Source organism: Pelodiscus sinensis, chromosome 7 (genome assembly GCF_052426305.1).
Source record: "Pelodiscus sinensis isolate ZL-2025 chromosome 7, ASM5242630v1, whole genome shotgun sequence".
NCBI lineage: Eukaryota > Metazoa > Chordata > Testudines > Trionychidae > Pelodiscus > Pelodiscus sinensis.
Genome location: NC_143058.1, coordinates 7,184,889 through 7,761,604, shown reverse-complemented (window position 1 = coordinate 7,761,604; position 576,716 = coordinate 7,184,889). Strand labels below are relative to the sequence as shown.

The window sequence follows — 576,716 nt, the reverse complement described above, 5'->3', positions numbered from 1 at the left end:
AAGATTACGATGGGGAAATGAGGATTTCCCCCACTGAAATTAAAGGAAAAATTGCCTTTTTTTCTCCCAAGTAACAAGAAACTGCCGACAGCCACACAACAGCGCAGAGTTCTGATACCAGAACTTCTCAGATGGGCAGAATCTCTGACAACAGTCAAAGGCTTAGGAGAGGGAATGAGAATTATAGAGTCTATTAATAATACATCTCCAGAGCACAAGAGTGCAGTCTGTTTTCCAGTCTCCTTTTTTTCTGCACTCTCTCAAGATTTTCAGAAGAAAACCCTTTTGGGGCTGTGACCAGGGAGGTTTTATTATTTTATTATCTGCCAGAGATGGCCTATCCCAGCTGGAAATCCCAACTCGAACACTTGGTTGAAATCTGGATGTGGAACTCTACCTTTGCTTTGCCTGGTTGACTGCCTCTTTACTGATGCTGCTGTCAGAAAGGGACAGGACCATCAATTTCAAGGTACCAGTTTGGCTCCACCCCTCTGGCCTTGTGCCAGAGGACCCTCACTCAATCCCCTCACACACAGTACATTTTTACTGACGAGAGGAACTCCTCAATGGAGTTAAAAAGCTGCACTAAAAATAGTGTTGGCAGGAAATATGTATCTGCCCAAAAAAAAAAAAAAAGGAGAGAAAAATTCCTGAGAAAACATTTTTTTCACCGGTTTGTTTTTAGCAAGTATTTCTGTAATTATTTATGGGAAAAAAAGGACATAAATAACTTCTTTTGGTTAAGAAAAAGAAGTTTAGATGGAACTTAGGAAGTTTTCTCTGACATCCAACCTACACCTAACAGTCAGGGTGGTTAAGTACTGGAATAAATTGCCTAGGGAATCTCCGCTACTGGAAATATTTACGAGCAGGTTAGATAGATATCTATCAGAGATCATCTAACTTGTGCTTGCCCCTACCGTGAGGGAAGGGGACTGGACTTGATGACCTCTCGAGGTCCCTTCCTGTTCTAGTATTCTATGATTCTAAGACATTTTCAAATCATTGTAGTTATAAATTAGTTTGTAAAAAGAGAGGTTTAAATACAGGCCGTAAGCTCAGTGGCCAGAGATACCTCTGGCATCCCCCAAGTAGCTCTTGCTGAGGAGAGAAAGGCCTAAGTCATGAAGGTCAGATCTAGAATCTGATTGGAATCCAGACTTCTGCCGCCATTCTAAAGCCCTTTACAGGACTCGCTCCTCCGAGGACTGTAGCACGATTATTCCTGAGGAGAAACAGTTATGAACAGTTCCTGGCAGCAGTGCTCAGTGGTGTGATGGTGAAAGGTGCTAATGGCTTGAACAATCAGGGATCATTGATATATAAGTGCCCAGGAGGAAACTCTCCTAGAAAGAACTACTGATACCATGAAGCAGTGCTTTTTTGTGACGGTACAGCTCGGAATGACGTACCGTCACCTATTTTCCCAGCCCAAAGGAAAAGAAAGGCATTTCCCCTGTGTACCGGCACCTGGTTTCCTGGGGCGGCTCAGCTCCTGACAGAACCCTGCAGGGGGTGCACGTTTTTTTTTTCCGGCTGCCAGAGCAGAATTCTGGCTCTTAAAGGGGCCGCGACTTTTTTTCTCCACAACTTTGTTCCAGAGTACTGGCACCTTTTTTCTTAGAATAAAAGCACTTCCATGAAGTAGTGGTCTCTTCAGTGACCACAAATTACACCAATATCCGCACTGCACCCATTTCTGTTACAAGTAGCCAACTGACTTACATAGTCTGGAATTTCATTTCCATTTAGCAAAGGGAGAATAAGAAGGAACAAATACCTAATCCAAAGAACTACGACACTGTTATTTAGCATGCTCGCATGAGTTGTGATACAAGCAAGCCTTAATGTTTTATTCTTCTTCCCAACCTAATCAATGTGATGTGTCTAGATCAATGTTTCTCAAAATGGTCTGCGAAACCACTTTGAGAAACTGGCTGCACCGGTTTGTTTACTTACTGGCACCTGGGCCACTGAGCCTCCTGGCTCCCATTGGCCCTGGTTTACCATTTGTAGCCAAGGGGAGCCTGGCCCTTATTGCTTCCTGCAGCTCCCATTGGCTGCAAATGGCAAACTGGAGCCAATTGGAGCTGTGAGGCTCCATGGCCACGGTGCCGGTAAGCAAACAAACCGGCATGGCCCAATATCATGTTTCTCAAAGTGGTTTCGCAGACCACCCTGAGAAACACTGGTCTAGAACGGAAAAGAAGGAAGCAGCAACACTTTGCAATTCTGTGTCACTCTTCATTGGAGGGGATTGAAAATTAATTCATCAATATTTGTTAAACGCCACGGTGAGGCACAGCGTTATTATACCCAGCGTCCCTGTGCTGGCCACCAAGGGGCCTCGATGATCTAATATTACAGCTCTTTTCCATCAATCATTTGTATAACTCTGTCCTGTGTTTTAAAGATGGATAAAACAATACAGAGTAGTTGAAATCCCTTGCCAAAGATAATAGTCTGTATCAGAGCCTGGATTAGAATCCAGGAAACCCTCATTCTCTTTATTCTCTTAGAAGAAAGATGTAAAAAAGCCAACTATATACAGATTAGATCTCACTGCTCTGGCACCTTCGGGACCTGACTGGTCCTGAAAGAGGCGATTTGTCAGACCAGGGAAGGTCCCTCTTCTCCTAACCCAGGTTGCCACCGGGTTAGGGTGCCAGCCTGCCCCCACTGCTACCCGACTGCTGGAGCACCTTGGCAGGACACAATAGCTGGGGCAGAACTCTGCAGGTGTCTTGCTCTTTGGCCGGGGTGTGTGGTTGGGGTGGAGAGACAGAGCTTTGCAGCTGCCAGGCTCCGTGGCTGGAGCCAGAGGTATGCAGCCGGGGCCGGAGCTCCCTTGCTGCTTCCAGGGCTGGGGCCAGAGCTCCCTGCTGTGCTACCCAGTCCCCCACTCCCTCCCACACACACTGGGGCTCCCGGCTGAGTCGCTGGTGTCCCCTATAGCACTCCTGCGCCACCGCCAGACCTCCCTGTTCCTGGACTATGTGGTCTAGGAACATACATGGTCATTGAGGGGCACAGCACCGCATTCGGGGCACAGCTTCCTCTTATCATAACTGAAAGCAAGGTCAGGGTTTAGTTGTGCCAGGAAAATGGGATGTGCCTCGAATGGGATTTTGTCTCATAAAACCAGACAGAATCGCCAGGCAGGCGATAGGGCCTGTTTGGGGGCACACCCTCACCATCCAGGACTGCATTTTGTTTTCCAAAAACAACATTTGATTGATTTAAGGACCCGAGCAATGCTGGGTAAATCTTCTAGTATGTATATTATTAGTTGCAGTGTCAGAAGGAATACAGTATGACATTTGATTAAAGGGAAAAATCCCTCACAACAATACTTTCTGCTCATCCCCCAGCCAAGCTACAAACACACACATAAAAACCCTCTTCCTCTGGCCTGAACAAATGATAAAAAACAGTCCACAGACACGGGTCAGTTAAAGAACTTTGTACTGGTAAAAAAGTAACTTCAGAACCCTACAGTACATATTCCATTAATTAACTGAATAGGCTAAGAGTTCTTATATAACTGCAAAGCTCTGGAGATCCAATGTAATTTCATGCTAGCTCTGCTTCTACTGCATATTGCTTTAAAGTAAGTGTATCACTAAGTATTTAAAAGAGGAAGTGCTCTTGGGGAATATAAAAAATCCTTAGATGTTTGCATCTAAATAAACTAGCAAGCCCTATTAAAAGAAAGATAAAAGGCACATTATTAAACTGGTTGTAATTACAATATTGATCCTTTCTGCATGAAGAAAAGCAAAGTAATATTCATTTGTGATTAATATAATCTGAGATTAGGCTGAGCAGATATTAACCGAGGTGCCTGATTTAATGCAGGGTAGTATATATGGTTTGCCAATTACTGAGGAAGAATTACAGACAGATGAGTTAATGCTTCTCCACCACCAAAATCTTCTAGTTTCTTACCTTTTTAAGGAACAGATTTTTACATTTTAATATTCTTCCTTGGTTAAAATCATACACACACTTGGCTTGTCAACATAAAGCAACAGCCTGGATTTTTTTTGGTGGGGGTAATCTGTAAAGCGCTCTAAAGTGTATAACAGGGGTGGGCAATAATTTTTGATGGGGGGGGGGCACTCCAAAATTTTGGTATGTGGTCGAGGGCTACACTTTTGTATGGAGGAAGTGAGGGGTCTGGGACAGAGGTTAGGTGCAGAAGGGAGCTCGGGGTAAGGGATTGGGGTGCAGGAGAAGGTGTAGGGTTTGCGGGGGAGTTTGGGTGAAGGAGGGGGTTCACCGCACATGAAGCTTGCCCCTCTCCCCTTCCCCTGGTGCAGAGGGGGAGATGGAACACCCAGCCACTCTGAGATCTGGGGCTGCTTGCTCCCTGTGAGTCTAGTGGGGCGTGCCGTGGGCTGGATAGAAAGGCTTGCCTATCTCCTGGTGTATAGTTTAACTGCTCCTTGTAGTAATAGGTGACCCTCCAAAGGTATTCTTGGGTTCAGTGCAGCTCTTTGGTCTTTCTAGCTTGAATGAAGGAAGTGCTGAATAAAAACGCATAAGAAATTCTTTGCTTGTGTGATTTCCATTCCAAACGAGCATCTTGACTGGAGGCTTTTGTTCCTCCTTCTGGCCTTGGTCATAGCCAGGTAGTACTGAAGAACTGGAAAACAAAAAGAAAAACACAGGACCAGAGGTGTACATTGGTATTGTAGCCCCGCCGAGATCAGTTTTGGTTTAAGACCCAAATCCCACTTACTTCAGAGGGAACAAATGGGGTATATTTGGCTCTGAGTTTGGCTTCAGTTCCTATTTCTTCCATCCTTGTTCCTTTTTTTCCTAACATTATGGGAACACTCTCCTACCAGCTTATCTGGGGACTGAACCTAGGACCTCTGTGAAGTTGTACTCCTCAAGGGAAAAGACAAGACGGCCATTTGCTTGAAAGCGGTAGCAAACCTCAAACATCTCTATAGCCAACAGAGGGCAACAAAGAGACACCTGATGTCGATGACCTAGAAACAAAGTACACAATGCAATTCATTAATGACACGGGTTGCTTTTTCAAAGAGCATTTCACCCCACAGAGGTTATTTTCTCTTACCAGCCGTACTACTTCTCCTCCTCTCTGCCACATCTCCCCATTCCATTCTGGGGAAAAGCAACAACATCCAAAACATGGAGCGAGATGGGACTCACACAGCTATTTATTTTAGAACCGGATGTGTTTAGCACAAAGTAGAGGCAGCCTGCGCTTGTATGTTTGGTTGTTGTCTTGTTCATGGGTTGGGCTGTTCTGGGGAATGTTGCTGGAAACAGTCAATATAAGCAAATTCTTCAGATAAAAAAAAAGGCAAAAGCAGCAAAAATTAATCAACACCAGGTATTTCTAGTTCTTCAGTATAATACAAGATAAAGCCACATGAAAGAAGCATAAATGATTATATGGCCCATGCCACCATTCCGTGGTTTAATAGGGAGTGACCACAATGGTTTTGTAGCTTAGCTATAGTGGTTTAAGTTAGAATGATGGATTCTTTAAAGCAACATCTATATTTCAGCTGGAAGGTGCAAGTCACCACTAGTGTACATGTTCCCATAGCTGAACTAACTCTGCTAACTGCTAATCAGTTTCATACATACAGAATGGGAAGTGACTGTCCAGGAAAGAGTACTGCTGAAAGGTATCTAGGAGTCATAGTGGACCATAAGTGAAGCATGAGTCAACAGTGTGACACTGTGGCAAAAAAAGCAAACATGATTCTGGGCGGTATTAACAAGAGTGTTGCGAGCAAGACATGAGAAGTCATTTTCTGCTCTACTCTGCCCTGATTAAGCCTCAGTTGGAGTATTGTGTCCAGTTCTGAGCACCACATTTCAAGAAAGATGTGGAGGAATTGGAGAAGGTCCAGAGAAGAACAACAAAAATGACTAAAGGTCTAGAGAACATGAGCAATGAGGGAAGACTGAAGAAATTGGGCTTGTTTAGTTTAGAAAAGAGAAGACTGAGAGGTGACATGATAGTGATTTTCAAGTATCTAAAAGGGTGTCACAGGGAGGAGGGAGAAAAATTGTTCTCTTTGGCCTCTGATGATAGGACAAGAAGCAATGGGCTTAAACTGCAGCAAGGGAGGTTTAGGTTGGACATTAGGAAAAACTTCCTAACTATCAGAGGGTATGTCTACACTACCCCGCTAGTTCGAACTAGCGGGGTAATGTAGGCATACCGCAATTGCAAATGAAGCCCGGGATTTGAATTTCCCGGGCTTCATTTGCATAAGCGGGGCGCCGCCATTTTTAAATCCCCGCTCATTCGCGGCACGAACTAGTAGTTCGAACTAGGCTTCCTAGTTTCGAAATAGGAGGGTAGTGTAGACATACCCAGAGTGGTTAAACACTGGAATAAATTTCTTACGGAGGTTGTGGAATCTCCATCACTGGAGATATTTAAGAGCAGGTTAGACAGACATCTATAAGGGATGATGTAGACAGTACTTGGTCCTGTCCTGAGGGCAGGGGACTGGATTTGATGACCTCTTGAGGTCCCTTCCAGTCCTAGTGTTCTATGTTTCCTTGAGCTCTAGCATGCTAAAATAGCTGTCTAACTACTCATCAGCAGGTCCAGATGGGTAGGTATTAGGGGTAGCTAGTCTGAGCAACTGCCTGTGCTAACCTGGCCCCATTGCTATTTTCAGATTCTCACTTGAGCCAAGTGATTGCCAGTATGTCTAAGCAAATTGGGAATCAAGTCTCTCAGCTCAAATGTAGCAGTAGCCTGTGTCTGTCCATTTTAATTTTGTCCCTTTAAATAAGTATCTCCATACAACTATTTGTTTATTACTCCACAAAGATAATCAGCTTCAGGTTCTTCAATACATAGGCCCAGATTTTCAAAAGCAACTAGTCCTTTGGGGGGTTTGATAGGGGGCAGCTGATTTTCAGAGGATGGACGCTGAGAACTTCCTGTCTCAAGCTGAGGAGCCCAAATTCATCAACTCTGAAAACACTTTGTGGGGCAGAGATGGCCCTTTCTGTTACTTTTCTGTCTAGTTCCTAGCACAATGGGGCTCTGATCCTCCATTAGGAACATGGAAACTGCCAATGTGGATGAGATCCAGCTCAATATTGTATCAGAGACTGGTCTGCACCACAGGTAGGTTCAATAGGCTCCCTATATTCCTATGGGTTAGAAATGCTGCAGTAGTACCATAGTACTACTTTGCAAAATGTTGTTCTCTCTTTATATCTAACTAAAAATGAGTAAAGACCAAATGATAAAAGAGTAAGATAGGTCTCGGATGCCGAGATCTCACAGCGAACAGGGTCTGCTTGTGCATCGCTTGACAGCTGCAGATTCTTTAACATATTGGTTTTGTCTTTCCCACAGAGGCTGTTGCTGGAGTGTTACAGGGATAGGGCCTAAACGAGGCGCATAACTCTGCATGGATATGGCTGGTCACCTTGAAGTGCTTCTCGCTGAAAACTTGAGAAGTTCTCGCGAACTCACTCCACTCTTTCTGTCGGCACTTCTGAGCTACTGAAACCGACACAGCACACTTGTGAGGGGGAACTTTGCCATGTTGACAGATGGGCACGAGGGCCACCATGCCAGAGAACTAACGTATGCATCAGGTTTGAGTCACTGCGCATGGATTCTCAGCCAAGAATGTCAGAAAAGCCATTTGGCTGGCACTCCCACTCGTACGAATCAAGGGAGACATAAGACTCTCACTATCACAGCCCAGAGCAGGATTAAATTAGAATACTTAGCATTTTTATAGTGCTTGTCTGCTCAAAGCACTGAACAGACACTATCTAATTAATCCACACAATGCCCCGGAGAGGTAGGTGGGCAACTAGTATCACTTTCATTTTACAGAGGAAGAAAAAAAACCCAAAGGCAGCAGGATAGGTCCAAGGCCGGATGAGAACTTAGGACCACCTGACTCAGCCAGGAAGGACCAGAAGTGAGCAGATAATTTCTGTGGTTCTGAGATTTTGCTTCTGGGGAGCCCACACTGTGTCTTGGCTTTCTACAACAGGCATTTATATACTGACCTCGGTAAAAGCGACAAGGAGTCCTGTGGCACCCTTATAGACTAACAGATGTATTGGAGCATAAGCTTTCGTGGGCAAAGACCACGAAGATGCAAGCATCTGACAAAGTGGGTCTTTGCCCACGAAGGCTAATGCTCCAATACATCTGTTAGTCTATAAGGTGCCACAGGACTCCTTGTCACTATTGCAGATCCAGACTAACACAGCTACCCCTCTGATACTTGACCTCAGCAAGACTTCCTCACACTAAAATCCTGACCAAACTGGTGTCTGCGGTCTCCATAGTGAAGGAACCTGAACACCATTCATCAAGTAACTGAGCCAACAGGTTTCATTTGGGCACATTTTAAGGCAAAATTACTGTCTTTGACCATCTGCATGTCTCTGACTCAGTTTTTCACCCAGAGCAAGGTTAGTACAACTCAAGAGGATTTTTGGCATGGGCCAAAGCATGCATGACAGCTGCCATTATTGCTGGCCCTTCGGATTGAACGGAGGACCTCCACAGTTAAAGGCATGAGTCTCCATAGCTTGAACTAAACAAGAGACTGATCAGTGAGTTATATACATTCCCACTTCTACAGCTCTCCCTATTGGTCAGCCACTCCAATCATAACCACACTGCCTTAGGAGAGTCTTGTACCGTAGGGGTGCTAGGGTGGACTTCCATCACTCCAGGGCATGGGGAGACTTCAGATGTGCCCATTTGCAGAGGTGTAACATTCTCACACTCCTTTCGTCACAACCCCCCTCCCCATCACATAAATGGACCCAACTGGCTCCTTAGCTAGGATTATACACATGGGGAGCTTTTGGGGGATGTAGCTGGTACTGTATCAGCCAAGATGGGTTATTGCACCATTGGTACCTAAATGACGACTTTTGATACTAAGCATCAGAATAATTCCCAGATTCTGGTGCTGTCTCATACCAGCCCACAATAATGTTCTTAGCTCTCATGCTGCTTTCCTTCCAAGCAGAGAGACTGTAAATAAGTTTAGCAATAAATAATGTATAGCTGTAACAGTGACAAATATTCCAGGCAAGAGACTAGTAAATTTATTCCATAAACTTGAATTTCAAATAGCATCCAATTTAGCAAGTAAAGCCACAGAGAGCTGTGTTTAAAATGGTGAAAACCTGGTCTCACGGTCTTCCACTGGGGACCAAGATTCACTCAGGGACACATTAGTTTAACCACGGACAGCCCACCTTCATCCACCACTTTGGAAAAAGAAAAGCAAACAAAATCTACAGTGGAGGGCCATTTTTCCATCTCACATTCCTCAGCATCACTGTGATGCGCCAATCAAAAGGACGTTATTTACTCCTTCCACTCCATAGCCATCATTCAGGAAATGCATAAATGGCATTGAGATGCGGGGGGAGAATCCCCCCCCCCTAGTGCTGGTACAGCCCTGGGCTAATTGAGTGGCTCGTTGTAGCTCTGTCAAAACCCCAGTGTCATGGGTGGAGCTTATACCACAGAACACTGCAGAGATTCTGGGCTATAGAGCAGACTGGGAACTGTACAGGCTTGGGGAAACTGAAGCTAAAGCCTTCAAAGGCTTGGAGAATAGTTGCTGTGGGGTGTGCTATTTTGGAGCCCCATGAGGAATACTTGCTTAGTCACCTGGGCTTAGCAAATTCTCTTGTTGGGATTCCATGACTGCCAGGCCCAGCCAGACACCCCACATCAAGGGCCATGGCTTGCAGTCACACATGTGACTGTGGTTTATAACTCTGCTCACCTTACATGCTGGACAATTGAGGACTAGTAATCCTCTGTCTGATTTCCCCCGACTCTGACCCTAAAGGCAGAGAGTCCAGAATCTTTGGCAACAATCCCCTCAGACTATTATTGTATTTTTATTTGGTGAAATCCCCTTAAGTTCCACCATAACCTCTTAAATTATTGGGTAGCACGTGTCCATCTTGGGATTCTTCTAAGGTGGTAAGCAAAGAGTGTTACAATGGACAATGAGGCCATTGATAAAACTATTTATAACATCAGGACTAGTTTGCAGAAGCAGCACACGTCCAAAGTATGCACGCGCGTTGGGACAAGGAAAATAGGTTGTGGTCAACATGTTGGCCAACACAATTTCCTGTCTAAACAAGACAACTCGTCTGTGTCTACACTGGCCACTTATTCCAGAAAATCAGCTGCTTTTCAGGAATAACTTGCCAGCTGTCTAAACTGGCCCCTTGAATTTCCGGAAAAAGCACTGACGATCTAATGTAAAATCGTCAGTGTTTTTCCAGAAAAACTATGCTGCTCCCGTTTGGGCAAAAGTCCTTTTCCGGAAAACTGTTCCGGAAAAGGGCCAGTATAGACAGCCCAGATTTCTTTTCTGCAAAAAAGCCCCAATTGCGAAAATGGCGATCGGAGCTTTTTTGCGGAAAAGCGCGTCTACATTGGCACGGACGCTTTTCCGCAAAAAGTGCTTTTCCGGAAAAGCATCCTGTCAATGTAGACACGCTTTTTCTGAAAATGCTTATAATGGAAAAGTTTTCCGTTTTAAGCATTTCCGGAAAAGGGTGCCAGTGTAGACGTAGCCCTCAAGTTTAAGAAAATATTAGCCGGTCATGGGCATCCTGCTTTTAAACACAGCTTGCCAAGCCTTCCTGCAGTGCCGTGTTGAAGACACATTAGTCAAAATACCTTAAGGAATAGGTTGTGTCTTGGAAACCTAATTGTCCTACCATTGCCATGGCAACAGGAATTGTGGCCTCTCCACCCCGCATGAAGATCAGGCCCAGGTGTAAAATTTCCCTTTATAATGTATGTAATGGTGACAAAGTAGAGTGCATAACAGAGGCAAACCAAGCACTGATAGACACATGCAAAATAAAACTCACTGAGAAATACCAGGGTTGGGACAAAAAAAAGTCCCTTTTTAAAAAAACTATTAGAAAAGAGAAGTAACTCCTTTCTTACGGTTGTCCCAGAAGTAGTGGAGTTTAAGGTGGCAAGTGAATGAAGAGAGGAGTGACAACTTCACTTACTCTATTGCATTAATCCTTTTTATTTCCATTTTACTTGTTCCAGGGGCATCTTTACCCCATGGTCTTAGTGTTAATATAAGGCCGCAGCATGCTAACAAAAGGGTGATGCAGAACTCTGTATGGGCAAGGGTCTTGTAAATAAGGGACTGAAATCCACAGTTCTTTCCACCTGTTGGTTTTAGCCTGGTACAGTCTAGCAGGATTTAGCGTAATATGCAAAGTCATTCCTCCAACCCCAACTGTCTAGGTAAACATCCGCAGATCTACAGCTATTAGAGAGGGAGGGAAATAATGTTAATGCGTGGCAAAATGTATGAACTGGCTAACTAAGCAGCTCTTTTAATGGGTCCATCTCAGCACACTGTACAAACACAATCTCTGAAATGGGACTATACTGGCACCCATGTGTCTCCCATTAAATGAATGGCCGAACGCATTGTAAGGAAAAACATTTCGGCCACTTCCACAAGTGTTTTCTCAGGCAGCAGGTCCATGGAAGAGTTACTAGTGAAATATGCAGGAACTGCCACCGCAAGCTCCTTTCACAGTTTGCCAAACAGGATTTCAATAGTTGCTTGAAATTTAAGAAAAGAAGCAAAGCATAAGAACTCTGCGTTGCCACAAAAAATGAGGCGCTTTGGCTCAGTGGGCAGAGCCATTTGGATACTTCCCACAGAAATATGCGGAGCTTAAAGTTAGAGGGGATGGTGAACCAGGTGCATCATGGATGGATAGTAAGAGAGACCGACCTCAGAAGATCTGATGTGAAGGAATAAATAGCATCTGGTACCACGTAAGAGCTGTAGGGTGAGGTTGTGGAACCAGATCCTGTACTCCTTAGTTATTCTCTACCTTCCTCCGTAAAGAGTCCCATTGGGCCAAATCCTACCACAATTTTTCAGAATGAAAAGCCCCAATGAGTACCAGTGGAGCTACTGCAGTGGTCAGGGATTGCTCAGCATGTTTCAGGGTGGTAAAACATTGCCCTTGTTCTCTAAGGGTGTGTCTAGACTACAGGGTTTTGTCGACAAAAGTGGACGTTTGTCAACAAAACTATACCTGCATCTACACTACTGCCGAGTTCTGTCGACAGTAAGTCAACAGAACGTGGCAGTTTTGTAGACGGTGGTAAACCTCATTCTAGTTTGCAGATGATACCAAACTGGGTGGGGTTGCAACTTCTTTGGAGGATAGGGACATAATTCAAAATGACCTTAGCAAGTTAGAGAAATGGTCAGAGGTAAACAGGATGAGGTTTAATAAAGAGAAATGCAAAGTGCTCCACTTAGGAAGGAACAATCAGTTCCATACATACAAGATGGGAAGCGACTGTCTAGGAAGGAGCATGGCGGAAAGGGATCTAGGGGTCATAGTGGACCACAAGTTGAATATGAGTCAACAGTGTGATGCTGTTGCAAAAAAAGCAAATATGATTTTAGGTTGTATTAACAGGTGTGTTGTAAGCAAAACTCGGGAAGTCATTCTGCCGCTCTACTCTGCACTAGTTAGGCCTCAGCTGGAGTACTGTGTCCAGTTCTGGGTGCCACATTTCAAGAAAGATGTGGAGAAATTGGAAAGGGTACAGAGAAGAGCGACAAGAATGATTAAAGGTTTAGAGAACATGACCTATGAAGCCAGGCTTCATGAACTGGGCTTGTTTAGTTTGGAAAAAAGAAGATTAAGGGGGGACATGATAGCAGTTTTCAAATATCTAAAAGGGTATCACAAGGAGGAAGGAGAAAATTTATTCCTCTTGGTTTCTGAGGACAGGACAAGGAGTAATGGGCTTAAAGTGCAGCAGGGGAGGTTTAGATTGGACATTAGGAAAAAATTCCTAACTGTCAGGGTGGTCAAATATTGGAATAAATTGCCAAGGGAGGTGGTGGAATCTCCCTCTCTGGAGATATTTAAGAACAGGTTAGATAGACATCTGTCAGGGATGGTGTAGACGGAGCGTGGTCCTGCCTTGAGGGCGGGGGGCTGGACTCGATGACCTCTTGAGGTCCCTTCCAGTCCTATTATTCTATGATTCTATGAGGAATAATGGCTTTTGTTCACAGAGTTCTGTCGACAAAAGGTGCTATTGCATCCACACTCTGCTTTTTCAAAAGAGAGCGTCTAGACACTCTCTGTCAAAAAAGTGGTTTGCTTTGTCAACAGAACTGGCTGTATTCTAGATGCTCTTTGTCGACAGAGGCTTTGTCAACAGTATCTGTCGACAAAGCTTCTGTCAACAAAAGCCTGTAGTCTAGACGTACCTACTTGTGCAGGGAGAGTATTTGTTCCAGTCTGTAAGCCTCACTACCAATGATTAAATATTCGGTCATTTCTCAGATACTCCCAGCAGCTACTCCACACTACAAGACACAGAGCAGGTTTAAAACAGACAAAAAGAAGTTTTTCTTCATGTAGCACACAGTCACCTTGTGGAACTCCTTGACAGAGGATGTTGTGGAGACCAGGACTTTAACAGGGTTCAAAAAAGAACTGGGTAAATTCATGGAGGTTAGGTCCATCACTGGCTATTAGCCAGGATGGGTAGGAATGGTGTCCCTAGCCTCTGTTTGTCTGGAAATAGATGACAGGAGAGGGATCACGTGAGGATTCCCTGTTGCGTTCCCTCTCTCTAGGGCACCTGGAATTGGCCACTGTCAGCAGACAGGATACTGGACTAGATGGACCTTTGGTCTGACCCAGTATGGTCATTCTTATGGAAAACCCAGTCACTCCACTGGGTGCAAATTCCTCTGTAACTGGACAAGCTCATTGCTTGAGCACCCTTGCAGGGATTCAGCCAGTTCTTTTTGTGCTCTGCATGGGGCATGCGCAGCTGCCTTCCCGAGGCACATTGGATTTGTGCAACTACACATCACCATATCTGCAGCTGTGTTGATAGAGCAGCCGCCGCTCCTGGTTTGCCGCCTTTAATGAGTTTTCCCTTAAGTGTATCTAGCCCCATCCAATTTATTTGCATCAGAAAATGACCAGTCCTGATCCAGGAGTTTTAACTCTGCTGAGCCATTTGATGGAGTCCCCTGGCCTTTGTACCACTTCAGAGTGCAAATACTGGGTTAGCTTCAGAGGATTTATACCATGCAAACATTGGGTTAGCTCTTGGGGTGACACATTCATCAAGCCTATTATAACATGCCCATAGCTCTTTTTCTCTTGAACTGACTTATCTATACAAGCATAATAGATGTATTTACCTTATCTCCAGCCTAGATTAAGAGAAAACAGCAATTTTCCTCGCTGCCTGTCAGCTTCAGGGAACCTTTGAAAATGAGCTCAGGATTCTGTTTGAATTTCTTCCCCTTTCCATGATAATTTCTGATTTTGGGGCAGCTGGAAGCTGCAAACCTCATAAGCCTGGCTGGATTTTTTTCCTGGTTTGGATCGGCATTGGCAGTACCTTGGGCATCATGTCATGTGTTATTTGTAAACTGCACCTAATGAATGAGAGACAACAAGGCACAACAGGTTTACTGATGATACGTTCAGCAGAGAGGAACTGCATTCCAGTAGACAATGAGCATTTTCCAAGATCTACCTACTATATACCAAACAGAAGCTATTTATCTTTAAATGCACATCTGGTGAATCCCAATATATCTATAATTCATGGACCAAATGTGTCTTTGTCCCTCCTCCTGTGGCTGCACCATGCGAGACGTTTGAGTCAGTTATTACCATCAAGCCAATAGATCTTGTACATAATTGAAATAATCTGTGACCCTGAAGACAGCCAATTTATGTCTTTACCTGGTGTGTCCACTAAAGGGTGACAAAAACACTTGACCAGCATATGACTTGGAGGCTACAGCAGTGTTTCTCAACCTTTTTTTTAATAAAGTACCTCTTAAAAAAATTATAAGTACCCCCAGTACCTACAGTTTTCAGACACACACAATTTTTTTCTACCATTGCCACACATTTGTTTAAACAACTTAATTGTAGCTGGGCGAAAGATGAAATTTTTGGGTGTAAAAAGTACAAAAATAATAAAAATGCTGTAAAACTTAAAACAAACATTCAGTTTTCTCCAAATTTCAGTTGTGTTGATGAACCCTGGACTTCTCTCAAGTACCCTAAGGGTACTCATACCATTGATTGAGAAACACTGGGCCTGAGGACAGCACTATAAAACTGTCCTTGTAAATAAATTATGGGCGGGAAACAGGAAATCTGGAATTTATTCCCAGTTCAAAAACATACACGCCATATGCTCTTGAACAAGTTACTTAACTTCTCTCTGTCTCAATTTCCCTATCAGAAAAACAGGCACAAAAATACCAGCTCAAAAGGGCCATGTCTACTTTAGGAAACGATTTCAATATTAGTAAATTCGACAACTCTCGATTTTACAAAATCGAATTAGCAAGTCCGCACTATGACGAAGCCTCGAAATTCGTCCGAGGCAGCCTCCGTTTATGTGGATTCACTACCTTGGACTGAGAGCCCCAGGAAGCACTGGGAAGTAATTAGTTCAAATTACTCTGGGGAGTAGTTATTTCAAAATAGCAGCACTGGCACATCCACGCTGCCATTGTTTTGGTACAATAACTATTTCAGAATTATTTTGGTACCAAGAACTACCAATAACTATTTCAGAATTAGCCTTATTCCTGATGAAAAGCAGCAGTACAGATTTTGAATTCCACGGGCCATTATTTTGAAATAACTGGCTTGGTCGTGTGGATACTCTGCCTATAAATTTGACCTTGGGAAGGGGATTCTTTTGAAATACAGGCAGTCCCCGGGTTACGTACAAGATAGGGACTGTAGGTTTGTTCTTAAGTTGAATCTGTATGTAAGTCGGAACTGGCGTCCAGATTCAGCCGCTGCTGAAACTGATCAGTTTCAACAGCGGCTGAATCTGGACGCCAGTTCTGACTTACATACAGATTCAACTTAAGAACCTCAGGCATCCCCAAGTCAGCTGCTGCTGAAACTGATCAGCGGCTGATTCCAGGAAGCCCGGGGTAGGGGCTTCCTGTAGTCAGCCACTGGTCAGTTTCAGCAGCGGCTGACTTGGGGACGCCTGGGGCAGAGCAGCTGGGGTGCTGCTGGGTTGCTCCAGTAGCGCCGCCACTCCTCGGCGCTACTGGACCAACCCAGCAGCACCCAAGCTGTTCTGCCCCAGGCATCCTGATTCAGCCGCTGCTGAATCTGACCAGCAGTGGCTGAATCAGGACGCCTGGGGCAGAACAGCTGGGGTGCTGCCCGGTTGGTCCAGTAGCACCCAGAGCGGCGCTACGGGACCAACTGGCAGCGCCCCAGCTGCTGTACCACAGGTGTCCGGAGCAAAGCCATGGAGCACAGGGGCAGCGGGACAGCCCAGACGCGCCGTGGCTGTCCTGCTGCCCTCGGGCTCCATGGCTTTGCTCTGCTTTGCTCCCCGTCCCCCTGGTCTGCAGACCAGGGGGACGGGGAGCAAGGCCGCGGAACACGCGGGCAGCGGACAGCCCAGACGCGTCTGGGCTGTCCGCTGCCCGCGTGCTCCGCAGCTTTGCTCTGCTTTGCCCCCCCGTCCCCCTGGTCTGCAGACCAGGGGGATGGGGGGGGGCAAAGCAGAGCCAAGCCGCGGAGCGCGCTGCCAGCTGCCAGCTGACCGCGCGCTCCGCGGCTTGGCTCTGCTTGGCTCTGCTTTGCCCCCCCCGTCCCCCTGGTCTGCAGACCAGGGGGACGGGGGGGGGGGGGGCAAAGCAGAGCCAAGCAGAGCCAAGCCTCGGAGCGTGTGGGCAGCGGACAGCCCTGTCCGCTGCCCACGTGTTCCGCCACTTTGCTTCCTCTCCCTGGTCTGCTGGAGACCAGGGAGAGGAACGGCCCCGTTCGTAACTGCGGATCCGACATAAGTCGGATCCGCGTAACTCGGGGACTGCCTGTAAAGTCCTAGTGTAGACCAGGGCAAGGATATTGCACATGATTGTTCACCAATGTTTGTAAAAGGCTCTAAGAGCATAGAATGGAGAATGACCTAGAAGTGCTAAGTATATGGTGAAGAAAGGTGATTCAAGGTTGAGGAATGGAAGAATCCAGCTGGAAATGAAGGGAGCAAGAGAGCTCGGTCTAGTCAGTGTGTTGGACAGAAGCGTCTGCCGGCATTCAACACATTGATTGCAGCATCAGGAGGTGCCCAAGTTGGCAGAGCAGGAGTTATGAATGAGCCAAGCTTTCCAAGTTACCCAGACCAAAGGGACTCTTGTAACCTTTTGAAGTTCCTTTACATAACCTTAAATTAGTCTTAACTTACTCATTTTGGCTGCATAGTTCTGGGAATCTGGCAACTGAATCCAAATGGCATCAAATATTAATTGCATATTTAAGGAATGAAATGTGTTTCTGGTTTACAAATGAGTCTCCATTTTGAGGCACGGCCAAATAATAGTAAGATTTAGAGCTCCTAAGTCTAAAAGAAAATCATCAAGACTTAATAAAATTAATGTGCAGCTTGATATTACAGCAATATATCAAAAGAAATATATATCGATTCACTTTCTTAGAATAGCATCTATAATTTACCAAGTGTGAAAAAAAGCTGGCTACTCAAAAGGTTATGGGCAATGTAATTTTTATACCTTTGGACCGTGAATTTGTTGCTTTTTTTGGGAAGGGGAACAAGAATCAGTTTAATAAATGTTAAAGTTAGAAGAGACACTAATATTAATTTATTCTGATTTCATGCATTGTGCAGGCCTCTGCCAGAGATGGTTGCACCAAAGCCTGTAACTTCTGATTCAGTCACAATGTATGTTTTACAGAGACATTCATTCATGAGAAGCTACCCATCGCTCAGTGAGTGGTCCCATGGGTTATCAGTTATGAGGTGAATGTGCTGGGCTTGTTTAGTTTGGAAAAGAGAAGACTGAGAGGGGCCATGATGGTGGTTTTCAAGTATCTTAACGTGTGTCACAGAGAGGGGGGAGAAAAATTGTTCTCCTTGGCCTCTGATGATAGGATAAGAAGAAATGGGCTTAAACTGCAGCAAGGGAGGTTTAGGTTGGACATTAGGAAAAAGTTCCTAACTGTCAGGGTCATTAAACACAGGAATAAATTGCCTTGGGAGATTGTGGAATCTCCATCTCTGGAGATATTGAAGAGCAGGTTAGATAGACATCTATCAAGGATGACGTAGATGGTGCTTGGTCCTGCCATGAGGGCAGGGGACTGGACTCGATGACCTCTCGAGGTCTCTTCCAGTTCTAGTGTTCTATGCTGAGAAGAGCAAATCTTGGGAAAATAAATTTTCTAAAATACAATAAACAATCAAAGGAACTGATGTGTAGCTAAAATAACCGCAAGCATTGTGATTTTAGAGGCATTATAAAGAAGAGTGTAACTGAGCATCCTGGCTCTTGGCTCTGTCCCAATCCAACCCTTGGATTGGTCCAACCGCTTGTGCAGTTTATTTACAAATAGATCCCCATGAATTTCATCATGTAGAGAGCTCCTGTAACAAGCAGGTGGGAGGACTCTGCTCTGCTCCCTCTACTTCCTTCTTGTGCCTATTTGTGGGCTCTGCTTCATTTGCCTTTCTGCCCTAGCCTACCCACAAATTGGGTACAGCCCTGCTTAATCAGCTGATTCAGCTCCATTCTGCCTTGCTTGAGTTGAGTAGCTGACTCAGCCTTTCTTGCCTCCCACTCTGTCACAAGGGGTCTACCAGAACATGTACCAGGACTAATTCTGAGTAAAGACATCGTTGGAATATGTAAAATGAATAGGGGTCTGGGATGATTATACATCAATGGAAAAAAGGTTCAGCCAAAACTGGCATTGCCTTTTAAACGTGTTTTTTTCCCCTTCCAAGTCCTGGCAGCCTTGGAAGATAGTTGCACTGAACAGTGTTTGGTTTTGTCTTCGCACTTGTTCTGTATGAACACTTTCAGGTCAGAATCCTTTCCCGCTCCCTATAAGCTGCTGATTAATTCAGTATGTAATGCTAATTTAATTAAAAACCAGTAAATAAACAGGGGTGGGTAGAATTGAATTAATCGCTGGCTTATTAATATTCATTGTATGGGAGTTAACCTTACTAAATAAGGTTTTAAGGAAAGTAGTGATAGATGGGCGAATTAACATACTAAAATGGATAAGAGGGTGTAACTGGTGCCAATTTGTTGCCACTCGGAAGGTTGTTTTCGAGGTAAACATGCATCGGCAATAAAGCAAATTCGTTTACCCCATCCGCTGCTGGGTCACCTGTTTCTTCTCTAACAGACATTTCAGAAGAGAGTTTTATCATGCCCCTAGGACTGTGGGCAGCCATATTTAAAGAGAGGCAGACTGTAGTTCTTGAGGTGGAATTTGATTAAAGCTGTTGGGATAAAAATACCTCAAACTTTTATACAATATAGAGCAGGGCTACTCAACACACAGCATGTGGACCACATGTGACCCATGGCCCATTTGTTTGCAGCCTGCAGTGCAGTTTGGGTTTACATGGGGCTCACATGGCCCGCGGGTGGGAGCCAAAACAAAAAAGTTGTTAATATAACGGTCTTCTGTTGAGATGCGTTTTCATAGTTAAATTCCTGGACTGTCGTTACTCATTAAAATTGCTGACATATGGGTGGAAATCAGGTCAATATTGAATTTATTAATATCAGCAGAACTGACTTAAATGGGGCCTGCGTGTTGTGTAGTTTTGCCGTAATCTTTGTATTCATGCCCGTCAGTGTGAAAGAAGCTATTTGCATATATATGCAAATATCTGCAACCACACTTAAGTTGAGGCCCTCGGCATGTGCTGTGAGTTGCATTGTGGCCCCTGGGGCTTCCAAAGTTGAGTAGCCCTGGTATTGAGTGTCATGGCATTGTCATAACCACAAATACCCCGGACTTTGCCTTATATCTCAGGAAAAAGCTAGAATCTTCACCATCCAGAACCCAACCAGATTTGCTGGTAACTTCAACAGGCAGCCCTGGTGAGTACAAAGTGCAAGGGAAGGATGCGCCTAACAGAAGTCACCAACCACATTTTGTATAGGATTTCAGTTGTCACTTGAGGTCTCATATTTGCGTCCTGTCCCAGCCTCGCTTCAGCTCTGACAAGCTCATTGCCCATAGCTGCCTGCAATGCTGCTTAGCTGGCAAAACATCAGAATCATTTTAAGAAACAAGAAAAGCGTTTATTGGGTCCGTGTGCATTTACTGGAAAAAATAGTATTGTTTTATCACTGCATATTAAATTTCAGTTTCTCCCGTGGCTGAAGTTTTAAATTGGGTACTCATGACGGCACAGTATTCCAATTGTTATAGTTCCATTCTATGTTTTTGAGAGAAACTTTTATGACAGCTTCAGTCTTATCACGTTTGTTTGTCTTAACGGAGGCGAAGATGCAAACTGTGATGAGGCCATTTGCAAATTCTAATCTGTGCCGGATAGATTCTTATGCTGTGCTCATCACCATCTGATAATGAAGTGAGTGGCTACAGCCAATCCTGCCTTCAAACTCCAGGCTAGGGTATTAGAGTTTGCTCCTTGAACTCTGTTCACTCCAAGGACTGGGAAAAAAATCCCACTTGTGCTAGCCCAGAATAAGGTTGCTTACCGGAATCATGTTCCCCTTTCATAAACCACAGCACAGTAGGGCTACATCTACACTGCAGGGTTTTTGTGCAAGAAGCTTTTTGCGAACGAGATCTTCTGCAAAAACTTCTTGTGCAAAAGTGCATTCACACTACAAAAGCTCATTGCAAAAGCGATGTGCTTTTGCACAAGAGAGCATTCAGACTGCATGGACACTCTTGCGCAAGAACGCTCTGATGGCCATTCACAGAATGGCCATCAGAGCACCTTTGCTGTTTCTGATTGGCTCTTGTTATGCAAGAAATCCCTGTTGAGCATTCACACACACCTAAGGAGTTATTCCTCGTAGAAAGAGGTATACCTATACTGCAAAAGCCCTCTGTTCTGCTGTTCTACTGTAAATTTTCTTGTGCAAAAATGCACTTGATGTGTGGACACTCCGCAGGTTTTTGTGCAAAAACCCTGTAGTGTAGACGTAGCCTAGGACAAGTCTCAATTCCACACATTGCTATGAAGAATAGTGATAGAAATGTAGCCGTGTTAGTCTGGGGTAGTTGAAGCAAAATGCAGGACAATGTAGCACTTTAAAGACTAACAAGATGGTTTATTAGATGATGAGCTTTCGTGGGCCAGACCCACTTCCTCAGATCAAACAGTGGAAGAAAGTAGTCACAACCATATATACCAAAGGATACAATTAAAAAAAATGAACAAATATGAAAAGGACAAATCACATTGCAGAACAGAACGAGGTGTACAGATAGTTCGGAATGGCTTGCTAGTTCGAACTATCTAGCCCGTGCCGCGTGTAGCCGCGCGGCACGGGGTTCGAACAAGCCGGCATTTAAAAATGGCGCCGGCCGGCTTATGCAAATGAAGCCCGGGAAATTCAAATCCCGGGCTTCATTTGCAAGTGCGGTATGCCTACATTACCACCCTAGGCTGTGTCCAGACTCCATGCCTCCGTCGACGGAGGCATGTAGATTAGCCAGCTCGGAAGAGGGAAATGAAGCCGCGATTAAAATAATCGCGGCTTCATTTAAATTTAAATGGCTGCCCCGATCTGCCGATCAGCTGTTTGTCGGCAGATCGGGAGAGTCTGGACGCGATGCCCCGACAAAGAAGCCTTTCTTCATCGACACAGGTAAGCCTCGTGAAACCAGGTTTACCTGTGTCGATGAAGAAAGGCTTCTTTGTCGGGGCATCGCGTCCAGACTCTCCCGATCTGCCGACAAACAGCTGATCGGCAGATCGGGGCAGCCATTTAAATTTAAATGAAGCCGCGATTATTTTAATCGCGGCTTCATTTCCCTCTTCCGAGCTGGCTAATCTACATGCCTCCGTCGACGGAGGCATGGAGTCTGGACACAGCCCTAGTTCGAACTAGGGTGGTAGTGTAGACATACCCGAGGATAGGGTCATAATTCAAAATGACCTGGACAAATTGGAGAAATGGTCTGAGGTAAATAGGATGAAGTTTAATAAAGACAAATGCAAAGTGCTCCACTTAGAAAGGAACAATCAGTTTCATACATACAGAATAGGAAGCGACTGTCTGAGAAGGAGTACGGCAGAAAGGGATCTAGGGGTCATAGTGGACCACAAGCTAAATTTGACTCAGCAGTGTGATGCTGTTGCAAAGAAAGCAAACATGATTCTGGGATGCATTAACAAGTGTGTTGTGAGCAAGACAGGAGAAGTCATTCTTCTGCTCTACTCTGTGCTGATTAGGCCTCAGTTGGAGTATTGTGTCCAGTTCTGGGCACCACATTTCAAGACAGAAGTGGAGAAATTGGAGAGGGTCCAGAGAAGAGCAACAAGAATGATTAAAGGTCTAGAGAACATGATCTATGAGGGAAGGCTGAAGGAATTGGGTTTGTTTAGTTTAGAAAAGAGAAAATTGAGGGGAGACATGATAGCAGTTTTCAGGATGTCATAAGGAGGAGGGAGAAAACTTGTTCATCTTGGCCTCTGGGGATAGAACAAGAAGCAATGGGCTTAAACTGCAGCAAGGGAGGCTTAGGTCGGACATTAGGAAAAAGTTCCTAACTGTCAGGGTAGTCCAACACTGGAGTAAATTGCCAGGGAGTTTTGGAATCTCCATCTGTAGAGCTATTTAAGAGTGGGTTAGATAAATGTCTATCAGGGATGGTCTAGACAGTATTTGGTCCTGTCATGAGGGCAGGGGACTGGACTCGATGAACTCTCGAGGTCTCTTCCAGTCCTAGTATTCTATGATCTTTTAACTTTTCTACTCTCTTTAAACATGAATCCTATGTATGGGTTAGCCTCAGAACTAGGCCAAAGCTAAGCCAGAGGTGGATTCAAACCTCCTCAATTTACTCCTTCTCCAACAATACTTTTACAGTAGCTAAGCATGTTTTGTTCTCAAGAGTCTTATGCTATGTCTACACAGCAACATTATTTCGAAATAACATAGTCCGCATCTACACAACCAGCAGTTATTTCGACATAATGTCAAAACACTGTCAAGCTGGAGGACTTCTTACTCCTCATAAAATGAGGGTTACAGGAGATGAAGTAAGGGAAGTCGGAGGAAGAGTGCTCCATTTCATAATAAGTGCTGTGTAGACAGCACCAAAAGTCGAAATAAGCTATTTCGAAATAAACTACACAATTGACATAGCTCAGTTTGCGCAGCTTATTTCGAGTTAAGCTCAGCTGTGTAGATGCACGCCTTGTGTGGTTCACTGACCCAAGACCACATACAGTGAGAGATAAGAACAAGGGAACTCTACAGCCAAAGCTGAAAGCCTACTGGCTTTATAGCTCAAGCTGTAGCGCCTCCTCTACTGTGCTCCAAACATCCAGTTTCAAATCCAACCGGTGGCGGTTTCACCTCCCCTTATTAGTTTCATATCTATTGTTTTAAATATAACAGCATCTATGTCAACGGTACACAATTAGCTTCCAGATGTAAATAAACCAGACAGTACAAATAGCATTAGAACATATTGAGATGTACTGTTTAGTCCTAGTGATACCTAACAACAATTAATATACAACATGCATCTGGTTTCTGACAGTTCTGCCACACAAAGAACACGGGTTATTGAGAATGCACCTGTTAGTAAACAGCTCAGTTTAATTGCAAAGCAGCCTAGGAGTATGATTCATAGAAAGTCTTCTAAATACATAAATGATTGGGTTCAATCCTATGAACACGTACACACGTACATAGTCCCACTGATGTGGCCTCAGACAACTAGAACTTGCTCTGTTGGCTTGGTAGGAAGGGAATGTTCAGGAATAGGGATTAGGTCTTGACCCCCACCTCTATTTTGGAGTTGGCTTTTTACAGAAAGGCACAGAAGCTGGAAAAGACCTTTTAGCTCACACTTTCCAGGTTCCTTTCAGTGCTGGATAGTGTCACATATAGCAGCTATGCTAAAAAAATACTACTTCACAAACTATACGTACCACACCAGTACAACTTCATTGGAGTCACTCCTACGTGACACTGATATGGGAGGAGCATCAGGTCCAGATGCTCTACCCACACCACACCTGGCAAACTAGCATGTGACATATGTACATTCAGTTCATGGCTCTATTGTAGGGAAGCCACAAGGGGCTAAGTTTCCCAAAGAATTCAGAACCAGATTTTCATGCATTCCGCATCCATAGCAGAGGCCGAATTGTTAAGGCTCCCATTCTCAGCATATGATAAGAGCCTAGAGTAGCACGTTAGGCTTTCCAAAGTACTTCAGTGATTTAGGAACACAAGCCTCATAAAAAAATCTGTAGGATCTGTGATGTAGAGTCACCAACTCACCTCTAAAAATCCAACCCTAATTCCTTCCCCCTCTCCCCCAGTGTGACTGACTTTCCTTTTGAAAACATAGAAGTGGACAGCGTTCCAAAACAGTCAGCACTTAGAACATAAGAGCAGTAGAGCCGTACTGGGTCAGATCAAAGGCCCATCTAGCCCAGTGTCCTGTTTGCCAACAGTGGCCAATGCCAGGTGCCCCCAGAGGGAATGAACAGAACAGGGAATCATCCCCTGACATCCATTCCCAGCCTCTGACAAACATGGGCTAGGGACTCCATTCCTACCCATCCTGGCTAATAGCCATTGATGGACCTAACCTCCATGATTTTATCTAGCTCTTTTGTGAACCCTGTTGAGGTCCTAGTCTTCACAACATCCTCTGGCAAGGAGTTCCACAGAGGTTGTCCAAGATAAGTGCTCATCCCCATCCTAGGAGTCAGCTTTACAACTCCACGAAACAAAGAAACCCAACAGACTTTCATCTCCTCTCCTCTCCCTAGAGGCTGATCAGCAGGAGTAGGCAGAATCAGTGTCTTCCTGCAAGGTGGATGCCAACAGGAGCAGACCCCATTATTCTGTGCACAGGATGCACCAGCCATGAGAGCTGAGCCTTCTCCTACCACTCCAGCTTGAGTCATATCATTGTGAGTACATGACTTCCCTTCCAGGTGCCCGCCCATAATACTCAGTATTTTAGTGTATCTGGAGGATGTTTTACCTGAGGAAAGCTGATGTTTATCCAATGCACCTGGAAGCCCCTGCTGCCCTTTTGGATACCACTCTCGTGCCAGGAACAACTTAAAAACAACAAATAGCACCTTAAAGATGAACAAAACATGTAGATGGTATCATGAGCTTTTGTGGGCACAGCTCACTTCTTCAGATGACCACAAAAGCTCATGACACCATCTACATGTTTTGTTAGTTTTTAGGGTGCTATTAGTCTATTTGTTGTTTTTAAAGTTTTTTCTGTTACAGACTCACTCGGCTCCCCCTCCGAAGTCTCTGGTGCCAGGCAGAGAGCAGGAGAAATGCTGCACATTGGTTAAACTGTTCCCCGCCACTGCTCTCGCTCTTTGGAGTCGTTCTCTCGTGACAATGTAAACACCTGGCCCATGCCAGCAGAACGTTAGGGTCTGCAGAGCAGAGATTACCGACACGGGCATCCGACGCCAGCTGGTGAAATGAGCCCAGCATCGGCCTCTTACACGTCTGGCAGGCTCATGCCACCAAGATTTGAACTGTCAGGGACGTGTTTCAGAAACCCCGCTGCCAGACGGGTGTTTGTTTCTTCTTTTTGTCTTTCCCCCTTCCCCCTCAGATAATGTTTCATGTTGAAAGACGTGAACCTGCAGGGCTGGAGACTGGAATCCACCCAGTTATCCCCTGAATGGAAGTGGCACAGAGGGTAGCAGAGCAAGCGCTCCTGCAACACTACCTTGCTAATGAGTTTATCCTGGCTCTGAAAGGATGGCTCTTGGATGGTACATTAGTCCTCATCCACCTTGGCTTCTCTGCTGCAAATGCTCACCAAAGGACCCATGAGTTGCAATTGTAGTACAGGTTGAATCTCTGTGGTCCGGGGCTCTCTGGGCTGGCTACATCCACGCTCTGGCAGGACCACGGATGTTGCTGGAAGAGAGCGCCCCAGCCACAGAAATTGCCCGTGGCTGGCAGCCATCAGGGGCCAGTGGCCAGGCGCAAGGAGCCTGCGCAGTGGGCCTGCAGGTGGGGACAGGCAGGGAGCCTTGCTAGCTCAGGTATAGAGCCCCACCAGCCAGAGTGAGGCCAGAGAGAAACCCTGCTTTTCTTTTTACATTGAACGTCCAGGGGAAAAGGCATTTGAGAAGAGGGAGGCAAAGGAAGGACTTGAAAGCCACTAGCGTCTCCTTTCAAAGGTGCTATTGTTCCTCAGTGCTGAAGCGTACTCACCTCTGCTGCGCCAGCCTTCAGACACGCTTGTTAGTCATGCCAGAGTGGGCAGTGGTTTGAAGGTGGGTCATTTTGGGGAAAAGTTTGGAAGACAGTGCATGCGGGGTGTTCACCCTCACGCTGGCAAGGAAGCCAAGGGAGGCTGTGCAGGGGGCAGACAATCAGAGGGAAGCTGCATGGAGCAGCTAGTCAGGGCTCAGTGGACTCACATAACATCATAGAGAGGATGAAAAGGATGCTATGGTTCTTGGGATGAGATGGGTCTTCAGGGGGGAGAAGGTAGTGGGCAGACACCAGCAGGAGAGGGTGTGCTGGCTGAGGGAGCTAATCCCCGAGATGGCTCGTAAGAAGTAATTCCCTTATGAGTGAACTCCATCACATAAGCACTTTCTGTTTACCTCACACTTACCTCTAAGCTTCTGTGGAAATCAATTGTTTACGCTATTAAAGGTAAAATGGCTCTTTATTTTAGAGAGGAACTAGAATATTTACCCAGTGTTGCTCAGGTCCTTAACTCGAATAATTTTTGTTTTTCTTCATTTAAATCATTTTTCTGGGGTGGGACTGGGAATGAGGGGTTCACGATGTAGGCTGCCCCAGGTAGAGAGGCCAACCCCAGCTCTCTTAGCACAGTAACTTGAGGCTATGTGAGAAGCACCTGTCCGTGACCACTGCAGCAGCAGCAGGAACAAATGGGAGAGGGGTACATGTCCCCTGACTGGAGTGACAGACAGACACACAAAGAGAGAGACACACAGACAAACTCTCTGAAATATATAGTCGATAGCTGTCTCTTTCTCCACCATGCCCCCTGCTGGCCAAATGGAATTATAGCTGCTCCAGTCCCCGTCTGTCCCCTTAGTGCCCCCCTGTGGTCATTTTACAGTATACTTGTCCCTTTTACCAGACCCCTCCCTTTCTATTTTGTGAGAAACAATTAAATTTCAGGCACATCCCACTGTCCTGGCACAACCAAACCCTGGCTTTGCTTTCAGTTATGATAAGACCAAAGTTGGTGGTCCTAGCTCTTACGGATTAGAAGGCGTTCTTGAACATGAACACACACACACACACACACACACACACACACACACACACACACAGATGCACAAATTCTTTCAAATATATAGGAGCTCCCATCTCACTTTTTTAAGTTAACAGCATCTAATAAATAACTTTGTAAATGTAGGAAACCAATGTGGCTTTGGTGTTGATTTGTTTAAAATCCTGAACACTTTGGCTGTGTCTACACTGGCCCCTTGAATTTCCGGAAAAGCACTGACGATCTACTGTAAGAAATCAGCCGCTTTTCTGGAAATACTATGCTGCTCCCGTTCGGGCAAAAGTCCTTTTTCTGGAAAACTGTTCCGGAAAGGGGCCAGTGTAGACAGCACAGTAGTGTTTTCTGCAAAAAAGCCCCGATCGCGAAAATGACGATCGGGGCTTTTTTGCGGAAAAGCGCGTCTAGATTGGCCACGGATGCTCTTCTGGAAAAAGTGCTTTTCCGGAAAAGCATCCTGCCAATGTAGACATGCTTTTTCCGGAAATACTTTAACGGAAAACTGTTCCGTTTTAAGCATTTCCGGAAAAGGGTGCCAGTGTAGATGTAGCCTTTCAGCGTGTGACCAAAACTAGAATGTCAAACCCTATTCTATTTTTAATTTCAGAGTGATGGCGAGATTTCATTTTCTGCCTCCAGCTCTAACCCTGTCCTTACTGCTTGAGGTCCAGGTTGGATCCAAACCTTAGAGACTTATTTTCTGGTCTCTGTTTAGACATCTCATGAGAATTGTTCTTGGGAGATTTTAGCCCCAAATCTGGAAAAATATGGCAAGCAGATCTCATGCAGATTCTGATGTTCATAATGGGGAGACATTTTGTGATATCTGAAATTTCATCCCCGGTTATCTGCAGGTAGAATGGAACCTCAGTCCTCTGGAGCTTAGAACATGCATCTTTAATGCTTGAGCTAAAAGCCAGCGGGCTATTAGCTCAGACTACAGAGCAGGTTCATTATTCTCTCTGTAAGTGGCCTCGGCGCTACTAGATGGAACAGTGAATCACACCCCGTAGGTGTGCGGGTTACACCAGCATCTTACAAAACATTGGCCCTAGCGGGAGCTTTGATCCAACCTCAGACTCCAACCATAACTGAAATCCCCTTCAGCTGTAAAGTTGTTCACTGGACCTTCTCAACTACGGTTGCTCATAAAACGATTGTACCTGTTATTTTTAGGCACCGATTGCCTGTAAATTTACCAGTGATGACATTTCCAGGACATTCATTTAAACAGACTGGCCTGGGGTCAGAGCACTGTAATGAAGGCCAACTAAAAATGGAACCACGCTTCCAGAACTACTTGAATTCTAAAGCAGAATAATAAGGCCGTGTGAAGAAAATGCCGGTGTGATCGATGGCATGGTTTCTCCAGCTGGATAAGTTAGGTCTACGGAAGATAAGAGCTAATTAACTACAGCTTAAAAAAAACAGGAAGAAGAAAGAACTAACTCTCCAAACCCCAGCAGCAGATTGGTATTTTGAATGTTAATATTTAATGTCTCAGTCGAGAATGCTTATGCGCACCTATTTTTGGTGTGAGCTTCTTGTCTTTCTTTTTCAATCACTGTCATTAATTCTTCAAGCTGTTGATAGTATTTGTGCCCCTCCTGTTTCAAAGAAGGATGGGTGCCCTCTACACTTAGAACCACCAGCTGCATTCAGGAGTGGAAACAACCACTCCGACTGGGAAACAATTGCTATGTACACTTGGAAGAGAGGGCTTAAAAAAAAAAAAAAAGAACAGATCAAGCCAAGCCCTGCCAACAAGACCTGACGACCCTTGGCTGAAGCGTGTCTATTCCAGACAACAATGGTCTGTTCTTTCAACAGTCCCGACAGGGAGAAAATGGCATGAGCTATTCTCAGCTGGCAACTTGGCAGACTGTGGGCCTGTCAGATGCTGACATGCATTAGATCTCTTTTTCTAGTAGGAAGCTGCTGTCAGTCTGATTACTCAGCATGCTGATATTTATGATGCTTTTTTGGGAACAGAGCTTGTGGACCGTAACGTTTTTGTGAATGGGATGGAGGGGATTGAGCAGATGGATCTGGGGCCTTCTGGTAGAGGATCCCCGCTCACCCCCACTTTGAATTATAGTTCAAAGGAGTGAGTTCCCCTTCAGCCATGCTGTGAAACATACTATCGTGCAAGGGTGACACTCTCAGGGGAAATTAAAGTGCGGATGCAGGAGAGAGCCCGTGAGTATTACACCATTTCCTTCCCCAGCCGCTCTTATTTTGAATGGCAACCTCAACGTGGGTGCACATGTGTTACCCATCAGGGTGGCCTTCTCAGCCGGAAAATTGTTTCTTCCCTCTAGTGGGTACATTGACCCTTAAGAATACAGCAGAGCACAATAACCAATAGCTTTTGAAGGCTTTCATTGTGGTGAATAATGAAGGCTTCTTTTTAGCTAGCCCTTTAGAAACTCTCAGAACACATTTTGATGAATGTGATCCTGTTCATCCCCATCTGCCTACTGACCCAGATCCTCAGCTGCTGGGTGGTTGTTTACTATTTGTGTTGCAGAAGCGACATGCCTGGAGGTTTTAAACAGGCTGGGGTTCCATGGTGCTAGGTACTGTACAAACCGAGGGGCTAAGATTTTCCAAAAGGGACTATTGATGGCAGCTGACTCCACTGTTTTAGTGCTGTGATGGGGTATTCACTCCATATCTCTCTGAAGGGGTTAATGTGGGCCAGATAGTCTAATGAGCCCATTAAGCTGCAAATGAGGAAAGTCCTAGAGAAGAGAAGTTCACTTGTGCAGGAATGTGGGGGGGAAGAGGAAGAGGGTGGGCCTCTATAAAGCCAGGGAGCTGGTAACAATCATAGAATCCTAGAAGTGGAAAAGACCTCAAGATATCATCAACTCCAGTCCCCTGCCCTCGCAGCAGGACCAGGCACCATCTAGACCATCCCTGATAGATGTTTATCTAACCTGCTCTTAAATATCTCCAGTGATGGAGATTCCACAACCTCCCTAGGCAATTTATTCCAGTGCTTAAACACCCTGTCTGTGTCTAGACTGGCAAGTTTTTCCGCAAAATCAGATGATTTTGTGGAAAAACTTGCCAGCTGTCTACACTGGCCGCTTGAATTTCCGGAAAAGCACTGACGATCTCATGTAAAATCATCAGTGCTTTTCCGGAAATATTATGCTGCTCCCGTTTGGGCAAAAGTCTTTTTCTGAAAGACTTTTGCGCAAAAGGGCCAGTGTAGACAGCATAGTACTGTTTTCCGCAAAAAAGCCCTGATCGTGAAAATGGTGATCGGGGCTTTTTTGCGGAAAACCGCATCTAGATTGGTCACGGACGCTTTTCTGCAAAAGTGCTTTTGCGGAAAAGCATCCTGCCAATCTAGACGCGATTTTTCCAAAAATGCTTTTAATGGAAAACTTTTCCATTAAAAGCATTTCCGGAAAAAGCATTTCCGGAAAATCATGCCAGTGTAGACGTAGCCCCTGTGTATGTCTACACTATCCCCCTCGTTCGAACCAGGGAGGCTAATATAGGCATTCAAAGTTGCAAATGAAGCCCAGGATTTAAATATCCTGGGCTTTATTTGCATCTTCCCGTCCAGGCGCCATTTTTAAATCCCCTTAGTCTGAACTAACTGCCCACGGCTACACGCGGCAGTCAAACGTTAACTCGAACTAGGTCCTTAGTTTGAGTTAACTGTTTTACCTCATGGAAAAGGTGGGGCAGGAAAAGCCGGCCCTGGAACTGGAGAGGGGAGGAGGAGAGTGGACAGGAGATGGAGGCAGGTCTGGGGAGCACCGAGGATGGACCCATAGCCCCAGTATGGCTGTAAGAGGGTAGCAGGAGGGGTAGAAAGTGGCCCAGGGCAGGGCTGTGCTAGAGCCCATAGGCTGGCGAGTTGAGGATTCTCTGCCAGCTAGGCAGGGACCATGCTGACCCTGTCCTTAGGGCCCTGGGCTGGGACCCTTGAGTGAGGGCAGGCCTGGGTCTCCCTTCCCCGCAGGGAAACGCGAGGCGAGGCCCCGTCCCTCACCAGCTGGACAGCCATACAAGGGACCAGACTGAGGACCCTGGGTGTTCTCTCTGCTGGGGTAAGGGTGGAGGATAGTCACGGTGCCCATTCAGTAAGGGAGCCCCGACAGGGCCATTGGTTGCCCGATGTTGGGGGCACCACACCGAGAGGGCTAGAATAAACCAAGAGATAGGGGACCATGGGAGCTTGGCCCAGCCACACCCGAGGCTGCGTCAAGGGATCTCCCTCTCACAGTGTTATGAAATTTTACTGTATTGCCACAAGGAAATAAGTAGCTAAAGCATACACAACATGCTTATGTTTAGCAGCATTATTAACACTTCCACTGCTTGCTGGTCTCTCAGTGCTCTGTGCTGTTATTTAGCTCTAATTTACCCCTATATGTCTTCTGAAAGCCAGGACTGGTGGCTGTAAATAAACTTTATGGGACCGTGGGAAACTTGGCCACACCCATGAAAAAAGGACATCTGGCCAACTAAACTCGTGCTGGACCATGGATTTTTCCAGGCTAAAGTGCTGGACTAGAGAGTTTCAACCTGTACAACAGCTTGTTGTACATACAAGCACGTGGAAAAGGAGATGGCACATCAAAACAGCAGGATATTGCAGTACACACAACTAGCAGTTTCTTGCTGACTCAATGGAGAAGAGAAAATATCACTTGAACTATTATATTAAGAGTTGACAAAGCCAAGGTTAATAAAGTGCTCTTTGCCTGCACCTTGTGAGAGTTGAACAACTTGCCTATTCCCCTTGCAAGCTCGTGCTCCATGCCTGACTTGGAAAAAAATGCAAATGATAAATAAAGTACACAAATTATCTAGCTTTTTGTGTTCTAGACTCACTACCATCATTGCTGAATGAGGCCCTGCCAGGCCTGGGTGAGGTAGAAAGGAACTGGGAAAACCAAGGCACAGATGGTAGAGGGGAATGTAATGGGACATCACTCACCTCACATGAGTGACTTCCTTTTGGCTCAGTTCCTGAACCTCCACTCCTTGCGGTGGCAGCTCTCCTGCAACTTAGCACTCCAGCCTTGTCTGAGCCTCTAGAGCTCCAAGGAGGAACTGCCTCACTCTGGACCAACAGCTTCCTTTTAACAGGCTTGCTGGGCCCTGATTGGTTATGTCCTTTGTTCCACTCTAGCTTTCTTGGAGGATGTTCTCTATGGTTTTCTGAATGGGGTGTGGCAAGGCCACAAGCCTCTAGCAGGGATCTTTGGGGCATGGTCCACCCTGTCACAGGGAGATTTAAAAAAAAAATCACTGGTGGAGTTGTGTGCTCAATTCCCAGCAATTTTCATTGAGAATGGGGCACCTAACACCTTTTGTCACTTTGAAAATGTCTCTCTAAGTGACCTTCCGGTGTCAGGGAGCATCACCGGAGCAGCACAGGCGAGAGTTGATGATAGCCTGATCTCTGTGCCGTGACACACACAGAGATTTGATCATCTATGCACATAATAAAAAAAAGGGACTGACAACCTCTCTGGAGAGGAGAGTCCCGGAAAATTTGACTGGGTGGGAAAGGAGATAGATCTCCCTACAGACATCACATTGGCTGTATCGCATGCCTTGGGAGCAGGAAGCACAGAACAATTAAAAGTCGACATACACTTTGTGCACATCATCATATCTGGACTAGAATAGCACCTGGGGGTCCAAACAGCAGCCTAGCAGTATAACAAGATGGTTTATATTTGCCGCCCAAACTTCAGGAGCTGAATCAAGAGTACAGCACTTGGGTATCACAATGACCAAAGCCCTTCCCATATTTCTGCATGGGACTGGAGTCCTGGCTAGAGGAATGGTTGTAGGGGGCTGGGATGGTGTGGATCCTGGTATGGAGGTTCATGCTGTAGAAAAGTTGAGAGTCATAATCACTGGTTCTTTCCATTCCCCATTTCCAAAATATGGGACAAATTCTTTCAGTTACTATTATCGAGGCAGCGGGGGTAGGGGAGGGGGTTGTTGCACGGGGGGATCTGCAAGGTGACCACTCCTCTCAAAGCTCTTTGGAGTCACGCTGACTTACGTTCCAGCACTCGACGGGGGAAGTGACTATGGAATCGTGCCTCGACCTGCATTTCCAAGGTTCCCAGGTGGAACCTTTTCTCTGGCAGGGTAGGAGAAGTATTCACTGGCCCGGTGGAGTATTTCATTCCTCATGCTCTTGCTGTCTCCCTCGTAGGAAAGCCAGCGTACACATGCAATGCACGGAGGTCTGACCCAAAGCACGATGTCGACACACAGAATGCAGCAACATTTAGCACTTTTTTCCCCAGTACCACTAAATAATCGTCACTCCAAGCAGATAACTTATATTCAGGAAATATTAAGGTCATGATTTTTTGGGGGGCGGGGGGAGAGGGAGATGGTCATATGCCTTGACATTTCCTCCCTCTAAAGAAATGGCATGCTCCAGCTTTTCCAGACTTCTCTCTTTTTACAACCCCCAGGAATTAGAACTGGAGCAGGTCAAAACGGTCACCCAGGCCACTGTACCCCTAAACTCCTCTGTTACAGGCAGGAGTGGTTTAGGGGTACATCCATGCCACTGTACCCCTAAACTCCTTCATTACAGGCAGGAGTGGTTTAGAGGTACATCCAGGCCACTGTACCTCTAAACTCCTCCATTACAGGTAGAGCTAAGAACTCAGACAATTCTGAGTTATTCTGGAGAACTTTAAAAGACTTTTTCTCCTTCAGATTTTTCTCTGACTCCTATCTTCAGCACCCTCCTGGCATTTTCCAACATCTCCTTGCTGTAAGCACTGGGACATTGGCTCCAAACCATGTGACATAGCATACCCGGTCTGAACTATAACATTTACCACAGCCCCTTACACTGGGGCAGGCTATTTTCAGGTTTTTTATGGGAAAGATGAAGTCTGAAAGTGACAGCTGCGTTCCACCAGATGTGAAGGTCACAAAGTGGCACCAAGGAACAGGAAGGTTTGGGGTTTTATTTTCCTTCAGCTTCACTGCTAAATTTGCAAACATTTTTACACAGAAAGGAAGCTTGAAGCAAGAAGAAAATCAGATTACAGCAGAAAGCATGTAATGTATAGGGAGCAAGTCTTCTGCATGTCTCATCTGGGCCTAATACACGTGGACAGGTAACTTCAAATCCATCTGGAGGTTCAGTTTGTTGCTTAGCCATAAACTGTCTAAACTACTTGGCTATGTTTACATTGAGCATTCTTGTGTAAAAAGATACGCAAATGAGGTGCGGCAATGAATATCACCACGACTCATTTGCATACTTAATGAGCTGCCATTTTGCGCAAGGGGCTTTTGCATAAGAAGGAGCAGTCTGCACTGCTCCTTCTTGAGCAAACCACCCCTCTTGTGCAAGAGCCGTTCTGCCGCTTATTTTCTTGCACAAGAAGGGTTTTTGGCACAAGAAGGAGTAGTGGAGACTGCTCCTTCTTGCGCAAAAGCCCCTTACGCAAAAATGGTGGCTCATTAGGTATGCAAATGAGGCATGGCGATAGTCATCACCGCACCTCATTTGCATATCTTCTTGCACAAGAATGTGCAATGTAGACGTAGCCACGCTTGGGTTTGCAAAACTGTAAAATAATAGCATGAGTGCAGGTATGTATAGTCTTTGTCTAGCAACACAGCTCTTGCCATTATAGCATGTGAATGATGCACGTTCAATTTTTGCATTTATCCTTCTAACATCCTTTGAGGTGGACTGGTATTAACCCCATTTTATCAAGGGAACTGGAGGTCACATAATTTACCCTGTGTGGCCAAGGACACCCAGGATGTCCAGCTGAACTGGGATTTGAATCTAGATCTTCCAGTCCCGTACCACAACCACTAAAACTCCCTTTTAACCAGCCTATTTGTGGCTGGAAACACAGAGGTGCAAGCCCATGAAAAACAGCTAAAATAAAAAATCATCCAGACATTTTAAAACTTGAGGAAAACTTTGCACAAAATTCTTTCATAAACCATATCTTCAAAATAAGTGTACCTTTGCCACAAAGTTCAGGTAGAGATTTGTATCCAAGCTATCCCAAAGTTCAGGGTTGTTAGTTTTAGTTTAGACCCCTCTCTCATCTTAAATAGCTTTGGTAGAGTACAGTTTTACTTTGAAGTCATCTTTGCCTGACGTCTACATGTACCCAGGTGTTTTAAAAAAATCAGTGTCTGATTTACACATACTGTAGAAATCTAAAAATTAACAGAGAAAGGTAACAATATAGTCGTAGTGTCATTGATCTGCAGGCATGCTTGATTGTTAACAAGATGATGAGTTTATCCATGTGAGCAATTTGAAGAAGGGCTTTGAAAGGTTCTTTTCCAGTGCCACAGATAATAAATGTGAAGAAAGTATGAATACTGAGGAGCAGAGTAAACCAATTGAGGAGAATCTGAATTATTCATTAGCCTAAAACTGTGGATGAGAAATGTGTTTCAATGCAGTTGATTATACCTAGGTCCAAAATACTTGTGAGCAGACATAAGAGACATTTCACAAGTTACAGGAAAAATTCTCTCTCTAGCCTTTTTGAACCCCTCTGTTGCATTTCTGCATTCCTTCCAAGAATCAAATCAATATGACATAAATTTTACAGCACTCCTTTCACTCTGTCTTTATACATGAGTGTCATGATTATGAGGGTTAGCCAGCAGCCTGGGGATTAAGGGGTTAACTACACCTAGCCAGGTGGAGAGACCAATAAGAATGTAGGTGGGACTTTTCAAACTGGGACAAAGGAATTTGGGTTTTTTTTCCTTCCTCCCTTTTGTCTCTCTGGGAGAGTTCTCTGCAGCTACAGAGAGGGACAAGCATGTCTCTCTCTCTCTCTCCAAGACATCATTCTTCATTTTCTGTAAGTAGGGTAAAGTTTAGGTAGTTTCGTTAGGTTTTATTGTGTTATGGATTGGGCATGGGATCTGAGATCTGGCACTGCTTAAAAGATGTTTTGGCTTTTCTTTGTAACTAAGTTCTAGGCCCATGGAGTTTCTCCATGAGTATATTTTGTTACCTTCCTCTCTAGTCATTATACTTGCAACCAGAATATTGTTGTAATAATAAAAGTTCTTTCTTTTCTTTTATTAACCTGGCAGTGGTTAATGGTGTGCCCTGATTTTTGTTTTAGGGGGAAGATTTCCCAAATGATCTTTCCCCTGGTTTCTTTAGCAACATTTGGGTGGTGGCAGCGGAAGTTTTATTCCCAAGATCTAGGTTTTTAAGATCTTGGGGGAAGTTTTATACCAAAGCCTGGTAGATAAGGCTTTGGGGTATACTTGCTGGCCCCCACTTCTGCATTTATCATGCCAGAGTGGGGAAGGAGCCATGACAATGAGGACCATAACTTTCAGAAATGTTCAACACCCACAGCAAGGGCCATGTTTCCAAGAGAGAGCTGTGTTTTCCATTTAGCTATGTAAAAATAAGAAGTTAGATTTTTTTCCAGCACACAGCAGCTCCCATTGACAGTGATCAGTAGATCAACACACATGCTGGAAATTGAGGCATATGCGCCTATGGAAAAACCAAGAGGAAAGGACCAGAGTGGGAGAAAATGAGATAGAGAATTAAATGAACCATAGAATTCTAGAACAGGAAGAAACCTCAAGAGGTCATCGAGTCCAGTCCCCTGCCCTCACGGCAGGACCAAACACCATCTAGATCATCCCTGATAAATGTCTATCCAACCTGCTCTTAAATATCTCTAGTGATGGAGATTCCATAATCTCCGTAGGCAATTTATTCCAGTGTTTAACCATCCTGACAGGTAGGAAGTTTTCCTAATATCCAACCTATTCCTTCCTTGCTGCATTTGAAATCCATTGCTTCTTGTCCTATCATCAGAAATTAAGGAGAATAATATTTCTCTCTCCTCCTTGTAACACCCTTTTAGGTAATTGAAAGCTGCTATCATGTCCCCTCTCAGTTTTCCTAATAGGTCATGTTTTCTAGACCTTTAATCATTCTTATTGCTCTTCTCTGGACCTTCTCCAATTTCTCCACATCTTTCTTGAAACTTGGTGCCCAGAACTGGGCACAATACTCCAACTGAGGTCCAGTCAGTGCAGAGTAGAGCGGAAGAATGACTTCTTGTATCTTGCTCACAACACTCCTGTTAACACATCCCAGACTGATGTATAAATTGTACCAGCTTTGTTCTGTCACCTCAACTCATAAAGTTAGCTCAAGCAGCAGGTGTCTCACACTGGAATTGGAGTGTATACGTATTAGTGTGTAGTTTCTGCTTGAAGGCCACGTTCTGATCTTTAAACTACCCCAGGTGCTATTTACTGATTCATAGCATTCTGCCTCTTGTTAACCCCCCACTTCCATTATGCAGACAGTGACTGAATAGGGAACTGGGGTTAGAGTGGCTGTAAATGATAAAAATACATCTCGGGTCACCCCGCAGTGATTGTTTTGAAGCTGCTGGCACAGGCCACTCCTTCAGCCCAAAGTGAGCAAAATGCTGCTCTCTCATCCATTGTCCCACCTCAACTAAGGACCTGGCTTTGAATGCTTGTTTGTTTTTAGCTACCATCTCTTTGTGATGCAGGTTACCCCTTCACATTTCATTTGCCTGCTGTAATTATTAAATCCACTAGCTTCAGCAAGCTGTGCCTGATTCACCCCTGCACAAGAAGGATTAGAACTGAGTCTCTGGTTAGCCACAGAAGCGACGGAGAGTTGCTCAGAACACAGAACCTCCTCCACAAGCTTAGTGCCCACTCTGAGTCCTGACTGCTCCTATCAAGCCCGATGCCTCACGGCTCTGCTCGTTATCCCACCAGGCACTAGCGTTCTGCGTGATCAAATCTAAGGGGGGGAAATGTGATGTGGGACAATGAGCCTTCTAATATGTATTTTTTTCCCCCTCAAAATCATTCCCATTTAATATTTGCAAGCGGCTGCATCTCGTTCATGCTAGAGAGCTGTAATAGCCACTTGACATTTTTCTATTTTTCGGATGGGTGTTCTGATTAAATTGTTGTAATGAAACAAATGAACAATTCTCCCTTTAAAAAAAAAAGTCTAAATGGACTGTATGCAGAGCCTGAAACAACTGTACAGATTCTCCAGCTGGCTGGAGTTGTGTCTCAGAAGCAGCACTGAAGAATTTTGTAATCTTTCCAGTGATTCATCGTGGACGGTTACTGGGAGGCTGAACCAACCAAGCGGAGGCATCTTACACTTAGGGTGTGTGTGACTACAGGGTTTTGTCGACAAAACTGGCCTTTTGTCGACAAAACTATACCTACATCTACACTACTGCCAAGTTCTGTCGACATAATGTCAACAGAATTCGGCAGTTTTGTCGACAGCGGTAAACCTCATTCTACGAGGAATAACGCCTTTTGTCGACAAAGTTCTGTAGACAGAAGGCATTATTGCATCTACACTGTCCTTTGCGTCTACATTCTCATGTTGATAAAGCAGCTTGCTTTATCAACAGAACTGACTGTAGTCTAGACGCTCTTTGTCGACAGAAGCTTTGTCAACAGAATCTGTCGACAAAAGCCTGTAGTCTAGACGTACCCTTGGATGGCACTGGAAACGACAGCATTTCTATTTGTGAAAGGATCAATTCATGAAGAATTGCAGGACGCTTCAAGAAAATAGATAATGGGAGAGAAATGTCCTCTGCGTGTGTTCTGCCAATCTGAGTGAGGAAACAGTTTCCTTTCTTCAGAAACCTGGCTTAAGGGATCTGGACTTTTTTTCCCTGATGAATTCCAGTGCTTGGGGTGTCTGTTTGTGTCTCTTTTGTTTTTAGAAACTGGATCTGTCAACATGAGATAAAGCAACAGCGTGCATGGAGTGTGTGTATGGGGGGGGGGGCAGGATGTGATGAGTTTATGAACTTAGTTCTGACCTGTGCCACCCAATTGCCTCAATTCACTGACCGTTGGCCTGAATTTCCTCTTGCCTTTATATAAGTGGTTGGCGGTCTTGTGGAGAAAAGCGTTTGTGATCGTCATGTACTTCTGGACAAGGGGTCCAAATTAAGGTTGCATGGGCAAGCTCAATGCTGGTATTTCCTATCCTAAAAGTTGGGCGCTCAACTTTTGCAACCTTTATGTCATTTTCACATGGACTTTGGTGTGGTTCCCCTCAGGAAATTGTCTCTTTAGTCGCAGTCTCAAAAATGGCTGAAATTTTACCACGCACCTCCCCGGAACACCTGCCCCCAAATTGTCCTGAGGCCAAAAAAAAAATTCATTCCAAATGGTTAGCTGGGGAAAATTATAAGCAACTGAAAACAGGCCCTTATAACAAAGTGAAAACAGGTGATTTTATCTGTCCTGTCTGTACCTATAGAACCAGATCTGGTTTTTATCAACTAGAACGAGGGTATTCATGTAGTGCAAAGTATTTGGTACCCGGGTACTCTAATCTCACGCCTCTATATACAGAGGAACTCCACTGTCCTCAATACAGTGGGCATTAAAGGAGTTTCTTTGATGTAAAGGAAGCCAGAGTCTTGCCTGCTGTCTTCCTCTTTTCTAGTCTGTTGACCTTTGTGCGTCAGTGTTGGTCAATGCCAGAGTTGCTGGACGGAATGATCAGAAACCGTACAGATACAAGCTGTCCTAACCTTGCCAGCACAAACTAGCTATTCCACCTCATGGTATTGGCTGCCAGAGACATTGCTAAAAAGCATTTCATTCACGTCTGGAACACTTACCTCAGCCTCAGGCATTCCTACTCATCTACCAGTGCAATGATGGCTTAAACATTCCAGAAAGGAAATACATATTTCTGAGAGGATCATGTGCTAGATTCACCCCATGCAACCCCCTGATGCCTTCCTTAGTCAGCTGGTGTTCTCTGGACAACTTTTGTCTGATGAAATCTGCTTTTTGAAGCTGTAGTTTAACCATTAAATGTTGCCTTATTTTGGATCCCATTCCCTCTATGATCCCTTTCCAAAACATTGGGTTATCTTGTTGCCAAGCCCTCATGTCCAGAACTTTTAAGATGCCACATGAAAACAAAGTTAAAAGGAAGAGATTCAATAAGATCAAAACAAGCACAAAAAATTTCAGACTTACCAGAGTTTCAGTTTGATCACATCAGCATTTTCTGATGGAAAAACATTCAGGGGGGGGGGGGGGAAATGACCAGCACTAGCCGTGGTATCATGTAAGGATAAAGGCAATCTCTGAGAACCCAGATGCAACCCATTAAGTTAGGCTTGCTGGGCTAGAAACACTTCAAATTGTAGCTAGTCAGTGCACTGCAAACCTGTGCAAAGCATAGTGCAGAGGTGTGAATTGCTTTTGGCAAGAAAACATCTGAGCTGCTAAGCAGCAGCAGGCTGTACAGGCTGAATTTTCTGCCTGGTTATAATGTGCAGCCCTAGAGAGTGTATCGTAGGAAGCCACTTTCAGCATAACAAAAGCGTGGAGAAGTGTGGCAAGATCCTGCATTTGAAAGAGGAGGCTGCAACTTTGTTTCTAAGCAAAGGTAAGAATAAAATACTGTTGTCACACCCCTTGGATTTATATTAACTAAGCTCTAGACCATGAAGGTCTCGCCTCCCATTAAGTTTCGGCTCAACGATCAAGTTATGTTCAAGTGTCTGAACACGTCCGACACCTTTACTGTTATGTCTCTGTAGTGCAATAGTGCTTAGGAATCCTCATCAAGGCTTCGCTGTGCTAGACGCTGTACAAACAGAGCAAAAAGAACAACCGGATTGACTCACTCAATAGCATCACAATCCATGCCACTAGATAAGCATGCTGAGGAGGAAACGGTCTCAGTCACTCCGAGCTTTGCTTTCTCTCAGTCCATTTAATCATTCATTGCAGCCTGCACTTAGCAAACTTGAGGAAATGATTATTTATGTAGTTTTCCCCATAATACTCTTCAAATGCTATTTATTTTACTCACCCATTATCTTTTCCATGCTGATGGGCAGCCACTGGGTCTGCCTAACACAAACATTAGACAAAAGATCACATCACTCACTTATGAGACAAGGAAATGCCTCAAAGGTAAAGAATTCAGAAAGCTCCTGAAAAAAAAAATCCGTGTTGTGTGTATATCTATATATCGATGTATCCACCTACACAAAATCAGTGTGTGTGTATAGATATCTGAGTGGGGAGTAGATTGATTTAAGTTCTGGCTTGACAAAGCCCTGGTTGGGGTAATTTAGATAGAGCTAGTCCGGCTTTGGGCAAGGAGTTGGACTAGATGATCTTCTTCCAACTCTAATCTTCTATGATTTCATGAGTACTTGAGGAGAATAATTTTTTGTGATGGGATGCTTTGCCAGAACAAATGGTATGTGCTGGGGGTAGGTGCTGGTAACCTATATTCTCAGCTGACTAACACCTCAGATGAAGATAGGGCTCATGATGAAGGATTTCAAGAGGATTTGGGGAATCATCATTGGTGCCACTTGACTTGACCATGGCTTTGGAGTCCAGCACACTTATGAGATTAAACAGAGGACCAGGGTCTCTCTTAGGTGTGCTAATATATTATTTTTCACCTTGGTAACCAAAGTAGTGAGCACAATGAAAGAGTACATTCCCCCAAGGCAGTAGGGTTAACGAGCATGATTTTGTGGCTATAGAAGTCTCCTTGGTTTAAATGTACAAATTCTAGGGGAAGGCATCTAGATGTGCAGATGGCCTGATCTCAGTCTAATCTCCTGTGGCAAGCAGTTCCACAGATAGTATTTTTCATGACTCGGTCCTGTTTCTAGTGCCTAAAACTCAGAATTTGGATTTGAAAAGGGAGGAGTTTATGAAGTGATCTATGAGTGAACTTCTTCTTTTATCCCATTGCTGTTTACATTGCCCAAGAACCGTTGGTGTGTGGGACCTTGTAAAAAAAGACATTAACATTCAGAATACTCTATATTAGCTGGAACACACTTTTTCTACATGCTTGTTACCACACTCAGGTCATTTTAATAGATTGGTAAGGCATGATTTCTCTTTACATAACCATGTTGACTCTTCCCCAACATATATTGATTTATGTCTGATAATTCTGTCCATTACTCTAATTTCCAACTATTTGGCTAGCAGTGAAGTTAGATTTACTGACTTGATCAGAATTCCCTTTCTCCTGGTGGATTTTTCCAGGATTAGCTGCTCCACAAAGCTGTCATACAAGGGGTCTAGAAATTCTTTCTCCATCTCATCCGGAAGCAACAGGTACACAGTCAATATGGGGATAATTGAAATCCCCCATTATTATTGGGTTTTCCACATTGTAGCTTCCTTCATCTCTCTGAACATTTCAGTCACCATCCCGGTCAGGTGGTCAGTAGTATAGTCAAACTGCTAGACTTCCATTGTCAAAACATGGAATGTCTGTCCATAAAGATTCTAGGGTATGGTTCGATTGACGATTCTCTTTATAGTTGACTCTCTTTTCTCTCTCACATACTGCCACCCTCCCACCAGCACGACCTTCCCTGTCATTGCCATATGTTTTGTACTCCCGTATTCCAGCATCCCATTGATGGTTATTGTTCCACCATGTTTCCAACCCTTTCTGCAGCCGAGTTGGCCATTTCTGTCTTCTTTCACCAAGGCTAGTGACCCTTCTTCTCCTTGGCTATGTCTGTACTGCAGGGGTATCCCGGTAAAACTCCGCTGCATCCAGGTAATGCGTTTGCTCTTCCCCTTTTTCTTGCGGAAGAGCAGACGCGCTCTTTCGGGGAGCCCTGTATACCTCGTTCTGCAAGGAATAAGGGCTCATCCAAAAGAGGAGGTTTTTTTGCCATTTGGCCCAGTCTTCATGGGCACAATTTGCGTAGTTTTCTCCCCTGCTTCCTCCCCACCCCGGCCACCAAAAAAAAAAGCTATAGTGTAGACATACCCATTGAATGAAGACTTCCGATGCTCTTTCTCCAGAGGGGCCAGGGATAGATCCAACCAGCTGCCTCTCCTTGGGGGCTTCTAAAGATGACAACAGTGCACTGTGATCATCTAGTCTGCCCTCCTGTTTAAATACAGGACTTCTCTGAAATAAATCCTCTTTGAACTATGGTGTTTCTGCAAGAGAAACATCCCATTTTGATGAAAAAATTTCCCATGAAAGAGAATCCACCTCAACCCTCAACCAATGATGAATCGCTCTCGCTGTTGGAAATGTACACTGTATTTCCAGTCTAAGCCCAACTTCTAGCCACTGGATCATTGTAACATTCATCTGCTGGACTGAAGAACCTACAATTACATATTTGTTCCTCCTGGAGGTACTTGTATTCTGTGACCAAGTCGCCCCTTTAATAGTCTCTTTGTTATGCTAAATAGATTGAGCTCCTTAAGACTCTCACTATAAGGCATGTTTTCCCAACCCCTTAATCATTCTCTGATCTCTCCAATTAATCAACATCCTTTCTGAATGTGGCCAGCCCAGCTAGACACACTATTCTCGCAGCAGTCACACTACTACCTAATACACAGGTAAAATAAACCTCCTGATTCCCAAGCAAGCTTTCCCCCCAAGGATCACATTAACCTTTCTTGCCAAACCCTCGCAGGGTGATGACCAAGTTCCATTTCCTTGTTTTCACACAGGCAGCAGAGAATCCACACAACATGAACAGTGTTCCCTCTATGCTAAGTGATTGGGTGCTCCCCCCCCCCCAGGAGAGATTCAGATGCCACCCAGCTGAATAGAAAAGTGCCCATGGTGCCCACAGCATTTGTTTCTGTGGGTGGTGCACACCCACATATGCCTCAGTGCACATAACAAAATGTATTTCACACACAGATGGAAACAATTAGAGGGCACATTGATCATGAACCTCTGATATTTTAGTGATCTTTTTGGAACTTGTCCTATTAAGACCTCCGGCAGCCATATTATTTGCTGCTTTTTCCCTGCTGGTGCTGGAGTGACAGAGAACCCCAGTGGCTTGCATAAACAAAATTAAAAAAAAAGAAACCCCCGTGTTTTACAATATAATCAACAGATCATATGGAGGATGCTCCCTTCCTTCAGTCTGCCTTATTCTAGACTGTTCTGCAAATAATAAAGTGGCCGTATAAAACCAGGAGGCACTCTGAGTGACTCAGCTTTCCAGAGAGAGTGGCGTGTGTTTTTAAACCTGCCTCCTACGTCATTCTTTGTAGGTGTCAGCGATTCAGTGAAGTTACATGAAACTCCACCCTCACACACATTTTACAAGGTGCTACAATGAACACCCCAAACATGGAGGCAGCTACACTTCCAATAAGTAGATCAGCTTCTGCTGGTTGTTTTGCTGGGCTGGTCCTGCTGCTGCCTACAACAGAAACAAAATAGCAGTTGCCTGCGACTATTGTCATTTCCCGAGACACCTCAGCCACAAGGCACTGCCTGTCTCTCTGTGTAACTTTGGAAAACAAGCCCGTTCTTTCTGCTCACCTTGCTTTGACAGCTTTCAACGCAGGCGTTCCATTATTTTGACGCTTGAGACAGCTTATTTTGTCTCTGCCATGATACAGCTCTTAGGCACACACTGCTCTTGACCAGACACACACTCTGGATTCTCTGTGTGGAAAAGGCTCGGGAGATTCAGAGATTAAAGCCAGAAGGGAACTGTAACATGGTGAAACTCACTGCCGCAGCACCTCCTGCTGGTCACTCTGGGCATTAGTGCCACTCAGCACCGGAGTGTCCCCTTCTGGCTTGTGTCTTGCCTGCTGTTCCCTGTTTGGTAATGGCTCTGCCACCTTGCGTTAGGGCCTGCGTCTCTCCCAGGCTGTGGCATCCTTCCTTCCAGGTACTGCCCTGCTGCAGTGTCCCTACACTCTGGGGTCTTCTCCTTCAGGGAACCCCCAAGCTCCTAAACCCATTTTGCCTCAGTGACCCACTGCCAGTCCCCATCTAACCCCTTACCTCAGGGGCAAACTGCCATCTGAAATGGCCGCTCATCATTGACAAGGAGGTGGGGACCTGCTGCCTTCTCCTGCTCTGGATGCCTCCCTGCAGCCCTCCTATCCCTCAGACTCCTGTCTCTGGGCCTCAGCCTGGAGCTCCCCAGCTTACTCTGCCTTTCCCCAGCACTGCTCTGTCTGAGGTAGCCTAGCTAGCAGGCAACTAGATCCTTCTTCCTCCAGGGCTGGAGTGAGAGTGTGCTCAGCCTGGCCAGCCATCTCTTTTATGCAGCCTTCCTGGGCTCTGATTGGCTGCCGCAAGGCCTCTCATGATTGGCCCCTAGCTACAGCCCTCTCCCAGGGCTATTTTAATCCTTTTTATGCCTGGAGCGGGGCGACCACCCTGCTACAGGAACATTAGATCCTTTAATCTGACTGCTTATGCATGGCAGGCCTTTAAATTGCACACAATTATCCCTGCATTGAGCCCAATCACTTGTGTGCGTAGCTCAAGTATTTCTTCTAGAAAACTATCCTGTGTTGATTTGAAGATGTCAAGAGATGGAGAATCCACCTCTTCCCTGGCTGATTTTTCCAATGCTTAGTTGCTCCCACTGTTAAAAATGTGTGCCTTTATTTCCAGTTTGAATTGGTCTGGCTTCAGTTTTCAGCCATTGTTTTTTCTTATTCCTTTGCCTGCTAGATTAAAGAGCCCTTTAGTACCCATATTTTCTCCCATGAAGGCACTTAGACACTGAACAAGTCCTCTTTCAATCTTCTTTTCCTCTGGCAATCTAAACAAATTGAGCTTTCTAAGGGTACGTCTAGACTACATGCCTCTGTCGCCAGAGGCATGTAGATTAGGCTACCCGACATAGTAAAATGAAGCGGCGATTTAAATAATCACTGCTTCATTTAAATTTACATGGCTGCCGCACTGAGCCGACAAACAGCTGATCAGCTGTTTGTCGGCTCAGCGCGATAGTCTGGACGCGCAGGCGTCGACATCAAAGGTATTTGTCGACCACCCAGGTAAACCTCATCCCAGGAGGTTTACCTGGGTGGTCGACAAATACCTTTGATGTCGGCAGGGGAGTGTCCAGACTATCGCGCTGAGCTGACAAACAGCTGATTAGCTGTTTGTCAGCTCAGCGCGGCAGCCATGTAAATTTAAATGAAGGGGTGATTATTTAAATCGCCGCTTCATTTTACTATGTCTGGTCGCCTAATCTACATGCCTCTGGCGACAGAGGCATGTAGTCTAGACGTACCCTTAGTCTTTCTGCACATGGCATTTTCTCCAATCCTTGAACAATTTTTGTGCCTTTTCTTGAGAGGCACCAAGTTCCCTTGTGTCACCATGAAGTAGCTGATGGTGCTCAAAAGACCACTAAGAGTGTTGGTGACCTGCAAAGAGAAAAGAAGAAAACAAAAAAGATCTTCGTGAAAATTCTAAGTAGTACACCCTACATTATTCTGCTAGACAAAGACTTGCACTGCGAAGTCATTATATTGAACAAGCTAAAAATACACCTTTAAGTGCAAAGAGTGACTGCAACTTGATTCATCTGCTTTGTTTGCAGGCAGAACATATCCTGGTATTTCAGACTGGCTGAAAAACAAACTGACAAATACAGTCATTCGAAATGAGATCATGCAAAGCCTGGTCCTTCATCTGGAGGAATATTTCAGAGGACTTCTGGAAAATGATCATGGTAAATGAGACAGTCTCATGCACCAAAGAACAAATGCTTTCGAGCCTGTGATATATGGATGATAGCAAATGGGGATGGAGAGTTTATTGGGTTGTACTATGTAGTCTGTACATTAACAAGGGTAATTAAAGATGTATAATTGCATCTCAATCTGAAGATTAACAACTGTTGAGTATGATGTTGCGATGGTTCTGCTAATATGCAAGGCTTAGTCACAGGTGTAGTGACTTGATTGCAACAACAGAAACCACAACTACATATAGTTGCTCTGGGCATGCTTTGAATTTGGGATGTCAGGATGCAATTAAAAATAATACTATCCTAAGGCTTTTGAAGCCATTTACACAGGCTTTATAAAATAATCATCCTAACTGGACTGTATTTCAGATAAAGTATGAAGTGTTCAATGCATCATTTGACCTCCATGGCCTCTGTCCCACCAGACAGACCCTCCATGCAAAAAATGTTGGCTTCGGTTTCTGAGAGCTATCTTGAACTGTGTGCTCAACTTCGAAGGATCCTGAAATGAGCTCAAACTGGTGGCATGGAAGCCCCAAATGAGAAAGTTTAACTTCTAATTGGTACTGAGCTATACTGAAAAGTCCTAAATGTCATGGATGATCTGTCCCTAACGGCAAGGGTTGGACTTTTCAGCAAGAGAAGGCCAATCTCTAATGAAAATGAGACTTAATTCAATTCTAGCCATCTAATGAGATAAAAGCTGAAATTTACTTGGGGAGCAAGTCCTGTAGTAAAGTTTAAAGTTGGTTAGTCAATGCCGGAGTTTCCAGGAAAGATAGCTTCCCAATGCTAATAGGGATAGGCCCCCAATCAAGTTATCCAAGTTGTAGAGGTAGCTGTGTTAGTCTGTTTCAACAGAAACCCCCTAAAGATTAACAATTTTATTGCATAAGCTTTCGTGACACTACAGTGCAAATAAGTGATGGTCACGTAAACACCACCCTATACCGGAAACCTACCAACTGCTAGACCTACCTACACAGCTTCAACTTTCAGCTAGAACACATCACATGATCCATTGTCTACAGACAACCCCTACGATACAGCCACATTTGCTCCAAGCCCTCAGACAAAGACACACCTACAGGATTTCTATCAAGTATTCTTGAAACTACACTACCCACTTGGGGAAGTGAAGAAACAGATTGACCGAGACCGATGGGTACCCAGAAGTCACCTACTACAGTATAGACCCCACAAAGAAAGAAACAGAATGTCACTGGCCATCAACTACAGCCCCCAGCTAAAACGTCTCCAGCACATCATCAGGGATGTACAATAGGATTCTTAACCTCTTTGGCATGGTTACCCCATAAGACTAACTAACAAACCAAAATTACCCCTCCTCCTTTTTAAAATGGCAATAGACAAAAAGAAAATTATGATAAATCATTTTTATTGTATTTCATTTTCTCATACATTATGTTGAACAAAATTGAACACTTATTGTATTTTAAACGTATTGCCCCCTGAAATATGACAAATTACCCCCAGGTTAAGAATGGCTGATCTACAACTGATCCTAGATGACAAATCTTTGCTCTCACAGACCTTGGGAGGCAGGCCAGTCCTCCCCTACAGACAGCCCCCCAACCTGAAACACACTCACCACCAACAAGCCACGTCACAACAAAAACACTAATCCACGAGCCAATCCCCGCAAGAAACCCCTTTGCCTACTCTGGCCACACATCTATCCTAGTGACGCCATCATAGGCCCTACCCACATCAGCTTGTAAGAATGGTAACATACAAAAACCAGTGGGAGGGCATTTTAACCTCACAGTGACACACAGATAGAGACTTGAAAGTTGCCCTTCCCAAGCAAAACAACCCTTCAAAACCAGGCTGCAATGTGAAACTGCTAAGCTGGAATTCATATGCAAATTTGACACCAGCAGAATGGGTCTGAACAAGCACTGGGAATGGCTCTCTCCTTATAATAAGTAATTTTCCACTTTCGGTACTCTCATCTTCTTATCCACATCCACCCTGGCTGAATTAGCTCTGATGTAGCACTCCCATCTCTGCATCCCCACAATCTGTTTCTATTTCTTTCACTGAATGCATCTGATGAAGTGAGTTGCTACACACAAGAGCTTATGCCCTAGTAATATCGTTAGTCTTTAAGGTACCATTGGACTCGTTGTGCTAATTAATCAAGTTCAGCAAAGGAATTTTCTCAGTACAGTAAGTGCCACGGTACTATAATAACTATTCAGTTTATGGAAATGTTTTGCCTGGAAATGATGCTGTCCAATTGCCCATCTTTGTGAGTTGGTCCAGATGCTGGCAGCAGGCATGCTGGCTGTTAACTTTTTTTTCCCTGCAGCTGCATGGGCACTCAGCTCTCCCACGGCACATGGAAAGCCCTGGCCACAGGCAGGTTTTAAGGGCTGCAGCCAGGGATGAAATTTGCTAGGCTATGTGAAGCCCATGCCCCAGGGTAGGCTGCAGGCAGGACAACAGCAGAGATGGATGCTCTTAGTGGTATGCCAAAGTTCTCCGGGGGGGGGGGGGGGGGGGAAAGGATGCAGGGCAGCACAGGGCCTCTTTCCATACATCTTCTTTGGAAATGATCTGAATTAAAATAAGGGCAAGCACGTACTCAAGCAACTTGAACTGAAATGCAAACAAAAACCCAACCAAACACCTTTCCCTGAGAAAGGGTTCACTGAAACCCTTTGTTCAACCCAAAACGTTTCCCCCCTGGTTTTTCATTTTGAAAAGCAAAGCCCAAAGGAGTCTAGAGAGCTTCACAGCAAAGAGATGCCCTTTCCCAGCCCCGATTTCAGTTGTGAACGGAAAACGCCCCTCGTTTTGTTCCCCTTTAACAAAACTAATCCAACCCGAGGATTGCAAAAGCCTGGATCCGAATAGTCAGAAGAGAGGACCCCTCCCGGCCAGTGGAAGGTGGCGTATCTTGTCTCCGACACTCTGCACAGCCAGGAGTAGTGAGGCGGATTGTAAGTGAGTTCCTGGAGCTTCACCGGACAATCTGATAGGCTCTTGCCCTTCATTGTTGGCGACATTTGCCTCCTGGCAAGCTCCACGTTGCCTGCACAGTTTCTGTCATTACAGGGTGAGCAGGGAAAGGGTCCTGAAAAGCAGCTGGGAAATGAAATTGTAGCCACCAGCCCACCCTCTTGCTCTTTTCCCAAACCCCTTAAGTGGGCTCCAAAATTGGTTGTGAAGCGAGAGGCACAACTGCCCATCCTGCAGGACCATTCTCCTGCATTGCAAGCGTAACCCACACACCTAGTGTGGTTCACTGTCCCACGCAGTGGCACCTAGACCACAGCAACAGTTAAGACCAAGAGACCTCTACAGCATAGGCTGGGAGACAGCTGGCTTTTAGCTCAGAGCCTCAGGCTACGTCTACACTGGCGCATTCTCACGTGAAAACTCTTTTGTGGAAGAGTTCTTCTGCAAAAACTCTTCCAGAAGAGAGTGTCTACACTGGTATGTGCTTTCGCACAAGAGATGTGCTTTCGCACGAGAGCATCCATGCCAGTGTAGACGCTCTCTTGTGCAAGAAAGCTCTGATGGCCATTTTAACCATAGGGCTTTCTTGCGCAAGGAATTCATGTTGCCTGTCTACACTGGCCTCTTCTGGAAGAGCTCTTGCGCAAAAGGGCTTATTCCTGAGCAGGAGCATCAGAGTTCTTGTGCAAGAAGCCCTGATTTTATACATTAAAACGTCAGTTTACTTGCGCAAGAACACATGGCCAGTGTAGACGGGCAGCAAGTTTTTGTGCAAGAGCGGTCGCTTTTGCACAAGATTGTGCCAGTGTAGACACAGCCTCATCAGAGGATAGCAGCTCTTATACTAAGATTCAGAAGGCCCAGGTTCAAATCTGGCTGGTGGCGGTTACAAGCTGGGGCTAGTCTGGGATCTCAACTGGGTCTTGGAAGCTTGGGACACACTCCCCTTCCTATGGGAAATATGTAACCCACACACCTAGGCTATGTCTACACTCATGGCTTCTTGTGCGAGTAATATGCAAATGAGGGTAAGCGTGGAATATCACTGAGCCTCATTTGCATATTTAATGAGCCACCATTTTTTTCAGAAGAGGCTCTTGCGCAAGAAGGAGCATCTACACTGCCCCTTCTTGCGCAAGGAAAACCCTCTTGCGCAATGTTGTCACACCTATTACTTGAGAGGAAGAATGGCATTGCGCAAGAGGGGTTTTCTTGCGCAAGAAGGGGCAGTGTAGATGCTCCTTCTTGAGCAAGAGCCTCTTCTGAAAAAAATGGTGGCTCATTAGGTATGCAAATGAGGCTCAGCAATATTCCATGCTTAGCCTCATTTGCATATTACTTGCGCAAGAAGCCGCGACTGTAGACATAGCCCTAGTGTGGTTCACTGTCCCATGCAGTGGCATGTAGACCACAGCAACAGCTAAGACCAAGAGACCTATACAGCATGTGCTGACAGTCAGCTGGCTTTTAGCTCAGCGGGTAGAGGCTCCTATACTAAACTCCAGAAGGCCCAGGTTCAAATCCACCCAGTGGTGGTTACACAAGCTTTCCAGTTGTGTCTACCACGTAGGTTCTCCACTCCTGGAGTATGCAATACTGAGCAATAGCCTTTCCTGCCGTGGAATGTAAGAAACCTAAGGCCTGGCCTAGATCCCTAACATCAGGGAGCCCATGCTGACGCTCCAGCCCCATGGCCCCTCACCCGCAGATCCAGCACTGGCTCCCCGCTCTGGGAAGAGGAGCTCTGAACCTCGTGGGCTGGAATCACGCAAGCCAGAGCCAAATCCAATCCACAGGCTCTGCCTGGCGGGGAGGAAGCGACTGTGTGCGCTGCTGCAGTAAAGTGCTACCTGGAGGCTTTCCCCCCTCAAAATCTACAAGCTCCCCCTCCCCCCCAAGCTCTGCTGCACAAGGGGAATGTCTTTTTGTTTCTTAGTTAGGGGCTTCTCACTTTTCTACAGCCCCCGACTGATTTTCCTGGGCATCAGGAGCCCCCCGCAACCAAAAAAGGTTCCCTGCCCTGCCTTAGAGATCCCGTGGTTTCCTCTAGGACACTGATGTGCTTTTGAATAAACCAAAAAACAGCCCCCCCTCAGTTTTCTGTTCCACGCACTGGCATTGGGCGAAGAATGCCAGAAAGTATCACGTTCATCACCGCCAGAAACACTCATAAAAAATGAAACTTTTCTTTGTATTACAGAGGGAGAGGGGAGCTTGCATTTTTTTGCTCCTGTTGAATAGTACCTATCCCAGGGACAAAGCCCGTGTGCACAGAAGAAGAGAAGGTCGTAATATTATCTTGGAAAGCCAGATGGGATGCGTGAGAAAAGATATTTATGATTCATGTATTTATCTGGCTCTTTTATTGCAGCTCTTGGCTTGTCTTTGCCTTTTGCCCCCTTTCACTTGCACAGACACTGTACACGGAAAGGGTAAAGCAACGGCATAGATTCTTTTCAGACTCTGGATGGGGAGGTTTGCATCATAGACCAGCTCTCTGGAGGAGATTAAAGAAAGAAACCCCAGTCTTTCACTTCACCCTGCAGTAGGATGCAAAGTGCCATTTTTCTGCTGCACAATAAAAATGACAATTTCAGACCCACTTGGGGAAGGGAGGCACACTGTGATGCATTGGCTTTTGGCAAAATAAAAACGTGAGCACTTCACGACTTCACTGACCGTTTTCCTCCGGAATTGCAGTGTGCAGAAATAAACCGAGCGAGATTAAGCTCTACCAATGTTGCCAGAAACCAATGCTTGGGAAATATTCTTAGCTCGCATACATTCTTGCTCCTAATGGAGCAGTTATGAAAGTTATGGACCTCTCTAGTCCGGCACCCTCAGAATTTGCCGAACCACAGGAGGTCAATATTGTCTAGGAGCATTACCAACACTTCCACTGCTTACTGGGGTCTTTGAAGACATTTGGGGTAAATTAGAGATAAATGACAGCACAGAACCCTGAAAGCCAGGCCTGGGGGGCTGTAAACAAACTTTATAGGACCACGGGAAACTTGACCACACCCATGATAAGAGGACATCTGGCTAACAAATCATGCCGGACTGCGGATGTTGCCAGACCAGAGAATGCTGGACTAGAGAGGTTCAACCTGTAGTGTCTCGTAATTCTAGTACAGGACTCCTAGGGCCGGCCAGATCCTCTGTTGGTGTCAATTGACACAGCTCCAGTAGTTACATCAGAGGGTCTATGTTCAGCCTTTATTCCCAGCTCTGCTACTGATTCATTTCTCTTCACCAAGTCAGTGATTGATTCCATTGGGCAAATCAGACAATGGCTGTGTCTAGACTGCATCCCTTTTCCATAAAAGGGATGCAAATTAGACATATCGCAATTGCAAATGAAGCGATTTTAAGAGGAATAAGGGATCTTTCGGAAAAGGCTTTATTTTCCGAAAGATCCACGTCTAGACTGGTGCTTTTTTCCGGCAAAGCTCTGAGCCGGAAAAAAGCGGCAGCCATTTTTATGCTAATGAAGAGGGGGGGATTTAAATCCCCGCTTCATTTGCAATTGCGATATGTCTAATTTGCAGCCCTTTTACGGAAAAGGGATGCAGTCTACACACAGCCAATGGGTTTGGCCCTCAGTTTCCGTAGTTAAAAGATCTCACCTTAACTCCGTCTCAGGGGTAAACAGGCAGAATTGGTTAAAGAGCGTCCCTCGTGAAATGGGAAGCGTGATTTCTCCGTGCTCCAGTGGTGAGAATAGTGTCCGAAGCAGTTCTCATCATCCTGGCCTAGCCACTCCCTGTTATTAACTAAGTCATGGAGCATTTTACTACAGGTTGAACCTTCCTGGTTTGGAACCCTCAGACAGACCATGGACTCTGTTGGACCAGGGGAGGTCAATGCACCGAAGATTCCACTTTTCCTTCTGGCTGCCCTGCCACCTGGATCTTTGCTCTCCCTGGGTGGGATGGGAGGAGGCTCTGCTACTATCCAGGACTCCACTCTATTGGTCCTCTAGTTTGGCAATGCTCCAGGCCCCAGGCCACTGGCTTACACCTATGAGTGCTCCTCTGGGATCATCCCAATGGTGCCAGACCAAGGGTGGTGCCAGACTGGGGAAGTCCAGATGATGGAGTTTCAGTCTGTACCAAAGATCTTTACAATCTTGCCGGTTAGTTTGTGTGGCACCCCCCCCCCCCCCCCCAATACACTAAGCCTATGGAGGATCTTGGCACCCGGCAGAGTGGGCACGGTTGATGGCACTTGATAGGGACGTTCCCAAATTTTGTGAATTCACAGATCCCTGTGGGTGGTGCCAGCTATGGTTAGGGTGTGCATGTGGTGTGGTGTCCTGCTCCATTGAGTGGCACTGAGACCATGGACAGGGAGAATAACAAGTCTGCTCTACAGCCTTAGCTTAGAGGTAACTGGCTTTTTGCTCATGCAGTAGCAGCTGCAGAAGTCCCAGGTTTGATTCTGCTTGCTGGCGTTACACACACACACTGATGAAGAGTTTGAGAGCACAGTGTGCAGGGATGGTTTGGGGTGTGCTGGAGATGTGACCAAAAACCAGGTGAGACTGAGTGAGTGAAGGCCAGATTGCTGTCAGCTGGAGACATTTTGCTCCAATAACTTTAGGCTCAGGATTTGCGGTGGGCAGTGGATGTGGAATGTTTATATGAACATAAGAACATAAAAACGGCCGTACTGGGTCAGACCAAAGGTCCATCTAGCTCAGTAGCCTGTCTGCAGACAGTGGCCAGCACCAGGTGCCCCAGAGGGGGTGGACCGAAGACAATGATCAAGCGATTTGTCTCCTGCCATCCTTCTCCAGCCTCTGACAAACAGAGGCCAGGGACACCAGTTCTATCCCCTAGCTAATAGCCTATTATGGACCTAACTTCCATGAAATAATCTAGCTTCTCTTTAAACTCTGTTATAGTTCTAGCCTTCACAGCCTCCTCTGGCAAGGAGTTCCACAGGTTGACTACGTGCTGTGTGAAGAAGAACTTTCTTTCATTAGTTTTAAATCTGCTACCCATGAACTTCATTTGGTGTCCTCTAATTCCTCCATTATGGGAACTAATAAATAACTTTTCTTTATTCACCTTCTCCACACCACTCATGATTTTATATACCTCTATCATATTCCCCCATTAGCTAAACTGAAAAGTCCCAGTTGCTTTAACCACTATTCATATGGGACCTGTCCCAAACCCTATATACCTATCTCATAGAGCTGGAAGGAACCTTGAAAGGTCATCAAGTCCAACCCCCTGCCTTCACACTAGAACCAAGTATCATCCCTGACAGATTTGCCCTAGATTCCTAAATAGCTCCCTCAAGGATTGAACTCAAATCTTTGAGCTATTCCTTCTTCCTCTCCTGCCCCCAATCTAATTGCTCCAAGTCTGACTCTATGGCTATATCTAGACTGCAAGCCTCTTTCGAAAGAGCCTCTTTTGAAAAAGAGCATCTAGACTTCAAGCGGAACTTTCGAAAAAGCAAGCCGCTTTTTCGAAAGAAAGCAACGAGTGAGTCTGGATGCTCTCTTTCTAAAAAGCCCTGTTGGCATTCAAGAACGCATTCTTTCTCATGAAATGAGGTTTACCGCCGTCAAAAGAAAAGCCGCGTTCTTTCGATTTAATTTCGAAAGAACGTGGCTGTAGTTTAGACGCAGGGGAAGTTTTTTCGAAAAAAGTCTACTTTTTTCGAAAAAACCTCTGAGTCTGGACACAGCCTAAGAGGACACACATTTCTGACCCCACATAGCAATACCAGCAGGTGGATCCTGAATTATCTGAATATATCCTGTCTTTCTATGGTGGCCAATGCCAGGTGAACCAGAGGGAATGAACAGATCAAGTGATCCCTCTCCTGTTGCCCATTCCCAGCTTCTGACATTGATGAACCTAACCTCCATAAATCTATCTAGCTCTTTTTTGAACCCTGTGAAAGTCTTGGTCTTCACAAAATCCTCTGGCAAAGAGTTCCACAGGTTGGCAGTGCAGTGCGTGAGGAAAAACTTCCCTCTGCTTCTTTTATACCTGCTACCTATTAATTTCATTTGGTGACCCCTAATTCTTGTCATATGGAAACAAGTTAATAACTATTCCTTAGTTACTTTCTCCACGCCAGTCATGATTTTATAGATCTCTATCATATTCCCCTTAGTCTCCTCTTTTCTAAACTGAAAATTCTCAGTTTCATTAATCTCTCCTCATATGGCACCTGTTCCAAACCCCTAACCATTTTTGTTGCCCTTTTCTGAACTTTTTCCAGTCCCAAGCTATATTTTTTGAGACAAGGCATTCAGTATTCAATATGTGGGCATACCATGGATTTATTTAGAGGCAATAAGATATTCTCTGTCTTATTCTTTATCCTTTGTTAAATGATTCCTAACATTCTGTATGCTTTTTGACTGCTGTTGCACATTGAATGGATGTTTTCAGAGAACTATCCACAGTGACTCCAAGAGTTATCTTTTGAGAGGCAATAGCTAAATTTAGTCCCTGCCATTTTGTACATTTAGTTGGGATTATGTTTTTCATTATGAATTACATCGCACTTATCAACATTAAAATTCATCTGTCAATTTGTTGCCCAGTTATTGAGTTTTGTGAGATCCTTTTGACACGTTTCACAGTCTGCTTTGGACTTAACTATCTTGAACAGTTAAGTATCATCTGCAAATTTTGCCACCTCACTGTTTACACCATTCTCCAGATCATTTATGAATATATTGAAAAGGACCGATCCCAATACAAACTCTTGTGGGACACCAATCTACATTCTGAAAACTGACCATTTATTCCCACTCTTCGTTTTCTATCTTTTAGCTAGTTATCGTTCCATGAAAGGACCTTCCCTCATATCCCAAGACAGCTTACTTTGCTTAAGAACCTTTGGTGAGGGACCTTGACACTAATTGATGTCATTAATATGGGTCCTACAAATGATAGGTAACTGCTTTTGTAATTATATATACTCTGGATTCTGTAATTTCCACTCCAAGTCACCTGATGAAGTGGGTTTTACCCACAACAGCTCACGATAATATATTTGTTAGTCTATCAGGTGTCACAGGACTATTCATTGTTTTTAAAGTTACAGACTAACACGGCTACCTCTCTGAGACTTTTATCAACAAATTTTGTTCATCTATGTGTCTGACAATTCTTTTCTTTACACAACGGCAGCCATCATTTCTGAACGAAATAATTAAAAGCTGCTGGTTGTATTAGGCGATGAACTTGTGGTTTAGATGATCCATAAAACTACGTTTTGTTTTGTTCTCATTTTGTAGTTTTGTTTTGTCAAATTCTAGTTACTATGACATGGTGTCTCATTATTAACCTTTCCTTCACCCTGGGGATGTATAGTTGCTGGTACAATGAACTATTGTAACCCACACACCTAGGTTATGTCTACACTGGCGCGATCTTGCGCCAGCAGTATGCAAATGAGGCTAAGCGTGGAATATCACTGAGCCTCATTTGCATATCTAATGAGCTGCCATTTTTGCGGAAGAGGTCTTTGTGCCAGAAGGAGCTGTCTACACTGCCCCTGCTTGTGCAAGAAAAACCCACTTGTGCAATGCCGTTACGCTGATTATTTTCAGGAATAATGGCATTGCGCAAGAGGGTTTTTCTTGCGCAAGAAGGGGCAGTGTAGACAGCTCCTTCTGGCGCAAGAGCCTCTTCTGCAAAATGGCAGCTCATTAGATATGCAAATGAGGCTCAGTGATATTCCACGCTTAGCCTCATTTGCATACTTCTGGCGCAAGATCACGCCAGTGTAGACATAGTCCTAGTGTGGTTCACTGTCCCATGTAGTGGCACCTAGACCACAGCAACAGATAAGACTAAGGGTATATCTACACTACCACCCTAGTTCAAACTAGGGTGGTTAATGTAGGCAACCGGAGTTGCAAATGAAGCCCGGGATTTGAATTTCCTGGGCTTCATTTGCATATTGCCGGGTGCCACCATTTTTAAATGTCCGCTAGTTCGGACTCCATGCCCACAGCTATACGCGGCACGAACTAGGTAGTTCGGATTAGGCTTCCTATTCCGAACTACCGGTACACCTTGTTCCCCAAGGAGTAACAGTAGTTCGGAATAGGAAGCCTAATCTGAACTACCTAGTTCGTGCCACGTGTAGCTGCGGGCACGGAGTCCGAACTAGCGGACATTTAAAAATGGCGGTGCCCGGCAATATGCAAATGAAGCCCGGGAAATTCAAATCCCGGGCTTCATTTGCAACTCCGGTTGCCTACATTAACCACCCTAGTTCGAACTAGGGTGGTAGTGTAGACATACCCTAAGAGACCTCTACAGAAGAGGGTGGGGAATAAACTGGCTGTTAGCTCAGAGGATAGAGGCTCCTATACCAAACGTCAGAAAACCCAGGTTCAAATGTGCCTGGTGGTGGTTACATTACCATGTCTTTTCTCTTGCTTTCCTGCTCCAGAACGTCACTGTGATTATGGAGGACGTAATTTGAATGTGAGTACATAGGGCCAGAGCCTCGATTGGTGGAAATTGGCATGACTTCCATAGAACTTTGCTGATTTGCCCCAGATGAGAATATCACCAGCCCTGACCTTGCCAAACCAAAGTGTCTTTGCTTCATTCTTTCCTCAGCACTAACCTCTTTTTAATGTTTCAAACAGTCTGAAGTAGACACAGTGTCCGCAGCCATTGAGAAAAACCCCAATTCTTTTCCCACAGCTTTTGCAGCTGTTCCCATTGCTGGATCTCTGCTTTCCAGACAGGGACCAGTCATTGTGTGTGGGGGTGGAGTGAGCCTGGCGTAGCGGATTGGTAGAAAGGAGGCTTTTAAAACTAGCAAACTCATTTGCTGTCAACCTTCCAAAAGGGGAAGCCAATACACTAACACATTGTACCACTTGTTAGTTTAACAAACAAACAAAATCAAGTTAAACCACAACAATAAGCTAAGAGGTTGTTTAACGTATGTATTGTGAGGGAGGGGAAAACATCTCTGAAAAGCAGGGAGCAGGGAAAAGGAGGTTTCAGTGTATTAGCCTGAATTTTGTTATGCCGTGTATTGCCTTTGCAGTTATTTTCCCTCAAATTCCTTAAGTGTTTAGAACCTTCCAGCGGCCCTGTATTTCCAAACAAGGTGAAGAGCTGATAAATACTGTATAAATAATGGGATTGGCTTCAAAAGATAAATAGGCAGTTAGTTTTTCGGTGTGACGCAAAAGCACGTTTTAGCAGCATACAAAGACTGTGATGTAAACTTGGGATTTGTTTGTAGTGGTAGCTATTTATCTTCCTGGCATAAGGCAATTTGTAATGGAAATGGAAGAAAAGGTCACGGAATTTGACATGGGACTGTAGCTACCCAATTGTCACACATTTCTAAAAAAAATCAAGCATCTAAAACTTCTTTGCACTTGAGCTGTTTGAACAAGGGCAGCTCAGAAGCCACTTTGGAACCTCATTCAGCTTTTTAAACGGTGTCAGATTTCTTGTTTTACCAATTAAACCCTAATGGTACTTTGTCCAAAGAGACCATCCTGAAAATGCAATTAGTTCCTGAACTGAGACCTTACTGTTCAACAGAGCCTTGTAATGAAGGAAAAGAAACCATAATAGGGGAAATCAAAAGTATATACATTAAAGAATTTTAAAAAATCTTTTCAAAGAGTCTTTTCAAGTGAAAATATATATTCTCTGTGTATCCATCTTAGATGCAGACAGTCCTGGGAGAAATTGACCATGGACTTGCACTAGACAGTAGAACTATATTTCTTAGCAAGAAAAGGAATTGGGTAGTCAGGCCGACACCCTGGGGAGGGGGTCGAGGCATCCTCACAGCAGACGTTCAAGAACAAGTTAGATAAAACGTTAGTGGAAATGATGGATTGAGTTGTCTTCCCAGAACCGCAGGGCTACACTGTGTGGTACAAGTGGATTTTCTTGGCTCTAATGACTGTGATTGTGCAACTTAGTTCAATTCAGAAAAAAGTGCTTTTAGGTGAGAGGAGAGAGACTGGGAAAGATGATGGAAATGTGCTGTCTCATGGGACGCTGTGTGTTTTAATGTTAGCCAGTCTTAAATAACTGCATGGTGGGGGGGGGGGGGGGGTAGGGTAGGGCACTTTTACACTTAATTCAAGTTGGGGGACAAAGAGTAGGTGAGAACAAATCAAAATCTATTTAACGGTCTTCTTTCAGCATGGAGAAAGGCTTATATGCCATGGAACTGAAAGCAACATTAATCAGTCTGAGGACAGTAGCCACCACAAAAAGCAGGAAGAATGAGCAAATCCCACGATGCATTTTTCCTGCCTCTTTGGGGGGTTTTGTGCATGAAGATAAATGCGTGCCTTGATATTAATCTGGTCTGTTTGCCATCTACTTGAATCCAGAAATAAATATACATATCTACAGCGAGGCACAGCCATATATGTTTTAAGTGTGTATTAAGGGAAACTCATTTTCCAGCCACCGAGGTAATGTACTAGTGTATTATCATTACCATCTGCAGCTGAAGGAAACTAGAGTAGAGCACAGGAGAGAAAGAAAAAAAAAAGATGCAATAAGAGAGGTAGATCTAAGTATTGACCTAGAAAGTCTCCCATTCAAAACAATGAAGTCGCTTCACCCACTGAGTTAATATAGCAGCTCTGATAAATTCACAAGGAGGCAATAGATTTTTGTCCTGTCTCATCTCACACTTTAGAGTTGATTTAACTAGAGGCTATAGAAGAATGGTGTACATGGCCAAGATATACATTTGATGTAGAATCACTATACAGAGAAAATGAAGCACTCAGCTTCGCATTTAGAACTTGTGTCTTATATATTGATTACTCAGGGAGCAAACCAGCTGGATTGTAACAGGGATAACATTTTTTCCTGTTTGTTATCGACTTAGAAAAATGTATACAAGAATATAAGAGGGGCCATACTGGGTCAGACAGAAGGTCCATCTCCAGTGTCCTGTCTGTCGACAGTGGCCAACGCCAGATGTCCCAGAGGGAATGAACAGAACAGGGAATTATCACTTCTCCTGTCATCCATTTCTTTAAAAAAAAAAACAAGACAAGCCTTTGTCAGGATGAAGTCTTCACTAGATTACTGTGGTAGGCATAGAGAGGAGCTCTTCTGAGTTAAACATAATGGGGAACGAGATCCAAATCGCACTAGCATCAGCATGGGCCTTCCCCAGTGTTCCCTGTAAGCTGAACACTTGGGCGGCCATCCAGGAGAGATTCAGGTGACACTCAGCTAATTAGCAGAGTGCTCCACTAGCTGCCCACAGCCAGCAGACTGTGTTTCTATGGGTGGTGCACTTAACAAAATTTATTCCTCACTTGGATGGAAAAAATTAGGTGGAACATCAGACTTCCCATTGATTTCTATTGGGCTGTGATGCAGGTTGTATTTGAGAGAGCACGGACAACTGAAATAGTTTCAAACTACGGGTCAGGTGTCTGCAGCTAAACGTCTCTGTGCTGAATCCATGTGCACTACTTAAAGCTGAATTCCAGGGGAAGCAATTCTCTGTGTGTTAATCTGTTCTTTTCTCAGTTGCTTTGTAACACCTAGCAACCAAGTCTGCTTTTTTGTTTTGTTAATAAATCACCTTTTTTAAGACTATGATCTGAATCTTGTGTCCTGGAAGGTAACAGGAGGTCTGTGCATGCATGCCTAAGGCTGAGAGGGCAGCTGTCAGAGTTTACAGCTTGTTTTTTCAAGCTCTCCTGTGGTAAAAGAGTTTGGGCTACTCATCTGGAAGAAGCTCCCGAGTGATTTCTTCATGGGTTCAAGAAGAAAGGTTTTTTTGTTTTTTTCCCCCGACTTGGGTGGTGGCAGCTACCTCCCAAGGACAGGGAATCTGAGCTGGGGGAGCTGTTAAAACAGAAGCCTCTAGAGCAGTATTTCCCAAACTTTTCAGCATCACACCCCCTTTTTGATTTTTGAGAAACCATCATGCCCCCCCCCCCCACAAAATAGCAGCAAAACTTGTTGAGCCAAAAAAAAAAAAAAAAAAAAAAGCCCAAGCCTTTTTAAGAGCAAAGAGGCATTGCCCTTTTAAGGAAGCCATTTTGAAGTCTGCCCCAGCCATCTTGAGTGGATGGATGGACCCAGTTCTTTCTTGGGGAGGGATTGACAGAGTGCGGCTGGAATTTCTTCACGCCCCCCCAGGGGGGCACGCTCCCTAGCTTGGGAACCCATGCTTTAGAGGCAAGGTATTTTAAAGATATCTTACAGGCCCCGCAGCTTCTGCAATTGAAGTGGTAGAGTGGGGAACAGCCTTGACACCCCCATTTTACAGACTGGAAAACTGAGGCACAAGGAATTTGTCATTGCCCAAAGCCTCATGGGAAGTCTGTGGCAGTGAAGGGGAGAACACAGAGAGCTGCTGATACATTGTCTTTTAGCATTGCTAAGTGGAATGGGAACTGCATATACCACCGAGAGAGCACGAAATTAAACTGCAATATTCCAGAAGAGTTATCGGTTAATAAAAACGGCTGTGGCAACACGCTGACAAATTAGATGCATTTCTGTTAATCTGAATTCTTAGTAGCTGAGCCATTGAAGTCGAGTGCTAACATTTATCAGTACTACTTGCAACAATAATAATTAATAATCAAAGGAGTTCTGATTAATCATATGCTCTAGCTGCCTTTGAAATACTTTCTGTGTTTTTCTCATTAATTTGACAAATGTTATTTCTTTGCCCCTTTCATTAGCACAGGTAAAAGAGGGAGAAAATTTGACAGGGCGTGCTTCCCTTAAGATCAAAATAAGTGTAATTTTCTTTAAACATGCTACATGTGGAGTCACTTTACCATGACTCTCAATTAACGCAGGCTTTCATACTTGGTTTTTAAATTCCCTGTGCTTTATGCACTGTACATACTCACTCCCTGCCACCGTCCTCATTTTGCATTTCAATCTAAATGGCCTCAAGCTGGCTGGGTTTAGTTTCCCCTTTCTGGGAAATAGCAGCAGGGAAAGCTGTTTCCCTTTTAATGGCGAGGGAATAACTACAGTGCTTGAAGCTTAAAATGAACTAAGTGGGCAAAGGCATCATTATCACACCGAGTCTCCATTCTAACATCTCTTGATTTGACAGAAATGCGAGCTGCGTGGCAATCAGTCATCGGTAGTTAAGCTACCTCAGCAAGCTTATTGTAGGGTCAAACACAAAAGAATGGCGACTCCCGGGTTGAACATTTTCCCAAACAGTTCTAACAGGTTTTGTCTGATTCTCAGGCAGCTACAGAATCCTGTCAAATGTTTCAGTTTAAACATGGGTTCCTGAAGTGCTTGGCACAGTGCTGAGGTAACTCCCTTTATGCCCACTTCATGTCCAGCTGGAAGGCACTTTCTAACTTAGTCCTTGGGCCTCTCACGGTTTTCACCATTCTCAGGTAAAAAATTCGTATCCTTCATCCAGATGGGGCATTTAAGGAGCTTGCAAGTATTCATCTTCCAGAGCTGACAAGCAGCTCGCCAGACTAACAAAGCACAGGGAAGCTGCAGAACTTAATTTCATGTATAAATTTGATACCTGCAACAGAGATCTAAATGAAGATCTTGCGTGGATGGCCTGGTACATTCCACATCCTAATGCTATTAAAAAAACAACAACCCAACCACCAGGTACTTAAGGGCATTTAGTATCTATCAGCTTCATTTAGCACGGACACGCCAGTCTAGTGGATAATTTTTTCCCTTCTTTTTCCTTCTCTTCTCCCACCCATCCCCTCTCTTTCTCTGCTATTTATTTGGAACCTGGTCTCCTTAACTCTATTCATCAGAAAAAGTGGGTTGTGCCCATGAAAGCTCATGATACCCTCTACACATTTTGTTAGTCTCCAAAGTGCTGCAAGACTATTTGTTGTTTTTTAAAGTTTTTTTCAGTGGCCGAGTAACACGGCTGCCCCTCTGAAACATTTAAAGCACCATATATTTATTCAGAACACGAATATTACAAACACAGCATATAATAAAACAAGCAGTCTGCACACATACTAGAGAGTTACCAGACGCCACTCATCACTTGCATGGGATCCAGGTTAGGGACGTAAAATCCCATGTAATCAGTTAACCGGTTAAACATCAGGTTTAACTGGTTAACTGCTGAATTGGGGTGGGTGGGGGTGGAGGGGGGGGCTGCTGTAGTCCAGCCAGGGCAGTCTCCCACCACAGTGCAGCAGGCTGCTGTAGCTAGGCTGGGCCTACCACAGGTGGTGGCTTCTCCAGCTGGGCTGGGAGCCTGCTGCAGGCCGGGAGCTGTCCCGGCCAGGCTAAAAACGGCTGTGCTGATGCCCTGGAGTCTAAGGGTGTGTCTAGACTACCTAGTTTTGTCGACAAAAGTGGACTTTTGTCGACAAAACTATACCAGCGTCTACACTACCGCTGAGTTCTGTCGACATAACGTCGACAGAACTCAGCAGTTTTGTCGACGCTGGTATACCTCATTTTATGAGGCATAACGCCTTCTGTCGACAGAACTCTGTCGACAGAAGGTGTTATTGCCTGTAACGTTGCGTCCAGACTATGGAGTTCTGTCAACAAAGCAGCTTGCTTTGTCGACAGAACTCAATGTGTCTGGATGCTCTTTGTCGACGGAAGTTTTGTCGACAGTATCTGTCGACAAAACTTCCGTCGACAAAACGCGGTAGTCTAGACGTACCCTCAGTCTGAAGCCCACCCATCTTCTTAGGCTTCAGGCCCGGGCCACATTGTCTACAGAATTATTTTGAGTACCACAAAGACGTTCTGTTCTGCAGGCCCAGTTCGGTAAGTCGTTGCAATACCCTTCCGCCTCCACAAGTAAGAGCTTCGCTGTGCCAGCTCCCTCTGACTCCAGCCCCATCCAACTCCGAGACTCTGCCAGTCTCAGCCTGGCCTTGCAGGTACTAGTCCCCGAATCCCAGTCCCCAAGTTCCCCCTGAGGTGTCTTCCGCCAGTGTCCCACCCTCCTCGTTGATGCTCTCAGAAGTTATCAAATCCAGAGTTTGGTATTTTAGATGTTTGCTCTCTGGAGTGGAACGCACACCTCACTTCCTGCCTCCAGACAGGGTTAATATTCTTTCTTAGCATTTTCCTTCACCACTATGCCTATGCTATATCAGATAGGAATTATTGGCAGATTGAAGTCAATCTGTTATAAGCTCCCCTCCTTTGCACCCCTCAAATCAATTATATGCACATTAGAAGCATGGGCCAGATATCGTGTGGACTTACTCCAGTAGGTTCTCCGGTGTTGTAAATCAGCGCAGGCCAATGAAATCAATGGGGCTAAGGTCCATTGCTTTTAGTCAGCTTGCCTTGCGTATAAAAGAGGGCAGAATTGGGTCATAAGCAAACACATGCAAGTACTTTTTCTATATTACTGGCATGGGGTAGTAAAAATGGATTAAGGAAATGCATGATACTGACAGCCTAGAACAATGGAAACAGTTTATATTCAAATAAAATAGCTTGGGGGCTTTTTTTGCTTTAAGAAAAAAATGAGAAAATACATAAGTTAGTGTATCTTTTAAAGCCCAGAAAATGGACACATGACCCTTAAGAAAACGATTTACACAGGACTCATTAGTCCAGACCAGTTCCCGGAATTCTGCCTCTGGCTCTCTAATGATCCATGAAACTTGAATTCAATACAAAATGATTTCACAGTAGGGTGGGTAAACTGAGCAGACTTTTGCTTACTTCTTTTTGTAGGGACCTTTTATGTGTGAATAATATTTTGTTTCTCTAAAAGTCAAAAAGAGTTTCCATGGAAATAATGTTTAGCTGCTCTCAGGTAGTTTGCAGCCTATTGACCTTTGTTTCTTTTCCCCCCTGATGAAATTACATACACCCAAAACTTGATAGCAGTAACTTACTGGATATGCACAATAAGTCTGCTAGTCTGGGGAGAGTTTTGAAAGCTCATACATTAGACTCTCACTTTCCAATCCATTAATTCTGTTGTTCTTTGCCTGTTGGGAGCTTTGTTGTCTCTTGTAAGAATAACAGATCATTGGCGAAGCTTTTAGGGTCTGTTACCGGGAGCAGCAGCAATGCAGACAGCATGTCTCAGCTCAATCTATGCCTGTTACCAAACTTTTAAAATCAAGCGAATTACTGTGTGTTATTTTCAGAAAAGATCAGAACAGATTCTCTCTTGCCTGCTGTATAAATGGAACCCAGGAAGTGCTATTGTACACATCGAACAGTTAGGGAGTTGTGTTTTGGAACTAAAGCTATGGTGCTTGCCACTGGAAAAAGTCAGCCCAACATAACGCATAAGTCACCAATGCCAGCCATTGCGATGCGTGCATCGTACTTCTTTAAATCTGCATACCTGATATATTTCACCATAAAAACCTATAGACACAGAGTAGTCTTGGGACATTTTAGAGACTAGCAAAATATATATATATATATATATATATATATATATATAGTATCCTGGACAAGTCCCTTTTCCTCAAATGAGCAGAGTGAGAATGCGGTGATATAAAAGCTAAGAGACCAAATTTTTGGCTGATGTAAATAGCAGAAGCTGTTCTCATTTATCTAGAAAGGAATCAGACCCTCTATTCTCCTAATCTGCCAGGAGTCACAACTTGACAGCACAAAATATAACCACAGTTATAGTCTGAGGCTATATAGTGCCATGGATTTTTAAGCTAGTGGGGAATTACGTTTTAATAACAGACACAATTATCTTTTATTTTGGAGGGAGGGGAGGCTATATGCCAGGTTTGGATACATGTCTGTGATTATTATTACTTATGGTTTGACCTAGTACAGGGTGAATATCATTCAACCAGGGATCTCTACGCACTCTACCATTTTCATTTTATAAAGTCTCAACACCTATGTAAATTGTCACACATATGAGAAACAGTTAGGGTTTGTGGATTGCCTTAAAATAGATTTGTGATGAGCCAGTACATTTCCATTATTCCCTTTCCCAGTATAAAACCCAAATCTGAAGAAATGTTGAACGTTCCAATCAAACAGCCTCTTTTTTTTGGAACGTAGTTCAATAGAAACCATTATTCTCATCCGATGAGCAAATGAGTCTGCATTATACTCACACAAAAGGAAAATAATATTTTATTTCTGTATCTCTAAGATCATCCCCCCCCGCCTTTACAAAACTAGTTCAAAAACTGAAACAAAAGACAGGACTATGCAGCACTTTAAAGACTAACATGGCTACATCTCTATTATTAGTTCAAAAACTGTTACCCTTGAAATGCATCAGCACCCACATAAAGAGAACACTAGACTTACTGATAAAAACAAGATGGGTTAATGTTATGATTTAGAATCATAGAATAATAGGACTGGAAGGGACCTTGAGAGGTCATCGAGTCCAGTCCCCCACCCTCAAGGCAGGACCAAGCTCCGTCTACACCATCCCTGACAGATGTCTATCTAACCTGTTCTTAAATATCTCCAGAGAGGGAGATTCCACCACCTCCCTTGGCAATTTATTCCAATATTTGACCATCCTGACAGTTAGGAATTTTTTCCTAATGTCCAATCTAAACCTCCACTGCTGCACTTTATCCTGTCCTCAGAAACCAAGAGGAACAAATTTTCTCCTTCCTCCTTGTGACACCCTTTTAGATATTTGAAAACCGCTATCATGTCCCCCCTTAATCTTCTTTTTTCCAAATGAAACAAGCCCAGTTCATGAAGCCTGGCTTCATAGGTCATGTTCTCTAGGCCTTTAATCATTCTTGTTGCTCTTCTCTGTACCCTTTCCAATTTCTCCACATCTTTCTTGAAATGTGGACACAGTACTCCAGCTGAGGCCTAACTAGTGCAGAGTAGAGCGGCAGAATGACTTCACGAGCTGGTGACTATTAAAGTAAATACATTTATGCCAGCTGAAGATCTGAATCCAATTGACCTTTGAGATAAACACTTAGGGTATGTCTACACTAGCCCCCTAGTTTGAACTAGGGAGGCTAATGAGGGTGACCAAAATTGCAAATGAAGCGCGGGATTTAAATATCCCGTGCTTCATTAGCATGTTCCCGGTCGGGTGCCATTTTGGAAATTGACTAGTCCGGAATAACTGCCCGTGTCTACATGCAGCAGTGAAATGGGAGTTTGAAGTAAAGCCCTTAATTTGAAATAGCCGTTAAACATCATTCCAGGAGGATTAACAGCTATTTCGAATTAAGGGATTTACTTTGAACTCCCGTTTCACTGCCGTGTGTAGATGCGGGCAGTTATTCCGGGCTAGTCAATTTCCAAAATGGCGCCCGCCCAGGAACATGCTAATGAAGCACCAGATATTTAAATCTCATGCTTCATTTGCAATTTTGGTCACCCTCATTAGCCTCCCTAGTTCGAACTAGGGGGCTAGTGTAGACATACCCTGACTTAGACCTTTGTTCCTCCTGTTCGGGAGGACGCAACATTTCTGCACGGCATCCTGTCTTCCGTGGCCAATGTAAGCTCTTTTTTCTACTTCAACCTCCTTTAATCCCAGGCTGATTAGGCCCACTTCATTATATCGGTCTCTTGCTTCCCAGATACACGTGTCCTCGATGAAATGGAACCCACTGACTCATTTCACACAAGGCACTGGACAGCTGTTAGCGGGTAATGACTTTCATTCACTACTTACCTAGCTCATTGCTGAGCAAATGACCTCGGGATTAAAGATTCAATATTCAATTACCAAGTGCAAGACAAGTATATTACACTGCAGCATGTTGCTCCCAACCCTTCACTGTGTATTTTTATTCCCTTACCTTCTTCTCCATACCTGGGGCTTTTACTGGTCCTCTATTATATCTGCTCGCTCCCTTCATAAATCCTGATTGCTTTGTTCTGTCCTCTTGGCCATGACCTTCCTAATTATTTTCCCTACTCATTCTCTTCCTATGTTTTAGGGTCCATGTGGCTCCTTTGTGTCTGGCCAAGATATTTCTCTTTGAACGGGCCTGCCACAAACTATGAAAAAGGAAGATCAGCCCCAGGAGTTGTCTCTGCCACGGTGTAGATATCCCAGAGCTAACTTGATCTAGCTTGCTCAAGGTAAGCCTAGAAATGAATTCACAGCAGCACAGGTGGCGTAATAGGCTTGCCTCTCCTGTATATACTTGAGCAAGCTTGTAGAGAGCAAAAAGTTAAGACCCTGGTATTCAGCATAATGGATGGTCCGACTAGGAGAGGCAGACCCCACAGAGAATGAGTAGATGATATAGTAGATTGTGCGGAGCTAGTCTACGGAAACTAAGCCACTCTGCTCTGGACAGGGAAAGACGGAAGGAAATAGTGAGGGAGGCATCGGACACCAACAAGAGTTGAGCCCATGGTGGTTGATGATGATGACGATGGAGCTTGTTGAGCATGTTCCACCATGGCTTTCCTACTATTGCCAGTGGAACTAGCTCGATCCAAGCTAGCGTGGGTGGGCCAGCACATGCTTCAAGCAGAGCTCTGACTGTTGGGTAGAAACACCCGGAGAGAGTCTGGAGCTGCTATAGTGATCACCTCCTCTGCAGTTCTCCTGAGTATTAAGCTGAAGGATGTGACTTTCCTTCAGGAGAATTATAAAACAGGAGGAGAAAGACTCTTGGCCTCTGTCTGCCCTGCAGAGTTAACCTGACTCTCGTGTTGTCTGAAACTAGCCAGCCCCATAGAAAACTCTCTCACCTGAGTTTGGAGTTTGGCTGGATGAGCTGTGGCTTTAGGTTAGCTCTTAGGGGCTGCTTTTACTGCTGGTACAGGTTGAACCTTCCAAATCCAGGACTCCGGTCCAGCCACATATGAGATCTGGCAGGACCACAGATCTTGTGGGACAGAAGAGTTCCAGAGGCCGGGGCCCAAGTCAGCCAGGAGTCTGGCAGGTTCTGGGGAGCCCTGGCAGGGCCAGTGGTGCCTATGGAGCACTGAGTGGTGGCCAGGGAGCACCAGCCCTGGCCAGGATCCCCCGGTGGGAACGGGGCTGACAGTGGCCAGGGAATCCCCTGACCCCAGCTGGGACCCTCCAGTGAGAGGGGGCTGCCAGTGGCTGGAGAGCCCCAGTGAGAGCAGGGCTGGTGGCAGCTGGAGAGACCCAGCCAAGGAGCCTGACCTCAGGGAGGCCCGGCAGTGTGGGGCCAGCAGCAGGGCATGGACCCCAGGGTCCAGGGAGTCCCACAGCCTGGAGGGGAGCACAGGAGTGGGGCCTGTGGCCAGCAGAGGAGCACTGATCTCCCCTGGTCCAGCAAACTCTGGTCCTGAAGGTGCCAGACCAAGGTGGCCAATCTGTAGCTAAGTCACGTTCCCCCCGGGCTGCAGGCTAAAACACTGGAATGCTGATAGTCCTCCAATGCCTCCCCACCATTCACCCAAAGGGCCAGATTCTCTCACAGCTGACTTGGAAAGAACGTTAAACCAGCTCAGTGTAACTGCAGCAGAACAAACCCGGGTGGGCAGATACAGCGCGAGCTGCCTCCTGTCACCATGCAGGGTGTTGAATTCTGTCCTGGTGAGTTCCTGCTGACCAACTTCCTATGTAATACCTGGAAATTCAGGCCGTGCTATATGATCTACTGCCCTCCCCACCAGTGACTTGACAATCAAATGCCCCTCTCTGATCCTAGCTCAAAACTTCCCTGGCAGTAAACAGGAATTCTGCACCAGTCTGATGCTAGAATTTAATTTGGATACTTTAGGGGCTGGGCAGTCTTGCATTACAGGCAGTCCCCGGGATACATGGATCCGACTTACATCGGATCCCTACTTACAAACTGGGTGAGGCAACCCCACACTAGCTGCTTCCCCCCCAGCAGACCAGGGAGACGCGAAGCTAGCGCCCCCCCCCAGCAGACCAGGGAGACGCGGAGCGGCTTTTCTCAGCAGACACCTCACCTTGAGAATAAAGGACTGAGGGAAGTGAGGTGTGGGAGAATAAAACTGAGCTCTGGAGAAATGTTTGGCTAGAGTTTCCCCTACAATATGTACCAGTTCCGACTTACATACAAATTCAACTTAAGAACAAACCTACAGTCCCTATCTTGTATGTAACCTGGGGACTGCCTGTAATTGCTGCAATGTGGTAATGGGATGGGTTTTTATGACTGAGTCCCCACCCAAGAAGGAACCAAGTGATTATCTGTCAGCTGTTTGGGACTGTAATTAAGTATAAATCCTGGAGCACTTTGCCACTAATGCATTTTCTATTAGCCAGCTGACCTTCTGCATTAAACAAAGTAAAATCTCAAATTACAAGGAGAGCTCTGTGTCTGATACACCTTTCCCCAGGACACTCTGTCATGCCTCTTTTAATTGGCTTTATTCTTTAAAAGAAAAGGGAAAGAATCGTAACCTTTTTAAACAAAGTCATTTGTGGCCATCTCCCCCTGGCAGTGGGGTGGCCTAGTGGTTAGGCCCCGGGATTAGCTGGCGGTAAAGGGGTGCAAACCACTGCCACGAGTATCCTGGACCTAGGAACTCTGGCCTACTATGTTAGCCTTAAGTTTGGGGCATGGCAAACGTAACTCTCAATGAGGGTTGCTAGCGGATTCCCCACACACGCTTTATCCCAGGGTGGGGCAGGGTTGGAGAGTTACTGTCTCCTTGGCTGTCCGAGCAGACAGACTTTGGTGCAGGTTCTGCTGGCTGCAAAACCACATTCCTGTCTCCTTGCTGGTCAGCAGCTAACTGAGCCAAGCTTCCTTCTTTTATCCTCCCTCCAGGCCTGGCATTGGCTGCAGGTAAAGAGGGGCGGGGCTAGCTGGGGAAAAAAAAAAAGATGTGGTTTAACCCCTGCACTGCCAGGCATTCCACTCACACTCTCACATTATTCTTCACGTGTAGGTGCCTCCATCACAAAAGCAGCATCGGGGTTTGCTGCCATTTCTGTTAGAAACCCAATTTTTTCACATTGGGCTGAAACTAGGTTAACAAGAAGGCGCCCTGGTGCTATTTTCACTGCTCTTTGTTGCAAGTTCTTTTTATTAAGGTATTTTGTTTATTCCTGCAACGTAAAACTATCTTTGGCAATGAAATGTAACTTCACCGATTATAGGTTTGCCACACACACACCAATGTTATTAGGAGGCAACCATTAGGAGAGGAATTGGTGTGAGGACTCAGCAAACCCCGAAATGCTGAATGAGTTCCAGACTGGACCTAGGTCATCTCATATGACCCTCATTTATCATTTTTAGTGAAACCTCACTCTTTTCTAGCATTCCTCTGAAGATCTCAAAGCATGCTACAAAGAAGGCAAGTATCATTCATTCAGTTGTTGTTTCATGCACTATCATGGCATCTAGGAGCCCCAGGACTTCCCTTCAGTTACACAGCAGGCTCCCGGAAGAGCCAGGAAAGCAACCTTGGTCTTCAGTCATCCACCGGGACACCATCTGTAGGGCACTTGTACTGGTGTACCAGATAGAAGGCCTAGTTCTCCATTCTGGCTGTAACCCATTCAGCACAGGCGTGGCAAGAAGGGGAAAGATGGCCTTAATTTACCTTTGCTTCTTCCAGCATTCTGGGCACAGTAAGGGTATGTCTACACTAGTCCCCTAGTTCAAACTAGGGAGGCTAATGTAGGCATTTGAATTTGCAAACGAAGCCCGGGATATAATTTATTTGCATGTTCCCGTCTGGTCGCCATTTTTAAATGCCACTAGTCCGGACTAAGTGCCCGAGGGTACACTTGGCAGTTAAACGGTAATTCAAACTAAATTCTTAGTTCGAATTACCTGTTACTCCTCCTGGAATGAGGTGTAACAGGTAATTCGAACTAAGGACTTAGTTTGAATTACCGTTTAACTGCTGCGTGTAGCCGCAGGCAGTTAGTCAGGATTAGTGGCATTTAAAAATGGTGACCGGATGGGAACATTCAAATAAAGCCTGGGATATTTAAATCCCAGGCTTCATTTGCAGGTTCAAATGCCTACATTAACCTCCCTAGTTTGAACTAGGGGACTAGTGTAGACATACCCTAAGTGCCTACCCAGCCCTGGTGTACGTGAGAGGAGCATCAGAGCTGCTCGCATGCTCAGGTTATTTATAGTTCCCGGCCATATAATTAAGTGCCTAATGTTTGCAAAGGGCAAAGAATTTCTTATTTAAAGAAGAGGCTGCAATTTAAATCACCACCTTTTAGGAGACAGGGCTAGAAATAAGATGTGAGCAGCCGTTCAGTGTGGCATATGTGCTCTGAGCCGCAGCGAGAGTTAGGAAATCCAAAGGTGTGTGAAAATGAGAAAGACAAAAAATGTACCATGGTTGTTTTGAATGTCAAGGATTGCTCAGTTTGGCAGAAATCAGTTGGCTCATCTCATCTCCATATAAGAGGAGATGAATAAGACTGGGAGTTTTCAGCTTAGAAAAGAGATGACTGTGGGGGGTACGTCATGATAGAGTCTATAAAATCATGACTGTTGTGGAGAAGAAAGTGAATAAATAAATGGTATTTAATCTCTCTCATAACAAAAGAATGAAGGATCACCAAATGAAATTAACAGGCAGCAGGTTTTTCCACACAAAGCACAGTCAACCTGTGGAACTCCTTGCCAGAGGATGTTGGAAAGGACAAGACTATAATAGGTTTTAAAAAAGAACTAGGGAAGTTCATGGAGGGTAAGTCTATCAATGGCTATTAGCCAGGCTATTAGCAGGGATGGTGTTCCTAGCCTCTGTTTGTCAGAAGCTGGGAATGGGTAACAGGGTAGGGATCTCTTGATGATTCCCTGTTCTGTTCATTCCCACTGGGGCACATGGTATTGGTCACTGTCAGAAGACAGGACACTGGGCTACATGAACCTTTGGTCTGATCCAGTGTGGCCGTTCTTATCTCTGCTGGTAAGTATTCTTTCACCTAATGGTTCCATGTCCATTGTTGAATGCAATTCACCTGGCTTACATGACCTACTTTTTAAATGAATATTGCCACATGATCAATTAAAGCCAAGGGACAAGCTGAAGAAGTGATCTCTAATATCAAACCCAACCCAGGAAAGGTTTAGAGAGAAATTAACCTCTCTCTTCAACTGCTGTCCTAACAATGCCATGTCAATAGTCCTAGATGCTCCTCAGCATGAGAACCAAGAGAACAAAATGAAACGACTTTGCTAAATTATTATTTATTATGTATCCCTACAGCACTTCGGAGCCCTGCGTTTATGCACCAGGACCTCAGTGTGCTAGGCACTGAAGAAACGCAGGACAAAAAGATGGTCCTTGCCCCAAGAATTATGATCTCTGATGGAGCTGAGTACCTGCCACTCCCAGGATCAAGCCCTGTGCACTTATTTTCACTTCCTTGGTAAAAAGGGCTCCCATCTAAAATTATAGTACCTGCTATGTCATTTTCAGTCTTCCTTTGTTCTTACCCAGGTATCATTTGACAGATGGTTTTTACTCTAATATTGTTATGCAGCACCACACTCCTTCTGCAGAACAAGGATTTCTTTCCCCAGTTACAGGAACAGTGTAATTTTGTTTAAGTTTTGACAAAAGATACGCACCCTTCTGCAGTGTGAATGGGGAGAACAGAAGAAAGAATAAGGAGAATTCCTCGCAGGCCCTCACAAAACGTGAGCCAAAAAGAACATTCAAAGACAGCCAAGATGGTCTGGATAGCTGGATGGTTAATAAAGAAGGAGCAATGGGTGATATTAGCAAGGAGGGTGCTGCCTGGTGGTTAGAGAAGGGGGAGGGGAAGTCTGGCTGTCAATAGGATTGCTCCTGGAAGTCAGCACTAATGCTACCCCTAAGCATTTTCAGGATCGGGAAACAAGAGCCAGATTCTTGACTTATTGTGATAGGGTTTGCTATTCACCACTGGGATGCCTTTTGAGGCTCATCTGGGGATTAGTGTTTGACCTGTTTAACATCCCCCCATTTAGCTGCTCACCCCAGCTCTCTCTGAACTCAGTTGCAAGTCAAGGTGATTTCCCTGTCCAGAGTACCAAGTCCTGCTTTATGATTTGTCTAGGTTGGTCTTCCAATTCACTGCCCAGTCTATACCACTTCCTCAGCAGCTAGCAGGGGAACCTTAGTCTGTTCACTCACGGCTCAGGCTTCCAAACCAAGGAGCCAGCAGGTGGGGTCTAAGCCATTCCCTACACTGGTTTTGCTTACCTGGGCTCTGTCCTACCTTATTTTCCCTGTCTTGCCACATGACAGTGTTCCCTACAGGCCAAGTCCTTGGGCAGCCACGCAGGAATGATTCAAATTGTGCAGCTGATTAGCAGAGCATCCACGGTGCCCCTGGCTGGTACCATGTGTTACTACTGGTGGTGCACATATGCACATGTCTCAGTGCACATAACAAAATTTATTCTGCACGCAGATGGAAAAATGTATAGGGCGCATCGGTTATCACTGGAATCGTCTCTGTTTCCAGAGACTACTTCAGCCTGTATAGTGTTCCTGCCAGAATCTGCAGCCCCAGGTAGTATCTCAGGCTACATCTACACTGGCCAGTCTTGCGCAAGAACATATGCAAATACCTGAAAATAAGCGTCAGAATGGCCTTGCGCAAGAGGGGTTTTTTTTGCGCAAAAATGGCAGCTCATTAAGTATGTAAATGAGGTGCGGCAATATTCATTGCCTTGCCTCATTTGCATATGTCCTTGCACAAGACTGGTCAGTGTAGACATAGCCTCAGGGTTTAATCCTGCTAGATTCCTTCTTATAGCGTATCCATCCTATTCCTCTGCAGGGAGCGACTGCAGAGTTCCTTCCAACAACCCCTTCTTGGTTTTATACCAGGTCAGCCTGCTCCTGCAGATCAGAGTTGCATCATTTGGAGCATATCAGCTCTGTTTCTCCTCCAGGTGCTGCGTATCACAAGGTGCACGTGTCCTTTCTACCTAAACAAGCCTGATGCGGGGGGTAAACACTCCAGCACACTCATGCTCAGCTTATATAGGTCAACACCACTGAAAAAGTGCTTCACTATTCATCTATGCACCAGGAGTGTATATTCTTGAAAGCATCAGAAATGACACCGAATATCTCCTCTGCAGCCCTGTGCAAGAGACATCAGCCAGCCCAAAGGTACTTACGTCCCAGGGACATTTGGTATCCTCTCCCTTTAGGGCTACAAATTAATTACTGCAGAAACTTGATAGTAGTTTTGAAGTATCTAAAAGGGAGTTACAAAGAGGAGAAAAATTGTTCTCCTTGGCCTCTGATGATAGGAAGTTTTTCCTAATGTCCAACCTAAGCCTCCCTTGCTGAAATTTAAGCCCATTGTTTCTTGCCCTGTCAGGGTGGTTAAACAGTAGAATAAATTGCCTAGGGAGGTTGTGGAATCTCCATCACCAGAGATATTTAAAAGCAGGTTAGATAGACATGTGTCAGGGATGACCTTGACCGTGCTTGGTCCTGCCGTGAGGGCAGGGGACTGGACTCAATGACCTCTCGAGGTTCCTTCCAGTTCTATGATTCTATGAAACAAAGAGCCTTGACAATATTGTCATAGAAACAACTATTGGCACTTAGGCGTGAATCCTGCTGCCTTTTAAACATCCTGCACAAATAACTGTTCTTCCCCGGGGTTCTTTGATGGGGCCAGGTTTTCATCCACATTTGACAAAGTCCATGGCAAAACTCTCATTGAGTTCAGAGGTACCAGGGTTTCACCCTGTGTCTTTCATTTGGCCCTTGGCAAGTCAGGCAGTATTCATGATACCACAGAGACGTGTGTGGAGAATAAATTAATAAATGTTGGTAAAGAGCTTTGAGATCTTAGAGTGACAGATGTTACCTATTTATCTTCCTAGTCCCTTCAGCTCTGTAATACCAAGCACCTGCCTAGTGTAGCTGCATTATATATACAGTATTTTTCATTATCTTTAGCTTTTTGATTCACGGCCAAGCTATTCCTGTTTGCATTTACATTTATAAATTACCCATGCAATTTACACATGGACCAGACATGATTTATGCTGCTGGATGAGGTTTATGTTCGTGTTTGCTCTACTATTTTGCTAACAGATAATAGGAAATAGTTGGCTTCTTTATGGGACCCCGTATAAATGGTGATATGAAGGTTGGCAACATGTGAGCCTTGGCACTGCCTAAATATATATCTATAGCCATTGTTAAAATTAACAACCTTTTTATTTATTACGCTATTATAAGACTGATATGTTTATATCTGCACTGTCAGTGGTAACCTTCCTGCCTTTATTTCAGCCTTGGCTGGTAACGCTTATATCAGGCTTTTATATCCCTGCATTTTTAGCAGCATTGCGTCCACCACATCAGAGGCACATTAATGTCCCGCAGAAAACAACATTAGGCCTGGCTTATAATTCATCAGCGCCTTCCAATATGGGTTTGGCTAGTGTGTCTCCCAGCAAACACCTTCGTTTCCCACAAAAGGCTTTTCTGACCCCCTCAGTACTTCAACACCTGCCTCGCAAGAGAGAAACGTTGCAGCTGGCAAAGTGGAGCCCTCAGATTAAGAAACATCTGTGTAATCAGGCTACCTCCAGGTTTATCCATGAGAAAGAAATCCTCCACCTGCAAATATGAAGGAGCGATACAATACCTTCCTCATTCAGCTGAGGTTTGGTTTGATACGGAAATAGCCTTTCGCCAGTATGAGAAGCTCCATCCTGAGATAGGACATGAAACCCTATTATCAATGATTAATGATTAATGATTATTATTAATTATTTCAGTTGCGCCGAGAGGTTCCAAGTGAGCTCAGGGCCTGATGGTATTGCGCCTTGCACAATGCATAGAACAATACACTGAACAATCTATCGCTTAGACAAGGGGTCCGTGAGCCAGATGCAGCTCGTGGCTACCAGATACTTTATTTCCCGACTGTTCCCTGGTACAGCCACTCGCTACTCCCGTCGGCTGTGTTTCGCCATTCCCGGCCAATGGGAGTTGTGGGAAGCAGCATAGCCAAAGGTCCCATTGGCAGACGGTGAACCATAACCACTGAGAGCTGCAAGCAGCCGTCCCTGCAGACGCTCAGGTAAATAAAGCATCTGGCGGCCTGCTAGAGGCTAACCCTGGTGAACCACGTCTGGCCTGCAAGCTGCTTATTGCCCGCCCCTGGGTTAGATGACACAGGATGGGAGGAGGAAAATGCTCAGAGAGGTGCCCAGGGTCACACAAGAGGCTACCAGAGGGTATGTCTACACTACAGAGTTAGTTCGAACTAACTTAGTTCGAATTAGTTAACTCGAACTAAGCTAATTCGAACTAAGGCGTCTAGAACTAAAAACTAGTTTGAATTAGCGTTTTGCTAATTCGAACTAGCAAGTCCACATTGAGTGGACCCTGAACAGGGCTTAAGGATGGCCGGAAGCAGTGCCGGCAAGGCATCAGAGAAGGACTTAGAGTGTGGAGATGCTGTCTCAGGCTAGCCGAGGGCTGCGCTTAAAGGGACCCGACCCCCACCCCGGACAGACAGTTCTCAGGGGTGCCCCGCTTGAAAACCAGTCCTGGCTTGGAGTGCCCGGAGTACCCACACTGGGCACATCACAGCACTTGGCCATCAGACCGGCTGCACTTGCCGCAGGCTCCATCTGGGGAGAGGGGGCAATTGGGGGGCTGCAGGAGAGCTTCCACCCCCAGAAGCCCGCAGAGCCAGCCCAGTCCTCCCCATCGGGGGCTTGTACTCCATTCCTCCCTCACCTCCTTCCACTTACCCCTCCCTAGCCCCCCTTCCTGATGTACAAAATAAAGATAACGTTTCTTCCAACATTGACTCTGTCTTTATTGAACAAAACTGGGGGAGACTGGGAAAAGGAGGTGGGAGAGGGGAAGAGAAAGGCTGGGAGAGAGGAGGGCAACTACAATGATCAGGGGTTGGGAACAGGTCCCAGATGAAGAGAGGCTACAGAGATTGGGACTGTTCAGCTTAGAAACGAGGAGATGGAGCGGGGACAGGATAGAGGTCTCTAAAAGCAGGGGTTGGGTGGAGAGGGTGCATTCAGAAAAGTTCTTCCTGGGTTCCCATAAAGAAGGACTAGAGGACACCAAAGGAAAGGAATGGGTAGCAGGCTTGAAACTAGTAAGAGAAAGTTGTTGTTGTTGACAAAGCAAATAGTTAACCTGTGGAACTCCTTGCTGCAGGAGGCTGTGAAGGCTAGAACTAGAACAGAGTTTAAAGGGAAGTGAGATCAAGTCATGGAGGTTGGGTCCATGGAGTAGTCTTAGCCAGGAGGTAGGAGTGGTGTCCCTGCCCAAGGTTTGTGGAAGGCTGGAGAGGGATGGCACGAGACAAATGGCTTGGTCACTGTCTTCGGTCCATACCCTCCAGGGTCCCTAGGGTTGGCCGCTGTCGGCAGACAGGCTACTGGGCTAGATGGACCTTTGGTCTGACCCAGGACGGCCATTGTAAGCTCAGGGCTCAGGGTCGGGGGTCTCAGTGGACCCCCTTGATTTTCATGCACACCTGCTCCTGGGTGGCCAAGCTGGCAGCTCTCCTGCCCTAGCCGGCCACTTTCCTGTGCCTAGTGCGGAGATCGTGGACGAGGTCCACGATGTCCGCACTCACCCAGGAAGGTGCCCGCCTCTTGCGGTCCCGGGCAAGCTCCCGGGAGCCGCCAGCCTGGTCCCGGGAAGAGGGGGTGGGCTGGGGGACATCGGGTGGGTGGCTCTGTGCCGTGCCAGGTGCAGGGTCTGCTGGCTGGGTGCTGGCAGGCTTGCACCTGGCACGGGCACCGTAGCCAGCCCGTGCCCCTTTAAGGGGTCCAGGGCCGGGAGGGGGGCAATAGAGTTTCCCTGGTATTGGCCAGAGTGGCCACCAGGGAAATCTGGGGAGGGCTAAGCCTCCCACTAGTTCGAATTAAGGGGCTACACACCCCTTAATTCGAACTAGTAAGTTCGAACTAGGCTTAATCCTCGTAAAATGAGGTTTACCTGGTTCAAACTAAGCGGTCCGCTAGTTCGATTTAAATTCGAACTAGCGGAGCGCTAGTGTAGCGCCTATGAATGTTAGTTCGAACTAACATCCGTTAGTTCGAACTAACATTGTAGTGTAGACATATCCAGAAGGACTAGCAACAGAACAGAACCAGGCTTCCTAAGTCCCAACCCAGGGTCTTACCCATGAGATCTCTCTGCTTCCCCAACTGAGATTGTGTAAGGACTCGCTGTGGGAGTAAAAGCTGCCCATTCAACTCAATGGCATTTCTGCCACATTGGATCCATTTCAACATTTCAGGGACTCAGTGAGCACACAGCTGCTGATTTTGGTGCAAATTGGCAGACCACAAAAACCTGAATCCCAGGAAAGCCAGGACTTCTGAGCTGTCTGGGGCTGCAGACAGAGGACTTTCTCTGCTGCTTCCTACAGTTGCTGATGCATATCCGATAGTTTAGTATGCTGTTTAGCAAGGGTATTTGTAGTCTGGACTCTAAGACTTTGTCTGCACTATGCTGTGGATTGATACTGCATCAATCAATCCAGCAGCAGTTGATTTACCGGGTCTGCTGTAGACATGATAAATCGATCTCTGAGCACACTGCCATGGATGCTGGTTTGCTGCCAAGATGAGAAGAGTAGTCGGCATCAACAGGAAAGCACCAACCTTATTGAACACAAGACACCATTGTATGCTGAATTAAGATATACTGTTTGTGTAGCTGAAGTAGATCAATGATGCCACATAATGTAGCCAAGGCCTGAGAGAAATAAAAGAGCCTTACAGAGAGGATTTACACGAGAGGGGATATAAGACCTGGGAGCATAGGGAAATCACAAGGAGAGAGAATGGAAATCAGGAGAGAGCAAGAGAGCAATGAAGAGAAAGCAGCAGAGAATGGAGGGATGGCGCACTGATGGTGGAGAAACAGGGACAGGGGAGAAGGGAGAAACCGGTGACCCGGAGAGTGGACATAAGTGGAGGAAAATGGAGATGGGGAGGGACAAACAGGCACTGAGGGCAGCTACATGGGGGGAAATGGAGGACACAGAGCCCCTGTCAAGAGCTGAGGTAAGAGTTGCTGAAATAGGGGAGGATGGAGGCGGAACAGACGGAGAATGTAGGGAGAATGGAGGAAAGTAAGGAAGGTATGCTGCACTCAGACTTCAGAAGCAAACCCCTCTTCCTTTTGTCCCTTAGGAAGTTATGGAGGATTATGGGAAAATATTTAGGGATGCAACTGGCCCTCAAATATGGGACGCACTTTGAGGAACACTAACCTCTTTTGGAGAGGCGGTCTAGGAGCTAACTTGACAAAGGTGACTGCCCCAGGCCCACAACACAGAAGGTATGCTTACACCTTGAGCTGGAGAGGTAATTCCTAGCTTGGTGGGTGAACCTGTCCAAGACACTAGGCAGGTGCTCGGGCAGCTTGCCCCTGCTGCCGCTCCTGTCGCCATGACTGCAATTCTATTTTTAGCATGCCAAGCAGAGCTCACTCAGATAGATCTTCTCGAGCTGGAAACACCAGGGCTGTGTCTAGACTGGCCAGTTTTTCTGGAAAATCAGCCGCTTTTCTGGAAAAACTTGCCAGCTGTCTACACTGGCCGCTTGAATTTCCGCAAACGCACTGACTTCCTACTGTAAGAAATCAGTGCTTTTTGCGGAAATACTATTCTGCTCCCGTTTGGGCAAAATTCCCTTTCGCGCAAAATTTTTGAGCAAAAGGGCCAGTGTAGACAGCTGAGATTCGTTTTCCGTAAAAAAGCCCCGATCACGAAAATGGTGATCGGGGCTTTTTTGCGGAAAAGCGCGTCTAGATTGGCACGGACGCTTTTCTGCAAAAAGTGCTTTTGCGGAAAAGCGTCTGTGCCAGTCTAGATGCTCTTTTCCGAAAATGCTTTTAACGGAAAACTTTTCCATTAAAAGCATTTCCGGAAAATCATGCCAGTCTAGACGTAGCCCAGCAGTTCAATGTGTAGATATAACCATTGTTCTGAGTAGCCTACACAAAGCCCTGCGGTAAAGAACCAGCCTTTTGCTCGGTCGCATGACTTCTGCTGAGTAGATTGGCAGCCAATGGGCGCTGTGACCGTCCAATACCTGCAGAGGTGCAGGTAAACATAACAATGGCGGCCCACCAGGGACCAACCCTGGTGAACTGCTACCATCTTATTGCCCACTCCTGAGAGATATCAATGTACACAAGATGAGGATCAGGCCTAAGAAATAGGCATTGGGTTGGTAAAATGGGAATGGCACAGCCAATGGAGTTGTCAAGGAAAGGCAAGACACGTTTTGGGCTGAGAATAAGGAGCAGTGTAGGATCCTCAGTAGTTTTGGTGCACAGGAATTCACATCCCATGAGTTCCATGAAGGAAAGCACCCAAAACTCAACTGACTCCAAAGCACAGCTCAGATTTCACACACGTCTCCCAGATTTTGGTTGCTTACCTATAGCTATGCTGTCCTCAAGGGCTTAGGTTTTATGAAAGGAGATGGGGGGGGGGGAGAGAAGAAAGTCACTTTTCATGGCTATTATTTAGGATAAGTTTATACATAATATAAACATACAAGTTGCCTTATAAACATGTAGATAGAAAAAGGCTAATTTGAGGGGCCAAGGAAGGTTAATTTTGTAGGTGGAGAAACAACATTTACCAGGAGATTAAATTCAAGGATAAGTCACCAAATAATATCCAATTCCATTTGCAAATGCTTGTGAAATGCAAAGCAGCAGTTTCTCCCAGCAGAGGGGTTGATGAGAACAAAAGGATTTCAGATGAAGTGGAACACAAGGCTGCAAACTAGATTTCTATAATGAATTCTGAGGGGACATCTGTTATTATCTATGTGATATAAAATGGCTCTTTTTTCTCTCCTTTCACACACACGCACAGGATGCATGCACACACACACACACATCAGCCAGGCACATTCAATAAACCTGTGATCTGACTGATTAAAATGAACAGCAATCTGTTTTCTTCTGACAGTTGCACAGCAGCTTGAATATTAAGGGGCATGAATATGGTTGAATAGCCCCTCGGAATTGGAATTAATATTCATGAACCACTCTTACAAAATTTGACCAGCTCCAACCAGCTGGGGATGAAGTTAACTATGTTCAGACAATGAAATAACTGGTTAGGAGTATTACGTCATCAGAACAGCATCTTGTTGGACAATCCTTTCCAGAGAGCATCACATTGTTTCTATTAATTTTGGAAGTTTCCATTTCCCAATGAGTACTTTCATGGGGTTTGCATTCCTTCTAAATAACAACAGGCAGGTCTAGTGGGTGTCCGTATACAGCTACGGTACACACAATGAATCTTGACTCACTTTGTCTTGGTAACCCTCATTCGTCCAGGGTGCTCATTGCCTGCCTCCTTACTTGACTTAACCATTGGAGGATCAGGTGGAAACATATATCTGAAGGGGCTAGGGATGGAATTAGGACAGAGCTGGGGTACACAGTAGAAAGGAGAGAGAGGTCAGAAGCAACTAATGTTTTCATAGGTACTAGGGGGAGGATACAGAAGTGAGCAGCAGGTGGCAACTAACAAGCTCATATTTGAGTGAAGAGGCAAGAAAAACAGTTACCCAAGTCTCAACCCTGAAGTTTGGATCAAGCTCACAATCTTCTGTCCCATTCTTCATTACTATTATTCCCTGTTCTACTATCTACCCTTCATTTATTTTTCTTTGAATGCTGCTGGATCTCTCAATATTATTCTCCTACATCTATCTTTTTCTTTAGACATATACTGTTCCTGCTCTCCTTTCATCATTTCTAAGGGCACGTCTACACTAGGAAATTATTTTGAAATCATAACTCCTGAAATAACAAAATCAAAATAGCATGTTCCCGCTATTGGGGATCCTCGAAATTAATCCAAGGCCGCACTATCTTGACTTAGAGGAAGCAGTGGGAGTAATTACTTCGGATTACTCTGGGGAGTAGTTATTTTGAAATAGCAGCAGTGGAGTGTTTGTTTACAGCCACCAGTCTTGGCGCTCAGTGTTCCGTCCTATTATGTAGCTCCAGTTTACTCCTAAATGTTTTCTAAGAGCACAGTAAGCAGTGGAAGGATTGGTAATGCGGCTAGACAATGTTGACCTCCTGTCCTTTGGCAAATTCTCTCGTCAGGTCCTGAGGGTGCTGGATTAGAGAGGTTCAACCTGTAGTAAACTTGAGTAACTTTTATGTCATTGACCAAGGCAGGGCTCATCAATATAAAAAGGTGGGTTCAATCAGGATCATTAAAGAGAGTTCAGAAAGGGGTTACATAAAAGCCAAGTAGTGCTGGAAGAGGTGATGGTCTTACTTTACAGACGAGGGTGAGGGATATAGTAAAGTTATAGTGAAGTACTTAAGATATGATTATTCTCAGCTTCTATATGGTGTGTCCTTGGTACCGGTGAAAATGTCATGTTATCCCAAGACTGAGAAGGAAGCAGCAGACAATGGAAAGATGGAAATTTACAAAACCTGGCTGCATCTAGACTGGCATGATTTTGCACAAATACTTTTAACGGAATAGTTTTTCCGTTAAAAGTATTTGCACAAGAGAGCGTCTACACTGGCATGTGCTTTTGCGCAAAAGATGTGCTTTTGCGCAAAAGCATCCGTGCCAGTGTAGACGATCTCTTGCTCAAGAAAGCTCTGATGGCCATTTTAGCCATCGGGCTTTCTTGCGCAAGAAATTAACATGTCTGTCTTCACTGGCCTTTTGCGCAAAAATACTTGTGCAAGAGGGCTTATCCCTGAGCAGGAACATCAGAGTATTTGTGCAAGAAGCACTAATTTTGTACATTACAAGGTCAGTGTTCTTGTGCAAATACTCGCGGCCAGTGTAGACAGGCGGCAAGATTTTGCGCAAAAGCAAGTGCTTTTGCGCAAAATCTTGCCAATGTTGACACAGCCCCTATGAAGAATGGTGGAATATAACTAAATGGTGAAGTCCAGATACTGTATTGGCTACAAGATCAATTCATAGAATCATAGAGGTGGAAGAGACCTCAGGAGGTCATCAAGTCCAGCCCCCTACCCAAAGCAGGACCAATCCCAACTAAATCAACCCAGCCAGGGCTATATCAAGCCAAGACTTAAAAACCTCTAGGGATGGAGCTTTTACCGCCTCCCGAGGGAATCCATTCCAGAACTTCCCCACCCTCCTGGTGAAATACTTTTTCCTAATATCCAACCTAGACTTCCTCCCTGTAACTTGATACCATTGCTCCTTGTTCTGCCATCCCTCACTACTGAGAATATCCTCACTCGTAACTCTCTCTTTCTAGAATATTTAACTCCAACAGGTTTGGAATGACAAAATCAGATAGGCTTTTCTCACAAAGGCACAGACAACCCCTGCATGCAGCAGGGCCAGATTTTCCTTTTACTCATACTGGCATAAATCAGGAGTAGCACAAATGAAATCTATGCACTTGCCTTTGTGAAAGTGAAAAGAATTGTGGGTTATAAAATCAGCCAGCCTCACAAGGAGATGACAGAAACTTAACTATGCTAAACCATTATTATATATCTTAATAAAGTAATAATTATGTGCACATCTTAGCACTGAATTTTGCCTTTACAGTGGTATAATCCTAATGAGATCGGTTTGGTCTGTTATCTTGGTCCCACGCACAGTGCCAGACAAATCTTTTTCCATTGTCTATACAAACTTGCTAGGGTTTGATAAAATTAGGATGCACCAAAATAGCACAAAAATACAACTGAAGGCAATTTGCCATCAGGTGTTAGTTTATAGCTGTTGCCTGTAAGCTACAGGGCTTACCTTAGCAATCTCCAGGCTAGTCAACTACCAGACACAAACTTTGGGAGAAATACTACAGTTATTCAGAAAGGATTTTCAGACACTCCACATTCTTCTTTTGACCATTAGATGATGCTGTGGGAGTGTGGGGCATAGCTAAGATTTTTTTTTAAAAAAAATACAACTTAAATTGTTAACTTATTTTTTCCGCTAACAAGATGGAGGCCACGGCAGGAGCATTCACTTCACGGACCCTGTCAGGTTATATGACGGATATAAACTCTACTAGGCTATTTCTACACTGCAGGTTATTTTTGGAAAAAGGTACCTTTTTCTGATTCTTTTTTTGGAAGAGGCTTTTCTGACATTTGGCCCATCTACACGGGGCCAAATGTAGGAAAAACCTCCTCTTTTGGAAGAGACCTTATTCCTCTGGGCTTCCGAAAGGCTTCTAAAAGAGCACGCCCACTTTTTCGGAAACTGATCCAAAAAAGTGGACATGTTCCCTGGATGTGGCAGAGTTTTTCTGGAAAAACTCTGTAGTGTAGACAAAGCACTACACGCCAACATTATTTATGTCGAACTCTGAAGGAAGCAAAGTTAATGGCAGCAACAGAAAAATGGCTTATCACTAGGGAGGGTGCTCTATCCAACATCTGTACAAATGATCAACAAGTCAGTCTCATCACAAGAATTTTTATCTATGCCACATCTGTGCATCTCACCCAGTTAGAAACTATGCTAAGGATCTCACCCGATAGGAACTATGCTAACATCGGTACTGTCTGGATTCTCTGTCCATTATACCAATTGCACACCAACCCAACTGAAATGAAAGTCAGTGTCTCACCTTCAAAATCACAAGGCCAATAAACAATTTAACATAATCTGGAATGGCGCAGCGCTTGCTCCCGGCTGGAATCTAGTCAACCATGAAGTGATACTAGACCGCACTCTCTTCTTCAAGAAATTTAAAGAGAATGCAAAAGGTAAAGTTAGCCCTGGGAAGAACATAATTCAGGACCCTGAAAATTCAAAACGTGGAACCAACCCCAATGACTCTCATAGCTGCTACACCTAAATATTCCCATGGGATGGCTAAACACATATGTCTGATGTGGGAAAAAACTGACATTCAAAGGAACTGGACCCTGTGCTCAAAGATAGCTGTAGTTACATCACAGGATGTCTAATACTAACAAACATGAAACGCCTTAATGTGCTTGCCAGAATCATTCTACTGGTATGAGAAGAATGATCACATAAAATGGAATGATTACAACAAATTGAAGAAAATCTGCTACACGGTCAAGCCACGGTACTTAGCTGCCTGAAATCATAGAAAAGCTTCCTAGCTTCTACTGAAAAAAAATCAATTGTAGACTACAAATATCATGTAAACTTCAGATTCTTGATAAGGCCATCAAAGTACTCACTGATGTTGCTGTATGCCTTCCCCTAGGTGCAGAGAAGAATTTGTTGCTGTGGCGATGTTTAAGTGACCTCTGAATAAGACTTAGTAGGTCAAATGTCAATATGCAGAAGAGGGGCCTAGATTATAGCATGTCACTGCAGAGAAACTCAAGCTATGGAAATCTGTTTGTAGGCCAACTCCCAGAGGAACTGTGCGGCATGGAAGATGTCACTCAGGACTAGAGATGTTAGCATCTAGTCGAATAGTTGACTAATCGATAAGCTCCTGCAGGAGCTTATCGATTAGCACTTGACTAGTTACTTCCCTCCCCCACTCTGGCTCTGCACTGTAAAGCCAGGGAAGAGGATGGGCAAAATTGCTAGCTCGGTCCCTGCTCTGTTCATTCGTCTCTCACACATAGCTGCGGCTCTGCATTGTGAAGCCCAGGGAAGCTTTTGTGCAAAGTCACTAGCTCGGCCCCTACTCCGCAGGTGTCTTTTCATTCATCACACCTCTCATACTCACATAGAGCTGCGGCTCTGCATTGTGAAGCTCAGGGCGAAGTTGCTAGCTCAGCTCCTGCTCCGTGGGTGTCTTTTCATTCATCACACCTCTGTGCGTGAAGTGTGATGAATGAAAAGACACCTATAGAGCAGGGGCCGAGCTTCCAACTTGGCATGCCGGCTTCTCTGGGTTTTACAATGCAGAGCTTCAGCTGGGAAGGTTTTGCTGTGAATGAGCCACACTGAGCGCCACAACTGCTTACCATTATCGACTAATTGAATAGTCGACAAAATCTATCGACTATTTGATTAGGGAAGTAATTGCATTTTAACATCCCTACTCTAGACCAGGACGTGTCATGTGCCAGCACTGGAAAAAACTGTAACTGTAGTGGAAGCACACAGGAAGAAAAAGTAGTGAGAAACGTTTTGTAAATTAATATGAAAAATTCCATTATCTGTATACAGTAACAAGGGGTACACTGTCAGGTGACTTTCTTTGAAAGTGGTACATTGCAATTTAATAGAATGCTTTCAAATCCATCTATTCACAAAATGGGGCAGAATTAAAAGGGTTTATTCACTGGAATAACGCAGAGCCCTCCACAGCTAGTGTGCCATCATCAACCATTGGAGTTATTTGCTGCCAACAGTCGCAGATTACCAACATGCCAATGTCTCATTCCATCCCCTCCGTAGAGTTATCAAGCTCAGTCGTTCCTTTGGAAGTCTACTCAAGAATTTCACTCTTTTGATGGCTGGAGACCTTCATCTAATTTCAAGCCCAAATTTGTCGATGGACAGTTTATAACCCTTTGTTCTTGCGTTCATGTTGATGCTTAAATAACTCTTCTCCCTCCCTGGTATTTGTCCCTCTGACACATTTATTTAGAGAGAACCTTCTTTTGGTTGTGCTAAAGAAGCCAAATTCTTTGAGTCTTCTCTCAAAAGGTCGGTTTTCCATTCCTCTGATCATCCCAGTAGCACTTCTCAGTACTTGATCCACTTTGAATTAATCTCTCTTTAAAATGGGAGACCAGAATTGTACACACTATTCTGGATGAGGTCTCACCAATGCCTTAAATAACAGCACTAATAGTTTCCTATTGTACTAGAAATACCTTGTCTGATGCATCCTACAACTGCATTAGTCTACATTGGTGGTTCATGTGTGACAACCCACACCCCCATGTTTTTCTGCTTTTCTGTCACATTCAACTGATGAGCTCATAGAAACTAACAAAAATACTTTTTGCTAGTTCCTAAGTGCGTGATCGTGCAGTTTGTACTATTAAATTCCACCCCATTTCTATTGCTGCAGTTTTCAAGGTCATCCACATCTTGTGTGGTATTTTGGTCCTCCACTATATTGACAATACCTCCCAACTTTGTGTCAACCACAAATCTTATTAGCAGACTTCTAGTTTTTGTGCCAAGGTCATTTAGTATGACCTGCAGTAGTTTCCCCTTTAACCAGTTCCTTATCCATCTTAGAAGTCTCATATTAATCTTCATCTTCTCCAATTTAACTAACAATTTCCCATGCAGAACTGTATCAAATGTCTTACTGAAATCCAGGTTGATTAGATATACTGCTTTTCTTTTGTCTAAAAAAATCAGTTGTCTCAAAGAAGGAGACCAGGTGTGTCTGGCAGTGTCTAGCTTTTGTAAAATCATGTTTTTTAGGCCTATTAATGTTAACCTCTGTGTCCTTAACTACTTTCTTTCAAAATTTGTTCCAAGACCTTGCATACAGCTGAGGTCAAGCAAGCTTGTAGTTTCTTTTTCTTAAAAATAGCAAATATATTAGCAATTTTCTGGTTAGAGGGTAGAACCCATGGCTACGTCTAGACTGGCATGATTTTCCGCAAACGCTTTTAACGGAAAAGTTTTCCGTTAAAAGCATTTGCAGAAAAGAGCGTCTAGATTGGCACGGACGCTTTTCCGCAAAAGCACTTTTTGCGGAAAAGCGTCCATGGCCAATCCAGATGCACTTTTGCTCAAAAAAGCCCTGATCACCATTTTTGCAATTGGGGCTTTTTTGCGCAAACCAAATCTGAGCTGTCTACACTGGCCCTTTTGCACAAAAGATTTGCGCAAAAGGACTTTTGCTCGAATGGGAGCAGCATAGTATTTCCGCAAGAAGCATTGATTTCAGACAGTAGGAAGTCAGTGTTCTTGCAGAAACTCAAGTGGCCAGTTAGACAGCTGGCAAGTGTTTCCGCAAAAGCAGCTGCTTTTGCGGAAAAACTTGCCAGTCTAGACGCAGCCCATGAGTCTAAATAAAAGTCCTTGCTATTTGGCTTGCAATTTCATGTGCTAGTCTCTTTAATATTCTCAGATTAAGATTATGCAGGCCCCTCCCCCTGAGTTACTCCCATTAAGCTCTTTGAGTTTGACTTCCACCTCAGATGTGGCAATTTCTACTTCCATATCCTCATTCCCATGAGCCATCCTGCCATGACCTGCAAGCTCTTCATTAGCTCATTAAAAATCAAAGCAAAGTATTTGTTTAGGTGTTGGGCAATGCCTAGATTATCTTTAATCTCCATCCCATTCTCAATGTTTAGGGGTCCCACTTATTTCTTGCTTTCTTTTTATTTAAATGAGTCTAAAACCTTTTGCTGTTGATTTAATTCCCTTTGCAAGGTTCAACTCTGCTTGGTTTTTGGCAGTTCCCACTTTATCCCTACACTTACAGACCTCCAAGAGGTAGCTTTCTTTGCTGATTCCTCCCATCTTCCATTCCATGTAGACTTTGTACTTTAGAACAGATGAACAAAAGCATGGCCATACTGGATTGGACCAAAGGTCCACTTAGCATAGTGTCGTATCTTCTAACAGTGGTCAATGCCAGGTGCCGCAGAGGGAGTAAACAGAACGGGGAATCATCGAGTGATCCCTTTCTCTTCATAACCTGTTTGAGATGGTTGTCCATCAACCTTGGTTTGCAACTCTCCCCTACAAATGTTTTCTTCCAGCTTGGGATGCAGGCTTGAAATAGTTTATCCAACTTTGACTTTCTCACCTTTGTCTTAAAGTAATTCCAGATCCTTGAGTTCTTCAATCCAATCTGATTCCCTAATTAATTCCCTTAACTTTTTAAAAGTTTATCCTTTTGAAGTCAAGGACCTTTTGTTGCAGATATAATTTTGCTTATCCTTCCAATTATTTAAACGGAATTAGCTGATGATCACTCAAACCAAAGCTGTCCTCTACAACCCATTCTTTTATGAGGTTCTCACTATTTGCCAATACCACAGCTAAAATGGCATTACCTCTTATTGGCTCAGCAAGTATTTGATGAAGAAATCCAGGAAAATGGGGACCCTATTATTATTAGTAGCACTTGTCCTCCAATGTGTATCAGGAAAGTTAGTCTCCCATAAACACAGAATTCCTAATAGTATTTATTTCACTAAAAACAGTACAACAAGTTTTCTATCCATACCCAAGTCATATCCTGAAGGTCTGTAGCACAGCTGAAGTACTATCCCAGGGGAATTTTTAGTAGCTTTCTTTCTCAGAGTGATTTTGACCCAAGAGAGTTTGCTTTATCCATTCCATCACTTCCAATGTCCACTACCTCATCATTAATACAAAATGCTATTCTACCACTTTAGTTCAGTCTTTCCGGAACAGCACATAGTTGTCCATACCTGTACTCCAGTCAGCACTACTATTCCACCATGTTTGTCTTATCTTTTTTAGATCTGGTTTCACTTCTAGCAGCAGAGTTCTAGTTCCTCCATTTTGTTTGTGGAACTCCTTGCCTGAGGAGGTTGTGAAGGCTAGGACTATAACATTGCATTGGTGTACAAACCTCTTGGTAGTTTCTACTTTGCTTTGCTCACATTCCTCACCAAATGGGGTACAATCCTTCTACTGTAGGTATCACCTGACTGTTAGTGCCAATACCAGTGAAGCAATTTTTCCTCTTAATGTCCACTCTCCGATCCACAGCTGTTCTTTTCTTCATTGATGTATCATTTCTTACTTGAGTGTTCTCCTGGTCGATGTTACAATCAGGCATTACATGATTAAGTGAGCCTCTCCCAATCATATCTCCAGGGTTTCTTCTTTAAAGCTTTTTAAAATCATATGTGGCCACCTGTACCCAGAAATCTATTTCCCTCGCTACTCAAGTGGAGACCCTCTGTTCATAAATGGCGAGGAGTCCTGTGGCACCTTATAGACTAACTGAAGTGTAGGAGCATAAGCTTTCGTGGGCAAAGACCCACTTCGTCAGGTGCAACTCTGTTCATAAATGACATCCAATAACCATCTCAAAGCCCTTCTTATAGCACTGAGGAGTTTGTTGTTAATGATAATCTTGACTTGCCTTCTTTTTCCTGCTCTAGGGACGGATAGAATCCCATGATTCTATGACCACAAGCTGAATATGAGTCAACAGTGTGACGCTGTTGCAAAAAAAGCAAACATGATTCTGGGATGCATTAACAGGTGTGTTGAGCAAAACACGAGAAAGTCATTCTTCCACTCTACTCTGCGCTGATTAGGCCTTGGTTGGAGTATTGTGTCCAGTTCTGGGTACCACATTTCAAGAAAGATGTCGAGAAATTGGAGAGGGTCCAGAGAAGAGCAACAAGAATGATTAAAGGTCTAGAGAACATGACCTATGAAGGAAGGCTGAAAGAATTGGGTTTGTTTAGTTTAGAAAAGAGAAGATTGAGGGGGGACATGATAGCCATTTTCAGGTATCTAAAAGGGTGTCATAAGGAGGAGGGAGAAAACTTGTTCATCTTGGCCCCTGAGGATAGAACAAGAAGCAATGGGCTTAAACTGCAACAAGGGAGGTTCCCTTTCTAGATCCCTTTCTGCCGTACTCCTTCCTAGACAGTCACTTCCCATCCTATATGTGTGAAACTGATTGTTCCTTCCTAAGTGGAGCACTCTGCATTTGTCCTTATTAAACTTCATCCTGTTTTACCTCAGACCATTTCTCCTATTTGTCCAGATGACCCTATCCTCCAAAGCAGCTGCAACTCCTTCTAGCTTGGTATCATCTGAAAACTTAATAAGCGTATTCTCTATGCTGATATCTAAATCGTTGATGAAGATATTGAACAGAACTGGTCCCCAAACAGATCCCTGTGGAACCTCACTTGTTATACCTTTCCAGTAGGATTGTGAACTATCAACTACTATCTGGGAACGGTTATCCAGCCAGTTGTGCACCCACCTTATAGCAGCCCCATCTAAGTTGTATTTGCCTAGTTTATTGATAAGAATATCATGCGAGACCATATCAAATGCCTTACTAAAGTCTAGGTATACCATGTCCACCACTTCTCCCTTATCCACAAGACTCGTTATCCTATCAAAGAAAGCTATTAGCCTGGTTTGACAAGATCCTTTCATGGACTGAGAACTGGTTAAAAGGCAGGAAACAAAGGGTAGGAATAAATAGTAAATTTTCAGAATGGAGAGGGGTAACTAGTGGTGTTCCCCACGGGTCAGTCCCAGGACCAGTCCTATTAAACTTATTCATAAATGATCTGGAGAAAGGGGTAAACAGTGTGGTGGCAAAGTTTGCAGACGATAGTAAACTGCTCAAGGTAGGTAAGACCAAAGCAGACTGTGAAGAACTTCAAAAAGATCTCACCAAACTAAGTGACTGGGCAACAAAATGGCAAATGAAATGTAATGTGGATAAATGTAAAGTAATGCAGATTGGAAAAAATAACCCCAACTATACATATGATATGATGGGGGCTAATTTAGCTACAACTAATCAGGAAAGAGATCTTGAAGTCATCATGGATAGTTCTCTGAAGACATCCATGCAGTGTGCAGTGGCAGTCAATAAAGTGAACAGGATGTTAGGAATCATTAAAAAAGGGATAGAGAATAAGACAGAGGATATCTTATTGCCCTTATATAAATCCATGGTATGCCCACATCTTGAATACTGCGTACAGATATGGTCTCCTCATCTCAAAAAAGATATACTGGGATTAGAAAAAGTTCAGAGCAGGGCAACTAAAATGATTAGGGGTTTGGAATGGGTCCCATATGAGGAGAGATTAAAGAGACTGGGACTTTTCAGCTTGGAAAAGAGGAGACTAACGGAGGGAAATGATAGAGGTATATAAAATCATGAGTGGTGTGAAGAAAGTGAATAAGGAAAAGTTATTTACTTTTTCCTATGATATAAAAACTAAGGGCCACCAAATGAAACTAATGGGCAGCAGGTTTAAAACCAATAAAAGGAAGTTCTTCTTCACACAGCACATAGTCAATCTGTGGAACTCCTTGCCTGAGGAGGTTGTGAAGGCTAGGACTATAACAGGGTTTAAAATAGAACGAGATGCATTCATGGAGGTTAAGTCCATAAATGGCTATTAGCCAGTTTTGGTAAGGAATGGTGTCCCCAGCCTCTGTTTGTCAGAGGGTGGAGATGGATGTCAGGAAAGAGATCGCTTGATCATTACCTGTTCCATTCACTCCCTTTGGGACACCTGGCACTGGCCACTGTCGGTAGACAGGGTACTAGGCTGGATGGACCTTTGGTTTGACCCAGTATTGCTATTTGTATATTCTTATGTAAATCCATGCTGTCTGGTCCCTATCACCTTATTATCTTCCAAGTGTTTGCAGATGGATTCCTTAATTACTTGCTCCATTATCTTTCCTGGCACAGAAGTTAAACTGACTGGTTTGTAGTTTCCTGGGTTGTTTTTATTTCCCTTTTTATAGATGGGCACTAGATTTGCCCTTTTCCAGTCTTCTGGAATCTCTCCCATCTTCCATGATTTTCCAAAGATGATAGCTAAAGGCTGAGATACCTCCTCTGTCAGCTCCTTGAGTATTCTAGGATGCTTTTCATCAGGCCCTGGTGACTTGCAGACATCTAACTTTTCTAAGTGATTTTTAACTTGTTCTTTTTTTATTTTATCTTCTAAACCTACCCCCTTTTTAAAGAAGCCTGATTTTCGGAGGGCAGGCAGGGTCAGTGTTGTTTGAAAATCAGGCACCTTGACAAGGTCTAGCAATGGGAACAAAAAACTAAAGCACTCCAAATTACTACTTACTTTAAAGCTTGGCCAATGCCAGACCTGAACCCTGAATCTCTTCACATTGTCAGCCCTTCTTGAGTTGAAAAAAACTCTGCCTAATTATGCCAGAATCATATGAGCCAGGAGGTGGCTTGCGATGGAGATTTGTGCACATCCCATCATCATGACAGTTACAAATATTTATATGATACGATTTCTATATTGAAGCTTTGCCATGAATAGCATTCGAAGGCTAGGGAGAGCTGTCAACATATAATTTTTTGTACTCACTCTGCTGCTGACAGTCTGCTCCGATTAACATCTAAATTATGCATATGTCCTTATCCTTACTGAGAAGTTTGCCAAGAAAAGGGTTTCAAATAAATCAGGTGGCTGGAATGTTTGTTAATTTTTTTTTAATTTCTATTCATTTCTCTCTGTTCTATTAGCTCCTCTATTGCTGTGGTGATTGTAGCTGTGAGGCATGAGTATTAAGTGCACTTTCTATGACCTAATCAAGCTCAGGAAAAGATAAAGCCAGGTCCAATTTCTTTTCATTCATTTTCTTAGAATTCAACATGATATTTTCAAGGGAAGGGGGTCAACACCTTATTGCTGGCAGGTATTTTTTTTTAATTCAAGTTGTGAATGTTTTATAAAAGTTGAACAAAAGTCTATTCCCTTAAAGAGACAGGTAGATGCAATTGGATGCCATGCTGTCTATCAGGTAGCATTTGTTGCTATTATTATTAATATTCTGGCTGCTGTAGTACTTGGGCAAGAATTGCTGTGCTAATCATTGTACAGACAAATAACAAAGAAACCAGTCCTTGCCCACAGAGAACATCAGTCTGCGAGGTTTTGTCCTATTCTGGGCCTCGGGGAGGAGCTACATAATAAGTCCCAGTAGCTGCCAATTTAATTACATTTCTACAAGCACTGCACACATAAGCACAACCTAATTTTCTCTGTTGTGTACCCTGACTCTTTCTTATGGGTAGCAGGGGCCTCTGGATTTTATTACATTACAATCAAATAAACAAGTGTATTGATTACTGATCAGATGACAGGAGCTAGACTACTCCATCCAACCAAGAAATCGATGCGATAAAGACAGCAGAACAATGAAGTTCAAGCAATGGGGTTTCCTTCATATGGAAAAGGTAGGGAAGGGATGAAGACCCATTAAGGGAAGAACTCATCATAACTTTGGAATCAGGAGCCATCTGGATGGGCAGCATGGGCAAAATCCTGCCGTCCACATCCTCCAACGACTCTGCTAGCCCCGTCTTCTTTCAGGAAACATACTGCCTTGAGTGGGATTCACCCCTGAAGCTGTACCCTCTGTCTTAATCACTCTATCTGTTCTGGGAAACAGTCATTAACACCAGTCTGTCTTTAATTACATCAGCTTTGTGTTCATTTTTGGTGATGAATCTGGCTCACTGGCCCTTACTGGGAAGTTTTATAATAATATTGAGCTTTATGCAAAATAGAAGGTGGGGCACGACTTTCAGACATTACATAGCCACATGCTGTGTGCCTGTGGGGCTATGTCTAGACTGCAGGCTTCTTTCGAAAGAGGCTCTTTCGAAAGCATCTTTCGAAAGAGCCTCTTTCGAAAGATCGCGTCTAGACTGCAGGCAGATCTTTCGAAAGAGAAATCCGCTTTTTCGAAAGAGAGCACCCAGCGAGTCTGGATGCTCTCTTTCGAAGACGGCCTCTTTACATTGAAGAACGCCTTCTTTCGAAAGAGGAACTTTCGAAAGAAGGCGTTCTTCCTCGTAAATTGAGGTTTACCGCCATCGAAAGAAAAGCCGCGTTCTTTCGAAATAATTTCGAAAGAACACGGCTTGAGTCTGGACGCAGGGGAAGTTTTTTCGGGAAAAGGCTACTTTTCCCGAAAAAACCCCTGAGTCTGGACACGGCCTGAGTGACTGCATCCTGCCTGCTACATGCTGGCACTCTCCAGCCTTGGTTGTAGTGCAGGGTGACCACAGCACCCCACTGACCACCACTCTCTGATTTCTCCCTAGAAATATATGTCGCATGCTGCCCATTCCTGTCCTGGACAGTACACATACAGTAAATCCATTATTCCTTTAAGGGAATAATATGCCAGATTATTATCTGAAATACAGTTGCCAGACACTTTGATTTAAACACACTGGAATTGATCAACAATAAGCCAAGTTTGGAAACTACAAGGAGGAAGATTTGAAGTGAGTAAGTACTGAGGCATAAAAGTCAGAAATGGTTACAAGAAAATTAAAGATAGAGCGCGAGCATGGGGAACATCCTTGAGAATTTGAGGACAGAAGGTGGGGGCCCACAAGAGACTTTAAAAGCATCTCACCACTAAAGGCTTGTGTTAAAACTCCTCAAGGTCATGGATGTCCTGGCCTTGGCTTGGTATTGCTCCCACCACCCAAATGCAAAACCCTCTAAGAGCCCAGGAGGGTGCACCTGGGAATTTCTTTCTGTGACTGAGAATGTGCAGAAAAGGGATCCTTGCTCTATTCATCACATAAGTAGAACCTGATCACGTGTTTTAAGAAATTAACTTAGTTGAAAAGCGAACTCTGTCACTACATGTTTCCAACAAGTTCAAACCCCTCAGGTCAGATCCCCTCCTCCCAAGTCCAATGTCTGTTCCTTTTTGTCTTCTCTGGTGCAGAGAATGTGATGGGCAGGAAGAGAGAGGTGGGCATTTGGCTGTCCTTTCAATAAGTTTCATTCCCCCTCTTGAAAAGTATTTCCACCTGAGATCAAGGAGACAAAGAGTCTATATGGAGGGATGTTCCCTGCTGGGTTTTCTCCTCACTTATTTGAACTTTGTGTTTCATCCTGCTTGAGAACTCTGATTACTGCTTAACTGGATTCCCTTGTTTAAGACAGACCTGTTTGCCAACTTCTGCTTGGGGAGGGTTGTGGAATTTAAAACATGTGTTAACACCATACAGTGAAATCTTGTAACTTCACATATAATGAAAACACACACACAGTTTAATGAGGACAACATTGACCAGCAAATTATGAATTTTCCAGTGTTATCTTGTAAGACATACCTTATGCAAAGATTGTTACAACAGCATGCAGGATGTGATTTTTCTGTCAACTCACCAGCAGATTGATGAAGAATATTCTCTGTTGCACTAAGTTTCTACATCTACACTGCACGCTTATTTCAAAATAAGCTAATTCCGGAATAGTTATTCCAAAATAGCTTATTTTGAAATAGCACGTCTACAGTGCAGGGAAGCCTTAAAATTAATCCGAAGAAGGCTTCCTTAATGTAGACGTGCTATCTCGATTTAGAGCCTCAGGAGGCACTGGGGAGGAATAACTTAGACCCTCACCACAGCCAATCTATTTCGAAATAGCAACAGTGGAGCATCTACACACTCCTTATTTTGAAATAGCTATTTCAGAATAGGCATTATTCCTCATAGGATGAGGTTTACAGATTTTGGAATAAGCCATCTGTTATTTCCAAATTATTTCAAAATAACGGAATTCCTGTATAGACGCTCACATTGTTATTTCAAAATAATGCTAGTTATCTTGAAATAACAGTGGAGTTTGCACTCACCCACAGTCTCACTATGGGCTTGTCTATATTGCTCTACACTGCAAGACCACAGAGATGCTAACAGCAGTGTGCACCAAAGTGCTGCACTATAACATCCCCCGAGTAGATACTGAGGCTGCAAAAAGGTTTCTAGTTCAAATGAATGTCATCCTTTTGGCTAGGTCTGTACTAGGGGATAAGTTTGAATTTAGATACGCAACTCCAGCTATGTTAAGTGTGTAGCGTGCATCAAAGTATCTTAACTTGACTTTTGGCACTGTCCACACCATGGGAAATTGAGGAGGCACACTCTCTCTTTGACTTCCCTTACTTCTTGTAGCAGCAGGACTACTGGTGTTAACAGGAGTGCTCTCAGCTATAATTAGCGTGTCTTCACCAGACCTGCTAATTCAAACCCTGGACGATCGACTGCGGCAGCTTTGATATTCTCTGTAATGTAGACATGGCTTTTGATGGTCTACATTAATGTGAACTAGGAACCTTTTAGCGCATGCACACATGGGGGAGTTACAGCACAGCTCTTTGGTGCACCTTGCTCTTCATGCCCTCAAAGTCCAAACTGTGGGACATTGACGACAAGACCTAATGCTTCTAAGTTTTATATCAGACACAGATAGTTGTGAGCTGTTCTGCTAAAGCACTCCTGAACTCTGAAAGCAAAGAAGCAACAGCCCCCAAATCCATGTGCCAAGTGATGAATGAACAAAATAATGCACAACACGTACAGTACTTTAGTCTTCCTTATGTGTTACAGATGGCTACATTTTATAGTCACAGAGTCATTTCACATGGTAGAGAACTGATTTCTTTCCATGCGTAGCTAATTACATAGAGGGCAAATCCAGCTGCAAATATGTCCAAACATGTGTGCAGTTTTCTTTTTCTTTTTTGCTCTGTCTTTTTTGGTAAGTAACAAACTGATTTTTATACTAGTTCATCTTCCAGCTTGATCAATATCCTTAAATTGGTTACATTCAGTCTCTCTTGAACTATTGCAAGTTAACAATCATATTACAAAGTCTCTGGTTCCACTAAATTGCCACTCTTGGTTCTCCCCCTAAGGGATGATGGCTTTCTGTGCTTTGAGCTAATATAATAGAATCTGAAATCGGGTAGAAAGATGATGCATGTTAGGTCTGTAATTGCTACAATCTGGTTAATTCTTCTCCCTAGGTGCATGAATTTTGCCCATTTCTAGAAAGCAGTGTCAGCATGAAGTTTTAAACAGTTACAGGAAAGGCACAAAGTGCAGGGAACTATAGGTTGAATATCTCTAGTCCAGCATGCTTGGGACCTGACCAGTGCCAATCCAGAGAATTTGCTGGACCATGGAAGATCAATATTGTCTAGCAGCACTACCAAGCTGTTCACTGCTTACTAGGCTCTTAAGAGACATTTAGGAGAAATTAGAGCTAAATGGCAGCACAGACCAGTGAGAGCTGGGAGTATTGGCTGTAAGCAAACTTCATGGGACCACGTGAAACTTGGCCACACCCATGATAAGTGGACTTTGGGCTAACTAAAATCATGCCAGACCACAGATATTGTTGGACCATAGAGTGCCGGACTAGAAAGGTTCAACTGCATTATTGCGTGGAACATTGGTCATGAAAAAATAACCCCAAAAAGCCAGTTCCCTATGACAAAAGCAGCACGAGAGATGGATTCATCTTCTAACTAGATGAAGCAAGCAGTAAAAGAAAATATGAGGCAGCATCATTTCTCCTTGTAACTTGTCAAATCTGCTGCTAATTACTCCTCACATCACTGTGAAGCAGGGTAGTATCTATTTACTTCATTAATGCCTTTGGTCAAACCATTGTCCTTCTAAGCAGGCCAGGAGTGACATTAGCTCTCTCCCCCCTTAAGACCTTTAAAAATTAGTTCCTGCCTTCCTTCAAGTAAAGAAGTCGCAGCCGTGTTATTTCTCTAATACGTGGCTCAGTATTAACTCTCCTCTTCTCTAATGCAGCCTAGCAATGGATTGATTAATTGCTAAGTCAAGCTTTCTAAACATTTAGAAGTGTTCAATCATGAGGGGTATTAGAGAGACATTTCTCACAGGGGAAACCAGAAATATACCTCCCTGTAGGCTTTCAGAGAGCTTGAATATAACATCTCCCCTTTCAGGTCACTCCAGATCAGTGAAGGTCAGCAAGGTTAGCTTTACTCTCTGTCCGACAGTTCCATCTCAATTAAGGTCTTGTTTCCTGACAACCCTTCCTCAGCATAGTGGTCAGAGTCCATCTGCAGCTATTTGACAGGCTTGGTACATTTCTATTGGAATCGAGACATCTGGGATCATTTTGGCCTCCAATTTTGTTCCAGCTCTTCCACGGTAGACTTTCCTCCACCTTGCCCCGGTTTATTTACATGCTGGCCATTCTGTGCACTCCAAGGAGCTTACATCTCTGCGCCTTGATGGTCATTTTTGGCCAGGAATTCAGTGTGACTTGTTTTGGACGGCTCCTCAGACATGCTTGCCCACTTATATAAATAATATGAACAAGGCCCAAGTGCATGAGAATCACAGATAAATAATCAGGCAGGCAAATGGGTTATATGGAGTTTCTAATCATTCTAGTTCATGTGCTCCAAACAGCTCAATCTCTCCAGGACTGGACTCAGTAAACACTGCACCATGTGCAGAGATAGCAGTGCTGCCTGCTGTGTTGGACAACCTTCTAGGTTGTCTGTAGGGGTGGGTTTGTACTCCTGCTATAGTAAGGGAGCGATAGAGGGGATGGTATATTCCCATTGCAAGGACTATTTTTGTGCCACGCCTCACATGCTTCATGGAGCCCTTCCTCCTTCATCTACTTCCTTCAAGTCATAGGACATGCCTTAACATCCAAATCCAACCCCAAAACCAAAATCTTCCCATTGAGGGCAGCAGAGTTGTATTGGCACAGTTATGGCCCTAATGCTCGTTTTTGTGGTGGGAAGATCATATGCCTGGCATGCCTCTTTTGTTGTGCTGAAATTTCAGAGAGTAGCCTTGAAATGAGATTGCGCCACGAGGAAGTATCGATTTCCAGGATTTAGAAATGACCATCATCATAGTGGGAAATGTAACATTACACCTATGGATACATAGGGCATCCTTGCAAAGTTACAAAGCCCATCCTACAAGAATCAAGACTTCTTCCCCCACAGAACACACACTTGTGACAGAATTACACAATACTTGCAGAGTAGAAATAGAAATGAGAGAGAGAGAGAGACTAAGAATTATAGGCCAGGGAAGGAAAAGACACAGAGCTGTTGAATGCTACAGGGAAGCTGTTTCAGGGGTAAGATCAGCAGAATTCCCACAGCAAGGCTACGTCTACACTGGCATGAATTTCCGGAACTGTTTAAAACGGAATAGTATTCCGTTTTAAGTTTTTCTGGAAAAGGAGCATCTACATTGGCAGGCTGCTTTTCCGGAAAAGCCCTTTTCTGAAAAAGCGTCTGTGGCCAATGTAGACGCGCTTTTCTGGAAAAGAGCCCCGATCGCCATTTTTGCGATCGGGGCTTTTTTCCGGAAAAGACTACTGGGCTGTCTACACTGGCCCTTTTCCGGAACAGTGTTCCGGAATAAGGACTTATGCCCGAGCGGGAGCAGAATAATTTTTCCGGAATAGCAGCTGATTTTGTACAGTAGAGCATCGTTGCTTTTCCGGAAATTCAAGGGCCAGTGTAGACAGCTCGCAGCTTATTCCGGAAAAGCGGTTGATTTTCCGGAATAAGTGGCCCAGTGTAGACACAGCCCAACAGTGTGAGGGAGTTTGTGAAGAGATAGAATGGAAGGGATGATAGATGAATAGTGGAAGTATAGAGATAAGGCCGGGTAGTTTTCTTAAAACAAGGAGTTCAGGCAGGAAGATGAGGTGAGAAAGGTAAAAAATAGCCAAAGGAAATAGAAGGGAGGGTCAAAAAAAAAAAAAAAAAAAAAAAAGAACAATGAAGATGACAGAGGGGAAAGGAAAAGGTGGCAAAATAAAAGACTGGCCTCATGGAGAGAGAGGGAAAGAGAACTGGTAGGGTATGAGGCAAAGAAACAAAAAGAGGCAGATGGGACTTAAAAAAGGGAATTCCGGGAGGGAAGTACATGGAACATAAAGCGTCCCTGTGTTTGATTGCCCTGCTGGCTCTCATTCACTGCGTGAAAGACAAGACTGCACACGATGAATCCAGCTCCCAAATTGCACTCTCCGGACTCCATTCTAATCTGCGCTAGGCAAACACCCACTGGTGCATGGCCTGCAAAATGAGCTTTAGTCTCTCTGATTAGCACCGAGTGCAGCACGTCACCCAAATAAAAGGCAGGTAAAACGTGACTGGCTGGAGCCTGCTTTGCCACCCCGGCTTGGCAGGGAGGTGGTTCTGTTAGGCTGATTATGGGTCCCCTGTGTCTCACATGTTAACTCATGTGGCTTCTGCTTGGGTCATGGCTCAGCTCCATGTCTGTTCAGTGGCCAGTGAGGACAGAGTGGCTGTGCCAACAGGGTCCGACTGTAGGGACGGAGGGTCAATCACTTACAGCACTTTATCTTAGACCCATTTATTTCAGCAAGACAATTGGCTCCCACCTTATACCCTCGCTCTGCCATGCAGCCGAACAAGCACAAGGAGCTGTGCTTGGGGCTGCATATTCTCTCTCTCTCTCCAACTCCCCTTGCCATTTCTAAGGAGATGGCCCTATTGATAAGCATAGTATTTAAAGAGGAACAGCCGTACAGGGGACAATGGACTGGGTTCAGAAGCTCTATGCTCAGTTGCTAGTTTTGAGAGGCTGCGAGACTTTGAACAAGTCACTTCACTTCTCAGTGCTTGTATCCCCTTTGTTGTGTGTGGGCTGTGAGCTCTCCCGGGCAGTTCCTGTCTCTTATGGCAAGTTTGCACAGTGCCAGGGGCTCCACACTTGATAGGGGTTCCTTGGCGTCATTGTTATTCAACCAGCCACTTCACGAGTCTGGCAAAAATCCAATTGACTGTATGGTTCCGTCTAGGAGAGCAACAAAATATTTACAAGGACAATTGAAATGAAAAAAAGAGGTCATGCCCAGGGAAGAGTTTGGAATTGAAGAGTCAGCATTTTTTGAGAATCACTTGCCAAGGAGAATTTTGATGGGATTCAAATTCTTTTCTATGAAACTCCGTGACAAAGGCCCGTTTGGCTGAAGAGTTGGAATACTGCCTGCACACTCCTCAGCTGAGTAAATCCCTGGCTAAATCTGCTTTGGACAGGTTACTAATCTGTTGATAATTTAGCTACATGAAAGAGCTAAACTAAGTCCCACTTATTTTTATTAAGCTTTTGCTCTGTCCCACTCACTCCACCTGGGCTAAAATACAGCTGATAAGAGCTCAGAGAGGCTGCTGGTAGAATCCAGACCATTGCTAAAAAGCTCATTTATTTTCCAGTAGGTAGAGTTTATTTCATTTAAATTTTAATAGACTTTTCTTTCAAATACCAATCAATCTATTCACCGCTAGCAGGTATCTATCTCTTAGTGCTATTCTTGAACAGATTTCCAGAGAAGTATTTTGGTCTAATTGCAAATGAAATCTACACCTTGATTAAACAAAGCATTTAAGAGCATGCTTAACTTGGAGTATGCCATTAATCCCCCATTTCTATTCAGCAAAACACCTGAGCATAATAGGTTAAACCAGCTACAGCATGATTCTGTACATGAAATTATACTAGATTTCAACCACAATAACTGCCGAGTCAAGACACCCATGGTTATCAGAATAAGCAGTCTTATAAATGGGTTATTTTATTGTTGATACTAGAGCTAGTTGAATTTAATTTTAATCAAAACTTGTTTGGGGTGAAAAATAGCTCTTTGTTTATTTATTTGAAAATAAATGAAAATTGTGGTTTGGTTTTAAAATGTTCAGTTTTGAGACAAATTGGAAATTCAACATTGTTACTGAAAGTCGGAAGGTGGATTCCCGCCTCCAGTTTTTATTGATTTTTTAGAAAAGTTTAAATGTCTTGGAAAAATATTGGCCTTTTCCAAACACGTCTAATTAAAACAAGTAACTCCTGGCATTTGCTATGTTGGAAAACTGAGGATTGAATTTCAGATCCACTAAATCGTAGCATCCAACCATGTGGAAGCTACATGTACAGTATTCTCAGAAGAGATTCTTGGCTACATGTACAGTATCATTTAGGGATGTAAACTGTCATTTAAAAAGTTAACCAGTTAAACATTATGTTTAACTGGTTAACCACGGAGCAGCCCCCTTTCCCCCTGCTGTAGCACAATGCAACAGGCCCAGCCAGGCCGGAGCAGGCCCCATCCACAGCATGACATAGCAGGCCTGGCCGAATTGGAGCAGCTCTGAGGTCCACCGGTTAACAATACGCATTATCTGGTGAGAGTGATTCTTACCGGTTACCCCTTTACATCCCGGTATCATTCAAACTTTGAAAGATGTGATACGCTGAGAGAGGGCTAAATTCTTATCATTTGGCACTTCCAGTACACTAGCTCATACAAGCCCCAACCAAGATAAGGACCCATTGTGCTAGGTGCACTCTCTGTATGTTATAAGAAACAGTCCCCGTCTCATGGCTCCTACAGCATAAATAGACAAAGGGTGGAAGAAAGAAAATACTATATTACCCCCATTTTAGAGATGGGGAATTGAAATGCAGAGTGATTAAACAATCTGACCTTCTGGAAGCAGGAAGTCTAGAGAAGATTCCCAGTCCTTTGGTATGAAGCTGTCTTCAAGATTAATCTTAAAATTCCACGAGCTGATTAACAGTCTGTTTGCACAGACAGAATCTGACCTCAAGGGAGCAAAAGCAGCTTTGCTTGGAGAAGTTGCTCTTAGATAATTGGTTATTTTTTTTTGGAGCGAGTTGAGTTGATTTTTAGTTAGAAAAAGAGCAGGTGACTGCCGCACAGTTATGTTAACTGCAAAGATAAATTAGATCAGTGGAGATGTGCTCTCGCCCAGAACATCTATGGTTTGTGAGCCTGATCCTGATGGCACAGCAGAAGTTTATCAGACATCTGCAATGTATCATGCATGGCAGCTCACTGGCTCAGAAGGGACGTATCAGATGGAAACAAATTGTAAACAGAATAAGCTATACAGCGTATTCTGTCTGTGTCCGATGGAAAATGGAATTTCTCATAGTACTAAGGTAGTGCAAATCAAACCTCGAGAGAGAGGTGCAAGTAATGAAGGATAATTTAGTTGTGTAGGCTTCGGAGGGTGCCACTTGAAAATGGTAACGAGTAAAATGGGTTTATGAAAAGGAATGAAGTACTCAACCCACAAAGAGCTTAAGAACTGGTACATGATCCTGCAAATAGACTCAGATAAAGAGATCTTCACAATGACATAATTGAGCTTGTTCAGAAATAAGAATGAAAGTGCACAGACCTCTTCTCAGGAAACAGAAACATACGAGGCCCTTTATAATACTAGGCTACGTCTACACTGGCATGCTTTTCCAGAAATGCTTTTAAAGAAAAACTTTTCCGTTAAAAGCATTTTCAGAAAATCGCGTCTAGATTGGCAGGACGCTTTTCCACAAAAGCACTTTTTGAGGAAAAGCGTCCATGGCCAATTTAGACGTGGTTTTGCGCAAAAAAGCCCCGATCGCCATTTTCGCCATCGGGGCCTTTTTGCGCAAAACAGTCCTGTGCTGTTTACACTGGCCCTCTTGTGCAAATGATTTGCGCAAGAGGGCTTTTGCCCTAACAGGAGCAGCACAGTATTTCCGCAAGAACACTGATGATCTTACATGAGATCGTCAGTGTTCTTGCGCAAATTCAAGCGGCCAGTGTAGACAGCTGGCAAGTTTTTCCGCAAAATCATATGATTTTGCGGAAACACTTGCCAGTCTAGACACAGCCCTAATGTAACCCTCTTAAGTCTTGTTGTGCTCTTGCAGATTGTAGCTCATAAATCAGGTGGAAATTTTTTCATCAGAAAGTATTTTTGATAAAACAAAGTTGTAATCTGCCCCGAAAAACAGAATGCAATTTTTTTTTGTTAAAATCTTTTGGATCTTCATGAATAAAAGTGAGAAAGCTGAGAATGTTTACTGAAAGCTATTGTTACACCTCCACTCCCCACTTTTTTTTTTTTTTAGTTCGGGTACTTGCCAAAAATATCAGAACATTTTCATGAGACACTGTGATAAAAATGAAAACAAACGTTTTTCATAATTTCTGGCAAAATCTGATTTTTTTTTTACTAGTTCTAGTCGTTCATTTTTTCTGTTGTGGTTCTCCTAACACCCGAAGACAGCAATTTCTATCTGCCCTGTGAAAAAAAATTCTGGATGAAGGCTTTGATCCTGCATGTTAGAGTCAGAGTTTGAAGCTGAAGGGACCACCATATTAGCTTTTGTCTGACTGCCTGGATACCTCAGGACACCATCACCTCCAAAACACTGACCCCGATCTCCCAAATGAGAACAAACTATTACATCCATTAGACAATTGGACTACTATGGCCACAGGCAGAGACTAGGAAGGGCCAAGATACATCAATCCCTGAGTTTTCTGCAATGGGAGGAAATTATTGAGATATATCCAGATAACTCTGGTAAGGGGCCTGCCACCTGAGGCTACAAAGGAAGGTGAATCCCACTCCTTCCAAGGTCACTGCCAATCTGACCTTGGGGAAACGCCTTCCTGCCCCCTCATATGGCTAGCAGTTAGCCCCTGCGGATGTGAGCAAGAACAAACCAATCAACCAATTGTCTGAGAGCGTCTGTGTTTGGTTCGCCCGCCGAGTTCTCGCCCACTCCATCCAGTGTCCCATTTCCAGTCATTCAACCCCCCTTCTCCGCCATTTGGAAGACAGCTTTGTGGACAGTTTCCTGGCTTAATACAGGCCCTGCCAGTTTTTGCAAAGGTGGGCCTGTGTTTAATTAGCTGCCTCCAGCCTATACCACCCCTGCTTGCTGTCTAATTAGCTGATTGGGCCCACCTGGTCTAATTTAGCTCTTGCAGGACTTCTGGTGTGGGGAGTCCATTCCCTCACAGCTAAGTCCCCTTGAAGTTCAGGGTAAAGTGCCATTGAATATTCAAATATCTCCAAGATGTGTTCACCCCTTGAAAATATCTAATCATTATTTCCATTCACTTGTTTGTATCCTGGACTTTTGTTTAGAGGTCTTGGCTTTGAAGCCTGGCCATATAAATTACAAATGATTCACAACTTTCCATTAAAAAAATGTCATCCAGGGCCCTCGAGTGACAGTTTAAATGCTTCCATTTCTTAACACGACACATATATTTTTAGCTCAGCTAAAAATTACCACAGACTGTCAGGATTTAAGTGTATCTATATAATATGCTTCACAGCAAGCTGTGGTGAGCATAAAAAAAGATTTTTAGTGGTTAAAGCAGGTTTTGCTATTTAATGTTGCCTCATAACTTCATGCCTTAAAAATGAGCCAGTATTGGAACCTGCCACAGACTCCTGAAGGGAAGAGGTGTGAGCTTAGTCAGTTCCTGAAGGGAGAGAACAATTGATACAAAGAGTATAGTAGCTCAAGGATAAAATCGACAAGTGGGAGAATTGGACTGACACCTGAGGAGGGACTCAGGGAAACCACAAAGAGCTAGAGATGCATCTAGCTGGGCAATCATGACATAAGGAAAAATAGAGTTTTCAACTAGACAATGTTCGTGGGTGTGGAAAGTGTTTGCATTCAATGGAAACGTTCATGTTTCACCAGTTCCGTATATCCAAACCCAAAAGTTTTCAACTAAAACATTTCGCTCCTTGTATAGAACCATTGTACCATAGAATCCTAGGGCTGGAAGAGACTTCAGGAGGTCATCAAGTCCAACCCCCTGCCCAAAGCAGGACCAATCCCAACTAAATCATCTCAGCCAGGGCTTTGTCGAGCCGGGACTTAAAAACCTCTAGGGATGGAGATTGCACCCCCACCCTAGGGAACCCATCCCAGTGCTTCCCCACCCTCCTAGGGAAATAGATTTTTTCTAATATCCAACCTAGACCTCTCCCACTGTAACTTGAGCCCATTGCTCCTCGTTCTGCCATCTGTCACCACTGAGAACAGCCTCTCTCCATCCTCTTTGGAACCGCCTTCAGGTAATTGAAGGCTGCTATCAAATCTCCCCTCACTCTTCTCTTCTGCAGATTAAACAAGTCCAAATCCCTCAGCCTCTCCTCATAGATCATGTGCTTCAGCCCTCTAATCCTTTTGTTGCCCTCTGCTGGACCTTCTCCAATGCGTCCACATCCTTTCTGTAATGGGGGACCCAGAATTGGACAGAATACTCCAGATGTGGCCTCACCAGTGCTGAACAAAAGGGAATAATCACTTCTCTAGATCTATTGGAAATGTTCCTCCTGTATTCTCCTCTGTGGGTCAGGATTGCTAGCTAAGGGTATGTCTACACTACCCCGCTAGTTCGAACTAGCGGGGTAATATAGGCATACCGCACTTGCAAATGAAGCCCGGGATTTGAATTTCCCGGGCTTCATTTGCATAAGCGGGGAGCCGCCATTTTTAAAACCCGCTGGTTCGAACCCCGTAGGTGTACCGGTAGTTTGGAATAGGAAGCCTAGTCCGAACTACCTAGTTTGAGCCCTGTGTAGCCGCGCTGCACGGGGTTCGAACCAGCGGGGTTTTAAAAAGGGCGGCTCCCCGCTTATGCAAATGAAGCCCGGGAAATTCAAATCCCGGGCTTCATTTGCAAGTGCGGTATGCCTACATTACCCCGCTAGTTCGAACTAGCGGGGTAGTGTAGACATACCCTAGAGTACATTTCCCACTGGGCATCATGATTCCTCTCCTGGGGAGAGGAAGCTGAACAATGCCGAGTCCTTGGTCATTGTGTTTTATCGGAGAGGTAGTCAAGCTGAGGAAACCCAGACCACTGAGAATGGGGTCATGAGGAGTAAACTACCATTCCCATGAGGCACCATGACCCTCACTTTTAGCTGACATTTTCAGTTTTTGGACAAAGTCCTTTGGTCTCTCCCTGCCCCAAACTTGGGAATTTCTATGGAAATTTGACCAAAACAAAACCTTAAAAAAACCTGATTTTTTTCCACACACAGCAGACGAGCTCTAGTATTTGGATTCAGGGTTTCAACTAAGACCACCCTAACTATCAGAGAAAAGACATACATTTAGCATCTGATTTACACTTACCCCGGTTTTTAGTTTATGTAGATAAGAGGTTTTAGTTAAGGCCATTTTCTCTGGACTATTTCCCCTTTACTAGCCTGAGGAATAGCTCTACTTAAGGTGGCATTTTTTATAAAGGCTGGTTTTACAACAGAATATCCTAAAATGAATCTGGGAAGACCATGCACTCTTTGATATCATCTCTTGAAAGTCCTGCTTCATGTTGATGAGATTTCTGTCTAATGCAGGAGATTGGGGACAGAAGGTCAGGGGTGTAAAAGTGCCTTCTGTTAATATACAATGTATTAAGGATTCTTACGATGTTGTTACTTTCCTATATTAATGTGTCTTCCAATTATTTATTTACTTGTAATTACAAAGTTACCAAGTTTTTTTTTTAAATATCAAGGTAATGCAAACGACACAAACTTAATTTAAATCGACATTAGGCTTGGGAGACAAGGTAATTAAAAGCCATAAAACTCAGTCAGCCTCTAGTCTTGCAAGGTACTTAACATTTGTGAGATACGGAGAGCACTCAATGGCTAATGAAGGCACTAAGCATCTCTTAGAACTGGACTGTTGCTGTGGGAACAATCCAGAGACCTGCACTGTTATGCTTAGGTAGTAAAGGCTGAATGCTGAATCTCTTTCTATTTATGGGCTTGCTTTAGCATTCTTCTAACCCAGTTTTTGTCATGTGACCAACAAGATGATGCCTAAGGCAGAACTACTGAGCAAACGCGACAAGACCAACTTTATTAAAGGAACACATCCGACTGGGAAGCAGGGCTGCATTTCCCAATCAGACCAAAGTTCTTGTGCTTCTCATGAGATTCAGCCACAGGATAACAATACACAATGAGTTAAGAGGCACCCTAGGAATTTGTGCCCACATTCAGTGGGTTATAGGAAGCTAAATGAAGAGCCAGTGCCATTAAGATTCTCAGTGCCATTAAGGGCAGCAGAATGAAGCCTCTCGTTCGCGACAGGAAACAGCCAGACATTCATAATGATGGATTTTAAAGTGTTTGTGTTTCCAGCCTCAACAGAAGACCAAAAAATAAAAGAGAAATGTCTAGTTATGAACTGGTTCATACTCCTACCATGTCTAAGATGAGGGGCTGAAAGTCTTCACATTTCAAAGCAGGACATTGGCCGGTACAGGCAATACAGTTTTTACACAGCAGAGATCCTGAAGATCTTTCGGGCTTTGCATGAGATCAGCTACCCTCTGAAAACACCTTGAGCACAGGGTTAAGAAGATTATATAGATGGAAGGGAGAGCCATATGAAAGAAACGGCAATTTCCTCCCACTGAAGAAATACCCCACTCCTCAAACAGTCACACTGATTTCACTACTTCCAGCATAGGATTGTACTCAGCGTTAATAAGCATGGCAGAATCTTTCCCTAGTTGATTATGTAATATGAAAAGTCTGGAAAATAATCTGGAGCTTTTTTATTAGTTCTATTTTTAATAGGGACATAAGAGCAGCCATATTGGGTCAGAACAATGGTTCGTGTAGTCTAACATCCCGTCTTCTGACAGTGGCCAATGCCAGGTGCTTCAGAGGGAATGAACTGAACCATAAACCATCAAGTGGTCCATCCCCTGCTGCCTATTCCCAGGTTCTGATAAACAGAGGCTAGAGATGGCTAATATCCATTGATGGAACCTAACCACCATGAACTTTTACCTTTCTTTTTTATCCCTGTTGTACTCTTGGCCTTCCACGACATCCTCTTGCAAAGAGTTCCACAGGTTGACTGTACATTTTGTGAAGACATACTTCCTTTTCTTTGTTTAAAACATGTTGCCTATTAATTTCATTGGCTGACCTCCTAGCTCTTGTGTTATGAGAAGTAGCAAACAACATTACCTTATTTATTATAGATCTCCATCACAAAATATGCCGTTGTGATTTTTTAAAATTGAAGTTATTTCTTTTCACTGGCTCACTTTGTGTGTGTCCTGATCTAATCTCTTTATGATGCCTCTTCATTGAAATGTCACTAAAATTTATTTCTAATGCTGATAGTCTCTAAGCAGAAGCTACTGTTGATATTAATTAATAGTTATTGCACTGTACTTCTAACCAGACATCAGAAATAACCCAGTAAATCTATTAATTTAGATTGAGAATTTTAGGCTTCCTGAGCATAAGATTAGAAACCCCATAAAGACACAGAAAAGTAATTTGAATAGCTGAAGTAATTATGAAAACAAGCAGCTCCTGATTTTGCATTGGATTGTGGTATGTTTCTTCATTTTAGTAATACTTTAGGGTACATCTACACTGCAATGCTATTTCAGGATACTGGAGTATCCCGAAATAGCTATCCTGTGTCTTCCCAGCAAGCCTGTTATTTTGGGCTCATTATTCCAACGTCCCTGTAAACCTCATTCCATGAGGAGTAAGGGACGTTTCGGAATAGTGGGTTATTTCAAAATCGGGTGCTGTGTAGACAGTGCCAAATGACGAAAGAAGCTATTTCGAAATAGCCTCAAAATAAGATATGCAATTTGCATAGCTCAAATTGCGTTTCTTATTTTGAGTTACGGCGCTGCGTAGACACACCCTTAGTTATACAAAGTCAGCGAAACTACTTGTGAGAGGAACTGCTCACCAACTTGATTTACGGCTGCACAACCTAGTAGAGCTGATCAGAAAATGTTTCTTTCCCTTATGGCAGAGCCATGGCCGGGCCTCGGGAGTGCTGTGCTTCTACACGGAAAGTGTTTGCCTCAGAGGCTTGCTGTGGCCCTCCACATAACCTCTTATCTTTTTCTAAAGGCCAGGGTCACAGCTGACAGAACCATCCTCTTCGTAGGCCAGTCAAATGGTTTTGGGGCTGAACTCCTCTTCAGCCCTAAACTCCCCTTTCAGGAGTGACATCTATAGTGCTGCAGGGAGGGTTGGGGCCCACCCTCATTTCCAGGTTCCAGCCTAGGGACCATAATGGCAGCAGTAGCAGGTAGTAATTCCTCCACCACCAGAGCCACATCCCCAACCAACCCCTCCCAGTACTTTTCTCCAGGTACCTAACCACATCCTTCTGCTTTTCCCCAGCACCTCTTCACTACCAGTCCTTGGCCTGCCAGCCTTCCATGAAGGGAAGCCTTTTACATTAGCCCCAGCAGGTACTGAACAGTCTGCAGGTGTTCTAATTGGCCTGTTGCTTCTGGCAAGTTCTTAATTGGTTCTTCCTGATTGCACAGCAGTAGCCTCTGCTTTGGTTACTCAGGGAAGAGAAAATTGTTCAGCCAGGGCATGTCTACATTGCGGAGCTATTTCAGGATACTTCTGGTATCCCAAAATAGCTATTCCGCATCTTTTGAGCAAGCCTGTTATTTCAAAATATAACGGGCTCACTATTTCAACATCCCTGTAAACCTCGTTCCATGAGGAGTAAGGGACATTTCAGAATAGCACTTTATTTTGAAATTTGGCACTGTGTGGACCAGCGGTTCCCAACCTTTTCCAGATGGGAACCCATCTTGACAATTCAGGAAGACTTGGTGACCCAAGGCAATTCAAAATTGGAGGGAGGAGGGGAGGCAGAGCCACCTGGGGAGACACTTGGCGACCTTTTTGAAATGTAATGGCGAACCATATTTGGGTCCCGACCCATAGGTTGGGAAACCCTGGTGTAGACAATGCCAAATTACGAAATAAGCTATTTTGAAATACACTCAAAATAAGCTACACAATTTGTGTAGGTCAAATTGCGTAGCTTATTTTGAGCTACAGGTCCAGTGTAGATGCATCCCCAGAGATCAGATTATATACCTTCTATCAGACTATGTTAGCCCACTGCTTTGGGTCTGTCATGCCCTGTAGAAATTTTTGATGAAAAACACAAACGTTCATTTTTGTTTAATTTTTGGCAGGAAAACATTGACTTTTTGTTCACTGAAAACCCAACTTTTTCAGTTGTTCAGTTGAAATGTCAAGGGAAGCTGTCACTTAAAAAAATACCCTTTTAGTCAAAATCCACTTTTTTTGCACACACACAAAATCAGTGGAAAAAAATTCAACCAGCCCTTCGGTTTAACCCTACTATGCACGTGATTCTAGGGTGGAAATACAAAAATAATAAGATCTGATACCTGCATTTTTCAAAAAGTTGTAAGATACTCATAAGATCTTTCCTCAGATATTACACCACTAACTTTGTTTTAGTAAACTGACTATATAAAACTTTACCCATAGCAATAAGGATAATAAGGTTAAAGCTTATCAAAGTAGGAGCTAGGAGACAGAACTTTCTTGGCATTTGACCCAAACTCTGGAATGACAGTGCCTTAAAGACAAAACTTTATCACCTTCAGCTCTCATTACTCTTATATTCTGCTCTTATGTTAAACTTGTTAGTCTGTGAGTTTGAAAACAGGTTAAGCTGGATTGTCCCAGTTCTGACTCCACTGTACACAGGAATAAACTACAGTTCTCCTACTCTGTTATTTCACTCTGCTCAGATTTTTATCTTGGGGAAACCAAGGGTCATGGCCTCAGCATTCTCTGCTGTAAATAAATAGACAGGGATAGAGAGGAGTACTGTAGGTACTTTTGATTCCCTTCCTCCTCAAGTTGGGTGCCTGGGAAAAAAGTTGGGCCACAAAAAATGAGCAAAATACAACACTGCCTCCCAAACGCAAAATGGGGGGCAGGGACGAAAATGGGACCATGAGTCACAGTTCATTCCCTGGTCACTCCTGAGCTTGTGAGGCTCTGTGCTGCCTCTTACTCAAGACGGACTGGAATTATTTGGGAAGGAAGGCATTTCTCTCTTGGGTAGAGGTCTCAGCAGGCAGAGGCTTTAGGGTAGGTCTTGACACAAAATCATTGTTTCCATTTCATGGAGTGGGGAAACAAAGGCACAAAGGTCATGGGAGTTCAGCCCCATGTCACATAGAATGTCAGTGGCAGAGAGAAGAACAGAATTCAGCTCTCACAAGAAAACATTCCTCTGAGAAGACAGAGGGCATAAGAATGGGCAAAATGGGTCAGATCAGGGGCCCATCTAGCCTAGCATCCTCTCTTTCATCAGTGGCCAATGCCAGGTATCCCAGAGGGAATGAACAGAACAGTTGATCATCAAGTGATCCCTCCCCCGTCACCCATTCCCACCTCCTGGCAAAGAGAGACTAGGGACACAATTCTTGCCCATCCTGGCTAATAGCCAGGGCTCAACAAATAGTGTAATCCACAGAGCGCAGAATCGCGTGGCTGATGAGCCCTGCTAATAGCCATTGGTGGACTTGTCCTCCATGATTTTATCTAGCTCTTTTTTGAACCCTGCTGAGGTCTTGGCCTTCACAACATCCTCTGGCAGGGAGTTCCACAGGTTGACTGTGTTATGTGAAGAAATACTGCCTTTCGTTTGTTTTGAACTTGCTGCCTATTAATTTCATTTGGCAACCCCTAGTTTTTGTGTTATGAAAAAGACTAAACCCTTCCTTATTTACTTTCTGTACAGCAGTCATAATTGTATAGAGCTCTTAGCAGTCTCTTTTCCAAGCTGAAAAGTCCCAGCTTTATCTCTTCTCATATAGCAGCCATTTTTGTTGCTCTTTCTGAACTCAAAATAAAAGGCAGTTCCATATAGTATGAGCAAGGAATTTAAAGCTTCATGCAACTATACCATGTTAAATACTAATAGCAGGTCTTCTCCTCCCTGGATTTACTTTAACTACTAGATGGTGCTGCCGTCTTTAGAAAAACATTCAGATACACCATATGTTTCTTCAAGCACCATATGTTTTGTCAAAAATCTGTATGTGTTAAAAAAATTGTACAATACTTACCTCATATTCATGGAAAGAAAAAACATCCATAGATTTAGAGCATCTAAATTATGAAAACAGTAGCAGCTCAATTATTGTCTATGCTTAACATTCTGGTATAATTAATTGCATCTGTTGAAATCTCTAGAAGCAGACATACTGCAGGTTAGAATTCAGATTGTTGATTGCCTCTTTAATCCTGTGTTCTTATTCTACAGGCACACAATTCAGATCAACATTTACAATGGTTGGGTCTCCTAGTAAACATTTTGTATTACTTTTTTATCTTGAATATCAGATTTCCATATTTACGAGGCTACGGTTTATAGTGTGTGCGCTGCAAAAAGTGCTGGTGTGATTTCCCTGCATTCACATCATTAATGTTATCAGTTCTGGTAATGGATTGGTTTTATGCTTTCCTCTAAACAAAATGTTCATTATCTGATAAGACAAGATTATCCTCACTTGTGTTCTGTGCTAATTATTTCTCATTCTTCATGCAGCATAGGAGGCAAATGTTCGCATGAGTGGCCATTCCCACTGACTTGCTCCATTCTGAATGAAGGCTGAACTGTGGCTTTATAATGAACATAATACAACATAATACATAATATAATAGTCCAGGCAAGGCAGACTAGTACCTCCCTTTATATGCGTGTGTGAACCTTGGCTTCATCAGGCAAGCATGAATAAGCATTTCCTGAGAGCCCGCCTATTCCTCTTTCACATTGCAGCGGCCAATTGGGGTGTAGGGTGAATGGCCTCTCCTCTGCTTTTCCGTTAAAAGCATTTCTGGAAAATCATGCCAGTGTAGACATAGCCTAATAGTATTATTTCCCAGTAGACAAGTCCTAAGGCACAATGTCTCCTAGGGTGATGAAATTATTACCTCATTCCCCCTCACCTTGCTCAGTGTTAGACCATCCATTTCAAAACCTTTTCTCTTTGAAGTTCACAATCCCTTCTTTGCATTTGCTTCATTTCCCTCAAATACAGCCGGGGTAAAATTTTCAAAAGTACTTCAAGTAATTTAGGGGCCTAAGTCCCAATTTCAGATGTGATCATTTTGCCTCATGTAAAATAAGAGCAACATATATTCATGAATATTTTTGCCAATGATGGCATCAAGTTAACCCTGTTGTTTGTAGATTCCATAATAGTAAGATGGCCACTAGTTATAAAGTGAAAGATCCACAAGCCTCCAAAGTGCCAAGAACTGTAGAGGAAAAATGTATTTGTTACTTAGCATGTACAATTTTTATGGTAAAAAAGTTTTTTAAATCAATCAGGAAGCAGAAAAAAGTCACATGGCTTAGGTAACTAACTGCATAATATGAACAATGCATGACCCAAAGGGAAACATTCCGTAAACGTTTTGGGAAACGTATAAGAATAAGGCATGAATTTACAGATAGCAGGAAAGATGCAAGAACAATTTATAATACAATTCCCAACATAATCCACAGACAGAGATGCCGTGAAAAGTCTTGCTCTTTGCAGTATCCAGATTTTTCCATTGGTAAGAGATAAATTCAGTTAAATGAAAAAGGACTCTGTAAATTTTATTTTAGAAGTTCAAATGTGGCTTACGCCTTATGTATGATCAGTGTACATGTGTACTGCATTGACTTAGAAAAAACCTCAGACAAAAATTCTGAGAAGGATCACTTCTAATGTTTTGTCTGCAAAAAGTTCACATGCATATTTTTCTTGAAGTGTTAAATAGGAAATTAAATTGTGCCAAGAGTCTGTGGGTGTGTCTAGACTACCTAGTTTTGTCGACAAAAGTGGACTTTTGTCGACAAAACAATACCAGCGTCTACACTACCGCGGAGTTCTGTCGACATAACGTCGACAGAACTCCGCGGTTTTGTCGACGCTGGTATACCTCATTTTACGAGGCAAAACACCTTCTGTCGACAGACTTCTGTCGACAGAAGGTGTTATTGCCTGTAACGTTGCGCCCAGACTACGGAGTTCTGTCGACAAAATGGCTTGCGTTGTCGACAGAACTCCATGTGTCTGGATGCAAATTGTCGACAGAAGTTTTATCGACAGTATCTGTCGACAAAACTTCCGTCGACAAAACGCGGTAGTCTAGACGTACCCTGTGTGTCACATTTAGAGACAAAAGTTGTGAAGCAAAAACCTCAGCATAACCTTCATTAAGGTGCTGTTACCAAAGCTTTCATAATGCATATGGTACCGTGGGAAGTTTAGATTTTGATGCATCGAATAACTCAAATAATCACTCCATGCCAATGTGGCCATGCACTGACACAGTATTAATATTGAAAGTCACTTCCTTTCCTGCTGTAATATTTCCATGTTTAATGGGCACCATGTAACTTTCTAGGTCAACACAGAATAGAGTTTTCATGCATTAACAGGAGAAGAGCAGTGGTGCTGCTTTTAGTACAGAGGCCTGCTCTGATTCCCATGAAAAAGGTTTTCCTCTGCCCAGTTCTTCTCATGCTTTTAGATACACAAGCTACTGAACATTAATTCGTGATAAGGCAAAGTGAAAAGTAGCATATTACTTCCCCATGAACACAGAGAAAATTAAGGGTGGTCTGTTGTTACAATAAGCACCAAACATGGTCATAATGGTGTCGACTTATAAGGCGACACTACATCTTAGAAAAGGAGGCACAGCTAATGATGTGCAGGCAATAAAACCTTTTATGCTAAAAGTCCTTGGCACAAATGAAATACATCTCCTTTGGTGGTAGAAGTACCCTGGTTTTTAAACCTACTCTTACAATATATAGCAATGGTCTACATAGTATATGCACACAGAGACTTCTCTGTTCCAGATCCCCTCCTCAGCAAACACACACACACACACACACACACCTACACACACATTTGCTATTTAAATAGGACAGCTTAATTTCAAATGCACATGTCTAACTTCCATGAAAGCCAATGAGACCCGGACATAGCAGAAAAAAAGGATGTTGCCATTTATTCTTTAGTCTTCTCCCATTCACCATGTCCCATGAATGAAGAAGATGCTGTTTTAGGAATATGTGATGCTTCCAATTGGGGCTGTGCGCCTCATGGGGCAAGGGTTTTTAAGGAAGGAAACACAGAAATGGGGAATTGCTGGTTAGATAGCACTACTGCGGAAAGGGACTGGGGGTTCTAATGGGTGATAACACAGGCATTAGCTGCAATATTGTACCCAGTTTTGGGCACCACACCTTAAGAAAGATATGGTAAATTGGAGCCTGTCCAGAGAAGAGCAAAACAAATAATGAAGGTTTTGAAAACACTTCTTGTAGGGAAAGGTTGAAATAGTTGGGCATGTTTCCGAGGGATGACTGATAAAAGCCTTCAAATATGTAAAAGTTTGTTATACCAATTGTTCTCCATGTCCACTGAGGATAGGACATGAGAGATTTAGGGTCAAGACTAGGAAAACCTTTCAAACTCTAGGGATAGCAAGTGACCTAAGGGAGGCTGTGCAATCCCTATCGTAAGAAATATTTAAATAATAGTTAAGCAAACACCAGTCAGGAATGGTTGAAGTATATTTCATCCTGTTTCAGCATAGAGGTCTGGAATAGATTCTCTCCTGAGGTCCTTTCCAGCTCCACATTTCAAGGAGTCTATGAGTCAAACATTACAGGGTGCATTGATGCTGCTGCGATTGATCTATCAGTGGTCGATTTATCGTTTCTGCTTAGATGTGATAAATCAAACTCCGAGTGCTCTTCAGTCATCTCTAGTACTCCACCAGGAGGAGAAAAGTATCCAGAGTTGATGGGAGAGCAGCCCCCCCGATCTTACCATGTGGAAGATACCGCAATAAGTAAGTTGACTTCATCTACACTATTTGCATAGATGAAGTTGCGTAGGTTAGATCGATGTTGAGGGAAGGGGTGGAAGCAGTGCAGACTAGGCCTTAGAAAGAGAGATGGGAAGCAAACATTTAAATACGGGGAAACGGGAGAATGTAGTTCCCCTTCTTTACTAAAAGTACAAGGAGAGTTTCTTCTTCTTCCTGATTTAAGTAAACCATGCTCCCCCAGAACTCTCCTTCCATTTTGGGTGATACGGTGAGAGAGCCCCCTGCTGTTTCAATCTGTTTAACCACTTGTTGAACTCCTTGGGACTAAGAGCCAGGAGTTCTAGGCACAATGTGGGGGGATATAAAAGGCGTCATAAGAATGAATTGTGTTATAAAGGTGGTTTGAAGTATCACAAACCCCACACACACTCAGAAACATTGTCACAGTCTCCCCTCCCCCCTGCCTCTATCATTAGATGAATACAAATAATAAAGTTAGGGATCTTCTGTCATAGTACTTTTGGGATTATTATTTGCCTTCTAATGTTGACCTCTGCAGGCCACAGAAACTCACTCTAAGAAAGATCATAAAATATCTCACCTCTTGGGCATGGAGTAGGGGTGCAACAGAGTAAACAAGGGTCGGACAAGAGCACAGAGATAGACAGGTCTTAAGACCAAGAACTCTGTTTGCTACTACCTGGTTTCTTGGGAATAAAGCATTCCAGTAGAGACGGACCTAGGGAAGTAATTGTTACTCTATAATACAACCCAGTGATTTTTGTTTGGTTTTGTTAGCTTTGGCAGGTTTCCCAGCTGTGTAAATAGCAGTTTAGTGGCAGCACAATCTATTATCTGTGCAGTGCTATCAATCATGCTCGTCACAGCTGACTACAGTCCTAACTTGAGGAGCTCTTAGCTCATGAGCTGAAGTTCTGAGTAACACATTGCATTTGGCAACATCTTTATAGGAGCTTTACAAAGTAGTACATTGAAGTAGCATGGTGTAGCTGTTTACGCACTGTACTGGTTCTCTTCCCAGCTGTGCCATTGACAAGTGTTGTGTCTTTGGACAACTCACTTGATCTTCTGTGAATCTGTTTCCCCTTCCATCTTTTTTCTGTCTTGTCTCTGTCATCTTTTTGGCACAGGGACCATCTCTTATTAGGAGTTTGTTTAACACCCAGTATCCTAGATTCCTAATCTCGGTGATGTCTATACATATTATTGTAATAAATAATACTACTAATAATAAATATTATAATAATTATAACATATAATTATAACTATGATCATAAGCTTCTGTACCTAATGTCTGAAAAATAGCTAACACAATGCCAATATTTAAAAAGTGCCCTAGAGGTGATCCTGGCAATTACAGATCTGTAAGTCCAATGTCAGTACTGGGCAAATTAGTTGAAACTATAATAAAGAATAGAAATGTCAGACACATAGGTTAATGTAATTTGTTGGGAAAAGTCAACATGGTTTCTGTAAAGGGAAGTCATGCCTTACTAATCTACTAACCTTCTTTGAGGGGGTCAACAAACATGTGGACAAGTGGGATTCAGAGGATATAGTCTGCTTAGATTTTCAGAAACCCTTTGGCAAGGTTCCTCACCAAAGGCTCTTAAATAAATTAAGTTGTCATGGGATAAGAGGGAAGGTCCTTTCATGGACTGATAACTGGTTAAAGACAGGAAACAAGGGTAGGAATAAATGGTAAGTTTTCAGAATGGAGAGGTATCTAGTGGGGTCCCCCAAGGGCCTGTCCTAGGATGAATCCTATTCAACCTATTTATAAATGACCTAGAGAAAGGGGTAAACAGCGAGGTGGCAAAATTTATAGATGATACTAAACTGCTCAAGACAGCTATGACCAAAGCAGAGTGTGAAGAGCTTCAAAAAGATCTCACCAAACTAAGTGATTGGGCAACAAAATGGCAAATGAAATTTTATGTTCATAAATGCAAAGTAATGCACATTGGAAAAAAATAACCCCAACCATACATACAAAATGATGGGGACTAATTTAGCTGTAACTACTCAAGAGAGAGATCTCAGAGTTATTGTGGATAGTTCTCTGAAAACATCCACTCAGCGGCGGCAGTCAAAAAAGCAAACAGAATGTTAGGAATCATTACAAAAAGGATAGAGAATAAGACAGAGAATATCTTATTGCCTCTATATAAAACCACGCTACACCCACATCTTGAATAGTGGTTATAGATATGGTTGCCTCATCTCAAAAAATATATTGGCATTGGTTTAGAAAAAGGCAACAAAAATGATTAGGGGTTTGGAACAGGTCCCATATGAGGAGAGATTAAAAAGACTGGGGCTTTTCAGTTTAGAAAAGAGGAGACTAAGGGGGGATATGATAGAGGTCTATAAAATCATGACTGGTGTGCAAAAAGTAAATAAAGAAAAGTTATTTACTTGTTACCACAACATAAGAACTAGGGGTTACCCAATGAAATTAATAGGTATCAGGTTTAAAACAAACAAAATAAAGTTTTTCTTCACTCAGTGCATTATCAATCTGTGGAACTTCTTGCCAGAGGATGTGGCAAAGACTAGGACTTTAACAGGGTCCAAAAGAGAGCTAGAGAAATTAGGGAGGTTAGGTCCATCAATGGCTATTAGTCAGGATGGGTAGGAAAGGTATCCCTAGCCTCTGTTTGTCTAGAAATGGATGACAGTAGAGGGATCACTTGATGATTCCCTGTTTGGTTCACTCCCTCTGGAGCAGCTGGCATTGGACACTATCGGCAGACAGTGTATTGGGCTAGATAGACCTTTGGTCATTCTTATGTTCATAATAAATAAACAAATACAAGTAATAAATACTACTACTACTACTAATAAACAAACTAGACTGACGTGAGATGCCAGTTTACTGGCAAATGTCCTAGATCCTTAATCTCAGTGAGGCCTATAATATTATTGGAATAAAAAGAAATGCTACTACTACTACTGAACTAGACTGAAGGAAGATGTGTGTGTATGGCCAAACGCCCAACTGAAACACTTCTGAGTTTGGGGTCACCTGATCATGAGCTCCCGTTCCCAGTGCAATTCTTGAGCCCAAACAACTAACGCCATTCTTGGTTGCATAAATAAGGGACTCTCAACAAGGAGTAGAGAGGTTATTTTACCTCTTTAGCTGGTACAATAGCTGGGGTATCACTGTTTCAAGATGTGGTCTACACACTTCAAAGAAAATAAAAATTAGAGAGGGTTCAAAGATGAGCCTTGAAACAGATTAAAGGATTAGAAAACATGTTTTATAGTGAGAAACTCCAGGAGCTCAATTTACTTAGTTTAATAAATAGGAGGTTAAGGGGACACATGATTGAACTCAATCAGTACCAAGATGAGGATCATCATATATATTGTAGCCCAGTGTCTGTGAGTCTGTAATGCTGATGTATACGGCCACGCCCCCTAGCCATGTATGTCAGCGCCCCTCCTTCCTTCCCCTCCCTCTGTAGTGGCTCGGCTGAGCGCTGCACCGTTCATCTGGGCTGCGGCGGGGGAGCAAGCGGCGGCAAATGGCCATTTGGGGTCCACGCTCCCCCTGGCCGTGTACGTCACTGCCCCGCCCCTCTCCCTCACGGCAGCCCGGCTGAGCAGGCAGCACTCAGCCGAGCGCCACAGCGGGAGGGAAGGGGAAGGGGATGGGGGGCAGGGAGAGACGGAGGGGGAGAGAGAGGCAGGAGATGGAGAAGAGCTGAGAGAGGGGGGAGGCAGTAGGAGGAGAGAGAGAGAGACATGGAGTGAGAGCTCAGGAGAGAAGACCTGAAAATCCCATCTTATGATAGGCTAATTGGCTAGTATATATATAATAATGGGCTCTTTAAACTAGCAGGGAAAGATATAACCTAATGTAATGGCTGGAAATTGAAAAGAGATACATTCAGACTGGAAATAAGGCAGTCATTTTTCTGACAGTGAGAGTAATTAAACATTGGAACAATTTATCAAGGGCTGTGATGAATTTCCATCATTGACAAATTGTAAATCAAGATGAGATGCTTTTCTAAAATAAATATCCAAGGAATGATTCTGGGGGAAGTTCTGTGTCCTGTGTCATACTAACGATCAGATTAGATGATCACAATGGTCCCTTAAGGCCTTGGAATCTATGAATTGATACATTGTTATTAAAATAATTAAAAAACAAGGATCGGGATTTATAAATAAGAATTCTATGGACTTCTGAGAGTAATAATGATGGGGAAAACTTTTGGAAGGGATTTGAAAAAATGTGTTGGTGAGGCCACTGGAAAAGTTCAGTTGACCTAGGCCTCCCAGTGGGGATTCGAGCAAGAAAAACAAACTTTCTGGAGTTTCTTTGTCATTATTTCCATATAGCGAGAGATAGAGCCCTGCACGGACACAAATGTATATCTCTGTAGAGGTGAATATCTGCAATATAAAGTGGCATCCACGGAACGGAAGGGATTTCCCAGGAAAAAGCATCAGCAAACGAAGCACAATGTGATGCTATCACACCCAGGAGCCAGCACGCTGCACCAAGAGCTCCTCTGGCCCGGCTGTACTACCCCCAGACCTCCCCCAAATCTGCTCACCAGCATGATCCTGGACAGGAGACACAAACAGCTGCATGGATGGGACAGGGGCAGGGATCGGGTGGCATCGCCACACCAGACGAGCTGCTAGAACAGGGCACTGGCTCCTGAGACCATTTTCGGTCAACTCAGAAGTTTTATTTTGGATATAAGGGGGGGAAGTGGATTTTAAAAATCTGTTACACTACTTTGTACTGAATATTTCCCTAACCTCTTCCTTTCCCTGGGTTCTTCTTTATTGTTAAGTTGCACAAGATGCAAACCTAAGCCTGATTTTCCTCATATATTCAAAGAATTTCAAGGGAATATTTATGATCAGTGAATGTGACCTGCATAGCACAAACCATAGAATTCAACCAAGGTGTTCGTGCATGTGGTCCACAATTTCTAGTTAACTCATGGCTTGTTTGTTCCTAGGGGAACTTTTGCTAAAATCTTATCTGCATCTACCCCAATGTTCCCTCTGTGTAGGAGAGGGTCTTGATCTTTTTTATAGTTCCAAACGGGAGCTAATAAAACTCTCCTGATGTGGCTATGAGCTAGCATGAGCTAATAGCATGGCTCTGAAGCTGTAAGAAACGTTCTGACACCTGACAATCTTTTGCAGTTGCCAATGAATGTTCTGTAATGAACATATTCTTGTAAAACTCAATTCTTTAAAGTAGGCATTCATTATTTTGGGCTTGACTGTTAAATAGTTGGGGGAAAAAATAGCACCAGCTTCATCTGTCAAGTTTTGTGAGATTAGATTGCCTTGTTCCTGTGAATATGAAATGATTGTGCTTTCCCTAACACCACCTGTCCAGCAGTCTCAATGCTGAAATATGGTGTAAAGAGTTGAAATGAGATTTGCAAACCATTTCTAAGGGGGTGCCCTGAGCCTATTCTTTGATGTGGCATCATTTTGAATCCGAGAAAGCATACAGGAACAGCTATCTCATTAGGTTTGTTTTTGAATAGGCCATTTTAGAAGATGGAATAATTAAACCGAAAAGCAAAGAAAGAGGAATGATGCCCCCCCCCATAGATGGAAGCCGGGTTCCTGAAGGTACAAACATAGTTATAGTAGAGATCATGTAATAAAGTGAGTTTTAAGCTAATAGGCTTCATAATGCGGTCTGAAACTTCTCTCCTTTTTTTGACCCTGAGGTTGAGCTATCTGTGGAAAGTGCTACTTAGTAGCAATAGATGTTATTGAAATGCAATGACTTTTTTATTTTAGTTTTAATAGCACCAAATAGATTTACTACTTTCTATAGTACGGACAGTTGTCCACATTATAAAAACCACTAGTATGGGTACATCTGTCACATGAGAAAAAGAGTTTTACAGATTAGTATTACCTATATTGATTTATTGATGGCCACCAGTCCAATTCACCCTCTAATTTTGTCTATCCATGTGCAGATTTTTTCCATCTGTGTGTGGAATAAATTGTATGTGCACCAAGGCATGTACACATGTGTACCACCAGTAGAAAGATTCTAGCTATGGACATTCTGCTAATCAGCTGGACATCATTTGGATCTCTCTTGAGTGGCCATACAAGTGCACAGTTTACAGGGAATAGCGGACCAGTCTCAATCCATCTTGTGTCCCTGAAGGTAAGCTTTTGCATTTGGGTCTCTCATATAAACTTATTCATTTGCTTCCACAATTATTCACCAATATGCTACAGTTTGGCCTTTTAACACAAGAAGGAGATAATGGGCCTGATGCAATACCTGATGCAAGCCCACTGAAATTTAGCAAAAATAGCCCTAATAATTTATAATTTAGAGCTTTGGATACACTGATGGGGTGCCATAAATAATTGGATATTCGTATCCAAAAAAGTTATATAGAGTAACTTTCATAATATAACTCAATAGAATATATTAAATATATTAAACACATATAGTACAGTGGTGGATGCTACAGAAATATCTAAAATATTATGCAATGTTGCTGTAGGCTCACTGGTCTCAGGATATTAAACATAAGGTGGGTGAGGTAGTATTTTTTATTGGACCAACTTTTTCTTATGTCACTCACCAAAAGAAGTTGGCTCAGTTAAAGTCATTAACTCATTCACCTTGTCCTTAAAATTGATAGGTTTGTTAGAATAGAACTGCTGTACGAGAACACCATTATAGACTCAATGCCCAGGTCTATAATTCTAGCCAATGGCACAGTTCATTTCTACGCTTGTACTTCCCTGTATACTTTGCTTGAGCAATGATGTTACTAGTAATGATCTAAAAGGACAGTAAATGTCTATTTAAATAATATTATCAGGATTTAGTAGCTGGGCTTGGGAAGTTAAATCTCTCTCAGCATGATAAAGGCCAACTTGCGAAAATGTCTGAATCTCGGGAAAAAAATGTAATGGAGTGGTAAAGCCATTAAAACTGCCTTGATAATAAAGGCTACACTCATGTAATGAGGAAGGATAATGAGCTGTTAATTCACTCAAGATTTAATAGATTTATTAGTAAAATGAACAAGACTTGACAGCTGGGAGGATTATTAAAAAGAAACTTGTCAATCTCCAGACAGACACATAAAACTCTCTCTGACTTAGCCTTGAACATACAGTGTTCATTGTTCGCTGATTCTGGGACCTTTTCAGGTGAAGCAAGCTAAAGAGAGCTGGGCTGAGACACTGTTTGAGTACTTCTAGAAACACCTAAGTACTGTGGAAAGTGTTGCTTATGATCAGGGTCAATGTGAAGATGCTTAGCATCCTGGATGGATATCTTCTTGGGGAGGCACACCTTTCACGTCACTGGGGCTATACTCCTTTTTAGTAGGTTATCTCAGTCAGAATTAGCATGGATGTGTCTCCTCAGGGAATACCTCCAGCTCAAAGAGTAGACATACTAGCTATAGAAACACTGAAGATGTGGAAGATGTGGTCAGAATGGTAAGAAGAGAAACACTCAAGTGGATTCAAGAAATCCCACAGATGCTCAGGCATAAAAGACAAAATAAGGATACAGAAAAGGTCTTAAGACTTTGTGTGGGACTTCAGTATGGGTGTATCTACGCAGCATCCTGAACTTGAAATAAGATATGCAATTTGCACTATGCAAATTGCATATCTTTGATTGAATTTCAAATAAGGCTATTTTGAAAACTGGTGCACCTACACAGCGCCAAATTTTGAAATAATGCGCTATTTCAAGACATCCCTTAACCCTTGTGGAATGAAGGTTGCTGGGATGCCGAAATAGCATGCCCGTTATTTTGAAAAATAGTTTGAAATAATGGATGGTTTGTTACGATGGGGGGTAGCTATTTTGGGATGTCTTTTGTATACCGAAATAGCCACGCAGCATCGACGTACCCTAAGTAAGCCAACAATAACAACAAAAATCAGTCTGAGAATGGAACGGAGTGGGTGACCAAAAGCAAATGGTCATGAGGAGAATTTGCAGTGAGGAACATAAGACAATGGGAATATATTACATACACAAAGAGCTTGCACACTACAAGAAGAAGGTTGGAGGACTGATAGAGGTCTCAGAGAGGTAGACATTTTAGAGGGGGCATAAAGAGGTAAGGGAATTGGGATTTTTGTGAGGTAAAAAACTTAGTCATATTAAAATCAAGGAAAGGAGACTTTTCAGAGAGATGAAGTCAGAGAGAAGGAAGATTTGATGGGGAGAATATGGAAGATCTGAAAATGGGAGCAGGCAGAACCACTGAGTATCAGAGGATTAGGGTGACAAAGGAGAGGGCTGAAGGATTTGATATGCGAGGGGAAATTAATGGGATATGGAGGAAAGGTGAAGAGGAGAGATTATGATGGATGGCGCCATATTTGCTTTGAAGAAACTGATAAGATCTTGGCTGAGAGACAAGCTGGAAGAGGACACAGAGCCCTCGTCTACACCAGCAAGTTATTTCAAAATAAGCCTCCTTATTTTGAAATAATAAGCAGAGCATCCACACTACCAAACCCATTATTTCAAAATAACAGGCTGTTTTCGAAATCTGCACTCTTGCTTTCCTCGGGGAAATAAGCTTATTTTAAAATAGTTATTTTGGGAGTTATTATTTTGAATTTAGTTATTCTGAAATGATTTCCTAGTGTAGACATGCTTTCTAGAGTGTGTTTGAGGAAAGCGTGGAAAGTGGAGAAGAGGCAGTAAGGCCTGTATGTGGCAAAGTGAACAGATAATCTGGAAAAAAAAAGGGATGGGATCAATCAAATTATTTTGTGTTGATAATTTTGCAATGTTTTGTTTTGATTTTGACCATTTAAAACCTTTTCTTCTGGGTATAAATTAACTAAAATTTTAAATAGAAAAACAAAAGACAATGGAACTTTTTGACAATTTATAAAGGTTTGTGGTTTTTTAAAAAAAAAACCCCTTTTGAATAGGTAGATTCACAGAAATGGACTCTCACTACAAACTTTTCAACTGCTCTTATGTTAAGTCTTGGATAAAACACAAAATCTAGACAGGCATGAATTTTCGAAAATGCTTTTAACGGAAAACTTTTCCGTTAAAAGCATTTTCGGAAAAGCGTGTCTAGATTGGCAGGATGCTTTTCCGCAAAAGCACTTTTTGCGGAAAAGCGTCCGCGGCCAATCTAGACGCGCTTTTCCGCAAAAAAGCCCCAATCGCCATTTTTGCAATCGGGGTTTTTTTTGCAGAAAACAGTACTGTGCTGTCTACACTGGCCCTTTTGCGCAAAAGTCTTTTGGAAAAAGACTTTTGCCCGAACGGGAGCAGCATAGTATTTCCGGAAAATCACTGACGATTTTACATGAGATCGTCAGTGCTTTTCCGGAAATTCAAGCGGCCAGTGTAGACGGCTGGCAAGTTTTTCCGGAAAAGCGGCTGATTTTCCGGAAAAACTTGCCAGTCTAGACACAGCCAAAGGCTACGTCTAGACTACATCCCTTTTTCGTAAAAGGGATGTAAATTAGACGTATCGCAATTGCTAATGAAGCGGAGATTTCATAGAGGGATAAGGGATCTTTCGGAAAAGGCTTTATTTTCCACAAGATCAGCATCTAGACTGGTGCTTTTTTCCGGCAAAGCTCCATGCCGAAAAAAAGCGGCAGCCATTTTTATGCTAAGGAAGCAGGGGAGATTTCCCCGCTTCATTAGCAATTGCGATATGTCTAATTTACATCCCTTTTACGAAAAAGGGATGTAGTCTAGACGTAGCCAGAGACTTTTGACTCAGCTAACTGCCTCCTGAGGTCAGCTGGAGATTTGTCAGACTCAAAACTGAAAACTGGGCTCAGGACTGAAACACATCACACCCTGGGCTTCATTTCTGGTGCTGCCCTTGACCTGTCCTGTGACTTCAGGCAAGTCATATTATTTTTCTGTGTGTGATAGAGTGTACCAAGAGTTAACCGTGGCTACCTGGCTGAGAGAGCCCCACTTCCACAGCCCTGCTGGACATGCTCCAGCTGGAGAACAGATATAAGGGCCAGTGGGGCAGCTCCGTCTGGGCTGACTGCCGTTGGGTAAAGAGGTGCTGCCAGAGCTCTGGAGGAAGAGCAATGGGAGGACCACACTGAGGCGGTCAGTCAGCAGGGAGAAGCCCCCAGGTTGGCGGTAAGTGGCAAAGAAGACATCTGCTGTGAGTTGGGTAGGAAGTAGCCCTAGGCAGAATGAAACCCCCCAAGAGCTCGGAGCGTCTCGAGCGGATTCCCTGCTAAGCTAGTGATGGAACATCCCACTGACAGGGCCATGGGCTGGGACCCAGTGGAGAGGGTGGGCCTGGGTCCCTGTACCCCATCCCCATTTACCCCCCAGGGGGATGCTACAACTGTGATAAGGGACTGCAGCTGCTAGGCATTACTGCCCTGAGAGAAGGGAGTGGCGCTACTGACTCCGGCTATAGGGCCTCGCTGCCCTGAGGGAAGGGGGGATTATTGACTTTGGCCACTGAGCCTCACTGCCCTGAGCGAAGACAGTGATTATTTATGCTGGCCTCTGAGCCTCTTCACCCTTCCAGAAGGGGATGTTTTACTGACTGTGACCGTTAGACCAGACTGTCTCATTGTAGATGGGGTGTAGTTATAGGCCCCAAGCCACAGGGACTGTGACTCACACGGGGTGGAGTGTTCCTTGAGGGGTCTTAAAGGCCTAATGCCCCACTCAGAAGGGGCTGGGTGGACCCACCCCATGACACTGTGCCTCTGTTTCCTCTCCACCTTTTGCCGTCCTATTTACAATGGAAGCTCTTTGAATCCGGGACTGCATTTTTACGTTGTTTGTACAGCGCCTTGCATAACGAGCCCTGATCTCCATTGGGGGCTTCTAGATGCTGCACTAATGCAAATAAGAGAGAAGAAGAGACTGGGAAAAATAACACACAGCAATTTCCTGAAGTACCTTTCTAAATTCCGTGATCGTACAGTACTAACACCCTAAATATTTATTACTAACCTTTCCCACTAACCTTCATAATCATTAGTCAATCTAACTAGTATTTACAATCCTGGAACAGACCGGAGACTGTGCCAAACCCATTATAACTTTCTGACCCACTTCTAACTGACAGCTAAACAGTAAAAGCTGACCAAGCCCATTAATGCTTTTCTATAATTGCTGTAATTATGTCTGAGCTTTAGAATAAAATAATACCCCATTTTATCACTGAAAAATTCATTGCCAAGCAAAATGAAAAGGAATTATGCAGTACTTGGATCACCATCCTCAAACACAGCTCCTTTTGATTGGAAATTAAAGCAATAGTGATTGCAAGGTGGCTACAGTACATAATTATAACACTGGTATATTGGTAATATATAATGATAATGTACTGCATTTATATCCTGCCCACCCACTGTAGTGTTCCAGGAGCCTTGGAAACACACTGTAATTATTACTCTTAAAGTTACTGCGAGTACAAAGCAAGAGGTGATAAAATGTACTGAAATGCAATCACGGCACTGAAGCTTTGGGGATGTGTAAATGTCAGTATCCTATAGAAGCAAGTAGCCCCATGGTCTTTTGCAGCTCAAGACACTGCCCATGTTTGGAAGATCAGAGGCTGTGGGTCAGTGCAACAAGCAGTCTGTTCTGCTTCAACACAGACCTACTGGATTTCTAGTCTGAGGGGCCAGGTGACACACTGCGGGGTTTTGAGGTCAGCAGGATTCTTAGGACCCAATCAATTTTAAAGCTTTTAATATTCACACTCACGTTGCACACCAGTAAAATATTATAGGATGACATTTCTCTTCCCTGTCGATCTCCCTGGTCAGCTTACCTCCTGAAGCCACTATCCTCTACTGTGCTTAAGATGTGCTTTGGCCATGGAGGTGGAAGTATTGGGGACATTTTGAGCTGTTGCGTAACACATATGAATTCTATATCTTTCAATTCAGCTTCACAGAAAACCATATGTCAGATCTCCAACTGTTATCTTTAGAGTTTGGTGATGGATTCAAAATATTGCACAGTTGGTAGGTAAGACCTCAGTAGGTTTAGCATTGCATTTGTGCCTTTCCCTAATGTGATCACATTCTGTGGAGTAATATCCAGTAATTCAAGTTTGAGAGGCATCTGATGTAAAATTATTTGCATTACTCTATCATCTAACAGCCTTAACCAAAATTGGGGCTTTAGTGGTTGATGGGCATTAGCTGTTCACTTAGTAAGATCTCTCAATCTAGATAAGCAAAGGGTGAAAGAAACAGAATATTATCCCTATTTTAAAGGGAAGAAATGAAACATGGACATTAAGTGATTTGCTCAATGTTACACAGAAAGTCAGAGAGAGAACTTGGAATCAAACCCACATCTCCCAAGGTCCAGTTCAGTGCCTAGCACACAAAAACCATGCCACTTTGCAAACATTATGGACTATCCTTCTCTATTCAATTCTAGTTCTTAGGCCGGAATCCCCCCAGCATTGTCACTCTCCCTCTTTCCATGACAGATGAAATATGCAACTCTAGACGCATTGATTTTTATGCTTCTCCTACCATGCTCTTGTGCATTTTATTGCATCTCTGGGTAGTATATTTGTCAATGTTATCCCCTGCAATTATTTAGTATGTAATTATCGTCAAAGAACAATGCACACCTCCCCTCAAAATGAACTCAAGTTTGCTGATGGTAGCAGGAAAATTGTGTGGGTTTTTTTGTTGCATTCACCTGAAGGAATCTGCTAGACATTAGAGCAGGGATGCCCTTTTGATGCCCTATAATTACAATGACACACGGGGCACAGGAGTATTCCTTCTCTTTTCTTTTCTTTTTACTTTTGTAAAAGTCTTTAATAGAACAGATATTGATTAAAGTTCTTCCAGCTTCCTGTAGAAAACATTTTATTGCCCCTTGAGTTGCAATAGTGACCTCAACTGACCTACTGAGTCAAAAAGCTTTCATGTAGTCGATAAAGCACATCAAGAGTTTCTGGTCTGGGTTCTTTGCTGTTTCCATAATTATTTCTAGGGTTAAAGGTTTTATCCCATATTGCTTGACCCAACAGGGTCCATTCTTTTCTTCCATTGTAACTAACTGCAGTGTTTTACTTGCAAGAGAACCGAATGTGATCATTCGGATGACGACAAAGGAATTGCTGTATTTTTCCAGTCTTTTCTTCATTGTTTGGACTGTCAAGTAGATGTGCAAGCTTCAAGAAAGGTGCTGACATGCTTTCAACCAGTGGTCTTACTCAACAAGGTAATCTCTCCCTATTGGCAATCATCCTTCCTGTGAGGCTGTGCATCTCAGAGGAGCCTAGCTTGGGCCTACGGAATGATCCAGGACTAGTTAAAAATCTTCCCAGATGGTGATGGTAGACATCCCATCTTTCTTATTGCAGTCCTTCTATTCTGTATGTCCCTTCTAGTTCTTCTAACCTGGTCTCATATGGAAAGATGGTTAAAAGGAAACAACACACTTTAGTTAGAATCATAAACGACTCGAACTGGAAGGGACCTCGAGAGGTCATCCAATCCAGTCCCATGTTATTTCAAAATCTGTATTTTATCTGTGTGCACATATATACGTATGTGAAAATCATCCACCTATAATTACCCCGTGATGCTCACAGATGTGGTAAATGACATAGTTATGTAGTCAATTATTTGAGGCAGCATGTTTCAATTAACATAGAAATGGACTGGGTCTCAGATCTGCCTCTAAATGGCTATTTCTCCTTGGACAAGTGAATAGACTTCTTTGTGCCTTGGTTCCTCCCCAGCTACACCTATTGACTATTTAGACTGTAGGCTTTTCAGAGCAGGGACTGCTTCTTGCTATATGTTGGTACACAGAAGGGTGGGCCCAAAACTTCACTAGGACTTCTAGGATCTAAAGCCTGATGATGAGAAACTGAAATTATCATGCACATTCGAGAGCTTCCCATGCTCTATAATCATTATTCCATCAACTCAGTTTAGAAAACTCGGTCTATTTAGCTTATTAAAGAAAAAGTTGAGAAATGACTCAGTTGTAGTCTTTACTTACCTATAGAGGGAGTTGACTGATGATAGTAAAGGGCTCTTTAAATGTAGTAGGCAAAGGCATAACAAGATCAAATGGTGTGAAGCTGAAGCAAAATAAATTCCGGATAGAAACAAGACGCACGTTTTTAACCGTTAAAAATGGTCTATTCATGATTGGATTAGCTTATCATCGGATGTGGTGGATTCTCATTATTTGACATTTTAAAATCTAGACTGGATGTCTCTCTCAAAGATCTGCGATAAGCTAAAACAGCAGTTAGGGGGCTGATGCAGGAATTATTGGAAATTCTATGTTGCGCAGAAGGTCAAACTAGATGTTCAGAGGGGCCCACTTGGCCTGTAAATGTACGAGTCTATTTGTAAATGGGTGTTTCAGGCCTTCACAGCCCCCTAATGGAGGTCCTGAAGCTCTGCTGAATCCTACCCTAAGAAAGAGTTTTCTGTGAGGAAAAGGGCAGCCATATTGGGAACCCTTCGATCTGATCCTTCAGGATCCAGAAGGGCTGAGCACCAGCAACAATCAATCAAGATCTAGCAAGTCAAAACAAAAACTGCCTGCTGTCACCAAATCAGGTCTGGGCTGGAGCACGAGGAATGAGGAAGGATGTTCTCAAGGCTACAGCCAAAGGAACTAGATTGGGCCTAAATTAGGGCTTAGTGTTCTTTGTTTATAATTATCCCTGGAGGACAAGGAACTGCTTCTATTTTTAGTTTGATATACCTCAGAAGGGATTTTGGGCTGTGTGGCCCATCTGGGATTCTGAGCCTTTGAAGACCTGCAGAGGGAGGTTGACAGTCTGTATGGGCGGGGTGGTGGTGGGGAACTGGAAACTGGACAAAATGGCAGCACGGCATCTGGATTGTAAGGGGATGCTCACGAGGTAACTCCTAGATTCACCATTCTAAACCTCTATGGATTCCCACACAGCAGCGCGTTCAAATAATCCAGCTAGATTTCTCCTCTCTCTGCACCAATTTGGACTGCCCTCTTCTCTCCAAATTACACCATTCCTAGGGTATGTCTAGTCTACAGAATTTTGTAGACATAAGTACTGTCGACAGATACGGTCATCAAAGCTTCTATCTACAAAGAGCGTCTAGACTACATCCAGTTCTGTCGACAAAGCAAGCCGCTCTGTCGACATGACAGTGTAGACTCAAAGGACAGTGTAGATGCAATAATGCCTTCTGTCGACAGAACTCTGACGACAAAAGGTGTTACTCCTCGAAGAATGAGATTTACAGCCATCGACAAAACTGCTGAGTTCTGCTGAGTGCTGTCGAAGCAGGTATAGTTTTATCGTCAAAAGTCCACTTTTGTCAACAAAATCCTGTAGTCTAGACACACCCCAAGAGGCAGGCTGGGTAATATTTATCCATCAATGGCTATTAGCCAGGATAGGCAGGAATAGTGTCCTTAGCCTCTATTTGTCAGAAGATGGGAATTGATAACCAGGGATGGATCTCTTGATGATTTTCTGTTCTATTCACTCCCTCTGGGTCACCTGGCATTGGCCACTGTCGGCAGACAGGACACTGAACTAGATGGACCTTTGGTCTGACCCAGTATGGCTATTCTTATGTAACTAGCCAATTAGCCCGTCATAAGACGGGATTTTCAGGTCTCTCTTCCACGTTGGTCTTTTCTCCTGAGCCTCTGGTCTCTTGATCTGTCTCTCTCTCTCCTCCTCCTACTGCCTCCTTCTCTCTCTCTCTCTCAGCTCTCCTGTGCCTCCTGCCTCTCTCTCTGTCTCTCTCTTTCTCTTCTCCTCCCCCTCCTGCCTCTCACTCGGGAGATCACAGTGCTGCATGAGGAGCGCGGAGCCCAAATGGTCGCTTGCGCCACTTGCTCACACGTGGCAGTCTGGCTGAGCGGCGCAGAAGTCAGCCAAGTGCCATGGCGGGAGGTGAAGGGGGGCGGGGCGGTGACATTCATGGCCAGGGGGCGGGGCCTGGAGCCACTGTCACACCGCATGTCACTGTCCCGCTCCCATTTGCCTCCCACTGTGGTGCTTGGCTGACTTCTGCGCCACTCAGCCGGGCCGCCGTGGGGGAGCAAGCGGCCATTTTGGCTCCCCAGGGGCAGCCTAGCTGAGCGGCCCAGAAGTCAGCCGAGCGCCACGGCGAGAGGCGAAGCGGGGCGGGGCGGGGCGGTGACGTACACGGCCAGGCCCCGCCCCCGGCCATGTACGTCACCGCCTCATCCCCCCTACCCCTCCCGCCGTGGCGCTCGGCTGACTTCTGCGCCGCTTAGCCAGGCCGCCGCGGGGGAGCAAGCAGCGCAAGCAACCGTTTGGGCCCCGCACTCCCCATGCAGCAGGGGCCTCCCAGAGGGAACAGCTAGTATTTCAGGCAACAGCGCCGCCCAGAAGGAACAGCCAGCATTTCGGCATTACAGACTCTCAGACACTGGGCTACTATTCTTAAGTAATATCCCCACCTGAACCAGTGAAAAGATTAAGGTCTGCTTTTTCATGACCCCAGTGATCTAGATATTTGAGTGTTATGTGATTATAAAAGGGAGAATGCTAATTGTCCAACAGGCCACACAGCACTTGCATCTATCTTTGGACGGTTCCAAGGTATCAAACTTCAAAAAAACTTGACGTTTTATGTTTAAAATTATATTCTTTGTGATTTAAACTTTTTTTTTCTCTCTTTGACCTGTAGAGTTGAGCTTTTGGTACTTGGGACAATCTTTTTTTTACCAAGAAAGGGATAAAAAAAGACTTAACGTGGCTTAGTGTTCCCCAAACCTCTAAAACTCTATCCTGTATCTTACAAGAAAACGCCGCAGTGAGGTGAGCTAAAAAGGCTTAATTAGCATTCATCTGAATTGACCTCCAAAGTAAATTACATAGGTCATCCCAAATTCATGCTGATAAAGCCTTTATTTATTACCACATCTGTAAGCATGCACCTAATGAGTCTTCAGAACAGATTATAGATATGTCTAGCTTCTGTAGCTGGGAATCTCGTAGATATTTCTTTCACTGAATGCCGTCATTTTACGGAGGCATCCCAGATAAATGTCCTGTCTGATTCAGTACCCGAAGTGTATGCTTGAAAATTTGTCTCTTTCATCTACAGGAGTTGGTCCAATAAATATATTACAGGCTATCCTTGCTATAAGTCCAAGATATGTTCCAAAAACTTGGACTTATAGTGAAACAACATGAAGTGGAGAATTTTTTTCCCATGGCTGACTTCCATTTGCGCAATTTTTTTTTGCGCAACTTAAGCATGGGGAATGGGAGGACTTATAATATGCATCAATTCCTACAAGCATCAAAGACTTGAATGTGGAATGGACGTATATCATGGTGATTTATAGCGGGGATGTCCTGGAGCTCGCTTGCCTTGTCTCAGTATGGCAAGAGAGAGGGTGTGTCAATCGTAATGCCATAGCTGAAATCAGTGTAAGTTTCGACCTAAATTTTCAAATATGACTTGTGACTGATCCACAGCCCATGGAAGGTGTGTCACTTCAGGCAACAAAAATCTGGAGGCATCCAAAATCACTAGTTGTCTTTTTAAAAGGTAGGCACTGACATCCACCAAAAGCAGGGTTGTACACCAAAAAAATCCCCCAGGAGATATGTAGGGTAAATAGTACTAGTTTTTTTTAAAAAAAAAAATGCTGTTAAGCCAATTTCAAGTTAAAACCAATAGAAGTTTTACAAAACTAGTGTTAACCTTGCAATAGTTTGAAAGTTTGCTGCATTCTCTAATGTTCAAATTATGGACTATTTTTCTTTTGTCCTTATATACACGATCTGTCAAGACAGCGGTTTTCAATTTGATGGTTAATTATTCTTCATTATATTTAAGACATTTAGACCATTTTAGTGCTTTATTCCTCTATGCAATTAGACAGGGTGATTAAAATATCTTTTTATATTCGGTTACAGTATTTCTTTAACAATGCTCAGCTTGATATACGCCTTCTGGGGTGAAAGCATTTTCAGAGTCTTTAACTCTGTCCTGAACGGATATGGTTCTGTTGCTCTTTGCAATCAAGTGTCTCAAACGCATCACTAATGCCTCTTTATCATGTCTCAGAATATTTTGCATGTGCCTGAATGCTGCTATTCTTTTCCAATTGTCTCAGTTTGGTGTTTTCTCTTTTGCAATTTGAGCTTTTCCCTATGTTCTAATGCTTCATCTGAAATTCAAGTTTTCCATTTTGACTATTCTATTTGTTTTCATCAAAAAAGATAGGGATTGCATTTTTCTTCCATAGCTCTTTGTCTTTTTCCCCTCCTCATAGTCTAGCAGTTCACACTGCCAACTTTCAACTTCAAAATACACACCTGGGAGCTGGAAAGATTCCATGATGGTCTTCAGTTGATAATACCCAATTTATATAAGCAGTGAAGTGCATTGGTTTTCTACCTTCTCAGTAAAACTACAATCAATTTGATTCCTACAGTAAGACCATTCTTATTGCCATTCTAAGAAGCTTTCAAGTCTAGCTATTACATGAACTGTATCACGGGGATGACCACAGCCCCTGATTATAGTGTTCATCTACAACCACATACAGCATATCTGTTGTACTGTGTTCAAGGCTCAATCCTTAGACCTAGACCCTAACCATAAATATATGGTTCAACTAGACACCATATATTTAGGGATGGAGGAGATTCACCATCCAGCCCAGATATTAATTTTTCAGTTTACCACTTCTTCAATACCAAACCAAACCTAATTCCAAGATCACAACACTCTTGAACTTTAACACACTTGAGAACCAAATTAGGATCTGGAATTTCAAATCTGTTTGTTGGACATGCTTGGTACCATGTCTATATGCCCTATACCCTTGAATACAATTCCATTTTTTTTTCTGAAAGTGAGGCTAAATTCCTAGGAAAACAATTATTTTAGAATGGGAAAGGTTAGAAAAATATTGCAAAGTGTTTGGCTTGATAACACACTAAGGCTACGTCTACATTGGCCCCTATTCCGTAACAGGGATGCTAATGTAGCACTTGGGAATAGGCAAATCCGCGGGGGATTTAAATATCCCCCGCGGCATTTGCATTTTCATGGCTGCCGCTTGAAAGTAGGAATAAGAGATCCTCCGGAAAAGAGCTTATTTTCCAGAGGATCGCGTCCAGACTGGCGCTTTTCTCCGGCTTATTGAAAAAAGCGGCAGCCATGAAAATGCAAATGCCGCGCGGGATATTTAAATCCCCTGCGGATTTGCCTATTCCCAAGTGCTACATTAGCATCCCTATTACGGAATAGGGGCCAATGTAGACATAGCCTAAGAGGATGATGAGAGCTGAAGATCTACCCAATTCCAGCAATGGGGTGGTGTTATCCATTCCCACCACCACCAAATGGGCTTAAATTGCAGCAAGGGAGGTTTAGGTTAGACATTAGGAAAGACTTCCTGTCTGTCAGGGGGGTTAAACACTGGAATAAATTGCCTAGAGAGGTTGTGAAATTTCCATCACTGGAGATATTTAAGAACAGACTAGACAGGCATCTGTCAGGGATGTTCCAGACGGTGCTTGATCCTGCCATGAAGGGGGACTGGACTTGACCTCTCAAGGCCTCTTCCAGTTCTAGTTTTCTATGATTCTATAAAAAAACCCCAAAAAGACAGCAACTGGACATAATCTGCTCTAAAGAAAACCTAGAATGTGAAATTGTGAACTTTTGAACATCTGCATGTGAAGAAGAGGTTGGGGGCTTTCCCTTTTGGATGGGGGCTTTCCTGACCTTGCCACAGTCATCTATTCTATTGCCACAACAAGAATAGACTATTAGGCTACGTCTACACTGGCCCCATAAAACGGAATAGTCGTGCAAAGCAGGTAAGTCAGAATAGGGAAATCCGCGGGGGATTTAAATATCCCCCGTGGATTTAAATAAACATGGCCACCGCTTTTTTTCCGGCTTGTTAGCATGGCCAGGGCTTACATAAATAGAGGACTATTAAATCATAGAACCATGTGGTCAGAAGGGACAGTAAGGTCTTCTAGTCTCATCTCCTGCTAATTTATTGGTCTTAAACCATGCAGATAGATAGTTATCTCCTTCTGACATAGTGTGTTGTGGTCACTGCTTTAAGTTGACGTAACTTATGCCACTCGAAGGGCATGGCTTTTTCACACTTTGGAGTGACATAAGTTACATCAACTTAAGCAATAATGTAGACAGTCTCCTATTTTTAAAGTTAGGAATTTTTTCCTGAGGTTCGTTGTGCCCTCGGTACAAGACAGAACAACTTTTCTCCATCTGGCAGCCTTTCAAGTATTTGAAAACCACTATCATGTCCCTCCTTAATCTCCTCTTTTCCAAACTAAACATACCCAGTTCCTTCAGCCTTTGCTCCTATGACTGCACACCATTCCTTTGATCATCTTTGTCACTCATCTCTGGGTCCTTTCTATACATTGGTGTCTGAAATGTGATCCAGTAATCCAGTGGAATAGAGTGGGACCCTCACCTCCCAGGACTTGGATGTTATGTCTCTGTTAACATAGGGCAAAATAGCATTTTTTTTGCAACAGCATCATGTTGCTGATTCATGTTGAACTTGCGATCCACCATAACTCCCAGATTGTTCTCACATACCCTCTCCCTCCTGCTATTCTCCATTTCTGCATTTGGGTTTTCTTTCCCAGGATTAGCACCTTATATTTGTCTTTAATGAATTTCATTTTGTCATCTCTAGTCTAGCTCTCCAATTTAGCAAGATCCCTGTGAATTTTAGCTTTATCCTCTAAAGTGGTGACAATCCCCCTTAACTTTAGGTCATCTGCAACACTGATAAGTAATCTCTCTTCCTACATTCATAAAGATATTTCACATCTTTATTAAGGTTCTTTAAGAACAGATCCCTGTAGAACCCTACTTGAGATCTCCCTACAATCTGACATCAGTCCATTAACAGTTACTCTGTTTGTAATTTAACTAATTATGTATGCACTTAATAGTTCTACCCAGCTGCTATTTTTTCCAATGTACTCATCAGAATGTCATGCTGGACTGTGTCAAAAGCCTTGCTGAAGTCCAGGTGTAGTGTGTCCACTGCATTTCCCCCTATCCACCAAATCAGTTACCATGTCAAAGGAAGGAAATCAAGCTGGTTTGGGATGATTGTTCTGATACATCCACGCTGGCTGCTAATGATGACCACTTCATCCTCAAATTATTCACACATTGATACCTGGAGGCTAAAAATGCAAAAAAATTCAAAGTCAGGCTGACTGGTCTGCTGTCCTCTGGTTCCCGCCCCCCTTTTAAAGGTGGGCATTACAATAGTCCTACTTAGCCTCTCCTGTCATCCATGAGTTTGCAAATATTATTGCCCGTGTCTCTGGGATTTCATCAGTTAATTCCTTCAGTACCACAGGGTGAATAGAATTAGGTCCCACTGATTTGAATTCATTCAAATTGGTCAGAAAAACTCTGACATGTTCTTTACTTAACCTATTCTGGTTAACTTAAGAACATTAGAACGGCCATACTGAGTCAGACTAAAGGTCCATCTAGCCCAGTACCCTGTCATCTGACAGTGGTCAATGACAGGTGCCCCCAGAGGGAATTAACAGACAGAGAATCATCAAGTAACCCAACCCCTGTTGCCCATTTCCAGTGTGTGACAAACATCATTCCTACCCATCCTGGCTAATAGCCATTGATGGACCTAACTTCCATGAATTTATCTAGTTCCTTTTCAAACCTTGATAAAGTTCTAGCCTTCACGACATCCTCTAGCAAGGAGTTCCACAGGTTGACTGTGTGATGCCTGAATAAATACATCCTTTTGTTTGCTTTAAACCTGCTCCCTATTAATTTCACTTGGTGACCTTCCAATTTATTGTCTTCGGTAACATCACTAGTCATCCGGTCACATGCTATTTTCTGTGAGGAGACTGAAGTGATACTGAACAGCTGTGCATTACAATTATGTTTCATTACCAGCTTGCCATCTCTACTGAGCATCCATTTTGGATCTTTCTGTGTTGTTTGTAATGTTCCTAGCCAGCAGTAACTCATTCTCTACCTTGGCTTTCCTGATTTAGTGCCTTCACACTCACACTATTTCTGTGTTCATTCTGGTCTTTGTATTGTTAGGTGTCCTTTTCTTCCTTTTTTGCATAACTGAGTCTAATTAATCCATTGCACTCCCCATTTTCCTTTCAATTGCTTTTTCTTTAACTAAAAGACATCTTGCTTCATTTCTAGACTGCCTAGATGCCTGCTATTTCCAATGTGTTCTATAGATTAACTAGGTACCGCTTTAGTGAGAGAACATGTCTGTAAGATACGTCAACATAGCATGTTCCATTTTGGCTTTTTGTTCTTCTAGTGACTTTCTAATATCTCTACAAACTGTATAAAGTCCTTTGAACTATTCTTCATTTTTAATTCATACAGCCAGGGAATAAACAGAACAATTTATTATTTTTAAAAAACGGCAATTCTTTGATATAACCAACCATAGGGCTACCATTATCTTTAAATACACAGGAATCAATATTCTAGCCGTATGTTGGAAGAGTAGGATAAAAACACAGTTGGAATGAAGTCAGAAAGGAAAGCTATCAACTACATTCAGTTGCTATAATAAATCTTCAGTGGCTAATAAGTAACAAAATAAAGAAAGGAGATTTATAGGTAGAACCCAATTAATGTTGGGTGAATTGTATTGTGTTAATAATTTCAAAGAATATTTCCATGGTAAGGAAATATGTTTAATAAAATAAACTAACATTCACCTTCTTAATATTTCATACAGAGAGCAATTACAGATATTTAAAATACTATAACGCTATGCTATTTTTTACTGCCAAGTTTCTTCTTTATAAATAACTAGCTGCTGAAATGCTAGAATCTCCCAGAGCCAAGTGATTCGATTTAATGGGAAGATAATCATCTGTTGATACTTGCTAACTTAAACAAGTGTTTTGAACAGAAGATAGAAATTGAGAAGTAGGTGGCAAAGTATAGGAAGGTTTCTGTACAAATGGATACATAATGAGAATTAATTACTTAGGTCAGTAACTGAAGAAAGACTTTTAAGTGAATATTAAGACTTTGAAAACTCAACTTTGATTTTTAAACTGGTACATTGAAAATACAGATAATTTCAGTTGTGATGGTAGCATCTGCAATGAGTAGCATCTGCAACCTACAGCTACAGATTTTAAATCCTGTATAAGTGGTTTACTTCACATTTAACCAGTTAAGTAATTAAGGGGATCCCCATATCCTCCTGCTGTGGCTGGGCTTGAACTTGCTCAGTGCGGATTTCTGTTTCCTTTTTGAAAACATTCCATTCCATGTGCTCCCTGTTAATTTTGCATCATTCTAGTTTTAAATCAAAATATTGTGCAATACCAAGTCATAGGAATCTAAGTATTTTTTAATTACCGTAATTAACCAAATTTGTGATCTCACAAAAAGTGATATAACAACACCTGTAATAGTAACTCACACAGAATCAGAAGTGGAAGGGACCTCGAGAGGTCATCTTGTCCAGTCCCCTGCCCACATGGCAAGACCTAGTATTATCTATATCATCCCTGACAATAGTTTATCTAACCTCCTCTTAAAAATCTCCAAAGAGAGATTCCACAAATACCCTAGGTAATTTATTCTAGTCGTTAACCATCCCACCAGGAAGATTTTCCAGCATTCAACCTAAAATTCCCTTGCTGCAATTAAAGCCCATTTTTTTGTCCTGTACTCAGGGATTAAGAACAACAATTTCCTCCCTCCTCCTTTTATGTACTTGTCAGGACTGTTCCCCACTTTGCAGAAGATAGGGACCCGCAAGAGACTTTCAATACATTGCCTCTATAGGCTCTGCTTACAAAAACTCCCCAGAGTCACAGATTCACTGACTTGGGTGGGGGATAGCCGCCACCACCAAGTGAAACAAAAGAAAAGCCATTTCTTCTTGAACCCAGGAAGAAAGCACGTGGACTTCTTCCAGAGGGGTACTCCCATGAGAGCTTACCACAAGAGAGCTTAACAAAAGAGATAAAAGAAACTGCAGTCTCTGGTAGCTGACCTCTTAGGGTATGGCTACACTAGCCACCCTAGTTCGAACTAGGGTGGCTAATGTAGTCATTCAAACTTGCAAATGAAGCCTGGGATTTAAATATCAGCAAAAGAATTAAGAGTGTTAATTCGAACTACCTAGCCTGTGCCGTGTGTAGCCATGGGCAGGTAGTTTGAGCTACCGGGCATTTAAAAATGACGGCACCCGGGAACATGCAAATGAAGCCCGGGATTTAAATACCCCATGCTTCATTTGCAAGTTCGAATGTCTACATTAGCCACCCTAGTTCGAACTAGGGTGGCTAGTGTAGCCATACCCTTAGGCTGCATCTAGATTGTCATGATTTTCCGGAAATGCTTTTAATGGAAAAGTTTTCTGTTAAAAGCATTTTTGGAAAAGAGTGTCTAGATTGGCACGGATGCTTTTCCACAAAAGCACTTTCTGCGGAAAAGCGTCCGTGCCAATCTAGATGTGCTTTTCTGCAAAAAAGACCCGATCACCATTTTCGCGATCGGGGCTTTTTTGTGGAAAACAAATCTGAGCTGTCTACACTGGCCCTTTTGCGCAAAAGCTTTGTGCAAAAGGGACTTTTGCCCGAATGGGAGCAGCATAGTATTTCCGCAAGAAGCACTGACAGTAGGAAGTCAGTGCTTTTGTGGAAATTCAAGCGGCCAGTGTAGACAGCTGGCAAGTTTTTCCGGAAAAGCGGCTGATTTTCCGGAAAAACTGGCCAGTCTAGACACAGCCTTAGTGTTAGGTATGCATATACCCATAAAGACCTCCTGTTTCCTTCCAAGACACAAGAATCAAATCATCCCCTTAAAAAAGGTGATTTTATTAACAAAACAAAAAGATATACTTGATAAAACATATTTGGTTGCTAGGTGCTACAGAGCAACTGAGTAAAACAATTTAAAACAGAGAACATCTCTGTGTATGCTCTTATTGAATGAGGGAGGGAAGGTATAGATTCATAGAGAGATGTTTAACAAAACTTCCAAATCACACCTAAATACACATTTTCCCTTTACTTACTCACGACCCCTTCCTGGTAATTCTGATTACTGCATGTCGCTGCTGTCATGGCCCTTCCCCACTCTGGCATGATAAATGCAGAAGTGGGGGCCAGCTAGTGTACCCCAAAGCCTTATCTACTAGGCTTTGGTATAAAACTTCCCCCAAAATCTTAAAAACCTAGATCTTGGAAATAAAACTTCCGCTGCCACCACCCAAATATTGATAAAGAAATCGGGGGAAAGATCATTTGGGAAATCTCACCCCTATTATAAAAATCAGGACACACAAGTAACCAATGCCAGGTTAATAAAAAGAAAAGAGAAGACTTTTATTATTACAACAATATTCCTGTTGCAGGCATAATGACTAGATGGGAAGGTAACAAAATATACTCGTAGGCTACGTCTAGACTGGCCACAAATTCCGGAAAAGGGATGCAAATCAGGTAAGTCAGCATAGGGAAATCCGCGGGGAATTTAAATATCCCCCGCGGATTTAAATAAACATGTCTGCAGCTTTTTTTCCGGCTTGGGGAAAAGCCGTAAAAAAAGCGTCTAAACTGGCGCGATCCTCCGGAATAAAGCCCTTCAGGTAGGAATAAGAGATCCTCTGGAAAAGGGCTTTATTCCGGAGGATCGCGCCAGTCTAGACGCTTTTTTTCCGGCTTTTCCCCAAGCCAGAAAAATGCGGCAGACATGTTTATTTAAATCCGCGGGGGATATTTAAATCCCCCGCGGATTTCCCTATGCTGACTTACCTGATTTGCATCCCTTTTCCGGAATTTGTGGCCAGTCTAGACGTAGCCATGGAGAAACTCCATGGGCCTAGAACTTAGTTACAAAGAAAAGCCAAAACATCTCTTAAGCAGTGCCAGACATCAGATCCCATACCCAACCCCTAAAACAATAAAGCCTAACGAAACTACCTAAACTTTACCCTACTTACAGAAAATGAAGAATGGTGTCTTGGAGAGAGAGAGAGAGAGACATGCTTGTCCCTCTCTGTAGCTGCAGAGGACTCACCCCAAGAGAGACAAAAGGGAGAGAAGAAAAAACCCAAATTCCTTTGTCCCAGTTTGAAAGTCCCACCTACATTCCTACTGGTCACTCCACCTGGCTAGGTGTAGTTAACGCCTTAATCCCCAGGCTGCTGGCTAACCCTCATAATCATGACAGCTGCATCCAGCCCTTAACTTATAAGTCACCTAAAGGAAGAGCAGACCAGGTATCTATTGTAATGATTCCTCCCCCATCCTCTGCCTCATGAAATGGACTTAGGGACATACATATGCATAACTCAAAGATGCTTTGAGCAAATTATCTCCTGTAACCTATCAATCTTCTTGTCGTAATCCACTGAATCTGTTTATTTTATTTTAGCGTATATATCATTCTTGCATGTAAAGTTAAGTATATGAATTATGGAATGTTTTATAGCTCTAAAAATGCAAAGGCCAGCCATCAAGGGTGATTCCACTGCTGGAGGCCTCAGTGTCTGGACAATCCTATGCAAATAGCCTTTTGTCCTTAAGTCTTAGCAGTGGTTGGTAGGGATGGGCCAGGTGACTCCCCTTGCAATAAAGGAATCTTTAAAAACAATAGGAAAGTAAGGGTGTTTTGTCTTTGGCTGTCACACCCAAGGGAAGGAACCAAAGACCCCAGAGTGGAGGAACAGCCCTGCTTTGGAAGGCTTAGCTGGAAAAGAAACAATTTTAGGGTCATGAGTTTGTGTACTGAGATTTCAGAATTAGCTACGTGTTTTCTGTTATTTTGAGTTTGTAATCTGATTTGCTCTGCCTGTTCTCACTTATTTCCACTTAAATCCTACTGCTTGTACTTAATAAAACCACTGTTACTTACTATCAAGCCCAGTGTAAATAACTGTTACCTGGGGAGTGGGGCGGGGGGGGGGGGGGGGCAATCAGTGTGTATATCCTCCTTTCATTGCTAAAGGGGGCTTACCCAAATAATTCATTGGGGTTTCTGATCCCATGTGGGGAGTGATATCCTGGAAAGCTGGGCCCTAAACTACACTTTCCTTGGACCTGAAGAGATTCAGTGTCTGTACTGCTTCTGGGGGGCAGGGGCTTTGATCTCAGCTCCATGCTTTGGCTGGGGGAGACCAGAAAAATTCCTCATCCGGGACCGGTCAGGTCCCAAGGGTGCTGGACCAGGGACATTCAACCTGTATTCACTAAATGGTGAAGGCAAAATCTCTCTCGGCTGTAGGCTATCAAAATTCTTACAAACAGATATTTGGAAACAGATAAATCCCCTAGCTCTTCAAGAGAAATCCCTATCGATTAGTAAATAGATCTACTGCCATGAACGGAAAGTGCTATTATTTTAAATGAGCAGTTAAATAATGGGAAATATATCCACTGCATTGACACTAACACAGTCTGTGTGAGTGGTTTTCAAATTATGAAAAATAGGCCTGCACTTTCAATGGTCTCAACTCCTATTCTGTACTCCCCATCATTGTTTATTTTATTAAATAAACTAGGCCCCATAGAACTCTTGAATATTAAAAATAACCCCCTTGCCAGAAATACAATCAGGAAATATAATTCAGCAGCCTTTCTTTTCACATTCAATAACAATCTGTACCAGTGAATGCACCAGGCTTGTAACCTCATGGTACTGCCGCAGTATTATACTGACGAATGCTCATTAAACGGAGGCTTGAGTAGAAGCCTATCAGAAAGTGCAATTACTCAGAGCTGACCTTGCAGAATTCTTACAAGGAACGAAATAAATACCTGAATATCAGATTAATAATTGGATTCCGACAAGTTCGCAATTCATAACAGTATATTATCAAAGAGGTTTCTTACTCGGCATTGGCGTGAAAAACAGGAAAATTTGTTTGTGCAAGGCATTTTCCAAGTCAGAACATTGGCTGCAGGCCTGCATCTGGGCTTGTCAGGCTTTCTGTAATAAGTGAAATTGCGAGGGGACATCAATATAATTTAAAATTAAGATTACTCAAGAGCGAATGTGCTGAAAGCTAATATATCTTCGATGGGCCAAGGGGCAGGCCATGTTTTATGCTCATTTGCATTGCAAAAAAGAAGGGAATTAAATGTAATACACAGGAATCAAGCATGAGATATAGACGTTCTGGAGCCCTGATGCAGGAATGGTCCTTTGTTCAGAAAGGCATCGAATGGTTTAATTTTCAGCATGCATTCAAGACTCCCTGAATGGGACTTCAGCTTGTGTTGAAGTGCTTTCCTAGATTCCGCTTCCTCTTACCCTGGCATAAGGCAAGGTCAGGGTTTGGTTGTGCCAGGAAAACAGGAAGTGACAGGTTTGGGACGGCTTTCCATAACATGCAAAGGGAGAGGCTGCTTGGAGGGACATAATACTGAGTGGCCACTGTGGGCAGCAAACCCACAGAGAGCTATGCTGTAGAGCCGTGATCACCAATCAGAAGATCGCGAGCTACCAGTAGATCTCAGGGGCTCTAAGAGTAGCTCTTGAGCCCTCTCTGAACTGCGCGCCTGCGCAGTACATTTACATTAGATTTCCTCATTTGAGGAGCAGCTACTCACCGAGCAACAACACGGGTGAGTAGCTGCGAGGAATGGTGGAAGCTGAGAGGTCGGGAGGACTGAAACACCCCAGCCAGCTGACTGTGGCTTTCAGCTGAAAGAGGCTGCCCCGCGCTCCAGCTGCTCGGCGGCTTCTCCTCTGAGCCTGCCCACGTGGAGCTTGGTGCACCCTGGCTGAGTGCTATGGCCAGCTGGCCGAGCAGCCACTTCCCTTCTCTCCAGTCCGGCTGCCCTGCGCTCAGCCCAGGGAGGCTGCATCTAGCTCCAGCTGTGCTGCAGCAAGCTTCCCGGGCTGAGTGCAGGGCAGCCGGGCAGGAGCGAAGAGAAGCGGCTTCCCAGCCAGTTGGCCATGGTGCTCAGCCAGGGTGCACCAAGCTCCACGTGGGCAGGCACAGAGGGGAAGCCGCCCGATCAGCTGGAGTGTGGTTCAGCCTCCTCTGGGATGAAGGCCACAGCCAGCTGGCCAGCCAGCTTCTCCCCTGCACCTGCCCACTTGGAGCTTGGTGCACCCTGGCTGAGCACCATGGCCAGCTAGCCAGGAAGCTGCTTCTCTTCGCTCCCGCCTGGCTGCCCTGCGCTCAGCCCGGGAAGCTTGCTGTTAGTGTTAGTATCCCAACACTGTCCAGCCTGGAGCCCCCTCCCCGAGCCAATGTCCCCTTCTCCACCTCCTCCTGCATCCAGATTTCCTGCCAGAGCTTGCACCTCTCATCCCTTCCCACACCCAAATCCCTCATTCCCACCCCAGAGACTACACATCCTGTCTCAACACAGCAAGGGTCCAGCTAGACTGCAGGAGTTTTTCAGGATTCTGGAGATGTCCCAGAAAATCTTTTCTGCATCCAGGGTTGCGTTTGTTCTTCCACTTTTTTAGTGGAAGAGTAAACAGGCTCTTTTGGTCACCCCTATCTTCCTCTTTCCACAGGGAATAAGGTGGCTTCCAAAAGAAGGGTTTTTTTTTCTGACATTTGGTCCAGTCTAGACAGGCCAAATGTTGGAAAAACCTCTTTCTACAGAATGTTTTTTTTTAAAGCAGCAGTATAAGGATTGGGGATAGCAAGTGATGGAGAGGAGGAGAATAGAGAGGGCGGGGCTTCAAGGAAGGGGCGGGGCTTCAAGGAAGGGGCGGGGCAGTAGATCTTGGCTTGGTCTGTCATTTAAAAAGTGATCTTGGGTGTAAAAAGGTTGGAGACCACTGCTGTAGAGAGACCACACGTGGCAGCCTCACCATCAAGAAAGTGACCAGCAGAGCTAGGGCTCCACCATCTTGCCTGCCAGCACACCGGGTAAGTAACCTCCACACCTCCAATCCCCCTCCCCCACCTGGGACCCCTGGCTCCACCTAGGATCTGGCCCTGCCAAGAGTGGCTGAGGCCAGGAACCAGGGTCTGATGCCAGAGAGGCTGCAAGCTTGCAGGGAGGGGGAACTGCAGGCCATGGGCAGTCCCTAGAGCCCTGCCCTTCCCTGGACAGCCTGCAACCCACGGGGGTAGGAGCACCAGAGGCCAGGGGCAGCACCCAGAGTCCTGCCCCCTCCCAGAGAGTTTACAGGCTGTGGAGGGGGGGGGCTGTTTCAGGTTGGGGATGGTCCCCGGAGCCTCGCCCACCACTCAAGACAGCCTGCAGGCCATGGAGAACAGCTACAGGCCAAGACACCCATACCACCAAGAGAGTGGCCAGCTGGACTGGGGGTCACTATCTTGCCTGTCAACATACCAGCTAAGTGGTCCCCCTCCCACTTGGGAGACAGCCCCTGCTGATCCTCCCAACCTGGGAAGTGGAGGGAGAGGAAGAAAGCCCCTGCTGCCCCACCGTCCCAGAAGGGGGGAAGGAGAAAGCCCCCCCCCAGTGGACCCCTACCCCAAGAGGGGATAGGGAAGAGGGTGGAAGCCCCTTGATGCCCACCCTGTCCTGTGAGGGGAAGGGAGGAGGAGACAGGCCCTGCTGTCCCCTTCTTGCCTCTGGAGGGAGAAGGGGGGAGGAAGAAAGCCCCCACTGGCCCCACACCACCAGACGCCTGCCCTGAAGGACTGGGCAAGGCCAGATAAGCCTTCTAGTAGTCACATAAGACAAAGGAAGAATTATTTTTTTCTTCCTTTTGCTGTGTGGAGCTGAGTAATGGCTAGCACCAATATTCTGATGAGGGAGTTACGAGAACATAAGAACCAACAAACAGGCACTTCTTGCTCAGTATCCTGTCTTCTGGTGGTTCCCAATGCCAGGTGCTTCAAAGGGAATGAACAGAACAGGCCCAGCATTTGCCTGTCCGACGCTTAGTAGTTCCTGGAGTATGGGGTAGTATGTTGGGTAATAGCCACTGATGAACACATCCTCCATGAATGTATCTCATTCTTTGTTGAACCCAGTTGTATTTTTGGCCCTCACCACATCCCCTGGCAATGAATTCCAGAGGCTAACTGTACATTCTGTAAAGAAATACGTCCACTTGTTTACTTTAAACCTGCTGCCTATTCAGTTCATTGCATGGCCCCCATTTCTAATGTTATGTGAAGGGGTAAATCACATTTCTTTATTCACTTTGTCCACACCAGCCATGATTTTACAGATCTCTGATAAGAGATAACCAAGGGGGGATTTGACAAAGCAGAATAGTCCCAATCTTTTCACTCTTCTCATACAGAAGCTGTTCCATATCTTCACTCTTCCCCCCCCATTCTCTACCTTTTCCATTTCTAATGTAGCTATTTTGAGATGAGGCAATCAGAAATACATGTGGTATTTAAGGTGGGGGCATACCCTGGAATTATATAGTTGCATTATGATATTTACTATCTTATCTTTCTCTTTCCTAATGGTTCCTAACATTAACATTTTTTACTCCTGTTACTGCACATTGAGTGTATGTTTCCATAAAGCTACCTATAGTGACCCCAAAGTCTTTCTTGAACTGTAGCAGCTAATTTACGCTCCATTTTTTAGGCATAGTTGGGATTAGGTTTTCCAGAATGCGTTACTTTGTGTTTATCAACGCTGAATTTGATCTGTCATTTTGTCACCCCATTTTGTGAGATCGCTTTGCAAACGACGTATGAATAACGAATGCATTTGAATAAAACACAAATGGGTTCATGAGAGGCCTGCAAAGAGTTTGAAAAAAGCAATTGTGAGGCATCAGGTTTTGTTCTCAGATTGTTCTTTGTCCAAGCACCTTATTTGTGAAATTGATCTCTAAAAGCACATAGTGGGATTTCTGCATCCTACCCACCCTCTCTTGAAACTTTTTAAAAAATGGAAGTGCATAGTGAGTAGCCAATACCATGCGTCAAGTATTAATTTTCCAGAAAATTAATATTGGTGTAATTGCATTGATTTTCAGAGATGTTCATGGCTCTCTGATGAGGACCTAACTTTGACTCTCTTGTTCACAAAAATATGAATGAGTTTTGGTTTCATTCTAATTGAGGACTTCTGCCGTAAACCTCAGGTTTCTGGGTACACAGCATTTTTATTAAAAGTAATAGACCAAGTTATTGAGAGGAATTTCACTAAGCAAAGCAAACAGGCAAGCTTATTTCATGGTCACCCACAATGTGCATTACAACCCCACAGGTCCTGCTCAAATGGAGCACTAAATACTGAAAGCTGCTGAGCATCTCCAGATCTGACTCCATTCTGGATTTGTCCCTCAGTAAGGAGCAAGGATGGTGCCCTCAGCTCCCCCATCCCTAGTTATGGATGAAGGGCTGTTAGAGTAACTCAGGAGGAAGTGATACAAACGAGGGTATAAGCCATAGTGGACTTTCTGGCTTTCCACCAAACTGGTTCTTCCGTACTAACCGCCAAAGGCCCAAAGGAATCACCAGAATAAGCAAGGGTCACAGAGCACAATGAAACTGGACAACACCCTAGAACTGGGGAGATCCTCTTTTAGCTGGTTCCATCGGCCTCAGGGCTGGTCCTACAGTGTCATGATGCTACAGTGCAACTCCGGTATCTCTTTCTAAGAACATGCCAATAAAAGAGAAGGCCAGTGTAATGACAGGCAAGATTCCAGCAGTGGTATGGGCTTGGCTGTGAATGTTTGATAGTGCCAATAAAATAATATAGTGATAATTTAGGTTAAAGGCTCTCATGGTTTTTCATTTTCTAAGCTCCTCCGGGATAGGCTTCCTCTCCTGAAATAGCAACTGTGGCCTGCTGGTTTTGCAAGGACTCTGTTTTTATGGTGCATAAATGCTGTTCTCTCCCCCTCCCCTCCACACTGGTTCTCACAGCACACAATCTTCACAAAAATCAAACTATACAATAGAATTTCAAATACAATCCAGGCCAGGATTAATAGGATCTTGTAGTGTAGGATAAACACACTATTTCCAAGAGGCATAAGAGATGCAAGCCAAGCATAGGGGAAGACTGGTGCTTGGAGCGAGCCGTTATGCTACATACTTAGGAGTGAGGGAAGATTACTTCTTGGCTGCCAAGTGGAAGGAAGAGGTACTGTGATCCCTCTCTCTCATACAGCTGCATCTCTTCACCCTCTGCCAACAAGGGAGATTCCTCTACTGCACCTGGGAGTACCGGCTGGGTGCTTAAGGGAAGGGCTATAAAAATGCTATCTTTGGAAGGTCAATCTCTATGCGTAGGGTGATAGGAATGGGTTGAAACCCACACTCTAGAGTTTTCTAGTCATACTTTATTGCTGACATAGCACGAAATCAAGGTAAACAAGTAACTTACATCTTAAGGGAAAACCTTGCTGACTGCTGTTTTATTTGTATTGGTGTTTTTGCCAAGTCATTTGGCATCTTACAGTTCTGTTTGAATGAATCTGCCCTGCCATGTTTTACTGCATTTAATATGACTATGAGGCTTCAGATTAGCCATCACTGAGCTTTGTAATCTTTGTAGGCCAAGACAAATCACGTTCAGTTGTGTGTGGGCTAACTATAATTAATCTCAAGCTTTGGAGGATTTCCTGGGAATTCTGTCTTTGGTTTTCATCCGTGCTTTCCTTTGTACAAAATCCAAAACCTAAAGTGAAGCTCAGTTGAAGAGAAGAGATTCACTAGACTTCACAGTGAGTCTATCATTATGGACAAGTTCCTGTATATGTTGGCCAAAATTACTCATCTCTGGCTGTTCCCAAAAGAGATTTTCAACCATTAGTTCAACTTTTCAGCAATCCTCTCTTAAGCTTGAATTTATAAGATCTCCCACATCTACTGATCTTTCCACAGTTACATTTTCCTTGCAGGCTTTTTCAAAAAGCTTCACTTATAGTGCGGCTGGGATGCCTTGAAGCTGAAGTTACAGGTGCTGCAACCAAGAGCTCAACTAAATAAAATGGAAGAAACACTAGAAGTTCTGTTGCAAGGAAGAATACTTCCCAGTAAGCTCGCTTTTGATGCATGCCCTGCAAAATGACTCACTCTCCAAGTTACAATGAACTACCTGTCAGCCACAACAGAGCCCAGAGAGGAATGAGACCAATGAAGAATGTTAACAATGATACAGGTCACAGAATATTTGAAAACCCTTCTTTTCCCTTTTCTTGTTAACTTCTTATGGTTGTGTAAAACCAGTGGTAGAAAACAATATTCAAGTACGTTCTTCACAGAGTAAGAGTTTGTTTAGAATGATGAGGAAAATCACCTTGGTGAGGACTTTGAGGAAACCAATAAAAGACGGCTACCAAAGGAGAATCAACTTCGTTTTTGTGGGTTGTGTGGCAAAGCTCTGGCCATGCCCCACACGTCCTGCACTTCAGGCAGACAGTGTTTGCCTCAGCAGCTCACTGTGACCCTCCAGACAGTCTCTGCTTTTCTAGAAGCAAGGGTCACAGCCTACTGAACCATACTCATCACAGGCTAGTCCATAGTGAAACTGCTCTACACTCCTGGTCTCCTTAGCAACAGGAAGACTCTATAGTGACAGTGGGAGGGCTGGGGGGAACCTGAGCCCATCCACTACTCTGGGTTCTGGCCCAGGGACCATACGGCCGGGGCAACAGAAAGAGTTTCTTCTACTTCCAGTCCAGCAACTACTTCCTTGGGCCACTTCCTCCAATGATCCCTCCCAGTACTTTTCCTCTGGTACCTGAGCAAGTTCATTCTGCTCCTCCACAGCATGCTGCCTTACTCACAGTCCTCAGCTGTCACTCAGAACACCTCTTCACTGTCAGATCTTGGGCTTCTGCCCTCCCTGAAGGGAAGCCTTATAAACAAGCCCCAACCGGCCTTAATGGGATGCAGGTGCTCTGATTAGCCTACTGCTTCCCCACAACCTCTTAATTAGCCCCAGGTGCCTGCCTGATTATGCTGCTCTAGGCTTGGGCCTCTTTACTCAGGGGAAAGGAAACTGTTCACCCAGAGCCCAGCATACCTTCCCTCCATTAAAGTACAGCAGGCAGGTCTGTGACAGTTGGTTTAGAAGACTGGATTGAGAACACCTGCTCTAGCATGGACTCGGCTAGTAGACAGCAAAAGATCTGAGAATGTAATGTCCCTACCACCCAATGCTGTCAGAGATAAAAGCATGGACCTTCAGCCTCAATGCACAGGTTTCCATCCCTTGAACTAAGGGAAAACTCTTTTAGCTGGCAGCCATAGTGGGCTTTTAATTTCTACATGAACCAGCCTGTAGAAGCTGGACAAAACACATTTAGTGTGTTCCATTCACAAAAACAAATTCAGGAGCAGTGTTCACATCCCCATATTTCCAGTCCTGCTTGCCTCAATGCTGGCTTGGAGGGGGGGGGGGGAGAATCTTTAAAAGTTTTGACTCTAAAGCAGGGGTCTCCAACCTTTTTAAGCATGAGATCACTTTTTGAATTTAAGTGCAATTCAAGATCTACCTCAAACCTAAATACCCTTGCCCCCGCCTCCTTCATGTCCCTTCTCTGAGGCCTCGTGCCTGCTCACGCTAGTCTCCCTCCCTCCCCCATCCTGCCTCCCTTTCACCAGGCAGAGGCAGAAGGTTGGGGTGCAGGCTCTGGTCCTGGATTAAGGGATTTAGAGTGTGAGAGGGGCTCTGAGCTGAGCGGGGGGCAGGCAGTTGGAATGCTGGAGGGGATTCTAGGTGCAGGCTTTGGGAGTGTTTTTGGATGCAGGGGGATTGGGGCAGAGGCTTGGGGTGCAGGAGCGGGTTCATGACTGGAGTAGGGTTTCAGGACGTGGGCTCTGACTGGGCACTGTTTCCTCAGGTGGCTCCTGGGTGGTGGTGCAGTTGGGCTAAGGCAAGCTTGCCCCTGCCCTGGCCCTGGCCCTGGCCCTGTCTCACTCCCAAAAGCAGGCAGCAAGCTCCATCCCAAGTCCTGTTGTGCCCCCTCTCTGCTCTGTGGAGATAGGATACAGGGTGGGAGAAGGGGCATCTTGACATCAGCCCCCTCCTCTCCCTCTGCTCCCAGGGGTGGGAGAGGCAGTTCCAAGGCAAAGGACAGGAGGTGCACAGTAGCAGGGGGAGGGGCAGTTGAAGTGCCAGTACTTGATAGCTTCATGGTCAAACTAGTCAGGATCACCTATCAGAGGCTCCAAAATCTCCCAGTAGATCCCGATCGACTGGTTGGTGACCACTGATTTAAAGAATCATTCAGGCCTTGGTATATATACTGAGAATGCCAAAAGTACCAGTTAGGGGTGTGTTATGGGGACAACTCTTCATTCAGACCCCAATTCAACAAAGCACATAAGAATATACTTAATTAGAGGTTGGGAATGACCCTAGACTGAGCCCTATAGCTCTCCCTACATACACTAGAGGTGGTTTTAAAGCAGTGGTTTGGAAAGGAGAGTTTCCATATCCTATTCACCAGTAAGTTTTATATCTCCAGCCCCTCACCCAAATTGGTTTGGGGTGATAATTTTAGAATTAAACACTCTACTGTTCATGATTCAGAACAACCATCACCCAAATCCTCCACGAAAGCCAACCAAACAAGAAGTTAGTTATATGTAAGTGGCCATTCCCATAGCAAACAATTTTCCCATTTGATTGTCTGTTTTCTATAGCGTGGCAAATTAGACTCGATTAACATTTCATAGAGCCGTTTCACAGAGCACATTGATTTTAATAACATACCTATTGATCAAGATAAAATGTCAGTCTTTCTGCTCTGAACACACTATCGGTCAGTAATTAAGTAAGGTTATAATTTTACTAAATCAATTTTACACACACCCTTTAATTAAGAAGTGGTTTTCATTTGACCTTGTTGGTACTGTTTGAAGGAAGCTTTTCCATGAGCCAGCAAAAAGTTAAACTCTTTCCAAACAGGCACAATGCATTGCTATTATGGCATGCATGATATTTAAGAAGCAGACAATGTGGTACATAGAGCAGTCTAGCTTTCCATTCAGCGGGAAGAACAATATTTTTTAAAAAAATATCTTTGGACTCTGCTAGTGCTCTTCAGCACTTTGCAATGTTACGTCTGTGAAGATATTCCATTCCCCTGAGAAACAAGCAAGGGAAAATATATATAGGAGGTCAGAATACTTGTCATGTGGGCTCCCATGCTGTTTCCCTGATAATTTTAAAGGATCAGCCCTCATAAAACATGCCGGGGAAAAAGATTCTGTGGGATTGAGAAGCAGGAGCACTGGTGCCCATAAGGACACCCTCTCAGTTCAAATTAGCAATCCTCACTTTACTTTTTAACTCTGTGGGACCCCGATGAATTCCACAGCAACCCAAGAGTTAATCTGGGGATCAAATGAGGCACTATAAAGTGTAACATAACACGTCCTGCTGTAATATAACACATGCATATCCAAGAATGCCCCTCTGCCTTGTCTGTTGGCCAAACTGGACAGTCTCTGTGACAAAGGATAAATGAACACAGACACCAGGGCTGTGTCTAGACTGGCAAGTTTTTCTGCAAAAGCAGCTGCTTTTGCGGAAAAAACTTGCCAACTGTCTACACTGGCTACTTGAATTTCTGCAAGAACACTGACTTCCTGCTGTCTGAAATCAGTTCTTCTTGCGGAAATACTATGCTGCTCCCATTCGGGCAAAAGTCCTTTTGTGCAAAGCTTTTGCGCAAAAGGGCCAGTGTAGACAGCTCAGATTTGTTTTCCACAAAAAAGCCCCGATGGCGAAAATGGCGATTGGGGCTTTTTTGCGCAAAAGCACGTCTATATTGGCCATGGATGCTTTTGCGCAAAAGTGGAAAAGTGTCCGTGCCAATCTAGATGCTCTTTTCTGCAAATGCTTTTAATGGAAAACTTTTCCGTTAAAGGCATTTGCGGAAAATCATGCCAGTCTAGACGTAGCCCAGGAGTGGTAACACACAAAAACCTGTAGGGGAACATTTTAACCTACCTGAACATTCAATAATGGATTTTAAAATAGCCAGTCATCTACAAAGGAATTTTACCTCCCAATTACAGAGAGAGACTGCTGAACTAGAATACATTTACAAATTTAACACTGTCAACCTGGGTTTACATAAAGATATTAACTGGTTAACAAATTGCAAAGGTAATTTCCCCTGCTTTTGACATTCACATTTTTGCATCAAAAGCTGTGAATGGGACACATCCAGCCCATTTAATTAGCTTCATTAACTCATGTCCTACAATTGACAGGTAACTGCTTTGGCTGATAGATATATTTTAGAGTCTGTTATTTCCACTCCAACTCAACTGATGAAATGGATTTACCCATATATATCTTATATATTTGCTAGTCTCTAAAGCACCATAGGACTCCTCGTTGTTTTTATATGCTGCTGTGAGGGTCACCATCTTGGCCAACACACCATGAATTTAATCCAGTGCCTTCAGACTTAAAATCAGCAGCTTTATCTTGTACTAGAGAACCAATGTCCTGTTGTTGGGAGATATAGCTACTAATACCCTCTGTAGACAGGGCTGGCACAAGACCTGTAGCACACTTACCAGTGGGTTTCTCTGTCCCTTAGGCATCTCAGGCATGTGTAGGTAGGATGGCTGCTGTCTTTGCAGCCTGAATAGTTTCTGCTCATCTCTCACTAAATTAGTGTCTTTTCCTTTTATTGTCCAGCCTTGGAAATTGCACACACACTCAGTCTTTTGAAGTTTATGTGTATTCTGAAAGAAACTATGTGATACCTTCCTCTTCTGACAAAATACCCACTTTACATTTTCTTTATTATCTAATAACTCAACCATAACATTGGGCCCTGTATTACAGCCTCAATTAATAACAGCTCAACAAAATTCCGTCTGAAATGCATTTCCTTTCAAGTAGGAATGAGAAAAATGGAGTATTTTAGCTGACTAACCCTGTGGGGAAAGAAGAATATCTTCCCTTTAGTTAGTTTTTCGTCTAATAAAGAGGAATCTATTTGATTTAAAAAAAAAAAAAAAAAAAAGGAGAGCAAAATTGATAGAAGGGCTGGGAGTTGAAACATGACTTAAAATATGGGGGACATGATAGCAGTTTTCAGGTATCTAAGGACAAGGAGGACCCTCTCAAGTTCCCTTCCAGTCCTAGTATTCTATGATTCTATATGGCTACATTTCAATTAAAATCTGGGTTCATAACTCTGAAGCTGAAGGGATGCTTAACTGTGGTATAGACATTCAGGCTCAGGCTGCATCCTCAGTTCTGGGACCTTCCACCTAGCATGGTTCTAGAGTCAGATACCTGTCCAGCAGTTCAACAGCTTCACAGGCCAAGACCCATAAGCCGAAGCTAGTTGACAGAGGCCAGGTGCAGGTTTTGGACTGCCACCGGCACATACCCACAGTGATTCCAACCACATTAGCATGCTCCATGGAGCCACGCTGAGTCCTGGGACGGAAGATGTTGGGAGGAAAAGCTGGGGAAATAGAAGAACATCAAGCATTCTATGAACATGTCATACAGCCTGTGAGTAATTGTGCTTTACAGAATGGCTATATCGATTAATATAGGGGTCTAAAAGGCACACGGATCTGAATCACATATTGCTTGTTTCAATGCACTGGTGAACTCTTCACAGGCTTGGCCCTAGATCAGGGGCGGGAAATAAACGACCCAGGCTGGACACAGTTTGCTAGAATTAGCACCTAGCAGGCTGACAGCACTTTATTTAGCCAACCCATGTTGGCTGCAGTGTGCCGTTCCCGGCCAATGGGAGCTGAGGGAAATGGTGCCCTGTTCCATGCCATTTCCTGTAGCACCGTTTGGCCGGGAACGGTGAACCATGGCCAACGGCAGCTGCAAGCGGCTGTACCTGTGCATGTGCAGGTAAATAAAGAATCTGGTGACCCACCAGGGCTTAACCATAGCAAATTGCAACTGGCCTAAGGGCCCCTTATTTCCCTCCCCTGGCCTGTATTTTGCATTGGCTTATCCCAACTCATATTGGCAGCATTTTATCCAGTTCCATCGCACATCATATGGCCCCTCACCTTGTCTCACAATGTCCCCTCCCCTCCCTTTTCTCTTGCCCAAAACTCCTCACACATCTGGGACCTCACACAGCCTTAGTGCCCCTCATGTCTAATATGGCCCATTATTATTAAAAATAATGTAGCACTCTGAGCTTACTGGGAACTTTATGCACTGTATAAAAAAGTTATTTCCCTCAAAGACCTTGCAGTCTATGACAGACAAGACCCAGTGTGAGCATGCTACAGAGGCATAGAGAGAGAACCATTCAGATAAGGGTGGCAAGGATGTGGCAAAGTCTCTGTGGGAAATTAAGGAAGAAATGGCTAGAAACGTGGACTTGAAAAAGGAGGTGTTTGAGGTCAAGAAGGGGGAAGACTTCCAAATATGAGGGGAGGCACAGACTTGAGATGAAAGGAAGAAAGATTGAGCAGGGAGAATTGGGCAACAAATCCAAGGGAGCTGGAGGAAGCGAAAAGCAGATGGTTTCTGAAATTTCATCTTTCAGATAAAGGGTAGTAACATGTATTGAGGAGCACATGGGGTGATAGCTTGTTTTTCTGGTTTAAAATAACAAGGAAGCTTTGAGTTTAGAATGCTATTCTTTTGTGCCCAACTACTCAGCTGAAGAGAATCAGTAATTATAGGCATGTTAGAAGGGACATAATGACGTCTATTATCCTTAATAAACCCCAACTTTCTGCTTTTCATTGTCTCACATGAGACCACTCTGGGTTTGCATCAAGTTCTTTGAAAGTTATCGTCAAATTTACTCCAAACTTGCCTTATTGTCAAACCTTTTTCTTCCCACCAACAATGGATCTCATTGAGATACCTTCAGTCACGCAGGCAGCTTAGAAGCGGCTTTATGGAACCAATCACACCTATACAGTGGCTCTGTTTAGGCAGTGGTGAGGCAGGGAGGTAAGTTGTAAAGCAATTCAGCATAATGAGTTTATATGACAGCACTGAATGGCTGTGCTTGAATGAGCTGACTGTTACTGCTGCATTGAGGAGACTATTTGATGTTCAAGCTCTAGAAGAGTGACTTAGGCAAGTGCTGTACTCTTTCTCTAAGTGGAACTGAGATGATGAGGTCTGAGTTATCCAATCTCACTGTGGTCTACATTTAAATTGATTTTTCCCTACAGTTCAACGTCTGGGTTGCTGCTTTACATGCTTAAAAAATAAATCGAGGCAGCGTGGTGGAAGATTTGCAGGCTCTGAATCTTTTGGGAGACACAAATTCAACTTCAGAGCATTTTCTTAAGTAGGTTGCTCCGGAGGTTCAATTTGCCTGATGCACCGAGGGTGTGAAGTCAGTCTCTGTGGTCTGCAGGAAGGAGCAAAGGATCAAAAAATAAATTAATCCCGGGCAATTTCCCCATGAGGCAGAAAAAGGAGTGAGAGAGAGAGAAGCGGAGGTGAGAAATGGCAAGGTGATGAGGACATATAAATCAGAAGAGATTAGGGAAAGCAGTGAAGTCTGGAGCTCAGCTGTTAATATTTATATTATTGTAGTACCTAGGTAACAGAGACTGTGGTGCTAGGTGCTGTACAAAGACATAGCAAGACGTTCCCCATCCCAAAGAATATACAGTCTAACATAACAGTTGAAGGAATTTATTATCATCCCCATTTCACAGATGGAGAACGGTGACATGTCCGAGATGATCTGTGACAGAGCATCCAAGTCCCAATCGAATGCCTTCGCAAGAGCAACCCATTTGCATTCCCATGTGTCGCTCAGGAAGTCCCTCACCCCTCTGCCTCAGTTCTCTCTCTGTAATAGCATTCACCCACCACTCAGCAATTAATCTCCTTTGACACTGCTTCATCACAATATCTACCACGTGCATAGCATATTCAACATTAACTAATTATTTCCACACCCATTTCATAATTAGTCCACGTCAGTCTTACCACAGAATCTCTTTGAGCACTGGTTTTCAAACTTTTTTCCCCTCACGACCCAGTTGAAGAAAATCGTTGATGTCCGCAACCATAGTTCCCCGTATGGTGTGCGCCTGCGTGGCCATGCACAGAAAATTCTCCATCCACCCACTTCATTTGCAGAGCCACATAGCAGTGCTCACTTTCCTGCTGGAAGGTGAGTGGTGCAGCAGGCGGTTGCTCTAGGCTGAGGCCGGCTGAGGCATCGTGGTCGGGGGCCTACTTCAGTGGCTGGGGCCTACTCCGATGGGAAGCCGGGACCTGCCACATGGCAGGAGGCCAGAGCCTGCTCTGGGGGTTGGGGCCTGCTGTGGCGGGGGAAGCATGGGGGCCTGCTCTAGTGGTTGGGGGCCAAGGCCTGGTTGGAGGGCTGGGACCCCCCACAGCTGCATGATAGCGGGCTTGGGCCTACTCGGCCAGGGGAGCTGCGTGGCAGGAGCAGCCGGGAAGTCACCATGTGGCCCTCGCCCCAGCTCCAGCCCTACCCCAATGTTAAAGGTGTTTGGTTTTGGAGTCTTAATTTGGGTCTCTCTTAAATGGTAAACAATTTTTAATACGCTTCCATGCCTTGCCTGTTTATGATTTTGGTCTTTTGTTGATAGAATCTTCCTAGATTTTTATATTGAAGTATGTGGGATTTTGTTTGTGGGGCAATATTCAAGAAAAAGTGTGAAAACAAAACATTAATTCTCTATAAAGCTAATCTTGTAACACATTGGTCTCCATTTAGAAGAAATAAGTGGTAATTAGGGCTCGTAGAACGTCATTCCAATCACACTAAGAAAGTGAGAATCCTTGAGACTGAGCAAAAAAGAGTCAAGTGTTATGCTTGATTTCTTAAACTATCCAGTAAATCTTCTGAAAGAACATAATAACATTTAATAAAAAAGTATGATAGGTGCTATTTAAGGGTAAAGACGTGTTTGGTATCTTTATCTGTAATGACATGAAAATGTACCTCAAGAATTTTAAAACATACACATAGATAATAAATATATCCTCAGTTTCACACTCAGCTCAGCGCATGCTGGACTGTACATTCAGACTTCAGTCAAACCTGCATGAATACTCATACGTCGCAGATAGTTAGATATCTTACTAAATGTAAATGCATTAAGTAGAACTACCATGTAAAGCAAATAGAAATGAAGGTTTCTCTTCTGAGGTTCTAAAGGGTAATATATGTTCTCTCTCTCTAGTGCTTGTGCCTGTTTTTTATCTTAAAAAAACTGGAATGTTAGATGCACTTTCCCTGCTTTTAGGACAAGACTTGTTGGAGGTTTCAGATATAGGCTGAAAGCTCAAATTTTAACTGAAATGATGGGTATGTTTAATATTTAACAAACATATCACTTGTCCTGGATATTAGACATTTGAGTTGGATATATTTTAAACCTATCCTCCTCTCCCGAAAAAAATAGGTAAACACTCACTAAAATCTCTCACCACCTTCAACTGCTTACATTTGAGTATTATGGAATTACAAATAAAACAAAAAATAGTTCACCAGCTGCCTACAGAATTGCAGAGTAGTCAAGACTTAAATTTCAAATGCAAAAGCCAACCAATGAACCAAAAAAAAAAAAAAAAAAACCCAACCATCACAGCTTTTGTTATGTATCCGCAAACAGCATGAAAATTCAAAATCCCAATTTATATCTTGCTTTGCAGCTGCCCATAACTTGCAATGCACAGGTACTATGTAATGTGGACACCTGTCCACTAGATGATCGGCTGAGAGCACAGACCCGCTTTCACGTACACTACTGAATATATATCAGAGGTCTTTCAAACACTACTAGCTGGAGCTTGATTATACTACTACTACCTACCAAACAAAGTGCTTATTACTGTGAATAGTCCAATGGATGTTGGGACTACTTACAGCTGTGAGCTCTTGGTTTAGTATTCTTTCTCTTGTTTTAGTGTTCTTTCTTCTGTAACATATATCTAAGATATTTTTTAGTAACAGGTGGGTGCCACACATCCAAACAAGCACACATGACCTCAGTATTGGTGCATAAGACAAAACTCATTCCACTCATGGATGGAAAATCTTAGAGGGAACACTGCCCATGACCGAAATTAATTTGACTAGAGTGGAGGCTCTGCGGTGGGGCCGAGGAGAAGATCTTTGGGGTGTGGGTAGGAGGGGGCTCTGGCTTTGGGATATGTGTGTCAGGGCTGAGGCAGGAAGAGCTTACCTTGAGCCGCTCCCCGTCAGCTGTGCAGTGGGGGTGCTAATGCTTCCTGCCTGTCCTGGCACCGCAGACCATGCTGCACTCCCGAAGCAGCCGGCAGCAGGTTCCCAGCCAGTGTGAGTGAGGAGCTAGTGCCCAGGGCAGGGGCAGTGCATGGAGCCCTGTGCAACCCCCTCCCCTTCGCCAGGAGCTGGGCCTGCTGCCAGCTGCTTCTGGGGTGCAGCACAGTCTGCAGTGCCAGGACAGACAGGGTGCTGCCTTAGCGCCCTCTCGAGTCACCTGATCCCCCAGCAGCAATAAGACCCAGTGTTTGACATTCCATGACCCAGTACTGAAAATCACTGTCTAAGAGGCTGCCAGAACAATGCAATTCCCCTTACATTTATGAGAGCTAATTATGTTGATCTGAGGACTCTGTGATAATGGAATTGTTTTTTTTACGATGTAGTCGTGGTCTAGCTACATTATGACAGCTACAGCAGCACAGCTAGCCGATGCGCTGCTGCAGTGTAACAGTGCAGACAGAAGAGGCTGTTCAGTTGATGTAGCTGATCCATGTTGCCAAGAGGTGGTAGCTAGATCAATGGAAGAATGATTCTGCTGAATTAGATGCATCTACAGTGGGGGCGAGATTGACTCAATCACATTGTACAGGGCCCAGTTTCCCCCAGCCCTGAGTGACGTAGCTAGGTCAACCTAATTTTTAGGTGTAGACTGGGCCTTATGCAAAGTCCTCCTAGCCATTTCTTGCTCGAGGAAAATCAATAGAAGTAATGTGCAGTGGAAAATAAGCTGTTTCTTGATTTAGTGCAATCCCAAACAAGCAACTTAAATCAATGCTGAAAAAAGTGATTTTTGCATGAAATCAAATGAACACTAAAGGCTGAGGATGACATGAGACACTACTTCAGTCTCAGTATGTTGCAAACCCTGAAGAACTTTGATTTGTTTAATATAAAATTATGACTGGCATGGAGAAAGCAAACAAGGAAGAGTTATTTACTCTACCTCAAACCACTCAAGAGAGAGCTCTTGGAGTCTGTTCATCTCTCTGGGGGCACTTAGCATTGGCCACTATCGGCAGACAAGATACTGAGCTAGAAGGACCTTTGGTCTGACCCACTATGCCCATTCTTAAGGACTAGGGGTCATTAAATGAAGTAAATGAGCAGCATATTTCAAACAAACTAAAGAACATATTTCTTCATGCAATGCACAGTCAGCCTGCGCCACAGGCAATCTTTCCTTGCCAGAAGATGTTGTGAAGGCCAAGAGTATAAGAGTTCAAAGAAGAACTAAATAAGTTCACAGAAGGTAGGTCTGTCAATGGCTACTAGCCAGGATGGGTATGGATTGTGTCCCCAGCCTCTATTTGCCAGGAGCAGGGAATGGGCAACAGAGAATGGATCATTTGAAGATTCCCATTGCTAGAAAGCAGGATACGGGGCTAGATGAACGTTTGGTCTGACTATGGATGTTCTTATGTAAGTAGCAAGCATTTAAAAGATGGAAACAAGAGGATGTTGAACTTGGAGTCCAGACAGGCCAATGTCTGAATCTCCCATTTTCTTTGCAGCCTGGGCATCAGGCATCCAGTTCCTTGGCATCTTATCTGGTGGGCTGATGGAGAGACAAGAGAATGGAAGTCCTTAGAATACCAGCTTCTAGATTCCTCAGTGGCTTGGATTCATTGGTCTTCCAGGTTACCCCCCTCTGGGGAATCCTGCCAGGTGAACCGGCCAAAGCCAAGCCTCCTGTCAACTTTGAAATGTTGGGGTTTTCTTTCAAAAAGGAACAAAGCAATTTTTTTTAAAAAGTGTCAAAATTCTCCGTGAAACTGACTTTGCCTCCTCCGCCCAGCTCGATTTTCTCACACAGAACCACTGCCTTACTCCATGGTTCCCATCACTGTAGGGTCTAAGCAAACCACGCATGGAGTTTGGAGTTCTCTATTTACTAAAAAAGTAGTCTCCAGAAGCTGTCAAGTGGGAGTGACATCAGTGTACGGCATCGTATTCTGCTCCAGCACTGCTGCTGGTCAACAGGGTAACAATACCAGCATGAATTTCTAACATGGACTAGCAACTAGATTACATACCAAGGCTCCCTGGTGGACCTGTATTCAGGCTACTACCCAGCGCTGTCACAGTACATCAGCGGTCCCCAGACTTTTCAGCATCTATCCCAGTCCATGCCTCCTCCCCACCAAAGCCAAGGTTGTGAGTTCTGGGAGTGATGGAGACTAGGACAGGGGGTAAGGAGGCTGGGGCTGCAAGTGTGGGTGAGGTCGGGAACAGAGCCACAGCCCAGACCAGAGCCTTGGGGGCAGGTCTGTGGTTGCAGTTGACGACGGGGCTGGAGGAAAGCTGGGAGTGCAGCAGGGCTGGGCCATACTTGCTCCCTGCCCACGGCAGGGGCTGGCCTTGGCCCCACTGGGACCCCATGAACATTCCTCCATGCCCCTGAGGGAGGGGCACCCCACAGGCTGGGGACTTCTGCACTACACTGTCATTGTTAGTGCTGTGAGTTGTCTTAAAGCTAACACAGGTCTGCCTACCCTGCTACTATCATGCCTTCACTTGCAATGTGGGCATTCCCTGAGAGGCTAACACACCCTGCTAGCAAGAGCGGCCAGTTTTCATTCCTGAGCACCCTGACAGTCTGCATGGATGAGGCAGGCAGATCAGCATGCAGCGAGAGCTGTAAATGCCCCACTGCTCTCTGCAGACACACATGCCCTCAGGGGGGGTGCAGTCTCCACATACTCTCTCCCATGTAGGCAAAGGCCCCAAACCAGTGAACCATTACGACTCTGTTACACGTGCCCATGCTTCTTTGTGCTGGGAATCTCAGATTCTTTCCCAGTCAGGTGTGGGCCAACGTCACTGTGCTTCAGGGGGCATTGTGGGAAAGACACTGGAGAAACCGTGGCTACGTCTAGACTGGCATGATTTTCTGCAAATGATTTTCTCCAAATCACTTTTTGCGGAAAAGCGTCCATGCCAATCTAGACGTGGTTTTGCACAAGAAAGCCCCGATCGCCATTTTCGTGATCGAGGCTTTTTTGCGCAAAACAATACTGCGTTGTCTACTCAGGCCCCAAAAGCATTTGCACAAGAGGGCTTTTGCCCAAACAGGAGCAGCATAGCATTTCCGCAAGAACACTGACAATCTTACATGAGAGTGTCAGTGTTCTTGCGGAAATTCAAGCGGCCAGTGTAGACAGCTGGCAAGTTTTTCCGCAAAAGCAATTGCTTTTGCGGAAAAACTTGCCAGTCTAGACGCAGCCCGTCAGTGCTGGAGTGATTTTTTGTTTTGTTTTGCCCGTGTCCTTGTTACAAAGTGGGAAGCTTCCAGCCGATGTTAAAGCAGTGCCTGGGTAAACAAATCTGCACTTAATGTACCTCCTAACCAACCTAAGAAGTTTTCCTGTTTGGTGGATTAAGACTCCAGGTTGGCTCTGCAGTGGAGACGTATCAGAGAGATAAACCACAACTGGGTTCATCAGCTTAAAAGGCTGTGAGCCTGTTGTGCTGCTGTAACGATGAGGAAGGTGTGTCTAATGTAGTGTAGGGAAACATAACTTTAGATGAGACTAAGTATGCACCAGGGATTTTTTTTTTAAATCCTCCAAAGCTTTGTTTGTAAACAAAAATTTCGTGGGTTCAGAAGGCTCTTGGTCACTGTCACCGGAGACAGGGTCTTGAATGTTTTAAACACAGCCTGGACCTGGCGGGTTGATAAGCAGGGGAGCCTGACCCACATCCTGATCTAAGAATGGAAGGATCATGTGATTATGCCCAGAGATAAGGGCCGCAGGTGCGTTCAGGGGACTGTGGTGCAGCTAGCCTGTAACTACGCCATCAGCACGTGCCAGTGTGGAAGTATCACTGATCAGTGCTGCAGCTGTTCCCGATTAACACAGATTAGTAAGGCTCTCCTGTACAGGGAGCAGTGCAATATTTGGGGAGGTTAATTTTTAAAAATTTGCATATTAGCTAAATTATAAAAAGCTGTTAATCTGCCATTCCTTTCATTAGCCATGGATTAAAATGTTGCTGCTGAACAATGAAGCCTGAAGGCTCCATTCTTGTTGTCCTTCCAGTTGTGGAAAACTCCAGCTTTCTTTACAACATTCAATATTTCCAAGTTAAATTGCAGTGGAAGTTGGTGATGTCTGTCTAGTATTAGTGCCTGCTGTAAGATGTATATTGTGATATTGTTTATGGAACTGAGATTGGGGGGCTAAACTTTCTCAAAGCTAAAAGTGTCAGAAGGATAATCAAGGGGTTAGTTTATTTAAGAGACAGTCATTTTATAAACAATAACTGAGGATGAATTGAAGACATCAGCATTAACGATTGACTCCAACACAGACTTGTTATTGCGTCCTGTATTTCTAGAGTGTGAAAATTTTAAATTGTTGTATGGAATGAAGAGAGGCAGGGTTTAAAAGTTAAAAAGAAGATTTTTTTCAGGCACTGAAACATATTCAGAAATAAGGTCAGTGGACTAGCAACTGCAGTAATTTTGGACACTGTACATGATTCAGAAAAAGCTCTGTGGAGAGGAACAAGGGAATAACTTTTCACTGCAGCATAGGAGAAAAGATGAGCGACTTGGTAAAACACAGTTGGACGGATGCAGAAACATAAGTGTCCTGGAAATCGAGAGAGACTTCTCTAGTCAGCTTGAATGTGATTGTCAGCCATTTCTCCAACATCTTTTCTCTACTGCCAGTCACTGTTTTACAAGCACAGACTTGCTGCTGGCTATTACTAGAACGACAACAACCCAATTTTATCTATGGTCCCCTGGAATGCTTGGGAACATTTTCCAGCTAGGGGATTTCAGTCCATGAAATGTGTTGAATCCTGGGCATGAAGCAGCCAAACGTCTTTGCGGATCCTGTGTATGGTTTAAAAACCCTCCCACCCAACTGCCCAATGCTATCGGAAATGGAAACAGAATGACATGTTTTTGTGAAAATGTACAGAAGAGCTTGAATATTCTTGCTGTGATCTGAGCAGGAGCTGGATCTGGGTTTAAAACATGTCCACCAATTCCTTCTTCAGCAACAACCCATTGAACATGACATTGTCTGTCACCTGTCACTTTGATGAGTAATCATTCAGCTAGTGGCACAATTCCATTTTCCTTCTCCTTTCTTCCCAAGGGAGAAGAAAAAAAAGGGCCATAAAAAAGAACAATACTGGCTTTGTCTTTTTAGCACAGTGGGTAGATACTGAAATACCAGATTTACCATGCGTAAGTTTACACTTCAGGATAAAGTTGAATTAAGATACGCAGCTGACGTCGAAGTACCTGAACTAGACTTTCGACTTTTAGCTCTGTCCACACTCTCCCTTCGACTTCCCTTACCTCCCATGGAATCAGGACTACCAGCATCGACTGAAGTGCCTCTCTTGGGTCAAATTAGTGTGTTTTCACTAGACCCGCTAATTCGAACCATGGAAGGTAGACAGTGGTAGCTTCCATCTTCTCTGTAGCATAGATATATGCCATGACACTTAAAAAAATACTCAGGGGTGGTTGTGGGTTACCTGCCCCACATATGCATGAAATAGGTATTTGGTAGCCAGTTACCCACAAAAACAGTATCAGAACTTACATGTACAGAATCCAGATTTCTTCTTTCTTGGGCAGTGGGGTGGGGTGGGGTGTAGACTAAAGGAAAATTGAAATTGCAGGCCGTTATGAACAGAAGATGAAAGATTAGCTGTTCCCACCCTGTAGCGCTAATAATAAAGCTACTTCAGAACCAGATGGTGATTCTTATCATAGAATATTAGAACTTGAAAGGACCTTACAATGTCATCAAGTCCAGTAGCCTGCCCTCACGGCAGGACCAAGCATCACCTAGACCATCCCTGATAGATGTGTATCTATCCTGCTCTTAAATATCTCCAGTGATGGAGATTCCACAACCTCCCTAGGCAATTTATTCCAGTGTTTCACCACTCTGACAGGTAGAAACATTTTTCTAATGTCCAACCTAAACCTCCCTTGCTGCAGTTTAAGCCCATTGCTTCTTGTCCTATTCTCAGAGGCCAAGGAGAACAATTTTTTCTCCCTCCTCCTTGTAACACCTTGCCTCCTTGTAATGTTGTCTTTTCTCATTCCAAACCAGTCAAAGTTCGGGGTTCTAAGGACGTTCCAGCTGGGAGTAGAAATTGATGGACTCAGGTATTCCTTGGATGCAGTTTTATTAAAGAATGTACAAAGTTCTGTGTCTCAGAACGTAGGAGCCAAAGAGAAACTCACAGCACCCAGAACACTCTCCTCAGCCCCCAAAACCTCTCGAGGTTTCTTCAAGGGTCAGCCACCATGCTTTCAGCTGCTTCCGACTGTTCATTCTTGTAGTTTCTAGCCACCTCCCAGTCCTCACACCCTCCACTCTCCAATTGCTCAATCCAGAACTGCTGGGTGGGTACACAACCCTCTTCTGGATTAGGCAAAGGGCTCATGGTTAACACGTTAGTGTTCACAGCCAATCTCAAAGAGGCTTATTAGGCAGTCACCAGTACCTCTCAGCATAACAATAGGTATGCCATCACTCACCATAGGGGCTGATTCTGCATGGTGCTTGCTAGTTGCTCCTGGGAGGTATTGAGTGCTGTCAGCATCTTGCAGGATCGTTCCATCTTATGGCATCTGGCACAATGGGGCCCTGATCTTGTTTGGGTATTATCATCAATTGCCAGGCACTCTCAGTATGAGAATTTTCTTCTTTGTAGTGCCCCACGAGAAACTGGCAACTTGAACCTGCAACTTGTTAATAAATACAGCAGCTGGGTGTATCTAGTAGTGGGAAATTAGCACCTAAATAGGCCTAGAAGACATGAAATATTCACATCCACGTCTCCTCTTTTACTGACCCCACATTAGCCTCAAGATACACGGATTCCCTCTCAGTGAAGTGACAAGAGACTGACACCGGCGGCAAGTTTGATGAATGCACCCCATTGCTTTGTGTACCCAAGCACGGGACACTGAATTAAAAACCCAACTGTCATTAACTTTTAAATCTTCCAGACGCGATGCAATGACACCAGGGTATTGCAAATGATGTATGAAATAAAAGGGCCTTCTCCATGCAAAGCCAGAGAGTGTTTTGCAATTATTACAGATTGAACCTCTCTAGTCTGGCACTCTCTGATCTGGCAACATCTGTGGTCCAGCATGATTGAGTTAGACAGATGTCCACTTTTCATGGGTGTAGCCAATTTTCCCATGGCCCCAAAAGGTTTGTTTACAGCCACTGATCTTGGCTCTCAGTGTTCTGTGCTGTTATTTAAATCTAAATGTCTTCTCAGAGCCCGGAAAGCATGGAAGTGTTGGTAATGCTGCTAGACAACATTGACCTCCTGTGATCTGGCAAATTCTCTGGTTTGGCACTGGTCAGATCCCAAGGATGCTGTATAAGAGAGATTCAGTCTGCATTTTGTGCCATCTGCAGTATATTCAGATAAAACACTCTGCTTATTTTGTAGTTTGTCTCATTAAAGCTTTTCCTTTTGTTTTGTCTCTTCCTGCCTTTTTCTGCTTGCTCTCGGCACCCGGCTGCTAGTTTGGGCATAGAAATGCTGGCTTACATATCAAACTTTGCCTATCCTGGCTGCCAATATAACGTTATGGGAGCAATCCAAATATCAGCTCTGCATTCTGAACCCCCGCATTTTGGAAAGTTCAGATTTGAATGTGAAGTTTGAATGTGCAAACTCAGAAATCTTCAGAGGGTTGATTCTTTCTAGAGAAATCGGAAGTCTTATGTCAGATTCAGGTTTCTGATCTGGTCATGGCTCACTTTCCCCTCCGTATTCTAAGCCTTTAAACATATTAAAACTCATAAGTGCATTTAATAGCCTTTAAAGAGAACCGTTCTCAAATACTATTATTTCGCTGTTTCCTCTAAGGGAAAGTGTTCATTATACAAATTTGCAATAATGTGGTGAGGAGACACATTAGTGATATTAAAATCCAAATGATTAGCTCCAAGACGTCTACATAGGCCAAGGGCTGCTGTTTAAGCTCATTCCTGTGTAAATAATGCTGCTGAGAAATACAGCACCCGTTCCACCTCTTAAAATGTCACCTTCATGAACAGTGAGGCACAATGCAAGAAGCACTTGTCACCATTTTATCCTATATCTTTGCAAGATGGTATAAAATTATTTTAAAAAATTAGTTCCCCCCTCCCCAGTGTGAGATTTTAATCTCCCTCCCCAAATCCATTGATATCTATCTCTCTATTCTACATAGGTTCTCACCACACTCACCGCTCCTGGTATCAGAGGACCTCCCAGTCATGCAGTAGTCACATGACCGCCTGTCTCTAGCATGGTGCCAGTTCTCTTGTTCTTTCCTCAGGGGGGCAAGTATTCACACTGGAGAGCTTTGTTTTGTCTATTCTGAAAAATTCTACACACACACACACACACACACACACACACACACACACACACACGCACATTACTCTTTATCCACGTTAGAGAAGGTAAGGTCAACCAAATATGCCTTGCACTTGGAATGGAAGGTGGCAAGGTTTGTGAGGACATTTAGTCCGTAAGGCTATATCTATATTGCATCCGTTTTGTGCGAGAAATATGCAAAGGAGGCTAAGCGTGGAATATCGCCAAGCCTCATTTGCATAATTAATGAGCACCCGCTTTTTGCGCAACACGGTTTTGCACAAAAAGGAGCCATTTAAATGGCTTTTTTTGCACAAAAAAACCCTTTTGCGCAAAAGCCATTCTTCCGCATTTTTTCCGCTCATGCATGTTCTCTCATCTGTATCATCCAATCAAATTCCCTAACACATTAGGGGTACATCAACAGTGCACGCCTATTTCAAAATAAGCTATTCCTGAATAGTTATTCCAAAATAGCACCTCTACACTGCTGGGAAGCCTCAAAATTAGTCTGAGACAGGCTTCCCTAAATGTGATAATACTTGCCAGATTCTAGGGGGCTTCATAATATTTTTCTCATCCAAGAGCCTTGCAAGTAAAGTGCTGCATAAGGGCCATATGCTATTACTAAACTTTACAAAGTTCATGTGCCCCCGGAGATTGGTTAAAATCGGGATGGGTATCAACGAGTTGAATAGCTTTGTTAAATTTCCTATAAACACTGAAACTTTGCAGAGGTTATACAGCCACTCATCTGGGGTGCCTGCTAGGCCTACTTTAGAATGTATTAATTTATTCCAAAAAATACCATGGGTATGACCATATTGGCCATGGATATGCTTCACACCGTTTCCGTCCACTAGTTTGTGTGACTTTCACACATTGTGTAATGGTTTGGATACCACTAGAGTTTTATGCACAAGGCAGTTGATCTATAAAACATACGGCGTTTTGAAATATTGATCTCTTCTGTGCCAGCGAGTAAGAGATATTAGTGTAGCATGGGATTCCATTTGTAGCCGTGGGATTAAAGGCAGGGAAGTGGAAAATTGGAATAGACCAGAATTCATGTGAAGTGAAAAGTACAGCTGGCAGTACTTCAAAAGCGGGAGAATAACAAATAAGCATTATTATTATTATTTTTAATATCCTAACAGCCACAAAGGCGGCACGGGTAAATGCATCCAAATGAACGGCCTGTCTTTGAGTGCTTTAAATTTATCTGGTGATATAACAGGAATTCAGTGAAATACTAAAACAAGACTGAACTCAGAATGGTAGGAAAGAACAAGACTCTCACAAGCTCTCTACAGAGCTGCTACAGTGAGCAACAATGTAGGTTATTAATTAAGAATTGCCCCAAACCTTCACCCACATCCAGGGTGTGTATGTTTTTAGAGATATCAACTAAAAAAATAAATGACAACAATTTTGAGCTTACCTGATTTGACTTGACTAAAATGAAGTGGATTTGCATCAGTGAAGGATCTGGTGCCCTATATTTTCCTTTTTTGTTCTCTCTGCCTATGGTGCAACTCAAAAACTTAAGGGGGGGTGGGAGGAGAGAGAAGAGGAGTGAAAAAGCCTGGTTCCTGCAGTTCATAGATCTAAAGACTTTATGGCCAGGCAAGCACATTAGATCACAGAGTTTGACTTCCTGTAAAAGACAGGCCATAGAATTTTATCCAGTTATGCCTGTACTATGCGGTAACTTGTGTTTTGTTAAAGCATCCAGTTTTGATTTGAAGCCTCCAAGAGATGGAGAAATCCCCACTTCCTTCAGTAGTTTGTTCCTCATTAATCACCCTTGCTGTTAAAAATGTGCGCCTTCTTTCCAATGTCAAGTTGTTTGGCTTTATCTTCCGGCCAGTGTTTCTTGTTATGACTTTCTCTGTGTAATAAAGAGTCCAGTATCTTCTCTTTTTGCTAAGCTAAAGAGCCATGATCAGTATCAGACAATAACATAGCCACAGTGGCCAATACATTTGGTGGGGTTTTCAAGAACATTCACATTTGCCTAATTCCGTTACCATTGAATTCCATAAGATTTTTACCATCGCCTCCAAACAGGAACAGAATTAGACCAATGCTGAATGCTTTTGAAAATCCCAACCCTGACTGACATCTATTCCGAGTACTGTACGGAACCAAGACAGCTCACATACGTTTTTGTAGAAGCTGCCACCACATATTGACATTTTTAATTTCAGACACTTACAAGGCCTCTCTGAAGAAATCTGGAAAAATTCAAACAGCTCTCCTGACATTTCTAGCACCGGGATCTGGTTAAGTTCAATGGACAGATTCCCAGTGACATCCACTGGCTTTGGATCAGGGCCCAGTTTTGCACAGCTAAGAGTTTGTGATAGTTCCAATAGGGAAGGTAGATTTTGGGTGCTTACCCAGAATGAACCAAGCTTTCCCATCAGGATTCTACATCACACTTAACCACAGACATAGTATATCCACCTGTAAGATGCATCTGCAGCAAGGATTCAGGCATTCAATATATTAGCTATGGGGTGGCCACATTTTTTTTGATGGCATGACCCCCTTTATAATGAATTGCTTTCTCCCAGGAGCCCAGACAGCATAGAGGAGGCCATTTTGCTCAACAAAATGGAGTCCCCCACACAGCATGACTTCATATGTACGCTGTGTGAGAGGCAGGGTTGATAGTTTTGGTCGGACGTATTCCTGGAGGGTCTCATCACATGACAATCTTCAATCTCAGAAGATTCCAGAACACTCTTAGAGGGCTGGCAACCCTAGTGCGAGGTCACATTGTGTGGAGAATGCCATTTTGTGGGGCAAAATGGTGTCTTCCGTGCACTGTGACTTCACACATCCTGTACATCAGAGCAAAATAGCATTTTCTGCACAGTAGGGATTTCTGCAACCCCATCTCCTGAGGGTGTGACCCTGTCTGGGGTCATGACCTACAGTTTGGGAACTAATGTATTAGCTGTTAGGACTAGAATGCTAACAAGTTGTCTTATGACTCATTGATGTTTCTTTACAGCCTGTTCCTCATCCAGGCCACATTTAAATCAATGGGGGCAAGTCCATTAAGCTAAATAGAGGATTCACTGAGTTCTATAATACAAATCAATTACTTTTTTCAAATAGAGATGTAGTGAAGACCTGCACATCCACCAATGTGATCTACGCCATCAAGTGCCAGAAATGCCTCTCTGCCGTGGATATTGGCCAAACTGTACAGTCTGTATGAGAAAGAATTAATGCATGGGTTCCCATACTGTGCCACCCTAGGGGTGTGTGTGTGTGAAGAAATTCCAGGAGGGGCGTGAGGCAACCCAGCCCTCCCCCATCAAGTTTTGCTGCCCTGGTCAGTTCCTTTTTTTTTTGTTTTTTGCTCAACAAATAGTTGAGTAGTTTTTTTGCTGTTGGGTGGGGAGGGAACATGAGGGTTTTTCAAAAATCAAAAAGGGGGCGTGATGCCGAAAAGTTTGGGAACCACTGGATTAATGGATTCAGGTCAGATATTTGAAAAGGTAAACACACAGAAACTGTTGGGGAACATTTTAACTTGCCTGGGCACTCGTTAATGGATATCAAAGTCACTGTTTTATTGCAAGCCAATTTCAAAAACCACCTTGAAAGGGAAGCTGCAGAGCTTAATTTCATTTACAAGGTTGATGCCTAAAATAGAGGTTTAAACAAAGACCTTAACTGAATTACCTGCTACATTCCACATCCTAATGACTTAAAAGGCTAAACACCAGATACTTAAGAACACTTAGAACCCTCTCTATCAGCTTCATTTAGCATGGAATCTCTAACTGACTATTCTTTTCCATTTTCTCTCTCTTCTCTTTTCCCTCCCATCCCCTCTGTCTGGGCACATCTAAACTACATTCCCTTACTGAAAGAAGAATGTAAATGAGCCCGAATGAAAATGCAAGTGAAGCGCGGATTTACCCGTACGGGGTCCTCATGAAAAAATGAGAACCCCATCTAGACTGCAGTTTCTTTTTCAACCCCCCCCTTTTTTTTTGCAGCAGGTCACCCCAAACAAGCTTCCTCCTGCAGCTTTCCCACTGCACAGATATCAGCACCTCTCTTCCCCCCATCTACCTATGCAGTCAGCCCATTATCTCCCCCTTACCAGGAGGCTTGAGAGTGCTGAGTTTCTGCCTCTCTCTCCTCCTGCAGAGGGATGCTCTAAACTCCCCTCCCCTCCCCTCTGCCTCCTCATCAGCCAATTACTTACTTACTCATTCCCTCTCCATCCACTGTCTCCTTATCTTCATTTTTTACCCGCTCTGGGAACTCCACAGTTCAAGCAGGCAACTAGCTGTGTTTAGCTGCTTGCTCAGTGAGATGTCCCCTACCCCTGCCAATTAGCTGAGCTCCCTGCCGGCACGGAAGCTTTGAACTTCTGAGCGGAGCTTGGATAACTTCTGCACGAGCATGTAGGTGTGCAGTTTAGAGGGAAACCCTGACGCCAACCTTTAAGTATGTGCACAGTGTTGCGAGAACCACAGGTCCGATGATGCATACCCAAGGGGGGAAGGACAGAACCAGGTGGACCGTTTTAGCAAATAAAAGATATTTATTTATGACAGTGATGAATTTATAGTATTTATTCTAAGATTTTTAATAGACTATGTTAATAATGAATTTACAGTATTTATTATATTTATTTTATGATTTCTAGTTAAATGTGTCAGAAATATAAGGATGGGAACGGCAAGGGGAATTGTCTGTATTCTAAAAATATCCAGCTACACTAATTAAATAATAGTGATAACTACAAACTCTATGTACTACCCAAAATAACTACAACACTAAGCTTATACAATGAAGAAAATCAAATCATACATACCAACTTACACAGCACACGGAACATTTCAAAGATATCGGTTCGGTTGCGAAGGCCTTGGTTACGCCCGAGAGTCGGGGGAGGTGGCTGGTTGGTTGATCAGGCCAGCAGCGCTTTGGAGTATATAGGAAGGCACATGCATGGTGATACGTGTGTTGCAAAGACCTCCTCGAACGAACTGTATGATGGGTATTTATCCCCAAATCTGCACATCGCTTTCCCGCGCTTGCATATTATCATATACGGCCCAACGGACACCAAGTGGGGGGTCTGTGTCCCAGGGGTTGGGCCGCAACTGTGCAGGTTTTATGCGACCAAGTAAGCCCCGCAGTTCTCAGGGCAAGGTGATGGGTGGGAGAGTCTGAGGCTATTTTCCCCTTTTCACACCTTCCCTTTTTCTAAAGGCAATGGTATGCAGAAAGGGTGCGGCCGGTTTCTCCCAAGGAGTACTGCAGCCCGCTCTAGCAAGAGCAGCCTGGCCAAACTTTTTACTGGGAGGGGCAGTTTTTTTTTCTCTAACACACAGTTCCCCTGAAATCAGAACTTCCAAACCTCTCTGTTTTTAACCCCATTGCTGGTGCAGAAGCATAGCTTTGAAAAAAAATATCTGTTGCTATATTTGTCCAAAGTCAGCAGTGGAGGAGAGAGGCTGGGAGAGGGGAATATGAAAGAAGGCCACATCAGAGATCTAGTCCATTCTACATAGGTCCTTAAGTTACACTCATCACAGTAGTATCTGTGTACCTTTCAGTTGTGATTAACAACAAGCATTTTTCTTAGCACTCAAAGCACTTTACAAAAGAGGTGTGTTGTTAAACCCTTTCACAGATGGGGAAACTGAGGATACAGCAGGAAAATGATTTGCCCGCACGACGCATGTGTGGCTCCGCACCTGGGCGCACGGAGCATGTGCGGCCCCGCCCCCTGGTGCGCTGTGCACCTTACAGCTGCAATCAGGCATGCGGCGCCCCTTACAGCTGCAATCGGGCACGCGGCGCCCCTTACAGCTGCCATCAGGCGCCTCTCGTAGGTTGGTGCCTCAGGCAGCTGCCCGGCTAGCCCCCCCTTACTTTGGCCCTGCCTCCCATAGAGGGCGTTTGTTTCACCGACTCGACTGGCCCTGGAGACAGCTCTGTCGTTTGCATATGTCAGCAGTCCCATATTCTCAAATGAAAGGACAAGAAGTCTGAGTGCGAAGGACAGTACATTAACTTCTCTAGCTCCCCAGTCAATGAGTGTACATGGGTGACCTGGCTGAAGTGAGGGGTGAGGAAAAGGAGCCATTCAAACAGGGCTGAGGCTGCTGTTAGGGAAAATGACAAAGCTGAGCAAGATGATTTTTGGCAGGAGCAGTCGGGAGAGAGTTTTACATGAACAGGCCCTGAGAGGAGTGGACTGCAGCAGTGAAATCAGGAGACGATTAGGACATGCATGAATGATCTGGTTGTCAGGAAAGGGCTATGTTAGCGACATTGTGAAAGGAAAAGTAACAGATTTAGCCATGGTTTAGATCTATGGAGAGAAAGCAAAGCTGGACCACATGAAGATATCTCTATTCTAGGACTGCATTTGGACACAGAATGCCATTTTTCATGTATGTGTTTTCTATTCCTCATCAGTGAGCCCGAGCCTATTACATAACACCCGATACAATCTCAGCTGCTCTTTAATAAAAAACAAACCAACAAACTATCTGCTTAGGGGGCGGAATTCTTTTTCATTATCAGTTGATAAACCATTCCTACCTTTGGCTGCCTGGGAGATTAATAATGATTTAGGGTTAAAGGCCTGCGGTCCCATCTGTGGCAGTGAATTCTTTCTAGATGGCCATGAGTTTGCATTAAAATGTCCTGTGCAAATCGCTTCCACTTTGTGAAAGAGCTCAACATTTAATCCTGCTGAGAGGTAATGGGCCAGCCTCTCTGCCAGCATAGCTCCACTGAAATCAGTAGATTTATCTCAGCCAGTCCAGACTTTGTTCCAGTAATTGTGACATAGAAAATAAACTAATAATAATAATAAAAAAAGAAAGAGAGAGAGAATCAGGGCGGGAGCTTGCTCCAATAGAGGTGCCTGTTAACCTAGGACACTTAGGGTATGTCTAGACTGCATCTCTCTGCCGATAGAGGGATGCAGATTAGCAGGTTGACATTGCAAATGAGGCGGGGATTTAAATATCCCATGGTTAATTTGCATCAAAGTGGCCACCACATTTTGCCAACTCAGCACTTTGTCAGCAAAACGCAGCTGTCTAGAGGGGGATCTGTCGAGAAATAAAGCCGTTTTCGACAGATCTCTTATGCGTCTTGCAAGGAGGTTTACAGGATCTGTCGACAAAGGCTTTCTTTCTCGACAGATCCCCCTCTAGACTGCTGCTTTTTGCTGACAAAGTGCTGAGTTGGCAAAACGCGGCAGCCATGTTTATGCAAATTAAGCACGGGATATTTAAATCCCCACTTCATTTGCAATGTCGACCTGCCTAATCTGCATCTCTCTGTCCGCAGAGGGATGCAGCCTAGACATACCCTTTATGCCATACCCTGTCTGTTTAGGCCCTTCCTTCAGGGCATGCTGCTTTATTCTTCAAAGACACAAGTATCATTAAAAACAACCCCAACTATTTCCTTGACCAAAGCCGACCACAGGGGTCTTGAATCATTTACTCACTGCCCAGGAAGCAGGGCCCTTCCTGCAGCTCCCCTTTTCACGAGGCTCTTCCACCTGGGCTTAATAATGCTCAACACCTGTTCTGAAAGGCCCTCTATTGCTGACCAGAAAGCCTGCCACTGGACCCTTAAAAGGGGCAGCCCCCTATGGTACAGGCACTTTCCAAAACGACGCCTACGGAAGGCCTTGCAAAGGACTTGACATTGGAAAGGACTTGCCCAAACCAATGTGGTTCTGGGGTTGTGGGAAGCGCTGTATAAATCAGCAGTAGAGGGGGGTTCTCATGTTAGTCCCTTTAGAGCCATTTGGAAATATTCTGCCCGATCCTTTTCTCCTGAGGGAAAAATGGGGTTTGGACCTTGCAGATTTTTTTCCCCTCCAAAAGTGTTTGCTTTGTAAGAAAAATGCTGAGTTTTTATTGAAAAGAACCCGAATATCTGACAGCTGAAAAGTGTGTGTGGCAGAACACTTTGGGTTTTTTTGACAAAAGTCAGAGATTTTCACAGTGGAGAAAACAAAATCCCGCTAGCTCAGATTCTGTTCCTTCACCTTCCCCGCCACCTTCTTTTCAGGGGGACCGTGTTTCTCAGCTTGGGCCAGCCCCCTGCTCTATGGCGCTAGCTGGAGCCACTTAGCAGAGACTCTCTCTCCCTTCCCCGACAGGGCTAGCTTGGGCCCATTCGCCTGAGCCCACTCCTCCTGCAGGTCTGACCCAAACTGTTTGCCTGAGCCCTGCCTGTGTGAGGCTGGGGTTCCTGGTCACCCAAATCCTCTCTACCTACTGTCCAAGGCTGGGGTTGCTACTTCCTGGGGTTGCTCCCCCCTGCAGGAGGTTTTTGGTGGTTGTTCAAGGTCTGCCTGCCTTGTTTCCCGCCTTGTGCTGGCATCACTACTCACCCTCCTGCACATTCCTCCGTACTCGACTCTTTTTGACAAATTGGGCTTTTATCCTGTTTGCGCCTGCCAATGACCAAGTGACTTGCGCAAGGTCACATGTGAAATCAGTGGCAGAGCAGGGAATTAAATCCAGGTCTCCCAAATTCTAGGCTATCCTACCTCCCTAATCAGACTTCTCTTCCACTACATCCTGTCGTTCACCATGTGCCTTGCTTGCCCACTGGAGCCTTCATCCCAATTGGGACCTTTCATTGTCACTATAACACAAATAAGAATGATGAATAATATTGACAGTGGAGGAAAAGGAAAATGAGGAGATGAAGAAGGGGGAAGGAGATTTAGGGAATCGGATCTTAACCTCGCCCACTGTGACCAGACTCGTCAGTCAGCACAGTGATTATTTCCCTGTTTGCACAGAGAATATTGCAGTGCATCTCAACCTCTGGAAATGTTACAGAATCACACTGTGTAAACCCAAGTCTCTTACACTGTGGGGGGAGGTCGGCTTAAGGTACTCAACTCCAACTATGTAAATAATGTAGCTGGGATAGACATACCTTAAGCTGAGCTTGATGCCATCTCCACAGCGGCAGGACAATGGGAGAAACACACCCATTGACTGTCATGAGGATTACTGGCACCAACAGGGACACCCTCAGTATTCGATTTAGCAGGTCTTTGCTAGACCTGCTAAATCAAACCCCAGAAGATTGATCAGTAGAGTGTCGATCCTCCAGTAAGTAGAGACATGGGCTCAGTGTCTTCCCGGCCTGTTAAACTATAGCATTTTTTCCAGCTTCTGATGGGAAAGTCTTTGCAAACCAGATTATGGTTCCCACTGGCTGGAACTAATCAGCACAGCAAATGGCTGGTGCAGAGTGAAACCATTAGAGGTGGACTTTCCAGCACCTATATTTCAGTGTGAAGGAAATTTTAATCTTTCCAGTTTGTAGAAATAAGTCCACTGGAGATGATTCCCTCTGCATCCATGTTCCATCTTCCCATGAACAACAGGGGATTAGTCATGCTGCAATGCAAGCCGACAACTTCTTAATGACTGATGGGCTTGTCCTAAAGCTAAATCATTTTCCTCAACTAGCATTAGCATGGCTACTCTGCCACAGTGATAGTACAAACCAGGAAGCTGCAACCCACAGCAGACAACCACCCACCTAAAGCACAAGGATATAAAGCAAATAAGAACATGCAGCTGGAGTGGAAAGGAAAGAAGTAAAAGCCATGCCAAAAAGATCATTCTTTTGCACACGCCTATTTGAGAAAGAGTTCCTTTCCGAGCGGGGGGGAGTGAAAGAGTTCATGGAAGGTGGAGGGAAAACATGTGCTATGGCACACAGACAGTCTCCCCACAGCAACAGCATGACTTCCTGCCCTCTGCAGGTGCAGCAGTAGAAACCCAAGCCAGCGGGTAAGGAGGTGAGTACAAATGCCCACTAGGATGAGGCTTGAGAAACTGGTTGTCAGTGATGATCTGTGGCTTTCAAGAAGGATGTACACGTCATCCGTGCGATGCCGGCAAATTCCGAGATGCTGTGCACACACAGGCATAAGCAACACATTGTCAGGAGAGAGGGAATCAAACTGAGTCGATAGTATTTCAAATTGGCTCACAGGGAAGCTGAGCTGCTGTCATATAGTTACTGTATTGATGGGGTAGGGGGGCTGAGGCATGGAAGATGTAAATTGTAATCTAATAAAGATTAATAGAATCACAGGGCTAGAAGAGACCTCAGTTGGCCATCAAGTCCAACTCCCTGCCCAAAGCAGGACCAACCCGAACTCAATCATCCCAGCCAGGACTTTGTCAATTTGGGACTTGAAAACCTCCAGGGATGGAGATTCCACCATCTCCCTAGGTAACCCATTCCAGTACTTCCCCACCTTCCTAGGGAAATAGTTTATCCTAATATCCAACCTAGACCTCCCCCACTATAACTTGAGCCCATTGCTCCTTGTTCTGTCACCTATCACCACTGAACACAGCCTCTCTCCATTCTCTTTAGAACCCAACTTCAGGGAGTTGAAGGCGGCTATCAAATCCCTCCTCACTCCTCTCTTCTTAATAAACCCAAATCTCTCAACCTCTCCTCATAAATCATGTGCTTCAGCCTCCTCATCATTTTTGTTGCTCTTCACTGGGACTTTCTCCAATGCATCCACATCTTTTCTGTAACGGGGGGCCCAGAATTGGATGCAATGCTCTGGATGTTTTTCTTTCTAAAAAGTTATAGCACAAATTGAAATTATGGGCTTGATGCAGAACTTACTGGCTACGTCTACACTGGCACCCTTTTCCGGAAATGTTTAAAACGGAACAGTTTTCCATTATAAGTATTTCCGGAAAAAGCGCATCTACATTGGCAGGATGCTTTTCTGGAAAAGCACTTTTTCCGGAAAAGCGTCTGTAGCCAGTGTAGACGCGCTTTTCCGGAAAAAAGCCCTGATCGTCATTTTCGTGATCGGGGCTTTTTTTGCAGAAAAAAACTACTGTGCTGTCTACACTGGCCCTTTTCCGGAACAGTTTTTCTGGAAAAGGACTTTTGCCCGAACGGGAGCAACATAGTTTTTCTGGAAAAACACTGACAGTTTTACAGTAGATCGTCATTGCTTTTCCGGAAAAGCCAGCAGTCAGTGTAGACAGCTGGCAAGTTATTCCGGAAAAGCGGCTGCTTTTCCGGAATAAGTGGCCCAGTGTAGACATAGCCACTGTGTTTTGTTCTTTGGCCTGTGCTATGCAGACATCAGACTAGTTGGTGATAAACCGTCAAGTCTAGCCTTAAAATGTATGAATTTGGACTCAGCACCCTCTCCTCAGATCTCTGATGTCAATGGAATAACTTTAATTTCTTTTGCCAGGTTTTGAATCCAGGGCCTTGGGTTCCCATTCATATAAAGACTGGAATCTCTGTAATATATGGAAAAGGAAACATCTGAAATAGCCCATTAACCAAGGAACTATAGATGATCACCACAAAAGGCTTTCATGCAATGCTCTGCTTGAGCTTTTATGAAAGCACATAGTATGTGGAAACCAGAAGATATGAAGACGGGAAGAGAACAGTGGCAATGATTAATGAACAGTCAGGAAATAGGTTGAATCGGGCGAGTCCCAGTCACCTGCAGAATTCTTTTTGGAGCATATGAAGATGGCGCCAATAGACTTCTAAAGAACCAGCCACCTGGAAGATAGCAGAGTGTTAGACACTAGCCATATGTCAGCCAGATTTTTCACAAAGGCTCCTGCCCACCTGAGAAAAGAAGTGTGAAATCATTAGCACCTCCTAGAAGTGTGAAAAGCAAGGGATCATCATGTAACCACACAAAGAAATATACCTTGAAAAATTAGATCAGCTAATGAGTTTCCCCCACACTGTTGTCTATAACAAGGAAAGATTTTGTGTTTTTTCTTTCAAACAAAATCACCGGGGTAGTTGCAAAACATCTGTAAAACCAGCAGGAATGGGTATGGCATCTCCAAAAAGAGAAGACACTTTTACACTTCAACAACTCATCACACAATAGCAAATCAGAATCCAGTAGTAATTAGTGCTTAATTGACTGTACTGGTGCATTCTGCACTTTGCACCTCCTCTAATTATGGAACATTCTTTGAACTGGATTTCTCCTAGTCTGTGCCTATATTTGGATGATTCCATGTGTTGTGTTAAAGCTGATGGATCAGTTTAAAAACCAGCCCTCGTATCTGTCAGTCATAGAACAACACACAGACAGTAACCTCTCTCAGCCAATACAGTTTACAAAGTAAATAATAATCAAACTGATGAACATACAATGGAACTGTCTTCAGCATAGAAGATATTTGTCACTGTAAAAATATATGTTTTCACACCATTCCTGCCATATAGCTATTACTTGGATATACTGATGAAAGAGTTGTCTGATTTCATAGCCCTTATAATTAGTGGTTCTCTTCCAATTCCCTTCATACCTGGCAACATGAGCTCTCATGCCTGTGAATGTCCTCTTTCCAGTGATGCTGAAGCTCTGTGTCCACTATGGTCTCTTAGAGCTTGATCTAATACGAGCTGGATTCAATGGGAGTCTTTCCATTGACTTCAGAGCTTTCGATAATTCTTGCCCGTTCCTTTGTATCAGTTTCATCTTCTTCTCCAGTCAGGTCACGTTCTTGGACTGCTTCCTTGAGTTGCATGTATGATATCCATTTGAGTTAATCACAGGTACTCTTTGGATGAGGCTAAGGTTGAGGCTGCATGGTGCAGGAAATCGTGCCAGGGTTGTGAGTTAGCTGGAATGATGTGAAGCTGCTGCTTTCTGTTCAATTTAGGATTGCTCTCCAACAAACTCATGACAAAGCAAGGAGGGAAACAATGGAGGCCAAAGCCACCCTTGGGAGAGATAGAGTTACACAAGGGAAACCCGGCATGTCCATATGTTGCTTAGGTGGCTCCTGAATGTTGAAAAAGTACTCGGCATTTTGCGTTGAGCCATGTGACGGTGTTTTTTCATTGGCTCATTGTGACGGCGCGTTGGGGTTTTTCCATCTCCTGCACCCCTGTAATGGCACGAACAGACTTCACCAGCCAGTAGAATAGAGGGAGTTTATTGCTTCTCCAGGATACAGCACAGCACAGATGTAATCTGGTTACAGGAACTGGAGCTAAGAGGCCTCAGTACCCCCCTTGAGATGGGGGGTGGCTGGGCCCTACAATCCTAGCCCCCTCCCTAGCTCCTTCTCCCCTGCTTCCCAGACCGAAAACTAGAGACCATCCCTTCCAGCCCTGCCCCCCAGCCAGGGGCCGCATTCCACCTTCCTTTGTTCCTCTCCCTGGGGGGTAACTGGTAGAACAGGTTACCTCCCTGTCCCATCAGCTACTTGGCTGGGCCGTGGTACAGGCAGCAGCCAGTGGGGGTCACCCACAGCCCAAGCCTAGCAACCAGCAAGGTACCCACACTACGTCACACTCATGACGGAGGCTAGGCTGAGCTGTCTCCAACAGAGATGCTCATGGACGGACTGCATCCAAGGAGACACGAGTGTGACTCGGCTGGAGGGCTGGGTTGCTAAAGAGATTTTCAGCTAACAAACTAAGGCAATGCAGGCACATGACTTCAGCCACTTGCATGAGGTAAGTGCCACCCTGTTATACATACCCATTGAAGTCAATGAGGCTTTTCGGTACACCTTAAAAATCAACTGAGTTCTTGGGCAAGCAAGTGGCAGAGGTCTGAGGGGAATATTATAACAGTTAAGACTAGCTAATGACTCAAGTGAATAGTCATCAGTGGCTGGTATTCTAGTGGCTGGTAGCAGGGTCTTTTCAGCAATGGAGACCACGCTTACGATTCTTTTTCTCTTATGCCCTCATCCTCTCCTTCTTGACAAATGTTCTTTTGTGTCAACTATATTTCTAAAGGGTCAAAACCAATCCAATCCAGGTTGGGTTCCTCAGTCAAATCTTTCTTTTCGCCCCATGCTGGAGCCGCAATGTTACATGAGCCTCATTGAACCCCCCAGGAATGAAAATAGCTGTAATTAAAAGTTTCCAGTTACACAGTTGTCAAATGCCTGTGTGTATCTGTTTTGCCAAATGCTTCACATCCTAGAGCAATATTAAGCAGCCCATCTGTTACCCTTCATTAGGCTTTCTCTCATCAACAGCACCACTAAATATAACCGAGCCTGCTAAAAGAAATCTTGGCATCTGGGTTGTCAATTGGAACATTGATCAATATTAATAACAAAACTACTTCACCTGACTTTCTTATTAATAGAAAGTTAAATACAGCATAAATATGGATGTTTTGCCCTACTGCACACTTTTAATAGGACTGATCTAAATGATAGAGTGAAACTCAGCTTCACTATTGTTAATATGATGAAAACAACTAGACGCCTCAACGTCTCATGCTGTTCTCTCTCCCAAGTTGCAGGACAAAATGACTGGGGTCAAGTGAGACTTTCTAGAATTGCTTGGTAGTGATCCTTGCTGGACAAATGAATGGCACAGAATCCAGAGAAGTCTCTTTTAGCATGGAAGATTGGATACCCAGGGTGGCATTAAAGTGAAAAAGTACAGGAGTTCAAAAGCCCAGTCTCTACATGTCTAGGTTCTGGAACAGCCTTCCAGTAGAAGTAGGGGCAAACAACCTCATTTTAAGAGGGGCCTTGGCACAGTGATTAATGGGATTATTCCACAGGGTTTGCTGAATAGTAGGGGACTGGATTCGATGACCCAGGAGATTTGTTCCACTCGTCTGTTCCTACTAACTACAGATCTAGAGAGGGATCTGACCCAGTTACATTGTTCCAAATGTCCCACATCTGGGTGAAGTTGGACTCTGGATCCCAACTTCAATGTTCTTTCTTCATTAATGCCCTGACTCACAACCCTGAATCTGAACATGGCTGCTATTTGGATCCCATTCCGAACATTGCAGATCTTGTGCATCTCTATACAGAACACAACCCCGGGATTTTGGGGCACATATAAGGGTCGCGACAGAGGTGAGTTGTGCCTGGAGCATCTGGCATGCTAAGCAGAAGTAAAGCCATTAACCTGGGGTTCAGGAGTGAAATTGATTTCAGTGGAGCCAGGATTTTACCCCTAAACAGAAGACACACTTCTGTGCAGTGCCACCATAAGGAATGCAGACTAGTGGTTAGAACTGAGGTGTGATTGTCAAAACTCCTGGTGTAACATGCTCATCAGTGGTTCCTCCTTTGAGGTGTGAGGGAACCAGACCGTGCCCTGGTAACTATACAGGGTGGTTACAACATGCTATTTGTAGGAGAGGGTCTGCCCTTTGAGGGCCTTCTTAAGTCTCTCTATGTGAGGGATTAGAAGGATCATCACAAAAGCTCATGCGTCCAGGGTCCCACCAAAAGGGGTAGTGGGTAGTGAGTCTATAGTTCTGCCAGTGATCTAGCACCCGTGCAGTAGATTTGCGGAAATCATTTGGGTTGGGTTTCTGAGACTGGCTCAGCCGGTTTGCTCGACTCTGGGAGCCTCCTGTGCTTTTCTTGGGCTCAGGGTGAAGATTTCCTTTCTAGGAGATTCCTCCCAGAGTCACTTCTGCAATCCACTGCATAGGGCGATTCTGCTCCACCCTCCTGCTAACTGTTCCTTCCTACATTGTAAAGGCCTCCTTCCTTTCATGCATGCTTGACAAGGCCAAAAGGTGGGAACTAGTCCTGACCCCAGAGCCTCTTTGGCGCACGGGGCCTGTAAACTCCATCACATCTCAATTCTGGGTCCTACCCTCCTAGTGACTTTGTGACCTGGAACACACTTAGCTCCTGTGCAGCCCAGTTTCCCTATCTGTATAATAGATAAAGCAATATCTACCTTATAGGAATGTTGTGAACAGAAAATAAAGGTGGTAAGCACACTGATCTGTTTGTACATTCCAATTCTGCAATCTGTGTAGGCTCCAGCTCTTATCATTAGCTTCTGAGAGCTGTCACCAAAATTTGTGATTTTTGTTTTCTTGCTGGAAGACTGATAAATAGGAATGAGTGCTGAGATCAGAAACTCACCCACCAAACTGTGACACCATTGATCAAAATGAAAACACGCCGATACCTTCTTATCAGCAAAACCAACTGTTTTGTGTGTGAGATGAAAATGATTCACATTTGCCACTTTACAATAGCTGCATCATGGGAGCTTAAACACAACAGGCCAGATTCTAAACACTGTTTTCAATGGAGATAGGGCAATTTACATCGGCTCAGGAGCGGGTCCCATATTTTCCCTGATATCCTTAATAGTGCAAACAAATGAAATGAGTAGGTTCTGTTCAGCTTTTATTTCCCCCCAGTCTTTTTGAAAGCTCTCTAAGCATCCTTTAGGCCTTTGTATTTCAGAACTTGCACTATTCTAATTTTAAGGCAATTTAGCCTTGTAAGTAAAGGTGGTTGATTTCCTTCCAGCTGTCTCAGAAAAATTTAGGACACCTGGGTTGAGGGTTTGTTCTTATTTGCAGAGAAAAGATTACTTACGTGGGTTCATATATTTATAGTGATATTTTTTCCAAAGCTTTCTAGTTGTTACACAATGTTTGAGATGAGGCAGCTGAACAAAAGAGATTGTATAAACCAAGCATGAGTGTGCCTTTCTTATGGCTCGGGAAGTTGTTTAGTTAGGAGACTGGAAACAAACAAAGAGCAGTAGTGATAGAGTGAATCATTGTTATCTACATCTAAACCCACGTCATAAGAACATAAGAACAGCCATATTGGGTCAGACCAAAATTCCATCTAGTCCAATATCCTGTCTGCTGACTGGCCAATGCCAGATATCCCAAAGAGAGGGAACACAACAGATAATCCTCATGTGATCCATCTCCTGTCACCCATTTCCAGAGAAATAGAGGCTAGGGGCACCATTCCTACCCATCCTGGCTAATGGCCATTGATGAACCTGACCTCCATGGATTTATCTACCTCTATTGGAAGGTCAGTATATGTTATGCAATTCCAGGCACATAAAATGTACAGCTGGAGTCAGTTAACCTTAAAGTCAAGCTTGGTGCCGTCTTCACAGAGGGATTTGCCTTCAGGGTTTGATTAATGGGTCTTAACTAGACCCACTACATTGAACACCAGAAGGTTAATCTCTGGTGTGACAAGTGAAGACATGCCCTGGGAACTGTGATTTTCTGAGATTATGGATCAAATCCTCAGCTAATGTTAATCAGCATCGCTCCATTTCAAGTCAGTGGAGCTATACAATGTACACTCTGTCCCAACAAGTCAAACAATGCTGAAATGAAATGCCATGAGTGGAATGTATCCTACAAATATTTCATTTGTTTGAGGAATTTATGCCAGCCTGTTGCAGAGTCCCTGATGTAATGGTAAAGGTCCTTAAAATAACCCAGGAACCATTAGAAGGCTGTTAATAGCAGAACGTCCACCAGGAAGAGACTGCACTGATCAAAGCACACATATAATTTTGCACCTAGTAGGTAACCAGGAGACATGCAATTCAGACTTTAAATCAGTTGCACTGGTCAGGGAGATGACAAGGCCATGGTGGATAGACAATGTATTAATTCAGCACATCGCAGTTGTGGCATTCACTACTGGGGTGTCTATGGAGGTCCCAGTGGATTATAAAACTGGCCTTCTTTACCAAAAATCCCAGATGAGGATAGTAAGGGAAACAGTGTTGTCCTATTGAGTAAATTCTTCATTCAAGTGTACCAGCTCTTGTGCTTCCATAAGATATTAATCATCCCATACCAGTGGGGGCAAATACAGCCCAGAGAAAATGAATTAGGGGGAGATGAAATGGTTTTTCAGAGGCTATGTCTAGAGTGCAGGCTTCTTTCAGAAGAACCTTTTTTCGGAAAAGATCTTCTGAAAAAACTTCCAAAAGAGAGAGTCCACACACAAAAGCACATCGAAAAAGTGATCTGCTTTTTTGAAAGATAATGTCCGCACTGAATGGACGCTATCTCAAATGTCAGCTGTGATTACTATGGTCGGAATGGCCACCAGGGCACCTGCGCTTTTTCCTCTTTCCTCTTCTTCCGAAAGAACTCCCTGTTCCCTGTCCACACATGCCATTTTCCAAAAGAGCACTTTTGGAAGAAGGTTTCTTCCTCATAGAAAGAGAATTACCAATGCTGGAAAAAACCCTTTATTCCTTTGATTTACTTGTGGAAGAACGTGATTGCAGTGTGAACATAACTCAGGTTTTGTCGGGAAAATGACTGTTTTTCAGACAAAACTCTGTCGTGTAGACATAAGTGTGCAAGGTTAGTGGCAGTGCTAGAACAGAGACCAGGTGTCCTGACTCTCAGTCTTCTTTCTGAAACATTAGGTGATGGTGTCAAAGAGGCAATTAGTGTAGCATGATACCTACTTCGCCCTTTTGTGAAGTCATTCTCTTCAAAAGCACCTTTCTTGTATCATGCAATGAGTCTTCTTCAAATCCACGTAGGCAGGATTAGCTCCATCTATTATAGATAATTAACAGCTCCTGTGGAGAAAAGAGAAAGGGTATGTCTACACTACAAAGTTAGTTCGAACTAACGGACGTTAGTTCGAACTAACTTTAATAGGTGCTACACTAGCGCTCCGCTAGTTCGAATTTGAATCGAACTAGGGGAGCGCTTAGTTCGAACTAGGTAAACCTCATTTTACGAGGACTAACGCCTAGTTCGAACTAGCTAGTTCGAACTAAGGGCTGTGTAGCCCTTTAGTTCGAACTAGTGGGAGGCTAGCCCTTCCCAGGTTCCCCCTGGTGGCCTCTCTGGGCACAACCAGGAAAACTCTTCTCCTCTCCCCCAGCCCCGGGCCCTTAAAGGGGTAGACTCTGGCCAGACGGCACTTGAGACAGCCAGCCCTGCCAGGAGTCTCTGCCCCGAAGCAGTGGCCCCACCATGAGCCAGGCAGCCAGTGGGAGTGACATGTCCCCTGCCCAGTCCCCCAGCACCCAGGGGCCAGCCAGGGGCCGTAGACGGCGCGCGGCCTCCTGGACTAGTGCGGAGGTCATGGACCTCATTGAGGTTTGGGGGCAGGCCCCCAACGTCCATGATCTCCGCACTAGGAGGAGGAATGCGGCCGTCTATGGGCGCATAGCAGCCGCCATGGCCACCAGGGGACACAGGCGCACCCAGGAGCAGGTGCGCATTAAAATTAAAAAGCTGCGCCAGGCGTACGCCAGGGCCACCAGGGGTGGCGCCACAGCAGGGGCTGCCACCTGCCCCTACTTCTCTGCCCTCAACCGACTCTTGGGGGGCAGGGCGGTCCGTGCCAGCCTGGGGGACAGCGAGCCGGGACTGGAGGGCCCTGACCCGGGCACACCGGAGGGGCCACCGCAGGATGTCCCAGCACCGGAGTCGGCAGGGTCGTCCAGGGAGACCGTACCGGGTAAGTAGTTTGAATTAAGTAGTTCGGGGGGGGAGGTGGCAGGGAGACCAGGGACCGCGCGCGTGGGCCATGCCTTCCACGGATCACGCAGACACCTGTACACGTGCGAGCACGTGCCATGCCACCCTTGGGCAGGTGGCTCCAGCTGCGTGACACCCAGGGGCCATTGCCCAATAGGCACATGCTTGTGCAAAGAGACGTGACATGCTCCCGACCCCGGGGCAGGACCCAGCAGGATGATTTCCCTTCACATGTCCCCTCTACACGGAGGCAGGGGACATCTCCCCTTTCCCCCCACCGCCCCGGCCACACTATACATGGCACAGGGACATGGGTGCGGTCTTGGGGCAGCTTCCAGTCCCGGGGAGAGCCAGACATCCTGACCATGGCCTCTGTACAAGCACAGCGGCTGTGACGGTGCAGGACATGGTCACCCTCACGTTGCGGAGTTGGGGAGGGGGCTGGGCATCATCCTCTGCGTCCCCAGGGAGAACTGACCCCTTCTCTTCTTTCTCTACAGCTGCACCAGCTGCTCGTGCAGGGCGCACCACCCCGCCTGGGACATGCTCCCGCACCCGCGGCCTGCTCCGGACTGCCAGCACGGAGCAGGAATACTGGGACCAGCACCTTGGGGCCCTGCAAGCCGTGCACCGCACACTGCGGTCATGGATGCAGGAAGACCTGCAGGTCCGCCACGAGCTGCTGTCTGAGGTCCGAGGGCTGAGCACCAACCTGCAGCTCCTGCTGCAGAGCATGGTGCCCCGTGCTGATCCTGCACCAGCTGTCCCCCCAACTGCTGTCCCTCCTCCCACTCCTGCTCCCCCTCCCACCTCTCCCTCCTCAACCCCCACAACCTCTTCCTCAATGTCCACACCCCCCACCTCAACCTCCGCACCCTCCACCCCATCGCCCCGGGGACGCCGAGGCCCCCTCCCTCGCTGTACTGGGAGGCGGTCGGCCCGGCGAGACCCCCACCCCTGATCCTTCAGTTTCCCCACCCCCTCCTTTCCCTTGCTTCCCCCTTTCAGCTCCCTCCTCCCAGTTTTCCCCCTCCCCTCTCCCAGCCTCTCTCTTCCCCTCTCCCACCTCCTTTTCCCAGTTTCCCCGAGTTTTGTTAAATAAACAGAGTTTCTATTTTTGAACACATGTGTCCTTTATTTTGTACATCAATAAGAAGGGGGGCTAGGGAAGGGTAAGTGGAAGAAGGTGAGGGAGGAATGGGGCACGAGCCCCCGATGGGGAGGACTGGGCTGGCTCTGCGGGCTTCTGGGGGTGGAAGCTCTCCTGCAGCCCCCCGATTGTCCCCTCTCCCCAGATGGCAGCATGCGGCAAGTGCAGCCGGTCTGATGGCCGAGTGGTGTGATGTGCCCAGTGTGGGTACTTCGGGCACTCCAAGCCAGGACTGGTTTGTAAGCGGGGCACCCCTGAGAACTGTCTGTCCGGGGTGGGGGTCGGGACCCTTTAAGCGCAGCCCTCGGCTAGCCTGAGACAGCATCTCCACGCTCTAAGTCCTCCTCTGATGCCCTGCCAGCACTGCTTCCGGCCATCCTTAAGCCCTGTTCAGAGTCCACTCAATGTGGACTTGCTAGTTCGAATTAGCAAAACGCTAGTTCGAACTAGTTTTTAGTTCTAGATGCGTTAGTTCGAACTAGCTTAGTTCGAATTAACTAATTCGAACTAAGTTAGTTCGAACTAGCGCTGTAGTGTAGACGTACCCAAACTGTGCTGTTCAGAAAGCACTCTCTCAAGTTCTAGAGGAAGATGGTTATCTTCTATGGGGAGCTACTTAGAGATTTCACTTCCACTGAGGTTTCCAGAGAAACTCTTTAAAGTTTCCACTAGAGGCCTCACTGTCTCTCAACTCAACATAAGACACACAAAACCCCTGGAATATAATTAAATCAGTTACTAATTGTTTATATAGCATTTACAGTTTTTATGGGTATAAGACATTAAACAGGCGCTGTGGAATCTACATAGAACATATTGACCTTCACGGCTTCCTAGGCATGACGTGGCATTCTCAATGAAGGCTGGAACTTTCCAGACCCACATTGCTATTCCAGTGAGTTAATTAAACAAAAAGTGGACTTGAAAAGATGAGGAGAAATGTCTGCTACCAACAAAGAAATGGGGTCCCAGGGAGAATATTAGATTGTAGTTAGGTTCTGAGAAATTAAGAGTATGAGAGAAGAGATGCTGCGTTGTTCTATATTTATGTTTTCTCTTAGGGCCCGACTATGATAAGGTGATAATGCCATAAACGCAGCTGGTCGAGAGTTCTACACTTTTTTTTTCAATTGGTACATGCCAATTCTTCAAAACCAAAATATTTTGCAGGAATGAACCATTTTCAATGAAAGAGTTCTCCTGGTTGGGGATGGATTTGGGATTTCTGGACAAAACCAAAGAGAGAAAATGTGAGAGAGCCCAGACTAGCCAAGAGTCTGGTGGTTATGACATTCATCTGAGAGGCCAGAGATGCTGGTTCATGCCCCTGTTCTACTTAATTCAGAGGAAAGACTTGAACCTAGGTCGGGGTAGCCAACCTATTCCGGATGAAGAGCCTAGAGCCAGCGTGAAGAGCCGGGGCAAACAGTTGTAGACCAAAACAACACCAAAAAACACCAGGCCTGTTAAGAAGGCTTTTTGAGGCTTTTTGGCCTCAGCAGGCTCCCGTCAGTGGCCACGGCTGCCATATTGGATCCGCCATTTTGATCCGGATGGCTCCCATGCCCCGGTGAGCACAGGGAAGCCAGGAGGCATGGGCCATATTCAGGGAGTTCAGGGGCGGCTTTGCGAGCTTTCGGGGTGACTTTGCGAGCCGCACTGACAGGAGGAAGAGCCGCATGCAGCTCATGAGCTGTGGATTGGCCACGCTTGACCTAGGTCATGCATATCTCAGATGAATGACGTAATCCTCAGGCTTTTCGCTAATCTGAGATGCGGGGCGAGGGGGGAGAGAGAAGGGCATTTCTTCCCCTCCTCAAAAAAAATGTCAAGAAGTCTCCTTTTTGTTACACTGCCGACATTTTTTTTATTGAAACTTGGAACTTTTTACAAAATGGAATTCTTATTTTTCAGCTTGGCCTAAGTAGAATTGCCTAGGGAAACCAGGCAGGCCAGGAGTCTTGGTTGCATGCTGAGGTGGAATGGAAAATTTCTTTGAAATCTCAAACTTTGGTGAAAAAGAAAAAAACAAACATTTCCTTCTCAGCTTTAGCAATAAGCCCACTGAAATCAGTTGGGCTGATCATGGAGGAAGTTGCTGCAAATGTAAGATTCACACCATTACTATTACCAGGGCTCACCGAACCACAGTGAGCCCAGCTCGCCAGCCATGCTGCCCGGCGATCTGCGCATGTGCAGATCGTTCTGTGCATGCGCAGATCGCCCGTACCCGGCTCTTCCGGGTTACAATCTACCTTGACTAATACTCATTATTTATTATGTTTATTACAGTAATTCCTAGGGACCAATCAAAACCATGGGCCCATTGTGCTGGCCATTGGACAGAGCAATAAAGTCGCTGGCCCAACGAGTTTACACTAATAAGACAGACAAAGGGGTTGGTGATATAACACACAAGCAGAGCAAACAGCGGCAAATGGCATGGTAGTGCTGGATTTTCCTGGGGGGCTTGACTGTGAGGGGATTAGGTACGTGAAAAGACAAGGGAAAGGGGAGGTAACATGGAAGGCGGAGGGACGCAGTGGGAGAAAGCAGAGGGTAAAGAGGATGGCATGGAGGCAGTGTGAAGGGGTTGGACACAACGTCCACTTAGCACTAAAGTCCAGATGAAGGAAGTCCTCTCCTGGAGTTAAACCCCTTGTGAGGCTATCTGGTGCTTGCTCCGCCATTTTGAGAGTTTCTTTAGCCAGTGGGGAGTAGATATATTTCTTTTGCCCCAGTCCACATGGCTTTGGGGAAGGATACCACGTGGGTCCTTCTGTCCCTGGAGGGGAGGGTGTCACCCATCAACAGTTCTGTGTCTGGAGGTTGCTGGGGAAGAGGTTGTTCCAGCTGGGCCCAGTTTCCCCTCCATTTCCACTACCACAGGTCTGGGGAACCTAAGACCCAGGGGCTGGATGCAGCCCTCAGTTTGCCTAGATCCAGCCCCCGAAGCTCAGGGCTCCATTCCCCCAGTGCTGGGGAGCCCATGCTGGCACTCCAGTCACCCCCCCCCCCCCAGTGCATCTGTGCAGGGCTGGAGCGCACAAAATCGACTAGCCTGGTCCCTCCTAGGCGCTCGTGTCTGCAGAGTCTTTCTCCCCAGTTGAGGGCCACATCAGTGAGAGTTTGATTTTGGTTTGGTTTTTTTTGCTCTTCACTTGTGTGCGGCCCCCGGCTGATTATTCTGTGGGTCGGCGAACCCCAACTGAAAACAGGTTTCCCACCCCTCAGGGGAGGATGAGAGTTTTGCGGGGCCCAGGGCGCAGGGCCTATTGAAGCGCATGACCCGGGGCAGCACAATTTCGCACATTCACCATGGCCACAGTGACAGGTAGTAGTGCGTGCGTGGGGCCTATTGAAGCCCGGGGCTCGGGGAAGCCGCCCCGCTCTCCCTGCCCTATATCCACCACTGCCACCCCTGAACTACTGTCTTCTGAGGCTGCTTCTGGGTACCCAAGCCATACATTATTCAGCTACGCCTGTCTTAGCACGATATGAACTAACGAGCTGCCGCTACATAAAAACATACCAAATGCATCTGAAACACCAACTTTTTTATATTTTGCCATAATTAAAATATCATGTATAGTGACCCTAATATGCTGCAGTAGCATTCAGGTAAGCCATGTTTTCTTAACCCCAGGATAAAAATCATTTTTACGTGGCTCCATTTGATTTATAATCAACATACTGATGGAATCCCAATGCTTTGTAAAGAGTAATCTGTCCCAGTGTGAAGGGTGGGTTTCCAGACTCTCTCAGCATAAACACAACTTAGGAGATGTTCTGTTGTGTAAATAATCTCTCTTGCCATTCATGATCACATATCAACCCTGAGGCAATTATAATTGTCTAGCTGGGTAAGTAAAAATAAAGACGTATTTAAGGGCTGGACCTATTGAAGTCAATGGGGTTTTGTCATTCCCTTACACTAGGGCTACTCAACACGTGGCCCATGGCCTGCGGCCCATTTGTTCACGGCCCGCGGTGTGGTTTGGGCTTACGCGGGGCTCAACACTTGGCCCATGGGTGGGAGCCAAAACAAAAAAGTAGTCAATATAATGGTCTTCTATTGATATGTGTTTTAGTAGTTAAATTCCTGGAATGTCATTGCTCATTAAAAGTGCCATCATATGGGTGGAAATCGGGTAAATGTTGCATTTCATTAATATCAGCAGAACTGACTTAAGTGGGGCCTTAATGTTGTGTAGTCTTGCCTTAATCTTTGTATTCATGACTGTCATTGTGACAGAAGCTATTTGCATATATTTGCATATATATTTGCATGTATATGCAACCACACTTAAGATGCAGCCCTCGGCATGTGCTGTGAGTATCATTGTGGCCCCCGGGGCTTCCAAAATTGAATAGCCTCGCCTTACACAAAACAACGATTCCTCCCAATGTATGTTAGCCTATTTTAATGTTACCTGGAAACAAAAGGCAAACAAGTATTGTGTGCCTGGCCAGCTCTTCACAGCGCACCACCAAGTGCTTTACTGCCTACACATCACATCAAGAAACATTCGGTTAGAGGACGGGTTTGCTCCTGTTTCCACTGAACTCTTTGAGGTCTCCAGAAGGCCCATCCCCCGTGAGTAAGTGTTGAAGTTAGTTACATTTATCTGAGTGAAAAAAAAAAAAGAATCTGGTCCTTTATATCCAGATTCAGGGCCTACACCAGTAGCTGTTGTAAATAATATTAAAAATAATGGTGAAGATTTGATTTGATTTAGCTGATTATTGAAATCCACTGATTCTCATGGGCTTACAAAAGTAGGCCAGAGATACTATGAGAACAGCCTGTCTCCTGGTATTTTTTCCATGCAAAAAGGGCATGCCAGGGTAACCCACACAGCTGCAGGAGGTAGTGTACAGTCCCATAGAGTGCCACTTAGACCACTTACAGAGAGAATGAGTTTCCTCTATAGTCTTAGCTGGCAGCCAGCTGGCTTTTAACTCACGCTGTAGAGGCTCATGCACTGAGCTCCAGAAAACCCTGGTTTCGTTCCACCCTTTGTTGTTATGATAATATTAGGAAAAATAAAAATAAAAAATTAGGAAAAACGAAAAAAAAAAGATAACAAAAAACACAAGGCCTGATTCTTATGATCACTAAGCCCTTTTATACCCCTCTCACCATATAAATGGGCCTTACGTGGCTATGAGAATCAGGTTCCAGGATTTTTTTTTTCAAATCTCCGAAAAAGTTCAAATGTCGGGCAGAGATTCATCTCACTTCTTAACTTTTTTTCTAAATCTCCCAACCCTAGGAGAGGTCATAGCCACATTTCACAGAATCAGAGCAATCCCGCAGTCAAGCTGGAAATGAACGAGTGGAGATTTAATACATCTACCTCGGACTATCATCACAACCTCTGCACTATCTGGGGCAGGTCGATGACAGAGGTTATGATGGCAGCTTGGGGTGGATGTATTAATTGACCCGGCCCTTTGTTTCCAGCTTGATGGTGTGATGCTCTGATTCCGCGATACACTGTTATGACCTTCACTACAGTATTAATGGGAGTTATGTCCTCCATTAGTGTAATGCAGTCATATAAGCCCTCTCGCTTCTGGATGGATTAATTGAAGTCACCACTAGGAACATTAACCTTCACCTCTCATAATGCTATTATCTCACCTTGGGCTAATGGCAAAGAGAAGTCACGATTTCATTTCAGCGTTAGCTGGGTATTTGGCCATAAAATTGTTTGTAAACAACAATGCAAAGAAACACGGTAAAGACCACTAAATCAAGGCTTTAGCAACGAAAGAGGAAAGTGTTGTAGTGTTGCCTTGCATATTATTTATACCGATGTTCTGGATGTAGGCTTGGATTTTCAAAAGCCCCAAATGGAATTACACATCTAGATGTCTTGATTCCTTTGAAAATTCCAATCTTAATCTATTGTCATGATATTTGTAAATATCAGAATAGGGACAATAGAAATAGATTTAGGCTCCATACTGAAATACACTATTTTTCAACAATGGCTGGATTTTCATTTATTTCCATTTCCATTTTTATTTTTATTTTTAACCAGTAGAAGCCTCAGAGAGGTGGCCATGTTAGTCTGCAGCTGACAAAAACAACAAATGGTCCTGCTGCATCTTTGGGTGCATCTACAAAGCACCCGAAACTCAAAATAAGATATGCAAATTGCATATCTTATTTCGAATCTATTTCAAATCTCTTTTGTAATACGCTATTTTGAAATTTGGTGCATGGACACAGCGCCAAATTTCCAAATAATGTGCTATTTCGAGCCATTCCTTATCCCTCGTGCAACGAGGTTTACTGGAATGGTGAAATAGCATGCCCGTTATTTCAAAAAATATTTTGAAATAAGAAGCAGCTTGTGTAGGCGCAGGATAGTTATTTCAGGATACTGCTGGTACAACAAAATAGCCATGCAGTGTAGATATACCCTTGGAGACTAACAAAAAATGGAGATGTGAAAGTTCATGATACCATCAACATTTTTTGTTAGTCTCTAGGGGTATGTCTACACAGCAAAGTTATTTCGAAATAACTTTATCAGCATCTACACAGCCAAACCACTATTTCGAAATTAAATCAAAACAGTGGAGGGCTTATTTCGAAATCGGTAAACCTCATTCCACAAGGAATAGCGCCAATTTCAAAATTGCGATTTCAAAATAAGCGCTGTGTAGACACTGATTTCGAAATAGGGGGCCTCCAGCCCTTCCTAGGGTGCCAGCCTGGCCACCAAAGGCCACATGCGAACCCAGGAGCAGGTTAGCTTGAAAATAAAGGAGCTGCGGAAGGCATATGCCAGGGCCACAGGGGACAGCTCCCAACCAGGGGCAGACCCAGACTCCCTGCCCCTATTTTGATGTCCTGGACCACATCCTGAAGGGCAGGATGGTCTGTGCCCCCCAAGTGGTCATCGACTCTGGGGCGGAGGGTCCTGACCAGGAAACGGAGAAGGAGAAGGAGGAGGAGGAGAAGGAGGGCCAGGAGCCGCAGGAGCCTGGAGGGAGCATGCCATGCAGCCAGGACCCCCGAGTCGTCCCAGCGGGCCTGTTGCCGGTGTCGTCTGAGGCTGGGGAGGCAACGACACGTGAGTGCCATCACTGTCCCCTTATGCGGCGGGTGGGGGTGGGGGTAGGGATGGGGGTGGGGTGCGGGGAGAGGGTGCCGCTGGCTGCCCCAAAGGGGCTGAGGCCTGTTACCCACACGCGTGTACGTATGAAGGCACATGACGTGCACCTGACCCCGTGGGACACAGCAGGATGCCCTCCCTCCACAAGCTCCCTCTCCGCAGGGGCAAGGGACCCCCCCACACACAGACTCACACCACATACAGAACAGGGGCACTCCCAGGCCAGCTCCCACTCCTGTGGACAGCAGGACATCCCGAACATGGCCTCTGTGCTGGCACATCGGCTCTGATGGTATGGAGACCTGTCGCCCTCGCCTTGCAGAGGGGGGCTGGGCTTCACCCACTGTGTCCCCAGGGAGAACTGACCACCTCTCTTGTTTCTCCACAGCCGCACCAGCTGCGAGTGCAGGGCGCACCACCCCGCCCAGGACAGCCTCCCACACCCGGGCACTCAGCAGGCTGACCCATAACCAGGAGGAGGACCAGTGGCAGCACCTGAGGATACGGTGAGACCTGCACCACACCCTGGAGCACTGGGTGCACAAAGACCTGCCGCTCCGGCGGAAGAGCGGGTGGGAGCTGCTTGCCCAGGGCCGTGCCATCTGCAACCACCTGCAGACCCTGGTGCACAGATTGGTGCCACCTGCCGCTCCAGCCCCTGCTGCCTCCCCAGCTACCGCTCCTCCTTGCATGTGTGCTCCCCCTCCCGCTTCCTCCTCTCCCCCCGCCATGGGGACGCCAAGGCCCCCACACCCACAGTGCTGGGAGACAGGTGGGCCGGCAAGACCCCTAATCCTGAGCCCTGAGCTCCTCCTCCCGCTTCCTCCCCTTGCCTCCCCCTTCCAGCTCCCTCCTCCCAGGTTTACCCCTCTCCTCTCCCACTCTCTCGCCTCCCCTCTCCCATCTTCATTTCCCCCCCCACATACACCCCAGTTTTATTCAACAAAGGGAGTTTGTTTTCTTCAACACACGTGTCTTTATTGTACATCAGGAAGGGAGGTCAGCGAGGGGTAAGTGGAAGGACTTGAGAGTAGAATGAGGCACAAGCCTGCAGTGGATGGCTTTGCTGTCCCTCAGCGAGGTCGGCAAGCAAGCAGAGAAACCTGAGAACTGGTTTTCCGGGGGGGTCCCTTTAAGCACAGGCCTCAGATCGCCTCAGGCAGCAGCCTCACAAGGTAACACCTGACCTGATGCCCAGCCGGCCTTAAATGCAATTCAGTGTCCAATCAGTGTGGACGCGCTATTTCAAAATGCATTTTGTGTGTAGACGCGTTATTTCAAAATATCCTATTTCATATCAAATATCAAAATTTAAGATATTTTGAACTAACGCTGTCGTGTAGACATACACTAAGATGCTGCAGGACCATTCTTTGTTTTTTAAGGTCAGTAGATGTGTGTGTAAGAAAAGGTGTACAAAAGTCAGGCAGGAAGGGGAGAGTGTGATTTACTTTAATGTACTTACTTATATGGTTATTCACTGCTTGTGGCTTTCTCTCCAGCCCAGACTCAGCCGAGCACTCTGAAACTCTTACCTGCACTGTGGCAGGCTTTCTACCACATGCCATTTCCCCGCTCTCTGAAGAAACCCTTTACATTTTCCTGGTTACATTTTTGTGACCAACTCCGATGGAGCTTAATTACCCCAAACACAAAACCTTGAGAGCATAAATTCTTCCTGACATCTGGAGGGAAGAAATGGACGGGGGTGGAGGGTTTCCATCTGTCTTTGTTATCCTGGGAAGAGGACTCCAGTAGGGTGACTGCCCATCCTGAATTGGGCAGGACAGTCTCAAATACAGAGCTTAAGTCTGGCCCTGTGCTGAACGATTCTGGGATAGCATTTGTCATGAGTTCCTTGTGTTGCTGCTCCATGCCTGCCCCAGGCTCTGGGGTGGTGTCACCTTCTTCTGGGGGTCGGGGGGGGGGGGGATTAGGTGAGTCTAAGCCGCTCCTCACCATGAGGCCCTGCCTTCTGCTCCTCCTCTCTCCTGAAACTCGTCCCCACACTCCACCAGGCCAGAAGCAAAAAGCCAGGGGCTGTGTCTAGACTGGCATGATTTTCCGGAAATGCTTTTAACGGAAAAGTTTTCCGTTAAAAGCATTTTTGGAACAGAGCATCTAGATTGGCACGGACGCTTTTCTGCAAAAGCACTTTTTGTGGAAAAGCGTCCGTGCCAATCTAGGCGCACTTTTCCGCAAAAAAGCCCCGATCGCCATTTTCGTGATCGGGGCTTTTTTGCGGAAATCAAATCTGAGCTGTCTACACTGACCCTTTTGTGCAAAAGTTTTGCGCAAAAGGATTTTTGCCCGAACGGGAGCAGCATAGTATTTCCGCAAGAACACTTACAATCTTACATGAGAGCATCAGTGCTTTTGTGGAAATTCAAGTGGCCAGTGTAGACAGCTGGCAAGTTTTTCCGGAAAAGCGGTTGATTTTCCGGAAAAACTGGCCAGTCTAGACACAGCCAGGCAGTAGTAAGAGCCACCCAGGGAGGATGGGCTGATATGGGAATTCCCAAACCCTCTGGCTGTCCTGGAGACGGGGGGAACTAAGACCTACCCCAGACCCATGTCCCTGCCCTCCAGGGTGCACTGTTTACTCCTCTGATGGTGTAAAGTGGCATAACTCCACTAACGTCAGTGTAGAACACTATGATGAGTAGTAGTTGAGGAGCTAGTCAAAAACGTGAAGATTTGAAAAGGACTCATGAATTGTAAAACTCTGGATGCACCCTCCTCCCAGGGCCTCATGGCTGCAGCATTCATAGCTCATTCTTTGTGGTGAATTTATTTGCGCTAATGATCTGAACTCATTTTTAATGCTTTCTGTCTCTCCAGACTTCCTGAATTACCACATTTATGTGTCCCCTACCCTCCGACTTGAGTTTTGTTACCACACTTCTGATAATGAGATTTCAGTAAATACATTAACGAGACTTCACATAGGGTAACTATCAGCAGCTTTACAATACCCAGGCTGAGTACAAGGTACAATCTAACTAGGAAACATGTAGACACTTAATGAGATCTTGACATCAATAAGGAATTTCTTGTTCCATTATAATTATGTTATCAAGGAGAAAGATGGTTTAGTATGAAAAAGCCATTGAAATGAATAGCATGAAAGGTAGTATTTACAAAGTAATATAGTATTATTTTCACTTCATGGTGAGAAAGGCATGTGGAATTACTGTTTCGCATCCTTTAATATCTCTCAATTGCAAAGGATCTTTTGCTTAATGTCACCACAGCTGGAATTTAGCAGAAGATTTTGGAACTCTCTCTCTATATTTTTAATGAGGTCATTTTAGCAGCAGACTTTCTTTTCATGCTATTACCTGTTTCAAAGGGAGAAATTCCTTTTTAATCCCACCTGTGTATTAGCGTTACACCTCCCTTTCCTTTATGCCTTCATATCCCCGTGTCCTCCTTTCTCTGTTCCCTCTCAATCTTTCTCCTCTTCTTAGCCTGATTTCCCTTCCCTCCTTTTTTTTTTAAACCTTTCCTGCCCTGGGAAGAAATCCAAGTGTCTCTGAGTTAGAGGTGATAGGTTAAGCTGCACAACCCTTTGGATCTGAACACCCTCAGAGACGACAGCCTGTGTAGGCCCCCGGGCAAGGTCGGGGGAAGGAGAGGGACTCTGCAGTCCTGGAAGGGGCGGGGCCTTTGGCAGAAGGGGCGGGGCTTGGGCAGCCAACCCTTCACCCGCCCTTGCCTGCAGAGCCACACGGAGCACATAGGCTGGGGCCTCTGGGATCCTTTCAATCACCAGGTTCCAGGGCAGTTTCCCCTTTCGACACCCCCTACCGGCAAGCCTGCCCCCAAATTAGGAGCCCAGATCCAGATGTGAACTTTGCAAGTGAAGCTCATTCTGTCCTTATTCTCATTTCAGTCCTTTATTTTGCTCCCTTTCCTTGGCCGATCTTGCGAATAACTGAACAACCATTTGTATGACTCCGCTCTACCAGAGTTCCTAGCTATTGTTTCCCACTTCCCTCATCATTACGTGGGTAAACATAGCAGCGACAGAGGGCAAGCGCCACGCGTTGAATTCGTGGTCTCTCCCATGCTGAGCATGTGTGCTGCTACCGAGCTCCTCTACTAATCAAGTGTATGTGGCGTCATTAATTAAGTGGCTTCCTGAGCTTCCTCCATGACCCGTTAAGGCAATTTGCTTGCTGTGCCATGAGGCACACGGAGACAGTTATAAGCTTGCTAAACCTGCACCAAACTTTGGAAACCAGCCTGGAGGTTTTGCGAAGCTTTTGGAAACCTGACGGGATTATTATTGTTTGTCTGATGGATGCATCTCCACACCTCAATGGTGATCAGGTCTCTGCTTTGCTGGGTCCTTTGCCAAATCATAGGAAGAGACAGCGCCTCCCTCCAATGAGTCCAGCACCTATCTCAATAGTCAAGATAGAAAAAGGAAACGCGATTGTCCCATTTTACAGATGGCGATCTGAGGCACAGACAGATCAAGTGACTTGCCCAGACTCATGCTGGCGGTATGGGGATAGACTCAGGAACAGAGCTCACATATCCAGAGTCCTAGCCCAATGCTTTCATTGCACAACCAGCCTTCCTCTGACACCCCGCTCAGGTCTGATTCACTTGCAGCTACTCAGCTACTCCAGGCACTCTTTCAAATGCCAAGAAGGGAGGTATGGATTTGCATGAAAGCCACACAAAATGCAGCAGCTCTGCATATTTTTGTGAAACCAGGTACAGGTGACCCCTGACTTACAACTGCCTGATTTATGAGCCCCCACATTTACGACCATTTTTTTCATGCGAGATAGCTCCTAAAATCCCCCAAATTACATTCACAGCTCGCATTTATAACGGTGTATGACGCAGACTCCATGCATCATCCCAAAACAGGACACGTGCAAGGTCAGTCAGACTCACCAGTCTACAGCTGCTGCTTGAACTGCGTGCATCTCCACCGCATCAGTATTCAAGTTTTAGTTATTTTTGTGCATTATTTGAACTATTTAGTTTAGTTTTCCTCCATTTCTGTAGTCCATTTTGGTATTTTTAGGGGATGAAATGGGTTTCCAGGAACGGAAATGCCATTAATAACATTGCGTCTATGGGAAATAAGGATTCGAATTACGACAGCTCGACTTACAATGGTTCTCCAGGAACCAATTAGGTTGGAAGTGTGGGGGTCTCTTGTACATTCAATGTGATTTCAGAAGCCTTTCATAGAATCAAAGTCCTAAAATATAAGCCCCGGAAGGGCCACCAGATTGTGGTCTCCTGAATATCACAGGCCACTAACTCCCTCTCCCCACCCCTTTCCAGCCACCTCCCAATGAAGCCCAACAGCTGGAATCAAACTAAGATATTACTTTCAAATTTCAAACGCCACATGAAATTCAGGTGCATGAACCAAAATAACAATAGAACGTAGCTTGCCTGAGACCCTATGACTCAGAATTGGTGGGCTTTGCATACATCTAAAACAGGGCTACTCAGCTTCGGAAGCCCCACGGGCCACAATGATACTCACAGCACATGCCGAGGGCCACAATTTAAGTATGGTTACATATACATGCAAATATACATGCAAATATATGCAAATTGCTTCTTTCATACGAACAGGTATGAATACAAAGATTAAGCTATACGCTGCAGCACAGGACCCAAATGTAGCCAGTGTGTGCCAGTCAGCACCTCTCACACTTTACCCACAAAGCTAAGCAGCCAGCACTTCCCACAATGCACCGACACTTCCAGCACCTCCTTCGTGGGGGCTAGGAACACTGACACCCTGTACCCGTCTGTTCCAGCCGGCCCGTCCACTTGCATCTTTCAATGCTCCCCCTGCCTGGGAGACGCCTCGCTGTTGTGGAGTATGTACCCAGTGAAGGCAACATTCAAAGTATCCCACCCATGGGCCATGTGTTGAGCTCTGCGTAAACCTAAACTTCTCTGTGGACCACAGAGTGGCCTGTGGGCCATGTTTTGAGTAGCCCTAATCTAAAGCATATTGAGTACAGCCATTCATTGTGCTACTTTAGCACTAGCACTTGGACATAGAAGCCAATGAAAGTATTGGCAGTCGCTTAATGGGAATAGAGAAGAATCTTAGGCTCTTAAAATGGTCATGGCATATTCACAGAGATGTTAGATAAAAACATAAAATACTCTTGCAGGAAGGTTGCAACATGACATTACTTTATTTCTTGGAATTTGGATCCCTAACACAAAAGAATCCTCCAGCAGAAAAAGACAAAGCAGGCTGCGCCCTAAATCAGAGAGGCAAAACTCAACGCACCTAAGAAGAGCAACAAAAATGATTAAAGGTCTAGAGAACATGACTGTGACAGGGTGGTGCAACCCCGCACTAACCGCGCCCCACCCAGAGGGCCAGGGGGACATGGAGCGGCTGTCCCCACCACGAGGGAAGCGGCCGGGGGGGCAGCGGAGACGTGCCGCCCGGCAGGCGGCTTAGCCGGCGTTTCCCCGGATGTCGCAGGGAAGCTTCTCCCGTGTTGGGGGAGACAGCGGCAGCGGCAGAGACGTGCCGCCCCGACAGTCTCGGGGCTGGTGCCCCTGCTGACGTCCCAGGGGCAACCCCGATGCCCAGCGACATCGGCTGGGAAGAGGACGCTGAGGGGGCAGGGGCATCCAGAGAAAAGGAGGAGGAGCCGCTTGTGGGATGCTGGCGCAGGCGTCCTGGAGGGGAGGGGCGGCACCCTCCCTGGGATAAAACTGGCAGAGGCATTAGGGCCAGAGGAAAAGGAGGGAGAACGCGGATGAAGGGGCTGAGAATCTCGAAGAAACACCAGGACAAGCCTGCTGGTGAGTGGGGGGTGAGAAAGCAGCCCAGGGAGACAGGAGCACGCGGTTGGATACATTCAGGCACCTAGCCCCATCAGCCAGGTGAGGGGAGAGAGGTTATTCTCCCCTGCCTTAGGGCCCTGGGCTGGGGTCTGGAGAGAGGGAGGACCCGGACCTCCCTCATCTCCCCGCTCGGGTGATTGTCAGGGTGACCAAAAGGAGGGTCGGCAACTCTCAGCTCAGTGAAACAAGAGGGGACTGAAGCAGCAATTGGGGTGGAGGGACATGACCAGGGAGGTCGGTGTCAGGGCCCTGTGACAGTGAGCTATGAAGGAAGGCTGAATGAATTGGGTTTGTTTACGTTAGAAAAGAGAAGATTGAGGGGGCACATGATAGCAGTTTTCAGGTATCTAAAAGGGTGTCATAATGATGAGGGAGAATACTTGTTCATCTTGGCCTCTGAGGATAGAACAAGAAGCAATGGGCTTAAACTGCAGCAAGGGAGGTTTAGGTTGGACATTAGGAAAAAGTTCCTGTCAGGATAGTCAAACACTGGAATGAATTGCCCAGGGCGGTTGTGGAATCCCCATCTCTGGAGATATTTAAGAGTAGGTTAGATAAATATCTATCAGGGATGACCTAGACAGTATTTGGCCCTGCCATGAGGGCAGGGGACTGGACTCGATGACCTCTCGAGGTCCCTTCCAGTCCTAGTATTCTATGATTCTAAGGCAAGGCTAGGTGCTTGCAGACTGATTGATGAAGAATAAAAGATCCAACTTGCAAGTTTCCCAGCAGAGCACCCTATCCTGAAAGCCAGGCTAGGAACCCCCTTACAAATTAAGGCAATAATATTTCACTTTCAACTCGACTGATGATCCTTTCTCGAATGACACACTGATTTTTCAGGAGCTGAAACTATGCATGGCAAGAAGGTTTCCAAACTGTGCAATACCTATTGGGTGGGATAGCACTGAGTAGTCTTGTGCTAGCTCTCGAGATAGGCTGGAAAGGAGTCTTATGGACCTATTACGAAGTCAGCTGATAAAAATGGAAAATGTAATTAAACTGAAACTCACTATTTTCTTTATAGGAAGTGATTTCCTAGTGAGGAGAGGGCTATTTTACTTTATTATTGGTTGAACTTATTCATAATTATAAAGCAGACGATTTTCAGGTCTTCGTAATTCCTGTTTACATAGGGATCAGAGTTGGCACAATCCAGTTCTTCGTATAGTCAGCCTTGGTCAAATGGAAGCAGTGCTTGGTCATCCCACATCCCAGACAGAATTGGAGGCATGTCATCTCACAAAGGAGACATGGCCTTAGGCTTTTGATGTAAGAGTGGGTGGCAGAAGCCATTTATACCATCCCGGACTCCACTGCAGGTGTCCTACGTGAAAACATTGTGTCCCAGATTCTCAAATGCATTTAGGCACCTACTTTCATGGGCTTTAGGCATCAAAATACGTATCCTAGTATTTAGTTGCCTAAATCTGGGATCTGGATTTTCACCACTCTAGCAAACGGGTTGGATCTGAAGAAAAGAGTTGCAGATACGATAATTGGCATTTGTAAAGCGCTTTAAAATCTTCATCTGACCGGCATTATAGATGGGTCCCTATGTTCTAGTGTAATACAAGTAACAATAAAGGGCAATGATCATTGTCAGGTTATATTACCATCTGCTGACACATCATACCCCCCTCCCATACTTTGTGTGTCATTTTGCCACCGTAATGGCAACAATGCCACATTATATACCCTCAAGAGCCTGCTTGCAAGTCAGAGGACTATGTATGAGCATGTCAACCTGAGATCTGCCCTTTCCTGTTTGCTGAGTGCACTGTCATTCCCCCTTCAGGCTCCTGTCACAGTCAGGAGATGAGCTAGTGAGGCTGGTACGCTGGATACTGTACCGCAGTTTTGCTCTTCAGGCAGTGAGGCAGGCAATTGGAACTGGCGTTGCTGCTGTGGAATAAAAGCAACATGCATTGACACAGGCTCTCTCGGTGTTTGGCGTTAGGTAGGATTGAAAATGGGCCAAGGAGGCTGCATTTTTATTTCACGTTCTAGTCTTCCTGAACCATCAAAGTTGGGCAGCGATGTTGGAGTTTGGATCAAACCTTCAGATTCCGGCCCATCTCCAGGTAAGATCTATGCCAGGGTAAATTTTCATCCGGCTGTCATAAGGGGGTTTGACACAGAAGTCCTAGCAAAAGATTCATCTTTATTTCTTTGCCTGACATATCAGATGAGTCCAGGCTGCAAAAGGTCAATATCCCTGTTCACTATGACTCAGGATTCACCAACCCACTGACGACTCGCTCCAGAACTTTCGTGGGGAGGAGGAAACGCCTGTTCAAAATTCTAACAGGTCTGTGTCCTGGCTTTACATCTCTGTGTGGCCGTGGACACATCTGCTGGCCCCCACACTGGGGCCATGTTCTTCTAGGGGAAGAATCCACATCAGCTGCTTCTGTACACCATCCCACTTGATTTCCTTGGTGACACCGGCCACAGGACTTCCTCCAAACCATCCTTGGAGCAGAGTTTTCTAAAAATGCCCTTAGATAAAGATCACCAGTTGAATGAAAGTGATCCATGGTGGTCTACCACTGGAGGCCACATGGCTATCTTTACCCTAGAGTTGGTCCCACCAAGTCAAGATTAGTACGAAGTGACCTGTGGTATGTAAACATGTGCAACGTCATTGGAGAGGTCAATATGGCATCTTCCACTTTGGAATGCACCCTACCCATTTCCATTGTCGGCCACACTGTCAATGGTTGCGGTTCGGCACAAGGCTCTGCTTTGATTTGGGTTTGATGCGTCATAGAAAATAACTGGTCATTGGCCCCTAGAACACCGTTTTTCTTTGAGAAGGACGGCACAGGGCTGAGGGATGGTGGCAGCGTGGAGCAGGTTTTGCTCAGTTAGACCAGAATTGAGACCTTGATCTCATTCTCAATCCCCCATTCCTTATGTCATCATAATACTCCTTGCTGTTGGATTTTATTTGCTTTCTCCTCATATAACTCTTCTTTACGTTCACCTAAACGGGCATGCTTATTTTCTGAGGAGCTGCCAATGCAGGTGATCAGAACCTTACTTTCCAGTGCTGTTTATTATTAATATTCAGCCCCTAAGACTAGTGAAAGTGGAAAGACTCTTTAAAAGTTCTTTAGCTGTACTGTTTTAACACATTCCTGCCCAGCCTTTTTACCTTCCAAATTGTGAGTCCTGAGGGAATTCTGCAATTTTACTATGGCTCCAAATGCAACCATCGTAGAATCCCCCCGGGGTTAAATTGTTCTTGCAGTAGAGAAGCCGGTTCAGAACTGAATGAGCACAGAGCTCATGCTTCGCTTCAATACAATCTCTCCATGTCAGGGTTGTGTTCCACTTGCCCCATGGATTAAACAAAGCTCCTAGTTTTTAATGTTCCTGAGAAGTGAATGCACTTTATATGAAAAAGGAAACCTGAATAAGGTGGGCTTCTGCATTTGAAGGCAGAAGAGGAACAGAAGTCATTATTTCATTTGAAGTTAATTACATTTGCCCTTTGGGAGTCAGGGGAGAGCCTTCAGCTGGAGAGAAAGAGGGAAAAGCAATTATATAGCGATATATAAATAGTTTAACGCAATGTATTAATCAGGGATCCCAGAGGGATTTTATGTATGTGAGGGGCGAAGCAAATCAAGACCATTTAAAAAAGATCCCTATTACTCCAATACATTTAAGTATAATATTTATTGTCATTACATTTAGAGTTAATATGAACAATTTTGGAAGAGATAAAACCTGATGTTTCCAGGCCTAAGCCAATCACTAACTATTAAGAAAAATACAGGACTATGTAGCACTTTAAAGACTAACAAGATGGTTTATTAGATGATTATCTAATTTATCATCTAATAAACCATCTTGTTAGTCTTGAAAGTGCTACATAGTCCTGTATTTTGCTTCAGCTACACCAGACTAACACGGCTAAATTTCTATAACTATTAAGAGTTATGGTGAAGCACTGACTGAGGTGGGGCAGATTACCTTATGTCTGCCAACTGTAGTTTCTTGCACCTTCCTCTTGAGAATCTCCTGCTGGTCATGGAGAGACACAGGATATTGGATTAGATCGGTGGTTCACAGCCTGTGGTCAGTGGACCCCTAGCGGTCCGCGGTGGTACTGTAGGGGGTCCACAGAAAGTTTAAAAGTAAGGATCGGACCTACCGTTTCTCTTCTCTTCTCTTCTCTTCTCTTCTCTTCTCTTCTCTTCTCTTCTCTTCTCTTCTCTTCTCTTCTCTTCTCTTCTCTTCTCTTCTCTTCTCTTCTCTTCTCTTCTCTTCTCTTCTCTTCTCCCCCAGGGAGGGAGAGTCCATGACATTTTAATAGTTTGAGAAGGGGTCTGTATGCTCGAAAAGGTTGGGAACCACTGGATTAGATGAATGTAGTGCAGTGGAGAGGCCACCCACTGACCCTGAGGGGGAGGCATCCCTCCCCGAACCTTGGTGGGCAGCATCTGGCCCTAGTGACTCACCTGCCCGAAAGCCAAGAGGCGGGGCCAGGGATATAAAAGGCCTGCCAGAGAGGCCAGTGAGAGGCCAGCGATGGAAGGAGCCAGAAGCCTCCCCCGTGCACCCAGAGGAGGAGCTGGATCCAGGAAAGGTGGAAGGTGGCCTGGACCACTGGGGCCCCAACTGGCTGATGGACTAGAAGGACTGCTCACCTGGCCACGGTTCCAGAATTACGAAGCCCAGAGGACTTGTACTGGGCATAGGTACCACCCAAGGGGGAGACGGGAAGAAGCTCAGGGGCAGCCGACTACTGTTTGGCTGGGCCAGAACCAGGGCAGCGCGTTTTGGAGCGGATCCCCACTGACCCAGCAGCAGACAGCTCTGCTGCTACTAGGGCCCTGGACTGGGATGCAGTGGAATGGGTGGGCCTGTGTCCACCCTACCACCCCACTCTTAGGTGGCAGTCTCCCCCCTCGGCTGTTCCTGCACAGCCGCCTGCACCTGCCGGACCCCCGCCTGAGCAAGGGGACCCAGATGGGCGTGCATATTAAGACTGTTGAACTGTTTATTTGCTTTCCGCCTGTTTACCACCCTGCCCTGAGCAAGGTGCCTGGGCTCTGAACTAGTTATTGACCTGCCACCAGCCTGGAAGAGCTGAAGACCATGGTTAGTTGCCTGAGAGACTAAGCAGGGGGTAGTGGGGTGGCGTGGGGGAGACGCCCCTTCCTGCACCCTACAGGCTTACAATGAACCCTGGTTCATAGAATCATAGAATCATAGAACTGAAAGGGACCTCGAGAGGTCATCGAGTCCAGCCCCTTGCCCTCATGGCAGGACCCAGTACTGTCTAGAGACTCTAGACCATCCCTGATAGTTAAGAGTAGGTTAGATAAATGTCTGTCTCCACAGATGGAGATTCCACAACCTCCCTGGGCAATTCATTCCAGTGTTTCACCACCCTGACAGTTAGGAACTTTTTCGTAATGTCCGACCTCAACCTCCCTTGCTGCAGTTGAAGCCCATTGCTTCTTGTTCTATCCCCAGAGGCCAAAATGAACAAGTTTTCTCCCTCCTCCTTATGACACCCTTTTAGATACCTGAAAACGGCTATTATGTCCCCCCCCAGTCTTCTCTTTTCTAAACTAAACAAACCCAATTCTTTCAGCCAGGTTCTGATGGGTGTGTTCTTGTTTGACTCTTCCAGGCAGCCTCCATGGAAAAGGTGCATTTTTTCAGTGTATGCACAAAGAAGACTGCGCTCTTAGAAGCAGAGAGATGTTCTAGTGATTTTTTTCAGGCTAATTTTCAGCCTTTGCCGCGTGTGTGTGAAAAAGCTTTGGTTCAGTTCTTCTGTGACGTGGCAGCACAGATGATGCAGTGATGACTGTTATTAAGAATGACTGTATGTGGAAGCTGGATTTCCCTGGTTTTCTTTCCTCAACTGCGCACTGTACAGCATACAGCAGGGGCATACAGAGAAAGTTCATTCCCGTGTTGGGGCAATCCCAGCGTCCGGCTATTTCCTATATTTAAAGTGGGGACATGATTAGTACGGTTAGGGTCTGAAGAACCCCAGTCAATGTTTGAAGTGCACCAGCAATATTGGAGCAGATGGACTTAGTTAGGACTTAAAAGGGGCTTTACCACAAGCCACGGCAGCAGACGTGCCAGCTTGGGAGGGGGGGCAGTTGCCCCAGGACCTGGCCATTCAAAGGGACACAGAGTTCCCAGCCATCGCTGTTGCAGCTGGAGCCCCGAAATCTTTCAGTCGCCACTGGAGCGCCGAGTCATGCAGTCTGGGCAACTCTGAGGGGGTAAGGGGTTCCTTGCTCCACAGAGTGCAGACAGCTGGCTGCACACGGTCTGCTCCTACACCGTGGTGCCATGCAACTAAAAGCCAAATGATGATGACTTTGAGAACCACATGATAGGTTTCCCACCCTCTAACCCCACTCACGAGATGAAATGAGCCAGGCTAATATCTGGGTGCCTCTACACTGCAGCATTTTTCTGGAAAAACAATACTTGCAGCCACACTGCCATTGAGTTCTTTCAACAGAAAGTCAAAAGAGGGGTTTTTCCACCGGTGGTAAACCTCGTTCTACAAGGAAGAAGCCTTTTTCCAAAAAAGTTTTTCCAGAAAAAGGCATGTGTGGATGCAGAAGAGGGAGTTCTTTAGAAAGAAGAGGCCTTCAGGAAATAGCATAGGTGCCCTGGTGGCCACTCCGTCCACAGTAATCACAACTGAAATGCGAGCTAGCATCCAATCAATGCAGACGCTGTCTTTCGAAAAAGTACATCACTTTTTTATTGTGCTTTTGCTGTGTGGGCGTGCTCTTTCGAAATAAGCTTTTCTGGACGAGCTCTTCTGGAAAAGATTCTTCTGAAAGAAGCCCGCAGTCTAGATGTAGCCTCTGTAACCAATTATGTGCCATTATATGCCAGCAAAGGTGTCCTGCCTGGTGTACTGGGGTTATAAAATCATAGAATCATAGAGCTGGAAGAGACCTCAGGAGTCATCATGTCCAGCCCCCTGCCTTGCTACCTATCAGCTGAGCTTGAAATGGAATTGACAAGCAAACTGCTTATGATGGGCGTTTGTTTGTCCGGCCTCTTTACAGCCAAAGGAAATTCACCTCCTCTAACTCAAGTAAAAGACAAAGGGATCTGTAAGTGACTGTCCAATAAGCATATAAGGCAACTGGTGCATCAAAAGTGGAGAGCAGGTGAAGCATGTCAATACAAAGCCAGGTTTGCTTCAGCCGAGCATGGGAGGGAATAGAAAACTCTCCTTGCTGATTCAATCTGATCTGTTCTATGTTTTCATACTAGCTTCATTTCTGTAATAGTGGAGCCCCTCTGAACACCACTCTTCTTCAGCTCCAAAGTAGGAGGTTTGTGTTCCATGAACCACAGGGATTTAGAGACCAGTTGCCATCATTAGCATTGCTACCTAGAACACCTGTTCTAGACTATCCAGCTTTGCTGTCAGAGGGCAGGGGCAGTTGCTTGCTCGGAGAAGGGTTTTAACCCCATCCTGGCCAGATTCCATGTGTCACCTTTTCATGCTCAGCAAAGCTTTTGTACTGTCCAGAACATGACTGCTCCTTGCTTCTATGGGCTAAGGAAGATGAGAAAGGAACAGTAGTAATGCATTGGGGAAAAAAACCACATTGCAAACATCTCCACAGATCTCACAGCCAGACAGTTTTTCTTCCACTTAATGTGAGGGGAGTTTTAAATAAAATGTAAATTTCCATTTTGAAAGAACACGGGGAAGTTTAGAGTGCAGAGGGCAACTTAATAAAACTGTCTCTCAGCATTTACTGTCATTCCCACACCAGCTAAACATTCATTGACGATAATGATTCATTTTCCCTCTTTGTTTTTTTGGAGTTCTACATTAATGGCTTTAAATCGTCAAGGGCTTTCTTTCTTTCTTTCTTTCCTTCCAACTACATCTCTAGTTTCCTGAGGTCTCTCTCTCTGCCTCACCCCTCTCCTCCCTCTTTTAAAGCCAGCAAAGTTTTCATTCCCCTTTTGCCCTTCATTTTTCAGCCTTCAATTATCTTTTCCTCCTTTTTGTCCTCAAACCTTTAAAGATAATCCACTTGCTTTCCTATAATGTATAGCTCCTCAAAAGTATAATCAATTTATATCTGACCCACAGGAACTTTTGGGGGTTCACTGTTTAGAATTCACAGCATTTTCCATAGTGCATTTACTAGTATTTTAGCTAGGTTGATTGATAATGGGTGTGTGGGAGGGTTTGATTTTTTGACATCCTTAATGCAGACAAATTAGGTGAAATATGACTCAATCAACAGCTGCCACACAAGCGTCAGTCTCAACTGAAGCATAGGTTTGCTCAGGCATTATTTTTGAGTTGTGTTGGATAAAATATAATATAAATACAATAGTATATTCTTGGGATTCTTTGAAGTTTTTAAGCATTTGGAAACTTTTAGGCTTTCTATGTCCTAATCTAAAAGTAAAAATCATGTGCTTTGTACTCAGTAGCTATAGATTTGGCTTGGTCTGCTGACAGGAGAGGAAAACTGCCCCAGGTCCCAGTGATACCTGGTTCTGGGGTTCCTGACCAGCACGGTTGCCACTGTGACAGCAGTGGTAGCTGGAACACGGTGACTTTTAAAATGCTGCTGGAGCCCTGAACAGCATGGTCTGAGCAGAGCTGACAGGCTGGTAGACAGTGTTAACTCTAATTTTTCCACCCATGTGCGGAATAAATTTTGTTATATGCACCAAAGCATGTGTGGCTATGCACCACCCAGAGAAACACATGCTGCCAACTGTGGGCACCCTGCTAATCAGTTGGGTGGCATTTGAATCTCTCCTGGGTGGCTGCCCAAGCACTCAGCTTACAGGGGACGCTGCTAGTGGGGGGAGGCTAGCCCTCAGCCCCACCCCTTCTACTCAAGGCCCTGTTCCTTCCAGGAACATGAAGCTGGGCCCCTCCCACCTGGCCCAGAGGTCCGGCAATTCTGTCCCAGCTCCCCGGCTAGTTACTACCTATTTTGGGCCTATGGACAGATTGTATCCTCCACTGGTTCCACCCCACAGGGGCCTGGACATCCCCAAGTGAAATCATGTGGCATCTCCTTCTGCAGACATGGGCTCAGCTCTCAGAACAGGCAGGTGCCAGCTGATCTGAGGAAGGCCGGTTTACTCATGCCGAGGATATTTGATTCCAGGTCCTTACTGTTCATGACCCCACACTGCCCTTCAGGGAAGGGGATGCTGCAGCATGGGAGATCCCCTGGCAAGTCAATGCTGGCAGGATCAACGTGGCTTATAGGAAACATTTCCATGGGACCCCTGAGAGTGGATTTCCCCGCAAATCCTGCTCTGTCTGCGCTGCAGCACCCATCCCTAGTGGTCACTATTAGACACACACTTGTACCAGTAATGACGAGGACCCTGCTACAGATTTATCACACATCCTCCCCTTCCACCGCCTTGCCCACAGAACTCCACTGTGTTGCTTGCTCTGCTCACTGACGGGATGAGGCGCACTTGGCCTTCAGTCAGGGGTGGAGCGCCTTCGAGGTCTGAGTTCGGCGCTCATCGGAGCTGAGCACCCTTTGAAAACGGACTGGAGGTGCTGGGTAACCAAAGGTGAAATTAGGATCTGGGAAACAAAAACAGCTGGCAGAGCCTGAAGGAAGAAACCAATCGAAATTCCCAGATTCTCAGGGCTCCTGTCCTGGAGTGTCTGGAAAGACCTTCTCAGCCTCCTGAATAATCATGTATCTCATCTATGACATGGACTATGGAGATTTCCCTCATTTATTGCTATCGATTGTCCTAGCAGCGCAGTGTCTCAACTGCTCAGTTTTATTCCCCCACTCTCCTGCTGGATCCTGGCTGTATTTTCTCCATGGACACTGCCTCCCCCTTTATCTGTTCTTGATCCAACAAACCCTTCCTTTCACCACCATCAACCCCATGAAAGACCCCTCCACACATGAGAGACACCAAAGACTCAAGGCTGGAAGGACAGTCCTTACTCCCATTGGCACACACTGATACAGGAAGCCCCACTGAGTTCTCTGAGATTAATCATGCGTGTAACTTCTCACCATAGGAGGTCACAACTATGGTGAGTGTAAACATATGTATATGTAGTCACAAATGTGGTGGGTGCATATACATGATACAGCTGTGATATGTATATAAAATCCTGACTACTTTGCTACCTTGAACATCTAAGGGTATGTCTACACTGCAAGGCTATTTCGGGATACCCTTCCTTTCACCACCATCAACCCCATGAAAGACCCCTCCACACATGAGAGAGACCAAAGACTCAAAGACTTAGACATCTAAGGGTATGTCTACACTGCAAGGCTATTTCGGGATACCCTTCCTTTCACCACCATCAACCCCATGAAAGACCCCTCCACACATGAGAGAGACCAAAGACTCAAAGACTTAGACATCTAAGGGTATGTCTACACTGCAAGGCTATTTCGGAGGTATCCCAAAATAGGTACCCCATGTCCAAGGATATTTTTTTGAAATAATGGACACGCTATTACGCCATCCCGGTGAATCTTGTGGCACAAAGGATACGGGATAGCTCGAAATCGCACTTTATTTCAAAATTTGGCACCGTGTAGATGCGCCAAATTTTGAAATACCCTATTTAGAAATAAAATCGAAATAAGATACGCAGTTTGCAAAGCACAAATTGCGTATCTTATTTTGAATTTAGAGTGCAGTGTGGACGCACCGTTAATCTGGAATTCCATCCAGACAATCTCTTCTAAAATTACGGCTACGTCTAGACTGGCAAGATTTTCCGGAAATGCTTTTAATGGAAAAGTTTTCCGTTAAAAGCATTTTCGGAAAAGAGCATCTAGATTGGCACTTTTTGCGGAAAAGCGTCCATGGCCAATCTAGATGCCATTTTCACGATTGGGGCTTTTTTGCGCAAAACAAATCTCAGTTGTCTACACTGGCCCTTTTGCGTAAAAGTATTCCGCAAAAGGGACTTTTGCTCGAATGGGAACAGCATAGTATTTCCACAAGAAGCACTGATTTCAGACAGTAGGAAGTCAGTGCTTTTGCGGAAATTCAAGAGGTCACTGTAGACAGCTGGCAAGTTTTTCTGGAAAAGCAGCTGATTTTCCGGAAAAACTGGCCAGTCTAGACACAGCCTACAGGAAAACCTTGCAAGTCAGGGAATGGGGGCTGGGAGCCAGGGGGAATTGACTGTGGGGAATTCATAAGAACATAAGAATGGCCGTACTGGGTCAGACCAAACGTCCATCCAGCCCAGTAGCCTGTTTGCCGACAGTGGCCAGCACCAGGTGCCCCAGAGTGGGTGGACCAAAGACAACGATCAAGCGATTTGTCTCCTGCCATCCCTCTCCAGCCTCTGACAAACAGAGGCCGGGGACATCATTTCTATCCCCTGGCTAATAGCCTTTTATGGACCTAACCTCCGTGAAATTATCTAGCTTCTCTTTAAACTCTGTTATAGTCCTAGCCTTCACAGCCTCCTCTGGCAAGGAGTTCCACAGGTTGACTACATGCTGTGTGAAGAACTTTCTTTTATTAGTTTTAAACCTGCTGCCCATTAATTTCATTTGGTGTCCTCTAGTTCTTCTATTATGGGAACTAATAAATAACTTTTCTTTATCCGCCCTCTCCACACCACTCAAGATATTCATTGCACTTCCTGACCCATGAGGTGAGTTTCCCACAACTACTGGGACCCACGGTGTGATTGTGGGGGAGGTGCAGGGAACTCACAAGAGCTGCCAGGAACTGTGGTGAGTTTGGGAGCCCTAGGGAAATTACCATGGCTCCTGGCCCTTGCAGTGAGTTCCCTGAGACTCCTGACCCCTGCAGTGAGTTCCCCAGGACTCCCGGCCCCAGTTATGGTTAACCAGCGGGGGCTGCTCCAGCCCTCCACCCACTGCGAGCAGGGGGCTTCTCCAGCCCCATTAGTCCCACCTGGGGCTGGGGGTGCTCCAGCTAGCCAGAGCAGCCTCCCTCCAGAGAGAGCATGCTGCGAGCAGAGGTGCTCCAGCACAGACAGAGCACGCCCGACCATGGCAGGGGGTCTGCTCCAGCCTGGCCACGGCAGGTGGAGGGGGGCTGCTCCCCTTATCATCCTCCATTTAATTGGTTAACTGGTTAAAGGGCAGCAGGACAGATCACCTGTCATCCTTTGTCACCGTTGATACATGTGCTTGGCTGGGTATAGTAACATTTGTGTCTCTCCGTCAAAGAGTGTATCATAGCAAAGCAGCATTCATTTCAAACGATCTGCATGTACAGAACCATTGTTCTCTGTCCTAACACCCTCCATTTTTAATTACTTGAGGGATGGTCACTGGAGAGGAGATAAAACATCTGTTACGGCTCTTGCAAGCCAAAGTGCATTCTTCAGCAAAACAGAGAGCAAGTATATCTGTGCACATGAGGAAGAAACAGAAATGTCTTAATGATGTTCCCACTAAGGAGCCAGAATATTCAGTGACCTAGGAGAGATAGGGTTTTAATAAAAGGTCACAACTAATTGTACCAGAAACCATATGAGTAGAAGTATATAAGTGCTTGCCGACATTACAGGCTTGTCCATTGGATGGGTACTGATTTCACAGGTTACCTGAGTTTTGGGTATGTTTTGTATATCAGAAAGCTGTTTTTCCCTCCTCAGGTAAAGTTTGCATAATCACATAGGCCCAAGACAGCTATATGAAAGCACCCTCTATTGTAAGTGGAGCTGAGAGAAATTTTTAGAGCAGTAAGTATTGACTGTTTCAAGTCTACTCAAATTATTCATGAATTCAGGTCAAATTCAGTAAATAGCTTTGGCCAAAAAAACCACCCAAGCCTCCAAATTGTGAAAAAGCCAAATGTTTCATTTTTAAATATGTTCCAACTTTTCATCTCGAAAGACAGTTTCATGTAAAAGCTGAACAAAATAGAAAAAATTAAACAAAGTTAGTTTTAGATAGAAAAAAATGTTTTCTTCAATCCAACATTTTAGACTTTTTTCCTTTTGACAAGAAACCCCTTCCCCAAATTTCCATTTCCAGGTGAAACTATTTCTTTTTTTTTTAATTTCTTCCTTCAGTCATGGAACCAAAATATAAGTTATTCACACATCTCTAATTGTATGGTCTTTGAGGCAGAATGCCATTCGTTATCAGTTTCTGCAATTCTTAGCACAGTGGTGCCCTAACTTGGTTGAGGATTGAAGATCTCTCACAATACAAATAAATAAAATAATAATAATAATAATGTTCCCCTTCTATTTATTATTATTTATCTACTTTTCATTTGTATATCCTTAGGCCATGAGTTCCTATGAACTGGGACCATCTTTGAGTATCTGGAAAATGGCTATCACATAATATGGACTCTCATAAATAAACAATAAACAACAACAATACTGCAGCCAAGCCACTGATTTCAGTGAGAACAGATTCTCACCGTAACCCTCTCAATACAAAAGAAATGGTAAAAAAATCTGCATTTTGTATAAACCGTAAACAAGCAGGTGAATACGAACATAGAAATTATCACAACTTTATGTATCTTGTCAGCAATATGACTTTTCTTTAAATGATGGTTTATGTTTGTAGTGTCTTTTGATATGTTTAAGCATAGCCTTGAACTATAATTACAGGGCAGGAATAATAAAAGATGAAATTATTGTGTCATAGAGGGGTTTTTATTCTGGACCCTATGCACTTTACTAATAGGATAAGCTATACTGCCATATGTGCCTCAAAGGCCTTCATAAGCTATAGTGGAATCGTTCATCAAGGAAGCCTTTAAGGCAGTATATAATTCGATAGCTGAAAAAATTGAAATTATGCTTTGGAGGACAATGCAAGTTCTATTCATCTAATGAAATGGAATATTGGTCTGAAGAACTACCTGACATCTAGTGTGTGCCTGGAGCAATAAGGTGTACTCAGGTGCATCATCAAAAAGTTGATGGAATGTAAATTAACTCTTCTGACTGAAAGGTGATACTTTATTACATGCACATTGAAATATGATCATGCCCTTTCTATCGGTGATGGCACCATACCCGGGTAGTATTCTCCGCGTGTTGTCTTATGGGTTAAGCCGAGAATTGGATGTGAGAATTGCTGTGTTCCCTTCCTGTCTGTGCCAATAACTCGTTTTGTGGTCTTGGTCAAGCTTAGTTATTCTCCTGATCATGGGTTGTGTCTACACTGCAGCGTTATTGCAGGATACCGGTGTATTCCTAAATAGCTATCCCGTGTCTTCACAGCAAGCCCATTATTTCAGGGGTCCCTGTAAACCTCATTCCAAGAGGAGTAAGGGACTTTTTGGAACAGTGGGTAATTTCGAAATTTGGCACGGTGTAGACAGCACCAAATGACGAAATAAGCTATTTCAAAAGAAGATCAAAATAAGCTATGCAATTTACATAGCTCAAATTGCGTATCTTATTTTGAACTATGGTGCAGTGTAGAAGGAGCCTTAGTTATCGATCTCTAAAATGCCTGGAATAGTACTTCTCTAATTCACAGGGGTTTTGTGGGGCTTCATTCATTGGCCCTGGTCTATAGCTAAAACTTAGGTTAACCTATCTAAGGGGTAGACGTGTTAGTCTGTAACTGCAAAACAATGAGGAATCTTGTGGCACCTTAAAGATGAGCAAATCTATTTGGGCATAAGCCGTCATGGGTAAAAACCCATTTTGTTAGATGCAACTGTCCACATGGCAGTGTGTAAGTACATGAGGCAGTGAAATGCTCTAGCAGAGGTGACAGGGAAAGGCTCTGGCATAGAGGAGGTAGCAGGACATGACACTGCTAAAAGGTTTGGCACTGCTTGGGAGAGCCATATAGGTTACATATCTGATACATACCCTAAAGTGCTGGCCTAAGCCACGCTTCACTGTCTACACAGTTCTGTGTGCCCATGCAATCTACATATGTGTTGTCTATACCCTACACAATGCCACCAGGATTCTGCCGTGTAGACAAATATTTGGTGCCTATATAATGTGTGAAATGACCAGATTCCGAGGAGCTAAAAATGCACATTATTATTCGCTCGTTTTCTTTGAGTCTCTGAAGAAATTAGCGTTTTAACCTCTTTAAAGATAAAAGAGCAATTACTTTTATGTTATTCCATTTTGAGGGGGACATGTCACAAAAACACATTGTTAAATGATATGGAATAGAGAAAAGTCCCGCACGATTAATCTTTTTTGTAAATCATCTACTAAAGTTACTACAGTAAAACAGGAACCAGAAATAACAAAACACTGTGTATAATGTAGCTTAAATGGAAAATTTCACACATGAGCACATTTGTAGATAGAGACATTTATGAAAAAAAAAAACAATTTATTTGACCAATAGTCTTCCCCTTCCATTTCTAGCATTAAAGATATTTGTGTTTTTACAAGAATTCTTTCTCCATCTAAAATCAGTTTCTGCTTAACTGTGCAATGGAGTAATAATCCCGTATTTGTGAATGAATAGATGATTCAATAAATAGGCACTAAGTAGCCCAATGGTTCCTACTCGTTAGGAACAGGAGACAAGGAGTTCTGACTTCCTGAGTTTTATTCTCAACACTGCCAAGATCACACAATGAGCCAGTGGCAAAGCCAACTTACACCATCTCTGCAACTCACGTTGCTGATCTGTAAAATGCTTCAATAACTGGAGGCTTCATTAATTAATGCTTTTAAATTGCTGTGATATCCTGAGCTGTAAAACATACAGTAATTAAAGTCAAAATACTATTATTGCCATAGAAATTACCGTGGAATAACTGGTTAGTCATATCCATTGGTCTCCCTCTAACAGCTGTCCCTTTTACATAAACCCGCTTTCTTTGAGAGTCTCTGGAATTATTCTGGATAACTATAAATCCAAAGGCCAGATAGGCACAAAGAAGCCAAATCCAAATCCTCAAAGGCAAACCTGTGAAGCAGATAACTGGCAAAGATTCTGAAAAGAAAGTTTGTGAAGACTGGCTGAATAACATGACACATGACAGTGAAGAATTGATCAGATCTCAGGAAGATGTGGGCCTAACAGTAGGGCTATGTCTAGACTACATCCCTTTTTTGTAAAAGGGATGTAAATTAGACGTATCGCAATTGCTAATGAAGTGGGGATTTAAATCTCTTGCACTTCATTAGCATAAAAATGGCTGCCACTTTTTTTGGCACGGAGCTTTGCCGGAGAAAAGTGCCAGTCTAGACACTGATCTTTCAGAAAATAAATCCTTTTCCGAAAGATCCCTTATCCCTTATTTCAAGAGGGATAAAGGATCTTTCGGAAAAGGCTTTATTTTCCACAAGATCAGTGTCTAGACTGGAACTTTTTTCCGGCAAAGCTACGTGCGGAAAAAAAGCGGCAGCCATTTTTATGCTAATGAAGCATGGGAGATTTAAATCCCCGCTTTATTAGCAATTGCGATACGTCTAATTTACATCCCTTTTACAAAAAAGGGATGTAGTCTAGACGTAACCTAGGAGCCTAATACTCTTATTCTCCATGAAGTTCAGGATAGTTTCAAGAAACGGTATACAATTTTCAGCTGATCAGACATGCCTGCGTAAATTATACCTCGGATTGCCAGATTGTTTAACCAAAAATACCATACACTCCCGCCCCCAAAAAAACACTGTGGAGAAAAAAAGGGGAGGAGACCAAAGTTATTAAGCAAAAGAAAAAAAAAAAACACCACCCCAAAAACAACATGGCCCCTTTAAGGCCTTTGGGGTTTGTGTGTGTGTGTGTGGGAAGAGGACTCCCCTGTGGAACCAGGTAAGTGGGGGAGGGGGGACTCAGAGGGACTGAGGGAGTGGGTCCGGGAAGGGCCCGGGGACTGGGCCCAGTTGCTGAGTGTGGTAGGGTTGCCAGGTGTGCGGTATTTTCGCCTCCTGGCAGGGGAAAAAAAATCAGAAAATACCAGACATTTTAGGTGTCCAGTATTTTCTGATTTTTTTTACTGGACAGGAGGCAAAAATATCAGACTGTCTGGGTCAATACCGGACACCTGGCAACCCTAATTATACCTCTATTTTTTTCCTAGCGACTCCCCGCTCCCTCAACAGAGTTTTCATGTTCATGAACAGGGAACTGGAGCATGTCTTCATTTTTAATTTGATTTATACTTTTTTAAAAATGACAGTCTGCCTAGTGCTTCCCAAGACACATTGCAAGACAAGGTCTCAGCCCCGGGGCGCTTACAAGCTAAGCAGACAAAGGCCAGACATTGAACCACATGTGGAAATCCAGGGTATGTTGGTGACTAGCTCAGACACCTTTTGTAGTCTCATTTATCATTCTTTTCATTTCCTTTGTTTCCATTCTCTGTGCGTCTCAGTTCCAGTGATGTCCTCATCTCCCCCACACCCTTCCTCCTATGTGTATTCCATTGTATCTTCCAGGTGCTCTTTTAAATCAAGGTTTGACTGCAGTCATAAAGTTTCCAGGTCCAAAAAAACCTGACACGGGTTCACTCCTGAATGCCGCCGATTACAGCAGCAGGGGAGTCTGTTAATTTCCATTGAGTAAATGGGCTAAAGGTGTTAACATAACCCAGTCACTGTCCAATATCAAAGGAGCTGGTATACAGACATATCCGTCTGCTTTAGCACTGTGGGGAACACGCCATTAAAAGGCCTTTTAACTTTTTATTACAGATACAGAAAAGAAGGAAACCAGCTAAAGCATTTGAAATATGAAGTACTGAGTAAAGCTTTCATTTTAACAACTTCTTTGTGCTCTTTCCCTTTAGCTGGGAGGGAGGAAGAACCAACCTCCCCCCTCCGCCTATTTGACAATCCTGGCTTATATTAAAGATGAGAATGACTGTCCTTTTGGGGAAAAGAGAAGAAATTAGTGGAGAAGGGCTGAAGATGTAGTGCCTGCTGATGGTAAAGTCTGATCCTGTGTATTCACAGGTGGTGTTTGGGATTTAGCTGGAAGAGGTAGGGGTGGCCACATTAGCTGGGTCCCTCTCTCTTTAGCTTGCTCGGGTCAGGACGTCTCTCAGGATCAAGATGAGAAAGACATAGGTTTACTAGAAACTAGGGCGGGGAGAGGGCGGGGGGCGGGAGGATAGCAGCCAGGAAGGTGAAATTCACTCCAGAAGCCTCTATCAGCTCTTCTCTAACGTCTCTTTCTTTAAGGACCCTCAAGGGGAATGGTGGATGGAGCAGTTCATCAACTCATTACTTTGTTGGCTAATTAGGTGTATACCTGACAGGCCAGTTTTGTTTGTTAATTTCCAGTTCCACATCTTCTAATTTTACCAAGCATGATTAAAACAGCATCCTGGAACTATAGTAGCTATAGGTTTTTTTGTTTAGACTAATTCAGGTTGTCTCCTTTTGGTACCTTTGCCCATCAACACTGGGTGTTGCAGGTTATTGGGCCAGCTCATCAACCTATTATCATTCAACTCACAACTGGGCTGACAAGTTTATACTAATGATTGTCTCGGTACCTGCCTCCTTCCACCTGCTCTCTCAGCAATACTGAGAAAAGGCAGCTACTCTCTCTTTTCTGTGTGGATGAGGGGGATTGTGGATGGGGGTTGCTCCACCACACACAATCTGCCCTGTGAAGCCAGGAATAAGCCATACAAGCAAGAGGGCCGGCACAGCTTCATTCCCCTGTGAGGCAAGGGAGAAGATGGGACTGGAGTTTTGCTCTAAGCCTCAATTTCATCCTTGCTCTGCTCCTGGGGAGCAGTTTTGGGGGGAGGATGCTGCAAAACAGGTTGAAAATTCCAAGTCCAGCCCTAGGTGTGTGGTCAAGGTCAAAGTCCATTACTTAAACAAGGGTCCATTTCTGCTGTGTCTCCTTTTGCCCACAGTGGTAGACTGAAAACTGTGTTCAATTACGCGTTAAGGGGTTTCCTGGTCCTGATTACAGACTAGGGGGCTCTGTCAGGTTGCGTGCTACCTGGCTTCACGCATGGTCCACACTAGGAAATTCGGTTTGTTTAATTATGTCACTCAGGGTACGTCTAGGCTACAGGCTTTGACAACAGTATCTGTTGACAAAGCTTCTGTCAACAAAGAGCGTCTAGACGACATCCAGTTCTGTCGACAAAGCAAGCCACAAAGGAGGAGCCAGGCAAGAGCTGAGTGTCCCAAGGAACACTTCAGAGGTTGGTTTTCTTCATCATCTTCATTAATGATCTGGGTGATGGGTTGGTTGGCAGCCTCTTAGTGTGGATGATAGTAAGCTGGGGGGAGAGGTACATATGGTGTAGGATATAGATAGGGTCTAGAGTGATCTTGACAAATTGGAAGATTGGGCCAAAATAATCTAGGTTCAACAAAGACAAGCAAAGTCCTGCACTCCCGACAGAAGAATCCCAAGCACAGCTACTGGCTGATGACTGACTGGCTAAGTGGCATTTCTGCAGAAAGGGACCTGAAGATTAAAGCAGATTAGAAGATTTGAGTCAACAGTGTGCCCTTGTAGCCAAGAAGGCTAACGGCGTATTGGGCTGCATTAGTAAGATCACTGTCAACAGACGGAGGAAAGTGATCATTCGAGGCCACATCTGGAATATTGTGTCCAGTTTCTACCCATTCACCCACCACAGAGAGGGTGTGGACAAATTGGAGGGATTCCAGTGGAGGGCAGTAAAAATGGTTAGTATTTATGAGGAGAGACTGAGGGATTTGGTTTTATTTAGTCTGCAGAAGAGAAAAGTGAGGGGGGGATTTGATAGCAGCCTTCAACTACCTGAAGGGTGTTTTCCAGAGAGGATGGAAGCAGGCTTTTCTCATCCATTGCAAATGAAGCCCAGGAAATTCAAATCCCGGGCTTCATTTGCAAGTGCGGTATGCCTACATTACCCCGCTAGTTCGAACTAGCGGGGTAGTGTACACATACCCTGGCAGAGATAATTTAGTTGGGATAGTCCTTCACTGAACAGGGTGTCGGACTGGAGGGCCTCTTGAAGACTCTTCTAAAACGAACATGCTAGATTCTATGAAGAGCCAGGTAGAGTGAGATGTTGACTACAGAAGACAGACAAAGACAGGGCCATTGCGGCTGCTGCCATGGTGCCACTACACAGTGGCTCCGAGAACCTTACATTCAGGATTCTGGTTATTAAGAAATAAAGAAGAGGCTGAACCTCTCTAATCCAGCACTCTCTGGGTATGTCTACACTACAAAGTTAATTTGAACTAACAGACATTAGTTTGAATTAACTTTGATAGGCGCTACACATGCAAACCGCTAGTTCAAACTTAATTCGAACTAGTGGAGCGCTTAATTTGAAGTAGGTAAACCTCATTGTACGAGGACTAACGCCTAGTTCGAATTAAGTAGTTCGAATTAAGGGGTGTGTAGCCACTTAATTCGAACTAGTGGGAGGCTAGCCCTCCCCAGCTTTCCCTGGTGGCCACTCTGGGCACCACCAGGGAAACTCGTCTGCTCCCCTCCCGGCCCCGGAGCCCTTAAAGGGGCACGGGCTGGCTACGGTGCCTGTGCCAGGTGCAAGCCTGCCAGCACCCAGCTAGCAGACCCTGCACCTGGCACGGCATGAGCCAGCCACCCGCTGCCACCCAGCCCTCCGCCTCTTACCGGGACCAGGCTGGCGGCTCTCAGGAGCCTGCCCGGGGCCGCATGAGGCGGGCGCCCACCTGGTCTAGTGCGAACATCGTGGACCTCATCCACGACCTCTGCACGATGCACAGGAAAGTGGCCGTCTAGGGCAGGAGAGTTGCCATCCTGGCCACCCAGGGGCAGCTGTGCATGAAAATCAAGGAGGTCCAGTGAGACCCCCGACCCTGAGCCCAGAACGGCCGTACTGGGTCAGACCAAAGGTCCATCTAGCCCAGTAGCCTGTCTGCCAACACCAGCTACCCCGGAGGGGATGGACCGAAGCCAATGACCAAGCCATTTGTCTCGTGCCATCCATCTCCAGTCTTCCAAAACAGAGGCCAGGGACACCGTTCCTACCCCTTGGCTAATAGCACTCGATGGACCAAACCTCCATGACTTGATCTAACTTTTCTTTAAACTCTGTTATAGTTCTAGCCTTCACAGCCTCCTGCAGCAAGGAGTTCCACAGGTTGACTATTTGCTTTGTGAAGAAGAACTTTCTGTTATTAGTTTGAAGCCTGCTACCCATTCCTTTCCTTTGGTGTCCTCTAGTCCTTCTATTATGGGAACTATAGACTCATAGACTCCAGGGTCAGAAGGGACCATTATGATCATCTAGTCTGACCCCCTGCACAGTGCAGGCCACAAAATCTCATCCAACCCTCCTGGAATAATCCTCTCACCTATATCTCAGATATTGAAGCCTTCAAATACTTTGAAGACCCCAAGATGCAGAGATCCTCTAGCTGTGATCTCTACCCCATGCTACTAATGAAGAACTTTTCTTTATGCACCCTCTCCACACCACTCATGCTTTTATAGACCTCTATCATACCTCCCCCCTCAGTCTCCTCTTTTCTAAGATGAAAAGTCCCAGTCCCTTTAGTCTCTCTTCATATGGGACCTGTTCCCAACCCCTGATCATTGTAGTTGCCCTCCCATCTCCCAGCCTCTCTCTTCCCCTCTCCCACCTCCTTTTCCCAGTCTCCCCGAGTTTTGTTCAATAAAGAGAGTTTCTATTTTTGACCACACGTGTCCTTTATTTTGTACATCAGGAAGGGGGGCTAGGGAGGGGTAAGTGGAAGGAAGTGAGGGAGGAATGGGGTACGAACCCCCGATGAGGAGGACTGGGGTGGCTCTGCAGGCTCCTTGGGGTGGAAACTCTCCTGCAGACCCCTGATTGACCCCTCCGGATGGTAGGCTGCAGTAAGTGGGGTGGGGATCGGGTCCCTTTAAGCACAGCCCTCGGCTAGCCTGAGACAGCAGCTCCACGCTCTAAGTCCTAATCTGATGCCCTGCCGGCACTGCTTCCGGCCATCCTTAACCTCGGTTCAGGGTCCACTCAATGTGGACCTGCTAGTTCGAATTAGCAAAATGCTAATTCGAACTAGTTTTTAGGTCTAGATGCACTCGTTCGAATTAGCTTAGTTCGAATTAACTAAGTTAGTTCGAATTAGTGCTGTAGTGTAGACATACCCTCAGATCCAGCAACATCTGTGGTCCAGCATGACTTTAGTGAGGCAGATGTCCACTTATCATGGGTGTGGACAAGTTTCTCATGGTCCCATAAGGTCCCACTCCTGGATCTCACTGTTCTGTGCAGTTATTTAGCTCTAATTTATCCCTCAATGTCCTCTAACAGCCGAGTAAGCAGTGGAAGTGTTGGTAATGCTGCTAGACAATATTGACTTCCCATGGGATGGCAAATTCTCTGGTTCAGCATCGGTCAGGTCCCGAGGGTGCCGGACTAGAGAGGTTCACCATGCTTTTTCTAAATTCTTGAAATATAACACTCATGGCCCCAGTTCCACTAGTGTTTCATTTGTTTCTTCGGATGCTTCTATATATTGGGGCTATCCAAGGGCCATCTGCACGTTAAGACTTTCTGGCACAAAGCAGGTCCCAGACAGTGAATTTCCCTCTGCATTCAAAGGAAAAGAGTATTTAATGTGTCCTCCTAAAGGAAAATGACTACATGTAATTGCGTGTCAGAAAAAAATATTTTTCCCCCTAAAGTCTTTTATTCAATTGAATGGCATCTAAAACAATTATAATATATTTGCACCAGCCGGAGCAGAGCAAAATGCCTATAGACAGAAATGACATTTATGAGCACTAAGTGAACAACATAAAAAAAACCAAAACAACCTACCATCTAAAGAAAAAGGAAGCAAAATCAAATGAGAATCGTCAATCTTTAAATTACAGCTGACCTGTCTGTGCAATATTAATGGGAATTCTGAATTCCTGAGGGAGATCAGAATCCAGTCCAATGATTACATTTGCAAAAAAGGTACAACAATATTCTAGATATGAATTGTCCATTCTGAGCATGACTGGCCGGTGTTTTCTTATCCCCTCTTTGGGAGATTATCAGTGAGGCAGGCTGAAGAAGTGTGCCTTGCATTGGGAATGGAAATTGGTGATGTTTTGTACTAATTCTTAGATCTTCTAAAGGGAAACCAGATGAATTTAAAGCTAATCTGATTTGGACAAGGTTGGGTGATTTCTCTATGTTTAATTGGATTTACATAGGGCTGGACATGGTTCACCCATCAGCAGAGGGTCTCAGACTGCTCTTTTACTGCTCTGAATATGTCTTCTGTTATTCCTATCATTGTCGGTCTAAGAAAGAAAGGGTTTCCACAATGCTAAAAAAGCAAGGTCATAGCTCGGTCCAACAGCAAAACAGCATGCAGAATACAAAGTTCCAAATAAAATAACCTGGAATCAAGCCCACAGAGACTCACTCCCATATGCTTGGTGATTTTGGCATTCCTGTTTTCCATAGTAAAATCCACGCAGCAGGAGTGGAAGGGAGGGGGTTAGAAACCAAGAATTCCATTTTATGCAAAATTCAGAGCTTTCAAAGTCTGACTTTGTTCACCTCTGGAACAAAAATTAGACCCTTTGAACTTTTATTTTTTGCCAAAAAAACTTTCTCACCCCACTCAAGACCTTCATGTCCCAGTATGGCCAATATTTAAAGTACGGTCGTTGACAGAGATTCAAATTACTGATTGCAACCACACTGAGCAGAGACTTGACATTGGGTGTCTAACATTACAGGGAAAGGTTCTAACTACCAGGCCATTGGCTATTCTTTGAGCATCTGTGTGTGTCTCCTTTTCTCTCTCTCTCTCTCTCACACACACACACATACACACGACCTGAAAAACCTTCTCATCAACATGAAATGTGTTGACAGCTTGGCATCATTTCTCAATGAAAAACATTTCATGAAAAAACCCCTCCTGACATGTTATAATTCTAATATGTTTGCTTCACATCCCCACCAATGCTTGTTTACACTCCTCAGAAGAAAATCCCCAACTCATTAGAGATTTGTCTTAAGCAACCTCATCAAGCACAAACACTTTCCTAAATAAATGCGTTTTTACGCTTCAGAGATAAAGGTGTGAAAATGTAGGACGTCATTTTACACATTCCTCTTTTTTTACACACTTTACCTGGAGGGCGAACTGGGGGCTGGTGGCTACTTTAGATGTTTGTAAAATGCAATCTATCATTCAAATGGAATCTGTCAAGTGATGTTTCAGTTTAAGTCAGTTTTAAATCTAATTGTCTTCTCTGCCTACACACAACATAATGGACACAGACTATAAGTGAATAGTCCCAGTAAGCACAAAAAGAAAACACTCTTGGCCAGAAAGCATTTTGTGGTGGGTAGCAGTTGCAAACAATACACGGAGACAGAGATGCAATTCAGAGGGCAAACCATTCTGATCAAAAATGGATGCCAGGTGGTGTCAGAGAGAAGATCAATATTTATTTTAAAGTAGCCATAAGTGTGCTTTCTGGTGATATTTCCAGTGAGGCTTTCTGGTGATATTTCCAAATCAAACAGCTCATTAAGAAACACCCACATACTTGAACATTTCTGAGGAAAGCAAACCATTCTGCAAAAATTCTCATTTTGTCAAAAAGCCCAGGCTTCCATCAGAAAAAAAGTTTCAGTGGAGCATTTTCAAGAAGTCTGAGGGTGTGGGTAGACTACAGGATTTTTTTTAAAAAGTGGCCTTTTTTCAAAAAAACTTCCCCCATGTCTAGACTGTTGCTATGTTCTTTCATGGCAGTTTTTTCGACCACGGAAAACCTCGTTTTACGAGGAAGAACGCCTTTTTTTGAAAGTGCTCTTTCGAAAAAAGGGACTATATAATGCAAACTGTGCTTTTTCCAAAGACAGCAACCAGACTTACTTGCTTTTTCAAAAGTACTGGTTGTAGTCTAGATGCTCTTTTTCGAAAGAGGCTTTTTCGAAAGTATCTTTCGAAAAAGCCTTTCAAAAGGGGCTTGCAGTCTAGACGTAGCCTGGATTTGGGTTTCATTGCCTACCCATTGCAAATGTGTCTGAATGTGAAAAGTGGAGTCCCACCCTCTTTATTGGGTGTGAAACTGGATTGTGGCAGGAGCTGTACATTTGGCCCAGAGTATGTTCTGATTGCAGGTACAGCAACTGGGTTTTTCTTTAGGATGTAAGTCTTTTAAAGATGGCTTACCGAAGATATAAAACAATTAGAATTATACTTGTTTCATAAATAAAGAAGTCACGAAAGGGATGTAATGAGAGTCGTTATTCTCTCCTATAAGAATACCAGGCATGTGGAATCTAATCTCCCTCCATTTTCCAAAGTTCTCTGACACTTTAATTGAAGGGTTGAAGAAATGGAACTTTCTCCAGAATATTTCTTAGCAATTGGAGTTATAAGACACAAAAGAGAAAAAAAACTTATTTGGACAGTGCAACTGAAAATCCTTTCCCCTCTCAATGGCTCGATTTTCAGCCTCTTTGCTGATAACAAATCACTTGTTCTACAACAAATACAGATTTCTAGAGTACATAAGACCTGACTTTCATTTCTGTTGAGTCTTTTGCTTTTGTTGGTGGACCCCATGTTACAGTCCATGTAGCGGTGTGGAGGTTAACAAAGAACAAGTAATGTAGCTGAAGGTGCACAGGAAGCAGTAAGTGACGCTGCAGGCTAGAATCCTAGGGCTGGAAGAGACCTCAGTTGGTCATCGAGTCCACTCCCCAACCCAAAGCAGGACTAATCCTAACTAAACTATCCCAGCCAGGGTTTTGTCAAGCTGGGACTTAAAAACCTCTAGGGATGGAGATTCTACCCCCTCCCTAGGTAACCCATTCCAGTGCTTCCCCACCCGCCTAGTGAAATAGTATTTTCTAATATCCAATCTAGACCTCCCCCACTGTAACTTGAGACCATTGCTCCTCGTTCTGCCATCTGTCACCACTGAGAACAGCCTCTCTCTTTCCTCTTGGAACCTCCCTTCAGGAAGTTGAAGGCTGCTATCAAATCCCTCCTCACTCTTCTCTTCTGCAAACTAAACAACCCAAAATCCCTCATCCTCTCCTCGTAGGTCAAGAACTCCAAGCCCCCTCATCATTTAGCTGTGCTTTGTACAAATTCTCTTGGCATGTCTTTGGGGGTTGTTAGCCAGTGTCACTACTTATTACTGATACCCTGCAATTTTTACTTCATTAGCTCATTAGTGGGAGTAAATCAACCCAAGCTGGGAATCACAACCCCACATGCAGACATAATGGCTATGTCTAGACTGCAGGCTTCTTTCAAAAGAAGCTTTTTCGGACGAGATCTTCAAAAAAACTTATTTCAAAAGAACGCGTCCACATAGCAAAAGCACATTGAAAAAGCAATCTGCTTTTTTGGAAGATAGTGTCCATTCAGTGTGGTCAATATCTCACATTTAAGCTGTGATTACTATGGATGGAGTGGCTACCAGGGCATCTGTGCTTTTTCTTGGAGGCCTCTTCTTTCAAAAAAACCCTCCCTCTTCCACATCCACACATGCCTTCTTCCGAAAGAGCTCTTTCGTGGAACGAGATGTACCGGTACCGGTAGTTTGAATCAGAAAGCCTAATTCGAACTACCTACTCCGTGCCGCGTGTAGCTGCGGGCACGCAGTCTGCACTAACGGGGATTTAAAAATGGCGGCGCCCGGCAAGATGCAAATGAAGCCCGGGATATTTAAATCCCGGGCTTCATTTGCAACTTCGAATGCCTACATTAACCACCCTAGTTCGAACTAGAGTGGTAGTGTAGACATACCCGTACTGAAAAGCAAACTGTGGCCTCTGGTAGCATGATTAGGAGAAAACTCTGGATTGAAATTGACTCAATGTCTTACTTTTGGGTGATGTTTTTTTCCCCTACAATAAGGTAGCATTTGAGTCAATATTTAAGCATACAGGAGGATATAGGAAGAAACAAATGGACGTGCAGATAAATAGGACAAAGTAACAGTGCTTTGAGATGTTCCTAGAACAAGACTTCCGGAGGCTGGAGGCATTCCATATGCATCCCCTCACACCAGGGCTCTCTTCTGAGATCCATACCCATTGCCAATGAGGATTACTGGGTAGAAGGTGGTTTGACTTAATACATCCCTGAGAACGGGCCTCAAGAGACTAAAGTCATCACTGCCCAACACTGGCTGGTCCTTCTTTGCCATATAGCCTGCTTTGGAGATGAAGTCACCATATGAAGCTCTGAAGATTGGACTTGAGGTCATGAGAGGACACTCTTCAGTCATGGACCGGTCATGGCCATCTGATCGCCTAAAATTAACTTGGCTGCACCAGATCTCTAAGAGCCTGGGGGAACTCTAAGATGTCAGCAGTGAAGTTGCACCATGTGATCCTGAATACTTGGTGCTATGGATCTGCACTCTAAGGGTATGTCTACACTACCCCGCTAGTTCGAACTAGCGGGGTAATGTATGCATACCGAACTTGCTAATGAAGCCCGGGATTTGAATTTCCCGGGCTTCATTAGCATAAAGCCGGCGCCGCCATTTTTAAAAGCCGGCTAGTGCGAACCCCGTGCCACGCGGCTACACACGGCACGGGCTAGATAGTTCGAACTACGTAGCCATTCCGAACTATCTGTACGCCTCGCACTAGCCGGCTTTTAAAAATGGCGGCGCCGGCTTTATGCTAATGAAGCCCGGGAAATTCAAATCCCGGGCTTCATTAGCAAGTTCGGTATGCATACATTACCCCGCTAGTTCGAACTAGCGGGGTAGTGTAGACATAAGTGTGTTATTGTTCTTAGTCCCTAGATGTACAGCAAGGTTTTGGTTAAGATACTTGACGGAAAGACCATGTTCAATTCCTGGCTCTGCCACAGACACCGTGCATGACTTCTGGCACGTCATTAAGTATCTCAGTAATTCTGAGACACCCATCTCGACTGGGGTCACTTTCCACTAAAGGTTGAACCTCGGTCCCATAAAGTTTGTTTACAGCCACGAGTCCTGGCTCTCAGTGTTCTGTGCTATTATTTAGCTCTAATTTATCCCTAAATGTCTTCTCAGAGCTCAGTAAGCAGTAGAAGAGTTGGTGATGCTGCTAAGCAAAATTGACCTCCCATGGTTCAGCAATTTGGTTCGGCACTGGTCTGGTCCCAGGGGGGTTCGCTGGACCAGAGAAGTTCAATCTGTACAATAATATTGCTGGCAAACAAATAATATGAAACAAATAAAGGGAGAACAGACAATGTTGCAGGCATATTGTTTGAGAAGAGATTCTATGGTTGAAACCTTAGAATACTTAAAATAAAATAAAATAAAATAAAATGCTGGTCTATATTGAAGCAAAAATTCCAATGATGGAATCTGAATGTTTTAAGAAAACAAGCAATAAGGGAAGGAAAATTACCCCATGGTAAAACCATATCCTTTTCTTTTACTCAATGTGGAGTTAATTTTTTTGCCATGCAAGCCAACTACACATCACTTCTGCTTGAGATAGAGAAAGATGAGAAACTGTAGCTATTGGAAAAGCATTTTGAGTGAGAAGAGCAAAACCTTTGTTATGGCTCAATTGTCACGGCTCAATTCCCCAACCTGGCACTCGATATTGGGGGCTGGCTAGCAGAATAAACTCTGTAAGAACCTGCCTCTGTAACTCCCAGAGACAAACTGGTCTGGTCTCAGTTTCCCTGAGACCCAAAAGAATGACAATCGGTTTGCTGTCACCATCAAGTGTAAATAGAAAATATAAAATAATCCCTTTTCCAGAGAAGAGGTCACTTGAACCCCCCTCCCTGAGGCAAAACTCTCCCCCCCTGCTTCAATCTCCATTTTGCTTGGAGTTGGGAAAACAAACAGGGAATCTGCAGAGAACAATGGTACTCTGCTTCTCCTGGGTAATTTAGGCATGTGGGTTTAAGGACACAAAAAACAACCCATATTGGTTAATCAAAACAAAAAGAAAATATTTTTCTTATCAAAACAAGACTACTGTCACAAGCATAGTAAATGACTGGGTGTTAAAAGCCCGGGAGTGAAATAGGCTCAAGGGAAATTCCTTGGTTGTTAAGTATCAAAGGGGTAGCCATGTTAGTCTGGATCTGCAAAAGCAACAAAAAGTCCTGTGGCACCTTATAGACTAACAGATGTATTGGAGCATAACCTTTCGTGGGCAAAGTCCCACTTCATCAGATGCATGACATGCATCTGACGAAGTGTGTCTTTGCGCACGAAAGGTTATGCTCCAATACATCTGTTAGTCTATAAGTTGCCATAGCGCCCCTTGGTGTTGTAGTTCTTAGTTTCAAAAAAGAAAAACAATTAACCAGTTCAGACATGATTTGCAAGCTGACAAACAAGGAAAACAATAAAGCCTGATGGACTATCTAAACTTTCTCCTACTTACACGTTTCAAGGAGTCCATTTCTGGGAGAGCCTGTCTCTTCTGTTACCTGGGGAAAAACTGTTTGTATCTCAAAGCAAAGGAAGGGAGGGGAAAAAAACCCTCTGGGTTTGAAATTCCTATCTGTATTTCATTGGCTGAATGCCCGAATCCCCCTCCCTCAGGTTCATCTCCAGAGTTGCTCAACTCTTTCCTCACTTTTTAGGTAAATCAGACTCTCCTTTGCAACTCCTATACATGACAGCTTCACGTTGGTTACTTTGCCTGTGATTTATCTCAGGTTATCCCAAGATATTGTTCAGCTTTTGTGGCAATGTCAAAGCCCACAGTGGTCACTGGAATACATTTTCACAATTTCATAGTGTTAGAAACAACTAAATTGGCCATGCTCCATTTGAAAAACTTCAGCATAGGATCTCCATGATTACTAAAATGTCAGGCTTAAGTGGAGTGGAAAATCTTTCTGCCATTTTGAGGTAAAAAAACAGAATAAAATAAAATAAAATGAAATGAAATAAAACCAAGCAACAAAAATATGGTTAGAATCTTTAGTAATTTGTTGGACATGCATAAATGGGTGAAAGTACTAGTAAAATTAAATTAGACGGTTCGCTGCAAAGCCTATGTTGAAAGACAGAAAAACAAAGACTTAAAGCATATTATATATATATACATACACACACGCAGTTGAAACTATGGGTCAAGTATCCCTCCAGACTCTAGCACAAACTGAATAGACATTGATGGATTTATTTCCCTTTCAGATTAAATTGAACTTCTGATTTGAAAGTAGTTCACCTGTTCCTGAGATTGAAAGCTACATTTTTCCTTAACTAATGTTCTCTTATTTAGACAATTTTGTTTTCTAGTGGCTTAGATACTAGCACTTTAATGTTGATAAAGGCTCAGAAGAAAGGCCCAGGTGAATAATAACGAGTTCTTTTTACCTGGATCCCTTTCACACACAGCATGATTTGTATATTTCCTTGAAAAGTCACCCCATGTTATTCTTACTTCAAGTATGGATAAGTATATACTTTGGAGTAGGGATTGCATCCTTCATGTTTCGAGGTGCCTTACCACAGTTTTGGTGTTGACGCAATGTAAGTGATAAATAATGCTGCTCTCCAAACTTACCAAATATGTATTAGTTAATAAATGACACCATGTGATTGTTTAGAAAGTAGAACATGTCTATTAAGGGATAAAGCATCAAGAATGCCAATGTTTTGATTCATGACAGTTCACGGGTAAATACATATTTGTAGAATTTTTTAATAGCTATTTGTATTATGGTTGCAACTATAAGCTGCAAGCGACATCATATTTTTATCAAGTTAGGCACTGTACAAACCTCTAGCAAGCTAAAAACTCTGCCTCAAAGAACTCAGCATTTAAATGCGCAGGAAAGTCAAGGAAAGTATAATCAAGCCCAGTTTACAGATGGGAAAACTGAGGCCTGAGGAGATTAAATGATTTGTCCAGGTCTAAAAGGGAGTCTTTGCCAAGCTAGAAACTGAAATCAGATCTTCTGAGCCCCAGTCCAGTGGTTTAACTGCAAGGCTATTCCATCTACACAACCCCAAACATACAATATATTGATCTGTCTATGTAAAATCAGAAGTTACCAAGAGCAATATTTGGTCCAATAACGTTGGGCTACATTGTAGCTTTGCCACGGGCTCAGAGGATGGACAGTATAAGAATAGACCATGGACCAGATATATGACTCCAAGACTACTGCCCTGCAAAATCTTGGTTTCCCACCCTGCATGCTAACCCACTTATAAATGGGGAAGAGTAGATTCCTAGGAAAAAATGCTTTTCCCTATCAATTCTACACTACTAACCATGACAAAGGTAGTCTATGGCACGGTGGCTGGAAGAGGTAATGGAACAAATATTTAAGGAATAAAGAGAAAAAACTCCATTCATCTGAAAAAATGGGTTATGCCCACAAAAGCTGATGATACCAGCTACATATTTTGCTAGTCTCTAAGGTGCTGCAGGACTATTCACTGTTTTTAAGTGGGGTTTTTTTTTGTAAGTAAAGAAAGAATTTGCACCAACTTAGAAAATAATCAGGTGATAAGTAACAGTCAGCATGGGTTTGTCAAGAACAAGTCATGTCAAAGCAGCCCAGTAGCTTTCTTTAACAGGATAACAAGCTTTAAGGATACGGGGGAAGTGGTAGATGTAAGTTTTGACTCTAGTAAGACTTTTGAGAATGTTTTGTTTCACATCATCATAAACAATACAGGAAAATACAATCTATTCTGAAGTGGGTGCATAACTGGTTAGAAAACTATTCCCGGAGAGTAGTTACCAGTGGTTGACAATTCAGCTAGAAGGGCATTTCAAGTGGGGTCCTGAAGGGATCAGTCCTGGCTCTGGTTCTTCATCAACAAATCTTCATCAACGAATTACATAACGACAGGGAGTACATTTATAAAGTTTACGTGCTATTTGTATATATTCACCGTTTGTCATTCGATTTAGTTTCCACTTTTCGTAGGACTCTTTTATGATTTATAGATCATCGAGGATCTCTTTGTGGACTCCAGCCTTTCTTCTCTCTCTTTTCTACAACATTGGGATAGTTTGCTCTTGTGGTTACAATAATGTCTCTTTGAAAAACTGCCAACTCCCTTGAACTGTCTTTTTGTGTGTGTAAAAAGACTCATCTACCTCTTCTTCCTGGTTAAGTAGTCTGTAGTAGACCCCTGACCATGACACCACCCTGGTTTTTTACCCCTTTTATCCTTACCCAGAGACTTTCAACAAGTCTGTCTCCTATTTCCCTCTCAACCTCAGTCCAAGTGTATATATTTTTAATATATAAGGCAACACCTCCTCCCTTTTTCTCCTGTCTATCCTTTCAGAGCAAGCTGTACCTTTCTATACCAATGTTCCAGTCATGGCTATTATCCCACCAAATCTCTTTGATGACAACTATGTCACCGTTGTGGGTTTTTTTACTAGCATTTCTAGTTATTCTTGCTTATTCCCTATGCTTTTCACATTAGTTTACAGACTTCTAAAATAACCATTTGATTTCCCCTCTTCAGTTCTGTCTTGTCTCTCCTTCATCCTTGCTATTGCAGACCATGCTGCCCCCAATTTCTGACCCATCTCCCAGGTCTTCATGTTTTTCACTTACCTGTGGGCTTTGGTCAACTGCCCCCATCAAACCTAGTTTAAAGCCCTCCTCACTAGGTTAGCTAGTCAGCATCCAAATGTGTTCTTCCCCTTCCTTGAAGGTGGAGCTCCATCTCTGCTTTGCAGTCCTTCTTGGAACATTATTCTGCAGTCAAGGAAACCAAAGCCTTCCTGGCGACACCATCTTCGCATCAGGCCTTCACCTCTAGCCTGCACCTGTCTCTGCATGGGCCCCTACCCTTGACCGGAAAGATTGAAGAGAACACCACCTATGCCCCAAACTCCTTAACCCTTTCTTCCTGAGCCCTATAGTCACTTCTGATCTGCTGAGGGTCATAGCTTGCAGTAGTATTAGCATCCACATGGGCAAGTAGCTTGGAGTAGTAGTCAGAGGGCTGGATGATCCTCGACAATTCTTCAATAACACTTTTGATATGGGCCTAATGGCAGACGCATATCTCCTGGGATGTCATGTCAGGGTGACAAATGGGTGCCTCCATCATCCTCAGAAGAGAATCTCCATCCATCATTACCCTATGTTTCCTCCTGAGAGTTATGGCTTTAAATCACCCAGTCTTGAGGGTACATGGCTTCTCCTCCTCCATCTTGGAGGGTGAGTCCTCAGCTGTCATTGTCAGGGCAGGATATTGGGTTACCATCACTATGGGGAGCGGATTGGGAGGAGGGGCAGAGCATTGATTGCTGCCAAAAGTAATCAGCAGCCAGTGTCCTCACTACGATAGAGTCATCTCTTCCTCCCCCCCAGAGGTATGCCAGCAGTTCTCTGTAACTAGACAGCTTCCTCAGCCTTGGGTGACTCCATATGAATACTCTTGAGGAATTCCTTGTAGGCTCAGATGTTCCTCAGTCTATCCACCTCCTCCTATACCAGCACCTTTCATACTGCATGGTCCCCTCAGACTGGTTTTCTGTTAGTAGGAAATGCACAGTCTCTGCAAATACACACCAGCATCTAGGTCAGAGTTTGGTAACATAGGTCACACAAGATGATTTTGAGTGGCACATGCAATGAAAGCCTTATGGTATTATGGGTACGTTCACCAGAAAAGTCCCCTTAGTCTCTCCCATTCACAGGAAAGCTCACAATGCGAGCCACTGATCACATTTTTTACACTTAAGTGGAGGGTCAAACATTTCAGGTAGGAATAAGAGATCCTCCGGAAAAGGGCTTTATTCCAGAGGATCGCGCCAGTCTAGATGCTTTTTTCCGACTTTTCCCCAAGCCGGAAAAAAAGCGGCGGACATGTTTATTTAAATCCGCGGGGGATATTTAAATCCCCCGCGGATTTTCCTATTCTGACTTACCTGCTTTGCATCCCTTTTCCGGAATTTGGGGCCAGTGTAGACGTAGCCCAAGTGTTCAATGACATTTTCAGACACAGCATGAGAAACACTTCAAGGATGAGGCAGACAAGGCTGAGTCAATCAAACAAGCCATCGCGAGGTATGGACAGCAAAGCAGTGTCCTTACTAACTTCTGTGTCATTAAAAAAAATCAAGCCACAGAGGGAAATTAAAAATTCACACAATGTGTTGCAAAACATGGAAAGCCATTTACAGGCAGAGAATATATAAAAGAAGCTTTTCTCAGTTGTTCAGATATTTTGTTCAATGGTTTGCCCAATAAAGACACAATCTTCTCCAGAATAAAAGGCTTACCTCTGTCTGCCAGGTCAGTGGAGAAATGCATACGTGAAATGGCAGAAAACATTAACAACCAGCAGGTGGTGGCATTAAAAGATGCAGTGATATTTAGCTTCGCGCTTGATGAGTGTGTGGACATAACTGGCGTAACACGGTTAGCAGTTCTTGTGAGATAAAAAACAGGACTATGTAGCACTTTAAAGACTAACAAGATGGTTTATTAGGTGATGAGCTTTTGTGGGCCAAACCCACTTCCTCAGATCAAATAGTGGGAGAAAATTGTCACAACTATATATACCAAAGGATACAATTAAAAAAAATGAACACATATGAAAAGGTCAAATCAAATTTCAGAACTGAAAGGGGATAGGAGAGGGGGGAAGGTAAATGTCCATGAGCTAATGATATTAGAAGTGATAATTGGGGAAGCTATCTTTGTAATGGGTAAGATAATTAATGTCTTTGTTTAAACTTAGGCGTAAAGTGTCTAATACTTTTGAATTGTGAGATACTGTGACTCAGACAAATCTATGCAAGGCACAACAACAGGGGAAGATATAGCAAAGATGTTTGTTAACCATTTTGAGGAAAGAGGAATTGATATCTGAAAAATATTTTCTGTAACAACCAGCAGTGCCCCTGCTATGGTTGGAAAACAGAAGGGATTTGTAAAGATCATTGAAGAACAGATTGGCCACCGAATGATAAATTTTCATTGTATTATTCATCAAGAAACTCTTTGTGCCAAGATTTCTAGCTCTGAGCTTAATAATGGGATGACTACAGTGGTGAAGATCATGAATTTTCTTGTTGCTCGATCTGTCTTGGCACATTGGCAGTTTCAAGCTTTGCTTGAGGAGATGGACAGTGCATATAAGGATATTCCCCGTTCACAGCAATGTTTGTTGGTTAAGCCATGGGAAGATATTGACGCGCTTTGTGGACTGTCTTGATGAAACCAAGATCTTTTTGTCAGAAAAAGGTCAAAACTACCCTGAACTGGTTGATGAAAAATGAATCACACTACTAATGTTTCTACCTGACATCACCGCACATCTAAACGAACTCAACCTCTGTCTGCAGGGTGCAAGCCAAACTGTTCTGGGTCTTTTTGAAACAGGGAAGGCATTTCTTGCAAAACTTGCCATTTTTTAGGGACACTGACACCTCGACTTTCTACTATTTCCAACATCTTAAAGACGTATTGAAACATTGCACTGTCAGTGCTGCTGAGATTGGAACGTACATGCAAGAACTAGCACCAGAATTTTCTATCAGATTTCAAGATTTCCAACGTTTTGAGCCAATGTTTTCCTTTTTAATCAAACCAGACAACTTTGATATCAGCAACAAGGATTTGACTGCGTTTCAGTGGATGGGTGTTGAGAATTTCGAAATTGAATTACAATGCTCAGACTTATGGGCCTTGAAGTTTAGGGATCTGCGGCGCACACTTGAGGCTACTGAGATCACAGGGTGTCTATCATGACCCATTGGAATTCCCTGCCTGTGAAATTTGACTGTTTGAAGAAAGTAGCATTTTCACTGCTCTGAGCATTTGGATCTACATACCTCTGTGAACAGCTATTTCACATATGAAATCAGTTCTTTGTCCCTCCCAGAGCCGGTTAACGACTGAACACTCAGAGGCTCGTATGCTGCTTAAAGCATCAAACTATGAGCCCAAGATTGGAGAACTCAGCAAGGGAAAGTGTAGCCCAAGGTCCAGTGTGATTCAACAGCAGCTCTGGGAACTACAAGTTGTGGCATGTTGGGAGAACTTCCTGCTTCCTGCCAGGATGTACCTTCTGCCCCCAGTAGGGACTGATCTAGAAGCAGCACACAGGCTGCATGCAGAGAGGAGAGGTTGCTGAGCTATAATCCTGTTCTATGTTTTTTGCACCTGTTCTGGGTGGTTTGTCTGAGTGAGTGTGGTCTGATGTGCACACACACTAATACACAACACGGAGCACAACAAGCAGCCTCGGGCCTAGCCTCGCACAGTGGTGTAAGAAGTCACAAGGCTTCCCCTATGCTGAATAATCTCCAAACTCCTCCCAGGGATGGTCTGCATAATATCAGTCCTGCCTTGTGTGCAGGTGACTGGACTATAAGACCTCTCATGGTGACTTCCTGTCCTACAATTCTATGATTCTTTACATGCAGAGGTTATAGTTACACTTGGAAAGACAGATGCGATTTCTAACACTAGCTTTGTTCAAACTTTGTTCTGCAGAAAGGGACCAGGGGATTATAATGGATGAGAAGCTGGACATGAGTCAACAGCGTGCCTTTGTAGCCAAGAAGGTTAATGGTATACTGGGCTGCATTAGTAGGAGCATTGCCAGCAGATCCAGGGAATTGATTATTCCACTCTTTTTGGAACTGGTGATGCCACATCTGGGGTATTGTGCCCAACTCTGGGCTCCCTACAGAAAGGATGTGGATGCATTGGAGAAAGTCCAGCGGAGGCAACAAAATGATTGGGGGCAGGAGCACATGACTTATAAGAAGAGGCTGAAGGATCTGGGCTTATTTTAGTCTACAGAAGAGAAGATCGAGGGGGGATTTGGTAGCAGCCTTCAACTATCTGGGGGCGTCATGACTGTGGCTTTGTCTGAATTCCCTCCCCACCCCCGCTTTTTCGAAAGAGAGCATCCAGACTGCCTGGGTGCTCTCTTTCAAAAAAGTGGCTTGCTTTTTCGAAAGTACTGGTTGTAGTCTAGATGCTCTTTTTCGAAAGAGGCTTTTTCGAAAGTATCTTTCAAAAAAGCCTCGTTCGAAAGAGGCTTGCAGTCTAGACATAGCTGCAGTGTCCTCCTGAGGGGTATGGGTCTTTGTTCTGATAAAGATTTCCCTGGGCCCTGAAACCATGAAGAAAAATCCATATACGTGGAGCCTTACAGAAGAAGGATGGTCTTACAGTTGAAGCAATATCTGCATGGAGACTCATGACATCTGGCTCTGACCTCAATTGAATGCAAGGTCTTGGAACAAATGTTGAGAGAGAAAGTAGTTAAGGACATAGAGGTTAACAGTAATTGGGATAAAATGGTTTTACAAAAGATCAATCATGCCAAGCCAACTGAATTCCTCCTTTGAGAAGATATTTTCAAGAAAGGACACTCAGTAGATCTCATCTACAGGGATTTCAGTAAGGCTGTTGATATAGTTCCACGTGGGAAATTATTAGTTCAATTGAAGAAAATGGGGATTAACATGAAAGTTGGATAAGGAACTGGTTTCAGGGGAAATGACAAAGGGACATTGTTTTTTCAATTATAATGGAGATTGCCTATCTCCTAGAACTGGAAGGGACCTTGAAAGATCATCAAGTACAGTCCCCTGTGTTCACAGCAGGACCAAGTACCATCCCTGACAGATTTTTGCCCCATATCCCTAAATGGCCTCTGCAAGGATTGAACTCACAACCCTGGGTTTAGTAGGCCAATGCTCAAACCACTGAGCTATCCCTCCCCCCAAGCTGAAAGAACTGGCAGGCTGGAGGAAGGTTACTAGTGGAGTTCCATAGGAATCGCTCTTGGGACCAATCTTGGTTATTTTTATTAATGACCTTGCCTCAAAAAGAGGGAGTGTGCTAATAAAATGTACAGATGACACAAAGTGTGTCCCATTTGTCCTGCCATCAGGGGGGGCAGATCAACGGCTTTCTGTAGCTCACCTAGGAAGTCTCTCTGCATTAGCTTCATCTTGCCCCCATCTTTAAGGACAGCAGTGGCTTGGCCCCAGCAACGCAGGTCCCAAGGCCTGGCCACTTTATGAACAAATTTTTGGGGGAAGGATCACTAGATCAGACTCAGATTGGGAGACAGCAGGGTTAGGTACCTGCATCATGTGAGTACTTGCTAAGGATTTTTGCTTTTTACTCAAAAGGGTGCACAACATTCATGCTATGTCTACACAACAGCATTTTTGCCAAAGAGAAAATGCAACTGAAGCGCTCAAAAAATGAGATTTACAGGATTTTGCACAAAAGGTTTTTCTTCTGAAAAATGACACCATCATCTACACTGCGGTTTTTTTCACAAAAATCTCTTCTGCAAAAAGGATTGGAAGAGAATAGGCAAATGAGAGCACAAGCTTTGCAAATGAGCGCTTCGTTTGCATTTCCTCTTCAACAAAAGTGCCATAGTGTAGACGTAGCCTAGGAGAGACCTATAGGGAGGCTTGCCAGTGATAGAACCAGGTCAACAGTGGCCAAAAGAAACCTGTCAAGGTTTAAGTGAGGTCCCGAAAGAGCAGGACGGCGACATTCTGCCCCAAGGGGAGAAGATGTTTGAACTCAATGACTGGTACTGTGAAAAGGCCTGAGGGTAGGTCTCCCCAGAGCTGGACTGAGCGAGGTTCCCTGTTGGAGGAAACTGGCTAGCAGAGAAACAGTCAAGGCCTGATGCCAAGGGAAATTGGTAGCCCTGAGGTAGATGTGAGCTGAGAGGGCCATAGGAATTGCCTATTCATATGAAGAGAATTTCATAAATTAGTCCAAGAGAGGGAAGCTTAATTTTCAGACTCCTGGGTGAGTGTGACTTATCTAGAGAGTCAGGAAGGGAAACCAAAGAGGGGCAACTGCCACATCACAGAGTGGTATGCTCCACAGCCACACCTGCAACATGGTAGGTCCTGCCTGCTTTAGCTACCGGGAGCATGATCCTGCCCCATTTCACCATTGGGTGTTTTCCTGTTGATTTCAACAGGGGCAGAATCAGGCTTGTAAACTATTCAGGGCGGGGACTCTCTCTGACTATTTATTCATATAGCAGTCAGCTCAATGGGATCCTGATCCCAGTCAGAGACATAAAAGGTATAGATTGATGATCACTAGGCCTAAGATTCTCTCTCACTACAATACCCCCAAACTGTTTTTGCACGCAATCGAGCGTCACTCACTTCGTGCGAGTGCCTCCCCCTTTGGCCAAGTGCCTGTGCCTGTGTCTGCACCGCATATGGTGGCAGCCCTCCTGCAACTCAGCTCCCCAGCCCTATCTAAGCCTCACTCTGGCCCAACAGCTTCCTTTTAACTGGCTTGCTGGGCCCTGATTGGTCATGTCCTTTGTGCCACTCTAGCTTTGCTGGAGGACTTCTCTATGGTTTGCTGGGCAGGGACTGGCAAGGCCACAAGCCTCTAGTAGGGGTTTCAGGGCCTGGTCCACTCCATCACACTGCAGCAATCTTTTTAAAACCTCAGCACAGCGGCATCCTACTTCTGGAGAGAGATTTGTAAACAGGGAGGAAAGGAGTCAATGTGAGAGGCCAAGTTTGTCCTTGGGAACAGCAGACTCCAGCCCAATTACATGTAGGCCGAAAGTGGCCCAGTATGTGAGTGAGCAGGGGACTTGGAAAGCTTTTATGACACAGGAAATTGCCTACACTTTACTCTCTTTATTGTAAATTTCTGATCCAAATTCAGAGAGAGGATGCTGAGCAGAGTAAATGTCTAAAATTTCTGTTTGAGAGGCTGTCAACTAGGATTGTGAAGTTGAACAATATGATCCCTCGTATTCCATCATATATAAGAGGAAGAGAAGCCTTTTTATGTAAAAGTGGTGACAGTGCCCAGTGTTCTTGTTACCTGAGTTCCAATTACCCAAGACGTGTTCAGCGCCTCACATTTCAACGTGCCATCTTATCTAAGTGGAACCAATTGCATTAAAACAGTCGTGGAACGTCGGGCCCCCAGACTTCAGGAAAAACATAATCATAAAAATTTAAAATGCACATATTCATTTCCCACCCTTCAACGCGGCTAGGCAAAAGCACCTCATCAAGATTCACTGGGGCACAATTATCAATGCTCCCGTCTGCCGTGGTGATAATGGGGAAAAATTACATCCACAACGGACTCCTGATAAATCCTGCATCTGATTTCACTGTTTGTGACTCATGGGGGTATTAATTATCACTCCTGTCATTCTCCTGCATGCTGCAAAGAAAGCAATGTATGTTTCTATCAGTTCTGTCCATCTCCCTGTATAGTTGGATTCTACAGAGACACATACTTAAATCAACCCAGTACGTTTGCACCCAACACTAATATTCATACATTTCTGGGGTACGTTACACTGAAGCCTTGCTATTATTTTTTACTTAATTACTTACACATTAGCACCTGATTTAAATCCAAAACCAAAACCTCTTCACCATGAAGACTGGAATTCCCTCCTTTATCCACTTCCTTTGGCCTATGAAAAATAACGACTACAGGGTCAGCTCCTTGCTTCAGTGACAAAATGTTCATTTTCTTCTTCGGGAAGGTGCTCACCCCCAAAAAACGCAAAATCATGCATGTGAATGAGATCTGGAGCTGCAGTAACTCAGAGCAACTGGGGAATTAGTAAACTGATTAGAGGAATATTAGAAACTGCTGCAGTTTGAATATTCATTTATATCTCATATTGTAATTGATCAAATCGTGCAAGGCACTGAAATATTTGGGTTTTTTGCTTCCTTACTGGGTAACTACTTAACCACTGTGTGAGAGGCTTCAGTCCTAAGATTTCCAGTCTGCTATTTCAGATCAAGAATTTTGCTTAGTTCAGAAGAACATTGGAATTCAAACACTAAGAGCCAGACTGTAATGTCCCTACTCTGGTTTGGTTTTTCCTTAACCCTGGAAGTAGTCCTATTGTATTGGTACTCACCCATTAACACTTAGTACGAGCGCATACTTTTATATTTAGCTTTTGTGAGGACTAAATACTAAGCCACATGAAGATATGCACAAGTTGACCCTCTCCAGTCCAGAAACATCTGTGGTCAGAATTATTTTAGTTAGTTGTATGTCCACTTTCTAGGGGTGTGAGTAAGTTTCCTGCAGTCTCACAAAGTGGGCTCGTCTACACTGGCCCCTTTTCCGAAAGGGGCATGTTAATTTCACAGGTCGTAATAGGGAAATCCGCGGGGGATTTAAATATCCCCCGCGGCATTTAACTAAAAATGTCCGCCGCTTTTTTCCGGCTTTTAGAAAAGCCGGAAAAGAATGTCTACACTGGCCCTGATCCTCTGGAAAAAAAGCCCTTTTCCGGAGGATCTCTTATTCCTACTTCAAATAAATACTTTGAAGTAGGAATAAGAGATCCTCCGGAAAAGAGCTTTTTTCTGGAGGATAGGGGCCAGTGTAGACGTTCTTTTCCGGCTTTTCCAAAAGCCGGAAAAAAGCGGCGGACATTTTTATTTAAATGCCGCGGGGGATATTTAAATCCCCCGCGGATTTCCCTATTACGACCTGTGAAATTAACATGCCCCTTTCGGAAAAGGGGCCAGTGTAGACGTAGCCAGTTTGTTTACAGCCACCCACCCTAGTGTAACTGCTACCAGGCAGATTTGAACGTAGGACCTCTGAAGCTTAATATAGGAGCCTCTACAGCTTGAGCTATAAAGCCAGCAGGTGCTCAGCTCAGGCTGTAGAGCAAGGGTGGCCAACCCGTTAGAGATGCTGAGCCAAAGTAGGAGTGGATAGTGTGCAAAGAGCCACATACTGGAGGAGGGGGGCGGGAATTGTTGAGAGAAAAAAAAAAGTCGTACCAGGGGAAAATAGATGCCGGTACACCATCCCGGGGCATACCATCACAAAAAAAGCACTGGGAAGGAGTGAGAGGGACAAGCTCTGGGAGGGAATTTGGGTGCAGGAGGAAGTAGAAAAGAGGATGTTGGCTCAGGGGGAAGAGTGTTGGGGTCTGGGGGAGGGTTGGGGTGCTGAGCAAGCCACAAGCCTGTGGCTGTGAGGGTGCAGGAGTTTAGGCTGGGGTGCATGAGGGGCTCAAGGCAGGGAGTATAATAGACTTAGGACACAGATTTGCAGTGTGTGGATGGTGCAGGAGTATTGTGGCAGAAGACTGGGGGTGCAGGAGTTTGGGGATGTGAGAGGCTCAGGACACGGGGTTCCAGTGTATGATAGGCTCAGGTTTGGAGTCTGGGGGGGTGCAGGAGTGTTATGATGCTGCAGCCAGATGGGGGCTTGGCCCCAATTGGCCACACTTCTTTTTTAAATAAAATATTACGTCAAACACAAACTGTTTCAGCGTTGTCTTTATTTATGAGAGGGGCGGGGAACCTGTTTTCAGTCAGGGGTCACTGGCCCACAGAAATGTCAGTCAGGACCACACAAGTGAGATGCAAAAAAACAACCGCTCCAAACCCCCCAAGCCTCACTAATGTTACCCCAACTGTGCTGGGGCAGAGGATAGGGTGCGGGCGTGTGCTAGGACAGGGGCCTGGGGCAGAGGACAGGGTGCCAGTGGGTGCTGGGACAGGGAACTGGCTGCAGGTGGGTGCTGGGGCAGGGTACTTGTGGGAGGAGGGGTGTAGAGGGGAGGGGACAGGGACCGGTACCTGGGGATCCTGCAGCTGCTCACCAAGGCCCAGGAAGTGTCCGGGCTGCTCCCCTGTCCCCCAAACAGCGGTACCTGAAACGCTGGTCCGTGGCACGCCTGATGCCTTCCTTCAGGGAGGAGAGGGGGAGTCCTGGACTGCACCATCAACAAATGCTCAGGCAGCATGTTCCTTGCCCCTTCACTCCCTGCAGCAGTACATGCTGACTGAGCAGCTGGAGCTGGCGCACTGGGGACTTCATTCTCCCCTGATGCCTTCCTGCATGGGGTGTGGAGGGGGAGTCCTGGACCACACCAGCCCCAAATGCTTAGGCAGCATGGATCTTGCTCTTTTGCTCCCCATGGTAGCATGTGTCACTGGAGCAGCCGTAGCCAGCACAGTCCTGGACTCCTACTCCCTCCCCCATGCACAGGAAGGCAGCAGAGGAACAAAGTCCACAGCGCACGATAGACGGGCATTTTAGGTACCGCACCAGCTGTTGGGGGGACGGGAGAGCAGCCCGCGCACTTCCAGGACTTGGCGTGCAACTGCAGAACTCCCCCCGCACTCCGTAGGAAGCCCGCGCTACCTCTGTTGTCCCTGGAGGTAGCATCAGCGCAGCATTTATCGTGGGGGCAGCGCCGGTGAGCACAGGGGAGCCAGGGGCTGTTGGGGGGAGGGGTACAGGGGCAGCTTCGTGGACTCCACTTTTGGGGGGAAAGAGCCACATGTGGCTTGCAAACTGCAAGTTGGCCACCCATGCTGTAGAGGTTTCTTGTTCTTAACTGTTGCTGTGGTCTAGGTGCCACTGCATGGAACAGTGAACCACACTAGGGGTATGTCTAGACTACAGGGTTTTGTCGACAGAAATTTTGTTGACAGATACTGTCGACAAAGCTTCTGTCGACAAAGAGCGTCTAGACTACATCCAGTTCTGTTGACAAAGCAAGCCGCTTTGTCGACATAAGAGTGCACGCAAAGGACAGTGTAGATGCAATAATGCCTTCTATCGACAGAACTCTGTCGACAAAAGGCGTTATTCCTCGTAGAATGAGGTTTACATACGTCGACAAAACTGCTGAGTTTTGTCGACGTTATGTCAACATAACTCAAAGACAGTGTGGACGCAGGTATAGTTTTGTCGACAAAAGTCCACTTTTGATGACAAAACACTGTAGTCTAGACACACCCTAGGTGTGTGGGTTACACTCGCTCTCAGTGTTCTGGGCTTAAAAGTCTCAGGGGATAGCCATGTTAGTCTGTAACTTAAAAAAAAAACAAGTGGGAGAGAGGAGAGAGAGAGAGAAATAGTATCATGAGCTTTTGTGGGCAAAACCCACTAGTGGTCTGTGCTGTGATGTAGATTTCTTTTACCCCTACATGTCCTCTCACAGTCCAGTAAGCAGTAGAAATGTTGGACATGCTACTAGACAACATTGACCTCCTGTAGTCCGGAAAATTCTCTGGTTCAGAACTGGTCAGGTCCCGAGGGTGCCAGACTAGAGAGATTCAATCTGTCGTTACTTTCTCAAAAGGATGGATGGATGTGCTGCCAATATTTTAAAAAAGGGGCTTCCTGAAATATGTCTTCAGACGGGTTACTCATGGAGTAAAGTATTATTCAAGCTAAGGCCTTTCCTTCATGCCTTCCCCCATCACTCGCAGTACAGAATAAAGTTTCTTTTTCAAGCTTAATCCTCAAAACCTTCCTTTTTATATTTTTTATCAGTTGCAACCAGACTCTTAAAAATATATGTAAAAACTATTAAGTAACTCGCTAATTTAATTTATAAACCGATATCTTAATTTCCATTACACTTTAACTGGCATGCTGAAAGTTTTAAAACGGCATGTGAATGTTCTGAATATGTATAACTCAATTTGTGCACTATCATCTCTGCAGTGTCTTCACTAAAGTATATTACCTCCCTAAATAACTTAGGGGAAAGCAATATTTCTTCTCTTGCTGAGCTTTTCTTGGGATTTTTAAAATATATGTGCTAAATAAGTAACGGTGCAATTTTTTCCTTTGCCATTAATTTTCATCTGCTTCTGGTTCACTCTGTGCCACAGGGGCAGGGCACAGGGGAAAAATGCCCCGACGTGGGCCAGCTCTTCAAAGGAGCCTGGAGCTCCTAGATGCCTCCACTGCTAATACAGCTACGATGGTGGTTGTTTAAATGGTCACTGGCTCGTTTAAATGTCCTCAGGTTCGTTTAAATGGCCGCTGGAGTCCTGTGGCACCATGCTGGGCACTCCGTGTGGCTCCGAGAGCTGGAGCGGGGGGCAGTGCTGTGGTCCAAGTGGCACTATGGACTGCCTGAGGCGTCACCATTTCTGCCCACAGCCCTTCCCTCCCATACCTTGGCCCAACCTCTGGTGGCTGTCAGTGATACCTGGCTCACTGAGCATAAGAACATAAGAACGGACGTACTGGGTCAGACCAAAGGTCCATCTAGCCCCGTGTCCCATCTTCCACCAGCAGCCAGTACCAGGTGCCCCAGAGGAGGTGGACTGAAGACAATGATCAAGCAATTTGTCTCCTGCCATCCATCTCCAGCCTCTGACAAACAGAAGCCAGGGGCACCATTCCTTACCCCCTGGCTAACAGCCTTTTATGGGCCTAACCTCCATGAATTTATCTAGCTCTTTTTAAAACTCTGTTTGGGTATGTCTACACTAGCCACCCTAGTTCGAACTAGGGTGGCTAATGTAGTCATTCGAACTTGCAAATGAAGCCCGGGATTAAAATATCCAGGGCTTTATTTGCATGTTCCCGGGAGCCGCCATTTTTAAATGTCCGGTAGTTCGAACTCTGTGCCCGCGGCTACATGCGATATGGGCTAGGTAGTTCGAACTAAAGCCCCTAATTCAGACTACAGTTACTCCTCCTGCAATGAGGAGTAACAGTAGTCCAAATTAGGGGCTTTAGTTTGAACTACCTAGACCATGCCGCGTGTAGCCGCGGGCACAGAGTTCGAACTACTGGACATTTACAAATGGCGGCTCCCGGGAACATGCAAATAAAGCCCTGAATATTTTAATCCTGGGCTTCATTTGCAAGTTCGAATGACTACATTAGCCACCCTAGTTCGAACTAGGGTAGCTAGTGTAGACATACCCTTATAGTCCTAGCCTTCACAGCCTCCTCTGGCACGGAGTTCCACAAGCTGACTGTGCGCTGTGGGAAGAACTTTCTTTTATTCTTTTTAAACCTGCTGCCCATTAGTTTCATCTGGTGTCCTCTAGTTCTTATATTATGGGAACAAGTAAATAAGTTTTCTTTATTCACCCTCTCCACACCACTCATGATTTCATATACCTCTGTCATATCTTCCCTCAGTATCCTCTTTTCTAAATTGAAAAGTCCCAGTCTCTTTAGCCTCTCCTCATATGGGACCCATTCCAAACTCCTAATCATTTTAGTTGCTTTTTTCTGAACCTTTTCCAAGGCCAAAATATCTTTTTTGAGGTGAGGAGACCACATCTGTACACAATATTCAAGATGTGGGCATACTATAGTTTTATATAGGGGCAGTAAGATATGCTTTGTCTTATTTTCTATCCCTTTTTTAATAATTCCTAGCATTCTATTTGCTTTTTTGACTGCCGCTGCACATTGTTTGGATGTTTTCAGAGAACTATCCACAATAACTCCAAGATCTCTTTCCTGATTAGTTGCAGCTAAATTAGGCCCCATCGTATTATATGTATAGTTGGGGTTATTTTTTCCAATGTGCATTACTTTACACGTATCCACATTAAATTTCATTTGCCATTTTGTTGCCCAGTCACTCAGTTTGGTGAGCTCTTTTTGAAGCTTTTCACAGTCTGCTTTGGTCTTGACTACCATGAACAGTTTATCCAAAACAGTTCATCCTATGTCTACGCTGCAGCGTTTTTGCGCAAAAACTCAAGGAATATCCACACCTCAAGCATGTTTTTGCACAAAAAATGTACAGTGAATCGACAGAACAGAGGGGTTTTTGTAGTGTAGGTATTCCTCTTTCTATGAGGAATAACTCCATTTTGCACAAGAGCTCTTGCACAAAAAGGTGTATGTGGATGGGAAACAGGGTTTTTGTGTGTGCGCAAAGGCACCCTATCAAAAGAAGCAAAGATGCCCTAGTGGCCATTCTGTGAATAGCAATCAGAGCTTTCTTGCGAGAGAGCGTCCATGCAGTCTGGAATCTTTTATGCTCAAAAGCACATCACTTTTCCAATGCGCTTTTGCAGTGTGGACGCACTCTTGTACATTTGCAGTGTGGACGCGCTCTTGCGCAATACGTTTTTTCAGATCTCTTTTGCAAAATGCTTCTTGTGCAAGAAGCCTGCAGTGTAGATGTAGCCTGAGAGAATTGAATCTATGGGGATATTATTAGCATGGCATGGATATAATTCTGCCATCCCTCAGCAGAAAAGTTCCCAGACAGCAACCAAAGTTACTTTTCTCCATAATCTCGTGGGAGTCTAAAATGGGCAGAGACAATGTAGAGCGCCACTGAAGGACTGAGGAACAAAACAGAGCATTTGGACAAGTGCAATCTAAAGCAGGAGGCTTTGTCAAGTTTTAAATGTTTATCGCCCAAGAGCGTTCTGGCTGCATGATTCACACCAGGCGAGACTCAATCTATACCAGCACACCATTTTCTGGTAGCTTCTCCTGGGGCATGAAAGTGGACAGCAATGGGATGGCAACATTTTAGCAAGCAGCTTCCGCAGAAGTTTCTCTCTGCAGCTGGCAATGAAAGAAGGATGTTCAATGGTTAAAATAATATGGCTACGTCTATATTGGCAAGATTTTGCGCAAATACTCTTTAACGCAAGAATTTTTGCACTAGAGTATTTGAGTAAGACAGCGTCTACACTGGCATTTGCCTTTGTGCAAATGATGTGCTTTTGCACAAGAGCATCCATGCCAGTGTAGACACTTTCTTGCGCAAGAAAGCTCCGATGGCCATTTTAGCCATTGGGCTTTCTTTCGCAAGAAATTAACGTTGCCTGTCTACACTGGCCTCTTGCGCAAGGACAGTTGCGCAAGAGGACTTATCTCTGAGCGGGAGCGTCAGAGTATTTGCGCAAGAAGCACTGATTTCATATATTAGAACGTCAGTGTTCTTGCGCAAGTACTCGCGGCCAGTGTAGACAGGTGGCAAGATTTTTGCGCAAAATCTTGCCAATGTAGACACAGCCTATGGGTTTTTATCTCTTAAATCATCAGATAAATTCCACATCCAGTAGAAATCCAATCCTACCAGTCCAAGCCGAGAGCATTTCCTCCTCCTTTCCACGGTGGGTAGGGCTATGGAGCCTCTCTCTCATTTAAGCGGGATAGCTCTCTCTCTCACTGAGGGCAGCCTCCCCAGCTAGCATGCGGCATGGCTGCAGGAATGGGTTGCTTTTGGATAGTGGAGAGGAGGAACTCCCGGCTCCAACCCAGTCCAGGTTGGGCTAACAGGGACATTCATACTGCAGTGGTGGGGGAGGGAGAGAGGGGCAGGATTCCTTCTCTGTTCAGAAGCAGCTGGGGATCCATCCTCCTCTTCATGCAATGGGGGATGGGCTGGTCATCGTGCAAACCCAACATGGAGTGTTTCCCACTCATTTCCTCTCTTCTCCTCTCCTTTCCTAGAGGGGCAGCAAAGAGCACAGGATTTCAGCAGATAGCCGAACAGAAACAGAGCCAGTTGAAGCAGACAGTGAACGTATATTCAGGATATACAATTTCATCCCCACGTGCCTTCTGCCTAAGAAGTGGAGTCTGGTGGCTCATTTATTTCCATCCCAGTCACCACTGAGTTATATTTTCAAGATGATCGTTGCAAGGAATGAGCTAGAAATGCATGTGTGAGAGTGACAGTGGAGGTAATACCCCCATGCCTTCCTCCATATGACTGCTGCATTTCTCTGGATAGCCCCCACTCTGCTGCTGGGCTTCTGCCTGCATTCTCTTTCAGCTGGCGGACTACAGTTGTTCCTTAATAATTTTTTTTTAAAGCTGGTGGGTTTGGATTTAGTTTAGTTTGAAGAAGTTCTAAAGGATGCCAAGTGTAGCTCACCAACTGTAACTCCCCCGCCAAACCCCTGCACCAAACTCCCCTGTTAGCTAAGCTGATAAATCAAACCAGTCTTCCAGCTATACAGAGCTCTTCTCCAAGACTCAGAAAAGTACTCAGAGTGTCACAGCTAAATACAACATACAACAGAGGGTTACCCATAAGGCGTTAACTTGTTGTAAGACAGCATTCAAGGTGAAGTGGTCCATTAATGCTCCTGCAGTCAGAAAAGGTGGGGTGGGGTTACTACTTTACAGATAATTGTAATCTACTATATATTGGAGAGACTGTATGTTTGTCTGTCTGTTCGAAAATTCCTCCTAAACGGTAAGAGTTAGGATGACCAAATTCGGGATACAGCTTCCTCTTATCATTTAAAACAAGGTCAGGGTTTGGTTGTGCCAGGAAAATGGGATGTTCCTGGAATGGGATTGCATCTCATAAAACCATATAGAAAAGAGACAGAATCACCCGACAGGTGAGAGGGAATGGCTGGGGAAGCTCCCACCCCATCTGGGACTGCCCCAGATGGACCTTTCCATCCCACAAGGCACCCATTAGAGAGGGAAGGGAACCACCCAATTCCTAGGGGAAAACTGCTGGCTGTTCCCCTTTGCCAGGAAGCGAGGGGAAAACACATAGTTTGCTGCATGCCTCACTCTGGCTAGGGAGCGCTGGGGGCAGACAAACCTGGAGTAGTCCTCACTGACTGTGCCCACAGGAGCTGCAGTGGCCATGGAGAGGTGCTTCTTACCTGCCTCCCCCCCAAACTGCTGTGAGAAAGGCCTGGGGTTGTCCCCTCCCCTGAGGGCAGCCTGCACCCTGGATTCCTCATCCCCAGCCCCACCCCAGAGAAATGATTCAAATGAAACATGCACATTTCCATTTTATTGTCCAAAACATCAACATCAATTGAGTTAAGGACCTGAGCAACACCAGGTAAATTTTCCAGTCAGCCATAAATCCAATGGCTTTCTGAAGACCATGATGTTACTGTGTAAAATAGTTATGAATTTAAGCACATCTTTTGAAGGTATTGTGAAGAATTGCTTTGAGGATGAGGACTGGAAGGTCAGCAGTCAGAAATTGACCGCTCACAGGCGAGAGGGTGTGTGACAGATGGCTAGTCTGGCTGAAGAGGCTGATGGCCACAGCTGAGAAAGCCCAGGCCTGAAGGGCTATTAGAAACAGCTGTGGGCCTCACTGGGGTGTTGTCATGATTATGAGGGTTAGCCAGCAGCCTGGGGATTAAGGAGTTAACTACACCTAGCCAGGTGGAGTGACCAGTAGGAATGTAGGTGGGACTTTCAACCTGGGACAAAGGAATTTGGGTTTTTTCCTTTCTCCTTTTGTCTCTCTGAGAGAATCCTCTGCAGCTACAGAGAGGGACAAGCATGTCTCTCTCTCTCCAAGACACCATTCTTCATTTTCTGTAAGTAGGATAAGGTTTAGGTAGTTTCGTTAGGCTTTATTGTTTTAGGGGTTGGGTATGGGATCTGATGTCTGGCACTGCTTAAAAGATGTTTTGGCTTTTCTTTGTAACTAAGTTCTAGGCCCATGGAATTGCTCCATGAGTATATTTTGTTACCTTCCTATCTAGTCATTATGCCTGCAACAGGAATATTGTTGTAATAATAAAAGTTCTTTCTTTTCTTTTTATTAACCTGGCAGTGGTTAATTGTGTGCCCTGATTTTTATTTTAGGGGTAAGATTTCCCAAATGATCTTTCCCCTGGTTTCTTCAGCAACATTTGGTTGGTGGCAGCGGAAGTTTTATTCCCAAGATCTAGGTTTTTAAGATCTTGGGGGAAGTTTTATACCAAAGCCTAGTAGATAAGGCTTGCTGGCCCCCACTTCTGCATTTATCATGCCAGAGTGGGGAAGGAGCCATGACAGGTGTATATAAGGCAGAGGAAGGAAGCCAGGAAGGGGCAAGGAGGAGCAAGAAGCCAGGGTGTGCTCCAAGGCAGATGGAGGAGCTGGCTGAGTTCTCTGTAAGCCTTGTAAATAGAAAGTGGTGGGAACTAACAATAAAAGCATGGGTGACTGTACCAGACGTGTGTCTGGTGGATTTGTGAACAAGAAGGTTTCCCAGACCAAAGGGTCTGAGCATGGACTCTGCCACAGGGTGGTTTTGGCTTGTATTATTTTTCTGTGTGAGTTCATCTGGGAATGTAACAATTGTCTAGTTTCAGCCTCTAGTTGCAATTGGGGCAGTTAGGGCATGGGGTGAGGCACGCCACAGGTTGTGTGTAGGACTCACGGATCTTGAAAGGTGTGTTGTGGGTGTTATTGATCATGGTAGCAGTGGAGAAATTTAAAGTTTTGCATCCATTGTTATGGCTCTACTCTGGGCTGATTAGGTCTCATTTGGAGTCCTGTGTCCAGTTCTGGGCACCATGTTTTGAGAAAGATGTTGAGAAATTGGAGAAAGTCCAGAGAAGAGCATAAATGATTTAAGATCTAGAAAACATGAGCTATGAGGGAAGACTGAAAGAATTGGATTTGTTTAGTTTGGAAAAGAGAAGATTGAGAGAGGACATGATAGCGGCTTTCAAGTACCTAAAACTTGTTACAAGGAGGCAGGAGAAAAATTGTTCTCCTTGTCTTCTGATGATAGGACAAGAAGTAATGGGCTTAAATTGCAGCAAGAGAGGTTTAGGTTGGACATTAAGAAACACTTCCTAACTGTCAGGGTGGTTAAACACGAATAAATTGCCTAGGGAGGTTGTGGAATTTCCATCATTGGAAATATTGAAAAGCAGTTTAGATAGACATTTATCAGGGATGATCTAGGTGGTTCTTGGTTCTGCCATGAGGGCAGGGGACTGGACTTGATGATCTTTTGAGGTCCCTTCCAGTTCTACTGTTCTATGATTCTATGGCAGGGTCTGGTGTTGATTTGAGTTTGTGGATTCTAGTCTGTGGGGAGTTTCTGATAATGAAATTTATTTGACATATGGGAAAACTGATGAAATAGAACAGATGGTTTTCCTTGTGCTGCTTGACTGCAATAATGCCTGAACACTTCAGAGACTGTTAGACCTTAGAGAGCCTTCAAAGACACATGAGAATCATTTACCTTTCCTGATGCACAAGAGAAAGGAATGTTATTAAAGCCAGTAGTCTTGGTTAGTTAAAGAAGACAATGATCACCCATTAAAGAGGTTAGACTACTGAGTCTTGGTGCAGCAATGCGGGGAAGTTTTCTGCACCTAGAAGTGGTGAGCTGGCCAAACTATCTGTAACAATGAGATTTTTCTACTGAACGAACAGGATCGTAGATGCTCACAAATGTTTCCCTTTATGAACACAGAACAGTAATGTTTTCTGTGCTACAAAGAGCAAGCAGAAAACACTATTAGGAAGCCAAGGATGTATGTATGTGCTAAAACCAAATTTGCCATACTTCGCGCTTGATTCAAAATTCCAAGAGGAGGAGTGGGGAAGAATTACAGGTTGAATCTGTCTAGTCTGGAACCATAGAGACCTGACTGGTGATTCATCAGAAAACTTGCCGAACGATGGGAGGTCAATATTGTCTAGCAGCATGACCAACACTTCCACTGCTTACTAGGCTCTGAGAAGACAGTTAGGGGTAAATTAGAGCTAAATAATAGCACAGAATACTAAGAGCCAGGACAGGTGGCTGTAAACAAACTTTATGGGACCATGGGAAATTTGGCCACACCCATGATAAGTGGACATCTGGCTAACTATAATCATGCTGGACCATGGATGTTGCTGGACCAGAGTGAAAGGCTAGAGAGGTGCAACTGTCTTGTATCCAAACAAGTTCCCTTAGCCCCGTCTCTTATCTCTCCTGTCACATTGAGACTGTTACTTCTGTCCAATATTGCATATGACACCCTCTAGGGAAGCTCTAAAATATATTGACATGCATTAAGGTAAGCGTTCCACCATAAAAAGACATCAGAAGGGGCACTCTGTTCAGACACTATATGCCAAGCGATCTTGCTCCATCATTTTACAGCAAATACAATTACACATTATCAATATTAAAGATTACCTACGACATAGAGCATGTGGATGCCTATTACAAGGCCGTAATAAAATTCTGAGTAGCACATTAATCCCGGGGAAAGCTGTAAAAAAGTATTCTACTTCTAATTCAGACATTTTTACATGGCATGACATTATGCTTTTATAATGTTTCCTTTATTACTTTTCCCATATTTTAACAGTTAATTTGTGATAAGTCGGTGATTAAGACGACAACATCGGTCCATTAATATATATCGAACGGTTATATTTTGTAAGTATTATTTCACATCTCTCTCTCTCTCTCTCTTTCTCTCTCAATGCATTCTAAATTACTCAGCAATGGGATGGTTCCCTTTGCCAGGGCAGTAAGGGTATGTCTACACTGCACAGTTATTCCAAAATAGTTATCCCGGAATAGCTTATTTTGAAATAGCAGGTCTACACTGCAGGGAAGCCTCATTATTAGTTTGAGGCAGGCTTCCCTAATGTAGATGTGATATCTTGATTTAGAGCCCCAGGAGCAATAACTTAAAATGGCCCCAGTGAGGGACCATTTCAAAATAGCAGAAGTGGAGCATCTACACACACTTTATTTCAAAATAGCTATTTCAGAATCGGCATTATACTTCATAGAATGCAGTTTACAGAAGTCAGAATAAGCCATCTGTTATTTCAAAATTATTTTGAAATAATGGAATTGCTGTGGAGATGCGCACATAGTTATTCCAGAATAATGGCTGTTATTCCAGCATAACTTTGCTATGTAGACACACCCTGAAGGAGGGATATATCCCAACTCTCTAGCTGCAGTGGTCTGACTGGAAAATTCCAGTTGATTTTAAAACATAACCTCTGCCTTAGAGCATTTCCATTTCCAATTATTTTCAATTATGGAGATGATATGGAGAAATTTATCCCATTGTGTAATCCACAGAGTTCTAGCTTCAAGCTATATGCTATTCAAGCCCTCCAAAGAGCACCTGGAGTGAATTTTCCTCCTAATGTGATACACACCTCTCACTACTATGGCATACAAAACAGCCCTCCTTTAGACAGGCAAGGGAACTCTCCTAGGATGCAACAGGAACAGGAAGTGGGAAATTCTTGACTCGGTAGGTAGCACTCTTCTCTCTGACAAAGTACTAACACGCCCCTAGGGAGTGCTGTAAAGATGAAGACATAACTACTGTAAGTGCTTGTTACTGGGATGCATTAACAGGTGTGTTGTGAGCAAGACATGAGAAGTCATTCTTCTGCTCTACTCTGCGCTGGTTAGGCCTCAATTGGAGTATTGTGTCCAATTCTGGGCACTGCATTTCAAGAAAGATGTGGAGAAATTGGAGAGGGTCCAGAGAAGAGCAACGAGAATGATTAAAGGTCTAGAGAACATGATCTATGAGGGAAGGCTGAAGGAATTATGTTTGTTTAGTTTAGAAAAGAGAAGATTGAGGGGGGATATGACAGCAGTTTTCAGATATCTAAAAGGGTGTCATTAGGAGGAGGGAGAAAATTTGTTCATCTTGGCCTCTGAGGATAGAACAAGAAGCAGTGGGCTTAAACTGCAGCAAGGGCGGTTTAGGTTGGACATCAGGAAAAAGTTCCTAACTGTCAGGGTGGTCAAACACTGGAATAAATTGCCCAGGGAGATTGTGGAATCTTCATCTGTGGAGATATTTAAGAGTAGGTTAGATAAATGTCTATCATGGATGGTCTAGACAGTATTTGGTTCTGCCATGAGGGCAGGGGACTGGACTCAATGACCTCTCAAGGTTCTTTCAGTAAGCCCACGTAATTGTTCCGGAGCAGGCACAGTAAAATGTGTGGTGTTAACTTTGACATTACTTGAGGGCAAGAGGATAAGTCTGGTGGATTCTCCCTCTGTCACTGTCACCCTCCACCCGTAACACAGCAGCCTCTGTCCAAGCATTGGAGAGATTTTTCCTGCCCCTGTTTTATCCCTCCATCTGCCAAAGCGTCAGTCCTCCCGGTTCCTAGTTCTCCTTGCTAGAAACCACAGTTTGGATTTCTATGAGCCAAATGAAAGCACAGTTTGATCTATCTGATTTTGCAAACTTGTTTTCATCGATTGGTTAAATTGCCCTGGGACTTTACTATGTTTGAAGCAGATCACTTGGGGTTTGTCAACACTACAGAGAAGATGGAAGCTGCCGCAGTCAATCTTCCAGGGTTTGAATTAGTGGGTCTACTGAGGACTCTTTAATTCGAACTGAGAGGTCATTCCAAGAAGCACCGGTAGTCCTGTTCCTCACAAGGCGTAAGTGAAGTCGCCATGAACATGTGCTTCCATTGACCTCTGTCTGCGTGGACGGCGCCAAAACACTCTTGAAGATACTTCGACTCCAGCTACGTAATTAAGTTAACTGGACTTATGTCTCTTACGGGTGGACCTTGCCTTGTAGACAGGAAGTGGGGTTTTTGTTTGTTTGTTCTTCCTGAAGATGCTAAAGCTTCTGTAATTAATATAACCAAATAATGAGGTGAGAAGTAAAGCTGGATTAACTTAAAACCCAGCAGTGCCTATTTCAATAATAAGGTGACTTTGTTTAGAAAACCTGGCATTCTCTACTAAAAAAACACAGTGCTTTCTCAAATGCAGAGTTCACGTTCTGTTCTGGCATGGCTTATTGAACAGGAAATGAGATTTTATTCTGGGGTTAAGAGAGGAGAATTTGGAAATCCTTCACTAGCGAGTGGAGCAAGATTGCAGTTTGCCCGGACATGTGTGACAGTCACTGGATTATAATGAGTCCTTCGCAGGCTGCTAAAAATGTGCAGGTACATTACTGCCTGTGATAAGCCACACGGAGCTCGTTATAAAACAAAACCTAGAAATTAATAATTAATCACATACAGAAAATGTGTGCTCTGCTTTAATGTGACAATGGCGGTACATAAACTCTTGAGCTAACAGATACTGTCAGAAATTAACGGTTATTACCATTATACCAGATGCTTCCAACAATGTCTATAGAATCCCCAACGTGCTAGTCAATTTTATCCTCTTTAGCCTGCAAGCTCTTTGGAGCAGGATGCAGTTATAGTTTTTGGAAAGCATGGGCCCACTTCGATAGGCCCTTCCTCAAATTAGTAGGATGCGTGGGTCAAGGAACAAGAATTTCCACTCCATGGGTTGTTCTGAAATCTTTGTTATGAATCTGAATGAAACACTGATATTTTGTGGCTTCCCACAGAATGAAAATTCATTTAAAAAAAAAAAAAACTGGGAACAAAGTGGTTTTAACTATATAGATCCACGGGCAATATTTAAACATATTAAAGTGAAAACTAAGCATTTGGACCTCTTAAATGTTCTGACAGCATGAAACAAAACAATTTGACTCTCCTGCCCTCCTAAAACTTAATAAAAATGGACGCGCCTGCAAAACATTTCAATTTCAGTGAAACTTCATTTTTTCAGCAGAAAACGATTGCTCTGATTTTTTGGACCAGCTGTACAAGTTAGATTATAAATGTTTTAGGACTTGTCTACCTGGACTCTTAATGCCTGGCAAGCTGGGATGCTTTTACTTGCTATACATTAACTGCCTGGGTGTACTCAGCTGCCATACCCTATGAGTTCTGAAGCTTGCTCTGATGTCAAAGCAGCACATGTAAGTGCAGTATGGAACTTTTAGTGTAGGGTAGCACACACTATTTGGCAGACTACTGAGCTATAGTTTAGGGCTGTCAATTATCGCAGGCATTTACATGCGTTTAATGCAGGGAGGAATTAACACATTAAAAAAATTAACACGCATTAATGGGTTACCATATGTCCGGTTTTTCCTGGACATGTCCTTGTTTTCACTAGTTAAATCTCCATCTGGCTGGCTTTTTTAAATGGCAAAAAATGACCAGGATTTTGCCCTGCAAAGGGAATCGGAGAGGGGGCGGCGGAATGTGCCCGTCAAAGGCAACGTTCGGAATCGAATACCCAGACCACTAATGGCTGCTCTGCGCACATGCCCCAGCACCTGCAGGGAAAAGCGCGTGGCTGTGGCGGCTCCGGTGAGACCCAGGGCAGGTCTGATGTCGGGGGAGGGGTTTGACGCCTTCCAGAGCATACCACTGGGGGGCTCTGAAATGTGCTATGCAGGGCTCTGGCAGTCAGTCATTTAACAGCAGCAGCAGCTTCTGGGTGTCCTAGGTTATGTCCCCGGTTCTGTGGGAGGGGTGAGGTATTGGGTTAGAGCAGGGGAGCTGGGGGTGGTTCAGAGCAGGGGGGCTGGTTCTGAGGGTGGGCAGGGTGGGTAGGGGGGGTGGCCAGTTCTGGGGAAGGACAGGCACTAGATTAGAGCAGGGGGACTGCAGGAGGCTGGCTCTGGGGGATGGGTGAGGGCATTGGGGTGGTGCAGGTTGGGGTGTATTCTTATTTAACAGCACGATTAATCGCGATTAATTTTGTAAATCCCTTGGCAGCCCTACTATAGAATCATACTTTAGATAAGCTCTCCAAGTTGAGGAATACTAGGTGACCTGTCACAGTGGATGAGTTTCAGTATCATAAGACCCTATACGGAGGGGACGATAAATATCACTTACGTTGGTGGACGTTTCAATACTGAGGCTGGAGACATATGGGCTACGTCTACATTGGCACCCCTTTCCGGAAAAGGGATGCTACTGAGACGGGTCGCAATTGCAAATCTGCGGGGGATTTAAATATCCCCCGCGGCATTTGCATTTACTGACAATAGAGGCAAGCGGCTCCTCTCACCCCTAAGATATTTATTCCAGTCCAGAGTGGTCTGCTAATGAAGTTCTGTTTGTTCTATTACTCCTAAGACAAGGTAGTGTTACCTAATGGAAAGGGTACGGGGCTAGGAGTCAGGAGATCTGGGCTTTATTCCTGGCTTTGCTACTGATCCTTGTGTGGTGGAGGACCAATCATTTCACAGCTCTGTGCCTCCATTTCCCCATTCTACCCTTTACCCTGTTTCTCTCACTATCTCTATGTAAAACACTTTCTACAAGGAGTCCTGATTTCTGCTGGGATCTTAGGTGTTAACGTAAAATAAGCAACAGAGGACCTCAGACTCCGGAGCTTCCAGGATGACTCTTTTCACTGGCACTAAATTCTCCTTTTTGCTATACTTACAATGATATTTATATGGTCTGACGGCTTTGAAAATTCTTGTTCCAGCAACTGGCAGGATATATTCTTTAAAAGGGTAAAATATTGACTGGCTAAGCTGTGAGGAGCTGACGGTGGGCATAGCCCTCCTAAATAGGATAGGTTTCTACGCTTCACTCTGGAATAAGTTACTGTGATTTAATGGATCTTGCTTCTATATGCTCTGAGATGCTACACGCAGAACCATCGTACTTACGGGATTCAGCTGGCATTTTCAGGGAATCTAAGCCGAGGAGAATTGTTCTGGCTTTGCAAACTAATGGATTATTAATGGAGAGCACTACATCATGGAAGAATAATTAAGAATTTATTCAGAGATAAAACCAAATTTGTCTGGAGGAACTATAAATATTAAACCCTTTTACAATCTAGCTTCTGCTGACTCAAACAGGCACAGCTTTTCCAGAAAGGCAGAGCTGTGTTAATGTCACAGGCACTTGGCTATCACAGGTCTTGTCAGGGGAGCTAACAGACTCGCTGGGCCCCTATGCAAGGTTGTGGAGAGGGGCCTTGGCTCCATGCTCTTGAAAGGGGCAGGGCCTCAAATGGAAGGGGCGGGGACCAAGCAGCTAGCTCCTCCCAATGCTGCCTGGAGCATACCGTGCACCCCCTAGCCTTTGTCGCCTTCCAGAGCATACCACTGGGGGCTCTGAAATGTGCTATGCAGGGCTCTGGCAGTCAGTCATTTAACAGCAGCAGCGGTTTCTGGGAGTCCCGGGCCTTTTTGACTCAGTAGGCTCCAGGGCAGCTGCCCCTTTCACCCACCCTTCCCCCATCAGTGGGCCTGGGTCTTGTGTGGGGCCCATGACTGCAGAGACGGATACATCAGCTCACAAAGACTTAAACTTTGCCTAGTTCTAGAATCGAGGACTATAGAACTTCTGGAAAGTTCTAGCTAAATGTTTTCCCCACTCCCCCACCCCGCCTGCACAGTTAGCTCCTCAGTGGCTTTGTTCCCTGCATTTGTCTGACAACCTCTCAAAGTTCCTTCCACTTCTACTATTCTATATCAAGCAAAGACTTTTCTTAGGGTATTCCTAGCACAGCCAGGAGCGTGAGTGACTAGAGATTCCTCAGACATCTCCAGGCAAGTGTTGCTGACTTAAAGGTTCAGATAAGCATCTGAGTTTGAACCATTTGGTTTTTGCCGGCCACTAAAGGCTAATCTCTACAGGAGAGTTAGAGTGGAATAAGCTAATGTGTGGCTATGAAGTGTAATAGCTACCTTGCACTGACTCCCTGTATGGATTCTTATTCCACACGAAAAAAATGCCTGTGTGCATTTTAGCTTAAACCACTGTCAAAGTGGATTAAGCTGAACCACAGAGGGGCACTCTTAGTGCAGAATAGCAGTGGCTTCAGTTCAGCTAATGCAGAATAGATATTAACCACTCTCTGTGCTCTGCAGCTGATCAATCTATGTGTATGACGTGCATTCATTTTATTACTTAGGTTAGGGAGGGAAGAAGAGACAGTTCATATAGAAATTGCCTGTATTTTCTTATTTCACTTACACTCAAGCTTTGCCTTCCATTTCAGTCTGTGGGGGAAAAGGACCCAATGAATTGTGTTTTTAGTTCATCCCTTTAATAACTGGACACGCAAGAGCAGACGTCTCTTGATTATTATTAATTCTACCATTTCACCTCAAGACCTCAGCCAAGTTTAGAACCCCCATGCATTAGATACGGGACAAATCCATAATAAGAAAAACATTGTCTCTAAAAGTTTGCAATTTAAAGAGATCAGACAAGGAAGGGGCGTTCTCCCCATTTTACTGGTGGAGATAGAGGCACGAAAATCAAATGACATGCCCAAGCTGACATAGCGAGAGTCAGGAATATAAGCTAGACCTCCTAAATGGCACGTCAGTGCTTTAACCACAGAATTATCCTTCCTGCATAGAGACCAATAATACTACTGTACCCGGCTGGGTATTCGTCGCTCACCCTGCAGACGGAAGTCCTGACAATCGATCTGGGGTCTCTACTAATTAGAGATCAGCTGTATTCTATACATTGGTTTTTAAAATTCATTGCATGTCCTCTGCTTTTATGTCACAACTAAAATTCCTGCTGGTTTACGGTGCAGGCATGGTGATCTAATAAAGACAGGCTTTGCATTATGTACTCATGATGCTGAATTAGTCATAGTGGCAGTTTGGAGGACACACTTATTCCCAGAAACTCCTGTTTAATTTATGAATCTGTCTGGTCTTTCATAGCTCACATTTTTCTTAGTTAACGCCACCGGTTCCAAAGTTTTACTCATGCAAGGAATGTCTCTGATAACAAAAATACAGCTGAGTGTTCTGTTGTTAGAATGCATTCTTGCTAGTGCCTCACCCCGTCTTTTTTGCTACTGGCCCCAGGAGCTGGTAAACAATGGGCAGGTTTAGGGTTCCTATCCCTACATGCATCATGGACAGCAACTTAATACAGAATGTGCCCTGTGCACAGATCACTTTCTCTCCCACTTATGCACTGTCAGCTCCAGCAATTGTTGATGTGAAAGGGGAATAAGAAAACTAATCAATGAAGTGCTAGCCCACTCAGTGCAATTTAGCGTCTGGAATTATGAAGTCGTGCCAGTAGCAGACGCACTAGGAGGTAAGTGATAAGACAAGTAGCTAGGGGACTAAGAAGATGTGGTTTCTATTCTGGGTTCTTCCACTTACCTGTGCTGTGATTTTAGGCAAGCTGTATCCTCTCCTATCCATCACAGATTGTTTGTGGCAGGCACTGTAATTATGTGTCTGCCTGGTGTGAAGCAAAACAGAGCCCCAGTCTGGGTTTTAGCTGCTACAATACAAACGTGGCAAGTCAGTTCCTTGCAGAGGCCACCAAGTGTTTCCTAGATCAAAATTGGATCCAAGTAGGCTCACCTATGGAAGGTGTAAATCCAACAACAAACATAGAAATAGGCAAAAAGTCTCAGACGGGTAAGCCATGTTAGTCTGTAACTTTTAAAATCAAATCGACCCGTGGCACTGTAGAGACTAACAAATACATAGGATCATGAGCTTTCATGGGTAAACCACACTTCATCAGAAGTGGAGTGGAAAAAACAGGGGTCTATTTGACTTGTGGAATCTGAAACTTGGATCCTTTTTGGGTGGCAGTAGCCTGAAGTTGGGGACCTTTTAAGTACACCTATTTGAAAGGTATCAGAGGGGTAGCTGTGTTAGTCTGAATCTGCAAAAGCGTTGAGGAGTCCTGTGGCACCTTATGGACTAACCGAAGTGTTGGAGCATAAGCTTTCGTGGGCAAAGACCCATTTGGTCAGATGCATGTAGTGGAAATTTCCAGAGGCAGGTATAAATATGCAGTCCAGAATCAGGCTGGAGATGATGAAATGGATCCAATCAGGGAGGATTCCAGAGGTCTAGAAGTGAGCCTCATCCTCCCTGATTGGATCCACCTCGTCATCTCTAGCCTGATTCTGGACTGCATATTTATACCTGCCTCTGGAAATTTCCACTACATGAATCTGACCAAGTCTTCGCCCACAAAAGCTTATACTCCAACACTGCGGTTAGTCTATAAGGTGACACAGGACTCCTCGCCTCTATTTGAAAGGGATTTTAGAGAAGACTAAAGAAATGTTCCTAAGACAGTGGGAATGGCAAGAAACTGCTTTCTTTTCTTTTTTGACTGGGTGGTTGGAAGGGATTTTGAATTCTGCCTGAATAGGCTTTTTAAAATGTTTTATGTTAGAAGATTAATGCATCGCCTGATGTCACCTGGCAGGCAAATTAAAGGGAGTTCTGACAAATGGCAGCTTCCTTGTTTAAGTTAGACCCAACAGATTGTATTCACGAATGATTTTTTTGAAAATCCAGAGGAGGCTCTTATGGTATAACAAGCAGGGTGCAGGGAAGAAAGGTCAGAAATGGTTGTGGTCAGCTGTTCAGGAACCCAAGCTGGGAAAAATACACTTCTTCATTTTCTCCCCAGAAAAGAGTTCATTTGAAAACACTACTGTTTTCCCAGAGGGGCGGTCCAATACGCGGCAAACGCTGCTTCTGGTAAACTGTGAGTTGCATAGACGTTAATGCAAGTATGAGAACACAAGGGCTGTGTCTACACTGGCCACTTATTCTTATCAGCCACTTTTCTGGAATAACTTGCCAGCTGTCTACACTGGCCCCTTGAATTTCTGGAAAAGTACTGACGATCTACTGTAAGAAATCAGCCACTTTTCTGGAAATACTATGCTGCTCCCGTTTGGGCAAAAGTCCTTTTTCCGGAAAACTGTTCCGGAAAAGGGCCAGTGTAGACAGCACAGTAGTGTTTTCCACAAAAAAGCCCCTATCGCGAAAATGACAATCAGGGCTTTTTTGCGGAAAAGCGCGTTTACACTGGCCACGGACGCTTTTCTGGAAAAAGTGCTTTTCCGGAAAAGCATCCTGCCATTGTAGACGCGCTTTTTCAGGAAATACTTATAATGGAAAACTGTTCCGTTTTAAGCATTTCCGGAAAAGGGTGCCAGTGTAGACGTAGCCAAGCTGTGTAAGGCTACACAGAGCTAGAAGTGAGGTCCATGGTATCTGGAGTGTGGACAGGCCCACACTGCAGGGAGGCTACAAAAAGCTATAGCCAAGAAACACTGTGGGGATTAGACATTGCAGGTTGTACTGCCCAAGGGGCCAGATTGACAGCTCACTGAGGCCCAATGGTTGGCTCATGTTTACTATTTAACTCTGAAGAGTGGTCAAGAAGTTGTTTGGGTATCAGCTTTCTGGCCTACGCTGCCCCTTAGGCCCTGCCTTACCCTATGATCTCAGAACTCTGACTCATGTCACCTGATTCCAGGTTCATAGATACTCCTGATCATCACTCCCTGACATTGACCTGCCTCTGATCTTGACCTTGTTGACAGAATTTGCTTCTCTCTGGAGCCAGAGAATCATAAAATCCCAGAACTGGAAGGGACCTCGAGAGGTCATTGAGTCCAGTCCCCTGCCCCCATGGCAGGACCATGCACTGTCCAGAGCAGTGTTTCTTAAACTTTAAGATCAAAGAACACCAAAACAATTTTTTTTATGAAGAACACCAAGGATTTTTTGTTGAGGAGTGGGGAAAAAAAGCCCGGGGGAAAGTGATGGGGGGGGGGGGGGGGGGGATCAGGGGAAAGTTTTTTTTTTTTTTTTTTAATCAATAAAAGGTAGCCTGCTCCTTTAAGGGTGGCCATTTTGAATTCTGTTCTCTGAGGCACACCTCCGACTGCCTTGCGGCACACCATGTGCTGTGGAACACAGTTTAAAAAACACTGGTCTAGATCATCCCTGACAGGTGTCTGTGAAATCTCCATCACTTGAGATATTTAAGAACAGGTTAGACAATCTCCCTAGGCAATTCATTCCAGTGTGTCACCAGCCTGAGAGTTAGAATGCAGGAAGAGAGGTTTAGGTTGGACATTAGGAACATTTTCCTAAGCCCATTGCTTCTTGCCCTATCCTCAGAGGTGAAGGAGAACAATTTTTTTCCCTCGTCCTTGTAGCACCTTTTTAGGTATGTGAAAACTGCTATGGTGAAGTCTGGGCATGCTCCCTGAGGACGAGGTGAATGAGTCACAGGAGCCATTCAGACACTATATAAGGAGAGGTAGCACACGTGAGACACTCTCTTTCTTCCCCTGCTCCTGAGAAACTCCTCTCTACAGCCAGTGTCTCTCCTCCTGACCAGCTTCCCCAGCCATGATGAGCAAACAGACCCTCCAGGATCTATATGCCTTGGCTCCTTCTGCAACTCAGGCCTGTGTAAGTGTGTGAGTGCCTGAGGGCAGGAATAGTGATAGAGATGCATCCGTTTTAGTCTGGTCTAGCTGAAACAAAAGACAGGACTATGAAGCACTTTAAAGACTAACAAGATGGTTTATTAGGTGATGAGTTTTCATGGGCCAGACCCACTTCCTCAGATCAAATTGTGGAAGAAAATTGTCATAATCCTATATACCAAAGTGATACAAAAAAAGTGAACACATATAAAAATGACGAATCAGGTTTAAGAACAGAGGAGGAGTGAGGGGGGAAGGTTAGTGTCTGTGAGGTAATGACATTAGGGATGATAATTGGGGAAGCTATCTTTGTAATGGGGGAGATCATTAGCATCTTTTTTAAGACCCATATGCAAAGTGTCAAATTTAAGCATGAATGACAGTTCTGAGGCTTCTCTTTGAAGTCTGGAGTTAAAATCTCTTTGAAGCAATATGCATATTTAAGGTCATTGAGAGAATAGTCAGTCTGGCTAAAATGGCAAGCAACAGTTTTCTCTCTGTGAGAGCCTGATGTCTGTTTTATGTGCATTGATTCTTTGGCGAAGTGTCTGAGAAGTTTGTCCGATATACATAGCAGATGGACACTTTAGGCACATGATGGCATCAATTATATTTCTGGATGAACAGAAATATGTGTTCTTGATCTTGTTCATGACCTAACCATGCCAGTTGCAAGATCTAGAACACACATTCCTGTTCATCCAGAAGACTCTTAAACACACATTACAGTTGCAGGCTTCACAGGAGAATATATTAAATCCAACACTGAGAAAAGTGCACCATTTAAAGTTGAGAACAAAATTAGACTTTTAACATATTTCATGGCCACTGTAGGCAGGAAAGAAAAATAAACAGGCCCAGGTACTCTGAGTGGAGTCAATAGAAGTTTTACTGTATTAAGGACTGGAAGATATGACCCTCCAACTTTCTTTCGAGAGGAAGAGCTACCCAAAGTGCATAGTTATTAGGCACGTGCCTAATATCTCAGGGCACTTCTACACAACAGTATTATTTCGGAATAATTGATGTTATTTCAAAATAACAAAGAGCGAGTCCATACTGCAACCTATTATTTCAAAATAATTTTGAGATGGCAGACTTCTTACTCCTACTTCTGTAACCCTAATTTCACAAGGAGTAAGGGAAGTCAAAGGAAGAACGTTCCTCTTAAGCTACGCAGTTCACGTAGCTGGAGTTGCGTAGCTTAATTTGACTTTTGCCCTGCAGTGTAGAAGTGCCCTTAGATATTAACATGTGTCTAATAACTATGCACTTTATACTTAAATATCTGAGCCATCATATCCCCAGCTACACATTGATAAACATAAAATTTCATTTGACATTTTGTCGCCCAGTCACTGAGCCAATGTGTATGCAAGGTAAAGTAATGCACATTGGAGAAAAAAAGAATCCCAACTATACATACAATATGATGGGGTCTAATTTAGCTGTAACTACTCGAGAGAGATCTCAGACTCATTGAGTGGATATTTTCAGAGAACTATCTACAATGTCCTGCAGCGGCAGTCAGATAAGCAAACGGAATGTTAGGAATCATTAAAAAAGAGAGAGAATAAGACAGAAAATATTTTATTGACGCCCTATAAAACCATGGTACGCCCACATCTTGAATACTGCGTATGGATGTGGTCACCTCATCTCAAAAAATATCTCTTGTCATTGGAAAATGTTCAGAAAAGGACAACAAACATGATTAGAGGTTTGGAACGGGTCCCATATGAAGAGAGGTTAAAAAGACTTGGACATTTCATCTTAGAAAAGAGGAGACTAAGAATGAATATAATAAAGGTCTATGAAATCATGAGTGGTTTAGAAAAAGTGAATAAGGAAAAGTGATTTACTTTTTCTCATAACGTAAGAACTAGGAATCACCAAATGAAATTAATAGGCAGCAGGTTTAAAACAAACAACTAATTCAAACTACTCTTATTCCTCCTGCAAGGAGGTTTAAGGGTAGCTCGAATTAGGAGCTTTAATTCAAGCTACCTAATCCATGCTGCGTGTAGCCACAAGCAGGTAGTTCGAACTATGGGGCATTTAAAAATGGCGGAACCTGGGAACATGCAAATGAAGCCCGGAATATTTAAATCCCGGGCTTCATTTACAAGTTCGAATGCCTACATTAGCCACCCTACTTCGATCTAGGATGGCAGTGTAGACATAGACTAACAGATGTATAGACTAACAGATGTATTGGAGCATAAGCTTTTATGGGCAAAGACCCACTTCATCAGATGCATGTAGTGGAAATTTCCAGAGGCAGGTATAAATATACAGGCCAGAATAAGGATAGAGATAATGAGATTAATTCAGTCAGGGAGGGCGAGGCCCTCTTCTAGCAGCTGATGTGGCGGTGCGAACAGCAAGAGAGGAGAAACTGCTTTTGTACTTGTACTAAGTCTTTGTTTAATCCTAAACCTGTCTCAGGAAATTTCCACTACATGCATCTGACGAAGTGGGTCTTTGCCCACGAAAGCTTATGCTCCAATAAATCTGTTAGTGTATAAGGTGCCACGGGACTCCTTGTCGCTTTTGCAGATCCAGACTAATACGGCTACCCCCTGATACTTGGTGATTCTCTGTTCTGTTCACTCCCTCTGGGACATCTGGCATTGGCCACTGTCAGCAGACAGGACACTGGGATAGATGGACCTTTGGTCTGACCCAGTATGGCCGTTCTTATGTACTTATAGTTTTCAGTTAAAATGTAAAATTGCACAACAGCCAGGACTTTGCAGCCGAGCCTGGGGTAGAATCTGCCCCCTCCTCTTGGAAGTTAAGCAATCGCCTCTCACATGGGTCTCCTCCCTTATCCTTCCTGGATGGCTTGGTTTGGCTCCCATCTATCAGTACCCTCTTCTTTTGCCATATGCAGCAGAGAGAGAGAAAGAGAGAGAGAGGCTGGACTGCTGGATAGTGAGTTATCCCTGGGAGACCTGAGTTCTACTTCCTCCCCTATGGACTTCCTGTGTGATCTCAGGCCAGAGTTACAAAAGCTTTGACACACCCAAAGAGGCAGCTAGGCATCTCTTGGGGTTTACAAGCCACCTAATCGTCTTGGCACCTTTGAAAATCCCATTAGATGCCCTATATACTTTTAAACATCCAGTCTTTGGTCTGCGTGTGCCTCAGTGCCCAGCCGTAGGATAGGGATAAACAGCACGGCTCTGCCTCACTGCTGTGAGGAGAAAGAGATTAGACTCTTTGTGTGAGCCGTGTTCCCTGTAACTGTGCACTTGTGCAGCTGCTCTGGAAAGACGCCAGTGCCAGCCAGCTGATTAGCAGAGCGCTCACAGCTAGGTTTGTCTTTCTCTTGGTGGTGCACATTTGCACATGCCTTGGTGCACATAACATTTATTCTGCACATGGCTGGAAATGATCAGCGGGAACATTGCTTGTGAGATGCTCAAATATTACCAGGACGGGGCCATATAAATACCACAGGTAGAACGGGAACTTCTCTGTACCAATGCTATCCCTTCCCTTGGTTTTGACCCCTTCTTTTCACTAGTCCCCAGAACTCGCCCTTTCTGTAGCTCAGAGGGCTGGGTTATATTTTTTCTGAGACCCCTGGGTTTTCTCTAAAACTACCCCTCCCTGAAAGAGAGATCCCTGTTTTACAGGCTAGGCTTCTAGATCTTTAACCACCAGCCCTTCCTTATTTTACTCTTCCTGCCTGCTTGTAAATAAAGTACTGACTCCCTGGCCCTAAGCAACCCTCCTCTGCAGAATTTATACTTCCTGCTAATGCTGTGTAGTTCAGAGCTCCACACGCCACCACAGTGACTGAGGGACATGCGGGGGAAGGCATCCCGCCCCCTTTCCCTCCCTCAAAGGTTTCCCTATAGGGCAGACTCTGGCGTTGCAAAGAGCCAGCCTTCCTTTCTCTTTCCTTACCATGGAGTCCTCTGCTGATTGAAAATACAGGACTATGTAGCACTTTAAAGACTAAGAAGATGGTTTATTAGATGATGAGCTTTCGTGGGCCAGAAAGCTCATCATCTAATAAACCATCTTGTTAGACTTTAAAGTGCTACATAGTCCTGTATTTTGTTTCAGCTACACCAGACTAACACGGCTACATTTCTATCACTATTCTGCTGATTGGATGTTGCCTGGGGGAGGGCTTAGCACAGTGCCCAGCAATCAACCAGCAGAATACACAGCATCTTCTGATACTACAGACATCACCCCATGTTCACAGGGCTCCCTATGATATCTTAAGAGACATGACATGTTGAATCATGGTTCAGGGCATAATCCAGCTATTAAGTGCCCTATGGACAGGTAGTGGTGTTCTCAGGAATTTGTTGCACCTGGCTGTGGCTACTCTCAGAGCTAGTTTACTGCACCAGATGAACAACAGGTAGGATGCCACAAACCAGTTCCTAGTAGTGACAGAAGCTATGTCTAACACAGGACAGTTGACTACTAGAGCAGAGGAATATGGCTAGGGCTGGCTAATTACACTTCTAGAAATCCATTTTTTTGCCAATGAAAAAAAGTTAATTCAATTTTTCATATTATGTGCCTGGAACACTTACGGGCACATCTACACTGGGGAGTTATTTTGAAATAATGTGGAGAGCATCCACTCTACGAAGCCCATTATTTTGAAATAACGTCGAGAGCATCCACTCTACGAAGCCCGTTATTTTGAAATAACGAGGAGAGCATCCACTCTACGAAGCCCGTTATTTTGAAATAAGGGGCTTGTTATTTCAAAATAATAGCTCCAGTTTCTGAAGAGGAATAAGCTTATTTTGAAATAGTAACTCTCAAAATAACTATTTCAAAATAACTAATTTTCAAATAAACTGGTTAGTGTAGACGTAGCTTACAATTGTGGTGTGGCTATTCGGTCAGGAAAATTAGGAGTATAGGTAACAAGAAGGAATTTATTGATGGAAGAAAAAAAGTAAATAGGAAAAAAATGTGGCCAGATAATTTACAACAGTTGACACAGCCTTTATTTTGTATCCTTCAGTCTGGTATGAAGCACCTATGGAAGTTGGTAATACTTGGCAAGTGTCTCATTAGTCATCATTTATCTCCCCTAAGCTGTCTCTTTCATCTATGACAAAATACAGGACTATGTAGCACTTTAAAGACTAACAAGATGGTTTATTAGATGATGAGCTTTCGTGGGCCAGACCCACTTCCTCAGATCAAATAGTGGAAGAAAATTGTCACAACCATATATACCAAAGGATACAGTTTAAAAAAATGAACACATATGAAAAGTGTTTCATCTATGAGTCTTTAAATATTCTGAGCCTTTCCTTATCTGGCCACATTCTTTGCTATTATTTACTTTTCTTCTCCCAGTTGTCTTCCCCATGGTTACACATATAGCTGGTCAAAAATGGAAAGGAGGAATCTTTTTTTGTGTGAAAAATGTTACTTTTGGTTGAAAGATTTCAAAATTTGATTTTTTTCGCCAGCTCTCATGACATCCTAAAATGCCAATTGGAATGGACACAGCCATGCCAGTTGAATAATGTAATTGTGAAAGGTTTGGTACTGCGATGAGCGCTGGTATGGGTTTTGAAGGAAGTTGCCTCAGTGCCATAGTTGCACATACTCAGGGGCGGCCCATCCATATAAGCAAACGAGGCAGTAACCTAGGGTGCCAAGTTAAATGGGGCACCCTGGGGCACCAAATGGTGGTGCAATATCATTGAGGGGTTTGGAGGTGGGGGTGCCGATTGCATGGTTCACCTAGGGCGCCAGTTGCTGGCAGCTAGTCTAGGGCCGCTCCTGCATGTCCTTCCTTCTCCATTAGCAGCAACGCAAGGGTACAGCTACACTGTGGGCTAACTGAGTTAAGATAGTCAATTTCAGCTATATTTATTGCGTAGCTGAAGTTGAAGTACCCGAACTCGACTTTTGGCCCTGCCTACACAGCAGGAAGTCGAAGGAAGAGCACTCTTCCTTCAACTTCCCTTACTCCTCATGAATTGAGGGTTACAGAAGTCGGAGTAAGAAGGCGTTATTTCAAAACTATTTTGAAATAATGGGCTAGCAATGTAGACGCGCACTCTGTTATTTCGAAGTAAGTGTGCACTGTAGACATAGCCCAAGAGGCCTATTTGTGGTGTTTCCTTCTGGAGTTTTCATCCAGTTATAAAATGATGAATATTTCATTGCTTGAAATGCAGGCTTATTATGGCCTCGCTGGATTGCCTGGGTGGTCATTTGTATGCACCTCAGAGAAGGATAAACGGACTAGGATGGAGGAACATAATGGTTTCATCCAATTTGATTTATTCTCACCTACCAAGTCAAAAGGTCTTATTTTCCAATAATAAAAGAACCAGTGAACTGTTCCTACTTGAGATAAAATATTGAACAGCCCCTGGCTGATCGAGTCATTAATTACCATTAATTGCAGCTGGAAGCCGGTCTCAGACCAAATATAGATACATCATGTTTATTTTGGCAAGTGTTGCTTTAACTGATGGTGGGGCTGTTTAATTATAGCTGCTCAGGGGATTTGTGTGCCAAAAAACACGTGAAAATATTGATCCCGTTTTCAGATGGGTTATGAATTAAGGTCCACAATCTAAGACTTTGTCTACACTGCAGCGGGGAGGTGTGTCAGCCACTGTGGTAGCATACCCAAACTAGCCTTGCTCTAGACAGACTAACAGCAGCAGTGAAGCTCTAGCAACATTTATTCATCCAGGAATCTGGATTCCTATTCCAGCATCCACAACCCATGCTGCTGTGGCTGCATTGCTGTCATCACTTGAGCTAGTTTTGGTCTCGTTAGATCACAGCTGATTGGGGTATCTCTACACATGCTGCAATCACACGTCCCAACAGCAGTGTAGACAAGCCTTAAGACCAAACCTGTGCTTGTTTCAAAGAGGCAACGGAGAGGGAATAAACGCCATTAACTACTAAAGATCGGCTTGAGCCATAAAGTTAGCATCTGGATCCCAACTTTCTGAAGTGCAACTATATTCTCAGTAGGTGGCTTTGGTTTCAGCCTGTTTCTGCAAAGGCTCTGATCTAAGTAGGCATGTCAGCACATGAGTAGTTCCATTGACATTAAAAACACACAGTAGCTCTTGACTCTAAGGAGACTTGTCTTGCTCTATATTTCCGAGCTAAGAAGAGTTTGAAGCGAATCAATGAACATTAAACTATAACAGCGCATGTTGTAGGTCTAGTGTCATGAGAGCCGGAAAACCCATCTTCCACTCAGCAAAAAGGTCAAATACCCAATCTTCTGCTGAAACTAGTCCTGAGAGATCCCATATGCAATCAGCACTTGACAGTGAAAAAAAATCAAGAGGAAACTGCAGTCATCCCCAAAGATAGATTTGGAGACCAAAGCAGCAAATGGAATGAATATATTGGAAGTCTCTAATGGCTGGAGAATCTCAATGCATCTACTTTGTCCTCATAATCTTGACCACTGCTTTTCAGACCAATCAGTCATATCCCTTTTTCAGCAACTTATATTTCACGGGCCCTGGTAAATCCATCCTTTCCTGCCTACTCCATCGGTGTCTCTTTAAGATGCAAAATGCAGGACAATGTAGCTTCAGCTACCCCAGACTAACACGGCTACATTTCTATCACTATTCTTTAAAATGCCTTTTCCTTCCTGTCTTCTACACTCGAAGTGATTTGAGAGCTCTTTTCTGGGTTCTACTCTTACACTCTTTTCTTGGATGAGTTCATTTGCTTCCATTACCATCTTCATGCCATTGATTACCTTTATTATTAATGATGATTACTTGACTGGTTTCACACAGTTTAATCCCATATATTCAACAGTCCCTGTGACTCATATTTAACATGGCCAAAGTTGAACTGCTGGTGTTTTCTCCCAAGTCCTCCCTAATCTCCTTTTGTCTATCACTGTGGACAGTCCCCACACCCTGAAAGCCATTATATTGACTTTTCTCTTGATCCAAAAATAACAGATTGTACCCACGTCAGTCTAGTGCCCTTTCCATGTGTATATTTCTGAATTCAAGTCAAGTCTTCTCTCTAGCCTGACTTGTCTGTCCCGTCCTCCATCCCCCAGCCTGATTTCCACAGTCTTCTCTCTGACCTCACCGAGTCACCCTTCTCCAGTCCATTCAAAATGAAATTCGTCTTCCTGGAGAAGATCCCTAATAATGTCATTCCGCCCACTGCAGTCAAGAAGATGGGAATGAGCAACAGGGGATGGATCACTTGATGATGACCTTGTGGGGCATCTGGCATTGGCTACTGTTGGAAGACAGGATACAGGTATGGAGCTTTGGTCTGACCCAGTATGGCCATTCTTATGTTCTAAGTTCCTCCGCTGGCTCTCCTTTTCCATGTAGTCAAGTTCAAGCTCCCTTGAAACCCTTCACAATTCTACTCCTCCCTATTTGTCTACTCTTGTTGCTTATGTTGTCCCTTGCTCTCTGCACCCTACCACTGATGGCAGCCTCTGTAGTACGATGGGGGCCTGGAACATAAACTCTTACAGGCCTGGTGTGAGGCCTGAGGCCTAGGTAACAATGGTCCAGACTTTGCTGACTAAGAGAAGTGAAGCTGTGAGCAAGAGGCAGGCCCCTGCTCACAGAACTTGCCAAGATGAGAAACACTCTCACTTAAGAGGTACTAGGCACAGGCTATAAACACATTCCAGAGGGGTCATAACAGAACATCTCGTGAGGAGACATCTTGGTACCAACATACTCCCCACAAATAACAGGAACATACTGACCCAGGCTGAGGATAGGATCTAGAATGACATCATGATGGATCGTGCTGATTTGATTGAACCACCATGTACAAAGGGTGGTATCTAGGTACATCAGAAGGTGGCAACTGGATACGTCAGAAGTGATATGCAATTTGTATCTGTATATAAAAATATATCTCAGGGTATGTCTACACTGCCACCCTAGTTCGAACTAGGGTGGCTAATGTAGGCATTCGAACTTGCAAATGAAGCCCAGGATTTAAATATCCCGGGTTTCATTTGCATGTTCTCAGGTGCTGACATTTTTAAATGCCCCGTAGTTCGAACTACCTGCCTGCGGCTACACGTGACACGGACTAGGTAGTTTGAATTAAAGCTCCTAATTCAAACTACTGTTATTCCTCCTGCAAGGAAGCCGTGGGCAGGAAGTTCGAACTACGGGGCATTTAAAAATGGCAGCGCCCAGGAACATGCAAATGAAGCCCGGGATATTTTAATCCCGGGCTTCATTTGCAAGTTCGAATGCCTACTTTAGCCACCCTAGTTCAAACTAGGGCGGCAGTGTAGACGTACCCTTAGAGGGGCTGTGCTTGTCCAGTGTAGGGAACAGGAAAGAATCCTTTCACTGACAGAGCTGAATCCATTGTCACGGACACGCATTCCTAGACATCTGATCCAGGGAACTATTACTGTGCTTAATTTATAGTAAACTGGGCCTGGTGCCTTTACACCTTATCTAATTTTATGGTCTTTGTGGGGATTGATTCTCGGCGTCTGCTGTGCCGGCTACCTGCTCAGAGGCGGCACAATGGACAGGGCCTCACACACACACACACAGCCAAATAGTTATCAACATTGAGCCAAACAGAATATCTGTCAGGACACCCCACCAGTAACTTCTGACCATGGCCTCAACAAGCCAGTGACCTGTTTCTTTCATCTTTGCACCTTTGTCCACGTACCTCCCCTTTCCATATGGATTATCCTTTCTACGCTGTGCTGTAATTTCAGTATCTCATTTCCTTGAAGACCCTGTTCAGAACTACTGAGCCAGGTAACATTGGCTAGGTGGCAAGGAGGATGAGAACACATGCCACTTACTTTGTCTATCTATAATAATACATGCAAGGCTATATATATATATATATATATATATATATATATATAATCACAATTAAAATGGCAAACTTCTGAGCACATTCCTCTTTTCCCCACCATTCCAGAGTGTCATGTGAGTGGTCATGCCCAGTGGTTAGAGCCAGGGTCAGAAACTGGAGTGGAGGGTCTGAACCAGGAGTGAGGTAGGGCATGTGCAGGCTGGGAATGAACTGGCTTGGGGGCTATCCTAGCCAAGGGCAAATGCTTGGAGTAGCTGCTGTACCAATCTTCAGATTCTTCCAACCCATCCGACAGCATAGCCTAATACAGTCTAGATTGGCTGCACTGGCCCTGCTGCAGGGCCCTCCTTCCAGACTGGTGCTGGTGCAGATCCTGATTCCTGGCAATGAGCTCTTCAGAGCAGGGAGTGTGTGTGTGTGTGTGTGTGTGTGTGTGTGTGTGTGTGTGTGTGTGTGTGCGCGCAAAGCCCCTAACACAACGGGGCAGCAGTCCTGATGGAGGTGGCTTGGTACGGGCTCCTTATGAATTACATAAAATAATAAATGACGTTGACTTCAGCACCTATACACAATGAACTCAAAGGCTAATGTGATTCACTACTAATGGACAGACTAGGAACTTACAGATGGGGGTTACATAGAGCAAGAGGTGCTGCTGTCTTTACAGAACTTCTCTTTAGTCCCCAAGGAACTGCAGAGCCAGCTGATCAGATAACGTAAGTCAGTGCAGAGGTGCAGACTGTGGGTATTCTGGGGCTGAAGCCCCATGGGGAAAAAGTAGCAGGTGCAGAGCACCCACTGATACCAAGCTCCCCTCCTTCCCCCTGCATCTCTCTTAGGGTACGTCTAGACTACCGGGTTTTGTCGACGGAAGTTTTGTCGACAGATACTGTCGACAAAACTTCCGTCGACAAAGAGCGTCCAGACACATTGAGTTCTGTCGACAAAGCAAGCTGCTTTGTCAACAGAACTCCGTAGTCTGGACGCAACGTTACAGGCAATAACACCTTCTGTCGACAGAGTTCTGTCGACAGAAGGTGTTATGCCTCGTAAAATGAGGTATACCAGCGTCGACAAAACTGCTGAGTTCTGTCGACGTTATGTCGACAGAACTCAGCGGTAGTGTAGATGCTGGTATAGTTTTGTTGACAAAAGTCCACTTTTGTCGACAAAACTAGGTAGTCTAGACACACCCTTACTAACCAACTCTTCCCCTTCCCTTCCAGTGCTTTCAGAGTGCTGTGAACAGCTGATTTGCAGTGTTCCTCCTCCTCCTCCCTCCTGGATCTTGAACCGGGAGCCCATTGTGGGTGGGAAGAGGCAGGGCTGGGAGTGGAGTGGGACAGGGCCTACAGTAGAGGGGGCGAAATGAGAAGTCAGCACCGCTGAATCCATGTAGCGCTTTGTGCTGCAGAGGAGCTATACCAGCTACGAATCTGACCTTAAGGGTGAAGGCTCCAAATACATTAAAGCAAAATAGGATCTGGGCTGATAGTAAACTAGATGATGACTCTTTTACTACCATCATCAGATAATACTCTATAATCCCACGGAAACGGGTTTAATCACTGGTGATAAATATCCTTTTTTATTGTAATTCTATATGAACTGGGACCAGAGAGAGGGAGCAATGCTGGTAAAAATCTCAGGAGGGTTTTCAGGGAGAGGATGGAATTTCTAAAACAACTGCAGCATTTGTGGCTAGATCCCTCTCTCCACTGACTTGCCTGGAGTTCTGCTGATTTATACCCTCTGAGGCGCTGCTGTTCTCTCTACATAGTACACAGCCAGTGAACACTGGAGTGAGAAAGGGAGAGAGGGCACTCTAGCAAAGATTTATATTCCAGCTGGAATTTTAATGAAAGACAACGCCCTGAATTGTGGGCAATCTTTAGATCTGTTGGAAACCTTATAGCAAAACTAAAGAGCTTCTAAACATCTTATAGTAAAGGGCTGTCATCTAAAGGTTTTACTGGCCAGAGACCCACCTTCTAAGGTTGGAGTGCTGGCTGCAAAATACTGGTAAAACATTTTAATTATTCCAGTTCTGGAAAGGGGAAGGAACAAAAGAAAAGAAGCATAACAAATGGTTTTCTACTTTTAAAGGTGGATGCACTGACAATTATTTTCATTTTTACAGGGCAGATTTTTATTATCGGGCTTCCCTGATTGTTCAGGGGCAGCTCCTGTCACTTAGCTGTCTAACCCCTGATTGCACTCTCATCAGGTAGCTAATGGAGAAAAAATCTCCTCTTAGGCGGAGGACAAGTCAGACTATCTCCGGACGTTCCTGTGATTTGGCTCTGAGTGACTTTCATCGCAGCGAGACAAGGTGGGTGAGGCTAAAACTATTATTGCCCCCACTTCGGTTGGTGAAAGAAGCCAACTGTCAAGCTCTCTTCTTCAGGCTTAGTTGTGCTGCTCAGAATGGCATACCATGAGCCATCAGGAAAACGGCCTCAGAAGCTGCATCGGAGGACAGTCCCTTGGGGCTGTATAGGGCAGGGCGGGGTGGAGGGTCGGAGGAGAAGAGATGTGGGTAAGAGTCCCAGGCTATATCTTTCTGGGTAGCCAGACAGTCAATATTTCTGTCTCCGCTATTTTTTTTATTCACTCACAACTTCATGGCACAGTCATGTCAGACACCTGTATCAACAGGTGTGTTGTAAGCAAAACTCGTGAAGTCATTCTGCCGCTCTACTCTGCACTAGTTAGGCCTCAGCTGGAGTACTGTGTCCAGTTCTGGGCGCCACATTTCAAGAAAGATGTGGAGAAATTGGAAAGGGTACAGAGAAGAGCGACAAGAATGATTAAAGGTTTAGAGAACATGACCTATGAAGCCAGGCTTCACGAACTGGGCTTGTTTAGTTTGGAAAAAAGAAGATTAAGGGGGGACATGATAGCGGTTTTCAAATATCTAAAAGGGTGTCACAAGGAGGAAGGAGAAAATTTGTTCCTCATGGTTTCTGAGGACAGGACAAGGCTTAAAGTGCAGCAGGGGAGGTTTAGATTGGACATTAGGAAAAAATTCCTAACTGTCAGGGTGGTCAAATATTGGAATAAATTGCCAAGGGAGGTGGTGGAATCTCCCTCTCTGGAGATATTTAAGAACAGGTTAGATAGACATCTGTCAGGGATGGTGTAGACGGAGCTTGGTCCTGCCTTGAGGGCGGGGGGCTGGACTCGATGACCTCTTGAGGTCCCTTCCAGTCCTATTATTCTATGATTCTATGAATTACAGCAATGTGAGCACTGTCTGCGCCAGTGTTTTGCAGCAGGGAAGTGTGGGAAGGGCCCCTCTTACCCTTGCCGGACGCTGATCTTCTCCCCTTGGTGAGAAGGGCCTCAGGTAAAAACGCCTCTGTTGTGTTGGGGCAGTCAGCTTTCTCCTCAGAAGCAGGTTAGCCTGATAGAGAGAAACAGGAGGAGAGCGTCATGACAGACTAAGTCAATCTCTTCCCCCTCTACCTAACAGGGGAGGTTTTTAAAAGGTCTCCAGCAGGCCTGGAGTGCAGTCAGCTGGCCTTAACTGCTCCAAGGTAGCCCTATCTCAGCTGATCCCTAATCTTCCTGAGATGCCTCCTCATTAGCTGCTCCTAACTGTCTCACTCTTTGTTAACAAGGGAGTGTTTTTTGTAACCTCCCAGGGCTGCCTTCCTCCCCCCCTACGGCAGCCCTCAGACCTGAATTTGTCACAGGGAGTTCAGTATAGGTCTGCACTGCTTTCCTCCTCCTGAAGGACATGTGCCAATCCTGTGGGAAAGGACCAGGACACAACCCAGATCCCCAAATGTACTGGCTGCATTCATTTCAGGAGCCTCTCATTTCATGTGCCACATGAAGCCAGGCAGGTTTTCATGGCGATGGGCCCTGGACTCTCTCCCCCTCCCCCCCCCCCTGACTTCCCTCAGAGAGAGGGTATCTCATTCCAGCTGCTGGATCATTTCCAAAGCCGTTAGTCTGAGGTGGGATTTCCCCCGCCGTTAACACTGACTGGTTTGCAATGTGTAGGGCTCAGGTGGCACCTCTCTGCCCCCATAGCTGTTCTCTGCTGCAGGAGCTTTGGCCATTCATCAGCATTACAAAAGTTTCCTCCCCTGGCTAAAACCTTCGTCTGAAGCGTCTGGTGGGAGCACCTGCCCTGATGCGGCTGAGGGGCTGGTGGGGGCAGCCTTACAGTTGCTTGGAGATTAGTCAGAGGGCCTATTCTGAGGGTTTCAAACCCTACTGTGAATTCATCAATAAGAGACAAAAGAATTGGGCAGATAAAGTGCTCCTGAGTGAATGCCTCACAAGTTGTTGCAGCAGGGCTAAAGCAGAGAGGAATATGGAAATGAAGCTCAGGGAAGTACCATTGGCTATTCATTGTATCTGACTTGGAGTCCCAGCCTCTATTCTATCCCTAGGGGTCACCAAATGAAATTACGAGGCAGCAGGTTTAAAACAAACAAAAGAAAGTATTTCTTCATGCAATGCACAGTCAACCTGTGGAACTCCTTGCCAGAGGATGCTGTGAGGGCCAGGACTTTAAGGATATGTCTACACTCGTGCCTAATTGTGTGAGAAATATGCAAATGAGGCTAAGCATGGAATATCGCCGAGCCTCATTTGCATACCTAATGAGCAGCCATTTTTGCAGAAGAGGCTCTTGTGCCAGAAGGAGCTGTCTACACTGCCCCTTCTTGCACAAGAAAAACCCTCTTGCACAATGCCGTTGTTCCTGAAAATAATAATTTTATTATTATATTAATATAATATTATATTAATATTATTATAGTCGGCATAGCAGCATTGCGCACGAGGGTTTTTCTTGCGCAATAAGGGGCAGTATAGATAGCTCCTTCTGGCACAAGAGCCTCTTCTGCAAAAATGGCTGCTTATTAGGTATGCAAATGAGGCTCAGCAATATTCCACGCTTAGCCTCATTTGCATATTTCTCGTGCAAGAAGCCGTGAGTGTAGACATAGCCTAAGAGGGTTCAAAAGAGAGCTAGTTAAATTCATGGAGATTAAGTCCATCAATGGCTGTTAGCCAGCATAGGCAAAGTTGGTGTCCCTAGGGTCTGTTTGTCAGAAGATGGGAATGGGTGACAGGGGAGGGATCACTTGATAAGTCTCTGTTCTGTTCACTCCCTCTGGGGCACCTGGAAGTGGCCACTGTGGACAGACAGGCTACTGGGCTGGATGGACTTTTTGTCTGACCCAGTCTGTCCGTTCTTACGTTCTTCCCAGCTCCATGAACACTTAGGCTCCCTTGGCAGTGGAATTAGGGTACATCCTCCGTGCCAAGGGGAACGGAGAGCTGCACAGCTCCCTGACTAGCAATTCCTAGAAGTAAATAAGTGGGGACATAAACAAGGCATAAAAGAAGTGAGGGCAAGTCCTGGGGAGCTGCCACTATATGGGTCTTCCCATGAGGGAGAGGCCACATAGGAGGCCTTGAAGCCTTCTTCAGCAACTGGGCTGGACTAGCCCAAGGAGTGGCACTGAAGTTTACAGGAGAGGATAATTCTCCTCCCTTGGCTGTCCATCTACCCAGCTCTCCAGCTTGTTAGAGGATAGTGTTCCCAAGCGAGCCTGACACCGGTCAGAGTCAATGGTGTATGTAATGACTTCAAGCCGGGGCTCAACAGGATAGTTCACGGGCCAACATCATGATCCAAGGTGAAGCAAGAGGTGTGTGGATGTAAAACAAATAATAATAATTAATGGAGATTGCCTATCTCCTAGAACTGGAAGGGATCTTGAAAGGTCATTGAGTCTAGTCCCCTGCCTTCACAGCAGGACCAAGCACCATCCCTGACCATTTTTTGCCCCAAATCCCTAAATGGCCTCTGCAAGGATTGAACTCACAACCCTGGGTTTAGCAGGCCAATGCTCAAACCACTGAGCTATCCCTCGCCCTGAAACATTATTAAGCTTCTCAGGATTTTAAAGTTTTATGAACTGAAGGAGCGGAGAGTCAATGCAACACCCGTCCACCTCTAGGTGTGTCTTCTGTACCTGTGTTGGGTGAGTTCCACACCTACGCCACATTCCAACGTCAATAAAAAGCCCAAACGAGAGGCAACTTGAGTCTAAAATAATGTTGCTCTTCTATAGAATGGGCTCATGCCTTCATTGTTGTGTAATTAATAGTTGCCAAGCTGCCTTGTTTCACTCATCCACATCTAAGTAATGATCTAACTGCAGGTTGCAGAATTACCCAGAGCTGGTCTACACTGAAAAGTTGGGTTGACGCAGCTATGTTGCTGAAAGATCCCATTCCTGAGTGATGTAGTTAAAATGGCTGAACCCCTAGTGTAGAGAGTGATAACTATCGCCTGTCAGGGAGGTGAATTAACTACAATGACAGAAGAGTCCCTCCTGTCACTGTAGTGCGGGTCTACACTGAAGCTCTACATCCCTGCCGTTCAGAGAAGACATAGCCCAGCATGTAATATTTCACTGTTCTTGAGCCTCCTCTGACTGATGCTGGTGCAAATCAGAAGTAAATCCACAGAAGTGAATAAGAGTTAAACCAAAGTGAATCTGGTATAAGCAAGATGGGCATCCAGTCCTACCCATTTAAAGTTGACAAGCATTAATTAATTAATCAGCCAGCTACACAACCACTAAGTCATTAAGGTACAAAATGTGAATTTGCAAATAGAGAATGGAAATACTCCCAAAACACATGCCTGTGATACTGAGTTCCCTTTCACCACTATAAATTAAAAGTGACCCTGGTGTGATTAATGAAGCGATTACCATGCAAAACCGAAACCGAGCTTGGAATCCATAGGTCGTTTCTGTCCTTCCACCAAAAGGAATTCGAGCTCTCTCCACATTTTCTGCTTTCTTTTATTTGCATTCCACATTTGGTTTGGATAGGTCTTGGTTGTCACAAGCACAGATTAATGCTCAACCGCTATCTTTCCTGCCCTAGCATGAAGAATTGTCATGAGCGCGGATTAATTTCACCATCCTTTAAAAAATATTTGTCAATAAAACAGATGCCAGGAAAGTATTCAAGCACTGATATTATAAGTTGATTCATCTTCAGCACCAAGAAACCAGTTCAAAAGGATATGATGCAAAACAAATCTGTTCTCATGACAAACTGGAGTTGTATTTAGGATAAATACTGCCATACTTACCTACCAAAGGCAAAATACATTATACTGAGAATTAGAAACAGTAGAAAACTCACTTTCCTGGCCTCATTCATTTCAAGATCTGTTTTAAAGTTGCTCCCTGATTTTAAAATCCCACATGATAGTGGCTTCTAGAGAGACATTTCTTTTTTGCAGATAGGACATGTCTACACTACACAGAAGATCACACTACCATGGTTGATATTCTGGGGTTCAATTTAGCAGGTCTAGACCTGCTAAATCAAACTCAGAGGGAATCCCCATCAGCACCAGTACTCCTGCTCCTCATGAGGAGTAAGGGAAGCCAACAGGAGTGTTTGCTCCCGCCGGCCTCCCGCTGTGTGGATGGCGGAGAAATGCGATTTAAGATACATCAACTACTTCCGCTGCAGTGTAGACCAGGCTTTATTGTCTCCATCTCTCCATACAGATGCTGTTGGTATAAGAGTCTTCTCTACAGCTATTTCTCCCTGTAATAGTTTTTCTGTACCTCTGCTATTTGCAGTATTGTCAGTCCCAAGCATTCAAAACCCATGAGTTGGACCCCGCAAAATGGACTTAACATTTTTTTCAGTGTTCACTAGGATGGTCTCGTGGTAAAAGCAATAGATGGGGCCTTGACAGATTGGTATGCAAACAGAAGTGGCTGCCCTGAGTAGAAACCTGCCTGAATTCCATGGATCTATACACAAGGCAGCTTGCTCAGGCCACGGTTACTATGCCTACGCTTCTCAATGGGAGCTAGCACAAGTATGTCTACTCAAGTTGAGAATCACAGCCCCTCCCTCCCCATGTAGATACAGCCTCAATCTCTCTGAAATTCCCTTCCTCCCCTAGGAAATGCAGAAAGTAAACTTCCTTTTTCTCTCCATTGCTTTGACTTCTCCATTTAGAATATAAACACCTCAGAGAAGGGACAAATTCTCACGGTGCCCAGCACAATGGTGCCCCAATCTTCTCTGGGTTCTGTCACCACCACTATGCGGCCTGGTCTAGTCTTAAAACATAGGTCAACCTTGCTCCATTGCTCAGGAGAGTGACAGATTCAGACCCCCGGAAAGACATAATTAAGCCAACCTAAGCAGAGAGCTAGTGCAAACATGCCCCCGTGGAGCTGGGAATCACACCTCTATTAAGTAGTGTAGACAGTGAAGTGAACCAGCTAAGGTCCAATTGAAAATGTAAGCCCATTGCATGATTTTGAGGGCCTGACTCATGGCCTAGACACCACGAGGCCAATGAAAGAATTCTGACTTCAGTCTGGCTACTGCCTCTCAAGGGAGTGCATTTACTGACATGACGGAAAGCTCCCTTCTGGTCCTGTAGCAAGTGTCTCTACGGTGTGTTAGTGTAGCTGTAGCACCTGAGGTGTGGACCCGGCCTAATGTGACTTTTAATGATGAGTGGCTAATGGAAACCGCATACCTGTGGGGTTGGCGGTGCAGGATACTGATGGCCTGGAGGCTTTCCCCACTGCTCCTACTGGCCAGAATCACAGCTAATGGGAGCAGCAGAGGGCAGGGCATGAGAGTGGCAGGAGACACGGAGCCAGGTAGCGCGCCTCCATCTCTTTCATGCCCAGACCCCACACCCCCATCCCCTTCATCCACCCCCTGTACCTCCACCCTGCTCCTGCACTCTCCCTCCTTCCCAGACCCCCACCCTCAGTCTGCTCCTACACCCAACCTCTCACCCAGACCACACCTGTGCCCATCCCTCCTTCCCAGACCCCCATCCCCAGTCTGCTCCTACCCCCAAGCTCCCACCCAGGCTGCACCTCTGCCCATCCTCCTGGCCAGATCCCCACCCCACCTTCCACCCAGACTGCACCTGTGCCCATCCTCTTGGCCAGATCCTCACCCCTGCCCCACCTCCCACTCAGACCCCCTCCACCCTCAGCCCACTCCTGCACCCAACCTTCCTCTAGAACCTCCCACCCCCAGCCTATTCCTGCACCCTACCTTCCAGACAGAGCCCATGCCCCCACCCCCACCTCCTGCCCCCATTTTGTCATCATGGGTGGTTGGCTGGTGGTTCCTGGAAAAGTCTGTGTTGAGTGGGATAGACCACAGCACAAAAAAGTGAGAACCACTGCTGTAGGGGAAGAGATCTCTTTTCCAGGACCTTGTAATCCAACCTGGACCTACCCCTCTTCCTCTCTCTCTGCAGAGTCCTTGATGGTAAGAAGACGGTGTGTTAAAAAAGTTCCTGGATCAGTGACATGTCCAATGTTGCCTCAACCCCTCCCAATACAGAAGATTAGCTGGGAGAAGGGGTATTAAACATAATTAGAGAGGGCTTCAGTGCTATTCTGCTCTGATTCCTGCCCTCAGATGAGAGATCCTCAGTGCAGATCCAGAGCCCGTTTTTGCTTATCTTCTGTCTGAGTTGGGAAAAACAAGTTGTGGGAATGAATAATACATGCATATAGTATGCCAGAGGTAGAACAAGCAATGGATTGGTCAAAACAATACTGAACCTTAGCACCTACAGAAAAGACCAAATATAAAAGCAAGTATTCAGCCCTGAGAACATTTAATTATAGACTGTGAAAAGGCCCTTGAATTAATATAATTAGTAATATATGGCCATTTCTCCAAGCCTTTCTCTGGCATGCCAGATCCTGCAATGATGACTGTTTCTAATTTAAAAGCCAAACAAACAATGCTGAAGTCTGACTGTGATGTCTGGGCTGGACAACACTTTCTGGAGCATCGTACAACATTGGTTTGGAATTGGCAGACATTTGAGGTAGGATCTTTGGGTGCCACATCTGTGACTCAAAGCCAATTATTTACAGGACACCCATAGGGTATGACTGGCTATCCCTGACCATCCTGGCTAATAGCCAATTATGGATATATTTTCCATGAATTTATCTAGGTTTTTTTTAATCTTGTTATAGTTTTGGACTTCACAACATCCTCTGGCAGGGAGTTCCACAGGTTGACTGTGCATCGTGTGAAAAAATACTTCTTTTTGTTTGTTTTAAACTGGCTTTCTGTGAATTCCATTTGGTAATCCCTATTTCTTGTGCTATGAGGAATAAATAACTATTCCTTATTTACTTTCTCCAAACCTGTCATGTTTTTATAGATCTCTATCATCTCTCCCCTTAGTCGTCCCTATGCTGAAAAGTCCCAATCTTATTAATCCCACCTTAGATGGAAGTGATTCCATAATTCTAATAATGTTAGTTGCCCTTTCTGAACCTTGTCCAATTCCAATATATCTTTTTTGAGAGGAGATGACCGCATCTGCACACAATATTAAAGATGTGGGCTTTCCATGGTTTTAAATAGAGGCAATGTGATATTTTCCATCTTATTATCTATTCCTTTCTTAATTATTCCCAACACTCTGTTTGCTTTTATGACAGCTGCTGCACACTGAGTGAATGTTTTCAGAGAACTATCCAAAGATCTTTTTTCTTGAGTGGTGACAGCTAATTTAGACTCCATCATTTTATATTTATAGTTGGGTTTATGTTTTCCAATATGCATTACTTTGCATTTATCAACACTGAATTTCACCTGCCATTTAGTTATCCAGTCAACTAGTTTTGCGAGTCCTTTGTCGTTCCTCAGAGTCTGTTTTGGACTTAACGATCTTGTATCATCTACAATTTTGCCACCTTGCGGTTACTCCTTTTTTTCCAGATCATTGATGAATATGTTGAATAGGACTAGTCCCATAATAGACCCCTGGGAGACCTCACTATTAACCTTTATCCATTCTGAAAACTGATCATTTATTCCTATCCATTGTTTCCTATCTTTTAATCAGGTATCAATCCAAGAGAAGACCTTCTCTCTTACCCCATGACAGCTTACTTTGCTTTGGTGAGGGACCCCGTGAAAGGCTTTCTGGAAATCTAAGTATACTATTTCCACTGGATCCTCCTTGTTCACATGCTTGTTGAATACCTAAAACAAATCTAGTAGATTGGTGAGGCATGATTTCCTTTAGAAAAACCATGTTGACTCCTCCTCAAGAAATTACATTCATCTATGTATCTGAAAATTCTATTCTTTACGACATCTATGTATCTGACCATTTTACTGTTTGCTATAATAATGAAATAAGGAAATAGGACCCATTGCTAATGACTGAAATTCTGCAATGTAAGTCAAAGTTTTGATAACAATTTGTTTGTGTTTTAGATATTTTCTGTTGAAAAATATTGCCAAAAAGGAATATTTTCCCATCTAGAAACAAATCATCAACAAAGAAAAACATTTTTTATTAAGTCCCATTTTTTCCAGCAGGAAAAACACTTATTTCAACAATTTATACCTCCTCCAGAAATGATATGCTTCTAACATTTATATCTCCAAATCTTCCCTATAATTAAATCAATAAGTGCTTCTGATTCAGAATGCTACCATGAGAGGTATACATTGATTTCTACCATATGAACCATATGAAGCTGGTGTAAACTGGCATGGCATGATTGGAATCATAGAACACTAGAACTAGCAGGGATCTCGAGAGGTCATCAAGTCCAGTCCCCTGCCCTCATGGCAGGACCAAGCACCATCTAGATCATCCTTGATAGATGTCTATCTAACCTGCTTGTAAATATCTCCAGTGATGAAGATTCTACAACCTCCCTAGGCAATTTATTCCAGTGTTTAACCACCCTGACACGGTAACCAACAAATAGGAACAACTGCATTGATTTATGCAAGCTGAGAATCTGGATTTCAAATGCAGCATCTGGCAAACCCTACTGCTCAGCCTTGATTTAGTATTACATCACATTATATCAAATGGCACCTGCTTCTTTCGCCTCACTGCTGGACTAGAGACCCGAACCTGGATCCAGAATGAACTCGGCAAAGGACAGCATTAAAAAAGCAAATTGATCAGTACACAACACTTCTGTGGTCATGTCCAGCAAAATGGCCATTGGAAATGCCACATTTTATTGTATGTTCGATTCTATTGAAAATGCCGTTATGGCATCTTCAGATGAATTTCTTATATCTCTTGTATCTGCTTGTGTTCTCCAGTTTAGCAGTGTGAGCCTTTGTTCTAGCACAGGATGTCTGTCAATACTTAGCACATGACTCGTGTTACGTTGCATTTTCAGTCCCACCGTTGTCCAAGAGTTCTGTCGACAGAAGGCGTTATTGCATCTACACTGTCCTTTGCGTCTACACTCTCATGTTGACAAAGAGGCTTGCTTTGTCGACAGAACTGGTTGTAGTCTAGACGCTCTTTGTCGACAGAAGCTTTGTTGACAAAAGCCTGTGGTCTAGATGTACCTTAGGTAGTTGAAGGCTTCTATCAAATCCCACCTCACTCCTCTGCAGACTAACCAAGCCCAAATCCTTCCACCTCTCCTTGTATGTCACGTGCTCCAGCCCCCCTCATCATTTTTATTGCCCTCCATTGGAGTTTCTCCGCATCCTTTCTATAGTGGGCGTGGGAGACCCAGAATTGGATGCAATACTCCAGATGTGGCCTCCCCAGTGCCAAATAAAGGGGAATAATCACTTCCCTAGATCTGCTGGCAATGTTCCTACTAATGCACCCCAATATGCCATTTGCTTTCTTGACTACAAGGGCACACAGTTGACTCATCAGCTTCTCATCCACTGTAATCCCCAGGTCCTTTTCTGCAGAATATATATGTAATGTTCATGCCAATTTTCAAGTTTCATCCCTTTTTTGTAGAATCCCAAAGTTTGTCCATGAAATGTTATGATCAGCCCCACAGTTGAAAAGTGAGGGGGGAAAGCGTGAATGTTTTTTTTTTTTCTAAAAAATGATGCGATTTTATTCCCAAATTCAAACTTTCAATACAAAACATCTTCCAAAGCAGAGAACTATGAGACCATTTGAAGAGCTATAATCTATTGACTTCCATTCTAGACCCAGCTGTGAATAGCAGGCTAGGTTCCCAGCAGATGTAAGTCAGCGGTATGCCAATGAGGGAAACAGACCATACTATCAACTAGTCCTGAAGCAGTATAAAAATTATGAGCCTTAAATAGGAGGGTTTCCAACGCTGTTGCTGATCATGGTAGGAAGGGATGGAGTTAAGGCTTTTAACGTGTTTGAAGATGAGGAGACTTAATGATTTTTGTGTGTATTTAAGGAATGAAGAAATGTAAGATTTCTAGTTCAGCTCTGCTTAGGTTCAGAGCTAATTTTATGTGGGAGTGGGAACAAGAACTGAAGTCAAAGGATGAAATGTAAAAATTACCTTCTTAATCTACAATGGCTCTTGCACTCCACGCAAGCCTCTAATTAAGAACTGTCCGCATAAAAGCGGTGTTTTAATTGGGCTGAAGGAAGGCACTGATGGGTGATGGAGGAATAGAATTCTCAGTTTGTCATGCAGTTGAACGCTTCTCAGCTTTGCAAACTGCTTACAATGGAGAAAGTTTTAATGGTCATGGTTATTCTAAACGTCATGGTTATTCTAAAATGATATTTGAAGCCATTGTGGTGCTATGGCTTATGAAATAGTTGTGTCTCTCCATTACAGTGAGAAATAAAGTGTCAGAAATTCATTTCTGGTCATTCCTGTAAAATGTAAGTGATGGGCTAGGATGGAGGATGTGTCCGCTTCTTATTCTTTTCCGACTTGGGCTTGCAAAAAAAGGGGAGGAAATGTACAAACGCGTTGGACTCGTAATTTTTATGGGCTGTTTAATAAATGTGTAATGTAGGTAGTTCACAATGGCTGCTAATTGTACGCACATAGCAGTAACTAGAGGCTGTAAAAAATCTTGTTAGCGTTTTCTATAAACTCATTGCATCAAAGAAACCACCAGGGGAAGGGAATGTGGAAGATATTAGAAGTGTCACAACGAGAGCTTGGAGGACTGGAACCAGGGAGAGCTGGGCTACTGATGCTGCCTTATGGCTGTTGGTAGTTTAGGCAGGGTTGCCCATGGAGGTCCCTGTGAAGCTAGGCATGGAAGGTTGTAATGGCCAGTGGAGAGGGAGTGGAGGTGTCTCCTACACAGTCCACTTGTTGACTCATGCAAGTGTATAAACCAGGAAGACCCTGGAGGGGGCCCTTAGCTCAGTTTGAGTCAGCTGATGTGGGCCAGTCGTGGGTTTTTAATTGAAGTGTAGGTCCACCCTGGTATGCCAGCACCTCACACCTTCCTCATTCGAGTCATCCCTACACCCTTGTGGGGGCAACAGACCCAGGGCTGCTTCCCTGAACCCTGGGTCCCTTCCTTACTGTAGGGACCTACTGCTGAAGCATTGGCTTTTCCTCCCCGGGGCACAGCCTATCTCATCCCTTCTCCCAGCTGCCTGCTAGCAGCCCTTTAGAGGTAGGTGTAGCCCAGCCGTCTTTCACTGGCTGGACTGGGCTCACCTTCTCTGGTCCGTGAGAGCCTGGTGACACTGCCAAACAAGATCCCACATGCGCATTGTCGTGGATTAACTATGTATCATTCTCACGTCTCCTAAAGGTGGTGTCACATGGACCGTTTTTTGCAGTTTTTACGTGGGCAAAACACACGTCACTGGAGCTTTTCCTGAGCAAGGACTATGCAGTTACGGCCTCTCACTGAGACAAAGCTGCATGAGGTAATCTGAGCAAGATGGAGGAAATGGGAGATAAACCTCAATCGTGCACTGTTGATAAAGGGCCAGATTCACGGCTAAGCTCCGGCTACATGGCATCACTTCTGCCAGGCCACTGAAATCATGGTTAAAGCCGCTGAATGTTACTAGATTGGCCAGAGCGTATGAGGGAACCTTCACTATGATCCAGTAAAACGAGTTTTGTAGGCAGCCTGGTTTAAATGCGCTACTAGTCCAGAAGCAGCAATCCCAGACACTGCAGCAGTGATTGTTCAAGGCCAAATTTCCGAGCTGAAGCCTGCCTAAATTACTTCTCTGAATACGGGGGTAGTGTAGGTCAGGCAGGGTCAATTAAAGAAGTCCAGGCCATTAGCCTTTAATGTGAATTTAAAGTGAAAGCAAAGTAGCCATCATCTGCCAGTCTGTGCAATCTGCTCCTCCACCCCTTATGTCAGGCTCCTCCACCCCTTATGTCTACATTCTGCGAAGATCAACTCTACTGCAGTCAATTTTCCGGAGTTCAATTTAGCAGGTCTAGGGAAGACCCACTAAATTGAACTCAGAGGGCATCCTCATCAGCGCCAGTACTCCTGCTCCTCACAAGGGGTAAAGGAATCCAATGGGAGCATTTGCTCCTGTCGGCGTCTCGCTGTGTGGATGGCGTGGAAATGAGACTTAAGATACGTCGACTCCGGCTTCATAATTAATGGAGCAGTAATCACATGTCTTAAATTGACCTTCTGCTGTAGTATAGACCAGGCCTCAGAGTCCTATCTAGGGAGTTCTCTGCAAATCTCAAAGCTACGGTAGATGTTCAAAAGAGGAGCCATGGTTTCCATGTTCAAAAGAGGAAAACCATTTCAGAAGGTTTTATTCTGAAACCTTCTACAATAAACAGTTTCAGAAAATGCTCATAGCAGACTGAGGTTTTCCATTTCTGAATACTTTTTTATTGTATTTTATTTTTCTCCCTCCTTCGACCTCAGTGACCCGTCCTCCCCCCTCATTTCTTTTTTTGCCAGCCTGCAAAATGACTAGAGACGATGGCATGGATTTGCAAATTATATACTGGCAATGAATCTCATTACTTCAGAAGCACTGAAGCACTATTAACAACAGGTCAGATCCTCAGCAGGTGTGAATTGACATAACTCCATATCTGGCTCATTATCTCTTACATTTTCCAGTCTGCAGAGAGCAATACTAATAGCATCCTCTTGCTCTTACCTAGCGCTTTTCACCAGAAAAGCATTTTCTTTTTCAAATTCTGACTAAGGAAAGTTAAGAAAGAAAGAACAAATACAAAGTCTCTAAGGTCAGGTCTACACCACAAGGCAAGGTCGAAGAAGATGCACAATTCGGCTATGTAAATTACGTAGCTGGAGTCAACATATCTTAAATCCCCGTTCACACAGTGGGAGATTGACAGGAGTAAACATTCCCATCGACTTCTCTTTCTCCTTGTGAGGGGCAGGAGTCTCAGCACCAATGGGAGTGCGCTTAGAATTTGATCTAGTGGGTCTATACTACACCGGGCAGCATTGAGCTTCTGTGTAGTGTAGATATGCCCTGTCCAAGTACAGGATGAACCTGTCTAGTCCAGCATCCTTGGGACTTGATGGGTGCTGAACCACGGGAGGTCAATATTGTAGCGAGTGGCTCTCTTTCTGTTTTTTTTTTATTTCACCAAGGTAAATAAACAGAACAGTGCTTACATGCTACTTAATAATGTCTGAGTGTATTGATACTCCCTATAAAGATCTATGCCTAGCCAAGGCTTATCAGTGTTAGAATTGTGACACAATTTGACTGTACTGGCACAAGGAAATAAGTAGATAAAGCCATTGTGTGAAAGTGGGGATTGTATTCGCTCTGTTCGTTTCATTATGTTCCATGTGATTTCTACTGTTCTGTAGTAATCTCGTGTGCGTGCCTCAGTTTCCCTGGGCATTGCACCAATAGCTAGATGGGGATGGGAAATGTGGTGTGTCTCTCTCAGGTACACAAAGGCTGCTGTGTTCTGTAACCTGAGCCTGGAAGGGTGTGTTGACCAGGTGACACTTTTTGCTGGACACAGGCAGGAGATGGGGCTGGCTGCAGGGGGAGACAGGCAGCTGAATGCATGAGGGACTCTAGCTGGCGTGGGGGACAGGAATGGAGGGGCCGAGCCTTTGGCTCTTTGAGCCCCTTCTCCACAAGTTGGAGTGTACTGACTGCTTCTGGTTCCTGCTCTGGCAAGTCTGATTTACACTGTATCCCTGTCAGCTAATCAACTTTCTCTCCTACCTGCTGGCTGAGAGTCACATCTGACTGCTGATGGGGGTGGAGGACCCAATGACTCCCCAGCCCTCAGTGACACCATTCTCAAGCTTAGCAGCATTTCCAGCACTTCTCCTGCTTCCTGGGCTCTTCAAAGACTATTTAGGATAAATTAGAGCCAAATAACAGCACAGAACCCTGAGAGCCAGGTCTGGTGGCTGTAAACACACTTTATAAGCCTGCGGAAACTTGGCCACACCACTAATAAGCGGACATCTGGCTAACTCAAATCATGCCGGACCACGGATGTTGCCGGACCAGAGAGCCGGACTAGAGAGGTTCAACCTGTAGATAGTGATTCACTAACATTCTGCTATTAAAATGAAACCCAAGACTATAGCTGCCCATGCAGGAAAGCAAAGCAAATTTCCTTCAATAGTGTAATCCATGGAGAATGTCATAGGTCTCCGTTCAGCACCTTAATTATATGCGCCACAATATCATTCATATTTGTAACTATTGTAAATAATATAATAAGAATTAATATTTCATAATACCTGAGCATGTGGGGGAACCTGGGAGAAAAAAACGGCATTTGATTAGTCATTGCTCACTGCATGAAGAGCTCATTAAGTAAAGTCAGCCTACGTGGGAATCAAGTTCATCTCTTACTCCGTTACTTAACAGAAAAATACACCAGTCTTAACATCTGCTGTGCTAGATATTTTGGCAGCTATTTAGCACATGTTACTGGGAGCTGTCATAATTGCAGCAGTGCAGTTGGCAGTGGGGTATATCAAGTTTGCTGAGTGTTTCCTGAATAATTCACGGCTTCAAAAAAAAAATCCCCCCCCCCCCAAAAAAACCTCCACAACCACAAAAAAAACCCCACCACCAGCCAACAAAACAACACTAACCAAGGAATAACCATTTGGACCTCTGTACACAAGCAAGTCTGTGACTTGAGCCACAACCTTGAGTGAGGAGGGACACACAAACTACCCCGCCACCTGCACAAGCACCTCTTTGCACACTTTGCTTTGCTAGGGAGCAGGTCTCACTGAGCACTACATCATTGTGCCATGCCCTATGCTGGCTCGACTACTCAGTTCATGGACTTTGAAGCCAGAAGGAATCACCATGATCATCCAGTCCAGTGTTTGGCAACCAGTGGTATGAGTACCTTTAGGGGTACTTGAGAGAAGTCTGGGGGATACGTCCACATAACTGAAATTTGGATAAAATGGATTTTTGTTTTAAGTTTTACAGCGCTTTATTATTTTTGCACCCTTTACACTCAAAAATTTCATCGCCTGCCCGGCTACAATTAAGTTGTTTAAATAAATGTGTTGCAATGGTAGAAAAAAAAAAGATGTGTGTCTGAAAACTGTAGGTACTAGGGGTACGTATATTTTTTTAAAAGGGGGTGCTTTATAAAAAAAAATTGAGAAACACTGATATAGTCTGACTTTAAAAAGTCTCAGGGTATGTCTACACTACCCCGCTAGTTCGAACTAGCGGGGTAATGTAGGCATACCGCACTTGCAAATGAAGCCCGGGATTTGAATTTCCCGGGCTTCATTTGCATAAGCGGGGAGCCGCCATTTTTAAAACCCCACTGGTTCGAACCCCATGCAGCGCGGCTACACGGGGCTCGAACTAGGTAGTTTGGACTAGGATTCCTATTCTGAACTACCTAGTTCGAGCCCCGTGTAGCCGCGCTACACGGGGTTCGAACCAGCGGGGTTTTAAAAATGGCGGCTCCCCGCTTATGCAAATGAAGCCCGGGAAATTCAAATCCCGGGCTTCATTTGCAAGTGCGGTATGCCTACATTACCCTCCTAGTTCGAACTAGGAGGGTAGTGTAGACATACCCTCACAGTGGTATCTGTGTAGGTTAGAAACTTTAAAAGCAATGAGGAGTCCTATGGATCATGACCTTTCATGGGTAAAATCCATTTCATCAGATGAGCTGGAGTGCAAATAACAGAATCTGAAATATATATAATAGAAAAAGCATTTACCTGTGAATTACAGGACCTGTGTTAATGAAACTAATTAAGTAGGCAGAAAGTGGATACATCTACCTCCTCTTTAGTCCGGCTCCCTCGGGATCTGACATGTGGCAAACCAGAGAATGTGCTGAACCATGGGAGGTCAATATTGTATAGAGTGAGTTTCTTATTTTTATTTTGCCAAGGTGAATAAACAGACCAATGCTAGCAATGCTGCTTAGTAATGTCTTGGATTCTATTATTTCTACTCCAACTCACCTGATGAAATGGGTCTTACCTATGAAAGCTCACAATCCTATATATCTGTGTGTTTTATTAGTCCCTAAGGTGCTATAGGACTACCTGTGGTCTGACCTTCAGCACTATAAAAATTACAGAACTTTGCTCAACTTCTCCTCTCGCAGACCCTTAACCCCTGGCTCAGTTATTGCAGTCCTTAAATCATCATTTATGAATGTCAGGTTACAGAGAAACAGAGAATTCACCATTGACACTAGTTTAAACCTGCAAGTGATCCCTGATCCATGCTGCAGAGGAATGAAAAAAAAGAAGAAAAAGAGAGAGGGCTGAGGGTTGGAATACATGGGCTGAGGTGAGGAGGTCTCAGACTGGTGGTGTGAGCTTTTAGGAGTGGCCAAGGATGAGGGGTTTGGGGTACGGGAAGAGGTTCAGTGTTGGGGTGGGTGGAGCTGGGATGGGCTGTAGTGCAGGAGGGGATTTCAGGAGCAGGGTCCTTGCAGTGCTTACCACAGCCATGAGGTCTCTGCAACACCTAGGCGCATGGACAGACTGGTAGGTTCTGTCTGTGTGCAGCCCTTGCGCCTCCAAGATCTGCCTCCCATGGCTCCCATTGGTTGCAGTTCCCAGACAATGGGAGCTGTTGAGCCAGCACTCAGGGTAGGGGCAGTGTGCAGAGCCTCTCTGCACCAGGGGACCACAGAGACCTGTGGCTACATCTGGGAGCCATGCAGAGCCAGGGCAAGTAGGAAAGAGTAGGGGCCCCAGGCACTCGCTGTGCTACCAACTGGACTTTTAATGGCCTGGTTAGCAGTTCCAACCAGAGCAGCCAAGTCCCTTTTCGACCAGGGTTACCAATTGAAAACCAAATGCTTGGTCGTGTACTTCCAGTGTGTGGGTGACCAGTCAGTTCGTAGCCAGGGCCAAAGCCAGGGTCCTCCAGAGCCAGGAGCCAAGGGAAGGACATGTTGTCACTTTTGAGGAGCCAGGGAGGGATCCTGACAACACACCTGCCCTCCAGCAACAGTGGGGATCCTGGATCATTCACCCCAAAGCACCCATCTCACCCCTCTCCTCCGGGTCTGCCTGCCCACAAGCACCCACAGCACCCCACTCCTACCCAGATTTAGTCAGAAGTATATACTACAAGTCATGGACAGATTTTTAAGTCCTGACTTGACAAAGCCCTAGCTTGGATGATTTAGTTGGGATTGGTCCTTCTTTGGGCAGGGAGTTAGACTCAGTGACTCCTGAGGTCTCTTCCAGCCCTAGGATTCCATGCACAGGTCATGGGCCATGAATTTTAGTTTACTGCCCAAGACCTGTTCATGACTTTTCCTAAAAATATAAATGACTAAAATGTAGCTTGAACTATAAGTTCCGAGAGTGATGCCCACACAGCTTGGCATGACTTATTTGGCAGGGCTGGAAAAGGCAGGGTAAGAAAAATAAGGTGACTTGGAAGAGATGTGCTTCTCTTGGCCTTGGATCCAGCTAGCGGTGTTAGTCATTCGCTTTCCCGAGCGCAGAAGAAAATGTTTACAAATTACAATATATAAGTCTCTGGGATACGCCTGCCTAATTCCTTTGCACAATTGACTGAAAATGTACCCCTCAGGACCAGAATTGATGTCTACCTGTCAGCGACTGCTTTGCTATTTTTTTTCTTCTTCATGCAAATAAAATCCCGCCTAATAAGTCAGGTCCTTGGTGTGCAATTTCCTTAAGTACTTGTCTGGTGTCATTAAACAAACACAGAAGTAATATGCCAGGTTAGAGTAATGAAGAAAGAAACAATCCATTGTATTTAGAAACACCATAAAATCTGAGACCTAGATTAAGAACCTTGTTTGCTTCCATCATTACCCTGAGAAACATCGATACAGTGACATTGATTTTAAATCCTTCTTCACGTGTATATATTAGATGTGTATTATTCCTCTTTTAAGACGGCTCTTTTAAATGCCTGGTGCCTCATGGACGGATGCTTTTTATACAAGAGATTCAATCTGGTCTAATAAATAGGGAATTGGATTCAGGGCCAGCAGAACTGGGCATTAGTCCCAAATTTTCTAATAACCCATCATGAGTACATCTACACAACGGCACTATTTCGGGATAATGGACGTTATTCCCAAATAGCATCTACACTACACTGCACAGCTATTTTTTTATCCCAAAATAACTACTCCGCATCTACTCAAGCCACCCATTATTTCAAAATATTTTTCAAAATAACGGAATGGCTGTGTAGATGCCCACATTGTTATTCTGAAATAATGCTAGTTATCTCAAAATAACAGTGCAGTGGAGACGTACCCTCAGATATGCTGAACACAGGCCACTGAGCACCTGGAAGATAAGGACTGAGTTCTTGCCCTTGATTTGATCTTCTCTGGGATACCAGTGTAGGGAGTGGAGAACAGAGGCACCTTACATCTTAAAAACTGAGATTGCTGCCCCAGAAAGTTTTCTAATTGTAGACTTGCTGCAACAAGGAAGAGTAACAAAACTCTGTGGAGGAAATAGGAGAGGAGGACAGGGATGACAGCCATATCGTAGGGTTCATCAGCTAGTGTATGGGGAAACAATGCTGGCTAACTCATCCTTGGAAGCACTGTGAAAGCAGAAGGTCTTAAGGAGGAATATGAATGAGAATCATTATGATTGAGGAGATGGAGCAAGATCCGTAGCTGACTACAGATGTCACGGATCCATTGGCTTCCAAATCTCAATAGCAGAGGGCTTTCCCACATACCAGACAATGGTATAACAAGATCCAGGGGCTGGCAATTGAACTCAGACCAATTCAGACTAAGAAATATGGCACCAATTTTTAATATCAAGCATAGCTAACCTCCCAAGGACTGCGATGGATTCAAGAGGAAGAATTGATGCTTTTTTCTAAGAGATACCTTCCTGTTGTAGAGTTGCCAGGCATTTGGTGTTCAACCAGACTGCCCAGTTGAAAAGGGGCCAAAGCGGTGCTGGTCAACACTGCCAACTGGGCTATTAAAAGTCCAGCAGGGGCCTGTGACTAAGCAGGTTCCTGACCTGTCTCTGTCTCATGTGGCTCCTGTAAGGAGCCATCATGCCCAAGTGATCCGTAGATGCAGAAAGGTTCTATGTGCTGCCTCCACACTGAGTGCCAGTTCCGCAGCTCCCATTGGCTGGGCACCACGACCAATGGGAGCTGCAGCAGCAGTGTCTGTGGGTGTGAGGGTAGCACCAAGAGCCCTCTCTGGCTATTCCTCCACCTAGTGGCAAGAGAGATCTGGTAGCCATTTCCTGGGAGCTGTGGTAAGCACCTCCAGGACCTCATACTCTCTATACCCTGCCGTAGCTTTTGCTTCTTCCACAACCCATGCCCCTCATGTTCTCATCCTGAGAGCCCACTCCCACATCTCCCACCCCTCGCTACATCCCGGAGTCCCCTCCAGCACCCAAACTCTCTCCCAGAACCTGCACTCCCTATCCACAAAACCTGCTGTAGTCCTGAGCTACCATCTGCAACCCAAATACCTCATCATCAGCCCCAAACACCTCGCCAAAGCCTGCATCCCATAGCCCCCAGCTCTCTTCCACACCCTGAATCCACCATTTCTGGCCCCAGCTATAGCCCACACTCCTAACCAGAGCCCTTACTTCCTCCCTCACCCAACTTGGTGAAAGTTGGGGAGGGTGGGTGATAAAGTGAGTGGGGGTGGGGCCACAGAGAAGGGGTGGAGTTTGGGGAATGGGTGCATCGGCGTGTTCTATTTTTATGTGATTAGAACATTAGAAACCATATCCAATGTGCGCAGGAAGTAATCCAGCGAAGTCTTATGGACTGTGTTATGCAAGAGTCAGATGATCACACTGGTCCTTTCTGGTTTTATAATCTATGAATGGACTCTGAAAATACACACCAATGGCGGAGTTGTCCCAGGGTTTTCTTTGAGTGTATGATCTCCTGGGTAGGGACTGCACCATCTGATGTGTTTGAAAAGCACCTTCCACAGGTGGGTTATCAATATCTGTGTAATAATGTTAGTTACAATACTGACAATAGTCGGAAGGACATTTCAAGTGTTGGTGGAAGAGTAGAGAAAGTCTCCAATTTCTAAATCTAGCTGCATCTTCGCTTTGCAGAAGTTTATCCAGATATGAAATGCTTACAATAATAAGAGTTTCCTAGCTCATTGTTATGATGGGAAATTAAATTACTGTTTGTCAAGTGCTTCAAGATTTTTAATTGACAAATGCTAATTAAGCGCCTGAACTTGAGAGGTGTTCTATCATCTCCAATGTGCATTTTCTCAACTTTTGAGCTTCATTTTCCATATCTAATACCCAGCCCATTGGCTGGATCTGGATTATATTTATTCGAGAAACACCAAGGTGAGGTTAATTCTGCCATTTGTATTAAGGTAGTTTCAATCCGCAAATAATAGAACAATAAATGTACCCCTGAGTTTGGAAAAGAAAAGATCCCACACTGCTTTTAAAGACAGAGACCTTCAGAACACGTCATTTTGCATCTGATGCAGTGGGTGGAATTTTTCATTTTCATCAGGTGCTGAACCTTCAAAGGAAAGGAGGATTAGGAGGAATGGGCAAGACCTTGATATATCAAAACAAGCCTTTAAATAATCAGCATGCTTCAAACCCAAGGCTTACCCTGAATATTGAACATGACCATAATAAGTTGTGTAATATTAGAGGGGTTTATAAGTCTTTTCTACAGGCAATATAAAGCTGGCTATTTTATATGACTATATAAGGTGTATTTTCATCAGAAATCATAAATAAATAGCTGCTCTCTCCACAAATAAAAATCCCAGACAGGCTGTGTGACATTATTCCCAGTTCCTAGCACAGAAAATGGACACCTTTTCAAACTGTCAGTATACAAATCTCACACGCTATTTATTGGGATCATCGTATGTAACAGGATTCTCTGTTCTCTCTGGTTTTCCTGACCAGTGACTCCAGAACCAGAACATATAAAAATGTCCTAAATTTGGTCTCACTGTGGGTGGGATCCTGGCTCCAATGGAGCTAATGGGAGGCAAGATTCCATCCAATGTATCAAACCCATTTAGGATATTTTGTCTGGCTCAGCTTCTTCATTTGTTACCAGAACATAAGAACGGCCATACTGGGTCAGACCATAGGTTCATCTAGCCCAGTATCCTGTCTGCCGAAAGTGGCCAGCACCATGTGCCCCAGAGAGGGTGGACCGAAGACAATGATCAAGCGATTTGTCTCCTGCCACCCTTCTCCAGCCTCTGACAAACAGAGGCCAGGGACACCATTTCTATCCCCTGGCTAATAGCCTTTTATGGACCTAACCTCCATGAAATTATCTAGCTTCTCTTTAAACTCTGTTATAGTCCTAGCCTTCACAGCCTCCTCTGGCAAGGAGTTCCACAGGTTGACTACACGCAGTGTGAAGAAGAACTTTCTTTTATTAGTTTTAAACCTGCTACCCATTAATTTCATTTGGTGTCCTCTAGTTCTTCTGTTATGGGAACTAATAAATAACTTTTCTTTATCGGCCCTCTCCATACCACTCATGATTCTATATACCTCTATCATATTCCCCCTCAGTCTCCTCTTTTCTAAACTGAAAAGTCCCAGTCGCTTTAACCTCTCCTCATATAGGACCCGTTCCAAACCCCTAATCATTTTAATTGCCCTTTTCTGAACCCTTTCCAAGGCCAAAATATATTGTTTGAGGTGAGGGGACCACATCTGTACACAGTATTGAAGATGTGGGTGTACCATAGTTTTATACAGGGGCAGTAAGATATTCTGGGTCTTATTTTCTATCCCTTTCCTAATAATTCCTAGCATCCTATTTGCCTTTTTGACCGCCACTGCATACTGTGTGGAAGTTTTCAGAGAACTATCCACTATACCCCTTTCTCCAGATCATTTATGAATAAGTTGAAAAGGATTGGTCCCAGGACTGACCTTTGGGGGACACCACTAGTTACCCCTCTCCATTCTGAAAATTTACCATTTATTCCTACCCTTTGTTTCCTGTCTTTTAAGCAGTTCTCAATCCAACAAAGGACTTTCCCTCTTATCCCATGGCCATGTAATTTACACAAGAGCCTTTGGTGAGGGACCTTGTCAAAGGCTTTCTGAAAATCTAAGTACACTATATCTACTGGATCCCCCTTGTCCGCATGTTTGTTAAACCCTTCAAAGAACTCTAATAGATTAGTAAAACATCATTTCCCTTTACAGAAACCATGCTGACTTTTGTCCAACAAATTATGTTCTCCTACATGTCTCACAATTTTATTCTTTACTATTGTTTCGACTAATTTTCCCGGTATTGAAGTTAGACTTACCGATCTGTAATTGCCAGGATCGCCTCTAGAGCCCTTTTTAAATATTGGTGTCACGTTGGCTACCTTCCAGTCATTAGGTATGGAAACCGATTTAAAGGATAGGTTATAAACCACAGAAAATAGCTCAGCAGTATCCCATTTGATTTCTTTTAGAACCCTTGGATGAATGCCATCCGGTCCCGGAGATTTGTTCACATTAAGTTTTTCTATTTGTTCCAAAACCTCTTCTAATGACACTTCAATCCGGGACAGTTCCTCAGATTCATCACCCACAAAGGACGGTGCAGATTTGGGAATCTACCTAACGTCCTCAGCCATGAAGACTGAAGCAAAGAAATCATTTAGTTTATCCACAATGGCTTTATCATCCTTGATTGCTCCTTTTATAGCTCGATCATCTAGGGGACCCACAGGTTTTTTAGCAGGCTTCCTGCTTCTAATGTACTTAAAAAACATTTTGTTATTTCTTTTTGAGTTTTTGGCTAGCTGTTCCTCAAAAGCTTTTTTTGCTTTTCTTATTACATTTTTACACTTGATTTGGCAGTATTTATGTTCCTTTCTATTTATCTCACTAAGATTGGACTTCTACTTCTTGAAAGATGCCTTTTTGTCCCTCACTGCTTCTTTTACATGGTGGTTAAGCCACGGTGACTCTTTTTTAGGTCTCTTGGTATGTTTTTTAATTTGGGGTATACATTTAAGTTGGGCCTCTATTATGGTGTCTTTAAAAAGTTTCCATGCAGCTTGCAGGGATTTGGCTCTAGTCATTGTGCCTTTTCATTTCCGTTTAACTAACCTCCTCATTTTTGTGTAATTCCTCTTTTTGAAATTAAATGCCAGGGTGCTGGACTGCTGAGGTGTTCTTCCCACCACAGGGTTGTTAAATGTTATTATATTATGGTCACTATTCCCAAGCGGTCCTGTAACAGTTAACTCCTGGACCTGATCCTGCGCTCCACTCAGGACTAAATCGAGAATTGCCTCTCTACATGTAGGTTCCTGAATCAGCTGCTCCAATAAGCAGTCATTTAAGACATTGAGAAATTTTATCTCTGCTTCTCTTCCTGAGGTGACATGTACCCAGTCAATACGGGGATAATTAAAATCCCCCATTATTACAGAGTTCTTTATTTTGGTAGCCTCTCTAATCTCCCTCAGCATTTCAATGCCAGTATCGCTGTCCTGGTCAGGTGGTCGGTAATATATCCCTAATGCTAATTTCCTATTATTGGAGCATGGAATTACTGTCCATAGTGATTCTACTGAATATGTTGATTCATTTAATATCTTTATTTCATTTGATTCTACATTATCTTTCACATACAGTGCCACTCCGCCACTCACCTGGCCTGCTCTATCCTTCTGATATATTTTATATCCCGGAACCAAACCCAAACCGCACATTTTGGAAAGTCCCCTAATATAGCCATCAGACTCTAGGGTCCTATGAGGTAGAAGGTTCAAGGAGCTCAGTTCTTCAGCCCGAGGCAGAGGGCACGTTTACACCACAGAAAAGATCAACCCTCTGGAGGTCGATCTTCTAGTGTTTGATTTAGCAGGTCTAATGTAGATCCCTAAATTGAACACTGAGGGCAACCCCCACTGATGTCCTGTACTTCTCCTTCTGCAAGGAGTAAGGGCTGTGTGGACACCACCACAGCTCAGCTTAAGGTAGGCCGACTCCAGCTATGCTTTTTGCCAGTGCACTAGGCTCTTTAAATCATTCTTGGAGCACCATGCCATGCGCACCATCTGGCTCTGAGGAACGGGGAGGGGAACCACGTTCTGGGTGGCATAGAGGGCTGGCTGTCCCTAGCCCCACCCATTCCACGTAGGCCCCGCCCCCATACACAGACCTTCCTCAGGGTCCTGGTGAAGTTGTCATCTCCCCTGGCTGTACCAGAGGCTATGCAATGGTGATGGCTACCATCTCAGCCAACACCCGCCCCCACAGGAGCTTCCAAAACTAAGCACAAGCTCTGCAGGAACCTGAGCTAAGACATCTTGCTGGGGGACCATAAAAGCTCTTGTTCTCCATGTGTAACCCAGGCAGCTAATAGGGAAATATCTCTTTAAGGGTATGTCTACACTACCCCCCTAGTTCGAACTAGGGGGGGTAATGTAGTCATATGGAGTTGCAAATGAAGCCCGGGATTTGAATTTCCCGGGCTTCATTTGCATAAAGCCGGCGCCATTTTTAAATGCCGGCTAGTTTGGACTGCGTGCTGCGCGGCTACAAGCGGCACGAACTAGCTAGTTCGGATTAGGCTTCCTAATCCGAACTAGCTGTACACCTCGTGGAACAAGAGTTGGCCATGACTAGAAGCCAGTTTCTCCTTCCTCCTTGCTTCTTCTCTTCCTCAGTATGTCAGCAGACAAATAAAAAATGCAGGGGGCCATTGCGTAGGACTTGTCTCCATTTTGAGCCATTCTGGGTGAGTGTCTCCCAAGTGTCAACGTCAATGTTGCACTTCTTTAAGTTATCCTTTATCAAGTCCTTATAGTATGTCCATTGTCTTCCCACGTTACAGTCTCTTTCTTTCAGCTGAGAAAACAGGACCTGTTTTGGGAGGCAATGTCCGGGCATCTGAACAACATGACCAGTTCAGCGACGTTGTTGACAGATGATCATTGTCTTAATACTGGTGGTCTTTGCCTCCCCCAGAACACTAAGGTTAACAAAGGAGACTTTGGCCCTTTATTATTCCAATATTGTTGAGGATGAAATGACACACCTGAGGTACTTTGGATGATGACCTTCATTTTTCAAAGCTGATTGGGTTTTAAAGCTCAGTTGATTATAAAAAGTGAATGATGTGACTCTAAAAATGGGAAGGTGTCTGCTGCAAAGCACAAGAATCAAAGAATCATAGAACACTAGAACTGGAAGGGACCTCGAGAGGTCATCAAGTCCAGTCCCTTGCCCTCATGGCAGGACCAAGCACCATCTAGAAGAAGTTCTGCAGTAAACTAAAAATCTCCCATTGACTTGAGGTTTACCCCCAGGACTTTGGAAACAAGTGCATTGCAAAGGCGATTTTTCACGTAATGTTAGATTGAGGGCCACATTACCAGATATTTATGAAGGGGAAAGATACAGGGAGAGTCGGCCGAGCTGTGAGCTTAAAGGAAAGTGGATTTGCAGAATTGAAAGGAGAGCTGAGTGCTTTGGACTTGCAAGACTGGGGAAAGCTCTTTTTATTAAGAAAAATAATCCTTTTTTATTGTATTGCTGTCTCTGCTGTCACTTTGAGGTCCCCTACCCCAGCCTCAGTTATAGGTATTCCTGATGGGATCACAAACAACATTGGTAATAATGAACTGCTTTATTGAGGTAAGTCAGATCATTTTGGAGGGCTAGTACCAGGCCCAGATTGCCCTGAATGCAGCAAACGTATTCAAGTTACTCTGCAGAGGGAGAAATCAGTCCTACACAGTCTTTAGAATGGCTTTTTCTCTGATTGCACAATGGCATGGTGTTGGGGAGCCCAAAGAATGGCAGAGGGATGGCCAGTGGGTTATGATTTCAAAGCATTACAGACCAACATGAGGGAGTGAAGTGCAGCCACTCTTAGGGTATGTCTACTCTGCCACCCTAGTTCGAACTAGGGTGGCAGTGTTGACATACCCTTATAAGCATTAGCAGGTAGTTTACCTTATGTACAGGATCCGTTCTATCCTGACTCCAGCTAGAAATGCAAAATTGCACCAAGCCAATGATAAGTGGGGGAAAATGCCGCATGAATATTCATTTCCATAGGGCAGCCAATGGATTTGCTGTATACTTCAAGGAGCACTTTTCCCATTCCAAAAAATGTCAAGTCAGAAAGCCCCAGCTACTGCAAATGTTTGGCATGGTTTTCATTGTTACCCTTGTCCATCGTGCTATGTCAGCCATTACTCCATGTCAGTGTCAAGTGTGAAAGTGACCAGAAACAACTCATAGCACAGGGCTAGAAAGAGAGGTTATTTTGTCTATTTTTAATCAATCTGCTTTTATTGTTAGAGGCCAGTATTCCCCCACAAAACTCCACTAATAGCACTCAAACACTTAGCTTTAATAACACAACAGAAGAAAGAATAGAAATGGAAATGAAGAACATGGGCTAGATTTGGGAATAAGAGGGGATACCGTTATTCTTAAGGTGTAAAATACACACCAAACGGGTAATGAATGCAGAACCACAGCTTTTCAGAAAGAGCACATATGCTCTGCACTAGGATCGGAAAGGAACAACTGTAAGACATAAAACAATGTGATTTGCAAAAGTTTTTTAATTCAGAATATGCACTGCATTCACTTTGTGATTCTGAAAGACAGGTTAATAGAATTATCAAGTCTCTTTCTCCCAAGGAGAGTCACCACTGAATAGTCATTTACTTAAAGAAACAAATGTTTCATGTCCCCTGCCTTAGATTTTTAAAGATAAAATATTAGATTCTGATTCTGGTGTAAAGGTGAAGTCTGTGGCGTTACAACAGAGTAATCTTTAAGATAGCAATCTTTCCCCAAATCTTTAAGAACTCAGATGGCTTTATGCTGATTATTTTTGCATTTCTAGCACTTCAGACACTGACAAGCAACAAAATCAATGTCACTTTTCTTTGCCGTCACTTTCACTCTGCAGAGATGCCAATACTGTCACACTTGCACAGCAAACACTATGGGGGGGGAGGGGGGAGGGTTGTTCCAAATCTGCTGGCCAAGATTTTCAGAAGTATCTACTGATTAGCAGCATACAACTTAGCTTAGAGCCAGGGGCTTGATTTTCCAGAGATTGGAGCTGCTCTACTTGAGTCTCAGTTTGGGTACTCAGCAAGTTGAAGCTAAGGGCTTTTGAAGCTAAGGGCTACTGGAATTCAAATAAGCAATGATGGAAACATTTCTACTGCTCACGTTTTGTAAAATTACTAGTTTTTTTTAAACAAAATCTGAATGTGAGGCCCCAATTAGGTTGATAAGGCCCCTTAAACTCCCTTTGAATTAAAAATATATACTAGCAATAAGGACTCCAGTTCAATAATTGTTGGGTAGTATAAGAATACATTTGAATTCATGTAGCACAGTAAGAATTATATTGGTAGTAAGGTGTGTGGTGAAGGCATAAAATAAAAAAGAGCCTGCAAAAATGATGTTTAAAATAATCTCAATATTTGCCACGTAATATTTCATAAGTTGGGGCTGAACTTTATTGTGGCTTCCAAAACACTGTAGTACCAACCTTACAACAACATTGAGTCAGAACTGAAGGATCGGCCCCAGGTATAGTGTTGTCCTTTTGTACTTAATGTAGATCTAGAAAAGATAATTATATTGATACAAGTTGATGAGGCCCTACTATGCTATTAACAAAGTAAAACTCCCCATTGATTTAAATGAGGAGTTCTGATTCAAAATAGCTAGACTAATTTGAGCCTTTATAATCAGCATTAAGGAATGTCTAAGGACCAATGGGAGTTTTGCTATTTACGTCAATGAGTACTCCCCAAATTCCTACTTGAACCCACGTACACCAGAATAACTCCATGGAGGCGAATGGAGTTCTGTTGCATTTACATTGCTGACAAAGTAGGGTTTTGCGCCAGACCGATTTGATATGAGCATTTAATGGAGCTGCTTCTCTTACTGTAACATGCGGAGCAGAACATTTTAAAGAGCCCAACAAGGTGTGTGCCAATTTGCTACCAAATGATAGTCAGTACAAAGCTGTGACTGAGGACACCTATGTTCAAATATCTTCAGGGCTCTTATATAGAGGACAGTGATCAGTGAGTTGTTCTCCATACTCAGTGAAGACAGGACAAGAAATAATCGGCTTATTCTGCAGCAAAGGAGATTTAGGCTTGATATTTGAAAAAGACTTTCTAAGTATATGGATGGTTAAGCTCTGGAATAGTCTTCCAAAGGAGACTATGGAAGTTAAGAACAGGTTAGGCAAACACCTCTCCGAGATGGTCTCGTATACTTGGCTTCTGGGCCAGGAGCTGGATTAAATACCCTCTCCTATTACCTCGAGTCCTACATTTCTATGAGCCCATGACGATTTCTTGCTCGCCTCAGCTCTGCGGCGTGTTGTTTTGCTTGAGTTCAGCAAATGTCTACATGAGCAGATCAAAGCTTAATCTTGTCTTTTGTTGCTTCTCTGTGGTTTCTGGTGCTTATGTTAATCCTACTTAAACTAAGTGGTCCGAGATTTGGGAGATTTGAAATACAAAATAGATTCTAACCTTGAGATGGATTAGGGTTGTCGGATGGCACAGAACTGTCATGTAAGACTAACATAATGAAAATAAGAGCTGGAAATGCTGTTTTAGTTCGATAGCTGATGACAGGGATTTATCCTAAAAGAGACATGGATGTGTTTGGTTTTAAAAAAATACTCCTCAATGCCTTCCAGGGCTATTGATTATGTATCTTAAGCCAAAGATGCAGATTTGTCTTCAAGAGATTTGTTTTCTCATCCAGGAAACCTAATAGTTTACAGAAGATGGTGATGCTGTTTCAGGTAGGCTCTTGTTTTATTTTGTGTGATAAGGGAAGGATTAGCCTGCCTTATGCTCATGTATCTCTACCGTATGCTTCAAACAGCTTGCCTTGCAGCTTATTTAACTCTTTCAGCAATAATGAGGCTTTGTAACTGACACTCATTTAGCATGATCCCGCAATGTAAATGTCTTTAGATGTGACTAATGGACAGAGAACAGGTTCGGCTCTTGCTGGCCCTTGTGGGGTACACAGATAGCCCAGCCCTATAAACAGAAGGCCTATTTCACCCTTCTATTGTGCCACTTTGGCACCACTGTGGCTCCATAGTCAACTGGTACGATAGTATGGCCAGCCACGCTCCACTTTTTCGGAAGACCGATGGGCAGATTCACAGAGGATATGGAAAAAAGGCAAAAACAATTGTAAGAAAATATTTTTTTTCCGAAGATTGAAATAATGGCTGATGATCCATAGGATGGGATGGATTGCATCCTCAGCAAGTTCTCGGATGACACTATGCTGAGAGGAGAGGTAGGGACATGGTCCAGTGTGACCAAGACCAGTTTGAGGATGGGGCAAAAAGAAATCTGATGCGGTTCAACAAGGACAGGTGCAGAGTCCTGCACTTAGGAAGAATCCTAATCCCAGCTACTGGCTGGGGACCTATTGATTAAGCAGCAGTTCTGCAGAAAAGGACGTGGGGATTGCAGTGGATGAGAAGCTGGTTATGAGTCAACAGCACGACGGCTAACTGCATATTGGGGTGCATTAGTAGAAACATTGTCAGTAGATCGAGGGAAATGGTTATTTCTGTCTATTCAGCATTAGTAAGGCCACATCTGGACTGTGTCTACACTGGACCCCTTTTCTGGAAAAGGGATGCAGATGAGACAAGCCGGAATTGCAAATGCAGCAGGGATTTAAATTTTCCCTGCTCCATTTGCATGAACATGGCTGCCTCTTTTTTCCGGCTCGGGGCTTTGCCGGAAAAAAGTGCCAGTCTAGACGGGGATCTTTTGGAATATAAAGCCTTTTCCGGAAGATCCCTTATTCCTCTTAAAATCAGGAATAAGGGACCTTTCGGAAAAGGCTTTATTTTCCAAAAGATTCCTGTCTAGACTGGTGCTTTTTTCCGGCAAAGCCCCGAGCCGGAAAAAAGCAGCAGCCATGTTCATGCAAATGGAGCAAGGAAAATTTAAATCCCTGCTGCATTTGCAATTCCGACTTGTCTCATCTGCATCCCTTTTCCGGAAAAGGGGTCCAGTGTAGACACAGCCATGGAGTATTGCATCCAGTTTTGGGCTCCCACTACAAAAAGCATGAGAACAAATTGGAGAGAGTCCATGGAAGGCAACAAAAATGATTAGGGTGCTGGGGCACTTGCCTTATGAGGAGAGGCTGAGGGATTTGGGCTTATTTAGTCTGCAAAGGAGAAGAATAAGGGGGGCTTTGATAGCAGCCTTCAAGTACATGATGGGGGGTTCCAAAGAGGGTAGAGTCAGGCTATTCTCAGTGGTGACATATGACAGAATGAGGCTCAATGGTCACAAGTTGCAGTGGGGGAGGTCTGGGTTGGATATTAGGGAAAACTATTTCCCTAGGAGGGTGGGGAAGCCCTGGGTTGGGTTCCCTAGGGAGGGGATGGAATCTCCGTCCCTAGAGGTTTTTAAGTCCTGGCTTGACAAAGCCCTGGCTGGGATGATTTAGTTGGTATTAGTCCTGCATTGAGCAAGGTGCTGGACTAGATGACCCCCCAAGGTGTCTTCCAACCCCAATCTTTTATGATTCAAATGCATTTTGGCAATATATTTAGAAATTCGTCATTTGACCTAAACCATTATTAAAATGATTACTGACAATTTTCAGGCATTGAAAAGCCCATGATAGTTCCCGAGACATTTTGGTTTGGAAAAGACGCAGTTTTGGCAATGGAATGCTTTTTGTTTGAAAATGTCTACAAGCTCTAATCGTCACCAGGGCTTGATCTGTCAACAGCCTGAAGTAGGCAAGCCAGATGATAGAAATGTGGGGCTGGAAATTCCCGAGTGCTGAGGAAAGACCAAATAAACCTAGATCCTCAACTGGTGAAAGTCGGTGTGGTCCACTCCTGGAAGTCTCTGCAATTGCTATTTTTCCTGGCTCTCCCCTCATCGGAAAGCAGATGGGGACCAGTTCAAAAGCCTGAGGAAGCCAATACTCCTTGAGCCAGGCTGCTCTGAAGGACCGTCTTTTTGTTCTGTGGGGTTTTTTTTGTACAGTGCCCATCCCAACATGCTCCTGCTCTATGACTGGGGTCCCTAAAGTCGAACACAGTGTACATTTGTAAGTGTTCTATGACTGTAAGGAAGATGCAGAAAATTAACCCTGTTTCTAGCTCTGAATCCAAAGCCCTTTGAAATCAATGGGATTTCATCCATCAATTCTGGGGAGAAAAAAAAAGAATGCTATGTGACCAAGGTGACCTGTCATACCTCACAAATAATTAATAGTTATTAGTCAATGCAAACACTGCGTATATGGCCCACAGGATGAAATCTGTTCATTCAAACTCTTTGAATAATGCTGGTGAATAATGAGAAGTCCCAGAAATCAGCATGTGTTTGCACACAATTCTTGTACAAAGAAAGGGTTACATTTGTCGGATAATTTATTCATAATGAATCAAGCAGCTCCATTTGTGAGAATTAATTAGTAAAGAGCTTTGAGGATAAAATGCTCAGTAAAAGTATTATTAAATTGCTATGATTGGAAAAGAATTGTTTCTTCACTCATTTGATGTAATACATGTCTTGACTTTTTAAAACTTCATATTAAATACTGACATTTACCTGCTCTGTAGGTTTGTAGAGAAGCCAGACAAGATTCCGCAGTGAATGCTGTCTTCTAAAATGGGGCATCGATTTTGGGTTTTCTTTAATGGCAAAACTCTCTTTGACTTCAAAATGTACAGGCCTTAATGTAGGTGGCCTAAGTGCGAATTTTCACCCAGTGTTTTACTTTTTTAAAAACTACACAGAAAATTCAAAAAAGCTTGTTTCAATGGTTTTTTAATGCAATTTTCAATTGAAATTTAGCCATAGCAGAAGTTTTTCCCATAACTGTCAGACTTTATTTTTTTGTTATCTTGTCTCTTTTAAATAACATTACTGACCCACAACATTTTGGCACCTGAGGTGGGGAGCTCAAATGACACCCCCATGCACCCTCGCTTGGGCCAAAACTTGGAAAGGTCTCAATTCTCTGGGTCCTAGGAGTGCCCCCCCCCCCACAGTCTGGCACTTGAGGCGGCTGCCTCAGTTTGCCTCATGGTAAGGCCAGCCCTGCCTATATAAATGTCAGCAGAGAGATGGCTCGTGAGTGATTCAGGTGCAATGGGTAATTTTCTCAAGAACATATTTAATCTTTATTCATCATTGCTAAACATTATTCCCCTGCTGGTAGCTCATGGATAAAATCTTCTCCTTTGTATGCATAAAGTCCTTCTTTTCTGTTTGGATACATTCTTCTCCAGCGGCTCCCCCAGCAGCATTTCTCTAGCAGATAAAATCATCTCTGGGCACAAAAATGATATTTCTTGCCAGTTTTGGCATTGCACACCACAGGTCATTCACCACAAACTTAATTCTGTCTCCTACCTGTGACGCCTGCTTCCAGCACTCTTGCTAAGAAACTGTTCCCTCCACATTGCAGCCAACTGCTACAGCAATATCCAGAACAAACTGCTTTTTGGTTAAATGTTGTGTGCAGAACAGTGGGTTGAGGAGCTAGTATTAAGATTCTGGTGTGTGGTTTGTGGTATATAGAGTTGTAGAAGTGTATGTCTGTGGGAGGAGAAAGGACTGTTAAATGCTGCTTAAAAAAGGTAATTCTCTGATTCGCACAGCTGCTTGGAAACCACAATGCTTGTTCATTAAAAATTCCAAAAGGTAGATGTTTTTTGTTCCAAATTAGCATCTTCCTAGAACTTTGATCATAATGTGGAACAGGAACTATGGCAATGCAATGCAAACAAAAGCTGTGCACTGTGGCTAACGGGGGCAGGAGGGGACGCAGTTCCTGATCTGAACTTGTGATCACTTTTCATGCCACCTCAGAAACTGTGACTTCTCTGCTTCTCAGGATCCAGTATCACTTTTCCTCTTATATGATGGAAGCCTTCTGATCATCCACCTAAATGTAACGGGCTCACACTCACCTCTCACAAATACCCCCTGGCTGAGTGCACATGCCAGCACTCTGTGTTAGCGCGTTGATGATTTAGCCGTCCATCCGAGTGAAAAATTCTGTTAAAACAAAGCAAAACCCTTCCAGGATATAAGTCCAATTGTGCCTCTCTCAGTACCCTCTACTGTCTTTCAGTTTGTCTGCAGTGGGGACTAGACTGGTGCTCCCAGACTCCCTCTTTGGAGGCAAGGCCTTCACCCTCTCAGGGCCTTTTCTGGACTCAACTCTTAAGATGAGTCACTAAAATTCAATACCCACCCTCTACTCCGGGTACCAGCTGTCAGCTGATGGTCAGGGCAGTGTGTGTGTGTGTGTGTGTGTGTGTGTGTGTGTGTGTTACCGAGAAAAGGTTTAATGTCTGGGCCTTTACCGCTAGGACCGGGGTCCCGTCGCGGAGGTCAGCCAAGAGGCTGACAGACGCCTCAGAGTTTATAGGAAGAGCTTATGACATCTCAGATTTCAGCTGCTAGGATACAGGATCCCTTCACAGCGGGCAGTCCAAGGAAGACTGAGAGATTCCCCAATGGATCTGTCACCTGGGAGTGACACGATCCAAAACGCCCAAGCTCTTCCTATACCTGTCCCTTATGACCGGCTGAAGTTCTTTTAAATTGTGCTTGGTTCTGTTACAGCAACTGAAGGAGTCAGGTTAAAGCTTAAACAGTTACAGGTTTATTAAAGAAGCTTATAAATCATATGGTTACAATGGCTATTGCTCTCTTTCTTAACTGCTAGCAAATACAGATCTTATGGTTACAATGGCTATTGCTCTCTTTCTTAACTGCTAGCAAATATAGATCTTAAAAATGGTTACAAAGAAAATAAAGATAGAAAATAGAAATAATGGTACCAAGTGACAGCTTAATCTTTAAAGAACTCTAAGTCTATGTGTACACTTAAGACAAAGGACCACATCCAGGTACAATTTTTACCCCCTTCTGTGCCTCTCGACTCCAGCGGGTCAAGCCAGGGCTGGTCCCTCAATTCCTAGGAAAGACGAATACGAGGTGGGCGTCCCCATGGAACCTCGGGAGGTCAAACACCTAACCCGACCAGCAGATAGATGGTAGATTGACACTCAGGCTGTGTCCAGACTCCATGCCTCCGTCGACGGAGGCATGTAGATTAGCCAGCTCGGAAGAGGGAAATGAAGCCGCGATTAAAATAATCGCGGCTTCATTTAAATTTAAATGGCTGCCCCGATCTGCCGATCAGCTGTTTGTCGGCAGATCGGGAGAGTCTGGACGCGATGCCCCGACAAAGAAGCCTTTCTTCATCGACACAGGTAAGCCTCGTGAAACCAGGTTTACCTGTGTCGATGAAGAAAGGCTTCTTTGTCGGGGCATCGCGTCCAGACTCTCCCGATCTGCCGACAAACAGCTGATCGGCAGATCGGGGCAGCCATTTAAATTTAAATGAAGCCGCGATTATTTTAATCGCGGCTTCATTTCCCTCTTCCGAGCTGGCTAATCTACATGCCTCCGTCGACGGAGGCATGGAGTCTGGACACAGCCTCAGAGTAAATGTGCTGCTAGACCCATCTTTATACCCATAGTGGCCCGTATCCTCTTTCTTATCTAAGATGCCGAATTGTACTGGTCTTTCTTTGTGACGCCAGTTCTTACAAACAAATTTCAACTTAATTTACACTTGCAAGAGAGGTAACTAAATTGTAAGTACTGGACATTTTTTTTACTGGGTGAGAGATTCCTCCCCCCACGGACGGCTATGTGTTCGTATCAATATGGGTTTCAGTCAAGGGTACTCCTTGGCAGCCTCTTGGTCAGAAATTGGCATATCTCTGTTTATCTCTGTTTACAGCCATTCAGGGTCACAGCAGCCTGCATATCCAGGCCTTTTGTTCAAGGCTTTTACTGCTCTGTGTGCACTGTATGCTCCAGGCAAGCAAAGATGGATGTTACAGGGGGATTCCTGTCTGGCTACACCAGCCAATGTTCCCTCATCTTTTCCAGACATGTGTGGATATTTTTCCACCTGTGTGTGGATATTTGTCCACCCATGTGCAGAATAAATTTTTATGTGCACTGGGGCATGGGCAAATGTGCACCACCAGTAGAATCAAACAAAAGAAAAAACTGGCTAGGAGTGCTCTGCTAGTCAACGGGGTAGCATTTGAAACTCCTCTGAGAAGTCACACAAGCATTCATTTTACAGGCAACACTGATCCCAGCCCACACCTCCTATAGATAGCACCTGTCTACAACATTTCTTTAAATAACTGTATTGATGCTATAATTCCCCGTGCCACGTCTCCATGGCTCCAGCACCTTCTTCACCTTTACCTCAGGGCCTTGTCCTAGTGGAGTCCCAGGGGCCAGCCTGGAGCACCATCTACTCTGCTCCCGCTCTAGCAAGGCACTGTGCTTGCTCTGGCTCTGCAGCTCTTCTTATGCTGACCTGCTGGCCCCTGATTGGCAGTTCCCCACACAGCCACTCTAGGCAGCTTGGAGGACCTCTTTACTGCCCTTTTCTGGGGTGGAGTATAGTGGAACCACAATCGTCCAGCAGGGGGCTTCAAAGACCCAGTCCACCCTGTCACAGAGGGTCTTTAAAAATAACATGTACTATAGGATCAAAAACGACAAGGAGTCCTATGGCACCTTATAGACTAACAGATGTATTGGAGCATAAGCTTTCGTGGGCAAAGACCCACTTTGTCAGACATGCATCTGACGAAGTGGGTCTTTAACTGAAGTGTTGGAGCATAAGCTTTCATGGGCAGTCTATAAGGTGCCACAGGGCTCCTCGCCGCTTTTGCAGATCCAGACTAACACGGCTACCCCTCTGATATAGGATCAAAGTATGGCTTACAGTAAAGGTAATTCCAAGTGGAAAATTTTCTAAAATAATCTGATTTGACACATTCCACCTGGCTACCATGTTAGTGGCAGAAATATGCAATGAAAGGCTTTTTCCTAAAAAATTAGTCTAATTTATCCCTTAAAATAACACTCATCTGTGTATAGTTTCTATGCTACTTCCTTTTTTTTTTAATCTTTACCCTGCGTAATAATTGCTTTTCATGTATACTTGACATTGGTTTGCCAGCTAATGATCTCAATGTTTTCATAAATACAAATTTTGTATTATTAGCTCACAGGTGATTAATGGATTCAAGAGATAAATAATGAAGAGGCAATTTTAAAAAGAGCTGTGATGGATGGTCTTTGCCACAAATCAGATAATAATACTTGCTATAGACAGTATGCTTTTGCAATTAAAAAAGCTATCGTGCACTGGGGGAAAAAAAGGAAGAAAAAAAACCCTTCTCTAGCAGGGCAAAAAATCCAAAAAGTAACAATTGAAATAATGTAGCTGCCTGCACAGGGGTTTGATTACATTTTCATGCACACAGCTGAAATCGTTACTCAGAGCCACATCTGAGGAGGAAAAAAAGGTTAATCAGGCTAATTTGAATGATATAAGCCTTATTATCACTCAGAGTAACTCAATAAAGTGATTAAAAGGTTGTTAGGGAAAATTTCAATTCTGATTTGTAAAGTCAGAATCTAGCTCCCTCCCCCTCACCCGACAGAAAGCAAAATTCACGCCTGTACAGAGAGCTAGAACAAGACTGATGAGTCATTTACACTCTTAAGTGCCACTTTTAAGCTCTATTTTGAGAGCTTAAGTGCATAGCTCGTATACCCCTCTTAATGTCACCCAATCCACATGGATCAACATGCCAGCAAGGATTTATTTCTGGAGACTTGTGGGAAACCAGGCACCTCACGTGTCCAAATAATCTTATCGTCACCCCGTCTCCTCACCTCCCCCTGCTCAAAAGTCTGCTAATCACAGAAAATCATATTGTAGTTTCCTTCCAAGGAAGAATGTCCGGCAGGGTGTCATTCTGAGACATTATGGAGGCTTGAACACGGGATCCCCTCGGGCATGTGTTGCCAAAGTTTCAGTGAAGCGTACGGAGAAAGCAAAGATTGGAAGTGACTCTCAGTTCAATAGGGACCACTTGATAATGAGATAGCACCATAGGTATTGGGGGAGTGGGTTGGAGGGTAAAACCAAAGATTCATTAGGAGCAGAATAATCTGGGGAAGGTATTTAGACTCCCCACACTGCTCATGCCTAAAAAGATGACTTTAGCTCAGTGTGGTGTGTGGTCTCAGGAGGGGGCAACTTCTTAATTTTTTCTGAATCGGCTCATCCGTGTCTACAAAATTAAGCTGCCTTGTTGTCCTAAATTACCTCACTCCAAGGCTGTGTCTAGACTGGCCAGTTTTTCTGGAAATCAGCCGCTTTTCCGGAAAAACTTGCCAGCTGTCTACACTGGCCGCTTGAATTTCTGCAAAAGCACTGGCTTCCTACTGTAAGAAATCAGTGCTTTTTGCGGAAATACTATACTGCTCCCGTTCGGGCAAAAGTCCCAAAATTTTTGCGCAAAAGGGCCAGTGTAGACAGCTGAGATTTGTTTTCCGCAAAAAAGCCCTGATTGCAAAAATGGCGATCGGGGCTTTTTTGCGGAAAAGCGCGTCTAGATTTGCCAGGGACGCTTTTCCGCAAAAAGTGCTGTTGTGGAAAAGCGTCCGTGCCAATCTAGACACTCTTTTCCGAAAATGCTTTTAACGGAAAACTTTTCCGTTAAAAGCATTTCCGGAAAATCATGCCAGTCTAGACGTAGCCCAAGTGTCCTCGCTGTCCTTCTTCAAAACGCTTCAGAAAAGTCCTTTCATGTAATGTCTAAGAAAACTTGAATAGGGTTAGGCAGCTGCTGTGCCTAGTCTCCAGTGTGTATGCATAACTTTAGAGGGCTGGTGTATCAAAACCACTGCCTATCACGTGCTCCATTCAAGCCCCCCTAGCAGAGGGGGCAAAGCGTGCAGTTGCCCCAGACCCTGGTGATTCAAAGGGGCCCAAGGCTTCTGGCCATCACTGCTGCCACTGTGGCCAGAGACTTAAGCCCTTTTAATTGCTATTGAAGCCCTGTGCGGTGTACTCCGGGCCACTCTGAGGGCTGTGGGCCCTGCCCCTTCTGTCTGGAGCCCCGCCCCTTCTGTGAGCACAGAGAGAATTTTGGCTCCCCTGGCTCCAATATTGTTCATTGTTTCCTTGTGCTCCCCTGTCTGCCTGGCTGTGTCTACCAGTTGGCTCCTGTCTTAGATTGTAACCTCTTTGGAGCAAGGCTGTATTTTTGTTTTGTGCATGTGCACCGTGAGGTCTCGGTCCATGACGGGAGCTTCTGGGCACTACTATAGTGTGAGTAAATAATTAGAAAGCAGCAAGTTTCTATCAATACTGCATTGGGGTTAGACATTTTAATTTGGGCCAGGCGCAGCCGTACAAAAAGCCGCCAGTTCAATGATGGATTGGCAGGAAAAAAACAAAGTCTTCCTATCATAAGGGGAATGGTCCTACTCAATACTTTTTTTCTCATCTTTTGACAAATATACACAGGAGAATGGATACATATTGTGCTATTTTATTTCCTTGATACAGTCTTTGTGACACGAATGAGGCAGATGCTCTTAATGCCTTGTGCCTCTCGTGAGTTATAGAAATCCACTGTTCTTTTCTGACCTTTTCAGTAAGCTATATTTTGGATAGATGACTAGTCCACTCCACTTTATCAGCCTCACTTAACTTGTGGGGATGACACAGAAATTTTCAAATACAAAGTGTTGAAAATGCATTACTAAAACATTGACAAGCACAAGATGATATTTTTGAGGATATATTCAGCATTAACATCCTGATATTTCACTGCATGAGAACAGAAAATCATGAAAGAAGAAATGTGGTCTCATGACAACAATGGAAAGAATATATACTTAAAATAATATTGGTATGTGGCTGAGACATGTAATTTTGCATTTCCCTTTGGAGACAAAGATATGCCAATATATTTTTCTTTAAATAAGCCATTTTTACATTATACAGTCCAAGTAACTGAGAAGAAAAACAAGCTGAATGTCCAATCCTGCAAAGGATAGTTCCAGTGAGTAGCTCTTTTCATGATTTTTTTTTTAAAAATAGTCTAGCAGGACCTTTAAGACAAAGAAAACATGCTAGACTATTAGTCTGTAAGGGTACGTCTAAACTACATGGCTCCGTCAATGGAGCCATGTAGATTTGTTTGTTTGGCAAAGGGAAATGAAGCCACGATTTCAATAATCGCGGCTTCATTTACATTTACATGGCTGCCGTGCTGAGCCGACAAATAGCTGATCAGCTGTTTGTCGGCTCAGCGCGCTAATCTGGATGCTCCCCTGTCGAAATGAAAGCCTTTTATCGACATCCCTGGTAAACCTCATCCTACGAGGCATAAGGGGGATGTCGATAAAAGGCTTTCAGGTAGGCGCGGAGCGTCCAGACTAGCGTTCTGAGCCAGCTGTTTGTCGGCTCAGCATGGCAGCCATGTAAATTTAAATGAAGCCGCGATTATTTAAATTGCGGCTTCATTTCCCTTTTCCTATCTGTCTAATCTACATGCCTCCATTGATGGAGGCATGTAGTCTAGACACACCCTAAGTGGAAAAACTTAAACAACGAACTCAGCTACCCCTCTGAATCTTTTCATGAAAGTATTCTTAATCCTTTTGTATTAATCCTTTTTCATATATTTTGTAAGATCAGTCTTGAATTATATCATTAGCTATCATTAATGTACAAAGTTATCTTGGACATTAGGTAGATCAATAGCTTTGTTACAACTTGACCCAGTGAAAAGTTTTCTGATACATTTTTATTTTCAAACTGAAAGATACTTATGTAAAACCCAAAACTGTTCACAAAGCAGGTTCAGATTTGACAAATCTGCCAACATGAAAACAAGTAAAGTATTTAAAATTGTCCACACAAATCATTCACATTTTCTAAGTGAAAAATTCCAGTTATGATTCAAAATACATTGTTGTTTAGAAATCAATTCTAATTCGATTGAAAAAAAGGTGAAAAAAGTTTGAGAAAAAACAAAATGTTTTGAAGGCGTCGAATTTAAATGGCTCAATTGACCCCAAATGTGAACAATTTTGGATTTACAGTCCATGAATATTTCTGAGATTATGACTTTTTGACCTGAGATGAGGAAAATGATGAATTCTCAAATATTTATTGTAACAAAGATAACCCAAAAGGTCTCAATACTGTAATAATGAGCATAATGAGATAATATAGTCTTTTGGTACTACCCTCCTGCCAGTTACACATACAAAGGTCCCATGCCTTCTGCTTGCTACAACCTTGAATCTTGCTCTTCTTGATGGTGGTTGATATCCAGCTGCTCTCAGGCCACACCACTTAAATCAACATAAATTTAAGTTGACATAAAGCCATCCTCACCCCCAGGACATAATTTATGCCAACTTAAGTGCTGGTGTGGGCAACACTATGTCAGTGGAAGAGTTTCTTCCGCCAACATAGCTTCTGCTGTTCACAGGGACTAGAATACTTAAGCCAACGGGAGAGCTCTCACTTGTCCTCCTAGAGTAGCTATACAGGAAAGCTCATCCTTGTAGCATGCCCGTGTGATATGTACCAGCCCCATTTTTCAGAGTTGAATGGAGGCACAGAGAGATTGAGGCAGGCACCTCACTCTTACTGGAATCAATGGGCTTTAGAAAAACTGAAGGCACTGGAGTGGGACCCAGGTGATTTGAACTCACCTGCAGGCTTTGCAGTAGGTTAGTGCCCATGTGACTTTATAAGGGGAAAAGTCACTTGGGGGAGATTTTCAAGAGTACTTAAAAATCTGTGAGGGATTCCATCCACTTTCAAAGGAATTAATTTTCCTACGCCCTTAACTCTTTGAAGTTCTCCCCCTTAATCTCTTTGGCCCTCTGTCAGCAAAGCTGCCGAACAAATGTGTGCATCAGTGTTTTATAGGGTGACCTCAGCTCCTAGCCTGAACAACGGGGACTCCTAATCACCATTGCCTAGTGAGACTCTTACCTCTTGGGGCTAGGTTTCTATGTGTATAGAGCCTAGAACTTAATCTATGCTGGGGCATGTTAGGGCCACTTTCATACCAATTATCATCAATATAAAAGAAGTACATAAAGGAAATGCAAATACAGACTAAGTTAATACAAAACAACAAAACAGTAGGGCTATGTCTACACTGCAGGCTTCTTGCTCAAGAACTTTTTGCGCAAAAAGTTCTTGCGCAAAAGCGCGTCCATACTGCCATGTGCTTTTGCGCAAGAGCATCCATGGCAGTGTGGACGCTCTCTTGCTCAAGTAAACTCTGATGACCATTTTAGCCAGAGGTGTTTCTTGCTCAAGAAACCCCTGTTGCCCGTCCACACATGCCTTTTTGCCTTGCGCAAAAAGGCTTATTCCTCTTGCGCAAAAAGCCCTGTGTTTTTATGCTTTACTGTACCTTTTCTTGCATGAGAATGGGCTTGTAGTGTGGACGCTCCAAAAGTTTTTGCGCAAAACCAGGTGTTTTTGCGCAAAAACTCTGCAGTCTAGACATAGTCTTGGAGAGACTAAGGCAGAGGTGGGTAATGTGAGGCCCATCAGGGTTCCATGGATGGCCCATGCACCCCCTCTCTGCCTCCTTCTCCCTGTGTCTCTCACGCCGTAGGGGCACCTCGGATTCCTACTCCTTTCCCTCTCTCCCAGCACTTCTGGAGCACACGAATTGCCTGAGTCTCACCCCTTGCCCACTCCTCTTCCTCCCACCCTCCCAAAGTCTGAACATAGCAAATCAGCTGATTTGGAGCTGTCAAGCTCTGAGAGGGAGGCAGAGGAGCAGGGATGGGACACGCTTGGGAGGAGGTGAGGAAGAGGCCTGGCAGGGGTTTGATATTGCAAAGTACGTGTAAAAGTTTCTTTTTTCTATGATTTGAAGCTGATGACCATTCTGTTACTATCTGAATGATTAAAGAGTTTCTACTTGTTTTGAAATATTCAGCTTCCCATGTGTTAATGTATTTAGTCTTATTCCTGGGGTCATGGTTAGTGCACATGACTGATTTCAATCTCGTGGCCCAATGAGACGAAAGCAGACCACTCATGTGGACCATTCATTAGCCTTGGTTGCCCATCACTGCACTACGGTTAATATAGCTGTATAGAAGAGACCAGGAAGATAGTATATTAAAGACATATTTGTGTGTAATCATATATATGTAAATAACGTCCCCCCCAAAAAGCAAACAAACAACAACAACAACCAAATACACGCACACTCAAAAACCCAAAGACACACATAGAGGTCAAGAATCCCCAGAAATCAAAGCTGTATAAACCTTGGGAAATTCTTCATAGGTAGATTCCAAAATTAATTTCTCATTCTGCAAAGAGAAATCATCCCGGCAAAAGTTGGGGAAAAGCTGCAGCAAGACCAAACTATGACTAGTCATGGACCTTTTCCCAAATAGCAGCCATGAATTCACTTTGGTGGTATTTTCCTGCTACTTTGTTTAGCTGTTCCTTATTGCTGCCATTACTTCCCCTTTTTATTTGCTCCCCACACACATTCAGACCAGCTCCCAGACTAAGAGGAAGAGAAGAAAGAGAGTGGGGAATATTCACAGCAATACATCTGCAGTAGTAGGTGCCTCGGAGAGGTGTGAAAAGTCACCCTGGAAAATCCTAGCGGCACTGAGAATCAATGGAGCAGAGAGAATATCAAACAGTGCAAAGAGAGAATTATAAACACAACACTCCAAGTAACAGCCACAGCAAGGAGTCTTTAAGCAACAGCAGAACCTTTGGCACGAACCATTCATGGTGTATTTCTGTTTAATAAACATAACCATCAACTCTGAGGTCTGTTCTTGGATATTTTATGAACAGGAAGTGCATTGCCAAATTTAGTCTCTTTGTTTTCTGTTTAGTTCAGGGGTTTCAAATGTCCAGCCCAAAGGCCATCCTCAGCCAGAGCAATTGCACAATCCAGCCAGAATCAGCCCTGTGGGCTGGGGGGGCATGGCTATCCATTATTGGACCCTCCAAGCCCCGCCCCTTCCTGTCATCACCTAACACCTTCCCTCCTAAGCTACCCCATCTCTGCCGGGGCCACAGGGAAATGGAGCATATTGGGCGAGTGCACTCCTGCCTCCGTGGCAAGTGTGGGGTGGACCCTGACAGCTGTCACCATGCAACACCAGTCCCAGTGATCCCCAAGCCGTGTCCTTGGGGCCTGGGTGCCATGTGGGAGAGGCGGAGCAGTGGCAGGAAGGGGTGGGGCTTGGGCACTGGTAATGGGAAGCCTCCCCCCGTCCTTCGGGAGTCCTGGGCCATATTGTTCAGGCATGGCCTGTGGGCTGGAATGTGAGGCCCCTTTTATAATTTGTCCTGCTTAATCCTGACCCAGGATCTCTGACAATACACACGAGTCCATCTCCTCAGCTGGTGTGAATCAGCATTCCTCTGTTATCTTCCATGCGGATATAACCTGTGGTTCTGGTCCAAAAATCAAGAAGAAATTCCTAACAATGATATGGATTTGAATGTGGACTAGAGCCCCAGGGAGTATGGTGGAAGCCCCTTTTTTCCTTGAAATAATTCAGCATGCTTTTCTTTCCCCCGTTCCTCTGTTGAGTTAAATTTGTACATAGTAGATGTGGGAGTTTGCTGTGTATTAAAGGAGCAATCTATTTTCCTGTACTGTTGAATAAGTAATATGCACCGTATTCTAAAGAATGAACATCAGGTGGCCATTGTGCCTCTCAGCTTCAGAGCACCCTCTCATATCTGGGTGTGGTGTTGCAGGGCTTTTTTTTTTTTTTTTAGTTTGGCACCCTTTGTAGTAATGTTAGTCTGTGGCTACACCCTCTGGCCAGGACTCTGCTCCATCCAGTCTCCTCACAGGGTTGACAGAAAAGTCCTAAATAGGAAAACTCAACGGCTATGTCTAGACTGGCATGATTTTCCACAAATGCTTTTAACAGAAAAGTTTTTCAGTTAAAAGCATTTGCAGAAAAGAGCGTCTAGATTGGCACGGACGCTTTTCTGCAAAATCACTTTTTGCGGAAAAGCGTCCGTGCCAATCTAGATGCGGTTTTGCGCAAGAAAGCCCCGATCGCCATTTTCGCCATTGGGGCTTTTTTGCACAAAACAGTTTTTAGCTGTCTACACTGGCCCTCTTGTGCAAAAACATTTCCGGAAAAGGGCTTTTTCCTGAACGGGAACGTCAAAGTATTCGCACAAGAAGCACTGATTTCGGACAGTAGAACGTCAGTGCTTTTGCGCAAAATCAAGCGGCCAATGTAGACAGCTGGCAAGTTTTTGCGCAAAAGCAAATGCTTTTGCGGAAAAACTTGCCAATCTAGACGCAGCCAGCATCTAGTGGCTTTTGGGCCCTGTCCTCAACCTCCATCTTAGGCTCACAATTCTTTGCCTCTTTTTCTGATGCCTGTTCCTTTCCTTTATGTCTGGGGAAGAATAGGGAAACTCGGTCCTACCATCTTCTGTGAGTTCCAGCCCATGGATCCTGAGTAGGCCACCAAAGCCTGTTCCTCCAATCCCTCTACCATTCTCCCTGGGTTGTCCCTACCTGTAGCCTATGGCTGCATCTAGACTGGCATGATTTTGTGCAAATACTTTTAACGGAAAATTTTTTCCGTTAAAAGTATTTGCGCAAGAGAGAGTCTATACTGGCATGTGCCTTTGCGCAAAAGCATCTGTGCCAGTGTAGATGCTCTCTTGTGCAAAAAAGCGCTGATGGCCATTTTAGCCATCGGGCTTTCTTGCGCAAAAATTAACCTGTCTGTCTACACTGGCCCTCTTGCGCAAGAATACTTGCGCAAGAGGGCTTATCCCTGAGCGGGAGCGTCGGAGTATTTGCACAAGAAGCACTGATTTTGTTCAGTACAAAGTCAGTGTTCTTGCGCAAATACTAGCGACCAGTCTAGACAGGCAGCAAGATTTTGCACAAAATCTTACCAGTCTAAACGCAGCCTATATGTTTAGATGTATAGGTGTAGAAAATGCAGTAATTCAAAAGCCTACAGGTCTAAACCTGTAAATGCAACAGCCATCAAACCAACTAAGGCCCAAGGCCTAAAGATTGACATAGGTAACTAAGCCATGACTATATATCACAAGATAGATGATATTGTAAGTAACTATTACTGAACTGTTGACAGGTAGCTACAAGATGGCTGTTTATAACAGCTTTGGATATTTTAGGTTAGGAACATCAGCAAACTTCAAGCACAAGAATGCCATGGGAACTAATTAATGTATGTGATAATGAGCTTGAGGTAAAAGGCTTATTAATCTATGAGAGATGGGAATCCTGGCATTGTTAGAGTGAGGAAATACAGATCAGGAAAAGGGGTTGAAATCCCTACTTTATATAGGATACGCATAGTGGGCAACTATCTAACACATGGCAAATGTTGTATCCCAGCCCGCATGTGTGGAGATGTTGAGGTTGATGGTGAGGGTGATGATGATGAGGAGTTTGATGACTAATACTTGGGTTTTTCTGCAAGGGATGGTATGAACATACAGAGGGTCAGACACTGGACGTTTTGCCTGTGCTGTGTTATCGCTACCTGCTTTGCTGGCCTGGGGCATTTGTGCTTTTGCTAATAAAAATATTACTAGGATGCCTTTCTTAAGTGCAGTTGTCTCTCTTGTGCACACCAGGGTTGTCTCAATAATTCCCTTATTTCTGGGTCTGGTCATGAGGCAGAATCCTGCCAAACTGCAGATTTCTGGGATTTCTAAATGTTTAATGTAAATTAACTCACAGCTAGTGAATGGGGCAACATACCTTTTGTCCAACTTTCATTCCCCATGGCCACTGGGCATTTATGGTTCCTCACCAGCTACAGTGGTCCCATCCAATATTCCATCTATTTTTTTCCATCCATGTGTGGAATAAATTTTGTCATGCGCATCGAGGCATGTGTGGACATGCACCACCAGGAGAAACTCCTCTGTCTCTTGACTGGGATTAATTATCCTTTCCTTCCCTCAAGCAAAACGCTCCCCCTCAGCCCTGTGGTAGGGGATAGGATTATGCCTCAGGCAGCTTTGGCTCAGGTGAGCAGTCCTACCCTACCTCAGACAGGAGCTCCTCCTGCCTCAGCCTTCTTCCTGGAGCTGAGCTTGATGTCAGCTTCAGAGCTCTGGCCAGTTCCCTTCATCTGAACACCCTTCCCAGTTAGTCCCCCACTGTGGAAGGTCCAGCAGACCAGCCTTCTGCTGTCAGTGCCTGCCTGCTGTGAGCCTTTGGGTTCCTCCCCATCTCCCAATTCCTTCCCCGTTGGGTGGGCAAGAGGTCCACCCTCTCTGCAAGGACTCAAGCCCTTAAAAATTCTTTCCCTCAGCATCATTCATTCCCAGAATGTTTAAGTTTATATGGATATGTCTACACAGCAAAAAAACCACAACCCATGGCAGCAAGTCTCAAGTCTGGGTCGACTGACTTGGGCTTCCCCTACAGGGCTAAAACTAGAAGAATAGATGTTCCAACTTGGACTTGAGGAGGGCTCTGACACCCAGCAAGAAGGGAAGTTCTCAGAGCCCAGGGTGCAGACCAAGCGGGAACATCTACACTATTTTTAGTCTCTACAAACTCAAACCAGTTGCCTCAGCTTCAGAGGCTGGTGCAGGGTTGTTTTTGTTGTTGTGTTGATGTAACCTGAATGAAGCTACTGGGCTTGGCCAAAGTCTTAATGGGCCGTGCCAGATGGCAGAGTGGGCTGGCTGACCACTAGGCTCTATTGTCCTCTGTGGCAGACTAGACTGTCAACATGTGAACTCATCCTAGTAAATAAGCTTTTAAATTCAATTTACTCTTCTAACGCCTCACACTAACTGCTACATAGTAAGAAGTGTTCAATTTATCTTCAGGTCTATTCTAGGGCTTAGCACTTGCAGTCCTTCATTTATCCACGAACACCCATGGTGCTTCCTATTTACACTCACCCACGGTACAATTAACACCCCATTAAGCTTCACACCTGCAACCCCTTTACTCTCACTCTGCTGCACTTGGCTTCCAGTTCTCCCCTTTGCCCTATATTATTATATGCTGAGGCTGATTTTTTGTTTCCTAATACTTTCAAGTCAATGGTTTTTGATGATAGTACTGGAATGACGGGTCTGGAAGCTAAAATCTTAGGGTACGTCTACACTAGCTCGTTAGTTTGAGCTAGGTAGGGTAATGAGGGCAAGCGGAGTTGCAAATGAAGCTGGGATTTAAATATCCTGGGTTTCATTTGCATGTTCCCGGGCACCGCCAGTTTTAAATCCCCTTTAGTCCAAACTCCGTGCCCGTGGCTACATGCAGCATGGAGCAGGTAGTTCAAATTAGGATCTTTAAGTCGAACTACCTACTCTGTGCCGTGTGTAGCCGTGGGCACTGAGTTCGGACTAAGGGGGATTTAAAAATGGCGGCACCCAGAAACATGTAAATGAAGCCTGGGATATTTAAATCCCTGGCTTCATTTGCAAATCCGCTTGCCCTCATTACCCTACCTAGCTCGAACTAACGAGCTAGTGTAGACGTACCCTTAGAGAGTGTGAATTTTCCCAAATATGAGTAGCAGAAGTCATTGCAAGGCACATAAACTGGGCTGTACTATCCCCCACTAAATGAAACTCTCCAGAGCCACTGCATGAATCAGAATGGAGGGGGAAAGAGAGGCTAAGAGTTCCAAGTGTGATCAGCTCCTCACTCTACAGACTAGAACCACATCTCCACTTGCCTCACCAGAGATTGATCTTCTGGCATTCAATTTAGAGGGTCTAATAAAGACCCACTAAATCAAAGGTTGAGAGCACCCCTGGTCGCAAGGTGTACTGGAAGCCAATGGGAGTGTTTGCTCCCGTTGACCTTCCACTATGAAAACAGTGCTTAGCTCAGCTTAAGGTATGTTGACTCCAGCTGGAGTTTGATACCTTAAGCCAGTGGTTCTCAACTTGTTTCAGTCCACGGACCACGAGCCCAATCAAAAATTTTTCGTGGATCATTTCCTTTTTGAGACATGATAAAAAAGCAACCACTCAGCATGACGGCGGCAGCTACACTGACGCTTAGAGCCTCAGACGGAAGTTACTGGCAACACAACGTGGTTGTGTCTCAGGTGGCGCTATGGATGATGCGCCGCATGCTTGTGAACATGGTGTAAAACAGTCTAACGGCGTCACCTGCTCATGCCATGTGACTTTGAACAATGTTCCTGTGGACCACTGAAAAAGTCACCATTGACCACCAGTGGTCCATGGGCCACCAATTGAGAACCACAGCCTTAAGCTGACCTTCCCGGTCTACTATAGACCTGGCCTAGAAGGAACTTAGATCTGCTGAGCCTTGAAGAATTTGCAATAATTCGTCTTCTGCAACATAGTTATGTTAGAACTTCCTTCTCACCCCACGTGAGATATGGAGGTAAAGGGATATGAGAACAATGCTGGTAACAGTGGAGCAAGTGCCATACTGGCTAACCCACCCCATAGCTGACAGTGTTCCCAGAGAACAAGGCACCTTCTTGGATGAAGCAGGGTCTTCCTATGGGATTTTTCCAAGTGTACAGTGGAGATGCTGTATCCTTCTGGACATGGTTGATGGTGCCTCAAAAGGGTTCTTTCTCAGGCTTCTGTCAAGGGGAGCCCTGGTTACGTCACCCAGTCCCCCTTCTCTGTCTCCGTTTTCTCCAGACCGGTCGGCCCGCCCCGCCAGACCGTGAAATCGTTCCTCTCCCTGGTTGCCCCGAGCGGTGAGGTGAGGGGGGTCCAGACCCTCCCTCCCTCCAGACCCCAGCCCGGGGCCCTAAGGTGGGGGAGAATATCCACTCTCCCCTCACCTGGCTGATGGGGCTACGTGCTACAACTCATCAGTCTGGGAGCTTCTGCTTTGCACCTGCCCTGGGCTGCTTCCTCACCCCCGCTCACCAGGGAGCTTCGATTGACTCTTTCCTGAGGCCCTGAGCCCCTTCATCCGCTGCTCTCGTTGGCCTCCTCTGTACAATTGCCCCACCCCCCTTTATACTGAGGAGGACACCGCCCCTTTCTCCTAAAATGTCTGGGCCGGCGTCTGCTAAGTTGTCTCCACCTCCCTTCCTGCTGACCCTGCCCCCAGCGTCTTTTCCGGCGCCAACGCCCGTGTCCGTCGGGGCCTTCCCTGGAGTGTCAGTGGGGGTGCCGGCCCTGCTGCTGTCCGTGCGGCACGCGTCCGCCACTGCCGCGGTCTCTCCCAGGGCAGGGGCATCTCCCCCGGTATGTCAGCTGGAGCGCCAGCCAAGCTGCCAGCTGAGCGGCACACTCCAGCTGCAGCCACCACTTCCCCCATGGCACGGGAAGTTGTTCTGCTCCCCTTTGCCTCCCCAGGAGGGGGCCCGGTTAGTGTGGGGTTGCATCACCTCGTCACAGCTTCCCTAGTGGATGGCATCTGGTGTTGAAGCCTCACTACTGCCCATAGCTGATAACTCCAGATTTGCCCACAGCCTAACTCCACCCCATCATAGATCATGGTACCCAAGTAGGGTGTGGATGCATCCTCTGGACTTATGTTACAGGCAGGGAGGGTCATTTGGGCATGTCAGCACTGGTCTTCCTGCTGGGCTTGAACCAGCTCTGCTTATAGGGAAATTCAGTCTCCAAGGCCTGTTCAGTATTTGTCTTCTTTCTTGAAACTGCGAAAAGGAGTGAGGCCAGCACCACTTACCCATGGCACATGGCTTGTCTACACTTGAAACACGACTGCAGCACAGTTTTAGTACTTGAGTGTAGATGCTACCCAGACTTATGAAAGGGGGTCTCCTATTGCAGTAATCCACCATCCTGAGAGAGAGTAGCTTCCACATCTTGTGTTGTCCACACCATGGTTTAGACTGGCTTAATTATGTCTCTTGGGGAAGGTGGAGTTTTTTACTCCCAAATGAGGTATCTATGCAGAGGTAAATATCCAGCCCTCAGATACCACCGCAGTTTTGCTTGGATGACATGGTACAAACACAACAAGAGAATAGAATGGACCACTATACAGCCAAGAAAGAACAGCCACTATTGTCTGCTTATGTCATGGAGAAGGTCAGACTAGTTGATGGTGGTGTAAGTGGTCCAGTAATTGCCAACCTATGCTGCATGTGAACCAGTTAGCGATGAAAAGCTTGTTGTATTACTAAGTCTACATATCCAGAGTAACTAACTGTATGTGTTCAGCACTCCTGGATCTAACTGGTCCTGTGGTCCATCACCAGGCAGGGTTAGACAAAGGACATCTCAGCCCAATTGCTCATCGGCAAGATTTATATCAGGAAAGGGCTGAACCTGCAGCATCCAAGTACTTCCTGCCTTGAAGCCCCACAACCTCACCGAGAACAGAGGGATGCTCTGCGTCTCCCTAGATGAAGCCCTCTTTGCGGGGAAACATACTGGCCCTTTTATTTCCTGTCCATTCTCAAAAGAAAAAAAAAGAGACTAATGAGACATCTGCCGAATTGAGCTTTGAGTCTTTGCCGTTAGCTGCTAATATTAAAAGCCCACGTCAAAAGCATCAGGAAAGACTTTATGGGCAAATTTGCTCCACACGTTCTTTAATTCCTTGTAAACCAAAAGCAAATAGTTTAATCCCTGCTGCCATCACTCCTGCTTTGTTTGTCAGAAGGGAGCAGTGATCTGTAATTAACTGTCGGGTTCCACATCACCAACTGGCTCATACATTAAATAAACAAACACACCCGGCACGGCAAACTGAGGGCAGAGCCGGGGTCCCTGATATGTGGCCAAACATCCCACGTTGTGGTGTATATATGTTTATTTCCATGCTTACCAAAATGCCCCATGGTCTTAGGATGACTTTCACAAGTTGGCGAGCAAAGGGACTGGTTAGCAGAAAACGCTGATTTGTCTCAGGGTGTGTCTAGACTACAGGGTTTTGTCGACAAAAGTAGACTTTTGTCAACAAAACTATACCTGCGTCCACACTACCGCTGAGTTCTGTCGACATAACGTCGACAGAACTCAGCAGTTTTGTCGACGCTGGTAAACCTCATTTTACGAGGCATAACGCCTTCTGTCGACAGAGTTTCTGTCGACAGAAGGTGTTATTGCATGTAAATTGTCCTTTGCGTCTACACTACCATGTCGACAAAGCAGCTTGCTACACTACCATGTCGACAGAAGCCTGTAGTCTAGACGTACCCTCAGAGTTCTTCTACACTGCATTTGGAAGCTATTGGTCACGAGTCTTAGAGGCTAGCCGTGTAGACTGGGGATGTAGTATCTACACAGCTGTTTTTAATGCTATGTCAACATTGTAACCCGACACCCACTGCTTAGAAAACTGCTGCTTGAGAGCTTATCGTTTTGCCTAGATGTACATTTCTGTTGTTCTTGACGGGAGTAGGTTTTGTTGGTTTGGGTGTGTGCTGTGAAATCAACATTTACCAATACAAATCTAATTCTTCCAAGCCTCCAAAGCTGTCTACCATAGGTACCTTTTATGGCACGGTAATGGAGTATATAAACCCTGCATGGTAGCAGCCGTAACACAGTGAATGAACAGAAGAGTTACTGCCCCAGTGGTAGCCAACTAGCAACAGTTGTGACAAAAGCCTGCAACTCAGGCAAAAGGGGAGATGGGGGATGTCCTTAGGGAGTTTTCTTAGCAGCAGCCTGGCAAAAAGTTGCTCAAGGACAGTGTGGAAAGAAGGGAATGGGGGTTGAGATTGCTGGGAAAGAGCAAAAGGGACGAGTTTTTCCCTTCTATCTTCAAAGGGAGAGAGGAGAAGGCAGACTTCTAGGCTACTTCTACACGATGAGTTTTTTCGGCAGAAAATATGCCAGTGAGGGACTCATTAGCATGAGTCACAACATCTTTAGTATATTTTCTGCCGTTTCTTTTTGCGCAAGGGTTTTTTGTGCAAGAAGAAGCAGTGTGAACATTTCCTTTTTGCTCAAAACCCCCATTTTGCGCAAGATCTTTATGCCTGTCCCGGAGAGTCATAAGGATCTTGTGCAAAACTGTTTTTTTTGCACAAAATGAAAGTGGCTACACTGCTTCTTTGTGCGCAAAAACCCTATTGCACAAAAAGAAACGGCAGAAAATATGCTAATGATGTCGCTACTCATGCTAATGCATCCCTCATTAGCAGTGCTCGACAAATAATGCAATCTACTCTCTCGTGGCGAGTAGATTGCAACCCAGAAGAGCCGGGTTAGGGTGGTTTGCTCATGCGCAGAAAGATCTGCACATGTGAAGATCGCTGGACAGTGCGGCTGACGAGTGGGGCTCGCTGAATCGTGGCAAGCCCTGCTCATTAGCATATTTTCTGCCAAAAACACTCATAGTGTAGCTGTAGCCCTACAGTACATCTACTCAGCAATTAAACACCCGGTCTGTTCACTTGGGCTTTTGGAGATCGGGCTGCAAAAAACTAATGTGGACTCTGCTATTTGTTTTGTCCAGAGAATTGGCTTCTGCCGGTATCCCACAATGCCTGCCCTGATGGCTGTGCTCAGTGTTTTGTGATCTCTGCTGCCCTGCAGGCCTCTGCCTCCTCCCCTTTCAAAGCTCCTGGAAGTAGCTGACAGCTGAGTGAGCTGCTCCTTTGGGGAACAAACAAGCAACAAATCATTGAACTGTTCTTGTTCTGCTCTGCACTAGGAACACAGAGGAAGGCAGACTGCTACTGCAGGGGGAGAGCTGGAGAGACTGCTGTGTCACTTTGACATTCCTCAGCATGGAAAGCGCCCAGAGCTAGGAGGGAACCCCCAAAAGGGTAGGATTAGCTCTGCCTTCCCACAACACTGCCCTGCAGGATGCCCACCCACATTGCTGTGTGCTACCTGTCCATAGGGTGCTAGCAACGTGGCCATAAAATGTCAACAATGGGAGGCAGAAAAACCAGTCTGACCGGTTTTCACTTTTGGTGACCTTTGCATGTCGACAGCACTTTTGGTGCCAAAACTTCCCAGTGTGGACATAGCCTAAGTCTATTCATGTAGCCTCTTATTAGGGCTTCTCCTGGGTCTTTCCTGCCTGTCATCTCAGTCCCAAGTCCCAGGACTCAGGTAGATCCTGCTCCCTTCTACCAGCCTCTCCCATCATTCTTGTCTTGTGTTGCTTCTTCCCACCCATTCTCAGCTTCTGTGTTGTTGTTTTTTTGGGGGGGAGGGGGCATTGGTAGAGGAAGCAGGTAGTCCCTATTCAGGTGTGTTTGTTGGATGGCTCCAGGACTCCAGTCCTTAAACGGCAAGGGAGCTTGGTACATATGGGACCACTGCTTTTTTTTCTGATTTATCGAGCGGCAGCAAAGTGGTTGCTCAAACACATTCACTTGGCGCTCTGCTATTCCCGCTGACATGTGTTTTAAATGTCTCCAAGCAAGAAGGATATTTCTAAGGTTGCAATGCAAGCACAGTTGGAAAGCAAATAATTTTCCCTTCTGTCATTTTGCAGATCTCTTTATCTGGAGACCATTTGTGCTCTTTCAGCAAAGCAGTGGGAACAAACTTAGAATCGTCTACCAGCCCTAATTAATCCACTGTGATTAAAAGCTGTAACTAACCTGTAAAAAGGTTAGTAAATTCTGTTATAAATGCATAACCCAGTGTTTTAACTTTTGGATTGAGGAGATAAACCACTCTTTGCACCAGATCAATTTTAATTGTGTCCAGTGGCTACTTTTTTTTTAATTTCCCCAGCCTGAATCTTTTTATTATATTAAACCAAAACATTTAAATGAGTGAGGTCAAAGTTAGTCTCACTTCATTGCTAAGAAAAACCAGTTTCCTTTCTCAGAATTTACAAGTTCCTTAACGTTCATTGATTAATTTACAAGATAACGGAAAGTCTTGTGACTGGTACCTTTGCTTGAAAATGAATGTTTAGCACAGCAGAGGGAAATATAAAGTTGGAAGACTGGGAAATACCTACCTTACTGCCACTTATTCTTAGGGAACACTCTGTATGCTAATTTGGAGAATTATATTTGCAAGTAAGGTTGGGGAGGAGTATCTAATGTTTTGAAACCTAAGGACCAGATTCAATCTGGGTGTAACTCTGCAAAGGGAAAATAATGGCCTTGTGATTATAATGAATCAGGAAACTAAGTACATTGTCAGTTTAAAATTAATATCAGGCAAAAACGTTGGGAAGCGTGAAATGCCCATTGTTGTCAGTTATGTAAAAGTCTTAGGCCACAGACTGCATGTAGCGCCACGGGGAAAAAAAATCAAAGCGTAAGAAGGAGTAAAGAATGATCACAGCAGGGGGTCGGAGAATAAAGCAACAGGGGATAAGAGAAGGAATGTCATCTCCTCTGCTGCAGTGAGAAATGTAATACTTACGTTGGCACAGCCCCACCACCTCTGGCACTAGTAATTAGCTGCTAGGGACAAATATTAACAGAGAGGGTTGTGATTCCGAGTCTCTGTCAGGTGTCAAAAAAGGTGTGAGCAAGCGGCTGTCTCATGCATGTGTTATTGTTTGAGCCTAATCAACAGCTCTGCAGGTTCACCCTGGATCAAAGCATGACTCACAACCCTCACCCACATCTACAGCCTCTTCCCTGCGCAGCATTAAATAAAGGCAGGTAAAGGTAGCTTATGTAATAAAATAAATGAAATGTTGCCTGTACCAGGAGGGAGTGGGAGAGAAATAAGCCCCTGTAAGGCCCCTTTGTCCTTTCTTTTCTTATCTCCTCTTTTACTTTCCTTTTCTAGCCCTGCCTTCTCTTGCTTTGGGTAGATGGATCTTCTAAGACAGTGGTCCCCAACGTGGTGCCCATGGGTGCCATGGCGCCCGCTGGGCCATTTCTGTGCGCCCGCCGAGTGACCGGGGGCTAGCCCTGCCCCCGGGCGTGTGGCACGAGAGTGGTGCTGGCCCAGGAGCAGTGCCGGCCCAGGGCATGCAGCGCATGGGCTGTTCCAGCCCCGGGCGTATGACGTATGGGCAGCCCCATCCCTGGGCGTGCGGCACAGGAATGGCACCGGCCCCAGGAGTGCAGTGCATGGGTGGCACCGGCACTGGGCACACGGCGTATGGGTGGCCCCGCCCCGAGCGTGTGCACTGTCCCGCCCCCGGGTGCCCAGCACATGAGTGGCCCCGCCCCCAGGCGCCCGGCAGCCCCAAAAAGTTGGGGACCACTGTTCTAAGAGACCACTAGGGAACTGGGAGGTGCTGATCTAGTCCTGGTTTCTGTGGAATTTAGTAATTCTCTGCACATGGCAAGACTGGGGCTTCTGTTTCTTCCAAGTCTCTCCCCTTCTCCCTTCAAAGTCCTGAGATCCTCTGCAATGAGAGCGCAGCTCAAGAACGGTAGAAAAGGGGGGGGGGGTGAGTGTTGTGTTCCCTTTATCTTGAGCCAGAAGGCCCTAGGGCGCCTCCTGATGATGCCCACTCTCGTTGGCTTGGCCACACACTCTATGTTGGCCTCAGCGAACGGGGTCACATAGTAGTAATGACGCCCACTTTGACTGTGGGTTCCTCTTACAGTCGGGTGAAACAAGACATGCTGGTTTCAGGGCTAGATTCCTCCAGGTGTGCAAAGCAACCCCCAGCTCTAGGGATTCTGAGTCCTAAGTCTTTCTTCCATGTTGCCCATTTCATTGCCCTGTGACTTTAACCGTCAGCCCCGGATTTCATTTTGTGTCACACACCCAATTGCCACAAAACAAGGAAGAGAAAACATATTGCCACAGCTGGTGCCCTGGTATTAGTGTCTGAGGTAGAGAGGTTGGGGAGGAGTATCTAATCCCTGCCTCTGAACTTGCTGGGAGTCCCAAAAGGGCTATGAAAGTTTTTGGAGAAAATCCCATTGATTTCACCAATGTTTGGATCAGGCTCATATTGCTGATTCTTTCCTACGGCTACTTCAGTTTGCTTTTTCTGTTGGGTTTACTTTATGTCCAATGTGAAATGCACCTGCCATCATGCGTCATCTCCATCTTGTCTGAAGTTCAACAAAGTATCCCATCCACCTGTACTTTAGTTATACAGGGCCAGATCTTGAGCTGGTGTCATTTGACATATATCCATTGAAGTCCATCAATTAAGGAGTTACATTGTTTTTACATCAACTGAGGGTTGGGCCCATAATCCATATTAAACCTTCCCATTGGCACGTTCTTTGCTTTGGTCTTGTTCTGTCTAGGGCCACTGTAAGGCATTTTTAAATCAATCCTGAGAATTCTCTACAATAGGAAGAAATACTGTGATCTAGATAAGTCAGACTTCTTTATGTTCCCAATTTCAGTTTTATCACTACAAGGAAATTAACTATATCAAATAACGGGACATATAGTTAGCTAGGTCAGAGAAATTTAGTCGTTGCTATTAAGGTTACTATCAAAATCTTTCTTTCCTTTCTTTCCTAGTCTATACATGTCTTTCTAGCAAACTTGCTTGATAAATCTATTGACAGATTGTCAACTTCTCCTTCCACAGAAAGACATTATCTTTATATTTTGCTTTCCAATAAGCATGAATAAAACTGTGCTGTAGGCTAGATTTGCAGCTCAACAGCTTGACTGCTATCCAAGCTTTATCTGGAACAAAAACATTTACCAACAACTTGATTGCAATAATTGGGTTTATAATTCCACAGAACTGCAACACTGTCCAAGATGTTGAATCCCTGTTTCAATTAAAAATTAGTTAAACAGCATCTAAATTGCCCAGATAAACTAAATCCCTAATGTGAAGTGTTTTTTGTGGTTAATGAACCAGTCCCTTGCCAATGAAAGCTTGGTACAAGCTCACTGATGTTTATAATATGGTTGCAAGAATAACACTATTCATTATTTTTTTCTACAGCCGAACTTAAGGGGAAGATGGTTCGTTAATAAACTCCATTATTTTTATAATTCTATTAATTAGTGCCTTTCCACTTCATCCCAGTTTGTTGCCTGGAAACAAAGGTTAAGCTACCAGTCACAAATAAGGATCAGCTTGCCATAATTACACATTTTAGGATATTGTATCCATGGAAATGTAAGAGTGGCACAAATGTAGCAATCATCCACTGGAGATTTTTGCATGATTTATGGGCTAAATATGTAATAAGTTGCATCAAAGCCAACACAAGGTTGTTGTTTTCTTTAATGCTCAGTCCTGGAAAAAAATATATGAAGAGAGGGAACATGTAGAAAAGGGAATAGTGATGTGTATGTGTGTATTAGGGTGAGTTTACACTTCACTGTAATTTGAAATAAAATGCGAAATTTGAGCTACGCAAATTGCGTAGCTTATTTCGATGCTCTTTCGAAATAGCTTGTTTCATCATTTGGCGCTGTCTATACAGTGCCAAATTTCAAAATAAAGCGCTATTCCAAAACATCCCTTACTCTTCGTGGAATGAGGATTACGGGGCCTGAAATAACGGTCTTGCTGTGACGACGCGGGATAGCTATTTCAGGATACTCCGGTATCATTTAATTGCAGTGCAGACATACCCTTAGTCATACACTTGTGGAAGCTGCCAAATACATGAGTCAAGTATCTTCTTGACCACTAGAGAGGATTCATAAGAATATGGGATTAGATCTTCCAAAAATGACAGGAAACATTTTCAAGTGCTCTGCACCCATAATTTGAGTGACACTTTCCGAGACGCTCTAACACCAACTCCCACTGGGTCAGTTAGGGTTGGATTTTGGAAAAGAGCTCAGCATCCAGCAAGCAAAAACGGGTTTGGAAAGCTTAGCATGAAATCTTGCTGCCATTGAAGTCAGTGGCAAATTCTCAATTGACTAAATAGGCCCAAGATTTCACCACTGGCCCCTTATATAGGAGCCGAAATGGGAGTTGAGCTCTTATGAAAACCTTGCCCGTAAGGCACAGCCTTGCAAGGGTCTGAGTCCTCTGGCATTGACCCAGCAAAGTCCTTGTGTAATTATAAACTTGTGGCTTTGGGTCAATGGGACTGCACGTGTGGTTAAAGGTAAGGACATGCTGATGTGCTTTGCTTGTTTAATCTACATACCTACTGGGTGGCTTTGTCTACACTGGCATCCCTTCCGGAAAAGGGATGCTAATGTAGCACTTTGGAATAGGCAAATCCGCGGGGGATTTAAATATCCCCCGCGGGATTTGCATTAACATGGCTGCCGCTTTGTTCCGGCTTGGAGATAATCCGGAGAAAAGCGCCAGTCTAGACGTGATTCTCTGGAACATAAAGCCTTTTTATTGAAAGTAGGAATAAGAGATCCTCCAGAAAAGGGCTTATTTTCCGGAGAATCACGTCTAGACTGGCGCTTTTCTCTGGCTTATCTCCAAGCTGGAAAAAAGCGGCAGCCATGTTAATGCAAATCCCGCGGGGGATAGTTAAATCCCCCGTGGATTTGCCTATTCCAAAGTGCTACATTAGCATCCCTTTTCCAGAAGGGATGCCAGTGAAGACACAACCCCCATGTCTCACTGTCCCATGTAGCAGTACTGCGACCACTCACAGAGAGAAAGAGTGAGTTTGTTCTATAGCCTTCACTCAGAGGCCACTGGCTTTTAGCTCAAGTGGTAGAAGCTCAAGCACTAGCTCCAGCGATCCCGAGTTCGGTTCTGCCCCTCAGCGTTACACTTGCTCAGAAACCACTTGCTTCACACCAGGCTGGATGGTGTGCCAATGCTTAATTTGTGCCAGTCCTTGTCAGGGCTGAGCTAAGAGTTGGCAGTCCAAAGCTCCAGCACATCTGGGCTTGCTACATTAGTTACGGAAGTAAAAAATGTTTTGGGCCATGGCACCTAATTGCTTGAGTCCTGGAACCTCTTTCATTACAAATCACGCACTGCTGAGCACTTAAGCTCATTGGTGATATGTTGATGAAATTCTTTGGGATGCCAGGAGATGCCTATTCATAATATCAAAATGAAGGATCATGGTAAATAGTGTTCTGGATTATTCAGAGAATTATAATGTAAACCCAAGAAAAGTTAAATCTGTATGTGTGAGCTGCAGGGAACTGATTTTCTGGCTAGAAGTTACTAAGGGCTTGCCGGTATGGCAATTTAATCCATAGCAAGCCAGGGTGTGAATCTACACCAGATGACTATGCCACACACTGACTGACTCTGTGTAAGCTGTTACTGTGAACAAAAAGTTTCACTGTGTGCTTTACCATAGCGCTATTGTAGACAAGATATTAGTAGTTAGATACAGATGAAAGAATTATTCTCACTCTCTTGTACGTATATATAACACTGGGTATGATATATATAGCTCATATAGTTTTATCTATTTCTATATATAATTAAAAAACAACACATTGTCTGGTAGCACTTTATAGACGAACAAAACTTGGAGATGGTATCATGAGCTTTCACGGGCACAGCCCACTTCTTCAGATGACCAGAGTTTTGAATTTTGGGTGTGCAGACCCAAAATAAATATGGGAGAAGGGGGAGGGGAAAGGAAAACAAGGAGCAGAGGGTTTGAAAATATCAAAGGGAAAACCAAATAGGCAGAACTGGTAATCTATAAACACCTAAAGATTGGATAGTTAAAAAAGCAGATAAGGATAGCATAGGATTGCATAGGATAGCAATTAGATAGGATGGGTACTAACGCAAGAATATACCTAGACAAAGAGCTGTTGGCAACTTCATTGAATGTTAGGTTGATAATGTCCCAGCCATCCGTTATCTCGATTGAGGAGGCCATCAGTGTGAGAATTGAATTTATGGATGAATTGTAATTCCACAGTGCAGAGGAGCTTTGCAAAGCCTTTGACCAGACCAAAAATCAACCAACTGCTATTGTCACAAAGACTTTTAAAGGCAAAGGAATATCAGGTATTGAAAATAAGGGAAACTGGCATGGTAAGCCCCTTCCAAAAAACATAGCTGACCAACTCATTCAGGAAATGGATGATAAAATCCAGACCAAGAAAAAGTTTTCCCCAACGCTCCCAGAAGAGGATGCACCAGAAGTAAATATTAGAAACAATTATGTAATTCCAATGCCTCTCTGTGTATTTGGCTTGTAGAATTGGTTTGTGACAAGACAGCCACCTGGAGATCTTTTAAAGAGTGATTAGATAGATTGAAGTGTTCTCCAACAGGTTTCTGTATGTTCCCTTTATGGATATCTGATTTGTGTCCATTGATTCTTTTCCGTAGGGACTGTCCAGTTTGTCCAATATACATAGCAGTGGGGCATTGCTGGCATTTGATGGCATAGATCACATTATATAGTTCATATAGATCTAGATATCAGCCACAGGCATGGAAATAATTAATTCACTTGGATTTTGGTCATAATGCAGGGCATAGCATTAACCACTTTCAACTCCCATGGGCTTCGGTAAGAATCAGGAGAGTTTAGACCGGGTATGAGGCATGCAGTCATGTCCAAGGTATAGGTCTGGAGAGGTTCATATCAATGTAAGGGAAGGAAGGCTGTGACTTTCAGATGAAAGTCATTATCCCAGTCTGTATAGCTCAGCATATATGTGTGAACTATGGGCTTGAGGCTTAATGCTAAGCTATTTAATATAAATTCTTGCAATTAAATACAATGGAAGGAAATTCAGTCTCACTATTAAACTTTCCACAGGGCTGGAATTGATGAAAATAGCTTGATCTGACATCATTATTCTAATTAATCAGAGGTTTTTTTGCTAGCAAAAGAGGATAAGAAAATGTATAGGAAAACCACATCTCCTTATGGCATCTCTATCTCTTGAGTATTGGGGACTGATCCTGAAAACCTTACCCAGGCAAATAGTGCCACTAGCATCTATTTGATTACTTTCTGAATATGGATTGTGTGACAAAGTTAGTGGCAAAACTCCCATTGAGTTCAATTGGAATGGACTTCTGGAGCCTGTAGAACTGATGATCCCGAAGTGAAACAGAAGTGGGATACACTGAGTTGTGGAGGGAAGGCTGGGACACAGCAGGGACTTCAAGGTCAGAAGGCAACATTGTGATTGTCTAGTCTGATCTCTGGCACATTGCAGACCTCAGAACCTACCCACACATCCTGGCAATGGACCCACGACCCCTGGCTGAGTTCCTGAAGTCCTCAATCCTGGTTCAGATTACAGGAAATGAACACGGATCTGGTTTAAGTCCAAGACTAACTCCTTAGCCACTGGTCCATTCTTCCAATTTTCTACGTCTTGATGTTTTCCCCAAACCTAACCTATATGTAGGGCTATGTCTACACTAGAGAGTTTTTCTGGAATACCAGAAGAATATCCCAGAAAAATTCCGCCACATCCAGGGAACGTATCTGCTCTTTCAAAAAAATTTTCAGAAGAGCAGATGCATTCTTTCGGAAGTCCTGTAAACCTCATTTCATGAGGAAGAAGGGCTCTTCCAAAAGAGGAGGTTTTTCTGAAATTTGGCCCAGTGTAGACGGGCCAAATTTCAGAAAAGCCTCTTCTGAAAGAAGAATTTTAAAAAGTATGTTTTTCTGAAAAAGAAGTGTAGTGTAGACATAGCCTATTTGTTTAAATGTATTTATTGAAGCTCAGGCAAGTACCCATCTGAGGCTCTTGGCAGTACCCTTATACACCTGGGCTACGTCTACACTGGCACCCTTTTCCGGAAATGCTTAAAACAGAACAGTTTTCCGTTATAAGTATTTCCTGAAAAAGTGTGTCTACATTGGCAGGATGCTTTTCTGGAAAAGCACTTTTTCTGGAAAAGCGTCCGTGCCAATGTAGACGCGCTTTTCCACAAAAAAGCCCCGATTGTCATTTTCGCAATTGGGGCTTTTTTGCGGAAAACAATACTGTGCTGTCTACACTGGCCCTTTTCCGGAACAGTTTTCTGGAAAAAGGACTTTTACCTGAACAGGAGCAGCATAGTTTTTCCGGAAAAGCAGCTGATTTCTTACAGTAGATCGTCAGTGCTTTTCCGGAAATTCAAGGGGCCAGTGTAGACAGCTGGCAAGTTATTCCGGAAAAGCGGCTGATTTTCCGGAATAAGTGGCCAGTGTAGACACAGCCTTATATTTCCATACTTAAAAAACAATAGACTCCTCATTCCACTTCATCACTTACTATAAAAATATGAGCCTCAGCAGCTGATCTGATAAACTAAAATCTTCTTCACAGATGGTGTATAAACACTAAATCCCTCCCACCTTTAGCACATCACTTCTTCATATACTTGCGAAGGAGGGGGATGGGTGGGGAATAGTCCCATGAATACTCCCCTGGATGTCCCTTTGATACTCACAGCCACTGGGAAACATGTCGATGTTAATCAGTACTTGACACAGTGTTGTGCTTCACTATATTCTATTCATAAAAGAAAGCCGACCTAAGAACAAAAGCCCCTCAAATTATATTCCATGGACTGCAGGTGTGTCATGGGGATTACCTGGTGTTTTCAAGCTGCCTTCTCTTTATTCAAACTCTTCATAGAGACTCATTCCTTGTGAGTTGTGCCCCAGAATTGAATCCGAAATAATAGTAATTGTAAAACTTTTTTTTTTAAACCTACATTCTTAGTCATTCCTTCCTCTGGACATCGGAAGGTGAACTTGCCCTTTGTGCTGTGTACCAGCATCAGGTCTATGCTCCAGGTAAGCCCTCTTTGAAGATGAATTTCACCAAAAATTTCCCAGATATGGACTTGATTTTCCACCACTTTACACTAGCTCAAATCCGGAATAACTGCATTGCACTTATCAGTATATAAAACCGGTGTAAGGGTACCATCATACTCCCATAGAAGACAAAGACTCTCATTGAATTCACTAGGAATTAGATGAGGCCTTAAGTGAGTAGAGTCACACGTCTGACGTGCCTCTTTTGTTTAAACTACAAGCTATTCAGAGGAAAACTTGTGCATGTGTTTATGGTACCCATGATGTGTAACAAAAAGAAACTTAAGAGGTAACTTGATCACAATGTATAAGTACCTGTGTGGGGAACAAATATTTGATAATGGGACCTCCACCTTTGAAGACAAAGATATAACAAGATCCAATGTCTGGAAGTTGAAGCTGGACAAATTCTGACTAGAAAAATCAGGCATATGTTTTTAATGGTGAAGTAATTAACCATAAATTAGGCCAGGTCTACACTAGATCTGGAAGTTCAGTTTAAGGTACACAACTCCAGTCATGCAAAATTTGTATCTGGAGTTGGCTGACCTTAAGCCAAGCTTGGTGTCATCTTCACCAAGTGGAAAGGGTCCAGTGGAAGGTGAGCAAAATGATTAGGAGGCTGGAGCACATGACCTATGAGGAGAGGATGAAGGATTTGGGTTTGTTAAGTCTGAAGAGGAGAAGAGTGAGGGGGGATTTGAGAGCAGCCTTCAACTACCTGAAGGGAGGTTCCAAAGAGGATGGAGAGAGGCTGTTCTCAGTGGTGACAGACGGCAGAACAAGGAGCAATGGGCTCAAGTTACAGAGGGGGAGGCCTAAGTTGGATATTAGGAAAAACTATTTCACTAGGAGGGTGGGGAAGCACTGGGATGGGTTCCCTAGGGAGGTGGTGGAATCTCCATCCCTAGAGGTGTTTAAGTCTCGGCTTGACAAAGCCCTGGCTGGGTTGATTGAGTTGGGGTTGATCCTGCTTTGAGCAGGGGGCTGGACTTGACCTCCTGAGGTCTCCTCCAGCTCTATGATTCTATGATTCGCAGAGGGTGTCCTACAGGAGCAAATGCTCCCATTGGCTCCCCTTACTCCTCACAATGGCAAGGAGTACAGGTGCTGGCTGGAGCTGCGTTCAATGTATGGGTCTTAGCGTTCTCAGCATTCAATTTATGGGTCTTAACTAGGCCCGCTAAATTGAATGCCAGAAGAGTGATTTCTGGTTTGGTGATTGAAGATGTGCCCTTATTAATACTTGTGGTGGATTCTCTCTCACTTGCCATTTTAAAATCAACATTAGATTTTTTTTCTACAAGGAATGCTCTAGTAATTATTTTGGAGAAGTTCTATGACCTGTGTTATTCAGAAAGTCAGTCAGATCGGGGTGGGCAAATACTGGCCTACGACTAGATCTGGTTCCCCAGGGTTACCTCTGGCAGCCTGCTGCTGCTATATTTACCTGCTCCTCCACACGTATGGGCGATTGCAGCTCCTGTTGGCCACAGATTGCTGTTCCAAGTGAAGGGAAGCAGCGTGGTGTCACAGTCAACACTACTTCCTCTGGCTCCTATTGGCCAGAACAAGCAATCTGCAACCAACGGGAGCAGCAATCGCCTGTACCTATGGAGATGCAAGTAAATAGAGTGGCGAACCACCACAGTTTTATTACTCACCCTGGTCTAGATAATCACAGTGGTATCATCTGGGCTTCAAATCTGTGACTTGGTATACCAGACTCAACTGTCACTGATGGAGCTTAACACTTACATAATTGCTCATTGCAGATAATTCTTTTCACTTCACTGAAGTAGTCATTTGGGAGTGTTTGATGGTAAACATTTATGCCAGTGGCATGGAAAATACAATTTTACTGAGTAGCTGAGAAACACATTCTCATGATTTAGAACGCATAACTTATGACTGTTATATTTTATAATTATTTTATAGTCCTGTCTAACAACTTTCTGCATTTCATTACAGGCAGTGTCTGGAATAGTGCTGCTTATCTTGCCTGGGAAGCGTGGGAAAAGGTGTAAGACCCCCCCCCCCCAGAAGCAGTTTTTGCAAAGAACTTTCATTTTGTCTTTTCCCCCAGCACATCTATTAAGTATGGACAGCTTCCGGCAGCAGAATTGGTTTGATTAGGAGTGATCTGTCAAGGCCTTAACAGAATAAGATCTGATTTCTCCCTGCCAGTTAAAATCCACATGTTGCAAGAAATAGATTTTTATCCACATTGACACCTGGAACACAGCAGGCAAATGTGACTGAAACCTGGAGATGAAATGCAAAAGCACACGTACCAAAAGGTCAAGCAGGAGACTCTCAGAACATGAAGCACTGTGTGTGAGTTGTCAGGCTGGAATAAAATGTGGAGGATATGATAATAATATCAGTGATGAGGAGACAGGAAAAGTCACTGCCCAGATGCCTGGGGCTGGAGTTACATACGTGTATCCTGAGCTGATCTGCTCCCAAAACTCCTCTGAAGTTTAAGGTGTAAGACTGCTCCATGTCCTCTGCTGTCATGATAGGGGGCTTTGTTAAAATGTCCCCATTGCCTCTCCCTGGGACATAGCAACTGACGAGAATTAATTCTTCTGTTAGATACATGAGAACTTTGAAGGCTTTCGTATATTCTTAGATGCTCCATAAACAAAAGGAATCTGACAGAATGATAGGATATCAACGATTCGTTTAGACGTAGTCTGTAAGAAACAAAAATATTTTGTACAGTGACATGTTAACAGCAAAGGCAGAGAGAGACAGAGAGAGAGACGGATTGGATAACAACATCGATTCTTATGGTATGAAGATGTTCAGATCTGGGTTAGAGCTCTGTAATTTAGGCACATCTCTAGTTTTTATAGCCTTGTTTTTTGTCATGGGTTTTCATTTGGTCATCTGTAATCAGAATTTAGAGATGGCCAAAGTGTTTTGAAAAATTCAAATTTCAATCCAGCATTTTAATAAACCCTCCCCCTTTTTTGTAAATAATAATAATATTTTTTTCCCCAAGCAGCTCCATTCAGAGTGTGGATTAGAAGGAGAACTGTTTGGGCACAGAAGAAAAAAAATATTGATTTCTTACAGGAGGACCTGTGTAGCAAAAATGAGAAAGATAAGAAAAAATGCTAAGACTGAATCAGTGGATTTAGACCTCTCAATAAGTAGGGATGTATAAACTTATTTGGATAAAACAAGGAGCACATGCATGCCAAACCTTCTTGTCCATTTCAAATGGAACCTTTTCAAAAACCAGGTTCATTTTCTTTTCAGTATTTTTTCATGCTACCATGCTGTGCGCAGGAGTAAAAAACAAAAACACTGGCAAAGCCACAGAAGAAAATTTGCATTTCTAACACTTTTGGCTACGTGTTGCTGATGAACAGAGTCTGGATAGTGTCTTCTGCCCCATTATGGCCTATGTTGTGTCCAAACACTGCATAGTTCAGATTAAGAAATCAAGTTGTGTAAAGGGATTAAAATTTTCACCCAGAAAATAAAGACAAGGAGGTGATCAAATGCTTCATTACTTCTCTTGCTGAGCTTTTCACAGACTGCCAACCTGAAGTAACCCCTCAATTTCCAATCTTACATGTTTTGCCATAATCAATGGAAGCTGTAATGTAAAACACTCAATCACACCTGGCTGAGAAATTCTATAGCAACATATTCGGGATGAAGTTAATGAGAAAACAGAAAAAAGAAGAAGGCAGAACTAGAGTCAAGGCCAATTTCTTTCATTAGACAGGATCAGATGTAAATTGTTCCTGTAATGCATAAATCCATTTAAATTGGGTTGGCCATTTTGAAAATCTAACATCCCACCTCGTGCTGTGTTTTGCTCCCTGGCATGATGATCAGATCTTTTAGTGGTTGCTTTTATTTTCCCCTTTAGAGGGAAAGGAATTACTTAGGATGGTCTTGGAGTAGGAGGATGAAATTAACAGTGATTCTGTACAGTCATCTATGGACCTCAAGAGTGTAAGACTCATTAATCTCATTTTACAGATGGGGAGACTCAGGCAAAGAGAAATAAAGAGACATGCTCAAGGGCACAGATCAGGTCAGTTGCAGAGTGGGAATAAACCCTAAACCTCTTTCATTCCAGTCCAGGACCTTATTCACTACAAGAATAGAGGCATTTAGGCAAGATCATGTTCTAATAGTGTCCACAGAAGACTCAAAGCAACTAAAACTAGATCTAAGAAAGCACTGAATAAAACACTGTGTGGATTCAATCTTCCCCTAGGAAGGACTACATGAGTGGAACCGTTTTTTCTAATGTCCCTATTCCTGTTATCCTGGCTGTAGAAGTAGATGGTAAAAATGTGCCTTACTTATATGATTTTGATATCTCTCCAGCCATGACCACTTTGATTATGATGTATCTCTCCCCTGTCAAAATGTCTCCACTTACATATATTAGGAAAGTTTTCACGACGGCATATAAAGACCATACTTTATAACAAATCTAGCTAGAGATTATGAGTCTTATAAATCAGACCATGATCATTACCCGGAATCATAGAATACTAGAACTGGAAGGGACCTCGAGAGGTCATCAAGTTCAGTGACCAGCACTTACGGCTGGAACAAGTACCATCTAGATCAGGGGTGAGCAATAATTTTTGACGAGGGGCCACTTCAGAAATTTTTGAAGTGGCCCCAGGTCACCCCGGAAGGGGTGGGGTCAAGACACTTCCATGCTTCCTTGCCCACAGACCCTGATTGGTCTGGGGGTGGGGGAGAGTGTGAAGTCTTTGCCCCCGCCTCTCCCCATAGAGAACCACCAGCTCTTATAAACAGCTGGTGGTTCCCTCTAGGTGCCCGTGCCCCTGGCAGTGGGAGGAGACTTCTCCCACTCCCCCCACCGTCAGGCCAAACAGAGTGTGGGGGCGGGGGACATGTGCAACACTTCTAAGCACCACACACTCCCTGCAAGATGGGAGCAGGGTGGGGAAGACTTCATGAGCTCTCCCCACCCCCAAGCCCTGATTGTCCTGGGGGAGAGGACAGTACACAAAGTCTCTTGCCCCCTACCACCAGGCACGTGGTACTTAGAGTCAATCGCCAGGGTTGACTCTAAGCCCCGCACATGCCCTGGTCCCTCGGCCCTAATTGTCCTGGGGGCGGGGGAGTGGCAGGGCCTCTGCAGGGCAGATCAACGTGCTTGGTAGGCCAGATCTGGCTCTCTGAGTCCCTTTTGCCCATCCTGGATCTAGATCATTCCTGACAGATGTCTATCTAACCTGTCCTTAAATATCTCCAGTAATGGACATTCTACTCCCTTCCTAAGCAATTTATTCTAGTGTTTAACCGCCCTGACAGTTAGTAAGTTTTTTCTAATCTCCAAGCTACACATCTCAAATTGCAATTGAAGCCCTTTGCTTCTTGTCTTATCTTCAGAAGATAGGGAGAATAATTTGTCTCCCTCTTCCTTGTAACTATTTGAAAAGTGCTATGATGTGCCCTCTCAGTCTTTCCTTTTTCACTCGGACTTGGATGGCTCCGGAGGTTGGTAATAGGCACTTGAGGTTTTGGGGGGTTTTTTTGTTTTGTTTTTTTTACTTTTTTGGGTTACCGGTTCCAGTCCAAGTTGTTCCTGACCAGAAACCGTTGCCATGATAAACATATGAAATTAGTGTATTTGCTCGGCCGACTCTCACATGAACAAGTTTCCCCCACTGTTGGCAGTGTCATCAGAGAGCTAAGAATCCAATGAAAATGGTGGAGGGGAACTCTCCAACCCAAAAACAGGCTCTTTGAGCATCCAATAGCTCTGAGGAGCACAGAATACCCTGAGGCAGAGATTGAATTCAGCAGCCGTGGATGCCAAAGAGAATGATGCTCACCTCCAGAGTTAGGGAGTTCTCAGTTATCACTGGGCTTAGTTCTGAGCTATCTGCCCTCCCTGCAGCTGAGGTTACAAAACATGTCCAAAGCCACCTCAGGGAGGGATAACAGTCCAGTCACACAAAATGGGGCTTCTTTCTACTTCAGAGAATACGTCTGCTTCTCTGTACACGATAAGAGGAATAAGTAAATACAATTCAGATGGGGGAAAGAAAAGGAAAAGCTCTGCTAGTCAAAGAAGGTGAGAAATGATTTCTCAGATTCCACTGGAACTCACCCCTTTTATGGATATTACTAATCCGCCCATGGTAGAAATGAAGAGCATTCTTCTTAGTATCTTAGGGGAGCAATTTTACCCAACAGCATTCACTTCCAAAACAATTCCCCAGGAAGTAATACCTTTGAAATCCAAAGGATTTATCCTTTTCTCTGCACGTTGTTCCACTCGAACGCTGAAGTAAGTGTTTCTTAAAGTTAGAGAAATGGGTGGTTATTCTCTACTATTGAAGAAGAGGACACAGCTCTGGAGAGGGTTGCTCGTGTAAAATATGGTACATAGAAAATTTTAAAGACCAATTAGTGTAAGTGCCCACCAGATATAAAAAAGAATGTTGGGTTGTTGTTTTTTCTGTTTTCAGCATCAGCAGGTGAAACCAGGTGAAAATATTCAAAGAACTAGATTTTTTTCAACTTGAAAATTGTACCTCCATTGCATCAGAATGGGCTTTATAGGCTTAGGGTGAAGGCTGAAGTGTTAGCTTTGAAATTGCAAATTGTGATTGTAAGAGGGAAGACCATCTACGGAAAGGACAAATCTGGAGTAATGAAACCAGGATTTGATTGACAGTGTGTTGACAGACAAACATATTATCCATGTCAAGCTATGGAGTTTTCCGCTGCTTTCCCTCAAAATGAGAAGTGAAAACATTACCGATGGGTCTAAGATCTTATGAACTGGAGGCTGCAAAACTGATTTGTCGCAGGACAACATAATCTAAGCTAGAAAAGCTCTGAGAGTAGGAGTGCTTGATTTGATGTCAACTTGACTGAAAACTTTAATAGGAAGAAGAAGAATATTGGATACAACAGGAAGGTTCCTTCATGTGAAAGAGAGAGGCCGACAGTTCCATTGTATCTTTATCTAGTCAGATCCTTCCTTTGCTGATCAGGTCTATGGCCAGGAATGAGTAGATTCACTTGGGTTAAATGTGGCCTGAATCCATGAGCAGGGTTCCAAATAGGCTCATATTTCTGTTGAGGAATTGATTGAAAATGTGTATTTGTAGGAGGAATCTTTTCAGAGCATGGTTTCAAAGTGGCCCACCAGCTTGTTGTTAGTTCTTTTGTTTGAAATTGATCTTTCAAGACCTAAGAAGTTGGGTGCAGTCACAAGATAGCTTAGAGAAAAGGTGGAACTTGAAAACTAGTCAGCACTGGTGGGTCAGTCCCTTCCGGATTTCCTCAGCCATACTAATTATTAATAACGTGAGGCAGGGAAGTATTATCAACTCCATTTTATAGATGGGCGGGCATTCAAGATGGAAGAGAGCGAGCCAATGTCAGAGCCTGTGTTAGAAATGGAATGAGCTGAAGGACGACAACTCCGTTTTGGGGCAGATTCCAAGGTTCTGAAATGTATTTTTGTTCCCATGTGGAATGTAAATACAATATTTCCGCTATATTTCTGAAGGAGAACTGTGTCAAAACATCCATCTTCAGGTCATCATGTTTCCATTTTGAGTCTCTCCTCTGGTCAGAGGAGACCAGAGATTCCACCGTGGACCTCAGAAACCTTCCACAGATTATTCGGAGGAGAATACATGTTGCTAAAAACATTCCAAGCAGCAATAGGTAGCACTTACGAGCTCCTGGCCTCCATTTCTGTGACCTGCCTATAAAATGTACACTTCCCCTTGTGCACATTAATACTTTGGCACTGACACTGGATCAAAAAAGTGACGGGAAGGAAGCCCTTACTCCTAGTAATGAATTGGCAGTGGGATTCTGTTTGCTCATTCTCTGTGCAAAGGCATGGGAATCTATAACATGAGTTAATAGATGTTTGCACGTCATAGGAACGTGGCTATGGAGGCCCATGCCAGAGGCACAGTCATTTGCTCTTGCCAGCTCTGAGTCTTTCAATGTGTCTTTAGTTTAATTATTTTTAATCTCAGGCAGCAGCTGGTGATCGTAGCCGGGCAGGCTTTTATCACTGTCAATGGTCCTTTTTTCATATGGTGATCCCTTATTCAGACATATGCAGCTTTTCAAACTCCAAGTAATGCTGCTTTTTTATACATAGAAGAAACGGAACAAAACTATTTCAGCAGACCTCCAACCTCTGTTCAGTTAGCAGAGGAGATGGTTATATCCATATCGGAGGAACATAGGCTGCAATTGGGAGCCGACTAACTAAGCAAGAGTTTAGCAGAAAAGGTCCTGGGGATTATAGTAGATGAGAAGCTGTTATGAGAGTCAAAAGTGCACCCTTGTAGCCAAGAAGGTGAATGGCATATTGGGGTGCATTAGGAGGAGCATTTCCAGCGGATCTAGGGAAGTGATCTTTCTCCTTTATTTTCTCTGGTCAGGCCACATCTGAAGTATTGTATCCAATTCTGGGGCCCTTTTATTACAGAAAGGATGTGGACACATAGGAAAAAGTCCAGCGTAGGGCAACAAAAATTACTGGGGGGGGGGGCTGCATCACATGACTTATGAGGAGAAGGGGAGGGATTTGCACTTATTTCGTCTACAGAAGAGAAGAGTGAGGGGGGATTTGATAGCAGCCTTCAATGACCTGAAGAAGAGTTCCATAGAGGATGGAGAGAAGTTGTTCTCAGTGGTAACAGATGGAAGAACAAGGAGCAAGGGTCTTAAGTTGAAGTGAGGCGGGTCTAGATTGGATATTTAGAAAAACTATTTCCTTAAGAGGGTGGGGAAGCACTGGAATGGGTTCCCTATGGAGGGGGTGGAATCTCCATCTCTAGTTGTTTTGAAGTCCCAGCTTGACAAAGCCCCGGCTGGGATGGTTTAGTTGGGGTTGGTCCTGCTTTGGGCAGGGGGTTGGACTCGATGACTCCTGACGCCTCGTCCAACCCCATGATTCTATGAAAGTGAATGAGCTGGAAAACATATGCAAATTTTAAAATATCAGAATGGGTCTTAATAGGGACTGGGAATGGCTCACTCATTACAATAAGTAATTTACCGCTATAGTTATTCTTACCCTTTTATCCACATCCACCCCAATTGAATTAGCTCTGAAGTACCACTCCCATCTCTGTATCCCTGCTCTTTCTTTTTGTTTTCAAAAGCTTCAGAGGGCTGACCGAGTTAGTCTGTAACTAGAAAATCTTAAACAACAAATAGTCTAGTAGCACCTTAAAGACTAACAAAATATGTAGATGGTATCATGAGCTTTCGTGGGCACACCACACTACTGATTAAGTGAGTTGCAACTCATGAAAGCTGATGTCCTAATAAAATTGTTACTCTTAAAGGCTTTGTCTAGAAATGAAGCACTGATTAGCATTTTGTTGTGCTTCATTTGCATAATCTATTGGAGCCATTTTTGCACAAGGGGTTTTTGCTCAAAAATAAGCAGTATGGACGTTGCTTTTTTGCGCAAAAAAACCCTTTTTTGCACAATATCCTTATCCCTCTCCGGTCAAAATGATAATCATCGCTTCATTTGCATACTAACTGCCATACCATAGCCTAAAAGTGCCACCAGACTCCTTACTGTTTTTGCTAAAACAGGCCATTTCTGAAAAATATAAAAGATTGTGAGGTATGTAAATACTGTGGAGATGATGGCCATATGTGTATCATGAATAAATACCACCCTATCATTCAGTGCACCCTAGTGGAACTTAATATTATTATTTTAATATCTGTATTACCTTGAAGTCCCAACCAAAGGTTAGTATTCTATTGTGCTAGGTGCTGTGCAAATACAGTAAGAATAAGCTCATTATTGCCCCTAGGATCACGACAACAGGAACAGGTGAAAAGATGGGTGGGAAGCAAGGGTCAAAAGTGTGAGGATAAAGTAATATTAAAACAAGTATATTGTCTGTAATTTGCAGAAAATACAAAAGCCAGCTGGAGTCAGAGCTGGTGAAATGCTGGAAGTCATTTTCATAAAAATACTGTTTTTTCACTGAAATTGTGAATTTGGGAGATTTTTGACCCAGTCGTGTCAGAAAGAAGCATTCTGAAGGCTTCCTCCTAGAGGTAAGACATATAGGGTGCGTCTACACTGCAGGGCTTAACTCGAAATAACATAGCTATGCAAATTGACCTACGTTAAATAAATATCTTATTTCGACATAGCTTATTTTGAAAGAGAGAATGTCTACACAGCACTTATTTCGAAATAGAGCACTCTTCCTCCAACTTCCCTTACTCCTTGTACAAAGAAGGTTACAGGAGTTGGAGTAATAAGTCCTCCAACTTGACAGTAGTTTGACACTATTTTGAAATAAGTGCCTGCTGTGTTGATGTGGACCAAGGTCGTATCTAGACTACCCGAACGGTCCCACGGAATTTGCATATCTTCTTCCGATCACACTTTCAAAAGCGGAGCTTTTTCAGCAAACCCTTCTCCTTTCTCAAAAAGCCACATAAACCTCCTTTTTTAATTCCTCTGGAATTTGTATATCTTCTTTCAACTGTTTGGCATAATCTAGATATGCCCTTAGTTATTTTGGAATAGTGCTAGTTATTTTGAAATAATGTTGCAGTGTAGACGTACCCATAGAGGCTATGTCTATGCTGCAGGCTTCTTGCATAAGAAGCTTTTTGTGGAAGAGATCTGCAAAATCTTCTTGCACAAGAGTACAACCACACTTGAAAAGCGCATCAGAAAAGCGACGCGCTTTTGCACAAGGGGGAATCCAGACTGCATGGATGCTCTATTGAAAGGAAACTCTGATTGCTATTTACAGAATGGCCACCAGGGTACCTGTGCTTCTTTCAATAGTCTGTTTTTGTGGGAAAAAAAAGCCATTTCCTGGCCATACACACCTTTTTGCTCAAGAGCTCTTGTGCAAAAAGGAGTTATTCCTCATAGAAAGAGGAATACCTATATCGCAAAAAAACCTCTGTTCTGTTGATTCACAAATTTCTTGCACAAAAACGTGCTTGAGGTGCGGACGCTCCATCGGTTTTTGTGCAAAATTTGTGTAGACATAGCCAGAGAGATGAGAAGCAAGATCAGTGTGGTGGCTTTTGGATTTTGATAGTGAGTTTTTTCCCTGTGTAAGGGGAGGTGTGGGCATATGGGCGCAAGCACCTGAGAGAAAAATGGGATAATGGACAACGAAGGCTGGCTGGTATTGGGGGGAGGGCGGGAGGGAAAGTGGTCCAGTCAGTGTTACAAGGAAATATTAGATCCAATGAACATGCTGCTAACCAGAAACTAATACATTGGTCTAAAACAATCAGTGCAATCCTTCCTATTCATCTACCCATTAAATATGTCTATGGACATATACGTGACTAAAACAAACAAACAAACAAACATTTTCCTGCTGACTGCCTCACAGAAGAAACAAATATAATACATTTTTACTCTAAGTGTGCATGCATCATTGGTTGCGCTCTGATTTTGTAATGACTGGTGATATTTTGGCATGCTCTGATGAAAGGTCACATTTGAAATTTAGGATTTGTTTTTTTCATCTGCCTTCCTTCATGCTGTGCTGATTCTAGTTCAGTGGGGATGTGGAAAGTGTGTCTCCCAGTTTCCTGTAACAAATGCCTTTGTACTGCTTAGGTATATATCCTGGACATCAGTGTGCTGTTCCATATTTTCTCTTCTGGTTCTCTCGGATGTGAAATGACTCCTGAAAAGGAGGATGAAGAAAGGAAAATGATGTGATGTGGCAAGCTAAGTCAGTCTTCCCCTTGAAGGCAACTCACAGTTTCCCATGTGCAGTATGTGTTTCCCCTCCCCAGGGTGTGTCACCGAATTAAATCAGATCATTGAATTGATAAGGGTATTGTTTGGAGGTAGGCAAACTAGTTCAGTTAAACACAGCCTCTTATCTTCTCTCTTCCACTCTCTGCAGCTGCTAAGGAATATTCAACTTAATTGAACATTTGATGTCTGACCTTGATTCTAGGAACATCTGTGCCCAAAGCCCTAGTCACTTCAGTGGGAGCAAGCATGGGCAGCTAATTTGCTGCATGTAAGTTTCAGAGAGAGGCTCATATGTTGCATCTCCTTCATATTGTCCCAGAACACTCCTGGAGCTGCCAGTGGCAGAGGAGGAATTGAGCACAGTGATGTCACAAAAGGGATGGGCTCAGTTAGGCTTTGTTGGTGTTTCAGCAGATGGCAAGTGAGCATGCTTCCAAGTGATTTCATTTCCAATCATGTCGGCTGAATTTTAAATTCTTCTCTCTTCTAGCCTGGGGAAAGATTTCAGGCTGAGGCTTCCCAGCCATTTTTAGTAAGTATCTACAGCTTGAACCTCTTGGCTACGTCTACATCACGCTTTCTTGCACAAGAACATATGCAAATGAGCTGCAGCGATAAATATTGCCGCACCTCATTTGCATACTTAATGAGCCACCATTTTTGCACAAGGGGCTTTAGCGCAAGAAAGAGCAGTGTAGACTTATTTTCAGGCAGAATGGCTCGCACAAGAGGGGGGTTTTGCACAGGAAGGAGCCGTGTACACAGTTCCTTGCATAAAAGACCCTTGTGCAAAAATGGCGCCTCATTTGCATATGTTCTTGCACAAGAAAGCATAATGTAGGCATAGCTCTCTAGTCTGGCAACATCCATGGTCCGGCACGATTTGAGGGAGCCAGATGTCCACTTATCATGGCTGTGGCCAAGTTTCCCACCGTCCCATAAGTTTGTTTATAGCCACCAGTCCTGAGATTCTGTGCTGTTGTTTAGCTCCAATTTACCCCTCAGTGTCTTTAAAGAGCCCAGTAAGTAGTGGAATTGTTGGTGATGTTGCTAGACAATACTGACCTCCTGTGGTTCGGCAAATTCTTTGGTTTGGCATTGGTCAGGTCCTGATGGTGCTGGACCAGAGAGGTTCAATCTATGTAGCCTTTTCATCGGTCAGTAACTTAAAAAAACCCTGGTAGGCATATTACCCAACTTTCTAACTTCTCTGATTTGAAACCCAGGTCTTGTTGACACAGGAGTTGTTTCATACTAATCCATTTCTACATCTGTCTTGTTAAACTAGTCAACTCCCTCCATTTAGATGAACTTCAACCGGTCCATCTGTCCCTTTCTGTGACGGAGCCTGTGTCAGTAAATGTACACATAAAGCTAATCCAGTTTGAGAGTTAAATTAAATTTTAAATTAATGGAGATTGCCTATCTCCTAGAACTGGAAGGGACCTTGAAAGGTCATTGAGTCCAGTCCCCTGCCTTCTCAGCAGGACCAAGTACCATCCCTGATGAATTTTTGCCCCCAATCCCTAAATGGCCTCTGCAAGGATTGAACTCACAACCCTAGGTTTAGCAGGCCAATGCTCAAACCACTGAGTTACCCCCGGTTGAAGTGCATTGATTTAACCAGGCTGATGTAGACTGGACTTAATAAGAATTTCTCAGAGAGATGACATCCTGTGACTACAGCGTTATAACAGAAGACCCCAACTAACTTTAAAATAGGTCTCAGCAGACGGAATGCCACATTATATACTAGTGGATAAAGAACTAGATCTAGAGAGAGCTTTATCCACTGTGGTTCAATAGAGGCATAGCTATGGACTGATTCACCTTTCCATGGCCACCAAAAGGGGAGGGAGAGGCAAACAGGGCAGATGCTCTAGGGCTTGACAATTTAAAAGGGCCTGGGGCTCATGGCTGTTGCTATAGCAACAGCAGCAGCAGCCAGGGCCTTGGCTCCTTTATATTGCCACCAGAGCCCCACGTGATGCATGCTGGGTGGCACTGCCCCTTCTGACTGAGGTTCCGCCTTTTCCAGTAGCTTGGAGCCCCCCCCCCCCTTATTCTGGGGCCCAGCAGGTCTGGCCTCATCCCTGCACCTTTCCTCTGTGATATTATTGGAGAAAGCACTTGACTTGGACTCAGAAGACCTCAGTTTATTCTCAGTTCTACCACTGGCATTGAGGGACTCCTTGGACAATTATCTGTCCAGTCCATGCCTCAGTTTCCACACCTTTAAAATGGGGCTAGTGATTCAGCTCTCAAAGAACTTTAAAATATGCTGACCGTGCCAACACATGATTGTGGGAAAGGGAAAGAAGACCAAGTGACAAGCCTTGTCTTTATCTCAACTTCCTGTGCAAAGGGGACAAAAATATGAGAAGGGTAAGCTGGCTGCAGCGGTGTGGGACTTGAGCAATCTAGATTCAATTCCGATCTTTGCTACAGATTTCCCGTGTGACCTTGGCAAGTCACTTAATCACCTAGGGTATGTTGACAGTGCAGTTAAACAGACCTGTCGCCAAAGTCCCATAAGCTTGAATCAGGTGGGACAGGCCAGCTGTGGGTAATTAATCACAGTGTAAACATATCTGTCGCACTCCATCTGAAAAGGAGATGATATACTCTTTTCCTCATCCCTTGTCTACCTTAGGTAATTAGATTGTCAGATTTTTGGGACAGGAAACAGCTGTTACAATGTTTGTACAGTGCCTGGCACAGTAGGGCCCAGCCCTCAATTTGTTGTACAAATATAATTAATGATGAAGTCCATTCTTTGGAAAGAGATCATGAAGGATCGAATCGATTGTTATCGTTTCTAAAATACATAGCAATCTATTAGTATAACTGTTACAGCTATGCTATTATCCTTGCGGAAGACAATTAAAAAACGGGCGGGGGGGGGAATTGTGCTCACAACGTTCATTGCTAGTGTTATTTTTCTAGATGCTCATTCTGCTGAAGTGATGTAACTCGCCTTCTCAGCAGAGTCCTTGACAACCATACGATGCATTTTCTGAGTCGAAGGGGGGAAAAAAAAAGATAGGCTATGAGGTGGAGGAATGCACAGCAATTTGTATCATGTCTAAAGCTAATGATTTCACATTCAACTTAATTTAACATATTACACTTACCCAACAGCAGTAATAGATTCTATGAATACATATTGCTTCCAGAGGAAATTTTCTGGCCATCCCATCAGGGGTATGGAGCAGCATCCTAGAAAACATAGTTCAGTTCATTTTGACAGAGAGCACTTTCCCTGAGTCATAAATGTCTAAATAATGCTTTGTGAATGGCTGAAGTTATTGAAACCTCCTGCACTGCTGTAATCTATTCCTCCCTTCAACGGACTGGCATGTTTTCTGAAGGTTTATTGAAAAATGAAAGTTTCATATCAAGTGTATTTCAGGTCATTTAACTTTTCTATCTCTTTTTATAATCCAATGATTTTTATTCATTTTAGCAAATCTTCTCCTCAACCTTTAGCACCGTGGGGCTGAGATTAAAATACGGTGTGTATGAATCAGGGTTCATAAAAGGAAATTTCAGCCTCTTCTTGCTTAGGAGGCGGCAGTCCCTTGCTTGAGCCACCGCAGCTGGGAAATGGGATGAGACTAAACGGCAAAGTGATTTTTACTCTTCCGTGTCTACACCAATCAAGTTCAGATGGTTCGGCTACAATCTAAATTAGGGTTGATAAAGCAGACGCATCCCTGCAGGAATCTTTTCTTCAGACATTAAACCTGGCGCTCACAATGGCATTTCTATAAAACTATCAACTGATCAGAGCAGTGGAAAAGATTATCAGGGAACTAAGGTTGAAGGTGAGTTTTCCTTGATAGGTTTCAGTCTAGATGAACAGATATGTGTGATGGTAAATACATGTATAAAGCCCATGAGGTCCATTAGTGGATGGGACTGAATTTGCGACTTTGGGGGCTAAAGCCATGTGTCTCTACCACATGAGCTAAAAACCACCTGTCTCTCAGCTAAGGCTGTAGAACAGATGTCACTCTACCTTTCTTAGTGGTCACAGTGTCTCTCGGTTACCCAGGAAATGCTACTTACGGTTAGCAGCAAAAGGCCCATAGACTCTGATTCTTCAGGAGACGTAAGTATATTTCCAAGTTCAGGTCTGTCTGAGACCCAGGTAGTCAGTTTAAGGTATGCAACCCCAGCTACGTAAATAATGTAGCTGGGGTCGACATAACTTAAGCTGACCTTGGCACCCTGTCTATAGTGGGAGGTCGACAGGAGCAAACACTCCCATTGACTTCCCTTGCTCCTCATGAATAGAGGAGTACCAGCACTGACTGAGGGGTACTCTCAGCATTTGATTTAGTGCGTCTTTATTAGACCCACTAAATTGAACACCCAAAGATCTATCTCTGGCGCAGTAAGTATAGACGTGGCCTAACTGACTTCAGTAGTCCCATTTAAGCTAAAACCAACCATGGCTTAGAATGTCTACAGGAACATTGTTTCTTTTCATTGTTTTTGGTCTCCAAGCTAGGGAGGAGTAAACCCAAGGGAATGATTTCATTTTATAATATTAAGGTACAAATCAGAGTTAATTCAGATCCAGGTTCCCCAAATCTGAAAAGTGTCTCAAGGAAAATGATTCTGGTTAGGAACTACCCCACCTCCAACAAACCATTGTATAGTGCCACATTGAATGTTCTTCAGAAAGACTCTTCCAGAAAGTGATGCAGTGGAGAATCATGTAGTAGTCAGAGGTGTTTTCTTCCCGGTCAGTACCTCTAGGAATTTCATTCTCATTTAGGCCTGGTATACAATGGAAGGAAGGTCTACCTAAGGTATGTAACTCTAGCTACCTTAATTGCGCAGCTGGAGTTGACGTACCTTAAATCCCTGTCCACACTGTAAGAGGCCAATAGGAGCACACACTCCCACTGGCTTCCCTTACTCCTCACAGAAGAAGGAGTGCATAAGAACGGCCATACTGGGTCAGACCAAAGCTCCGTCTAGCCCAGTAGCCTGTCTGCCGACAGTGGCCAGCACCAGGTGCCTCAGAGAGGGTGGACCAAAGACAATGATCAAGCGATTTGTCTCCTGCCATCCTTCTCCAGCCTCTGACAAACAGAGGCCAAGGACACCATTTCTATCCCCTGGCTAATAGCCTTTTATGGACCTAACCTCCATGAAATTATCAAGCTTCTCTTTAAACTCTGTTATAGTCCTAGCCTTCACAGCCTCCTCTAGCAAGGAGTTCTACAGGTTGACTACACGCTGTGTGAAGAAGAACTTTCTTCTATTAGTTCTAAACCTGCTACCCATTAATTTCATTTGGTGTCCTCTAGTTCATCTATTATGGGAACTACTAATAGTACCATTCACCAGTGCGGGCTACCCTCAGCATTCGATTTAGGGGTCTATACCAGACCTGCTAAACCGAATATTAAAGATCAACCTTCAGAGGGTCAATTGCCTCTGTAGTTTAGATAGGCCCCCAACATTGTGAGCACTGCATATCACAATTCTGGCACTCATGTTTGGCACTCGTAGAAAGAGGGCAAATCCATTATAGGTAGGCTTGGGCCCCTGGGCCTCTGAATAGGTGAAAAATCCACTCCCCGTGATATTCTCTTCTCCCTGTCCTGAAACATTGGATAGTGCAGCTGAGCTGGGATGAGTGGAAGAAATAGGCCAAGAACAAAGAGCTACCTCTCCAGAGCAAGGAAACAGACTGAGTGAATTGTCTCCCATAGGTGTGGCTCTGAGGCACATGGCCTCCTGGGGCTGTTCCTAGGATATGGCTAGACTGGAGGTATCCCCCAAAAAACTCCGCTGCATCCAGGAATGTATTTGCTCTATCGCTTTTTTTTTTTTTTTTTTTTTTTTTTTTTTTGCGGAAGAGCAAACACCTCTTTCGGAAGCCCCTGTATTCCTTGGGCTTCTGAAAGAGGGTTTTTTTTCTGACATTTGGCCACGTCTATTCGGGCCAAATGTCGGAAAGGCCTCTTCCGACAAAAGAATCGGAAAACGGTACACAAAATGCGGCGCGCAATTTGCGTAGTTTTTTCTGACAAAAACTTGTAGTCTAGCTGTACCCCAAGAGTGGTACTGTTTACATACTTTCTTTTGCTTAGAGATGTGTGTATTACTCCATCTCCCTGTTTGCTATTATGAATGCATTCTATGCTCGTGTGTATCCTTTTGCTATTGGGAGCTGCTCCTGATATCTGTTCTTTATTTAGGGAAATATGTCAGTCGATTATAAAAATATTTGCCAAGGTATAATCTGGTCACAATACATGAAACTGATAAGAGAAGTCACCGCATAAGATAAATTAATTATATTAATTTGATAAGGACAAACTATTAGGATGTGTCTAGACTACATGCCTCCGTCGATGGAGGCATGTAGATTAGACAGATCGGCAGAGGGAAATGAAGCCGCGATTAAAATAATCGCGGCTTCATTTAAATTTAAATGGCTGCCCCGCTCTGCCGATCAGCTGTTTGTCGGCAGATCGGGGCAGTCTGGACGCGCCGCGTCGACAAAGAAGCCTTTCTTGATCGGCACAGGTATGCCTCGTGAAACCAGGTTTACCTGTGCCGATCAAGAAAGGCTTCTTTGTCGACGCGGCGCATCCAGACTGCCCCGATCTGCCGACAAACAGCTGATCGGCAGAGCGGGGCAGCCATTTAAATTTAAATGAAGCCGCGATTATTTTAATCGCGGCTTCATTTCCCTCTGCCGATCTGTTTAATCTACATGCCTCCGTCGACGGAGGCATGTAGTCTAGACACACCCTTAGTTATAAGGAACCGTAAAAGTGATATAAAACCACATACATAGGAGTAGGACATCACCATGGAGTTTCAAGAAAAGTGTGACGTGAACTAACCTATTCAGTAAAATTTGCCTACCAGTCTTATTTTATTCTTTATAAAAAGTGTGTTCACCTCCATGACAAATTCCTAAGCAGGTGCCAAACTATCTAGAGCCTCTGTTTGCCACTATACTCCGAATCCTTCCCAAATTTCCTCTCCTAACATTCATTAAAAGGGTAATGCAGACTCAAGTGCCTGATAACCAAATGCACAAGAGCTGTGGACTCAGGATGGTACAATTACAGGTTTCTATTATTCAAGGTAAGCAGCACAAGCTAGAGATTAGCTTTTTCTTAGTGCATTATACAACTTGAAAGGAAGTGTCAGACACGTCAGGCTAAAATAGGATGATAGTCTTCCTACCCAGGCATAGACATTGCACTAATGAGCTGACTTCTCTGTCAAATTTGGAACATACGGGAGGTGACCTGAGAATGAGACACAGAAGCTTCTAAGGTGCATAATGTAGCTAGTAAATAATTTGAAAAGTAGGTCAGTCGGTACGTGGCACTTACAGAAAACGTTTTAACAGCACAGGAAAAAAAATTAGCTGCATTTTAGGAGTAAAAAAAAATCTAAACTTTGGAACTCAGCAATTAGCAGAAAAGGCTTAGAAATTCCCATGATACAAAATCAAATAGAATGGTGAGATAAACTGAGTCAGTGTGAATTGGCTAAAAAGAGAGTTATCAGAGAGTAAAGAGAGGAGGATTTAGCCAAAAACTGAGAGGCAGAAAAGCCTCCCTGACCAATAATAACTTAAATACTCTTTTTTTTTAAAATAAGGGCACATCAATACTTCTGGGAAGATTGATGTGCCGGAGGTTGATCTTCCAACGTTTGATTTAGCAAGTATGGTAAGGACCCACTAAATCAAATACTGAAGGCACCCTTGCTGAACTCAGAACTCATGACAATCGCGAGGAATAAGGGGAGGCCAATGGGAAAGTTTCTCATGTCAACCTTCCGCTGTGGGGCCACCCCAGAAAATGATGCAAGGTACATTGAATCCAGCTACGCAATTCACATAGCTGGAGTTGCCTATCTTGCATCCATTTTCTCCTCCAGTGTAGACCTGACCTAAGAGAATTTGATTGTGATTGTGATTATTCAAAAATGATAGAAGCAAACACTTTTAAAATACTATATCCTGATATGCCTGTCAGTTGGGCACAGGGAGTGCAGAATGGTGTTGAAAGGAAGCATGTAGCCCTATAGAATTAATAAATTAAGGTCTGAACTTTCCCCAAGTTTGGCAATATTCATGCTTGAGGGTTTGGGTTCAAGACTAATAGATGGACTGTTCAAAAGTGCAGAGTCTACCAACTGCTGTGTAATTTCTAGCTAGTGATACTCAGACTGAGACTCATGAGCTGCTAGTGATTTTCTGTGCATCACCTGCAGCTCTTTGTGATACATGTTATTTAAACACTGTGATTTAACTATTAGCCAATCAGGATGCTTTTGCAACAATTGTAGTTGACACAATAATAAAGTCATTTTTCTGTGAGAATATATATTAGTGAAGTTTATAAACAGTGAATGAAATAGTGAATTCACATGACTGTGGCTCTTTGGAGTCACATTGATTGCTAATTTCCCTCCTGAACCACTGAGCTCTGACTATCACTGATCTAGGTTGTGACTCTAAGCACTTCTGGGAATAAGGACTGGGAGGCAAGAATATAAGGTGATCAATTTATGAATTTGTCAGGGTGCTGCTAGTTAGATTATAACACCAAAGCTAACAAATTAAGTTTCATGGCATCATAGGACTGGAAGGGACCTTGAGTGGTCATCTAGTCCAATCCCCTGCACTCATGATAGGAATAAGCATTATTTAGTTTGCCAATATATAACAGAATCAAACAAGATAACCCCATTTTTATTGAGCCCTGGGAGCGTTAGTATACTAATTTTAATGCTAGGTTCTTTTCAGATCAACTTTTCATTTTAACAGTATTCTTTAGATCAAGACTCGTGCTTATACTAGATATTTTTCAATTCACCCCTCTCTTCATTAATATACAGTCAACAGTCTATCACTCAAGTATAGACACAGCCCATGTTCTACTACATGCAAGGTGTGTACTACTACATGCAACATAGTCTTACAAGCAGTTATTGCTGACTAGAGTTGAGAGTTGGCAGTTAATATCAAGAAATGATTGTCACCTCAAATTGGAATCTTTACATTTGGTTGGCCAAAATTTCTCATTACATTTACTTATGATCATTAAGTCACAACTCCTCACATGTGGATGCATTTGATCTGAGAGCAATTTGTAAAGGGTGGTTAGGACAGTTGGAATGGTCCCAAACAGGCAAGCTCAGTGTATTAAAACCAATTGCTTCAGGTTATTGTTTTCAGTCTCTCTTAGGCCAATATATAATTAACTCAATATACAATGTAGACTTAGCAATATAACCTTGAGCTGTAAATATAAAAGAAACAGAAGGGGAAATAGCATCTCTGAAATGAAATACAACCACTTCTTGTCCTCCCAACTCTCAGATGTGAAGAGATGTCTATTCCACGTGGTTGGTCCAGATGCTGGCCACACTTAGGGTACGTCTAGACTACAGGCTTCTGTCGACAGAAGTTTTGTCGACAGATACTGTCGACAAAACTTCTGTCGACAAAGAGCGTCTAGACTACATTGAGTTCTGTCGACAAAGCAAGCGGCTTTGTCGATATGGTAGTGTAGAAGCAAAGGACAGTTTACATGCAATAACACCTTCTGTCGACAGAAACTCTGTCGACAGAAGGCGTTATGCCTCATAAAATGAGGTTTACCAGCATTGACAAAACTGCTGAGTTCTGTCGACATTATGTCGACAGAACTCAGCGGTAGTGTGGACGCAGGTATAGTTTTGTCGACAAAAGTCCACTTTTGTCGACAAAACCCTGTAGTCTAGACACACCCTTAGACATCTTCAGTTTCTTGAGGTGGGGTCAGTCAAGTTTTGTTAGCACATAGTGGCTTCATTTTATGTACTTCAGTTTCAGGGCTAGCAAGAGAGGGCCACCCTCCAATTCCCGTTGGATACAAGCTAGTGAGTGCTTACATTTCTTTGCTGCCCCATTGGTTTCCAGTAATTGGTGTTTGACTATTGTTTCTAATGTTTTTAGTTTTCTTCTCATGGGCTTTTAAAGTTTGATTCCCCACCTTTTGGACTCCCCACCTTTTAAAACAATTTACTTTAATATCCCAATGTTGCATACTGGTTTATGTCTTTTAACATTTTTTCCTTCTGCTATACAATTACTATTACATCTACAGTCCAGCAATTATTTACAATGTAAACCAACATCGATAAAACCTTCAAAAGTTGGAGTACATACTCCATGCATTCTTTGATTGTAGAGAACCATGTCAGTGTATTTAGGAGTAACAAAAGAACAAGGGACATTGTCCACCGACAGGAGTATGTCTGTCTAATTCACTAGGCAACCAAATGTAAAGATTTCAATTTGGGGTGATAGGCAGATTGTTGGCAGTATATTTGATTTACAAGGAACACAAGGTGTAGTTTGGTATGTTGGAGTGAAACCCTTTGCCTAGGAAAGCAGGTCAACTCTTCCTTGGTAACCTCAAGGAGAGTGTTGGGTGGGAGAAGGCAATTTTGTCCATATACAAATTATTGGAGATTCTTGTGTAGATGATTGTGACAGAGAGACCACTCCACATATCCCCAAAGGGGGTAATGGAGGCTAGATGGGTCAATTAACCACTTGACCTGAGAGAAAGAAGCTTGAGAGGAAAAAGCTTCTTACGGGAATTTCACCTATGCGGGAAGAGGCAAGATTATAAAGAAGGGAAGTGAGAGAAGGCTGTGGTTACTCCTAGGGATAAGGGAGATGTATCTGGAGGCTACCAAATTAAGGTAACCTACACTTATTTCCCTGGGAGGAGGGTGTTGTCAACTGGCAATTGGAGAGTAGCCAGAAGGAAAGGAAAGGGCCCAGGAGGAAACAATCCTAAGATAGAACCTACCCTTGAAGTCAGGCCTAGGTTCCCTTGCCAGCCACTGACAAAGTGGGGCAGTGAATGGAAAGGTCGCCTGAGGGTACTGGTGAGGAAAAGATTTGTTACCTCAGAAGGGGAAACACACAGAGTGGCCTGGCTGGGAAAGGGGGCAAGCTGTGAAGACAGAATGCGGCAGTAGGGGAGCAGTGGGCAGCAGAACGGAGCCCCAGGCCTGGCAGGGGCTAATCCCTACTGCAGCCAGGGGGAGGAGCCCTTAATAGTGAATGTTTTAGTGTTTTTGTAATTGCTGACAGCCAAGGTCTGCCGCTCCTCTCCCAAAGAACAGAAAAGTGTCCCTGTGACAAGGTGTTTACCCTGCACTGGCCCTTTAAGGGCAAATCCCCAGCCCTGAGCAAGGGCTGAGAGCAAAGCCCCAGTGAGGCAGTTCGGCTAATGACGGCCCAGATGGGGACTATATAAAGAAGGACTCCTGGTGGGAGAGGGGAAACTGACTGCTGCTCTGTAGGGAGGGCAGTAGGGCCCTGACTGCCAGGGAAGCAGGAGGCTTCCTGGAGGTAGAGCAGTGCTGGGGAAGGAAGGCAGGGCTGGGTATGCTCTGGTCAACCAAGCTCCCAGGATGAAGGGCCGGAAGAAGGCCCGAAGCTATAGGGCAGTAGAGAGGCAGCCATGGTAGACAGGGGCAGCAGCAGGTCCACACCCCTTTGCCAGTGATGAGTGGCCATTACAGATGGCAGTTTGCCCCTGAGGCAGGGGCTAGATGAAGACTGACAGTGAGTCACTGAGGCAAGGTGGGTAGATGGGAACTGGGTGTTCCCTGGGAGAAGAACTGGGGGACCCTGAGGAGGGGAGGACCCTGGAGTGTGTAGTGAATAAACAACACCCCCTCCAGTAGGGGGCGCAGAGAGACTGGAGTGGGCACTGCTGTAGGGCAGTGTCCGGAAGAGGATGCCATGATCAAGGAAGAACATGGTGTAGCCAGACAGGAACCCCCTTGTAACATCCATTTTTGCTTGCCTGGAGCATACAGGGCACACAGAGCAGAAGGCCCAGGCTGTGTGACCGTGAATGGCTGTAAACAGAGATACGCCAATTGCTGACCAAGAGGCTGCCAAGGAGTGCCCTTGACTCAAACCCATATTGATACGAACACACATCCATCCGCGGGGGGGAGGAATCTCTCGCCCAGTAAAAAAATGTCTAGTGCTCACAATTTAGTTATCTCTCTTGCAAGTGTAAATTAACTTGAAACTTGCTTGTAAGAACTGGCGCCACAAAACGGACCAGTAGAATTCGGCATCTTAGATAAGAAAGAGAATACGGGCCCCCAGGGGTATAAAGATAGGTCCAGCAGCGCATTTTCTCTGAGTGTCAATCTACCATCTATCTGCTGGTCGGGTTTGGTGTTTGATCTCCCGAGGTTCCAAGGGGACGCCCACCTCGTATTCGTCTTTCCTAGGAATTGAGAGACCGGCCCTGGCCTGACACGCTGGAGTCGAGAGGCACAGAAAGGGGTAAAAATTGTACCTGGATGTGGTCCTTTGTTTAAGTATATATATACATAGACTTAGAGCTCTTTAAAGATTAAGCTGTCACTTGGTACCATTATTTCTATTTTCTATCTTTATTTTCTTTGTAACCATTTTTTAAAATCTGTATTTGTTAGCATTTAAGAAATAGAGCAATAGCCATTGTAACCATATGCTTTTATAAGTCTTTTAATAAACCTGTAACTGTTTAAGCTTTAACCTGACTCCTTCAGTTGCTGTAACAGAACCAAGCACAATTTAAAAGAACTTCAGCCGGTCATAAAAGGGACAGACATAGGGAGAGCTTGGGCGTTTGGATCTGTGTCACTCCCAGGTGACAAGATCCGTTGGGGCACCTTTCCAGCCTTTCCCAGGCTGCCCGCTGCGAAGGAACCCCTGTGTTCTAGCAGTTAAAATCTAAGGTGTAATAAGCTCTTTCTATATAACGGGGCGTCTGTTGGCCTGCTGGCCACCCTCTGCGACGGGACCCCGGTCCTAGCAGTAAAGACACGGACGTTAAACCTTTTCTCGGAAGCATACACACACACACTGCCCTGACCGTCGGCTGACAGAATTGGCGTAGTCGGCAGGATTGTGCTATTGGTTCAAATACAGCAGCATGAAGCCAGTCACGATTGACATGGATTTTAACTGTATAGAAAAGGAGTTTGCCCGAGAGGGATGGGGCAACCCTAAGTGGGATAAAGAGATGTTAAGGAAAGGCGCTTGCATCTGGCTGTTAAAGGGTGTGTGGCAAGCAGCCTGCTCTAGCTACTGGAACTTAGAAACAGAGCTGATAAAGGTGCAGAGAGAGAGATACAAACTCTGGGAGCAATGCCAGAACCTGGATACCCAGGTGTGAACCCTAAATAAAGACATGGAGCACCTTCAGGAACGGCTCCTCCTGAGGCTAGAGAGGGGAAGGAGAAAGTAATTAATGGAGAAAAATGAGCTTTTGGAGCTGGCTTTAAAACTTTGCTGGCTCAAACCCCCGCTCTCCCGCCTTCCACTGTAACCAAGATAATACAGTACCGCATTCCAGCCGAAGCTATGGCTCCGGTCTGTGAACTAATTAAAGATCTGGAAAAACGGGGAATCTTAATTTGTACCTACTCCCCGTATAATTTGCTCAGGAAGCATGCTCGCTGGAAATGAGTCCCCCCCCCCATGAGGAAGCTCTGAGAGACAGCTGATAATGAGATACGCACTTATCAGTCTATGGGTCCGATTCACCTGAATGCCCCATTTCATTTGTACCTTACTGTGGGAAACACAGAGATGTCCTATGCCTTATGGCAAGAAGGAGAAACTGTACCCCGCCGCCCCATACAGTTTGGCTCGAAGTTATGGCAGAGGTCACAGTTAAATTACACGCTTTATGAAAAGTGCTTTTGACAGCCTACACAGCACTAAGGGAAACAGAGGAGCTAACCCAAGCTCAAGCCATAACACTTCACACTCCTCTCCCAATCATTAAGCCCATATTGGAAGGAAAGGAGTTGCCACCGGGAATAGCCCAAAGGAAAATGACTGTTAAAAGAATGAGCTCTATATATTGTAACTTTATTTTGTGGGTTTCAAATGAACTAGTTTTATTTTGTTTTAGATTATGTCCTCTTGCTTAAAATTGCAAACAGACAAAGCACAAATTGGTTAGTGCTTGTGTTAGGCATTCAACTTTTAAGGTTAAATTTGCTCTCTAAGAAAACCAAGTTATTGTTTTAAGAATCCAAACTGAAAATTCACTGTATCTTTGTTCAAGGCTGAGTTGATAACACTTTTAGCTTGCTCTCAGATCCAAGGTTGTAAGTGGGTGCAGACTGCCTGTCTGTTCTGAAGAGGTTTGAAACCAACTGTCCCTCATAAGTAAGCCTGTAACATTGTACATATGATTCTTTTCAGGAAAATAAAAGCTTTTTGCTTGCAGGAACAGTAACTGGCCAACCAACACCTTGTGCTAAGGAAAACCATTATAGCTTCACACATTAAGCCTGATCTGTGGTACAAGAGAGAAACTGAGGCATGCCACCGTTGGGGAGGGCTAGCAACTCTAGAGGTAATTCAAGGGAGTGGAAGGTCACGAGTACCGATGAAGCGCCCTTGTTCTCGTAAAGTTATAGCTCACTCGCCCATAGAAGTGGTAAGGAACTAGCTGTAACCGATTCCCCTAGCAGATCTTAGGCAGTATTTTAAGTTATAATAGGCCACCCCGATGGGGGTAGAGATGTTTTCTTGTCTTTCAGATCATCAGAAAGCGCTGGTGCCAGCTGAAGAAAAACAACAAACAACAACGACAAAAAAACCATGGTTCTGTGTCATGACACAATAAGTTTGTGTTCTGTCCAAGTTTGTCTTGTGTGTCTTAATTGTAATACGTATTGCAAATATTGTTGTGTGTAGGATATTGTTTTAATGAAAGGATAATTTGAGTAAAGCAGAAGCATTAATTTAAACCATCAAAATTAATAATTGGGCCCAATCAATTGGCAACTTTAAAATTCAGTGAAAGGATAATAGTTTAGTAATTGTTTAGGCTAGGAGAATGTTAACAATGTCTCCACAGGTGAACAAAAAAGGAACTGGAAGGAAGCAAGGAGTGCATCACGTGAACAGAAGGACTGGGAGTGGGGTACCAGCCCTCTCCCCCACCAGATTGGTTTTGCTTTAATGGCTACACAAATGAAATATTTAGCTTCTGTAAATTTGCACACCAACCATAAAGTGGTTTGGCCAGAGATAATAAGAAATCTATAAGTAACAACACGGGCAAGTGGGACATCAGCATATTTAAGTAAAGATGCCCACAACAATGAGGAAACTAGTAACCTCACCATTGCAATAACAGCTACTTGCCCTGCTACTCATTGGTGCCTGATGCCTTAAAAGGCCTCAAGAATTATAGAATTGCATGGGTTAACAATTAAATATCTGTGAACCATGCTTGGTCCTTTAAAAGAAACAGTGACTCTAGTCAACGTAACCTCCTTCAAGTCACATACATAGAACAAATACACAGTCCTCTGAGTTAAAGTTTGTATAGAATACAGGCTGGTAGATGCAGTAATATCCAGTGCCCGTAAAGGCCTACACACCAGCCAAGCCAACCAAGTGATCCTAGATAGTTTGAAAGATCTGTCCAGCTCTGTGTCCACTTCACTAGATCTAACCAGATATTTGGACCAGAGACTAACTAGATTGTTAATTAATGGAACTAAATTAAAGGAATTAGAAGGCCAGTATTGAAGAATAGGATAGCTTTAACCACCCAGCCCTTATGCTGGTGAGTCCCCATCTCCTCCGTGCCTACCCATGGGAGTGGGAAAGTAGAGAATCCATGAGGACCCAAAGGCCCACAGATGGCAAATAAGAAAACAGATTAGATACTGTGGTGCAAAGATTAAACAATCGGCAGACCCCTACAGGCAGTCCGATCAGTAAGAAATTTCTTCCCTACAGGGAGAACCTCTCCTAGCCACACTGTGCCACTCAAAGATTCTAAATATGCACCTGAAGACACTGTAGTAATCAAACACCCCAGTTTAAGAATGCAAACCTACGTACTGCACTCCTACAAAGGAAAAGGAGTCTGGACCACTGCAGATGCTGGGCTAACACCAATAACCACTACTGAGGCTTGGATTGTATCCAAGACCGGCAAACTTTTTTGTTTTATTACAGGAAACTGAGGCAATGGCCCTGAACAGTGCTCCAGTAGGATGTATCCCTCCCAGCGCTGGTGTGGATCCAGGAAACCATCATGAACTTTTTGTATATATACGGCTTGCTGTTGCAGTGCTTGCAATCGCTGTTGTTATAGACTGAACTATAGAAAAAGAAACCTAAGCTGAAGCAAGACATGGTACTCCAACTCGCCATGGTCTTCTTCCTCATCCCAACTGCTACTGCTGTACCAGAACACCTTACTTAACTCCTCTACTGGACTAGGAATCGAGTTTGTCCCTCTCAGCCCAAAACAACTGATGGAACAAGAGTGACATCTTCCAATAGAGGCCAGTGTGGTTCGATAACAGCGACCACCGCAATCCTCAAAATAACTTTGGGGGGAGGCAAGGGAAGTGGCAATAGACTGTATGGGGTAAGACATGCTGTAACTAAGAATGTAAACATCTCATGGCTAAATTGTTTAGCCCAAGAGCTAGAATTTTCCCTAACTCCATTTTTTTTTACACTCTGTTATAACCACTGCTCTAACCACTGTAATTTTTGTAATCATTTTCTGCATAGCTCTATGTATTGTGCAATGCCTAGTTAAAGCAGCTACCTTTTTTGTGCACATTCGATATACAGCACTAGGAAAGGACCCTAGCCAATTCCTAGATCCTGAACCTTCTATTCCGGCCATCGGGCACTTCTAGATTCCCCCAAGGTGGGCAAGAGGTGCTGGTATCACCGCCATCTTGTATCCTGGGATGTGGTGTGTCGTATCAGGGGGTGGAATGTAGCCAGACAGGAACCCCCTTGTAACATCCATTTTTGCTTGCCTGGAGCATACAGGGCACACAGAGCAGAAGGCCCAGGCTGTGTGACCGTGAATGGCTGTAAACAGAGATACGCCAATTGCTGACCAAGAGGCTGCCAAGGAGTGCCCTTGACTCAAACCCATATTGATACGAACACACATCCATCCGCGGGGGGAGGAATCTCTCGCCCAGTAAAAAAATGTCTAGTGCTCACAATTTAGTTATCTCTCTTGCAAGTGTAAATTAACTTGAAACTTGCTTGTAAGAACTGGCGCCACAAAACGGACCAGTAGAATTCGGCATCTTAGATAAGAAAGAGAATACGGGCCCCCAGGGGTATAAAGATAGGTCCAGCAGCGCATTTTCTCTGAGTGTCAATCTACCATCTATCTGCTGGTCGGGTTTGGTGTTTGATCTCCCGAGGTTCCAAGGGGACGCCCACCTCGTATTCGTCTTTCCTAGGAATTGAGAGACCGGCCCTGGCCTGACACGCTGGAGTCGAGAGGCACAGAAAGGGGTAAAAATTGTACCTGGATGTGGTCCTTTGTTTAAGTATATATATACATAGACTTAGAGCTCTTTAAAGATTAAGCTGTCACTTGGTACCATTATTTCTATTTTCTATCTTTATTTTCTTTGTAACCATTTTTTAAAATCTGTATTTGTTAGCATTTAAGAAATAGAGCAATAGCCATTGTAACCATATGCTTTTATAAGTCTTTTAATAAACCTGTAACTGTTTAAGCTTTAACCTGACTCCTTCAGTTGCTGTAACAGAACCAAGCACAATTTAAAAGAACTTCAGCCGGTCATAAAAGGGACAGACATAGGGAGAGCTTGGGCGTTTGGATCTGTGTCACTCCCAGGTGACAAGATCCGTTGGGGCACCTTTCCAGCCTTTCCCAGGCTGCCCGCTGCGAAGGAACCCCTGTGTTCTAGCAGTTAAAATCTAAGGTGTAATAAGCTCTTTCTATATAACGGGGCGTCTGTTGGCCTGCTGGCCACCCTCTGCGACGGGACCCCGGTCCTAGCAGTAAAGACACGGACGTTAAACCTTTTCTCGGAAGCATACACACACACACTGCCCTGACCGTCGGCTGACACATGGGGAGACACCAGTAAGAGGGAGGTGTCCAGCGAAAAAAACCCCAAACTAATTCCCAAAGCTACCAGCTGGAGGCGCCATACTGGTGAGTCTGCCCCTTGACAGTCCTACATAATGGTCACCTTTTTCTTACTACCTTTACATCTTAGATGAATCTTTGGGGATCAAACAATGTCTTGATGGCCAGTATCTGTATTTATTAATCATTTAGTGCACCCCTATTTCATGTATTTCTTACACTTTTCTGTGCGTATGGCTACACTGAGGGTTGGCTGTGTGTACTGCCAAGCATCTTCTCACAAACACTTGTGATTCACACAGACGTAAAAAAAAGAAAAATTTGTGGGGAAAAAAACAGTAAATCGCTACCTCCATCCTGATGCTGGCTCAGCTAATCTGATCAATAGGATGGGGAGGAGGCTATTCCTCAGCCTTACTCCTTCTGGGCATGTCTACATTACAGAGAAGATTGAAACTGCTGATGTTGATCTTCTGGGGTTCAAATTAGCGAGACTAATTAAGACAGCTAATTTGAACTGAGAGGGGTGCTCCAGTCGATGCTGGTAGTCCTGCTGCCACAAGGAGTAAGGGAAGTCGAAGGGAGAATATGTTATCTTCAACTTTTGCAGGTGTGGACAGTGCCAAAAGTCGAGTTAAAGTATTTCGACTTCAGCGACGCAATTAACATAGCTGAAGTTGAGTATCTTAATTCGACCTTATCCCATAGTGTAGACATACACTGAGGGTGCATCTATAAAGCAGGGTTTAACTCAAAATAAGCTACGCAAATTGAACTACATCAATTGTGTAGCTTATTTCAAAATTGGGAATGTCTACAAGCACTCTTCCTCCATCTTCCCTTACTCCTCATATAATGAGAATTACAGGAGTCAGAGTAAGAAATCCTCCAGATTGACAATATTTTGACATTATTTCGAAATAACACTAGTTATGCTGAAATAATGTTGCTGTGTTGATGTACGCTAAGGGAATTAAGCAAACAGCCATACTTGTTCCTTGGCATCCAGAGCAAAGGTCCAAGTTGTCTACATCAGGTTGACAGGAAGTCCTTATCCCTCTGCTTGTCGTCTGAATCATGACAGGGCTTCAGTGACGATGCTTTCCTTTTGAAAGCATATGGCCACTTCAAACAGCTGACTCAGAAAAATATTCTCCTGGATTGGCCAACAAAATTCAATGCATTTTTTCTACCTACTATTAAGTTACGGGAGGGAAAAGGAAACATTGGGAAAAGCAAGACATTGCTTCTGCTAGAGCAAAAATAATTTCTGTTGTTTTGACAATGCTCTCGTACTTTTATTCTGAGATAGATCCCAAATTTAAGGAACCAGATACGGTATGGCTCAAAAACTTGGTCTTAGTTTTCTTTGGATGGGGGGAAAATAAATAAATAAAGGAAGCCATATACATTGCAATTGATGGAGCAATAAATGGACTGAATAGTGAAATAAACATCAGTAGAGAACGTAAAGATGTCATGAAACATTTCTACCCAAATAGCTGAAATCTCGCTTCCTTGACAAATTCACAGAGAGACATTTTCATTCCCCTCTGCTTTGTAAAACTAAGGTTATTCTGAACAAAGGGAAAAGAGATCATTAAGAGATTAAAAACAAAAGGAGTTTTAGCTTTACACATTACATGTCTTTCCGTGATGCTATTAGGGAAATTAATGAAACCCATTTTCTTTACTCTGGGGCTCTAGAAAAGTCATTAGATTCAAATGAATATATAACACTACATCAATCTAATTTCAAGAGAGGGAATCAGCAAACCAATGAGCAGATGCAGCTTCAGAGAAATTCACCTTAATGGTTGTAATGCGAGTTTCATGAGTTACAGTAGAAGGCAAATTACAAACAACACACAAAGACAATGATTCAGTGGAGCACAAACACAATAATTAAGTGCATCTGTCTATTCAGTATCATCTTGACAATTAACAATAGAGTTTACTAATTTCAGTATTTGCCTCTACTTATTTATCTTTATGGTTTCTTTCCAGTGCAGTCCTCAGAGCGCAGAGTGAAATGGCATTTCTTTAAATACCATGCATTTGCCAACTGCTTTGAAGTTTCAGTTGGAAAGATGCATTTGAGGGGGAAAATATTGAGATTTTTCTATTAGGAATTTTTAAAGTATTGGACCTACTTTCAAACATTTAGCTGAAATTTGAAAGTACCCACTTTCTCTGTACGTGTACACATTTTGTGTGCTTTTAATGGGGTTTTTTTGCTAGACAAATTTAGTTTTAAGAATCACTTAATCAAATAATTATAAAATGAACGCTGTTTGTTTAAAATATTACAAAGTGTCTGTCTTAAACTGACAGAATAATGAAATTCAAAATAGAGAACACGTTCCAACATTTCAAACTCTAGAGAATAACGTTACTGTCTACATTGGGGTGGGCAAAATACTGGCCCACAGTCTGGATCTGGTCCACCATGGTTAGCTCTTGGTAGGTGCCTACCACTGTATTTACCTGCACAGTTGCAGGTACCAGCAATCACAGGTCTCACTGGCTATGGAACACCTTTCCTAGCCAGTGAGAGTTGTGGGAAGTGGTGTCCGGCTCTGCACCACTTCCTGCTACTCCCATTGGCCAGAATGCAGCCAATGGGAGCTGCGATCATTGGTACTTGTAGACATGCAGGTAAATATAAAAGCAGTGGCCCACCAGGGGTAATCTTGGTGCACTGCTGCTGTGTAATTGCCCACCCCAGACTGCATTCATGTTTTCATGCTTGAGTGGTCAGATTTTCAAATGTTCCGAACACCTAAAGCTCATGCTGAAGCCTTGCCTTGTCAAGGAGTTTTGAGCACTGAGTAATATTTTATGCCACAGGGAACAAGCATCTCTCCCCATCTACCTGGTGATCCTATGTAAGTACCACTAGGTAGATTTGAACCTGGCACCTCAGGAGCTTAGTAGAGGAAGCGCTACAGCTTGAGCTATAAAGCTCAGGCTGTAGAGCTCCCTTGCTGTTATCTCTCACTGTACATGGCCTAAGTGCAACTACATGGGACAGTGAGCAACGCTACGTGTGGGGGTTACACCTGCTTTTCTCAGAGGCTTCAAATATAGCCCACTCATGAGTCATTAAATTGACTTCAACAGGCTTTGATTAAGAGGCATATGAGGCTGCTGCTGCATCTGAAGAGGGGCCTTAGTACATTTATCCAATTAGGAGAGGTTTGTATTTTTAGAGTGAAAGATACAGGAGCCAATCCTTGCCAAAGACCAACCAATCAGGGAGTTGTATCTACATGAGTAAAATTCCCAGTAATATGATTGGGCATAGGTGGGTGGATTAGGGGTTAAGACACAGTTTAAAGAGGAGAATATTGCCCCATAATCCTTATACTTGCTTGGGCACAATGAGGTGAATTAAATACAGCAAGCTCCTTTTATGAGAATTTCAACCATCCTGAATGATAGATTCGTATAAGCAGTCGATTCTTACAAGCAGAGTATTTTAGTATAGGAATGATTCTGTCCCAGTGGTCTTGATTACTATATGTAGTTGATATTTATGGAAAGGATTGTGCAATGTGACAGCTTTTACTCTAAAATCGCTGGGCTGGAGTCTACTCAAACAATACCCTTGCACTCCAGTTGATGGGATCTTGTAGCTAGCAGCAAAATACCGCCAACCACTTCATCTTGCTGTTAGCCTAACCCAAATGCTTAAAGATTTCATCCTGGGAAAGATCATTTTTGATAGATTGAAATTAATTTCGTGTTGGTGAAAGAAGCTGAATTGACCATTCTAGAGCTGCTGAGTAATGGAGACTATAATAGAGTTCAGTTTCATCCATCTAGATGGAGGAGGCATCATACCAAGCCCTAGTGCTGTGATGCTAAATTTTAGAATGGCTGAGTTTTTATTATTTGCTTATTTACTTTAAAGGCAGCAAGTTCATTGAGTTAAAAGCATGGGGGCCAAGATCCTTCACTACAGCTTGAAACCTTCTTAAGCACCATAGTGGACTCATAAAAAGTTTACTTAGAATCATAGGGTTGGAAGAGACCTCAGGAGGGCACCGAGTCCAACCCCTTGCTAAAAACAGGACCAATCCCAATTAAATCATCCCAGCCAGGACTTTGTCAAGCCAGGACATAAAGTCCACTAAGAATGGATATTCCACCACTTCCCTAGGGAACCTGTTCCAGTGCTTCACCACCCTCCTAGGATATATCTACAGTACAGAGTATTTTTCGGTAAAAAAGCATTTTTTCCGAAACACTTCATTTATGTCCACAATGCAATCGCATTTTAAAAAAAAAAAAATTGAAAAAAACGGAGGGTTTTTTCCGACATTGGTAAACCTCTTTCTACGAGGAAGAAGCCTTTTTCTGAAAGAGCTCTTTTGGAAAAAAGCATGTGTGGATGGGGAAGAGGGAGTTCTTTCACAAGAAGTGGAAAAAGCACTGGCATCCTGGTGGCCATTCCACCCATAGCAATCACAGCATACATGTGAGATAGCGTCCATACTGAATGGATGCTATCTGTTGAAAAAGCAGATTACTTTTTCGATGCACTTTCACAGTGTTCATGCTCTCTTTCAGAAAAAGTTTTTTCAGAGGATCTCTTCCAGAAAAGCTTCTTCCGAAAGAAGCCTGCAATCTAGACATAGCCCTGGTAAAACAGTTTTCCCTAATATCCAACCTACTTTTCCCTAAACAACACAAAAAGAAGCAGGAAAAAGGAGGGGAATACTAGAATGGCTAATGGAAAGGGCCCAAAGATTGCGTGATGTATCTTTTTGAAAATAAAATTCTAGCTCAAATGAACTGAAGAAAACCCCATAAAATAGAAAATCGAATTTCATGAGCAAAGTGCCAACGATATAAACATGGTAACAAGATTTTTTTTAAGCATATAAGAAGCAGAGGGCCTGTAAGACAATTGGAAGCTCTTCTAGATTACCAGGGAGAAAAGAGAACAATCACGGAGGATTAGGAATGGATAATGCAGACTAGCAAACGGATTTCTTTTCTTCAGTTTTCAGCACAGTGGCTGAGTTCCAGGCCTACTTTTTTTTCAGGTAATAAAGATGAAGCACTGTCAGAAATGGAAGTGTCAGAAGAGGAAGACCTGGAACAAACTGATAAGGGAAGAGTTACATATCATCCAAGCCACACAGAATATATCCTGGAGTTCTGAAGGGATGGGAGAGTGAAATGGCCGTGGCACTAAGAAAAATATGCAATTTCTCATTTAAGAAAAAAATCAAAGGCGGTGGCGGATGATAGAGTTGCCAGTGCTTTACCTATTGCTAAAGAAAACACCATTTTTTCTAGCACCAAATTGACTGACTGAAGTGATAATCGAAGACAGAATTATGAAGCTCCTGTAGGAATATGCTCTGCAAAGGGATGAGACAGCGTGGCTGCTGCCTAGCAGTATAATGCCTCATAAAACAGCAAATAAAGGAGGACTGGTTGACAGAGTTCATGATGAGACAGTTAAAAGCCATTGACAAAGATCCTCACAAGAGGCTACTTGGGAAACTGGGTAGTTGTGCGATGGGAGGGGGTGAGGGGGAGAATGATCCTAGATTAGCCCCTGGCTAAGATATTGAAACTGAAGTGCCACAGATGGAAAGCTGAAAATGGACATGCTTATTATATTCTCATAATACATAATTAGCCTTTTTTGTTCTCAATTTCACCGTGTGGCCCCTTGATCTAGGAGTATACCTGATTTATCTTAATGTATTGTTCTGTATTCCACTAGCACACTCTCTCTTATTTCCCTTCACTCTGAATTGCCTTTAACTGCTCCAGCTCTCCTCCCATGGAAATCTTTCTGTGCCTCTGTGTTTAATGCATGATCACAACTTTTGTCACTACCCATTTGAGGTGAAATCCTGGCACTGCTAAGGCAAAGGAGAGCCGGATTTCTGGGGAAGATGGATTTGCTTCAGACCATGTACATTGTGAGTTTGGACTCTTACATTTCTTCCCATGTGACTCTGTTAACAAGAGACTTACCCCCGCCCAACAACTTCCAACTTTCCTACAAGTCCAAAATATTTTATAACCATTAGAGGATTAGTTTGAATTAGATAATTTGTTGGGTTGAATCACCAAAATCCCCTTGGGATTGTCCCGTGGTGCTCTGCTCATGCCACTGATGCCTGCCTTCCTAGGTTCTCCACCACCACTAGGCCAGATCCTCTGGTCTCCCGCAGACACAGAATTGGTGTTACTCCCTCCCTGTAGGGCAGCACAGACACTGAACCAGTTCAACTCTGGGGGGGCTCAGCTCTAAGGCTCAGCAACCATTAAATCAACCCCCCAAAGGGACTAAAATTCCAAACAAATCTTTCTTACCCTGTGTAAAATTTTACACAGAGAAAGCTCATAAGGAGGTCTGCTCCCTTTATCAATGAAAGAGAGATATGCACAGAGGTTGCCCCCACCCAGGTTACAATTATTTTTGTTGGACTTGATAATAAACAAAAGTGTTTTTATTAAATGTAAAAAGCAGGATTAAGTGGTTGCAAATGAAAACAGCTCCAAGTATTTTACTAAATTGAAACAAAACAAAAAACGCCAGCTAGTTCTAAGTAACTTATTATATGCAAATGCTTACACTAAACAGCCATTCTTATCTCAGAAAAAACTTCAAGTCAGAATTGTTCTTTACTGTGGCCTGGGTCTACAGCTTTTTCCAAGTTCTTTGTTGTCAGGTATCCTGTTTCACTGCCGCATGTAGACGTGGGCAGTTACTTCAGGCTAGTCAATATCTAAAATGGCGACCGGCCGGGAAGATGCGAATCAAGCGTGGGATATTTAAATATTTAAATCCTGGGCTTGATTTGCAATTCCGGTCACCCTCATTAGCCTCCCTAGATTGATCTAGGGGGCTAGTGTAGATGTACCCTAAGAGAAAAGGGTTTGTTACATGTGCAGCTTTGCACCCGATTCACAAAAGGGTCCGAATCTCCTATAACTTCCACTTTAGAGATTTCAACCTTCTGTTCAACAGTGTAGAAGTTCAAGCTCTTAGCTCAGCAAGCCTCTGATTTGATCATTAATGAGGCCAAGAAGACTACACTTAGGCCAATAGCATTTTGTTTATCCTAATATTTGGTGAATGGCTGCTCTTTATCTCATACCTGCACATGAATGGGAGCATCTGTTATTCATCCTTCACTATTCGTTGTTCACTGTGCACGATGGATGATTTGTCACCATTCTAATGTAAGAAATTCCTGCTACTAATCAGGAGTAAAATATCATCTGACTAAAGAGGCCACTCACACACCAGGGATAATGAATTGCAGATCATCAAAGGAAACCGTTTATGACCAATCCATGAAAATTGAAGGTCCTAAGTCTTGATTGCAGTGGATAACTCAATCACCGCTGGAGAGCAACAGTGTATAATGGTAGAACTACAGCTCTAAGTACTGACCTCCAACTAGCAACCATCAACATGAGCTCAACAGCAGAGGGATACTTGGATCAGCATAACAAGTGTAAAGAAGCACAAATCTCATCAAGAACTAGGGGTAACCAAATTAAATGAATAGGTAGTGGGCTTAAAACAAACAAAAGGAAGTATTTCTTCACACAGTGCAATCAACCTGTGGAACTCCTTGCCAGAGGATATTGTGAAGACCAGGATATTAACAGGGTTAAAAAAAGAACAAGAAAAATTCATGGAGCAGAGATCCATCAATGGCTATTAGCCAGAATGGATAGGAATGGTGTCCCTACCCTCTGTTTATCAGAAGCTGGGAATGGGCAACATTTGATGATTACCCTGTTTCTGTCCACCTCCTCTGGGGCATCTGGCATTGGCGACTGTCAGCAGTCAGGATACTGGGCTAGATGGACCTTTGGTTTGACCCAGTATGGCCGTTTTTATGTTCTTCTCTACCAGCCTTAACCCCCACTGCAATCATTATAACTGACACTCTCTAACAACTACCCATGTCAAAAAATAAGAGACTGTACTATCCGGCACCATTCCGACAAATATGATTTTACTGACAATTCTCATCAATCCCCAGTAAAGATTTAGCGTGACAACTGCCTGACTCCACAATAAACAGGCTTCAAAATGTTGCATGTTACATCTTCCCTTAAAACAATATCACATTTCGCAGTGTGGTAACTGTCATGCCACAACATTTAATGAAAGTCAAGTATGCAAAGGAGATTTAGAGGCCTGTAGCTTTATTGCTGCTGCTACAACCGTGTTTTTGTAATCAAAGAAGCAACTATATTGTAAACATGCTTTATACGTTTCCTGGCAGAAAGTTTTATGACATTTTATAAATGTCAAGAAAGGTGGGTGCGGGCTGGAGGGGAGTGGGTAGGGGAAGCTGGTCTTGTCTTATTTATTTATTTATTTGGCTGTCTCTTGCTGGCTGGATTCAAAAGGCCTGGAATGCTGTTTGTGAGTAAATTTGCTGCAGGAGCAAATAAATTCCGGCAAGATAGCGAGACTCGAACAATTTGGTGCTAAAGAAGAGTTATTGTAATTGTGAAACAAAAAGAGCTCCTGCATTGTGCTTCGAAACAGGCACCAGGGAAACTCATAAGAAATTTAGTTTTTAATAAAACCTTTCCATTTCTTCCCCACAGAAAAGGTGGCTTGAATCAAGTTCTAGCTTAAATTAGTCAGACAGACCTTCCTACCAAGGGCTAACCTGTTCTTGGACTGGGTATCTATGGATTAGCAGGGAGGTTCAGCTACTCGCTCCTTCACCAGAGCAGGCTGGCAGGGAATGAGCACGTCCTTGGCATCACATTGCCTGCTTGCCAGCCCGCATAACTGAGATATTACTAGGACATGCTCCAAGCCTGGAGAACTGGGACAAACCAGTTCCTCCAATACAAAAGGGAAGCCAATGCCTCAGCCAGCTGTCAACTCAATCAAGTGGATCATCACCTAGTTAAGCAGCCATTTTTTTGGCATGTAAGAGAATGTGGATGATGATCTACAGGTTGACAAATACAGCTGAGGTTTCCATCCACAGACTGTCTCGTGAACCTCACCTGGAGATGCTTCTCAAAAGGAAAAAAAATAGTAAGAGGGGAGAAAAGACACCTCAAATAATGTCTCTGTCTACCCATGGCATCAGTCATATCTGAAGAACAAAGGGTGCGGCACCATGAGTGGGGAAAGTTCTGGACTGAAAGGCTGTGTCTGGACTGAAAGGCTGTGTCTAGACTACATGGCTCCATCGATGGAGCCATGTAGATTAGGGTTGTAGGCAAAGGCAAATGAAGCCGCGATTTAAATGATCGCGGCTTCATTTAAATTTACATGGCTGCCGCGCTGAGCCGACAAACAGCTCTCTCTCTGCTCAGTTAGCCAAAAGAAGGCTGAGAGGTGGTATGGTTATCATAGAATCATAGAATCATAGAATCCTAGGACTGGAAGGGACCTCGAGAGGTCATCGAGTCCAGCCCCCTGCCCTCAAGGCAGGATCAAGCTCCGTCTACACCATCCCTGACAGATGTCTATCTAACCTGTTCTTAAATATCTCCAGAGAGGGAGATTCCACCACCTCCCTTGGCAATTTATTCCAATATTTGACCACCCTGACAGTTAGGAATTTTTTCCTAATGTCCAATCTAAACCTCCCCTGCTGCACTTTAAGCCCATTACTCCTTGTCCTGTCCTCAGAAACCAAGAGGAACAAATTTTCTCCTTCCTCCTTGTGACACCCTTTTAGATATTTGAAAGCCGCTATCATGTCCCCCCTTAATCTTCTTTTTTCCAAACTAAACAAGCCCAGTTCATGAAGCCTGGCTTCATAGGTCATGTTCTCTAAACCTTTAATCATTCTTGTCGCTCTTCTCTGTACCCTTTCCAATTTTTCCACATCTTTCTTGAAATGTGGCGCCCAGAACTGGACACAGTACTCCAGCTGAGGCCTAACTAGTGCAGAGTAGAGCGGCAGAATGACTTCACGAGTTTTGCTTACAACACACCTGTTAATACAACCTAGAATCATATTTGCTTTTTTTGCAACAGCATCACACTGTTGACTCATATTCAACTTGTGGTCCACTATGACCCCTAGATCCCTTTCCGCCATGCTCCTTCCTAGACAGTCGCTTCCCATCTTGTATGTATGGAACTGATTGTTCCTTCCTAAGTGGAGCACTTTGCATTTCTCTCTATTAAACCTCATCCTGTTTACCTCCGACCATTTCTCTAACTTGCTAAGGTCATTCTGAATTATGTCCCTATCCTCCAAAGAAGTCGCAACCCCACCCAGTTTGGTATCATCTGCAAACTTAATAAGCGTACTCTCTATCCCAATATCTACATCATTGATGAAGATATTGAACAGTACGGGTCCCAAAACAGACCCTTGAGGAACTCCACTTGTTATCCCTTTCCAGCAGGATTTAGAACCGTTAACAACCACTCTCTGACTACGGTTATCTAGCCAATTATGCACCCACCTTATCGTGGCCCTATCTAAGTTATATTTGCCTAGTTTATCAATAAGAATATCATGCGAGACCGTATCAAATGCCTTACTAAAGTCTAGGTATATGACATCCACCGCTTCTCCCTTATCCACAAGGCTCGTTATCTTATCAAAGAAAGCTATCAGATTAGTTTGGCATGACTTGTTCTTCACAAACCCATGCTGGCTATTCCCTATCACTTTATTACCTTCCAAGTGTTTGCATATGATTTCCTTAATTACCTGCTCCATTATCTTCCCTGGGACAGACGTTAAACTGACCGGTCTATAGTTTCCTGGGTTGTTCTTATTCCCCTTTTTATAGATGGGCACAATATTTGCCCTTTTCCAGTCTTCTGGAATCTCCCCTGTCTGCCATGATTTTTCAAAGATCATAGCTAAAGGCTCAGATACCTCCTCTATCAGCTCCTTGAGTATCCTGGGATGCATTTCATCAGGACCTGGTGACTTGCTGACATCTAACTTTCCTAAGTGATTTTTAACTTGTTCTTTGTGTATCTAAGTACCTTCACGGGGAAAAAAAAATCCTGAGTTTTAATTTAGCAGAGAATAGCATAACAAGAACCAATGGCTGGCAGGGGAAGCCAGACACATTATCATTAGAAATGAGGTGCACATTTTTAATAGTAAAGATCATTAACCCTTGGAATAAACTACCACGAGACCCTGTGGATTCCCCATCTCTGAATGTCTTCAAAACAAGCCCTGGTGTCCTTCTGAAAGAAATGTGTTAGCCAAACACGTGCGATGGTGGTCAGTAAAGGAGTAACGGGGTGAAATTCGGTAGCATGTGTTATATAGGTTTAACTAAATTATCTAGTTAATGGTCACTGTTGACACTAAAATCCATGCATCGCCAAAGTTCTAATGGAACTTGTATTGGCACCCCTGACAAATCAATAGTTTTGTTTCCACCATCTGTGAGTGCTTTGGGTAGCCAAGCATCAGTAGTCATTCCATACCAGGAAAGCCATCATTGGCATGAGTGGTGCTTACCCTGGCTTCAAGCAGACACATGCTGCCATGAAGCACGATGTGGCTGTCCTGGTCTCCATGAGGAGTTTGCCCAGGTTGCTGCGATACTACTGGAGACTTCTGGGGACTTTTCAGACTCCTGGCTCCCTGAGAATCTTAGGTCATTTGGTGGCCCCACTGTCAAAATGGTTACTGAGTTTGCAGCTGCTCTCCGGATGATGGTCATGTTGAATAGAATCTCTCTGGACTCTAGAGATGGGAGAAAAATTCATCTGCAGTACAATAATACTTCAATTTCAGGAGTTTAAATAAATCCAGGACATGCTGGGGACCAGCAGTCAGCATTTGAACCCACTTATTCTATCACTTCTCTGTCAATGGGAACTCGTGCTCATTGCCTCGCAAAGAAGCAATGACAAATTCAAAGCACTGAGTTTTGCAACGCTAAACCATTAGGCACTCCAAGGGACGGGAGAACCTCATGGAATATAGAGACCTGCACAGATCTCGATTATTTGGATTAGAGCAGTGGTCCCCAACCTTTTGGGGCTGCCGGACGCCTGGGGCGGCACCTCGCATGCGCCGGACACCCGGGGCGGGGGCCATGCATGCGTCGGGCACCCGGGACACAAGAATGGCTCAGGATGGCCCTGGTCACTAGGTGGATGCACATAAATGCCCTGGCGGGCGCCATGGCACCCACGGGTACCACATTAGGGACCCCTGGATTAGAGCTTTTAAATAGTCTTTCTTTTTGTCAACAGTCGATCCCCAAAATTCTGAAATAAAACCCCCTTGTCCCAAGACAAAGCTATTCCAGAGCAAGAGGACACTCAACTTCCTGATGTATGTTACAACGAATCCAGCAAAGGTTTCAGGGTTGCCTCTATGCTGCATACCATGGCTGACTATTATATCCTGAAGCTTGTTTTGGTAGTCTATAAAGGGCTACCAGACCATTTGTTGTTTTTTAAGTTTCTCTTGTAATATCCTGGAATGCGTAGCGCAGATTCCCACAGGTTCCCTCAGGTGGAATCTCTTTGACGTGATAGTGGACAAGTTCTATGTCATGCAACGGATTGGGTTAGATTCAGTCCGCTAGAGGACAGTAACACAAATACTAGCTAGTTCATTGTCCAGTTCCCATTGCCATTTTTCTCCCTTTGCTCCTTTATTCCCAGAGCATCTCTGTGTGGTTTTCACTCTGCTGCTCTCTGATTTTTCACTGGGTATTTTTGCCCCTTCCCCCAGGGGGAAGGGCTTACAAAAGCAAAGATCCCAGAGCAAAATGCCTTTTAGTTTCCATTTCCTACGAACAGCAAAAAGACTAACATGCTCCATGTTCATGCAGTAAATGAGAGCTCTTTCAGCATCCCTCCCCTTCCCGGTGAGACCAAGGATTCCTGTGCCCCTCTCTGGCCTGCTACCTCATTGAGAACTCCTCTCAACCTGCTTATGCCCCAGCCACAGACATAGGCTGTGTCCAGACTCAGGGGTTTTTTCGAAAAGAGTAGCCTTTTTTCGAAAAAACTTCACCTGCGTCTAGACTGCAGCCGCGTTCTTTCGAAATTAAATTGAAAGAATGCGGCTTTTCTTTCGACGGTGGTAAACCTAATTCCACGAGGAAGAACGCCTTCTTTCGAAAGTGCTCTTTTGAAAGAAGGCGTTCTTGACAGCAAACAGGCTTTTTAGAAAGAGAGCATCCAGACTCACTGGGTGCTTTCTTTCGAAAAAGCGGCTTGCTTTTTCGAAATTCCGCGTGCAGTCTAGACGCGCTCTTTCGAAAGAGGCTCTTTCGAAAGAGGCTCTTTCGAAAGTATCTTTCGAAAGAGCCTCTTTCGAAAGAGGCTTGCAGTCTAGACATAGCCATAATTACAGGCTACACCATTAATCAAATTGTACACTAGGCAAAACATTAATATCCCAAGTGAAAGAGAGAGTGAAAAAAGGACGGGCAATTGCAGATATTTCCATTCGAACGAGGAAAGTACACAATCTTCATACGAGGATCGGCTTATGGGCTTCGAATGCTCCCCCCCTTTATTAAAAAAAATAAAGCACACACAAACTAAGGGTGGCAATAATGGCAAGTTGTCTTCCACAACAATCAAGTTTAATTGTTCATTCTGACACGCTCCAGCACTCTATTAAACACAGATTACTCAGACCTGAATAAATGAATATAAAGCAAGCTGGCCGGCCGCTCTGCATACATCAGTGGAAATAATGAATTACATCATCTCATGAAAATGCATAAAGGGGCAGGGAAGGTCAAGAGCTTGTTATAATTTCATGTTGTCCATTTCAGCTCCAATTTTCCAAACCAGAATATGTGATGGGGATGGCTTCTTTCTTGCAAGAGAGGTCATTTTATTTTTATATTAGTTTTTTTTTAAAGACAGCATTTGAGTGTAAAAGTCAGGAGCTAGTTAAGATGTTTACCTTTAATTTTTGTTTTAAACTCACAACATATATTCTTTTTAGTACATGTTCTTTGTAAAGTAATATCTTACTTATGGCTGTTGTTACAAGAATCTATTTAACTAGAAAATGCACTATAGAGAACAAACATCTAGCCACACAGTGAATGGATTAGATTGATAATTATTATTCTTTGCATTACCAGCAGCTCTTATGTATCCTAAATAAGATTATGGTGTCATGATACTAGGCACAAAACATGGATGCTGTAAGAAGCACTCTTTGCACCAGTGAGTTGATAATATTAATAGACAAAAGGTGAAATAGACAAGGGTGAAATTCTGGGCCCATGTTTCTCAAAAATTTTGTATTTTACCATTCTATGTTATTTTATGAAACCAAAAAATTGCATCAACAAATAAGGGTTCTATGCTCATTATCTACTATATATTTTAGAGAGTTTGTCTGTTTGTTCAAGAATTCCTCCTAAATGGTAAGAGCTAGGACCACCAAATTCAGTCTGCAGCTTCCACTTATCATAACTCAAAGCAACGTAAGGGTTTGGCTGTGCCAGGAAAATGGGATGTGCCAGGAATGGGATTGCTTCTCATAAAACCAAACAGAAAAGAGAATCACCAAATCAAGTACAGTCCTCAAAATTGAGCTCAAAATCCCCATAACTGAGCAAATGTTGGAAGAGACTGAACCAAGATGAGCCAGAAGAGTAGGATAACCTTGGAACAAGATTGCTTCTCAATAAACATTACAGAAAAGAGATAAAATGGAAAATTTGGAGTAATATTCTGTTTTGGCACAGCTAAACATTTGAAAACTAGAAGACAATGTTATTGGAAACCAAATTTACTGTAGCCCTTTCTTGTTAAAACATACTGAATGATAAGAGATTATAGGGATGAAGAACCAAAAAATAAACTATATGGATTTTCCATTTTAAAAAAATTACTGAAAAACCATTAAACAAAACAAAACAAAACCCACCACCACAATTCCCTTTTTAAGAAATCTGAAATAACAATTAATTAACTTCATGAAAATAATACTGTATTTTTTTTAAAAAAAAATACATCATTTATATAAAGCGTGTACAATTTCCTTTTATTTTCCAAAAAACCCCACAAACCATTTAAGTTAAGGACGCGAACAACGCTGAGTAAATCTGTAGTTGTCTTATATACTAATACAAACTCTATGCAACTGCTACATGGCTAATGTTCTTTAATAGTAAATTGTTAGGTTTGGAAGGATTAGATTTTTATTGGTAAACATCAGTCTTTCACCATACACATTCAAACTGATGAAAAAAATATTTCCTGTGAAAATAATGGATATTTACTGAACGGCAACGTAAGAAAAAACACTGCTTGACACTGAATTAGGATTTGATGTACTTTGTATATTTTGATGTGTAATGTTAACAATTTATTTTAACTTTTATAAAGTTTTAACTTTTTAAAATTAATAGCTACCATCATTAACTAATTATTGACTGAATCTGCCGCCACCTATGATGTCCAACAAAGGTGAAACCGACTCAATAAAAATTAAGTGCGCAAATAAATATCCTATTATCTATTCAAATTATGTAAAACATAGTATTCTGCCATGCTAAGGTACAGTACAAAAAAATTCACATGAACTTCATTCATTTTACTAATCCCATCAATCTTCTTACTCAGTACAGAGGACAGAACAATCTACCCTGGGATATCTCAGGTTTATAATTGACTCAATAATGTGTCTCCCTACCTCACATTTTAACTCCAAGCTTTTGATGGTTATGAAACTCATGGGAAGTGGGAAAGCATAAAAAGCTGCTAATGATACGAATACTGCCAGAAATGCTTTTCCATTCATGCAATTACCTTATTGAAAGCAGGAGGACAGGCAATGGAAGAGTCTGTTTTCACAAGGCTGAAAGCAGAGCATTTTAATGAGTGCTTCTGCAGTTACGTCAAATAAAATCAACTATTCAGACTGTGCTTTAAATGAGTGAAACTTTAGAAACATTGCTCAAACGTCCATTTGGGATCACAGAAATCACAGAAAGGTAGGAATGGAAGGGACCTCAACAGATCGTCTAGTTCCATTCCCTGCGCTGAGGCAGAACTAAGTATTATCTAGAGGGGACCATTCCTGACAGGTGTTTGTCTAACATGCTCTTAATAACCTCCAATGAGGTAGCTTCTATAACCCCTTAGCTAATTTGTCCCAGTGACTAAAATCCTGACAGTTAAAAAAAAAAAACTTCCTAACTATCTCTTGCTGCAATTTAAGCCCATTACTTCTTGTCCTGTCCTGACTGACTAAGGAGAACAACTTATCACCTTCCTCTTTATTACAGCCATGTACGTATTTGAAATCTGCTGTCATGTTCGCCTTTGGTTTTCTCCTCTCCACAATGAACAAGCCCAGGTTTTTTTCAGTCTTTCTACAGAGGCCATAGGTTTTATGCTTCTACTTCTTTTTGTGGGTCTCCTCTCAGTTTTCTCCAATTGGTTCACTTTTGCTGAAGGATGGTGCCCAGAACCACACAATCCTCCACACGAGGCCTTATCAGTGACGAGTAGAGCAGAAGAATTACTTCTTGTCTTGCTGTCAGCTCTCCTGCAAATACATCCCAGAATGTCTGCCTTTCTCCTCTCCCCCCGGAAATTACATTGTTGACTCATACAGGTTTATTTGGGCATAAGCTTTCATGGGCAAAGACCCACTTCCCATCTTGGATCTGGGCAACTGTTTATTCCTTCCTGAGTGCCAGACTTGGTGTGTGTGTCCTTATTGTATCCTCTTTATTCTAGACCATGACTGCAAGGGAAGTGGGAGACTTCTTGAAGGTCGAACAGTGCTGGGGAAGGAATCAAGGGCTGAGGATGCTCTGGCCAAGTAAGCCCCCAGGATGCAAAGCCTGAAGCTACTGGGGCTGCAGGAGGCAGCCGCAGCTGGGAGAGGCAGCAGGTCCACACCACTTTGCCAGTGATGAGTGGCCATTACAGACGGCAGTTTGCGCCCAGAGGCAGGGGCTAGATGAAGACCAGCAGTGGGTCACTGAGGCAAAGTGGGTACAGGGGAACTGGGTGTTCCTGGGAAGAAGAACTGGGGGTCCCTGGGAGCAGGAAGGACCCTGGAGTGTGCAGTGGAGTAAACAAGATCCCCCAGAAGGGGGCGCAGAGAGACTGGTGTGGGCACTGCCGGAGGGCAGTGTCCTGAAGAGGGCGCTGTGGTTAAAGAAGAACACAGGGAGCCACCAGCTGGAGGAAGGCCCCAACGAAACAACAAGGCAACCAGCTGATGAGCCTACTCCCCAAGGCAACCAGCTGAAGGCGCCATGCTGATGAGCCTACTCCGTGACAACGATGATAATGCTACCAAACCCCTTTGGAAAGCACTTTTGGAGTAGAAGTTACATGCCTCAATCTCTTTTTGATTCACACCCTGGATGTCTGGGGTCAGTGCACTGGAGTGGGATGCAGGAGACATTGGTCCAATTTCCACCCTTAACCACAAATGCCTTGTTTGACCTGTATGCATGTCACTAACCCTACCTTCTCCCTTATCTCTCTAGCTGCAAAGATGGGGATCACTTCCTTGACCAACGGGAGCGGCTCACCACAATATTAAAGCACTATGGCCTACATCAGCACCTTGGGGCGATGAAATGAAGCATGGCCCCTCCCGTTCTGTGAATCAGGCAACATTCCCCTCTGCATCATTCCTAACTTTTCTTAACACCCATAAGTTACATTTGCCACTTTTTCCTCCCGGTGTCATTTGAATCCCGGCCCATTCAAGAGCGACCTCAGATCCGCCACTGAGCTGAATAATATTTATGACCTGAAGCATAGTCAAGCTTCAGACTAGTATTTATTTTAAATGCTTTGTTTTTACTGCTCCAGAGGAGATTTACAAAAACCAACCACCTGAAAGGAAAGGTCACAAACACGATTTAGAAGATAGTTCGGGGGAACCTGTGTGCTTGTGCTAAACAGCTAGAATACAAAAGAGTGGTAGGCAGTCCGGCAAAAGCTTCCGTGTAGCACTAGAGAGACACTTGAAACCCTTTAAGTTGGCTGAGTGGGTGCCCGTGGGTGTTTTCATTGTTCCTGAGGGATAAACCAGCAAGACATTGATATGAAGCGGATTGTCTCCTAATTATCATATCTTCACTGTGGAGTTTCATTTCCCTTTATAGCCAAAATGCAGCAGAGGGTATTAAAAAATAAAGTCAAATAATCCTGGGGGTGTTTGAAATCCATGTGACACGCTGCTCCTGGTTACAGTCTCCAAGAGGAAAAATACCAAGAGGCACTTTTGACGGCTTATTTAACTTGCTTGTAGCTCTGACAATATGAACAGTAAACACCTGTTCAGAATCTTTTCAACAGCTCTCGTTTCTGAGTGGTCCCAGTGAGGTGTGAGACACTGAGCATACATCTACACTTAAAATGCTACCATCACACAGAGGCAGTATTGTGCTTGCACTGCTGTAGTGTTTTCAGTGTGAACAGTCATTACAAGAAGGACAGAGGTTCTCCTGGTGTTGTAGGTCGTTTGTTGTAGGTCATCTAACCTAAGAGGGGGTAGCTAGGTTTACTGAGGTCTTCCATTGGCCTAGTGTTGTCTAGACCAAGGATTAGGTCAATTTAACTACCTCTCTCAGGGGTGAGTAGATTTTTTGCATCCCTTGAGAGATGTACCTAGACCTATGTCACTTTGCACTGTAGACCAGACCTGAGATGACTTGTGAATACAACCTGGCACGAATATTGACAAAACATTCTCTTCCCAAGAACATTCCAGTATTGGTCAGTGCAATATTAGTTTTTCTCAAAGCAAGTAGAAGGGGCAGTGAACAGCAACAAAGGACATTTCTGGCTGTTATGTGGAGGGAAATTGGCAAAAAACAAAACAAAACAAAACAACAACCACTTTTTTCACAGTGGAACATTACATGTGCAGCTAAAGGAAGGAGAAAAATGAATGCAAATGATAAATAATAAACGTAGTGCCAAGCACTCTTGTAATGTGCTAGGAGCCCATTGTGCTAGGAGCTGTACACAACAACACAAATAGATAATCCCTTTTCTGGGAAGCTTATAGGTGAAGTATGAGATGAGGCAAAAGATAGGTACAGATAGATTGATGGGCAGAACAAGAAGACAACACGGCCAGCATGCTAAGCAGCGGTTTCCGTATACTAACAGCCTAACTTTATCACTTGAGGAATGCTATCACTGCAGGAGTTAGGGGTCAGAAGAGAACTATCCAAGTTGAATCCCAACTGGAAAATGAGGTTAACTCCCCATGATGGGGCAGTGAGACAGGGCATTTGCCCTGCACTGGCCCTTTAAGGGCAAAAACCCTCAGCCCTGAGTGAGGGCTGAGAGCGAAGCCCCAGCTGAGGTAGCTGTTGCTAATGAGGGCCCAGTGGGGGCCTATATAAAGAAGGGCTCCCGGCGGAAAAGGAGAACTTACTGCTGCTCTGGATAGCAAGCAGGACAGATCTGGCTGCCAGAGAAGCAGAGCAGTATTGGGAAAGGAAGGGAAAGCTGGGGAAGTTCTGGCCAAGCTAGTCCCCAGGTTGCAGGGCCTGAAGCAAGGCCTAAAACCAAAATGGCTGCAGAGAGGCAGCCATGGTAGGTGAAGGCAACAGGTCCACAGTCCTTTGCCAGAGGTGAGTGGCCATGTTAGACGGCAGTTTGCCACTGAGGCAAGGGCTTGATGAAGACTCACAGTGGGTCACTGAGGCAGGGTGGGGACAGGGGAACTGGATGTTCCCTGGGGAGGGGAGGACCCTGGAGGGCAAAGCTGGATAAACACCTACTCCCAGAAGGGGGTGCAGAGACACTGGAGTGGGCACTGCTGGAGGGCAGTGTCGTGAAGAGGACACTGTGGTCCAAGAATGACATTGGTCTGGACTAGAGAGGGGACCGAGAACACGGGGAGACACTAGCTAGAGGGAGGCATCCAGCGAGTCGATGAGCCAGTTCCCAGGGCTACTGGCTGGAGGCACCATGGTGATGCGTCTGCCCTGTGACACGCAGGCAAGGTCCTGAGGCCAGAAGAGGGACATAGATAAGTCCTCCAAGGAGGCTAGAGCAGCTGTGGAGAACCAGCCAATCAGGGGGCCAGGAAGGCCCTATAAGAAGAAGCTGCAGGATCAGAGTTAGCTTGGTTTCTCTGGAGCCCTGAAGGCCAGGTGTCTGGTTGGCTAAGAGAGCAGCAGCAGCATGGAGAGCTCCATGTGGGGAGCTAGTAGGAACTATGATGAAATACAGGTTGGACCTCTCTGGTCCAGCACCCTTGGGACCTCACTGTTCCAGAAGGAGGGAGTTGCCACACCAGGGGAAGTTGGCCCCACTGCCAGCCACGGGCCTGTCCTGGGGCACCAAGACTCTGCTGCCCGAGTCAGGGCTCTCTGGTCCAGGGGCTGTCTTGTCCAGTAACCACCACGGTCCTGCCAGACCAGGGATGTTGCTGGACCAGAGAGTCCCAAACCCGAGAGGTACCTGTACACATCCTGAGGTAAGGCCGAGGACACTGTCTCCGGGAAGAGAAGCCCTGGAAGCACCACTCTCTCTCAGGGTATGTCTACACTAGCTCGTTAATTCAACTGGAATTGCAAATTCAGGCAACTGGAATTGCAAATGAAGCCTGGGATTTAAATATCCCAGGCTTTATTTGCATGTTCCTGTCTGGCTGCCATTTTTAATTCCCCCTTAGCTCGAACCAACTGCCCGCGACTACATGTGGCAATTTAAAGTTAATCCGAACTAAATCCTTAGTTCGGATTAACTGTTATACCTCATTCCATGAGGAGTAACAGTTAATCCGAACTAAGGACTTAGTTCGGGTTAACTTTAAACTGCTGCGTGTAGCCACAGGCAGTTCGTTCAAACTAAGGGGGATTTAAAAATGGCAGCCGGATGGGAACATGCAAATAAAGCCCGGGCTATTTAAATCCTGGGCTTCATTTGCAACTCCGGTTACCTGATTTGTCTACCTACCTCAGATTAACGAGCTAGTGTAGACATACCCTGAGAGAGAGTGGTGCTTCCAGGGCTTCCCTTCCCGGAGACAGTGTCCTCGGCCTTACTTCTGACATACCCTCAGAGTGGGGAATCGACCGAGACAGAGAAACAGAGACCATACAGAGGGTGTTGAGATGTGTAACCTAGAAGGGGCTTGTGTTTCACACAAGAGTGTGACTAGGCCAGTGGTCTGAGTAGCTGAAAAGGCTGATAAACTGAGGCAGTGCAGGCAAACGCACTCAGCCAGATGGGGGTGCACTCAGGGGGTAAGCGTTACACTCCCCTCCTCTTGATGAAGGTGCATTGGCCTCTTTGAAGTCTACAACTAATTGGCCTTTCCATGTTATCCACAATGCAATACGCTGACTTATGTACATATTGCTTAACTCCCCAATTCACTGACATTCATGAGCAATGCGTTGTTCTAATAGGGGACAATCTGATGCAAGTTCAACTGGATATTTTCACTCTGGTTCTAATTACACAATCTGGTTATTTGCATCGCCAGCAGAAGCCCAAATGGAGCTCTCTACAGAGTAATCAGTCTGTGTCAGTGGGTAGCCTGAGCACTCATTATATTTTGTCCTTTTCTTTAAAAAAGAGCAAGTCTTCGTAAATGCAGGGGGAAAAAAAAGGAAGCTGGAAAATGAGAGACCTAGAAAAAGGTTAATGGCATGAATATTTAGTCAGCACTGGTGAGAAGAATGAGCAAAACAGGCTCTGTTATCCCTATTCATGTTGAAAGGGAGTGCTAAACCTTTTGACCTATGTAGCAAGCAAAAAAATTCAGGGACTTGTAAGTTGCTCTAGTTGGGACCCTGACTCAGAGCTGAATTAAGACCTACTAAGGCCCTAAGCTATGTCAAGTTTAAGAGTTCCCATAGCAATACCAATAAAGTGTATTATTCAAACAGAAAAGATATTGAATATAGAAATAATAGTTTTATATTTCCATATATCCTGTCTCATAGGAAATGCTATTACAAGCAAGTGTGTTTTTTTTAAATGTAGTGGCTTCTCGTAATCTGAGGACCTAAATTGTAGTTTACTTAGCTTGTGCATAAATCCAGCACCACCCCCAAGTTAAAGAACACCAAGGTCCAGCTCTGGAAGACAATTGCTACTCCTACACTCCTTTATGGATGTGAAATCTGAGTGACCTATTGACAGCGCCTCAAGAGTCTGAAGAGATACCACCAATGACGCCTCCACAAGATCCTTCACATCAAAAGGGAAGATCACTGCCTGAATGCCAGCATCCTCAGAAAAGCCAATGTCACTAGCATTAAAAGAATGATCCTCATGCACCAACTCCGTTAGGCTGGGCATCATGGGGAGATGCTAGTCTCTTGCCTCCCATAAGAAGGCCTCTGCTCTTATCTCAAGCATGGTACCCAGAGGAAACTCTACAAAGAAACACTAAAAAGGTATCTCAAAGAAACTGAGGTGGACATCACAAATTGGTAGGAGCAAGCCACCAACTGACCTCAGTGGTGCCACATCCTTCACCAGGCAGTGGGCCAGTCTGAGGAGAAGCACCTTGTCCTTGAAGCTGAAAAGAAAAAGAGATGGAAGGAAAAAGTAGGAACTTTCTCCCAATAGGCAGTGGACCCATCAGGAGACATCTCGTGCCGAGTGTGGGTGGATCTGTGGTGCCAGGATTAGAGTCCTGAGTCATTTCAGGCCCTATATGCCAATCCGTGATAGAGATCATCTTCAAATTGAGGGATGGCTTGGGCAGAGAAATTGGGGAAACACATATATTTTTGGATGCAGTTTTGTTTCTTTACAAAAATGTTTATAATTCTGCATGCACTCTGGGAAATCAGATTTTGCACAAGACCCAAAATTCCCTTGTTCAGAGTTTTAATATTCTTTCAGATAACACCCAACACAAAACCTGTCTCTGGGCATTTCCTAGCGGCACACAGAGAGACTGTCCAGACTATGGCTGAAGTTTCTTTCATGCTTCCCTCACTGTATCTCTGGGCTGTTCTATGCTGACAAGTTAGGTCAACCCAGCTATGTCACTCTGGTGAGGGAAATCCACCCCTAAGCAATGTAGTTAAGTCAACTGACCCCTAGTGTAGCCAGTATTAGGCTGGCACAAGAATTTTTCTGTCAACCTAGCTGCCACCTCTAAGGGCATGTCTACACTAGGAAATTATTTTGAAATAACTAAATTCAAAATAACTCCAAAAACGTATCCAATAAGCTTATTCCCCAAGGAAAGCTGGAGTACAGATTTTGAAATAACTAGCCCGTTACTTTCAAATAACAGGCTTGGTAGTGTGGACCCTCTACTTATTATTTCAAAATAAGGGGGGTTATTTCGAAATAACTCCCTAGTGTAGACCAGGGGTAAGGGAGGTGGATTAATTACAACGACAGGACAACCTCTGTGAGGAGGCTATGCAACTACATCAGTTTAAATGTAGATGACCGCTGTTTCTCTCAAATACACATACCCTTATCCAAAGCAAAACCCTACACCCACATTGTTCTAATCTCTGGGTTTACTCTCATATGCCTTTGCTTTGGGTGGTGCATACTATAGGGTACGTCTACACTGTATGGCTATTTCGAAATAAAATATTCTGGAAGAGTTTTTCCAAAATAGCTTGTTTTAAAATAGAAGCAGTGGAGCATCTGCAACATGCCTTATTTTGAAATAGCTATTTTGGAAAATGCGTTATTCCTCATAGAATGAGGTTCACAGATTTCAGAATAAGCCATCTGTTGTTTAGAAATTATTTTGTGTAGATGCTCGCATTGTTATTTTGAAATAATGCTAGCTATCTTGAAATAATGGTGCAGTGTAGACACATCCAAAGAGATTTGCTCTTTCCTACAGGTATCTTAAATGAAGGCTAGCAGGCAGTCTCAGTCTCTCTCTCTCTCTCTCTCTCACACACACACACACACACACACAGTTTTGTCCAACCCCCAGCAGTACCTTATTCCTTCAGTGGTCTCAGTGAAATAGATAGGCAAAGGTGGCAGTTTGGCTGGAGGCATGCTCCACTCCTGGGGATTTTTAATGCGCGCCCACTACAAAGAAGCACGAATTTACTGTGTGTGCCACAGCCGGGGCTCACATTTCATTATGCAGCATAGTGGGATAGGAAGGCCACGATAGTGCAAACAAAGACCGCCAAACACAAGTGTCATTTCAGGAGGCATGAAAACCACCATCATTCCTATTCTCTGTAAAATACAGTTAAAATGGCTGAAAAGAAAAAACCCCCAAAAGCAGCAGGGCCCAATCCTGCAAGCTGCTACTGAGTACCTTAGATGGATAATTTTTTGGAGCAGGGGCTGTGTTTATGCAGCTCCTAGCACAATGGAATCATGACCCTAGGTGCTGTGGTAATAATAATAACTATTATTTATTTAATTAATTAATTATGTGTATGTCTGGTTAGATCAATGAACGCTAAAGGCAACTTGCAGAAGATGTTCAGCATCTTACAATAATGGACCCTGTGAGACAGATCTTATTCCCATTGAAGTCAATGACAATTAGCTCCCACTAATTTCCATGGTGCAGGACAACATGAGAGCAATGCAATTTTAGGGAAAGCCAGCGTTACTCCAAGTTGTGTATTTCATAGAGGTGGGTCTAAACCAAAAATCCTTTTTCTGGAACCTCTCCCCATTTGCAAAATACAGTGCTGTGGATAAAATAAACCTGGATAGCAACAGCCCTAGTTTTACAAGATGCAAAATAACTTCAAAAAATAAAACTTACACAATGCAGAGACTGGACAAAACCACACCTTTTCATCAAACCCCCAAGAACTATGGTGATTTGGATAAAATAGAACCCACAGCAGAACCGTAACGGGTTACTATATGAACTTTGCAAAGACAAATCCTTCACAATCAACAAGATCCTGCAAAAACAAAAACTGGTTAGGTACATTAGGAAAAACTAATTAGGAGAAAACATTAGGAAAAACTTCCTAACTGCCAGGGTGGTTAAACACTGGAATAAATTGCCTATGGAGGTTATGGAAACTACATCATTGGAGATATTTAAGAGCAGGTTAGATAGACATTGATCTAGATAGTGCTTTGCCCTTGCTGTGTGGGCAGGGAACTGGACTTGATAATCTCTCAAGGTCCCTTCCAGTTCCAGTGTTTTATGATTCTAGTTATGTGCAATAAGGATGTTGCTTCACGTAGCACTGGTGTAAATTCCCTTAGAATATCTCTGTGTGGTACTGCTCTCCATAGACATGGAAGGACATACAACAGCAACGAGCAACCGAGGCTAGTGAGTGGGCTGCATGAGTGGCCCTTCCTCTCAGTGGGCCACAAGATTGCATAATCAGGACCGTCTCTTGAGATAAGGTAGTTTTGCTCACTGTGCTTACGTACCTACATTTTGCGGGGGGTGCTGATTGAACGTTGCAGTGCATTGGATGCAGAGGGAGCACATGGCGCTCATCCTAAATTTGCTGTGCAGTCCGCCCGCACCTCACTTCACATGCTCTTGCTCTGTGTGTGTATCAGTTTAGTAATGCCAGTAGGAAAAACCCTATGTCGGTGGAAACAAGTAGAATCTGGCAACCTTACACATGGGCAATAGTAAACAAAATATCCTGCAGGCCACACACAGAACCCCAAGAGGCTGCAGGTTTCCCACCCCTGACATTCAGCAAGCAGGGAAACATATAAAGAAGAGCTACAAAAATGATGCAAGGATCAGCCCCTGGGGGAATTCTGCAATTTTACTATAGCTCCAAATGCAAGAGTTGCAGAATCCTTGCAGGACTAAAGGGTTAGAGGATGAGATAGATGAGCTGAGATGGAAGGAGCTAAACTAATATACAGCCTACAGAAGAGCAGACTCAGGAGGGACACACTCACAGTCTATAAATACCTTTCACAGTCTACAAATACCTTCAAGGTAACAATATAAATAGACATGGGAGAATTGGAGTTTTGTTAGTAAACACTGATTTCACCCCATGCCCACACAAACCAACAACAAAATATGGCCAACAATAAGAATCAAAATGTACAGCTGGGCAAAGTAAGAAAAATGTTGCTGAGAACTTAAAGTTGGATTTAAGAATATTTACATTGTCTATTTGATGTGTAACTAAGGGGAGGGATATATTAATCCTTTGAAGTTGAGATTGACAAAGTGTTATAAAGCTTTAACGCTGTTGACTCTTAGGCTATGTCTATCCTGCACCTATTTTGCGCAAGAAATATGCAAATGAGGCTAAGCGTGGAATATCCCTGAGCCTCATTTGCATAATTAATGAGCACCCACTTTTTGCACAAGAGGCTTTTGAGCAAAAAGGAGCAGTCTATTTTTTGAGCAAAACCCCCCTCTTCCACAAGTGCCGTTCTTCCGGAAAAAAATGCTGTAAAATATTCCCATTTATAGTTTATAGCTAACTAGCAGATTTACCGGGCATTACTTGGGTCCTTAACTCAATTTTTTTTAAATAAAAGGAAAATGAGATGATGGTTGAATTGACTGAGCTTTTCAAAAAAAACAGTATTATTTTTATGAAGTTAGTTTTAATAATTTTTCTAAAATGGGAATTCCATCCAGTGCATTTTTTTCTTCATCCCTATAAACTCTTGATCATTCTCTATGTTTTAAAAACAAAGGGCTATAGTCAATTTGGTTTCCAATAACATTGTCTTCTAGTTTTCAAACCAAGGGTGCGTCTACACTGCACTGTTATTTCGAGATAACTAGCATTATTTCAAAAGAACAATGCAAGAGTCTACACAGCCATTCTGTTATACATTTGAAATTATGGATGACTTATTCCAAAATCGGTAAACTTCATTCTATGAGGAATAATGCCTGTTCGGAAATAGCTATTTCAAAATAAGGCATGTGAAGACACTGCACTTCTGCTATTTCGAAATAGCCCCTCACCAGGGCCATTCTAAGTTATTCCTCCCCAGTGCCTCCTACGGCTCTAAATTGAGGCTTTAGGAAAACTTGCCTCAGACCAATTTTGAGGTTTCCCTGCAGTGTAGATGTACTATTTCAAAATAAGCTATTTTGGAATAACTATTCTGGAATAGCTTATTTTAAAATAAGAACATAAGAATGGCCATACTGGGTCAGACCAAAGGTCCTTCTAGCCCAGTATCCTGTCTGCTGACAGTGGCCAAAACCAGGTGCCCCAGAGAGGGTGGACCGAAGACAATGATCAAGTGATTGGTCTCCTGCCATCTCTCTCCAGCCTCTGACAAACAGAGGCCAAGGACATCATTTTATCCCCTGGCTAATAGCCTTTTATGGACATAACCTCCATGAAATTATCTAGCTTCTCTTTAAACTCTGTTATAGTCCTAGCCTTCACAGCCTCCTGTGGCAAGGACTTCCACAGGTTGACTACACGCTGTGTGAAGAAGAACTTTCCTTTATTAGTTTTAAACCTGCTCCCCATTCATTTCATTTGGTGTCCTCTAGTTCTTCTATTTAGGAAACTAATAAATAACTTTTCTTTATCGGCCCTCTCCACACCACTCATGATTTTATAGACCTCTATCATATCCCCCCTCAGTCTCCTCTTTTCTAAACTGAAAAGTCCCAGTCGCTTTAACCTCTCCTCATATGGGACCCGTTCCAAACCCCTAATCATTTTAGTTGCCCTTTTCTGAACCCTTTCCAAGGCCAAAATATCTTTTTTGAGGTGAGGAGACCATATCTGTACACAGTATTCAAAATAAGCATGCAGTGTAGACATACCCTTAAGCATCAACTTAGCTATGCCAGAAAAGAGCACTTCTTGCGATTTTGTTCATTTTATTTCTTTTCTGTACATTTTATTGAGAAGCAACCCTTTTCTAGATTCATCTATATACTGAATTTGGTGGTCCTAGCTCTTAATGTTTAGGAGGAGTTCTTGAGCAAACAAACTCTCTAAAATATATATTAGATATTCCTACAAATATGCAGGTTGAATAACTATTTGAACCAAGTGACATGTTCTGGTCCCACTGTAAAGAACTTCCCTATCTTGGAGTTTTCTTAATTGCAGAGTGAATTTCAGGTCCTTGGAGAGGAAAGCATATTAGAAGGGATGTAGAAGGAACACAATGGAGTGGATCTGCTCTGTCAGAGTCTGTGCCCAATTCCTGACCAGAAATAAAGGAAATGAACACTGTGGGAGAAACCTGTGAGGGTATGTCTACACTACCCTCCTAGTTCGAACTAGGAGGGTAATGTATGCATACCGCACTTGCTAATGAAGCCCGGGATTTGAATTTCCTGGGCTTCATTAGCATAAGCGGGGAGCCGCCATTTTTAAATCCCCGCTGCTTCGAACCCCGTGTAGCGCGGCTACACGGGGCTCGAACTAGGTAGTTCGGACTAGGGTGCCTATTCCGAACTACCGGTACACCTCGTTTCACGAGGAGTAACGGTAGTTCGGAATAGGACCCTAGTCCGAACTACCTAGTTCGAGCCCCGTGTAGCCGCGCTACACGGGGTTCGAAGCAGCGGGGATTTAAAAATGGCGGCTCCCCGCTTATGCTAATGAAGCCCGGGAAATTCAAATCCCGGGCTTCATTAGCAAGTGCGGTATGCATACATTACCCCGCTAGTTCGAACTAGCGGGGTAGTGTAGACATACCCTGAGAAACCTACACTAAAGGGGAAAGTCAAATTAAGATACACAATTCCAGCTATGTTAATTTTATAGCTGGAGTTGATGTATCTTAAATTGCATTTTTGTGTTGTCCACACAGCGGGACGTTGATGGGAGCAAACGCTCCCATCGGTTCTTCTTACTGCTCATGAGGAGCAGGAGTACCTGTGCCAACGTTGGCACCCTCTCAGTTCGAATTAGTGGGTCTTCACTAGACTCGCTATATAAAAATACAGGGCTACGTCTAGATTGCATTCCTTTTTCGGCACGGAGCTTTGCCGGAAAAAAGTCGCCAGTCTAGATGCGAATCTTTCGGAAAATAAAGCCTTTTAAGAGGGATAAGGGATCTTTCGGAAAAGGCTTTATTTTCAGAAAGATCAGCGTCTAGACTGGTGCTTTTTTCCGGCAAAGCTCCGTGCCGAAAAAAAGCGGCAGCCATTTTTATGCTAATGAAGCAGGGGAGATTTAAATCCCCGCTTCATTAGCAATTGCGATACGTCTAATTTGCATCCCTTTTACGAAAAAGGGATGCAATCTAGACGTAGACCCTAGGATCAACTGCGGCAGCCTCAATCTTCTCCGTAATGTAGACACACCTATGCAATTCACAGTGATTTTCACCTGGTGTTTTTCTTTGTAGTTAGAGAGATAATTAACTGATCAATGATTTGCATATCTCTTTATGGAGGAAAACAACAGTCTTTCTGGGAGGTTCTCTTCTCTGCAACCAAGGAGGGTAGACAGCAGACATGGGCAAAACTCCAGTTGATTTAAATGATGCAGTCCCAGGTCTACATTCAAAAGAAGTAATCAAGAGGTGAATCTGGGACCTCTTTTCTCCCCACTCCATCACACACTCAAGTGTTCACATAAACCATGCATTTAAAGCCCCAAGATTTTTGTAAAGTCACCCATTTTCATTCCGTGAAATTGTGTGTGTGTTAAAGGAGTTGGCAGCATCCATTAGAAAGAGTGATCTGTGAGCGATGTGGCCAATTAAAGAGACCCATCATCAATGAGAACTGTTAATACCACGCTTGAGGATCTCAAATAAGAATTAGATTGTTGCTCAAGAAACTATGTTTGCATGTTTGTTTTTAGCAGACTCTGTTCATGATGTTAACAATCTCCTCCCTACACAAAATTTCACTGTGCCATGACCTACCATCACTACCCCCGCCCCAGTCCAGATGTTCTGAATTGATGGGGGGGTACCCCACTCAAGGGAATGAGTCAGGCTTGCTGGGGAGATGCCTGTTGATGATTTGGTAGTCACAGTAGAAGTGGGAAGGCCAAGTGCCAGGTCGCAGTGTCATGCACTCAGGTTTGGCTCTACTGACCTTCCGTCATGATGGAGCAGTAGCTGGGTCAAACATAAGTGAGTGGAGTGTGGGCCTGGCACGCTCAGGCCTTTGTTGCCCTTGGCAACTGCCTAGTTTGCCTGTCTCTAGAGAGGCCCCTGACTATCCATTCTTATTCTGTCTCCAACCTCTCATTTTCAAAAAAGACTCCTGAAAACACAGTGATGGGCCAAGTCTGATTGCACTCGGGATGTCTGCACTGCAGTTAAAAACATGCATCAGGCCCCTGGCAGCTGATTCTGGCACATGGGGCTGTTTCATTGCCATGGAGATGTTTGGGCTCTGGCTGGAGCTCAGAACTAGGACCCTACGAGGCAAGAAGGTGTCAGAACTTGGTTTGCAGACTGAGCCCAAACATACATCACAGTTAATGAGGCATTATCCTGAGCCTCTTCACCCATATCAGCTGGCATGGACCAGCCATGGGTGTCTAATAAAAGGTGCACTGGAGACCCATTCTTAGGGCCTGCTGCACTATCTAGTGAAGTCCATGGAAAGACTTCCATGAACTTCAATAGACTGGACACTTACACTGTATAACAGACTAGAAGAAAGCACTCTGCTAATGTTTGATATAAAGTGTCTTTTCCCATCCCTGGACCTCAGTTTACCTCTCTGTTTGGGCACAGACCAGAGTTAAGTCTGCTTAGGACTGTGATACTCCACAGAGCTAAATCTCTAGTAGGAGGAGAGCGACACATCATCTTTAAGGAGTACCCTTGACTCACTCACTCTAGATATACATACGCACCCATTACAGTTTACTTATAACCCTTGAAACATTTGAGAATAGTGGCAGTAACAACTCTGGTTTACAGACAACGCTCTAATGGGATGGAGATGGACTGTCCCTAAGTCATAGGACTTTCCACTATCACAAGTTCCCGGGCAAAAATATAATTAATTGTCCACACTCTTCATTCTTCTGTCTCCATGGAAGAGTTTCCAAGGTCTGTGTAGGGCATCATGCCAAATCCTTAAAGTTAGGGAAAAGTACAAGTCCCACAGTCTCATTCATGTTCCCCTTGAATCTTTGAAGTTTTGCCTGTGGTTTGCAGCAATCCTAGCACTCAGCTTGTCCTGTGGGGTGACGGAGCCTTCTGTGGAACCCAGCAAAACTGGCCAAGCTCCTTCCAGGAGACCTTCCAGGTCCTTGCCCTGATTTCCTGCTGAGTCCTTGGGCTTGGCTCCCACTCTGCCTGGTTATCAATGACTCCTCCTCCCCTCAAGTTCTGGCTGGTTCCACTTTCAGAGAGTGCCTCTGGGTGCATCCTTCCAGGCTGCTAGAAAGTAGAAATACTCCAAGTTGCTCCAAACAGCAAATGAGCATGTCCACTATCTGCTACTCCCAATTTCTGAATGATGTTAGCACCATGCACTTATCTCCAGCTACTCTGCAGGAGCACACCGTCCTCTAATAAAAAATAAAGTGTGTATCTTCACTCCTGTTGCTCCCCTTAGTCACACCACCAAATACCGCAACGCAAGCATGTGGGTTACAATTGCACAGAAAAGTTTGATTCCCCTGTCAATCCAGTTTCAGAGTTAGGGATGCAACTGATATTGTGTGTTGGTATCAGCCACTGAAGATCACTTTATTGTCATGGAGAAAGGAAAGGGTTAGTCATAACAGAGGTGGTGAGCAGTCACAGCTCTTGTCGACTCCAGGTGGAGACGTTGCCTGGGTCCTCTGAAATTCAGGCTCTAGGGGCCAGATCTTCAAAAATATCTACCTGACTAACCTCAGGTATTAGTCAGGAATACTAATTAGTGGGAGTTAGGTTCTCAATGCATTTTGAGGGTCTGGGCTTAGATGCTTTAAATTGGTTCCACAAAAAGTCAGTCACGCAAAATTCGTGGCTGCTTTTGCTTTCTGATTTGATCAGGGTAACACAGGTTGCATGGGACAGTCCAGGTTGGAGCAGCATCTCTCCTAAACCTTCTGCCTTTGAGAGCATCAGGTTCACCTGTTCTCTCTAAAACCATGGTCACCAATTCGTTGATCACGATCGACTGGTTGATCGCAAGACCTTCGGGCCCCTCCCTCTGATTTTTCCCCACCCCCAAGAAGTCCCACTAACTACCACCAGCAACAGTGGAGGTAGTGCCGGCTTTCTGCGGGATGGACGGAAGTCCGGCAGTTGCGCGCCACTTCCGGGGGTTCCAGAAGTGCACTGGCTGCTCCCCTCCCCCAGGTCTGTGGTGTGCTGGGAACTGGCAGGTGGGGCGGGGCGGGGGTCAAGTCTCTGGAGGAGGCGTGCGCCAGGGCTTTCCCTCCTCTGAAGCGGGGAGGAGGAGTTGTCCCTGGAGGAGTCCGAGCAGGAGGTGGGTGTGGGGGACTCCATGCTCCCTACCCCCAGCAACACCCTGTCCCCTAATGCAGAACCCTGCCCCCACTGGCACCCTATCTCCTCTCTCCTGTCCCCCACTGGCACCTTGTCCCCACCCCAGAACCCTGTCCCCTGCCCCAGCACCCACTAGCATCCTTCCCCAGTATCATGTCCCCTGCTCTCACCAGCACAGTTGGGGTCATATTAGTGAGGCTTGTGGGGGAGGGGGGTTGGAGGAGTTATTGCATCTCACTTGTGTGACCCCAACTGACTTTTCTGAGAGTCAGTGACCCTGACTCAAAACAGGTTCCCTTCCCTTTTCATAAATAAAGACAATGCAGAAACTTTTTGTGTTTGACATAGTATTTTATTTAAAAATGAAGCTTGGCCAACAAGCCCCCAATTGGGGCCAAGCCCCCATCTGGCTGCAGCATCATAACACTCCTGCACCCTCCCCAGACCTCAGATCTGAGCCTATCATACACTGGAACCCCCTGCCCTGAGCCCCTGACATACGCCAACCCAAATTCCTGCACCCTCACATCCACAACCCTGAGGCTTACTTAGTACCCCAACTCTTCATCTGACCCCAACACTCCCCAGCATGGAGCTCCCTCCCTGAAGCAGTGTCCCCTTCTCCACCTCCTCCTGCATCCAAATGTCCTCTCAGGACTTACACCACTCACCCCTTCCCACACCCAAATCCCTCATTCCCACCCCAGACCCTACATATCCTGTCTCAACCCATTGAGGATATGGCTAGACTGCAGGAGTTTTTCCAGGATTCCAGAGATATCCCGGAAAAACTCTTCCGCATCCAGGGATGTGTTTGTTCTTCCCCTTTTTTTAGTGGAAGAGCAAACATGCTCTTTCGGTAACCCCTGTATTCCTCGTTCCATGAGGAATTAGGGGGCTTCTGAAAGAAGGGGTTTTTCTGACATTTGGTCCAGTTTAGACTGGCCAAATGTTGGAAAAATCTCCTCCTAGAGAAGAATCGGGGGGAAAAAAGCAGCAGTGAGGTGTGTATAAGGGCTGAAGATAGCAAGTGACGGAGAGGAGGAGAATAGAGAGGGTGGGGCTTCAAGGAAGGGGTGGGGAGGATGGGGTGGTAGATCTTGGCTTGTTCTGACTGATTTAAAAAGTGATCTTGGGTGTAAAAAGGTTGCAGACCACTGCTCTAAAAGAAAGCAACTACAAGAGCAAAGATGCCGTTCACCGAGGGGGAGATGGAAAGGGATTAAAAAGGAGAGAGAGGCACTCAAACTTAAATGCATACCGAAGTCTGTAGAGAGCAGAGATGTGAGATAGAAGTGGGAGAAAAAAAATAGGAAAGAGAGAAAACATAACCAGAGACATGAAGTGTGATAAGTTATCAGCCACCAAGAAAGAGAGATGAAGCTATTTTAAATTCCTCTCCTCCTCTGCAGGGAAAAGAATGGTTCCGTTCTGATTAAACCTTCCTGGTCTTTACTTAGATTACTTGTCAAAATGCAAATATTTATGCACACATCTCTCTTGCAATCTTCAATATTATTTTCAGAACAAACATTCCCTGCTGAAAATGAAGGTTAATAATAATCTGTTCCCACTGTGAGTGAACTCAGAGGCCTGGGAATGCCAGCTACTTTTTGAAGATTTCTGCCTTCTCCCAGCAGGGGATGTGGAAATTGCATTGGCCGCAACAGGTCAGGCCATATAATTCAGAATTTTGCTTCCAGTAGGGGCTATCAGATAATGCTTCAGAGCAAGATAAAACAAATCCCATAATGCGGCCAAAGGGGTTGCAAATCCTCGTTTTTTTCATACTTTTACCCACGTCCGATAGTCCTTAGTTTCAGAGTTATGTTAATACCTGCAGTGCTTCAGCAGAGGTATTGCACGAATCAATGCAGTGAAGTATGGGAGGCAGCCTCCTTTGGAGGTTAGGATGAAGATCAGGGATGATCTGGACAGTATTTGGTCCTGCCGTGAGGGCAGGGGACTGGACTCGATGACCTCTCGAGGTCCCTTCCAGTTCTAGTATTCTATGACTCTATGAACAGGGAAAAGCCCTCAATTCTGATGCTCGTTCTGGCGCTGCCTTACTATATGATCTCCGGAAAGCTGAGCCAACTCCTTCAAGTCTGGATTACAGACCTAAGCAAAAAGGGCTTGGATTTCAAAACCATTGCATGCCCACAGGTCCTATTCAATGCAGTAAGATTGATTGAAAGGTCTCAGAGATTGTTTGCTGAAAATGGAACATTCCGAGGCTGTGTGAATCAGGCCTTGAGGCCCCCTGCTGGAGAACTTGTGGTCCTGATACTCCCTGCCCCCGAGAGAAAATATAGACGTCCTCCAGGCAGGCTATAGTGGCAATGGAGGAAGCAACCAATTAGGGGCTAGGAAGGCTCTATAAAAGGAGCTGCAGCATCAGTGTCAGTCAGTTCCTCTGGAGACCTAAAGATGTGCAGATCAGGTGACTGGCTGGCTGAGAGAGTGGTAGCACCACGGATAGCTCCATGTGGAGAGCTTATCTGAGACTGCTGGACTTTATTGGGACACTGGGGCTACGTCTACACTGCCGGTTTTGCCAGCAGTGAGTATGCAAATGAGGTGCAGATTAGCATATCACCGTGCCTCATCTGCATAATTTATACGCACCATTTTTTTCAGAAAAAATAGTGTGGATGGGGGTTTATTTTGCGCAAAACCCCGTCCACACTACTTTTTTCCCACAAAAAACCTTTGCACAAAAAACAGCGTGCATAAATTATGCAAATGAGGCATAGTGATATGCTAATCCACACCTCATTTGCATACTCATTGCCAGCAAAACCAGCAGTGTAGACGAAGCCTGAGGTAAAGGTTCAAGATAAGGGTGAGGACGCTGCCTGCAGGAGGAGAAGCCATGGGGGCACCACTCTCTGACAGAGTTGGGAATAAACTGGGAGAACAGACTCAGAAGGACACTACAGAGAGCACTAAGATGGGTTCCTGTTAGATGTGTGCAAGGGTGTGTGACTCAGCCAGAGGGCTAAGTTGCCACAGAAGCTTTTAAACAGAAGAGAGTGCAGGCACATGCATGTGGCCAGAGCGGGATGCTCATGGGAGATGAGTGATGTCCTGTTGCAGGCTCTTAACAGGTTTTTGTGAAAAGATAGTTTTTCCATCCAAAACTTTTTCATAAAAATTGTCATCCACCTTTAGTCATAAAGAACTCATGGGTGTCAAATCTTAAGTTACTCATATGATAAGGGACACTGCTTTGATTCTCAGTGTGGTTCTATTTCTAGGGCTATGTCTACATTGGCAAGATTTAGTGCAAAAGCTGTTGCTTTTGCGCAAAATCTTGCAGCCTGTTTACATTGGCTGCGAGTATTTGCGCAAGAACACTGACGTTCTAATGTATGAAATCAGTGCTTCTTGCGCAAATACTCTGACGCTCCCACTCAGGGATAAGTCCTCTTGTGCAAGTGTTCTTGCGCAAGAGGCCAGTGTAGACAGGTAACATCAATTTCTTGCGCAAGAAAGCCCGATGGCTAAAATGGCCATTGGAGCTTTCTTGCACAAGAGAGCATCTACACTGGCATGGATGCTTTTGCGCAAAAGCAAATCTTTTGTGCAAAGGCACATGCTAGTATAGACGCTCTCTTACTCAAATACTCTAATGCAAAAACTCTTGCGTTTAGAGTATTTGCACTAAATCTTGCCGGTCTAGACATAGCCTATGTGTTTTCAGAAATGGGGATGTGGGTAGCCTACACAGACGTAAATTTTTCAGAAATGTGTTTGTTTATCAAAAGAAGCAGTCTTGGCAAGACCAAAACATTTCGTGAATTCATGCTATGTTTGCCTAATTGTTTCAGTAGAAACAAAAGAATATTATCCCTATGACATTTTCAAAGCAAAACATTTCCATTTTTGAATTCAAGATGATCTTTCAGTTTGAAATGTAATTCAATTTAATTTTTAAAAACTAAAAAAGTGATAAATGGTTCATAAACTACATAAAATATATTGTTTTGTGTCTAACAAAACATTTCATGTTGCCCCAAACCATTTTTCCACTTTTCAATTTGCTGAATTTAAAAGAAAGTATCATTTTGGGTTTCTGTTTTTATTTTTTTCAGAATAGCGAGAAAAAATATTTCCACAGCTATAGTCATTTATACATTCCTATCATCTAGCTTTCACTTCCTCTTTCTGGCCTGATTCTCAGTGCGGGTGAATATTTGTTATTGGCAATTATATCAATTACTCAACTTCTCCAAAGATCAGACTCTGTGGGATAGCACTTCTAGTCCACCAGGAATTACTGCCTTCTCTTTTCATTTTTGATTATGTCCTTCAAGTTCTACTTCCATCTAATCTATCTAACTAATATCTTAGGGTACGTCTACACTATGGAACAAAGACAAATTAAGATATGCAATTTCAGCTACGTTAATTGTGTAGCTGAAGTCGAAGTACCTTAACTTGGCTTTTGGAGCTGTCTACACTGCAGGAAGTTGAAGGGAGAGCATTCTCCCTTTGACTTCTCTTTCTCCTTGTGAAAGCAGGACTACCAGCATTGACCAGAGTGCCCTTCTCAGTTCAAATTAGTTATCTTAACTAGCCCTGCTAATTTGAACCCTGAAAGATTGTCAGCAGTAGCTTCGATCTTCCTCTGTAGTGTAGACATTCCCTTCGCGATGGACTCTGCAAAACCATATGAGACATGTAAAGCTCTTCAAAGATCTTCCTTCTCATGTGACCATGAAATTCTATTCCATTTTTGGTTGGTAATTATGATTAAGTGATTTCTCAAAGTCTCAGTCACACAGACATACATAAATAGACATTGTCTTCACCAGAGGAAAAGCTGCAATCTTATCTTGTATTTGCAGGGGACTGGACTTGATGACCTCTTGAGGTCCCTTCCAGTTCTAGTGTTCCATGATTCTACTGAGTGGTAACTAATACAAGGTAAAATCCTCATCAAGACAAAGCAGTTAATAGTCTTTATATGAGTTTGCAAGTTGAGGTACCCAAGGCTCCTCCACAATTTCTAGCTTGACCTGCTAACATGTGGGAGCTGCTCCATTAGAGGATTTCTTACTAGCGCTAGAGACATTAAAATATTAACTTAGGCCTTGTCTTCACTACGGGGAAGATTGATGCTGTTGTAATCGATCTTCTGGAGTTCAATTTAGTGGGTCTAGTAAAGACCTGCTAAATCAAACTCAGAGGTTGCTTCCATTGGCACCAGTATTTCTGCTCCTCATAAGGAGTATGGGAAGCTGATGGGAGCATTTACTCCTGTTGAACTCTCACTGTAGAATTCCAATTGTGAATCTTAATTCGACCTTCCCGTTTAGTGTAGACCTGACTGGACTCACCTGTTACATAGACCCAGGTTGCCTCTTAGCTTGACTCTTCAACTGGCTATACTATTGATCATTTAGTTTGGTCCCCATTCTTTAAAACGGGATGGCCCTTGTAGGTCCACTGCTAGCTGCATCTGGCCTCTCTCACAGAGCTGCTTATTTCACAAAAGTCTTGTTTGGCATGGTTGATTTCATGGGAGGAGCCTCAATTTATGTCCAAATTAAACTAGTCTGGCATTTCACTTTGCGCAATAGCTGGCATCCTACTGAGAAATAACAGATGGGCTGTATTCAGCCCTAACTTTGTAGTTAACAATTGCGTTTTAGAACAGAAGACTTCTGTTCAGCTGGATTCAGAGTTCTGATTAAATTTTCTTTGCTCTTCCGAGGTGGCTACAATTTACTTTCAACTTGTTGTAAGCACTGCAGTATTATATATAAACTGTGACATTCTCTCTTTCCCACCTTCGTGCCAAAAGCACAGAATCTGTTTCACTCATGTGACTGTGACACTAATCTGCTGCTTAATTAGTTTGTTTTAAGTTAAAAAAAAAAGAAAGATGTTAAGGGCTTGTCATGTGGAGGCATTTTCTGCATCCTCCACAAAGTTTCTGCACTGTCCTTAAAAGCAACCCTCGCTTGGCAAGGCAAGGATCAGCCTCATAGAAAGATTAAGATTTCAATAACTTGGAAATCAAAGTGCCTAGGAAAACATATTTTTACCTGATGGCTAGCAATTTTAACCTCTGCTGAGAGAGACCAAGATCACACGGGACAGAGAGGTAGAATAGATCTTTGATTTCCTTTTGACTTCTTGTCTAACATCTTAGTGTCCTTGTTCATTCCATTTTTACAGCAGGAAGATCCTGAGTCTATAGTTACCATCAGAGTTGCAGATCCCTACACATTTTTCTAACCTCCTGCTATTGATCCCTGAGAACTTTCAAAAACTTTATGATCTTGAGTTGAAAACAGACATTTGTTGTAAAATGGAAAATTTGTGCCAAATTATTTAAGCAGTTTTGGGGTAAAACTGCACTTTCTCCATCATTAAAAATATACTTGCAATTCTGATTTTTTAAAAGTTCTAGTACTAACATGTGCTAATGTTGAAACCGAGGGTATGTCTACACTGCAGGATTTAACTCTAAATAAGCTACACAGATTGAGCTACGTCAATTGCATATCTTATTTCAAAATAGTTTATTTCAAAATAGGGAGTGTCCACACAGCACTTATTCTGAAATAGAGCACTCTCCCTCCGATTACCCTTATTTCTCATACAGGAGTCAGAGTAAGAAGTCCTTCAGCTTGTCAGTATTTTGAAATAACTGCCTGCTGTGTAGACGCGGACTAAGTTATTTTGGAATAGCATTAGTTATTTCAAAATAGTGTTGTAGTGTAGATGAACCCTAAATGTATAGAGTTGACCAGAAAACTAAATCTTACTGAGGAGCAATATCACTGAGTGTTAAAATGAACATTGCTTTTAAGTTATCCTGTGGGAAACCACATTACAAATTTAATATCAAATGTGAATAAAAAGTATACACTTGAACACTGCTCTGTCTATGCATTCTTGATTCAATTAGCCACACAGTGAATTCATTTGCGATGTTAAATGTAAAAAAAAAGTTATTTTTCCAACTTCAGCAAAGTTTTATGTTAGGGTTAGCTGAAGTTTTGTGAGAAGTTTCTGCTTGGTTCTAATCTTCTTTGGATTGGTTGGCCTGTTGTAAATCATTAAGTAGTTATTTGTACTATTTCCACGAAAAGTCTGAAAATCAGCTTCCAAGTTAATTGTAGCATAACACACATTTGTGCATTGCAATGGTTAATAGTGTACATAAAAATGGCCAAAATGGGTCAGAGCAAAGGTCCATCTAGCTCAGTATCCTGTCTTCCAACAGTGGTCAATGCCAGATGCCACAGAGGGAGTGAGCAAAACAGGGAATCTTCAAGCAATCTGTCTCCCATCATCCATTCCCAGCCCCTGACAGAGGCTAGGCGGGGGGTGGCCAACCCGTTACAGAAGAGGAGCCAAAATAGTGGTGGATACAGGGCAAAGAGCTGAGGGAAAAAAGTTGTTGAGAAAAAAAAAGCAGCCCCGGCCGCGTTTGGTCAAGAAAAAAAAACCACAGCACAGTAGGCATTACCCTTTTAAGGTGGCCATTTTGAAGGCGGCCATTTTGAATTCTGCAGCAGAAACACGCTGCCCCTTTCAGAGCTGCGAGCCGTGGGTGTGGGAGATGCAATTTTTTCTTTGAAGACCTGCATGGAGCTAGCAAGCTGCGGGTTGGCCACCCTTGGGCTAGGGTCACCATTCCTACCCATCCTGGCTAATAGCCATTGATAGACCTAACCTCCATGAATGTATCTCGTTCTTAACTGAACGCTGTCAAAGTCCTGGATTTCACAACCTGTTCTGGCAAGGAATTTGACAGGCTGACCATGTGCTGTGTGAAGAAAAACTTCCTTTTGTTTGTTTTAAATAACTTCCTTTTGTTTGGTGTAAATAAGGGAAGGAACATGGGTGAGAATGCATAGCTTCTTTGTTCTGTTTAGAGGTACTGTTGAGCCTTCAAATTTAGCAGAGACAGGTGGGTAACTGCTGACTAGGCCAGAATACACCAAAGTAATTGAGTGTGATGGGCACTAGACATGTTCATTAGCCTTTTTGAAGCTCCTTGGGTAATTTCCATTGTGGGCAAGCAACCTGGCCAACCACACGCAGAGCTACTGTTTGAGAGTTGAGCCAATGGGAACTCAAAGGCAAGCGGAGGAGTTTATAAATAGGAGTGGGAATGGGAGCCTCACTGGAGGATGGATGGTAGCAGAACACTGCAACAATGAGAAGGTCTGTGAGAATTATCTTCTGGGACTTGGCCAGTTTTATAGGGTTGGACTGCAAACTCCCTCACCCCGTTGGAGCAGAAGACGACTTGAATTTGCTGCACCATATGCAAACTGCAGCCAGTTACTGCAAAGCGTCAAAGAGAATTTGAAGGACATGGTTGGACAAAAAATTACTTTCCTACCTTAAGGCATTGGCATACCGCTCAGTGGGCTTGGATATGGTTTCACAGAGACTGAGACAAGTCCTGTGGCTGTGTACATATGTGGGTGCACATAACTATATTTCGCATTTGAACATGTGATAGCAACACAAAGTTAAACTTGGAAAAAAGCCCCTGGAAGTGTTGGCTATAAACAAGATTTGTTATTAACACTAATCTTAGCTGTTTCAAGCATTCTAAATAAACTGTGTTGGAGGCATATGTGTATACTGATTTAGCATCTTAGTTCTCCTTTAGAGATTGTGTCACGCTCCTATTAGATGTAACTCTGTGTGGATCCTGAAAAGACTAAACTTTACTCTGTACCCAAGTAGAGAAATAAGCTGAGGTATAAAAAAAGGGAAGGAAACATTTTCCCTAGTATTAGCATAGTGCTTGTTCTCAAATCCTCTACAGTGGCCCAAGTAATCCCAGATGCTCTTTATTGCTGCTTGAATGGGCACTCTTATTAAGGAGTTAGATTTCTATGTGCCACAAAATGAACCTGCACAGACAGGCCTGAAATTGTTCTTGGGTGCAAAATTGAAGCCATTGGGAGTCATTGAATACTTACTGTTAGGTACCCCCCATTAGGACGATACTTGGCAGGTCTGTTCTGTAAGACATTTAAATAAGAGAGTAAATGAAGAAAACCAGTGACTTATCTGTCAGTCTTTATTATCTTGTTAGCTCTGAGGGCAAAGACTCTAGCTAGACTGAGCAGTCATGACAGACTAGCAAGAAAAGACACGTTATTGCACTTATAAAATATTGCACGTCTAATGAGAATCTTGCACATTCAAATGGTTCCTTGAGCTTTTTTCTTAATTAGATGGTTAGAAAGAAGGGGAAGCCCATTGTTAGACACATCCAGTTACCTACATTATGATGAGCGGGTGACATATTTTCTGCCACTTAAACTTCCTCCTTTGTTGTTTTCAAAAACACTAAGTCTGCTCCTTTGGCTTCCATCTCTGGAAATAAAATCCAGGGTTGGTTCTTTTCTTCATTTCTAATCATGGCAACACCTATTTCCCCATTCAAGATTATACAGGGGCATAATTCCTCCCCCATAAAGTTCACCCACCCTTCAGATTAATGGAATGACATCACTGCAGAAGCAATACAATAATATTGAAAAGACTCATACGGGAGCTAAGCAGACAGTTAGCATCCCAGACAGGTTTGTTTCTCTAGGACCTCTTGTAACACTGATGGTAATAGAAACTGCACACAATGACAGGTTTTACAGTCAACCATTAGTGCACACCTGCTCGTATTTTAGAAGGTACCAATGCAATAGTAGAATTATCTTTTGCAAACAGAAGCTATTAATGTCTTGGTAAATTGATTTTTGAACCTATTTGTGGATATACATTTGCTATGAATAATATAGAAAGTGGAACCCAACTGCAAAAATCTAATTGCATCGTTTAGAAAATGGGAGGACAGAAATTTGTTTAGGTGTCATCAGAGCTATAGCGCACAAATATGACTAAATACAGGTTGGCTAGATATACTAAATAAAATGCAAAAATAAATACATTTTTAAAGCCCTACTCTTTTTTATTCCATTATGCGATGTAGTCACCTTTGCAAAGTAACCACTGAATTCTTGAGCTTCAGAGAGGTAGCCATATTAGTCTGCAACTGGAAAAACTTAAAAAACAACAGATAGTCTCTAAGGTGCTCATAGACTAACAAAACATGTTGATGGTATCATGAGCTTTTGTGGGCACAACCCACTTCTTCAGATGAATGGACTTAATAAAGGTCCAGTTCCAAAATCAACAAGGGATGGGGGGGAAGAGAGAAATAAATAGTCAATTAGAGTGTTCATGCCATATGAAGCTGATAGAGAAGGTTCAAATTGTTTTTAAGTACCCATTGTTTGTTTGGTTAAGATGTTAGGATATGGAAGGTAGCCAGGCAATGGTCTTTGTTCATACCTTTGTGATGGGTCCCAAACCTGTAAATCATAGAATCATAGAATAATAGGACTGGAAGGGACCTCAAGAGGTCATCGAGTCCAGCCCCCGCCCTCAAGGCAGGACCAAGCTCTGTCTACACCATCCCTAAATAAAGTTCACTTCCAAGACTTCCCTGTGTAGTTGCCTTGTGGAATTGGCCTGACACAACAAGGTGTCTTTGAGATCCATGAATGAGTGCTCGGACAAGTTAAAATATTCTCTAACAGGTTTCTGTGTGTTGCCTTTTTGTATATATGATTTCTGTCCATTAATTCTTTCCCGTAGAGACTGTCCAGTTTGACCAATATAACACTTCAAGCCGGAATGAGAGCTTGGTTAGCAGTGTGAATCCAGCCAAACTCCCGAATCACCCCGCATTTACACTAGCCTCAGATGAGAATCTGGCTCTTTGTTTTGAATCTTTAAGTCCGAATTCTCCTTTCCATTCATATACATCATTCCCAGTGGGATCATATATATATGTGCCTTGTGAAAAGATGAAAGAGGGGAGTTCAAGGGCTTGGTCCAACATGCACTAAAGTCAACGGGAGTCTGTCCAAGGACTTCAATGAGATTTGGATCAGGCCTTTAGTAATTCATTTTGGTGATGGAGCAAGATTCTTTATAACAATTTGAAGAAGACAGATCTAAGGCAAATTTGCAAATATTTGATTTAACATATTAGAAATATTTTATTAATTTCCAACAGATGGAAACCAAGACTTCACTCTCCTTTCTCCTAGCTCTCCTTTGTCTCCCTTCCCTTTCACCTTCCTCCCTTTAGATTTATTTAGGGGTTTTATTTTTGTCTTTTTTTTCTATTCTTTCCTTATTCAAGCAAATAATTCACCCCCCACCAGAAACAACAAGGCAAAATGCCTGCTTAGACACAAACAACTACTCACAACCTGTCTGCACACTGATCCAGAATTTTTGAAAAGCAAATTAAGAAAATAATGTTGCTCCTTTATTCCCAACACATTTGACCCCATGCTATGCTGCGTTTATATGGTTGGGATCGGACTTTGTTACTGGTTGGAAAGAAATGAGTTCTGTTTTTTGGGGTATCTGGGACTAGTGTCAAATTACCCAAAATGCTCAGCTGATTTCAGTCCTCGTTGTTTCAAACAGTTGCCAACATTCTATGATTCATGCATGCTGCAAAATTCACTTACATCAGATCTGTACATCTTCAGATTGTAATGAACTCTGTTTTTATAAGAATAGGTCCCTGTTTACAAGCTATTGGGGGGGAGGAATAGCTCAGTGGTTTGAGCATTGGCCTGCTAAACCCAAAGTTGTGAGTTCAATCCTTGTAGAGGCCATTTAGGGATTTGGGGCAAAAATTCATCAGGGTGGTACTTGGTCCTGCTGTGTAGGCAGGGGACTGGACTCAATGACCTTTCAAGGTCCCTTCTAGTTCTAGGAGATAGGTAATCTCCATTATTAAAAGCTATGGTGGTATGTGTTAAGTTTCTGGGGCAGATACAGAAACATGAATGCTGAGATAGGACCCTTAGCATGAAGAGAAACTACTTCTCACTACACTATCTAGTATTATCACAAGGGAGGATAATTAGGATAAAGATTTCATGTGCATTTTTTTGAATGGAATCTGTTTCTTTAATTCAAAACTAGGGCTCTCCTTACCCATACACAGAATGTGCAGCTGTGTAGGGCACCTGAAAATTTGGGATACAACTGGGTCTTAATGTCCCCCCACCTGCCTCTTCTTGTCCCCTGTTCTCTTAAAAAATCTTGATAGATAAATTAGAAAACTATTTTTCAGTAACTTTCTAGCTGGAAGGAAATAGAACTATGGACAGTCTTATTAATGGATTATTATTCAAGCCCTTTTATTCAGCTGTAAATTACAAATATCCTGCAAATCATTTCTGGGATCCATGTTAAAGATAGGTCAAAGTAAGCAGAAACATACACCTTTTCCCTCTATGAAACTGAGTCTAACTTCTTTTATGGGTCTTTCTTTGCTAGCCTAAAAAATATTTCATGGAAGGAATATTACTCCTAACCTTTCTGTCCTGACATGTATTTGATTCTTTTTAGATTCTCTTTTTTTACTTCATAGTCCACTGCAAGGACTTGTTGTATTTCTTTACCAGTTTATGTTCAGGCATATTTCAAACTCCAAGTCATTAGACTTCCTCCAAAATCTTTTTCATCCATTCCTCTGCAGTTCCTCTCCTTCTATATCTTCTCAGTGGCTGCATCCAAACTTTTTTTCACAACCAAACTTTTCGGTCAGGGATAACTGGAAGAGACATGGAGGTAGTAGCGATTCAACTTTTTTCCTCTTCTAAAAGTATGTTTTTTAAAACGAAAGTTCAAATGTAGTAACATTTTGCACAGATTAAGCCAGGCACAAGTTTGCAATAACGGACGCAAAGGGAGGGACCTGATGAAGAGGAGTTGAACACCAAGAAAAATCCTGTGCTGTAAAATTTGCCTGATTCAGGGAAAATAACTAGGAGCTGTGATTCTGCACCCTAATGTAATATCATGTACAAAGAACCTCATCAGACATATCCTTAGGCACTGCATAGCTTCGGAAGTGTGAGCAATGAGTTTAGAGCCACAGGTAAGTTAAATTGGGACAGAAATGAGAATATTGGTGAATTTTTAAAGCATTAGTGAGATCTGAAAGGGACTGCCTTCTTCCTGCTAATAACCATTGTACGAGTGTAACATATGGAGTACCTGGCACGTCTGTACAGCTGGAAAGAACACGCTTTCTCTTTTCAGAGAACTTCTCTTCAGCTGTGCACACTCTTCATCTTCACCTGTATCACTTCAGGTCTGTCTACGCTGCAATGTAAGACCAGGGTTAGTAGAACTTGAGTTAACAGACCATCGGTTTCTTAACCTAGGGCGTGAGCATCTTCACTTATTTGTAACCCTAGGTTAGGAATGCTTGAGCAATGGGTCCCAACTACTCTGCTGCATCTACTCTGAATTATGCAGGCCCAAGTCCAGTCACTCATATTCCAGGCTTCCTACAGCCCACCCAAAAGGTGGCTGCTAAAACCCTTTATTCATGAGGCAGTGTGAAAAAAAGAAGTTACTCACCTTGTGCAATAATGATGATTCTTCGAGGTGTGTGTCCCTGTGCGTGCTCCATTGTGGGTTTCGGGCTCATCCCAGCGCCGCAGATCGGAGATCTTTTAGTCATTGTTTGCCGGACTACGCATGGGCAGCAGCCATTTTGTGACTTTTCACGCCGTTTCTGGTCACGTAGTCTGGCTCCCTCCAGTTCCTCCTGATCATCAAGGTCTGGAAGACATAAACAACAGACTCTGAAGAGAGGAGGAGGGTGGGTCGTGGAGCACCCACGGGGGGACACACCTCGAAGAACCATCATTACTGCACAAAGTGAGTAACTTCTTCTTTGGGTGGTGTCCCCGTGGGTGCCCCACTGTGGGTGACTTCACAGCAGGTCAAAAAGACAAATAGGATGCTAGGAATTATTAAGAAGGGGATAGAAAATAAGACCCAGAATATCTTACTGCCCCTGTATAAAACTATGGGTATGTCATATCTTCAGTACTGTGTACAGATGTGGTCTCCTCACCTCAAAAAAGATATTTTGGCCTTGGAAAGGGTTCAGAAAAGGGCAACTAAAATGATTAGGGGTTTGGAACGGGTCCCATATGAAGAGAGGTTAAAGCGACTGGGACTTTTCAGTTTAGAAAAGAGGAGACTGAGGGGGGATATGATAGAGGTCTATAAAAGCATGAGTGGGGTGGAGAGGGTGTATACAGAAAAGTTCTTCATTAGCTCCCATAATAGAAGGACTAGAGATCTATAAAATCATGAGTGGCATGGAGAGGGCGGATAAAGAAAAGATATTTATTAGTTCCCATAATAGAAGAACTAGAGGACACCAAATGAAATTAATGGGTAGCAGGTTTAAAACTAATAAAAGAAAGTTCTTCTTCACACAGCATATAGTCAACCTGTGGAACTCCTTGCCACAGGAGGCTGTGAAGGCTAGGACTATAACAGAGTTTAAAGAGAAGCTAGATAATTTCATGGAGGTTAGGTCCATAAAAGGCTATTAGCCAGGAGATAGAAATGGTGTCCCTGGCCTCTGTTTGTCAGAGGCTGGAGAAGGATGGCAGGAGACAAATGGCTTGATCATTGTCTTCGGTCCACCCTCCCTGGGGCACCTGGTGCTGGCCACTGTTGGCAGACAGGCTACTGGGTTAGATGGACCTTTGGTCTGACCCAGTATGGCCGTTCTTATGTGGTGACATCCAGAACAGGTAAGGAAACCAAGTCTGGTGTGGCCAGAATGGTGCCATTAAGATCACTTTTGCTTTGTCCATGATTATCTTCTCCAGGACCCTGGGAATTAGAGGAATGGGAGGGAATGCATATAGGAGACAATGACCCCAGTTGTAGAGAAAAGCATCCCTCTTGGATTCCTGGCCGATGCCTGCCCTCGAGCAATATTGTACACACTTTGCGTTGTACTGCGTGGCAAAGAGGTCCATGAATAGGTGGCCCCAGTGATTGAATAGAGTGTGAAGAGTGTGTGGGTGTAATTCCCATTCGTGTTGCTGGGCAAAACTCCTGCTGAGTGCATCTGCTGTGATATTATCCTCCCCCGGAAGGTTGGCTGCTGCAAGAGTCACGTTGTGCCGGTTGCAGAAGTTCCACAAACGTACAGCTTCCATGCAAAGGGAGTGGGACCGAGCTCCTCTCTGCCTGTTTATATAATAAACTGCTGTCATATTGTCTGTGAGTACCTGCACCTCTTGGTTGTGGATAAGCGGCAGGAAGTGTTTGCAGGCATTGGAGACAGCTCACAGGTCAAGCAAGTTAAAGTGGAGGAGAGATTCCTCGGGGGACCAGCGGCCTTGAACTTGCCCACTCACAATGTCACCAATGTGCTCTTCCATCATCATTTGAGGCCCTTTCAACATCATTGGGTGCCGGGGTGGCATAGCTGAGGAGTCCGACCGCGGCTGAAGGACCTTGTCAAACATCAACATTTTGAGCGGCATTTCACGGTCACGGCGTGCCTGGGCAGTCAATTTTGAGCAGTGGGAACACTTTTGGGGAATGTGTCCCTCACCAAGGCATCTTATACAAGACGCGTGCCAGTCTGAGGCAGGCATGGACTCCTTTCATGTTGCGCACTTCTTAAATCCCAGGGATCCAGCATTTAGCAACTTGACGAATTTTACTGTATATATATTTCTTTCTTTTTTTTTTCGCCAACGCGCTAAATAAGAACTAACTACAACTATTAATGAACAAACAACTAACTATATACAAGATCTTCTCTCTTCTCTCAATTCCTGTCAGGATTGACACAAGAGGGAGCTGTTTCTCCGTCTGCGCCCGAAGACGGTTAGGAGGAAATGGTGGGAGCCGGACCACGCAATCAGACACGGCGTGAAAAGCCGCAAGATGGCCGTCACGCACGCGTGGTCTGGCAGACAACTGTTAAAGATCTTCGATCTGTGGCACCAGGAAGAGCCTGACACCCACAGTGGAGCACCCACGGGGACACTACCCGAAGAACTACGGGACCCTCCACCAAACTTGATTGTCCGGAGGATTGTGAGGTACTTCTGGCTGGTTCCCCAGAGCATGAGTCTGGTGGGGCTGCACCTACATTGCCAAGTTATAGGGCAAGAGCCCAGGGTCCCAGCTGGACTCAGGCTCAGAACCTCCATTCCTGTTGAGTCCTGGGACTTGTGTGTAAATGGAAGGAGACTTAGGTTTGATTCTATCTCAACGTGTGGGTTTACCTTGCAAGGCAAACACACCCTCCCAGGCTGCAGTCTCATGAAGTGTAATAAACAAAATAGCAGCATCTGAGTAGGACAATTGATGTGGTTCGGGGGGTGCTCGTGATTTAGGAGTTGGTGCTGCCCCCAAGCCAGTATTGAACCATAGAGTCATAGGGCTGGAAGGGATCTTGAGATGTCACCTAGTACAGTCCCCTGCATTCATGGAAGGACTAAATAACTACTCCCTGCAGTCATTCAAAGTAATGACTCCCCAGTGCTTCCTGGGGCTCTGTCGAGGTAGTGCACCCACATAGAGGAAGCCTGCCTTGGACTAATTTCGAGGCTTCCCTTTTGTGTGGACATCTATTTCAAAATAGTTATTTCAGAATAATTTCCTAGTGTAGACATGCCCCTGGGCAATTTATTCCTGTCTTTAACTGTAGCCTTGGGTAGACGAAATTTCACTGCCCTTTTCCAGTGCCTAAAACCCCCCCTCACTCCCACAGCCATAGAGTACTGGAGACCCAGAGTTTGGTCTGTAAGGAATTTCAGTAAGGATTGCCCAGTGTCAGCCTCCTTACATTCAAGTTCCAAAAGAAACTAAAGAAATGAATTTAATTAAATAACTTTATAAAATCGTATGAAGCAACAAATAATCAAATTCTTACAGAAGAACACAGCTATGTTATAACCCAGAGATAATGTCCACAGTTAGGGTACGTCTAGACTACAGGCTTTTATCGACAGAAGTTTTGTCGACAGATACTGTCGACAAAACTTCTGTCGGCAAAGAGCATCTAGACTACATTGAGTTCTGTCGACAAAGCAAGCTGCTTTGTCGACATGGTAGTGTAGACGCAAAGGACAGTTACATGCAATAACACCTTCTGTCACCAGAAACTCTGTCGACAGAAGGCGTTATGCCTCGTAAAATGAGGTTTACCAGCGTCGGCAAAACTGCTGAGTTCTGTCGACGTTATGTCGACAGAACTCAGCGGTAGTGTAGACACAGGTATAGTTTTGTCGACAAAAGTCCACTTTTGTCGACAAAACTCTGTAGTCTAGACACACCCTTATAGTAAACATAAGTAAAAAGAAAACTAAAAGCAAAATGTGAACAGTTCAGTCCACGTAAACACAGTGGCTACGTCTAGACTGGCATGATTTTACAGAAATGCTTTTAACGGAAAAGTTTTCCGTTAAAAGCATTTTCGGAAAAGAGCGTCTAGATTGGCACTTTTTGCAGAAAAGTGTCCGTGGCCAATCTAGATGTGCTTTTCCGCAAAAAAGCCCCGATCGCCATTTTCGCGATCGGGGCTTTTTTGCGGAAAACAAATCTCAGCTGTCTACACTGGCCCTTTTGTGCAAAACTTTTGCAGAAAAAGACTTTTGCCCGAACGGGAGCAGCTAAGTATTTCCGCAAGAAGCACTGATTTCTTACAGTAGGAAGTCAGAGCTTTTGCGGAAATTCAAGTGCCCAGTGTAGACAGCTGGCAGGTTTTTCCGGAAAAGCAGCTGATTTTCCTGAAAAACTGGCCAGTCTAGACACAGCCATTAAGGAAAGACTGAGAGGTCCCAAAAGCTTAGATTTAGTTCACCAAAGCCTCAGTTTGTGCCTCTGATCATCAAATCTGCACCATATGCTGAGTCTGAACCATCTCTCCACTTGCTTGTAGGGAATGCTCAGTTGAAGTCCAGGCAGCCTCTTCTTCTGCTGTGGATCACTGCTAAGCAGCCAGGTCACTGATTAAACTAGTCAGTTAACTCACAAATGAACAGGCTTAAAGAAACCTGTTACAAGTAAACACAACAACTGAGAATAACAAAGTAGAAAGGACTCTTCCCCCGGTACTACATTTACAGAGAAGCGGAAGAATCATACTGAGAAAGTAACTCGAACAGTTTGGCTAAAATCAAAACAGCATTTAAAGCAGACAATTAACCCAGAAGAAGGTATTTTCCCTCCCAGGTTCTCCTTGCTCTAGGTAGCATTGCCCAGGATCCCTGGTAGAGAGTTAACAGCATCGCTACCTGCTGCAAAGTGCTGCAGAGTGAGGAGTGCAGAGTCTGCTCTCTGCTCCTGGCTCATCTTCTCTCAGCTCACACAGGCCTTAGAGAAGCATCTGCCCTGCCTGCTTACTCATGAAGTCTGACCCCAAACTACCAAACCCAACTCCAGAAACTTCTGGGTGGAGGGGTAAATCATCCTAGCAGCAGTAACACTCATCTCAATCCTACCTCCTCCCAAGGGGTCTTTTAAAGAGATAGATCCCTATTAGGTGCATGGGTTACATAACCATCCTGACAGGAATTTTTTTCCTAATGTTCAACTGAAGCTCCTGGCTTCTTGTCCTATCCTCACAGGTGAAGGAGAATATTTTTTCTTCCTCTTCCTTGCAACAATATTTTATGCGCAAACCTCAGCATGATGTTTGTTAGCCCCACACTGCAGGAAGATCTGTCATTCGGATGAGATATAGAACAGGAACCCTAATCCTCTGTGGGTGTTAACGATCATGGAACTTTCTGGATGAATAGTGCTGTTAGCTATAGTGCCCTCTCCTGCAGAATTACAGTCTACCCAACCATATTCCTCATGCCCTGCCATTTGGACACAGCATTCTCTTTCCCTTTCTCACCTCAGCTCCACTGGAGTGTTCTGTCAGACACATGGAGGAGGAAACAGTTAAATATTCACATCACACTGGGAAGATTTCCTGATTGTGAAGGCTCCTGGCCTGAGGTGAGCAGTTGGCTTTTCTGCAACTCTCCCGGCATTAGGTTATGCTGCTATTAGCGGAACAACTTTCATGTAGCTCCCCTGGTAGGAATTCTTCCGGGAGCTACTGTTCCAGCAGAGTGGTCATGGGACAGATTCTGGTCATGGGACAGATGGGTCTGCAGCTGAGGTCTGAGTTTGCACTGTCCTTTGAAATCCTCTTCCCCATAAATAGCCATGGGGATCATTCATGCCCCCCACAACCTGGTCAACTGACTGAAGTCCTGTCTTCAGGCAACTTCTGCCGCCCCTCTGTACTCTGATGTAAACCAGCCTAAATTCTCTCTGTGGCATTTACACCTGGGCTGCATTTATGTAACCGAGGCAGATATAAAGAGGCACTGATAGAAATACACAAGTGCAGCACTGCTATTTCTACAGCCTTATCTTAGCACAAGGAAGACTGGCCGGATACTTGTGTTATTTATGTGTTCTCTGCTACCCTCTAGCATTATGCTAAACAATCACTATTTACTTTTAAATTCACACATAGACCAGCAATTAATTTACAACAGATATTTCCCCTTCTGCCATCTTTCCCTCTGATTCAGGTGAGAATTAGGCATTGGCTGCAGGAATAGATCATTACACAAGAACAACCATACAGGGTCAGACCAATAGTCCATCCAACCCAGTATCCTGTCTTCTGACAGTGGCCAATACCAGATGCCTCAGAGGGAGGGAACACAACAGGGAATCCTCACGTGACTCACCCCTCTTCTGTCACCTATATCCAGAGAAACAGAGGCTAGGCACACCATTCCTACCCATCCTGGCTAACAGCCATTGATGGAACTATCTAGCTCTTTTTTGAACCCTGTTAAAGTCCTGGCCTGCACAGCATCCTTTGGCAAGGAGTTCCGCAGATTTACTGTGTGCTGAGTGAAGAAAACTTCCTTTTGTTTGTTTTAAACCTGGCAAGAATGCAAGTTCCAGTAGCAATGGTAGTGAAGCTTGTCAGAGAATTGAGAGATGAATGTTCCCAGAAGCTTATGAAGAGGAGTATGTGACAGGAGACAGGAAGAGAAATGGAAACATAAAGGAAAGCATGCACTTGTATCATGGATGTGTACAATCCCGATACAGCACGTGTCTGTGTTTCTATGTATGCAGAAAGCCCTCATGTCTTGAATGATCAGACTTAGATTGACTTTGTCAATGTTCTGTCCCAAAATGACTGTGTTAGGAGGCCTTCAAGTGGGGAGGGGGGAAGGGAGAGGGGGAGGAGTCTCAGGCTACATCTACACTACGGCAATTTTTCGGAAGAGGAAATGCAAACGGAGCGCTCATTTGCAAATCTCATGCTCTCATTTGCATATTCTCTTCTGATCCTTTTTGCAGAAGAGGTTTTTGCGATAAAAAGCTCCATGTAGATGGGGCCATTTGTCGGAAAACCCCTGTTTTGCGCAAGATCCCTTATTCCTCGAAAAATTAGGTTTACAGGATCTTGCGCAAAACAGGGTTTTTCAGCCTAACAGATTAATTTTCTGATGAGCGGTGAGAACCAGATGACATTTATCTGCATGTGGAATTTCCAGAAAACAAAGGCAGGTCTACCATACTTTCAGCTTTGTCAAAACGCCTTTGTCTGCAGAGTCGAACAGACACTGTGTTCCATTCAATGTAGCGCAAAGCAGTGGAGTCGGATGCAAAACTCATTGAAGTCAATGGAAATACGTGTGCAGAAACAGGTACTGTTTCTTGAGATGTGGAGAGTTTAAAACCTGTGCCCATCACCTGTGAAATGTTGTTCTCTTGCCTCAGTTTTCTTCCCTTGAACAATTTTAGGTGCACAGTGATTGCCTACTGGTGCATCTAACAGTATGGCTCTCTCAGTATAAAAGTCAAGCGTTAGCTTTTGTCCACAGGAAAATACAGCATGATAGTTTTCCCACAATAGTCCCTTCATACAGCAGCGGCAACTGTGATACCATAGTTCCTCACTCAAACCTACACCCCTTTACAAAATGGACATTGCCAGCTCAAAGGTTGGCACAGCCTGCTAAGCCTTCAATGAGACAACAGGGAGGTCTTAAAAGTGAGTGGTTTTTCAATAATATTTTATTAATTTTAAATAATACTGTTAACTCCAGGCAATTAGCCAATACTTGGCGATTTGAGAGCTGTTTCTATTAGGAGGAGAAATTGATGACAGAGTCAGGTGTTTCTCTGAGGTGACCTTGCTCAATTCGCAAAGAATATACAAAGGCCTGGTTCCCTGAAAACAGAAGAAATCAGACAGGGGACAATTATTTTGCTCATGGCTCTAAAGCCTCTTTCCAGTCAATATTCAGCCCAAAAGTATGCTCTTAGCTTTTTCCCTAGGGGCATATTACGCATGCTTCTCTAGCTGTCACCAAGGCTTCTATGCTGCCTTCTCTGTTCACTGTGGTGTCTTTCTTCCTTCCTTCCTTCCACACTCACAAACACTCCTCTCCCTTAATGAACATCCATCTCCCTGCATTTGAACTCCGCCTCAAGGACAAACCACACATAGGTTAGGTGATAACCCTTGATGACTGCACAGCTCGGCTCCTACTCCAGTGTTGTATATGGATCCGTGCTTTGGGCAGGGACTTCTATGCTTTCAATGATCTCATCCATAACAGAGTTTAATTGCTTCTTACATTTGCCCTGACTGAAGGGGGGCAGCTGTGTCCATATGTGTCAATGATGTTTCACCCAACCTCCGTGGTAACAGGTGAGAGTCTAGGCACTCAGCTTTCCTGCCCTGCTGTACTGCAATGATATCTGTACACAAAAAAAAGTGCCTTGTGAGGCACCAAATGGAAGTTAATAACATTCAGATGATTAATACCATTGCAAAATGTATATATTAACCTTCTGTGCATGATGTTTATGGTCACAAAACTACATATAGGTTAGGTGATAAACAGCTCTGTCCTAGACGTAAGAATGTCGGTTTACCTCAGTTGACATATTAGCATCACCCAAAGTCATAGAGCTAACCCAGCAGGGGTTCTCCCATCCTGAACTCTAACAAATGAGAATTAATGAGGCTTCTGCACTGCAGAGAGACACAGGAGTCCTTCCCAGGGGCCCTTCCAGCTTTGTAAGACAAAGAATCCCTTTGGGAAGATAAGGAACCGAAAGAGACTCCATCTTTGTCCTTCACCTGAAGAGACAAAGAAACCAAGCAACTGGATCTCTGTGATTAGTCCTGGCCAGTAAAAAAAATGCAAAGAGACCTTGGGTGCAAGAAACCATCTTGAACAAATTCTGAATCTTGCTAGACTAAGTTTTAGACTTTTAAATAATTGTTTTCCCTTTCATTTGCTGGTAACTTTCTCTGCTGTTCTTTCTTTTACTTGGTATCACTTGCTCCATGCTCTTTTGTTTTCATAGATTGAACTTGTTTTCTAAGCTTGTTTCTAAGTTTCCAAGCTTTGTTTTTAGTCTATGTTAAGTCAGTCGGAAGTAAAATTAAGTGAACATCATTAACTCCTAGCTTTAGCATCTCACCATCTCTGTACCTCCTACTCGAGAATTGAAGAACTTGGACTGTCACTTTCTTGGCACGTGAGAGATGAGGCTGTTCCTTTGTCTTTTACCACCAGGTTGTCAAGGAAGAGTGTGAATACAGTAATTCCTCATTTAACATGTGCTGGCTTAACATGTTTTCACAATAGCACAATTTTCTTTTTAGGGAACATTTTTTCAATTACACAACCGTCCCCAGAATAACACGATTTCCCCAGCTGGCCCATTGCCGGCGGCTGCGCAGGGCTTCCCCTGCCTCCCTGCAAAACGGCAGAGAGTTCGCTTCTTGCTGCGTTCCCCAGTGACCCTTCCTCGCCAGATGCAGTGTGGGTCCCGGCAGACCCGTCACAGGGGCATACTCCCAACCCAATCTCCCTCCCCTCTCCTCCCCTTCCCTTCCCCAGAGCCAAACACCTCCCCTCCCTGCTATACCCCAGTTGCCTTTCTCCCCCAACCTTATGTCCCGGTCCCAACACACACCACCGCTTGAAACGCAACCCCCACCTTTTCCATTATTTTCAATGGGAAAACTGACCCCGCATAACATGTTTTCACTTAACACATCATTTTCTGAAACATATTGATAGTGTTAAATGAGGAATTACTGTGTATTAGTCACAGCTTTAGAGAATGCAGTACCACAAGAAATAAGAACATAACACCACATGTATTTATAAGATACCATGTGTACCTTGAAAATGATAGTACGGTACTGCATTTGTGACCCTGATTTATTTTACCATTTGATTACTATTTGATTTATCTCAACAAAAGTTTTAAGATTATATCAGTCTCAGCATGAGCATCCTCTAATAACCCCAATGGTGCTTTGCATATTCCATGTAGCCTGATTCTGGGACACCAGAGATGTCTACGCTGCACAGTAAGCTCAGGCTTTCACTCCAGCCAACCCCTCCCCTCCATCCATCCCCACACACAAATCAGTCTGAGTTGGCTGAGTTAGCATTCAGGACTGAAATCCTTGGACTCCACGAGGAGGCTTGGTCAGAGCCCAAGTCTTGCTGAGTCTCAGGTCAAAGCCCTGCCATGTCATAGTGTGGATGCATCTCAAGCTGCAACCTGAGTCGGAAGCTCTGTTGTGCATCCTTGGTGTGTTAGAAGAGCTGCGAGACACCAGTCCAGCAAGCCCAGGGTGACAGTGCAGTGTAATGGTCAAGTAGAGCTTAAAAACATCGAATTCACAATCCTGGGTCCCAGAGATGGGGGTTTTCATTGCAGTGGAGACACACCTTCCAGAGCTTGTGACTGGGAGATTTTTATTGATGTAATGGGCTGTGAATCCATCTCTGAAAGAGCAAGATCCTGATCACGATTTACATAAAGACAATATTTGGGTGTACAACTTGGTTTGTGCAGCTCCACAGGGCTGGTCAAGTGTAGCTCTCGGTGCGGCTACGGGACTTGACCCCGTCTCAGATGTCAGGGTTTCATGGAACATTACAGCTGCTTCCCAACACATTTCTGTGCAAGGCTAGAACTCAATCTCCGCTGTGATCTGTCAGCTCCTATTTCAAACTTGGACAAGGAGGAATGCCAGTTTTTCATGAGTAGTCTATGCCAAAACTAAACACAACAATACCTGTCCAGTGTCTGTCTGGAACCCACACCATGTTACAAAATTATTTGGAAACGTGGCGCTGGATGAGAAACTGGCGGGTGAGTGTTTCGGCAGCTCCAATTAGACCCTATGAAAACAGATCAGAGACTCTCCAGGTTGTTTCCTGTCAGCTTGGTTATAACTCTGTGAACAGGAGATGGAAACGAGTGAAAGAAATTTAGTATCTATATTTAATTTGGAAGAAATCTGAATGTAAGGTGGCCTGTGAGCCCCTCAAGGCAACTTCAAGACTGTTGCAGAGCTCACAAATGTTGCACTTTGAATCCAAGCTTGACAGACTTTTCTTCTGACATTTTCCTCATTTACAGAAAACTTGGCATTTTCACGCAGACAGATGAGTTCCCTCTCGCCTCTCCCCTCGCCCCCCATCTGATTCAAGAGGTTCTGAAAGCTCAAAGAAAGCCAATGAATTGGAAAAGTTTCAGATACATGTCAGGCTCGAAAATGGCATTTGAAACAAGGCTTAGAATAGTGAGAGAGACAGCTGGGATTGGTGACCACAGGGAGAAAACAAGTGAGTCAGGTCTAGTGCTCTGTGTCGCTTTGTAAATGCGCTTGCTGGTCACCATCAGATAACTGCAGACCTTGGCATAAATATGCTCCCTGGATCGTCAGCTCTACAAGAGTCTATTCTGTTACAGAAACAATTGATTGCTGTCATGAGGGAGTCATTACCAGACAGACAAACATTAAAGGGAGCTGCATTCTCCCCCTTTTTCTCTCACCTCTTTCCCGACAGGCTATCGATTTTTATTCTTCCTGGGTAGATCTTGGCAGATTTGTGTAGTTCTGTGCCAGCATATCAAAGATTGTGTATGTTTTGGAATTCATTGAGGAAAAGCAGCTACTAACCTGTAGAAACAGAAGGATGAAACCTATAGGTAACACATTAAGGAATTGACAAGATACCTCTATCTTGTTTGCCTTCCTGTTTCACATTTTTAATATTTCTCCTCCATATAAAAATCGTTGCTGCTGTATTTTGAAATCTTGCTTATTTCATCCTGGCACTTTTAAAACCCTTTAATGTAGCTGATTTTTCTTAGTGTTGAACCATATGTCATAAAGTCTCAGAGGGTAGCTGTGTTAGTCTGTAATTAAAAAAAAATGTAAACAATGAATAGTCCCACTTCTTGCTCCATTCATCTGAAGAAGTGGGTTGTCACCACGAAAACTCATGATACCATCTATATGTTCTGTTAGTCTCTAAGGTGCTGCAGGACCATTCATTGTTTTTTAGGTTTTTTCTTATGTCATAAGTTTCTTATCTTCTGTACTGTATCGTTGTAAAAAATATTTGTCTTAATGCCTTGTCTGTTCTCAAAGTAGGAATAAGACCCTCCGGAAAAGGGCACTTTTTCCGGAGGATCGGGGCCAGTGTAGACGCTCTTTTCCGGCTTTTTTATTTAAATGCCGCGGGGGATATTTAAATCCCCCGCGGATTTCCCTACGACGACTGGTGAAATTTACATGCCCCTTCCGGAAAAGGGGCCAGTGTAGACGTAGCCTTTGAGTACAGCGATATCAGTCTTCTTCAGGCATTTAACATGCCAAAAAGTATTTTCTTTTGCAACTCATGCCTCATGCATTACCTCATTATTTTAGTTTTATTAGCTCTCACGGGGTCTCAAAGAGTTAAGATGGAGTTAAGAAGACTTTAACAGCTTCAGTTTGGATGAACATGCAAAAATGTGAATGGATGCCAAAAATTCATCAGAATGTGCTTTGAAATGCTGGTAGAAATCTTATGAAAAGGAAGTAAAAGCAAAAGGAAGTATCTCACACAACGTATTGTCAACCTGTGGAACTCCTTGCCAGAGGATGTTGTGAAGTCCAAGACTGTGACAGTGTTCATAAAAGAGCTAGATAAATTAATGGAGGATAGATCCAAAAATGGCTGTTATCCAAGATGGGCAGGAATGGTGTCCCTCGCCTCTGTTTGACAGAAGCTGGGAATGAGTGATGGGGAAATCACATAATGATTACCTGTTTGCTCATTCCTTCTGGGGCGCCTGGCATTGGCCATTGATGGAAGACAGGACACTGGGCTAGACGGGCCTTTGGTCTGACCCAGTAGGGACATTCTTATGTTCTTATGGGTAAAAATTTCAAAATCACCTAAGTGACTTAGGCTCCTAAGTTCTTTTGAATTTCAGTGGAATTTAGGTATTTACATACCTTTGAGGATCTAAGCTTTAGGTACTGCTGACATTTTCACCCTGCAGCGGGGTGTGCAAATAAGTCTACACTGCATACTTATTTTGGAATAAGCTATTCCAGAAAAAATACTCCAAAATAGCTTATTTCAAAATAGCTCATCGACACTACAGGGAAGCCCTGAAATTAATCCGAGGCAGGGTCCCCTAATGTGGATGTGCTACCTTAATTTAGAACCCCAGGAAACTCAAGGGAGTAATTACTTCGAATGGCCCTGGGGAAGAGCTATTTCGAAATAGCAACAATGAAGCGTCCACATTACAGCTATTTTGAAATGGCTATTTCAGAAGAGGCGTTATTACTTGTGAAATGAGGTTCACAGAAGTTGGAATAAGCCATCAGTTATTTGAATGTATTCTGAAGTCATGGAATTGCTGTGTAGACGCTCGCATTGTTATTTCAGAATAATGACCATTATTCCAAAATAACACAGCTGTGTAGACACACCCTATAAGGGGTTAATGGGTTGCTCTGGCCTCAGTCAGCCCTGCCCTGCCAACCCTGCAAGGTGGGCACAGGGTTCAGGAGAAGCTTAAAAGGGAAGCAGTGTAGCTCACTTGGTGGTAAGACCAGAGAAGAGAACCAACTTTCAGCCCTGAAAGTCCTGATGGTAGCAGCTTCCTAGACGACCACTAAGGCGAGATGCTGAGGCATTTTGAGAGTGTGTTACTCCCCTTAATTTCCTATAGACAGTTGATCTGCGTTAAAGTCTCTACCCACGGTTTCACCAAGGGGTTTCTTGGCTGAAGGGGTAAGTCACATGAAAAGACAGGTCACTCACCACTGAGACAGAGCGAATGTCTGCAGGAAGTGATCAGTGGGGAAGGTGCCCGTGATGTGTCAACCCTTTCACACATTCATTGACTTCTGTTCAAAGAACTGACAACCGAGTCGCTCTTTTTCTCTGTTTGGCTAAATTACAAGGTTGAAATATGGAGTCTATTTAAAGAGAAGGTGGATGATTCATTTTGAGTGACTGACTTTGTCTCATGCAAGTTTGAAATCTTAATTGACTTAACATTTAAAATGTCTTTAATAAAGAAAAGAAGATTGAACAATGGATCCAGAATAAGATCCCATAAAGATAGCTGGGAGTAGAAAGCATGGAAGGGAATGGTTAGAAATTTGAAAGTAGAAGTCTCAAAGTCCACATAATGCACCTCTCCTAGAGTATAGCGAACAAACTGATTGTATAACTGAATTATTTGACAATTAGGGGGAACTGGGGATATAACAAAAGAACAAAGACAAGGATATGTACCAAATGTTAAGAGAAAAAAGCGAGAGATCCTAACAAGTACTATTACCTAAGTCTAATTTGCATTCCTTTAAAGCAGTGATTTTCAAACTTTTTTTCTCACGACCCAGTTGAAGAAAATGGTTGATGCTCGTGACCCAACATAATTATATCTTTTGACTAGAGTGTTGGCTCCAGGGTGGAGCCAGGAATTAGGGGTTTGGGATGCGTGAGGGGGCTCAGGGCTGGGCCAGGGAATTGGAGTGCTGGGTTGGGCACAGGCTTACCTCCAGCATCTCCGTCAGCAGAGCAGTGGGGATTTGAAGGCTGCTTTCCTGCCTGTCCTGGCACCTCAGACCATACTATGCCCCGGAAGCAGCCAATAGCAGGTCTCGGTCTTAGGCAGAGATGCGCAGGCACTGTACACCCCAGCTCCCATTGGCCAGGAACCAGCCAATGGGAGTGTGGTGCCAGTGCTCAGGGGGAGGGCAGTGCATGGAGCCCTCTAGTCCCCCACCTAGGATCTGGACCTGCTGCTGGTCACTTCTGGGGTGCAGTGTGGTCTATGGTGCCAGGACATGGAGGAAGCCTACCTCGGCAACCCCCTCTAGTCCCCTAGTCACCCTAGAGCAGACTGGGGGGCGTGCCTCCCTGGGGGGCATGAAGAAATTCCAGGGAGGCATGGGGTGACCCAGCCCCCCCCCATCTACTCTCTCCCCAAGTTTTGCTGCTATTTTTGTTTTTCGGCTCTGTTCAGTTCCTTTTTTTTTCTCAACAAGTTTTCCTGCTATTGGGGAGATGCGGGGGGAGGGGGGGGGGGAGGTGTGAGGGTTTCTCAAAAATCAAAAAGAGGGCGTGAAGCCGAAAAGTTTGGAAACCACTGCCCTAGAGAAAAGCAACTCAGTGCCTGGCATTCCCATACTTTGAAAACCACTACTTTAAAGTAATGGGGCATGGGGTGGGGAGAATCACTGTGGCTACGTCTACACTGGCCCCTTTTCCGGAAGGGGCATGTAAATTTCAGCAGTCGTCGTAGGGAAATCCGCGGGGGATTTAAATATCCCCCGCGGCATTTAAATAAAAATGTCCGCCGCTTTTTTCCGGCTTTTAAAAAAGCCGGAAAAGAGCGTCTAGACTGGCCCCGATCCTCTGGAAAAAGTGCCCTTTTCCGGAGGCTCTTATTCCTACTTCAAAGTAGGAATAAGAGCCTCCGGAAAAGGGCACTTTTTCCGGAGGATCGGGGCCAGTCTAGACGCTCTTTTCCGGCTTTTTTAAAAGCCGGAAAAAAGCGGCGGACATTTTTATTTAAATGCCGCGGGGGATATTTAAATCCCCCGCGGATTTCCCTACGACGACTGCTGAAATTTACATGCCCCTTCCGGAAAAGGGGCCAGTGTAGACGTAGCCTGTATGTTTGAAGACAGCATCATGGGCAGTAAAAAAATACTGCCAGACAAAATGTCAGAGCATTTTTTAAAAGTAGAATTACAATGTTATTGGATAAAGGGAATGTGTTGAGTCGACTGTGTTTGGATAGGATTAGAATGTTTGATATGTGACGTGAAAACCCACTTGAAAAATTCATTCCACATTGACTTTGTGAGGAACACTCACGAGAAGGACTGAAAATTGACTGAAAGTTCACCGATTTTTTTTTTAAGAATAAGTCATAAATGGCAATATGGTAAATTGCAGAGAGGTGTTTTATTGAGACTCAGTCCACTGTGAGAAACTTTAAAAATATGGCAGGGTTCTAGATATAACATTTCTGTCCTCATCCATATCCGCAAAATACGAGCTGCGGAAATCCACATTCATGGATGTGAACAGCCCCGGTTATAAAACGGATATCTGTGGATTTGCAGCGTTCCACTGATTACTAGATCTCCTTCTCTCTTCTTCTGCAGTGTCTGAGACCCTGCCATATTTTTAAAGTTTCTCATGGTAGAGCCTACAATGTCATTCGAGAAATTTTCAGCTGGCTGAGTCGCAATAAAATTTGTAAGAAAACACTGCCAGACAAAATGTCTTTTTTAAAAGTAGAATTGTAAATGTTGTGGGGTAAAGAGAATGTGTTGGGTGGACTCTGTTTGGATTGGATTAGAATATTTGATATGTGACATGAAATCTTACTTGAATGGCTTTTTATTGCCATTTTCATCTAATCATAACAATACCTGTGGGATAGTGAGTTTAATTTATTTTGTGATTAAAGACCAAGTGGCATCCAGCGAATACATTGGGAAGCAAGGGAGTGTCTGGTGAAGAAAAGAAGGTTAGGTCTACACTATAGGGTTTGTTTGTTTTTTTGGAAAAAAACGTGTTTTGCTTTTTCTGATTGCTTTTCCAGAAGAGGTTTTTCCGCCATTTAGCCCCATCTAGAATGAGGAATACAGGGCTGAAAGAGCACGTTTGCTCTTCTGCAAAAAAACAACAGCAAAAAAACCAGAAGATCAAACGCATTCCCTAGAAGCGGCGGAGTCTTTCAGGGATACCTCTGGTATCCTGGAAAACCCTCACAGTGTAGATGTACCCCAAGTGTGACTAGGAAAAAGGAAACTAATCCCCCCCCCCCCCAAAAAAAAAAACCAAAAAAAAACCCAACAACCTCGGAATTTAGATTGACAGTAACCATCCCGGGTGATGATGAAAGTGAGGTACTTACTGTATCAAGTGGCAATAAGAATAGCGGACTTGGAGAAGCTGCAAATACCATTTGCAGCTCTGCAGAGTGAGTCAATGGGAACAGAGAGATTTATTGACGATACTGCTTGGCAAAGAGAAATGGGCCTGATTTATTTATGTAAAATGATGCTCCTGAGGAGGGCCTTAGAGGATACACATCTCATTTCGCTGTGTGCCCGAGAGCCGGGGAGCAGGTAATGCACAATCAGATTATTATCATTCCCTAGAAGAAAAGCTAGCTTTTCTGTCAGTCGCTGGCTTTTCTTTTTCCTTTTAAAGGTGAATTCGGCCCTGCTAAAAGGTGTCAGGAGGACAGCACCGAACAGAGACAGCAAAACATTCAAGTACCCTGCCGGGCTTGCTAACGGGCCTGAACCCCGGTCTGCTGGAACGACCTCAGGGGGTGAAAGGGCAATCTCCATGGAAACCATTTGTATTGAGGCCTCTCTTCTGAGACGGTCGACAAGGCTGCCAGTTAGTTCTGGTTGCACAGGGATAATGCACCTACTTCCTCAGGCAAGAGGATTGGCCCCAGACACTCAGTTCACATAGGCCATTGACATCAACAGGGTTTTCAGTCATGAATGACCTGAGCTTGGTAGAAGCACTTGTTACCAAACCAGGGACCTCTGGAGCTTAGTGTAGGAGCCTCTACAGCTTGAACTATAAAGCCAGATGGCTCTAAGCTTAGGCTGTAGAACTCAGTTGTTCTTATCTCTGTAAGGCTATGTCTACACTACAGTTTTTTTCAGAAAAACAGCTGTTTTTCCAAAAAAACTCGGCGCGTCCACACCTCAAGTGTGCTTTTGCACAAAAAAAAAATCTTAAGAACAGAGGAATTTTTCCAGCGTAGGTATTCCTCATTTTACGAGGAAGAACGCCTTTTTGTGAAAGAGCTCTTTTGCAAAAAAGGCATGTGTGGATGGGAAAGAGGGGTTTTTTGCGCAAAAAGAGGAAAGAGGAAAAAGCACAGTTGCCCTGGTGGCCATTCTGTGCATAGCTATCAGCATGTTCTTTCGAGAGACCGTCCATGCAGTCTGGACACTTTCTTGCACAAAAGCGTATCGCTTTTTCGATGCACTTTTGCAGTGTGGACGCGCTCTTGCGCAAGAAGTTTTTGCGGATGATCTCTTCCGATAAAAGCTTCTTGCACAAGAAGCCTGCCGTCTAAATGTGCCTATATGGGACAGTGAACCACACCCACTAGGTGTGTGGGTTACATACTTCCCCTAGCTGAAGAAACACATCCAGAGACCCAGTTGAGAGCCCAGACAAGCTCCCACTTGTAACTGCTGGCAGGCAGAATCAAACCTGGTGTCTCTGGAGTTTAGTATATGAGCCTCTACTACTCGAGCTATAAAGCCTGGCTTTATAGCTCAAACTGTAGAGCATGGGTGGAGCACCTCAGGCCAGGGGGCTGGCTGCAGCTCCCGGCTTGCCTGGATCCAGCCCCTAAGGCTCAGGGTTTCCCCCCACACTGGGGAGCCTGCTTTGGTGCTCCCACAGGGCTGGAGCACACAAAATCCACTAGCCTGAGGCCCCCCAGGCTCTGGTGTGCGAGGGGAATATGAGGCGTGTTTTTTTTCTTCTCAGTTAGGAGCTTCTCACTCTCCTTCTCACTTGTGTGTGGCTCCTGACTGATTTTTCTGTGAGAATTTTCCCCCTGACCCAACCAAGGTTCCCCACGCCTGCTGTAGAGGCGCCTACACTAAGCTCCAGAGGCGCCACATTCAGTTCTGCATGCCAGTGGTCCCAAGTGGCACCCAACATGGGGCAGTGAATCACACCCACTAGGCGTGTGGGTCACACAGTGCCCCATTAAGCTTACACACACATTCAGTATCCTAGACTCAGCATTTCTAAAAATGCATTGCTTCCACTGCTCGTGTGAATGGAAGGTAAAACTATTCTTTCCAAAGAGCCATGTCCAGTAATTGGCTGTTCACATGAGCCAGGAGTACCAGGAATAAAGTGCAGAGGTCATGGAAGCTAGGGCTAGAAGCCCCAATGCCATTCAGTATGTTGTCTCCAGATGGTGTAAAGTTGTTAGATAACAGCCTGAACTCTAAATGATTTTAAAATTGCTTGTGGTTACCAACAGTCTCTGGGTGGCTGTTATGTCTCTGTACCAGTGTACTGCATAGACCCTGGCAACCATTTTGTGTTGTGTTCAGAACAAAGAAAAGATGCATTACATGGCCTCACAGATCCTTGATTGCGGTTCTTTTGTGTGTGTGTGGGGGGGGGGGGTCGATTTAATCTAAAACCACTCTCAGTTTGTCTGGCTTTTGTCTTCTTGCTTGCTGTGTACAGAGAAAGATAATCCACAGTAAGATCTAATGGCTGATAGCTGGAGTAGACAAATTCAAACTTGAATGTAAGGGCAAATATTTAATTGAGGCCAACTAACCTTTGGGATAACTTGTCACATGGGCTGTAACGGACTCACATTGCCCATAGAGTGGGCATAGAGGGGGGCGTGGAGCAGGCTGTGTGGGTGGGATGGGTGTCAAACTAGGTACAGACTGAACCTCTCTGATCTGGCAACATCCATAGCAGGACCACGGATGTTGTCCGACCAGAGATCCCCTGGACCAGGGATCCCCAAGAGCCTGGCAGCTGGGGCTAGCCCTTATAATTGATGTATAACAAACAGAAGGAGAACAAGGTAATACTAAAGTTATTAGACTATATAGAGAGAGGAAAACCTGTGTTATCCAGCACGCTCGGGGAGTAGGGCGTTCTGGTTATCTACAAATTCCAGTTATCTGTGGGTCCCATCAACCTAGGAAAAACTAATGGACAATAATAATAATAAAACTCAGGTTTTTAATATTGGTAGTTTTGTAGTGTGAGGCAGTTGGTCTCACATTTCTATTTTGAGTTAAAGATGATTAGTAGTTCTTAAATAAAAAATTGTTAAAAGCATTTTCGGAAATTCATGCCAGTCTAGACGTAGCCCCTCTGTAGCCCTCAGGCATCCCAGAAGGCTCTACAGGAAGAACCTGCAAACTCAGCCTGGAAACTGCCCGTCCAGCTGAGTTCTGCCTGGCTCACACATTGTCACTGACAATTCTGTAAATGGATTCCAACCAGTCACGTACGAATTCGGTTGCTGATGTAGTAGTCAGCTTACTCCAGCACTAGTAGCATTTGCTTCTCAATGCTAAAAGGTGCAAATACATATTTTTTGCCACCAAAGCCAGCAGATGGGGCTTGAATTTCACCCAGGGAGTAGCTCTGTTGAGTGATAAAGTTCTCCTGTTAGCAGCTTTTGCTTTACTTTTGCTAACTTTTCTAAGCCTAACCATTCTTGAAAGTATCCCCAGGTCGTTTGCAGCATGATATTGCTTGACCGTTACTAAAAAAACCATTTCCGCTAGGTGACAGACTTTTATGTTCCCTGGGGTGGGCACTGACGGCAGGTTTCCCTGACCTAAAATAGTCTGGAGAAATTGCTGAGGAAACAAGCAAAAACAGAAAATAGTATAGAACAAGAATGAAAATAAGAATTTTCCCTTCCCATAAGACTCCCTCAAGGCCTGAACTAGCAGTGTATCTAGGGAACCACAATGGATTTACTTAAGGCCTTAACTTGCCTCCATTTTGATTCATAGGAGAGAGGGTTAGGACTTGTCTGACCAGGGTGAAATATGTGTGGAGCTCAGCCTGAGAAAATATTCTTCTCTGAATTTGTGCACCAACTTCCCCTCATTTCTGCTGTAAAATTTAGGCCTATCCCTCACCACAGAATGCATAGGTACCAATCACCAAGGCTACGTCTACACTGGCCCCTTTTCCGAAAGGGGCATGCTAATTTCACAGGTCGTAATAGGGAAATCCGCGGGGGATTTAAATATCCCCCGCGGCATTTAAATAAAAATGTCCGCCGCTTTTTTCCGGCTTTTAGAAAAGCCGGAAAAGAGCGTCTACACTGACCCCGATCCTCCGGAAAAAAGCCCTTTTCCGGAGGATCTCTTATTCCTACTTTGAAGTAGGACTAAGAGATCCTCCAGAAAAGGGCTTTTTTCCGGAGGATCGGGGCCAGTGTAGACGCTCTTTTCCGGCTTTTCTAAAAGCCGGAAAAAAGCGGCGGACATTTTTATTTAAATGCCGCGGGGGATATTTAAATCCCCCGCGGATTTCCCTATTACGACCTGTGAAATTAGCATGCCCCTTTCGGAAAAGGGGCCGGTGTAGACGTAGCCCAATGATTTGAGTGAGGCAGTGTCCAATAGGAGATATAACACTCAATAACACTGGACAGCAGTTAAAGAGACAGGGAGTTGATAGTGTGTGTTGCTACCATGCTAAGTGGGTATCCATCACACTATGAATACCACACAAAATAAGCTTGTGTTAGCAGTGCTATAGCCCTTGAGACTGGGAGCTGCAATAGCACTAATCTCTTGAACATTCCCTCTGAGGCACCTGGCCTTGGCTGCTGTCAGAAGACAGGACACTGGGCTAAATGGACCATTGGGCAGACCGAGTCCGGCTGTTCTTATGTTCTCTGGCCTAATACAGGACCTGCTGAAGTCAACAGGAGCGTACGCCCATGGCAGCTCTGCCACCATCCATCGGTTGATGGGAAGAAGGGAGAGAAGGAGCAGACTTCATTGGCGTGTGGTTATCCATCTCCACAGTGTGAGCAGAGGTGGCGAGGAGGAAACCCCTAGTGGCAAAGCCTCGGCCTATTGCCCGTGTATGCCATTGAAGCCCTTTCCCCAGGGCAAAGACAGCTGGGTGAATTTTGGAGGGGACACGGACCTGGTGTTGTAAGGGCAGTGGGGATGAGGTGTCCCTGCTCAACCCTACAAGGGCTGTGTATCGCTACAGCTGGGTTAGGAGCCTGAGGATGCAGAGCCAGTATGGTGCGGAGAGGCCGTGACCCAGGAAAACATGACGACACGGACATTTTCTTCACAGAAGCCAGGCCGCCGGAGATAGCCCTGACTGTGCACACCCATGCTCTGGGACTTCATGAACCACTGTCCACGAACCATGAATGATTTCCAACCCAGAGGAAGGGGAGAATGCAGGCTGTGAAAGGGGCAGGTGTTCAGTGCTGGTCGCATGGTTAGAGGGGGGGGAACGGAGGCAGAGAGCTACTTTCCCAAGATACGACTGGGGGAGATGGCTGGTCTGAGACTGGATTTTCTAACTCAGGGTGCTGCGAGCAGGGTTTAGCTTGCTCTAATGAAAAGCTGCATCCTTTCTGAAGAGAGCCCTGGTTAACTGGCACTACAGAGAGGCGGGGTAGGGAGAATCCACTCTTCACTGCTTATTTTGCATCTAACCATGGGTATGTCTACACTACCCTCCTAGTTCGAACTAGCGGGGTAATGTAGGCATACTGCACTTGCAAATGGATTTGAATTTCCCGGGCTTCATTTGCATAAGCGGGGAGCCACCATTTTTAAAACCCCGCTGGTTCGAACCCTGTGCAGCGCGGCTACACGGGGCTCGAACTAGGTAGTTCGAACTAGGCTTCCTATTCCGAACTACCGGTACACCTCGTGGAATAGGAATCCTAGTTCGAACTACCTAGTTCGAGCCCCGTGTAGCCGCGTTGCACGGGGTTCGAACCAGCGGGGTTTTAAAAATGGCGGCTCCCCGCTTATGCAAATGAAGCCCGGGAAATTCAAATCCCGGGCTTCATTTGCAAGTGCGGTATGCCTACATTACCCCGCTAGTTCGAACTAGGAGGGTAGTGTAGACATACCCCAAGCGACTAAAGGCTATTTCCCCTTCTCTGCGGAGCTTTCACAACATGCCTACAAGGACATGGTTGGAGCCCGGTGTCCTGCAAGTGCTTGTTAGGAAACTTTTTCTTTCACACGCTCTTTTCATGAGTGACTTTCTGGTTTTGGAGCTGTGTGTGCGGCTACCATTGGCGGTGGTGCTTGCTCTGCTGTTGCCGCTATCAGTGGTGGCCCGTCCATAGGTGCGAACTAGGAGGTTGCCTAGGGCGCCAAATTAAACGACCATTGATGGGTTTGGAGGCAGGAGCACCGATCGTGCGACGATTGTGTGTTTCACCTAGGGCGCCAGTTGCCAGCAGCTCGTCTAGGGCTGCTCCTGGCCACTACCCAGATCGCATCTGCTGTGTGGACCATTAGGAGACTTTGATCTTTCAGCCAAAATAGGCTGGGAACTTTCACGTTAGTTAGTGCTCCGTATCCCTTTCTGATCCCCTTTTACTATGTCTCTGCCCACACACGCATCCTGACCTTTTCCCATTCGTGCCAGGTGTTTGATTGGCTTCTGGTTTATCTGTGGCCCCTCCCTTCCCCTGAGGGTGAAGCCATTGCGGTCTTCTCCTTTGGCCACTCCCTGGCAGACTTTCATTAGACTGTCACCTTTCACTTGGGGGTCTCTGCTCAGACTCTCCCCTGGGTCCCACATGACTCTTCCATGACCCCTGCTTTCTCTCTTCAGATTCTCTCATGCGTGACTCCAGGTCCATCCTAGCCCCTCCCCTCCACCTGAAGAGTGGGCCACCGAGATCAGACAGGCCTGTCCAGCAGCCTGGATCTCGTGTCATTTCTGTGCCGATCAATAGGACACAAACCCTGGAGCAACCTGTGTCTAACACATATCCACTGGATAGAAAACACCTCTCTCCTGGGAAGGCAAATGGCACAGAAGTGGAAATGCAGGATGGGTATTGTAAGAATCATTTACACAGGAAATGCTTCACAAGGACTCTGAGTCCAGGTATTGTCCATTCATACCAAATCTGAAGTACTAAATGTACTCCAGGGCTATGTCTACACTGGCAGGTTATAGCGTAAGAATGGCCTTTCTTCCACAGAGCGTCCACACTGCCCACCCACTCTTGCACAAGAAGATTTACAGAATGGCGTGGTAAGAAAGGGCTTCTTGCGCAAGAGCTACACTCTTTTCTAACCGGTGTAAGCTCTCTCTTGTGCAAGAGGGCAGTGTGGACACGTGGCAGAGGTTTCTTGCACAAGAAAGCCCTATGGCTAAAATGGCCATCAGAGCTTTCTCACACAAGAGAGCATCCACACTGCCATGGATGCTCTTATGCAAAAGCACAGCTTGCACATGGCCATGTGGATGTGTTCTTGCGCAAGAAGCCGCCAGGGCAGACATAGCCCCTGGGTCTGCATACTTAAGGCATTAATCCAGCCTAGCATTTTGTTCTGCTACATGCCACAGCATTTTGAAAGGGGCAAGACCTCTCTTCTTTAGAGAAACCTGCCTTCCACTTGCTCAGTGCCTTGCTAGAGCCATTAACATCTCCAGCTCACAGGCTGAAACCTAACAGGTTAACCAAGCACATGATGACCTATTGACTCTTCCAATAGCACAGGTGGGCTACAGGTCTTTGTTAGGATCATTTATATGGAAAAGCAACACAGGGCTGGGAATTACAGCCCAAGAATTGCTGGGATGGAGGCTGCTTGAGTAATTATTTTCTGCTGTTCTGACTGCTTTGTGTCCTGATGCTTAAAAAAACAAAAAAACCCACCCAAACACAGGCTGCTCTGACTGAAACACAAATACAGAAACAATTGAGTGAGGCTCTTTAGCTGGTGTTTTGCAGGTCAGACTCAGCGACTGGAATGTTCCCCCCTGCTCTTAAAGCCTCTACAATTGTAACAGACTGTGTAACAGAAACCAGAAGCAGGCAATGTAATCTCAATCAACTGCCATGCTCTCCCTACCTTGTTTCCCTCTTCTACCCACAATACTATCTTTAATGAAAAATAAAAGAGCCCCTTTTCAGCTCCTTATATATGCCAGTGCAATTCTAAGCTCCCTGGGTTACAGCCAGGTGGGGCATATCCACCCTGAAAGCTGGCCATCAGCAGAAGATCCAGAAAGGGTGTGTTTTCACTGCAGGGACTGCCTGAGAGCTTCTCCCATGCACTGAGGGAATGTAGATAGGTTCAGCTGGTGCTAATTGCTCCATTAACAAATTGGAGGCAGGGACTATTAAAGGGAACACATTAGTCCCAGACTGTTGCTAGATTCTCATTCAGCCTTGGTTTAGTTTAGGATGAGATGAGGGTGGGTGGGTGAGAGAATCTCTTTGTTTAGCTGGTTTTTAAGTCTAAGCACTCTTTCCTTTTGAAAATTGATTAGTTTTTTTGCCCCCACAATGTTTCTCCTACATTTGTTCTGCTCTTGTTGGATTTCTGGTGTCCTGTTTTCAGTAGGCTCAAAATGGCCAGCTAGAAAATTATTCAGGGCAAGGATTGTACCTTCTTATGAGTATATAGGCTCTCTACTAGTAACATGGGTGTCAGGGTGAGTGGGGTTGGCACCTTTTGGGTGTACTCCACTACAAATGAACATACAAAGTGGTGTGCTATGAATCTATTCCTAAGGAGCTCCTAGAACAAGGTTCCTTTTTTCCTATTGGTTATTTTTCATACCCCCTCTTGTTCTTCTTCTGAGGAGGAGGAGTTGAAGATTGGGGAAACGACTCATTTAAGCAGAAATGTTTTCTTTTAAAGGGCTGTGAGACAACAGTCAGCAGTTGTTGGCAGACCTTGGGTGCAAGAGGTTTATAAAATGAGCTGGTATTTAGTGCAATTTGATCTCCAAAGGGAGCAGAAAGTTTTCTTCTGGATTTTTTTTTTATAATGAGCTCTTCCTAGCTGAGATTACTGGCTGTGGAGTAGGGCCTACCAACCCCAGGTAGCTGTGTTCTCTTACGCTAGGCACTGCACAAACAAGAAGGGGGGGGGGGGGAAAGCTGGTTCCTGTCTGAAAGAACATCCCATTTAAGCAAATCCATTGTTTTAATATTTAATCAGGAGCAGAGATTGGGGGGTAGAACAAGGGCCAGCTTGAGCCATTCCTGTGTCTCGGGCAGCGGGCATGTGATGCATTCGCAACTCTGTCCCTTGGCTCACAGCGCATGTGCAGCCCCACCTTTGGGCGCATGGCGCACCTTACAGCTGCCATCAGGTGCCTCCCATAAGTTAGCACCCCGGGCAGCTGCCCGGCGAGCTCCCCCTTTAATCCGGCCCTGGGTAGAACACATCATACCCATGGAGCTACAGTTTGGAAAAGGTAATTGGTCTCCAGTTGAAACCACGAGAGAACATTAGAAAAAACAAGGCCTTGATAAAGGATTCTAATGGAGTTTTTCCTAGGGGGGAAATGGCATCTCTCTGGAACGTTTCAAGGTTCAGAGTTTAAAGAAAAAAAACAATAGGGAAAGGTACACTTCATTTCCACTTCCTGCCAAAAGGAACTGTGGTAACATAACAGGAATGGTCTAAAAAAGATGAGTCAAAGCAGGGAATCTGTTGACTTGTGAAAGAAAAACTATTAATATAAAGCAAAACTGTGGCCTACACCTCACAGCTTCTGGTGCAGAGTTTTCCTGAAGGTGTTACCTTAGGTAATGCATCTCTGTCCCCTCTAACTAGCTGCTCAGATACGAGCAAATGCATCTCAGAGCAAGCCCAAATTTGCAAAGAGATAAACTGGATCATTCTTCCTCCCTCTGGTGTCCAAGATCCAAAATGGCAATTAAAAACAATAATTAGTACTATCCAGTGCCTAAAATACAAGCTGTGGAATTCCACCTTTTTCCATTACAATGTTTATCCTCCAGTGCCAGATTCACAGGGGCAGATGTTATGACCTACTCTGCTCCTTTAGCAAAGTAAAGGGAGAAGAGTCTAGGATGGATAAATCCCCAAGAGGCAGAGGTGGCCTAGCTAGTTTCTTCTCCATTATCTTGTTTGCCACTTAACTTCTGTGGGGCAAAACTGGCCTCTAAAACGGAGAGCTGTAATTAGCTCCCCCTTAGCATTATTGTGCACAGCAGAAAAGTCCCATTCATAGTCCAGAGGTTGGAAGAGGCAGGCAATTCAGCCCCTGATCCATATTTTCCTAATGGCTGCATCTATTTTTGGTGAGGGGTGACATAAAGAGCTGCCCAGAGGAAGCTATCTGCTGTGCCCAGCAATAAGAACTTTTATAGGCCCTACAAATCTCAAGAACTTTGATATATCTATATGTGCCATCTCCTGACACCAAATCTATTAATTTTTTTTTTTTACATTTGTACAGCTATAGAGCTCTTTTGTAATCCTTTTCTCTATTTGGAGAGGGCTTGTAACTATATTCATGGGTAATTTTTTTATTACCATGCCTGAGTGACTGAGCTCATGGTTTAGAATATGCATCTGTTTTGATATTATATGTGAGTCTTATCTCTAAAATTTGGATCCTGATAACTTCCTAAAAACTTGCGTTGGTGCACAGAGCTAGGATCTGGGTTTAGTCCAGAACCGCAATACAAGCCAGCTAGATCAGAAGTCACCCCTTCACTCCACCCTACCCAAGTTCCAGGGTATTTTGAAGTACCATTTCAATTGAGAATTCAGAACCATTTCTGCTGGATTTTATTTTTCTCAGTGAAGCCATTCACACCCTCCCGGAAGGATCTTAATCCCAGTTTCTCTTCAACAAAAGTCATTTGTCACTCCACTGCACAAATTGTATCTCTCTTAAAATGCTTTTAAAAAATCAAATTTGCTTGACTGGTAAAACAACAGTTGTGAGAAATCTAAGCTATATTTGACTTCTCATTTGGGCCCATATGGACTTGGTTGTTTCTCCAGCTATAATAGGATAAAGTGATATAGGTCATGTGAATAACTGAGTTCTGAGGGAGATTGACTCTTGTGTCTACAAGCTAATATTTCATCTTGCCTGTGCTCTTTGCACAGAAATTCTCCCTTGCACTCTTCTTGTGCTGAAATGGGGCTTCTCTGAGTGGGCTGAGCTGAAGAGACATCTTTCAGGGTCCATTAATGTTTCATTTTGCTGAAGTTCTGAATGTAGCTAAGGCTAACAAAGACTTGGATGGTTAAAGAATCCCTTGACCACAGACTGCCAAATCATAGAATACTAGGACTGGAAGGGAAGTTATTGAGTCCAGTCCCCAGCCCTCAAGTGTCTGATAGATCGATGTGGGGAGCCTAAGGCCTGGGGGCCAGGTGTGGAGATCCAAATGCAGAGCTGGAGCACACAAACTACTAACCTGGGCCCCCTAGGATCTGGTGGGGAGTACCTTTCTCCTTCTCAGTCGGGGGCCACGTCATTGAGGAGTTTTTTGGGTTTTTTGCTTCTCACTTGTGTGGCCCCTGACTGATTTTTCTGTGGATCTGCAGCCCCAGACCCAAAAACGTTCCCTTCCCTGTCTTAGAGGAATATGGGACTTTTGACACTCATTTTGCGCTCCAGAGGTATGGTCAAAAACCCATAGCAAACCATTTTGGATCTTGTCTTTGCTCAGCATAATAAAGAGATGATACAGGGCAAGGGAGAAAGGGACAAGCAAGGCTTTGAAACCACCAGGCAGAAATGGAAAGGATTCAGAATGTAGAGAGATTAATTTTATATATAGCCTTTTTACGCTGACACTTCAGAAATATGTGTACTGTTTCAGTGCATTCAATTTCCCAAGTTGTTTTTAGCTTTGTTGGTAGGTTTTAAAATAAAATATCTCTAGGCCTTTACTCATGCAGGCTACCAGTCCCCATATGTGAACATCAGCATGTGTGTGACAGGCCTTCAACTCTGGAATCTGTGTGTGTGTGTGTGTGTGTGTGTGTGTGTGTGTGTGTGAAAGAGAGAGAGACTGAAGTGTTCATTGACAATATTTTGACAATATTTCATATTGGGTATGACCACACTGTAACACTAATTCGAAATAACTAGCGCTATTCCCCCTATTTTGAAATAAGCTCTTTCAAAATAAGATACGCAATTGACGTAGCTCAGTTTGCATAGTTTTATTTCGAGGTAAGCCTTGCAGTGTAGCTGCACCCATTGAGACTTCATAGTTGGTACCACACTCACTACTTGTTTTATTCCCATGGTATCACTTCTGATCTACCTGCGCAAGATTTTTCCAAATCGCCATTCTGACAATCAAATATCTAATTTAGTAGGTTTAAATATATGTTTTTCAGAGACTGTTTCAGGATTTCAAATGTTCACAGAAATGCCTTCTCTCTCTCTGAATTTTGGTCAAAGGGAATTTCATCTTCAAACATCAGTAAGATTTGAAGAAAATGTGTCCCGCTGCTCTTTCAGCTCTGCTTTTATGACAGTGTGTTGGAGATGTGTATTTTTATTGTTTTTATATGATCGATACTTTAAATGTTGCAGTTAGCTTCTTATACAGATTTTAAGAATGAATGTTATAGTTCGAAGTACATTTTAAAATCTATCCACAAAATCTGATATGGCACAGGCAATAACACCGGAAGTTTGCCATACCAATATTGACTCTCCCTTGACTGAAAAGATTCCTCATGACTAGCCTGTAATGACCATTGATGAGCTGGACATCTCTGGCTTGATTTTTCAGAAGGATTTAATTCCAGCTCTCATCTCTAGGTGCCCAGCACCTCTGAAAATTCAGGCCTATAACCTGAAACAAATTAGTCTCTTATTTCTTTCATGTTGACTATTGAATGTGATTGTAAATTCAGTCACACTGACTTGAACCATGTTTCAAGCAGGGACAAATTGATAACAGGACTGTATTATGCATTACTCAATTTAGCCAGTTTGCTTTTAGTTATAGGTAAATAATATTAGTATTGCTACCTATAAATGAGCATTTCAGGGTGATTGTGGCATAAGGAAATCAGAGACAAGTCACCCCTTTTGGGAGGGGGCAAACATGAAACCAGTAGATGTCAAACAGTAGATGAAGATACCGAATGTGAGGTGAGATGCTTCAGTTTGATCCACTGCTATTAGATTTCCAGGGTGTCTCTGTTTCAGTTTGTCAAGATGGGATTCAGAACACATTTTGCTATAGGAAATCATTGCGTTCATTACTGAAAGGGTAAGGTGAAAACCACATCGCTTATCACAGCTTATTTCTGGCTTTCTGCCTATGTCAGTGCCACAGAACAAGCAGCTGAAGCCAAATTACCTCTTGAGGTGACAATGCGCTTCAGTCTAAGTGACTTCCTATCATTTTCGGAGCCCAGCATTTTCTGAGTGATGCTAATCTTTTTTCCAAAGGAAGGAATTTACATGAGGGTGAATATTATTAGCTTTAAAGCAATTTAATGGCTAAAGGCCTGGTCTAGAAGGTATTTTCTGGGTAGAGAAATGTGATGCACTGTAGAACTCAGATGCCTTCCAGGGTTTGAATACATTTTGATGACTTCATCCAATGTTTACCTTCCACTTTCTAGAAGGCCAGAAATATCTGTGTTCAGAGATTTTTTTTTCTTGTATCTGTTAATTAGTTGGGTCTATTTTGGCCAACTGTTTTCTAAAAAGATCTAGCCCAAGTGTGTGTGGATTTCTATCTCCTGTGAACCCACTGGCTTCCTTAGAGATTGGTGCAAAGTTTGGTCCACTATAGAAAACAAAATCCTTTGATTTTAAGTGGTATAGCTCTTCAAAGAGGACCATTTTAATTCTTTCTCAACAATCTGTCTCCAAAACAGAATGAAAATAGAGCAGAAATGTATGTTTATAAATTGTGCCTCCAAGCCCATATGAGCCTATAAAAGCATTGGAGAAAAGACTTTATTAAAAAGACTGTGTGTTTGACTGTACAGCTCATTTTTAAGAGTAATTAATTACACACAGCAGGGCTGACAGCAAGGTGTGAGGGATCTTGCTCCGTGGCGCTGGAAGAGGTGGGGTCTTGTATGGAAGGGATAAGATGTGAGCTAGGCAACCGTCTATGTCACCCAGAGAGTGCCACACCCTCCTTCCTCCTCCCCCAAAAGCCCACCATGCTGCCCAGAGCCAGGAAGTCCAACTAGTAGCGGTGGCTGGGCACTCTGGGCCATTTTTTTTATCACCAGCCTACAAGACAACTACCCACTTTACTCCTCCTCCTCGTTCAATGGGCAAGTTTACACCACACATGCTTTGTTGAAAGGCTCAGCGTGTTTACTCTGAATTCTTCTGTATCCCCCATGAAACATCTTCCTGCCTTAGAAAATAACATAGTTACCAATCCCGTTTTGAGGGCACTACATTAGTAATGACAAGGAACTAGAGCTAGATTGGGTCCGTGTCTTTCTCAGTCAGAGGAGGGAGCATAAGGATTTTTATTACCCCCTGCTTCAGCCTATCTAGATCTAGGACCCTGGTGTGGTAGGATAAGAATGGCCCTACTGGGTCAGACCAAAGGTCCATGTAGCCCAGTATCCTATCTGCCAACAGTGGCCAATGCCAGGTGTCCCAGAGGGGGTGGACTGAAGACAATGATCAAGCGATTTGTCTCGTGCCATCCATCTCCAGCCTCTGACAAACAGAGACCGGGGCACCATTCCTTACCCCCTGGCTAATAGTCCTTTATGGACCTAACCTCCATGAATTTATCTAGTTCTTTTTAAAACTATTATAGTCCTAGCCTTCACAGCCTCCTCTGGCAAGGAGTTCCACATGTTGACTGTGCGCTGTATGAAGAAGAACTTTCTTTTATTAATTTAAAACCTGCTACCCATTAATTTCGTTTGGTGTCCTCTAGTTCTTATATTATGGGAACAAGTAAATATTTTTTCTTTATTCACCCTCTCCACACCACTCATGATTTTATATACCTCTATCTTATCCCCCTTCAATCTCCTTTTTTCTAAACTGAAAAGTCCCAGTCTCTTTATCCTCTCCTCATATGGGACCTGTTCCAAACCCCCAATCATTTTAGTTGCCCTTTTCTGAACCTTTTCTAATGCCAAAATATCTTTTTTGAGGTGAGGAGACCACATCTGTACGCTGTATTCAAGATCTGGGCGTACCATAGTTTTATATAAGGGTAGTAAGATATTCTTCATCTTATTTTCTATCCCTTTTTAAATAATTCCTAGCGTCGTATTTGCTTTTTTGAGTGTCGCTGCACACTGCGTGGATGTTTTCAGAGAACTATCTACGATAACTGGATCTACATTCCAGGCTCACCTGGTCATCCCCTCTGACCGCAAAGGGCACAGAGTCAGCAGGGAGTTGACTACCTTCTGGCCTGAGTAGTTGATCCAGCACAAGGAGGTAAGTTTGATACACTTTTAAAGATTGTAGTAACTTGTTTCTTGGCCTGCAGCAGAAAGAGAATAAGGAGGGCAGCAGCAGCAGGAGATCATCTTAAGTTGGTTGCTTAACCCAGGTTATGTCTAGAGACTCTCTCAACCCGTGGTGAGGTCCTGGCTATTGGCTGATTTCTGTGCTTCCTACTTGCACAAAGTGCAATGCTTCACCGGATTTCATTCCATTGATTGACGCGCCACTTCACATGCAATAAGGTACTGCCCAGTGCATGGAGTCAGCAAAATCAGGTCCTTCATTTGCAAACAATGAATGAAATTACACAGGCTGACATAATGCAGACTTTTCTGACGGGTTGCTCCCTGATGGATGCACTGAGCTTCCTTGCTCCCGTTGAAGTGGACCATTGAAATATGGTGCTCTCCGCTACTGAGTTGCAAGGGGTGGGGGGAGGAATCCCAGATTTGAAATATTTCTTTCAGCAGATCATGAAAAACATCACAAGTCACTTGAATTGAATTTCAACCATCCGAGAGTCCTTACATGCGTTTTAGGACTGAAAACAGACTGACTGTACTGGGTTAAGGCATCTCCTTTGGAAAAGTGAAGGTTACTGGAGGTTACCAGCTCTATTTTCCTTGTTAGCCAAGAAAATGTCATTGATCTGTTTCCCCAGTAGCTGGTTTAAAAATTGAATTCATTTCAATATTTGTCTCTGCTGCAACCTGAATCTGTGCTATGGCACTGACATAAATCAGGAGAAACTTCAGAGAAGTGAATGGAGTCAACCAGTGGAAGAACAAAGTAAGTGATATCAGAGGCGGGTGTTGTGTACGTGCTCACAGGTATTTGCACATTTTGTCAGGAGTCCATGTCAGCTTGTCAGTATGAAGAAAAGTGATCTTGTCACTCACAGGCAGCTGCCAATGGAGCTCTTCATTTCTTTCAAATGGGCCCTAGCCATGAGTCACCCTTACGATAGAGATTCATGTCACCTGTCCGCTGGCTGCCATGGGGCTTTAACCCAATCCACACCACATCCCCAGCACAGTGTAGAAAGAGGGAAACCTCATTTTGTGTGGCTTTGGGCAGTTGACTTCATCTCTCTGGCTTAGATTCCCTCTGTGTTTCAATCCCCTCCATGCAAGTGGGGCACAGACATCCTTGACCAGGTTACAATTCCCTGATTCACCAGCTGCATATCCTCAGAGCAAGCCGGAGCTGGAGTCACTTACACGGCTGGCTATGGAGTCCAAGTGACTGTAGAGAGCACTGGCAGCACACAGCATACTCCTCCCAGCGACTCCAGCCTTTATCCTAAACTCCTCCTTTGTTGTGCAGAGGGGAGGATGGGTTGATTAAGGAGCAGTGATGGAAGCTTTATGATGACTGAGAGCTTCTCTAGGCCCGGACAATGTCTAGGACAAGATTCCAGCCTCTTTTCACTGTATAGACAGCACTGAGAGGCCCAAATAGGGGAGAAAATTTGGCTCCTTGTGCCTCAGTGATCTCCTCTGTGAAATGGGCCAATGCATCATAAACGAATGTAAGATGTAAAGAACATGGAACAATTGCTATGAGATTGTTGGATGGCAGAGGCTATTAAGTGCAAACCTGTATTTACTGCCTTTCCATGAGATACAAAATTGGAAGTCTGTGATTTATCTCCCTCAGATATACTGTGAGACAGCCAGCAGCTATTTCAAAACGTTGCCTAAAGCGGGAGTGAAGGTCCAGTGCTTTATTCACCCTGCCTGTCAAAATGACTGGCAACAGCTTGAATCTATAATCATGTTCTCCCTTGTTTTGGCATGGCACTTGTTGGAGGAGAGAAGAGTGAAGAACAAGAGACCCCTTTGTTTGTTCACTTAGGTTAAGTCTACACTGGGAAGGGTTGGGGACGAGTGCTGTCGACATGCAAAAGTCGCCCAAAGTGAAAACGGATCGAACTGGTTTTTCTGCCTCCCGTTGTTGACATTTCATGGCCACATTGCTCACTCTCCTGTTGACAGATAGAGCAAAGCAGTGTGGGTAGGCATCCCACAGTGCAGTTCTGTGGGAAAGCAGAGCTGATCCCTGCACTTCTTTGGATTCCCTTGTAGCTCTGTGAGCTTGAATGTCAAAACAGCACAGCAGTCTCTCGGTGTTCCTAGCACAGAACAAGAATAGGGATATTTGAATGATTTGCTCTTTGTTCCCCAAATGGAGCAGGTCACTCAGCTGTCAGATACTTCCTGAGGTTTTGATAGGGGAGGGGTGCATGCCTGCAGGGCAGCAGAGATTGCAAAACCCTGAGAAGAGCCTTCAGGGTAGTCATGGTTGGATCGTGGCAGAAGCCCATTCTCTCGATAAAACAAACAGCAGTAAAGGGAGGGGAAAAGACAATAAAGGGAGGGGGATAGACAAAAATCTCTCTTGGGGCGGAGGTTTTTTGTTGCCAAAACTGGGTGTTTTTCCCAAAAAAGTCACATTGAAGTCTAAATGCTCTCAATAGTCTGTCACGAAAAGGTAGTTTTTGGCACCGAAATGTGCCAATGTAGACAAGGTCTTACTCTATAATGCCAGGCGAATGGTAGTTTGCATAGCAACAGTGCTTTGTTGTTCACTGAGCAAAACAATCTTCTCCACTGAGCTAGATAAACTCTGTATAGTAAAGAAAGGGCATGCTGGGTTGGAAATCCAGGCTGCTAAAAGAAAAGCACAAAAGAAAATTGAACAACTTCGAGAACACCAAATTGACTGTTTCTTCTAAAGACACCAAAGACCTTTTTTGTAATTATGCGTTTGGATGAAGTAAACCAGGCACAGTTTGCAGAGGCAAAAGCAATAATAGAATGGTAGCTAGCCTGAGAGTCCATCTTATTCTTCTAGTATAGTTTTACAGTGAGGCAAAAATTACATTTATGTGTGTGAGGGTGGAAAAAGTCCTAAAATCATAAAATGACAAAGTAAAATTGGGACATGTACCCATGCATTATAGGTCTGGCCTTTGAACCAGCACAATTTTTCTTAGGCTCAATTCAGGCAGAGAGCCGGTTGATTACATATCTACTTAATGATAGAATCATAGAATACTAGGACTCGAAGGGACCTCGAGAGGTCATCAAGTCCAGTCCCCAGCCCCCATGGCAGGACCAAATACTGTGTAAATTAATGTGTAAATCAGGAACTATGGTCAGAAGTACAAAGCTGATTAAGCACAGGAGTGGGGAGTTTGAGAGCTGGGGGCTGGATGTGGCTCCCAGCTTGCCTGGATCCAGTCCCCAAGACTCGGGGCTCCCCACCCAGCATTGGGGAGCGTGCGCTGATGCTCCAGCTTTCCTCCACCACAGAACTAAAGCACACACAATCTACTAGCCTGGGCCCCATACGCTTTGGTGTGCAAGGGGAGTGTCTTTCTCCTTCTCAGTCAGGAGCCATGTCACTAAGGGTGTGTCTAGACTACATGCCTCCTTTGATGGAGGCATGTAGATTAGAGAGATAGGCAAAGGGAAATGAAGCCGCGATTTAAATAATCGCGGCTTCATTTAAATTTAAATGGCTGCCGCGCTGAGCCGACAAACAGCTGATCAGCTGTTTGCCGGCTCAGTGCGCTAGTCTGGACGCTCCGCTCCGACCTGAAAGCCTTTTATCGACATCCCCGTTATGCCTCGTAGCATGAGGTTTACCGGGGATGTCGATAAAAGGCTTTCATTTCGACAGGGGAGCGTCCAGACTAGCGCGCTGAGCTGACAAACAGCTGATCAGCTGTTTGTCGGCTCAGCGCGGCAGCCATGTAAATGTAAATGAAGCCGCGATTATTTAAATCGCGGCTTCATTTCCCTTTGCCAAACAAATCTACATGGCTCTGTCGACAGAGCCATATAGTTTAGACGTACCCTGAGTGTTTGGTTTTTGGGTTTTTTTGTTTGGATGTTTTTTTGCTTCTTACTTTTGTGTGCCCCCGACTGATTTTTCTGTGGGTCAGCAGCCTCTGACCCAAAAAAGTTTCCCCGTCCCTGCCTTAGCGGCAAACTAAGGTGACACATATGTAAGCAAACCTTTACTATTCTTCTACGTTGAACATTTAGCATGTAGTCTGTTGCATGTGTACTTTATGTACTCTTCATACAACTGACCCCTATGAATTCTGCTTTCCCTTAGTACACAGCCACTGCAATATACGTGTGTCCCAGAAAACAGTGGAGGAGACTATATTTGATGAGTCTGATTCTTTCAGAAGTGCTAATGCCAATGGGGCACTGTACCTGCTCAGCCATTCTGGAAATTGGGTTCTATGATTTAAGAAATAACATATGATCAGCAATTAAGACTGTATCATAATTCCCATGCACAAGGGGGCAGAATTAGATTACAGTCAAAACTCAGGCCCTTCCTGACCTTGGAGGGTATAAACTTAATATACTTTCAAAGCTGCTTGTATGGAATGTCCTACACTATGTTGTTGCAAAAAATGAAAAAGGAAAAAAAGAAACATTTAAAGGACCTTCGTATTCCCGTACTTTGAAGCACTGACTTCTTTCTATGTTCTTATTATGCATGTTTCTCTATTTTCTCCTTGTTATTTCAATCATCTACGGTTAACGCAATGAAGAAAGTAAAGCTCTATTTCTTTCAAATCTTTCTCATCAACTTTGGAAGGCCTAAGTGGGACTTCTTAATTATTAAGTGCGTACCTGTGGAAATGAATCATGGTCCCCACTGTGCTTAGGTGTTGTTCGGACGCTTAACAAATGACGGTTCCTACCTTTAAGGAAGTTTATTATCTGTAAGACAAGAGATAGCTAGACAGTGAGCACAAGGAAGCAATGACACACAAGCCTCTATATAAGCTTCTGAATACTGAGTGTAGATACTGTTCCCTCATCTCAAAAATGATATCTTGGCACTGGAAAAAGTTCAGAAAAGGGCAACAAAATGATTAGGGATTTTTATCTGCCATATAAAGAGAGATTAAAAAGACTGGGACTTTTTCATCTTAGAAAAGAGGAGACTAAGGGGGAATATGATAGAGGTCGAGGGGTGGCCCATGGATATAGGCAACCTCGGTAGTTGCCTAGGGCACCACGTTTAATGCGGCGCCCAATGATGACGTCACTCCATTGAGGGCTATGGAGACGGGGGCGCCAATTGCACATTCCGCCTAGGTTGCCAGTTGCCAGCAGCTCTCCTCGAGCCGCTCTTGTAGAGGTCTATAAAATCATGACAGTTATGGAGAAAGTGAATGAGCAAAAGTGATTTACTTGTTCCCATAACATAAAAACTAGGAGTCACTAAGGGTGCGTTTAGATTACATGGCTCTGTCGACGGAGCCATGTAAAGTAGTTCACTCGACATAGTCAATGAAGCGGGGATTTAAATAATCCCCGCTTCATTAAAATAAAAATGGCTGCTGCGCTGTGCCCACAATCAGCTGATCTGGCACAGCGCGGCAGTCTAGATGCAGCACGGTTGACAAGGGAAGCCTTTGTTGACCACTCCGGTATGCCTCGTGAAACAAGGTTTACCGGAGTGGTCAACAAAGGCTTCCCTTGTTGACCGTGCCGTGTCTAGACTGCTGCACTGTGCTGGATCAGCTGATTGTCGGCACAGCGCAGCAGCCATTTTTATTTTAACGAAGCGGGGATTATTTAAATCCCCGCTTCATTGACTATGTCGAATAAACTACTTTACATGGCTCCATCATCAGAGCCATGTAGTCTAGATGCACTCAAAATGAAATTAATAGGTAGCAGTGTAACTTGTCGAACTCCTTGCCAGAGGATGTTGTGAAGACCAGGACATTAGCAGGGTTCAAAAAGAACTAGATACATTCATGGAGGATAGGTCCACCAATGGCTATTAGACAGAATAGGAAGGGATGGTGTCCCCAGCCTCTGTTTGGCCATGTCTACACTGCGCCCATAGCTCGAAATAATCTACGCAATTTGAGCTATGCAAATTGCGTGTCTTATTTCAAGTTAATTTCAAAATAGCTTATTTCCAAATTTTCATGCTACCTACACAGCATCAAATTTCGAAATAAGAATGCTATTCCGAAATGTCCCTTACTCTTCGTGGAATGAGGTTTACAGGGACATTGGAATGATGAGCCCATTATATTTTGAAATAACGAGCTTGCTCAAAAGACGTGGAATAGCTATTTTGGGATACCGGAAGTATCCTAAAGTAGCGCTGCAGTGTAGACATACCCTTTGTCAGAAGCTGGGAATGGGCAACACTTGTTGATTCCCTGTTCTGTTCGTTCCCTCTAAGGGCACCTGGTATTGGTCAGTGGTGGAAGGCAGGACACTGGGATAGTTGGACCGTTGGTCTGACCCAGCATGGCCGTTCTTATGTTCTATGCTGGCCGTTTGCAAAAACATAGTGTTGGGGGTTGTAAGCATTAAATAAGAGGTCTTGGTAGTTACAACCATGGTAATAGGGCACGGCACAGGCAGACCCTGCTTCTATTGCTTTACAGACTTGTTTTAATTCCTCCTCCCTTGCTTGTCCAGGATAGTTGAGCATGCAGCTGTACCCAAGATGTAACTTTTTAATGAATGGCCTATGTGTTTGCAACGCTATCTTTCTTACTCCCTTATCTGCTGTGAATTATACCTTCAGGGTCACATCTCCTGTACCCCTGGTAAGTTGCTGATGCCTGGAATTTTGTGATGTCAGCAGGTTTCACATCAGCTAAAAAGCTGTAAACAGTAACCTGGGGTGGGTATCATTATATTCACCACACGGTTATGATTATGCATTGTATGGGTGTTCACATGACTGAATTAGGGCCCAAAGAGTGATATAATTGATAAGGATATTTAAATACTAACTAAAATAAAAAGGCGTACTTGGGTAAATTGGTTGCTCACTTGCATCCCAGGTAGGCAGGATCCAAGACGGAACAAGTATTAGCAATAAAGATGCCCTGTTACCCCATCCATCTCAGATTCAGCCTGGTTTTTTTTGTAACTGGTAAATGTTATCTGCTAGGGAGAAAAATATGGTCTTCATGACATTCAAATAATTTGCATTTTCTTTAGTACTTTCCATTCAAGAACCTTGATGTGCTTGGTATAGGTGGCCATTGGCATTAATTGTTTACATTTGCTTGCCACACGAGATGAAGTGACTTATCCAATCAAGCCAAGGCAGAACCAGGAAGGGAACCTAGGTCTCCTGATCTAACCGATAGGTAAGGCTTTCCATAGGAAAATATGTGGCTGTCAGTGGTAAAAAGACGTAACTGGTGATAGCTTAAAGAAAAAAGTGAGTATGCCAAATAAGGCTTGAATGTAGCCCGACTATTTATGCAGTGGTGATTTTCCTCCTCAGGGTATTGTAATTGTGTTTGTTGATTGCATAGATTTCCATGAATCATTTGCACAATGAACTGGAAGAACAGAATGCTGAATTTTTAAATAAAACCATATGAAATTATTCCATTTATCGTGTAAAACTTTAGATAAATAAATTTTAATGGATGAGATGTATTTAAAATATTATATTTCCAATTATATTGGCCAATTTATTCCAAGTTACTTTGCCACATACGATCATCCTTCTCAATACAGCTGTCACTTGCAAAATTATGAATAACATCGCGCATGCTTCTTGCTTAAGAGTCTTTCATTTTGTCGATAAGAGACAAATTAACCCATATCAGGCTAATTCTGACTTTGTATTTGGATTAATCTGATAGTCCATCTTGTCTGAAATATTGATATAAATGTTTAGGAATTACAGCAAGTGGTCAGACTGGAATGAATATGAATTTTACTATCAATTGCAAATAAGCAGAAAATTAATCTTGGAGGCTTAATCAAAAAGTATAATACATGGATGATCAGTTAATTGTATTTGATTTGCAGGATTCACTGAATAACTAGTGTGGCATGCTATTGGAAAAGGATGAATAGAAAAAAGATGAAAAATAAAACCTGGACCTAACTTCTTAAATTTTACAATATAGAATGACATGAATACAATCAACCAGGTGGTCAGACAATGAGGCAGATACAAGCTCTATTTAAGTCAATTGGAAGTCTTCCTATTATCTTCAGCGAACACTGGATCAGGTCCAATATTCAGTCACAATGTCCCACCATTCCTAAAGGTTGCCTAATCCAAAGTAATCAGCGCATCGCTCTGACACACAAAACCCTACTGAAAAAAACCCCAATCCCCAAACCATCCTAGCCCAAAGAAATAGCATAAGACAGTCAGATGCTTGACTCAACAAAACAAGCCATACAGCTTCAACCGATTCAGATTCTTGCTGATCAATTTGGGAGAAATCGAAAGCCAAAGGCTTGCAACTGAGAACACTCTACTGATAGCATGGAAGAGCGGAGAATCTGTTCTAACAGTCTGAGACCTCAAATGCCACAACAGGACAGAAAGTGGCACCTGGACAAACAAATTCCAGAATGTGTAGTGATTTAGGCTTCGGTGTGGCAGACCACTGAACATATTCTCAGGGTACGTCTACACTGCAACCCTATTTTGAAATAATTAGTGCTATTCCGAAGTACCTTAGTCCATATCTACACAGCAGGCAGTTATTTCAAAATAGTGTCAAAATAGTTTCAAGCCGGGGGACTTCTTACTCCGACTCCTGTAACCCTCAGGCTATGTCTACACTGGCACCCTTTTCCGAAAATGCTTAAAACGGAACAGTTTTCCGTTATAAGTACTTCCGGAAAAAGCACGTCTACATTGTCAGGATGCTTTTCTGGAAAAGCACTTTTTCTGGAAAAGTGTCCGTGCCAATGTAGACACGCTTTTCTGGAAAAAAGCCCCGATTGTCATTTTCGCGATTGGGGCTTTTTTGCGGAAAACACTTCTGTGCTGTCTACACTAGCCCTTTTCCGTAAAAAGGACTTTTGCCCGAACGGGAGCAGCATAGTATTTCTGGAAAAGCAGCTGATTTTTTACAGTAGATCGTCAGTGCTTTTCCGGAAATTCAAGGGGCCAGTGTAGACAGCTGGCAAGTTATTCCGGAAAAGCGGCTGATTTTCCAGAATAAGTGGCCAGTGTAGACACAGCCCCATTGTCCAAGGAGCAAGGGAAGTCAGAGGAAGAGTGCTCTATTTCGAAATAAGTGCTGTGAAGGCGCTTCCTATTTCAAAATAAGCTACGCAATTGACAACTTGAAATAAGCTATGCAAATTGAGCTAAGCCCCAGTAATGTCAACGCACCATTAACATTAAGCAAATGAGCAGCCCTTGTTGACTTCAATGGGGCCCTTGACTTGATTACAGTTATGCATGTGCTTAGGTGCTCGGCTGGATGGGGGCCTTGAAACTGATCCCCAGCACCTACAATGGCAGCTGGAAGTGAATGGGTAGCCAGCGGAAGGTGTGGTGCACACTCATTGGTGCTAGAGGTGACTCCGCCCACTCAGAAATTGGGCTAGTTCACTATGGTCTACCCCAAGCAGTGCTCCAATGATGGGGAGACCTGGGAGTGCCAGGCTCTCCTGATGCTTTTAGGAGCTACCTCAGCTCTGTCTTATTCATGAAAATATGTTTTGGCACCTGTACAATTAATATTCTCTGTAAATTAAACACCTGAGCAAGAAGCCTCTGCAAGCTGTCCACCCAGCCTAGGAGTAGGTATGGCAAGTCACCCAGGACAATAGAGTATGAGAAGATGCAAATCCTCCCATAACCCAATGTGTCATCTGCTAGGGCCGGGAGTCATCAAATTCCATGTGCAGTCAGGGTGCCTGCCCAACGGCCCCAGCACAAAGCAGTAACACATTTCCAGTGTCCTCAGACTCGTTACCAATGGTTAGCATTTTGGGGAGCACGCGCGGCCATGTAGCCCATGTTACCACCTGCGAAGGACAAAGGGACTCCTTCCTTTTTTCTCCCCACAATTCAAGCACTGATCTCCAGCAGAGTAAAATACTTCTGTCGCCGTGCAGTCCGAGCTTTCCAAAGGATCCGAGCTTTCCAAAGGTTGGCAGTGCAAGCTTTCCAAAGGATCCGGATTAAGAGTCCTGGGAAATGAAACAATGTGTGTGTCTACAAAGGAGACACATCACAGACCAGAAGTGATGTGAAATCATTTCGTCCAGGAGGGGTCCTAGACGAGCTGCCGGTAACTGATGCCCCAGGCGAAACGTGTGATCGGCGCCCCCGCCTCCAAAGACCTCAACGGCCGTTTATCTTGGTGCCCTAGGCGACCGCATAGTTCACCTGTATTGACGGGCCACCACTGGCCTGGTCTTTGGGCTTTTCAGCTAGAACTGCCGAAACCAGTGCCAGCGGGGAGCAGAGGGGAGGAGTTAGTGCTGTCAATAATGAAACAGGATCTGAGAGAACATCAGTTCAACCAGACAAGCTTCCAGATGCCGGTTAGCCAGGGGATTTGATTATTCTACAGGATTTATCTTAGCTGGAGAGCTCAGGTTTTGAAGACTTCCACTGAGTTCCCTACCCAAAAGGCCCTCTGCTCAGTTGAACCAGGACTTTGTGCTACCTTCCTCTAGACATGCCCTAAGTCACTTGAAGACACAGAGAAAGGAGAAGGAGAACATCCTAGTCCTAGTCAAAGACAAGTATGTGGGATGAAGTCCAGCATGTGGTAGTGGGGACCACATGGGGGCCATGTGAAGCTATGCCCCAATCTTTAGATTGCCATAATCTTTTCCCAAAAGCATACGCATGCCCTCTAATCTGAGCTAAATGCAAAGAAGAAGTACAAGCACCTTGTATTTATGTTTCCATCTCTCCCATTTTACCCATGTGTCCACTGGATTTTACTGGCAGTAATTTAGCTCCAGTATTAAAAAAAGAGCTTAGTGTTTATGGACTGGAAAGGCAAGTTTGCGGAGGGTAGACCGGCAGTGTTTGGAATCAAATATCTGACAGGTTTAATGACCAAAAATAGATACAACCTAGTCCTGTATTGTGTTCCCTCTTGATTATATTTGCCACAATATGCTGACAATCCAATTCCGTGCCAGCTTGTTTTCTGTGTCAGGCACACATATTATGTAGCTGGCTTTTGTAATAGGATGGTGAGTTTTCTCTCTTTGAAAAGGGGTTCGGTGGAACAATGCTGGTAGATAAGGAATGGAAAGATAGGTAAAGTAAATATACAACATAATCGAGTGCAGGAGGCAGCTGCTCCATTGTGTGTTCTCCAAGGGGCAGGAGCTAATTGAGTTATATAATGTGTGGGGCCTTTGTGGGTCTGAAAATCTATTTGATGTTGAGGCAAAAGGGTGATTGGGTGGCTCAGTGGATTAACAGGAAAATGTTCTTTTCACGTCTAGGTGATTCAAAAGTGGTCCAAATCTGGAGTGAATTAAATGAATCCCAGTCTGTTGGAGCCCCTTTCTAGATCTTTTGGTATATTATAGAAGTTCACATCTGTGCAATATAAAGCCTAATATATCCCCTTGTGGCCATTTTGGCAGAGAAGCCAAAGACTAATGGAAGAAGTGGAGGATGTGGATTTGAAATAAATAGAGATCTGCTGGTTGACATTAGTGGAGGATCTGGCACTATTTATCCTCCCTCATCTGGTCTGAAGTGTCCATGGGTGCTTGTTCTGAGCTAACAACTGTGATGAACTTCTAATCATGGAAAAACCTCTTGGTGGGAATAACAACTTGGTGGGGGATGTCTAAAGCTCAGCAGCACTGTTACCTCTCTACCTCAGAGTGAGCTTAGCTAAAGATTACACGGTATGTCAGCACTCTGCCACACCAGTCTCCCCTCACAAAGTGGATTTTACCCATGAATGCTTATGTCCAAATAAACCTGTTAGTCTTTAAGGGTACGTCTACACTGCACAGACATTTTGAAATAAGCTGGTCCGGAATAGCTATTCCGAAATAGCTTGTTTTGAAAAAGCACGTCTACACTGCAGGGAAGCCTCCAAATGAGTCCGAGGCAGGCTTCCCTAATGTAGACGTGCTATCTCGATTTAGAGCCCCAGGAGGAATAACTTAGAATGGCCCTGGTGAGGGGCTATTTCGAAATAGCAGAAATGGAGGGTCTACACAAGTTTTATTTCAAAATAGTTATTTTGGAATAAGCGTAATTCTTCATGGAATTAGCCAATTAGCCCATCATAAGACAGGATTTTCAGGTCTTCTTTCCTGAGTTCTCTCACTCTGTGTCTCTCTCTCTCAGCTCTCCTCCGCCTCCTGCCTCTCTCTCCGTCTCTTTCTTTCTCTTCTCCTCCTCCTGCCTCTCTCTCCCCCTCCTTCTCTTCCCGCCCCCCCTTCCTTTTCCCCTTCCCTCCCGCTGTAGCGCTTGGCTGAGTGCTGCCTGCTCAGCCGGGCTGCCGCGAGGGAGAGGGGTGGGGCGGTGACGTACAGGGTCAGGGGGCGGGGACGTGTACGTCACCGTCCTCCCTTCCCCTCCCACCTCGGGGGAGCCCAAACAGCCCGTTGCGCTTCTGGCTCCCCTGGCGGCTCAGCTGAGAGGCGCAGCACTCAGCTGTGTGCCACAGCGGGAGGGGAAGGAGATGGTGACGTACATGGCCCCGCCCCCTGGCCATGTACGTCACCGCCCCGCCCCCTTCCCCTCCCTCCGTGGTGGCTCGGCTGAGTGTTGCACGCTCAGCCGGGCCGCCGCAGGGGAGGAGGGGCGGGGCAGTAATTTACCCGGCCAGGGGGCGGGGCTGTCTACGTCACCACCTCCCACTCCTTCCCTCTCCCGCGGCGGTCCGGCTGAGGGGTGCATCACTCAGCGCCACGGCGGGAGGAGGAAGGGTGGGCCGTGACGTACACGGCCACGCCCCCTGGCCGTGTACGTCACCACCCCACCGCCCTCCCTCGCGGCAGCCCACCGCATAGTGCAGAGTAGTGAAAAGCTGAGTGGTCCCCAAAGAGCAAACTCAGCAGGCACTGCTGGAGGCTCAGCTTTGCCAGAGAGGCTAGCAAGCAGGCAGCAGAGACAGAGAAGCGGCTGTCCGGGGGGTCCCTTTAAGCGTGCGTCTCTGGAGGGCTCCAGCAACAGTACTCAAGAGACACTGGTGACCTCTAGCCTGGCTAGAAGTGGTTCTGGGTGGCTTTTATATGCAGGAGCACGTCCAATAGTGTAGACACTCTCTTGTGCAATAATGCTTCTCAAAAGCGAGGTGCTTTGATGTGTGCATGGGCTCTTGTGCAAGAAGCCTGTAGTGTAGACGTAGCCATAGTGTGGTCAGCTAGGCTGTTGATAGCTTGTGAGGGGAAAACCAAGCAGGCCTGCAATCTGACTTGCCAGCATTGGACATATCGTGTTCAGGAAGAAGTGAGATGCATCTCTCCCCAAGAGAGATGATGGCACAGGAACCTAGTACCCGGAATGAGTGTCCTTGCTGGACCATTGACAGGATAATACACTCGACACCAGGCTCCACAACTATCATCCTATCACGTTTCCTAAGTGCTAAACCTATTTGAAGGCTATTTTAATAGAGGGGAAATGGAGAAGGCAAGGCATGCACTACATCCCAACGCCACAGACAGACATGCAGCCTGCACTTGTCAACACAGAACGATATGCCTATGCTACAAAGAGTACAAACACCGGAGGAATTCATAGCTACAAGAAAGTCTAACTGCATCCATTTCCGATGCTTGATTTCAAATGAGTGTCAGATTAGCTATTAGCACCTGAAAGCCTTCAAGAGCCACAGACACCGAAGATTTCAGGCGACAGCCAATTTGCTTCATGTGTTCTTGAGTCAGGTTACAATATTCCATTCCTTTTTATGTCCTATTTTCCCATCTTGTTCTCTGATGTGATGACTTTCATTTGCTTCCAGCACAAGCAATTGCTCTCCAGTGTTCATACATTTATACTGGATCCTTCCCATGGAATACACTGTGTTGCAAAGCTTTCAAACAAGAGTCTCAAGGCCAAAGTTGCTCCTAATTTGTCTACCTCTGAATTATTATAGGCACAGTCAATTGCAGGGGCAAATGATAAAAACAGGCACCTTGCACCTGCGCATTTGGTAATTAATGTCTTTTGATCTCCCTTGGGCACTACATATCTCTTACTGAGTGGTGTGCGCGTGCATTTCATTCAATCTTCTATTTTTCTGTGGAGGAGAAGCAGAAAATCATGTGTTCTATGCACGGGCCTCTGCAATTGTGTTCACTCTTCCCACCTTTCCCTCCCGCACAGGGCTCAGGACTGTCCATATTCTCTAGCATGGTCCATTCTGGAAGTTGTGTCTCAGCCCCTGCTAGACTTGTTTTGCCACATTGCAGATGTGTCCTCCATATTGTTCCAAGGCTGGCAGCACTCTGACAGATGCAATGTGAAGGCGAGAAAGCAAACAACCATACTGTGATGCCAGCAGAAGGACATTTGCCTAGGGAGGCTGTGGAATCTCCATTGCTGGAGATATTTAAGAGTAGGTTAGATAACTGTCTATCAGTTGTCTAGATAGATGGTCTAGACAGTACTGGGTCCCTTCCAGTCCTAGTATTATATGATTCTATGATTTTCAAATGTCATTTTTGTTTTGGTTTTCTTTTTTCTTTCATTTCTTTTCAGCTTGTTTGGTTACTCCGGGGGAGAAGGGGGAAAATCAGACACCTGTGCCTCTTTCTGTGTTGCTGAATACAAATCAGGTTTGTTTTCCCCTTAGATAGTCATCCTCTTTTAACACAGACACAGGAAGACCATGTATCTTGCACAGTTATGTGCCTGGCCGAAGGGTAACCCCTTTGTTACAGAAAAGCAACCTTGTTCTGGGAAGCTGTTAAGAAGTGAATTATAATTAAAACATGGGTATTTTTAATATTGTGGTAGGATTTTTAAGCACGATGATACATTTGGGCTTCTGCTGAGCAATCTCAGTGTCCAGAGGTCGCAGGATGGTTTCCACCTGTCGGCATTACAAGAGCCTACAGAGAGATAAACATGCTGTTGTGAAGTATCAGAGGGGTAGCCATGTTAGTGTGAATATGCAAAAGCAACGAGGAGTCCTGTGGCACCTTATAAACTAACAGATGTATTGGAGCATAAGCTTTCGTGGGCAAAGACCCGCTTGGTCAGATGCATGTAGTAGAAATTCCAGAGGCAGGTATAAATATACAGGCATAAGAAAAGAGTACCAGTCAAGAGTAAGGCCAGAGATAACAAGGTCAATTCTGTCAGGGAGGATGAGGCCCACTTCTAGCAGCTGATCTGGAGGTGTCAACACCAATAGAGGAGAAGCTGCTTTTGCAGTTGGCTAGCCATTCACAGTCTTTGTTTAATCCTAAACTGATGGAGTCAAATTTGCAGATGAACTGTAGCTCAGTAGTGATAGAAATGTAGCCGTGTTAGCTCATCACCTAAATTAACCATCTTGTTAGTCTTTAAAATGCTACATAGTCCTGTTTTTTTGTTGTAGCTCAGTAGCTTCTCTTTGAAGTCTGTTCTTGAAGTTTTGTTGTTGCAGGAGGGCTACCTTTAAATCTGCTACAGTGTGTCCAGGGAGATTGGAGTGTTCTCCTACAGGTTTTTGTATATTGCCATTCCTAATATCTGATTTGTGTCCGTTTATTCTTTACGTAGGGACTGTCCAGTTTGGCCGATGTATATAGCAGAGGGGCATTGCTGGCACATGATGGCATATATTACATTACTAGATGTGCAAGAGAATGAACCAGTGACACTACGGCTCTTCTGATTAGATTCTGTGATGGTGTCACTGGTGTAGATATGTGGGCAGAGTTGGCACCGAGGTTTGTTGCAGGGATTGGTTCCTGAGTTAGAGTTACTGTGGTGCGGTGTATAGTTGCTGGTGAGAATTTGTTTCAGGTTGGCATGTTGTCTGTGGGTGAGGACTGGCCTGCGTCCCAAGGCCCATGAAAGTTTCCCCACCATCCCCACTGAGGGAGGCCGATAGGAGCAAACTCTTCCATTGGCTTCCCTTACTCTTTACAGGAGTAAGAGTACCAGACACTGACAGGGGCACCCTCTGAGTTTGATGTAGTGGGACTTAAGTAGACCCACTAAATCAAACTCTGGAAAATTGATCACAGCAGCGTTGATCTTCCCTGGAGTGAAGAAATGTCCCAGGTGATTTCAATTGTCTTGTACAATTAAAGTGATTTTCTCTCCCTGTTCTTTCCAAAGATACCCTTGAAAATGGAGACCAATATTATCTGATATGCACCACATAGAATGAAAGGATGGCAGTGATTTTCCCACACGGCTTAATCTTCCTTGGTGCATGTGTAAGGCATATGCTCCTTTATGGTTTGCAGCACGCTCAAGACCCAGTGAAAGATAATGAGAGAAATGCGACAACATTTGTGCTGATAGTTTTATAGTCACCATATGCTCCCTCCCGTCTGGTTCCCTTCAGCTGGGCTGGCTTGTTGGCCGAAGAGCTTCCTGACCATTGACCACAGGGAGAGGTGCAAAGCATCATTATGTAAGAGATCTAATTAAGTACAGTACATGTAGAGGATGTTACCCGGTTGCTGGACTTCCAAGACAAATGGATTTCTCCATGGCCAGCATCTGTTCCTTCTTAGAATGAGCATCTGGGATTATTGAGGTAAGGTGGAACAATATTCAGATTTGAGACAATTTTTTATGGGCTCATTATCTCATGAGAAAGTAACCAAACTGTTCCCAGTTTGCACCTCTTCTGTAGCAGTGCAATCAACCTCAATATCTGACTCGCTGTTACCAAACAGAAAAGCCATACTTTGGTTTGATGTGAAATATATTCAGGAGATCAAATAACCAGTATCTGTCAGATTTATTGCTAAATGCCAACACTGCACTACAGGAAGAAACTCTATATGAAGTCCCCTTGTGCAGTGTTCTTCAATTCACCTTACACACAAAAGGTCTTCCCAAATGACACATTTCAGCCAGGAGTGTTTTACAAGTTACAAAACTCCGTACACATCACTAAAATGCAACCCATCGGTTTACCCCAGTTCCTTAACTTTTGTTCCTGTTCTTCTTTGTTTTTCAATATTCTCATTCCAGGGACAGTCCGTGAAGGTATCTCCTCAGCTTGAGTAGAGTGTTCATGTATTTTATCTCTGACAAGTTTCTTATTTCCTAATGCCAAAGCTAACATCAGCTTTCTGAAAGTGTTACAGGAGTCTAACATGTGAATAGAATTATAAAAAGACAAGAGGCCAGTTCAGGCCATGTCGTATCTAGAAACACACACACATGATAGTGTCACATTGATATTGTGGACTGAAAATATCCATTAAGTAAACTGTCAATGCTCATTGGGAAAATGATCTGCATGTATTAGCCCTGCATATATTGGGCAACACAAAATGAATAAACTTTAGTTTGCAAGTAACATTAACTGGCAAGTGTATGTTATCTTTTCTTTGGCACCCGCAGGCATGCTTCACACAAGAGAAACATCTAAGCAATCCTCATGCTCATATTGAAATGCCTGTCTGTGGTTTGGCTGTTTGAGTCTCCTTGCATTCCATATATGGGATGATCTTGTTAAGTGCCTATGGAAATTGGAAAGGGAATATTCACTTGTTATGAAGATTCTGTGTGTGAAAGTCCAGAAAGTGTACAAATGTGGCTTGCCTTTGCTTATTAAGCTTAGAAGAAACAAACACAAATCTGCTACACTTCTAAAGGCTTATCAGGTAGGTTCCCTCTTTATTTTGAGAAGCGGAAAACAAACAGAAATGAAGTTCAGGCTTGGGCCGCATGCAGACTGATTAACAGCCCAGAGGTATTGACTTCCCGGCATGGAACATTTCTCTGATCACGAGAACAAGGCAAAAGGAAAAAAAAGAAAATGAAACAGATGTAAGGAGCAAAGGGAAGCCTACAATTAAGACCATAAAAAGGGAATGAGAGAGTAAAGCAGGAGGGATTAATTGCTCACGTTAGATTCAGCCAGGCCCTGTGGCTTTGATACATTAATTTCAGTTTCAGGCTCCCACCTGGAGCTCACATTTAGAAATCACTAAAATAATAAATATGGAGGCTTTTCTGCTATGGTGCAAGGGGGAGTCTAACGAAGGTGAAACCATGGAAAATGCAGCTAAAGAAGAAGGGTGAGGAGTCTGCTATTTGTTAGATTCCCCTGCCCTTTGAATGGCACTACCATAGAGCATTGAGCCTCACCACTGAAAGAGGCATGGCTTTATATGCGGAAAGAGTCCTAGGAACAGCTATTCCACTGAGCAGCAGAAGTGACCTCGCCAGGGCTTGAATACACCATGGAGGAAGCATGAACCTGAGAGGAGAGGAGAGGAGATCATAAGCCAGTGCAATGGGATGAGGTTGAATCACGGAGCAGCAACCTGGTCCCGTAGAATGTCACAGATCCATGATGTGTGTGTTTGGTTTCTTGTAACTCAATGCAGCCACGAATTCAAGATACAAAGGCAAACAAATCATGGGACAGGAAAATCCTGGGGAATGCTTGTTCCTGACCTCCATGCTGCCTCCCTTTTGTAGATCACCATCGAGTAGCTCGACTAAGAAAAGCTGTCTGATGGAGAAATTATTCTTTCATGCCACCCCAAACATTCCTGGTGGCTCAGGGGAAGTGCTTCAGGTGCTCACACTGGAGCAAGCGGTTTATTTGTCAAATGCTGTTAAAAGGGCTCCTGGGCTCAGAAGCATCTCCCTGATGAATTGGTAGGGGTGGGAAATAAGAATTATAATATTCTATTGCTGCCCATCGGAAAACAATGAGAGCAGGCTGGGGCGACAGCCATTTTCTCTCCAATGGAAGATGATACTAATTGGCAGACCTAGAATAAAAACTGCAGCCATATGAACTGGTATTTTGAGTAACTATGTGTTATATTGTTAAAGGAGGGAGGCTGAAGGACAGAGTTTGGGGCTGGGAATTAAGAGACCTGGTTCAGTTTCCAGCTCAGCTACCGACTTCCTGTGTAACACTGGTCAAATAACTTACTGGTTAGTTCCCCCTTACTACCCCTGCCTTTAGTTCCATGTCTGCACACTGAGAGAATTAGCTCCCTTCTGCATGAGTGTTAAGAAGATAACTTCTGTATTTCAGTGAGGATGGCCATATATGTGCCTAGGTACATAGTCTTATGATGCTCTTGTTTTCAAGTTGAAAGTAAGAAACCTGCTTCTGAAATGATGGAAACTTAACACCTGACAAGACAACATATATACATGAAAATTTGTAACTATGAAGCTTTAAAAGTCCATCATCACACTTTATAACTGAGATTTTTTTTTATTTGGTGACAATGATTTGATTTTTAAAATATATTTATCCTTCATCAGCTTAGGTATCAGTGTTATTGCTTTTTTATTACTGCCCTCAGTAAAACGGAAAATAAGTTTAATTTTTCTCGAGAATTTGACCCAGACAATCAATACTTGTTTCTTTTCTATGTCTTGAAATACAGAATGTTTTTCAGCCTAATATGCACAATTTAATTTGTTGGATCAATAAATACTATTTCTATTTTCAGGTTTTTTGTCAATATGTTGTCTGGAAGATTGAAATTGACAGTAATAAACGAGCTTGTAAATGGAAAGTCTGGATTCCCATCTGTCTTTGGAAAGTAGCCATGATTTTTGTTAAATAACTCCAATTAGGTCTTAAGCACAGGTATGCCCAGCAGTATATGCACATTGCACAAAGAGACAGCTTGTTTTTTTTTTCCAGGTACTAGTTGGAAAATAAAATTGAGGACAATTAGCCATCACAAAGTGTTTAAGCAGCCAGTTTTAATGGCAAATTTTTAAAACATTTTTAAAGACCTGATGGGCTTTGGATCTGACCAGTCCTCCTAAAGCTTTATTATTTTGTTCTGTAGTCATAGCTAGAAGCTAGAAGTTTTGTCTTACGAGAAAGGGCAAACAGGGGTGATTAAAATAATGACTGCTACAGAAATTGATCTGTCCTCTCTTATACCACAAATTAATAGTCCTAGGGCGAGAACAGTGCTTGTGTCCCTCTAACTGAAAATCTGGGCCTTTTCACCCTCTTTCCTCCTGATTTTTTTTAATCCTTTAATTTTAAAGGTATTATAGTCTTACTTGAGGACACCACCACTCAAAGCAGATATATAATGGCTGTACCACTATAAATCCATGGAGGAAATATATTTTACTTCTTGGATGCTAATCAATGATATGTTAGCTTGAACATTTTTGGAACTGTGATCAAATAATTTTGGAGTTAAGGTCCGATATGGAACTACACATTTGTTTAATGTTAAGCCCATGCTTAACTATTTGCTCAAGCCGGGAAATAAAATAGTCTTGTGCTTAAAGGCACTGAAATAAGAGAGCTGATGCCCCAAAGAACTTTATAGCCTAAACAGATGGGATAGATAGAGAGGGGGAAGGGCATAGTATTAGCCCCATTCTACAGATGGGAAAGCATAGAACAGGGAGATGACCTGATTTGCGAACTCCCCTTTTTCCCTAGCAAGCCTGAGCAGATGTGGGAACTGAATTCAAATTTTCTAAATCTTATTTCAAGACTCCAAAATTACTTGATCACAGATCCAGAATTTCCCTTGTGAGAGGGGGAAAGGGGGTTGGATGGAAAAGAGAAAATCATTAAAACATTGCACTGCAGCACTTTCAAATGCTATGTTCTGTGTGGCAGGGGTAGTTATTTATGGAAACAGTATAGGCTGCATGTGTCTTGGTATATCCTCTAATTTCTGTCTTTAGTTTACATGGTCTTGAGAGAGTATTACCTAGCAGACATGCTCTAGCTAACGAGTCATTGATTAGCATCCAAGAAGTAAAATATGTTTCTTCCATGAATTTAAAGTGACACAGCCATTATGTAAACAATTAGTTACGTAACTGCTTTGAGTGGTATTGTCCTCAAGTGTGACTCACAGCAGGACCAAGTACCATCTAGACCATCCCTGACAGATGTCTGTCTAACCTGCTCTTAAATGTCTCCAGAGGTGGAGATTCCACAGCCTCCCTAAGCAATTTATTCCAGTGTTTAACGACCCTGGTAGTTAGAAAGTTTTTCCTAATGTCCAACCTAAACCTCCCTTGCTGCAGTTTAAGCCTTCCCTTGCTGCTTCTTGTCCTATCATAAGAGGCCAAAGAGAACAATTTCCCCCCCCCCCCTCCCTGTGACTCCCTTTAATAAGCCATTTTATTTTATTTTATTTTATTTTATTCATAAAACAAAAACAAATTTTTATCACTGATGCTAATAATACTGTAAATTCCACTTAATACCAATCCTGGTAACAACAGCCTCTAGTTAATGGCAACAAAATTTCAGGAATCAATCCGGTCCCGTTAACAAAAAATGGATTCTGATATTACGACAGCTGCTTATTAGCCACTTTTTTAGAGGAGAACTCCTGCCTGTAATCACCTTCCCAGCTATATGTGCTGAGCATTGTTTCTAAAAGTGTGAACCTATCTCTTGCTGATAAGAGGTCCTATATGAGTCCAGTGACCTCTAGTTTACACTAGGGAGTTATTTTGATATAAGCAGAGCATCCACACTACCAAGCCCGTTATTTCAAAACAACGGGTAGGTTATTTCGAAATGTATACTCCTGCTTTTCTCAGGGAAATAATGCTAATTTTGTAAGTGTTATTTTGAAATAACGGTAGTGTGGACACTCCAGTGACACTCTTTTGAAATAACTACACCCCAGAGTAATTCAAATGAATTATTCCATGGATCTTCCTGGGGCTCTAAGTTGAGGTAGCGTATTCACATTAAATGAACCTGCCTTGGACTAATTTTAAGGCTTCCCCATAGCGGGGATATGCTAATACAATTTTGTTATTTTGGGAGTTATTTCAAATTTAGTTATTTAAATAATTTCCTAGTGTAGACATGCCCTCGGAGTAGCTGTGACAGCAGTTGAAAAGTTTAGTGTTTCAAAATCTGTTGTGCTGGGCATTCTAAGGAATAGCCCTAATATATTACAGGAGAGCAAAAGAGCAGAACAAAGCAAAGCTTCAAACAACACCATGAAGGAAAGAGGGAAGGAATTGGGAAGGCTGGTGGCCCTGGTTTCAACATAAGCTTGGTCAAGGTGTACCACTCTGCCAGGCGAAGCAGAAACAGAAAGCAATTCCGCGGGCAGCAGAAGAGGGAAAGCAGTCCAAAAAGCAAACAGAATGTTGGAAAGTGTTAAGAAAGGGATATAGATAAGAGAGCAAAGATTTTATTGCCTCTCCATAAATCCATGGTACACCCACATCTTAAATACTGCATGCCGATGTGGTCACCCCGTCTCAAATAAGATACATTGAAAGTGGAAAAGGTTCCAAAAAAGGAAACAAAAATGATTAAGGGTTTGGACCGTCTTTTGCATGAGGTGAGATTAACAAGTATGGGACTTTTCAGCTTGGAAAAGAAACGATTAAGGAGGGATATGATTGACCTCTATAAAATCATAACTAGTTGAGAGAAAGTAAATAGGGGAGTATTAGATATGTAGCTGTGTTAGTCTGGTCTAGCTGAAACAAAAAACAGGACTATGTAGCACTTCAAAGACTAACAAGATGGTTTATTAGGTGATGAGTTTTTGTGGGCCAGACCCATTTCCTCGGATCAAATTGTGGAAGAAAATTGGCACGACCATATATACCAAAGGATACAATCTAAAAAATGAACACACATGAAAAGGACAAATCAAATTTCAGAACAGAAGGATTGGGGGGGGGGAGGTAAATGTCTGTGAGCTAATGATATTAGAGGTGATAATTGGGGAAGCTATCTTTGTAATGGGTAAGGTAATTAGCATCCTTGTTAAGACCTAGGTGTAAAGTGTCAAATTTAAGCATGAATGACAGTTCACAGGATTCTCTTTCAAGTCTGGTGTTAAAAGGTCTTTGAAGCAGGATGCAGGTAATTAAGTCGTTGAGGCAATGCCCCTTCTGGTTGAAATGGCAAGAAACTGTTTTTTCTTTGTGATCCTGTCTAAATCTGTTATGTGGGCATTGATTCTTTGGCGAAGTGTTTGAGACGTTTGTCCAATGTACATAGCAGATGGACATTGTCGCAGGAATATGTGTTCTTGATCTTATAACTCAATTGTTTAGGTCCAATAATGGTATCAGCAGAGTGAATATGTGGACAAATCTGGCAACAGGGTTTATTGCAAGGGAAAGTTCCAAGGTTGGTGTTAGTGGGATATGTCCTGTGGTTGTTGGTAAGAATCATCTCGAGGTTAGGTGGTTGTCTATAGGGCTGTGTCTAGACTACATGGCTCCATCGACGGAGCCATGTAGATGAGGGTTATAGGCAAAAGGAAATGAAGTGGCGATTAAAATAATCGCGGCTTCATTTAAATTTACATGGCTGCCATGCTGAGCCGACAAACAGCTGATCAGCTGTTTGTCCGCTCAGCGCGCTAGTCTGGACGCTTCCCTGCCGACATCAAAGCCCTTTGTCAGCAGCCCCGTTATTCCTCGTGGGATGAGGTTTACCGGGGCTGCCGACAGAGGGCTTTGATGTCGGCAGGGGAGCGTCCAGACTAGTGCGCTGAGCGGACAAACAGCTGATCAGCTGTTTGCCGGCTCAGCGCGGTAGCCATGTACATTTAAATGAAACCGCGATTATTTTAATCGCGGCTTCATTTCCCTTTTTCGAATACACAAATCTCCAGCCTCCGTCGATGGAGGCATGTAGTTTAGACGTACCCTAGGAGACTATGGGTCTGTCTCCCAGAGCCTCTCAGAGTTTAGTATCCTATTCCAGTGTAGGTTGTAGTTTATTGATAACGTGTTGGACAGGTTTAAGTTGGGGGCTGTAGGTGATGACAAGTGGTATTCTATTGTTGGTTTTCTTGGGTCTGTCTTGAAGTAGATGGTTTCTGGGTAGTCATCTGGCTCTTTCAATTTGTTTTTTTATTTCTCCGGGTGGGTAGTTGATGTTTATAAATGCTTAGTAGAGAACCTGAAGTTTCTGGTCTCTGTCAATGGGATTAGAGCAGATGCGGTTGTATCAAACGGCATGGATACAATAGACGATGGATACATAGACGATGGATCGTATGGTGTGTTCTGGATGGGAGCTGGAGGCATGAAGGTAACTATGAGTCTGTGGGTTTTCTGGAGAGCGGTGTCTAATTTACAATTGGTGATATGTACTGTGGTATCCAGAAAATGGATCTCTTGTGTAGAATGATCCAGGCTGAGATTGATGGTGGGGTGTAAATTGTTAAAATCTCTGTGGAATGTCTCCAGTGTTTCTTGGCCATGGGGCCAGATCATAAAAGATGTCATCGATGTAGAATAAGTAGAGAAGAGGTAAGAGGGGACAGGATCTGAGGAAATGTTGTTCTAAGTCAGCCATAAAGATGTTAGCGTACTGTGGGGCCATGCGTGTACCCATGGCTGTGCCGCTGATCTGGAGGTATAAGTTGTCCTCAAACTGGAAATAATTGTGGGTGAGAACAAAGTTACATAGGTCTGCTGTCAGATTAGCAGTGGTGTCCTCTGGGATAGTGTTTCTAATTGCTTGTAATCCATCTTCATGTGGGATGTTGGTGTATAGAACATCCATGGTAGCAAGAATGGTGTTATCGGGGAGGTTATCAATGTTTTGTAGTTTCCTTAGGAAGTCAGTAGTAACTCAGAGATAGCTGGGAGTGTTGGTTGCGTAGGGTTTGAGAAAAGAGTCTACATAGCTGGATTAACCAATAGTGAGCGTGCCGATACCTAAGATGATGGGACGTCCAGGGTGTCCAGGTTTATGGAATTTGGGAAGCAGATAGAACAATCCTGGTCAGAGTTCAGAAGGTGTTTCTCTGTAGATTTGGTCCTGAGTAGATGTAGGGAGGTCTTTATGGAGACAGTGTAGTTTCTTTTGGTATTCTGAGGTGGGATCAGAGTCCTGTTTTTTGTTTTAAATAAGGGAGTGTTATTTACTTCTTCCCATAACACAGGAACTATGGTTCATCAAATGAAATTAATAGGCAGCAGATTTACAACAAACAAATAGGCCAACATTTTAACAGGGCTTGAAAAATAGCTAGATAAATTAATGAAGGAGAGTCCATCAATGGCTATTGGTCAGGAACAGTCTTCCTCGCCTCTTTACTCCAGAAGCTGGAAAGGAGTGACAGGAGATGTATTACTTGATGGCCACCTGTTCTGCTCATTCCATCTGGGGCGCCTGGCATTGGCCACTGTTAGAAGACAAGATGCTGGACTAGATGGACCTTTGGTCTGACCCAGCATGGCTGTTTATGTCCTTATGCTCTTCTTATGAGGCTGCAAGCAATACCAAGAGGGATTTACATGTGGTGATGGCAAACCATAGATAGCAGACAACACTGGAGAAATGTTGTTCTTAGACCCATTTGTGTTGATAATATCTTGTTCTGCTTTAATTTGTAGCACATATAAGGAACATCAAATCTAAGCAGAGTACTGTTTGGTATAGAAAAGTTATGTTCTAATTGTTTTATAGGTGTTTTTAAAATTACTTGTTATAAAAATTGTGCCACTGTAGTCAGAGACACCCAGTAAGCTGACATGTCCAGCGTTTGCACTAAGCATTGTGGTAAACTGTACATTGTATCTATATCAGTGTATTATGATTTTCTTCTTTAGTACTGAAAGTTAATCATCAGTTTCACAATTGCTGCTCTGTATGATGGGCCATTGTTCTGCAGTTTCATTTCTACATATCCCCATGACAACAGTGACTCCTGCTTACTGGCTACGTCTGAACAGCAACACTTCTTTCATGGGAAGTAAGAGGTTGCTATTAAGCAGGATCTATTCTACTGAAGATTATACAAATTCAGGGAAATAATGCACTTTTCAAAAGTAGAGGTTTGGGTTTCAAATAGCTTGGGCAGCAGGAATGGAAAAGTCAGATTCACTTTTACTCAAATTGGTTTCACTTCCTGGCTGTAATGCACCTGCTCAGTGATTCAATGTTTCACTGCCAGACACTGAATGACTATCTTTGACTATTCCCCTGCTCTCTACCACCCCCAAAATCACACAGAACACCTTCCCCCTCCAAAAAAACCCCCTATTTTATATATTTCCATTCACAGCTTGTTCTGTGCCTCTACCTGGCAATCCCATTTTAATCCATTAAGGACATTAGAGGCTCCATTCTTGAGCACAGATGGAAAATGATACATTAGAGGCTATATTAAAACTTAATTCAGTACTTTCTGTTTAATTCCCTGACTTGGCTAAGTACTGAAGTCCTTACAGTGACTGTAGCTGTCCTGTCTGACTTGTTCAGGGGGTGAGTCAGATGTGTTATGATCATCATATTATCAGAGACACTGCTAGTTTGCATGGCAAATAGCAAGCTAAATAGATTAGAGAGATAAAGGTATTACTTAGAGCTCCCCCACCTAGCAGCTAGACTTGTGTGTCCTGGACTAGGTCTCTTGTTGTCCATGGGCAACAGTATTATCATGTTAACCAAAGAGCAGCCTCCTTCAAGGCCTACTGAATAGCAGTTGTCTCTGAAGGAGTCAGGTGGCATCAGCATACTAGTTTCTGAGAAATGATCTGTAAGAAAAAAAAATCTCAGCTTAGTGGAATTCTGATTTCAATTATCTGCACTTCCTGCTTGGTTCTCCCCTCCCCTTCTCACCTTATGCCATTTATCTAATATATGGGTTTATATAATGCACCACAGTGGCGGCTGAGTGGCAACAGATTTCTGTAAGTACACAAGCAGGCCAGAATGGCCATGTGCTCCCGTGCCCTATTAATAAATGCCTTCAGGCTGCAGGATTTGATTTTTAAAGTTACTGCATAGAGATGGGAGAGAGGAGTGACCTCCATTGTCACTCTGGGGTTCCCAAGTCCTGGATAGATGCTGAGAAGGTATTTTCATACTATGTCTAGGACAATGACCATGAACAAGAGAGGTGTGGTCCAGAAGACAGGCAGACTTGAAATTAGAACCTCGGAGTCTGTCTAAGTTTGGCCCGTCATGTGAATATGGAGTCAGGGCAGCATATGACGGTGCCGAGTGTTTTGCTCTCTTTGAATTGTCTGGCTCAGAAGATAAGCCTCTGGGTCTTTGATCATCTGGAAGTCACTGGATACAATCTCTTTCAGTAACCGAGTCTAGAGGTGGTTCCTGGGAGCATCTCCTTCAGCAGAACAGTGACAAGCGATGAATTCCCACAGTTCATGAACAAGCAAGTTGGAGAAATATCGGGATTTTCACCCTTTGTGGTCATCTTCTCTTTGCATACCACAGTTCTGAGATCAAAAGCTGGTCCTCCAAAAAGGGACATATGAGTTTATCACTGTCACTTCTGCCCAATAAAATAATTATTCATCATAATTCACTCCTTGCTAAAAATGATGCCCTTTCTTTTGAAACATGATGGGAATCGAGACTGAGGGGAAAAACAACTGAGGAGAGTTGGCAGTTTTTCAAAGGGACATTGTTAAGAGCCCAAAAGCAAGCTATGTGTCGGAAAGATAGAAAATATGGCAAAAGACCGCCTTGGCTTAACCATGAGATCTTGCATGATCTAAAAATAAAAAAGGAGTCATATAAAAAAATGGAAAGTAGGACAAATTACAAAGGATGAATATAGGCAAACAGCACAGGAATGCAGGAGCAAGATTAGAAAGGCAAAGGCACAGAATGAGCTCAAACTAACTACGGGAATAAAGGGAAACAAGAAGACTTTTTATAAATACATTAGAAGCAAAAGGAAGACCAAGGAGAGGGTAGGCCCACTGGTCAGTGAGGAGGGAAAAACAGTAACAGGAAACTTGGAAATGGAGATGCTTAATGACTTCTTTGTTTCGGTCTTCACCGAGAAGTCTGTAGGAATGCCTAAGATAGTGAATGCTAGTGGGAAGGGGGTAGTTTTAGAAGGTAAAATAAAAAAAGAACAAGTTAAAAATCACCTAGAAAAGTTAGATGCCTGCAAGTCACCAGGGCCTGATGAAATGCATCCTAGAATACTCAAGGAGCTGATAGAGGAGGTATTTGAGCCTCTAGCTATCATCTTTGGAAAATCATGGGAGACGGGAGAGATTCCAGAGGACTGGAAAAGGGCAAATATAGTGCCCATCTATAAAAAGGGAAATAAGAACAACCCAGGAAACTAAAGACCGGTTAGTTTAACTTCTGTGCCAGGGAAGATAATGGAGCAAGTAATTAAGAAAATCGTCTGTAAACACTTGGAAAGTGGCAAGGTGATAGGGAACAGCCAGCATGGATTTGTAAAGAACAAATCATGTCAAATCAATCTTATAGCTTTCTTCGATAGGATAACGAGCCTTGTGGATAAGGGAGAAGAGGTGGATGTGGTATACCTAGACTTTAGTAAGGTGTTTGATACGGTCTCGCATGATACTCTTATCAATAAACTAGGCAAATACAAGTTAGACGGGACTACTATAAGGTGGGTGCATAACTGGCTGGATAACTGTACTCAGAGAGTAGTTATTAATGGTTCACAATCCTGCTGGAAAGGCATAACAAGTGGGGTTCCGCAGGGGTTTGTTTTAGGACCAGCTCTGTTCAATATCTTCATCAACGATATAGATATTAGTATAGAAAGTACACTTATTAAGTTTGCAGATGATAACAAGCTGGGAGGGGTTGTGACTAATCTGTAGGATAGCGTCATAATTCAAAATGACCTGGACAAATTGGAGAAATGGTCTGAAGTAAATAGGATGAAGTTTAATAAAGACAAATACAAAGTGCTCCACTTAGGAAGGAACAATCAATTTCATACATACAGAATGGGAAGCGACTGTCTAGGAAGGAGCATGGCAGAAAAGGATCTAGGGGTTATAGTGGACCACAAGTTGAATATGAGTCAGAAGTGTGATGCCGTTGCAAAGAAAGCAAACATGATTCTGGGATGTATTAACAGGTGTGTTGTGAGCAAGTGAAGTCATTCTTCCGCTCTACTCTGCGCTGGTTAGGCCTCAATTGGAGTATTGTGTTCAGTTCTGGGCACTGCATTTCAAGAAAGATGTGGAGAAATTGGAGAGGGTCCAGAGAAGAGCAACAAGAATGATTAAAGGTCTAGAGAACATGACCTATGAGGGAAGGCTGAAGGAATTATGTTTGTTTAGTTTAGAAAAGAGAAAACTGAGGAGGGACATGATAGCAGTTTTCAGATATCTAAAAGGGTGTCATAAGGAGGAGGGAGAAAACTTGTTCATCTTGGCCTCTGAGGATAGAACAAGAAGCAATGGGCTTAAACTGCAGCAAGGGAGGTTTAGGTTGGACATTAGGAAAAAGTTCCTAACTGTCAGGGTGGTCAAACACTGGAATAAATTGCCCAGGGAGGTTGTGGAATCTCCATCTGTGGAGATATTTAAGAGTAGGTTAGATAAATGTCTATCAGGGATGGTCTAGACAGTATTTGGTCCTGTCATGAGGGCAGGGGACTGGACTCGATGACCTCTCAAGGTTCCTTCCAGTCCTAGTGTTCTATGATTCTATGATGACAAGCCATTGTTGATATAAAATGAAAAGATATACCATAGCTGGTTTTCCCTCTTGACAACTGCTGTTGACTCAAAGAGAAACTCTGCACTAACAGTACTCAAAATGACACACCCATTTGATAATTCTGGTGAGGTAAAGACTTGACAGTGAAAAGCTTTCACCTCAGAAAGCTGTGTGCAAACTTTTTTTTGGATTGGCTGGCCATTCAACCTTCAGAACTGAAATTCTGGGCTGTTCCAGTGTGGTACACTGAATGAAAAGGAAAGGTTACAAAAATCTGCATTGTGATAGTGTAATCCACTCACCTGCTGGTTGTGGTTCACTCTCCCATGTTGTGTCCCAGTTGTCTGAGAGCGAGCTGGCTTTATCGCTCAAGCTGTACAGACTCACACACAAAGGTCCCAGGGTATGTCTACACCACAGCACTAATTCAAACTAATTTAATTCGAATTAGTTAATTCGAACTAAGCTAATTCGAACTAGTGCATCTAGACCTAAAAACTAGTTTGAATTAGCATTTTGCTAATTCGAACTAGCATGTCCAAACTGAGTGGACCCTGAACCGAGGTTAAGGCTGGCTGGAACCAGTGCCAGCAGGGCATCAGGTTAGGACTTAGAGCTTGGAGCTGCTGTCTCAGGCTAGCTGAGGGCTGTGCTTAAAGGGACCCGACCCCCACCCCGGACAGACAGTTCTCAGGGGTTCCCCGCTCGCTTGTCTAACTAGATGAGGGACAGCAAAGCAGTCCTGGCTTGGAGTGCCCTGAATGCCCACACTCGGCACATCACAGCACTCGGCCATCAGCCCAGCTGCACTTGCTGCAGGCTGCCATCCGGGGGGGGGGGGGGTGAATCGGGGGGCTGCAGTATCCAGGAGACCCTGCAGGAGAGCTTCCACCCTGAGAAGCCCGCAGAGCCACCCTAGTCCTCCCCATCGGGGGCTCGTGCCCCATTCCTCCCTCACCACCTTCCACTTACCCCTTCCTAGGCCCCCTTCCTGATGTACAAAATAAAGGACACGTGTTCAAAAATAGAAACTCTCTTTATTGAACAAAACTCGGGGAGACTGGGAAAAGGAGGGAGAGGGGAAGAGAGAGGGTGGGAGAGGAAGGGAGGACACCTGGGAGGAGGGAGCTGAATGGGGGAAGCCAGGGGAAGAAGGAGATGGGGAAGTATCAAACTATGGTACGCCATATTTTCAGTACTGTGTACAGATGTGATCTCCTCACCCCAGAAAAGGTATTTTGGCCTTGGAAAAGGTTAAGAAAAGGGCAACTAAAATGGTCAGGGGTTTGGAACAGGTTCCATATGAAGAGAGGCTAAAGAGACTGGGAATTTTCAGCTTAGAAAAGAGGAGAATGAGGGGGGATATGATAGAGGTCTATAAAAGCATGAGTGGAATGGAGAGGGTGCATAAAGAAAAGTTCTTCATTAGTTCCCATAATAGAAGGACTAGAGGACACCAAAGGAAATGAATGGGTAGCAGGCTTCAAACTAATAACATAAAGTTCTTCTTCACAAAGCAAATAGTCAACCTGTGGAACTCCTTGCTGCAGGAGGCTGTGAAGGCTAGAGCTATAACCCTCTTTAAAAAGAAGTTAGATAAAGTCATGGAGGTTGGGTCCATGGAGTGGTATTAGCCAGGGGATAGAAATGGTGTCCCTGGCCTCTGTTTGTGGAAGGCTGGAGATGGATGGCACGAGACAAATGGCTTGGTCATTGTCTTTGGTCCATCCCCTCCAGGGTCCCTAGTGTTGGCCGCTGTCGGCAGACAGGCTACTGGGCTAGATGGACCTTTGGTCTGATCCAGTACGGCCATTCTTATGTTTTTATGTTCTAAGCTCAAGGTCGGGGTCTCACTCTACCACCTTGATTTTCATGGAAACCTGCTCCTGGGTGGCCAGGCTGGCAGCTATCCTGCCCTAGACTGCCACTTTCCTGTGCCTAGTGTGGAGACTGTGGACGTTGGAGGCTTCCCCCCAAACCTTGATGAGGTCCATGATGTTCGCACTAGACCAGGCGGGCGCCCGCCTCTTGCAGCCCCGGGCAGTCTCCTGGGAGCCGCCAGCCTGGTCCCGGGAAGAGGTGGAGGGCTGGGTGGAAGCGGGTGGCTGGCTCATTCCGTGCCAGGTGCAGGGTCTGCTGGCTGGGTGCTCGCAGGCTTGCATGTGGCACGGGCACCGTAGCCAGACCATGCCCCTTTAAGGACTCTGGGGCTGGGAGCGGGGCAGACGACTTTCCCTGGTGGTGCCCAGAGTGGCCACCAGGGCAAGCTGGGGAAGGCTAGCCTCCCACTAGTTCGAATTAAGTGGCTACACATTCCTTAATTCAAACTACTTAATTTGAACTAGGCATTAGTCCTTGTAGAATGAGGTTTACCTAGTTCGAATTAAACGCTCTGCTAGTTCGAATTAAGTTCGAACTAGCAGTTTGCCTGTGTAGCCCCTATGAAAGTTAATTCGAACTAACAGCTGTTAGTTCGAATTAACTTTGTAGTGTAGACATACCCCCAGATTGGGTTTCACCTGGTGGTGTTACAATAGCAATTTATGAACCTCCTTTAATGCATTTATTTTCACGGGGAAAAAATAGACATGGAAATATTATCGTTTGCTGTGGAGTGGACTTCTGCTTTAGCAACCTAAGTCAATAACACCACTGAGAACATTTGGGAGAGCCATACAGCTGCTCACTATTTCAATGAGCTAGGTAATACATCGCTGCTGAGGGCAGATCAAAACTCCTGCCAAGAAAGGTGCATTGTGGGAGACATAGTCCAATCAGAGGGCTGGGCTCTAGAATTGAATGGAAGCCTGAAGGACTGAACTGTAGTTCCCAGGAATCACCCTGAGCAAAATAACTGAATCCTAGTACTCTGATTTGTTTTCAACTGAAATATTTCAGATTTTGATTTTTTTTCCTAAAATCAGAATTTTTCTGGGGGAAAATTCCCATTTTAAAACCAGCTTTAGTCACTACTCATGGTCAAATTGTCTCTCTCTCTCTCTCTGCATTTTATTATTATTTTACTATTTTATTAATATTTAATTATTTTATAGAAAGCTCTTGAGACTGAAAGGTTGCTACATGCATCAAGGCAAAAAATAGTTATGCAACACCATTTCCAGAACCTTGAAGATATGCAGGTGCTAATTATGCTTTACTTAATGCACATGAGGGAGTCTAAAAAGCCATTTACATATGCCAAGCTTCATCTTCCCTATACACTCCTCTCTGAAAGGAAACTATGAGCCAAGCGTGATGGTAAAAGGTCTCCTGAGATCAAATCTTTGATGGTTTATTGATCTCATTTTATGCTTTTCAGAGTCATTAAAAATAACCTTTCTTTTGTCATTCAGTCCTAGGGAGTACATTGAACATTATGATCATGTAGGTCACTGAACACTTTATAGTAGTTTATTCAAACAAATGGAGCAACATCTTCCTTCTAGCTGACTGGCAAGATGAAGGTATCAGAGGAGAGGAAAGATTGTTAAAGCAAAACACAGCACGCCTTTGCTTTGTAATGATCTCCCCTTGAAAAGTGGAGATTCAATTACTTAAGAAATCAAAGTGTCCAAAGGGGCCAAAGATTTCATATTTCCTTCTTTGACAAAGTCCTTGTCTGATATAAAAACTAACAGTAAAATCATATTCATTTCTACATTGAGCATGGCGAGGGGCATGAAAGGAGACTCGTCTTTCCTAGGCAAATTGCTGTGCTAAAACTGCACACAGCATAAAACATTAAACACAACGATTATTCTGGGGAAATTAGAGTAAAATCAGAAAAAGGCATCTTTCTCCTGGGAGGAACTAAATGACAAATAGCACTGAGTAAAGCTGAAACAGCTGTTGAATTAAAACACTTCAGTTACAAAAAAAAAAAAAAAAACCCTGATGGGATCACATCTGGATGCAGAATTTGGATGTTGCTTTTCCCCACCCTTGTCTTAAGAAGTCGGGAAATACATACTTTGACGCTTGTTAATAAAGCATGTTGTAACTGATGATGCAGATAATGTCATGCAAGCCAATTGAAAGGATTTCTCTGTTCAGTTTGAAGCACGTGGCAGCAAATCTGCTACAAAAGCTATGGATTTACACCTAGACGGTTTTGCTCTCATATTGCAGCATCAAGAACTTTCCTTTGCAGTCTGCTGCAGTTTGTTCAACAACTCAACTCATACCTCCCCATTATAGCCTCTTGGTTTTTTGTTCTTTTAAATCCGAGTAGCCAATGTCATAAGACATTACATAAATGCCACTCTGTGCCTCTGAACATGCACTGTGGACATGTGTTCTATGAGGCTACGTCTACACTGGCACCTTTTCCGAAAGGGGCTTGCTAATTTTAAACTTCAGAATAGGGAAATCCGCGGGGGATTTAAATATCCCCCGTGGGATTTAAATAAAGATGTCCGCCGCTTTTTTCCGGCTTGTAGATAAGCCAGAAAAAAGCATCTAGATTGGTGCGATCCTCCGGAATAAAGCCCTATTCCGGAGGATCTCTTATTCCTACTTCAAATAAGAGATCCTCCGGAATAGGGCTTTATTCCGGAGGATCGCACCAGTGTAGACGCTTTTTTCCGGCTTATCTACAAGTTGGAAAAAAGCGGCGGACATCTTTATTTAAATCCCGCGGGGGATATTTAAATCCCCCGTGGATTTCCCTATTCTGAAGTTTAAAATTAGCATGCCCCTTTCGGAAAAGGGGCCAGTGTAGACATAGCCAGAGTTATTGGCTGTAAATGTAACTATGATTTTGGAGTCTGGTTTTTGTTGTAGGGGAGGACAACTGGAGACAACACCAGCCATATCTCATGACATGCTGAAGAGCTTATGTAACCCATTGGTTAGTGTGTATTGCAGGTCCCTGTCTCTAGTCTACAGAGAATAATACCCTGTTATGGCCCTTGTGTTTACCAGCTCTTACTTTGAACTTTAGGAGTTGCTAGTTAAATCCTCAGTATATTAGCTTACACCCCTATGTGAATGAATTCCCTACTCACTGGAGTACTGTAATGGGTTGACTTCCTTTTTTGGCTGATAGCAGCTTTTGGACTAAAATAAAAATATTTATTTTAGTAGACAATTTCCAGCTTTCCAAAAATGGAAGACTTCTAGTGTTTGGTTTCATTTTCTCATTTCTAGTGTTTGGTTTCATTTTCATTTTCTCATTTTTCCTAGAAATTAAATTTAACGATCTGAAAAATATTAAGAATTGGAGGCTTTTTTGTCCAGTGACCTAGGTTTGCAAATGCATTTGGAATTTTGAAATGGGTTTTGTTTGGAAGCACTCAGTGCGCAGATATGTCAGATTGCTTTTAAAAAAATCTACAATTTTTCCTATTTAAAAAAACCTAAACAGTGGTTGATTTTTAACCAGTTTTTCTATAAAGTCATTACATAAATTTTTATACAAGTTTTGTACAAAAAAGAGGAAAAATGGGTGAATTATTTTGAAGGAATGATTTTAATGTAAATATAGTTGATTTTTGTGTGACATTTTCTTTTAGAAAAAGGCTAATTTTTCATTCCACAAACCTTTCTTCCTTTAAAGAATTTTAGCCATCTCTATTAATTAACAAAATTTTTGGTATTTGACTAGGTTTTTTTTGTATGTTGGGGTACAAATGCACCTGCTTCAAGACCTGAATCAATTTCACTTCCCGTCCAACTTTCGAGAAGTTAAGAAATGGATCTAAACATCTCTGATTTTACATGCCCCCTATAAAGGCCTGATCCATAGTTCTGGATCTAATTTCCCCAAATCTGGAGAAGCTTTGAACTTTACAATGAATCAGGAATTGGAAAACCTGATGTGAGGTTCTATAAATACCTTAAGCTCTATTGTGTTAAAGAACAGAACTTTAGCTCATGGGATTTACTTTCTCATTAACTTCCATAACCTCATCTGTCACAATGGTTATGTCATCATGAATTAAGTAATTAGGGTTTTTCTACACAAATGCTTAGCTCACAGCAAGCTGTAGTGGATATCTATCTTGCACTAGCCTGATACACACTAAATATCTGTTTGGACCCTGTTGTGGCACATATAAAGTTTTGCAGTGTGCTTTAATCTACTTCCATTTCCATGTGTACTACAGCACTTCCTCTGCACAATAGCAGAACACACATGGAGCGTTAATGCCCAGCAGGCTAGTTTGGGATAGATTTACACCCCAGCTTCTCATTGGCTAACCAGACATATAAACATATAATGAAAATTCCATCCACTGGTAGCAGGGCTTTCTGGGTTTACCCTGCATGGCTACATCTACACTACAGCAGAAAGTCAATATAAGCTATACAACTCCAGATGCCTGAATAATGTAGCTGGAGTTGATGTACATTGAGTTACCACAGGGTCTACACTGCAGGTGGTTGATGGGAGAACCTTTCCCATTGATTTCTCACTTTTCTCAGCGGGGGTTGATGGAAGAATGATCTGCAGTTGATTTGTCAGGTCTTCACTAGACCCAATAAATCGCTCACTGGTGGATCGATTTCAAAGCATCGATGCGGGCTGTAGTGGAGATGTAGCCTGGCTCAGCAGCTGAAACTAGAATCTGTATGTAGTTGATCTCCCAAGAGATTAAAAATGAGGCATAGCAGCAGACGTTTCAAGAGATTCTGATCCATAAGATCAACTAAGGGTATGGCTACACAGAGGGGCTATTTAGGGATACCAGAAGTATCCCAAAATAGCTACCCCACATTTTTTGACCATTTCCACTATTTTGAGAGAGCCCATCTGCTATTTCAAGACTTATTTCGACATCCCTGTAACTCTTATTCCACAAGGGTTAAGGGATGGCTCAGAATAGTGTGTTATTTCAAAATGTGGTGCTGTGGAGACGCGCCAAATTTTGAAATACACTATCTTGAAATTCAATCGAAATAAGATACCCAATTTGCATAGCATAAATTTTATATCTTATTTTGAGTTTAGGGTGCTATGCAGATGCACCTTAGTGAATAAAAAAAATCCCTTGGCCGCAATTCATACTCGTATTGCCTCAATAACTCACCTGTATGAAATAACGTTTTTAACACTATTCTGTTCTCTGTCATTTTGACATCCAGTGTCCTGTGGTTTTCACTGGAAGTGCTAGCTATTGTATGTCATACTGCTTACTCTAGGCTTAATCATTGTATGGTATAAATGGCCTGTGACTTGGTGCAGCTGGGAAATTGCTGCTAGCTTGAGAGAGATTATTTTTGTTTTATTTCTCTTTATGTCCCCTTCTTGGCTATCTCTCTTTCCTCATTTTCCCTCAGGGACTTCTCAGGGATGAAATGGTGGGTGGGATTCTCAAGTGAGGGAGAGGCTTTGCCTCTGAATTTGAACCTCTGAAACACTACAGACGTTTCTGATAATTTTAAATTATTCCTGTCTAGTTAGAAATAGGAAATAACAAGATAAAATATTTTTTTTCTCAAGGGGACACTTCTACGAACCACAACCCACTCTTTTTATTGCCTATTTATTTTTAATATTATTAATTTTCAAGGTCAAGATGGGGCTGTGGACTAAGGGTTGGAAAAGTCTCTGCTCATATTATTCCACTCGTGTTTCTTTGCTGGGGATGATAGAACAGATGAAAAATGTAAAATGCCATTGTAGAAGCTGAGATGGGTGAGAAAGGGGAGAGAACATGAGCTATAATAGCAGAGAGAAAGAAGGGACAGGCAGAACAGGGAGGCAAAATCAAATAAGTATCTTAGATGATTATATACAAATGCAAGAAGTATGGAACTTTGCCATGAAGCCTCTAGGGGTTTCATGCCAGTCCCAAGCCTGGATAAAGGAGGAGGGTTGGTCTGATAATGTTGAGGCAGCGGTGAGAACATGTGGATAGTTGGAAAGTTGGTTTAGAACAAGTAGAGGTACGAGACAAGGAGATCCAATATCGCCAAGTATCTTCATCATGCACCGAGAGCGATGGACAAGATCAAGGAAAAGGTAGCATGGGATGAGAATTAACAACTTGAGGTTCATGGATGATATAGTTATCATTGAGGAAGATGAAGAGAAGCTAGTGAGAACGGTGCAGGTGCTAAATGAGGAAGGAAGCAGTATGGACTGATTATAAATATCAATAAAACAAAGACAATGGTATTTGGAGATAAGGAAATAGGAAGGAAGATCAGGGTAGATGAGAGCGTAGAGAAGTTCATGTATTTGGGGAGCAACATGACATATGATCTAGACTGTTAGAAGGAAATAGCAACTAGAATAGCGAAAGCAAGAGTGAGTTTGAAGGAGATAGATAAGATCTGGAAAAGTAAAGCTATTAGCTTAGGAACAAAGCTGAGCATCTTGAAAACATATGCATTTAGCAGCATGTTGTATGGATGGGAGACGTGTGATAATGAAAGATTAGAAGAGAAGGATATTGGCGCTCGAGAGGAGTTGTTATAGAAAGATCCTGAGAATAGGATGGATGCAGAAGGTCACCAATGAAGAATTATATAGGAAGATACAGCCAAAAGAGAACCTTCTGCAGAAGCTTATACAATGGAAGTTGCAGCTATTTGGGCATATCTGCAGAATGAACGATAAGCAAAAAGTTAAGACCCTGGTTCATAATGGATGATCCGAATAAGAGAGGCAGACCCCACAGAGAATGGGTAAATGATATAGTAGATTGGTGCGGAGCTAGTCTACGGAAACTAAGTCACTCCACACTGGGCAGGGAAAGACAGAAGGAAATAGTGAGGGAGTCATCGGACACCAACTGCCGTTGAGCCCGCGGTCGTTGTTGATGATGAAGAAGTTTGGGGAATAAGCAGGAAGAACTTGAAGTGCTAATAAATGAACACAAATAGGACATAGGTCATATCACAGAAACCTGGCGGGATAATGCACACTATTGGAATATTGGTATAGAAGGGTACAGATTAATCAGGAAGGATAGCAGGGGAAAAAAGAGGGGAGGTGTTGCCTTATACATTAAAAATGTATACACTTGGACTGAGGTGGGGTTGGATGTAGGAGACAGACTTGTTGAGAGTCTCTGGGTTAGGCTAAAAAGGGTAAAAAATAAGGGTGATATCATGTTACGGGTCTTCTAAAGACCACATACCCAGGCAGAAGAAGTGAATGAGGCTTTTTTTAAACAACTCACAAAATCATCCGAAGTGCAGGATTTGGTGGTGAGGGGGGACTTCAACTACCAGACTTGTGTTGGGGATCTAACACAGTGGGGCACAGATTATGCAATACGTTCTTGGACTGCATTGGAGACAATTTTTTATTTCAGAAGGCTGAGAAAGCTACTAAGGGGAAGCTGTTCTAGATTTGATTTTAACAAATAAGGAGGAACTGGTTGAAAATTTGAAAGTGGAAGGCAACTTGGGTGAAAGTGATAATGAAATCATAGAGTTCATGATTCTAAGGAATGATAGAAAGGAGAACAGCAAAAGAGAGGCAATGGATTTCAGGAAGGCAGATTTTAGTAAACTCAGAGAGCTGGTAGGTAAGGTCCCAAGATTAAGAGGGAAAAAAACTGAAGACAGGTGGCAGTTTATCAAAGTAACATTATTAAGGAAACTATTCCATTGTGTAGGAAAGATAGAAAGCATAGCCAAAGACCACCTTGGCTTAACCAGAAGATCTTGCATGATCTAAAAATAAAAAAGAAGTCATATAAAAAGTGGAAATTATGTCAAATTATAAAGGATTAATATAAGCAAACAACACAGGTATGCAGGGGCAAGATTAGAAAGGCAGAGGCACAAAATGAGCTCAATCTAGCTAGAGACATAAAAGGTAACAAGATGACATTCTATAAATATATTAGGGTGCATCTAGATCACATTCCTCTTTCGAAAGAGGAATGCAAATGAGGGAAGCTGAAAATGCAAATGAAACACAGATTTTCAAATCTCGCTCTTCATTTGCATAATCACGTCCGATTGCTTTTTCGAAAAAGTTTATTCAGGGAAAAACAGCCTAGATGTAGTTCTTTTGAAGGCCTCCCCCCCCCCTTTTTTTGAAAGAACCCTTATTCCTGAAAAAAATTAGGTTTACAGGGTTCTTTCACTCCTACTGAAGCTGTCTCAAGTAATGAAAGTCTGGTTGGAGCACAGGGACTAAATCTAACTGGGTGTCCTAACCACTAGACAGCAGAAGCATTCTCTCACTCGTTCTTTCTTCTTGTGGCCCTTTCTTCCATTGTGAATAAATGCTTAAATAGTCAATGTGCCAGAAAAAGTGAGAGGAAGATAGTGACTTGTAGTCAATGAGGCTCTGACCCAAAACTCTCTTTGCATCAGAGAAAAAAATGACTTGTTTATAGGTATGATACAATAAACCAAGATTATAATTCTTGTTTAGAGGGCAATGAACAGCAAGAGATCAGCAAAACTGTAACATCATAGGTGGCTACTTTAAAAATGCAGATGGTCTCTTGGGGTACGTCTAGACTACAAGCCTCTTTCGAAAGAGAGTGTCTAAACTGCAATCTCTTCTTTTGAAAAAGTAAGCCACTTTTTTGAAAGATAGCACCCAGGCAGTCTGGATGCTCTCTTTTGAAAAAGCCCTGTTTGCATTCAAGAACGCCTTTTTTCGAAAGAGCACTTTCGAAAAAAGGCGTTCTTCCTCGTGAAATAAGGAGTACCGCCGTCGAAAGAAAAGCTGCGTTCTTTCGATTTAATTTCAAAAGAACACGGCTGTAGTCTAGATGCAGGTGAAGTTTTTTTTGGAAAAAAGGCTACTTTTTTCAAAAAAACCCTGCAGTCTAGACACAGCCTTGGGGTGCATCTACACAGCTCCCTAAACTGAAAATAAGATGCACAATTTGTGCTACGCAAATTGCATATCTTACTTTGAAACTATTTCAAAATACTTATTTTTAAAATTTGGCTCATCTATCCCTTGTGCAACGAGGTTTACCGGGATGGTGAAATAGTGCACCTGTTATTTTGAAAAATATTTCAAAATAATGGGCGGCTTGTGAAGGTAGATGTGGGGTATCCCGAAATAGCCATGCAGTGTAGACGTACCCTTGGAGAAAATCTGAAATTTACACTACAAATCCATATTCAAAGAATTCTTTTTTCCTCAAGGAAAAAAAATGCTGAAATGATCTAAGATGTAAAAGCCATAATCAACAGAAAATGTATTTTTTCCACACTTATATTCTATTCAGTGCTAGATGGCAATGCCTCAGACTACTGCAAAATACGCTGTGATGCAACCAGTGACTTTGGCTTTGTGCCAGTTTGAGCCCCCGAACAAGCCTTCATTTACGAGCTGAAACTCAGGATTAATATTTATTTGTTTGTAAAGGTTTCTGTTTCAGGCCAAAAATATACCAAATAGAAGAAACAGAAGAAACTCACTATACAGCAAAGTTCTAATTAGCAGAAATGTATGGCTCTATTATTAGCAAATAGGAAAGTAACAGAAAACGATAAAAAGATAAAAGAAAATCACAGTCTTTTAATCAAATTATATGCCTGTGTGCTGGTTTGCAGTCCATGAGCCATGCATTTATTCCATCTTTATAAGCATAGACTGGCCATATCTAAATTACACTGCTTCGGCTGGTAAATAAAAGGGATTAGATTTCTCCCAAATGTAAATGCCATTGATGCACATTCAGTGGACTTTATACCCCAACATGAAACAGGAATTTTGTTTCTAAAGCAAATACATATCCTTGAATAATGTATAAAGGAGATGACAAAGCAAGCTAAAAGGGGCATGGCATTAGCAATCAAATAACAGCCACAGCTAAATCAAAACCAAGGTGTATTGGGAAGTGCTTCACTAAAACAATGTTTAGTATGTGGAAAGGCTGGCGTGTAAGGCTACATCTACACTGGCATGTTTTGTGGCCAACAACTGCCGTTTGGTGACAAAGCAGTGAGAGCGAGCGCACTGCAACTTTTGTGAGGGGAAATGCCCAGTTTCGGCAACAAAAGCTTCCATCCCTTTGAGAGATTTTTTTCTTCATTGTCAACAAAGAGCCGGTGTAGACAGTGCTGTTTGTTTTGCTGACAGAACTGGCTTCTGCCAACATCCCACCATGCCTGCCCTGATGGCTCTGCTCAGTGTTTTGATCTCTGCTGCCCCGCAGGCATGCATCCCTCACCTTTCAAGCTCCCGGGAAGGGTCTGACAGCTGAATGAGCTGCTCCGTGTGGGGAACAAAGAGCAAATCATTGGAGTGTTCCTGTGTTAGGAACCCAGCGGCAAGCAGACGGCTGCCTCAAGAGGAGTGGGACAGGTGTTGTGTGCTTTGATATTCCTCGCCATGGAGCTCCCACCAAGCTACTCACAGTGAAGCTCCCAGCAGTGGAGGAGGCTGGGGGAGAACTCAGAAGGAATCCCAAGATGTGCAGGGTTCATCTTTGCCTTCCCACAACACTGCACTCTGGGATACATACCCACAATGCATTGCTCAGACTGTGATGATGGTACCCCAGTGTGGACGTGATCCTGCTGATCTGCTGACAAAGGGAGCCAAGTGCGAACAGCCCTCTGGCGATCTTTGTTTTGTTGACTTTGGGGTGTCGCTGACAGAAGCTGGCAGTACAGATGTAGCCTAAGATTCAGTGCTGAGGTAAATCTTTTTTCTTAAGAGCGTGATTTTTAACCTGGCCTAAAGTGATTTTTAACCTGGCCTAAATGAGCAGCTAAGGGATAACTCCCAACACAGATCTGGCATAAGTAGGGGTGAAAGTAACTTACATTTCTTACAGGTACTGTCTTATCATAACCCGAGTCCCTGCCACTGCTTTAAATAGCTCCCTGCTCGCTTTGGCTGCAGCTCAGCAACTTCTTGTGCACCCGTGCGTGACCCCCTTACTATCACCTTGGGCATAAGGATGCCAGAAGGGATGTGGTGGTACCAACAGGCCGGAAGGCTGTTTTAAACTTTTTTGGGGGGAAGTGATGGTGAAATGCTAACCTCAAGGTCAAGGAACCCATAGCAGTGCCTTGGCAGCTCCTCATATTGCCTGCACCCCATGCTTACCACGTACCGTTGAATTCATCCCCTGCTGGCTTTGACCAAGTGTTGCAGAATTAAATGGCTGTGAAGCAGCCTCCGTGACGTATAATTATAATGAAAGGTGAATCCGAAGCATGGTCTGTTTGCTGAGGAATAAGTAGGCTGATTAGAGATTTCATGCACAGACAGGACTCTGTGGGAGCTTTAAATTAATATCTGCTGTGAGAAAGATAACATTATGGGATGACTATCACGGTGGAAGGATAACGAAATAGGTTAGTGTTTAACTGCTAATTATTGTAAAACATAAGTGGCACCATTCCCCTAACAGAAGTACAAAACAACGGCGTCTGATGGAAAACATTTTGATGCGGCACGGTTCCAGTGTGCTCGTTTTCATTAGCAGTGGTCCCAAGTGGTTTCTTATAGCTCATCATTTTCTCATCTTCAGCACTTATTCCCCCCCCCCCCCCAGCTTTGAATTATTAGTCGGCACTTTAGACGGGCATCAACATTACCAGCTTTATCAAGCATGACATCTCCTCGGAGTCTCTAATATTCCTTACAGATGGTGTTTCTCGACATGAACTGCTTTGTCAAACATGACATTTACTCACAAGGTTGTAGAGGTGGATTACCAGCTATCTCCCTCTGTACGTGATTATCTGGTATCTGGAGAGGCCTCAAAATCTTGGTGCCATTTTTACAATCACAAATGGTTGTCCCCAGCCTCCTAGACCTGCCCAGATTCCTGAGGGAAAGGCTGCACCACAGTGACACAGTACAACATGGCAGCCATGCCAACATAGCACTATAGTGTAGATGTTTCCTACATTGATGGAAGGGGTTTTCCGTCACTGTCATTAATCCATATGGCTGAGAGGTGGTAGCCATGTTGACGAGAATTCAGTGTTTAAAAGGGAGTTAGGTTGATCTAGAGGGCATGACACTTTTCACAACCCTTAGCAACACAGCGCAGTTGATCTTATTTTTTTAGCATAGAGCAGACCCCAGATTCTGAATATCATGGAAAGCCTTGGAAAACTTTCAAAATGGTCCAAGCAAATGTTGTTTTGACATTTTCAAACTGAATGTTCAGAATTCCTGTTCTGTCAGAAATTTCTTAAAGGTACCCTCCCCCCCCAAAAAACCTTACAAAACTTTATTTTTTGAAATTAAGAATTTCCCACAGAAACCAAGTCAACTCTACCATTTCAGCATTTCCTCAGTCTCTCTTATAATGTGACAATGGCAAGAACGACAAGAGTTGCCTTCTTCCAACACTGAATAAGGAATCTTTGTAAGGATAAGAAAGACTGTCTCGGAAGAGCAGACACATTTTTCGGCATCCCTGTAAACCTCGTTTTACAGGAAAGAAAGGATGTTCCAAAAAAGGGTTTTTTTCTGACATTTGGCCCAATGTAGGCGGGCCAAATGTTGTAAAAGCCTCTTCCAGAAAAAGAAGCGGAAAAAGATACGCAAACTGTGGTTCGCAATTTGCGTATCTTTTCCCAGAGAACTGCATAGTCTAGACACAGCCTCAGAGGGGTAGCTGTGTTTGTCTGTATTTGCAAAAAATCAACAAGGAGTCCTGTGGCACTTTAAAGACTGACAGATTTATTTGGGCATAAGCTTTTGTGGGAAAAAATTCATTTAGTCAAATTTATTTATGCCCAAATAAATCTGTTAGGGTACGTCTACACTAGCCCCCTAGTTCAAACTAGGGAGGCTAATGAGGGTGACCGAAATTGCTAGTGAACCATGGGATTTAAATATCCCGCGCTTGATAAGCATATTCCCGTCCGGTCAACATTTTGGAAACTGACTAGCCCGAAGTAACTGCCCGTGTCTACACGCGGCAGAGAAGCAGGATTCCGAGATAAACCCCTTAGTTCGAATTAACTGTTACTCCTCCTTTAATGAGGTTTAACAGTTAATTCGAACTAAAGGGTTATTCTCAGAATCCCGCTTCTCTGCCACGTGTAGACACGGGCAGTTACTTTGGGCTAGTCAGTTTCCAAAATGTTTACCGGACGGGAATATGCTAATCAAGTGCAGGTGCTTTCACAGAAACACTTGCCAGTCTAGACGCAGCCTTCATGATTAAGGCTGCTAGATCTCTTTTAATTTAAGTGAGGAAGCCCAGTGTTCCTAGTGCTGAATGACTTTTCCACGGACATCCACAGTGTCGTCGAGTGTGTGGCTGGCCACTGTTCATTTCAGAGTAACACTCCTTGAGGAAATTAAGCGGCTATCGGCATCATCTGCTCTGCATGAATGTATCTACTAGAGGGGCTGCTGCCGGATATGATTGTTTCACTGTGACTGTGTTCTCCCCTTTCTCTCATCCTGTGGTGAGATGTTAGGAAAGGCAGTTTTTGTTCCATTTGGATGCCATATGGAGCGCAGCAAAAGCCCAGTCCCTACTCTGGATGCTACCACATGATAAAAAAATCAATAAAAGCAAGGAGATGAAGAGGGACGCTGTAATTCATAGGACTAGCGGTGGTGCCCATGGTCTCCTCTGAGGGTGGGTCCAATTGATTACCCTCTCTGTGGTCCATGGGATCGTGAAGTGTGTGTTTTGATTGGTGAAGATCTAGGCTTTGATTGCTGAGGGTGACCAGGATAATATCTGCATGTGTAGTTGCAGCAGAATCATCCCACTCATAGGCTACGTTCGCACTTGGCCACAATTTCCGGAAAAGCCATGCAAATCAGGTTAGTCAGGATAGGGAAATCCGCGGGGGATTTAAATATCCCCTGTGGATTTAAATAAACATGTCTGCCGCTTTTTTTCCGGCTTGGGGAAAAGCCGGAAAAAAAGTGTCTAGACTGGCGCGATCCTCCGGAATAAAGCCCTTTTCCGGAGGATCTCTTATTCCTACTTTGAAGCCTTTGTCAACCGTTCCTGTAAACCTTGTTTCACGAGGCATAAGGGTGCGGTCGACAAAGGCTTCCCTTGTCGACCGCTCCGTGTCTAGAATGCCGCGCTGTGCCAGATCAGCTGATTGTCGGCACAGCGCGGTGGCCATTTTTATTTTAATGAAGCGGGGATTATTTAAATCCCTGCTTCACTGACTGTGTTAGGTAAACTACTTTACATGGCTCCGTCAATGGAGCCAGGCAGTCTGGACACACACCATAGAATGGGGGCCCATGGTGGCCTAGGGAACTAGCAGGAGGCCTTGTGCCAGCAGCAGGGTTTGGATCTCTTCCCCACTCCGCGGTGGTGGTGGAACATGGAACAATCTGGCCTCATCCCATTCCACTCCCCTGATTCCCAGACGCTTTGCTTGGGGGAGGGACTTGGTAGAAGGAGAGTACCCGCCCCTGCACTCACTAGCAGTGGGAAGTGGAGTGACACAGCTGGGAGCTGGTGGGGCAGAACAGGGTATGGCTGGGTCACTTTGCTTCCTGCCACTGATGAGTGCAGGGGGGACCCCAAAACCTGCTGCCAGCATCCGGCTCCCGCTAATCCTTTGGGCAATGCCCCCTGGGGTAAGTCTTGGGGAAGGAGATGGAATGGGGTCAGGGTGAGGGCAGAGCAGGGATGGGGGCTTGGGGCAAGGGGTGGAGTGGGGATTGGAGTGGAGCATGGGTAGGGCAGGAGGTAGGGTTTGGGGTGTTTCTATTGGACCCTGCACCCTTACAGGGACAGCCCAGAGTTTTAGCCAAGTTTCATTGCACTTTCAAAACATGAAACTGACTCTTGTAAGTTTCATATCCTTTGACAAGTCAGTAAAGTCTGTCTCAGAGAGTTGAAGGAGCAAAAGTAATTTCATAGAGACATATCATCACATTCACGTTAGGGGGGTCACACCTGCTTTGCATAACGGTCACAAAGAATGGCCTGATTTTTTAACAATTTTTCTTCTGATTTGTGGGTTCATCCATTTTTAAGCCCCCAACCCAAGGCAATCACAACTGCAGCATTTGGATCAGGGTCACATGTTTAATCAGTGCTAATCAGTCGAGCAGAACCCAGAATTCCCAAACCTTTACCCTCTCAGCCAATCTGAAGGCCGCACTGCCACCATCTGTGCAGTGTCTGGTCATTTTATAAGCAGTTCCTGCAGCACGAGGGAAAGATGGATATTCTGCCAGAGGAACAGTCAGTTACATCTTCGTCTGTGTGATTGCACATACCTTTAGTAAGTCTGGGAGTTGAGACAGTAAAGGAAGGCCTTGAGACTGAATATAATAAAGGAACTCTGTTCACTCCATATCGCTAGCTCTAATAATTTAATCTCAATACGCTGCGAGAAGAGTTTTAATAAAATTGTCATGAATTAAATTAGTCATTTAACTACAATTTTCTATGCTCATAATAACACTATGGCATGGGGAGTTTGGATTTCCCAGTGCTTATTGTTCATTCATCCTTCATCTGCAGCAAGTGCTATCAAATTCCACGTCATGGTTTCAAATTCCACGTCTGGCCCACGAAAGCTCATCATCTAATAAACCATCTTGTTAGTCTTTAAAGTGCTACATTGTCCTGCATTTTGCGTCATGGTTTGGGTGATTGTTATCCTATTGCTGCTCCTTTCTCCTCACTTTCTGATGGCAGATGAGCACAGTGACAATAATCATTTTATTTATTCATTTATTTAGTGCCAGATGATTCCACAATGGACGAGGTACCGTACAAGTATTAAGGAACCAACAATTCCTCTTTTCCCCAGTCCAAACGAATTCACAATCCAAAAAAGGAACAAGGGAGACTGCTAGAAGAAGCTTCTCGAACAAGTAGAGTGAGGTCAAGGTAGTGACAGGCCACGTATTGACAATATATTTGCTAATACAGCTTCATTTTCTGTTCAGAAATCAGAGCTATCCTCAGTTGCTCCTGAATCTTGCCATTATTGGCAGACTAGCTGCATGCAGTTGTCACAACAGCAGGAGAAATTTGGATGAGGAGATGGTGGCTTTGTGGACATTCCATGCATAGTGTGTGGCATGGAAAAGGCCACTGAGCCCTGGACTACATTAGGCCATTATTTCAAAATTATTCCCCTTAGGTCAAATTAATAAGCTGCACATCCACACGACCAAGCCCATTATTTGGAATTAACAAGCCGCTTATTTCGAACTCTGTACTCCTGCTTTCCTGGAGGAATAACAGTAATTTCAAAATAGTTATTTCAAAATAGCGGCAGTGTGGACGGTCTGGTGCTGCTATTTCGAAATAACTGTTCCCCAGACTAATTCGAATTACTCCCCAGTGCTTCCTGGGGCTCTAAGTTGAGGTAACACGTCCACGTTAACAGGGACTAATTTTGAGGCTTCCCTGTAGTGAGAACACGTTGGTTCTATTTTGTTATTTTGGGAGTTAACTTGATTTCAGTTATTTCAAAACAGTTTCCTAGTTTAGACATGCCCTGAGAGGGCTGAGGAAGAAATTGGGAAACACAGCAGGTCAACAGTAATGTCATTGGTAGAAAGGAACGCTTAGGAGAGAAGAACATGGTCAGCAATTGGTCTCTTAATTTTTTAGTCTGGCATTTTGAAAGGTAGGAGTTACTGACTTTTTTATGGAAGATGGCCTTCTAGGTTTTAGATTCTTTTGAAATTCCTAGCCATACACTCCATAAAGTGGTGCATTTGCCAAGTTTAAATGACTGTAAATAGTTCTCTCTCTCTCTCATTCATACCTTAATTCCATTAGGTTTGAAACTAATTAGACATGCAAGAGTTGTCATATATTTCTTATACATCATTCCTGGTTAATAATAGCCATTTAAAATCAGGGTCATCTCTCTGCAAGTAGAATACAATGTCAGATCTGTCAGAGCGCAGAATTCCTGATGCTCATGAGAAACAAAAACCAGCATAGAACAACCCGATTGACACCTGGATCTGAAAATACATCTGACCAGCTATATTGTTTGCTTGCTAGGAGAAATTTAAAGACAAGATATAGAAAAACCTAGCCTGGCCTTCCCCTCATGCTCTGTAATTGAATGTGATTTTTTAGTAATGTATGCAAGCATTCTATGCTATGTGTATTTTTTACTACGTTTAATTCCAAATTGTGCACGCTCTCTCTCTCTCTCCATAATATATAAAATAAAATAATAACCCTCAAAATATCAAACAGAGCATAACAAGCTGCATTTTCCCCCAATTTTGAGTACTTTGAGGTTTTATTTATCAAAATGTTGCTGTGTCAGACCTTGAAAGACACAATGCTCTTTTTGTCGCAGGGCTGCCAGACTGAATGTGGTTTCTTTATCAATTCTCTTCCTGCTGCCCTACTGTGTATATCAACTGCACACTGAGACAACAACGGTTAATAAGCTGCCCCCGAGCCCTACTGAAGTACACCTGCACCCACTGTCAGGTAATAAATGTCACACTGTTTGTGGTAGCTCACCACTGTGACGGACTTTCTCAGGGCAGACTGACAGGAAACAAAGCCAGACACCAAAAACCAGTGGTATCGTCTGTAATTAAATTTCTCCAAGCCAAGAACAAATATGAGCCCCTGGATCATTTACCATGGGGCTGCAGAGACTCCCCTTAGATTTTCTAAGTCCCCATCTTGACACTCAAACAGAATTCTGTGATAATGGCCACTTGAACTAAAAATCACACCACAGCAGGTTACTTCCAGTCCCATAAGATCAGTCACTTACCCCAGATCACGTGGAATTCAAGATCTACACCAAAGATAACATGAGCAGCCTGTTTTATAGTAAACTAACTACAGATTAAGAGTTATTGAAAGACTAAAGCAGGTAAAATACATGCACAGGTGAGTCGCAGTCTATAATTCCAGATGGCAGTAGAGAGGTAATATTCTACCAGCTTCCTAAAAGACACACTTTGGGCTCTCCAAAATAATTCCTTGCTCAGTTATTTTGCCCTGTTAATATCTGAGTTGATTGACTCTCACCGCGAGAGTATTCATACCATTCAGAAATGGAGTATTTTTCTTGAGTCCACATTTATAGCTTCTTCTGTTAGCTTGTGGTCTATCAGGCTATGTCTAGACTGCAGCACTTTTACGAGATACCGTGGTATCCCGGAAAAGCAATGCGGTGTCCAAGGAATGCGCCCACTTGCCTTAAAAAAATTTCGGAAAAGTGGATGCGTTCTTTCTCCATCCCTGTAAACCTCATTTTATGAGGATAGCTCAAACCAGCTGTGTAGACATGCCAAATTGCGGAAAAGCCTCTTTCAAAAGAAAAGTGGAAAAACTGCAATTTGCATATTATTTTCCTCCTTTTCTTTGTAGTCTAGATGTAGCCTCAGTGTCCCTATCCACCTGAGTTTTTCCTCTGAGGCTGACGAATAAGGAACACATTTAGAGTCTCTGAGCTCAGGTCAACACCACAATGACCATTTCCTTTGACATTAACACCTTTTCTGATAAAGTCCCTCATTAAACACCTTTTTTAAACACCCAAAGCACTAATCCCTTTCATCTATGTCAATAAATTGATCTGAGTAAACTCTATCATGACCTCATCAGCCAGCATCACAGAAGGAGTGTTTAAAAGGGGAGCCAGACTTGCCAGCTGACCAGGAGGAAACAGATCTCTTCCTCTTTGAGGGAAAGGTACTGTCAAGGATCTGAAGATTGTCAGCGGGAGAGAGGTGTGGTCCAGGACTATTGAGTTTGTTTTGGGGCTATTTTTTTGCTGTGTGTTTATAAAAGGTTTATTGGCCCATGCTGGGCTTCCTGGGAGAAGCAAAGATTGCCCAGCAGAGGTGGGGGGAACAACCTAAATAAACTCTGGGGATTTCTTCCATTTCATTTGAACCCGCCCTGTGGGTCCTGATGAGGATGTGATCAACCCTTCATTTTACGTTAAACTAGTGTCTTTGCAGTGCTGTAGTCTTTCCCCCCCTCTTATCAATGGCCTTTAAATACCATTGTAAATGTCTGTTTCTTTTCATAAGAACATAAGAACGGCCGTACTGGGTCAGACCAAAGGTCCATCTAGCCCAGTATCCTGTCTACCGACAGTGGCCAGCACCAGGTGCCCCAGAGAGGGTGGACCAAAGACAATGATCAAGCGATTTGTCTCCTGCCATCCCTCTCCAGCCTCTGACAAACAGAGGCCAAGGACACCATTTCTATCCCCTGGCTAATAGCCTTTTATGGACCTAACCTCCATGAATTTATCCAGCTTCTCTTTAAACTCTATTATAGTCCTAGCCTTCACAGCCTCCTCTGGCAAGGAGTTCCACAGGTTGACAACACGCTGTGTGAAGAAGAACTTCCTTTTATTAGTTTTAAACCTGCTACCCATTAATTTCATTTGGTGTCCTCTAGTTCTTCTATTATGGGAACTAATAAATATCTTTTCTTTATCAGCCCTCTCCACACCACTTATCACACAATCATATATCCATGATCCACGTTCTGAAAAATGTTGAGCATAGTTTTAGTCACTAGGTAACTTCCCAGCAAAAGCTTACTAGGATTTATGGCCCTCGCTATATAGACAGAGCTTCCAGTCTGGCCTATTGTAAGAGGACTTCCACATATGAAACTTTTGCAGGACCTGGCCTAAATATTGACACCAATAACAGACAACAGACTCATTGTTTTTATGGGATTACTTGTTTCTAAACTTAAAAAAAAAAATCCTCCGATTTTCAAAAACTCTGCCAAATGGATGGTGACTTTGCAGATGTGTGTGCATAGTTCCTCGGATCTCCTGGGTAATCCTGAAACGATCATTAGGACTGGAGGAAAAATAGATTATTTTCCCACAACAGTTGTAATAAAATATTTCCTCTGTCTTTATTGAACATTTCCAAATGTGATCATATTTGAGTAGCTCTAATTAAATTAAATTAGTATCAATAATGCCACGTTATGATTTAATTTTTATTGATTGTTACCTATTTGGCCACTTTATGCTTCCTGTCTTGGGTGTTGCTTGAAGAATGACACTTTAGGGTCTAAAATAACACTGTATTCTTGGCATAATGATTCCTTGCTTTCAAATACCCTGCAGGATCGAATTCCAGCGGGATCCTGGAAATTGTCTGGCTGTGAGCTGACTCTGACTGTGTCCTACTTACTGAGTAGACTCCAGATTAGATTATTACAGACATTGATTTAGCAACGCAGTCTTCAAAGGTAAAAGCTCCCTGTTAATGACAATCCTGATGTGATCTCCTCCTGAGAGGATTGATGGACACCTGGCTATTTTAATCTGCTGCTGTAACCTGTGCGATTACCTCTGATTATCTTGGGTTATCTACTGAGCCAGACGATGGTAGAGAAACCTGCCGTGTTTGCTTTAAAACAAAAGCTGAACTGCTCTTTATTAATTTGATGTAGTGAGTTTGCTATATCTTTTCACTGTGTTACACCATGTGGTTTCCTTTAAAGCCAGGCCTGTACAAGGGGAGAATGTCGACCTTAGATATGCAACTGCTGCTATGAGAATATCTTGCATCAGGGGTTCCCAAACTTTTTGACACGGGGAATAATAAATCTATTCATGAGCTTTTGGGGGACTGGGAACATGTATTTGCATATTCATTAAGCAAATGATAAATATGCAAATAAGTTGTTTCTGGTCCTCCCAAAACCCCTAGTGCCACCTTTAGCAAAGCTTTTGATACGGTCACCCACAATATTCTTGCCAGCAAGTTAAGGGAATATGGACTGGATACATGGACTGTAAGATGGATAGAAAGCTGGCTAGACCAGGGTTTCCCAAACTTTTTACTTTAGTTGGAACCCGTTTTTTTTTAATACTGTTTTTTGCAGCCCAAAAATATAAATGCATACAAAAAAAAGAATGAAAAAGGAATAAATGTTCACTGTTTCACCTGGCTGCGTCCTCTGCCCAGCCCAGGCCAGGGTGTGTGGGAACCAGTGCCGCACGGGCACTCCAGGAACCCAGAACATCTGGCTGCATCTTCCGCCCAGCCTGGACCAGGCCTTGGGGGACCTGGCACCGCATGGGCACTGCAGGAGGTGGGAGGAGGAGCAGATTGGGAGTAGAGTATCTGGCTAGGAGGGAGGGTGTGAGGAAGGAACTTGAGTAGGAGTTGGACCTCCCTGTTCTGGCATCCTCTGGACCTGACTGATCCCAGATGAGGGATTTTTTGGACCAGGGAAGGTCATTTCAGGGCTCCTGGTACCCCCCCTCCCCACTAGGCTTCTTTGCATCTCCCTCCCCTGCAAACCAACTGAGCTGCCCGCCCCTGCTGGTTCCCTGCACTTCCCCCAAAACCCTCCCCCACAATCCAAGGGAGAGCAGCACCAGTTCCCTGCAGCCCCTCACAGCCCAGCTGAGCTGCCTGTCTGTTCCCTATGCCTCCCCCCATCCACTTCAGCCCAGTTGAGCCCCGCGCTGGTTCCCTGCATGCCTCCCTAGCAGCGCAGCTGAGCCCTGTTTCCCTGCACCTCCTCCCAAGCCCCGCAAAACTGCTGAGCCAAGCTCTGATTTCCTGCCCCTTCCTCCCCTTGATCCTAGCCCTGGGTTCCCGGCACCGCCCTCCTCCTGCAGCCAAACTGATCTCTGAGCCCTCCCCCCCCGCAGCCCAGCCCAGCCCAGTACCCTGCACCTCTTCACTCTCGCAGCCCAGCTGAGCTCCGTTTCCCTGAACCTCCCCCCAAACCATGCAGAGCCCAGCACAGATTCCCTGTCCCTCCCTTCCTCCCTCCCCTTGAGTCCAGCGCCGGGTCCCCAGCACCTTCCTCCTCCTGCAGCCCAGGCAATCCCAGCGCTCCGCACCTCCCTCCCTCCCCCCGTAGCCCAGCCTGGTGCCCCCCAGCGTGGTGCCTGGGGGCAACTGCCCCCCCATATCCACCTCGCTACATCTCTGCTGGGAGCCTGGAACATCCAGCTGTATCCTCCACCCAGCCCGGCCCAGGGACTGGGGGACCCGGCACCGCATGGGCACTCCAGGAACCCGGAACACCCTGGCAGCCACGCTGAGGCCTGGTATTTTTTTCCCATGGACCAGTACTGGGCTGTGGCCCATAGTGTGGGAAATGCTGGCTTACATCAAATTTCCACGGCATCCGCACTGCGGGAGATTGATGGAAGAAACTCTCTTGTCCACTTCCTTGATTCCTTGCAAACCGGTGAAGTATCAGAGAGGAGAGGGAGCACCATCAGCAGTCGATTTAGTGAGTCCTTACTAGACCCACTAAATCGAACCCTGGGGAGATTGATCTCTGCTGAGTCAATCTAGGTGTAAGTGGAGACAAACCCTAACAAAGAAGGAGCTACCGCTGGAGGGGATGGTGTGCACAGGCATTATCCTTGTTAGTTCTGGAGGGGTTTCAGAATGAGGAGAAGGAGCAGCTAACAAAATTAAGACATTTCTCTTTTAAAACCAGCAACTGTGCCTACAAATAGGCTAGTAATCAATGTGCCTGGTGACCCTGAAACTAATTATACATGGGGCTGCTGATGAATACCTCACAGTAGCGAGGTGAAATCTCAATTCTAACATGAGGTAGGTGAAAATGGCTTTCGGAGGGGGCAGCTGTTTTCCTTGAGGTTGGAGCAGCCAAACTGAGAAAGAAAGTCTGGTCTGGAATTTGTGACATTATTAGTCAATTGATAAATAAAACCAAGCCCTGGCTAGATGCTGAATCTTAACCCTATACCCGTGGTGTCCAATTACTGTAGCAGCTACTGCTGTAGCAAACTAGCCTGTTATACACCAAATGAAATTAATGGGTAGCAGGTTTAAAACTAATAAAAGGAAGTTCTTCTTCACACAGCGTGTTGTCAACCTGTGGAACTCCTTGCCAGAGGAGGCTGTGAAGGTTAGGACTATAACAGAGTTTAAAGAGAAGCTGGATAAATTCATGGAGGTTAGGTCCATAAAAGGCTATTAGCCAGGGGATAAAATGGTGTCCTTGGCCTCTGTTTGTCAGAGGCTGGAGAAGGATGGCAGGAGACAAATCGCTTGATCATTGTCTTTGGTCAACCCTCTCTGGGGTACCTGGTGTTGGCCACTGTCGGTAGACAGGCTACTGGGCTAGATGGACCTTTGGTCTGACCCAGTACGGCCGTTCTTATGTTCTTATGTTCTTATTCTGAAAATATAAATAATGTTGTGAGCCAAGTAGCCACACTCAGCCAGCCAAATAGCCACATAGCTAGTGTGGCTAGTGTGCTGGCCATTTACAAAAGGGCAGAAAAGTCACCAGCAGATAGAAAATACTTCTATATTGTCTATTATTGAGTCTCTTGTATTTTCCTCTGAAGCAGCTGTTACTGGCCACTGTTCAAGATAGGATACTGGACTTGATAAACCACTGCTCTGATCTGATGTGGCAATTCCTACATCCCCATAAGATTGGCTTAAGGCAGGGTATTGCAAGTCATTATTAAATGTGACAGAGATGGTGTGTTTTATCCAGGGACGAAGTTTGTTTACTTGGGAGCAATTCCCTATCACTGGCTATTTCAGTGACATGTTTGAATTAGTTTCAAGCTTAGTTGTTTATGAAATTCACTCACTTAAAAGAGCCAAAATTGGGACTGAGTGTGTGTGGTGAGATTGCATGTGACATCTTGCTGAGGAGTGGATACACTCACAGCTGCTATGTTGCCACTGCAGTCTCTGAGTTCTGTTTTCAACAGGCTCCTGCTTATTGTCTCTCGTTCAAAGTAGCAACATGTGGCTGCTTATTATTGGTAATAATCATACTTAGCACTTGCATGGCATTTTTCATCTCTGTTGGGTCATTCAAACAACACAAACAGGGCAAATCGGGGACAATTTACCACAAGTGCAGTCGGTAATAAGCTGTTTTTCCCTCAGGTAGTGCTAGAATGTAAAAAGCAAGCAAGAGTTAGCGCACATGTAGGCTCTGACTCAGGGAAGCAATAATTAAATGTTCTCCTACCTGGGGATGAATTTAGACATATGCTCACATCCTTTTTTGGGAGATGAATCTAAATGTCGTAGGGAGGACTGAATGAGAAGTTTCCGTAACTGTTGTTTTTCAGTGGAAAAGTGGGCTGGGGAGGAATGAATCATTTTGTGGAAATTGTCTGCTTTCTACAGAACGTTTCAGAGGTTTTGACCTAAACTGAACATTTCTAGTTTTTGTGTCCGTTTTGGTTATTTTTAATGGAAATTCATGGTTTTCCCAAGGAAGATGTTACCACTTTCCAATCAGCTGGTGTTCAGATGCCTTCTCTTTCTAAGTGCTGTATGAGGAGCAAAATAACCAACCTCAGATAAATACATATCTACATGAGTAACCACCCCAAACACTGCAATCATATATATAGTAGACCAATGTCTGAGAGTCTGTAACATTGAAATGCTGGCAGTTCCCTCTGGGCGGCGCTGTTGCTGAAATGCTGGCTGTTCCCTTTGGGCGGCGCTGTTGCTGAAATGCTGGCTGTTCCCTCTGGGCGGCGCTGTTGCTGAAATGCTGGCTGTTCCCTCTGGGCGGCGCTGTTGCTGAAATGCTGGCTGTTCCCTTTGGGCGGCGCTGTTGCTGAAATGCTGGCTGTTCCCTCTGGGCGGCGCTGTTGCTGAAATGCTGGCTGTTCCCTTTGGGCGGCGCTGTTGCTGAAATGCTGGCTGTTCCCTCTGGGCGGCGCTGTTGCTGAAATGCTGGCTGTTCCCTTTGGGTGGCGCTGCTGCCTGAAATGCTGGCTGTTCCCCCTGGGTGTCCCATGCTGCATGGGGAGTGCGGGGCCCAAACGGCCGCGTGTGCTGCTTGCTCCCCCGCGGCGGCCCAGCTGAGTGGCGCAGAAGTCAACCGAGCACCACAGCAGGAGGGGAAGGGGGATGGGGCGGTGATGTACATGGCCAGGGGGCGGGGCCTGGATGAACGTACATCCCCGACAGAGACAGAGGAGAACAGAGGACACAGAGAGGAAGTGGAGGAGAGCAGAGAAAGAGTGAGAGGCAGGAGAGGTAGAAGAGAAAGAGAGAGATGGAGAGAGGCAGGAGGCGGAGGAGAGCTGATAGTGGGGGAGGCAATAGGGGAGCGAAAGAGAGAGAAAGAAAGACAGAGCAAGAGACCGGAGGCTCAGGAGAGAATAGTGAGATAGAAATGGAAAAGGACATGGAAGAGAGACCTGGAAATCCTATCTTATGATGGGCTATTGGCTAGTATTGTAATAATGAGATATAGTATCTTACAGTATGATGCTGTTTCTAAGGAAAGGGTTATTTATTTCCTAGGAATTAATGCAGGGTGACCAATGTTCCCTCTAACTTTTTCCATCCAAGTGTGGATTTTTTCCATAACTGTGCAAAATAATTTTTTTGACGTGTACTGAGGCATGTGTGAATGTGCACTATTAGTAGAAACAAACCTAGCTATGGATGATCTACTAATCGGCTGGGCAGCATTTGAATCTCTCCTGAGTGGCTGCATGCCCACAGCTTACTGGGAACACTAGTGGTGTCAGGAATTGTGGGAAGGACTGGGGGAGAGGTTGGAACTTACTACTTCCTCAACAGGGTAAGAACTTCCGGTTTCGTGTCTCATTTTTCATTTTTTTTTCTTATTCAGCTGAAAAACTGTTTCAAAAGCACAAACTGCCATTCAGCTTCAATTGTTGCTGTCCCCAAAAGATCATCTTTATGCTACAAAGGAATGCAGTAATGTGCAATATAAGGCATCAAATGTCTTGTAAATCAAATTTTTCAATTTAGATATAACTTTCCAAGTCCCCTTGAAGTCTATGTGAAAATCCAGACCTTTGCCCTTCCCCCTTTGTGGTTTCTCAAGTTGGGTGACCGAAAATGGAAGTTCCCAAAATCACAGGTCACTTTTGAAAATCTTGGCCTCTAGGTACAACCATGTACTGAGCAATTTGGGGTCTAATTGCAGAGCGGTGGGTCTGTTATATCACTTATATAAGCTAGATGAAAACTGTGCTTATTGGAGTTGCACTTGTCAGCCTTTGATTACATGTTATGTGTTTATATAAAGGATAAAAATATTATTGGAAATGTCAGTGGTTGTTAACAATGCCGTTGTATATGGCTTCAAATCTGGTAGGCCTTGCTAGCTTTTGTATCATGAAGCAATTAATAATATATCACGCCCTATTTCCTATAGCTCGTGGCTATATTCGCTATTTATTCATGCAAGTGGTAGGTAGTTTTTCATACCCTATTGCAATTAACAGTAATTTTGCAGTTTGCTTTTTTGTCTTCAGTTCACTGCTGCCTGGAGAAGACCTCTCAGCACACCCACAAACCAGCGTAGCCCTGGTGGTGAGTAATCCAGAGACGGCACTTTAGAATAAACATCAGCCTTTGGTCTGGAAGGAGACAAGAGCTGTGGTGTCTTAGCACAAGGTCAGGCCCATCTGTAAGTTCGTTACTTGGGGCATTCCCTTCCTTCTCCCCAATCTGTTTCTCCTGCCCACAGAAGTTTCCTAACATCAGCAGTCAAAAAAGCAAACAGCATATTAGGAACCATTTAAAAAAGGATAGGGAATAGAACAGAGAATATCTTACTGCCTCTGTACAAATCCCTGGCATGTCCACATCTTGAATACTGCTTGGAGAAGGGGTCAACTCATCTCAGAAAAGACATCTTGGCATAGGAAAAAGTTCCAAAAAGGCAACAAAAATGATGAGGGGTTTCGAATGGTTGCCATACAAAGAGAGATTAAAAGTCTGGGGCGTTTCACCTTAGAAAAGAGGAGATGAAGGGGAGATATGTTAGAGGTCTATAAAATCATGACAGGTATGGAGAAAGTGAACAAGGAAAAGTTATTTATTTGATCCCATAACATAAGAACTAGGGGTCACCAAATGAAATTAATAGATAGCAGATTTAAAACAAACAAAAAGAAGTATTTTTGCAACACACAATCAATCCATGGAACTCCTTGCGAGAGGATGTTGTGAAGACCAGTTCTTTAACAGGGCTCAAAAAAGAACTAAATAAATTCATGGAAGACAGATCCATTAATTCTTATTAATCAGGGTGAGAAGGAATGGTGTCCCTAGCCTCTGTTTATCAGGGGCTGCAAATAGAGGACAGGGAAATCATAGAATACTAGGACTGGAAGGGACCTCGAGAGGTCATCGAGTCCAGTCCCCTGCCCTCATGGCAGGACCAGTTACTGTCTAAACCATCCTTGATAGACATTTATCTAACCTACTCTTAAATATCACCAGAGATGGGGATTCCACAAACTCCCTGGGCAATTTATTCCAGTGTTTGACCACCCTGACAGTTAGGAAATTTTTCCTAATGTCCAACCTAAACCTCCCTTGCTGCAGTTGAAGCCCATTGCTTCTTGTTCTATCCTCAGAGGCCAAGATGAACAAGTTTTCTCCCTTCTCCTTGTGACACCCTTTTAGATACCTGGAAACAGCTATCATGTCCCCCCTCAATCTTCTCTTTTCCAAACTAAACAAACCCAGTTATTTCAGACTTCCTTCCTAGGTCATGTTCTCTAGACCTTTAATCATTCTCGTTGCTCTTCTCTGGACCCTCTCCAATTTCTCCACGTCTTTCTTGAAATGCAGTGCCCAGAACTGGACACAATACTCCAACTGAGGCCTAACCAATGCAGAGTAGAGTGGAAGAATGACTTCTCGTGTCTTGCTCACAACACGCCTGTTAATGAATCCCAGAATCATGTTTGCTTTTTTTGCAACAGCATCACACTGCTGACTCATATTCAGCTTGTGGTCCACTATAACCTCTAGATCCCTTTCTGCCATACTCCTTCCTAGACCGTCGCTTCCCATTCTGTATGTGTGAAACTGATTGTTCCTTCCTAAGTGGACCACTTTGCATTTGTCTTTAATTTGTCTGCACTAGTTAGGCCTCAGCTGGAGTACTGTGTCCAGTTCTGGGCGCCACATTTCAAGAAAGATGTGGAGAAATTGGAAAGGGTACAGAGAAGAGCGACAAGAATGATTAAAGGTTTAGAGAACATGACCTATGAAGCCAGGCTTCATGAACTAGGCTTGTTTAGTTTGGAAAAAAGAAGATTAAGGGGGGACATGATAGCGGTTTTCAAATATCTAAAAGGGTGTCACAAGGAGGAAGGAGAAAATTTGTTCCTCTTGGTTTCTGAGGACAGGACAAGGAGTAATGGGCTTAAAGTGCAGCAGGGGAGGTTTAGATTGGACATTAGGAAAAAATTCCTAACTGTCAGGGTGGTCAAATATTGGAATAAATTGCCAAGGGAGGTGGTGGAATCTCCCTCTCTGGAGATATTTAAGAACAGGTTAGATAGACATCTGTCAGGGATGGTGTAGACGGAGCTTGGTCCTGCCTTGAGGGTGGGGGGCTGGACTCGATGACCTCTCGAGGTCCCTTCCAGTCCTATTATTCTATTATTCTATGATTCTATGATTCTATAAACTTCATCCTGTTTACCTCAGGCCATTTCTCCAATTTGTCCAGATCATTTTGAATTATGATCCTATACTCCAAAGCAGTTGCAACCCATCCCAGCTTGGTATCATCTGCAAACTTAATAAGTGTACTTTCAATGCCAATATCTAAATCGTTGATGAAGATATTGAACAGAGCCGGTCCCAAAACAGACCCCTGTGAAACCCCACTTGTTATACCTTTCCAGCAGGATTGAGAACCATTAATAACCACTCTCTGAGTATGGTTATCCAGCCAGTTATGCACCCACCTTACAGTAGCCCCATCTAACTTGTATTTGCTTAGTTTATTGATAAGAGTATCATGCGAAACCGTATCAAATGCCTTACTAAAATCTAGGTATACCATTACTTCTCCCTTATCCACAAGATTCATTATCCTGTCAATGAAAGCTATCAGATTGATTTGACATGATTTGTTCTTTAAAAATCCATGCTGGCTGTTCTCTATCACCTTACCACCTTCCAAGTGTTTGCGGATGATTTCCTTAATTACTTGCTCCATTATCTTCCCTGGCACAGAAGTTAAATTAACTGGTGTGTAGTTTCCTGGATTGTTCTTATTTCCCTTTTTATAGATGGGCACTATATTTGCCCTTTTCCAGTCTTCTGGAAACTCTCCTGTCTACCATGATTTTCCAAAGATGATAGCTAGAGGTTCAGATACCTCCTCTATCAGCTCCTTGAGTATTCTAGGGTGCATTTCATCAGGCCATGGTGACTTGCAGGCATCTAACTTTTCTAAGTGATTTTTAACTTGTTCTTTTTTTATTTTATCTTCTAAACCTATTCCCTTCCCACTAGCATTCACTGTGGGTATGTCTACACTACCCTCCTAATTCGAAATAGGAGGGTAATGTAGTCATACCGCAATTGCAAATGAAGCCCGGGATTTGAATTTCCCGGCCTTCATTTGCATAAAGCCGGCCGGCGCCATTTTTAAATGCCGGCAGTTCGAACCCCGTGCCGCGTGTAGCCGCGTGGCACGGTGTTCGAACTGCCGGCATTTAAAAATGGCGCCGGCCGGCTTTATGCAAATGAAGCCCGGGAAATTCAAATCCCGGGCTTCATTTGCAATTGCGGCATGACTACATTACCCTCCTATTTCGAATTAGGAGGGTAGTGTAGACATACCCTGTGTCAGGCATTCCTTCATCAGACTTCTCAGTGAAGACCGAAACAAAGAAGTCATTAAGCATCTCTGCCATGTCCAAGTTTCCTGTTACTGTTTCTCCCTCTGCACTGAACAGAAGGATCACTTGATGATTCCCTGTTCTGTTCACTCCTCTGGGGCATCCGGCATTGACCACTGTCAGAAGAGAGGACACTGGGATAGAAGGACCTTTGGTCTGACCCAGTGTGGCTGTTCTTAACCTTGGTCCACTTCCTGCACTGTGTAGCACGCAAGCAGGTTTCTACACCTGTACAAACTCCATCTAAGTCAGTAGGGCACCAAGTTATGGCGTGCCCACAGGTGTAGACACCTACCTCCACACTATGCAATACAGAATGAGCGCAATAGGCTGGAGGGGATGATGGAGATTTCTCTTGTTATGCAAAGTCCCTAACACTAGAATCCCATCCCTGACTGGGCATGACTGCACCGTAAGTAAATGGTATTATTTATGCTAATACTTTGCAGTATACTCCTGACATGGTGTACTATATTTAGCCAATGTAATGCTCTGACTCACACTTCAGTGTCTGGCTATCAGATCAAGGCTGGGAAGTGAAGAGAGAGCCGCATTTTTTCATGACTGGTACTGCCCTGAGGACTGGCGTGGGTCAGAATCGATGGGAACAAACCGCACTTGTTCACCCGTGTGTGCAAATTCCAAATTGGGAAGAATGTGGTGGGGTTTTTTCCATTGAAAGTTTGAACGGAAAGGAAGCTGTTCACAAAGGTCATAGTGATCGAGATGTAGCTGTGTTAGTCTGGTCTTGCTGAAACAAGAGACAGGACTATGCAGCACTTTAAAGACTAACAAGATGGTTTATTAGGTGATGAGCTTTCGTGGGCCAGACCCACTTCCTCATCACCTAATAAACCATCTTGTTAGTCTTTAAAGTGCTGCATAGTCCTGTCTTTTGTTTCACAAAGGTCATAGAAATTCAGGAAAGTCAAGTCACATTGGGATCACAGAGAGGTTCCCTTCCTGGGAAAGCGCCTGTTTCGCGTAAAGCCTGTGAAGATCTCAGGTGTTTAAGAGCTTTGTTGGATTAGCATCCAAGCAGGATCATCCCTAGAATTTAGGCATCCCTATGCTCACTCTCCCCTGCATGTACCTCCCCTCCCTCTGTGTGTGACTTGTTTCCTCCCCCAGCTGGGTGCTCCCCAGGCTCTCCCCTCCCCTCTGCAAGGGATGTTACCTGGGACAGTCCAACAGGGAGGAGCTCCCGGGCTTGAGGCTCCATGGGAATCGGAGCACCCCAGCCTTCCATGGGCAGGAAGCCCGGCTCAGGAAGGGCGGCTGATAGGTGTGTGTGTGGGGGGGGGAGCTGCCCCCGAGCATGGCAATTTAAAAGGGTTCAGGGCTCTTGGCTGCCACCACCATGCACCATCAGATGCTCTAGAACCCGAAAGGCTGGATAAGGGAAGCCCACGAGGGAGGTAGGTGGGTGGATTCCGGAGTGGCCTAGGGAATAGGGCATTCACCTGGGGACCCTAGGGTGGTGGGCTCAAGCAAGAAGGAATGCACATGCACATGCACATGCACATGCACATGCACATGCAATGCCCAATTAGGGCACCTTCAGCAAATGAAGCTGTGATCTGCTCACTCCCAGTTTATTCACTCTGCCATTATAAGGGTAGAAAAGGGGAGGGCAATCTGAAATATTTATACGAGGTGAGGCTACCTGCTCCCAATTCACTTAGCTCTACTCCAGTTTGAATAATACAAGGGACTCCTTCTAGCACTAAGTCCTTCTGTTCAAGGGTTGGAATCATGCTGCGCCAGGTGCTGTACAAACATACAGTACCGCACAAAAACCCACAGAAAGCTGGGACAATAAGACTATTTTCAAAGTAAACTTTGAATTAACCAACTTTGTCGTGGCAGCATTTGGCACAAATGCATTGCCCATGGAGAACATTTCTCTCGGGAAAGATTCGGGTAAAGCGTTTCAGGCTTTGGCTGCCTACTGCAGTTTTGCTGGCTGTGTCAGTCTCGCCCAATATGTTTATAATATTTTACATGTAGGAGTGATAACGGGAAAAAAGAAAGTGTTTGTCGCCGAGTCCCGTAAATGCAGTTAAGGATCACAGCGAAACTGTGTTTTGATTTTATTTCTAAGCCGCGGGATTTAACAGAAGAATTTAAAACATTAACCGTAAGAAGCTCTTTGCAAGCAACTAAGGAGCTCAGACAGAATTACAGGACACCGTGAACTCCAAGAAAAAAAGGGAATTTGTCAAAGATTGAGTTTTCCCTTAAGCGAAAGAGAAGGAAGATTGTTTTGACAATAGCAATGCAGGCAGAGCCTTGTACCTTAAGAAGTGAAGAAGAAAGAGGAATTTCTTCCTCTGTTGTCAGAGGGAAAAACAAGCATTCAAAATAAACATGAGAGCAGATTTTTATCAGGTGTAAGTGTTGAAGTCAATGGCACTCTGCCAGTCTACATCAGCTGAAAGTCTGGGCCATAATGTTCAACTTACTGTCATTGAAAACGGGCCTCTGTCCTGAACCTCTGAACTTCCTTTGGTGGAGAAGGGCTAGACCCATTCCTCTCCATATGTGGGGAAGAGGAAATCCAGAGGTTGCAGCCAGACTCAGCAGTTGCCTATAGCTCAGGCCTGGACAAAATGCAGCCCCTGGGTTGGATCCAGCCGTCTAACATTTCCATCTTACTGATGGCACACCGGGGCGGCTTCATGATGCTCCTGGAAGTGTCTGCATGCCCCTGGTGGGAGGGGGGAAGCTGGTCTCCGTAAGTACTCCCCCCAACTTTCCTCACAGCTCCCATTGGCCTTAAACTGGCCAACGGGAGCTGCAGGGGCAGTGGGCCATCCATGGGGTATGTGGCGACATGGCAGCAGCAGCTAGATGTCTCCAGGAGTGGTGTGGGGCCAGGACAGGCAGGAAGCCTATCTGTATGCCCCTCTGTGAGAAGTGCCTCCTGACCAGAACGTGCACCTCCCACCCCTCCCACTCTCTGGGGGTATGTCTACACTACCCCGCTAGTTCGAACTAGCGGGGTAATGTATGCATACCGCACTTGCTAATGAAGCCCGGGATTTGAATTTCCCGGGCTTCATTAGCATAAGCGGGGAGCCGCCATTTTTAAATCCCCGCTGCTTCGAACCCCGTGTAGCGCGGCTACACGGGGCTCGAACTAGGTAGTTCGGACTAGGGTCCTATTCCGAACTACCGTTACTCCTCGTGAAACGAGGAGTACCGGTAGTTCGGAATAGGCACCCTAGTCCGAACTACCTAGTTCGAGCCCCGTGTAGCCGCGCTACACGGGGTTCGAAGCAGCGGGGATTTAAAAATGGCGGCTCCCCGCTTATGCTAATGAAGCCCGGGAAATTCAAATCCCGGGCTTCATTAGCAAGTGCGGTATGCATACATTACCCTCCTAGTTCGAACTAGGAGGGTAGTGTAGACATACCCCAACTGTTCTGCCCCAGTCAGAACCCCGTCTGCACCCAAACTCGGCCCCAGGCCCTGCACCTCCACCCCGGTCAGAACCCACTCCTGCACCCTAACTCCCTCCCTGTCCATTAATCTAATAGAAACGTGCAGCCCCATGATGAGTGACCAAAACTTATGGAGTGGCCCCCCCGCAAAGAATTATTGCCCATCCTTGCTGTAGCCTGTCCCCCCCCTTGCCTCCCACACATACCCCCATGCCATTTCAGGAACCCCTCTGCCACCCCATGTAGGAGAACAGCTCATTTACCACCACCCCTCCCCCCCTGCTCCCAGGGTCAGGAATGGCCAATTCCACTCTGGAGGACAGGATCCAGGTGAGGTGTTGTGGGCTACCGCTGAGGAAGGAGGAGGTGGGGAGCCGGATGGGTGACTGCCAACTTGGGAGGGGGCTTTTCATGCATACCCCAGCCCCTTAGGTTGCCGCCAGTGGATGGGACGCTACAGGGTACTACTTCCAGACGGCCTCCCCGGCATACTTGGAAGCGCCCTGCTGGTAGCAGACAGCTACGCTGGGCCGTATTGCCACCTCAGAAAGATGGGCCTCCAATTACTGAAGCATCTTCTGGCCTGATGAGGACGTTCACCTGCCCCTCCATCTCCCACCTTACCCCCACCAGGAAATCCTAATGTTGTGTCTGTCCTACTCTCTCAGCAGCCTCGTCTCCCCAGTGGTCTCCTGCGTTCCCTGTGCCTGCTCTCTGGCCGAGGGGAAAGTTGCTCACTGAAATAATGCGAACGTTCCACCTTAACGCCCTCGTGCCCTGCTCCCCCTTGGTACGAAAACAGGAGAACAAAGCCACGGACCAGACTGGAGAGGCGGCGGCTGCTGCTCCTGAAGGCGCAGTGTGTTGCGGTCCAAATTCAGACGTCTTGCCTAGGCATCCTGGTTCATTTAATGAAGCCTAAGTCTGTGGAGCAATAGGCTGCCAAGATTGTAGCCTCGCCTCCTATTGCTTTCTGCCCAGTAGCCTGGGATTAAAGGGCATTTCTTGAGTACAGCCGCTGCCCTGCACTGCTAATGCTGAAAAACGACAGACCCTGCAGCCCTTTCCTTTCCCTTCCTGCTCCCCAAACTACTCCAACAGCCAGCAGAATGTACCTTGCCCTTGAAATAAAACACGCCTCGAGGCTATTCAGCTGGCAGGAGTTCTACTTATACCCCTTTCATTCCAGCTCAAATAATTTGCCAGCAGGCAGAGATCGAATCCGTGAATGACACAGGGCAACAAAGCCCAGTAGCTAATATAATATAATTATAATCCTTGTCTTAATGAATGCTCATCTTGGTTCCTAAGTCACTTGTGAAAATTATGTCCTATGTACATATTGACAGATCTGGAAGAAATCCTTGAAAAATTTGTTTGAGATGGGGAAGGAAAAAAGATGCTTAGATTTTTGTTGCTGTTGTCTTAAACTGAAGAAGCCAGCAGACAATTATTGTATTCCTATTGCTCTTAGAGGATATCTGTCTTTATTATTATTTATTTATTATTACACTACTGCCTGGAAGCTCCAGTGAAGATAAGAGCTAAAGGGTGATGGGAAATGATTTTCCTGTCTCTCAGAATTTCCCCTCTCAACGCAAGATGAAAAGTTGAAATCGCCCACTTTTGTAAAGCAAAAAAAGCTGGAAAATAAAATCAGTTTGGGTCCCCAAACTTTCTCATTTCAATAATTTGAAAAGAATTTGATTTTTGAACACAGTGTTTTACTATAACTAGCTAACTTTCCTAATAGAAAAGTCATTTCAAGCCAGATAAAATGAAAGGTTTCATTCTGAAAGAATCACTGAAACTTTGAAAATTTCCAAAATGCTTTTAAGCAAAAAGTTTTGGGTTTGATTGGAAGAAAAAGTTTGTCAAAAAATTCCTGAGCAGTTCACCTCAGGGGCCTGTGATACTAGATCTTGGGCACATAGTATGAGACAGCCCTTCTCCACAGATTTCATAGTTTAAAGTAGAGAAGACAGAGAAAAGGTAGGAAATAGAGGCACAAAAAGAAGATTGGTTAAGGTCTCCCAATATGTCTTCACAGGACACTGGACTGACACTCTGTAAAAATGGTTCTATCTGTTGGACCATGCACTCTTGGGTCATGATAAATGTAAAAATGAGAGAGTGAGAGGCCTGAAGATCACATGGTACTCTTCTCTTCTGTGAGAGAATCAATCCACTCATCTGTCCTGTGACACAGAAGCAAAAAGACAAGAACTAGGGGTTACCAAATGAAATTAATAGGCAGCAGGTTTTAAACAAACAAAAGCAAATTTTTCTTCATGCAGTGCACAGTCAACCTGTGGAACTCCTTGCTGGAGGATGTTGCAAAGACAAAGACTTTAACAGGGTTCAAAAAAAGAACCAAATACAATCATGAAGGATAGGTTCATGAATGGCTATTAGCCAGGATGGGTAGGAATGGTGTCCCTAGCCTCTGTTTGTCAGAAGCTGGAACTGGACAACAGGGGATAGATCACCTGATGATGACCTGTTCTGTTCATTCCCTCTGGGACCCCTGGCATTGGCCACTGTTGGAAGACAGGGTACTGGGCTAGATCGACCTCTGGTCTGATCCAATATGGCCATTCTTATGCCCATATGCTCCATTCCCAAGCTAATTGACTTGTGAGCAATCAGTTTGTTATAGAACTCCTCAGGGCTAATAGACTGAAAATAGGATTATTTCAGCAGTTAAGCAAGTGAATCCCAAACATGCCGTTGTAGCTAGAATGAGCAAGTCTCAGCACTTTTTACCTGGCAGCCCACAGCATATTAAGCTAAGTGAATGGCACACTTAACTCTGTTCTTTAAAACTGAAGAACACGCATTGGATTCTGTAGCCTGTAATGTCTCATTGCTCTATGCAGGGCACTAATTACATAAGAGTTATTACAGGTAGCCTTTTGCTCAATGTGTAGTTAAATTCTTATGCCTAATAAACACTCCTCAATCATGGTATTTGAAATTGCTCTGGGATAGCTGGAGAGGCAGAGAATGGACCCTTGGAGAGTGATTTGATAACATGCTGTTTAATTTCCATTTAAGAAACACTTTGGATGCCTTTGTATGTGTGAGGAGGCAGTCTATATTCTTCATAAAAAATGTTTATGTTATGAATATGCCATCACTCAGATAGGCTTGATGCAAAATGGCTCATGTAACATATCATTGGAAAGGTTGTAATGTACTGAATATGATTATCCTGTTTGCATGCATGTATCATTTTTACAGACGAAGTTAGGAATATTGGCCAATGTATCTCTCATTTCAAGCTTAGTGCTTTGTACCGCCCCCACTGTGGACTCTTCAGGTACAACAATGAAAAAGACCACAGTGCTGTTGGCCCATCAACAAGAGACAGGCTATGTCTACATTGCAGAGTTTTTGTGCAAAAACAGTTGCTTTTGCGCAAAAACTCACAGAGCGTCCACACCTCAAGCGTGTTTTTGCGCGAGAAAATTTACAGTGAATTGACAGAACAGGGGTTTTTTTTGCAGTGTAGGTATTCCTCTTTCTATGCGGAATAAGCCGTTTTGCGCAAGAGCTCTTGCACAAAAAGGTGTGTGAGGTCGGGAAACGGGGGTTTTGAGCAAAAAAAGCCTATCGAAAGAAGTACAGGTGTGCTGGTGGCCATTCTGTTAATGGAAATCAGAGCTTTCTTGCAAGAGAGCATCCATGCAGTCTGGACGCTCTCTTACGCTTTTGCAGTGTGGCCATGCTCTTGCGCAAGAAGTTTTTGCAGAAGAGCTCTTCCCCAAAATACTTCTTGCGCCAGAAGCCTGCAGTGTAGATGTACCCCTCCCCCGCCTCAGTGTAGGTCCTACATAGTCATCTGTGCCTGAGGTACCTCAAAGAACCAGGCCGTACTGTCCCCAGGGTCGGGAATTAATCGGGCATAGGCTTAGTCTGCAGACGTTAAACCCCGGGTTCAAATGCCACTGTAGACTCACTCAAAATACAGGTTCCAAAATAGCTGTTGCTCCCCCTGGTGTTTACAATGTAAAGACAAGACACAAGATGAGGCTGAAAAAACTGAGGTGGGCAATAATTGCAAGACAATGCAGGATAGGCATGTAGTTCACAAGTCAAATCAAGTGGGAATTGTCTAGGAAAGAAGACTGAGGGAAAGGATCAAAAGGCTTTGTGGATCACAGACTAAATATGAGTCGACAGTGTGACACTCTTGCAAAAAAAAAAAGCATGAATCATTCTGGGGTGTATTTACAGGAATGTTGTAAGCAAGATGCCAGAAATAATTATTCTACTGTATTCAGCACTGATAAAGCCTCAGGGGAAGTATTTTGTCCAGTTCTTGTCACCCCACTTCAGGAAAGTAGGAATAAGGGATCTTGTGGAAAAGGGCTTATTTTCCACAAGATCCCGTCTAGACTGACGCTTTTCTCCGGCAAAACCCTGAGCCGGAAAAAAGCGGCAGCCATGTTCATGCAAATGCCGCGGGGGATATTTAAATCCCCGGGGCATTTGCAATTCCCAAGTGTCTCATTAGCATCCCTTTTCCGGAAAGGGGTGCCAATGTAGACACAGCCTGGGTGTGTCTAGACTACACCTCTCTGTCGACAGAGAGATTAGGTACATCGAAAGTGCCAATGAAGCCGTGGTTTAAATATCCTGTGATTCATTTGCATAAACATGCCTGCCGCTTTTTTTCGAAACGGAGCTTTTTCGAAAAAACGGCAGTCTAGACGCAGATCTGTTGAAAAATAAGCCCTTTTTTGACAGATCCTGTATTCCTCAAAAAAGGAGGTTTACAGGTGCTTTTGAGAAAGGGTTTATTTTTCGACAGATCCGTGTCTAGACTGCCGTTTTTTCGAAAAAGCTCTGTTTCGAAAAAAGTGGTGGCCATGTTTATGCAAATGGAGCACAGGATATTTAAATCCTGGCTTCATTTGCACTTTCGAAGGGCTTGATCATAGCCCCAGAGTGAAAATGCCTCCTTTTTGGAGGCAAATTCCAGGGATATGGTCTCAGCCCAAATGTAAAGGATTTGGGAGAAAAATGTAACCCGGTAATAGTGAAAGATCAAGGACTATTGGTTAAAAGGGCAAGGAAAATAAAAAGTTCATCCCAGCCACCGTATGCCTAGGGAGCTATGCTGATTTACACAGGATGAAAAGTCTGAAAGATGTATGGTATAGCTTGAACCTCTCTAATCTGGCATCCTTGGGACCCGAACCAGAGAATTTGCCTGACCACAGGAGGTCAAAATTGTCTAGCATCATCACCAGCACTTCCACTGCTTACTGGGCTATGAGATGTTATTTAGGGGTGGATTAGAGCTAAATAAAAGCACAGAACACTGAGAGCCAGTGTTGGCTGTAAACAAACTTTATGGGACTTCAGTACACTTGGCCACACCCATGCTAAGTGGACATGTGGCTAGCTAAAATCATGCCAGACTATGTAGAAGTTTTCCTGGTCCACTTTAAAAAGGCCAGCAGTTTCTCACTATGGTTACGATTCCGGGAAAATATTGCATGCACACACTCCCTTGGACTGATAGTCCTGATTTTTCTCTTGCTGATGCCAATGGCAGTCAACTCACTCCCATGGTGTTACTCCTAATTAATATTGGCGTAGCTGAGAGGGGAATGAAGTCTGACAGTTACCTTGTGACAGTGAGTTCCACAGGTTACCACTGAAGCAGGAAGCTCGGCAGGATTCACAAAGGGATCAGGCATTTTTATATAGGGTTACCATATGCCCAGCATTCCCCAGACATAGCCTTTTTCTGAGCCTGCTTTCTCTGTTGTTGAGGGAGGGGGTTCAAATAGAAAAAACCCCCAGGGTTTTTGCAGATCAGAAAGAGCCCCTATTGTCCCATGTCCTGATTGGTGTCTCTCTTGCATCTGCATGTGATGGGTCCATTCCCCTGCAAACCACCTGCCCATTCTGGCCTCCCTCAACTTTCAACCAAAGGGAAAGGACCCCGGTGGGAGACACTGGATGATAATTCTCACTGCATCCTTCCACCGTGACAGGGAGTGATGCTGCCCACCCTCACATTTCCACTGAGTACCCCAGACAGAGGTACTCCATCCAGCACTCCCAACTGTACCCTTCCAATTTCCTGCTTCCACTCTATTGCATCTCCCCCACTCTGCTTTCCCTCTTCCCCTTAAATTCCCACCTGCCTGTGTTCTAATTTTTGGGAAATCGAAATGTACTGTTGTCTGGTGCCTAGGACTGACCAGACCGAGACATTTCAGCAGGGTAGCCATATTAGTCTCTTTTAGGAAAAATAATGAGGAGTCCTGTGGCACCTTAAACTTGCTAGTCTATAAGGTGCCACAAGATGCCTTGTTGTTTTTGTTCACACAAGACAGACAATCCTCAAAGCTAAGTGGTTTATTTTTGCCAGAGGATGTTGGAAAGACTAGGACCTTAACAGGGTTCAAAAAATATCTAGATACATTCACGGAGGTTAGGTCCATCAATGGCTGTTAGTCAGGATGGGTAGGAATGGTGTCCCTCACCTCTGTTTATCAGAGGCTAGGAATGGATGACAGGGAAGGGATCAGATTATGATTTCCTGTTCTGTCGCTGTGTCTTGGGCATCTGGTATTGGCCATTGTCGGTAGACAGGATACTGGGCTAGATGGATCTTTGGTCTGATCCTGTATGGCCATTCTTATGTTCTTAATTATATTCACCAAAGCAATAACCAAAGAGCTTATGCAGCACCATTGACTGATTAACAAGAAACCAAACAGTCCCTTTTAGGCATTATAACCCTTCGGCTATGTCTACACTACACCTCTCTGTCGACAGAGAGATGTAGGTTAGGCACGTTGAAATTGCTAATGAAGCGGGGATTTAAATAACCCACACTTCTTTAGCATAAACATGGCCGCCGCTTTTTTTCGAAACGGAGCTTTTTCAGAAAAAAATGACAATCTAGACATGGATCTTTTGGAAATACGACCCTTCTTCAAAAGATCCCTTATCCCTCAAAATATGAGGTTTGGAGGATCTTTCAAAAAAGGCTTTATTTTTTGAAAGATCCGCGTCGAGACTGCTGTTTTTCTTTAAAAAGCTCCGTTTCAAAAAAAAAAAAAAAAAGGCGGCCATGTTTATGCTAATGAAGCGTGGTATATTTAAATCCCTGCTTCATTAGCAATTTAAACGTGCCTAATCTACATCTCTCTGTTGACAGAGAGGTGTAGTCTCGATGTACCCTTGGTTACCATCCAAACTGGTTCAATATAGCGAGAGGATACTGAAAACCCAATTCACCATACTTGAAGTTCTACCAAACTCAATAGGTCAGACACTTACTGCCAGGGGAATATATATTTCAGATCTCATCAAAATATCACGCTGTCAGCCAATCCTTAGTAAGCTAACTAATGATTTATTAAAAAAAAAAAGAAGAGAGCTATTGAATGGTTACAAGATTATATCCATGACAAATGCTTATACGGTCCTCAGATGGCAGTGATGGATGAGTCTGCTGGCTTGCAAAAATTTCTCTGGAATCATCCCAAAAAGTAAGAATCCAAATGCAGCTTATATGCAGAACCTGTTTGAGTCTTTCCTTGCATTCTCCAGGGGATTCCAAGCAACTACTCGGGGATCTCAGTCCTGTGGCTTGTACCTTCCCCAGTTTGCAGTTCAGCAGAATAAAGATGCAGGATCAGGCCTGTGGTTTCATCTTTCAGCTGAAGTCGCCTGACAGTTGTGTTGAACCCAGCACATGATGGAGGTTCATCTTTGCTGAGCACACAGTGACCACACGGAGAAGTTAGCATTCAAACTCCTATGCACATGTAAGTAATCTAGCTATAGTCATTGACACAAGCGAACAGTTGTTCAGAATAACCGGGACACAATACTGATAACATTATTCATGTCCTGCAGCATCTCAGGTTTTTGATCTTAAGGTTAACGGAACAGTCACGTACATCATGTAAGGCAATTAAGACATGGAATGGATTTAGGAGCTAAATGCTAATTCGGTTACATCTGTAAGGGTGTGTCTAGACTACAGAGTTTTGTCGACAAAAGTGGACTTTTGTCGACAAAACTATACCTGTGTCTACACTACCACTGAGTTCTGTTGACACAACGTCGACAGAACTCAGCAGTTTTGTCGACGCTGGTAAACCTCATTTTATGAGGCATAACGCCTTTTGTCGACAGAGTTCTGTTGACAGAAGGTGTTATTGCATCTAGGGTTGTGTCTAGACTACACGGTTTTGTCGACAAATCAGCTTGCTTTGTCGACAGAACTGAATGTAGTCTAGACGCTCTTTGTCGACAGAAGCTTTGTCGACAGTATCTGTCGACAAAACTTCTGTCGACAAAAGCCTGTAGTCTAGACGTACCCTGAGTGTCTAACAGGATACCGGTACACAGGCAAACATGTTTAGCTTCCATCCTGGATTTCTGTTGCTGCAGTTTCAAAGCCTATGCTAAACTTTAATTCACGGGGGAGGTTATGACATGGTGCGCTCCCGCGCCCTGGATTTCTCTTCATTAGTAATCCTCATACACTCCTAGGTAAGCTAACCATACTGTGCCTTATTTACAAAGTCTTATGCAACCTTGTGTCCTAGCACTTAAGGCTGGGGCAACCATCAATGTGCCCCTTAGGGTGTGTCTAGACTACACCTCTCTGTCGACAGAGTGATGTAGATTGGGCACATCGAAATTGCTAATGAAGCAAGGATTTAAATATCCCATGCCTCATTAGCATAAACATGGCCACCACTTTTTTTTTCGAAACGGAGCTTTTTCGAAAAAAAAAGGCAGCTGGATGCGGATCTGTCGATAATAAACCCTTTTTTGACAGATCCTGTAAACCTCATTTTGAGATTTACAAGATCTGTTGAAAGAGGGTTTATTTTCGACATATCTATGTCTAGACTGCCTGTCTTTTCTGAAAAACCTCTGTTTCGAAAAAAAGCGGTGGCCATGTTTATATCCCTGCTTCATTAGCCATTTCGATGTGCTTGATTTGCATCCCTCTGTCGACAGGCAGATGCAGTCTAGATGTAGCCTCAGACAAAGAAGGGGACGGTAGAGAAAGAATCTGCCCTTTGCTGCCCTTTCTTCCCAGCCCTCTTTTTTTCTGCCCCTTAACTGTCCCTAGCTGATGAGTTGAATCCCCTTGTTAACCAGTTAATCGACTTGTCGTAATCAACCATCTCCCCACTTGGCCCATTGCAGAGAGGCTCACAGAATGCTCAACCAGCCGGAGGCAATTCCCACCCAACAGACGGGCCTCAAGGTTGTTATCGCATGACTATGTCTACTGCAGGATTTCTTGCCCTTTCCCCCTAAGTGACTAGTGCTGTCCACCATCAGAGAGCGGATACTGGATTTTTGGTCCACTGGTTTGACCAAAAATCCAATTCCTGTGTTTATCCCACTCCTCCCATTAGTGATGGCTCTTTGCACAGGCCTCGATTACGCAATCAGTTCAACTAGTAAGGCTCACACTGTGCATATCGACAGTACTGTATATGCAGGGTTAGTGATCTAAGGAGTTTCTGATGGAAAATCCCAGCCTAACTGCACAAGAGAATCTTATCCCTCCCATCAAGAGAGAGAGAGAATTGCATGCTGGGATGTTTCATCTCTGCCTCTGGAATCTGGCTACTCAGGGTATGTCTACACTACAGAGTTTTTTGGAAAAACTTCCATTTTTCCAAAAAAACCCTTCAATTACATTCACACTGCAATTGTGTTCTTCTGAAAGAAAATTGAAAGAATAGAGGGGTTTTTATGACGTTGGTAATCCTCATTCTACAAGGAAGAAGCCTTTTTCTGAAAGAGCTCTTTCGGAAACAGGTGTGTGGACGGGGAAGAGGGAGTTCTTTTGAAAGAAGAGGAAAGAGAAAAAGCACAGGTGCCCTGGTGAGCACTCCATCCATAGTAATCACAGCTGAAATGCAAGATAGTGTCCATTCACGGTGGACGCTCTCTTTTGAGAAAGCAGATCGCTTTTTCAATGCACTTTTGCAGTGTGCACGCGCTCTTTTGGAAGTTTTTTCAGAAGATCTCTTCAAGGAAAGTTTCTTCTGAAACAAGCCTGCAATCTAGACATAGCCTGTTTGTTTGCATTGACCAAACTCGTGGGTTCTTATCAATGTGGGGAAAGTTTCAACACCCTAGAGCAGACTACAGGAATCAACTAAGCCAGTCTCACTGGACACAAAAATTCCTCTTCCATCCAGGGTTCATTACGGCGTCTCTTTGTCTGACCTGGCAGCATGGAACAATCTAATTCCAATTCTCTTGGCTGCACCGTTTGCTGTAGCTCTGTTTTATTACTTACAGTAGAGCAGTAACTCTATTGAGATGCACTGTGTGTGAGATTCCTAAATGACACTGTGGCAGGAAAGACAATGACAAGCTGGAGGGTGTCACAAAGCTGTCAGCTCTCATGGACTCAAACCATTCCCCAACAAATTCCAGCCGGAGCAGGCTCATGAATGATTAAATACATTTCACCGGCGATACCGACTGAGGAATGGAAATGTTGTCAGATCTTGTTGCTCTCTGTCTCTCTTACAGTCCTGATCGTGTGGGAAGAGAATATGTGTGGCCAAGGAGGAGGACGTTGCTTGTGTGCGGAAACCACAAATCCTTCCCTTTGTGTCAAATGCAGCATGGTAGGCACATGGGTGCAACACAACAGCAACATTGTCTTGGGAAAGTAGAGCACCCTATTAGGCAGTGGTTCCCCAAGCGTGGTCTGCAGATCCGTAATGGTTTGCAATTGTCTTGCAAGTGGGCTATGTGCCTAAGCCTTGCCTCCGCTCTCCAGCGGCACTCCAGTCCCACGGCCCTCCTGTACGGTTGGAGCACCAGTGCCAGCTTCCCTCCAGGGGGCGGGGTTGAGCCTAATGGGCAGGATCTGGCTGGTGGGGCTAGGAAGTGGCTCCATGCGCTGCCGCTTGAATGCCTGGAGGTTTGCCCACTGCTCCCATTGGCCAGAATTCTGGCCAATGGGAACAGCAGGGGGTAGTGATTGGGAGCACAGAGCCAGGTAAGCATCCCCCCCATCCTCCTCTAGTCCAGACCACAGATTCCTATCCCCCTCACACACACACACACACACACACACCTCTCACTGAGACCCTGCACCCCTACCTCCCCTCCTTCCCCCATCCTTAGCCCATTCCCACTCCCTCCCTCTCAACCCCACCCTGCTCCAGCACCCAGTCTCCTTCTCAGACCCCCAACCTCCCACCCTCAGCCCACGCCTAAACCCAAACTCCAACCCAGACACCACATCCCCACCCCCTCCTGCACCCATTTTGTCATCATGGGTGGTTGGCTGGTGGTTCATGGAAATGTCTGCGTTGAGTGAGGTGGGCCATGGGCCGAAAAGTTTGAGAACCATTGCTATAAGGATTATGAGGAATACGTACTGGATCCTGATATAATCAGGGTAAAGCGCGCCTCCAATGTGTCGGGTGTGATGTAACAGATTTCAAAAAATCTCTGATCTAACAGATGTAAAAAAAAACAATCCTACCCCTTCCTTTTTCACACACACATTTTCCCCTAAGTAGAATAGTGATAGAGATGTAGCCGTGTTAGTCTGGTGTAGCTGAAACAAAATACAGGACTATGTAGCACTTTAAAGACTAACAAGATGGTTTATTAGATGATGAGCTTTCGTGGGCCAGACCCACTTCCTCAGATCAAATAATGGAAGAAAATAGTCACAACCATATATACCAAAGGATACAATTTAAAAAAAATGAACACACATGAAAAGGACAAATCACATTACAGAACAGAAGGGGGATGTAGGGGGGGCGGGGGGGAAGGAAGGTGAATGCCAGTGAGTTAATGATATTAGAGGTGGGGAAGGGGAAATGTCTGTGAGTTAATAGTATTAGAGGTGATAATTGGGGAAGCTATCTTTGTAATGTGTAAGATAGCTGGGGTCTTTGTTAAGTCCCGTGCGAAGAGTGTCGAATTTTAGCATGAATGCCAGTTCAGAGGATTCCCTTTCAAGTGCAGATTTGAATGTCTTCTGAAGTAGGATGCAGGTTAGCAGGTCATTGAGACTGTGTCCTTTCTGGTTGAAATGACAAGCAACTGTTTTTTCTTTGTGATCCTGTCTAATGTCTGTTTTGTGGGCATTGATTCTTTGGCGAAGTGTCTGAGACGTTTGTCCAATGTACAACCCTGGTACTTTCCCTTGCAACAAACCCCGCTGCCAGCTTTGTCCACATATTCACTCTGCTGACACCATTATTGGACCTAACCAAGTGAGTTACAAGATCAAGAATACATATTCCTGCGCCTCCAGAAATATAATCTATGCTATCATGTGCCGAAAGTGTCCATCTGCTATGTACATTGGACAAACGTCTCAGACACTTCGCCAAAGAATCAATGCCCACAAAACAGACATTAGACAGGATCACAAAGAAAAAACAGTTGCTTGTCATTTCAACCAGAAAGGACACAGTCTCAATGACCTGCTAACCTGCATGCTACTTCAGAAGACATTCAAATCTGCACTTGAAAGGGAATCCTCTGAACTGGCATTCATGCTAAAATTCGACACTCTTCGCACGGGACTTAACAAAGACCCCAGCTATCTTACACATTACAAAGATAGCTTCCCCAATTATCACCTCTAATACTATTAACTCACAGACATTTCCCCTTCCCCACCTCTAATATCATTAACTCACTGGCATTCACCTTCCTTCCCCCCCGCCCCCCCTACATCCCCCTTCTGTTCTGTAATGTGATTTGTCCTTTTCATGTGTGTTCATTTTTTTTTAAATTGTATCCTTTGGTATATATGGTTGTGACTATTTTCTTCCATTATTTGATCTGAGGAAGTGGGTCTGGCCCACGAAAGCTCATCACCTAATAAACCATCTTGTTAGTCTTTAAAGTGCTACATAGTCCTGTATTTTGTTTCCCCTAAGTAGTTTGGGTTTTTGTGGAAAAAGCCAAACTAACAAGTTTCTTTTTTAGAGGCCCCCAAACTTTTGGGGTTTCATTTTTGTTCTCTCAAAGTGTGAAAAGTTCCATTAAAATCTTCCAGCATTGACGCGGCCCCTGGGGAATAGACTGCGCTTCCCAACCCACTGCAGCCATCGTGACACTGAACGCATCGGTGTCTGGAAAAACTCCGCGGGATCTAATGCGCTGACGGAGTAAGCAGACCGGTGTACCTCATCCCCATGCTGCAGCAGGAAGAGGAGTAAATGGAACACAGCACACCCTGAATGAGCTACAGCTTCCAGCTACAGCGCTTGGCTCGTTAGCTCACTACCTGGGGACTCCGTTGTGGAGGTTCCGGGTGGCGTCGTTAGTGTTAGCAAAGACAGAGGTTGTCACAATTACGCAGGTGCTTGCGAGAAAGAGAGAGAGCTCTTGTTGAGAGCCGGTGGGGCTGGAGCAGCAGTGTCTCCAAGGGACAGGATGATGAGCCTGAAATCCACTGAACAGGGAGAGTTTTTGTAAAGCTGACAATTCAGAGATGCTGTGATGAATCTCTCGCCTTTGCAAACTGTTATCTAACTTATTCCCATTGCACCCGCAGAACAGACCCGGCCCCTTGAAAGTCAACAGCAAAACTCCCTGTGACTTTAATAGAGGCCAGGATATCCTAGATCTGGTGCTGGAAGTTGAAGGCTGGGTTTAAAAAAACCCTGAACTGAAAATCAGCTGGCCCGCGGGTTTTAATCAGGTGAACTGTGATCTTTGTTATCACCTGACAAAAGATTAAAAACAACCAGTAGTCCCGTGGCACCTTGGAGCAGGGGTGGAGAACCCAGGGGCCAGATGGGGCCCTTGGCTTGCCTGGATCTAGCCCCTGAACCTCAGGGCTCCACACACCCCCAGCACTGGGGGGCTGACACTGGCCCTCCAGCCCCACCCGTGTTCCTGTGCAGGGCTGGAGCACACACACTCTACTAGCTTGGTCCCCCCTAGGCTCTGTTGTGCGCAGTGTCTTTCTCCTCAGTTGGGGGCCACATCAGTGAGGGTTTGATTTGGGGTTGGCTTTTTTTGTGCTACTCACTTGTGTTCAGCCCCCAACTGATTTGTCTGTGGGTCAGCAGCCCCCAACCCAAAACAGGTTCCCCATCCCTGCCTTAGGGTGTGTCTAGACTACAGCGTTTTGTTGACAAAAGTGGACTCTTGTCGACAAAACTATACCTACGTCTACACCGCCGCCGAGTCCTGTCGACGGTGGTAAACCTCGTTCTACGAGGAACAACGCCTTTTGTCAACAGAGTTCTGTTGACAGAAGGCGTTATTGCATCTGCACTGTCCTCTGCATCTACACTCTCATGTCGACAAAGCGGCTTGCTTTGACAATAGAACTGGATGTAGTCTAGATGCTCTTTGTCGACAAAAGCCTGTAATCTAGACGTAGCCTTAGAGACAACAAAATTATTGGTGCTACGGGACTACTCATTGTTTTTAAAGCTACAGACTAACATGGCTATCCCTCTGAGGCTGTTTAGACTACAAAGAAAAGTTGGAAAAAGATATGCAAATTGCGAACCTGAGGGGGGTGGGACTTGAACCCACCACCCCACGTTCAGAGCATGGGCAGTCAATTTTGGCCAAATATTTGAAAAAAAGCGTCTTTCGGAATATCCCTTCTTCCTCATAGAACAAGGTTTCCAGGGATGCCAAAAAAAATGTGTCTGCTTTTCTGAATTTTTTTTCCGGAAAAGCAGAGACATTCCTTGGCTGTGGCAGAGCTTTTCTGGGATACCTCTGGTATCCCGGAAAAACTGCAGTCCAGATGTACCCTCTAGAGATTGACAAAAGATTGTGGTTTTCTTCATTACGAACTAATAAATATCTGATGTGCACCCTGCGCAAAGGGGACTGGATGAATGCCCCATTGCGATTGCCCAATACGTCTTACCGAGCATTTTCCTTGGTTTTGGTCATGCTCTGAATTGTCAAATGTTAGTAGTGACGGTGCATGTCTCCTGCAGGTCAGCAGGGGGTGCTGTGGTCTTCGCTTTCTAGCTGTGTTTCCGGATAAGGGAGTTATCTTCTATAGGAAGTCAGTTTTATTCAGTGGAGCTTGCCCATTAGCACAGCTGGTTTTCTGGAGCCTGCAAAGACTGATCATAATCCCAGTTTTATCAGGGCCAGATTCCGGTACACTCGCCCCCCCCCCCAGTGAGTAGCACCTTATTCTGAGACTGTCCAGTGAAATCAATGTTTCTACACCTCCCATTTACAAGGGCAGCTTTGTTATTAGGAACATAATCACCCTGGGTCAGACATAATATATTTAGTATCCTGCCTCTGACACTGGCTAGTACCAGATGATTTCGAGGAAGTGCAGAAACGCACAACCACTGATGTACACCCATCGCAAAGTTTGAAAGCTTTTCACCCGTTCCTGGAGGTCACAGGTCATTTGCAATCTCATCACAGCAACACAGTCCTGGCCTGCAGGATCCTGGAAAAAGTAGAACCACGAGTCTGTTGGATGCTTTGAAGGAGGAGAGAGTGGGGTGTCTGCAGGAGATTCCATTGGGAGAGCAGATAGCAAGGAGATGAGGGTGGGTGAAAGATGCTACGACCACACCCCACTCACTAATTCATGTGGCTTGTATATTGCAATGGGGAAAGAGAGAGTGCAGAAGACTTTGTGAGCAGAGAGATGCTGTAGGCGGGAAATGAGTTCAAGGCCTCATATGTAGGGACAATGACCTTAAGTTTGATATGGATGGTGAATCTGAGATTTTCCTGTAGGAAACCAACACGCACGACTTCATGAAAACTTTACGCGGCCCCTGTTTCCCTTTCTTCTGCAAAAGCTAATGTGCTCTGCTTTTCTTAAAAATCCCCTTCCTTGTAAGAATTCCCTGCTGATGATCCTAGCCCTTGTGACCGGGACTCTGTCCGGTTAAGAGAGAGTTCATAGCTCTACTTGAGTTCACCATACTTAAAGTTCACCGTACTTAAGAGCTTATGAGGTTGAAACTCTCCTGTAGCTTTGACTGTGGCTGCACAAGATCTCATGGGGATTTCTATGCATGGCCTAAAACTCCTAAAGCTCTGCTTGTCTGAAAGGCATATGAGATTCCTGTGTTGTGAAACACGCATCCTTCCACCTATTTGGAGTATCTAGTAATAACCTTCCTCACTCTTCAGAGGGGTAGCCGAGTTAGTCTATAACTGGAAAACCTTAAAAACAATGAATAGTCTAGCAACACCTTAAAGACTAACAAAACATGTAGATGGTATCATGAGCTTTCGTGGGTACAACCCACGCCTTCAGATGAAGGGAGCATTAAAAGTCCAGATCCAAGAATAAATTAGGGAAGGGAGGGGAAAAAAATGAATTAGAGTGTTCAAGGTAGAAGAAGCTGATAAGAACAATTTGCACTTTCTCTAGGTGCCCATTGCTTAGTTGGTTCAGTCATGAGGATGTGGAAGGCAGTGTGCTAGCTAGCCAGTGTCTTTAGTCACACCTCTATGATAGGAATCAAAGTTGTAAATGAAGTTAAGTTCCAACCCTTCCCTGTGTGTTCCATAAACCAAATACACAGGTCTGCCAGGTTTTACATTCAATTCTTAGCACTGCCAGATGTGCCCTTGGGCCTCCTCTCCATTCCACCGTATTTGTAAAATGGAGGCCTTGATCCTCGCCTTTCATCGAAGCTAGAGATGCCTGAGCCAATCAGGGTTTGCAAAGAAATATTAACAGTTGGTGGAAGAGGTGAGCTAAGAACTTGGCTCCTATTGTGGTGCATTTCCCTTGGACATCTGCATCCCTCGGTGTTATCTAGGACTGGTAAAGAGTAAGGATCTTAAGGACTAGTTGAGTCCTCCCTCCCCCCGCTTTTTTACCTCTATCAGATAGCAGCAGCAAAGGGGGGGAAGGGGTACTTCAAAGCTGCAGTGCCGCATGGAACCCATACCCTGGGCTCCATGTGGCGCTGCCACTTTGAAACGCTTTGGCGGTGTTTCAAAGGGGCAGTGCTGCACAGTTGATCCCAGGCTCTGTGCGGTGCTGACACTGGGCTCCATGCGATGCTACCCCTTTGAAACACCACTGCAGCCTTTCAAAGGGGCAGCACCTCACGGTTCCTGTGATCAGCTGTGTGGTGCTTCCCCTTTGAAACACTCCCAAGGTGTTTCAAAGTGGCAACGCTGTATGGAACCCAGAGTCAGCTGCAGACTCCCTAGCTGACCCCAGGCTCCCTGCGACATTTCCGCTGAACCCGGAGTCAGCTGGGGAGTCCTCAGCTGATCCTGAGCTCCAGCACGGCATTTCAAAGTATGCAGAGTCTGGGGTCAACTGTGGAGTCTCCAGCTGATCCCAGGTTCAAGGGAAATGCCGCACAGCGTCAGGGACCAGTCCCCAACTGATCCCAGCTCAGCGTGGCATTTCAAAGCAGCAACGCTGGGGACTCATGTACATTTCAAAGCTTTGAAATTTTTTCCAGAGGGAAGTCCTACTGACTCTGGGCTCCGTGTGTGCTTCCCCTTTGAAATGCACAAGAGCCCCCGCTGGGACTCTTGTACATTTCAAAGGAGGAAGGTGGACATGCTTATTGACTAGTCCATTGACAACTCAACTAGTAAATGAATCGTTATTTAACATCCTTAGTCAAGAGCCAGACAGCCCTGGCTCCAGGGCTGGTCTGTTCTGCTAATTCATTCAGCCTCAGGCACCATGGATGTTCTCTCATCCTCTCCAAGTGTTTATGACCATGTGGATCTCTGTGATGGCTTTTTCACACAGTATTCACTCAGGCCAAACAATACACAGCGCATTCCAGACAAAGGATGGCATAATTACTAGAAGACACAACGTAGTTTGCAATGCAGACACTATCTAATCATGAGAAAGAAGATACAGAAACATGCAGAACTTAGAAGCACGCCATTACACAACATACTTATATTTTTATACCAATACTAAAATACTATATTTTGATTACACTGAGGGTGACCAGTTCTTGACCATAATGCCCAGTCAAAAAGGGACCAAGGCAGCTTATTGGACCGTTGACTGGTCCAATAAGATTCTGGCCCACCGTAGAATGGAACTATGGCTGCTCCTGGAAAACTGAGCTATGTCCCTGTAGCCACAGGCCCAGGGGTGGTCAGAAGACTGCACACCCTTATGCATGGCAGAATTGCTTCTGCAGCAACCCTTGACTGGGAACCGCCATTAAAAGCTGGCAACCCTAAATCTAATCTAAAACTGTCTGGGGTCAAATATTCTGCATGGGACCCCAGAATAAGTCTAGAGCCGGGGTGAGGAAACTTTTTTGGGTCAGGGGCCACTGACCCACAGAAAAATCAGTCAGGGGCCACACAAGTGAGAAGCAAAAAAAACCCAACCCCAAGTCCTTCACTGACGTGGCCCCCAACAGAGAAGCAGAAAGACTCTCCCCACATTCCCCTCACGTACCAGAGCCTAGGGGGTCCCAGCCTTGTAGACTTTGTGTGCTCCAGCACCTGGGTGAGGCACTGGGGGGGAGAGGATAGGGCTGGAGTGCCAGCAGAGTTTCCCCAGTGCCGGAGGTGGGAGCAGGGGGGCGCTGAGCCTCAGAGGCCAGATCCAAGATAGCCAGGGGCCTCATCCGGGCCCTGGACTTGAGGTTCGCCTACCCTGGTCTAGATAGAAAACATGCACAAAATAATCCTTTAAAAGTTTTAGTTGGTACAGTGCTTCCATTTCCTTCCAAACAACATGGGCTACTTTACTGCCCCTTTAACTTATTGTCTTCCAAGACATGAACGGAACAATTTTGTCACAACCCCTGCCACGCAGCCCTTTCTGTCTTTTGTCACGTCAGTCACAGAGTCATCTCCTCTGGGCTTTTCACAGGCCTCTTGCTGGCGAGTGGGGAGACGGCAGCTCATCTAGCTTGGTATATTGGACAAATCCATCATGGGGTTAGACAGGAGCCTGAAACGGCAGCATGTACACAGAAACATCGTTCTTGCTGTAATAATTGCTTGCCATTTCTCTGCTGCTGTCAGACGCAGCCTTTAAAAGCCTATGGAGCAAGAGGCAGGGCCGGCTGCAGCACCCCATCAAAATCTTAATATCGGTCAAGAAAGGATCAGAGGTTTATAATACGGTAATTTATGATTGAGCCTGGGCTAGAAAAGGAGATGATACACAAATGATCACACTCCAGTCAGGCCAGGCCTTCGCTGGTTCTGAAACAAATTCAGGGCAGATATCTACCGTGGTAGAAAACCAACGTGCTGTTCAGAACGTTTATTAGTGAGGAGTAATACCGATTGTCATAACTCTCCAATCCTGGAAATGGAGTACTATCCAAGAGGGAACAAAATCAGAATATTTACTGACACTCCCCATTCCAGTTCATCAATCCTTTTTACCTTTGCAAGAATCCCCTGTGTATATATCTGTCTATTTTCGGTACTTGGCTCCTATCACAAGAGTCTCTGAGCACCTCCCAACCACCTTGGAAGGAAGGGAAGCCCTATTTTTCCCAGATGGGCAACTGATGTGCACAGAGTCTAATTTTTAAAGGACATTGTCTCAACGACTTAACTACCTGCATCCTGCTTCAAAGATCTTTTAAATCTGCCCTTGAAAGGGAATCCTCTGAACTGTCATTCATGCTAAAATTCGACACTTTACAAGTGGGTCTCAACAAACACTCTAGTTATCTTACCCATTACAAAGATAGCTTCCCCAATTATCACCTCTAATATAATTAGCCCACAGACATTTACCTTCCTTCCTCTCCTCCCCCGCCCCGCATCCCCCTTCTGTTCTGAAATTTGATTTGTCCTTTTCATATGTGTTCACTTTTTTTTTAATTGTATCCTTTGGTATCTATGGTTGTGACTATTTTCTTCCACTATTTGATCTGGGGAAGTGGGTCTGGCCCACGAAAGCTCATCATCTAATACACCATCTTGTTAGTCTTTAAAGTGCTACATAGTCCTGTATTTTGCTTCAGCTACACCAGACTAACATGGCTACATTTCTATTACTATTCTAATTTTTAAAGCTCTTTAGAGAACTAAAGAGGCAGATAGGTGTCTCTTCACCTGTCTGCCTCTTTAGTTGCCTACGGGCAAGTCCACACTCTGTGTTTTAAGTTGATAGGAGAGAACTCTCTCATTGGTGTGATTAATCCACCTCCCGCAGGAGGTGTTAGCTAGGTCAGTGGGAGAAGATCTCTGACAGTATCATCTGGTCCACATGATGGGTTAGGTTCATATACCAATGTCACGCAGGTGTGTGGATGTAATTATACTGATGTAGGCCTGTCAAGTAGACCAGATCTAAATGTCTACACAACTTTTTGCTCCAAGAAGCTAAGACCCAGATTTACAAAGATGTTTGGACACCGAAAGAGGCAGAAAGTCAAAGAGTGGAATTTACCAAATTGATTGCAGATTATTGCCAGGTTAAGGTTTCACCGTGTTTTACAAAAACAAAAGGAAAAACTATGCAGCACTTTAAAGATTAACAAGATGGTTTAATAGGTGATGAGCTTTCGTGGGCCAGACTTATTTCCTGCTACATAGTTTTTCCTTTTGTTTTAGCAAAATCAGACTAACACGGCTACCTCTCTATTACTATTCTACAGGGTTTTACCGTTAGGGTAGGGTAGTTACAGGTAGGGTAGTTAGAGCTTTAGGTGCCAGTACCTTGGCATAAGTCTCATAAGGCCACCTACACACGGGCTCCCACAAGAAGTCTGCGGCAGAGCAGAGAACGGAATCTTACTCACACTGGAGAATCAGAGAAAACTGAATAATAACAAAAGCGTGGTGGCAGAGATTCTCTAGGTATTTCTTAGCGGCTGTCCTTTCACATGGAGCTGCCCACCACCGTGCATCCCCGAGCAGCGTTTCCATCACACACAAATCCGACTCGACTCTCTTTCTCTTCATAATATGAAACTGGACACTCTTTGGGGGATACCCCTGCTGCTTCAGTGAAGGAAGCAAAGAATGACGCTGACTCCAGAGGCGGCAAGAATGATAATAGTCACACTCTTGATGATTTATGTGAAATTAATGATGCTGGGTGTTCTCCTTCCCCACAAGATATGACAGCTGTTCAGCCACACTTGCAATAATCACAGGACAAGGTCTTGTGTGAACAGTCGCACACACTTCATGTCATTGTTGATTAGTTGCATAAAGGCATTTGGGTAGCTTAGACTGTCTGTCAATTGGAAACACTTCAATTAAGAAATGCCCAGAGAGCCAACAAAAAATAATTTTATGCCGTCAGATCCTTTTGCTTTAATCTCACACCTTAGATTTCCTTCTTTTTCATGCATGCCATGTCAAAATTCCTCTTCCTCTTTTTCCCCCATAATTGCACTGTGAGCAAGTGCCCAGCAGGCTGCTGCCTTCCCACCCCAGAAGTAGCTGCATTTGAGTAGTGCTCTATTCCTGTTTCCATGCAGTTAAGTGCTTTAGGCCCTCTTGCTGTAAAAGACACTCTACTACCCATAATTTTAAAATTAATTAAACCATGCAAGGATAGTTGGAGATTTACCTCTGGTACCTCAGACAAAGACCGAGTCTGCACTTTTTAAAACGGAGGTTATAATAAATAATGGCTCTGTTCGTCTTTACACGTCTTTGGTTATTGCAGATGTGAGCTCAGAGCTGGGTATTGCAGCTTTTCTGATGACTGTCAAAGCCGATTCTGGACAAACAGGTTTTATTGTATTGAATGAAGTGAAAGGTATTTTCCTGTGTCCATGGTGACTTGCTTATTTTTACTGTCTCTTGGAGAGTAGAGACCCGTGGTTTAGCATGCTCTGTGATGTCTGTCTCCAGACTGGATTGCCAACTTCAGTGGTCTTTTGGTTGGTCTTCCCAGCTCTGTGTCTCAGGCTATGTCTACACTACGAGTTTTGCCAGAAAAGGCAATGCAAATGAAGCAAGGCTTTCTCGTGCTTCATTTGCATACTCTCTTCCAATCTGTTTTTGCGCTAGGGGTTTTTGCACAAAAATAAGCAGTGTGGACGTTTCCTTTTTGTGCAAAAAAACCCTTTTTGTGCAAGATCCCTATAAATAGAGGTGTACCGATCTTGCGCAAAAAAGAGGTGTACCGATCTTTTGCAAAAAAGGGTTCTGTTATGCAAAAAAGAAGTGGCTTCTTTTTCTGCAAAAACCCGTTGCTCAAAAAGAAAAGGCAGAAAACACTGCTGTCTTTTTGTGCAAAAACCCCTAGCGCAAAAACAGATTGGAAGAGAGTATGCAAATGAAGCACGAGAAAGCCATGCTTCATTTGCATTGCCTTTTCCGGCAAAACTCGTAGTTTTCAACAAGAAACGGCAGAAAATATGCTAATGATGTTGCAATTTATGCTAATGAGTCCCTCATTAGCATATTTTCTGCCGAAAACCTTGTAGTGTAGACGTAGCCTCAGTGCCAAGCCATTTTGCATCTCTCTTGCAGGGCATCTTGAAACTTAAGACTTTGGCATCTCTTTGTATTTGATCCTCCTTTAACTCACCATGTAAGACGTCTTTAGAAAGTCTCCCATCTTGCATCCTGTGCATGTGACCTAACCAACAAAGGTGGTTGCCCTTGACGATAACTCTCAGGCTGGAGATTTGTGCCCTCATTTGTACTTCTTCGTTTGTGATTTTTTTCTCTCGACAAATGATGCGTAGAATGGATCACAGGCACTGTAGATGACAACAATCGAGGCTCCAAATCGTGGACTCATTCTGTTACTACTCACAAGAACTTGTCATTGGATGAAGAGTTGGACACACATATTGGGGAGGCAGCCATCCACTTTGGTCACCTCCCAAAAGGAATATTGAAGAACACAAGAGAGACTAAGATCTTGATTTATAAATCCTGCATGGTCAGCACCTTCTTTTATGGCAGCGAGGTCTGGACTCCAATAGCAGGCAAGAAAAGAGATGCAACAGATTTTATTACTATTGTACTAATTTTGGACATATAATAACACCCAGTAGACCTCTTGTGCTAGGCATTCTCCATGTCTATAGTGAGACCCAAAGGGTATGTCTAGACTACATGCCTCTGCTAACAGAGGCATGTAAATTAGACATACCAACATAGTCAATGAAGCGGAGATTTAAATATTCCCCGCTTCATTAAAATAAAAATGGCTGCCGCATTGTGCCGGCTCAGCTGATTGTCAGCACAACGCGGCAGTCAAGACGTGGCTCGGTCGACAGGGAAAGCCATTGTCTACCAATCCTGTAAACCTCATTGCACTAGGCATAAGGGATCGGTCAGCAAAGGCTTTCCTTGCTGACCGATCCCCGTCTTGACTGCCGGTTCGTGCAGACAAACAGCCATTTTTATTCTAATGAAGCGGGGAATATTTAAATCCGCCGCTTCATTGACTATGTTGGTACATCTAATTTACATGCCTCTGTTGGCAGAGGCATGTAGTCTAGACATACCCATAGAGCTAGACAAAACAGACAAAGCCTGGGAAGGGAAAATGGAAATTATTAAAATTATCCAAAAATACCTAGTTGGGTTTCGCCCTTGCCTCATGAAGCTTGCATGATGTGGTTGGGGCATTCAGGTACCCAGGCAGAGATATTAAGCAACTCAATGCGGCTGAGATGATGGGCTGATTTCTCTTTCTATGCCATTTTATTTTGCTTAGTGCACCTTTGCCTATGAGCCAGAAGGACTGGAAGTGTGCTCTTGTGATCAGGAAATGTGAGTGAGCGTCAACTCCTGGGTTCTCTTTCCAGATCTGCAACTGAATTGGTGCATGGTTTTATGCAAAATACCTAGCTCCTATGTGCCACACTTTCCTCTTTTTTTAAAATGGGGTGATAATACATATCCCTCAGAGGGTGAGAATTAATCCATTTTCATGAAATGGTTCAAGATCCCCAGATAAAAGGCATTAGAATAACACGTAGCATCAATATTAGAAATAAGGCTATATCTTCAGAACAGTGAAGCTTTATAGCTCTCTGGCAGATTTTCCTGAAGTATAAAGCACACATGGATTCTGTTTTCTTCCAAGAAATGCAGGTCAGGGTTGGAAGCTCATGTCCGTGGTTAATTCAAATTTTAGTTAATTCAGAATTTAATTACATGTTTGGATTTCAGACGAGAGGATAATGTTGCCCATAAAATTAGACTGACACATAATTTATGGGTGCTAAATTTATCACAGAATCTGAGACCACAAATTAAATCTTTATGGTTTGCTAAAGCTGATTTCTACAGTGGCTGAATGTTAGAGAACAGAATAGTCTCTGAGATAATTGGAATGGAAGCAGTAGAATAGGTGAAATGAAAATAATTTGCTTCATTTAAACAACTTGTTAAGATTTACTTTGCAGCTCCCTAACGGAAAATGACACGGATCTTGAAACAGTATTTAAGTTTCACGCTACAAGTCTTTACGCGTCTGCCTCTGAATTTCAGCAACGAGTCTTCCTCGCTTTCGTTCCTTATCACACATGCCATACCTATTAATTCCATGTTTTACCAGATGAAGCCACTGTCAAGTGTTCATTCAATAATTGGTTACCAGTGTTAATAAGGCAGCAGAGTAAACTGGTTGGCACATCTGATTTCCTTAATGCAATAGTGTGAATGAAGAGAGTAAATATGTCTCTGATTGAGAGTTTGCCTCTTCCTGGAACTAATTAGTATTGGCATTTGCTAATATCCCCATGGATCTCTTTGATCTTTAAAAGATCCTGAGCACTTTCTCCAAAGTGTTCATCTACTTGGGATTAGGATACTCATCCCAGCCAACAGGTAACACCAAGCTTTTCTGCATCCATAAGTGAGTTGAACTATGGACCTATCATTTCTAGGGCATCCAGTAGATGCCAGGGCTTCATATGATTAAGTACAGTTCGTACAGTTCTTGTTCTAATGGGTTTTGTTCTGTTTCCCTCACCACCAGCCCCACAAACCCATGTGAGCTAAGGGAGAAAGGGGAAGCATATGAAATTGATAAATGGAGTATATTTGCTCACTTCTTCGAAACACTGCTCTCAAGTTTCACATTAAAGCACCAGAACATTGAGTAATGAATATGCAAACACAAGGACCCAGCTGGAACATCTTCCATGACTAGGAGAAAAAATAATTTCCTTACTAAGTCTCATTAATGCACACTTGCATGCACAGCTTGTGATATTGGTCATGTTCTGTTTTAATAGCTTTGATTCCTCTCCTATAATTTCAAAGCCGTTGCATCCAAGGACAATGCACTAAGCAATGCTGGAGTAAATCTGAACATGAATGAAATATACTCAGATGTAAACGAGGGAAAATCTTGACATTTCTGATGGAATGTAACTTTATTACAGGATGGGCTAAATGCAGAGCTTCTGCTTTGAATCCTTTCTCGTTCCAGAGGCATGGTTGGGTTCCCATCTCCAGATCTAAACTCTCCATTGCCTTTTTGTTCTGTCAGACAACAAAAGGGGAAGAGCCCATCTTTTCAAAATTGTTTGGAAAAAAAAATCACACAAGCATATATGACTTCAGATTTCCCATCTCTGGGGACATCTCAGGGTGGCTAAGCATGGAAATAAATTGCCTAGGGAGGTTGTGGAATCTCATGGAGATATTTAAGAGCAGGTTAGACAAACATCTGTCGGGGATGGTCTAGATCAGGGCTACTCAACACATGGCCCACGGGCCGCATGTGGCTCACAGTCCATTTGTTTGTGGTCTGCCGGGCTCAACATGTGGCCCGTGGGTGAGAGCCAAAACAAAAAAGTAGTCAATATAATGGTCTTCTGTTGATATGTGTTTTAGTAGTTAAAATGCTGTCATTGCTCGACTGTTGTTGCTCATTAAAAGTGCTCTCACATGGGTGGAAATTGGGTAACTATTGCATTTTATTAATATCAGCAGAACTGACTTAAATGGGGCCTGCGTGTTGTGTAGTTTTGCCTTAATGTTTGTATTCATGCCCGTCAGTGTGAAAGAAGCTATTTGCATATATATTTGCATGTATATGCAACCACACTTAAGTTGCGGCCCTCAGCATGCACTGTGGCCCTCAGAGATCCCAAGTTGAGTAGCCCTGATCTAGATCATAGATTCATACAACCATAGAGCTGAAAGAGACCTCAGAAGGTCATCGAGTCCAGCCCCCTGCTCTAGGCAGGACCAATCGCAACTAAATCAACCCAGCCAAGGCTTTGTCAAGCTGAGACTTAAGCACCTCTAGGGATGGAGACTCCACTACTTCCCTAGGTAACCCATTCCAGTGCTTCACCACCCTCCTAGTGAAATAGTTTTTCCTAATATCCAACCTCGACCTCTCCCACCACAACTTGAGACCATTGTTCCTTGTTCTGCCATCTGTCACTACTGAATGAAGATGGTGCTTTGTCCTGCCGTGAGGGCAGGGGACTGGATTCGATGACCTCTCGAGGTCCCTTCCAGTTCCCGTGTTCTATGATTCCGTGATTCTGTGATCTCATAGGCCAGAGCTTTGGCCAATGTGACACAGTGAAACAAGATGGAAGTTAACTAAGCTATACCATATTACCACGCAAGATTTGTTGGTTTTCAAACTATACTCTAAACGGCTTACCCCCACCTTTCTAACTTTATCAGCCATAGTACCATAACACCTAATCACCTAAATCTCCTTGGACTGTAACACCTTGGGATTAGAGACCACTGGAAAAAATATGTAAAACATATAAAGGGTTTCAGTGTTTAACTTTATTATCAAAAGTGTTTTAGACACTCCAGAGTTTAAAGCTAACATATGTAAAAATTAAGCTTCAGGGGGTAGCCAAGTTAGTTTGTACAGAAAAAAACAACAAATGGTCTAATAGCACTTCATACACTATCATAATACCATCTACATGTTTTGTTAGTTTATAAAGTGCCACCAGAAAATATGTAAAAATATCCAAGTTTTGAATTTGCATTGATTGTAAATTTTTTTCTTTGTTTTCTAATCTTTCGTTTCTCAGAAAAGCAAAACAAGATTCACCATGCCTTATATAGAATCAGTCAACCAGATAATGCAAGGACAGGAAAGTGCTTATTTTATTTCTCTTTAGATTGTAACTATGACACATAATGTAAATGTCTATTAACTGCATGGATTTTCTTTTAACAGCCTGAATTAGAAAGCAAATTGCAATTTCAGCATTGATTGAAATAAGGTGCAAAACATTATTTTGGATCTGTGTTTGAATGGCTTTGCTCTTCTCTGAACTCTTTCCAACTTGTCATTATCTTTCTGGCAACATGGTATGCAAAATTGAAGAAAATATGCGAGATGTGTGTGCATCATAGTTGCATATATATTTCTTTAAATTTAATCTAACCCCATCAAAAGAAAAAGATTAAAGCAACACAGGGACAAATGTCCTATATGCAAGCCAAGCCAAATACTAAAACTCACACTTTGCCACATAACCCAGATATTAATATAACACAATATTTAATTTATATAAGTAAAACAGGATGGAAAATGAGTGGGGTTTTTCCCCAATGGAAAATTTCAAGGAGAATGAAGAGAAAAAAAAATCCACTTTTTTTTGTTTTGCAATGAAGTTGGATTTCCACAGGAAACTGATAAACTGTGTGGCTGTGTCTACATTGGCACCCCTTTCCGGAAAAGGGATGCTAATGAGACCAGTTGGAATTGCAAATCCACGGGGGATTTAAATATCCCCCGTGGCATTTGCATTTACATGGCTGCTGCTTTTTTCCGGCTTGGGGATAAGCTGGAGAAAAGCGCCAGTCTAGATGTGATTCTCCGGAAAATAAGCTCTTTTCCGGAGGATTTCTTATTCCTACTTAAATCCCCGCTTCATTGACTATGTCGGGTAGTCTAATTTACATGCCTCTGCCAGCAGAGGCATGTAATCTAGACATACCCTTTGTGTCTGTCTTTCTAATCTTGCCCCTGCATACCTGTTTTGTTTGCTTATATTCATCCTTTCTAATTTGACTTAGTTTCCACTTTTTATATGACTGCTTTTTGATTTTTAGATCAAACAAGATCTTGATCTAAGGTGGTCTCCTGCCATACTTTCAATCTTTCCTGCACAGTGGAATAATTTGCTTTTGGGACCTTAGAATGTCCCTTTAAAAAAACTGCCAACTGTCTTCCGTAGTTTTTTCTCTTAGTTTTGCTTCCCATGGGACCTGTCCTACCAGCTCTGACTTTACTAAAATCGTCCTTCCTGAAATCCATCGTCTCTACTTTGCTGTTCTTCCTTCCACCATTCCTTAGAATCATGAACTCTATGATTTCATGGTCACTTTCACCCAAGCTGCCTTCCACTTTCAAATTTTCAACCAGTTCCTCCCTATTTGTTAAAATCGAGTCTAGAACAAATTCCCCCCAGTAACTTTCTCAACCTTCTGAAATAAAAAATTGTCTCCAATGCAGCCCAAGAATGTATTGGATAATCTATGCCCTGCTGTGTTAGTTCCCCAACATATGTCTGGATCGTTGAAATCCCCCATCACCACCAAATCCTGCACTTTGGATGATTTTTTGTGTTTAAAAAAAGCTTCATCCACCTCTTCTACCTGGGTCTGTAGCACACCCCTAGCATGACACCACCCTTGTTTTCTACCCTTTTAACTTAACCCAGTGACTCTCGCCATGTCTGTCTCCTACATCCATCTCCACCTCAGTCCAAGCGTATATATTTTTAATATATAAGGCAACACCTCCTCCCGTTTCCCTGCCTGTCCTTCCTGAGCAAGCTGTACCCTTCTATATCAGTATCCCAGTCATTTGTACTATCCCCTCAGGTCTCTGTGATACCAACTACGTCCTAGTTGTGTTTATTTATTAGCACTTCAAGTTCTTCCTGCTTATTCCCCATACTTTAATTAGAAGACTACAGTCATCAGCAAATAATAAGCTATGGCATAGCATACACAGGAGCTAGTGAACAGGGGAAATGCAAACAGGGAGTTTGAGAGGAAATGTATAAGAGGGAGTCATAATATAATCACTATTGTTAGGAATTGCCAGCGTTGACACTGTTAGGCTTAAACGAAGCACACGAGATCTTTTATGGAGGAAAAGGCAGTACGCTGCATTTATTGCGAATACAACAGTTGCATATGCTTTTCAAACACACACATACACACAAAACATCATGCATACACAGTTCTGTCAGATGATATAGTTACCAGCCCAGAGTCTGTGTCAATCTAGTGGCTAGCTAGATTGAGCACAGGGGGGAGCAGGGCCTTTTCGGTTGATCGATCCGATACTCCTTTCAAGACAGTGTGGCAGACAAACCCAAAGTTCCATAGCAAAGCACCCTGCTATTTTATAATCCTTCTCCTCTGTTAAAATCCATGGATCCCGCTCTGTCAGCTTGTGACCGGAATGTTATCTTGTGGATGTCAATCGTTTTCAAACATCTCTTCAAGGCTCATCCTGTAATCAATCGTCCTTTCGGGGTGCTTGCTCTGCTTTAATGTCATCAATCTGCCAATTATCCAATCTCCTTGTGAGTAGGGGATATACACCGATGGTTATAGATGGCTCCTCTGCAGCCAGTTTGTCTCATGCTCTGGCCTTGCCCATACTCACTCACCCCGGCCATTTAAAGCCATATAACGTTACATCTTATATTGACACATTCACACTCCTTACATACACAACTTTCCGAGGGTACAGATCTGCATGGCAAAGCAAAAGTGTTGCAAATTAAACAATTAAGGCTTGGCCTTCAACATTAGCAGAATTCCTCTAATCTTATTAACACAGCCGCAAAACCCAGGACTGTTTTTCTACTTTAGAACATTTACTAAGCTTCAGAACAAAGAAAATAGATCTTCAACTGAAAGGACTTAATTTGTAAAATATTAAATGTATGTTAATATTTATATGCCTTATATTGCTATATTATTCCTACATTACTACTATATTATTATACCTAAAATAAGAAATATAATAAGAATAAAACTTTCAGTCCTAGCACACTGCTCCTATCTCCTCCACCTGCATCTGTGTCCTGATAGAAACATAACCATGGTGCCTCTACCTAAATCCTGATGTGGATTTGTAGAGATTGGGGCCAGCATTTCCCACTTTCAGCATGCCAGGCTGGGAGGACAGTTCAGTGTGAAAGATGTCTGTGGTAGAATCTCTCTGAAAACTGGCAGGAGAGTGACAGGAGGAGGTGGCTAGGCTGAGGACCTTTTGTACATACAAGGAATTCATTACTTTGGAACAGAATCTGGACACCGTGTATGAAGCAAGCAAGAAGGTTTATTACACATAGCACTAGTGGAGTGTCACTTGGCTTGTTAGGCGTGGTGAACGCTGTCAGACAATAGGTTACAATGGTTTATATAAGATGCTGATGTGCAGATGAAGTGATGGGGGTGGGAGGAAAGATCCCAGATCCCCTGGATAGGTGCTAATCATGAGGCAAAATAAAACAATAATCTAAAGATTACATAGTGTTTTTCCACCCATAGCTTACAGAATACTTTATATCTAGTTACACAAGTACTTAAACAAAGCAGACATCAGTTGTCAATTATGTGTTAAGTGGCGATGTGTTTGTTAACGTGAAGAAGGTATCATTGCATGGATGTGATCCATTGGTGTTGTACCTGGAAGATAAACAGAAGCATGACAACTGCACATTTGTTGCTAGCACCATTGAATGGGTTATGTCCTGTCTCTCACCTTTCTCTGGGATGTCATTATCTAGGTAGTTATTTTTATGATGACCTTCCTCCGATGGGCTAAGCAGGGGCGGGGGTAACCTTCATGTACTGTGCCTTTGGTATAGGTGTTTGTGTGCCTGTTCCAGACTTGAAATTTAGAATAGGGGTTCTTAACAGAATATCATAGCCTGCCTCAGAAATTTTTACCCTACAATTACGAATGTTCATATGGAGATGTCCAAGGCTGAGGGAGCTATCCAGCTAAAGAGGACTGCTGTCGCGTCACTGGGGGAAGAGGATGTGGTTCTGTCCCAAGGAGGAGACTGGCTCCTCATTCCTTCTGCCCACAGGTTGTGCTCCAGCATTACTCACAACCCAGCCACCATAGTTATGAAGAACCATTATGCTGCCTAGGCAGGAGTGATGAGGAATAACCCCCAACGATGCAAGAGGATAAGCCATGTATCCTCAAGGATGCTAATACGGGGAAAGAACAAATGTAAGATATCTTCAAATCACCCATGCCTGCTGAAACACATCTCCTCTGTCAGCTCCTTGAGTGGTCTAAGCCATTAGTGATTATTTTTGAAAAGTTATGGAAGACTGATGAGATTCCACAGGGCTAGAAAAAGTCAATTATTGTGCCAATCTGTAAGAAAGGGAAATAACAATAATCCTGGGGAATTACAGGCCACTCAGATTAACTTCAGTACCTGGAGAGATAATTAAGTAACCAGTTTGCAGACACCTAGGAAATAATATGATAAATAAAATGTATTTTTCAAGAAGAAATCATATCACACCAACCCGATAGCTTTCTTTCACAGGGTAACGAGCCTTGTGGATGGGAGGAAGTTGTAGATGTGACATATTTTGACTATAGTAAGGCTTTAGATACAGTCTTGCATGACCTTCTAAACAAACAAGAAAAATGCAACCTAGATGGAACTAATATAAATCAGGTGAATAATTGGTTGGTTAACGATTCCCAGAGATTAGTTATCAGTGGTTCACAGTCATGGTGGAAGGGCATAAAAAGTGGGGTTCTGCAGGGATCAGGTTTGGGTCTGGTTCTCTTCGATATCTTCATCAATGTTTTAGATAATGGCATAGGGAGAGTACACTTATAAAGCTTGTGGAAAATACCAAGCCAGCAAGACACAAAAAGTAATTCTTCTACACTACTCCATAGTGATTAGGCCTCAGTTGCAGTATTGTATCCATTTCTGGGAGTCACATTTTGAAACAGATGTGAACAAATTAGAAAAAGTCCCAAGAAGAGCAACACACATGATTAAAGGTTGAGAAAATATGATCTAGGAGTAAAGATGGGGGAGAGGGGAATGTTTTTGTTTAGTTTGGAGAAGATTTGGAGGGAGTGTAATAGTTTTCAAGTCCATAAAATATTGATGCGAAGAGAAGGAAGGAAAATTGTTCTCTTTAGCCTCTGAGCATAGCACAGGAAGCAATGGTCTTAAATTATAGCAAAGGTAGCGGAGGTTGGACTTCTTCTTCCTAACTGTCATGGTGGTTAAATGCTGGAATAAATTCTCTATTAAGGTTGTGGATTTTTAAGATCATCTTAGATCAACGTCTATGAGAGAGAGTCTAGATAATTCTTAATCCTGCCATGAGTAAAGGGGACTAGACTAGATGACCTCTCGAGTTCCTTTCAGGAGCTATGATTCTAGTCTATGAAAATATATCTGAACATAAAAAGTAAGACTTGACTGCCAGTCATTTGGGTCCCACCTATTCTCTGCCTATGGCACATGATATTCTGGTCTCCTGAGGGCTGTAAGACTTGAATCTGATTTTGGTTGTTAGGTTCAGTCTGCTGAGACACGTGGAAGCCTGTGATCTACAGGACTCAGCCATGTCTACTCTGGTGGAGAAAACTGATATAAGATACTCAATTCCGGCTATGACAATTGGGTAGCTGGATTCAACGTACCTTACATCAATTTTCTGACACGGTCCCACAGAGGGAGGTCAATAGGAGAAATGCTTCCATTGACTCTCCTTATTCTTCACGACTGTGAGGAGTACTGTGGTCAACAGGGGTAATGTCAGAATTTGATTTAGTGGGTCTTTAGTAGGCCCACTAAATCAAATGCCAGAACATCAACCATTGCAGCATCAATCTCTGCGGCAGTGAAGACACGCTCTCAGAGTAGATGATAGGGTGGTCCCTTCTGGTCTTAAATTCTATGGCACTTTTACCATTAAACTGTCACTCAGCTCCTTCTGGAATATCTAGGGAACAGTACATAGACATTGCAATATGTGTTTAATTTTCCTCATCCAAGCTCTGTGTGGACTAATGGGATGCAAATTTCAAAATCAAAGGCAGCCTATCTCTCTGTTAACATGACAGAGCACCTCAGTACATCATAATTGATGCCTTAACAAATAGTTACCGAAGCACAGTGAGAACACAGGATTTGTCTTTTTACTGCCATATTGTTTTTGTACCGAATACATGCCACTTTCCTGCCTTATATGTTGTAAAGCTTGTGTCGGTTAGAGCAGAATGTAATACAATAATGAGATGTAATTAATTGAACAATGTAAACAGAAAACAAGACTAATTATGGTATGTCATCCAGAAAGAGCTGAGCCGGAAAAAGAAAGAAAAAAATTGAGAAATTATTTTTACACAGACAAAAGGAAGACTACATTGATTTATAGATTAGTATAGACTAGCGCCAGGCATTCTACGCCTTTATGATCTATATTTGCTGTTTGCCAATTGCCATGTCATACCCTGTTTATGAAAGAATTAAGTCCTAGTTCAACGAAGCCACAAAGGTACCTGTAGCCATGAGGATTTTCTTGCAGAAGAGATACCAAAAATATTTATACACAACAGGTCTTTCTGATTTTTCCTGAGAGGGGTCAGACCCTCATCAAAACCGTGAGGTTATTCCGATTTACATCAGTTGAGTATCTAGCCCTTGATGTACATGCCCAGGGTTATACAATATATATGTGGACAGGGCAAGACCCAGGTGTTAATAATCAATCAATATTTGAGACCCATAGGAAATGGAAAACTGTGTGTATGTGCCAGTCGAGGTGCTATTTTTAATCAGTCGCTTTATCCTACATCACCCCTGATGCCCTGACAGTCATAGCTGGAACAAATTGATATGAAGAGAGATTAAAAAAACCCTGGGACTTTTCAGCTTAGAAAAGAGGAGACTAAGGGGGAGTATGAGAGGTCTATAAAAAAAATCATGACAAGTATGGAAAAAGTGAAGAAGGAAATGTTATTTATTTGTTCCCATAATACAAGAACTAGGGGTCACCAAATGAAATTAATAGGTAGCAGGTTTAAAACAAACAAAAGGAAGATTCTCTTCATGCAGTCTACCTGTGGAACTCCTTGCCAGAGGATGTTGTGAAGACCAGGACTTTAACAGGGTTCAGAAAAAGAACTAGGTAAATTCATGGAGGTAATGTCCATCAATGGCTATTACCCAGGATGAGTAGGAATGGTGTTCCTAGACTCTGTTTTGTCAGAGTCTGAAAATGAATGACAGGGGAGGGATCACGTGGTAATTCCCTGTTCTGTTCACTCCCTCTGGGGCATCTGGCATTGGCCACTGTTGGAAGACAGGACACTGGGCTTGTACGGACCTTTGATCTGACACAGAATGGACGCTCTTATGTTCTTATGGGATGTTCATAAAAGCTAGAAAAAGATTATGTATGCCTAACCCCAAAGATATTCAAAGTATTAAAAAGCATCAGACTGACTTGATAATCTTATTACTAGAGTAATGTGATAAGAGGGTCTTAACAGAATAACAATTTCCCCATATGTCATATTTGTAGCCTCATGTGGTATCCTATTAATATTTCATATCCGTGTGCTTTATTTAATGCTGCATAGCTTCTTCTGCGACACATTCATAAAGTACACAGCTTGGAATGTAGAAGACACAACCCATGCAAAATTCTATCCCATATGGAGCCCTCCCCCGACAAATACTGATGCCTAATGAAGTACAGACAGACTTAAATAATTAAACACAATTATCCCAGGGAAAAAAACCTAGTTCTGAGTCAAACTCATCATCCAATCAGATCTGTATTTATGTCCATTCTTCACAAGTTTAAATTCCTGTCATAGGCTCACTTTTTTTTTGCATTTTTTAAATGCTAGGCCTCCATCCAGATTGGGGGCAGGAAGCCCTATAAAGTCCCAGGAGAAATTCCATCCGGCAGTACTAAGTAGGGTTAAATCTTTATTAATAGCTGGATGGGAGAATTCCAAGAAAATATCATCGTATTGGAAGAAGTAATACTAATGATTCAGTTGGTGGAACTCTGCATGAATACTGACCCACTACTCCCAAACAGTTCTAGAGTCCCTGATGGCTTTCAGTACTAATGAGATTATGACACTTAGCAAAAAAACAAAACAACAACAACAACAGTGACATGAAGATTCCAGCATTGTGGCTAAATTCCAGAGGAGTAACTGGCAATTGCTTCTAGTCTACTTCAAATCTCCCTTGAGTTTCACCTGGACAATGCCCCAATCTTCTTGACCTGGCCCAAAACTGTTATATAAAATCATAGAAAAAATAGAACTGGAAGGAATCTCAAGAGATCATCAAGTCCACTCCTCTGCATGCACGGCAGCACCAAGCACCACCTAGCTCATCCCTGAGATGTTTGTCCGAATGTCCAACCTAAACATCCCTTACTAAAATTTAAGACCATCACTTCTTCTCCTACTATCAGAGGTTAAGGAGAATCATTTTTCTCCCTCCTCCTTGTAACAACCTTTTAAGTACTTGAAAGTTGTTATCATAATATCTGCTCATTGATAAATTCTCTCTGGGAATGGTTTTCTGACCAGTTATACACCCACCCTATAGTAGCCCCATCTAAGTTGTATTTCTCTAAACTATTACTGAGAAGATCAAGCAAGACTATATCAAATGCTTTATATCAAAGTCTAGGTAAACCACATCTACCATTCTACCTTATCCACAAGGCTTGATATCCTATCAATGAAAGCTATCAGGTTGCTTTGACATGATTTGTTCTTTACAAATCCATGCTGATTGTTAGTTACCACCTTGTCCTCTTCTATCTGTTTGCAAATGGACGCTTGAATTATTTGCTCCATTTTCTTTCCTGGTGTAGAAGTTAATCTGACCAGTCTGTAGTTTCCTGGATTGTCCGAATTTCCTGTGTTATAGATGGGCACTATATTGGCCCTCTTCCAGTTTTCTGGAATCTCTCCTTACTTCCGTGACTGTTCAAAGATGATAGCTAATGGCTCAGATAGCTCCTCAATCGGCACCTGGAGTATTCTAGGATGCATTTCATTAGGCCCTGGTGACATGAAGACCCCCAGCTTCTCTAAGGGTATGTTTACACTAGCGCCCTAGATCGATCTAGGGAGGCTAATGAGGGCGACTGGAATACCTTGTTATACCAGCTAATTCGAGTTAGGGCTTTAAATCGGAATCCCGTTTCACTGTCGCATGTAGACGCGGGCAGTTACTTTGGGCTAGTCAATTTCTAAAATGGCGACTGGCCGAGAACATGCAAATCAAGCATGGGATATTTAAATCCTGGGCTTGATTTGTAATTCCAGTCTCCCTCATTAGCCTCTCTAGATCAATCTAGGGGGCTAGTGTCGACATACCCTAAGTAAGTTATAACTTCTGCTTTTCCTATTTTAACTTCTGAACCTACCTCATTTGAACCATTATTCACTGTATTAGGCATCCAATCACCACTAACTTTCATGGTGAAAACCAATGCAAAGAAGTCATTAAGCACTTCTGCCATTTCCACACTTTCTGTCATTGTTTTTCCCTCTTCATCGAGTTACAAACCTACACTGTCCTTGATCTTCCTCTCGCTTCTAATATATTTGTAGAATATTTTCTTCTTACCCTTTATGTCTGTAGCTATTTTGAGCTTTTTTTGTGCCTTGAACTTTTTCAATGATGCCCCCACATACTTGTGTTATTTGTTTTGATTCATCCTTGGTAATTTGACCTAATTTTCACTTTTGTTAGGACTCCTTTTTGATGTTTAGATCATATATGCTCTCCTGGTTAAGCCAGGGTGATCTCTTTCCATATGGCCTATCTTTTCTTTGCAGTGGATTAGTGTGTTCTTGCACCCTTAATAAAGTTTCTTTGAAAAACTGCCAGCTGTCTTCAATTGTTTTTCCTCTTAGACCTGCTTCCCATGGGATTTTGCCTACCAAATCCCACAATTTGCTATAGCCTGCCTTCTTGGACTCTTGAAACACAGCATGCCTGTGAGCTGCTAAGTAGCTGATGTTTCACAAGCAGTAGCTGTTTTTTGGGGGGTGATGAAGTGACTCTCACATATGGTATTTTTGAAGTACAGTAGAGTCTTTGGGGATTGAAAAGTTCTGTATTGAAGGGTACTCTCTGTAGTTCTTTCAAAACTGGCATGCCATTGAAAAATATATAGTGTAAAAAAATGTACCTCTGCTGAATTTATTGATCTATTTCAGGATAATAGCTTTATTATTGCTCAAAATGGATCAGTAAACTCAGATATTTTTAATACGTTTTACAATATATATATGACAATATCATTTTTTTTTAAATCATCATCCTCTGAATTTTCTCTGACTGGTCTGAGCTGTGATTTTCTTTGACTTTTTATTACTTGTTACGCATATAGTTCTGCTGGAAACTGGTTGCTGCCTTACCCGTGTTATTACTTTGCCGGGCAGAATAATGGATCGATAAACTCAGCAGAGACATTTTTTATTTTTATTTTTACAATACATAAACTCTTAAAAATTGGAGGGCACCACCCTAGAAGTCAGACACTTCAGACTAAATAAGAACTCAAGCTGAAAGGATTGATGTCGGAGTTAATAACACAGGCTGGGATTTTTGAGAAACCAGAGGGGTTCAGAGGCTCAGGTCTCGCTGAATTTCACAGCGTTAGACTTGTAAGAGCTTTGCAAATCCCAGTCATATGCACAGGCAGCAGGTGACTCCCCCAGGCTGGGAGACTGCATGCACTCGGATCATGGTTCCCCCCAAAGCTCACCTCTGCCCCACTCAGTGTCCTCCCCCAGAAACCCCTCCCGTACTCCATCCTAATTGGTCCTCTGCCTGCCGCTTGTACATCTTTATCCCTTCTCTGGCCCTCCTCACCCACCACTCATGTCTCTATGTTCCCTCCCGGCCTTCCCGCCCTCTTGTCCACTGCTTTTGATACCCCTTCTCCCATCCCTATCCCTAACGCTGGCTCAGCTGGCTGACACCTCTGCAACTCTCCCCTGGCCCTGCCCGCTCATGCTGCCTCTATAGAGAAGGGTGTGGGGTTTACTAGTTTGTCTTTGAATGAGGCAGTCAGGAAGGCCTATCAGCTTGTGAATGGATGTGGCTGAGACAGAGAAATGGAAAGGCTGGGAAGAGCCAGATTTTGCTTGGGGTTTTGGAGCAGTAAAATTTCCCCAGCGGCAGAACAAGGGAACCGGGTGTAAGGGCAGGAGTTATAACAGCAAGAGAGAAGACGCTTAGGCAGGGGATAGGAATGAAAAGAGATTGCGTCTGTTAGCACAACCAGCCAAGTGCAGGTAGCTTTCCTCCCCAAGGGGACTCTACCTACCAGCTCTCTGAGGGTATGTCTACACGACAAAGTTAATTCGAACTAACGGACGTTAGTTCAAATTAACTTTGATAGGCGCTACACTAGCGCTCCGCTAGTTCGAACTTAATTCGAACTAGCGGAGCGCTTAGTTTGAACTAGGTAAGCCTAGTTCGAACTTACTAGTTCGAATTAAGGGGTGTGTAACCCCTTAATTCAAACTAGTGGGAGGCTAGCCCTCCCCAGGTTTCCCTGGTGGCCACTTTGGTCAACACCAGGGAAACTCTATTGTTCCCCTCCCAGCCCTTAAAGGGGCACGGTCTGGCTACGGTGCCCGTGCCAGGTGCAAGCCTGCCAGCACCCAGCCAGCAGACCCTGCACCTGGCACAGCTCGAGCCAGCCATCCGATGCCCCCCAGCCCTCCCCCTCTTCCCGGGACCAGGCTGGCGGCTCCTGGGAGCTTGCCCAGGACCGCAAGAGGCGGGCACCCGCCTGGTCCAGTGCAGACATCGTGGACCTCGTCCACGACCTCCGCACTAGGCACAGGAAAGCGGCCGTCTAGGGCAGGAGAGCTGCCAGCCTGGCCACCCAGGAGCAGGTTTGCATGAAAATCAAGGTGGTCCACTGAGACCCCCGACCCTGAGCTTAGAACGGCCATACTGGGTCAGACCAAAGGTTCATCTAGCCCAGTAACCTGTCTGCCGACAGCAGCCAACCCTACGGACCCTGGAGGGGATGGACCAAAGACAGTGACCAAGCCATTTGTCTCGTGCCATCCCTCTCCAGCCTTCCACAAACTTTGGGACCTGTTCCAAACCCCTCATCATTGTAGTTGCCCTCCCCTCTCCCACCCTCTCTCTTCCCCTCTCCTTTTCCCAGTCTCCCCCAGTTTTGTTCAATAAAGAGAGATTCTATTTTTGAACACAATTGTCCTTTATTTTGTACATCAGGAAGGGGGGCTAGGAAGGGGTAAGTGGAAGGAGGTGAGGGAGGAATGGGGTACGAGCCCCCGATGGGGAGGACTGAGGTGGCTCTGCGGGCTTCTGGGGGTGGAACCTCTCCTGCAGCCTCCCAATTGCCCCCTCTCCCCAGATGGCAGCCTGTGGCAAGTGCAGCCGGGCTGATGGCCGAGTGCTGTGATGTGCCCAGTGTGGGTACTCCGGGCACTCCAAGCCAGGACTGCTCTGCAAGTGGGGCACCCCTGAGAACTGTCTGTCCGGGGTGGGGGTCGGGTCCCTTTAAGCACAGCCCTCGGCTAGCCTGAGACAGCAGCTCCACGCTTTAAGTTCTCATCTGATGCCCTGCCGGCACTGCTTCCGACCATCCTTAACCCCGATTCAGGGTCCACTCTGTGTGGTCATGCTAGTTCGAATTAGCAAAACGCTAATTCAAACTAGTTTTTTAGTCTGGATGTGTTAGTTCGCATTAGCTTAGTTTGAATTAACTAAATCGAACTAGGTTAGTTCGAATTAGCGCTGTAGTGTAGACATACCCTGAGTTTGTGCACGTCTGCTTTTTAGAAGCTCAATGCCTTTGTACTGCTGCTCTCCCTCCTTCCTCTCCCTAGGGACGGAAGGGGAAGAGAAAGTGTCATAATTCCCGTTCAGAGCTCCATTGCCACAGAGCCTTCACCTCCACCCACCTTCTTTGTGGCTGCTTCTCCAATGTGGGGCCATGACTCCTTCTGCTTAGGCTGCACAGTTTACTGAAGCTGCCAGGTCAGTGATAGGCCTGTGATGGGGTGAGGTCACAGAAGGCCTGTGGGGCTGATTCCCAGGTTGCTGACAAGGCCACTGCCAGTCACCTTCCTGCTCTCTGAGGCTTCTCACCACCCTGTCCTTCTAGGCCAGCTCCACTGGTCTCCCCTAGCCAAGGCCCGGAGCTGAGAATCATGTGCCTCTCTCCCCTCCTCCCCCGCCCCCGAGAAGCAGTGCGGACATCAACCTTCTCCAGGTCCAAGGACAATGCAGTTTTGGGCAATTCCCCAAATGGGGTCAGAACCCCAAAGGAATGATTTAGGTTAGACCCCTTTAGCAATGAAAAGGAGAGATGTGCACACAACTTGCTCCCCCGGTAACAAGTATTTACACTCGGCTTGATAGAAAATAAAAGTGGTTTTATTAAGTACATGCAGTAGGATTTAAGTGGTAATAAGTGAGAACAGGCAGAGCAAGTCGATTATAAATTAAAAGTAACAGAAAATGCTTTGCTACTTCTAACACTGAAACCGCAGTACACACTTGTTACAGACTCGCCCTAAAACTGTTTCCTTTTCAGCAAAGCCTTTCAAACTAGAGCTGTTCCTCCCCTCGGATGTGCCAGCCAAAGACAGAAGACTCCTACTTTCCTATTGTTTTTAAAGATTCCCTTCTTGCATGGAAGTCACCTGGCCAGTTGGGGTGGACATGTGACTTCCCCAGACCAACCACTGCTAAGACTCAAAGGCCAAAAGAGACGTCATGCTGGCTTTACGCATTTAAAAAACACAAAGCACTCCACACACCATAGCTACGTCTAGACTGGCATGATTTTCCAGAAATGCTTTTAATGGAAAAGTTTTCCGTTAAAAGCATTTTCGGAAAAGAGCATCTAGATTGGCATGGAAGCTTTTCTGCAAAAGCACTTTTTGTGGAAAAGCGTCCATGGCCAATCTAGACGCGCTTTTGCACAAAAAAAGCCCCGATCAGCATTTCGCAATCGGGGCTTTTTTGCGCAAAACAAATCTGAGCTGTCTACACTGGCCCTTTTGCACAAAAGTTTTGCGCAAAAGGGACTTTTGCCCGAACGGGAGCACCACAGTATTTCCGCAAAAAGCACTGATTTCTTACAGTAGGAAGTCAGTGTTTTTGCAGAAATTCAAGCGGCCAGTGTAGACAGCTGGCAAGTTTTTCCAGAAAAGCGGCTGATTTTCCAGAAAAACTGGCCATTTTAGACACAGCCTAGGTGTAATGAGTTGGTCAGGCCTGAATTGAGCCGCTGTTACAAAACAGTCAACCTTTTGCCACTTTTTCACTCAGGAACTCTTATGGTTTGTCTACATAGCAGGGCTAAACTCAAAATAAGTTATGCCACTTGAACTATGCTAATTGCATAGCTTAGGTCGAAATAGCTTATTTCTAATTTGGGCACATCTGCACAGCACTTATTTCGAAATAGAGCACTCTTCCTCTGACTTCTCTTAATCCTTGCGCAATGAGGAGTAAGAATTCCTCCAGATAGACACTATTTTGACATTATTTCGAAATAACCACTTATGTGTAGACACGGTCTTTGTTGTTTTGAAATAACATCAGTTATTCCGAAATAACGGTGTTGTCTAGACATACCCGTAGGGTCACACACATTAGATAAATATACCTGCATTAACCTGTCAGGGATAGTCCAGGTACTAATCCTGCTTCAGCACAGGAACATGGACTAATGATCTCATGAAAACCCCTGCAACACTATATTTCTATGATTCTGCAACAAGTAATGTCTCTTAGAACGGAAGAAGCAAGCCAGGCTATTATTATTATCTGAACACTGTAGCATGACAAGCGATAAAGTTTGCATCCTTACATTCATCCAGTGACTCATGTAGCGGGATGAGAAAATACTATCAAAACACAGAAATCCTATATGAAATCACATTAGTTCCACCATGTCCACTTCAGCTCAGATGAATTCTTACCCCGTCTAGGTGCATCATTTTGAATCGGATTTAGGCTTCAGTGCAGTTCTATTTCCAGCTTTAACTAATTTTTCATTGTTCAGATAGTTAAACCTTTAGAGCTTCAACCGAGCTGCAACTAACAGGTACCTTGGGATGCTGTGAATCCAAATGTTGACATTTTTGCGGCAAAGCTTGTTAGATCCTTTGCCAGGAAACTAATTTCTACGACATTTTAGACTGGCTCACTGCTCCTATCGATGGACCGTGGCAGTTGCGTTATTCTTAGCAAACAGTTTCCAAGTTGCATGTGGATCTAGCGGCAGTGGCTAGGGATTCTGTCCACCAAACATAAAAATGTCAATAGTGGCCCTGAGCAAGTCAGTTTTCCGTTGGCTAATAGTTTAGCTCTGGCCGTGGGATTTAATTATTAGCCAATCAGGAGGCTTTCACTGTGTTATTAACCTCGTGTAGTTGATAAAATAATAATACGTGGTCAGTTGTTTTGCTGTGGGAATAATATATAAAATATTCCCCCCGGAATAATATATAATATATAAAACTCTATAGTAAATGAAACAATGAATTCATAGCACAATGGCTCTTTGAGGGTAATGTTGATTGCTAATTTGACTTCTGAATCACTGACGACCGAGCATTACAGGTTTATTTCTTTGGTCATGCACTTGAACATCCTTAATCCAGAGAAGGCCTGAGGAAGATGGGGTTGAAGCGCTCAGGTGGCACTCCATGTCCCTGGGTGCTCTCAGGCACCGTTCCCTGCCTCTATGGGAGCAATGGGGAAAAGCCTCTGGCAAAACACATCACTTCATTGCTGTTTCCCCCACTTGGGGGTGGGTATATGCCCCACATCTTGGAGTGGGGTGGAGAGGGGGAGCAGCAGGATGCAGAGCTGCTGCCAAGATCCGTATCCCAGATGTTCCTGAATTAGGGAAGACCTCTCCTGGTCTGGCAAAATCCCTCCTCTGGGATTATTCAAGTCCCAAGGGTGCTGGACCAGGGAGGTCCAACCTGTAGAAATCTCATACACAGAAACACTTAGGGTATGTCTACACTACAGCAATAATTCAAACTGACTTAATTTGAAATAGTTAATTCGTAATAAGCTAATTCAAATTAGTGCATCTAGAACTAAAAACTAATTCGAATTAGCGTTTTGCTAATTCGAAATAGCATATTCACATTGAGTGGACCCTGAACCGAAGTTAAGGCTGGCCGGAACCAGTGCTGGCAGGGCATCAGGTTAGGACTTAGAGTGTGGGGCTGCTGCCTCAGGCTAGCCGAGGGCTGTGCTTAAAGGGACCCGACCCCCACCCCGGACAGACAGTTCTCAGGGTTTCCCCGCTTGCTTGTCTAACTCGATGAGGGACAGCAAAGCAGTCCTGTCTTGGAGCGCCCTGAGTGCCCACACCCAGGACCCCACAGCACTCGGCCATCAGCCCAGCTGCACTTGACGCAGGCTACCATCCGGGAGGGTAAATCGGGGGGCTGTCAGGATCCAGGAAGCCCTGCAGGAGAGCTTCCACCCTGAGGAGCCCACAGAGACACCTCAGTCCTCCCCATCGGGGGCTCGTGCCCCATTCCTCCCTCACCTCCTTCCACTTACTCCTCCGCACCCCCCCTTCCTGATGTAAAAAATAAAGGACACGTGTTCAAAAATAGAAACTCTTTATTTAACAAAACTGGGGGGGGGGGAATTAACCTCTGCGGAGACTGGGAAAAGGAGGTGGGAGAGGGGAAGAGAGAGGGAGGGAGAGGGGAGGTGGAAACCTGGGAGGAGAGAGCTGGAAGGGGGAAGCCAGGGGAAGAAGAAGGAGGGGAAGTATAAAACTATGGTACGCCATATCTTCAGTACTGTGTACAGATGTGGTCTCCTCACCTCAAAAAAGATATTTTGGCCTTGGAAAGGGTTCAGAAAAGGGCAACTACCATGATTAGGGGTTTGGAACAGGTCCCATATGAAGAGAGGCTATAGAGACTGGGACTTTTCAGCTTAGAAAAGAGGAGACTGAGGGGGGATATGATAGAGGTCTATAAAATCATGAGTGGTGTGGAGAGGGTGCATAAAGAAAAGTTCTTCATTAGTTCCCATAATAGAAGGACTAGAGGACACCAAATGAAATGAATGGGTAGCAGGCTTAAAACTAATAAAAGAAAGTTCTTCTTCACACAATGCATAGTCAACCTGTGGAACTCCTTGCCACAGGAGGCTGTGAAGGCTAGAACTATAACAGTGTTTAAAGAGAAGTTAGATAAATTCATGGAGGTTGGGTCTATGGAGTGCTATTAGCCAGGGGGTAGGAATGGTGTCCCTGGCCTCTGTTTGTGGAAGGCTGGAGATGGATGGCAGGAGACAAATCGCTTGGTTATTGTCTTCAGTCCATCCCTTCTGGGGTACCTGGTGTTGGCCGCTGTCGGCAGACAGGCTACTGGGCTAGATGGACCTTTGGTCTGACCCAGTACGGCCGTTCTTATGTTCTTATGCTCTAAGCTCAGAGCTCAGGGTCGGGGGTCTCACTGGACCAACTTGATTTTCATGCACACCTGCTCCTGGGTTCGCATGTAGCTTTTGATGGCCAGGCTGGCATCTATCCTGCCCTAGATGGCCGCTTTCCTGTGCCTAGTGTGGAGACTGTGGACGTTGGAGGCCTCCCCCCAAACCTGGATGAGGTCCACAATCTCCACACTAGACCAGGTAGGAGCCCGCTTCTTGCGGTCCCGGGCAGGCTCCTGGGAGCCGCCAGCCTGGTCCTGGGAGGAGGCGGGGGGCTGGGTGGCAGCGGGTGGCTGGCTCATGCCGTGCCAGGTGCAGGGTCTGCTGGCTGGGTGCTGGCAGGCTTGCAACTGGCACAAGCACTGTAGCCAGACCGTGGCCCTTTTAAGGTCTCCGGGGCCGGGAGGGAGGCAGAAGAGTTTCCCTGGCTTGGCCCAGAGTGGCCACCAGGGCAAGCTAGGAAGGGCTAGCCTCCAACTAGTTCGAATTAAGTGGCTACACAGCCCTTAATTCAAACTACTTAATTCGAACTAGGCATTACCCCTTGTCGAATGAGGTTTACCTAGTTCGAATTAAGCGCTCCGCTAGTTCAATTTAAATTCGAACTAGCGGTTTGTATGTGTAGCCCCTATTAAAGTTAATCCGAACTGATGGCTGTTAGTTCGAATTAACTTTGTAGTGTAGACAGACCCTTAGACGGGATGAACAAAATGACTGAAAGATGAGCACCCCAGACTTGAGGAACCAGCTTTTGAGAACCTTGGCCTTGAAATCTCTTGGTCAGACTCTGATTCTTCTTTCACATTTATTCATAGAATCCTTGAATCCTAGGGCTGGATGAGACCTCAGGAGTCATCACGTCCAGCCTCCTGCCCCAAGCAGGACCAATCCCAACTAAATCAACCCAGCCAGGGCTTTGTCCAGCCGGAACTTAAAAACCTCTAGGGACGGAGATCCGACCACCTCCCTAGGAAACCCATTCCAGTGCTTCACTACCCTCCCCATGAAAGAAAGAGACTGACTGATATTTAGAGAATGCACACATGCAGGATAAAACAACACTGCAGAGCACAGGAGGTACCTATGAGATCAAAACTCACAACTGAAACACCTCACCTGTGTGTACCATTTTTTTTCTGACCTAAGAGACACTGTTAGTTCAAACTTTATGCACTTGGGTAGCATGAAAGAAAATGGGGGAGATACCGGGAAAGGGCAAATCAGTTGTCTGTAGCTGATAATGTAATTCTCCCCCACAAAAAAGAAGCAAGAAAGATTGGCACATTGCAGGTTGAAAACCTGTGATAGTCCCATGTAACTAACATGACACCAGACAAGGTTTTTAGCTCTAAAACATTAATTCATGAATAGTCCACAAGGTACGTTCTGCTGATGGCTGCATACAGCACAGTTACATGTTATTTACCCACAACCCTCTTGCCCATAGTTTCTAATCAAAATCTGGATTATGTTGTTCACTGGTCTGGAGTCACAAACTCTGGAGTGGATTATTTTGTTCATTGGACTGGAGTCACATAAACTTGCAAGTGGATTACGCAGTTCAGTGGACTGGAAGCGCGGCATTGCAGGACAGAATCCTATTATCCCATAAGCTACGGACAAGCCCCGGGAACTCTGAAGGGTGGCTGTGAATTTCTGATGGAGTCAGAGTTCCCCCACTTCTCTACTTAGAAAAGTGGTGATATCAAACTCTGAACAAAGTGTGACTGGGACAGTTAAGAAAATGTGTGTGACTGTAAATGTTTTCAGATGGTGTTAGGCAGTGCATTATAGCTTGTATTAAATTCAGGTTGACCCTTTCTAGTCTGACATGGTCTGTTCTGGCAACACCCATGGTCCGGCATGATCTTACTTAGCTGACTGTCTATTGAGTGTGGCCAAGTTTCCTGTAGTCCCATAAAGTTTGTTAACAGCACTGAACACTAAAGACCAGAACTGGTGGCTATAATTTAGCTCTAATTTACCCCTAAACGTCTTCTAAGAGCCAAGCAATCAGTGGAAGTGTTGGTCATGCTACTAGAGACTATTGACCTCCTATGATGCAGCATATTTTTGGTTCGGCACCAGTCAGGTCTCGAGGGTGCTGAACTACAGAGGTACAACCTGTAACTTAATTGAGTTGAAAACCTTATCAGGAGCTGAGAAGAATGGTTCACTCCAGTTAAATCTACCTGTTTACACCATCGTAAAACTCTCCTTGACTTCTGTAGGTCCCAGATTTCCCCCGAGAAGGTACATTTCTCAAGGCACAGAAGTTTATCTTTTATTTGACTGTGCAGTAGCTTTCCTGCTTCCAAAAGTTCCCACTTAGGCACCAACAGTTCCTAAAAGGCTAGGACCAGGTTTACAAAGTTGTGCAGGTGGCTATAGGTGCACCACGGCATGGGAATAGGACTTATTAAAGAATTGTACATCTGCTCTTTGCTGACATACCTTACCAATCTATCCCTTCATTTAACGAGTGCTCTTTTAGTATCTGACTCTAAAGGTCCGTCTATACGGCACCATTATTTCAAGATAACTAGTGTTTTTCAAAATAATTTCAAATAACGGACGGCTTATTCCAAAATCTGTAAACCTCATGCCATGAGGAATAATGCCTATTCTGAAATAGCTATTTCGAAATAGGGCGTGTGTAGACGCTTCACTGCTGCTATTTTGAAATAGCCCCTCACTGGGGCCATTCTACGTTATTCCTCCCCAGTGCCTCCTGGGATTCTAAATCGAGATAGCACGTCTACATTAGGGAAGCCTGCCTCGGACTCATTTTGAGGCTTCCTTGCAGCGTAGATGTGCTATTTTGAAATAGCCGTTCAGTGTAGACGTACCCTAGTCTTGCCATGGGAACATGCAAACGATGAGCACTTTTGAAAATCTGGCCTCATTTGTGGGTTGCTGAGCAACGTCACTGCAGGTATTCATCATGCGAAATTATAATAGCATTAGGGAGGGTGACAAGCACCGTATTGTATATTTGGACCATCCAGTTGTTACTGTGGAAACACCTGCAGCTCCAGACAGTTAGATTACGGTCCATTAACATTGATGGGTTTTTTCCCCTTACCTCTGTGAAATTAAAAAAAAAAAATCCCTCAGTGGCTAGGGAATACATTTAACTCTTTTCACACACTTGGCTGCAATTGTACTGTGGGCACAATATGCTAAAAACCAGCCAGAACTCACAATTGCAAGCTGGCTCCTTGGGCAGTAGGAAGTCCAGGCCAGTTAAGTAGGGATTGTATGAGTGTAGTAAGTAATCCTTTACTTTTTGGACATAAGGCCCGATACTCCTCTCGATTACGCTGGTGTAAATCAGGAGTACCACCAAAGTCGTCTGTTGGCTTCCACAGCCATAAACAAGTTGTGAAAGAAAGGAGAATCAATTCTGTAGTGAAATAGAAAGTTATATGTGGGGAATGCATCTAAATGTCATTTGCAGTAACATGGCTGCTTCTGTTCATGTTTAATCTATTTGGTGTCACTCTAATCTAATGTGAAGTGTGGCAGCATATCTCTCATTGAAAGTATGCAATTTATATAGTTTTTATTAGAGATACAGGAGATAGGTAGAAATATACCGACTTGCGTGAAAAATTACCCGGGATTAAACCAGCCAACCAATTGCCCAAGAAGATTTAAGGTGCAGAAAACAGGGTTTCATTTTTGTTTTTTGTTTTGTTTTTGCTTGTACCTTTGGAAGAGGTAAATTACACATTACCTAGCACACAATAAATACTAGTTTTATTATCTGAGGTGTAAAACTTTCACTAGGAAAGCATTGCCACCAGAATTCTGCCTTCACCAGAAGGAAACTGAGTTGCCTCAGGGCATAAAGAAAATAAATAATATGTTTTTGTTTGTTACAAGACAGGAGAGAGGAAAGCAAAACAAGGCCTAGTCTACACCCAAAATGGGGCCCTTCATGGCTCCCAATCCCACTCCATAGTGTCACCCTTCTTTGGCTTGGTTGGGACCATCCATGTAAGTGGTTTTCTGATCCCAGTGGTAACAACATTTTCTGTTCTTAAACAGGTCAGGCTCTCTCCTCAAGGAAGAACGATTTATCCCTGACTCAGATGAACAGAGGACTCTGTACATGAAGGGTTCTACTGAAATCACCTCACAGAAAAATCATGATGGGTCAAAGGCAGCAAAGGCCCATGTGCAAACACACAGGGTGCATCTACGCAGCAGGGCTTAACTCGAAATAAGCTACACAAATTGAGCTACATCAATTGCGTAGCTCATTTCAAAATAGGAAGCTTCTATGCAGCACTTACTTTGAAATAGAGCACTCTTCCTCCAATTTCCCTTATTCCTCATACAATGAGGATTATACGAGTCGGAGAAAGAAGTCCTCCAGCTTGACAGTATTTTGACACTATTTCGAAATAACTGCCTGCTGTGTAGGGGTGTGTCTAGACTACAGGGTTTTGTCAGCAAAAGTGGACTTTTGTCAACAAAACTATACCTGCATCTACGCTACCGCCGAGTTCTGTCGACATTATTTCGACAGAACTGGTCAGTTTTGTCGACGGCTGTAAACCTCATTCTACAAGGAATAACGCCTTTTGTCAACAGAGCTCTGTCGACAGAAGGTGTTATTGCATCCGCACTGTCCTTTGCATCGACACTCTCATGTTGACAAAGCAGCTTGCTTTGTCGACAGAACTGGGATGTAGTCTAAACGCTCTTTGTCAACAGAAGCTTTGTCGACAGTATCTGTCGACAAAGCCTCTGTCAACAAAAGCCTGTAGCCTAGATGTACCCTGGATGTGGACTAGGGCTATGTCTACACTACGAGGCAATGCAAATGAGGAGCAGATTAGCATTTTCTCATGCTTCATTTGCATAATCTCTTCCAATCCATTTTTGCGCAAGGGGTTTTTGCGCAAGATCCTTATGCCTCGTCCCAGAATTATGTGTTTCAAAGTTAACCCATGGGGATAAATGCAGCATTTCACACCTCTCAGAGCAATCGTTTCAGGCAATCTGCAGACATCACTGCATTGACTATGTTCAGGTCAAGTCTTCAAGATTTCCTTTTTCAAGCATGAGCACTGGAAATATTTTGAAATAAAGGTTGAGATTCTGGAGCTGTCACATCACTCTGGAAGCAGGTGCCTAAATCAAAAATTCCAGCCACACACTTTTTCCCTCACAAACTATTTCCAATAAGGAATTAAAACATATGTTGAAATCTCAAACATGGCCATGGAATTGAAATGTCACCCTACGGTCAGCCCTAGGACAACATTTGATAGGACTTACTTTGCTTTGTTCAGAAGACCAACAGAACTTCTTTAGGCTCTGATCTTGGTTGCTCATGGGAATGGGTGCTCTTTGAAGACAACGGGGCTAATAATACATTGCTGTAGTCAGATGAATAAGGCTATTCAGGATCAGACCTTTCCTCTGCCCATACATAGGAGATGACTGATTTACCCCCGGAATGATTTATGGGCTGTTGAGATCTAACTGAACTAGAGAGGCATCGCTAGCGATTTACTTGGCAAAGAATTAAAAGCAGCTTGCAAGAATGTATCCTTCCTCTCCTCTTTAAAAAAAAAACAAAACTTCACGTCCCCCTGTAAGCTGAGTCTGAATGAGTTCTCTCCTGACATCTAGGCTATGTCTACACTGCAAGTTTCTTGCACAAGAGCTGTTTTGTGCAAGATTTCTTGCGCAAAAGGTCTTGTGCAAGAGCGCATACACACTGCCATGTGCTTTTGCGCAAGAGCGTCCATGGTAGTGTGGATACTCTCTTGCGCAAGAACATTGGGTACGTCTAGACTACAGGGTTTTGTCGACAGAAGTTTTGTTGACAAATACTGTCAACAAAGCTTCTGTCAACAAAGAGCATCTACACTACATTCAGTTCTGTCGACAAAGCAAGCTGCTTTGTCGACAAGGCAGTGTAGACGCAAGGACAGTTTACATGCAATAACACTTTCTGTCGACAGAACTCTGACGTTATGTCGACAGAACTCAGCGGTAGTGTAGATGCAGGTTTAGTTTTGTCGACAAAAGTCCACTTTTGTCGACAAAACCCTGTAAAGGACACTCTCTCAATGACTTAACCACCTGCATTCTGCTACAAAGACCTTTTACATCTGCACTTGAAAGGGAATCCTCTGAACTGTCATTCATGTTAAAATTCGACACTCTCCAAAGAGGATTGAACAAACACTTGAACTATCTTACACATTATCAAGATAGCTTTCCCAATTATCACCTCTAATACCATTAACTCACAAACATCCCACTCTCCCCACCTCTAATATCGTCAATTCACAGACACTTACCTTCCTTCCTCCCCCCTCCCCCCCCGCATCCCCCTCCTGTTCTGAAATGTGATTTGTCCTTTTCATATGTGTTCATTTTTTTTAATTGTATCCTTTGGTATATATGGTTGTGACTATTTTCTTCCACTATTTGATCTGAGGAAGTGGGTCTGGCCCACGAAAGCTCATCATCTAATAAACCATCTTCTTAGTCTTTAAAGTGCTACATTGTCCTGCATTTTGCTTCAGCTACCCCAGACTAACACGGCTACATTTCTATCACTATTCTGTAGTCTAGACACACCCATTCTCATGGCCATCCACGCTTCCTTCTTGCACAAGAGCTCTTATTCCTCATGAGGAGAGGAATAACTCTTGTGCAAGAAGCCCTCTGTTCCAATGCTTCACTGTAAATTTACTTGTGCACGAACGCACAAATGTTCTTGCGCAAAAAGCCTGCAATGTAGATGTACCCTAGTGATGAGCTGTGAGAGCAGACTTCAGGAGCTGATCTTATTTGCATGAACTTCTGCCCAGGCATTGAGCATGATGGGATTGCTTACCCAAATGATCACTTTTGGCTGCTGTTGGATGCCTAGTCTCCTTGTTATTAGGGTGGGAGTAATAAAGATTTGTTATCATTGTTCTGTTAATCAAGGGAAGCAGAATTGTACTGGACATATCCCAACTGAGGGAGTCACCCTCAGCTAAACAGCACTTGCTGGACAGGGAGACATGGTTTCCAAAACTCAGTGAGTGTAGATACAGTGGTGTGGGCCTATCTGAGGGGTTCAGTCCCCAATGGAGCCTTTCTCTTGCCATTTTGTAAAACCACAGCTAATTTAGACTCGATGGAGGGACTTGTAGCACATCACAGAGCTGAAATCACTGATACTAGATCTAAGTGATAAACCTGTTTTGGGATAGGGTATCTGACAGTGTTTCTAGTAAGCGGAGTGTTTGGGTGGTCAGGTGGGGAGAGTCATATGCCCCCAGTTGAATAGCAGAGCACCCGTAGCCAGCAGCATGTGTGTCTACTCATGGTGCACATCTGCACATGCCTCGGTGCACTTATACAAAATTTATTCCGCACATCAATGGACAAACGTAGAGGGAGCATTGGCCTCCGATGCAAAAGACTGCCCAGTGTGCACCAGTCAGGCTTCCTCACTAACAGCTGAAATTTCAGAGAGCTGTGTTAAGTGGTGGGACTGAAAGACCTCTAGGTAGAAATGTGAGTGGCTAGCAGGGTGGCCAGCATAGCAGACGCGTAGTGAGTGTGTTAGGCACCCAGGGTCAAAGACAAAATTGGCATCCCTCCCTCCTGCTGCCATGTGGTGGGGGCCTGAATCTGGAGCACGGCTGAGCCCAACCCTGGGAGGAGTGGGGGAGCTTGTACTGCATCTTCCTGTGTAACCTCCAGTTTGGGGCTGGGTTCCCATATACCGATCTTGCAGAAAAAGAGGTTTTTGTGCAAAAAGGAAATGTCCACATTGCTTGTTTTTGTGCAAAAACCCGGAGGCTGTGTCTACACTGGGCCACTTATTCTGGAAAATCAGCTGCTTTTCCGGAATAAGCTGCGAGCTGTCTACACTGGCCCTTGAATTTCCGGAAAAGCAACGACACTCTACTGTACAAAATCAGCCGCTATTCCGGAAAAGCTATTCTGCTCCCGCTCGGGCATAAGTCCTTATTCCGGAACACTGTTCCGGAAAAGGGCCAGTGTAGACAGCCCAGTAGACTTTTCCGGAAAAAAGCCCCGATCGCGAAAATGACGATCGGGGCTCTTTTCCGGAAAAGCGCGTCTACATTGGCCACAGATGCTTTTCCGGAAAAAGGGCTTTTCCGGAAAAGCATCTGTGGCCAATGTAGATGCTCTTTTCCGGAAATACTTATAACGAAAACTATTCTGTTTTAAGCATTTCCGGAAATTCATGCCAGTGTAGACGTAGCCCTAGTGCAAAAACAGATCTGCAGAAAATATGCAAATGAGATCGCAACTCATGCAAATGAGTCCCTCATTAGCATATTTTTTGCCGAGAAAACTCGCGGTGTAGACATAGCCCTAGATATTGTACCTGGTGATTGTTGCTGCTGTTAATTCCAATGGTAGAAAGATTACACCTCCATTCTTACCTTATTTTCCACAACTGACTGAGTGAAGTGTGTATCATCTAACAGCCTAATTTTCCATCAGTTGATTGAGCAAAACAGCCCCCCAAAAGCCTCCATCTGAACTCTTCATTATCCTCATTAATATTTCCCTTTCCATCTCTGATGCACGGAAAGGGTTTATTACGGTCCTGCCTGCAGGAATCCTTTGCTTCTTTGAATGGGTCTTTCATAAAGGGATTCCTCTAAAATAAACACTTAAATACAAATTTCAACCTGAAGTGTGCGCGTGTGGGGAGATACTTCTTCTCATTTGTATCCTCAAAGCTACTATCTCGCAACTTGCAGCATGAAACCTAATAAAAAAAAATTATTTAAAGTACATTAATTCAAACTGGCAGAGCCTACCTCGCTGCAAAAGTTGTCGCATAAAGGGAAGCAGTTCCTCTAATTAAATCTAAAAACCTCTACAGCTGTGAAACTATAAATTTTTATCTATAGTAGCGGTAGTTGTAAAGCTGTGTCTAAATTAAAATATTCGCTTTTTCCTTCCACGCCGCATAAAGACTTAGACCAAATTAGAATGCTCATCATAGTCTTTCCAGCTGGATGTTGCCTTTGAGTTTTCAGCATGTTCTTCCCAATAGAAGCTCACAGCATTTGCTCTTTCTAGTAAGGCCTTCTTTGGCTTTTTGGCTGTCCTGTTCTTCCCCTGGTATAGCTTTTCTCCCCTTATGCCAGATGCAGCAAACAATAATATCAGACGTAACGATGTACTGATAACAGCAGATACTGCTCTGGCTCCAGATAGAATGTCGATGGATGCTATGAATGATCTTGGCTCCATCACTGGCACGAAGTCGAGTTGAAGAAGTGAAGGATTGCCAATAGTTACTGAAGACCCTCCCCTGTGTAGGGCCACATTCACAATTAGGCACAGTAGGCACATGCCGGGAGGTAGGGGGGAGGTGAGGGTGTTAGAATCCAGAGGCAGATAGAGAAAACAGGCTTCTTTATTGCAGATCCTCGTTCCGTCTCGGATCCTCAAACCCCTGCTCCAAGTGAGCAATGAATTCACCACAGTGACTCCTTTTGATCTTAGTATGGAAATACACTTCTCAATTACATCACCCTTGAATCCCTAATTTAGTAATGTGATCACCCATCTAATGCATAATCATTACTCTGTGATGAACATAATTATACCCCCTTCATTTACTGTTTACAGCTTTTTAGCTGAAGCGAGCCGTTTTACATTACTTCTGGAATTAGCAATTTACGGGGCCGGAAGAGAAGGCGCAGTGACCCTGAATATGTGTCAGAGTGGTGGGAAGGAGGGGAGGGAGGAAGATAACATACATTATAGACAAGGAGTATTCATTAGAAGTTACCTCCTTGGTCCAGCTAAGTGCGTGTCTATACTAAGCAATCAGGAAAGGAGGAAAACCTGTCTATAAATCAATAGTGACAGTGCTTGCCTGCGCTGTATCCCCATCCACCCTAGTAGCCATTACCCAGACCTCTTATTTACACATCCCCAAAAAGGCGTGAGCATTCTAGCGGTGCCTAAAAGTTAAAGGTGGGGTAAAAGTTTCATGTAGTATGGAAAACATAAAGGTCGTCTCTAAGCAGGGACGGCCCTGAAGATGCAATACTTAGGGGTGCAGGAGACATAAATCCAGCACTGCCCCTGTGCTTGAATCTTAAAGGGTAGATTTTTACACTCCTATCTGGTGGTCTAGGACCTGCACATTGGTATATTTTTATGTACATGAAATTATTTTATACCCTGACAAACAACAGGCCTGATTCTTCTCTCACATTGATGTAACTCCACTGAGTTGTTCCTGGTTTACCCCGCTATCCATTGCAAGAAAAAGGCAGCCCAATGGGAATTATCCAAAGTGAAGAAAGATTCTTTTTGGCTTTGGCTCTGGCTCCGTATGTCATGAAACGGAGGAAAATAGGATGGTGCACTTGAATAAATTCCAGATTTGCTCTTCCCTACTTGACATAGTTTCCTTTCCTGTTTCCATGGTATTATTTGACTTACAGGTGTCAGGCATTCCCGACTCTGTCCTGCTTTCCCAGGGCAAGCGGTACCCCACCCATGTGTCCTTTTGAATCTGGGGGTTGCCTCTGTCGAGCTTGTTGGTTTCTAAAGCCACAGTGAGAGATGTATCTGAGCTGCAACATTTGGATCTGGATTATAAACATTGCAAAGTTCAAGCCTGGTCAGACCAGCTCGAACTCCTGTAAAAATGCATCTGACTGTGGCATTTACATAGTCTCTTAACACCACTCTGCTGCAACTGCATTTCGAGGTCTGTGATGAGAATCTAGCCTCCAATGCTCAGCCCCTTTGTAGCCCAGGACTTGACTGGAAAGCACATCCACTGGTCGGGCAGGGCCTGTGCTTATTAGCTATATGGCATGCCGATTTCAACAGAGAGTAGATGCCAACATAATGAAGACTTGGCCTGCAAAATCCAGTGACGTGGCATGAATCCTCTGCAAGATCTGTACAGCAAGTGGTGCTATGAAGCACATGTTTTAACTTGGAAGGATCAGAGCGGCTATGTGTTTTTTACTGTCACATACTATTATCATTATTGAATTGCAGCAGTGCCTGGAGGCCCCGAATGAGATCAGTCCTAAATGCTGCAAAATCACATAAGAGAGAGCCTCTCCTCTGAAGAGCTCACAGTCTTCCCACAGAAGAGAGAGGGTGGAAGAAAGATCTTATTTTACAAATGGGAAATGAGGTAAGAAGAGACTGAACGAGTTTAGTCAGGTCAAAGAGACTGTCCATGCCAGCATTATGGGAGTGAAGACAGATTTCCTGTGCATCAATTCAGTGCCTTAACCTTAAGACTTTCCCTTCAGGTTAATGTACTGTCATTATTTAACATTTCAGTTGTCACCTCACTGTAGAGTGCTAGCCATTTTAAGGGCCTTGAAGGTCTCTTTGGGTATGTCTAAACCGCAGAGGTTTTTCGGAAAAACATCCATTTTTCCGAAAAAAACTTCACTTACGTCCACACTGCAATCGCATTCTTTCGAAAAAAAAAATCAAAAGAACTGAGTTTTTTCGGACATTGGTAAACCTCTTTCTATGAGGAAGAAGCCTTTTTCGGAAAGAGCTTTTTCAGAAAAAAGCGTGTGTGGATGGAGAAGAGGGAGTTCTTTTGAAAGAAGAGGAAAGAGGAAAAAGCACAGGTGCCCTGATGGCCACTCCATTCATAGTAATCACCCCTTAAATACGAGATAACATTCATTCAGTACGGACGCTATCTTTTGAAAAAGCAGATTGCTTTTTCGATGCACTTTTGCTGTGTAGACGCTTTGTTTCAGAAGAAGCTTTTTTGGAAAATCTCTTCCTGAAAAGCTTCTTGCAAAAGAAGCCTGCAGTTTAGACACAGCCACACTTACTGAAGAGGAAATCAGTGTCTTAGAGCAGTGTATTTTCTTAGTGTGCCTTATTTATTTACACTACCTGCCTGTCCTTTGTGACCACCTCTGCTCAAGGACTGGTACACATAAACTAAGGCCAAACACTAATGTAGAGTTTCCAGGAATCAACTCATAACCAAGAGTTGAATATCTAGAAAGACTCGGGCAGAAAACAAGACAGCTTGCTGTTTGCCACAACTCCATTCAAAGAATCTGAATCACCAATCTCAGAAAGTGCAGTGTTTCTTCACAGAGTCTAGATGGCTTCCTTGCTTAATAAAAGAACTTGTACAGCAATGCACAACAGTGCCATCTAGTGTCTCCATGACTGTAGTAGATTACAGTGACCCTACACAGGACTAGGAGTCAATGGTGCTAGGAGCTGTACAGAAATATAGTAAAAGACAGAGCCTGCCCTGAGTTGTTCAGTTTTCCTCTAGGTCTCTTTCTTCAGTCTGCAAATTCTGTCAGTGGGCCAATAAATGAGCATGTCCCTTGCAAACTAATGATATTCTGACAAGTTTCCAAAGTGTGAGTCCTTCCTTTATTGAAGCTTACAGTGCAAAGGGATGAACATTCATACCACGGTGCCACTGCAGCTCCCAGGCAAATCTTGTCAATTTCATAGCTGGTTTTATCTTTTTAGAAAGACCAGGGAGCAGGCACGTCATGAGATGATAGGTTTAACATCCCAAAAGGCCTCAAAGTACAGTGCTAAAAACAACATTGTGGGATTCCATGCTTATTGTGCCTTCCTGTTTCATATCAACTTTGCTTAATTCATATATAAAAAGATGGATTTTTCCCCCCAAGCTAGGAGTCCTGTGAAAACACAACCTACCTGTGCTCAGAAAGAAACTGTGCAATTATCAATGATGTGTGAGTTCATAACATAGGAACTCAGGGTCACCAAAGGAAATTAATGGGTAAAACAAACAAAAGGAAGTTTTTCTTTATGCAACACACAGCAACCTGTGGAACTCCTTGCCAGAGGAGGTTGTGAAAACCAGGACTTTAACAAGATTCAAGAAAGAACTAGATAAATTCATGGAGGTTAGGTCCATCAATACTTATTAGCCAAAATGGATAGAACAGTGTCCCTAGCCTCTGTTAGGATCTGGAAATGGGTGACAGGAGAGGGATCACTTGATATTTACCTGTTCTGTTCACTCCCTCTGGGGCATCTGGCATTGGCCACTGTCTGAAGACAGGGCATTAGGCTAGATGGACCCTTGGTCTGACCCAGTGTGTCCATTCTTATTTATGTTAAGAAAGGAGCACACATTCACTTTTGGAACCTGTGTGTTAGTGTAACCGCCCACCAGTGGATTTGAACCTGGGAGTTGGAGCTTAGTGTAGGAGCTTCTACAGCTTGAGCTATAAAAATCAGCTGGCTTGCAGCTTAGGCTAGAGAGATCACTTGTTTTAATCTCTTGCTGTAAGTGGTCTAAGTGCCCACTTCATGGGACAGTGACCCACACCCACTAGGTGTGTGAGTTACACTAGTTCCCCTGTGTCAGACCTCAGAATTAATCCTCTAGCATGGCTCTGTAATGTTGAAAGTGATGCTTTTCAGACGAGCTGTGTAAACAAGGTCCTTTATAGTCATTGGATGTTTCAGTACACTTTTGGCCATAGCAGGGCTTAACTTGAAATAAGCTACACAAAATTGAGCTATGTCAATTGCATAGCTTATTTCAAAATAACTTATTTCAAAATTGGGAGCATCTACACGGCACTTATTTCGAAATAGAGCACTCTTCCTCCGACTTCCCTTGCTCCTTGTACAAGGAGGGTTACAGGAGTCAGAGTAAGAAGTCCTCCAGCTCAACCAAATTATTTTGAAATAACTGCCTTCTGCGTAGATGCAGACTAAGTTATTTCAAAATAATGTTGCTGTGTAGACGTATCCTAGGTGTGCTATCTGCCCTCAGCTTTTCTGAACTCCCCAGCATTGTCAGTCAGGGTATGTCTACACTTGCACCCTCTTTCGAGAAAGGAATGCAAATGCAGATATTCAAAATTGCAAATGAACCCAGGATTTAAATATCCCATGCTTCATTTGCATAAACATGTTATGGCACTATTTCGAAATAACAGACGCTGTTAAGACTCGGTTATTTTGAGAGAAAACCCTTTTCTCGAAATAACCCTTATTCCTCATACAATGAGGTTTACTAGTTATTTCGAGAGAAGAGTTTTCTCTGAAAATAACTGTGTCTTAATAGCATCTAGAATAGTAATAGAAATGTAGCCGTGTTAGTCTGGTGTAGCTGAAGCAAAATACAGGACTATGTAGCACTTTAAAGACTAACAAGATGGTGTATTAGATGATGAGCTTTCGTGGGCCAGACCCACTTCCTCAGATCAAATAGTGGAAGAAAATAGTCACAACCATAGATACCAAAGGATACAATTAAAAAAAAAGTGAACACATATGAAAAGGACAAATCAAATTTCAGAACAGAAGGGGGATGCGGGGCGGGGGAGGAGAGGAAGGAAGGCAAATGTCTGTGGGCTAATTATATTAGAGGTGATAATTGGGGAAGCTATATTTCGAAATAGCGCCATAATGTGAATATGCAAATGAAGCGTGGGATATTTAAATCCCGGCTTCATTTGCAATTTCGAATGTCTGCATTTGCATTCCTCTCTTGAAAGAGGGTGCAAATGTAGACAGCCCCTCAGTGATAGGATTTTACTTTCTATTATAAACATTCGGTGTTTCCTTCCCTTCCCTGCCCCCTCTCAAAATTTCAACATGGCCTTAATTCTAGATTCAGACATATTGATAATACAACGCAATAACAGTTACATGCATCAGGCATTTTGCACTAAATATAGTTGTAATGCAAGTGTTTCGAGCATAAATATGCTAGATTAGAGTGAATATGTGTAGATAGCTCTCGAGTGAATCCTAAAAAAACCCTCCTTGTTTATCTTAGATACATGCTGGGGTGCTAATTCTGTAGTAATTATCACCCTATGTTTATTTTGTCACAAGCGGTAGTTTTCTAGGAATGGCATGCTAGAGATTGTAAGCACTATTTTGTTCTCTTTGTGTATATACCTTGCAATATTTGAAATGACATCTTTAATACAGAGAACAAAGTCTTGTTGCGGCGCTATAATATCTCATTAGATGCACGCAAACACATGTACCAAGAGAAGCAATTTTAAAATGTATTTGCAAATTGAATAAAAAATAGACACAGGAAGAAACGAGTTTGATCTTCTTAGCGATCATCTGTGTTCGGCAACATGTAAAACAACTATTTTCTCTGAATTCTTTCCACTTGGGAGTGAGATAAAAGAAAGAAAATATATATCAAAACCCAGCACAAACTGCTAATGATACCTCATTAACTTTTGCCTCTATCTCATTAGATAATGGGCTATTTTTGGAAACGACACAGTCAAGAAAATTACATTGCTGGTTTAAGCCAGGTGTACTGTACTTTACACAGACCCGGATAAATGGCTCAGTGATGAGCATGCTATGAGCACCTGAATAGAAATGAACGAATCTGGACAAAAATTAGGCTGAGACCACTGACTCTCATGTTGACCAATCTCGCCTTATTTTTCACTTGTGCTCTCTGGTGGGTTGGTCTGTATCCATTTGTTTTCTCTTGTCTAGGGTTGTAAGCTCCTTGGAGCAGTGACCATCTCTTTGTTCTCTGTTTATGCAGCCCCTAACACAGTGCGATCATGGCCCATGACCGGAAATCTTAGAACTATAACAATACAAATAATAAATGTTGGTAATAAGAAGAGTTTAGTATGCCTTTAACTTGGTTACTAGAACTGTTTTGTGGGTTTTTTTATTGCTTTTTTGGTCAAAATAAAAAATGTTCATGGGATATTACTTATTTTACCAGATTTGTTTGGGTTTTCACCAGAAGTATTAGAACCAAAGAGATTTTGTGGTTTGGAAACTGAGTATATACATATAGAGATGGAAAGAAACTATTTGATTCAAATAGTTTTGAATTATTCTGTGTCTCTCACTCTCTCCAATAAGTTTTTCAATGAAAACAGTAACTTTTTTCATTTTCATCATTTTTTTTTAACATGAGAATGAAAAACTTCCCCAACCAGCTCTAGATGTCAGTCGTGTAGGATGTCACTCTCAATTGGTTGTCTCTCTGAAAAGACACAGGACCT

At 44.1% G+C, this 576,716-nt stretch overlaps 1 long non-coding RNA gene across 1 annotated transcript; it reads right to left on the bottom strand.

Moving 5' to 3' along the window:
- Positions 1 to 2,602: 2,602 nt before the first annotated feature.
- Positions 2,603 to 14,496, bottom strand: LOC142830279 (uncharacterized). The gene is made up of 3 exons (XR_016350124.1): positions 14,262 to 14,496; positions 4,745 to 5,000; positions 2,603 to 4,648 (listed from the first exon to the last, which is right to left on the bottom strand). It is a non-coding gene; the product is annotated as an uncharacterized LOC142830279 (long non-coding RNA).
- Between the last annotated feature and the right edge of the window lie 562,220 nt (positions 14,497 to 576,716).